The sequence below is a fragment of the Ambystoma mexicanum genome, chromosome 4q, assembly GCF_040938575.1.
Source record: "Ambystoma mexicanum isolate Mex_15411 chromosome 4q, UKY_AmexF1_1, whole genome shotgun sequence".
Classification (NCBI taxonomy): domain Eukaryota; kingdom Metazoa; phylum Chordata; class Amphibia; order Caudata; family Ambystomatidae; genus Ambystoma; species Ambystoma mexicanum.
In genome coordinates, this window is record NC_090928.1 from 1,279,916,481 (window position 1) to 1,280,493,196 (window position 576,716).

Below are 576,716 nucleotides of genomic sequence, written 5' to 3' on the forward strand. Positions count from 1 at the left end.
TGTGGCGAGGACGCGAGCCCTGAAGAAGGCACCATTTCAGACCTCTTGCCTGACCCCAAGTTACATGGGATTAAACAGCGTGATCGTGTGGGAGTTTCGTGAATCGTTCCAATGAGCACTACTTCACCTACACCTCCAGAGCCTTCCTCTGTCCTCTGCCATCACACCCTACGTGCAACCCCCTCCCCTCGGTACGCACCCTATGTACAGCTCTCTGCTGCTTATCAGCTACGGTCACGCTTTACCAATCCCAATCATAGATACATACATACAGAGTCACTACAAATCTTGGTCACAAAGAGTTCAGGAAGCCTGAGAGACTTGATCCTGGTCATGAAGAGTACAGGAAGCGTGGGAGACTTGATCCTGACCATAAAGACTCCAGGGAGTCTGAGGGACTTAATCCTGGCCATGAAGAGACTTGATCCTGGCAATGAAGAGTTCAGGAAGCCTGAGAGACTTGATCCTGGTCATGAAGAGTACAGGAAGCGTGGGAGACTTGATCCTGACCATAAAGAGTTCAGGGAGCCTGAGAGACTTGATCCTGGCCATAAAGAGACTTGATCCTGGCAATGAAGAGTTCAGGAAGCCTGAAAGACTTGACACTTGTCATAAAGAGTTCAGGAAGCGCGGGAGACTTGATCCTGACCATAAAGACTTCAGGGAGCCTGAGAGACTTAATCCTGCCCATAAAGATACTTGATCCTGGTTATAAAGAGTTCAGGGAGCCTGAGAGACTATATATATCCTGGTCATAAAGAGTCCAGGAAGCCTAAGAGACATGATCCTGGCCATAACAAGACGTGATCCTGGCAATGAAGAGTTCAGGAAGCCTGAGAGACTTGATTTTATTTTTTTTAATTTTATTTACATTTATATAGCGCACAAGCAGCCCAGGGGCATTGAGGCGCTGTTACTTGCAATGAACTTAGTTACATGGTACAGGTAGGATAGTGGATGTTGACACATTGTAAATGTTGCAGGATGACGTACTGTTGTTACAAATATTGCTTTTGATCATATGATACAATATACATGGGGTAATCGTGCTAGTATGTCTAGCCTTAAGTGAACAGGGTAGTCTTCAGCGTTTTGCGGAAGGTGGTGAGGGAGGCCTCTCCACGGATAGTGTGTGATAGGGCATGCCAGTGCGCGGGCGCCAGGTAAGGGAAGCTGGATCCGCCCGCTATTACTTTTTTTACTAGAGGCACTGAGAGCATGTTGGTGTAGGGTGATCTGGTTGGCCTGGTGGAGGAGACAGGGTGTATCCTTTGTGAGAGGTATGCAGGCGCAGTGAGGTGGATGCACTTGTGTGTCAATGTCAGGGCTTTGAATAATATCCTTTCTTTTATTGGGAGCCAGTGGGCTAGTTTTCCGGCCTCAGAGATGTGTTCTCTTTTTGCAATACCTTGGGCTGCCCGGAGCGCGTTGTTCTGTATTACTTGTAGTCTCTTTAGGTTTCTTTTAGAGGTTCCTAGAAAGAGTACGTTACAGTAGTCTAGCCTAGAGCCGGTGATGGCTCTGGCTATGTTAGTGCAGTTCTCTTTGGAGAGAAATGGTCTGACTGCATTGATAAGTTTGGCATGATATGCAGCTGCGGAGGCAATTGCATTGATTTGTCTGTCCATGGATAGGCTAGAATCCAGATAAACTCCCAGGGTTTTGACAGAGTCGGAGACTGGAATTTTAATGGAATCAATGGTGAAGTGACTGAATTGGGCATCTAGATTCTTTAGGGCGTCGGGAGAGCCTACCAGTAGGAGTTCCGTCTTGTCAGTGTTGAGGCATAGACCATTGTCTGCCATCCAGGCTTGGATGGTATTGTAAAGGTTGTTGAGGGCCAGGGAGTCAGTGTTGTAGTTGCCTGTGAGAGTGATGAGGATTTGTGTGTCGTCAGCGTAGTTGGTGTAAGAGATGCCCATGGCGTCGAGGATGAGGAAGAGGGGGCGTGTAAAAATGTTGTATAGCGTGGGGGAGAGGCAGGAGCCTTGGGGCACCCCACAGAGTATAATGGTTGGTGATGCGGCGGCTAAGTCGGAGAATACTTGCATGGTTCTGTCTTGTAAGAAGGAGGTGATCCATGCTGTGGCCTCAGGGGAGAATTTGGCCGTGGTGGTGTGGTGGTGGCATAGGACGCCATGATCCACAAGGTCGAAGGCCGCTGAGAGGTCTAGGAGTAGGAGAAGTGCAGGTTTGCCCAACTCTCTCTCATCGTCCATCTGGTTTTTCAAGTCAAGTAGGGCGGTTTCTGTTCCGTGTCTGGGGCGGAAGCCAGATTGGCGGAGACCAATGAGTTTGTTCTCTTCAAGGAAGTGTTGAACCTGCAGGTAGGCTGCTTTGTCCAATATTTTGAGGAGGAACGGGACAGTGGTGATGGGTCTGTAGTTATTGGGGGAGGTGGGATCGAGCGTTGGCTTCTTTAGAAGAGGGCGGACCCAGGCTTTCTTGAGGGAGGCAGGGACTATCCCTGTGGTAAAGGAGGCATTTACAAAGGCTGTTAGGAAGGGAGCTAGCGGTTCTGCGCAGTCTTTGATAATGGGGGCTGGGCAAGCATCACCTTTGCAGTTAGAGGGTTTAATGTTCCTCATTATGTTGATGACGTCTTTTTCCTGAATGGGTTTGAAGGAGAAGGTTAGGGGGGGATCAGGGGCAGGCGGTGGGACTGGGATGTGCTTACTCGGTAGGGCTTGTTTAGTGGCTAGTATTTTGTTTTTGAGGAGGCTAATTTTGGATTGCATGGCCTTTTGTATTCCGTCACACCAGTCCTTGTCTTTGGTGAAATTCTGGGGGGCGGGAGTGGGTGTTTTGAGTTCTCTGAAAATGGCGAATATTTCTTTAGTACTGGATTGGGCTTCCGAGATTCTGGATTCAAAGGATTTGGCTATGGCTTGGGTGATTGCCTTTTTGTATTTGGTGGAGAGGGCTTTGAAGATCATCTTATCTTTTTCGGAGTGGGACTTTTGCCACTGTGTGAGTGTGGCTTTTTTCTCTTTGCGGAGTGAGAGGAGGTCCGGCGTGAACCAAGAATTGGAATGTGCAGTGGGTTTGGAATTTCGAGGTTTGAGTGGGGCAATGGTGTTGATGGCTGCTTTGATGGCAGTATCATAGGTTGATGCGAGTGTTTTAGGGTCTGAGGAGAAAGGTGGTCTGAAGGCTGGGCCTTGGAGGAAGGGCAGTAATCTCTCCTTAGTGAGTTGGCGGGAGCTTCTGGCGAGGCAGGGAGGGAGAGGTTGGGGTGAAAGGGTAGCTGGGGAACTAGCGGTGGGGATGCTGAAGGTGATAGTGTGGTGATCAGACCATGGGGTAGGAGTGTTTCCAGTGATGATGAGTGGACAGTTGTGCTGTGCTATCCAGTCCAGCGTTCTGCCTTGGGTGTGAGTTGGGCTAAGTATGGTGTTCTTGTACCCTAGCGCCTTGAGGGCAGAGTCGAGGGATTTTGCGGCTGCGTCCTTACTATCCCGGAGCCCTAGGTTGACATCCCCCAAGAGAATGGCTTTAGATTGCTTTTTGAGGTTGTCCGAGAGGAGGTGGATGAGAGAAGCTTGAAAGTCTCCTGCTGGGCCTGGAGGGCGGTATACGGTGTGCACAGTAATTGTGCAGTGGGGGGAGAGGGTTATTTTGACTTGGAGATAGTCTCTGTTGTTGTTCAGGGATTTCTCTACCTTTCTGACAGAGAGGCAGTCTCTGGCGATAATTGCTACACCTCCACCTTTGGAGAGGCGGTCTTGTCTAGTAATGGAATAGCCAGGAGGTAGGGCGAGGGAGAGCACCGGGCCAGAGGCCTCATGTAGCCATGTTTCTGAGATCATGAGTAGATCTAGGTCTTGGGAGGTTAGGAGGTCGTGGATGTCTAGGGCATGGGCTTGTCATAAAGAGTTCAGGAAGCGTGGGAGACTTGATCCTGACCATAAAGACTTCAGGGAGCCTGAGAGACTTAATCCTGCCCATAAAGATACTTGATCGTGGTCATAAAGAGTTCAGGGAGCCTGAGAGACTTTATCCTGGTCATAAAGAGTTCAGGAAGCCTGAGAGACTTGATCCTGGCCATAAAGAGACGTAATCCTGGCAACAAAGAGTTCAGGAAGCCTGAGAGACTTGATCCTGCCATAAAGAGTTTAGGAAGCCTGAGAGACTTGATCCTGGCCATAAAGAGACGCGATCCTGGCAATGAACAGTTCAGGAAGTCTGAGAGACTTGACCCTGGTCATAAAGAGTTCTGGAAGCTTGGGAGACTTGATGCAGGTCATAAAGAGTCCAGGAAGCCGGTGTCACGCTAACCTCTGGTGCCCTGCAGTAGTGCCTGGTCCAGACTGTACTGCAGAGTGGCCCCCATACTAGTCCCCTTCACTGGGTCATATGTCCCAGCCACGCCTTCCCTCACCTGTCGCCTGGAGGAAAAACCTCCAGAGGGCCAAGAGGTTGGAAGGGGCCTGTGTGTGTTCGGGACTAGCGCCACTGGTGTTCTAGGGGGTGTTGTTGAAACCTAAGGGGCAAACAGGTGGTAAGTCTACTGCGGAAAATAACTGCAATGTTCCCGCTCTCCCGCTCCTAATCTCCTTAAAAGCGAGGCTGGCTGGAGCGCGTGGATGCAGCTCACCTGTGGTGCTGTGTCTGCAAGTGCGGCTCCGGAGATAGGTCCCAAAGTGAGGGCTGAGGCGGATGAGAGTCTCTCTCCCAGGTATAATGTCTCTGTCATGATGCAAGCTCAGAAACCCCTGGAGCTGTTGGGCCCATCCCAGTCCCCACCACCCAGAAGAGCTTGTCGGGCCCCAAGGAAGTGCCCCAGAGCCTCATGGACTCAGTCCTGGCGCCGTTGGCGCAGGGCTCATGAAATGGGCTGAACTCATGGTACTATTTAACCTGCCTAGTGAGGCTGGGCCTTGGTATAATCCAGGGTGTGGCAAAGGGACTACTTTACCTGGAACTACTTACAAGGCTATATAAGCCACACCCTGCATGCAGAACACGCTTCGCGTTATTCTGCACTCCTGCAGCGTAACGCTCACCGTGTCTGCTCTGTCCTCAAGCTTCTACAGCCACGCCCGTCAGTGCTTCCATCCATTGGAGCCTGGAAATAGAAAAAGAGAAGAACAGGTGTTGCTTCAGCAATCAAACACTTACCTGCAATCCGGTCCATCGGTCGCATCTCCAGCTGGTTTCCTGATCACCGCCCCTGTTGAAAGTAAGTCCACGCATGTGCCGATACTCACCCGGGATTCCGCGTTCCTCCTGGTTTCATTGGAGCGGTTCTTCCATTCTTCATCTAGGGACCGCGCCGCGCCTGCAAAAGGGAACAGAAAAAGAGACAGCAGGTTAGCCTCGCACAATACTGAATGAACATTTATTCAGCCACTCAGCGCCTTTCATCCGCGCTATACTCACCTGGATAAAACCAGTTCATTCTTCATCTTGGGACCGCGCCACGCCTGCAAAAGGGAACAGGAAAAGAACAGCAGGTTAGTCGCGCTCAGTAATGAACAAACATTTATTCCAGTCACTCAGTGCCTTTCATCAGCGTTATACTCACCTGGAGGCAACTATTTAATATCCTGGAAGAGTCGAATCTTTTACTTGATTTCTGCACCAAAACTGCATCTGCAAGAGAAAACAAATACGTTTAAACATTGGGACAATAAGACTTTGAGCATCTATACCAAGCTGCTATTGCGGTAGTTACTCACCCGATAACCCCAGCATTCCGAAACTTACAGTAACAGCACTCTGGAACAGTGAGGTAACTGCGCCCAGAAAAAGACTGTGCCTACCGCGCCCCTGCTGAAGGTTAAGCAGGATGGAGAGCCAGCCTCATCAAACTCAAAGTCTAACGCCTCCTGGGGAGGTTAAAAGGGAGAGGACGCCAACATACCATCAAAACTGCGCCAGTACAGATATCGGTCATACGACTACGTGCTACGCCCCCGTGGAGACCAGGTGAGCGTGACAGTCTCTGCTAATTGTCTTATGCTCTTTCTCTTCCCTCAGGTGTTGGAGCTTCAGCGCTGAACCGGTACGGAGCCGTGAGGATGGATCACTAGTTCCTGGATGCAGGTAAATTGTTGAGTTCTTGTGTGGGGGTTGGTTCTGATGGGAGGAGGACAGAAGGTGAAAGCTAACTCTGTTGCTTGCTTTCTCACAGGGTGTCTGACTCTAGGAGCTGAGGGCCTGGAAGACCCAGGATGATAGCAAATCCGTGTAGGGTGTGAGGAGGACGGAGTCCACCGCAGAGCGGCGTGAACATGATGCTGAAGGCTACAGACCAAGACTGAAAACCAGGATACCGAAGGTTGCTAAAGGATGTCGAAGAACCGAAGGATTCTGAGGGACCAAATGATGCTAGAAGACCGAAGGATGCTGAAGGACCGAAGGATTCTGAGGGACCAAAGGATCCTAAAAGGCCGAAGGATGCTGAAGGACCGAAGGATGCTGAAGGACCGAAGGATGCTGAAGGACCGAAGGATTCTGAAGGACCAAAGGATGCTAGAAGACCGAAGGATGCTGAAGGGCCGAAGGATGCTGAAGGACCGAAGGATGCTGAAGTAGTCCCAACTGGATGCAGAAGAATGCTCTTGATCAAGGAGCTCAACGCAGGAAGATGCTTGAGCGCAGGAGCGGTAAGCGAAACACTACTCTTGTCAGGAGCAGAAGAAACGCTAAGCACAGGGTGCGGTTCAGGGTGTGGCTTTATAGTCCTGTTATATCACCAAAACAACGGTTCTCCGGTAGGAAAAATGTGTATAGTCACAGTGCGCATACCAATCGTACATAGACACTTCAGTGAACAAACAAACAGTGTGCTAACTGCCCCAAGGGAAGAACACCCCGTCCCTGACAGGCGTGCCTGGCCGTAGGTGGCGTGTGTTGTACCACCTATCTGTCCCTCACCGCTACCAAAGTAACGTATACATGTAATTCAAAAGACACACATAACACTCAAAACAAGACAGGGCCACTCCTGATCGGCTAGTAATGTTCTCGCAGAACTGGGTATTAGATTCTGCCGGACAACAGCAGATCTAATGCTGTACCAGCTACTTCTCACCTAGTGAATTGTATACTTTAATCCACCCGTAGGTCTTGTAATCCCTAGGTATGATCAGTGTGGTCCCCTCAATCACTCTTAAGTTACTAAAAGGATGGATTTATGAAGTCCATCTGCTAAAAAGCTCACTCTACGTGAGTGTGAGCTAGAACACAGTCTACAGAGTGTCCACTTTTCATGAATCTGACATCTATAGGAACACAAGAGCACCTCATGGTCCGCAGGTTTCAATGGCTGTCTAGTAGTCAATCTTCTTCAGGACCGTAGTTGTTTGAAAGGCTCTAAGTTCCAAGGTCGGTGTGCCGGGGTCTTCAGCACCATCGTCGGGATCCTATTGCCCCTGTAAGGAGACAAAACAGGGTGCGGGTGGACGGGTTCGGTGGACCCATCACTTATTCTATACAAGTCATACTTAGTGGAGAGACACCATTTGCACACAGTATTGTTGTTCAAAAGTTGAGGAAAAAGCACCAAAAACGTGCTAATCCACCTTATTATGTGGGGAGCTCAGACAATCCGGGGAGTGTGGGGCGGGTGGGGGGAAGAACCACCAAAGTTTGTGCAATGGTAGGTACCCAGGTGAATTAGGGCACCGAAAGAAGATGGTGGATGCCTGTCAAAGGGCATGCCAGTAGGTGAAAAAGCATGCAACATTTACCTAGGGGTTCTCTGCCGTGTGGGCGTGCAGGAGATACAGGGATGTTCTCTGGGCTGCCAATCCTGCTCTGGATATTGCGAAAAGAACAGTCAAAAGTATGCATTATTTCTATTGTTGACTGTTTGATTCGCAAAAGTTACTCATATCACACAAAACACAATATACCTGGAGTCCGCGGGGGCTGTAATCACTCTTCAATGAATTTTAGAGGTTGCATGAAGGCACAGACCTCAGGATGGATACCGTGCTACGGGGCACTTGCAAGATGCAGGCGTCTCCTCTAGTGCGTCTATAATGCGGTCCTAAAGGGGAGAAATGACAACATCGGGGCATCAGGTCGTGCTCCCTGCCGTGTTGCAGCCAAGACGAAAGTTGGTGTTATGCCATGACGGCGTATGTAGTTGTGACTTAAAGGATAGTTCGGGGACTTTTTTTTAATTGTCTCTAGGGTTCGGCCATGTGTTTTTAAGCATAACTCGGTAGATCATAGAAAACTTTCCTATGGACCTTACCCGACTTTTCGTCCATTAACGCACTCGAAATCAGCCGCCATTTTCTGATAATCCTATCATTTCCCCCCATCGCCCTGGCTCACCTGCTTTTGCGGCACTAAATCAAATCCCTTGCCCCTGAAACAGACTTTATCAAAAAATTCATATTCCCCACCTCTCTCCGTGACGTTACTGTGCTGCGTAGGCAAACGCGCCCAGGCGTCTTCTACGCGACTCCACACAGAACCCGGAAATCAACACAGATGAGCTCACACAACACAGCCCGCCACAATTGGGAATATGAAACTGTACTTTTAAATGAAACAGCAAGATTGTAAATTTGGTAAAGTACATTTATTTAACATCAAATGTTTTGAGAATATTCAGCGATTTTCATTTTTATTTGCTCACGTTCCAAAAAGTTCGTTTTGAGGCACGCGATGTTCCTTTGCTGTACACAGGGTCTTAGATCATCTCACAATACAGCGCCACAATTCGGAATATGAAACTGTGGTTTAAAAGCAAACGGCAAGATTGTACATTTGGCAAAGTACATTTATTTGACATCAAATGTTTTGAGAATATTCAGCGATTTGCATTTTTATTTGCTCTCGATCCAAAATAGTTCGTCTTGAGGCAAGCGATGTTCGTGTGCAGTACACAGGGTGTTGGTTTACGATAAAATAAGCTCTTCGGTCGCACTGATAATCGCATGGCTGTTCCAACAACGAGGCACTAGGCCACCACAACGGTCTGTATGTTGCATCTAGCCGTTAGTACTGCGTAAGGGCATACTTGTACTTGGCGATCGTCCCATAAAATGGTCAGGGTGGTAACGTTGTTCACGCGGAGAAGCAGCTGGCGGTTAAAAAAGCCATCCGCCGGTGTCTGGTACTCGTGACACATACAATAATGAAGGATGTACTTGTTTTAAAAACATAAAAAATGAAATTAGTCTCACCATCAGATCTTTATTAAAATTATTAATTTTATATATTAGGTCGGGAAATTATTTCATAGCTAGGACAGTGCAACTGGGTATTATACGTCAAGCGGGGGGCTGTAGGATACTGAGACAGTCCCCCAGTGCAGGGGTTGACAGGGAGGCAGTGCAGGTGGAGAGTGGAAGGGCCCAGGACCGAGGTCGCAGACAGTGGACCAGTTGTAGCAGGGGAGAGGGAGAGAGAAAGCAGAAGCAAAGAGGAAGGTTTTGAGGTGCTTCCGTAAAAGGAGATGGTTCTCCTCAAGATAGTGCGCGGTACAAAACAATATGCCACATAGAACGAACAAGTACAACTTAACCCGTCTTTAAAGCTACTGTATAGTAATTAAATTGTGGTCTAAACTCATCTAAAGAGTTACTTACATTATATTTGCATTTTCCATTGTGTCTGTGCGTAGGGCAGCCCCGAAATACCACTCCTTCTATGCCGACGTTATTTCTTCTAATGAACGAACATTAAATGGCTTTCGTTTCTGAAATTCTATTCATTATCGTTTCTTACGTTATTGCCCCACACCCCCAAAAAGAAGTCTTTCGGGATGGTCCCGGCCTGTCAAGGTCAAATAAAAATAGAACCTTATACTGAGTCGTGGGCCATTCCGGCACCCGAGCAAAAAATCAAAGCAGCTGACCTTCACTTTGAACGAGCACACATTCCTAGTTAGCTACATTCAGTGTAAGGCCATCTCACAGGACTTGAAATTTACACTCCATCTTTGCATTTTGTCTGCGTGCATTTGCAGCCCCAGAGAACCATAAATACGGAGACATTCTATATTTTTTGAAAAATGATTTATATTACTGTTTGGTTTAATTTAATGCGCAAATGAACAAGGTTGGATAGACACATTGCATGTACATTGATCAATCACTTTTATTTACACAATACATAGTTACACATATTCAATGGGCCTGCCACATGAGGAGACTCCAGAGCAAAGTCACAGGTGACACCCGGGTGGTTCGCACAACTGCACGGTGAAGGGAGGGGCAACGGTGGAGAGACACATTGCATGTACACTGAGCAATCACTTTTATTTACACATTACATAGATACACATATTCAATGGGCCTGCGACATGAGGAGACTCGAGAGAACAGACAATCAAATTACAATCATTTAAACCGTGATGTATATTTCTCAATGAGCTCTGCTTTAGGTGGACATGGAACAGAGGCAATGTTGGGTGGCAATGCAGTTGTCCCCTGCACAGGTTCGTTCACAACTCCATGTATGTGCCTATCTAGGACATCAACAATAAGTCTCTCAATAAACTCATATTGCATATCCTCAAACACTGGTTTGATCACCCATTGTTTACTTCTTTTAGTGAAGGCCTTATTGTAGCGAAGCGTCCCTAAAGTTCCGGTCGTCCTACTTTGTTGACGGCCAACATTATGGTTATGTGCCAAGACCGCTAGAAGAGTCCGATTTATCATGCCCTCCATGCCAAAATGCAATCGTTTTGGCCTGTACTTTAGGCACATATTGTGGAACACCTCCAAATCTCCTGTGTGGCAGAATTCTGTGAGTCCCCTCAAATCTCTTGTTATAGTTTTATCAAATACAATCTTTTCAATGGCTTTGTGAGTGGGTGATGAAGGAATCAACCACTTCTTCTTCCGTGCCTCCTCTGTGGACAAATGGCCATGTTCACAATTGTGGAAATGTTGGTTTGTGGTCCAGTGGTGAACGTTGATACAGTGTAGCATTACTGACCGCCATTTTTCCAGTAGAATTTCCAACGACCCTCCACATGTTTTTGAGCTCCACCAAAGATGGTTGCTGATTGACTTGGACCACTGTGAAATACCTTGCATATCTTTTTTTTTACCTGCAGCCGACATTTTTTTATTGATTGTTTTTGCAAGATGCCAAACGTCAAATTGGTGATTTATATTTTTGTACTCTTCTCTCATTGTCTTGGCAATTGAAACGTGTCTGTCCGTGGCTATCAGGTCGATCACCATTCCCCGCGATTGTAGATCTTGCAATGATGCTACAAAGCCAACTTTCTCCATGGCCACTGAGGATGTACTTTGTGACACCTGCACGACCACCAAACTCACAATTTTCTTACTTTCCATGTCCTGAAAGTGGTAGGTGCAGTACTTGGCTGAAAATCCTGGGCTGTCGCACTGTCCATCACCGGCTAGCCTGAACCGTTTGCCCACAAATGTACTATCAATAGACATTTTTTCCATTCTCCAAGCTTCGCTAATGGCTGGAAATAGATAATCTGTTTGGTATTTGTAGAACTGAGTTTTCGCAATGAAATGGATTCCCACAAACTGAAAGAAAGACTCTAACTTTTTAAAACTTGAACCACTAAAAAGTGCAGCCGCTGCACAAAGTAGATTGCCTGCTGGCAGTTGCCCCAGCATGGGTTGTGCAGACCATGAGAAAGGATGATATTTTGTACAGGTGGCATGTATATTAAGGTTAGTGCCTCAAATTGCACGAGTCACATTAATCAATGGCTCCCCACATACTTCCCCACCAACCGAATGCCCACATTTCATCCGAATAATAATATCAATCAAACAACTATCGAATACAATGAATTTGGCCTCTTTCCTTATACTGTCACTCTGCATCCCAGCTGGTTCGGCCTGTAACGTTGAGGACATGTCACTCACATGAAAGGTAGAATCTCTGATATCGTCTTCCGCTATGTTCAGTGATATTGATGGTGTTTCATTGTCGTACACTTCATTCTCTTCCATTGCAACATCTGTTCCTTCTCCGGCGATGGGTGAATAAAACAATTTCTTCAACTTTCTCGCGGTCTTAGTTTTTGCGGGTGTGGATTCTGTGAATTGATCTCCGACTGCATCCGAACTACCAGGAGGACATTCACTATCAATGGCTGGTGGTGGTATAGCTCCGTTGTCAATCACTTCATATTCTTCCCATTGGCACGATGCATCTCCAGTCTCAAGTCCCTGCCAAAAGGTTTGACAAGCAACATCTCTCGTTCGCTTCACTGTCTGTGTAGATCTAGTTCGTACACCCACTCGCAACTAGAGGACAGATTGGAAAAGGGATGTTCAGTTTAAACACAACTTACAGTAATGAACTATTAACAGTGAAAAACAACATAATATAGTGACCAGGACACTAACCTTCTTTTGCTTTCTTTTCTTTGAAACTTTCTTGCCTCGAACTTCAACATCAGGACGCTGTTGCTCCGACTCGTGTGTGCATGTCTCCACTTCCTCTTGCGCTGCAACGACTATATTTTCATGATAAGCACATCCATCACGCACTGACGCTCCATCGACTCCCTGAAACATAGAACTTTCATTAGTATGTATAATAATATCAAAAACACAAAATGTACTTGGGGACCAATACCCACGTACATCTCAATAGCAAAACACGAATGAACGCTTTGTGTAGAACATTCAAACGCCAATTATTCACGCATTGTTGATCTAGTTAGATGGAACTGTCAAGATCCATACCTCGGGCTCCTCATAGACTTCCATTGATGATATTATTGAAGATGATGCTTCAGTAACTCCCTGAAACACAGTAATTGCATTAGTATGGTTTTCTATTTTGTTAAAAAGAACATAAACTTTGTGCAGGCGTCAACGGCTCATCTAAATAGAACTGCACAAATGATCAGTTGTCTAAAATAAATAATGGATATGTAAATATGATTCGATTTGCTCGATCGTTGGAAGTGTCACCACCCAGAGATCTGCATCAACTACTAGGGGTGATGTTCCTGTAGAAGAAGCTCCGTCATCTCCCTGAAACATAGTACTTGCGTTAATAAAGAAGAAAGTATAGCGGATGTAATCACGTCATATGATTTCGCTTGATCGAACTGTCAGTATCCATACCTCGAAATGCATAAGAACATCAAGGGACGATGTAACTGTGGTGCACACTTCTGCAAGCTGTTGCGCCGACCCGTAACTGCATGTTCACCCTTCTTCTTGGATTAATGCTCCATCGACTCCCTGAAACATAGGACTTTCATTAGTAATGAACACAATATTGAAAAAAGAAGACACAGAGGAGGGCGACGACAGAAGGACATATCAATGGCTAAAAACGAAAGAAACATTGTGTGTAACAATCACGCTACAAGAATGCAAGATATGATGATCTCCATCGATGGAACTGTCCGGAAACGTACCTCGAGCATCTGAGTGACATCAACGGTTGTCGTCAATACGTTGGACTCCTCAGCATCTCCCTGAAAGACAGTACTTGCATTATTTTGGATAACAATAATTATAACTGAAAACAAAGACTAGAGGACGAGTACAAGGGTGTACCATTAGGTAAAATAATTACACGATAAATTAAAACTATTGATTTACATGCCTAAAACAAGTCAGTGGCAGAATAGCCAAGTAAGATTACCCGATAGGCGCTTGAAGTGGCTGATGACTGCAATAACGACACGGATGGAGAATCTTCCGCCTTCATATTGAGTGGATACATAAATGGGGAAATTATTGTTAGCTAATGCTACACACTACCGCAAGGCCGAGAGATAAATACGTAAACTTGACTCACCAGTGGAGGGATGTGGACGAATAGAGTGGGAATAGCGTTTGAGAGCAATTTTCGCCTCGCTCGCGGTGTGTTCTTCTTTATTAGCAATGATGTGGAGTACATGTCTGAGCTAAAGTGCCTGCTGCAGATACGGTATCGATCACCCCTCTTGTCCGCAAAGACTTCTAGGACTCTACTTTCAAGCTCAGACGGTGGATATCCGCAATATCGGACCCATTCTCTTATCTGATCTATTGTCTTAGGGAAAACATGCATTATAGTACCTTCAGATTTATTATGGGTCTTCGAAGGGCAACCGCCAATGGAACAGGCAGGCATTGTGGAAAGTTCTGAAAAGTAAAGATCAACAATTCTCTATGAATACCAATGTAAACTCAGAACATGTGACTAGTTCCTTGCATGTACTGTCTTGAACGAAAAGAAATTGGACGCAAAATGATTATGGTACATGGCCTTACCTTGACGAACAAACGGTTAGATGCAGGGATCAGAGTAGTTTCTTGTCGTAGAACAAGGAGCAGTTCACAGGTTGCAAACTGACGAGTTTCCTCGAAGTGGTCACGGAAGTTCACAGAGACGAAGAGCAGATAACCAGCACCTTCACGGGTTGACTAGCAAAGCGCAAAGAAGTTCTCATTAGAAATATGAAGTGGGTTATAAAGAATTCGAAACAGGGGTGTGTTTGTGAATGAATGACGTGTATATGTCGTGGCATTATGCGGTTTGCAGAGGGCCATCCAGCGTGAAGGGGGATACTTGGCAGGAGACACGGGGTCTGGAGGTAGACATGGGAACAACAACCCATGCTCTATAGACCACTTTGAAGTGTACATGGTCTTTGGCACCTCTTGGCCTTTATCGCTCCCTGACTGCTCCACTTGCCAGCACAAGTACCCCGGTGCGAACTGCCTTTGATAGGGCAGGGGGTGGATTGGGGCGGTGGTCGTGCAGACAAGACACAGGAACACTCGTGAATGGAGACACACTTATGTGGATTGCAGGGGGGCGTCCAGCGTGAGGGGGGATGCTTGGCAGGAGACACGGGGTCTGGAGGTAGACATGGGAACAACAACCCATGCTCTATAGACCACTTTGAAGTGTACATGGTCTTTGGCACCTCTTGGCCTTTATCGCTCCCTGACAGCTCCACTTGCCAGCACAAGTACCCCGGTGCGAACTGCCTTTGATAGGGCGGGGGGTGGATTGGGGCAGTGGTCGTGCAGACAAGACACAGGAACACTCGTGAATGGAGACACACTTATGTGGATTGCAGGGGGGCGTCCAGCGTGAGGGGGGATGCTTGGCAGGAGACACGGGGTCTGGAGGTAGACATGGGAACAACAACCCATGCTCTATAGACCACTTTGAAGTGTACATGGTCTTTGGCACCTCTTGGCCTTTATCGCTCCCTGACTGCTCCACTTGGCAGCGCAAGTACCCCGGTGCGAACTGCCTTTGATAGGGCGGGGGGGGGTGTGGATTAGGGCGCTGGTCGTGCAGACAAGACTCGTTTGCCGCAGGGCCTCACCAAGGAGAGGCCATCTAACTGCATGTAAGAGGCAGGCTGAAGGATCTAGTACATGGAAGGCAGGGGGGTGAGTTTATAAATACCTCAGCCTCCCAGGAGAATATATGGGTGCAGTTCACCCTGGAGACCCTGGATGGCTAGGCAGTTAGTCAGCAGCAGGCTGGCCTGTGGTGGCAAGGCGGCACGGGCCAGAGGGGGTCATCTCTGTACCCGGTGCCCAAAAGGATGATTTATTATGATCAACCATATTGATTATTTACCTATAACCATGTTTTGTATCAATAAAATCCAACGGCCTTCCTTTTATTGCCAACGCTTGAACTAAGTGGTGTGGTAAGTATTTTTGGGGGAGGAGGCAAGGCCGGGAGGCTTGATGCCAACCCGCAAAATAACATATGTATGTCTGCTGCATATGGGTTGAACAGTTATGTGGATTGAAGGTGGGCGGCCAACGTGAGGGAGGATGCTGGCCGGAAACATGTGGTGTGACAAGACAAGGCACAGGAAGACTATTCAATGGAGACACACTAGATTCATTTAAAAAATCAAAACAACCATTGTTAATATGTTGGGTTTTATTTTAGATCTTAATTTCAATTGAACATAAATAATAAACATTACACATTGTAAAGTTCCGGTTGCAGCACATCCAGGGAAAATCCGCGGTATTCTCCACTGTCGCTGGGGAAATGTTGTCTAATGGCAAGTACCGCACAGGCAGGTATTACTCTCCAAACGCGGTGTCCGAGCCTCCCGTGAAGCCACCAAGTGAAGTAACGATAGGCCACCAGCCTGTACCACCTGTGAAAATGAAAGATGCAAACTGTATTAAAATGACAAAACTTTCTTATCACTGTCGATTCAGGTAAAAAATGTCATTCTGCTTTGAAAAAAATTCAAAAAAAATGCACAATATGGAACCAATTTACATGCATTCGAATGATATGTAGATGTAATTTTATATGTGGGAGACGACCATGACATAGTAGTGGCATCACTGACATCAAAACCAGAGTATACTTACTCGTTACGCGGACGAACAGTGCCGCGAAGTTCGTGCATAAGCACCATCATCATCCTCAACACGGTCCGTGAGAGGCAGGCTTCCCTGAACTCTGGCAGCTCGGTGATGCATTGCGGACTTGGCTCGCCTTCCGAAATGTAGGCCAAGCACCCGGAATTTTCACGGCAGCAGCAGTTCTCCTCCTCAGTTGGCATTAGCTAGCACCGATTGCACGTGCACCAGGTGGAGACGCCGTCCATGCGACATGGTCCAGGCTCTTCATCCGTTGACTGGTCCTCCCAACTGCCGTCCGAATCCCCATCGTTTTCGCGTGCTTGCCTTTCCAGTAGTTCCTCTTCGGTGAACCCGGGCTCGTACATATACGGCATTATTGTAGCCATTGTGTGGTAAAGAAAGTAAAATAATTTACAGAGATGGTACAGGTGTTCACAAGGCCTAGAAGCGGCGAAGGTAGCTGACCAGAGCACAGAAACGAGTCACAGAATACTCAAAGTAACACAGAGAGAGTAATGGAATCGAAAATCTGCTGCTGTGTGTTGTGAAACGGTGTGTTTATACTTATTGAGGAAAGAGGCGTCCTGCCATTTCCATGGCGACACTTCATTAGCTGAGGCGCAGCGATTGTTGACACGAAACGTGCTTTGGCGTTGGGAAATGGGCGGTACGCGTCTGCTGATGTCAGGCTCAGGGGCGGGGGATTTGATTTAGTGCCGCAAAAGCAGGTGAGCCAGGTCGATGGGGGGAAATGATAGGATTATCACAAAATGGTGGTTAATGGACGAAAAGTCGGGTAAGGTCCATAGGAAAGTTTTCTACGATCTACCGAGTTATGCTTAAAAACACATGGCCGAACCGTAGAGACAATAAAAAAAAAGTCCCGGAACTATCCTTTAAGTTCTTACCTTAAAATCGCAGCCCCCACTGATGAGCCTGCGTGATTGGCCTTGAGCCCTTAGCCACACCCTATTTACGCAGAGCTAGGTACGTGTCACATGTAATAAACATTCACAGGGCCACTCGCCTACACTACTACAGAGTATTGAACCCCACACAGCGTGGCTGCGATTTTAAGTTAAGAACTTAAGTCACAACTACATACGCCGTCATGGCATAACACCAACTTTCGTCTTGGCTGCAACACGGCAGGGAGCACGACCTGATGCCCCGATGTTGTCATTTCTCCCCTTTAGGACCGCATTATAGACGCACTAGAGGAAACGCCTGCATCTTGCAAGTGCCCCGTAGCACGGTATCCATCCTGAGGTCTCCGTCTTCATGCAACCTCTAAAATTCATTGAAGAGTGATTACAGCCCCCGCGGACTCCAGGTATATTGTGTTTTGTGTGATATGAGTAACTTTTGCGAATCAAACAGTAAACAATAGATGTTATGCAGACTTTTGACTGTTCTTTTCGCAATATCCAGAGCAGGATTGGCAGCCGAGAGAACTCTATTTCCTGCACGCTCACGCTCACAAGGCAGAGATACCCCCCAGGTATGAATGTTGCATGCATTTTCACCCACTGGCATGCCCTTTGACAGGAATCCAACATCTTCTTTCGGTGCCGTAATTCACATGGGTACCTACCATCGCACAAACTTTGGTGGTTCTTTTTTCCCACCCTCCCCCTGCCCCACACTCCCCGGATTGTCAGAGCTCCCCACATAATAAGGTGGATTAGCACGTTTTGGTGCTTTTTTCTCAACTTTTGAACAACAATACTGCGTGGGCATGCAAATGGTGTCTTTACACTAAGTATGACTTGTGTAGAATGAGTGATGGGTCCACCGACCCCGTCCCCCCGCACCCTGTTTTGTCTCCTTACAGGGGCAATAGGGTCCCGACGATGGTGCTGAAGACCACGGCACACCGACCTTGGAACTTAGAGCCTTTCAAACAACTACGGTCCTGAAGAAGATGGCCTACTAGACAGCCATTGAAACCTGTCGGCCACATGGACCACGAGGTGCTCTTGTGTTCCTATAGATGTCCAGATTCATGAAAGTGGACACTCTGTAGACTGTGTTCTAGCTCACACTCACGTAGAGTGAGCTTTTTAGCAGATGGACTTTATAAGCCCATCCTTTTAGTAATTTAAGAGTGATTGAGGGGACCACACTGATCATACCTAGGGATTACAAGACCTAGGTGTGGATTAAAGTATACAATTCACAAGGTGAGAAGTAGCTGGTACAGCATTAGATCTGCTGTTGTCCGGCAGAATCTAATACCCAGTTCTGCGAGAACATCAACAGCCGATCAGGAGTGGCCCTGTCTTGTTTTGAGTGTTATGTGTGTCTTTTGAATTACACGTATACGTTACATTGGTAGCAGAGAGGGACAGATAGGTGGTGCAACACACGCCACCTACGGCCAGGCACGCCTGTCAGGGACGGGGTGTTCTTCCCTTAGGGGCAGTTAGCACACTGTTTGTTTGTTCACTGAAGTGTCTATGTACGATTTGTATGCAAACTGTGACTATATAAATGTTTCCTCCCGGAGAACCGTTGTTTTTGTGATATAACTTGACTTATCTTAGCGGTTAGGGAAAGTACTCACTTTTCCTTGTATCTTTGAACTTACCATGATGTTTGTAAATGTATAGTACTGTGCCACGCCCTGCCGGAGCTAGATGTGTAAGGCCGTTGGCTTTGTGCATGTGCCAGGTAAAGTGCTACTCGTGCTGAACTTGCACCTGCTCGGTGTTTCTTGGCTTGTGATGGGCGGTGCCCTCGCCTTCTGCTCTTTCTTGTGGGCCGTAACTAGGTCGCGCCCACCCACACACTGGCGCCAGACAGCCAACATACCTGTCCACCTTTGTCCTATTGTATGAGAGGGGTGCTCCCTCCCCCTGTTAGCCCGCCACCCCTAGGCCCGTAACGGGATTGTGACAGCCGGAGAGACCTGATCCTGGCCATAAAGATACTTGATTGTGGCAATGAAGAGTTCAGGAAGCCTGAGAGACTTCATTCTGGTCATAAAGAGTTCAGTAAGCTTGGAAGACTTGATCCTGACCATAAAGAGTTCAGAGAGCCTGTGAGGCTTGATCGTGACCATGAAGTATTCAGGAAGCCAGAGAGACTTGATGCTAGCAATAAAGAGTCCACTAAGCCTGAGAGACCTGATCCTGGCCATAAAGAGACTTGATCCTGGCAATGAAGAGTTCAGGAAGCCTGAGAGACTTCACTCTGGGCATAAAGAGTTCAGGAAGCTTGGGAGACTTGATCCTGAAAATAAAGTGTTCAGAGAGCCTGAGAGACTTGATCCTGGCCATAAAGAGACTTTATCCTGGCCATGAAGAGTTCAGGAAGCCTGAGAGACTTGATGCTGGTCATAAAGAGTCCAGGAAGCCTGATAGACCTGATCCTCGACATAAAGAGACTTGATCCTGGCAATGAAGAGTTCAGGAAGCGTAAGAGACTTCATCCAGGTCATAAAGAGTTCAGGAACCTTGGGAGACTTGATCCTGACCATGAAGTGTTCAGAGAGCCTGAGAGACTTGATCCTGTCAATAAAGAGACTTGATCCTGTCGATGAAGAGTTCAGGAAGCCTGAGAGACTTGATCCTGGTCATAAAGAGTTCAGGAAGCGTGGGAGACTTGATGCTGGCCATAAAGAGTTCAGGAAGCCGGAGAGACTTGATGCTGGTCATAAAGCATTTATGAAGCCTGAGAGATGTGATGCTTGTCAAAAAGAGTTCAGGAAACTTGGGAGACTTGATCCAGACCATAAAGAGTTCAGGGAGCCTAGGAGACTTAATACTGGTCATAAAGAGACTTGATCCTGGCCATGAAGAGTTCAGGAAGCCTGAGAGACTTGATGCTGGTCATAAAGCATTTATGAAGCCTGAGAGATGTGATGCTTGTCAAAAAGAGTTCAGGAAACTTGGGAGACTTGATCCAGACCATAAAGAGTTCAGGGAGCCTAGGAGACTTAATACTGGTCATAAAGAGACTTGATCCTGACCATAAAGAGTTCAGAGAGCCTGTGAGGCTTGATCGTGGCCATGAAGTATTCAGGAAGCCAGAGAGATTTGATGCTGGTAATAAAGAGTCCACTAAGCCTGAGAGACCTGATCCTGGCCATAAAGAGACTTGATCCTGCCCAATGAAGAGTTCAGAGAGCCTGAGAAACTTGATCCTGGACATAAAGAGACTTGATCCTGGCCATGAAATGTTCAGGAAGCCTAAGAGACTTGATGCTGGTCATAAAGAGTCCAGGAAGCCTGGGAGACCTGATGCTGGCCATGAAGAGTTCAGGAAGCCTGAGAGACTTGATCCTGGCAAAGAAGAGTTCAGGAAACCTGAAAGATTTGATCCTAGTCATAAAGAGTTCAGGAAGCTTGGGAGACTTGATCCTGACCATAAAGAGTTCAGAGAGCCTGTGGGGCTTGATCGTGACCATGAAGTATTCAGGAAGCCAGAGAGACTTGATGCTGGCAATAAAGAGTCCACTAAGCCTGAGAGACCTGATCCTGGCCATAAAGAGACTTGATCCTGGCAATGAAGACTTCAGAGAGCCTGAGAGACTTGATCCTGGCCATAAAGAGACTTGATCCTGGCCATGAAGAGTTCAGGAAGCCTGAGAGACTTGATGCTGGTCATAAAGAGTCCAGGAAGCCTGGGAGACCTGATCCTGCACATAAAGAGACTTGATCCCGGCAATGAAGAGTTCAGGAAGCCTAAGAGACTTGATCCTGGTCATAAAGAGTTTAGGAAGCTTGGGAGACTTGATCCTGCCCATAAAGAGTTCAGAGAGCCTGAGAGACTTGATCCTGGCCATAAAGAGACTTGATCCTGGCCATGAAGAGTTTAGGAAGCCTGAGAGACTTGATCCTGGTCATAAAGAGTTCAGGGAGACTGAGAGACTTGATCCTGGCCATGAAGAGTTCAGGAAACCTGAGAGACTTGATGCTGGTCATAAAGAGTTCAGGAATCTTGGGAGACTTGATCCAGACCATAAAGAGTTCAGGAAGCCTAAGAGACTTGATCCTGGCCATAAAGAGAATTTATCCTGACCATGAAGAGTTCAGGAAACCTGAGAGACTTGATCCTGGTCATAAAGAGTTCAGGAAGCTTGGGAGAATTGATCCAGACCATAAAGAGTTCAGGGAGCCTAACAGACTTAATACTGGTCATAAAGAGACTTGATCCTGGCCATGAAGAGTTCAGGAAGCCTGAGAGACTTGATGCTGGCCATAAAGAGTTCAGGAAGCCCGAGAGACTTGATGCTGGTCATAAAGAGTTCAGGAAGCTTGGGAGACTTGATCCAGACCATAAAGAGTTCAGGGAGCCTAGGGGACTTAATACTGGTCATAAAGAGACTTGATCCTGGCCATGAAGAGTTCAGGAAGCCTGAGAGACTTGATCCTGTCCATAAAGAGTTCAGAGAGCCTGTGAGGCTTGATCGTGGTCATGAAGTATTCAGGAAGCCAGAGAGATTTGATGCTGGCAATAAAGAGTCCAGTAAGCCTGAGAGACCTGATCCTGGCCATAAAGAGACTTGATCCTGGCAATGAAGAGTTCAGAGAGCCTGAGAAACTTGATCCTGGCCATAAAGAGACTTGATCCTGGCCATGAAATGTTCAGGAAGCCTAAGAGACTTGATGCTGGTCATAAAGAGTTCAGGAATCCTGAAAGATTTGATCCTAGTCATAAAGAGTTCAGGAAGCTTGGGAGACTTGATCCTGACCATAAAGAGTTCAGAGAGCCTGTGGGGCTTGATCGTGACCATGAAGTATTCAGGAAGCCAGAGAGACTTGATGCTGGCAATAAAGAGTCCACTAAGCCTGAGAGACCTGATCCTGGCCATAAAGAGATTTGATCCAGGCAATGAAGAGTTCAGAGAGCCTGAGAGACTTGATCCTGGCCAAAAAGAGACTTGATCCTGGTCATGAAGAGTCCAGGAAGCCTGAGAGACTTGATGCTGGTCTTAAAGAGTCCAGGAAGCCTGAGAGACCTGATCCTGGACATAAAGAGACTTGATCCTGGCAATGAAGAGTTCAGGAAGCCTAAGAGACTTGATCCTGGTCATAAAGAGTTTAGGAAGCTTGGGAGACTTTATCCTGCCCATAAATAGTTCAGAGAGCCTGGGAGACTTGATCCTGGCCATAAAGAGACTTGATCCTGGCCATGAAGAGTTTAGGAAGCCTGAGAGACTTGATCCTGGTCATAAAGAGTTCAGGGAGACTGAGAGACTTGATCCTGGCCATGAAGAGTTCAGGAAACCTGAGAGACTTGATGCTGGTCATAAAGAGTTCAGGAATCTTGGGAGACTTGATCCAGACCATAAAGAGTTCAGGAAGCCTGGGAGACTTGATCCTGGTCATAAAGAGTTCAGGAAGCTTGGGAGACTTGATCCAGACCATAAATAGTTCAGGGAGCCTAACAGACTTAATACTGGTCATAAAGAGACTTGATCCTGGCCATGAAGAGTTCAGGAAGCCTGAGAAACTTGATGCTGGCCATAAAGAGTTCAGGAAGCCCGAGAGACTTGATGCTGGTCATAAAGCGTTTATGAAGCCTGAGAGATGTGCTACTTGTCAAAAAGAGTTTAGGAAGCTTGGGAGACTTGATCCAGACCATAAAGAGTTCAGGGAGCCTAAGAGACTTAATACTGGTCATAAAGAGATTTGATCCTGGCCATGAAGTATTCAGGAAGCCAGAGAGACTTGATGCTGGCAATAAAGAGTCCACTAAGCCTGAGAGACCTGATCCTGGCCATAAAGAGACTTGATCCTGGCCATGAAGAGTTCAGGAAGCCTGAGAGACTTGATGCTGGTCATAAAGAGTCCAGGAAGCCTGAGAGACCTGATCCTGGACATAAAGAGACTTGATCCTGGCAATGAAGAGTTCAGGAAGCCTAAGAGACTTCATCCTGGTCATAAAGAGTTTAGGAAGCTTGGGAGACTTGATACTGCCCATAAAGAGTTCAGAGAGCCTGAAAGACTTGATCTTGGCCATAAAGAGACTTGATCCTGGCCATGAAGAGTTCAGGAAGCCTGAGAGACTTGATGCTGGTCATAAAGAGTCCAGGAAGCCTGAGAGACCTGATCCTGGACATAAAGAGACTTGATCCTGGCAATGAAGAGTTCAGGAAGCCTAAGAGACTTCATCCTGGTCATAAAGAGTTCAGGAATCTTGGGAGACTTGATCCAGACCATAAAGAGTTCCGGAAGCCTAAGAGACTTGATCCTGGCCATAAAGAGAATTTATCCTGACCATGAAGAGTTCAGGAAGCCTGAGAGACTTGATCCTGGTCATAAAGAGTTCAGGAAGCGTGGGAGACTCGATCCTGACAATAAAGAGTTTAAGGAGACTGAAAGACTTGATCCTGGCAAAGGAGAGTTCAGGAAACCTGAGAGACTTGATCCTGGTCATAAAGAGTTTGGAAAGTTTGGGAGACTTCATCCAGACCATAAAGAGTTCAGGGAGCCAAAGAGACTTGATCCTAGCCATAAAGAGACTTGATCCAGACCATAAAGAGTTCAGAGTGCCTAACAGACTTAATACTGGTCATAAAGAGACTTGATCCTGGCCATGAAGAGTTCAGGAAGCCTGAGAGACTTGATGCTGGCCATAAAGAGTTCAGGAAGCCCGAGAGACTTGATGCTGGTCATAAAGCGTTTATGAAGCCTGAGAGATGTGATGCTTGTCAAAAAGAGTTCAGGAAGCTTGGGAGACTTGATCCAGACCATAAAGAGTTCAGGGAGCCTAAGAGACTTAATACTGGTCATAAAGAGACTTGATCCTGGCCATGAAGAGTTCAGGAAGCCTGAGAGACTTGATCCTGGTCATAAAGAGTTTAGGAAGCTTGGGAGACTTGATCCTGCCCATAAAGAGTTCAGAGAGCCTGAGAGACTTGATCCTGGCCATAAAGAGACTTGATCCTGGCCATGAAGAGTTTAGGAAGCCTGAGAGACTTGATCCTGGTCATAAAGAGTTCAGGGAGACTGAGAGACTTGATGCTGGTCATAAAGAGTTCAGGAATCTTGGGAGACTTGATCCAGACCATAAAGAGTTCAGGAAGCCTAAGAGACTTGATCCTGGCCATAAAGAGAATTTATCCTGACCATGAAGATTTCAGGAAGCCTGAGAGACTTGATCCTGGTCATAAAGAGTTCAGGAAGCTTGGGAGAATTGATCCAGACCATAAAGGGTTCAGGGAGCCTAACAGACTTAATACTGGTCATAAAGAGACTTGATCCTGGCCATGAAGAGTTCAGGAAGCCTGAGAGACTTGATGCTGGCCATAAAGAGTTCAGGAAGCCCGAGAGACTCGATGCTGGTCATAAAGCGTTTATAAAGCCTGAGAGATGTGATGCTTATCAAAAAGAGTTCAGGAAGCTTGGGAGACTTGATCCAGACCATAAAGAGTTCAGGGAGCCTAGGAGACTTAATACTGGTCATAAAGAGACTTGATCCTGGCCATGAAGAGTTCAGGAAGCCTGAGAGACTTGATCCTGACCATAAAGAGTTCAGAGAGCCTGTGAGGCTTGATCGTGGTCATGAAGTATTCAGCAAGCCAGAGAGATTTGATGCTGGCAATAAAGAGTCCAGTAAGCCTGAGAGACCTGATCCTGGCCATAAAGAGACTTGATCCTGCCAATGAAGAGTTCAGAGAGCCTGAGAAACTTGATCCTGGCCATAAAGAGACTTGATCCTGGCCATGAAATGTTCAGGAAGCCTAAGAGACTTGATGCTGGTCATAAAGAGTCCAGGAAGCCTGGGAGACCTGATCCTGGCCATGAAGAGTTCAGGAAGCCTGAGAGACTTGATCCTGACCATAACAAGACTTGATCCTGGCAAAGAAGAGTTCAGGAATCCTGAAAGATTTGATCCTAGTCATAAAGAGTTCAGGAAGCTTGGGAGACTTGATCCTGACCATAAAGAGTTCAGAGAGCCTGTGGGGCTTGATCGTGACCATGAAGTATTCAGGAAGCCAGAGAGACTTGATGCTGGCAATAAAGAGTCCACTAAGCCTGAGAGACCTGATCCTGGCCATAAAGAGATTTGATCCTGGCAATGAAGAGTTCAGAGAGCCTGAGAGACTTGATCCTGGCCATAAAGAGACTTGATCCTGGCCATGAAGAGTCCAGGAAGCCTGAGAGACTTGATGCTGGTCATAAAGAGTCCAGGAAGCCTGAGAGACCTGATCCTGGACATAAAGAGACTTGATCCCGGCAATGAAGAGTTCAGGAAGCCTAAGAGACTTGATCCTGGTCATAAAGAGTTTAGGAAGCTTGGGAGACTTTATCCTGCCCATAAAGAGTTCAGAGAGCCTGGGAGACTTGATCCTGGCCATAAGAGACTTGATCCTGGCCATGAAGAGTTTAGGAAGCCTGAGAGACTTGATCCTGGTCATAAAGAGTTCAGGGAGACTGGGAGACTTGATCCTGGCCATGAAGAGTTCAGGAAACCTGAGAGACTTGATGCTGGTCATAACGAGTTCAGGAATCTTGGGAGACTTGATCCAGACCATAAAGAGTTCCGGAAGCCTAAGAGACTTGATCCTGGCCATAAAGAGAATTTATCCTGACCATGAAGGGTTCAGGAAGCCTGGGAGACTTGATCCTGGTCATAAAGAGTTCAGGAAGCTTGGGAGACTTGATCCAGACCATAAATAGTTCAGGGAGCCTAACAGACTTAATACTGGTCATAAAGAGACTTGATCCTGGCCATGAAGAGTTCAGGAAGCCTGAGAAACTTGATGCTGGCCATAAAGAGTTCAGGAAGCCCGAGAGACTTGATGCTGGTCATAAAGCGTTTATGAAGTCTGAGAGATGTGATACTTGTCAAAAAGAGTTTAGGAAGCTTGGGAGACTTGATCCAGACCATAAAGAGTTCAGGGAGCCTAAGAGACTTGATCCTGGCCATGAAGTATTCAGGAGGCCAGAGAGACTTGATGCTGGCAATAAAGAGTCCACTAAGCCTGAGAGACCTGATCCTGGCCATAAAGAGACTTGATCCTGGCCATGAAGAGTTCAGGAAGCCTGAGAGACTTGATGCTGGTCATAAAGAGTCCAGGAAGCCTGAGAGACCTGATCCTGGACATAAAGAGACTTGATCCTGGCAATGAAGAGTTCAGGAAGCCTAAGAGACTTCATCCTGGTCATAAAGAGTTTAGGAAGCTTGGGAGACTTGATACTGCCCATAAAGAGTTCAGAGAGCCTGAAAGACTTGATCCTGGCCATAAAGAGACTTGATCCTGGCCATGTAGTGTTAAGGAAGCCTGAGAGACTTGATCCTGGTCATAAAGAGTTCAGGAAGCGCGGGAGACTCGATCCTGACAATAAAGAGTTTAAGGAGACTGAAATACTTGATCCTGGCAAAGGAGAGTTCAGGAAACCTGAGAGACTTGATCCTGGTCATAAAGAGTTTGGAAAGTTTGGGAGACTTCATCCAGACCATAAAGAGTTCAGGGAGCCAAAGAGACTTGATCCTAGCCATAAAGAGACTTGATCCAGACCATAAAGAGTTCAGAGAGCCTAACAGACTTAATACTGGTCATAAACAGACTTGATCCTGGCCATGAAGAGTTCAGGAAGCCTGAGAGACTTGATGCTGGCCATAAAGAGTTCAGGAAGCCCGAGAGACTTGATGCTGGTCATAAAGCGTTTATGAAGCCTGAGAGATGTGATGCTTGTCAAAAAGAGTTCAGGAAGCTTGGGAGACTTGATCCAGACCATAAAGAGTTCAGGGAGCCTAAGAGACTTAATACTGGTCATAAAGAGACTTGATCCTGTCCATGAAGAGTTCAGGAAGCCTGAGAGACTTGATTCTGACCATAAAGAGTTCAGAGAGCCTGTGAGGCTTGATCGTGGCCATGAAGTATTCAGGAAGCCAGAGAGACATGATGCTGGCAATAAAGAGTCCAATAAGCAAGAGAGACCTGATCCTGGCCATAAAGAGACTTGATCCTGCCCATGAAGAGTTCAGGAAGCCTGAGAGACTTGATGCTGGTCATAAAGAGTCCAGGAAGCCTGAGAGACCTGATCCTGGACATAAAGAGACTTGTTCTTGGCAATGAAGAGTTCAGGAAGCCTGAAAGACTTGATCCAGGCCATAAAGAGACTTGATCCTGGCAAAGGAGAGTTCAGGAAACCTGAGAGACTTGATCCTGGTCATAAAGAGTTCGGAAAGCTTGGGAGACTTGATCCAGACCATAAAGAGTTCAGGGAGCCAAAGAGACTTGATCCTGGCCATAAAGAGAATTGATCCTGGCCATGAAGAATTCAGAAAGCCTGAGAGTCTTGATCCTGGGCATGAAGCGACTTGATCCTGGCAAAGAAAAGTTCAGGAAACCTGAGAGACTTGATCCTGGTCATAAATAATTCAGGAAGCTTGGGAGACTTGATCCAGACCATAAATAGTTCAGGAAGCCTAACAGGCTTAATAATGGTCATAAAGAGACTTGATCCTGGCCATAAAGACTTCAGGAAGCCTGAGAGACTTGATGCTGGTCATAAAGAGTTCATGAAGCCTGAGAGATGTGATGCTTGTCATAAAGAGCTCAGGAAGCTTGGGAGACTTGATCCAGACCATAAAAAGTACAGGGAGCCTAAGAGGCTTAATACTGGTCATAAGAAGACTTGATGCTGGTCATAAAGCGTTTATGAAGCCTGAGAGATGTGATGCTTGTCAAAAAGAGTTCAGGAAGCTTGGGAGACTTGATCCAGACCATAAAGAGTTCAGGGAGCCTAAGAGACTTAATACTGGTCATAAAGAGACTTGATCCTGGCCATGAAGAGTTCAGGAAGCCTGAGAGACTTGATTCTGACCATAAAGAGTTCAGAGAGCCTGTGAGGCTTGATCGTGGCCATGAAGTATTCAGGAAGCCAGAGAGACATGATGCTGGCAATAAAGAGTCCAATAAGCAAGAGAGACCTGATCCTGGCCATAAAGAGACTTGATCCTGCCCATGAAGAGTTCAGGAAGCCTGAGAGACTTGATGCTGGTCATAAAGAGACTTGATCCTGGCCATGAAGAGTTCAGGAAGCCTGAGAGACATGATACTTGTCATAAAGAGTTCAGGAAGCTTGGGAGACTTGATCCTTACCATAAAGACTTCAGGGAGTCTGAGAGACTTAATCCTGCCCATAAAGATACTTGATCCTGCCCATGAAGAGCCGAGGAAGCCTTCAAGTCTTGATCCCGGCCATAAAGAGTTCAGAGAGCCTGAGAGACTTGATCCTGGCCAAAAAGAGACTTGATCCTGGCAATGAAGAGTTCAGGAAGCCTGAGAGAATCGTTTCCGGCCATAAAGAGACGTGATCCTGGCAAGTAAGAGTTGAGGAAGCCTGAGAGACTTGATCCTGGTCATATAGAGTTCAGGAAGTGTGGGAGACTTGATCCTGACCATAAAGAGTTCAGGGAGCCTGAGAGACCTGATCCCGGCCATGAAGAGTTCAGGAAGCCTGAGAGACTTGATCCTGGCCATAAAGAGACTTGATCCTGGCCATGAAGTGTTAAGGAAGCCTGAGAGACTTGATCCTGGTCATAAAGAGTTCAGGAAGCGTGGGAGACTCGATCCTGACAATAAAAAGTTTAAGGAGACTGAAAGACTTGATCCTGGCCATGAAGAGTTCAGGAAGCATGAGAGACCTGATCCTGGCCATAAAGAGACTTGATCCTGGCAAAGGAGAGTTCAGGAAACCTGAGAGACTTGATCCTGGTCATAAAGAGTTCGGAAAGCTTGGGAGACTTGATCCAGACCATAAAGAGTTCAGGGAGCCAAAGAGACTTGATCCTGGCCATAAAGAGAATTGATCCTGGCCATGAAGATTTTAGAAAGCCTGAGAGACTTGATCCTGGGCATAAAGCGACTTGATCCTGACCATGAAGAGTTCAGGAAGCCTGAGAGACTTGATCCTGGTCATAAAGAGTTCAGGAAGCTTGGGAGACTTGATCCAGACCATAAAGAGTTCAGAGAGCCCAACAGACTTAATACTGGTCATAAAGAGACTTGATCCTGGCCATGAAGAGTTCAGGAAGCCTGAGAGACTTGATACTGGTCATAAAGCGTTTATGAAGCCTGAGAGATGTGATGCTTGTCAAAAAGAGTTCAGGAAGCTTGGGAGACTTGATCCAGACCATAAAGAGTTCAGGGAGCCTAAGAGACTTAATACTGGTCATAAAGAGACTTGATCCTGGCCATGAAGAGTTCAGGAAGCCTGAGAGATTTGATCCTGACCATAAAGAGTTCAGAGAGCCTGTGAGGCTTGATCGTGGCCATGAAGTATTCAGGAAGCCAGAGAGACTTGATCCTGGCAATAAAGAGTCCACTAAGCCTGAGAGACCTGATCCTGGCCATAAAGAGACTTGATCCTGGCCATGAAGAGTTCAGGAAGCCTGAGAGACTTGATCCTGGTCATAAAGAGTTCGGAAAGCTTGGGAGACTTGATCCAGACTATAAAGAGTTCAGGGAGCCAAAGAGACTTGATCCTGGCCATAAAGAGAATTGATCCTGGCCATGAAGAATTCAGAAAGCCTGAGAGACTTGATCCTGGGCATAAAGCGACTTGATCCTGGCGAAGAACAGTTCAGGAAACCTGAGAGACTTGATCCTGGTCATAAAGAGTTCAGGAAGCTTGGGAGACTTGATCCAGACCATAAATAGTTCAGGGAGCCTAACAGGCTTATTACTGGTCATAAAGAGACTTGATCCTGGCCATAAAGAGTTCAGGAAGCCTGGGAGACTTTATGCTGGTCATAAAGAGTTCATGAAGCCGGAGAGACTTGATCCTTGTCATAAAGAGTTCAGGAAGCCTGAGAGACCAGATCCTGGACATAAGGAGACTTGATCCTGGCAAAGGAGAGTTCAGGAAACCTGAGAGACTTGATCCTGGTCATAAAGAGTTCGGAAAGCTTGGGAGACTTGATCCAGACCATAAAGAGTTCAGGGAGCCAAAGAGACTTGATCCTGGCCATAAAGACAATTGATCCTGGCCATGAAGAATTCAGAAAGCCTGAGAGTCTTGATCCTGGGCATGAAGCGACTTGATCCTGGCAAAGAAAAGTTCAGGAAACCTGAGAGACTTGATCCTGGTCATAAATAATTCAGGAAGCTTGGGAGACTTGATCCAGACCATAAATAGTTCAGGAAGCCTAACAGGCTTAATAATGGTCATAAAGAGACTTGATCCTGGCCATAAAGACTTCAGGAAGCCTGAGAGACTTGATGCTGGTCATAAAGAGTTCATGAAGCCTGAGAGATGTGATGCTTGTCATAAAGAGCTCAGGAAGCTTGGGAGACTTGATCCAGACCATAAAAAGTACAGGGAGCCTAAGAGGCTTAATACTGGTCATAAAGAGACTTGATGCTGGTCATAAAGCGTTAATGAAGCCTGAGAGATGTGATGCTTGTCAAAAAGAGTTCAGGAAGCTTGGGAGACTTGATCCAGACCATAAAGAGTTCAGGGAGCCTAAGAGACTTGATCCTGGCCATAAAGAGACTTGATCCTGGCCATGAAGAGTTCAGGAAGCCTGAGAGACATGATACTTGTCATAAAGAGTTCAGGAAGCTTAGGAGACTTGATCCTTACCATAAAGACTTCAGGGAGTCTGAGAGACTTAATCCTGCCCATAAAGATACTTGATCCTGCCCATGAAGAGCCGAGGAAGCCTTCAAGTCTTGATCCCGGCCATAAAGAGTTCAGAGAGCCTGAGAGACTTGATCCTGGCCATAAAGAGACTTGATCCTGGCAATGAAGAGTTCAGGAAACCTGAGAGAATCGTTTCCGGCCATAAAGAGACGTGATCCTGGCAAGTAAGAGTTGAGGAAGCCTGAGAGACTTGATCCTGGTCATATAGAGTTCAGGAAGTGTGGGAGACTTGATCCTGACCATAAAGAGTTCAGGGAGCCTGAGAGACCTGATCCCGGTGTGATGCCGGAAATGCATCTGAGGGACAGGGCCTCTGAATCCTTGTCCTTTTTCTGTTTTTACCGTGTGTTCTGTCATGTTTTCTGCCCAGGAGTCCATGAGGGACTCCTGGCAGTGCAGCTCTCTTTTGGTTTGGTGAACAGACCCATGGGATACCCTTATGGCACCCATGGGTAGGGGTACAACCCTGTGCCCCTAGTGTATGTTTTTGGGCACCTGTGGGTGGCCCACAGAGCAGGGTATGGGCTGGTGGCAGCTCCATGCTGAATTTGACAGGTGCTCTGGGTGTCCTCCATTTTGGGATACCCAGGCCCTGCCATTGGAATCAGTTGATTCCTGATAGGAAACAAGATGGCCCCTGTGGCCTCTTGCTTTCTATTGCCTGTTATCTTGTTTTTCCCAAAGTCCTGGGAAGCCCTGACTCTGTCCCTTCCCCCTGACTGGCTGTTGGGTGGAAGTTCCATATATGGTGTTGTTGTGAAGGCCCAGCTAGACTGACTGGAGCCTTCCCAGTGACTGTATGTTGTGGGTAGCTCCTGTGGGTGGGACCTGGGTGAATGGAGTGTGTGACCAATATACACTCCTTGTTGTGGTTGTCTGGTTTCTGGCATGAGAGACAAAGACTGAGACAGCCCTGCCCGAAACTGGCCTGAATGCAGTGTGTAGTGTTGAATGGCTGGGTACTTGTCCCAATCCACATTCCTTGTTGTGAGTGTCTGAAAGGGAGGAGTGTGGCCTGAATGCACTGTGTGCCTGATTGGCTGACTGACTGCATGAATGCCCTTCTGTGTGATTGGCTGCTGTGTGTGTGCCAGCAGTGTGGATGAGAGACAGAATAGTATATCTGGGGACCTCTCACCACTGGAAATTGTTCAGAAGCATTCAGAAGCTGAGTCTCCACTCAAGAGTAACTGGATTTGCTGATCCTCGACGTCCAGCTGGAAGAAGAAGACTTGCTGTGGCATTTGCTTCGACGGAACTGAAGGTTGTCGAAATCGTCGAGGGCTGACCCGAGAGAGGACCTGGTAAGGCGCCCTCTTCCCGTGCTCCGAGGGACCATCGAGCACCGCTGAATCTTCGCCGAAGCGCCCTGGAAGTCAGACCCTCGAAAGGCTGCCGACCCGAGACGGGACCGCCGACGAGATCGAAGTGAAGCACCCGGACCTCGACGCTGTCGAAGTCCATTGCCGTCGACCAGGGTTCGCAGGTCTGTGTAACCGCTGGAGGCCCGTCGAAGTTGTGTTGCCCAGCCGTGGGAACCACTTGACGCCGTACCGCCGACGACCGGAGCCGTCCGCTCCTTGCCTAAGAACATTTGACTCGAAGGACTCCCTCGTCCGCACCGTCGACCGCTTTTGCCCTGCCGGAGAAAGTCGAGGACGACCAACGCGCCGAGGAGAATCTGCCGGTGGGTTTCCCGCCACCTCACGATCCCAAAGACTCGAGCGACTCGACGCCCTTGCTGGGCTCCCGGCTCTACAATCTTTGCGGTCCAGAACTATTGTCATCGAGGTGCCCCGCACACCTCCGCCTTGCAGGACGCCGACGCCCCGACGCCGACGAGCACCGCTCGGACGAAGCTGCCGCCTCTTCGACATCGTTCTACCTCGTTTGTCGACGGACGTTCGACGCCCCGTGCCTCCCGCTTGAAAGGGAAGGCATTCAAGAAGGGCCGTCGATTCCCCGTCGCCGAACCCCGAGGTCTTCGACGTTTCTCGACGCCTCTCGACGATCCGTGACTCCTGCTTAACAGGGGGTCATTCAAGAAGGATCTGTCGACGCCTCTTCGAAGAACTCGACTCCACCAGGTACATTGGGGGGGTAAAAACCTTGTAGGAGAGAATAAGACTGCTGAACAATATATGGACTGGGCTTGTGTCATATCCCTTTATTTTACAGGTTGCCCAGGTGGGGGGATCTCCACACAGAACTGTGTCCAGTAGCTAGGGCCAGTATTCTGCCTATTGTTTCAACCATCTTTTATCTCTCCTCTCTCTATTGCTGGTTTCCTTCTTATTGATCTGTGTGCCATTTTTACAGTATTGTGAATGCACTTTAATGAGGTCTAATATTAGTGGTACCACTTTAGAATTGTAGATATTTATCATTATTGGTTTTCCTGAGCACAAAGTGCGTTGTTGTGATAAGTGTACATAACCCTTGAATATTAATTATATAAAGACTGTGTTTTCAGTAATACAGTGTGTGGACATTCCTTTGTGGGGGGCTTGGGGATACACTGTACTTAAGAACCAGCCTGCATCACCTCCTGAGAAGCTAGGCCTTGATTGCTCGTCCATCGCTACCGTATTAGAGAATCTTGGCTGGGGTCCTCTGTGCCTCTCCTCTACCATATAGAGAGCGGAAGTACAGACCCCCCCACCGGTCTTTACAAGCTGGTGGCAGCGGTGGGATGCTTATGGTTTTAAGACTCAGTGTATAACCGTGCCACTTACAAAATATCCGCACTTTTATTAGATTAAGGTTCGGGTGTGTTCCAAATAACTGCATTACAAGCAATGGAGTCCATTGCAAATGGTAAATTGACTCGGATGAGCTTAGAGGCTCTCCAGAGTGCTTGTGAAGCCAGGGAGTTGGACTTTGTGGATAAGTCTAGGGCTGAGCTGATAGCTGCCCTGGTGGACTACCAGACTGATGGTGAAACCCTTGATGTAGGGGGGGATGCAACCAGTGAGGACTCTGCCCCTGGGGTTGTCGCTGAATCTGTTTCTGGGAATGCCACCATTCCTGCTGCCTCTGTTCCAAACCCCAGCAATTCCATGGAACTTGAGTTATTAAGGATGAAATTGGCCTTTGAATATCGCAAGTTGGAAATAGAAGCTGAGCTTAAGAAAGAGGAGCTGGCACAGCAAGTGGAACTCAAGAATAGGGATCTTGCGCTCAAAGACAAGGACACTGAATGTCAGAGAATCCAGCTAGAGAGAGCTAGAGTGGAGACTTCAGCTAGACCAATTGAGAGTGGCAGGTCCCCAGCCACCAAGTTTATGAAAGATTTGGTTGGTGTGTTTGTGGAGGGTTCAGATATCCTCCAATGGATTGAAGCGTTTGAAATGGCTTGTGCAATTCATGATGTAGATAAAAGAGATTGGGCTAAGTGTTTGTTAAGCAGAGTGCCTCAAACTGGATATGACTGTATTCTGAAGCTGAGTGTGGAGGAAAGGGGTCAGTATGAGTGTATGAAGTCTTCTTTGATTGCCAAGTTTGGCAAGACACCTACCCAATACCTTAAAAGGTTCAGGGATTTTAAGAAAAGAGAGAATGTGTCTTGGTTTGACTGGGTGAGTACTGCGCACATGAACATGATGGGGTGGATTGACGGTTACAAGGTGAAAACTTTTGTTGAGTTGTCCCACCTCTTGTTTTTTGAGCATTTTTCTGAAGCCTGTTCACCAGAGCTGCGTCAGTATGTGGCTGACCAGAACATTTTGGACCCCTTTAAGCTGGCTAGGTTGGCTGACAAGTGGGTCTCCCACCGGGTGTCCCCTAAGGACTCCAGTGGGAAGGACAAGGACAAAGAAAAGGGGACCTCTCAGAAAGCTGAGGAGTCCCAAAAGCAATCACAGTCGGGTAAACCAAAACCTTCCTCTCCTAAGACCCAAAAATCTGGTGGGGATAAGTCCTCTGTGGGTGGGAATAAGAGTAGTGGTCCACCTGCTGCAAAGCAGGTTCCCAGTGGTTCCAGTACCGTACCCCGCACTCCTGGCACTTGTTGGGATTGTGGGGCTCTGGATCACAAAAGGGGTGACCCCAAGTGTAAAGGTAAGGCACTTGGAGTACAGGCTGTCAGCCTGACCTACCCTTACCCCGTGGCTGAGGTGGAGGCCACTGTCCTCCCCTCCTCTACAGGAATCACATTTGGTGCTCCGGTAGAGATTTCCTTAGTGTCCCTTGGGGCCTGGGACCAGTACGCAGAAGTACTGGTAACTATCCCGCAGAACACCCGTAGGTTTTTGAGAAGTGTCCTCTTGAATGGCCAGCCTTCTACTGGTTTGAGAGACACTGGGGCAAGCATGACAGTGGTGGACAGGACCCTGCTCAAGCCAGAGGACTATGTAGGTGCTCCTCTGAGAACCACCAGGTTAGCTGGTGGGCCTCCCAAATTATCGCCTGTAGCCCTAGTCACACTCATGATTGGAGACAAGACAGCAAAGCTTCCTGTCCTGGTTCAGGACAATGTCCCTGCTAACATTCTGTTAGGAAATGATCTAGTAGAGTTGGGGTTGATCTCGGATGGTCTTCCCATGACTGCTGCTGCAGTCACTAGGTCACAGGTGACACCGGGTCTGGCTGTGAGTCAGGTACCCGAGCCAAAGGCGAGGCCTAAGGCAAGAAGAAGGAAGACCAAGAAGGCCACCTCTGTGGAGGGAACACCTTCTCTTCCTGCTGTTCCGACAGCACCCATTGGGATCCATGCTCCGGACGGGCTGGGTCCAGCGGAAAACCCAAACTCAACTCCTGTGGGAGAAGAGACAGAAGACTCTCCTGTGGGAGAGGTTCTCAACCCGGAGGATCATCCCGACCTTCAATGCTTGTTAGCTGAAGGGGGACCCTCCCGGGCAGACTTCTGTAAGGGACAGAGAGAGTGCCACTCTCTCGAGGGCCTGAGGAAACAGGCCCTGTCCCAGGCACAAGGTGAAGTGCCTAGGACATTCAAGATTTATTGGGAGGGTGAGCTCCTTGTTAGTGAGCCCACTAAGCCCGAACCTGGTGCCCGCAAGAGGTTGGTGGTACCCCAGGTTTACAGGCCCTTCCTACTGCAGTTGGCGCATGAGGTGCCCTTGGCTGGTCATCTTGGGACCAAGAAGACTAAGCAGAGGCTCTCTGCCCATTTCTACTGGCCACGGATGGGAGTAGAGGTGGAGTCCCACTGCAGGACCTGCCCAACTTGTCAGTTGTCTGGCAAGACTGGAGGCAGGGTCATTGCCCCACTGCAGCCATTACCAGTGGTTGGCACACCATTTGAGAGGGTGGGCATCGACATCGTCGGTCCCCTTGACCCTCCCACTTCAGGTGGACATCGGTTCATCCTGGTCTTGGTAGATCATGCCACCAGGTACCCTGAGGCAATACCCCTTCGGACTGTTACTGCCAAGGTGGTTGCCAGGGCTCTCCTGGGCATTTTCACCCGTGTTGGATTCCCCAAGGAGGTTGTCTCTGACCGAGGATCCAACTTCATGTCTAGTTACATGAAAACCATGTGGAAAGAGTGCGGGGTAACCTACAAGTTCTCCACCTCTTACCACCCCCAGACCAATGGTCTGGTTGAGAGATTTAACAAAACTCTCAAGGGCATGCTAGGTGCTTTGGAAGAGCCCCTAAGGAGGAAATGGGATCTCCTCCTGCCATGCCTGCTGTTTGCTTACAGAGAGGTACCTCAAGAGGGTGTTGGTTTCAGCCCCTTTGAGTTACTCTTTGGACATCCCGTGAGGGGGCCCCTCGCCTTGATCCGAGAAGGCTTGGAAGCCACCCCTCCAGGTCCCGCCAAGCAAGTGGGGGACTATGTGTTAGGCCTCAGGCGGAGGATGACACAAATGATGGGTCAGGCAACAGCAAATCTCAAGGCCAGCCAGGAATTGAATAAGTACTGGCATGACCTGAAAGCTTCGCAAGTGGATTGGACTCCGGGACAGGAAATCCTTGTGATGGAGCCTACCAAGCCTAGAGCTTTGGCAGACAAGTGGACTGGACCCTTCAGGATCATCTCCAAGATGGGCGAAGTCAATTATCTGGTGGACATGGGAGCCTCTGGGGTAGCCCCCCAGGTATTCCATGTCAACAGGCTCAAGCCTTTCCACAGGCGAGCAGAGGTCTCATGTCTCTTGCTAGCTTCAGGGCAAGAAGAGGATGAGAGTGAGCCCCTTCCTGATTTGCTGCATAGCAACCCTCAGGATGGCTCAGTGGAGGGAGTACAACTCTCTCCCGATTTGACAACAGAGCAGCAGAAGGCCTGCCGGGCTTTGCTCCAGCAGTATGCCCCTCTGTTTTCACTGACACCGGGCCTTACACCGTGGTGTAAGCACGAAATTGACACTGGTGACAGTGTGCCTGTCAAAAGCAGGAGCTATCGTATGTCAGATACCGTCAAAAACCACATCCAGGCTGAGGTCGCCAAGATGTTGGATCTGGGTGTTATTGAACCCTCCACCAGTCCCTGGTCCAGTCCAGTGGTCCTTGTCCCCAAGGCAAGTTCCCCGGCGGGTACCAAGGATTGGAGGTTCTGTGTGGACTACCGAGGAGTCAATGCCGTCACCAAAACTGACGCGCACCCATTGCCCAGGGCTGATGAGCTCGTGGACACTATAGGTGCTGCCAAATTTGTGAGCACCTTTGACCTTACCTCAGGCTATTGGCAAATAGCTCTGACGGACCATGCCAAGGAAAAGACGGCATTCTCCACACCTGAGGGACTCTACCAGTTTAGGGTCATGCCCTTTGGGTTGAAGAATGCCCCTGCCACCTTCCAGAGATTGGTCAACCATGCGCTCAGTGGGCTGGAAGCCTTTTGTGTGGCTTACTTAGACGACATTGCCGTCTACAGTTCCACCTGGGAAGAGCATTTGACACATCTGGATAAGGTGTTGCAGGCCTTGAAAAGGGCTAACCTCACTATCAAGGCCACCAAGTGCCAGATAGCTCAGGGGAAAGTTACCTATCTTGGTCATGAGGTAGGAGGGGGTCAAATCCAACCTCTCTCCAGTAAAGTACAGGACGTACAGAACTGGGAGACTCCCACTACTCAAACCCAGGTGAGAGCCTTTTTGGGCCTCACTGGGTACTATCGCAATTTCATGGCAGACTATGGAACCATAGCTGCACCCCTGACAGCTCTAACTTCACCCAAACAGCCTAGGAAGGTTAATTGGACTGAAGACTGTCAGAGGGCCTTTGATGGCTTGAAAGAAAGTCTGTGTAGGGCACCTGTGTTGAGTGCGCCTGACTACAGCCGACCCTTTATCGTCCAGACGGATGCCTGCGACACCGGAATTGGAGCTGTCTTGTCCCAGTTAGATGACAAAGGGAGAGAACATCCTATCATATTCATCAGTAGACAACTCAAGGGTAGAGAACTTAGGTGGGCTACTGTTGAAAAGGAATGTTTTAGTATAGTTTGGAGCCTTAGGCGTTTTAGGCCCTACCTTACGGGGTCCACCTTCAAGGTCCAAACAGATCATAAGCCCCTGAAGTGGCTTATGCAGATGAAGGGTGAGAATCCGAAATTGCTCAGGTGGTCGATTAGCCTACAAGGGCTAGACTTCACCATAGAGCACAGACCAGGGAAGAGTCACGATAATGCAGATGGCCTTTCCAGAAGGTATGTTGACCGTCTGGATGAGGGTGTCTATCCCGTGGGAGATTAGGCACCCTCCACCTCAGTCTGGGGGGGGCGACTGTGATGCCGGAAATGCATCTGAGGGACAGGGCCTCTGAATCCTTGTCCTTTTTCTGTTTTTACCGTGTGTTCTGTCATGTTTTCTGCCCAGGAGTCCATGAGGGACTCCTGGCAGTGCAGCTCTCTTTTGGTTTGGTGAACAGACCCATGGGATACCCTTATGGCACCCATGGGTAGGGGTACAACCCTGTGCCCCTAGTGTATGTTTTTGGGCACCTGTGGGTGGCCCACAGAGCAGGGTATGGGCTGGTGGCAGCTCCATGCTGAATTTGACAGGTGCTCTGGGTGTCCTCCATTTTGGGATACCCAGGCCCTGCCATTGGAATCAGTTGATTCCTGATAGGAAACAAGATGGCCCCTGTGGCCTCTTGCTTTCTATTGCCTGTTATCTTGTTTTTCCCAAAGTCCTGGGAAGCCCTGACTCTGTCCCTTCCCCCTGACTGGCTGTTGGGTGGAAGTTCCATATATGGTGTTGTTGTGAAGGCCCAGCTAGACTGACTGGAGCCTTCCCAGTGACTGTATGTTGTGGGTACCTCCTGTGGGTGGGACCTGGGTGAATGGAGTGTGTGACCAATATACACTCCTTGTTGTGGTTGTCTGGTTTCTGGCATGAGAGACAAAGACTGAGACAGCCCTGCCCGAAACTGGCCTGAATGCAGTGTGTAGTGTTGAATGGCTGGGTACTTGTCCCAATCCACATTCCTTGTTGTGAGTGTCTGAAAGGGAGGAGTGTGGCCTGAATGCACTGTGTGCCTGATTGGCTGACTGACTGCATGAATGCCCTTCTGTGTGATTGGCTGCTGTGTGTGTGCCAGCAGTGTGGATGAGAGACAGAATAGTATATCTGGGGACCTCTCACCACTGGAAATTGTTCAGAAGCATTCAGAAGCTGAGTCTCCACTCAAGAGTAACTGGATTTGCTGATCCTCGACGTCCAGCTGGAAGAAGAAGACTTGCTGTGGCATTTGCTTCGACGGAACTGAAGGTTGTCGAAATCGTCGAGGACTGACCCGAGAGAGGACCTGGTAAGGCGCCCTCTTCCCGTGCTCCGAGGGACCATCGAGCACCGCTGAATCTTCGCCGAAGCGCCCTGGAAGTCAGACCCTCGAAAGGCTGCCGACCCGAGACGGGACCGCCGAGGAGATCGAAGTGAAGCACCCGGACCTCGACGCTGTCGAAGTCCATTGCCGTCGACCAGGGTTCGCAGGTCTGTGTAACCGCTGGAGGCCCGTCGAAGTTGTGTTGCCCAGCCGTGGGAACCACTTGACGCCGTGCCGCCGACGACCGGAGCCGTCCGCTCCTTGCCTAAGAACATTTGACTCGAAGGACTCCCTCGTCCGCACCGTCGACCGCTTTTGCCCTGCCGGAGAAAGTCGAGGACGACCAACGCGCCGAGGAGAATCCGCCGGTGGGTTTCCCGCCACCTCACGATCCCAAAGACTCGAGCGACTCGACGCCCTTGCTGGGCTCCCGGCTCTACAATCTTTGCGGTCCAGAACTATTGTCATCGAGGTGCCCCGCACACCTCCGCCTTGCAGGACGCCGACGCCCCGACGCCGACGAGCACCGCTCGGACGAAGCTGCCGCCTCTTCGACATCGTTCTACCTCGTTTGTCGACGGACGTTCGACGCCCCGTGCCTCCCGCTTGAAAGGGAAGGCATTCAAGAAGGGCCGTCGATTCCCCGTCGCCGAACCCCGAGGTCTTCGACGTTTCTCGACGCCTCTCGACGATCCGTGACTCCTGCTTAACAGGGGGTCATTCAAGAAGGATCTGTCGACGCCTCTTCGAAGAACTCGACTCCACCAGGTACATTGGGGGGGTAAAAACCTTGTAGGAGAGAATAAGACTGCTGAACAATATATGGACTGGGCTTGTGTCATATCCCTTTATTTTACAGGTTGCCCAGGTGGGGGGATCTCCACACAGAACTGTGTCCAGTAGCTAGGGCCAGTATTCTGCCTATTGTTTCAACCATCTTTTATCTCTCCTCTCTCTATTGCTGGTTTCCTTCTTATTGATCTGTGTGCCATTTTTACAGTATTGTGAATGCACTTTAATGAGGTCTAATATTAGTGGTACCACTTTAGAATTGTAGATATTTATCATTATTGGTTTTCCTGAGCACAAAGTGCGTTGTTGTGATAAGTGTACATAACCCTTGAATATTAATTATATAAAGACTGTGTTTTCAGTAATACAGTGTGTGGACATTCCTTTGTGGGGGGCTTGGGGATACACTGTACTTAAGAACCAGCCTGCATCACCTCCTGAGAAGCTAGGCCTTGATTGCTCGTCCATCGCTACCGTATTAGAGAATCTTGGCTGGGGTCCTCTGTGCCTCTCCTCTACCATATAGAGAGCGGAAGTACAGACCCCCCCACCGGTCTTTACACCCGGCCATGAAGAGTTCAGGAAGCCTGAGAGACTTGATCCTGGCCATAAAGAGACTTGATCCAGGCCATGAAGTGTTAAGGAAGCCTGAGAGACTTGATCCTGGTCATAAAGAGTTCAGGAAGCGTGGGAGACTCGATCCTGACAATAAAAAGTTTAAGGAGACTGAAAGACTTGATCCTGGCCATGAAGAGTTTAGAAGCCTGAGAGACCTGATCCTGGCCATAAAGAGACTTGATCCTGGCAAAGGAGAGTTCAGGAAACCTGAGAGACTTGATCCTGGTCATAAAGAGTTCAGAAAGCTTGGGAGGCTTGATCCAGACCATAAAGAGTTCAGGGAGCCAAAGAGACTTGATCCTGGCCATAAAGAGAATTGATCCTGGCCATGAAGATTTTAGAAAGCCTGAGAGACTTGATCCTGGGCATAAAGCGACTTGATCCTGACCATGAAGAGTTCAGGAAGCCTGAGAGACTTGATCCTGGTCATAAAGAGCTCAGGAAGCTTGGGAGACTTGATCCAGACCATAAAGAGTTCAGAGAGCCTAACAGACTTAATACTGGTCATAAAGAGACTTGATCCTGGCCATGAAGAGTTCAGGAAGCCTGAGAGACTTGATACTGGTCATAAAGCGTTTATGAAGCCTGAGAGACTTGATCCTGGGCATAAAGCGACTTGATCCTGACCATGAAGAGTTCAGGAAGCCTGAGAGATTTGATCCTGACCATAAAGAGTTCAGAGAGCCTGTGAGGCTTGATCGTGGCCATGAAGTATTCAGGAAGCCAGAGAGACTTGATGCTGGCAATAAAGAGTCCACTAAGCCTGAGAGACCTGATCCTGGCCATAAAGAGACTTGATCCTGGCCATGAAGAGTTCAGGAAGCCTGAGAGACTTGATCCTGGTCATAAAGAGGTCAGGACGCCTGAGAGACCTGATCCTGGCCATAAGGAGACTTGATCCTGGCAAAGGAGAGTTCAGGAAACCCGAGAGACTTGATCCTGGTCATAAAGAGTTTGGAAAGCTTGGGAGACTTGATCCAGACTATAAAGAGTTCAGGGAGCCAAAGAGACTTGATCCTGGCCATAAAGAGAATTGATCCTGGCCATGAAGAATTCAGAAAGCCTGAGAGACTTGATCCTGGGCATAAAGCGACTTGATCCTGGCGAAGAACAGTTCAGGAAACCTGAGAGACTTGATCCTGGTCATAAAGAGTTCAGGAAGCTTGGGAGACTTGATCCAGACCATAAATAGTTCAGGGAGCCTAACAGGCTTATTACTGATCATAAAGAGACTTGATCCTGGCCATAGAGAGTTCAGGAAGCCTGAGAGACTTGATGCTGGTCATAAAGAGTTCATGAAGCCTGAGAGATTTGATGCTGGTCATAAAGCGTTCATGAAGCCTGAGAGATGTGATGCTTGTCATAAAGAGCTCAGGAAGCTTGGGAGACTTGATCCAGACCATAAAAGTTCAGGGAGCCTAAGAGACTTAATACTGGTCATAAAGCGACTTGATCCTGGCCATGAAGAGTTCAGGAAGCCTGAGAGACTTCATCCTGGTCATAAAGTGTTCCGGAAGCTTGTGAGAATTGGTACCGACCATAAAGAGTTCAGGGAGCCAAAGAGACTTGATCCTGGTCATAAAGAGAATTGATCCTGGCCATGAAGAATTCAGAAAGCCTGAGAGTCTTGATCCTGGGCATGAAGCGACTTGATCCTGGCAAAGAAAAGTTCAGGAAACCTGAGACTTGATCCTGGTCATAAATAATTCAGGAAGCTTGGGAGACTTGATCCAGACCATAAATAGTTCAGGAAGCCTAACAGGCTTAATAATGGTCATAAAGAGACTTGATCCTGGCCATAAAGACTTCAGGAAGCCTGAGAGACTTGATGCTGGTCATAAAGAGTTCATGAAGCCTGAGAGATGTGATGCTTGTCATAAAGAGCTCAGGAAGCTTGGGAGACTTGATCCAGACCATAAAAAGTACAGGGAGTCTAAGAGGCTTAATACTGGTCATAAAGAGACTTGATGCTGGTCATAAAGCGTTAATGAAGCCTGAGAGATGTGATGCTTGTCAAAAAGAGTTCAGGAAGTGTGGGAGACTTGATCCAGACCATAAAGAGTTCAGGGAGCCTAAGAGACTTGATCCTGGCCATAAAGAGACTTGATCCTGGCCATGAAGAGTTCAGGAAGCCTGAGAGACATGATACTTGTCATAAAGAGTTCAGGAAGCTTAGGAGACTTGATCCTTACCATAAAGACTTCAGGGAGTCTGAGAGACTTAATCCTGCCCATAAAGATACTTGATCCTGCCCATGAAGAGCCGAGGAAGCCTTCAAGTCTTGATCCCGGCCATAAAGAGTTCAGAGAGCCTGAGAGACTTGATCCTGGCCATAAAGAGACTTGATCCTGGCAATGAAGAGTTCAGGAAGCCTGAGAGAATCGTTTCCGGCCATAAAGAGACGTGATCCTGGCAAGTAAGAGTTGAGGAAGCCTGAGAGACTTGATCCTGGTCATATAGAGTTCAGGAAGTGTGGGAGACTTGATCCTGACCATAAAGAGTTCAGGGAGCCTGAGAGACCTGATCCCGGCCATGAAGAGTTCAGGAAGCCTGAGAGACTTGATCCTGGCCATAAAGAGACTTGATTCAGGCCATGAAGTGTTAAGGAAGCCTGAGAGACTTGATCCTGGTCATAAAGAGTTCAGGAAGCGTGGGAGACTCGATCCTGACAATAAAAAGTTTAAGGAGACTGAAAGACTTGATCCTGGCCATGAAGAGTTCAGAAGCCTGACAGACCTGATCCTGGCCATAAAGAGACTTGATCCTGGCAAAGGAGAGTTCAGGAAACCTGAGAGACTTGATCCTGGTCATAAAGAGTTCGGAAAGATTGGGAGGCTTGATCCAGACCATAAAGAGTTCAGGGAGCCAAAGAGACTTGATCCTGGCCATAAAGAGAATTGATCCTGGCCATGAAGATTTTAGAAAGCCTGAGAGACTTGATCCTGGGCATAAAGCGACTTGATCCTGACCATGAAGAGTTCAGGAAGCCTGAGAGACTTGATCCTGGTCATAAAGAGCTCAGGAAGCTTGGGAGACTTGATCCAGACCATAAAGAGTTCAGAGAGCCTAACAGACTTAATACTGGTCATAAAGAGACTTGATCCTGGCCATGAAGAGTTCAGGAAGCCTGAGAGACTTGATACTGGTCATAAAGCGTTTATGAAGCCTGAGAGACTTGATCCTGGGCATAAAGCGACTTGATCCTGACCATGAAGAGTTCAGGAAGCCTGAGAGACTTGATCCTGGTCAAAAAGAGTTCAGGAAGCTTGGGAGACTTGATCCAGACCATAAAGAGTTCAGGGAGCCTAAGAGACTTAATACTGGTCATAAAGAGACTTGATCCTGGCCATAAAGAGTTCAGGAAGCCTGAGAGATTTGATCCTGACCATAAAGAGTTCAGAGAGCCTGTGAGGCTTGATCATGGCCATGAAGTATTCAGGAAGCCAGAGAGACTTGATGCTGGCAATAAAGAGTCCACTAAGCCTGAGAGACCTGATCCTGGCCATAAAGAGACTTGATCCTGGCCATGTAGAGTTCAGGAAGCCTGAGAGACTTGATCCTGGTCATAAAGAGTTCAGGACGCCTGAGAGACCTGATCCTGGCCATAAGGAGACTTGATCCTGGCAAAGGAGAGTTCAGGAAACCCGAGAGACTTGATCCTGGTCATAAAGAGTTTGGAAAGCTTGGGAGGCTTGATCCAGACTATAAAGAGTTCAGGGAGCCAAAGAGACTTGATCCTGGCCATAAAGAGAATTGATCCTGGCCATGAAGAATTCAGAAAGCCTGAGAGACTTGATCCTGGGCATAAAGCGACTTGATCCTGGCGAAGAACAGTTCTGGAAACCTGAGAGACTTGATCCTGGTCATAAAGAGTTCAGGAAGCTTGGGAGACTTGATCCAGACCATAAATAGTTCAGGGAGCCTAACAGGCTTATTACTGATCATAAAGAGACTTGATCCTGGCCATAAAGAGTTCAGGAAGCCTGAGAGACTTGATGCTGGTCATAAAGAGTTCATGAAGCCTGAGAGATTTGATGCTGGTCATAAAGCGTTCATGAAGCCTGAGAGATGTGATGCTTGTCATAAAGAGCTCAGGAAGCTTGGGAGACTTGATCCAGACCATAAAAAGTTCAGGGAGCCTAAGAGGCTTAATACTGGTCATAAAGCGACTTGATCCTGGCCATGAAGAGTTCAGGAAGCCTGAGAGACTTCATCCTGGTCATAAAGTGTTCCGGAAGCTTGTGAGAATTGGTACCGACCATAAAGAGTTCAGGGAGCCTGAGAGAGTTTATCCTGGCCATAAAGAGACTTGATCCTGGCCATGAAGAGTTCAGGAAGCCTGAGAGACATGATACTTGTCATAAAGAGTTCAGGAAGCTTGGGAGACTTGATCCTTACCATAAATACTTCAGGGAGTCTGAGAGACATAATCCTGCCCATAAAGATACTTGATCCTGCCCATGAAGAGCTCAGGAAGCCTTTGAGTCTTGATCCCGGCCATAAAGAGTTCAGAGAGCCTGAGAGACTTGATCCTGGCCATAAAGAGACTTGATCCTGGCAATGAAGAGTTCAGGAAGCCTGAGAGAATTGTTCCCGGCCATAAAGAGACGTGATCCTGGCAAGTAAGAGTTGAGGAAGCCTGAGAGACTTGATCCTGGTCATAGAGAGTTCAGGAAGTGTGGGAGACTTGATCCTGACCATAAAGAGTTCAGGGAGCCTGAGAGACCTGATCCTGGCCATGAAGAGTTCAGGAAGCCTGAGAGACTTGATCCTGGCCATAAAGAGACTTGATCCTGGCCATGAAGTGTTAAGGAAGCCTGAGAGACTTCATCTCGGTCATAAAGAGTTCAGGAAGCGTGGGAGACTCGATCCTGACAATAAAGAGACTTGATCCTGGCAAGGGAGAGTTCAGGAAACCTGAGAGACTTGATCCTGGTCATAAAGAGTTTGGAAAGCTTGGGAGACTTGATCCAGACCATAAAGAGTTCAGGGAGCCAAAGAGACTTGATCCTGGCCATAAAGAGAATTGATCCTGGCCATGAAGATTTTAGAAAGCCTGAGAAACTTGATCCTGGGCATAAAGCGACTTGATCCTGACCATGAAGAGTTCAGGAAGCCTGAGATGCTTGATCCTGGTCATAAAGAGTTCAGGAAGCTTGGGAGACTTGATCCAGACCATAAAGAGTTCAGAGAGCCTAACAGACTTAATACTGGTCATAAAGAGACTTGATCCTGGCCATGAAGAGTTCAGGAAGCCTGAGAGAATCGTTCCCGGCCATAAAGAGACGTGATCCTGGCAAGTAATAGTTGAGGAAGCCTGAGAGACTTGATCCTGGTCATATAGAGTTCAGGAAGTGTGGGAGACTTGATCCTGACCATAAAGAGTTCAGGGAGCCTGAGAGACCTGATCCTGGCCATGAAGAGTTCAGGAAGCCTGAGAGACTTGATCCTGGCCATAAAGAGACTTGATCCTGGCCATGAAGTGTTAAGGAAGCCTGAGAGACTTCATCCCGGTCATAAAGAGTTCAGGAAGCGTGGGAGAGTCGATCCTGACAATAAAGAGTTTAAGGAGACTGAAAGACTTGATCCTGGCCATGAAGAGTTCAGGAAGCCTGAGAGACCTGATCCTGGCCATAAAGAGACTTGATCCTGGCAAGGGAGAGTTCAGGAAACCTGAGAGACTTGATCCTGGCCATAAAGAGTTTGGAAAGCTTGGGAGACTTGATCCAGACCATAAAGAGTTCAGGGAGCCAAAGAGACTTGATCCTGGCCATAAAGAGAATTGATCCTGGCCATGAAGATTTTAGAAAGCCTGGAAACTTGATCCTGGGCATAAAGCGACTTGATCCTGACCATGAAGAGTTCAGGAAGCCTGAGAGGCTTGATCCTGGTCATAAAGAGTTCAGGAAGCTTGGGAGACTTGATCCAGACCATAAAGAGTTCAGAGAGCCTAACAGACTTAATACTGGTCATAAAGAGACTTGATCCTGGCCATGAAGAGTTCAGGAAGCCTGAGAGAATCGTTCCCGGCCATAAAGAGACGTGATCCTGGCAAGTAAGAGTTGAGGAAGCCTGAGAGACTTGATCCTGGTCATATAGAGTTCAGGAAGTGTGGGAGACTTGATCCTGACCATAAAGAGTTCAGGGAGCCTGAGAAACCTGATCCTGGCCATAAAGAGACTTGATCCTGGCCATGAAGTGTTAAGGAAGCCTGAGAGACTTGATCCTGGTCATAAAGAGTTCAGGAAGCGTGGGAGACTTGATCCTGACAATAAAGAGTTTAAGGAGACTGAAAGACTTGATCCTGGCCATGAAGAGTTCAGGAAGCCTGAGAGACCTGATCCTGGCCATAAAGAGACTTGATCCTGGCAAAGGAGAGTTCAGGAAACCTGATAGACTTGATCCTGGTCATAAAGAGTTCGGAAAGCTTGGGAGACTTGATTCAGACCATAAAGAGTTCAGGGAGCCAAAGAGACTTGATCCTGCCCATAAAGAGAATTGATCCTGGCCATGAAGATTTTAGAAAGCCTGAGAGACTTGATCCTGGGCATAAAGCGACTTGATCCTGACCATGAAGAGTTCAGGAAGCCTGAGACACTTGATCCTGGTCATAAAGAGTTCAGGAAGCTTGGGAGACTTGATCCAGACCATAAAGAGTTCAGAGAGCCTAACAGACTTAATACTGGTCATAAAGAGAGTTGATCCTGGCCATGAAGAGTTCAGGAAGCCTGAGAGACTTGATGCTGGCCATAAAGATTTCAGGAAGTCCGAGAGACTTGATGCTGGTCATAAAGCGTTTATGAAGCCTGAGAGATGTGATGCTTGTCAAAAAGAGTTCAGGAAGCTTGGGAGACTTGATCCAGACCATAAAGAGTTCAGGGAGCCTAAGAGACTTAATACTGGTCATAAAGAGACTTGATCCTGGCCATGAAGAGTTCAGGAAGCCTGAGATACTTGATCCTGACCATAAAGAGTTCAGAGAGCCTGTGAGGCTTGATCATGGCCATGAAGTATTCAGGAAGCCAGAGAGACTTGATGCTGGCAATAAAGAGTCAACTAAGCCTGAGAGACCTGATCCTGGCCATAAAGAGACTTGACCCTGGCCATGAAGAGTTCAGGAAGCCTGAGAGACTTGATGCTGGTCATAAAGAGTCCAGAAAGCCTGAGAGACCTGATCCTGGACATAAAGAGACTTGTTCTTGGCAATGAAGAGTTCAGGAAGCCTGAAAGACTTGATCCAGGCCATAAAGAGACTTGATCCTGGCCATGAAGAGTTCAGGAAGCCTGAGAGACCTGATCCTGGCCATAAGGAGACTTGATCCTGGCAAAGGAGAGTTCCGGAAACCCGAGAGACTTGATCCTGGTCATAAAGAGTTTGGAAAGCTTGGGAGACTTGATCCAGACCATAAAGAGTTCAGGGAGCCAAAGAGACTTGATCCTGGCCATAAAGAGAATTGATCCTGGCCATGAAGAATTCAGAAAGACTTGATCCTGGGCATAAAGCGACTTGATCCTGGCGAAGAACAGTTCAGGAAACCTGAGAGTCTTGATCCTGGTCATAAAGAGTTCAGGAAGCTTGGGAGACTTGATCCAGACCATAAATAGTTCAGGGAGCCTAACAGGCTTAATACTGGTCATAAAGAGACGTGATCCTGGCCATAAAGAAATCAGGAAGCCTGAGAGACTTGATGCTGGTCATAAAGAGTTCATGAAGCCTGAGAGATTTGATGCTGGTCATAAAGCGTTCATGAAGCCTGGGAGATGTGATGCTTGTCGTAAAGAGCTCAGGAAGCTTGGGAGACTTGATCCAGACCATAAAAGGTTCAGGGAGCCTAAGAGGCTTAATACTGGTCATAAAGCGACTTGATCCTGGCCATGAAGAGTTCAGGAAGCCTGAGAGACTTCATCCTGGTCATAAAGTGTTCAGGAAGCTTGGGAGACTTGATACTGACCATAAAGAGTTCAGGGAGCCTGAGAGACTTGATCCTGGCCATAAAGAGACTTGATCCTGGCCATGAAGAGTTCAGGAAGCCTGAGAGACATGATACTTGTCATAAAGAGTTCAGGAAGCTTGGGAGACTTGATCCTTACCATAAATACTTCAGGGAGTCTGAGAGACTTAATCCTGCCCATAAAAATACTTGATCCTGCCCATGAAGAGCTCAGGAAGCCTTCGAGCCTTGTTCCCGGCCATAAAGAGTTCAGAGAGGCTGAGAGACTTGATCCTGGCCATAAAGAGACTTGATCCTGGCAATGAAGAGTTCAGGAAGCCTGAGAGACCTGATCCTGGCCATAAAGAGACTTGATCCTGGCAAAGGAGAGTTCAGGAAAACTGAGAGACTTCATCCTGGTCATAAAGAGTTCAGAAAGCTTGGGAGACTTGATCCAGACCATAAAGAGTTCAGGGAGCCAAAGAGACTTGATCCTGGCCATAAAGAAAATTGATCCTGGCCATGAAGAGTTCAGAAAGCCTGGGAGACTTGATCCTGGGCATAAAGCAACTTGATCCTGGCGAAGAACAGTTCAGGAAACCTGAGAGACTTGATCCTGGTCATAAAGAGTTCAGGAAGCTTGGGAGACTTGATCCAGACCATAAATAGTTCAGGGAGCCTAACAGGCTTAATACTGGTCATAAAGAGACTTGATCCTGGCTATAAAGAGTTCAGGAAGCCCGAGAGACTTGATGCTGGTCATAAAGAGTTCATGAAGCCTGAGAGATTTGATGCTGGTCATAAAGCGTTCATGAAGCCTGAGAGATGTGATGCTTGTCATACAGAGTTCAGGAAGCTTGGGAGACTTGATCCAGACCATAAAAAGTTCAGGGAGCCTAAGAGGCTTAATACTGGTCATAAAGAGACTTGATCCTGGCCATGAAGAGTTCAGGAAGCCTGAGAGACTTGATACTGGACATAAAGACAATTGATCCTGGCAATGAAGAGTTCAGGAAGCCTGAGAGACTTCATCCTGGTCATAAAGAGTTTGGGAAGCTTGGGAGACTTGATCCTGACTATAAGGAGTTCAGAGAGCCTAAGAGACTTAATACTGGTCATAAAGAGACTTGTTCCTGACTATGAAGAGTTCAGGAAGCATGAGTGACTTATTGCTGGTCATAAAGAGTCCAGGAAGCCTGAGAGACCTGATACTGGACATAAAGACACTTGATCCTGGCAATGAAGAATTCAGGAAGCCTGAGAGACTTCATCCTGGTCAAAAAGAGTTCAGGACGCTTGGGAGACTTGATCCTGACCATAAAGAGTTCAGAGAGCCTGAGAGACTTGATCCTGGCCATAAAGAGACTTGATCCTGGCCATGAAGAGTTCAGGAAGCCTGAGAGACATGATAATTGTCATAAAGAGTTCAGGAAGCGTGGGAGACTTGATCCTGACCATAAAGATACTTTATCCTGGCCATGCAGAGCTCAGGAAGCCTGTGAGTCTTGATCATGGCCATAAAGAGTTCAGAGAGCCTGAGAGACTTGATCCTGGCCATGAAGAGTTCAGGCAGCCTGAGAGAATCGTTCCCGGCCATAAAGAGACTTGATCCTGGCCATGAAGAGTTCAGGCAGCCTGCGAAAATCGTTCCTGGCCATAAAGAGACTTGATCCTGGCCATGAAGGGTTCAGGAAGCCTGAGAGACTTGATGCTGGTCGTAAAGAGTCCAGGAAGCCTGAGAGACCTGATACTGGACATAAAGACACTTGATCCTGGCAATGAAGAGTTCAGGAAGCCTGAAAGACTTGATCCAGGCCATAAAGAGACTTGATCCTGGCCATGAAGAGTTCAGGAAGCCTGAGAGACTTGATCCTGGTCATAAAGAGTTCAGGAAGCCTGAGAGACCTGATCCTGGCCATAAGGAGACTTGATCCTGGAAAAGGAGAGTTCAGGAAACCCGAGAGACTTGATCCTGGTCATAAAGAGTTTGGAAAGCTTGGGAGACTTGATCCAGACCATAAAGAGTTCAGGGAGCCAAAGAGACTTGATCCTGGCCAAAAAGAGAATTGATCCTGGCCATGAAGAATTCAGAAAGCCTGAGAGACTTGATCCTGGGCATAAAGCGACTTGATCCTGGCGAAGAACAGTTCAGGAAACCTGAGAGTCTTGATCCTGGTCATAAAGAGTTCAGGAAGCTTGGGAGACTTGATCCAGACCATAAATAGTTCAGGGAGCCTAACAGGCTTAATACTGGTCATAAAGAGACGTGATCCTGGCCATAAAGAAATCAGGAAGCCTGAGAGACTTGATGCTGGTCATAAAGAGTTCATGAAGCCTGAGAGATTTGATGCTGGTCATAAAGCGTTCATGAAGCCTGAGAGATGTGATGCTTGTCATAAAGAGCTCAGGAAGCTTGGGAGACTTGATCCAGACCATAAAAGGTTCAGGGAGCCTAAGAGGCTTAATACTGGTCATAAAGCGACTTGATCCTGGCCATGAAGAGTTCAGGAAGCCTGAGAGACTTCATCCTGGTCATAAAGTGTTCAGGAAGCTTGGGAGACTTGATACTGACCATAAAGAGTTCAGGGAGCCTGAGAGACTTGATCCTGGCCATAAAGAGACTTGATCCTGGCCATGAAGAGTTCAGGAAGCCTGAGAGACATGATACTTGTCATAAAGAGTTCAGGAAGCTTGGGAGACTTGATCCTTACCATAAATACTTCAGGGAGTCTGAGAGACTTAATCCTGCCCATAAAGATACTTGATCCTGCCCATGAAGAGCTCAGGAAGCCTTCGAGCCTTGATCCCGGCCATAAAGAGTTCAGAGAGGCTGAGAGACTTGATCCTGGCCATAAAGAGACTTGATCCTGGCAATGAAGAGTTCAGGAAGCCTGAGAGAATCGTTCCCGGCCATAAAGAGACGTGATCCTGGCAAGTAAGAGTTGAGGAAGCCCGAGAGACTTGATCCTGGTCATATAGAGTTCAGGAAGTGTGGGAGACTTGATCCTGACCATAAAGAGTTCAGGGAGCCTGAGAGACTTGATCCTGGCCATAAAGAGACTTGATCCTCGCAAAGAAGAGTTCAGGAAACCTGGGAGACCTGATCCTAGTCATAACGAGTTCAGGAAGCTTGGGAGACTTGATCCAGACCATGAAGAGTTCATGGAGCCTAAGAGACTTAATACTTGTCATAAACAGAGTTGATCCTGGCCATGAAGAGTTCAGGAAGCCTGAGAGACTTGATGCTGGTCATAAATAGTCCAGGACACCTGAGAGACCTGATACTGGACATAAAGACACATGATCTTGGCAATGAAGAGTTCAGGAAGCCTGAGAGACTTCACCCTGGTCATAAGAGTTCAGGAAACTTGGGCGACTTGATCCTGACTATAAAGAGTTCAGAGAGCCTGAGAGGCTTGATCCTGGCCATAAAGAGACTTGGTCCTGGCACTGACGAGTTCAGGAAGCCTGGGAGACATGATCCTGGTCATACAGAGTTCAGGAAGTGTGGGAGACTTGATCCTGACCATAAAGACTCCAGGGAGCCTGAGAGACTTAATCCTGGCCATAAAGAGACTTGATCCTGGCCATGAAGAGTCCAGGAAGCCTGAGAGACCTGCTCCTGGACATAAATAGACTTGATCCTGGCAATGAAGAGTTCAGGAAGCCTAAAAGACTTAATCCTGGTCATAAAGAGTTTAGGAAGCTTGGGAGACTTGATACTGCCCATAAAGAGTTCAGAGAGCCTGAAAGACTTGATCCTGGCCATAAAGAGACTTGATCCTGGCCATGAAGAGTTCAGGAAGCCTGAGAGACTTAATCCAGGTCATAAAGAGTTCAGGAAGCGTGGGAGACTCGATCCTGACAATAAAGAGTTTAAGGAGACTGAGAGACTTGATCCTGGCCATGAAGAGTTCAGGAAGCCTGAGAGACCTGATCCTGGCCATAAAGAGACTTGATCCTGGCAAAGGAGAGTTCAGGAAAACTGAGAGACTTCTTCCTGGTCATAAAGAGTTCAGAAAGCTTGGGAGACTTGATCCAGACCATAAAGAGTTCAGGGAGCCAAAGAGACTTGATCCTGGCCATAAAGAGAATTGATCCTGGCCATGAAGAGTTCAGAAAGCCTGGGAGACTTGATCCTGGGCATAAAGCAACTTGATCCTGGCGAAGAACAGTTCAGGAAACCTGGGAGACTTGATCCTGGTCATAAAGAGTTCAGGAAGCTTGGGAGACTTGATCCAGACCATAAATAGTTCAGGGAGCCTAACAGGCTTAATACTTGTCATAAAGAGACTTGATCCTGGCTATAAAGAGTTCAGGAAGCCTGAGAGACTTGATGCTGGTCATAAAGAGTTCATGAAGCCTGAGAGATTTGATGCTGGTCATAAAGCGTTCATGAAGCCTGAGAGATGTGATGCTTGTCATACAGAGCTCAGGAAGCTTGGGAGACTTGATCCAGACCATAAAAAGTTCAGGGAGCCTAAGAGGCTTAATACTGGTCATAAAGAGACTTGATCCTGGCCATGAAGAGTTCAGGAAGCCTGAGAGACTTGATACTGGACATAAAGACAATTGATCCTGGCAATGAAGAGTTCAGGAAGCCTGAGAGACTTCATCCTGATCATAAAGAGTTTGGGAAGCTTGGGAGACTTGATCCTGACTATAAGGAGTTCAGAGAGCCTAAGAGACTTAATACTGGTCATAAAGAGACTTGATCCTGACTATGAAGAGTTCAGGAAGCATGAGTGACTTATTGCTGGTCATAAAGAGTCCAGGAAGCCTGAGAGACCTGATACTGGACATAAAGACACTTGATCCTGGCAATGAAGAGTTCAGGAAGCCTGAGAGACTTCATCCTGGTCAAAAAGAGTTCAGGACGCTTGGGAGACTTGATCCTGACCATAAAGAGTTCAGAGAGCCTGAGAGACTTGATCCTGGCCATAAAGAGACTTGATCCTGGCCATGAAGAGTTCAGGAAGCCTGAGAGACATGATAATTGTCATAAAGAGTTCAGGAAGCGTGGGAGACTTGATCCTGACCATAAAGATACTTTATCCTGGCCATGCAGAGCTCAGGAAGCCTGTGAGTCTTGATCATGGCCATAAAGAGTTCAGAGAGCCTGAGAGACTTGATCCTGGCCATGAAGAGTTCAGGCAGCCTGAGAGAATCGTTCCCGGCCATAAAGAGACTTGATCCTGGCCATGAAGAGTTCAGGCAGCCTGAGAAAATCGTTCCTGTCCATAAAGAGACTTGATCCTGGCCATGAAGGGTTCAGGAAGCCTGAGAGACTTGATGCTGGTCGTAAAGAGTCCAGGAAGCCTGAGAGACCTGATACTGGACATAAAGACACTTGATCCTGGCAATGAAGAGTTCAGGAAGCCAGAGAGACTTCATCCTGGTCATAAAGTGTTCAGGAAGCTTGGGAGACTTTATCCTGACCATAAAGAATTCAGGGAGCCTGAGAGACTTGATCCTGGCCATAAAGAGACTTGATCCTGGCCATGAAGAGTTCAGGAAGCCCGAGAGACTTCATCCTGGTCATAAAGTGTTCAGGAAGCTTGGGAGACTTGATCCTGACCATAAAGAGTTCAGGGAGCCTGAGAGACTTGATCCTGGCCATAAAGAGACTTGATCCTGGCCATGACGAGTTCACGAAGCCTGAGAGACAAGATACTTGTCATAAAGAGTTCAGGAAGCCTGGGAGACTTGATCCTTACCATAAAGACTTCAGGGAGTCTGAGAGACTTAATCCTGCCCATAAAGATACTTGATCCTGCCCATGAAGAGCTCAGGAAGCCTTCGAGTCTTGATCCCGGCCATAAAGAGACTTGATCCTGGCCATGAAGAGTTCAGGAAGCCTGAGAGAATCGTTCCCGGCTATAAAGAGACGTGATCCTGGCAATTAAGAGTTGAGGAAGCCTGAGAGACTTGAGCCTGGTCATATAGAGTTCAGGAAGTGTGGGAGACTTGATCCTGACCATAAAGAGTTCAGGGAGCCTGAGAGACCTGATCCTGACCATGCAGAGTTCAGGAAGCCTGAGAGACTTGATCCTGGCCATAAAGAGACTTGATCCTCGCAAAGAAGAGTTCAGGAAACCTGGGAGACTTGATCCTAGTCATAAAGAGTTCAGAAAGCTTGGGGGACTTGATCCAGACCATAAAGAGTTCAGGGAGCCTAAGAGACTTAATACTTGTCATAAACACACTTGATCCTGGCCATGAAGAGTTCAGGAAGCCTGAGAGACTTGATGCTGGTCATAAATAGTCCAGGACGCCTGAGAGACCTGATACTGGACATAAAGACACATGATCCTGGCAATGAAGAGTTCAGGAAGCCTGAGAGTGACGTAAAATCTCCCCCCGTCTCACCTGTGATCGGGATCTCCCTTGTTCGGCCGCAGGACTCTTCCTGTGGATCGTTCGGGTCTTGAATAGGCTCGCCCGAGCCTCGTCAGGTTGCAGGACACGTTCAGAGTTCCGGGTAGTTCGTGGTTCCAGGGTATCCAGGATAGCGATGAACAAGTAAGTAGGGGGGAAAATCCAGGAACAGGATAAAAGGAAACTAAAGTAGAGAGTAAGCACACGTCGGGTCACTACCGAAGATAGCGTTGAGACGCGCGGACCCGCAGGGGCGTGACCAATTTATAGTACGTGTCATGACGTGAAAGCTAGTGCGCAGCACGTAGCATGGTACGGCCGTGTTGGGAGGAACAAGGAGCACAAGCCCTTCCTGAAAATGACCAGGAGGTCCAGAAGGGGAAATTTCACCGGGTCATGACAGAGAGACTTCACCCTGGTCATAAAGAGTTCAGGAAACTTGGGCGACTTGATCCTGACTATAAAGAGTTCAGAGCGCCTGAGAGGCTTGATCCTGGCCATAAAGAGACTTGGTCCTGGCAATGAAGAGTCCAGGAAGCCTTAGAGAATAGTTCCCGGCCATAAAAAGACTTAATCCTGGTAATGAAGAGTTCAGGAAGCCTGAGAGACATGATCCTGGTCATAAAGAGTTCAGGAAGCGTGGGAGACTTGATCCTGACCCTAAAGACTCCAGGGAGCCTGAGAGACTTAATCCTGGCCATAAAGAGACTTGATCCTGGCCATGAAGAGTCCAGGAAGCCTGAGAGACCTGATCCTGGACATAAAGAGACTTGATCCTGGCAATAAAGAGTTCAGGAAGCCTGGGAGACTTGATCATAGTCATAAAGAGTTCAGGAAGCTTGGGAGACTTGATCCAGACCATAAAGATTTCAGGGAGCCTGAGAGACTTAATCCTGGCCATTAATAGACTTGATCCTATCCATGAAGAGTTCAGGAAGCCTGAGAGACTTGATGCTGGTCATAAAGAGTCCGGGAAGCCTGAGAGACCTGATACTGGACATAAAGACAATTGATCCTGGCAATGAAGAGTTCAGGAAGTCTGAGAGACTTCATCCTGGTCATAAAGAGTTCGGGAAGCTTGGGAGACTTGATCCTGACTATAAGGAGTTCAGAGAGCCTAAGAGACTCAATACTGGTCATAAAGAGACTTGATCCTGGCCAAGAAGAGTCCAGGAAGCCTGAGAGACTTAATGCTGGTCATAAAGAGTCCAGGAAGCCTGAGAGACCTGATACTGGACATAAAGACACTTGATCCTGGCAATGAAGAGTTCAGGAAGCCTGAGAGACTTCATCCTGGTCAAAAAGAGTTCAGGACGCTTGGGAGACTTGATCCTGACCATAAAGAGTTCAGAGAGCCTGAGAGACTTGGTCCTGGCCATAAAGAGACTTGATCCTGGCCATGAAGAGTTCAGGAAGCCTGAGAGACATGATACTTGTCATAAAGAGTTCAGGAAGCGTGGGAGACCTGATCATGACCATAAAGATACTCGATCCTGGCCATGCAGAGCTCAGGAAGCCTGTGAGTTTTGATCGTGGCCATAAAGAGTTCAGAGAGCCTGAGAGACTTGATCCTGGCCATAAAGAGACTTGATCCTGGCCATGAAGAGTTCAGGCAGCCTGAGAGAATCATTCCCGGCCATAAAGAGACTTGATCCTGGCCATGAAGAGTTCAGGCAGCCTGAGAGAATCGTTCCTGGCCATAAAGAGACTTGATCCTGGCAATTAAGAGTTGAGGAAGCCTGAGAGACTTGATCCTGGTCATATAGAGTTCAGGAAGCGTGGGAGACTTGATCCTGACCATAAAGAGTTCAGGGAGCCTGAGAGACCTGATCCTGGCCATGAAGAGTTCAGGAAGCCTGGGAGACTTGATGCTGGTGATACAGATTTCAGGAAGCCTGAGAGACTTGATGCTGGTCATAAAGCATTCATGAAGCCTGAGAGATGTGATGCTTGTCATAAAGAGTTCAGGAAGCTTGGGAGACTTGATCCAGACCATAAAGAGGTCAGGGAGCCTAAGAGACTTAATACTGGTCATAAAGAGACTTGATCCTGGCCATGAAGGGTTCAGGAAGCCTGAGAGACTTGATGCTGGACATAAAGACACTTGATCCTTTGATCCTGGCAATGAAGAGTTCAGGAAGCCTGAGAGACGTCATCCTGGTCATAAAGTGTTCAGGAAGCTTGGGAGACTTGATCCTGACCATAAAGAGTTCAGGGAGCCTGAGAGACTTTATCCTGGCCCTAAATAGACTTGATCCTGGCCATGAAGAGTTCAAGAAGCATGAGAGACAAGATACTTGTCATAAAGAGTTCAGGAAGCGTGGGAGACTTGATCCTTACCATAAAGACTCCAGGGAGTCTGAGAGACTTAATCCTGCCCATAAAGATACTTGATCCTGCCCATGAAGAGCTCAGGAAGCCTTCGAGTCTTGATCCCGGCCATACAGAGTTCAGAGAGCCTGAGAGACTTGATCCTGGCCATAAAGAGACTTGATCCTGGCCATGAAGAGTTCAGGAAGCCTGAGAGAATCGTTCCCGACCATAAAGAGACGTGATCTTGGCAATTAAGAGTTGAGGAAGCCTGAGAGACTTGATCCTGGTCATATAGAGTTCAGGAAGTGTGGGAGACTTGATCTTGACCATAAAGAGTTCAGGGAGCCTGAGAGACCTGATCCTGGCCATGAAGAGTTCAGGAAGCCTGAGAGACTTGATCATGGCCATAAAGAGACTTGATCCTCGCAAAGAAGAGTTCAGGAAACCTGGGAGACTTGATCCTAGTCATAAAGAGTTCAGGAAGCTTGGGATACTTGATCCAGACCATAACGAGTTCATGGAGCCTAAGAGACTTAATACTTGTCATAAACAGACTTTATCCTGGCCATGAAGAGTTCAGGAAGCCTGAGAGACTTGATGCTGGTCAGAAATAGTCCAGGACACCTGAGAGACCTGATACTGCACATAAAGACACGTGATCCTGGCAATGAAGAGTTCAGGAAGCCTGAGAGACTTCACCCTGGTCATAAAGAGTTCAGGAAACTTGGGCGACTTGATCCTGACTATAAAGAGTTTAGAGAGCCTGAGAGGCTTGATCCTGGCCATAAAGAGACTTGGTCCTGGCAATGAAGAGTTCAGGAAGCCTTAGAGAACAGTTCCTGGCCATAAAAAGACTTAATCCTGGCAATGAAGAGTTCGGGAAGCCTGAGAGACATTATGCTGGTCATAAAGAGTTCAGGAAGTGTGGGAGACTTGATCCTGACCATAACGACTCCAGGGAGCCTGAGAGACTTAATCCTGGCCATAAAGAGACTTGATCCTGGCCATGAAGAGTTCAGGAGGCCTGGGAGACTTGATCCTAGTCATAAAGCGTTCAGGAAGCTTGGGAGACTTGATCCAGACCATAAAGAGTTCAGGGAGCCTGAGAGACTTAATCCTGGCCATAAAGAGACTTGATCCTATCCATGAAGAGTTCAGGAAGCCTGAGAGACTTGATGCTGGTCATAAAGAATCCGGGAAGCCTGAGAGACCTGATACTGGACATAAAGACAATTGATCCTGGCAATGAAGAGTTCAGGAAGTCTGAGAGACTTCATCCTGGTCATAAAGAGTTCGGGAAGCTTGGGAGACTTGATCCTGACTATAAGGAGTTCAGAGAGCCTCAGAGACTCAATACTGGTCATAAAGAGACTTGATCCTGGCCATGAAGAGTCCAGGAAGCCTGAGAGACTTAATGCTGGTCATAAAGAGTCCAGGAAGCCTGAGAGACCTGATACTGGACATAAAGACACTTGATCCTGGCAATGAAGAGTTCAGGAAGCCTGAGAGACTTCATCCTGGTCAAAAAGAGTTCAGGACGCTTGGGAGACTTGATCCTGACCATAAAGAGTTCAGAGAGCCTGAGAGACTTGGTCCTGGCCATAAAGAGACTTGATCCTGGCCATGAAGAGTTCAGGAAGCCTGAGAGACATGATACTTGTCATAAAGAGTTCAGGAAGCGTGGGAGACCTGATCATGACCATAAAGATACTCGATCCTGGCCATGCAGAGCTCAGGAAGCCTGTGAGTCTTGATCGTGGCCATAAAGAGTTCAGAGAGCCTGAGAGACTTGATCCTGGACATAAAGAGACTTGACCCTGGCCATGAAGAGTTCAGGAAGCCTGAGAGACTTGATGCTGGTCATAAAGAGTCCAGAAAGCCTGAGAGACCTGATCCTGGACATAAAGAGACTTGTTCTTGGCAATGAAGAGTTCAGGAAGCCTGAAAGACTTGATCCAGGCCATAAAGAGACTTGATCCTGGCCATGAAGAGTTCAGGAAGCCTGAGAGACCTGATCCTGGCCATAAGGAGACTTGATCCTGGCAAAGGAGAGTTCCGGAAACCCGAGAGACTTGATCCTGGTCATAAAGAGTTTGGAAAGCTTGGGAGACTTGATCCAGACCATAAAGAGTTCAGGGAGCCAAAGAGACTTGATCCTGGCCATAAAGAGAATTGATCCTGGCCATGAAGAATTCAGAAAGACTTGATCCTGGGCATAAAGCGACTTGATCCTGGCGAAGAACAGTTCAGGAAACCTGAGAGTCTTGATCCTGGTCATAAAGAGTTCAGGAAGCTTGGGAGACTTGATCCAGACCATAAATAGTTCAGGGAGCCTAACAGGCTTAATACTGGTCATAAAGAGACGTGATCCTGGCCATAAAGAAATCAGGAAGCCTGAGAGACTTGATGCTGGTCATAAAGAGTTCATGAAGCCTGAGAGATTTGATGCTGGTCATAAAGCGTTCATGAAGCCTGGGAGATGTGATGCTTGTCGTAAAGAGCTCAGGAAGCTTGGGAGACTTGATCCAGACCATAAAAGGTTCAGGGAGCCTAAGAGGCTTAATACTGGTCATAAAGCGACTTGATCCTGGCCATGAAGAGTTCAGGAAGCCTGAGAGACTTCATCCTGGTCATAAAGTGTTCAGGAAGCTTGGGAGACTTGATACTGACCATAAAGAGTTCAGGGAGCCTGAGAGACTTGATCCTGGCCATAAAGAGACTTGATCCTGGCCATGAAGAGTTCAGGAAGCCTGAGAGACATGATACTTGTCATAAAGAGTTCAGGAAGCTTGGGAGACTTGATCCTTACCATAAATACTTCAGGGAGTCTGAGAGACTTAATCCTGCCCATAAAAATACTTGATCCTGCCCATGAAGAGCTCAGGAAGCCTTCGAGCCTTGTTCCCGGCCATAAAGAGTTCAGAGAGGCTGAGAGACTTGATCCTGGCCATAAAGAGACTTGATCCTGGCAATGAAGAGTTCAGGAAGCCTGAGAGACCTGATCCTGGCCATAAAGAGACTTGATCCTGGCAAAGGAGAGTTCAGGAAAACTGAGAGACTTCATCCTGGTCATAAAGAGTTCAGAAAGCTTGGGAGACTTGATCCAGACCATAAAGAGTTCAGGGAGCCAAAGAGACTTGATCCTGGCCATAAAGAAAATTGATCCTGGCCATGAAGAGTTCAGAAAGCCTGGGAGACTTGATCCTGGGCATAAAGCAACTTGATCCTGGCGAAGAACAGTTCAGGAAACCTGAGAGACTTGATCCTGGTCATAAAGAGTTCAGGAAGCTTGGGAGACTTGATCCAGACCATAAATAGTTCAGGGAGCCTAACAGGCTTAATACTGGTCATAAAGAGACTTGATCCTGGCTATAAAGAGTTCAGGAAGCCCGAGAGACTTGATGCTGGTCATAAAGAGTTCATGAAGCCTGAGAGATTTGATGCTGGTCATAAAGCGTTCATGAAGCCTGAGAGATGTGATGCTTGTCATACAGAGTTCAGGAAGCTTGGGAGACTTGATCCAGACCATAAAAAGTTCAGGGAGCCTAAGAGGCTTAATACTGGTCATAAAGAGACTTGATCCTGGCCATGAAGAGTTCAGGAAGCCTGAGAGACTTGATACTGGACATAAAGACAATTGATCCTGGCAATGAAGAGTTCAGGAAGCCTGAGAGACTTCATCCTGGTCATAAAGAGTTTGGGAAGCTTGGGAGACTTGATCCTGACTATAAGGAGTTCAGAGAGCCTAAGAGACTTAATACTGGTCATAAAGAGACTTGTTCCTGACTATGAAGAGTTCAGGAAGCATGAGTGACTTATTGCTGGTCATAAAGAGTCCAGGAAGCCTGAGAGACCTGATACTGGACATAAAGACACTTGATCCTGGCAATGAAGAATTCAGGAAGCCTGAGAGACTTCATCCTGGTCAAAAAGAGTTCAGGACGCTTGGGAGACTTGATCCTGACCATAAAGAGTTCAGAGAGCCTGAGAGACTTGATCCTGGCCATAAAGAGACTTGATCCTGGCCATGAAGAGTTCAGGAAGCCTGAGAGACATGATAATTGTCATAAAGAGTTCAGGAAGCGTGGGAGACTTGATCCTGACCATAAAGATACTTTATCCTGGCCATGCAGAGCTCAGGAAGCCTGTGAGTCTTGATCATGGCCATAAAGAGTTCAGAGAGCCTGAGAGACTTGATCCTGGCCATGAAGAGTTCAGGCAGCCTGAGAGAATCGTTCCCGGCCATAAAGAGACTTGATCCTGGCCATGAAGAGTTCAGGCAGCCTGCGAAAATCGTTCCTGGCCATAAAGAGACTTGATCCTGGCCATGAAGGGTTCAGGAAGCCTGAGAGACTTGATGCTGGTCGTAAAGAGTCCAGGAAGCCTGAGAGACCTGATACTGGACATAAAGACACTTGATCCTGGCAATGAAGAGTTCAGGAAGCCTGAAAGACTTGATCCAGGCCATAAAGAGACTTGATCCTGGCCATGAAGAGTTCAGGAAGCCTGAGAGACTTGATCCTGGTCATAAAGAGTTCAGGAAGCCTGAGAGACCTGATCCTGGCCATAAGGAGACTTGATCCTGGAAAAGGAGAGTTCAGGAAACCCGAGAGACTTGATCCTGGTCATAAAGAGTTTGGAAAGCTTGGGAGACTTGATCCAGACCATAAAGAGTTCAGGGAGCCAAAGAGACTTGATCCTGGCCAAAAAGAGAATTGATCCTGGCCATGAAGAATTCAGAAAGCCTGAGAGACTTGATCCTGGGCATAAAGCGACTTGATCCTGGCGAAGAACAGTTCAGGAAACCTGAGAGTCTTGATCCTGGTCATAAAGAGTTCAGGAAGCTTGGGAGACTTGATCCAGACCATAAATAGTTCAGGGAGCCTAACAGGCTTAATACTGGTCATAAAGAGACGTGATCCTGGCCATAAAGAAATCAGGAAGCCTGAGAGACTTGATGCTGGTCATAAAGAGTTCATGAAGCCTGAGAGATTTGATGCTGGTCATAAAGCGTTCATGAAGCCTGAGAGATGTGATGCTTGTCATAAAGAGCTCAGGAAGCTTGGGAGACTTGATCCAGACCATAAAAGGTTCAGGGAGCCTAAGAGGCTTAATACTGGTCATAAAGCGACTTGATCCTGGCCATGAAGAGTTCAGGAAGCCTGAGAGACTTCATCCTGGTCATAAAGTGTTCAGGAAGCTTGGGAGACTTGATACTGACCATAAAGAGTTCAGGGAGCCTGAGAGACTTGATCCTGGCCATAAAGAGACTTGATCCTGGCCATGAAGAGTTCAGGAAGCCTGAGAGACATGATACTTGTCATAAAGAGTTCAGGAAGCTTGGGAGACTTGATCCTTACCATAAATACTTCAGGGAGTCTGAGAGACTTAATCCTGCCCATAAAGATACTTGATCCTGCCCATGAAGAGCTCAGGAAGCCTTCGAGCCTTGATCCCGGCCATAAAGAGTTCAGAGAGGCTGAGAGACTTGATCCTGGCCATAAAGAGACTTGATCCTGGCAATGAAGAGTTCAGGAAGCCTGAGAGAATCGTTCCCGGCCATAAAGAGACGTGATCCTGGCAAGTAAGAGTTGAGGAAGCCCGAGAGACTTGATCCTGGTCATATAGAGTTCAGGAAGTGTGGGAGACTTGATCCTGACCATAAAGAGTTCAGGGAGCCTGAGAGACTTGATCCTGGCCATAAAGAGACTTGATCCTCGCAAAGAAGAGTTCAGGAAACCTGGGAGACCTGATCCTAGTCATAACGAGTTCAGGAAGCTTGGGAGACTTGATCCAGACCATGAAGAGTTCATGGAGCCTAAGAGACTTAATACTTGTCATAAACAGAGTTGATCCTGGCCATGAAGAGTTCAGGAAGCCTGAGAGACTTGATGCTGGTCATAAATAGTCCAGGACACCTGAGAGACCTGATACTGGACATAAAGACACATGATCTTGGCAATGAAGAGTTCAGGAAGCCTGAGAGACTTCACCCTGGTCATAAGAGTTCAGGAAACTTGGGCGACTTGATCCTGACTATAAAGAGTTCAGAGAGCCTGAGAGGCTTGATCCTGGCCATAAAGAGACTTGGTCCTGGCACTGACGAGTTCAGGAAGCCTGGGAGACATGATCCTGGTCATACAGAGTTCAGGAAGTGTGGGAGACTTGATCCTGACCATAAAGACTCCAGGGAGCCTGAGAGACTTAATCCTGGCCATAAAGAGACTTGATCCTGGCCATGAAGAGTCCAGGAAGCCTGAGAGACCTGCTCCTGGACATAAATAGACTTGATCCTGGCAATGAAGAGTTCAGGAAGCCTAAAAGACTTAATCCTGGTCATAAAGAGTTTAGGAAGCTTGGGAGACTTGATACTGCCCATAAAGAGTTCAGAGAGCCTGAAAGACTTGATCCTGGCCATAAAGAGACTTGATCCTGGCCATGAAGAGTTCAGGAAGCCTGAGAGACTTAATCCAGGTCATAAAGAGTTCAGGAAGCGTGGGAGACTTGATCCTGACCATAAAGAGTTCAGAGAGCCTGAGAGACTTGATCCTGGCCATAAAGAGACTTGATCCTGGCCATGAAGAGTTCAGGAAGCCTGAGAGACATGATAATTGTCATAAAGAGTTCAGGAAGCGTGGGAGACTTGATCCTGACCATAAAGATACTTTATCCTGGCCATGCAGAGCTCAGGAAGCCTGTGAGTCTTGATCATGGCCATAAAGAGTTCAGAGAGCCTGAGAGACTTGATCCTGGCCATGAAGAGTTCAGGCAGCCTGAGAGAATCGTTCCCGGCCATAAAGAGACTTGATCCTGGCCATGAAGAGTTCAGGCAGCCTGAGAAAATCGTTCCTGTCCATAAAGAGACTTGATCCTGGCCATGAAGGGTTCAGGAAGCCTGAGAGACTTGATGCTGGTCGTAAAGAGTCCAGGAAGCCTGAGAGACCTGATACTGGACATAAAGACACTTGATCCTGGCAATGAAGAGTTCAGGAAGCCAGAGAGACTTCATCCTGGTCATAAAGTGTTCAGGAAGCTTGGGAGACTTTATCCTGACCATAAAGAATTCAGGGAGCCTGAGAGACTTGATCCTGGCCATAAAGAGACTTGATCCTGGCCATGAAGAGTTCAGGAAGCCCGAGAGACTTCATCCTGGTCATAAAGTGTTCAGGAAGCTTGGGAGACTTGATCCTGACCATAAAGAGTTCAGGGAGCCTGAGAGACTTGATCCTGGCCATAAAGAGACTTGATCCTGGCCATGACGAGTTCACGAAGCCTGAGAGACAAGATACTTGTCATAAAGAGTTCAGGAAGCCTGGGAGACTTGATCCTTACCATAAAGACTTCAGGGAGTCTGAGAGACTTAATCCTGCCCATAAAGATACTTGATCCTGCCCATGAAGAGCTCAGGAAGCCTTCGAGTCTTGATCCCGGCCATAAAGAGACTTGATCCTGGCCATGAAGAGTTCAGGAAGCCTGAGAGAATCGTTCCCGGCTATAAAGAGACGTGATCCTGGCAATTAAGAGTTGAGGAAGCCTGAGAGACTTGAGCCTGGTCATATAGAGTTCAGGAAGTGTGGGAGACTTGATCCTGACCATAAAGAGTTCAGGGAGCCTGAGAGACCTGATCCTGACCATGCAGAGTTCAGGAAGCCTGAGAGACTTGATCCTGGCCATAAAGAGACTTGATCCTCGCAAAGAAGAGTTCAGGAAACCTGGGAGACTTGATCCTAGTCATAAAGAGTTCAGAAAGCTTGGGGGACTTGATCCAGACCATAAAGAGTTCAGGGAGCCTAAGAGACTTAATACTTGTCATAAACACACTTGATCCTGGCCATGAAGAGTTCAGGAAGCCTGAGAGACTTGATGCTGGTCATAAATAGTCCAGGACGCCTGAGAGACCTGATACTGGACATAAAGACACATGATCCTGGCAATGAAGAGTTCAGGAAGCCTGAGAGTGACGTAAAATCTCCCCCCGTCTCACCTGTGATCGGGATCTCCCTTGTTCGGCCGCAGGACTCTTCCTGTGGATCGTTCGGGTCTTGAATAGGCTCGCCCGAGCCTCGTCAGGTTGCAGGACACGTTCAGAGTTCCGGGTAGTTCGTGGTTCCAGGGTATCCAGGATAGCGATGAACAAGTAAGTAGGGGGGAAAATCCAGGAACAGGATAAAAGGAAACTAAAGTAGAGAGTAAGCACACGTCGGGTCACTACCGAAGATAGCGTTGAGACGCGCGGACCCGCAGGGGCGTGACCAATTTATAGTACGTGTCATGACGTGAAAGCTAGTGCGCAGCACGTAGCATGGTACGGCCGTGTTGGGAGGAACAAGGAGCACAAGCCCTTCCTGAAAATGACCAGGAGGTCCAGAAGGGGAAATTTCACCGGGTCATGACAGAGAGACTTCACCCTGGTCATAAAGAGTTCAGGAAACTTGGGCGACTTGATCCTGACTATAAAGAGTTCAGAGCGCCTGAGAGGCTTGATCCTGGCCATAAAGAGACTTGGTCCTGGCAATGAAGAGTCCAGGAAGCCTTAGAGAATAGTTCCCGGCCATAAAAAGACTTAATCCTGGTAATGAAGAGTTCAGGAAGCCTGAGAGACATGATCCTGGTCATAAAGAGTTCAGGAAGCGTGGGAGACTTGATCCTGACCCTAAAGACTCCAGGGAGCCTGAGAGACTTAATCCTGGCCATAAAGAGACTTGATCCTGGCCATGAAGAGTCCAGGAAGCCTGAGAGACCTGATCCTGGACATAAAGAGACTTGATCCTGGCAATAAAGAGTTCAGGAAGCCTGGGAGACTTGATCATAGTCATAAAGAGTTCAGGAAGCTTGGGAGACTTGATCCAGACCATAAAGATTTCAGGGAGCCTGAGAGACTTAATCCTGGCCATTAATAGACTTGATCCTATCCATGAAGAGTTCAGGAAGCCTGAGAGACTTGATGCTGGTCATAAAGAGTCCGGGAAGCCTGAGAGACCTGATACTGGACATAAAGACAATTGATCCTGGCAATGAAGAGTTCAGGAAGTCTGAGAGACTTCATCCTGGTCATAAAGAGTTCGGGAAGCTTGGGAGACTTGATCCTGACTATAAGGAGTTCAGAGAGCCTAAGAGACTCAATACTGGTCATAAAGAGACTTGATCCTGGCCAAGAAGAGTCCAGGAAGCCTGAGAGACTTAATGCTGGTCATAAAGAGTCCAGGAAGCCTGAGAGACCTGATACTGGACATAAAGACACTTGATCCTGGCAATGAAGAGTTCAGGAAGCCTGAGAGACTTCATCCTGGTCAAAAAGAGTTCAGGACGCTTGGGAGACTTGATCCTGACCATAAAGAGTTCAGAGAGCCTGAGAGACTTGGTCCTGGCCATAAAGAGACTTGATCCTGGCCATGAAGAGTTCAGGAAGCCTGAGAGACATGATACTTGTCATAAAGAGTTCAGGAAGCGTGGGAGACCTGATCATGACCATAAAGATACTCGATCCTGGCCATGCAGAGCTCAGGAAGCCTGTGAGTTTTGATCGTGGCCATAAAGAGTTCAGAGAGCCTGAGAGACTTGATCCTGGCCATAAAGAGACTTGATCCTGGCCATGAAGAGTTCAGGCAGCCTGAGAGAATCATTCCCGGCCATAAAGAGACTTGATCCTGGCCATGAAGAGTTCAGGCAGCCTGAGAGAATCGTTCCTGGCCATAAAGAGACTTGATCCTGGCAATTAAGAGTTGAGGAAGCCTGAGAGACTTGATCCTGGTCATATAGAGTTCAGGAAGCGTGGGAGACTTGATCCTGACCATAAAGAGTTCAGGGAGCCTGAGAGACCTGATCCTGGCCATGAAGAGTTCAGGAAGCCTGGGAGACTTGATGCTGGTGATACAGATTTCAGGAAGCCTGAGAGACTTGATGCTGGTCATAAAGCATTCATGAAGCCTGAGAGATGTGATGCTTGTCATAAAGAGTTCAGGAAGCTTGGGAGACTTGATCCAGACCATAAAGAGGTCAGGGAGCCTAAGAGACTTAATACTGGTCATAAAGAGACTTGATCCTGGCCATGAAGGGTTCAGGAAGCCTGAGAGACTTGATGCTGGACATAAAGACACTTGATCCTTTGATCCTGGCAATGAAGAGTTCAGGAAGCCTGAGAGACGTCATCCTGGTCATAAAGTGTTCAGGAAGCTTGGGAGACTTGATCCTGACCATAAAGAGTTCAGGGAGCCTGAGAGACTTGATCCTGGCCCTAAATAGACTTGATCCTGGCCATGAAGAGTTCAAGAAGCATGAGAGACAAGATACTTGTCATAAAGAGTTCAGGAAGCGTGGGAGACTTGATCCTTACCATAAAGACTCCAGGGAGTCTGAGAGACTTAATCCTGCCCATAAAGATACTTGATCCTGCCCATGAAGAGCTCAGGAAGCCTTCGAGTCTTGATCCCGGCCATACAGAGTTCAGAGAGCCTGAGAGACTTGATCCTGGCCATAAAGAGACTTGATCCTGGCCATGAAGAGTTCAGGAAGCCTGAGAGAATCGTTCCCGACCATAAAGAGACGTGATCTTGGCAATTAAGAGTTGAGGAAGCCTGAGAGACTTGATCCTGGTCATATAGAGTTCAGGAAGTGTGGGAGACTTGATCTTGACCATAAAGAGTTCAGGGAGCCTGAGAGACCTGATCCTGGCCATGAAGAGTTCAGGAAGCCTGAGAGACTTGATCATGGCCATAAAGAGACTTGATCCTCGCAAAGAAGAGTTCAGGAAACCTGGGAGACTTGATCCTAGTCATAAAGAGTTCAGGAAGCTTGGGATACTTGATCCAGACCATAACGAGTTCATGGAGCCTAAGAGACTTAATACTTGTCATAAACAGACTTTATCCTGGCCATGAAGAGTTCAGGAAGCCTGAGAGACTTGATGCTGGTCAGAAATAGTCCAGGACACCTGAGAGACCTGATACTGCACATAAAGACACGTGATCCTGGCAATGAAGAGTTCAGGAAGCCTGAGAGACTTCACCCTGGTCATAAAGAGTTCAGGAAACTTGGGCGACTTGATCCTGACTATAAAGAGTTTAGAGAGCCTGAGAGGCTTGATCCTGGCCATAAAGAGACTTGGTCCTGGCAATGAAGAGTTCAGGAAGCCTTAGAGAACAGTTCCTGGCCATAAAAAGACTTAATCCTGGCAATGAAGAGTTCGGGAAGCCTGAGAGACATTATGCTGGTCATAAAGAGTTCAGGAAGTGTGGGAGACTTGATCCTGACCATAACGACTCCAGGGAGCCTGAGAGACTTAATCCTGGCCATAAAGAGACTTGATCCTGGCCATGAAGAGTTCAGGAGGCCTGGGAGACTTGATCCTAGTCATAAAGCGTTCAGGAAGCTTGGGAGACTTGATCCAGACCATAAAGAGTTCAGGGAGCCTGAGAGACTTAATCCTGGCCATAAAGAGACTTGATCCTATCCATGAAGAGTTCAGGAAGCCTGAGAGACTTGATGCTGGTCATAAAGAATCCGGGAAGCCTGAGAGACCTGATACTGGACATAAAGACAATTGATCCTGGCAATGAAGAGTTCAGGAAGTCTGAGAGACTTCATCCTGGTCATAAAGAGTTCGGGAAGCTTGGGAGACTTGATCCTGACTATAAGGAGTTCAGAGAGCCTCAGAGACTCAATACTGGTCATAAAGAGACTTGATCCTGGCCATGAAGAGTCCAGGAAGCCTGAGAGACTTAATGCTGGTCATAAAGAGTCCAGGAAGCCTGAGAGACCTGATACTGGACATAAAGACACTTGATCCTGGCAATGAAGAGTTCAGGAAGCCTGAGAGACTTCATCCTGGTCAAAAAGAGTTCAGGACGCTTGGGAGACTTGATCCTGACCATAAAGAGTTCAGAGAGCCTGAGAGACTTGGTCCTGGCCATAAAGAGACTTGATCCTGGCCATGAAGAGTTCAGGAAGCCTGAGAGACATGATACTTGTCATAAAGAGTTCAGGAAGCGTGGGAGACCTGATCATGACCATAAAGATACTCGATCCTGGCCATGCAGAGCTCAGGAAGCCTGTGAGTCTTGATCGTGGCCATAAAGAGTTCAGAGAGCCTGAGAGACTTGATCCTGGCCATAAAGAGACTTGATCCTGGCCATGAAGAGTTCAGGCAGCCTGAGAGAATCATTCCCAGCCATAAAGAGACTTGATCCTGGCCATGAAGAGTTCAGGCAGCCTGAGAGAATCGTTCCTGGCCATAAAGAGACTTGATCCTGGCAATTAAGAGTTGAGGACGCCTGAGAGACTTGATCCTGGTCATATAGAGTTCAGGAAGCGTGGGAGACTTGATCCTGACCATAAAGAGTTCAGGGAGCCTGAGAGACCTGATCCTGGCCATGAAGAGTTCAGGAAGCCTGGGAGACTTGATGCTGGTGATACAGATTTCAGGAAGCCTGAGAGACTTGATGCTGGTCATAAAGCATTCATGAAGCCTGAGAGATGTGATGCTTGTCATAAAGAGTTCAGGAAGCTTGGGAGACTTGATCCAGACCATAAAGAGGTCAGGGAGCCTAAGAGACTTAATAATGGTCATAAAGAGACTTGATCCTGGCCATGAAGGGTTCAGGAAGCCTGAGAGACTTGATGCTGGTCATGTAGAGTCCAGGAAGCCTGAGAGACCTGATACTGGACATAAAGACACTTGATCCTTTGATCCTGGCAATGAAGAGTTCAGGAAGCCTGAGAGATGTCATCCTGGTCATAAAGTGTTCAGGAAGCTTGGGAGACTTGATCCTGACCATAAAGAGTTCAGGGAGCCTGAGAGACTTGATCCTGGTCGTAAAGAGACTTGATCCTGGCCATGAAGAGTTCAAGAAGCATGAGAGACAAGATACTTGTCATAAAGAGTTCAGGAAGCGTGGGAGACTTGATCCTTACCATAAAGACTTCAGGGAGTCTGAGAGACTTAATCCTGCCCATAAAGATACTTGATCCTGCCCATGAAGAGCTCAGGAAGCCTTCGAGTCTTGATCCTGGCCATACAGAGTTCAGAGAGCCTGAGAGACTTGATCCTGGCCATAAAGAGACTTGATCCTGGCCATGAAGAGTTCAGGAAGCCTGAGAGAATCGTTCCCGACCATAAAGAGACGTGATCTTGGCAATTAAGAGTTGAGGAAGCCTGAGAGACTTGATCCTGGCCCTAAATAGACTTGATCCTGGCCATGAAGAGTTCAAGAAGCATGAGAGACAAGATACTTGTCATAAAGAGACTTGACCCTGGCCATGAAGAGTTCAGGAAGCCTGAGAGACTTGATCCTGGACATAAAGAGACTTGACCCTGGCCATGAAGAGTTCAGGAAGCCTGAGAGACTTGATGCTGGTCATAAAGAGTCCAGAAAGCCTGAGAGACCTGATCCTGGACATAAAGAGACTTGTTCTTGGCAATGAAGAGTTCAGGAAGCCTGAAAGACTTGATCCAGGCCATAAAGAGACTTGATCCTGGCCATGAAGAGTTCAGGAAGCCTGAGAGACCTGATCCTGGCCATAAGGAGACTTGATCCTGGCAAAGGAGAGTTCCGGAAACCCGAGAGACTTGATCCTGGTCATAAAGAGTTTGGAAAGCTTGGGAGACTTGATCCAGACCATAAAGAGTTCAGGGAGCCAAAGAGACTTGATCCTGGCCATAAAGAGAATTGATCCTGGCCATGAAGAATTCAGAAAGACTTGATCCTGGGCATAAAGCGACTTGATCCTGGCGAAGAACAGTTCAGGAAACCTGAGAGTCTTGATCCTGGTCATAAAGAGTTCAGGAAGCTTGGGAGACTTGATCCAGACCATAAATAGTTCAGGGAGCCTAACAGGCTTAATACTGGTCATAAAGAGACGTGATCCTGGCCATAAAGAAATCAGGAAGCCTGAGAGACTTGATGCTGGTCATAAAGAGTTCATGAAGCCTGAGAGATTTGATGCTGGTCATAAAGCGTTCATGAAGCCTGGGAGATGTGATGCTTGTCGTAAAGAGCTCAGGAAGCTTGGGAGACTTGATCCAGACCATAAAAGGTTCAGGGAGCCTAAGAGGCTTAATACTGGTCATAAAGCGACTTGATCCTGGCCATGAAGAGTTCAGGAAGCCTGAGAGACTTCATCCTGGTCATAAAGTGTTCAGGAAGCTTGGGAGACTTGATACTGACCATAAAGAGTTCAGGGAGCCTGAGAGACTTGATCCTGGCCATAAAGAGACTTGATCCTGGCCATGAAGAGTTCAGGAAGCCTGAGAGACATGATACTTGTCATAAAGAGTTCAGGAAGCTTGGGAGACTTGATCCTTACCATAAATACTTCAGGGAGTCTGAGAGACTTAATCCTGCCCATAAAAATACTTGATCCTGCCCATGAAGAGCTCAGGAAGCCTTCGAGCCTTGTTCCCGGCCATAAAGAGTTCAGAGAGGCTGAGAGACTTGATCCTGGCCATAAAGAGACTTGATCCTGGCAATGAAGAGTTCAGGAAGCCTGAGAGACCTGATCCTGGCCATAAAGAGACTTGATCCTGGCAAAGGAGAGTTCAGGAAAACTGAGAGACTTCATCCTGGTCATAAAGAGTTCAGAAAGCTTGGGAGACTTGATCCAGACCATAAAGAGTTCAGGGAGCCAAAGAGACTTGATCCTGGCCATAAAGAAAATTGATCCTGGCCATGAAGAGTTCAGAAAGCCTGGGAGACTTGATCCTGGGCATAAAGCAACTTGATCCTGGCGAAGAACAGTTCAGGAAACCTGAGAGACTTGATCCTGGTCATAAAGAGTTCAGGAAGCTTGGGAGACTTGATCCAGACCATAAATAGTTCAGGGAGCCTAACAGGCTTAATACTGGTCATAAAGAGACTTGATCCTGGCTATAAAGAGTTCAGGAAGCCCGAGAGACTTGATGCTGGTCATAAAGAGTTCATGAAGCCTGAGAGATTTGATGCTGGTCATAAAGCGTTCATGAAGCCTGAGAGATGTGATGCTTGTCATACAGAGTTCAGGAAGCTTGGGAGACTTGATCCAGACCATAAAAAGTTCAGGGAGCCTAAGAGGCTTAATACTGGTCATAAAGAGACTTGATCCTGGCCATGAAGAGTTCAGGAAGCCTGAGAGACTTGATACTGGACATAAAGACAATTGATCCTGGCAATGAAGAGTTCAGGAAGCCTGAGAGACTTCATCCTGGTCATAAAGAGTTTGGGAAGCTTGGGAGACTTGATCCTGACTATAAGGAGTTCAGAGAGCCTAAGAGACTTAATACTGGTCATAAAGAGACTTGTTCCTGACTATGAAGAGTTCAGGAAGCATGAGTGACTTATTGCTGGTCATAAAGAGTCCAGGAAGCCTGAGAGACCTGATACTGGACATAAAGACACTTGATCCTGGCAATGAAGAATTCAGGAAGCCTGAGAGACTTCATCCTGGTCAAAAAGAGTTCAGGACGCTTGGGAGACTTGATCCTGACCATAAAGAGTTCAGAGAGCCTGAGAGACTTGATCCTGGCCATAAAGAGACTTGATCCTGGCCATGAAGAGTTCAGGAAGCCTGAGAGACATGATAATTGTCATAAAGAGTTCAGGAAGCGTGGGAGACTTGATCCTGACCATAAAGATACTTTATCCTGGCCATGCAGAGCTCAGGAAGCCTGTGAGTCTTGATCATGGCCATAAAGAGTTCAGAGAGCCTGAGAGACTTGATCCTGGCCATGAAGAGTTCAGGCAGCCTGAGAGAATCGTTCCCGGCCATAAAGAGACTTGATCCTGGCCATGAAGAGTTCAGGCAGCCTGCGAAAATCGTTCCTGGCCATAAAGAGACTTGATCCTGGCCATGAAGGGTTCAGGAAGCCTGAGAGACTTGATGCTGGTCGTAAAGAGTCCAGGAAGCCTGAGAGACCTGATACTGGACATAAAGACACTTGATCCTGGCAATGAAGAGTTCAGGAAGCCTGAAAGACTTGATCCAGGCCATAAAGAGACTTGATCCTGGCCATGAAGAGTTCAGGAAGCCTGAGAGACTTGATCCTGGTCATAAAGAGTTCAGGAAGCCTGAGAGACCTGATCCTGGCCATAAGGAGACTTGATCCTGGAAAAGGAGAGTTCAGGAAACCCGAGAGACTTGATCCTGGTCATAAAGAGTTTGGAAAGCTTGGGAGACTTGATCCAGACCATAAAGAGTTCAGGGAGCCAAAGAGACTTGATCCTGGCCAAAAAGAGAATTGATCCTGGCCATGAAGAATTCAGAAAGCCTGAGAGACTTGATCCTGGGCATAAAGCGACTTGATCCTGGCGAAGAACAGTTCAGGAAACCTGAGAGTCTTGATCCTGGTCATAAAGAGTTCAGGAAGCTTGGGAGACTTGATCCAGACCATAAATAGTTCAGGGAGCCTAACAGGCTTAATACTGGTCATAAAGAGACGTGATCCTGGCCATAAAGAAATCAGGAAGCCTGAGAGACTTGATGCTGGTCATAAAGAGTTCATGAAGCCTGAGAGATTTGATGCTGGTCATAAAGCGTTCATGAAGCCTGAGAGATGTGATGCTTGTCATAAAGAGCTCAGGAAGCTTGGGAGACTTGATCCAGACCATAAAAGGTTCAGGGAGCCTAAGAGGCTTAATACTGGTCATAAAGCGACTTGATCCTGGCCATGAAGAGTTCAGGAAGCCTGAGAGACTTCATCCTGGTCATAAAGTGTTCAGGAAGCTTGGGAGACTTGATACTGACCATAAAGAGTTCAGGGAGCCTGAGAGACTTGATCCTGGCCATAAAGAGACTTGATCCTGGCCATGAAGAGTTCAGGAAGCCTGAGAGACATGATACTTGTCATAAAGAGTTCAGGAAGCTTGGGAGACTTGATCCTTACCATAAATACTTCAGGGAGTCTGAGAGACTTAATCCTGCCCATAAAGATACTTGATCCTGCCCATGAAGAGCTCAGGAAGCCTTCGAGCCTTGATCCCGGCCATAAAGAGTTCAGAGAGGCTGAGAGACTTGATCCTGGCCATAAAGAGACTTGATCCTGGCAATGAAGAGTTCAGGAAGCCTGAGAGAATCGTTCCCGGCCATAAAGAGACGTGATCCTGGCAAGTAAGAGTTGAGGAAGCCCGAGAGACTTGATCCTGGTCATATAGAGTTCAGGAAGTGTGGGAGACTTGATCCTGACCATAAAGAGTTCAGGGAGCCTGAGAGACTTGATCCTGGCCATAAAGAGACTTGATCCTCGCAAAGAAGAGTTCAGGAAACCTGGGAGACCTGATCCTAGTCATAACGAGTTCAGGAAGCTTGGGAGACTTGATCCAGACCATGAAGAGTTCATGGAGCCTAAGAGACTTAATACTTGTCATAAACAGAGTTGATCCTGGCCATGAAGAGTTCAGGAAGCCTGAGAGACTTGATGCTGGTCATAAATAGTCCAGGACACCTGAGAGACCTGATACTGGACATAAAGACACATGATCTTGGCAATGAAGAGTTCAGGAAGCCTGAGAGACTTCACCCTGGTCATAAGAGTTCAGGAAACTTGGGCGACTTGATCCTGACTATAAAGAGTTCAGAGAGCCTGAGAGGCTTGATCCTGGCCATAAAGAGACTTGGTCCTGGCACTGACGAGTTCAGGAAGCCTGGGAGACATGATCCTGGTCATACAGAGTTCAGGAAGTGTGGGAGACTTGATCCTGACCATAAAGACTCCAGGGAGCCTGAGAGACTTAATCCTGGCCATAAAGAGACTTGATCCTGGCCATGAAGAGTCCAGGAAGCCTGAGAGACCTGCTCCTGGACATAAATAGACTTGATCCTGGCAATGAAGAGTTCAGGAAGCCTAAAAGACTTAATCCTGGTCATAAAGAGTTTAGGAAGCTTGGGAGACTTGATACTGCCCATAAAGAGTTCAGAGAGCCTGAAAGACTTGATCCTGGCCATAAAGAGACTTGATCCTGGCCATGAAGAGTTCAGGAAGCCTGAGAGACTTAATCCAGGTCATAAAGAGTTCAGGAAGCGTGGGAGACTTGATCCTGACCATAAAGAGTTCAGAGAGCCTGAGAGACTTGATCCTGGCCATAAAGAGACTTGATCCTGGCCATGAAGAGTTCAGGAAGCCTGAGAGACATGATAATTGTCATAAAGAGTTCAGGAAGCATGGGAGACTTGATCCTGACCATAAAGATACTTTATCCTGGCCATGCAGAGCTCAGGAAGCCTGTGAGTCTTGATCATGGCCATAAAGAGTTCAGAGAGCCTGAGAGACTTGATCCTGGCCATGAAGAGTTCAGGCAGCCTGAGAGAATCGTTCCCGGCCATAAAGAGACTTGATCCTGGCCATGAAGAGTTCAGGCAGCCTGAGAAAATCGTTCCTGTCCATAAAGAGACTTGATCCTGGCCATGAAGGGTTCAGGAAGCCTGAGAGACTTGATGCTGGTCGTAAAGAGTCCAGGAAGCCTGAGAGACCTGATACTGGACATAAAGACACTTGATCCTGGCAATGAAGAGTTCAGGAAGCCAGAGAGACTTCATCCTGGTCATAAAGTGTTCAGGAAGCTTGGGAGACTTTATCCTGACCATAAAGAATTCAGGGAGCCTGAGAGACTTGATCCTGGCCATAAAGAGACTTGATCCTGGCCATGAAGAGTTCAGGAAGCCCGAGAGACTTCATCCTGGTCATAAAGTGTTCAGGAAGCTTGGGAGACTTGATCCTGACCATAAAGAGTTCAGGGAGCCTGAGAGACTTGATCCTGGCCATAAAGAGACTTGATCCTGGCCATGACGAGTTCACGAAGCCTGAGAGACAAGATACTTGTCATAAAGAGTTCAGGAAGCCTGGGAGACTTGATCCTTACCATAAAGACTTCAGGGAGTCTGAGAGACTTAATCCTGCCCATAAAGATACTTGATCCTGCCCATGAAGAGCTCAGGAAGCCTTCGAGTCTTGATCCCGGCCATAAAGAGACTTGATCCTGGCCATGAAGAGTTCAGGAAGCCTGAGAGAATCGTTCCCGGCTATAAAGAGACGTGATCCTGGCAATTAAGAGTTGAGGAAGCCTGAGAGACTTGAGCCTGGTCATATAGAGTTCAGGAAGTGTGGGAGACTTGATCCTGACCATAAAGAGTTCAGGGAGCCTGAGAGACCTGATCCTGACCATGCAGAGTTCAGGAAGCCTGAGAGACTTGATCCTGGCCATAAAGAGACTTGATCCTCGCAAAGAAGAGTTCAGGAAACCTGGGAGACTTGATCCTAGTCATAAAGAGTTCAGAAAGCTTGGGGGACTTGATCCAGACCATAAAGAGTTCAGGGAGCCTAAGAGACTTAATACTTGTCATAAACACACTTGATCCTGGCCATGAAGAGTTCAGGAAGCCTGAGAGACTTGATGCTGGTCATAAATAGTCCAGGACGCCTGAGAGACCTGATACTGGACATAAAGACACATGATCCTGGCAATGAAGAGTTCAGGAAGCCTGAGAGTGACGTAAAATCTCCCCCCGTCTCACCTGTGATCGGGATCTCCCTTGTTCGGCCGCAGGACTCTTCCTGTGGATCGTTCGGGTCTTGAATAGGCTCGCCCGAGCCTCGTCAGGTTGCAGGACACGTTCAGAGTTCCGGGTAGTTCGTGGTTCCAGGGTATCCAGGATAGCGATGAACAAGTAAGTAGGGGGGAAAATCCAGGAACAGGATAAAAGGAAACTAAAGTAGAGAGTAAGCACACGTCGGGTCACTACCGAAGATAGCGTTGAGACGCGCGGACCCGCAGGGGCGTGACCAATTTATAGTACGTGTCATGACGTGAAAGCTAGTGCGCAGCACGTAGCATGGTACGGCCGTGTTGGGAGGAACAAGGAGCACAAGCCCTTCCTGAAAATGACCAGGAGGTCCAGAAGGGGAAATTTCACCGGGTCATGACAGAGAGACTTCACCCTGGTCATAAAGAGTTCAGGAAACTTGGGCGACTTGATCCTGACTATAAAGAGTTCAGAGCGCCTGAGAGGCTTGATCCTGGCCATAAAGAGACTTGGTCCTGGCAATGAAGAGTCCAGGAAGCCTTAGAGAATAGTTCCCGGCCATAAAAAGACTTAATCCTGGTAATGAAGAGTTCAGGAAGCCTGAGAGACATGATCCTGGTCATAAAGAGTTCAGGAAGCGTGGGAGACTTGATCCTGACCCTAAAGACTCCAGGGAGCCTGAGAGACTTAATCCTGGCCATAAAGAGACTTGATCCTGGCCATGAAGAGTCCAGGAAGCCTGAGAGACCTGATCCTGGACATAAAGAGACTTGATCCTGGCAATAAAGAGTTCAGGAAGCCTGGGAGACTTGATCATAGTCATAAAGAGTTCAGGAAGCTTGGGAGACTTGATCCAGACCATAAAGATTTCAGGGAGCCTGAGAGACTTAATCCTGGCCATTAATAGACTTGATCCTATCCATGAAGAGTTCAGGAAGCCTGAGAGACTTGATGCTGGTCATAAAGAGTCCGGGAAGCCTGAGAGACCTGATACTGGACATAAAGACAATTGATCCTGGCAATGAAGAGTTCAGGAAGTCTGAGAGACTTCATCCTGGTCATAAAGAGTTCGGGAAGCTTGGGAGACTTGATCCTGACTATAAGGAGTTCAGAGAGCCTAAGAGACTCAATACTGGTCATAAAGAGACTTGATCCTGGCCAAGAAGAGTCCAGGAAGCCTGAGAGACTTAATGCTGGTCATAAAGAGTCCAGGAAGCCTGAGAGACCTGATACTGGACATAAAGACACTTGATCCTGGCAATGAAGAGTTCAGGAAGCCTGAGAGACTTCATCCTGGTCAAAAAGAGTTCAGGACGCTTGGGAGACTTGATCCTGACCATAAAGAGTTCAGAGAGCCTGAGAGACTTGGTCCTGGCCATAAAGAGACTTGATCCTGGCCATGAAGAGTTCAGGAAGCCTGAGAGACATGATACTTGTCATAAAGAGTTCAGGAAGCGTGGGAGACCTGATCATGACCATAAAGATACTCGATCCTGGCCATGCAGAGCTCAGGAAGCCTGTGAGTTTTGATCGTGGCCATAAAGAGTTCAGAGAGCCTGAGAGACTTGATCCTGGCCATAAAGAGACTTGATCCTGGCCATGAAGAGTTCAGGCAGCCTGAGAGAATCATTCCCGGCCATAAAGAGACTTGATCCTGGCCATGAAGAGTTCAGGCAGCCTGAGAGAATCGTTCCTGGCCATAAAGAGACTTGATCCTGGCAATTAAGAGTTGAGGAAGCCTGAGAGACTTGATCCTGGTCATATAGAGTTCAGGAAGCGTGGGAGACTTGATCCTGACCATAAAGAGTTCAGGGAGCCTGAGAGACCTGATCCTGGCCATGAAGAGTTCAGGAAGCCTGGGAGACTTGATGCTGGTGATACAGATTTCAGGAAGCCTGAGAGACTTGATGCTGGTCATAAAGCATTCATGAAGCCTGAGAGATGTGATGCTTGTCATAAAGAGTTCAGGAAGCTTGGGAGACTTGATCCAGACCATAAAGAGGTCAGGGAGCCTAAGAGACTTAATACTGGTCATAAAGAGACTTGATCCTGGCCATGAAGGGTTCAGGAAGCCTGAGAGACTTGATGCTGGACATAAAGACACTTGATCCTTTGATCCTGGCAATGAAGAGTTCAGGAAGCCTGAGAGACGTCATCCTGGTCATAAAGTGTTCAGGAAGCTTGGGAGACTTGATCCTGACCATAAAGAGTTCAGGGAGCCTGAGAGACTTGATCCTGGCCCTAAATAGACTTGATCCTGGCCATGAAGAGTTCAAGAAGCATGAGAGACAAGATACTTGTCATAAAGAGTTCAGGAAGCGTGGGAGACTTGATCCTTACCATAAAGACTCCAGGGAGTCTGAGAGACTTAATCCTGCCCATAAAGATACTTGATCCTGCCCATGAAGAGCTCAGGAAGCCTTCGAGTCTTGATCCCGGCCATACAGAGTTCAGAGAGCCTGAGAGACTTGATCCTGGCCATAAAGAGACTTGATCCTGGCCATGAAGAGTTCAGGAAGCCTGAGAGAATCGTTCCCGACCATAAAGAGACGTGATCTTGGCAATTAAGAGTTGAGGAAGCCTGAGAGACTTGATCCTGGTCATATAGAGTTCAGGAAGTGTGGGAGACTTGATCTTGACCATAAAGAGTTCAGGGAGCCTGAGAGACCTGATCCTGGCCATGAAGAGTTCAGGAAGCCTGAGAGACTTGATCATGGCCATAAAGAGACTTGATCCTCGCAAAGAAGAGTTCAGGAAACCTGGGAGACTTGATCCTAGTCATAAAGAGTTCAGGAAGCTTGGGATACTTGATCCAGACCATAACGAGTTCATGGAGCCTAAGAGACTTAATACTTGTCATAAACAGACTTTATCCTGGCCATGAAGAGTTCAGGAAGCCTGAGAGACTTGATGCTGGTCAGAAATAGTCCAGGACACCTGAGAGACCTGATACTGCACATAAAGACACGTGATCCTGGCAATGAAGAGTTCAGGAAGCCTGAGAGACTTCACCCTGGTCATAAAGAGTTCAGGAAACTTGGGCGACTTGATCCTGACTATAAAGAGTTTAGAGAGCCTGAGAGGCTTGATCCTGGCCATAAAGAGACTTGGTCCTGGCAATGAAGAGTTCAGGAAGCCTTAGAGAACAGTTCCTGGCCATAAAAAGACTTAATCCTGGCAATGAAGAGTTCGGGAAGCCTGAGAGACATTATGCTGGTCATAAAGAGTTCAGGAAGTGTGGGAGACTTGATCCTGACCATAACGACTCCAGGGAGCCTGAGAGACTTAATCCTGGCCATAAAGAGACTTGATCCTGGCCATGAAGAGTTCAGGAGGCCTGGGAGACTTGATCCTAGTCATAAAGCGTTCAGGAAGCTTGGGAGACTTGATCCAGACCATAAAGAGTTCAGGGAGCCTGAGAGACTTAATCCTGGCCATAAAGAGACTTGATCCTATCCATGAAGAGTTCAGGAAGCCTGAGAGACTTGATGCTGGTCATAAAGAATCCGGGAAGCCTGAGAGACCTGATACTGGACATAAAGACAATTGATCCTGGCAATGAAGAGTTCAGGAAGTCTGAGAGACTTCATCCTGGTCATAAAGAGTTCGGGAAGCTTGGGAGACTTGATCCTGACTATAAGGAGTTCAGAGAGCCTCAGAGACTCAATACTGGTCATAAAGAGACTTGATCCTGGCCATGAAGAGTCCAGGAAGCCTGAGAGACTTAATGCTGGTCATAAAGAGTCCAGGAAGCCTGAGAGACCTGATACTGGACATAAAGACACTTGATCCTGGCAATGAAGAGTTCAGGAAGCCTGAGAGACTTCATCCTGGTCAAAAAGAGTTCAGGACGCTTGGGAGACTTGATCCTGACCATAAAGAGTTCAGAGAGCCTGAGAGACTTGGTCCTGGCCATAAAGAGACTTGATCCTGGCCATGAAGAGTTCAGGAAGCCTGAGAGACATGATACTTGTCATAAAGAGTTCAGGAAGCGTGGGAGACCTGATCATGACCATAAAGATACTCGATCCTGGCCATGCAGAGCTCAGGAAGCCTGTGAGTCTTGATCGTGGCCATAAAGAGTTCAGAGAGCCTGAGAGACTTGATCCTGGCCATAAAGAGACTTGATCCTGGCCATGAAGAGTTCAGGCAGCCTGAGAGAATCATTCCCAGCCATAAAGAGACTTGATCCTGGCCATGAAGAGTTCAGGCAGCCTGAGAGAATCGTTCCTGGCCATAAAGAGACTTGATCCTGGCAATTAAGAGTTGAGGACGCCTGAGAGACTTGATCCTGGTCATATAGAGTTCAGGAAGCGTGGGAGACTTGATCCTGACCATAAAGAGTTCAGGGAGCCTGAGAGACCTGATCCTGGCCATGAAGAGTTCAGGAAGCCTGGGAGACTTGATGCTGGTGATACAGATTTCAGGAAGCCTGAGAGACTTGATGCTGGTCATAAAGCATTCATGAAGCCTGAGAGATGTGATGCTTGTCATAAAGAGTTCAGGAAGCTTGGGAGACTTGATCCAGACCATAAAGAGGTCAGGGAGCCTAAGAGACTTAATAATGGTCATAAAGAGACTTGATCCTGGCCATGAAGGGTTCAGGAAGCCTGAGAGACTTGATGCTGGTCATGTAGAGTCCAGGAAGCCTGAGAGACCTGATACTGGACATAAAGACACTTGATCCTTTGATCCTGGCAATGAAGAGTTCAGGAAGCCTGAGAGATGTCATCCTGGTCATAAAGTGTTCAGGAAGCTTGGGAGACTTGATCCTGACCATAAAGAGTTCAGGGAGCCTGAGAGACTTGATCCTGGTCGTAAAGAGACTTGATCCTGGCCATGAAGAGTTCAAGAAGCATGAGAGACAAGATACTTGTCATAAAGAGTTCAGGAAGCGTGGGAGACTTGATCCTTACCATAAAGACTTCAGGGAGTCTGAGAGACTTAATCCTGCCCATAAAGATACTTGATCCTGCCCATGAAGAGCTCAGGAAGCCTTCGAGTCTTGATCCTGGCCATACAGAGTTCAGAGAGCCTGAGAGACTTGATCCTGGCCATAAAGAGACTTGATCCTGGCCATGAAGAGTTCAGGAAGCCTGAGAGAATCGTTCCCGACCATAAAGAGACGTGATCTTGGCAATTAAGAGTTGAGGAAGCCTGAGAGACTTGATCCTGGTCATATAGAGTTCAGGAAGTGTGGGAGACTTGATCCTGACCATAAAGAGTTCAGGGAGCCTGAGAGACCTGATCCTGGCCATGAAGAGTTCAGGAAGCCTGAGAGACTTGATCATGGCCATAAAGAGACTTGATCCTCGCAAAGAAGAGTTCAGGAAACCTGGGAGACTTGATTCTAGTCATAAAGAGTTTAGGAAGCTTGGGAGACTTGATCCAGACCATAACGAGTTCATGGAGCCTAAGAGACTTAATACTTGTCATAAACAGACTTGATCCTGGCCATGAAGAGTTCAGGAAGCCTGAGAGACTTGATGCTGGTCAGAAATAATCCAGGACACCTGAGAGACCTGATACTGGACATAAAGACACGTGATCCTGGCAATGAAGAGTTCAGGAAGCCTGAGAGACTTCACCCTGGTCATAAAGAGTTCAGGAAACTTGGGCGACTTGATCCTGACTATAAAGAGTTTAGAGAGCCTGAGAGGCTTGATCCTGGCCATAAAGAGACTTGGTCCTGGCAATGAAGAGTTCAGGAAGCCTTAGAGAATAGTTCCCGGCCATAAAGAGACTTAATCCTGGCAATGAAGAGTTCAGTAAGCCTGAGAGACATGATCCTGGTCATAAAGAGTTCAGGAAGCGTGGGAGACTTGATCCTGACCATAAAGACTCCAGGGAACCTGAGAGACTTAATCCTGGCCATAAAGAGACTTGATCCTGGCCATGAAGAGTTCAGGAGGCCTGCGAGACTTGATCCTGTCCATAAAGAGAATTGATCCTGGCAAAGAAGAGTTCAGGAAACCTGAGAGACTTGATCCTGGTCATAAAGAGTTCAGGAAGCTTTGGAGACTTGATCCAGACCATAAAGAGTTCAGGAGCCTAAGATTCTTGATACTGGTCAAAAAGAGACTTGATACTGCCCATTAAGAGTTCAGGAAGCCGATAGACTTGATTCTGGTCAAAAAGAGTTCATGAAGGCTGAGAGACTTGATCCGGACCATAAAGAGGTCAGGGAGCCTGTGAGACTTGATCCTGGCCATAAAGAGACTTGGTCCTGACAATGAAGGGTTCAGGAAGCCTAAGAGACTTGATGCTGGTCATAAAGAGTTCAGGAAGCCTGAAGGACTTTATCTTGGTCATAAAGAGTTCAGGCACCTTGGGAGACTTGTTCCTGACCATAACAAGTTCAGGGAGCCTGAGAGACTTGATCCTTGCAATAAAGGGTTCAGGATACCTGAGAGAATTGATCCAGCTCATAAAAGAGTTCAGGGATCCTGAGAGATGTGATCCTGGTCATAAAGAGTTCAGGAAGCTTGGGAGACTTGATCCTGACCATAACGAGTTCAGGGAGCCTGAGAGACTTGATGCTGGTCATAAAGTGGCCAGGAAGCCTGAGAGACTTGATCCTGGTCATAAAGAATTCAGGGAGCCTGAGAGACTTGATCCTTGCCATAAAGGGTTCAGGAAGCCTGAGAGACTTGATCCATCCCATAACAGAGTTCAGGGAGCCTGAGAGATGTGATCTTGGTCATAAAGGGTTCAGGAAGCCTGAGAGACTTGATCATGGTCATAAAGAGATTGGGAAGCTTGGGAGACTTGATCCTGACCATAAAGATTTCAGGGAGCCTGAAAGACTTGGTCCTGGCCATAAATAGACTTGATACGGGCCATGAAAAGTTCAGGAAGCATGGGAGACGTGATGCTGGTCATAAAGAGTTCTTGAAGCATGAGAGATTCGATGCTGGTCATTAAGAGTTCAGGAAGCCTGAAAGACTTGATCCTGACGATAAAGAGTTCAGGAAGCCTGAGAAACTTCATGGTGGTCATACAGAGTTCAGGAAGCCTGAGAGACTTGATGCTGGTCATGAAGCGTTTAGGAAGCCTGAGAGATGTGATGCTTGTCATAAAGCGTTCAGGAAGTTTGGGAGACTTGATCAAGACCATAAAGAGTTCAGGGATCCTAAGAGACTTAATACTGGTCATAAAAAGACTTGATCCTGGCCATGAAGAGTTCAAGAAGCCTGAGAGACTTGATGCTGGTCATAAAGAGTCCAGGAAGCCTGAGAGACCTGATACTGGACATAAAGACACTTGATCCTGGCAATGAAGAGTTCAGGAAGCCTGAGAGACTTCATCCTGGTCATAAAGAGTTCAGGAAGCTTGGGAGACTTGATCCTGACCATAAGGAGTTCAGAGAGCCTGAGAGACTTGATCCTGGCCATGAAGAGTTCAGTAAGCCTGAGAAAATCGTTCCCGGCAATAAAGAGACTTGATCCTGGCAATGAAGAGTTCAGGAAGCCTGAGAGACATGATCCTGGTCATAAAGAGTTCAGGAAGCATGGGAGACTTTATCCTGACCATAAAAACTTCAGGGAGCCTGAGAGACTTAATCCTGGCCATAAAGAGACTTGATCCTGGCCATGAAGAGCTCAGGAAGCCTGAGAGACTTGATCCTGGTCATAAAGAGACTTGATCCTGGCAATGAAGAGTTCAGGAAGCCTGAGAGACATGATCCTGGTCATAAAGAGTTCAGGAAGCATGGGAGACTTTATCCTGACCATAAAAACTTCAGGGAGCCTGAGAGACTTAATCCTGGCCATAAAGAGACTTGATCCTGGCCATGAAGAGTTCATTAAGCCTGAGAAAATCATTCCCGGCAATAAAGAGACTTGATCCTAGCAATGAAGAGTTCAGGAAGCCTGAGAGACATGATCCTGGTCATAAAGAGTTCAGGAAGCATGGGAGACTTTATCCTGACCATAAAGACTTCAGGGAGCCTGAGAGACTTAATCCTGGCCATAAAGAGACTTGATCCTGGCCATGAAGAGCTCAGGAAGCCTGCGAGACTTGATGGTGGTCATAAAGAGACTTGATCCTGGCAAGGAAGAGCTCAGGAAACCTGAGAGACTTGGTCCTGGTCATAAAGAGTTCAGGAAGCTTTGGAGACTTGATCCTGGTCATAAATAGTTCAGGAAGCTTGGGAGACTTGATCCTGGTCATAAAGACTTCTGGGAGCTTGGGAGATGTGATTCTATGTCTGGTCAAAGGAAAGTGTAGGTATCAGTATGGAGCTTGAGGTATATGGAACTGGGGGAATAAGAAGTCTGGTCAAAGAAAGGTGCAGGTATCAGTATGGAGCTGGGGTAATAGGGAGTCTGGTAAAAGGAAGGTGTAGGTACCAGTATGGAGCTTGAGGTATATGGCGCTGGGGGAATAAGGAGTCTGGTCAAAGAAAGGTGCAGGTATCAGTATGGAGCTTGAGGTATATGGAGCTGGGGGAATAAGGAGTCAGGTCAAAGGACGGTGTAAGTATCAGTATGAAGCTTGAGGTATATGGAGCTGGGGGATAAGGAGTCTGGTGAACGGAAGGTTTAGGTATCAGTATGGAGCTTGGGGAATATGGAGCTGGCGAATAAAGAGGCTGCTCATAGGAAGGTGTAGGTATCAGTATGGAGCTTGAGGTATATGGAGCTGGGGGCACAAGGAGTTTGGTCAATGGAAGATATAGATATCAATACAGTGCTTGAGGTATATGGAGATGGGGGAATAAGGAGTCTGGTCAAAGGAAGGTGCAGGTATCAGTATGGAGCTGGGGTAATAGGGAGTCTGGTAAAAGGAAGGTGTAGGCATCAGCATGGAGCTTGAGGTATATGGAGCTGGTGGAATACGTAGTCTGGTCAAGGAAAGGTGTAGGCATCAGCATGGAGCTTGGGGTATATGGAGCTGGAGGAATAAGGAGTCTGGCCAAAGGAAGGTGCAGGTATCAGTATGGAGCTGGGGTAATAGGGAGTCTGGTAAAAGGAAGGTGTAGGCATCAGCATGGAGCTTGAGCTATATGTAGCTGGTGGAATAGGTAGTCTGGTCAAGGAAAGGTGTAGGCATCAGCATGGAGCTTGGGGTATATGGAGCTGGAGGAATAAGGAGTCTGGCCAAAGGAAGGTGAAGGTATCAGTATGGAGCTGGGGGATAAGGAGTCTTGTCAACAGAAGATATAGATATCAATACGGTGCTTGAGGTATATGGAGCTGGGGGAGTAAGGAGTCCAGTCATAGGAAGATGTAGATATCAATACGGTGCTTGAGGTATATGGAGCTGGGGGAGTAAGGAGTCCAGTCATAGGAAGATGTAGATGTAGTGATACACGAAATTGCAACCTTGCCAATCAGGGCTTTAGATGACAGCATTAGCCGCTGAAAGCCAATAGTGTATTCAAAGTATGTGCTAAAAATGCTGACAGTAGTCTGTTGTAGCACTTCCATTATGCAGTAGTGAGCTACAAGGAATATGACAGGCAGGGAGGGCCCCCAGCTATGTAGCTAATAGGTTTTTGGAGTGTTTGGAACATCATGGCACCTATATAGCGCTTAGATAGCCAGTCTTAAGCGCTATAAACACTAAGCTATGAGTGCATGCCTTTTAGAGCTTGCAGATGGGGTTAATACATCCCTGCTTCCCTTAGAATATTCAGCCTCACTAACGTTAGCCCTGGCTCCAAGCTAATCTTCCTTTTCTCTGGGAAGGTACTGATAAGACATTCCTCAGCCAGCGCAGATGGGAACAAGGGAGGGGGTAGGAGCGAGCAGGGAGCATCTCAGAGAGAGCTGGGTTTTTTCCATGAACCAGCCTCACAGAGAAAGTTCTGGAACTATGCGTCATGGTGACTGACAGCAAGAAGTTATAAAATATCCATGCACACATGGGATCAGGGGGAGATCGCCTGTGGACTTGATTCGTGCAGAAACAGGTGCCCGGCATTGGCTCATACGGTGTCCTTCAGCATTGTCCCCTGAGCGGGGCTTGTTTACAGCTAGCTTATGAGGGCCCAAGGTCTCCCCAGTGCTGAGATTAAGGGACGTAAGACTGTGTTTCTCTATGTTTCTCTATATTTCTCTATGTTTCTCTATGTTTATCTAAGTTCCATGTTTCACTATATTTTGCATTGCTCTAAGTGTTATGCTTTGTAATATTCTGTAACTTGAATCCCAAATGTATATGAAATTCACTGCTTAGAATAAATATGCTAATAACACTTTGAGGGTGTCATTTGTCACTTGCATGAGATCACTGCTCAGCACAATAGAACCTGTATTTTGGGCTGAATTGGGTATTTTTGCTCTCAAAGGGCTGGCCCCGAGGAAGATTTTGCCCAATATCAAGACATTTGGTGGCAGCTTTGTGGGATTGTGAAGAGCAGTGCCATGCTGACATGACAAATGGTGTGAGAGAACACAGTGTAGAGTGGGGAGCAGGCTGTCGCATTTCCTTGATGGTCTCACTGCAGCTCTGAGACTTCAAAAGGCAGCAATGTTGTGTCGGCTTGCCGTGGCCGATAGCTTGTGTGGTTAAGACTCCCTTCAGTAAATCAGTCGTGACTGACTCATTGCATGGGATTGGTGCCAGGGAGTACAAGGCAATAAACGAGCGGGAAATGGCTTTGTTTAAAGCACTCCGATGAATGGTTAAGAAAGATGTATGCTCAATTAGAAAAAGAATTTTATCATGTGGTTTCCCAAGTTTAAAGTTGTAATTTGGAATGCATAATGAGACGGAGTTCTCATCTCTATTCTGTCATGAGGGCAGGAAAAAAAAAATAATTGCAGGGATTTGACATGCAAATTGTGAATAGTGATTTAACCATTGACTCAGCCCCAGTGTGCTAGCGAGTGGGGGCTGTAATGTTCGGAGGCGAAGGTTCGTTTTTTTTTTTTGATATATGCTTTTGAAGGGTTGGCATTCCTGAATAATGAGGAAGGGGAATGAGCCATGCTTAGGAGAATGAGTAACATCTGTGCTGAGAGCCTAAAGAGTTTTTTCTTTCTTTTGGCAACTGTAAAATTCCATGTGCTAATGGTGGCAAATTCTGTTTAAAGGAAACACACTAAAATGGTTATATTGCATTTTAGGCTGTGCCATGCTTTTATTGGGTGAGAGACTCACTTAAAAAGGAAAGTGAGTGAATGTTATTTGGATTTTCGATTTTTGTGTACTGATTTGAAATTGCAGAACCAGCTTGCAATGGTTGGGGGGAAAAACAATTTATATTTTTCTAAATTGCCCCTGGAGTATTTTTGACTGTCCCCATGCTATGCCATGGATTTGTGCTGTTGCCTTAAAAGTGATGTATGCTTTGAAAATAGTGACCTGTTGACTGTGATACATGGGGAAAAATGTTGTTGACACATTAAACAGCCCACAAGCAATAGAGTGTGGGTTGTTCTTGCAAAAAAAAAACGTGCAGGGAACTGCACTAAATATGGCATTTTTATTTTTTAAATGCACTGAACTGAGTGGTTATAGTTTGGCAATGGTACAACAGAATGAAACATCTGTGTGTGATAAGATAGCACAAAGATTTAATGGGTTGTGAGTTCTCTTGAAAGATCGCACATTACAAGAAAAAAAAAGACGCTTTGACATTTTGCAAAATTACATGGAGTAGAAAAATGACAAGAAAAGTGCCGCTTTTGAAAAACAAGAGTCTTGCTGTGTGTGCAGAGCTTGTGCCTTGAAGCTGTCTTGGGCGAGGTGCGTGAAGGCAAACAAAAGCAGAAACAGTACAAGAAAGAGTTAATTTGGATGAACTGTCTGAAACGAGTGAAGTCGCCACAGTATAAGAGTTATAGGCAAAAGAGATAAGCTGCGTGCTAATGGCGCTGCCAGGTGCACACGAAAGATAAACATGCCTGCATTCCTGAGGAAGGGGGAGCAAAAACAGAGAGCTGTTCAAAAAGTAAAGAATTTGCCTAGTAAACTGTGGTACGGAGCAAAGGCTTCATGCAGGATGGCAGACGGGCACATCACATCTGAACATTTACCTATGCATCTGTGAATGGGCCAAGAAAAGACAGCTGCCCATTCCAACCAACATTACTGTGCAAACCGCATTCCCATGTGATGTGATGTGAAGTGAAGTAAAGCGCTATTGCTGTGCAAGCTGCATTCCAATGCTCCATGTGATGTGAACTGAAGTAAAGCGCTGTGCACTGGAGAAGAAACCTCTAGGCGCTTTGAGAAGAGAAAATACACATCTGGCAAACTGCAAGCTACATTGCCAGGGATGGAGTAACTGACAAAGACATTATGGCCTTCCAGATGGAAGCAAAACTGACAAAAGTGCTTAGCCGTTTTGCAAGAGACAACATGCAGAGCGGGGCTTTGAAGTACAACATGAACACTGCACATTAGCCATGATCCAGAAGCCACACGGCTTAGTGCAAGAATGAATGATTTGTTGAAGCAACAAAAGAAACTGACTCAGACTATCGCACTCAAAGGAGTGGTTCAAAAACAGCAAACGCCCTTTGAAAAAATGACAAGTGAAAAAACCAGAGACTTGAAAAGACACTGGAAGCAAGTTGGCGCCTGGCATTGGTGATCGCTTTGGTGAAAAAGAAAAGCATTGTGCGACCTGGGTACTTACTATATGGCTTTGTAAAAGCACAGATCAGTCTGAGGTACCATTGACCAGCTATGATTGCATTGCACAAATGAGTTTGTGATTAGGCAGTTACACCCCGTATGGTTGAGTGTAAATAAGCCCCCAGAAACATGCAGAAAGGTGATAAATAATTGCAGTAGCAATGACAAAGTGTGTAGTTACCTGATGAGACTTTTTGAAGATGGGGGTGGTATTATGGGAAGGGGTGGATAACGCTGATATTGAAGTTTTGATGACATCCTAACATTTCTGTTTGTATTTTGCCTAGGCAAAGCACGACAAGACATTTCATAATATAGGAAGATAATATGCAGTTTGTGGGTGACACTGATCAAAGAAGGGTCAGACGCATTCTCAGAGAAAGCGAGCCACTGCGACATGCTATTTCAACTTTAACGTGCCCTGCACCGCACTCAATGCTGTAACCTGCGAATAGTGTCCAACAGAGTAATAACTTTTGCTGAACTGGCACGGTGCAGACTTGGCTAATTATCAAGTATTTGATGCTACACATTTAAATGACATGTTTTGCCCTTTCTTGTTTAAAGGACTATGGACAATGAATTGTGGACTGTAACATCAGGCACCACATACAGCTGTGTGACACAGCAATTGAATGCTAACACATTGAAAAATGGTTTTTAAATGCACTGTTGAGATGAATCTGAAAAAACCAAATGGTTTTACTCTTCCAACTGAATGGCTTTAACCAGAGATGTTTTGTTTTTTGAAAAAAAAAAAATATTCTACATTGCACGTAGGCAGGAGAATGATTTATGAACTGTTGGGGCAGCAGAATTATGCAAGCAGGAGCGTAATTTATTTTGAGATAAGATGGGTGCGCACATCAAAGTCACCTGTGCGTAGGTTAAGATTCTTAATTGAAGTAATGCTGCCAAGTGTATGAGCTATAATTTGAAATGGTAATCTTTGAAACACTGGATACTTTTACAGCCAGCTTAAGGCAGGTAAATGAAACCATGACTGACTTGATGTTTGATTTTATGACACAGAGTGTGACACGGTTTTTGTTAAACCAACCAGTTTCATGTTTTTGTGGGGACAGCTGTCTCCAGCACACTAATGCAAAGAGTCACCTTTTGATTGTAAACATTTGGAATAATTCTTTGGAAAAGCGCTGCAAATGAGTATCCACATGGAATTGATAGAGTACTGGCCTGGCACATTGTCAGGCATCTTTTGTCACTGAATGGATACCATTTGTTTAATTTGTCTAATGTGATGTTTTTCTGACCAAGAACTGCAGCGAGTGTTCTCGCCAAGATTTAATGAACTATAACTTGACTAAATGAATTTTTTCCATGGTGTGATGAAACAGCCACTGCCGGATAGTAGTATGGTGTTTGTGGCTAAAGTTAATATTGTATATGGTAGATATCCCACTTGAAGAAGGGTATTCTCCAAGTCACAGAAGGTAGACACTGTGAACCTGTTAGATTTTCCAGTGGTAAGACAACATGTAAATTGTAGACTGGTAATGCACACCTTCATTATTACAGTGCTACACTTAGACATAGATTTATCATGAGGCAATGTTTCCTTAGTACTACCAAGCTGCTACAAATGGAGTCCATTTCTATGGCCCATCACTAGAGTGCGCGTAGCTAGGGAGCTAGATTCATTAATTGCAGGAGCTTTATATGCTTGTGACATAGAAACTGTGCACAATAAGCTAGCCACTATGGGTTCTGATGCCAGCTCTGCTATAGAACTTCTGGCCTAGTGGGGCCCATTGATATGCCCAGCACTGCTACAAGTATTGACAGCCAATTGAAGATAACAGTATTTTAGACATGAAGACATTTTTGTCTGCCATAGGGCAGGTCAACAAGACTGCTAAATACACACAATGCATTGTATGGCAAACATTGTTAAATCAGCAGGTGTTGGCTTTTTACTGGGTGGGGGCGACCATCCTCCACACACTGGCACGCAGAGCTACAGTTACCAGCATACATATGGATTGAATTGCTTGCTTTTTGATTGCATGAATAACACATGCCATGCTTTGATGTAAATTAGTAGAATTGTTTTTATTTAGACAACCTGGTGCCCATGGGTTCACCTTGTTCACGAAATTAGATGGTTTCTGGTTGGGTTCCACCTACCTGGGGGAAGTGTCTAGTCACACAGCCCATAGTCACGCTTGAATGCCCTGGGATCAGGGGGAGGGTAGGCCCTTAGGGTGAAAGGCTGCCAGGTTTTAGAATTGGTAACCATACATAAATGCAATAGTGCATTGTAGATTAGACTACACTGGATTGCCTTGACATTTTAACTGCATGCTGCTTTTTAACTGACAATCAGTTATACAAAATTGATTTAGGTATTTTTGTGTAGGCCAGGTTTTGGCTAGAGTAAATGTCCATGTTCACTTGGCGTAGGTATTTTTGTGTAGGCCAGGTTCTGGCAAGGGTATATGTCACTGTTCACTTTGTGTACATTTTTGTTTAGGTAGTGTTTTACCTTGCATGCCACGCTAACTAACCGCTAGAAGATAGTTTGCTTAAACCTCTTGCAAAGCCCCTAGGTCTTTATCACTGCACTAAATACTATGTTGATAGGTATTAGTCAGCATTTGTCGCACACACGTTGAATAGGGGTGGAATGTAGTGATACACGAAATTGCAACCTTGCCAATCAGGGCTTTAGATGACAGCATTAGCCGCTGAAAGCCAATAGTGTATTCAAAGTATGTGCTAAAAATGCTGACAGTAGTCTGTTGTAGCACTTCCATTATGCAGTAGTGAGCTACAAGGAATATGACAGGCAGGGAGGGCCCCCAGCTATGTAGCTAATAGGTTTTTGGAGTGTTTGGAACATCATGGCACCTATATAGCGCTTAGATAGCCAGTCTTAAGCGCTATAAACACTAAGCTATGAGTGCATGCCTTTTAGAGCTTGCAGATGGGGTTAATACATCCCTGCTTCCCTTAGAATATTCAGCCTCACTAACGTTAGCCCTGGCTCCAAGCTAATCTTCCTTTTCTCTGGGAAGGTACTGATAAGACATTCCTCAGCCAGCGCAGATGGGAACAAGGGAGGGGGTAGGAGCGAGCAGGGAGCATCTCAGAGAGAGCTGGGTTTTTTCCATGAACCAGCCTCACAGAGAAAGTTCTGGAACTATGCGTCATGGTGACTGACAGCAAGAAGTTATAAAATATCCATGCACACATGGGATCAGGGGGAGATCGCCTGTGGACTTGATTCGTGCAGAAACAGGTGCCCGGCATTGGCTCATACGGTGTCCTTCAGCATTGTCCTCTGAGCGGGGCTTGTTTACAGCTAGCTTATGAGGGCCCAAGGTCTCCCCAGTGCTGAGATTAAGGGACGTAAGACTGTGTTTCTCTATGTTTCTCTATATTTCTCTATGTTTCTCTATGTTTATCTAAGTTCCATGTTTCACTATATTTTGCATTGCTCTAAGTGTTATGCTTTGTAATATTCTGTAACTTGAATCCCAATTGTATATGAAATTCACTGCTTAGAATAAATATGCTAATAACACTTTGAGGGTGTCATTTGTCACTTGCATGAGATCACTGCTCAGCACAATAGAACCTGTATTTTGGGCTGAATTGGGTATTTTTGCTCTCAAAGGGCTGGCCCCGAGGAAGATTTTGCCCAATATCAAGACAGTAGATATCAGCATGGAGATTGTGGTATATGGAGCTGGGGGGATAAGGAGTCCAGTCATAGGAAGATGTAGATATCAGTATGGAGATTGTGGTATATGGAGCTGGCGGGATAAGGAGTCTGGTGAAAGGAAGGTGTAGGAATTAGTATTGAGCTGGAGGTGTGGGGGTAGCTGATATAGTGTCAAGTGTAGGTGCAGTGTGGGTTCCAGTGCAGATCTGGAAGGGGTGGAGTCCTGCTTTTAAGCCACACCAGTATGCACGCAGTGCATGAGTAGAGCTCTTGCTGAGCTCTTGGGTGGGATTCACTTCCGGCCCGCCTTGAGTTCACGCAGGAAGACATGTGGGGAGTGTAAAGGTTTTCCCCAGGGATGCTGAGAGGTGACTTGCCATAGACACTCCCCCCTCACTGAGACGAGGAGTGGCCAGAGGGACCACCTGAATCGGAGCAGCAGCACCCCTGCCATGCATGACGCCGGGACATTGTGTTTGAGAGCACCCAGTTTGGCCCTGCATGGCTTCTGAGAAGTAATGATTTCGCTCACTTTTATTCCTTTTAATTCATTTTCCAGAGACTGAGAGCCGTCCTTGTTGGCATTGTGGTTAATTCTTATCCGCGCTGTAACCAGACGGTCACAAATCAATAGAAACCATTAAAATCTGCAAGGCCGGCTGCATGAGAATGAGATATGACTTGTGAGCGTCTGGAACTCCTATGCAATCTCCCAGAATCCCCTGCTGGCAGACATCACACGCACGAGGCGCAGAGCGCCATCTGCCTCTATCCGCCAGGCGTGGGGTTATCCGGGGACACGTGGAGGGTTGCTTGCTGTCCCATAGCAGCTTTTCAGAAGGGGGGCTGCTTCCACACTGCCGTGTGCACTGCAGCCAGGAAAGACTCCTTTGGCCTCGGTTGGCCCTGTGTAGGTACTCTTGACAGTATTTCAAGCCTGTGTTCTGGAGAGCAGTCTTGCAGGAAACTGGTCTGGGATTACTGGTGACAATGGCTGATTGCAGAGTAAGCCATGGCTGGACCACGTCTGCTTACTGGCGTAAGAAGCAAAGATTCCTACCAAAGAGGCCGGGTGGGATTGCTGTTGCTTTGGGTGGGATTGCAGGCGATGCCTCTAGGAGTAGCAAGCCGCCGTGGAAGTTTCTTAAAGCCTGGAGTATAAGGAATCGCTCCAGTATGTTTCAGCAATTACTGGGGTGGGTCTCAGGGAACAGCCACAGGGAAGCGATCGTTGAAGCGAAGACCAAGGACCCGCAAGTGCAATGCCTTGTCTATTTCAGCAACTTTGAAGACCCATCGTTCTGACCAAGAAAAGCAGCATTAAAGATTGGAGCGTGATGGAGACAGCCGCCTCTAGACTGGAAGTACCACCCCCCCATACCAAAACCGAATGTATGCAACCAGTGGAGTGCACGTGGAGTGCACGCGGAGCAACAACCTAAGCACAGACTGCATCGGTTGAGTATTGGGGATTTCTGAAACTGAAGGGTCAATATCCATGGGGCAGCTGCGCCAGAGGCAAATTAACAACCCACTCCATAATGACTGACACTGGACTGACTACATTCTGGCAACAGACCCACCCACCGCTCAGGGAGACTGCATGATCACGCGTCACACGGCAGAAGAGACCTGGGCTCATGAATGGAATCAAATGTTGGCAACCCAGCCTTGGTGCCCCCATGTGACCTCATGGAAGCACATCGCTAAACTCTTCCAAAGGTCCCACTTCACTGCAAGACCCTGACAACCTTTATTAAAAGGCTTCTATCTGATTTCTACGTATACAAAATAAAGAATGAATGTTTACCGAAACAGAAACAACAGAAACAATATTGTTTTTTTGCGTGGTCCCCCCACCACAAGCCCCCGATTTCCACAAGTTTAAAACCTCACCCCAAACCCCTCCCCACCAGATTTAACCCCTTACCCCAGCCCCACATATATACATATTTTTAATTCGGTATTTTTTTGTTTTTTTAGTTTTGTTTAAAATTAATTACTCATTTTGTATTTGTTAAAATCACCAGATAACTATTAAAAGGCACGCCTCTGAAGCCCACAGGGAGTGAAAGTGGCCAATACACCCCTTATCTGTAGGGCTGCCCAACACCATTCTAAGATGGCGGCAACTTAGGACCCGCTCTGGTTAGTCAGTGAATGCAGACTCTAAGCGGGTGAGCAGATGTAACTCTCCACCAAGCTACCTCATCTAGGAATAAAGGAACAGGAGGGGACAGTCATGACCGGCTCACACCTTCCAGACCCACAAATCCAACACTGAATGACAAGTTCCCACAAACACTACGTTGCATGGGCATGCCATGTCAATTCTGCCCTCAGACCCACAGACCCAATGCCCTGAACTGCTCACTCTTGCTGGGGAGCGAGAGCGGGTATGATTATAACTGCTGCCCTTCCATTGTGCAAAGGCCCCACAGAGAGCCATCGTTCCCTGTACAGGCCCTCCAGACTACAGGCTTGGATCTGTGACAGCTAAAAGCGTGCCATGGACCACTCGCGTGTTACTGGTGGGTGCTTTCTGGGTCCGGTGGCCCCACTGACTTGTAGACAGAACAAACATTGGGCATTAACTCAAATACCTCTCCCACAGCTCTACCCTAAAGCTTGGAGGGAGATCATCTTAATCTATGTTGACGTGGCGGCTCCTCTAAGTAACTGGCATTAACTAAGTAATTTGCTTATATGTGCTTTTTGATAGTAAGCGTTCCGCAATGTCAATGAATGATGAGACCACTGTCCTTGTGCCCCTAACTCAAAGTTTCTCCCACAGCCACCACATGCAGCTGAATATCTATTAACGCCTGGTATGTTGTTATTGACCTCCTCTCAGCCAATCACAATGTCTTCAGTGCAGCCAATAACTATTCATATTGACTGCATTCTGGGCATTCTGTTTTCAGAAGCAGACAAGGAACCAACAATGACATTTCCAGGCAAGAATTGTTTCAACAAGTCACTTGGTCTCTGGGAGGATCTTTTGTTTTGCTGCAACATGACAGCACAAGAAAGTGAAAGCTAAACAATTGCAAAATGCTTCCACTTTCTCATAGAGAAACTGCCTAAAATAGCCAGTAACCTTAGGATCGGGAAAGCTAAACTCTTCCATAAAAACTGGGTTAGAAATGATGGTGCTGCGAGGCTTCAGAGAGAGGGAGATTCAAAGCTCGAACTGCTTAGAATTAAGGACTTGTTAGGCTTTTGGAATGTGGTAAATGCAGTGGGAGGGGATCCCAACTGGAGGCCGCCTGGGTCGACCCTTTCACCTCTATATACTCCAGGAATTATGGTACTTTGATGGGGCTATTTAGCTCAGACCCCAGAAGTTCAAACTTGGGTGAGGTTTCTCAGGATGAAGTCAAAGACTGTATCAAGAAGAGGGCCAGTAGATCAAGGGCAGGTGGGCCAAACAGGCTAATTAACCTGTTGATTAAATCAGATCACGGAAACTGGGTATTTTTGTTGAATCATTTATTTAGTGACGTCTAAAGGACAGGCAGATTTCCAGTCACTTGGTCTTCCTCCTTTGTGGTATCCATACCCAACATAGGAATGAGAATGGACCCGAACAATTATCGTCCGTTTATGATAAGGGACATGGACGCGAACATATTTGTGTCTGTTATCCTCTCACATTGGGTTTGTGAGCTAAAGAGGTAGACAGGCCATAAAGACTGCAGCCAGGCTTCTGTAAGGATCAGGGGATCGGCCTGATTGGTTATCTGGTTAAATTCTTTCAGGAGTCCACTTGGACCAAGGGTTGTGAGCATACATATGTGGCATCAATCGACATTTCTGATGCTTTTGTTCTTGTAAGCCGCCCCCTTATTTGGACAAACCTACCCACTTGGGGAATACCTGATAGCCTTCTTAAGATCTTGGCGGGGCTTCACAGCAGCTCCAATATCCAGATGCATCTTAAGGCAGAGGGAGCTCGGTCAAGAAAGATCCAGACACCATCAGGCCTAAGACAGAGCTGCATTTTGGCACCCAGCCTTTTTAATTTGTATGCCTCAGACCTCGAGGGCTACTTAAGGAATCGTTTGCTCCCCCTAGATTGGCTGATGCAAAAATCAGCATAATGGCTTACGCAGACGATTTCCCTTTATTTGACCAGACTCTCCGAGGTCTTCAAAGGTTGACTGATACCTTTTTTAAGTATGCAGAAATTAATCTCTTAAAGGTGAACCAGGGTGATGCATTTTTCAGTCTCCTGGAAGCGGTGGAGTTACACCTGTTTCATGAATAAAACAAATTTGCTGTACTCACACGATATGACATAACTGGGTTTCCCCCTCTTGGACTCCCCCAGTAAATCTTACCTAATGGACTTCATGAGGAATAAGACATCAGTGCTCAATAGGCATAAAGATTGGAACAATGTATGGGAAATTCGACGTCTTGCCCCTGCTTAAGTTCTATGAGGGGAACTGTTACATGGGTTGGAAGTTTTTCCCCCATGGATTTTGGGTAAACTTCCCCTTAGTTAAGGACTTATTGGGAGGAAAGCCCTTCTTTTGCCCAACTGTACCCCCATATCAGTTATTAGATACGAGTTGGGCTTAAAATCACTCCGAGTCCGCCCCGAATGCAGACTCTTACCGTTGTATCATTTGTTAATAGATCCTCCCAAGGACAATCTATATGAGCGTTTACAACAATATGTGTTAAGATTATCGAAGTACGTTGTACAAATCTGCTCCAGGAACTAGGCCTAAATAGGAGTGATCTTATCGTTAACCCATGTCTTGTGAAAAAACATCTTTTTAGGTTAGAGCGGGTAAAATCAGTCAAAGATACCCTTGCCTATCGATCCCCAAGTCACTTAGTTGGAGATTATTAGCGTATGGGGATAGTTGCACCCTATCTGAACCTATACCCAGATAAGAATACAAGAAGTGACTATTTACAGTTTAGATTAGATATTTGCCCGTAAGGCAAACACAGGCCCGCAGAGGCATTATCATGGAATAAAATGCCTCTTGCAGATTTTTCAAGACATAGATGTGGACGAAACAACGAAGCATTTCATTCTAAATTATAAGGATTTGACTGCTGAAAGTGAGTAGTCCCCCAAAAATGCAGTTCAAACTCCCCAATGAGAGTCAATAATGGACACACCCCAGGGGGGAATGAGACGAAGACCAAGTGCTGGTGAAAGTAAAAGTAAAGTTTATCTAAAACCAAAATAGGGCAAGCAGAGAATTCTGCAGACTTATAGAACGTTCTGCCCAATATCACTCTGACAGTACTTTAAAAAGGGTTACAGCATCATAAATGATGACAGTCTATGAGTTACTGACGTTACATTTTCATTGGTAGAGTCACAGATCCAGTATAGCTGTGTAGGCGCGGCCTCCAGATGATTGGATAGTTGTTTGGCGGAAAGGCGGACATCACATGCATCAGCCGGGCTGGTCAGTGTGAGGTGAAGGTTATGTGGCTCTGGATAAGGTGTTTGATGCTAACTTTCTAATCTAAACACTACTTCAAAGTGTGTAATAAAAAACATCCTTAAAATATCACCATTGACACCATGACAGTTGGGGGGAGAATCATATATTTCACACGTTATGCATACATACATTTGTCTTGTGTCCCTGAGAGGGGGGAAAGGCAAGGGGGTCATCTTGTGTCAGGGGGCAGGGGGGTGAACACTCCGTGCAGGCCCAGTGGAAGTGGGATCCCACTCGAGTGGATCGATTTGTTGCATCAAGGCAACAGTGAGACATGGGCCTTTGGCTGCAGCACTATCATAAGGGGGAAAAAAAGTGGGGGCTGTGCGCTCTTCATGCTCGGCGCTGCTGGAGAGGGGAGAGAGGGCCCTTTGGCTCTTCAAGTTTGGCCCAGTTCAATCAGTGGAATTATAAGTAAACCATTGGAATGGGGTTCGATCATGTTTACTGTCACTTCATTTACAACGAGTAGAAAGTGGGTTCTGACTTTATCGTGTGCTTTGTCTTCACATATATCATGGTGACCTGTGTTACAGAATTGCTTTTATTTGCATTGGTCTCGCGGCTGCACTTTTTATATTGTACATGTGAACCTTATAACATCTCAATACATTTGCGAGTATGCACAGTACTGAAAAACAAGTGAGCATGTGGACCATACATTTTACATCATAACATTGGAGTCGCCTTGCATCTAATACATTTGCAAGAGCATGTTAGTACTGAAAGACATGGAACCCTTATCATAAAGCACCAACCCGTGGATCTTGATATCGCATTCATTGCAATCAAGTTATATGGATTCATTATTGATCGCTCTGTTGCATCTCAGAGGGACAGCTCCCTTTCACGTTAACACAGGAGAGAATTTATAGCCTCAGGTGGGATTAGCGTTGTGGCTGAAACTGGGTGGCACACAGTCGTGAAGCATCTGCCACATCAAAAGGGGTGCACGGTTGGGGGTTATACACGTTCCATATCTTAGGGGTAGCGTCTGCAAATAATGAGACATGTTTATGGAGATTAATGTTTTTCGTGAACAGGGAAGGGATGTAAGGAGGAAGGCGAGAGATACAGTGTTAAATTTGTAGCTGTTCATGCCCATTCTTCCGTGAGAACAGGACAGCCGCAGGGACACCAGAAGGGAGGAGGTGGTGGGAGCAGCTGGCTTACTGTGCGTGGCGCCAGGGGAGAGCTGCAGGCCTGCAGGCCAGCTTTGCTGAGAGGCCTGCTTTGGCATGTACAAAATGGAGTTGGGGTTCAGTACAAAATGGAGTTGGGGTTCAGTACAAAATGGAGTCAATAATCTGCCCTCTTCAGCCCTCTTATGGACGTTGCACCCGTATGTGTCGTCCTGAGGCTGTCCGGCACCTCTGGCCACAGGCACATGGGCAGCTGTGGAACGAGCATAGTGTGCGTGCGGGAATGGAAATGAGGGGAGGGGGCCTATATGGCATTTCCTCGCATACACTGCTCAACTGCAAATGTTTTTGGGGAGGATAATTTGCAACTCTGATGAGATGCATCTGGAAGGCCTATGGAACAGATTGTTGAGGGTACACCCTTCCTCTGTGGTTCTCGCTGTTGTGGGCTTTATAAAGAGCCTTAATTTGGACCAGGATCCGGGCAATTAATTTGAGGTAGTATATAGCATCTGCTTACAGAATCCTAATTTAGATACGGGGGTGGCTCTCTTGAAATCATTTTCTTTTAATAGGGGTGATGGTAGGATTGCATTTTAGGACTGTTTTGTCAATTTTATGAATTATTTTAATAATTCAAACCTTAACTGTAGTGTAATAGGTTGTGTTTTGATAGTTTTTTGTCTTTGTATTTTCTTTCTTTGACTTGATGTAATATTGATTGATTTTGCAAAAGGTTGAAACTTGACTTTAGCCTTAGGCAAATAACAAGCAAACATGTTCCAGGTCAACCACGTTGCTATTAAAATGCTTAATTTATGAAGACAACTATGTTATTTAAAATATTGCAAAACAAAATCACATTTACTTTACTGAGTTTGTCTACTTACTTTAGTCACATAAAGTACATGTTGTCCATTCCCCACCAAAATTCCAAAGCGTGTATTGCTACTACCATATATTTTTGTTTTAGTAAGCACAATCCCTGGTCCAACCATATGGAGAGCTGGACAGTGCAATCGTCACCCAGCGACCAGTAAGAAAACATCAATATATTCTACAAGCAAAGAACTACCACAGAGGGACCAAAGCACACGGGCCGAGATACTGTCCCTGTGTTGGAGATCACAAGGTGCAAAGGAGCCATTCTCTAGGCTTCAATCGGGAGCTCCAAGGTGATGAGTGGCTACTGAACATGCCAATCAGGCTAAAACGAACAAAATCCAAAGGTGATGAGTGGCTACTGAACATGCCAATCAGGCTAAAACGAACAAAATCCAAAGGTGATGAGTGGCTACTGAACATGCCAATCAGGCTAAAACGAACAAAATCCAAAGGTGATGAGTGGCTACTGAACATGCCAATCAGGCTAAAACGAACAAAATCCAAAGGTGATGAGTGGCTACTGAACATGCCAATCAGGCTAAAATGAACAAAATCCAAAGGTGATGAGTGGCTACTGAACATGCCAATCAGGCTAAAATGAACAAAATCCAAGGTGATGAGTGGCTACTGAACATGTCAATCAGGCTAAAACGAACAAAATCCAAAGGTGATGAGTGGCTACTGAACATGCCAATCAGGCTAAAACGAACAAAATCCAAAGGTGATGAGTGGCTACTGAACATGCCAATCAGGCTAAAATGAACAAAATCCAGAATTTCAACAGGAGTAGCCAGTGAAGGGAAACCATAACATGGGAGATGTGATCCAGCTTCCGAGACCCTCATACCAGTCAGGAGGTGGATGAAAGGCAGGGTAGGCGGTCACGGTGCCTGGTTAGAGATGCTGATCAAGAGCAGGTTGCCCTCCTCGGGGTGGGACTGCAAGAGGGCTTCTACCACTGATCAAAATAATTCCACAAGTAGAACGTCTTCTACTCCACCTAGGAGGCAAAGGTGGTAGTGTACCAGCAGAGTCACCTTCCACACATGTGACCTTCCAGACATGTGACCTTCCACACATGTGACCTTCCACACATGTGACCTTCCACACATGTGATCCAAAAGGAATTCTGAATCTGAGTAGCAGCAGCACTACTGCTACCAATACTACATTATAGTACCACTAGAAGTACTAGAATCAGTACTGGTACTATTATTGGCAGTAGACGGGTCACTTTTAATGCTGTAAGTAGCATTAAGCGGAGGTTATGCTGATGATTACTGCTGCTGCTACTGGTATTAGTGATAGAGCAAGTACTAGCAGTGCTAAAGCTACAATTGGCCATGTTACCAATAATCACACATGTAGCAGTACTCTACCAGTAGCAGTACGGCCACCAGGAACAGTAACTATACAACTGGTACATCTAAAGTTAGTACTGCTACCACTGCCGCTGACAGTTAAAATGATACTATTAGCAGTACTACTGTGAATATACCAATACACATATTACTACTACCAGTAGTAGTAGCAGTATTAATACTACTACTAGTGTCATCACAAGGAGCACTACAACTAATACAAGCAATAGTAGTAGCACTAGTACTGTGAGTACTTCTGCCAGCTGGACAGTAGCACTACCACTTTTGCTGGTAGTATCACTACTGTTACTACAAGTAGGGTTGGGTACAGTAGTACACTGGTAGTACTGCTACTACTGCTGGTAGTAGCACTACTGTTAATACTAGTAGGGTTGAGTACAGTAGTGCACTGGTAGTGATACTACTGCTGGTACTACCACTACTGTTAGTTCTAGCAGTGTTGAGTACAGTAGTACACTGGTAGTGGCGCTACTGCTGGTACTACCACTACTGTTAGTTCTAGCAGTGTTGAGTACAGTAGTACACTGGTAGTGATACTACTGCTGGTACTACCACTACTGTTAGTTCTAGCAGTGTTGAGTACAGTAGTACACTGGTAGTGGCGCTACTACTGCTGGTAGCAGCACTCCTGTTAATACTAGTAGGGTTGAGTACAGTAGTACACTGTAGGGGTGTCCCGGTATTATTTCTATGGCGGTATGATAACCTTCTTGCCAAATGACGGTATATCATGGTTATCGCGGTATAGCAGGTAGAGTTAACTAATCTTAACAAATATTTTCTTAAAAGGTCATACATTCTCAGATTGATCATCACAAAGAAAACCAGGCACCCAGGGCGAGAATTGGGCTTTTCAACATACTTTCCACTGAAATGCCACCCCTTACTTCCACCAAACAACACAAACACACGTGTGGAGAGGTGGAGGGGGGGGCCCTGCTGCGACTGGCAAAGCAAATTTAATAGCTTTTCTTAAGTGGTCATTTAGGCTTTTAGCTCCCCCACTGGTGAAGATTAACATGTTGCCATCTTGATAATCTGCATGCCACAGATCAATGGAGGCTGATGGTAGTATGCGCTTGTGCGCATACACACACTCACTCTCTCTTTACGTTACAGCCTTTAGTTTACTTGCGGGCCAAATGGCGTTCAGTAATCACGGATATGTTACCCGCAGAGATTAGTGAATTTCGCGGTGTGACTTATTGCATGTAAATTCAATGATGGAACCAGGGAAATCCCCCATTGTCATATGTTTAGAAAACATTATCCATTATAAATATATAAAACCCAAAGCCACCAACCCAAAGTAAATCCTTTTCCTTTTTGGCACTGTATTTATTCTTCCTATTGCTAACATATTGATTTTGTGTCAGGCACGTATGGTTTATGGAATGGCATTAAAAACTGCTCCAACTGAAACTACTTGTACCAAAAAAAAGAACTTTTTTTTTTACATTGCCTTTTTGCATTTGGAGTTCTTTAACTTACCATTAAGTCAATGCTTTTTAGTTAATTTATGAATACGCAGGCAGGATTTTTCAGCTGTGGCAAGGTAGCATTCTGAAACTTGTCTCTGCACAGATTTAGCTGATCCTCCAGGAATGTAAGGCGGCTGCAGAATTGGTCTTTCATGGCGCTTATTCGTTGATCGCCTTGAATGAAAGAGTGACTAGTGGAAGTGTTATAATGCACATTTTGAGCAATGAGCTTGCTGCTCAGTCACAGGTCATCGCTTTGAAAATTGTCCTCGACTTGCATTTTTTTGGAACCACATGGCATGGGCATCACGACCCCTCGCTGCGACAAAAAGTTTGTTTTGACAACTCTTTATCCCATTAAAGTCACTCATGTGAGGTCTGAAATCCCATGTCAATGTGTTTCTTTTGTCAAAATGTCATAGCCAACACAGACACACCGAAAGGTTGCATAGTAATCTAATCACTATAGCTTGTTTACCATCTGCCTGGTGTATTATGAAGGTCTGATGTCGGAGTCACCACTGACCATGTAATCCTAAAGGGACAGCATTCAGTGGGCGCTGTTGATTTCTTTCTTGATTCTTGCAATGCATGTTCATTTACCTTCTTAAAGATAGTGGCAAAAAAAACCTTTGAAAATGACAAAGTTAAAACACATATCAACACAAAGACCACCACCACAAGACCACCACCTCACCACAGCCCCATCATTACCATTTTCCCCAGGTCTGAGTGCATTAGGACCCTTGTGATGCAAGTTCAGAGGGAGGAATGCTTTCGTGGGTGGTGTCACAAATTGAGAATAGACCTAAGAAATATTTCACTCCCATTGCTCTGGATACTTCAAATTGAATGTAGAATCTGTCCTGCCTGCTTGAGTCCAGTGCCATATGCCATATGCAGAAGGCAGGTAGGTGAAGAATCAAGCGAAGCAACAACTCTAGTGCCAATGTGCACATCTACACACAGGACAGTGGGGGAGGCGGGGGGCGTGTATTTACTAGCAGAAAGCACTGATAGGCCCAGTGTTCACCCAGTCTACAGCAGGGTTGGACTGGGGCATAACATTCTCAGGCACCAACATAAAAGAGGCCCACAGTTGCAAATGGGAATTCATTCCTTTTGGAACACTGTTTGAATAGTACCCAAGGCGGTGATTTTTGATCAAATGTGATGCAAATTGTACATTTAAAAGAATATTTATTCAGCAACAGTGGTCAAAACTATTAGCCGCATAGGGAAGTCACTCATCAAACTGGCCCGCTTTGGCCAAAAAAGTGTCCCACTTTGACCCAAAAACCGGGCCCACACAAGCATTTCGCGTTTTTTGGTTCGGCCATGGGCCTATTGCCCTAAAGGCCAGTCCATGCCTGGTCTACAGAGCTAAAGTTGTTTGTGGACATGCATCAGAAGGGCATCCAGTTAATTTCTCCCTTTGAATTCTGGGATATGTAGTTCCCCATCTTTCAAATTGGTGGGATAACTACAAATCCCAGAATTCTAAGTTAAAACAGAACTGGATGGCTTTCCGATCCATGACCATGAGAAACTTAAGTTCCTTGAACTAAACCTTGGGGAGAGTAATTCGATGTGCATGACTTCACTGGCTGTCCTTTTTATTACAATTTGCACAGCCAGAGCAAGAGCTGTTCCAATGTTTGTTTGCTCAGTGCTCTAGGACCTTAACTTACTGAACTAATGGCACAGGATGCTGGCCCAGGCTGAATCGATGCATTTCTACTCCTGCTGGCGGAGTGGTTGCTAAGCAAAGTGCTCCTGGCTCCAGTGTTTTGCAAGTCACTGAACGTTTTATTACATTTGTTTACATACAAACAAAAGGAAAAATCAAATGCTGACTTTCAGTTCAGGCCCTCAGCTCCCCCTTGTGATGTCTCTGTGGTCTTGCTAATTGCAAATTAAAAATCGGGACAATCGCCATAGAAGATCTGACCTGTAGCACGGAGCAGCATGACTGTGTGAAAACGTTTATAATCTGTATGCTGCCTTTCAAATAAATAATGCCTGAAACAAAATAACTTTGTTCTAGTTTGCCCATGAAATCCACGTGTGGCGGAGTCTATGAACTGGAGTCTCCAGTATGCTTATAGAACTAGTCAGTCAGCTCATCGTTACCAACTTTGCATGGGGAAAACAAAGGTTGAGGCACTGGGCAGCTTTCAACGCAATTTGCGCCAAGTCGGCTGATCTTTCACCCGACTCTGCGATCACAAAGAAAGAGCGGTCACAGCAGCAAAGCTGCATTTACTAATGTGGACTCACTTTCCCTATGCTCTTGTCTGCCAAACAAGGCCCCCTTGGCAGACGGCACATCCAACAGTGCAAGACCAAGGCTGCGCAGCACTTGCTTACTGCAGCCTTTCCAAATCAGATTGAAAAGCACCCTTAACGGAATTAACGGTATACCGGTATAAACAACGTGACAGTTATTATTGTTCAATTACGTTGTTGACAGTGGCCCTCATTACGACCTTGGCGGAGAACCATGGTGCTATTAGCACCATGGTCCATGGCGCTAAGTTGCCAACTCCGCCATGGTGGTTGGCGGACTTACCGCCCCATTCCGACCTTGGCGGGGCGGTAAGTCCCCAATCCCCATTTACCCTTCCCCATTCCCATTTTTGCCCCATAGGGCATAATGGGAGTGGGGAAGGCGTTAATTACGCCACCGTAAATTACGGTGGCGTAATTAACAACAAGGTCCCTTAGCGCCATGGATTTTAACGCCTGCAAAAAGCAGGCGGTAAAATCACCATGGCGCTACGGGAACTCGTACTCAGGCGGTAAGGGTCGGCGAAGTTTACGCCGGCGTAAACCCCTTACCGCCTGGGTCATAATGAGGGCCAGTATCTTTAACGGTATACCATTATACCGTTACATCCCTAGTACACTGATAGTGCTACTACTGCTCGTACTAGCACTACTGTTAGTACTAGCAGTGTTGAGTACAATAGTACACCGGTAGTAGTGCTACTACTGCTGGTACTACCACTACTGTTAGTACTAGCAGTTTTCAGTGCAGTAATACATTGGTAGTAGTGCTAATACTGCTGGTAGTAGCACTCCTGTTAATACTAGTAGGGTTGAGTACAGTAGTACACTGGTAGTAGTGCTACTACTGCTGGTAATACCACTACTGTTAGTACTAGCAGTTTTCAGTGCAGTAATACATTGGTAGTAGTGCTAATACTGCTGGTAGTAGCACTCCTGTTAATACTAGTAGGGTTGAGTACAGTAGTACACTGGTAGTAGTGCTACTACTGCTGGTAGTAGCACTACTGTTAGTACTAGCAGAGTTGAGAACAGTAGTACACTGGTAGTATTGCTGCTACTGCTATTATTATAACTACTGTTAATGCTAGTAGGTTTGAGTACAGTAGTACACTGATAGTGCTACTACTGCTGGTACTAGCACTACTGTTAGTGCTAGTAGGGTTGAGTACAGCAGTACACTGGTAGTATTGCTACTACTGCTGCTACTAGCGCTGTTATCACAGTTAATAGTAGCAGTACTGTTGGCGGAGTGGGTAAGCAAGCTTGTGGGTTACTGTTACATTAAATGCCACCCTTTACTTTGCCTCTTTGCTGCTTTAATGGGTCGTTAAAACAAACCCTGTGTCAGAACCCAATCCTAAAGGTAGTAGATTTTTCAAAAGAATTTGTGTTGCAAACTGATGCCTCTCTCACAGAGTTAGGAGTACTTTTATCACAATGTAGTGATGGATTAGAACACCCTATCCTATTCAGTAGTCAAAAACTCTTCCCACGAGAAGTACTACTCAGTGTTGGAACTAGAGGCCCTTGCCATCAAATGGGCAATCACCCATCTATCTTCTACAAAGGAAGTTCACACTGGTCACCAACCACTCACCTTTAGTATGACTAAGTTAAAGAAAGGACTCTAAACCTTGAGTCATGCAATGGTTCTTAGACCTGCAACCCTACTGTTTCACTCTGGAACACCGAAAAGGTAAAGAGCTGGTGAATGTCGATTTCCTTTCCCGATTTCCATGTGAACCAGATGCGGCTGCATCACATAGGAGAAGGGGATGTGAGAAACCAGATGGTGTCTCACCCTCTAGTCCTCTGGAATCTGTCATCCAGCAGATTGCCAGGACACGGCCATCGCTTTTGGATAAAGTTCCTGGGGGGTGCAGTGAGGGAGGATCACCTGGGTGAGGGTTCTTCAGGGAGTAGGAGTGGGACACCAGAAGGAGAGAAGCAGTACCCCCCTCACTGCAACACCTTTACCCCATCCTAGCCAGTAGGATATTTAGGAACTCTACCGCCCCCTTTCCCTTCATGAACATTTTCACATGGACAGATCGCTCTGGGAGAAAACAGACTCACACCCGAGCATTGTGCCTGACATGTCCCACTACTATGGTCAGGCAAGGTCAGACAATTAATGGTAACCACTCACACCGGACTTCCATTAAACTTCCCAACACGGAAAAAAGGAGGAGCATGAAAGGACACTCTGAGCGAGGCAAAGCACACGAAGGAACAGTATTTTCCTGATGGCACCTGAACGACGGAAGAAAGATGGCAAACCAAGAAGGGTGCGCATGGAGGGAGATACCCTTGATCTTTACAGTGAGAAACCATTACTTTCCAGAACCCTTCAGATTAAAAAGCGTAAGGCCAGGAAACCAGACTGAAGAATCCTGTATTGCAAGTTGGAGATACCGGGGCCCCTCCTGCATGGCTGACCGAGTCAGGGAGGTTCAGCAGCCTCTGTGGTACCATCCTTGGCTCCAAGATCAAAACGGCGCCAGAGAGATCAACACAGCCAGTGAGCTGGGGAGACCGATGCAAGACCAGTCTATGTTGAGTCAAGGTTGCAAGCGGCAACATTGGATAAAGAGCGCAAGGATGAAGGTTGGTAATGCGTGTGATGAAAGGCACGAGGAAAGCTTAATTGCTGATGGATGTTTGAACATTAACAGAGAAAGATACAATACCAATGACAGAGTGGTCCGGCACCGCGATGGTGCTCAATCATAGGTCTCTGTAAGGTATTCAGCAAAAAATTGGCAGCAAATGAAAGTAGAAGATTAGAAGAATGAAAAGTGAAGTGAATCGAAGTGGTCCAGCAACAGTTCAAGCAAAACCTATCGCACATTTGAAAGCCTTCGATTGTTGATATGAAGAGGAAAATGTAGAAAGTGAATATTCTATTACATGGTCTGAACCTGAACGATGGAGACCACTTGTGAACATTGTGCTAAAGGGGTCCTAGCCCAAACGAGGGAGATCCATGATGAACACTGGAAGTGAGAACTTGTGAATGTGAAAATCCTGATAAGAACAGAACTTTGGTGCTTGTTTGTGACGACAGTCCCTCTACAGTAAGAGGCTGTTATTGGGAAAGAGGCTTTGGCTGAAGGCCTTGATGTCTGTGCTTTGAACTGTATCCTCGTGGCAGAGAAGCCAGAGTGTGTGCAAAGCACGAACGTTGCGCCTTGCCCCATGCTGAAAACATGCGGAAGGGAAGGCAAATGCTCAACTATTATTTTTTGAACACTTTTCTTTTGCCTACATTATTGTCCAACACCTTTTGCATTAAGAAGTAAGGATGGGCAATAGGTGTATTAATATAGGCCTTTTTATTTTGACAGAGACTCCACTAGGACTGCGTTATTATTATTTGATGGTCGTAGCTTGCTCCCATCATTAGATTTAGGCTTAGATAGGCATCTCAACAGTCTCACCCAGCAGTCTCAAGGATGATCGCTTATTGCCGCTGAGCATGGTGAATATGATTATTGTGGACGATTTCATGACCGAAGGGGGTGAAAACACCAAATAAGAAAAAGCATTTACTCAATATTCTCATCCCCGCAATCTGAGCATTTAATATATTGTGCAAAACTTATTTAACAAGGGCAAAAGCAACAGATCTATAACACTAAACTGCCAGTTATATATTGTTATTTAAAAGCCCCAGTGATAAACAACAATTAGCCATGATAGCCCACCAGATGTATCTGAGCAATACGCATTTTTTTCAGGAGGTTTTTGAAGACGCGGCCAGTAACCCCTTATGGATATCTCCTGGTTGATTTAAAAACAACCACTCTAGAGGATTATAGATTGCGCACCATATATATTTGCGCTGGAATTACCAGCTGTTTATACGCTGAAAATGACATCTGAAAAACAACATTAAGTGCAGTATCCCATTAGTAGCTGGTCGTGCTTTCACCACGTCGATAGGCATACGAAGAAATGCTGAAAATGCTTGCATATGCCACCCCTCAACAACGCAAGGCCATTCTAGCTGCGGCCTCTGACAATTTGGTGGCTGCTAATTCGGAGATTGATCAGAACACTTTAAAGGGACACATCCCCCTAACACACCGTCAAATAATTATGTTGAAAAAGAAAAAGAATGTCATCAAGAAACTGATCAATAAGCAAATATCGCTAAGGGCTAAAAGAAAAGTTATCGCGCAGGCCGGCGGGTTCACAGAATCTCTCATAGGCATAGCCCTACCGCTAATCACCACCTTGCTCGGGGGACAATAATGGAACACACCAATACAATGTATTTGGTGTAAAAGCATCAGTTAGAAAGCCTGACGACTCTTACAGCCACACCGTATTGTGAGATATGAAAAGTTGTTACCATGCTTCTCGAGTCGGAAATGAAGGATGTTTTAAACTGATCTGATTTAGGGGCGCATGATAAAGTGTTCTTATATTCAAATATTCTGCACTAAGACTTAAAGCATGCCCGACACAGCTATACAGAGAAAAACAAGCTAACTGTATACATGCCGCTCGAAGAATCTAGCGGTGTGAAGACTCCACCAGAGGCAGACCCGGTTGTGGCTGATGTGGTAAACACTTTTAGCGAACAATATATACCTAACGCTGAACTATTGATACATAAGATGATACTACAAAGGATGTGGCCACGTGGACCGATAGGGGGGAGTTTATTTACAAAGGCAAGGTTTTAAGGGGGTTTCAACCTGCACAATCTAGTACGGGGTGTTACAATAAATGCCCCCATTGGCTGGAACGAGTTCATGCAGGCGGTCGCTGGTATAAATATTCCGACTTTGGTCGTGGGTAATGTTGCCCAACAACGCCTTCTGTAGCGGCTAAAAACGGGTGTTTCCACAACTCCTCGCCAAGAACACAGCTCTTTACTCATCAATATAAGCAGTCCCTGTTCCCGCACCCCCGGAAAGGAATGGAATTGCTAGTTTAAGGAACTTTTACCCACCCCTGTCATGCATGACTCTGAAATGTTTAGGCCACGCCGAAGACATGACAGGCCTATATGGTTATCCGAATAATGCGAGGGCCCCAAATGTTAAATGTATACATTTCTTCTTTGCTATATTGTGGTACAACATTTGTTCTCTCTTTATTTAACTTGTCTTTTTTTATTAATAAATGTTTTCAATTCATAAAACCGACTTCTTCTTTATTATGTTATATTATTTAGTATGTATAATAACGCACAATGCTTGTTTTACAAAAAAGCTATTTTATTGATACATATATCACTGTATAGATGACTCACATACATCTTTGGCACAATGTAAACATGCGAGATCTATGCACTTTATGTAACGTCTTGTTAACAAATGTGGTTACCATTTGATCGTTTTGCATGGGATTGTTCAAATACCTTTTCAAAACACCTGACAGCTATCTCGAATCTGACTTTTGACTGATAAAGAATATTCAGTGTTGACCACAGGTCATGGCTTTAGAGTCTTGATTTGGTACATTAATATCATGTAAATACTTTGCTATGTTTCTTAGATAGTCTGTTAAAACTCCAGCATAGATAGGGTGTTGCGGGAAGTACGCCAAACTGTCAAATACCGTCAGCACATCACCCTCCAGCCACACAGAGCTATCCAATGTGATCCGCCCTGGGCCTGAGGATCGGTGTTCACCACCAAGCTAACTGGGCGATTTCTGTGTAGGCACCTGGGACATGTATCGCAGGCATACACACCTTAAAATGTTTTCCGTGTGTGACTATGAATATGCATGAATCCTTTTATCTGTAGAGTATCCACTAAATATCAAAAAGTATGTTTCTTTGTGCATTGATCTCGAGAACGCTATCAAAAACGCTCCACACGAACAGGGAGTGTGTGGCGGTTAGGTTTCTTTCAAACTTTATTTCAGCATGTAGGTTTCCGCTCCTCATGAGGTTGAAATGCCCTGCTAACGAGTTATCGGGTCTTAGATCAAAGGCCAGCAGGTTATAGCCGAGAGCATACTTTTCATATGTTTTTCCGTAACAGCCGACATCCCCATGTATTCTCTGATTATGTTTGGAAGTCCAGAATTGGGAGTATATGCTTTGGTAGGAATTAGAACATCGTCTTGTGCAGCGCCACATAGTTCATGTTACGGTGCTTTAAGTCAAAGGGTTTTTTATCGTATGACCCGCTGAGGACTGTTGTTTCAACAATCCCCACAATTCTTATTTTTAGGAGCTTCCCCAATATTAGGTTGTCTCGACTGGTGCCATGGCTACCGGTAGGAATGCTGAAGACTTTAGACATCTATAGCGCCTCTGCATGCACCAGTCTTATAGTCAGAGAAACGATTACACGTTTAACGAATAAACTGGCCGATATGATGACTAGTTTGTATTGCTCGGCGTCCCTGCTCATGAGGCAAAAGCATCTGTGTTTCTGGATAGTTTCACTTTAAGATCAACGCTGTTGATCAATAGTTTATCCTGAAAGAAAGGGTCAGCGTGTAGACGACTAGTAAATCAAACACTCTACTGATCCTGGCATGATGGGCTCTTCTCGTGAATTGCTTGTTATCACCATCCAGAGTGGTGTTGTCGAAATGCCCAGCATTTCTGTGATAAAAGAGACCTGCTGAGAACTGCTTATACAGGACATTGTGCCCTTACTTGAAAAGGCTCTCTATATAGGCCCTGTAGGTGTACATATTATCCATCTGTTTTATCATTCAATCGGTCAGAATCACATCCACCTGATCAAACATGGTGGCTATCGGATAAGCAATCGTGCCCACTCGTGCTGTAGTCACGATGTCGGTTCCATCCGCCTTTGTTATTTTATAGGTTAAATTGTAGCAGTGTATCGTTCAAATCCAGATACATATTGGTTGAGCACGGTGCAAAATATTCTATGGGGACTAGCGGTGATAGAGCCGCCAGAGGCAAGGCCTCGATAAAGAAACTGTTATCGATGCTGGTTTGGTTTGGGGGTGTGGTAAAGAGATTGTGCTCCGATTTTACACATTTCCGGGAGGATCCGTGTAAGAAGGCCATTGTTCTTTAAAAAATATCACTGCCCTTGGGTCTTTTAGAAATAACATGCTTCTTATTTTTACTCGGCTGTGTGTGTCAAGCTTTAGATTTGCTTTTCCTGGTGAGTTTCGGGGGACCGTGCAGCTGAAACGCTGAGCTTAACGCTCCTACCTGGTTTATAAATGAGGCCTGATCTGTCCTGACCCTCTTTTTTCTGTTTGGCGAGCACTCAGCAACCGCCGTTGTCATACTTCCCACAATGTCTGTTGCAATATTGCTGGCTGCTGTTTTCACTTGCGGTTTAGCCAGTTTAAAGCTGCAAAGTAAAAAAGGGCATTGCACATCTAAAAAAACTTTTAAAGAAACAGCCGAGTCCCGCCCCATAGTTTACGGGTGTTCTGCTGAAATATGGTTGATCACCATAACCGGCCTGTTTCATATAATGTTCCATATAGGCCCCGGGGTATCCATAGCTCTTTACCACAGCCATTATAACGCTGTTTTATTAGCCTTTCAGCCGGAGTGGTCTAAAGTGCAACCGCAGCCAGATTATTATGTATTTAAATGATACAGACTGTCCTTGGTCGTCTCTTATCTGAATGTTAATGGTGTCAAAATGGTTTTTGGAAGGGAACATAATCGGGTTTGTTGTATTGAATTTTTACACTATCATTGTTGTTCCCTTTAATCTCTGCGGTTTTATGTAGCGGGCGCAGTTATCCCCCACCTATTGATTTTCCACAGTATCGCTGTAAAGCAATAAGCTATGAAAACCCCTGTTAATGTTGGCGTGGGTATTATCCCATGGTAATTTACTTCCAATGTGTTGCACAGTCCCCAATATGCCACACAGTCGCTGTGCTGTTGAAACCAGATGGGTCTGAGCCTGGAAGAAAAACATTAATCTGGTGCGGGTCTAGGTCTAGCGTTGTATCGCCATACTCGGGTCTGTTTGATATGGCTTTGTTGATGTACCCTCACAAGTTCCTGTATATTTGCATAATTCCCCTAGGAAATCCGCCCGGCTTGAGCCGCAGAGGGTTTGTTCATTTTATGATAAAGGTGGCTTCTCCCGGTGTAAGAGTCTCTCACAATTGGACGTAATGAACTTCAGGGTCCGCCACCGCCCATTGACACTCCAAATTTACAGGTCTGTCAGTTTCACAGTAAAGATTGGTATTTTGTTGCCTGTTAATGTCTCGCTGAGGCATTGCTGGGAAGCATAATATAAAAATCTGCAGACTCCATTTCAAACCCACTGTTACACACCCAAGATCTCTAGGGATCTGCCTGGCACCCAACTGTTGAATTTGTCAGGCCACCCCAGCCATTTAAATAGATAGTGCTTTTTGACACCACTACCTTTACTCTTTATGACTTTTTCGATTTTATAAACTTGCTGCTGATCTTTACTGACTCTTCCCTGTAAAAAACATCTTGAACAACCTCCCCAGAACAATCAATTAATCTGTATTGATGAAGACCCTACCGATGAGCCACTCCATCTACAATAAAGATATTGTCGCTGTAGTTCTGCTCATACCCCTTTGTAAATACGACCTTGTGTTTTGAGATCCGCACATATTCCCCTTTTTAAGGGGTGTAAATTCTGTCTTTGTAAAAAGTCTTTTGGCATACACTTTTTTCCAGACCTCCAAAGAATTCAGCGGAGTTACACCAGCTGGGGTGATTTTAATAGATCTATGATGCGTGTTGTTATGCACATTTATAAATGTGGGTAGCACCCCCACATATCTATGGGTGTTTTAGCTGTAAACAAATCACCATAGACGTGCTTTAACGGTGCATATAAATCGTTATATAAAGAGGCTTAAAGTGATGCACCCCATGTTGCTTTTGAAGATTCTGCAGCAGCTTAGTTAAAAACTCCTAACCAGCGTCTGTCTGTAGTTTAGCGGGGACTCTGCCTTTGTTAAATATTTGCTTAAAAGCAGTCGCCAAGCTGTGGCCCATCTTGTTCTTTAAAGCCTCAACATAAATGTATTTTGATAGAACATCGATGAAGGCTAGAATATAGCGAAAACCATCATTATCTTAGCGAAACTGACTCAAATCCATAATATCTGCCTGCCATTGTTGATCGTACTGTTGCATACTACGGTCATTCGTCATTTAAATTGTTTGCAGGTTGGCTTGTGTAGCGTATAAGCCTCCTCCCCTGCAAGCAACATCTTGACGGCTCCCTGTGACACCTTCTCACTATCGCTTTGCAGTTAATGGCACAGGCTGTCAAGCCCTCCATAACTACCAACGCCTCTTTCATCATAATATATTTTTGACTGCTTCAGCCCAGAGATGTTTGACCATAGCAGCTCAACATAAAGACACAATCAGTTTTTATAAACACCAAATTTGTATTCACATTTAAAATGACAATTTTTATTCAAAATATATTCACATTAAAACATTGAAACTATCGGTCCTGTTATAGATGTCATAATACATGCGAATACCGCACAAGCACATTGCATGCCCCGTCTTCATTAAGCAAGCATTTTACACTCCACTAGGTGCTCATTTATATATACCTAATCCCCTACCAGTTGGGAACAGTTTTTTCAATGATGTTTCTAACATCAATCGGATACATGCGTCTAAACTGCTTCATTTTTCAAAGACGGTTATTCGCCGATATTATAGCCCATAATGTTTTAGATACGCATTGTTCAGTTCCTGCACCAATCCTGATTTGTGACAGCGGTTGCGGCAAGCAGAGCCAATATATTCAATCGTTTAGGGCTGAACAAGAAACATATTTTACGCAGTGAATTATCCACATAAGATATTTCTAAACATTCGTGTGCATCCTGCTGGGGATCATTAATTTTATGTCTGTAGCACCATCTGTAAAAGTGTTGTTTTAAACACGCCTCAGTCACTATGGCCGTAATCCCCTGGGTGGCACGAATATCAGCACAAAGTGGAGCCGTCGGTCCATATCGGTCTTCAGTAGCATAATATATTAATTACACATACTGTTATCCCCCGGGATTTCTATTAGTTTTGAACAAGCGCAATGAATAATAGCATTCGGGCCAATTCATGGAATAATTGTGCGCTGAAATCGGCGTTGCAAGCAAAAAAAAAATCCAGCGCATGCGTGCGAATCGCACGCAAGTGATTCATGGAAGTCTGTGCGTGTGTTTTTCCTGGGAGCTGTGCCAAAACTGCACGGGGCGCACACGTCAATACGACATGCCCAACGCCGTGCGCAAGGGGGCGGAACACGTGGAATGGGGAACAACGTGTGAAAATGAGGGCGTAAGTACTGCTGGGAAATAAACGTAATGCCACCACGCACGCAAACAACACGTATTCATGGAATCGAATAGGGGAAACCCGCGCACACCAAAAGACACACACAGGTTTAAACACGTCTGCCACACGAAGGCACGTGGAAGTGGCCCCGCACAGTATAAAAGTGCACGCAAACAAACACGCATATACAGCTACAATGAATGTCCCATTTCTCGCAGCAGTGATCGTGGGGCACCGCAGGAGGAGGAGAATAGCCAGGCCCTCCATTTTTTTGCCCAGGAACAGCCTTTTTGGGATGCCTGATGATGAGGTCTATGGCAGGTAAAGGTTTCCACCTCATATCATCCTAGACCTGGTCACTGAGTGGGGGGATGACCTCACATCACCCACCGTGTGCTCCCAAGCACTGAGCCTCTTGGAAAAGGTGCTCATTGTCCTGCATTTTTTGGTCGGCCACTTGGTCATTTCAGTGGACAACTGCCATAGTTGGGGGGGTCTCAGAGCCCACGCAGTCACGCTGCCTACACCAGGTGTTGACAAACATGACTGCGCACCCCTCAGTCCACAGGCACATAAACATGCCCAGAATGCCCGCAGAAAGGCAGGCCATGGTCCCGGACTTTTACAGGGTGGCACACTTCCCCAAAGTGCTTGGTGCCATAGATCGCACCCATGTGGCCCTATGTCCACCTAGGGCCACTGAGAACATCTACTGCAACCGCAAGCACTGGCATTCCATCAACATACAGGTTGCATGCGATGCCCATGGAATCATCACCTCTGTCTATGCAAACTATCCTGGGTATACCCATGGCAGTTTCATATACAGAATGTCCGCCCTGAACCGGGCCCTGGAAGCTGGGCAGCATGGTGGCACATGGCTCCTAGGTGAGTACAAATGCCTGTGCACATGCATGCATGTCACACACAGACGAATACACAAACCCAACTAATGACAACCATCATCACCTCCCCAGGGGACAGTGCCTACCCTCTGAGCACCCACATGATGACGCCAATACGGAACCCCACCACACCAGCCCAGGTAAGATACAGTGCAGCCCTTATTGCAACCAGGGCCATAGTGGAGCACACATTCAGAGTGCTCAAGTCACACTTCCGCTCCCTTGACCGCTCTGGCGGGCAGCTACTATATGCACCCCCAGTAGTGTGAAGGATCATTGTGGCAACATGTGTCCTGCACAATGTTGCAACACGGCGGGGCGTACCATTGGACATGGTGGTGCCCCCACATCCCCAACCACATGCACAGGTGCTGCTCATGGGAGGGGAAAGGGCACGTGGTGAGGCAGCCCGGAACCAGTTTGTGGCCACATTTTTCACCTAATCTCCCACCCCTGCGGAGGGCACACAGGCCTGGCACATACCAGGTGACAATCGATGATGACAAATAGACAGTCAACTGTCACAACCTTACCACCCTGAGAATGTTTCCACATAAGTGCTACATTGTGTGCATCCCTAGCTACTTAAACATAACCAATCCGGTGTGACCAAAAGGAACACATTCAAGGTGCATATCCCACCACCCCCCTGCAAAACAGGCCATGAAAATCACTGATATGTTACCCAAACCCTCCCAACCCCCATTAGCCTCTTCGGCCACACCATGACATGTCATGCAACAGCAAAAGAGCAAACCAAATGCACAACACATGACAAATTATTTACGAAGTGCCACGTGATAAATGGTAACAGGCCTGAGATAATCACACCTGACATGGAATCAGATGAAATGACTGACCAACAACCTCCCAGACATACAAAGTCATACACAAATGCATGCCACCAGCGGCACCATCAACAAAAGACAGAATGCCTGTTGGCATGCACATTGGGCAATCCAAACCCGCAAATCCCAAAACCGTGTGCTGTGTGTGTGCCCTGCAACACACCGCGAAGCACACAGCCCAGTGAACGGCCATTGTGTTGGGGATACACCTTGAGCATCATATAAAAAAGGACACGCAACTAAAATTACCCAGTGACGCATGTACACGATCTGAACATTGTAAGTGATCATGCGCTGCAGGGACACAGCATGGCAGAGAAGGCATTCTGTGTGCACGTGTGGGCATGGGTGTGTAGTTGAATGTGTGGTGCTGCATTGTGTATGTGTGTGTGTGTCAGTAGGGACATGCACTCAATACATGCATGTGAAATGAAGTGACCCTCAGTGTCCTGTACACATCACATGTGAACATTGCCCATGTGGACACCCCAGTGTGTCAAACCACAACAATCCCCTGACACCTGAAAAGTAAACGCAACACAGGGACAGGCATTGGCCAGCAGAACACATCATGTACATAGTACCCCACATTGACAATGCCAGACAGTGACCAATCACTGTAGCCCAAGCGTACTGTCCAACAACGAAAGCCCCTCCCTCATTGCCTCATCCCCTTGACCTTCAGAAGAACTGTCTCTGGGGTCGGTTGGCTTCTTCCTTCTAGTCTACCTGGCTTCAGGATCCCCCTTTCCCTTGGTTTTCTTGTTCTTCCTTTCGTGTAAATAGGGTCTAGCACCCTCAGAGGCCACCTTGACCGGTAAAAATACCAAATCACAGAGAACACCATGGAGCCAAACCCCCAAACCAGGAAAAAAAACTCAAGGTTCCAAAAAACCCTGGAAGAGTCTCCCGTAGTTAACTTGAAGTTGTAGAATATGGGCAAGTACCTGTCCAAGCAGAATGATAGAAGAACTACCAATGTTGCACAGTTGTAGAATGGTTCAACAGGATGGGTAGGAATTTGAGTAGACAATAATCAATGAGGATGCCACAACTGATGGGTAGAGCTGAAACTTGAGTAGAAAATAACCAAGGATGCTGGCACAACTGGATGGTTGAGCTGAAACACAATCAATCCTTGATAGTGTGAACGGAGAAAGGCAGGGACAGCAAAAGTCTGGAAAGGCAGAGTGAATGTGAGATTGCTGGAAACAGCTGACAGCAAGTGAAGAGCTAGAACAGTTGAACAGCTTTGGTAAAAGGCAAAAGTCAACATAAAGGTATGGATGTAATAGATGAAAGATTGGAGGCGCGAGAGAGAGAGAGAGAAAGAGAGAGAGATACTGTGGTACAGAAGTGTACCGAGGCTAACAGAGGCAGCGTACGAGTACGCGGAAATAACTGCCCGAGAGACGGGCGGACAGATCTGCAACAAGGACAGTAGCAGGAAGAAAAACAGGGAACAAAGGCATCAGAGTGTGAAAAATGAGTAAAAGAGCTGTAGTCCAGTAGGAAAACTGCGCCGTCACGCAGCAGCAAAGTCCAAGAGGGAAGACAGATACAACGTGCCATCCAAAACGAACGGAGCAGAGAAGTAGTCTAGGCAGCCGTCTCAGGTGAGGTCTGGACCGTGAGTTGTGGTTCTTGGGTCACAATCCTAATGCTTCCACCGTTGCCACAATTCCCAGGGGCTGAAATGGGTTCTCGTGGTCTACCACCCCACAACCCCCACTTGTGCCGGGTTGCTGATGTAAAAGCAACCCTGTGTTTGGAATGACATCACCATCCTCTGGCTCCATTGCGTCATTACCGGTAATGTGAACAAAACAAACATGAGTACACATGTCGCCAGCACAAAACCCACACACACATAGGCATCACTACATCGACATCCAACACATGAAGCAGACATGTCAGACACAACTCAAATTCCGGCATGCATCCATTGGCATTTATATGCTATGGCACCCCGAAGCCAGAAATGGATGCGTGTAAATTGCAAAGCCTACACATGTACTGAATGTAGTATATCACCTGCATCACACACCACCTCTGGCAGGCACATATCACAGGCAGAAATGACAGATGGCAACAAAGAGATGGCACGTGTAGCATAAGCATGTTTGAACAGCCAAATGGTCACAGCTGCAAGTGAATCAGAACATACCATGACACACATAACATGCATGTAGACATGCATTACTAAATCATCATCACCAATATAGCTTCATCGATCTGCAGCTCGGCCCGTACCAGGCGTCATGGGCCCTGAAGACATAGTGAATGTCCTGAGCAAAGCAAGGGCCTTCAACGAGGTATGAGGGATGATAACGCCCAGTACGGTCCGAGCTGCCAGCCCATGAAGCTTCTCGAACACCCCTCAGGGCCTGATTCAGCACTTTGTGCATTGAATGTGCCAAAACACATGAATCAGTATGTCAGTATGTCAAATCACCACACCCAGGCTCCACCAGTATTGCTAAGTGGGACTGGACGCACTCGTAGTGCACGACAGTGCACCTTCAGGATTGTGCCGGTTTAACATAAGGGGCGGAATGCTGAAATCTCAGCAGCATTTACGTAAAAAAATGCTGCTGAGAACACATGTAAATAAACGCTTTCACACACACCTAAGTAAGTAGCTGCAATATTGCACAACACAACGTTGAAGCTGCTTGCATATGTGTATGTGAAAGTGTTCAAATACACCCGTGTTCATACACACCCGTATGGTGTATATGAACAGCATCCTATACAGCAAAGCAAGCAGCTTCAACGCCGCTTGCTTTGATGTATGTGAAAGTCTACACATACACACGTGCAGGCAGCTCCACGGTAATTACAACCCAATTTTCAGCCTATAATCAATCTCCGGGATATACCAGTTAGTATAGGCCGCAGATTGACCAATCAACTTTGCTAAACACCCGCTAGGGTGTTCCAATACAGAGTACATGTGTCACAGAATGCACCTGTGCTAGTGCGTTACATAACAGTGAAGCGATGAACATCGGAACATACATGCCAGGTCACTTTGACATTGCAGCAATGAGTAGGCATGTAGAACGGTGTAACATGGCTCAGAAGTGGGTGGGTGCAGTGCAGTACATGTGTATGTTACCAACAATCTACATCAACATGTACGTTTTGGTGTCAATCACTAAACATGACGGCAGTGTAAGGGCAAGTTCAGCCATCACGGCCAATGTGCATGCACTGGGTTGCATGGCTACAGTTGTCCCCCCTTATTGAAATGCAGGGTGCCATTGCATGGCAATGAAAGGTTGACCGGAGAACTGTGTATTGGCAGTGTTGGCTAGCGTCATTTGCATCATCTCAGTCAACTGACACCACAGCAGATGAGAATGGGACCATAAGCAGGACACATGATGAACCGTCAATAGTACACCCATTCATGCAGAAGGCACTACACCAGTTGAACAGAGTCAGGGGGCCTGCAACAGGGGGAGGGCTGTGCCCCACACAGACAATGACACCCTAAACATGTGCGTGATGCAGGACTGAGCCAGAGTGAGCATGGAATAGATGACCAAATGCCATGATACGTATGTAATCCCGGACACGTACTACAATGATCATCCTGCCAAGGACAAATAGGGGCGTGCATGGAATGCACATGGAGCATGAATGGGAACTCATGTCCCCGGGGAGCATCTGCCATCTGCACAGTCCGAGTGAGACACCCTGCATCACGGACAAAGGATGTACCCCACTGTATGTGTCTGGCAGGTTTGCAGGGGGAAGTGTGCATGTACACAGGAGCGTGGAACAGGCCATTGCAGTAGTACAACATGTTACCCACCAGTGCCATGGTGAAAATGAGGTGCAAGGGGGTGGAGGGGCTAGGAAGCATGCCCGCGTGGAGTACCCGCATGCAGGCTGAACACACATGCACGTCAGTCATGCGATGACATAGTCCGAGTGCTGAGTTGGAAGACACCACAGGCTACATGCAGACATGTCAGTGAGCTGGAACATGGACCGGAGGGGCAGCCGGGTGATTAGCATGTGAGTAGGGTGCATGTGTGGTGATGAGAACAGGCCCTGTCTGCTTCACATGTGCAGCATGCATCACAACAGGCACGCATTAGTGAAGCATTGCATGACTCGCACACGTGAACCATGTACACATAGCATGTAGTGGCAGTCAAGCACATCACATCACACAAGCAAACAACACATGGGCTGGACAAACACGCAACAACACTCACCAGGCGGAGCATCATAATCCTGTATCTCTCCCACTCCTTTGATCAATTCTGCCGGGATGAACTCTGCAGCGATCTCCTCGTGCACAGTGAGTTCTTCCTCCTCAGGTGGTGGCCCACTGCCAGTCACCTGAGTCATGGCATAATTGGAGGCACGCTTTTGCTTACCACAGTGTCAGAGGTCATCCCGACGCTTTTTGCAGTTCTGAGCTGTGCGCACCTCATATCCGAATGCACTAACACCATCCGCAACATGCTTCCAGTGTTTCCAACGCTGGACAGGCATAGTAAGGCAATTTGGGCCCACTAGCATATTGCGTTCGTGTTCTGAAACGTCAACCACAAGGAAGTCCAGTTCCTGCTTTTTGAAAGGCTTCTTCTTCGACGTGCCAGAGGGCAGAGCCGTGTCTGGGGTCCCAGCCTCTTGCGCAGGAGCAACCTTCCTCCTCTTGGGCAGTGGTACGGACCCTGACTGGCAAATGCCGTCCTGATCAGAAGGGGCAGTGGCGCTGGTGGACTGGCAGGACCCAGCGCAGCAACAGCCGCTGTGCCAAGGTCTGTGACCGACACAGTCCTGTCTGGCAGACTCACAACCAGGGTGGTGTTGGCTGCATCTACCCATGCAATTGCCAACACCCGGCTTCTTGGGGCAGCAGATGACAACACTGCCCCACTGACATGTGCCACGGTCAGAGCATCCCTGCGTGCACATTGCTTGTGCCTCCTGACCACCTGGAATTCAGCTTGGGAGTCCTCAGGTGCCAACGCATCATGCGCAGGCCGACCCGGAGCCTGGGTGGTGGTCGCCACAGCTGCACCTGCTGCTACCACTACTGTTGGGCCTGGGACAGTAGATGAAACTGACTGCCGGGTCACATGGGTGCCAGTGTCAGATGCAAAAACTGCATCTCCCGGAGCTGCAGGGGGTGGTGGCATGACTGCACCAACAGGTGACAGAACATCCTGCCGAAGTGGCGCACCCCTGCCTCTTCCCCCTCTGCAGCCACCCTGGCCAACCTGGACTCCACCTACTCCCTGGTCACCCGGCCACATCCCTGACTACACCCACCACATGGAGAATGCCCAAATGAGGCGCCCCTCACCTTTTGTGGCCTCCCAACCATGGCACGGATGTACTAGTGCCAATGGGAGGTGTACACGACGATTGTCCTGGGCAATCGGGGTGAAGAGGGTGGGTTATTTGATGTAAACAGCACCTCTGTGCTCCTGCAAGGTTGTATGTGACCCCTGTGAGAAAATGACAGGTCACGCAATGCTCAGGCACCCCAAATCTGCAATAAAACCACGCACGCAACCCCCAGTAGCCCACGTGTGTGGAATTAACCTCCTGCAGTATGCGGTGGCACCCAGGGACGCGAAAAACACATACGCCTGGGACACACAGGCTACTATGACCTTGAAAATGGGTGCGCGATACACAGAGTGACCCACAGTTGGAAAAATAGCGTGAGCAGCTCACCATCTGACTAGCGTGGGAATGAAAAACATGTGTAGGCAAGACCCCCACCAAAAGAAGAGGTACGTCCTCGATCCACTGTGAAGTGAAACAACAAGAACTAGCAACACACGCGTTGGTCTCTACAAAAAGCACATACAGCGAACTGCTGGGCCGCGCTCACCTTTAATCCGTGCCAAGGGAAACGCCTGCGTGCGTCACGTCACTTACGCGCTTAGGCTCTTTCCTCAAATTACATGCATTCACACGCGGACGTGCTCTTTTTGCACATGCGGATTCACTCTGCACCCGTGCAGAGGGAAATGCCCATGCGCATCACGTCACTTATGCGCTTACGCGCTAAGACCCTTTCCTCGAATTACACACTGATGTGCTGTTTTTCACGTGCTAAATCACTCTGCATTGAGCTGGCCACGCGACAACACGGAAGACCACACCCCTGCTCAGAAGGCACTTTACCTGCACCCCAGAGCCCCGAGCAGCCTCCTACAAGCCATCTGCTGCTGCCAGCTTGCCTGCTGCCAACGTGCCCTGCTATTTCGTGCCTGCACAGAAGCCATAGCCAGGGATCCTGTACCTGAGACCACCTCTGCTGACCCTGAAGACTCCGACTGGTGTACTATCACTCCACAGCCCAGCCCCAGGACCAAGTTGCCCACCCACACCTGCCTCTGGGGTTGCCATGTCCGACTCAACACCATCTGGGGCCAGTGGCAACCCCCAGTCAGAGAGGCAGGGGGCTGCCAGCTTCATTGAAAATGAAGTTGGCATCCTGGTGGAGCGAGTCCTGGGGAATTATGATGCCCTCTTCTCAAGTTCGCGCCTCGACAGGGATGGACGGAGGAGGATCTGGAAGGACATCGTGGGTGCCATCAATGCGGAGGGGGTGGCATCCTGTGACTACGACCGTGTCCTGAAGCGCTAGGAGGACTTCAGGTCCAGGGCCCTCAGGAAGGCCTGGCGCCTTGTTGATCCTCGTGGAGAAGTGGGGCCAGCTGACCAACATCCAGATGAGGGTCCTGGAGCGCATTAACCCAGCGCTTCATCACCAGGTCCTCGAGATTCAGACCCCTCCAGAGTCGAGTGGTAAGTGTCCATGTGTTCATCTCCAGCATAGTGCATGCTGAGGTGTGTCAGGTGCGTGCACATTGGACGTAAGTCTGGCATGCCCCATGTATACATGTCTGTGTGCAGGGACATAACAGTGAAGCATGTGAGTCTGGTCAAGCATGTGCAACGACAATGGTGTGTGTGTTGCTGTGCATGATGTGCACCTGCATGTGATGGCGCACACATGATTGCATGCCTGTTTCTGTACCTAGCCATGTCAGTTGTGTGAATCATGGATGCAGATGGCACCCTCATGGACATGCATGGTGAACATGTGCGTGTTACTGAGTGGTGAGTGTGTGACTGGGAAACGCCATGGATGCATGACACATGCACATCTTGATGTGTGCATTGACTGTTGTGGCCTATCTGTCCATGATTGCACTGTGATGAGAGGTGGACATGGACGGATGCATGACTGTGCGGTGGTGTATGTGCATGTGTATTGCTTGCAAGGACCTGTGTGTTGTGGAAGGTGATGATGGCTATGAAATACGACAGTGTCACTCATGTGCATTTGCTTTGTGTGTAGCAGACTTTTGTTCAGCAACATGATGCTTGTGTTCAATGTCTCCCTTTCCACAGCAGAGAGTGAAGAAGAGGGCGGAGACGGCACTGTGGAGCAGAGAGGCGAGGATGCCTCCACCGGCCAGAGACGCAAGGCCCAGTCACCCTCCCAGGTTATGCTATCTTCCAGGAGCGAGGGGACTGGTGCCGCGTCCGCCACTACGGCCGCAGCTGCCGAGGGGTGGCCCAAGAGGCCAAGGTTGGAAGTGGGCTCCTCGGCAGTGGAAGAAGCAGGTGTGAACCCACAGGGGCAGGACAATGCGGAAGACGGTGTGGAGGCATCCAGGTCGGTGGTGGGTGAGGAGGAGGAGGAGGAGGCTGCATTAGATCCATGCGTGGGGCCTGGTGGGGGTGATTCCATTGGTGCAAGTGGTGCAGTCCAGGGACAGGGGCAGGAGGTAGCACAGGTCACCGCGTAGGTGCTTGTGCGTAATCCTGTCCCTGATTCTGTGACTGCATCTCTCTGCACCAGCAGGGATGCCTCATTCCAGGCCCATCCGCAGGTAGAAGATGTGTCCACATCAACTGACCTTCCCCTACCTGTGGACGAGGCAATCCGTGACAGGGTTGAGCCCGTCCTAGTCGGTATCTCGATGCGCACACGCGCGTTTTGTGATGATGTGCGTGATTCCAGGAAGGACAACGCACATCATCACGAACAGCTGTGTGCCATCTTGAACTGGCTAGGACGGCTCATTGTCGCAGGGTTCCTCCATGTGCTAGCCGCTCTTGCGAACCTGTCCTCCTCTGCACCCACTATGCGCCAGTCATCCTCCATGCCGTCTTCTGGCCCAGATGCCACCAGGGCACCCTGTGGACCTGCCTCATCCACCGCGGCCAGGCTGGTGGAGATCCCATCCCTGCCACAGTCGGGAGTCGGAGGTTCCACAGAGGTGGTCACTCAAGCAACAGGATCCCTGACAATGGAGGATGTGCAGGCAACTTCCAGCAGGGCACGTCCACGACAGCCCCGGGGGTCGTCAGCATCCCAGAGCCAGTCGTGGTGGCACAAGCAGATGTCATCAAGGAAGCAGAACCAGGCTCGACGTAGGAGGCCTCTGGACTCGGGACATAAAACCTCACGGGGCAGTCATCCGCCGAAGGCAGGAGGACCCTGGACTATGTGTGTCTTCGTGTGGCAGTGGATGGGCCAGCAAATTGATGCAGAGTGGTAGCGGGCAGAGAGGGCACGGCTCAGCATGGTCAGGATGGAGAACCCCATGGGGCGGGCATTGAGCCAGCCTCGAGGAGACTCGCAGGGAGTTGGAGGAGAGTATGTCGGCGTCCCCACGAGCACTCGAGAACAGAGCCCAGTCCCGCCTCCAGGATATAGACTCGGAGTTCGTTGATGCCCTGGCCAAGACTCTTGGTAAGAATGGTGAGCCGTAGGACTAGCCGGCCGCCTTTGTATATAGTTAATTAGGCTTAGGTTGCCTTTAGTTTTATTTTTATTTCGGAGTCGATGGACATTGCTCCACTTTTTGTACATAGTTGTATTTTTGTACGATTTTTAATAGGTTTCATTTGGTTTTGGGATCATGGACCCTAAGAATTTTCATTGTAAATAGTTCTGGAACTGCGGACTTTATTATTTTATGTTTTTGACACCCATGATGGAATGGTTTTTATTTTTTTTACACTTTGGATTCTGAATTTTGTTTTCTGGACATGGACCACTGGGAGGTTTTCCTTTTGTTTTAATCACATTTTCTATTTAAATTTGCATTTCAGTTCAGTTCGCAATCATTATTTTTTCCTTGTCATGGTTGTTTTTCGTTTGGGAGATTTCTGTTTTTTAATACATTTTCATCAGTTCACATATTTGTGTTGTCTGCTCTGATTAGTTTGGTGCATGTGTCAGTCATCATTGACTCAGTCATGTGTCGCTGCTGTGTGGCCAGGTTGGGCATGTCTTTGGGTGCATGCATGTGTGCTTCTATGCATGACATGCCATGGCTCCTGTACTGCGAAGTGGGGACAATGGATGGGTGTCGTGTTGCACTGTGGGGGGGCAGCGTGCAGTGGGATTTGGGTGGACATTTGCTACATGCATGTATGTTGTGACAATGGCCCTCATTATGATACTGGCGCTAAACCATGGCGCTGTTAGCACCTTGGTTGGTGCCGGTATCGTAACGAGTCCGTCAATGTTCAATGGGGAATTACCACCCCATTCCAAGTTTGGCGGGGCGGTAATTCCCCATTGAACATTGGCCCTTCCCATTCCCATTTTTGCCCCATAGGGCTCAATGGGACTGGGGAAGGCGCTAAGTACGGTACCGCGAATTGCGGTACCCTACTTAGCACCAAGGTCTCTTTGCGGGTCCCTACTTTAACGGCTGGTCTAGACCAGCCGTGTAGGTCGGGTCCCGCAAAGGGACCTCGTAGTAAGGTGCTAAGTGTTTAATGGCGCCGCAGCCTTTTACGGCGCTGTTAAACACTTAGCGCCAGAGTCGTAATGAGGCCCAATGTGTTGGTTGGGTGGCCATGAGTCGGGGCCTGCTGGCAGGTTTGTGTCAATGGGGGGCAGGTGGGTGGACATGTGTCGGGGCCTGCTGGCAGGTTGCTGTCAATGGGGCTGGGATGAGGGGACATGTGTTGGGGCCTGCTAGCAGGTGCCCGTCACTGGTGGGGGGGACATGTGTTGGGGCTCACAAGTGCATGGTGCCATGTGGGCTGCCTGTGGCGCATGTTCAGGAGTGTTGGGTGGTCCCCTGCGGTGTGGGCGCCTGCAGGTCATGGTCAGGGTGGATGGGCTGCCTGCGGGGCATGTCCACAGATGATGTGCTGCCTATGGGGCATGGTCAGGGTGGATGGTCTGCATGCGGGGCATGGGGAGGTTGGATGGGCTGCCTGCAGGGCATGTCCAGGGGTGATGGGCTAACTGCGGGGGATGGTCAGGGTGGGTGGTCTGCCAGCAGGGCATGGGGAGAGTGGATGGGCTGCCTGCGGGGCATGGTCAGGGTGGATGGTCTCCCTGCGGGGCATGGGGAGGGTGGATGGGCTGCCTGCAGGGCATGTCCAGGGGTGATGGACTGTCTGCGGGGCATGGTCAGGGTGGATGGGCTGTCTGCGGGGCATGTCCACGGGTGATGGGCTGCCTGCGGGGTATGCGTATTCTGAGGGGTGCATTGGGAGTTTTACACGCTATTGGGCTGGCGTGAGCGGGGTATGCGTATTCCGAAGGGTTCATGAGGACTTTTACACGTGATTGGTCTGGCACGAGCAGGTTCCGCGCATTCTAAGGGGTGCGCAGGGAGTTTAACACGTGATTGGGCTGACACAAGCAGATTACGCGTATTCCGAGGGGTGCGCAGGGAGTTTTACACGTGATTGGACTGGCGCGAGTGGGGTAGGCGTATTCTGAAGGGTGCACAGGGAGTTTTACACATGATTGGGTTGTTGCGTGAGGGCTGAGTGGCATTTTTAGCGCAATTTCGTTGTTGGGGGGCTGTATGCTGGCCCACTGGCCTTTGCGCCATGTGGGGGATTTGTGCAGATGTTTTTGGCACATGGGGCGGGGTTGGGGGCATAACTGGTGCTGCTGCAGGGTCGCTGTTACACGTTGCACCACGGCTGGTTATGGATGTTTAAATCCATGAATACGCGGTGCATCAAAATGGGTTTTGGTGCACGCGGCTGGCGCAAGCTGACACATGCTTCTTCTGTGCACCAGCTGCGTGCACCACTTCTGGGCATGATTCCATGAATTACCCCCATTGTCTTTAAGGCTATCTGTCTCCATCCGAAAACGACAGGCCTTGCACTGGCTACTTTAAAAATACCAAGGGTTTTCAAGGTGGTGTGAACTGAAAGCACAATAAATATGAATAGTCTCTGCCGCTTTCTGGTTCTCCTCCCCCCAGATGACCCTGTTTTACATTAATGCTTCGGGGAGCAGAATCAGTCTCTGACGTCATAGCCGTATCCGCCTGGACAGCCATAGCTTCACAGTGCTTGTCTTCAGCACTCACATCGGCTGCAAATGTCTGCTCCACAACCGCATCGGGTTGTAAAGCCCACCCCGACGCCATCACAGCCTTAAGCCGGCCCTTCCAATCAAAATTGATATCAAACATTCTTCAAATTCTTACAATACATCCAATGTATAAACAATTTATTAAAGGTTGTATAAAATGCACCCCCACTTTATATAAAAATAATATAAAACATGGATAACATTTATATAAAATGATTAAAGTTCTTATCAAATTTACTCCAACTTTATCTAAAATATGTTATGAAATTATGATGTCAGCCACTGTGCCTAGAATTATATTACATCTAAATAAAAACTCTCATAAAATCATGACATCGGCTACTGTGCCTAAACTTATATTAGAACTATATAAAAAACATTATAAAATCATGGCATCGGCACTATATTTAAAAAACAAACCCCCTCCTGCGTCATGAACGCATCACCACGAGAAAACCCTAACATTCGAAGTCTCTCTCTTCACAACTCACTTCACCCTCCAACAGGCAGCAGCGCAGACGCACACTCCCGGACACATTTTTATATAAACATTATATTCACTTTATATCAAACTACTTTATATCAAGAAATATACATTTGATATAAAAGATAATATATTTGATATTAATTTTTATATTACATTCATGTCATAAATAATATAAAATGGAAGGCAGGACTAAGGCTGAAAGCAAGGGGCGTTCCCGCCTGTCAAAAATGTAACGTTGCAAAAAAGAGGGCCCCATATACTACTAAATGGCCTTGGCCTTGTTAATGAGAAATGCACAGGGCAGAATTTATATTTTCATGTTTTATTCACAGAATTCTCACATTAGGAAGTACGCCCTGCACTCCTCGCTCATCCGGTCACAGAGCAGGTGCAGGGGGCAGTCGGCTCCTCTGAGACATATTCCCTGGGCAGAGGAAGGCCGGACTTACCATGAAGCAAAAGGTTCATTTGCACCAGGCCCCCGTCATTCCTCGACCCTACCCCCACCGGATGCAGGTGAATTTCACAATTGGGCTTTCTCTTGCTTTACTCTCTGTCACACATCTGTTTGCGGAACAGGACTGTGCAGTTATTTGCCATTAAAAGCGTGCTCAGTGCATTTCATAGGTTTTCGCGAAGTGTCTTTGTGCTGTCCTGGTTTGCTGGAAATAAAATTAGTATTTCCTCTTAATGTGATGTTTTGCCTGCAAGAGAAAAGAGGTCACCAAAATGTCTTAAATTGTGCTACACAAGACCACCTTGCTTTGCATCACACATCCGAGAGAGCAAACCGAATTATGGACGGGTAACTCTATTTCTTGTTTGTGCTTTGCATGTGAATGGGGAGTGCATCAATAGCAAACAGAAAGGCCTGCTTCTTGGCAGCATGCAGCATGCTCTGTCTTCATGCAGACCATCCCGCCACCACTCAATAGTCCCACTGCCACATCCTATTGACATGAAAGCAAGTCTCTCGCAGAAATGTCGGCCATTTTATGTTTTCAATAATACCAATTCGATCCATTTAGTTTGTGGCCTTGTTGCTGCAAAAGTGTTTCTTTGTGTTGCATAATTTATTATTGTTATGATTTCGCGCTCAATTAAATGTATAACTAGAGCCAAGAACCTCTCTCCGGCCGCTGAAGCCTGTAAATATTTTTTACTTCAGATTGAATTGACTGAAAGTCCTTGGAACAAACAGCCACAGCACTTACAACCACGACCTTCAACGCAGTCACTAGGTAGAGCACACAGCGGGGCCATCCCCCACTTTAGCCCCCCTCTTCCCCTGGGATCAAGGGAATGTATGCCAAGGTTACTATTCAACTCACAATAACAACAGAAACAATTGTATATCTCTTGAAAACACCAAGATGAAATCTTATTGGAGCAAACAATCCGGAGTGGTACCAGCCATGTAAGCAAAGCAATGGCCTTATCATTTATCAGGTAGCCCAACAGTTTCCCAGGCTTTTAGTCCACGGGTGGCACATGCCACTTCCGGTTTGCCATTTGCAAAGTGGCGGACATACGCCTCCGGTTATCAACTGACAGAGCCCTGAGATCACTGAACTTCACTTGACAAGGAGTCTCAATTGTCCCTAAATGGGAGTCAGTGCTCGTCGTCCGAACTTGGCTCGAGTGCGGCCATCCGGAACCACTCACAGCCGGAACCGCAGCGTCAAAGCTCCTCCCCTGCTAGGACAGCCCCGTTAACTCCGCCTGTGACAGAAAAATAAACATGTAGCAACAAAATCACCAAATAATATGGACATCAGCAATATTATCATACAGTACGCCATGCGTCACTGTAAAGGAAACAGTATTGGGATACACATTCTTTCAACAGCAGGCCCGTAACCTCTATGCAATACTACCAAGGAGAGGGAGGTGCAAAAAAGTAAAATTACTTACGCAGCCCCTCGCTTTAAGAATGCTCCCCAGAGCCCAAGGCCGGATGCGGCTGGACCTGGGAACGTTGCTTCCGCGTCCCCAGAAAGGGGAGGCGAGGTGCTGGATACCCAGGGGCAGCCCGCTATGCAGGCGGTCCCTCTAGCGCCACAGGCCAGCCTCTTAACTCGCAAGTTTGCCAATAAGTATAGTTCTTTAAGCCACGAGCAAGCCCTTTCACTGACTCGCGGTACATTTAGTGGTGAAGCTCAGAGACGTATTTATGGGAGGGCAAAAGGGGCACTTGCCCCGGGCCCCCACATTGGAGGGGGCCCCCACAAGGCTGCCTGATTTAAAGTAAGATTCCACTGTTCACCAGACTTACACAGCACACGTCAGGAGATTTTATGGCATGCTGCAGATGCGCTAAACCTATTGCCTGCCTGTTTCGACAAGTATATTCTGCCTTGATCAATTAACATGTAATGCTTTCTGTGTTCACTGTGGAATACATAGTGTGTGTGTTTCATACGGCACAACTTCTGTAGAATTCGTTCCTTCTAGTGGGGATTATGTTGATCATGTGCAATAGCCAAAGTTTAAATCCATATTGATAAATTGAGTGCCACAATGGTTCAGAAGTTAGCTCAGTGTGTTAAGCACTCATTGCAGAGATATGGGTTCATATGAAAGATTAGAAGAGCACATTCCAGCAAGGCTAACTGAACCTTTCCTATGTCTGAAGTTTATAACAAACCTGCATATGTACTTGGTTTTGCAGCATAAGAGGTGCTATTATCAGCAATGTTCATGCACCAGATAGGGGTTGCTATAAAAACTAACATGTCATTTGTATGGTGAAGGTCTAGAAATTGGTTTGTTCAGATGGGGCGTTCTAAAACCTAAGCAATCCCGTCTAAAGATGAGCATAAACTATTAGTCCAAGAGGTGAATAAAAGAATGTGCAAGTGTTCATGCTTGCATCCTGGCTTTGCCAGCAGACGATACAGTGATCCTGGTCAAATCAAATAATATCTCTTGCATTACTGTGCTGTCTTCTGTGAGGTTTGCCCTCTTGCATGCTGGTGGCATCGTTTAGCTCATTACTTGATCTTTCTTCTCATCTGGGCCATTTGAGTGCAAGGGGTGGTAGCCAGGAGAGAGCGGGCCAGATGGCGTAGGCCTCGGGCAAGCATATTTTAAGGTCTGCTTATTTGACACAAAAAACGTTTTGCTTTTTGTATAAAAGTCAAAGGTTTTTCTGCACGGTTATGAATGACCATTTTACAAGCCATTGTGTTGGAAGTATTTAAAGCTTAAAAGTACAGAAGACATACCTAGATTAAATCTGCTAAATCGCACTGATTGGTGTGAGCTGGTACTTATAAACTTGCCTTGATGATGGAGAGAATGAAGCTAGAACCAATCATCAGTTTGGTTTTAAAAATGGTCAGGTTTGTGATTGGTGCACTTTGCAAGTCAGTTTTATAAAATTAGATTGTTTTAGTACATGGTAAGAGCTGGAAAAGAAAGTGTTCAAATGCAGAGATTGCAGAGTTGGCACAAATCCCAGCTTCACCCCTTAAGCAATGTGTGATCCTGGGCATCTCATTTAATCTTGTATTGCCTAACCTCTCAATATTGCCAGTCCCTAAACCTTTCCAAATTGTCAGCCCTTCAGAGCGATTTCCTTCTCAGGGTATGATCTTCATAAAAGCCTCACTCATGGTTTCACAGGATGCATGGGTAACTTCCACTATAATCGTCAGCGTTGATATACTGCACACCACAGGCACTTGTTCCCTTGATCTATAATGGCAACACTATTTGAAAACCATGTCCCACTTCTAATCGCTGTCTGTCTGGATAAAGACACGTTCCTGGTCGCTTCTAATCTGCATTCACTATCCAGGCTATGCCACGTGTAGCTTTCTCCTTCCTCACAATTGGTTTGCTCTATCCATGCTTGAGCACTTTTGCATTCTCTGAGGCAGCTAATGTGAGTTCTCTGCCTATTCTGGGTTACATGTACTGTTTACATACAGTCCCGCATTAATACTACAGGCTGCATACCTTCCCGGACGCTATTGATCAAAAGTATCCTGTTTCTATACTAGAAGAGAAGTAATCTCTTCGTAGACAGCTAATGTTGGCCTTCAAATGCTACTTGTTTATCAATCTGATTAGAGCAAGAATGAAGAGGGCAAGGGGACTTAAAGGGAGCAAACATGCTTATTTTGAATGCTGCGAGGTGGCATATCAACCTATGGGTTATGCTCACTGTGGGGGGGGCAGATATTCTTGATCACACTTAATTCCTTTGGTTTCGTGGAGGGGGGCCCCCCAAAGATGTCCATGCCCAGGGCCCCAAAAATGCTTAAGATGGCCCTGGTGAAGCTGAGTTTTGGGCGTAGACTGCTAACGAGGCCCCCCGACAACATACCTTCCCAACTCTCTTGATATATATATATATATATATATATATATATATATATATATATATATATATATATATATATATATATATATCTGCTAGTGGGGGTCTAAACACATTTTCTCTGGGCTTTACAGCTCTGCTATCGTGACTTATATGTCACAAGTGTAAGAACATGCATAGTAAAGTCGCCTGCTTCTCGGCACTGTGCTAAGCAGCAGGGATCGTGCTATGCACCCCTCCCATTTCTATTCACACACTACTATCTGCTCTTCATAAGAGCTGCTCGCTCACAGCTGTCCCTGCAGTCTTCAGCACTAATGGGTCACCATTAGAATGATGTTCCGACATAAGAGACATCTTAAGAACAGACTTGACAGGCTCTGTGCTGCCCTCTTTCTTGTACTTGAGATTTGAAGCCATTAAAAACACAGGGCTTATATCTCCTAGAGCAGCTTGTTGCAATCTGTGGAGGCACGGAGTTATTGTGCGTGTGCCTTTTGAAGCACAGGCTAGTGAGTGTGATTGAGTTGCAAAGGCGTGCAATGGAGGTCACACCATTCATTACAAACGAGCTCTGCAGAGACGGACTTCATAGAGGACAGGGCCCGATTCGTGGAATTTATTTGCACGGTTGCACTGCAGAAAAGTGACTTTGCACTGCCGACACAAACCCTGATTCGTGGGACTGTTCAAAGTGTATTTTTGCAGTGCAAAGTCTGTGCAAAGTGTGTATGCACTGACTTTGCACTGCAAAAAAACCTTTGCACAGTTCCATGATTCAGGTTTTGCGTCGGCAGTGCAAACTCACTTTGCAACAGTGGAAAACATTCCATGAATCAGCGCCTGTGACTTTAACCTGCCACCTGTGCCACCATACGCACCATTCTATTTCATCTGACTACTGCAGTGCTTCTATAAAGCAGAGCGTAGAAGGCTGGAAGCTGTAGCCCTCAGGCCCAGCACAACATGGAGCACTGCACACTGTATAATAACCAATTAAAGTAAAAGGCTCAGATCCTATGCCAGAGAGTTAGCTCTGCAAGTTAAGGTGCCTGCTGCTGAGATCGATGTTTAGCCAGCTGGGGACAGGTTCCAATCTGAGTAATGTGGGGTACATTTAATGCCCATTTCAGAACTCCCCTTCAAGCCAAAAAATGCATTGAAATAATGCCAGAAAAACAGCTGTGCTTTTCATTCCCTGGCGCATATGTGGCGAGCATTGCACACTGCCACCCAAACGTCAAATTAAATCATCAGAAAATGACCTGCATTCAGAATGGCACCACAATTGCTGTTCTGTCCTCTGAATACTAAAGCTGTGCATAGCATCCGAGACTCCCTTGCAATTTATTCGTTATTTCATAAAAACATCACAAAGTCGTGCCCTTCATGGAAAACACAACCCTGCGTGCTTTATTTCTTCTAATTGCCAAGAAGGGAACAATACATATCAAGAACTGCCTTGTTCTACTGGTAAAGTACTTGAAGATTAAGGAATTCTGTTTTTTTCTCAACATGGCTTTTGTTTCTTTTTGCTATGAACCATCACGCTCAAATTGCAGTAAATGAAAGAAGTAACATGGTGTTTCTTTTTCCACGTCAATATCAAAGAAATCGTGTGCAGCATTGAGTCCATAGACAAACCTTATATGCCAAAACCCCCAGAAGATTAATTAAAATGAAACCGTGGTCTGCAGAAACCACATTTGTAAACTTGAAATAAAAGGAAATGAACACACATGTTAATCCACTCATTTGAAAACAAGGAAAATGCATTTTAAAGGTTAAATGTCAAATTACAACTTGTGTTCGCATAGAAATGAGATTGAATATGTGAGGGGGGGTTTGGACATAATGTATATTATATTTATCCCCGCAAGACTTGGTTTACTTTGGAGAAACAAACCTCAGAAACCAGTAGAACTGGTTTTTGGCCCATGCCCTGAATTTAATCCCACGGAAAAAGTAGCATACCTCAGTGAACCGGCCCACAAAGACACATGAAACGGCCATGAGTGTGAACATTCACTGTCCTGCTAGACTAGCAGGCAACCCTTAAGGAAGGAACAAAGAAGGCCTTTAGGGATGAGGCATGACCTGTGAAAACAGAAACAAAATATCGAGGCTCAGTACCGCAAAAGGAAATACACCAAACACAGGTTTCAAAGGAATATACAAAGTACTTTATTCTCTATCGAATACAATTACAAAACAGTGCAAAGTCAGATAGCTATCAGCCCTCAGTACAACACAACGAACTCCAGCGTGGTTCAGTGTGTTCAGTGAGAGACTGTACATTAGAATGCATTTGCTTTTTATACATTTTGTGCGCGCTAAGGCCAAACCCTCTTCGGGTTAATATTCTACTTTATACATTACCAATTCTAGGGTTCGTTGCCGAGTCTCAAATAACCGCGTCTAACTGGTTCCTTCTTTATTACATGTAACAATAAGCGTATGCATTAACTGTGTATTCTAAGTTTCGTATTGCAGGTCTTCTTAAACATTAATACAAAATAGTAAAACAGATGTTCTTTGTCCAATGTGTAAATACATTATTATAATACATACTCGTGGATTGGTTTACTTGCACGAGTAATCCTTTTACACATAGGTCAACGTAGGACGAGGTCTCAGTTCATGACCTCTACAAGTAGCCTGCAGGCAGATTACACATTAGCGATGTACAGAGGTCAAGACGGCCATGTTGTATTTTGCAATGACATCGTCCACCATTTTAGCTCACAGGGTGACTTTTCCACATAAATCCTAAAATGGCGGTTGACCTAAAGTGGCGGCCTACATAGATTAAAGGTCAGGACCTTGTAACACAGATCTCGCAAATGACTTTCGAGCAGCTTGGCGTAGGCCAATATTTATATATTTATTACAATAGGAGGCACGATATACTTTTTATTCCAACAAACCCTCCTTTTGGCCTATGCCAAGTGCTAAAAGCTATTTTGGGTCTACTTATGAATAACTCCATACATCAGTATCCATGTACCCTGAATCACTATCTGAAATATCTATTGCCATTAGGTATTTCACTAATATATCTTTTAACACAAATTCTTTGGAAGTTTTATTCGAGGCATACACCTCATGTCCTATCGAATTTATCGCTTGTGCACAACACCCCCCCTAGCATCGAACACATACCAGGCAGACAGTGAATACAGCAACAAAGGAACAACAGAACTCCTAAAATAGTTAATAAAACCGAAAGTACCATCCAACACCAATATCGCAAGAAGTCCCAGAACCAAGCGCTCAGATCCCAGTTTCCCTCGGGAACATGCACTTCGGAACCAAGGACGTGCAGATTTTGTATTGCCTTAAAGATAGTTGGGGAGGAATCCGGTACAAAAACACAGCAAGCGGACCCCACTAATTTACACACTCCACCACGCTCAGCTAGAATGACATCTAATGCCATTCAATTTTGGAGTGCTACTAATCTTATTGCTTTCTGCTCTAATGTCATATTGTAGAGTATATCTGTGGTCCGGTTGATGGTTCTCTCCAGTACTCTCGCTAGTTTTCTAATATCATCTGAATTCGCTATCTGCCCCCAAAATGGCACAACTGATTTTGCTATATCTCCCAATATTTGTGCCGGGGTATCACCATTCTCATCCCGTCATGGACGAGCCTTCGAAACTTCTTTAGTACTCGCTATAAACACCCCAGGTAACAGGATCCCTAAATAACAGGTTCCTTGCCAATCCCTGGGCAATCATGGAAACACTATATTACCGCAAACAAAATAGACAGGTTTGCCTACATACAAAGGTCTGTCTTCCCCAGTCAAATTTGCAACGTTGGCACAACCTTTAAAATCTCCCAGTGACCGAGTGTCATTCCTCTGTATGAAGAATGAAACTGAATCGGGGCTACGGTTAACAGTGTAAGAAGGAGGCATGGCATCCTTATTGCCTATCGGAGCCATTTTAAAGGAAATCAAAGATTGAAAAGGACGAGACAGTCTATCAGAAGGCCTAATAGAAGCAACATTCGGTCTACTCCTATTCTAAAAAATAGAGCATCTCAGGGGTGTCAAAGCACGTTTCTCAAAACTATTCAAATTGGTGCCATCAAAGTTCCCTGAGACGTTATCATTCCATCGGCCAAAGAACAGTGCTCAAAGAGAAGCATAGCAAGCAGTTGTCAATGGTAAAGGATGAATATACCAACCTAGCCCCTTATGCCCGTGTTGTGGTAAATGTGAACAGACCCATCAATTGGATCTATTAAAAATGGCATGTGTAGCGTTCATTATAAGTAACAAAGTATTATTATGATACTTTTGTCTGTGCTGGGAATCTCTAGGGAACAAAGTATGCGAATGCACCAAAGGTGGATGAACAGTGGGTACATTTACAGTCAGTAGCAAAAACTCTAAAGGATAAGCTTCTTCTAAATACCAAAGGCCTACAACAGTGCCTATTGTAAAACCAAATATTATTACAAAAACACAGCAGTACGTTTTCGGGGCCCAGGCATTCTGTCCATTGTCCCGGTTGGTCACCCCCTTATTTACAAGTCCAATACGAGCGGCGGCGGTAGCAGGCATTGCAGTCTTCAGACGGAAACCCCAATGTTCATTGCTGGCGACCCGCCGGTCGCGCGATTTCTGTGTCCTTCCAAAACCGTAGCCAACAGAATCCCCTTTCTCAAATTTGGGCGAAAGCAAGCCCTCAATGATTCTTTTCTTTCCTTGAATGCACAGTCGAAACGTGCCGTATCTCTATTTTCTTGGACGCAAGTGGTATCTGGTTTTTCCTGGTACTGATTGATCCGGAAGCAATGTGTCATCACTTTCCGTTGGAAGCAACGTATCTGGGACAAACGAAGGGGCTGCGTTTGAAACAGTCGCTCTCGGGTGCAAAATCGGTGGAGAGTGTGGAAACAAAATGGTAGCTTCCCCAAGCCTCTCGGGCTTAGAGATATTCTCCGACACACTCTCGGTGCTGTTTACTGCTTTGGGATCATTGGTTGCAGTATCAGCAAGGGGTTCTGCTTCTTCTGTAACGTGTGGCACAGAGTGAGGAGGTTTCTTGATGGGTGACGCGTGGATCCAATTCTTTCGCCCAGCTACCCACACCGCTGTTTGGGGGACCAACAAGACCTGGAACGGCCCATGCCAGAGAGGCGCGAGGCAGGAGGTGCGCTCAAATGACTTAGTGAGCACCCAGCTTCCGGGTCGTATGCCGTGGCCCGGGCCTTCATACCGCACAGATAAGGCCTCTCGTACCTGATGGTAAATCAAATACAGGTTTTTAGTCAATTGGCTACAATAATCTGAAAATAATACATTTTCAATATCTCTTAACTTTCGACATTTTGGCAAATTCCAGATATTGGCAGGTCTCCCCATTACCACCTCAAATGGAGAGAGCCCAGTCTTAGTTTGAGGGGTTGTAAGCATCGCTAATAACACAATCGGTAAGGGGTCCGGCCATTTTGGTTTGGTGCCGGCACACGTCTTAGCGAGTTTGTTCTTGATGATACTGTTGTGTCTTTCTACTAGTCCGGCGCTCTGAGGATGTCTGGCCGAATGGAACCGTTTCTCAATTTGTAACGCTGTACATATCTGTCGGATTACAGCGGCGACAAAGTGTGGACCATTGTCCGACCAGATAACTCTCGGCAAACCGAACCGGGGAAAGTATTCTTTTAACATAGTTTTTGCAGTGGTCATAGCTGTGGCATCTTTAACAGGGAAAGCCTCGACCCACTTACTAAAAGCACAAATGACTACCAATACATATTTTAAATTATTGCATCGCTCCATTTCAATGAAATCAAAGTGAATTACTTCAAATGGGACAGAGGGTGGCCCAAAACTTCCCCTCGGGGTTGCTGTCCCCTTTCCCATATTATGTTGTAGGCAAATCATACAATACTGGACATAGTTCTGAATAATCGCTGAAATGTTGCTGTTTACCCACACTCTTTCTAACATTTTCGTCATCTGTTGAGCACATACATGCGTAGGACCGTGTGCCATTACAACCATCATTAGCACATACGCATCGGGGAGTAACCATTTCCCATACACCGTATCCACCCAACACCCATCGTCATCAAGTTCTCCCAAGCCCTCAGCCCACCTCTTGGCTTCTTCTACTGTGGCATCGGCTTGGATATCCCGTACAGACCCCACTCCCTCATCCATCACATCAGCATTTTCTGTCTCCCTAGAAACATATATCTCCGTACAGAGATCAGTGGCAGTTTGTTTGGCTATTTGATCAGCAAAAGCATTCCCTTTTCCAATGTTATCTACAATCTTGCGATGTGCTGCACATTTCACAACTGCTAACTGGGTAGGGAGCGCAAGTGCTGAGAGAAGTTACACTATTAGGGTGCCATGTTGGATCTTGGTGCCATGCGAGGTTAGGAATCCTCTTTCCGACCAAAGTCTCCCAAAGTTATGAACCACCCCAAAGGCATACTGACTATAGGTATATATATTCACTGCAAGCCCTTCGGAAAGCTCACAAGCTCGGGTTAGGGCTATAATCTCTGCGGCCTGCGCAGAATTATGTGTAATTCTCTTAGTTTCCACAACCGTGCTTAAGGTAGTGATTGCATAAGCAGCTGTGGATGTACCATCCGGAAGTTTAAAGCAGGAGCCATCACAAAACAGCTCTCCTTGCGGATTATCCAAAGGGGTATCTTTCAAATCAATCCTGCCCTTTGTTTCTTGCTCGGTCATGTACAATCATGTGAATCTTCATCGCCGCAAGTAATATCTTGCGGGAAAGGTAGGAGTTCAGCCGGATTAAGAACACAACACCTCCTAATTTGAATGTGAGGGGCAAACAAGATCAATTTGTATCTCGTCAACCGTGTGGAAGTGAAGTGTTGCGTTTCAGTTTGGTTCAATAGAACATCTACAGAGTGAGGCACCATCAGGGTCAAATCATGGCCTAGGACCATTCCCTCACTCTGTTTTACAGACGCAGCAGCAGCAGCAGCGACAGCGCGCAAATATCTTGGCAAAGCGCATGCTACAGGATCAAGTGCGGAGGAATAGTAACGGCACGGCCTATTCTTCCCTCCATGCTCCTGCGTTAATACAGCCAAAGCACATCCATCACGTTCATACACAAACAATACGAAGGCCTTTTCATAGTTTGGTGTGCCCAAAACTGGTGCAGAGCATAATGCAGTCTTAAGCAAGTCAAAAGATTGCTGGTGTTTTCCGAAGTCCATGGCAACGGCGAAGAAATGCCCTTCTTCGTCGAGGCCAACATCGGTTTTATCACTAGTGAAAAATGTGGGATCCACAACCTACAGTAAGAAGCCAAACCTATCAAGGCCCTAACTTCCTTCTGTGTATTTGGGACAGACATACCAGAAATGTGTTTTATTCTTTCAGGTGTCAATCTTCTTCCCTCCTTTGACAGGAGATAGCCTAAATAGGCGACCTCCTGACAACAATATTGAAATTTCTTAAGCAAAGCTTTGTGACCATGCTTAGCTAGATGAATAAGTAGTAACACGGGGCCCTCCTTACAGGCACTCTCAGAGTCTGCAGCCAGAAGCAAATCGTCAACGTACTGAAGCAAAGTACAAGTACAGGGCAATTCAAGGGTATCAAGTTGCTCTTTCAAAGCCCTACTATAAATACTAGGACTCTCTGTGTGCCCTTGAGGTGCACGAGTAAATGTAAACGAGCGTCCCCTAAGGTGAAGGTGAACAAATATCGACTATCCTTGTGTATAGGAATACTAAAGAAAGCATTCTTTAGATCCACCACACTAAAGTAAGTAGCTGTAGCTGGAATCATGGTTAAGATCGTTGTCACATCAGGCACAATTGGAAACTGCGATGCCACAACTTTATTAATGGCACGTAAATCAATATTAAAACGGAATGGAATTACATTATCACCTTTCTTGTACACAGGTAAAATCGGACTATTACACAAACTTCCTGAGATTTCTTCAATCACACCACGGGGCACAAAATCGGAAATAATACATTTCAACGCTTGCTCGCCCTCAACCGAAATCTTATACTGGGGAATGCGTGGAAGCTCAATTCCATGTTTCAAAACTATTTTAACCGGCTCAATCTGGAAAACACCGACATCATTGTCGTCAACAGCCCGTAAGCTCTCTGGTACATCAATGAATTCTGGAGGCAAAGGTCTAGTCAGAAATTGCGAGGTGGAAGATTGCTGCGGTGAAATTGTCAAGCGTACTCCATCAGAAGAACAATAAATCACTGCATTTAATTCTTTTAACAAGTTCAATCCCAGCAAGTTTTCCCCGCAATCCAAGGTCAATAGAAAAGGACACTGGTCCGTAAAAGGACCCAAAGAAATAGGTACTGCCATAGAGACTGGCCAAATAACTGGAGTACCGGAAAACCCTACAGAAACATTGGTTTGCCCTGACAGTGGAACGTTTGTAACCCGTGAACGATCAATGGAACACTTCTGCGCTCCAGTGTCTATCAAAAACTGATGTTTCCTATTTCCCACTATCATTTCAACGTAGGGACCTTTCTGATTGACGGGAATAGGTGTAGGTTCCAAACCCTGCTTTGGGCAATCCTAACGAAACAGAATATTGTCAAAAGGAAGCTCTTCAGACAAATATGCAGCGGAAGGATGATTGAATATGTTCCTAGTATCCACACTCGGAGTCTGATTGTCCTGCGAAAAAGGTTGTTGAGGGTCCTGTGTGAACTGACCTCTACCAGGGCCCCCTACGCCCGGGCGACCTCTAGATCACCTACCCATGTTATTATTCGACCTCTGTTGAAGGACGGGGCATTGTGCTCGCCAATGACCCTCTCGTTGACAAAAAGTACATTGATTAATGTTCACAGGACCCAAGGGCACATTCTCCTGTGGGACATACTGACCTCTAACCTGAGAGTTACCCCCTCTGGGGCCTCTAACAATTTGCTGCAATAGCACCTTTGTTTTTAAATCACCTTTCAGTTTTTCAATCCTATCTTTTTCATTGTTGACACCATGTTCATAATACTGAGCCATGTGCAGTACTTCTGATTGCGATTTCGCCTGACAAGTGCTCTCAGAGGACATCATCTGTGACTGGAGGTCAGGCAGCAATCCACGTACAAATTTGTCCACAAATAACCTTTTCCCAGACTCTGTGCCTAAATCTTGTCCACTGAAATCCGAAAATACCTGTTCGAACCAATTAAAGAACTCGGTAGCACCCTTAGACTTTCCTTGGACACAGGCCGTAAGCTTGTCCCATATAATTCTTTTTTCGGTAATTATGGTTTTTAATTTAGCAATGATTCTATCAGGCAAGGTTAATATCACCTGCTGTGGTCTTTCGCCAGCTGGCCTTTCCCCATCGAATCTAGTTAAATTCGTCCATGTATATCCCAAGCCGGATACATCGTCAATAGTTCTAACTTGTTTCCATAAATCTACGGGCAGGAGTACTGGAAACAACAAATCAATGTCACCCAAGGTGAACACTGAGGATTGCAAAACGGATTCCATCTCTTTATAGAACCCTGTCGGATTTTTCCTAATATCAGGAATAGACTGTCTAATGGTGTTCACTTCCTGTCGTGAAAACGGGACGTGAACAAACTGTGATACATAATGTGCAGGAATGTCTACAACAACTATACCTCGTGCAGCATCGGCCGCAACCTCAACCTTCAGGACAAATGTCGGAGGAAACTCTCTCATAGGCAACTGAGATGTAGGCAACTCCGAAAGCTTAATAAGCAACAGAGCCAAATCGAGCGCTAAAGCAGTCGAAGAAGTGTCAAACGTAAAAGCTCTCTTATAAATATTCAAGAACTCTGTGGGACAACTAATCTTCCTCTTTACACATTCATCTTGCAGGTACTCTATCATTACCTGTATCACTTTTCTCTGCATTTCCAACGTATATTGACTATATGTGCCATATACCTCAACTGGAGTTATCGATATGTCTGAAATCCATCTAATCGCATCTTTCTTACAAATCTGCATTTCTACCGATATCGGCTTACGACACGGAAGGTACCGTTTCTATACACAAATACTTTCCTCTTCATCATCCTCATTCCGTATCCTTTCTAACTCCTTTCTATATTCAAATAGCCTTTCGACATGCTCATTTACCTTCTCCACAGTATCTCTGGAAAGTGCTAAAGTATTTAGATCCCTTAACCCTTGCAGAACATCCATATTATTCAATCTTCCCCACATTATACATAACTGAATCCCCAAACCTTCAATAAGAACATTTTTCTCGGGAAAATTATCCGTATTAGAAATTGTGGAAAAAACACTAGCCTGATCATCCTTCCCATACAATGTTTAGCCCATGCAATTAACTCACGTTACTTCTCCGGTGGTACAGTACTGCGAGTGACAACCTTCGAGCCTGCACCATGATCGATTACAAGCAGCCCAAGACCACTTGGAAGAGAGGGGATAGGCAAATTCGATAGAGGAGCTATAACTGGTGCGACAGGAAGAGGCAGAGGAGCAGGTGGAGGAACAACAGTCAAAGGAATAGGAACAACAGGTTGAGCAGGAACAGTAGGAATAACAGCAGGAAAAGGTACCGCAGCAGGAAGAGGAACATACGGAGGTGGCGCAGAGGCACCAGGCCTTCGTTCATTTAATATTTTCTCAAAAGACTCATCAGAATCATGGAGATCTTTGGAAGGATAGATTTTCTGAATACCAAGTGAAAAAGCCCTTTCCATATTTTTAGCTGACTCAGCCTGTTTATCCTGATCATATAATAATGCTTTTTCGGCAACAGTCTTATGACGGCGTGCATGTTTTTCTCTACTCTTAAGCTGTTGTAACGCCTCTTTTTTCCAATTCTGTAAAACATCAAATGCTGCCGGTCTAACCTTTTTCTTTAACAATACTGACTCCAAATATTCAATTCGAGGGATCTCAAAACTACCATTGATTGGCCACTGAAGTTCAGAGGTATGTCTGGTTTGTCTGTGCCAAATATCATTAAATACTATACTTCCAATGCTATGCTTACAGTACATAGTACATGCCGACGACTCCTCCTGTGGTGCCGGACGGCTAAATTCCAAAGATTGTCTATCACTGCGGAATAATGCCCTAAAACAGGTAGACTATTTCCCAGGCATATATCAAATTCTTGGTGTTACCTGGTCAATAATTGTGTCTGCAGATACAATGCGCCAAAATTCAAATTGCCAGGGTTAAATTAAATATCGGGTCACGACTCACCTGGCCAAACCTAAGGAGGACCGATCGGTACTTCTAAGAATCTTACCTAACTAATCTTACCTCGTGTATGGTGATTTCGGCAAATCTGCCCGCCTCGATAAGTGTACCCTCGTCAAGATGCCATCTCAGACCACAGCCCTGTCGTCCAGGGATCGGATCGTGCAGCGCTGCTGAGGTGTCGCGTCTCATCCAGGGGCCCCTTACTTTTGTACACTGTCCGATCCGAGTCCGATAGCAAGTGTCAACCTTCAACAATCCGGCATCAATCTTGAGGGTCCCTATTCGGGCGCCAACTGTGAAAACAGAAACAAAATATCGAGGCTGACTACCACAAACACAGGTTTCAAAGGAATATACAAAGTACTTTATTCTCTATCGAATACAATTACAAAACAGTGCTAAGTCAGATATCTATCAGCCCTCAGTAAAACACAACGAACTCCAGCGTGGTTCAGTGTGTTCAGTGAGAAACTGTACATTAGAATGCATTAGCTTTTTATACATTTTGTGAGCGCTATGGCCAACCCCTCTTCGGGTTAATATTCTACTTTATACATCACAAATTCTAGGGTTTGTTGCCGAGTCTCAAATAACCGCGTCTAACTGGTTCATTCTTTATTACATGTAACAATAAGCGTATGCATTAACTGTGTATTGTAAGTTTCGTATTGCAGGTCTTCTTAAACATTAACACAATATAGTAAAACAGATGTTCTTTGTCCAATGTGTAAATACATTATCATAATACATACTCGTGGATTGGTTTACTTGCGTGAGTAATCCTTTTACACATAGGTCAACGTAGGACGATGTCTCAGTTCATGACCTCTACAAGTAGCCTGCAGGCAGATTACACATTAGCGATGTACAGAGGTCAAGACGGCCATGTTGTATTTTGCAATGACATCGTCCACTATTTTAGCTCACAGGGTGACTTTTCCATATAAATCCTAAAATGGCGGTTTGACCTAACATGGCGGCCTACATAGATTAAAGGTCAGGACCTTGTAACACAGATCTCGCAAATGACTTTCGAGCAGCTTGGCATAGGCCAATATTAATATATTTATTACAATAGGAGGCACGATATACTTTTTATTCCGACAGACCGAGAGGTGCGAATTCCTTCAGCATCTACCCTGAAGAGGGCACTGTAAAGGGCATCATAAAAATTATTTGTTGCAAACCAAGCCTGGCAGAGACAGTTGTCTATGGGGGTTTGCAGGACCGCCAACACATGTGAAAAATTCACCACATTGACTTTAAAGAACTTCTGTACATTAAGACATTTTTCCCAGCACCCTGAAGAAGTAGTAATTTTATATTATGTGCAGCCATTGGCAGAATTGTAAATATTATGCATTCCATAAAAATAGGGAATTGTGCCAATGGGCAATGCAACCTCGCACAGAGTCACACAGAGTCAGCGGTCGGACTGTCCAATTCCCTGTGTCACAGTGAATCTGCATATTTGCTTCTTATCATGGTGACTTGTATAAATTTGAAGTTTTGCTCCATAACTCACATTTGGTAAAAAGTAGCATTGTGAGACAAAGAAAGGTCATAAATGCAAACACATAAATTATGTCATTTCCCCAATTGCCCCAGGGGGAGGAGGGAGGACCGGTAGGCTGTACTATCCCAGGATAGGAATGTAAATTTGATGATGTAATTTGGGCTATAGAAGGGGGAGACAGAGAAACACAAGGGACTTACTTACTTGCTTCCTGACTGACTTCCTTACTTGCTGACTCAACATTCAAAACCATATCCAGAGGATCCAGGCAGATCCATCCATCCAGATCCAGGCACACACCAGAATCCAGGGAGAAAGGAGGGGAGGCAGCTGAGCACATTTAGAAGAGCCCAGTGACTACACCTTGCCTAGCCATCCAGCATCCCATCCAGGAGAGTCAAGTGACCAGATCCCTTGGCCCAGCTGTCCCAGTGATCAGATCCCTTGGCCTGGCTTTCCATAATCCCAAATTCCAGCTTACATTGTAAGTATCACATCCCCCAGTCCCCAAACTGCATATCCCGCTCTTTTGACCTTTGCACCCCATTGAAATCCCATTCAAAATCACAAATTGAAAGTATCCTCTGTTCACCTTTTCATAGAAGAATCTGTGCTAGCTTATGTCTGTTAGCATGTTCCTTTTATAATTCTTTTAGTTACCTGTGTAAGTCCTTAGTACCCTTTTGAAGTAAATTAATTAAGTCCCCTATAAGGAGATCCACGGTGCGAGCTGGTTAAAATTCGAAATTAACCCCCTTGCGTGCAGTGTCTTTCTTTAATAATTATAGCCATTAAAATATAGCCTCAGTAGACCTAGTCATTGTGCAACAAAACCAAATTTGTCTGTGTATTGTGCTTTATTTTAAATTCCGATTTGCATTCATCCATTAAAAAAACATGAACAATCATCCCATCAAGAGTAATCCCTTTCCATCAGAATCCTATCTATAATGTGCCTTTGTCTCTTGCACTGAAAACCGATTTTAGATTTTGACAGTCAAGCCTTTTATGTGGTTGCCTATCATCACAAGTCCTGTGTAGAAAAGAATTGCCATTCTGCAGCGTGCATTTTCTTTTGCATTGTTTTCTTTTCCCAAAATCAATTTTCTTACCTGTATCCATATTACTTTGGTGCCCTGATCAGTAGTCTGTGAGCTTCCTTGTCTCTATTGTAGCATATTTCTGTCCTAAATTTCCCACTACAGTGGCAAACGGCTGCACATGTAACAAGTACAATCTGATTATGCCATTTTGCTCATAAATAAGGTTTTCATTTTCGTTTCTAGCCTCCCATCTTGGGGTGGTTGACTGAATTCTAAATCTGATTTTTCCCTCTTCATTCTGACCTTGCCCCTGCTTTCCATCCAAAAAGAATTTAATTAGCAGATGTTTTGGGGTGAGTGTGCAAGGGGAGCGCTTAACTTGAATGCCATCTGCTGATTTTAAAAAAAACTACGTTTTTACCCCTGTTTTCTATTAAAGGTTTCTGCATATCATGTTAGGAGTTTGAACTAATTGTATTGCTTGATTTTTGCATTTGTAGTGCCACAACAGTGGTGGCTGCTGCCCAAACTTTTTGATTTGCCTGATTTTTCTTCGAATCCTAAAATTAATAAATATCGTATTGTTACACACTGGCCTGGTTCATAAGTCCATTGTGACACAGGGTGTTTGTTAAGGTGGGTGTGAGACGGGTTGAGGCCTACTCAACTAAAGAACTCAGGGATAATTCAAGATAAAAAACGTTTTATTGTATGCCACATTCATTGTCAGTGGAAGAAGTCCCTGGATGGAGTGTGCCGTGTTACAAACCATTACAGTAGGATCGCATAGGTGGCTAATGCATGTGCTCTACAAACGCTTGCAATTACCTGGACACAGAATGTTTGACCACGCCACCCCCACCCACCAGAAATGTAATCCACCCCAGGGCCAGATGTCTAACACATGTGACAAAAATCATGTTTTCGACTACGACTCCCGTGACCCCTCACCAATGACTATTCTGGCCAGGGCTGATGGGAGTTATAGTGTAAAATTATCAGGCGAGCCAAAGGTTGCAGCTGAATACGACCTCTGAGAAAATGTATGATGGCAGGGAATACTCCATGACTAGAGTCGCACAGCATTGGCAGTGTACTCCTGGTGAAACCTTACACTCCTGAATTTGCATAACACTGACAGTGGTGAAAGCTTACACTGTTAGCGTTCCATATCATGGGTAGCACATTTATGGTTTCTTTTAAAAGAGACAGCGCATTGCTGGACAAAGCTCACACTGCTGTGGCCCTGCATCATGACACAGCACTGCTGTGTTGCGGTTTATTAGGTGGTCACTCTCAACTCAGCATGTTCCTTTCCCCCCAAGTAAGGTGGAGCACAACAAAGCATTGTTATTTTAGGTTCTATTTGGTGAGGCCTCCAAACCATCTGACACCCAATACCGACAGATACCCAGTGTCACCAATGGAGTAGGAACCAGACTGGTATGTATTAAGAATATATATGTATTAATTTATTGAATCAAGATTTGACAGACTAACATCAGCCACCAATGCTGTGGCAACAGCCAGAATCACAACTATGGCTAGTTTATAAAAAACAACACAGGGTTTTCTTTTTAATTTAACCGACAGAAGACATTCACAATCTAATACAGGGTCCACGGGAATGACTTACTTTGACACAATACTTTTTCCCAGCAACCCCCACCCTCCAGGCCTCAATCTAATATGACCCCTTTGATTGAAAGGCAAGATGCAGGGAGTGAGGACACAATGGAAAGATCGTTTTGCTGCTGATTTAAAAAGGCAATTCAAATGAAAATCGTTTTTCAACACACTTGAAAATAAAAGGCAGGACTTGATAGTTTGAGGTCAGAGAAAAATGAAAACAACTGAAAAATGTCGTTTTGCACCACACATGCAGATGGGATACAATACTTCATAATTCTAGTTTAAAAGGAATGGGAATTTTGTTTTACACCCTCCACACTGACTTGAAAGGTGGTGTTTTGTGGATTACTTCTTTTTGGGATGATGGACACTGCCCCCCTACCCCCTTCTATGTGGGAGTGAAGGATTTCAGAGACAGTCAACCAGGTCTTTATGGGCTATACCAGTTCTAACACACAGGGCGTGAGCTATTGTTAGTTTAGGATTCTAACAACACTCATCGTGTGATTTTCTTTGTGGGAATTAATTGATTCACTTTAATCAAATGTGCTAAGGATCTACACAGTTTTCCCCCCTCCCCACAGATTAATGGAGAGGTGTAAGGATGGCTGCTCCCATCACAATGCCATTTCAACAGATGGGTGGTTTTCTAATGGGGAAATAAGTTTGATTAAGAGTTAAACATTGTGCGAAGGGCCAACCCAGTACCCCCCATCTACCCACTAATGGAAAGGGATAAAGGCAGGTGGCTCCCCACACAATTGATGGCTTTGGCATATCTGTTTACATGGGAGGCTTTGCTCAGGGAAAACAGCAGGGCTCCTCTGAGGACAGCACAGGTCTGGTCAAGGGCTTTCAGTCAGGGATTTTTCCCTGCACCCAGATTCCTTCTGCTCCTCTGGTGTGGGTCCCCGCTAGCTTCTCTATGTCCTAACCACTGTCTCCATTGCAAGGATTGAGGCCTCTCTGCTAGCTGTTCCTTACAAGGGTCCAACAGCAGTGCTCTCTCGGAATAAATCACAAAAAGCCCAGTTCTGATGCAAACCCAGTCTTTTAGATGGCTAGTGACACAGCAACCTTGTCATGATTCCTGTGGCAAGGATTGGCTACCTTGTTCCATTCACCTCCCCCCACCACACCCCCTGCCTGCTGATAGGACCAGGAGTTGAGAGATTTGCATGATGTAGGCTGAGGGAGGGGAATAGATACATTATTTCAAATTGACAAGGATTTCTTCATCTTTTGTCCTGAATTATCTCATAATGTAATAACTCCCTGGGTCTTTCAAATAACCGCATAATGATGTATATGTATGAGTTATATATTTTACGGCGAATCAGACCATACTAATTTTTCCTCGGCACACCCTCCCTGGGCAGAGTTATTGTTTTCTGTGATTTCCTCATAGACCGTAGTAGTGAAAAATATGACACTTCAACATACAAATGTTAATTTTGTCCTTCATCCTCACACCAACTTTCAAATCTCTCAGAATCATGGGAAGGCCCAAATCAAACTTTTCTTAATAACGTCTGTTATGTTTATCACACAAAAATCATTTTAGCATGGTTTAAAGGAGATTTCTGTCACCTTTAATTAAAGTCTGGAATGAGCTTTGTGGCATAAACGCTGCCCTCTTTATGCAACAAAACATATTTTCCTATTAATTAAATCACTGCCTCAGGAGCCTCACTCACTTTCCTAGCCCCCACCTTTTCTTAGGTTTCGATTCCCAAATGCATTTACAGGGCATGTGACTTTGGGAACATGTTGCTTTTAGCTTTCCTCAAGAGCTCCAAAAGCACACTGCTTCAAACTTAATGCACATTTTATGAGAAGGCCTGACCCTTGGTCACTTCTGCAGGACCTGTTATCAGCAACTAATTGACAACCAGACATCTTTCTTCTAGAGAGTCCCAACCAACAGGTCATGGGTATTAGTTTCATGCCCCTCTGCATCCATGCTTCTCAAAGTACACCTTTAGTTCAACCAAAGCTTTTTCCTTTTGACATTTTTCATGACATTCTGTTTAACCATTTGTATAGTAAATGACATTTAAACCTGTTGTTCTTCATAACATATATTTTTTGCTTCCACAATATTAACCTTGAGGTACATTCAGAATTTCACCAAATAGGCCAGAGAGAGCACCAGGGTTCACTTCTACCACAAATAGGCCTCTCCTTTTCAATCATGCCATTTTAACGTCAAAAAGTGTTTTTATTTGTGACAAATGCACAGTGCTTGGCTTCACTTTATATTTCTGGATCACAATATAATGATGCATTCAAGATAATGTACATGTTCCTATCTGTCTCCTTAATTAGAACGTGTAGCTCTCCATGCATTTAGGAAAACAGCCTTTTCAGCCACATATGTCTTTTTACCATGCATTGGGCACATCCAGCACTTTTAAGTTTCCAGGCAAATTTTCCTTCACTCGAGCGCCTGTTCATTCTGCTAAAGGTGAAAGAGGCCCATTTCTGTTCATGTCACTTGTCTTCAAGTCAGAAAAATGTTTTTCACTGGCCTGCATTTTCCAATGGATAGCACCAGTCATTTTCACTCTTAAATACGGGCCTGGCCTCTTTATTTCTGGACTTCAGGGGCAATATTTTACCCCTCAGCTGCGGAAGTCTCACACTTCAAGTTAATTGCACTGTGTGGTAGCGAGGTGTGGGCGCTTGTGGTACTGCTGTGAGTGAGCGTGCCCATCTGAGAACATGTGCACATGTGTGAGTGGATGGGTGAGAATCTTAGGGCCCGATTCATGGAATTTTTTTGCACGATTTGAAGTGACTTTGCACTGCTGGCACAAACCCCTGATTCATGGAACTGTGCAATGTGTATATTTGCAGTGCAAAGTCTGTGCAGAGTCGGTGCATAGTAATTTTTGCAGTACAAAATAACTTTGCACAGACTTTGCACTACAAAAATACACTTTTCACAGTTCCATGAATCAGGGTTTGTATCAGCAGTGCAAAGTCACTTTGAACATGCAAAGAATTACATGAATATTACTGTTCAAGTTCAGAAGTTATAGGTGAGAGTGACAATAAACAATGGGGTGCAACGATTCACATTCACCTCTTGAGTGGCTCTCATTTCCCTCCAGGTCCACTACTACATTGTGGTGATGACGGCAAGGTACCCCGGTGTGCAGGGGGGCTACAGGTGTGACACCTGTTCATTTGCTGCTGTGTTTGTCCTGTCCCGGCTGCGCGGAGACAAGGGAGGAGGGCTGTTGAGTAGTAGCAGTGACTGCAGTGCCAGGCTCCATTCCGGAGATCTGCCATTGGCCTGTGCCGGGTGGGCAGGAGGCAGAGCTGAGACGGCTACAACAGAAGTTGACGGTGGGTGATGGACAGCGAGATGGAGACTTTACTGACACCCAGTGATCTTTGAAGGGTACTATAAGGCCACTATCATGAGCTTGCTGACCTGCTGGTCTTTTTCAGAAACTGCAGCACACCCCAGGAGTTAGCAGGTGTTAAGCAAACCACAACTTTGTTTAGACATATAGAGTACCCATGTGACTCCCCACCCCAGATTTCATGACTGTCCCTGGGGAACCATCCATACCCTGGGAACTGTGGGTGGACGCATTCAAGGTCTATATCAGGGTGTCAGGTGGGGAAAACTACACAGATGACCAGAAGGAGGAGGCCCTGTTGAACTGACTTGGTACAGAAGGCCTTTGCATCTTCAGACATTTATCTGCTGAGGATGCACTGGAGAGATATCACTTGTTTTCGAGACTCCAAGGGGTTGAAGAGTCAATGGACAGCTATTCTACTGCATTAAGGACACTGATTGCAACATGCAATTGTACAGGTATAATGATGGGGACATGCAATGCCAAAATAAGGGAGAGGTTGTGGATTGATTAGGACCCACTTTGGAGAGGGGTTTGGAACTGGCCAGGGCTATCGGGGAGGCTTCCAAGAGCATCGGGGTGGTGGCCCACAAGGATGAGGTACCAAGTGCGGTAAGCATTCCCTTGGTCATGCAAGCTGAGTACCCCAGCAAAAGAGCGGAAGGCGGCAGATTCAGCAGGAACAAAGTGTAAGGGCAGGCAAGGGCGAGCGCTAATGTCAGGTGCACCAAGTGTTTGTGGAGCAGTCATCCACCCAGGAGCTAGAGAATGCCCAGCTGTGGCAGTGGAGTGCAGGCATTGTGGTGTGAGGGGACATTACGTGAGACAGTGCAAAGCGTCCAAGGAAGGGTTCCACACTTCCTGAGCAAAGGTGAACATGGTGGAAGAGCTGGAGGGGAGCAAGATACTGGAAGTGGAAGAGAGGGTGTTACTCTATGTCCAAAGCGAGAAAAAGTGTGTCTACCGTGAGACATGTTGACAGTCAATGAGGCAGAAATTGAATTGATGGTGGATCAGGGTCCCCTTATACTATGGTGTCCCCTGAGTTGTACAAGGGCACTTTTAAGAAGTCAGGGGATGGTCTTCTGCCTGTGGATATAAACTCCAGTGCCAATGCACAAGTTCCCATCACTGTGCTGGGATATGAATGGGCGGATATCCAGTTCAAGGGCAGACAAACGAGAGGTAAGTTATACGTAGCACACAACGGCGCCCGAATACTGGGTTGGGATGAGCAGGCAGCGTTGCCATTCAGATCTGCCCGGGAAGGGCGGTACCCATTCTGTGCTTGGAGGGAGAAACACACATGTCAGACTACAGCCTCAATGGCATATATCCAGCAGTGTTTTGGTACAAATTAGGAAAAGTGAAAGGTTTTACACACATGATTGGGTTAAAGACGGGGGCAAAACCCATTACACCCAAAGTATGGAACGTCCCTTTGCTTTTCTGTGAGCGGCTCAAGGCGGAATAGGACAGACTAATAAATAAAGGGATAATTGTGGCAATTAAATCGTCGGAGTGTCTATTGCCTGTGGTTTGGCAAGGAAGCAGGATGGAGGACTGAGGATATGTGTGGACTTGTGTGACCTTAATGAAAACATCTTGGTGTACATAACTCCTCTTCTGAATATCAATGAGTTGTTGACCACCATGGGCCATGGCTGAATATTATGTGAAGTTTATTGCAAGGTATTTGGAAAAGACAGTCTGCATGAGAGAGTTACTCAAAAAGAATGGGATATTTAAGTGGACAAGCGGCGTCAGGTGGAGTTTGATACAGTGCGTAAATGTGTGGAGGAAGTGTCCACTATGGGGATATTCGATGTAAATGCCCAGTCCGTGTTGATGGTCGACACCTGTAAGATTGGTGTGGGAGCCGTGTTGGTACAGTGGAAAGGAGGGGAGTAGAGGCCTATCACATTTGCTTCCAGGGTGCTGCGTGCTCCGGAGACCAGGTACTCTGTAATTGAGAGGGAGGCGCTAGCGGTGTGTTGGGCATCCAAGTATTTCCATGCATTATTGTGGGGTTTGCCTTGTGTGGTCAGGACAGATCACCCACCTTTGGTTCACGTGCTTACCACCAGCGGTTTAGGTTCTGTGTCCTCTAGAATAGCACGTTGGAGTTGTAAGAATACAATTTTGTGATGGAGTATGTCCTCGGACAGAGGAACGCAGTTGTTGATTGTTTATCCTGGTTGCCAGCACCCGTGTGGGCATCTAATGGCCTGGTAGGGGAGGTACAGATGCAACGACCATGCATGATACCAGTGACAGAAAAAGAGGAGTGGTGGGGGAGAGTGGAAAGGACACAGAGATAACCTGGATAAGGAAGGGTTTTAGAGAGGGGTGGTCCACAGTGAAGGATTTGGAAGTGAACAGGAAGTACTCACTGGTTTTTGAGGATTTGGCTGATGGGCCTTGGGGAGTATAGAGGGGTGACAGATTAGTACCCCGATGAGTGTATGGGAGACTTTGATGAGGCTGGCCTTCTGGGGCCCACCATGGACGTGGAGCATGTGGTTAGGGATTGTATACCATGCGCTTTGAACAGGTTGTCAGGGCGTACATAATGTGGCTGTTTGAGGTGTTAGGAGGGGGCAATAGGTTCATCCTTGCTCTGATAGATTACATGTCAAGGTGGATTGAGTTTGCATCTGTGTGGTCGGTTACCACTGGGAGAGTAAAGGGGTTTCTTAAGGAGGTTTTTGACAGAGAGGGGGCATGGGAGAGCATTGTCACTGACAATGCTGTAAAGTAGGTCTCGAGGGAGATGATGGATTTTCAGAGGGAAAGAGGGGTTGAGCACCACAGGACGGTGTTATATAACCCCAGTGCAAATGGTTTGGTTGAACGTGCTAACAAATTCGTCAAGGAAGTGATCCAGTTGTCCATAGCAAATGCTTTTGAATGGAGAGTGGTTCTGATGGATGCAGTGAAGCCGCACAGGGACACACCCAACAGGCACTCGGGGTGTGCGCCTTTTGAACTTATGAGGAGTAGGCGGAAGGTTGGAAGTTCTGGACTGGTTGGTTGGGTGGCAGTGCACATCCAAAGGTGGATCAGGGCGCTAGAATAGCTTTGGCGAAGGAAAGGCAGCGAGCAGGGGCGTAGAAGAACAACGGGCAGTGTGTGGAGTATGCTGTCGGTTTGGGTGATGTGGTGCGGGTGAGGAGCCCCCGTTTTGTGAGGAAGAGGTTATCTGTTTTCTTGCCTCCCAGGAAGGCAGTTGGAGTGGGGCAAGGTTATGTTAGGCTGGATGACGGGACAGTGTGGAACAAGAGGACGATCGCCATCCTAGATGGGTCAGGCGCCTGGTGGAAGGGTGGTGCTTTGTCTGACATGTTGTGTGACACAGTTTGTGATGCCAATGGACCTACCTGCATTTGATGGGGTGGAGTAACGCTTAGATGGATTGCGGGGTGTCGATACCAGTGGGCAGGCGCCTATTGGGCGTGAAGAAGTCCGCGAATGTGACCTTGCAACTGCGGTGGGTGGCGTGCGTTGTTCCAGAAGGGTCAGAAGGTTGCCAAGGAGGTTGAACGCTTATGTTTCTGATTAGCAGGTTTTCTTCTCATGTTATTTCCCCATAAATGTTTTTGGTTACTTTCTCCTTCCCTTTCCCCCTGGTTACTTGCTGTAATAAGGGGAGAAGGCGGTGTGTGGTAGCGAGGTGTGAGCGTGCGGGTCTGTGCACATATGCGCATGTGTGAGTGGATGGGTGTTAGCGTTCGAGTCCAGGAGTTTCAGGTCCGGCGCCACGGTTCACACTGGCCTCTTGTGTGGCTCTCGTTTCCCTCCCGGGGAGGCTGGAGGACTTTCAGGCTGTCAGGGGGCCAGTGCAATGCCCCCTGACAGTGCAATGCTGGTGCAAGCTCACACAGCTGGAGTCAGGCAGAGCACCCATGCACAGCGCGCGTGCCAAGCCATTGGCTGTGTATTCCTTTCAGGATGCTTACATGCTCACCACTGCCCAGCAACCGAACCTCGAAGTATCATTTATTTCAATTATCTGCAAAGAGAGAACCATGGCTCACAGGCGATGTTGCCTTGAGGGAGACAAGAGACAATTCAGCCTGCGAAAATGCACTGTATAATTTAATTATATTGTCATTCAACGTGAAGCTCCCCTGACGTCTATCACACCATGCGTGATTGAGGCTCGCTGTGTACTGCGCATTTCAATGAATCGCGTCTGGGTGATCCCACTGTTTGCAGCTAAGGAAAATAAAGCACAGCGATTCGCTCAGGATCACATAGGTGGTCAGGTCGGGAAGCCAGGATGGGAGCGCAGGTCTCCTGGGTCTACGGTTTGCAGTTTAGGTAATAGACTCCTTTTCCTTACATCCAATCTATGCCTTTACAGCACAAAGTGGTCTCCATAACGAAACTAGTTCCTATTCAATAAAGCCGACTTGCAAAGCACTAAACCACGTGGTAGAGCAACCTGACAATATATAACACCCATACGAGGCAAAATACACGTGATTCAGTGTGAATGCGCAAAAGGGCACAGCAGAGAATGTGTATCTGCAAAAGAGTCTGTGTTTCTTTGTTCTTGGAGTCTGACAAACTCCATAGGCATCTACTTTTGTATTGTGACACACAGCACTTTCAGTGCCGTGGCACAGAGAAATCCTTTGGATTTCTCATAAGGTTTAATTACCTTCTCTTGGGGGAACTGTTCCCAAGAGTAGTTAAGTGAAATTGACTTTACTTACCTGTTTTTCCTATGTAGGTCTAGTACACCCCATCTTATGTGGAAGTACTGGGGGGTTGCTAAGTAGCCCCTTTTCCTACTTACTCATGTAAAACAAAATGTATGTTACCCTTAGGACTTTTAATGGCTGGTGGCAGTGGTTTAATGTTCCTACTATTGTCAGTTGTTACCGCAGGCTGACTCCTCAGCTGCAGTAATGCAGGTGCCCATTTTGTCTGTTTTTGCCATTTCTCGCTTGTAAGGTATTTCTTGGGTTTTCCTACGTTTAACCCTTTTTGTTCGTTTTGCCTCTGGCGGGCTTCAGTGCTGAAACCTGCCTCTGGCTCCAGTGTGTCTGGCAGGGCAGTAAGTGAGGGAGGTGCCCGAAACTCCCTGTCCTTAGTCTCCTTGGTTACCTGAATGAACCCAGTGGTGATTGGTTGGCTGGAGAGCCTCCGTGCTGTGTGAGTGACAGCTAGGCTCTGCATGATTGGGAGAAACCTGCATAAAAGGGGAGGTTTCTTGGTCTGAAGGCACAGTTGACCACTGGCTAAAACATCAGATGAAGGAAGCTGGGAGAGAAGCTTGCTGCACACTCCTGGACCATTGAACTTCCCAGTGAAGCCATGCTGCAGTGCTGAAGCTCCAATTTCGTATCCACTAGAGAAGCCCGGAATGGAAGACTTCTTCCCTTGGGTTGGTGGGACCAAATGACCCAAAGGTGAACTTTGCTAGAAGAGCTCTCCCTAGTAGCTGTACTTCTTTGCTGCTGCTGGAACCGGGTGCCAGGGATCAGGAAACTCAGAATTGAGTGCATCATCTTTTAGCCAGACCCAAGCTCCAGGAAGATCCTGAAGACACTCCTGAATCAGAACGACCCAAGCCTGACCCACCTCACCAGAGTTCTGGAACCCAGAAGCAAGGGAAGCCCATGAAGTGACCAAGAACCGCGGTGGTGCTATTGACCGGTAGCTGAAACCGCAAAGTGGCACTGAATTGAAAAAAGCCTGTAGCTGCCGCCGATCTTCAAACTGCAATCCAGGAATCCTCCAGACGTTCTCCCTCTTGTCCCCACGACTGAGGCCCAGGAACCCAGGATATGCAAGACTGCAAACAGAACAGAAGCCAGCTGGATCCTCTTCTTCAAACCTAAGGTACTGTCTTTTGTCTGTAGCTTGCTTGTTCTCACTAGAGATTTGCAGTAGCTGCTTTTGATTTCAGCTCTGCCTTCACAAGCCTAACAGCTTGTGCCCTACAGTGATTATTTTTACTACAAACTCTCTAATAACATTGTGCAAGGCATTTGTGCTATCTGAAGAAGTGCCTGAGCTCCATAGACATTGTTCAAATTGACTTTGCCTGTCCTGGCTCCCTGCAGACTCTTCTGACCCCTTGCCTCTGGTTCCAACTGTCCCTCATAGGTGGTGCATAAGTGTATCTTGTATCACCGGGAAAGATCTAATCTAGACTTCATTGGGAGATTGAAAAGTGCTCACGTGCTCTGAGACCCTGTTAACCTTTTCCTTTCCTAACCTTTTCCTTTTCCACAACCTCAGAATTGTATTAAGTACAAAAAGTGATATATCAATGCCAAACACTGTTCTAGTAATTGAAGTCACCACAGGGTGTAGGAAGTGTGTGTGAAGCATCTCCAACTGGTATCTACTTGCTTGTCTGAATGTCTGTTAAGAAGTGTATTTCTATTGTTGTATATTGCCCTTTTTTAAAAGAAGGCTTATTAAATACTGACCGTTAAATAAATAAATACATATTTTAGTAGAAAACCTTGAGTGTAAGTGTTATTTGGATACTTGTATATGGATTTCGATGCTACAGCTCGACAGCTCACATTTACCCCTCTTGAGATAAGCCTGGCTGCTTAGTCACCCTACCAACTTATGCAGTACAGACCTATACACTAGGTGGGTTACCTAATACCAAGAGGACAAGACTGGTGCAGTCTCCCACAGGGTTACTGCATACAATCTTGCCTAACACTCATCCCACCTCTGACACACGTAGCTGCACGTGGTACGAAGAAGACATGCATTCATCATGCAGATGCATGGACACTAGGTCAAACTCGCGTTTAGACATGAAGAATATTACCCACACCCAATAGACACTAGAAAATATATCATTAATAATGTGCACGCGAACTGCGATGCTACATACACGCAGAATTCAGCTCACTGGCATGGGAACGTAGCAGTGGTTAGCCGCCGTGTTCTCCAAAATGAAAGCCAACAGGCAGCCTCTTAATGAACAAAATTCAGGAGAGCACAGCATGGTGAATTATTAAATAATAGACCCGCGTGGTTCGAGCCGTAAAATGAAGGCTTCAGCCAAGGTTGCCAAGGAAATCAGAGAGGGGTTGTTCAAAGGGCACACACCAGGTGCAGATGATTGGCAGAGAAAGTATAACAGAAAATAGAATCAACTGGTAGGAAAACACAGTTTCAGCTGTGCCCTGGCAGGAAGGGAGTTCTAACTCAAGTGTGGCACCCGCATAGGATAGCTAACGGATCTCGGGCATCCAGTTGGAGGGCAGGGAAACTGTGAACTGGCCTTGGCACATGGCGCTGTTTTAGGTTTTATTTTCACCAAATAATATCTGGTTTGAACCGGTGTGTCTGAAAGCTCAAGTTTTGTGGGTCAGAAAGAGGTGACGTCAGTGAGAGGACGGGGTCTTGTGTGTGGGTGTTCAATGGCTGTCCACAATGGCCTGCCCAATCAGAGTCCTGAGCCCTTTTAGAATGTATATGTAGTCAAGTCACTCACCCAATCATCTCCCACCTTAGGTCCTGTCCTTTAACATTGAACTCATGATGTCACTGCCCTTCAAAAAGCCTGGCAGAGTTTGGAACTGTGAGAGACTTGGAGAAAGTGCCCGATGCTTGCGTCATCCCTGTTTTATGTGGGTTTTGGTAAAAAACCAGCAGTTTCTCAAGTCTTTTGGTCTCCTGTGTTTTTTGGGTGGGGATTTCTCCTGGCCTGACTCTGCTCACCCCATTGGGGGGATTGTGGCCATATCTGAACAGGTTCTGAAGGGGGTCGGGGCGTCACTCGTAGCCCTTCTACTTGTTGTGCCTGCGGGTGAGTCGCAGGAGAGTGGACATTCGTGCAGGAGAGTGGATTATGACGAGGGCTGCTTCTAGGTGGCGGGAGTATTCAAACTGCAGAGCTGTGAGTTCTCACCCGGCCCAATGTGCTTAGCTCTGGCACACGCAGTTAGGTTGGGCTGGTGAGAGCACAGGTATGGCTGCCCTTGGGGTACTCCCTACAAGTCTGAATGTGGCAGTCAAGTGACAAACCCCGAGAGAGCAGCCACCGGGCGAGGCCGAGCTGGTGGTGGCGGTAATTCCCCGTAGAGGTAATCACCTGAACCCTGACTGGAGGTGGTGGGGGGGCAACACTTCTGAACTCTGACCTCTGAACTGAGATGGCAGAGTAGAATGACACCGATAGCACCAGGGGTTTGACCCCATTATCTGGCGCGATGCTGTGCCACGTGTACTTAATCATTACCCACAAGCAGTTGAAGTCCAGATGCATAGCACTCCATGTCACACCCTGATGCTTCTAAGCACTTTAACATTCGGGGCCTAATTGACAGAAGGGTTCTATAGTGGCAAAACCCCATTGGAAAATGCTCTGTCAATAAGGGCCATTGCTGTTCCTGACCCAATGTAATGTTACTATAAACCGATGAAAGGCGGAGTAGGCCGTTGCAGGCTAGATACAGATGGCTGTGGCAAGTGCTTAATTCCTTCAAGAGGGGTTCATCGTTTCGGGGAACGGCGAGTGACAGCAAGCAACAGTCTGGTGCAAGTGTGCAGACAGCTGGCCGCACTGCTGCCGCTTCCAGGCGCTGTGGGGATTTCCCCCGCGTGCTTCCCTCCCAGCCACACCTCTCATCAGGGAAGCAGTATGCAAACTTATAAAGTTATATCTTCCCGATCAGCCAGAAGTACTGGCCGGGAAGGTTTCCACCCATTCTGGAGTTTAAGGGGACCACTTTCATGACCCCCAATCAAGACTTTACTTCTGATTAAGTAGCACCAAAGTCAAGACTCACAAATAACACAATTCATGTGTAAATGGCACTTAATAAACAAGTTGAGTTTATTTAAGAAAGGAAGATATCTAGAAATAGAATGAAGCATGTGACGGTGATGGAGCCTATCCTGGTAGTTAGAGGCCAGTGCGCCTAGACTAGCTGTGCGTCACCATGGCAACACTGGGAGGCCGGTGCATAGATGGGCACCAATCCACGCAGCGCCACATCACTATTTGCATCAATATCCTCATCACCATCCACACCACCACCTTCCACGTCAGCATCACCCACTTCAGTGTCACCTCTGCATCAATATCCTCGTCACCACCACACCACCACCTTCCACGTCAGCATCACCCACTTCAGTGTCACCTCTGCATCAATATACTCATCACCATCCACACCACCACCTTCCACGTCAGCAACACCCACTTCAGTGTCACCTCTGCATCAATATCCTCATCAGCATCCACACCACCACCTTCCACGTCAACATCACACACTTCAGTGTCACCTCTGCATCAATATCCTCAATAGCATCCACACCACCACATTCCACGTCAGCATCACCCACTTCAGTGTCACCTCTGCATCAATATCCTCAATAGCATCCACACCACCACCTTCCACGTCAGCATCACACACTTCAGTGTCACCTCTGCATCATTATCCTCGTCACCATCTACACCACCACCTTCCACGTCAGCATCACCCACTTCAGTGTCACCTCTGCATCAATATCCTCGTCACCACCACACCACCACCTTCCACGTCAGCATCACCCACTTCAGTGTCACCTCTGCATCAATATACTCATCACCATCCACACCACCACCTTCCACGTCAGCAACACCCACTTCAGTGTCACCTCTGCATCAATATCCTCATCAGCATCCACACCACCACCTTCCACGTCAACATCACACACTTCAGTGTCACCTCTGCATCAATATCCTCAATAGCATCCACACCACCACATTCCACGTCAGCATCACCCACTTCAGTGTCACCTCTGCATCAATATCCTCATCAGCATCCACACCACCACCTTCCACGTCAACATCACACACTTCAGTGTCACCTCTGCATCAATATCCTCAATAGCATCCACACCACCACCTTCCACATCAGCATCACCCACTTCAGTGTCACCTCTGCATCAATATCCTCAATAGCATCCACACCACCACCTTCCACGTCAGCATCACCCACTTCAGAGTCACCTCTGCATCATTATCCTCGTCACCATCCACACCACCACCTTCCACGTCAGCATCACCCACTTCAGTGTCACCTATGCAGCAATATCCTCAATAGCTTCCACACCACCACATTCCACGTCAACATCACACACTTCAGTGTCACCTATGCATCAATATCCTCAATAGCATCCACACCACCACATTCCACGTCAACATCACCCACTTCAGTGTCACCTCTGCATCAATATCCTCAATAGCATCCACACCACCACCTTCCACGTCAGCATCACCCACTTCAGTGTCACCTCTGCATCATTATCCTCGTCACCATCCACACCACCACCTTCCACGTCAGCATCACCCACTTCAGTGTCACCTATGCATCAATATCCTCAATAGCATCCACACCACCACCTTCCACGTCAGCATCACCCACTTCAGTGTCACCTCTGCATCAATATCCTCGTCACCATCCACACCACCACCTTCCACGTCAGCATCACCCACTTCAGTGTCACCTCTGCATCAATATCCTCGTCACCATCCACACCACCACCTTCCACGTCAGCATCACCCACTTCAGTGTCACCTCTGCATCAATATACTCAATAGCATCCACACCACCACCTTCCATGTCAGCATCACCCACTTCAGTGTCACCTCTGCATAATTATCCTCAATAGCACCCACACCATCACATTCCACGTCAGCATCACCCACTTCAGTGTCACCTATGCATCAATATCCTCATCACCATCCACACCACCACATTCCACGTCAACATCACCCACTTCAGTGTCACCTCTGCATCAATATCCTCATCAGCATCCACACCACCACCTTCCACGCCAACATCACCCACTTCAGTGTCACCCCTGCATCAATATCCTCAATAGCATCCACACCACCACCTTCCACGTCAGCATCACCCACTTCAGTGTTACCTCTGTTATCCTCATCACCATCCACACTATCACCTTCCACGTCAGCATCACCCACTTCAGTGTCACCTCTGCATCAATATCCTCAATAGCATCCACACCACCACCTTCCACGTCAGCATCACCCACTTCAGTGTCACCTCTGCATCAATATCCTCAATAGCATCCACACCACCACCTTCCACGTCAGCATCACCCACTTCAGTGTTACCTCTGTTATCCTCATCACCATCCACACTATCACCTTCCACGTCAGCATCACCCACTTCAGTGTCACCTCTGCATCAATATCCTCGTCACCATCCACACCACCACCTTCCATGTCAGCATCACCCACTTCAGTGTCACCTCTGCATAATTATCCTCAATAGCACCCACACCATCACATTCCACGTCAGCATCACCCACTTCAGTGTCACCTATGCATCAATATCCTCATCACCATCCACACCACCACATTCCACGTCAACATCACCCACTTCAGTGTCACCTCTGCATCAATATCCTCATCAGCATCCACACCACCACCTTCCACGCCAACATCACCCACTTCAGTGTCACCCCTGCATCAATATCCTCAATAGCATCCACACCACCACCTTCCACATCAGCATCACCCACTTCAGTGTTACCTCTGTTATCCTCATCACCATCCACACTATCACCTTCCACGTCAGCATCACCCACTTCAGTGTCACCTCTGCATCAATATCCTCAATAGCATCCACACCACCACCTTCCACGTCAGCATCACCCACTTCAGTGTCACCTCTGCATCAATATCCTCAATAGCATCCACACCACCACCTTCCACGTCAGCATCACCCACTTCAGTGTTACCTCTGTTATCCTCATCACCATCCACACTATCACCTTCCACGTCAGCATCACCCACTTCAGTGTCACCTCTGCATCAATATCCTCAATAGCATCCACACCACCACCTTCAACGTCAGCATCACCCACTTCAGTGTTACCTCTGTTATCCTCATCACCATCCACACTATCACCTTCCACGTCAGCATCACCCACTTAAGTGTCACCTCTGCATCAATATCCTCAATAGCATCCACACCACCACCTTCCACGTCAGCATCACCCACTTCAGTGTCACCTCTGCATCATTATCCTCGTCACCATCCACACCACCACCTTCCACGTCAGCATCACCCACTTCAGTGTCACCTCTGCATCAATATCCTCAATAGCATCCACACCACCACCTTCCACGTCAGCATCACCCACTTCAGTGTCACCTCTGCATCAATATCCTCAATAGCATCCACACCACCACCTTCCACGTCAGCATCACCCACTTCAGTGTCACCTCTGCATCATTATCCTCGTCACCATCCACACCACCATCTTCCACGTCAGGATCACCCACTTCAGTGTCACCTCTGCATCAATATCCTCAATAGCATCCACACCACCACCTTCCACGTCAGCATCACCCACGTCCGTGTCACCTGTTATCCTCATCAGCATCCACACCACCACCTTCCTCGTCAGCATCACCCACTTCAGTGTCACCTCTGCATCAATATCCTCAATAGCATCCACACCACCACCTTCCACGTCAGCATCACCCACTTTAGTGCCACCTCTGTTATCCTCATCACCATCCACACTATCACCTTCCACGTCAGCATCACCCACTTCAGTGTCACCTCTGCATCAATATCCTCAATAGCATCCACACCACCACCTTCCACGTCAGCATCACCCACTTCAGTGTCACCTCTGCATCATTATCCTCGTCACCATCCACACCACCACCTTCCACGTCAGCATCACCCACTTCAGTGTCACCTCTGCATCAATATCCTCAATAGCATCCACACCACCACCTTCCACGTCAGCATCACCCACTCCAGTGTCACCTCTGCATCAATATCCTCAATAGCATCCACACCACCACCTTCCACGTCAGCATCACCCACTTCAGTGTCACCTGTTATCCTCATCAGCATCCACACCTCCACCTTCCACGTCAGCATCACCCACTACAGTGTCACCTCTGCATCAATATCCTCTATAGCATCCACACCACCACCTTCCACGTCAGCATCACCCACTTCAGTGTCACCTCTGCATCAATATCCTCAATAGCATCCACACCATCACATTCCACGTCAGCATCACCCACTTCAGTGTCACCTCTGCATCATTATCCTCGTCACCATCCACACCACCACCTTCCACGTCAGCATCACCCACTTCAGTGTCACCTCTGCATCAATATCCTCAATAGCATCCACACCACCACCTTCCACGTCAGCATCACCCACTTCAGTGTCACCTCTGCATCATTATCCTCGTCACCATCCACACCACCACCTTCCACATCAGCATCACCCACTTCAGTGTCACCTCTGCATCAATATCCTCAATAGCATCCACACCACCACCTTCCACGTCAGCATCACCCACTTCAGTGTCACCTCTGCATCAATATCCTCAATAGCATCCACACCACCACCTTCCACGTCATCATCACCCACTTCAGTGTCACCTGTTATCCTCATCAGCATCCACACCACCACCTTCCACGTCAGCATCACCCACTTCAGTGTCACCTCTGCATTAATATCCTCATCAGCATCCACACCACCACCTTCCACGCCAACATCACCCACTTCAGTGTCACCCCTGCATCAATATCCTCAATAGCATCCACACCACCACATTCCACGTCAACATCGCCCACTTCAGTGTCACCTCTGCATAATTATCCTCATCAGCTTCCACACCACCACCTTCCACGTCAGCATCACCCACTTCAGTGTCACCTCTGCATCAATATCCTCAATAGCATCCACACCACCACATTCCACGTCAGCATCACCCACTTCAGTGTCACCTCTGCATCAATCACCTCATCAGCATCCACACCACCACCTTCCACGTCAGCATCACCCACTTCAGTGTCACCTCTGCATCAATATCCTCGTCACCATCCACACCACCACCTTCCACGTCAGCATCACCCACTTCAGTGTCACCTCTGCATCAATATCCTCGTCACCATCCACACCACCACCTTCCACGTCAGCATCACCCACTTCAGTGTCACCTCTGCATCAATATACTCAATAGCACCCACACCATCACATTCCACGTCAGCATCACCCACTTCAGTGTCACCTCTGCATCAATATCCTCAATAGCATCCACACCACCACCTTCCATGTCAGCATCACCCACTTCAGTGTCACCTCTGCATAATTATCCTCAATAGCATCCACACCACCACCTTCCACGTCAACATCACCCACTTCAGTGTCACCTATGCATCAATATCCTCATCACCATCCACACCACCACATTCCACGTCAACATCACCCACTTCAGTGTCACCTCTGCATCAATATCCTCATCAGCATCCACACCACCACCTTCCACGTCAGCATCACCCACTTCAGTGTTACCTCTGTTATCCTCATCACCATCCACACTATCACCTTCCACGTCAGCATCACCCACTTCAGTGTCACCTCTGCATCAATATCCTCAATAGCATCCACACCACCACCTTCCACATCAGCATCACCCACTTCAGTGTTACCTCTGTTATCCTCATCACCATCCACACTATCACCTTCCACGTCAGCATCACCCACTTCAGTGTCACCTCTGCATCAATATCCTCAATAGCATCCACACCACCACCTTCCACGTCAGCATCACCCACTTCAGTGTCACCTCTGTTATCCTCATCACCATCCACACTATCACCTTCCACGTCAGCATCACCCACTTCAGTGTCACCTCTGCATCAATATCCTCATCACCATCCACACTAACACCTTCCACGTCAGCATCACCCACTTAAGTGTCACCTCTGCATCAATATCCTCAATAGCATCCACACCACCACCTTCCACGTCAGCATCACCCACTTCAGTGTCACCTCTGCATCATTATCCTCGTCACCATCCACACCACCACCTTCCACGTCAGCATCACCCACTTCAGTGTCACCTCTGCATCAATATCCTCAATAGCATCCACACCACCACCTTCCACGTCAGCATCACCCACTTCAGTGTCACCTCTGCATCAATTTCCTCAATAGCATCCACACCACCACCTTCCACGTCAGCATCACCCACTTCAGTGTCACCTCTGCATCATTATCCTCGTCACCATCCACACCACCACCTTCCACGTCAGGATCACCCACTTCAGTGTCACCTCTGCATCAATATCCTCAATAGCATCCACACCACCACCTTCCACGTCAGCATCACCCACGTCAGTGTCACCTGTTATCCTCATCAGCATCCACACCACCACCTTCCACGTCAGCATCACCCACTTCAGTGTCACCTCTGCATCAATATCCTCAATAGCATCCACACCACCACCTTCCACGTCAGCATCACCCACTTCAGTGCCACCTCTGTTATCCTCATCACCATCCACACTATCACCTTCCACGTCAGCATCACCCACTTCAGTGTCACCTCTGCATCAATATCCTCAATAGCATCCACACCACCACCTTCCACGTCAGCATCACCCACTTCAGTGTCACCTCTGCATCATTATCCTCGTCACCATCCACACCACCACCTTCCACGTCAGCATCACCCACCTCAGTGTCACCTCTGCATCAATATCCTCAATAGCATCCACACCACCACCTTCCACGTCAGCATCACCCACTTCAGTGTCACCTCTGCATCAATATCCTCAATAGCATCCACACCACCACCTTCCACGTCAGCATCACCCACTTCAGTGTCACCTGTTATCCTCATCAGCATCCACACCTCCACCTTCCACGTCAGCATCACCCACTACAGTGTCACCTCTGCATCAATATCCTCAATAGCATCCACACCACCACCTTCCACGTCAGCATCACCCACTTCAGTGTCACCTCTGCATCAATATCCTCAATAGCATCCACACCATCACATTCCACGTCAGCATCACCCACTTCAGTGTCACCTCTGCATCATTATCCTCGTCACCATCCACACCACCACCTTCCACGTCAGCATCACCCACTTCAGTGTCACCTCTGCATCAATATCCTCAATTGCATCCACACCACCACCTTCCACGTCAGCATCACCCACTTCAGTGTCACCTCTGCATCATTATGCTCGTCACCATCCACACCACCACCTTCCACATCAGCATCACCCACTTCAGTGTCACCTCTGCATCAATATCCTCAATAGCATCCACACCACCACCTTCCACGTCAGCATCACCCACTTCAGTGTCACCTCTGCATCAATATCCTCAATAGCATCCACACCACCACCTTCCACGTCAGCATCACCCACTTCAGTGTCACCTGTTATCCTCATCAGCATCCACACCACCACCTTCCACGTCAGCATCACCCACTTCAGTGTCACCTCTGCATCAATATCCTCAATAGCATCCACACCACCACCTTCCACGTCAGCATCACCCACTTCAGTGTCACCTCTGCATCAATATCCTCAATAGTATCCACACCACCACCTTCCACGTCAGCATCACCCACTTCAGTGTCACCTCTGCATCAATATCCTCAATAGCATCCACACCACCACCTTCCACGTCAGCATCACCCACTTCAGTGTCACCTCTGCATCAATATCCTCAATAGCATCCACACCACCACATTCCACGTCAACATCGCCCACTTCAGTGTCACCTCTGCATCAATCACCTCATCAGCATCCACACCACCACCTTCCACGTCAGCATCACGAACTTCAGTGTCACCTCTGCATCATTATCCTCGTCACCATCCACACCACCACCTTCCACGTCAGCATCACCCACTTCAGTGTCACCTCTGCCTCAATATCCTCATCAGCATCCACACCACCACCTTCCACGTCAGCATCACCCACTTCAGTGTCACCTCTGCATCAATATCCTCAATAGCATCCACACCACCACCTTCCACGTCAGCATCACCCACTTCAGTGTCACCCCTGCATCAATATCCTCAATAGCATCCACACCACCACCTTCCATGTCAACATCACCCACTTCAGTGTCACCTATGCATCAATCACCTCATCAGCATCCACACCACCACCTTCCACGTCAGCATCACCCACTTCAGTGTCACCTGTTATCCTCATCAGCATCCACACCACCACCTTCCACGTCAACATCACCCACTTCAGTGTCACCTCTGCATCAATATCCTCGTCAGCATCCACACCACCACCTTCCACGTCAGCATCACCCACTTCAGTGTCACCTCTGCATCAATATCCTCATCAGCATCCACACCACCATCTTCCACGTCAGCATCACCCACTTCAGTGTCACCTCTGCATCAATATCCTCATCAGCATCCACACCACCACCTTCCACGTCAGCAACACCCAATTCAGTGTCACCTCTGCATCAATATCCTCGTCAGCATCCACACCACCACCTTCCATGTCAGCATCACCCACTTCATTGTCACCTCTGCATCATTATCCTCGTCAGCATCCACACCACCACCTTCCACGTCAGCCTCACCCACATCTGTGTCACCTCTGCATCAATATCCTCATCAGCATCCACACCACCACCTTCCACGTCAGCATCACACACTTCAGTGTCACCTCTGCATCAATATACTCATCAGCATCCACACCACAACCTTCCACGTCAGCATCACCCACTTCAATGTCACCTCTGCATCAATATCCTCAATAGCATCCACACCATCACCTTCCACGTCAACATCACCCACTTCAGTGTCACCTCTGCATCAATATCCTCATCAGAATCCACACCACCACCTTCCACGTCAACATCACGGACTTCAGTGTCACCTCTGCATCAATATCCTCAATAGCATCCACACCACCACCTTCCACGTCAACATCACCCACTTCAGTGTCACCCCTGCATCAATACCCTCAATAGCATCCACAGCACCACCTTCCACGTCAACATCACCCACTTCAGTGTCAACTCTGCATCAATATCCTCAATAGCATCCACCACCTTCCACGTCAGCATCACCCACTTCAGTGTCACCTCTGCATCAATATCCTCAATAGCATCCACACCACCACCTTCCACGTCAACATCACCCACTTCAGTGTCACCTCTGCATCAATATCCTCAATAGCATCCACACCACCACCTTCCACGTCAACATCACCCACTTCAGTGTCACCTCTGCATCAATATCCTCAATAGCATCCACACCACCACCTTCCACGTCAACATCACCAACTTCAGTGTCACCTCTGCATCAATATCCTCATCAGCATCCACACCACCACCTTCCACGTCAGCATCACCCACTTCAGTGTCACCTCTGCATCAATATCCTCATCAGCATCCACACCACCACCTTCCACGTCAACATCACCCACTTCCGTGTCACCTCTGCATCAATATCCTCAATAGCACCCACACCATCACATTCCACGTCAGCATCACCCACTTCAGTGTCACCTCTGCATCAATATCCTCAATAGCATCCACACCACCACCTTCCACGTCAACATCACCCACTTCAGTGTCACCTCTGCATCAATATCCTCAATAGCACCCACACCACCACATTCCACGTCAACATCACCCACTTCAGTGTCACCCCTGCATCAATATCCTCATCACCATCCACACCAGCACCTTCCACATCAACATCACGCACTTCAGTGTCACCTCTGCATCAATATCCTCATCAGCATCCACACCACCACCTTCCACGTCAACATCACCCACTTCAGTGTCACCCCTGCATCAATATCCTCATCACCATCCATACCACCACCTTCCACGCCAACATCACCCACTTCAGTGTCACCCCTGCATCAATATCCTCAATAGCATCCACACCACCACCTTCCACGTCAGCATCACCCACTTCAGTGTCACCTCTGCATCAATATCCTCAATAGCATCCACACCACCACCTTCCACGTCAGCATCACCCACTTCAGTGTCACCTCTGCATCAATATCCTCAATAGCATCCACACCACCACCTTCCACGTCAGCATCACCCACTTCAGTGTCACCTCTGCATCAATATCCTCATCAGAATCCACACCACCACCTTCCACGTCAACATCACGGACTTCAGTGTCACCTCTGCATCAATATCCTCAATAGCATCCACACCACCACCTTCCACGTCAACATCACCCACTTCAGTGTCACCCCTGCATCAATATCCTCAATAGCATCCACAGCACCACCTTCCACGTCAACATCACCCACTTCAGTGTCAACTCTGCATCAATATCCTCAATAGCATCCACCACCTTCCACGTCAGCATCACCCACTTCAGTGTCACCTCTGCATCAATATCCTCAATAGCATCCACACCACCACCTTCCACGTCAACATCACCCACTTCAGTGTCACCTCTGCATCAATATCCTCAATAGCATCCACACCACCACCTTCCACGTCAACATCACCCACTTCAGTGTCACCTCTGCATCAATATCCTCAATAGCATCCACACCACCACCTTCCACGTCAACATCACCAACTTCAGTGTCACCTCTGCATCAATATCCTCATCAGCATCCACACCACCACCTTCCACGTCAGCATCACCCACTTCAGTGTCACCTCTGCATCAATATCCTCATCAGCATCCACACCACCACCTTCCACGTCAACATCACCCACTTCAGTGTCACCTCTGCATCAATATCCTCAATAGCACCCACACCATCACATTCCACATCAGCATCACCCACTTCAGTGTCACCTCTGCATCAATATCCTCAATAGCATCCACACCACCACCTTCCACGTCAACATCACCCACTTCAGTGTCACCTATGCATCAATATCCTCATCACCATCCACACCACCACATTCCACGTCAACATCACCCACTTCAGTGTCACCTCTGCATCAATATCCTCAATAGCATCCACACCACCACCTTCCACGTCAACATCACCCACTTCAGTGTCACCCCTGCATCAATATCCTCATCACCATCCACACCACCACCTTCCACGTCAACATCACCCACTTCAGTGTCACCCCTGCATCAATACCCTCAATAGCATCCACAGCACCACCTTCCACGTCAACATCACCCACTTCAGTGTCAACTCTGCATCAATATCCTCAATAGCATCCACACCACCACCTTCCACGTCAACATCACCCACTTCAGTGTCACCCCTGCATCAATATCCTCATCACCATCCACACCACCACCTTCCACGTCAACATCACCCACTTCAGTGTCACCCCTGCATCAATACCCTCAATAGCATCCACAGCACCACCTTCCACGTCAACATCACCCACTTCAGTGTCAACTCTGCATCAATATCCTCAATAGCATCCACCACCTTCCACGTCAGCATCACCCACTTCAGTGTCACCTCTGCATCAATATCCTCAATAGCATCCACACCACCACCTTCCACGTCAACATCACCCACTTCAGTGTCACCTCTGCATCAATATCCTCAATAGCATCCACACCACCACCTTCCACGTCAACATCACCCACTTCAGTGTCACCTCTGCATCAATATCCTCAATAGCATCCACACCACCACCTTCCACGTCAACATCACCAACTTCATTGTCACCTCTGCATCAATATCCTCATCAGCATCCACACCACCACCTTCCACGTCAGCATCACCCACTTCAGTGTCACCTCTGCATCAATATCCTCATCAGCATCCACACCACCACCTTCCACGTCAACATCACCCACTTCAGTGTCACCTCTGCATCAATATCCTCAATAGCACCCACACCATCACATTCCACGTCAGCATCACCCACTTCAGTGTCACCTCTGCATCAATATCCTCAATAGCATCCACACCACCACCTTCCACGTCAACATCACCCACTTCAGTGTCACCTCTGCATCAATATCCTCAATAGCACCCACACCACCACATTCCACGTCAACATCACCCACTTCAGTGTCACCCCTGCATCAATATCCTCATCACCATCCACACCAGCACCTTCCACATCAACATCACGCACTTCAGTGTCACCTCTGCATCAATATCCTCATCAGCATCCACACCACCACCTTCCACGTCAACATCACCCACTTCAGTGTCACCCCTGCATCAATATCCTCATCACCATCCACACCACCACCTTCCACGCCAACATCACCCACTTCAGTGTCACCCCTGCATCAATATCCTCAATAGCATCCACACCACCACCTTCCACGTCAGCATCACCCACTTCAGTGTCACCTCTGCATCAATATCCTCAATAGCATCCACACCACCACCTTCCACGTCAGCATCACCCACTTCAGTGTCACCTCTGCATCAATATCCTCAATAGCATCCACACCACCACCTTCCACGTCAGCATCACCCACTTCAGTGTCACCTCTGCATCAATATCCTCATCAGAATCCACACCACCACCTTCCACGTCAACATCACGGACTTCAGTGTCACCTCTGCATCAATATCCTCAATAGCATCCACACCACCACCTTCCACGTCAACATCACCCACTTCAGTGTCACCCCTGCATCAATATCCTCAATAGCATCCACAGCACCACCTTCCACGTCAACATCACCCACTTCAGTGTCAACTCTGCATCAATATCCTCAATAGCATCCACCACCTTCCACGTCAGCATCACCCACTTCAGTGTCACCTCTGCATCAATATCCTCAATAGCATCCACACCACCACCTTCCACGTCAACATCACCCACTTCAGTGTCACCTCTGCATCAATATCCTCAATAGCATCCACACCACCACCTTCCACGTCAACATCACCCACTTCAGTGTCACCTCTGCATCAATATCCTCAATAGCATCCACACCACCACCTTCCACGTCAACATCACCAACTTCAGTGTCACCTCTGCATCAATATCCTCATCAGCATCCACACCACCACCTTCCACGTCAGCATCACCCACTTCAGTGTCACCTCTGCATCAATATCCTCATCAGCATCCACACCACCACCTTCCACGTCAACATCACCCACTTCAGTGTCACCTCTGCATCAATATCCTCAATAGCACCCACACCATCACATTCCACATCAGCATCACCCACTTCAGTGTCACCTCTGCATCAATATCCTCAATAGCATCCACACCACCACCTTCCACGTCAACATCACCCACTTCAGTGTCACCTATGCATCAATATCCTCATCACCATCCACACCACCACATTCCACGTCAACATCACCCACTTCAGTGTCACCTCTGCATCAATATCCTCATCAGCATCCACACCATCATCCTCCACGTCAACATCACCCACTTCAGTGTCACCTCTGCATCAATATCCTCAATAGCATCCACACCACCACCTTCCACGTCAACATCACCCACTTCAGTGTCACCCCTGCATCAATATCCTCATCACCATCCACACCAGCACCTTCCACATCAACATCACGCACTTCAGTGTCACCTCTGCATCAATATCCTCATCAGCATCCACACCACCACCTTCCACGTCAACATCACCCACTTCAGTGTCACCCCTGCATCAATATCTTCATCACCATCCACACCACCACCTTCCACGCCAACATCACCCACTTCAGTGTCACCTCTGCATCAATATCCTCAATAGCATCCACACCACCACCTTCCACGTCAGCATCACCCACTTCAGTGTCACCTCTGCATCAATATCCTCAATAGCATCCACACCACCACCTTCCACGTCAGCATCACCCACTTCAGTGTCACCTCTGCATCAATATCTTAAATAGCATCCACACCACCACCTTCCACGTCAGCATCACCCACTTCAGTGTCACCTCTGCATCATTATCCTCGTCAGCATCCACACCACCACCTTCCACGCCAACATCACCCACTTCAGTGTCACCCCTGCATCAATATCCTCAATAGCATCCACACCACCACCTTCCGCGTCAACATCACCCACTTCAGTGTCACCTCTGCATCAATATCCTCAATAGCATCCACACCACCACCTTCCACGTCAGCATCACCCACTTCAGTGTCACCTGTTATCCTCATCAGCATCCACACCATCATTTTCCACGTCAACATCACCCACTTCAGTGTCACCTCTGCATCAATATCCTCATCAGCATCCACACCACCACCTTCCACGTCAGCATCACCCACTTCAGTGTCACCTCTGCATCAATATCCTCATCAGCATCCACACCACCACCGTCCACGTCAACATCACCCACTTCAGTGTCACCTCTGCATAATTATCCTCATCAGCATCCACACCACCACCTTCCACGTCAACATCACACACTTCAGTGTCACCTCTGCATCAATATCCTCAATAGCATCCACACCACCACCTTCCACGTCAGCATCACCCACTTCAGTGTCACCTCTGCATCAATATCCTCATCAGCATCCACACCACCACCTTCCACGTCAACATCACCCACTTCAGTGTCACCTCTGCATCATTATCCTCATCAGCATCCACACCACCACCTTCCACGTCAGCTTCACCCACATCAGTGTCACCTCTGCATCAATATCCTCGTCTCCACGTCAACATCACCGACTTCAGTGTCACCTCTGCATCATTATGCTCGTCACCATCCACACCACCACCTTCCACGTCAACATCACCCACTTCAGTGTCACCTCTGCATTAATATCCTCCTCAGCATCCACACCATCACCTTCCACGTCAACATCACCCACTTCAGTATCACCTCTGTTATCCTCGTCACCATCCACACCATCACCTTCCACGTCAACATCACCCACTTCAGTGTCACCTCTGCATTATTATCCACGTCACCATCCACGTCAGCATTACCCACTTCAGTGTCACCTCTGTTATCCTCGACACCATCCACATGATCACCTTCCACTTCAACATCACCCACTTCAGTGTCACCTCTGTTATCCTCGTCACCATCCACACCATCACCTTCCACGTCAACATCACCCACTTCAGTATCACCTCTGTTATCCTCGTCACCATTCACACCATCACCTTCCACGTCAACATCACCCACTTCAGTGTCACCTCTGCATTATTATCCACGTCACCATCCACGTCAGCATTACCCACTTCAGTGTCACCTCTGTTATCCTCGTCACCATCCACATGATCACCTTCCACTTCAGCATCACCCACTTCAGTGTCACCTCTGTTATCCTCGTCACCATCCACACCATCACCTTCCATGTCAACATCACCCACTTCAGTGTCACCTCTGAATTATTATCCACGTCACCATCCACACCACCACCTTCCACATCAACATCACCCACTTCAGTGTCACCTCTGCATCATTATCCTCATTGTTAGGCAGAAACCTGTGCAGTTCCCTCTGGGACCACTGCAAAAAGTTTAAGACCACAGGAGTTAGCAGTAAACCCAATTGATAGCAGTCTGTACCACCCCGATTTACCTGGTAGCTGTGGCTGAGCAGTCAGACTTCTCTCAAGACGAGTTAGGCAGTATTTGGAGTATACAAGATAGGGCAATTTACACAGTCTAACAAGCAGACACTGATCAGAACTTGGGTGTAAGAGATATAATTATTTATTTAAAAACACATCTATGAAAAACACACTGGCACTAATATGGCAAACAACTTCAATCACAGTTACTATAAGTATATTTTAATCCCATAACAATATTTCGACAAGTCTAGGTTCAAAGACACCACTTATTTGCAGACAGAGGTGAGTGCTTAACCTAGATGGCACTCTAGTATTCGTTAGGAAGGAAGAGAAAAAGGCAGGGTATGAAACCAACTCAGTACCAACTCTTTTACGAAGCAAATGCAAGGCAAGCAAGGCAGGGTCTACTGTAGATCACAAAGTTCAGAGGCCAGGCCCACTCGGAGAGAGGCAAGGTTGTATGTCCCAAAAATACCATGGCGGAAATGCACTTCAAGTCTTTGTAGCAAAATGTCACAGAAAGGTTGGACCAGTTTTAGAACAAAAGTTAAGAAGGTCTGGAGGCGACCCAGTGGGAAGGTAAGGATTTAAGACACCTCACGCTAACCGGGACAAGGGAAGCAAGGCGGACACAGTACCTTGAAAGTGGAGAGACAGCTCCGGCAGGGGCAGTTGTTCCTGGTGGTGGATGCAAGTCGGGACTTGGCCACAAGAAGAGATGATCTCGTCGTAGAGGAAAGTTGAACATCGTTGCACCACCAGGGAAGAGACCAGCTACGGAGTGCTCAGTCACAAGGCACCACCTTTTGGTCGCGGCACAGTGGTTAGTGGCTATCCGGTTGCCGGGGTGCTCAGCATGGGCAATTCGACCACTAGACGTCCTGGAAGCGAAACAAAAGCAAGGAACTGGTTGTCCCCACCAGTCAAAGGAAGAAGACTCTCCAGCAGGGAGATCTCCTCTGTCGTTGGGAAGTGGCGAGTCGGTTCAGCAGGGCTCCACCGGTGGTGTCGTCGTTGCAGGTCGGCTCAGCTTCTCCCTCGTCGGATTCTTAGGTCCTGTGGCGACTTCTCAAGTTCAAGTCCCTAAAGCCTTGCTTTTATGCAGAAAACCCCCATTCATTCAGCCTAGCTGTCAATCAAACATGCTAAGTGGTCAGCGGGGCGGCTCACCGCTTGGGCCAATCACACCAGAGTGCAACTTGAGTTGGCAAGGCAACTCAGTCCAGGGTGCCTAAACCCCCTCCGGCACCCCCTGTGGTACCCAGACAGAATCGCACCACTCTGGAGGGCTTCTGTGCAGAAGCCCGCCAAAAGTGGAACAAAGGGCTCAACCTTTGGTTCGGAGTTACAGAGGCGAACACATACGCCATTTTAAAAACCTAGTTCTGGCAGAAAATACCAACCAGTGGATTTATTTAAGACAAATAAACCGGCGGTATGTTAGAGACTAATGTGAAAAAGTGTTAGCCTCGAACAATGGGAAGAATCCCATAGGAATATATTTGCGGTCGAATATAAAAAGTAGTATCCACTGCCACCAGCCAAAACTCGACGAGTGGGACGGGACAGTGCCCCCTCGAACAACAGACCCAGGGGCAATCGAATTACCCCTACCAGTACGTCCACAATAGGATGGTTTGTACTAGTTCTGTTAGTAAATTTAGGTCTAGTAAAGCCAATGGTGACTTTACCTGCCCTGGGAGACAGTAGTCAGTCCCAGGGTATGGAGTCTATGGTGGGGATCCTCTAGGACACCCCAGTGTTACGGCACGTAGGGTGCGGTGTAACACACATAGCAAAACACATGAGGGCCTATGGAGTAAAAGACCCCATAGCCCATAGAACACATTGACATTCAGCGAAATCAACCACATTCATGTTAAAGAGTGGGAGGAAAAGAGTCTCACTCTTGGCAGGATGAAAAAAACAAACTCCAGAAATCCAGCAAAGCTGCTGGGGGACTCACTAGGTTAGGAAATTCAGCCTAAACAGAGAATTCTCCCTACCAGAGGGAAGGGGTGGGAGAGTTAAGCTATGGTTCTCGTGGGTGGTGGAGGGCAGGGGTGGGAGAGTTAAGCTATGGTTCTCGTGGGTGGTGGAGGGCAGGGGTGGGAAAGTTAAGTTATGGTTCTTGTGGGTGGTGGAGGGCAGGGGTGGGAGAGTTGTTATGAAATGGTTCTTGTGGGTAGTTGAGGGGCAGGGGTGGGAGAGTTCTTATGCAGAGTTGTTATGCAATGGTTCTCGTGGGTGTTGCAGGGCAGGGGTGGGAGAGTTGTTATGCAGTGGTCCTTGTGGTGGTGGAGGGCTGGGGTGGGGGAGTTGTTATGCAATGGTTCTCGTGGGTAGTGGAGGTCAGAGGTGGGAGAGTTGTTATGCAATGGTTCTTGTGGGTAGTCGAGGTCAGGGGTGGGAGAGTTGTTATGCAGATTTGTTATGCAATGGTTCTCGTGGGTAGTGGAGGGCAGATGTGGGAGTGTTGTTATGCAATGGTTCTTGTGGGTAGTGGAGGTCAGAGGTGGGAGAGTTGTTATGCAATGGTTCTTGTGGGTAGTCGAGGTCAGGGGTGGGAGAGTTGTTATGCAGATTTGTTATGCAATGCTTCTCGTGGGTAGTGGAGGGCAGATGTGGGAGTGTTGTTATGCAATGGTTCTCGTGGGTAGTGGAGGGCAGAGGTGGGAGAGTTGTTATGCAATGGTTCTTGTGCGTAGTCGAGGGCTGGTGTGGGGAAGTTGTTATGCAGATTTGTTATGAAATGGTTCTCATGGGTAGTTGAGGGCAGAGGTGGGAGAGTTGTTATGCAATGGCTCTTGTGGGTAGTCGAGGGCAGGGGTGGGAGAGTTGTTATGCAGATTTGTTATGCAATGGTTCTCGTGGGTAGTGGAGGGTAGAGGTGGGAGAGTTGTTATGCAATGTTTCTTGTGGGTAGTGGAGGGCAGAGGTGGGAGAGTTGTTATGCAATGGTTCTTGCGGGTAGTCGTGGGCAGGGGTGGGAGATTTGTTATGCAGATTTGTTATACAATGTTTCTCGTGGGTAGTGGAGGGCAGAGGTGGGAGAGATGGTATGCAATGGTTCTTGTGGGTAGTGGAGGGCAGGGTGGGAGAGTTGTTATGCAGATTTGGTATGCAATGGTCCTCGTGGGTAGTGGAGGGCAGAGGTGGGAGAGTTGTTATACAATGGTTCTTATGGGTAGTCGAGGGATGGGGTGGGGAAGTTGTTATGCAGATTTGTTATGCAATGGTTCTCGTGGGTAGTGGAGGGCAGAGGTGGGAGAGTTGTTATGCAATGGTTCTTGTTGGTAGTCGAGGGCAGGGGTGGGAGAGTTGTTATGCAGATTTGTGATGCAATGGTTCTTGTGGGCAATGGAGGGCAGAGGTGGGAGAGTTGTTATGTAATGGTTCTTGTGGGCAGTCGAGGGCTGGGGTGGGAAAGTTGTTATTCAGATTTGTTATGCAATGGTTCTCATGGGTAGTGGAGGACAGAGGTGGGAGAGTTGTTATGCAATGGTTCTTGTGGGTAGTCGAGGGCAGGGGTGGGAGAGTTGTCATGCAGATTTGTTATGCAATGGTTCTTGTTGGTAGTTGAGGGCAGGGGTGGGAGAGTTGTTATGCAGATTTGTGATGCAATGGTTCTTGTGGGTAGTGGAGGGCAGAGGTGGGAGAGTTGTTATGCAATGGTTCTTGTGGGTAGTCGAGGGCTGGGGTGTGGAAGTTGTTATGCAGATTTGTTATGCACAGGTTCTTGTGGGTAGTGGAGGGCAGAGGTGGGAGAGTTATGCATTGGTTCTTGTGGGTAGTCGAGGGCAGGGGTGGGAGAGTTGTTATGCAGATTTGTTATGCAATGGTTCTTGTGGGTAGTGGAGGGCAGAGGTGGGAGAGTTGTTATGCAATGGTTCTTGTGGGTCGTGGAGTGCAGAGGTGGGAGAGTTGTTATGCAATGGTTCTTGTGGGTAGTCGAGGGCAGGGGTGGGAGAGTTGTTATGCAATGGTTCTTGTGAGTAGTCGAGGGCAGCGGTGGGAGAGTTGTTATGCAGATTTGTTATGCAATGGTTCTTGTGGGTAGTGGAGGGCAGAGGTGGGAGAGTTGTTATGCAATGGTTCTTGTGGGGAGTCAAGGGCAAGGGTGGGAGAGTTGTTATGCAATGGTTCTTCTGGGTAGTCGAGGGCAGGGGTGGGAGAGTTGTTATGCAGATTTGTTATGCAATGGTTCTTGTGGGTAGTGGAGGGCAGAGGTGGGAGAGTTGTTATGCAATGGTTCTTGTGGGTAGTCAAAGGCAGGGGTGGGAGAGTTGTTATGCAGATTTGTGATGCAATGGCTCTCGTGGGTAGTGGAGGGCAGAGGTGGGAGAGTTGTTCTGCAATGGTTCTTGTGGGTAGTCGAAGGCAGGGGTGGGAGAGTTGTTATGCAGATTTGTTATCCAATGGTTCTTGTGGGTATTGGAGGACAGAGGTGGGAGAGTTGTTATGCAATGGTTCTTGTGGGTAGTGGAGGGCAGGGGTGGGAGAGTTGTTATGTAGATTTGTTATGCAATGGTTCTCGTGGGTAGTGGAGGGCAGAGGTGGGAGAGTTGTTATGCAATGGTTCTTGTGGGTAGTGGAGGGCAGGGGTGGGAGAGTTGTTATGCAGATGTGTTATGCAATGGTTCTTGTGGGTAGTGGAGGGCAGGGTTGGGAGAATTGTTATGCAGATTTGTTATGCAATGGTTTTTGTTTGTAGTCGACGGCAGGGGTGGGAGAGTTGTTATGCAGATTTGTGATGCAATGGTTCTTGTGGGTAGAGGAGGGCAGAGGTGGGAGAGTTGTTATGCAATGGTTCTTGTGGGTAGTCGAGAGCTGGGGTGGGGAAGTTGTTATGGAGATTTGTTATGCAAAGGTTCTCGTGGGTAGTGGAGGGCAGAGGTGGGAGAGTTACGCATTGGTTCTTGTGGGTAGTCGAGGGCAGGGGTGGGAGAGTTGTTATGCAATGGTTCTTGTGGGTAGTGGAGGGCAGAGGTGGGAGAGTTTTTATGCAATGGTTCTTGTGGGTAGTGGAGTGCAGAGGTGGGAGAGTTGTTATGCAATGGTTCTTGTGTGTAGTGGAGTGCAGAGGTGGGAGAGTTGTTATGCAATGGTTCTTGTGGGTAGTCGAGGGCAGGGGTGGGAAAGTTGTTATGCAATTGTTCTTGTGGGTAGTCAAGGGCAGGGGTGGGAGAGTTGTTATGCAGATTTGTTATAAAATGGTTCTTGTGGGTAGTGGAGGGCAGAGGTGGGAGAGTTGTTATGCAATGGTTCTTGTGGGTAGTCAAGGGAAAGGGTGGGAGAGTTGTTATGCAATGGTTCTTGTGGGTAGTCAAGGGCAGGGGTGGGAGAGTTGTTATGCAGATTTGTTATAAAATGGTTCTTGTGGGTAGTGGAGGGCAGAGGTGGGAGAGTTGTTATGCAATGGTTCTTGTAGGTAGTCGAGGGCAGGGGTGGGAGAGTTGTTATGCAGATTTGTGATGCAATGGTTCTCGTGGGTAGTGGAGGGCAGAGGTGGGAGAGTTGTTCTGCAATGGTTCTTGTGGGTAGTCGAAGGCAGGGGTGGGAGAGTTGTTATGCAGATTTGTTATGCAATGGTTCTCATGGGTAGTGGAGGGCAGAGGTGGGAGAGTTGTTATGCAATGGTTCTTGTAGGTAGTGGAGGGCAGGGGTGGGAGAGTTGTTATGCAGATGTGTTATGCAATGGTTCTTGTGGGTAGTGGAGGGCAGGGTTGGGAGAGTTGTTATGCAGATTTGTTATGCAATGGCTCTTGTGGGTAGTGGAGGGCAGAGGTGGGAGAGTTGTTATGCAATGTTCTTGTGGGTAGTGGAGGGCAGAGGTGGGAGTGTTGTTATGCAATGGTTCTTGTGGGTAGTGGAGGGCAGAGGTAGGAGAGTTGATATGCAGATTTGTGATGCAATGGTTCTTGTGGGTAGTGGAGGGCAGAGGTGGGAGAGTTGTTATACAGATTTGTTATGCAATGGTTCTCTTGGGTAGTGGAGGGCAGAGGTGGGAGAGTTGTTATGCAATGGTTCTTCTAGGTAGTGGAGGGCAGAGGTGGGAGAGTTGTTATGCAATGGTTCTCGTGGGTGGTGGAAGGGCAGGGGTGGGAGAGTTGATATGCAATGGTTCTCGTTGGTGGTAGAAGGGCAGGGGTGGGAGAGTTGTTATGCAGCGGTTTTTGTGGGTGGTGGAAGGGCAGTCATTGGAGAGTTGGTATTCACTGGTTCTCGTGGGTGGGGGAGGGGTACAGGTGCGAGAGTTGGCATTCAATGCAACTTGTGGGTGGGGGAGGGCAGGTGTGGGAGAGTTGTTATGCAATGGTTCTTGTGGGCAGGGGAAGGGCAGGGGTGGGAGAGTTGTTATGCAATGGTTCATGTGGGTGCTGGAAGGGCAGGGGTGGGAGAGTTGTTATGCAATGGTTCTCGTGGGTGGTTGAGTGGTACAGGTGGGAGAGTTGGTATTCAATGCATCTCATGGGTGGGGGAGGGCAGAGGTGGGAGAGTTGTTATGCAGATTTGTTATGCAATGGTTCTTGTGGGTAGTGGAGGGCAGAGGTGGGAGAGTTGTTATGCAGATTTGTTATGCAATGGTTCTCGTGGGTAGAGGAGGGCAGAGGTGGGAGAGTTGTTATGCAATGGTTCTTATGGGTAGTGGAGGGCAGGGGTGGGAGAGCTGTTATGCAATGGTTCTTTTGGGTAGTGGAGGGCAGGGTTGGGAGAGTTGTTATGCAGAGTTGTTATGCAATGGTTCCTGTTGGTAGTTAAGGGCAGGGGTGGGAGAGTTGTTATGCAGATTTGTTATGCTATGGTTCTTGTGGCTAGTCAAGGGCAGGGGTGGAAGAGTTGTTATGCAATGGTTCTTGTGGGTAGTGGAGGGCAGGGGTGGGAGAGATGTTATGCAGATTTGTTATGCAATGGTTCTTGTGGGTAGTCAAGGGCAGGGGTGGCAGAGTTGTTATGCAGATTTGTTATGTAATGGTTCTTGTGGGTAGTGGAGGGCAGGGGTGAGACAGTTGTTATGCAATGGTTCTCGTGGGTAGTGGAGGGCAGAGGTTTGAGAGTTGTTATGCAATGGTTCGTGTGGGTAGTCAAGGGCAGGGGTGGGAGAGTTGTTATGCAGATTTGTGATGCAATGGTTCTTGTGGGTAGTGGAGGGCAGATGTGGGAGAGTTGTTATGCAATGGTTCTTGTTGGTAGTGGAGGGCAGAGGTGGGAGAGTTATTATGCAATGGTTCTTGTGGGTAGTGGAGGGCAGCGGTGGGAGAGTTGTTATGCAGATTTGTTATGCAATGGTTCTTGTGGGTAGGCGAGGGCAGAGGTGGGAGAGTTGTTATGCAATGGTTCTTGTGGGTAGTCGAGGGCAGGGGTGGGAAAGTTGTTATGCTGATTTGTTATGCAATGGTTCTCGTGGGTAGTGGAGGGCAGAGGTGGGAGAGTTTTGCAATGGTTCTTGCGGGTAGTCGAGGGCAGGGGTGGGAGAGTTGTTATGCAGATTTGTTATGCAATGGTTCTTGTGGGTAGTGGAGGGCAGAGGTGGGAGAGTTGTTATGCAATGGTTCTTGTGGGTAGTGGAGGGCAGAGGTACGAGACTTGTTATGCAATGGTTCTTGTGGGTAGTTGAGGGCTGGGGTGGGGAAGTTGTTCTGCAGATTTGTTATGCAATGGTTCTCGTGGGTAGTGGAGGGCAGAGGTGGGAGAGTTGTTATGCAATGGTTCTTGTTGGTAGTCGAGGGCAGGGGTGGGAGAGTTGTTATGCAGATTTGTGATGCAATGGTTCTTGTGGGCAATGGAGGGGAGAGGTGGGAGAGTTGTTATGCAATGGTTCTTGTGGGCAGTCGAGGGCTGGGGTGGGGAAGTTGTTATTCAGATTTGTTATGCAATGGTTCTTGTGGGTAGTGGAGGGCAGAGGTGGGAGAGTTGTTATGCAATGGTTCTTCTGGGTAGTGGAGGGCAGAGGTGGGAGAGTTGTTAAGCAATGGTTCTCGTGGGCGGTGGAAGGGCAGGGGTGGGAGAGTTGATATGCAATGGTTCTTGTTGGTGGTAGAAGAGCAGGGGTGGGAGAGTTGTTATGCAGCGGTTTTTGTGGGTGGTGGAAGGGCAGTCATTGGAGAGTTGGTATTCACTGGTTCTCGTGGGTGGGGGAGGGGTACAAGTGCGAGAGTTGGCATTCAATAGAACTTGTGGGTGGGGGAGGGCAGGGGTGGGAGAGTTGTTATGCAATGGTTTTTGTGAGCAGTGGAAGGGCAGGAGTGGGAGAGTTGTTATGCAATGGTTTTCGTGGGTGCTGGAAGCGCAGGGGTGGGAGAGTTGTTATGCAATGGTTCTCGTGGGTGGTTGAGGGGTACAGGTGGGAGAGTTGGTATTCAATGGTGGGGGAGGGCAGAGGTGGGAGAGTTGTTATGCAGATTTGTTATGCAAAGGTTCTTGTGGGTAGTGGAGGGCAGAGGTGGGAGAGTTGTTATGCAGATTTGTTATGCAATGGTTCTCATGGGTAGTGAAGGGCAGAGGTGGGAGAGTTGTTATGCAATGGTTCTTTTGGGTAGTGGAGGGCAGGGGTGGGAGAGTTGTTATGCAGATTTGTTATGCAATGGTTCTTGTGGGTAGTCAAGGGCAGGGGTGGGAGAGTTGTTATGCAGATTTGTTATGCAATGGTTCTTATGGGTAGTCAAGGGCAGGGGTGGAAGAGTTGTTATGCAATGGTTCTTGTGGGTAGTGGAGGGCAGGGGTGGGAGAGTTGTTATGTAATGGTTCTTGTGGGTAGTGGAGGGCAGGGGTGGGAGAGATGTTATGCAGATTTGTTATGCAATGGTTCTTGTGGGTAGTCAAGGGCAGCGGTGGCAGAGTTGTTATGCAGATTTGTTATGTAATGGTTCTTGTGGGTAGTGGAGGGCAGGGGTGAGACAGTTGTTATGCAATGGTTCTCGTGTGTAGTGGAGGGCAGGGGTGGGAGAGTTGTTATGCAGATTTGTTATGCAATGGTTCTCGTGGGTAGTGGATGGCAGGGGTGGGAGAGTTGTTATGCAATGGTTCTCGTGGGTAGTGGAGGGCAGAGGTGGGAGAGTTTTTATGCAATGGTTCTTGTGGGTAGTCAAGGGCAGGGGTGGGAGAGTTGTTATGCAGATTTGTGATACAATGGTTCTTGTGGGTAGTGGAGGGCATGGGTGGGAGAGTTGTTATGTAATGGTTCTTGTGGGTAGTGGAGGGCAGGGGTGGAGAGATGTTATGCAGATTTGTTATGCAATGGTTCTTGTGGGTAGTCAATGGCAGGGGTGGCAGAGTTGTTATGCAGATTTGTTATGTAATGGTTCTTGTGGGTGGTGGAGTGCAGGGGTTGAGACAGTTGTTATGCAGATTTGTTATGCAATGGTTCTTGTGGGTAGTGGAGGGCAGAGGAGGGAGAGTTGTTATACACTGGTTCTTGTGGGTAGTCAAGCGCAGGGGTGGGAGAGTTGTTATGCAGATTTGTGATGCAATGGTTCTTGTGGGTAGTGGAGGGCAGATGTGGGAGAGTTGTTATGCAATGGTTCTTGTTGCTAGTGGAGGGCAGAGGTGGGAGAGTTGTTATGCAATGGTTTTTGTGGGTAGTGGAGGGCAGGTGTGGGAGAGTTGTTATGCAGATTTGTTATGCAATGGTTCTTGTGGGTAGTGGAGGGCAGAGGTGGAAGAGTTGTTATGCAATGGTTCTTTTGGGTAGTGGAGGGCAGGGGTGGGAGAGTTGTTATGCAGATTTGTTGTGCAATGGTTCTAGTGGGTAGTCAAGGGCAGGGGTGGTAGAGTTGTTAGGCAGATTTGTTATGCAATGGTTCTTGTGGGTAGTCAAGGGCAGGGGTGGAAGAGTTGTTATGCAATGGTTCTTTTGGGTAGTGGAGGGCAGGGGTGGGAGAGTTGTTATGTAATGGTTCTTGTGGGTAGTGGAGGGCAGGGGTGGGAGAGATGTTATGCAGATTTGTTATGCAATGGTTCTTGTGGGTAGTCAAGGGCAGGGGTGGCAGAGTTGTTATGCAGATTTGTTATTTAATGGTTCTTGTGGGTAGTGGAGGGCAGGGGTGAGACAGTTGTTATGCAATGGTTCTCGTGGGTAGTGGAGGGCAGAGGTGTGAGAGTTGTTATGCAATGGTTTTTGTGGGTAGTCAAGGGCAGGGGTGGGAGAGTTGTTATGCAGATTTGTGATGCAATGGTTCTTGTGGGTAGTGGAGGGCAGATGTGGGAGAGTTGTTATGCCATGGTTCTTGTTGGTAGTGGAGGGCAGGGGAGGGAGAGTTGTTATGCTGATTTGTTATGCAATGGTTCTCGTGGGTAGTGGAGGGCAGAGGTGGGAGAGTTTTGCAATGGTTCTTGCGGGTAGTCGAGGGCAGGGGTGGGAGAGTTGTTATGCAGATTTGTTATGCAATGGTTCTTGTGGGTAGTGGAGGGCAGAGGTGAGAGAGTTGTTATGCAATGGTTCTTGTGGGTAGTGGATGGCAGAGGTAGGAGACTTGTTATGCAATGGTTCTTGTGGGTAGTTGAGGGCTGGTGTGGGGAAGTTGTTCTGCAGATTTGTTATGCAATGGTTCTTGTGGGTAGTCGAGGGCTGGGGTGGGAAAGTTGTTATGCAGATTTGTTATGCAATGGTTCTTGTGGGTAGTGGAGGGCAGAGGTGGGAGAGTTGTTATGCAATGGTTCTTCTGGGTAGTCAATGGCAGGGGTGGCAGAGTTGTTATGCAGATTTGTTATGTAATGGTTCTTGTGGGTGGTGGAGTGCAGGGGTTGAGACAGTTGTTATGCAGATTTGTTATGCAATGGTTCTTGTGGGTAGTGGAGGGCAGAGGAGGGAGAGTTGTTATGCACTGGTTCTTGTGGGTAGTCAAGCGCAGGGGTGGGAGAGTTGTTATGCAGATTTGTGATGCAATGGTTCTTGTGGGTAGTGGAGGGCAGATGTGGGAGAGTTGTTATGCAATGGTTCTTGTTGCTAGTGGAGGGCAGAGGTGGGAGAGTTGTTATGCAATGGTTTTTGTGGGTAGTGGAGGGCAGGTGTGGGAGAGTTGTTATGCAGATTTGTTATGCAATGGTTCTTGTGGGTAGTGGAGGGCAGAGGTGGAAGAGTTGTTATGCAATGGTTCTTTTGGGTAGTGGAGGGCAGGGGTGGGAGAGTTGTTATGCAGATTTGTTGTGCAATGGTTCTAGTGGGTAGTCAAGGGCAGGGGTGGTAGAGTTGTTAGGCAGATTTGTTATGCAATGGTTCTTGTGGGTAGTCAAGGGCAGGGGTGGAAGAGTTGTTATGCAATGGTTCTTTTGGGTAGTGGAGGGCAGGGGTGGGAGAGTTGTTATGTAATGGTTCTTGTGGGTAGTGGAGGGCAGGGGTGGGAGAGATGTTATGCAGATTTGTTATGCAATGGTTCTTGTGGGTAGTCAAGGGCAGGGGTGGCAGAGTTGTTATGCAGATTTGTTATTTAATGGTTCTTGTGGGTAGTGGAGGGCAGGGGTGAGACAGTTGTTATGCAATGGTTCTCGTGGGTAGTGGAGGGCAGAGGTGTGAGAGTTGTTATGCAATGGTTTTTGTGGGTAGTCAAGGGCAGGGGTGGGAGAGTTGTTATGCAGATTTGTGATGCAATGGTTCTTGTGGGTAGTGGAGGGCAGATGTGGGAGAGTTGTTATGCCATGGTTCTTGTTGGTAGTGGAGGGCAGGGGAGGGAGAGTTGTTATGCTGATTTGTTATGCAATGGTTCTCGTGGGTAGTGGAGGGCAGAGGTGGGAGAGTTTTGCAATGGTTCTTGCGGGTAGTCGAGGGCAGGGGTGGGAGAGTTGTTATGCAGATTTGTTATGCAATGGTTCTTGTGGGTAGTGGAGGGCAGAGGTGAGAGAGTTGTTATGCAATGGTTCTTGTGGGTAGTGGAGGGCAGAGGTAGGAGACTTGTTATGCAATGGTTCTTGTGGGTAGTTGAGGGCTGGTGTGGGGAAGTTGTTCTGCAGATTTGTTATGCAATGGTTCTTGTGGGTAGTCGAGGGCTGGGGTGGGGAAGTTGTTATGCAGATTTGTTATGCAATGGTTCTTGTGGGTAGTCGAGGGCTGGGGTGGGAAAGTTGTTATGCAGATTTGTTATGCAATGGTTCTTGTGGGTAGTGGAGGGCAGAGGTGGGAGAGTTGTTATGCAATGGTTCTTCTGGGTAGTGGAGGGCAGAGGTGGGGGAGTTGTTAAGCAATGGTTCTCGTGGGTGGTGGAAGGGCAGGGGTGGGAGAGTGTATATGCAATGGTTCTTGTTGGTGGTAGAAGGGCAGGGGTGGGAGAGTTGTTATGCAGCGGTTCTTGTGGGTGGTGGAAGGGCAGGCATTGGAGAGTTGGTATTCACTGGTTCTTGTGGGTGGGGGAGGGGTACAGGTGCGAGTGTTGGCATTCAATGCAACTTGTGGGTGGGGGAGGGCAGGGGTGGGAGAGTTGTTATGCAATGGTTCCTGTGCGCAGTGGAAGGGCAGGGGTGGAAGAGTTGTTATGCAGGTTTGTTATGCAATGGTTCTTGTGGGTAGTGGAGGGCAGAGGTGGGAGAGTTGTTATGCAATGGTTCTTGTGGGTAGTGGAAGGGCAGGGGTGGGAGAGTTGTTATGCAGATTTGTTATGCAATGGTTCTTGTGGGTAGTGGAGGGCAGTGGTGGGAAAGTTGTTATGCAGATTTGTTATGCAATGGTTCTTGTGGGTAGTGGAGGGCAGAGGTGGGAGAGTTATTATGCAATGGTTCTTGTGGGTAGTGGAGGGCAGGGGTGGGAGAGTTGTTATGCTGATTTGTTATGCAATGGTTCTCGTGGGTAGTGGAGGGCAGAGGTGGGAGAGTTTTTCAATGGTTCTTGCGGGTAGTCGAGGGCAGGGGTGGGAGAGTTGTTATGCAGATTTGTTATGCAATGGTTCTCTTGGGTAGTGGAGGGCAGAGGTGGGAGAGTCGTTATGCAATGGTTCTTGTGGGTAGTGGAGGGCAGAGGTAGGAGACTTGTTATGCAATGGTTCTTGTGGGTAGTTGAGGGCTGGGGCGGGGAAGTTGTTATGCAGATTTGTTATGCAATGGTTCTTGTGGGTAGTCGAGGGCTGGGGAAGTTGTTATGCAGATTTGTTATGCAATGGTTCTTGTGGGTAGTGGAGGGCAGAGGTGGGAGAGTTGTTATGCAATTGTTCTTCTGGGTAGTGGAGGGCAGAGGTGGGAGAGTTGTTATGCAATGGTTCTCGTGGGTGGTGGAAGGGCAGGGGTGGGAGAGTTGATATGCAATGGTTCTTGTTGGTGGTAGAAGGGCAGGGGTGGGAGAGTTGTTATGCAGCGGTTTTTGTGGGTGGTGGAAGGGCAGTCATTGGAGAGTTGGTATTCACTGGTTCTCGTGGGTGAGGGAGGGGTACAGGTGCGAGAGTTGGCATTCAATGCAACTTGTGAGTGGAGGAGGGCAGGTGTGGGAGAGTTGTTATGCAATGGCTCTTGTGGGCAGTGGAAGGGCAGGGGTGGGAGTGTTGTTTTGCAATGGTTCTCGTGGGTGCTGGAAGGGCAGGGGTGGGAGAGTTGTTATGCAATGTTTCTCGTGGGTGGTTGAGGGGTACAGGTGGGAGAGTTGGTATTCAGTGCATCTCGTGGGTGGGGGAGGGCAGAGGTGGGAGAGTTGTTATGCAGATTTGTTATGCAATGGTTCTTGTGGGTAGTGGAGGGCAGAGGTGGGAGAGTTGTTATGCAGATTTGTTATGCAATGGTTCTCGTGGGTAGTGGAGGGCAGTTGTGGCAGAGTTGTTATGCAATGGTTCTTATGGGTAGTGGAGGGCAGGGGTGGGAGAGTTGTTATGCAATGGTTCTTTTGGGTAGTGGAGGGCAGGGTTGGGAGAGTTTTTATGCAGATTTGTTATGCAATGGTTCCTGTGGGTAGTCAAGGGCAGGGGTGGGAGAGTTGTTATGCAGATTTGTTATGCTATGGTTCTTGTGGCTAGTCAAGGGCAGGGGTGGAAGAGTTGTTATGCAATGGTTCTTGTGGGTAGTGGAGGGCAGGGGTGGGAGAGTTGTTATGTAATGGTTCTTGTGGGTAGTGGGGGGCAGGGGTGGGAGAGATGTTATGCAGATTTGTTATGCAATGGTTCTTGTGGGTAGTCAAGGGCAGGGGTGGCAGAGTTGTTATGCAGATTTGTTATGTAATGGTTCTTGTGGGTAGTGGAGGGCAGGGGTGAGACAGTTGTTATGCAATGGTTCTCGTGGGCAGTGGAGTGCAGGGGTGAGACAGTTGTTATGCAATGGTTCTCATGGGTAGTGGAGGGCAGAGGTGTGAGAGTTGTTATGCTATGGTTTTTGTGGGTAGTCAAGGGCAGGGGTGGGAGAGTTGTTATGCTGATTTGTTATGCAATGGTTCTCGTGGGTAGTGGAGGGCAGAGGTGGGAGAGTTTTGCAATGGTTCTTGCGGGTAGTCGAGGGCAGGGGTGGGAGAGTTGTTATGCAGATTTGTTATGCAATGGTTCTTGTGGGTAGTGGAGGGCAGAGGTGGGAAAGTTGTTATGCAATGGTTCTTGTGGGTAGTGGAGGGCAGAGGTAGGAGACTTGTTATGCAATGGTTCTTGTGGGTAGTTGAGGGCTGGGGTGGGGAAGTTGTTATGCAGAATTGTTATGCAATGGTTCTTGTGGGTAGTCGAGGGCTGGGGTGGGGAAGTTGTTATGCAGATTTGTTATGCTATGGTTCTTGTGGCTAGTCGAGGGCAGGGGTGGAAGAGTTGTTATGCAATGGTTCTTGTGGGTAGTGGAGGGCAGGGGTGGGAGAGTTGTTATGTAATGGTTCTTGTGGGTAGTGGAGGGCAGGGGTGGGAGAGATGTTATGCAGATTTGTTATGCAATGGTTCTTGTGGGTAGTCAAGGGCAGGGGTGGCAGAGTTGTTATGCAGATTTGTTATGTAATTGTTCTTGTGGGTAGTGGAGGGCAGGGGTGAGACAGTTGTTATGCAATGGTTCTCGTGGGCAGTGGAGGGCAGAGGTGTGAGAGTTGTTATGCAATGGTTCGTGTGGGTAGTCAAGGGCAGGGGTGGGAGAGTTGTTATGCAGATTTGTGATGCAATGGTTCTTGTGGGTAGGCGAGGGCAGAGGTGGGAGAGTTGTTATGCATTGGTTCTTGTGGGTAGTGAAGGGCAGGGGTGGGAGAGTTGTTATGCTGATTTGTTATGCAATGGTTCTCGTGGGTAGTGGAGGGCAGAGGTGGGAGAGTTTTGCAATGGTTCTTGCGGGTAGGCGAGGGCAGGGGTGGGAGAGTTGTTATGCAGATTTGTTATGCAATGGTTCTTGTGGGTAGTGGAGGGCAGAGGTGGGAGAGTTGTTATGCAATGGTTCTTGTGGGTAGTGGAGGGCAGAGGTAGGAGACTTGTTATGCAATGGTTCTTGTGGGTAGTTGAGGGCTGGGGTGGGGAAGTTGTTATGCAGATTTGTTATGCAATGGTTCTTGTGGGTAGTCGAGGGCTGGGGTGGGGAAGTTGTTATGCAGATTTGTTATGCAATGGTTCTTGTGGGTAGTGGAGGGCAGGGGTGGGAGAGTTGTTATGTAATGGTTCTTGTGGGTAGTGGAGGGCAGGGGTGGGAGAGATGTTATGCAGATTTGTTATGCAATGGTTCTTGTGGGTAGTCAAGGGCAGGGGTGGCAGAGTTGTTATGCAGATTTGTTATGTAATGGTTCTTGTGGGTAGTGGAGGGCAGGGGTGAGACAGTTGTTATGCAATGGTTCTCGTGGGTAGTGGAGGGCAGAGGTGTGAGAGTTGTTATGCAATGGTTTGTGTGGGTAGTCAAGGGCAGGGGTGGGAGAGTTGTTATGCAGATTTGTGATGCAATGGTTCTTGTGGGTAGTGGAGGGCAGATGTGGGAGAGTTGTTATGCAATGGTTCTTGTTGGTAGTGGAGGGCAGAGGTGGGAGAGTTATTATGCAATGGTTCTTGTGAGTAGTGGAGGGCAGCGGTGGGAGAGTTGTTATGCTGATTTGTTATGCAATGGTTCTCGTGAGTAGTGGAGGGCAGAGGTGGGAGAGTTTTGCAATGGTTCTTGCGGGTAGTCGAGGGCAGGGGTGGGAGAGTTGTTATGCAGATTTGTTATGCAATGGTTCTTGTGGGTAGTAGAGGGCAGGGGTGGGAGAGTTGTTATGTAATGGTTCTTGTGGGTAGTGGAGGGCAGGGGTGGGAGAGATGTTATGCAGATTTGTTATGCAATGGTTCTTGTGGGTAGTCAAGGGCAGGGGTGGCAGAGTTGTTATGCAGATTTGTTATGTAATGGTTCTTGTGGGTAGTGGAGGGCAGGGGTGAGACAGTTGTTATGCAATGGTTCTCGTGGGTAGTGGAGGGCAGAGGTGTGAGAGTTGTTATGCAATGGTTTGTGTGGGTAGTCAAGGGCAGGGGTGGGAGAGTTGTTATGCAGATTTGTGATGCAATGGTTCTTGTGGGTAGTGGAGGGCAGATGTGGGAGAGTTGTTATGCAATGGTTCTTGTTGGTAGTGGAGGGCAGAGGTGGGAGAGTTATTATGCAATGGTTCTTGTGAGTAGTGGAGGGCAGCGGTGGGAGAGTTGTTATGCTGATTTGTTATGCAATGGTTCTCGTGAGTAGTGGAGGGCAGAGGTGGGAGAGTTTTGCAATGGTTCTTGCGGGTAGTCGAGGGCAGGGGTGGGAGAGTTGTTATGCAGATTTGTTATGCAATGGTTCTTGTGGGTAGTGGAGGGCAGAGGTGGGAGAGTTGTTATGCAATGGTTCTTGTGGGTAGTGGAGGGCAGAGGTAGGAGACTTGTTATGCAATGGATCTTGTGGGTAGGTGAGGGCTGGGGTGGGGAAGTTGTTATGCAGATTTGTTATGCAATGGTTCTTGTGGGTAGTCAAGGGCTGGGGTGGGGAAGTTGTTATGCAGATTTGTTATGCAATGGTTCTTGTGGGTAGTGGAGGGCAGAGGTGGGAGAGTTGTTATGCAATGGATCTTCTGGGTAGTGGAGGGCAGAGGTGGGAGAGTTGTTATGCAATGGTTCTTGTTGGTGGTAGAAGGGCAGGGGTGGGAGAGTTGTTATGCAGTGGTTTTTGTGAGTGGTGGAAGGGCAGTCATTGGAGAGTTGGTATTCACTGGTTCTCGTGGGTGGCGGAGGGGTACAGGTGCGAGAGTTGGCATTCAATGCAACTTGTGGGTGGGGGAGGGCAGGGGTGGGAGAGTTGTTATGCAATGGTTCTTGTGGGCAGTGGAACGGCAGGGGTGGGAGAGTTGTTATGCAATGGTTCTCGTGGGTGCTGGAAGGGCAGGGGTGGGAGAGTTGTTATGCAATGGTTCTCGTGGGTGGTTGAGGGGTACAGGTGGGAGAGTTGGTATTCAATGCATCTCGTGGGTGGGGGAGGGCAGAGGTGGGAGAGTTGTTATGCAGATTTGTTATGCAATGGTTCTTGTGGGTAGTGGAGGGCAGAGGTGGGAGAGTTGTTGTGCAGATTTGTTATGCAATGGTTCTCGTGGGTAGTGGAGGGCAGAGGTGGGAGAGTTGTTATGCAATGGTTCTTTTGGGTAGTGGAGGGCAGGGGTGGGAGAGTTGTTATGCAGATTTGTTATGCAATGGTTCTTGTGGGTAGTCAAGGGCAGGGGTGGGAGAGTTGTTATGCAGATTTGTTATGCAATGGTTCTTGTGGGTAGTCAAGGGCAGGGGTGGAAGAGTTGTTATGCAATGGTTCTTATGGGTAGTGGAGGGCAGGGGTGGGAGAGATGTTATGCTGATTTGTTATGCAATGGTTCTTGTGGGTAGTCAAGGGCAGGGGTGGCAGAGTTGTTATGCAGATTTGTTATGTAATGGTTCTTGTGGGTAGTGGAGTGCAGGGGTGAGACAGTTGTTATGCAATGGTTCTCATGGGTAGTGGAGGGCAGAGGTGTGAGAGTTGTTATGCTATGGTTTTTGTGGGTAGTCAAGGGCAGGGGTGGGAGAGTTGTTATGCAGATTTGTGATGCAATGGTTCTTGTGGGTAGTGGAGGGCAGATGTGGGAGAGTTGTTATGCAATGGTTCTTGTTGGTAGTGGAGGGCAGGGGTGGGAGAGTTGTTATGCAGATTAGTTATGCAATGGTTCTTGTGGGTAGTGGAGGGCAGAGGTGGGAGAGTTGTTATGCAATGGTTCTTGTGGGTAGTGGAAGGCAGAGGTAGGAGATTTGTTATGCAATGGTTCTTGTGGGTAGTTGAGGGCTGGGGTGGGGAAGTTGTTCTGCAGATTTGTTATGCAATGGTTCTTGTGGGTAGTCGAGGGCTGGGGTGGGGAAGTTGTTATGCAGATTTGTTATGCAATGGTTCTTGTGGGTAGTGGAGGGCAGAGGTGGGAGAGTTGTTATGCAATGGTTCTTCTGGGTAGTGGAGGGCAGAGGTGGGAGAGTTGTTATGCAATGGTTCTCGTGGGTGGTGGAAGGGCAGGGGTGGGAGAGTTGATATGCAATGGTTCTTGTTGGTGGTAGAAGAGCAGGGGTGGGAGAGTTGTTATGCAGCGGTTTTTGTGGGTGGTGGAAGGGCAGTCATTGGAGAGTTGGTATTCACTGGTTCTCGTGGGTGGGGGAGGGGTACAGGTGCGAGAATTGGCATTCAATAGAACTTGTGGGTGGGGGAGGGCAGGGGTGGGAGAGTTGTTATGCAATGGTTCTTGTGGGCAGTGAAAGGGCAGGGGTGGGAGAGTTGTTATGCAATGGTTCTCGTGGGTGCTGGAAGGGCAGGGGTGGGAGAGTTGTTATGCAATGGTTCTCGTGGGTGGTCGAGGGGTACAGTTGGGAGAGTTGGTATTCAATGCATCTCGTGGGTGGGGGAGGGCAGAGGTGGGAGAGTTGTTATGCAGATGTGTTATGCAATGGTTCTTGTGGGTAGTGGAGGGCAGAGGTGGGAGAGTTGTTATGCAGATTTGTTATGCAATGGTTCTCGTGGGTAGTGGAGGGCAGAGGTGGGAGAGTTGTTATGCAATGGTTCTTTTGGGTAGTGGAGGGCAGGGGTGGGAGAGTTGTTATGCAGATTTGTTATGCAATGGTTCTTGTGGGTAGTCAAGGGCAGGGGCGGGAGAGTTGTTATGCAGATGTGTTATGCAATGGTTCTTATGGGTAGTCAAGGGTAGGGGTGGAAGAGTTGTTATGCAATGGTTCTTGTGGGTAGTGGAGAGCAGGGGTGGGAGAGTTGTTATGTAATGGTTCTTGTGGGTAGTGGAGGGCAGGGGTGGGAGAGATGTTATGCAGATTTGTTATGCAATGGTTCTTGTGGGTAGTCAAGGGCAGCGGTGGCAGAGTTGTTATGCAGATTTGTTATGTAATGGTTCTTGTGGGTAGTGGAGGGCAGGGGTGAGACAGTTGTTATGCAATGGTTCTCGTGTGTAGTGGAGGGCAGGGGTGGGAGAGTTGTTATGCAGATTTTTTATGCAATGGTTCTCGTGGGTAGTGGAGGGCAGGGGTGGGAGAGTTGTTATGCAATGGTTCTCGTGGGTAGTGGAGGGCAGAGGTGGGAGAGTTTTTATGCAATGGTTCTTGTGGGTAGTCAAGGGCAGGGGTGGGAGAGTTGTTATGCAGATTTGTGATACAATGGTTCTTGTGGGTAGTGGAGGGCAGGGGTGGGAGAGTTGTTATGTAATGGTTCTTGTGGGTAGTGGAGGGCAGGGGTGGGAGAGATGTTATGCAGATTTGTTATGCAATGGTTCTTGTGGGTAGTCAAGGGCAGGGGTGGCAGAGTTGTTATGCAGATTTGTTATGTAATGGTTCTTGTGGGTGGTGGAGTGCAGGAGTTGAGACAGTTGTTATGCAGATTTGTTATCCAATGGTTCTTGTGGGCAGTGGAGGGAAGAGGTGGGAGAGTTGTTATGCACTGGTTCTTGTGGGTAGTCAAGGGCAGGGGTGGGAGAGTTGTTATGCAGATTTGTTATGCCATGGTTCTTGTGGGTAGTCAAGGACAGGGGTGGGAGAGTTGTTATGCAGATTTGTTATGCAATGGTTCTTGTGGGTAGTCAAGGGCAGGGGTGGAAGAGTTGTTATGCAATGGTTCCTGTGGGTAGTGGAGGGCAGGGGTGGGAGAGTTGTTATGTAATGGTTCTTGTGGGTAGTGGAGGGCAGGGGTGGGAGAGTTGTTATGCAGATTTGTTATGTAATGGTTCTTGTGGGTAGTCGAGGGCAGGGGTGAGACAGTTGTTATGCAATTTTTCTCGTGGGTAGTGGAGGGCAGAGGTGTCAGAGTTGTTATGCAATGGTTTTTGCGGGTAGTCAAGGGCAGGGGTGGGAGAGTTGTTATGCAATGGTTCTTGTGGGTAGTGGAGGGCAGGGGTGGGAGAGTTGTTATGCAGATTTGTTATGCAATGGTTCTTGTGGGTAGTGGAGGGCAGAGGTGGGAGAGTTGTTATGCAATGGTTCTTTTGGGTAGTGGAGGGAAGGGGTGGGAGAGGTGTTATGCAGATTTGTTATGCAATGGTTCTTGTGGGTAGTCAAGGGCAGGGGTGGAAGAGTTGTTATGCAATGGTTCTTGTGGGTAGTGGAGGGCAGGGGTGGGAGAGTTGTTATGTAATGGTTCTTGTGGGTAGTGGAGGGCAGGGGTGGGAGAGATGTTATGCAGATTTGTTATGCAATGGTTCTTGTGGGTAGTCAAGGGCAGGGGTGGCAGAGTTGTTATGCAATGGTTCTTGTGGGTAGTGGAGGGCAGGGGTGGGAGAGTTGTTATGTAATGGTTCTTGTGGGTAGTGGAGGGCAGGGGTGGGAGAGATGTTATGCAGATTTGTTATGCAATGGTTCTTGTGGGTAGTCAAGGGCAGGGGTGGCAGAGTTGTTATGCAGATTTGTTATGTAATGGTTCTTGTGGGTAGTGGAGGGCAGGGGTGAGACAGTTGTTATGCAATGGTTCTCGTGGGTAGTGGAGGGCAGAGGTGTGAGAGCTGTTATGCAATGGTTTTTGTGGGTAGTCAAGGGCAGGGGTGGGAGAGTTGTTATGCAGATTTGTGATGCAATGGTTCTTGTTGGTAGTGGGGGGCAGATGTGGGAGAGTTGTTATGCCATGGTTCTTGTTGGTAGTGGAGGGCAGGGGAGGGAGAGTTGTTATGCTGATTTGTTATGCAATGGTTCTCGTGGGTAGTGGAGGGCAGAGGTGGGAGAGTTTTGCAATGGTTCTTGCGGGTAGTCGAGGGCAGGGGTGGGAGAGTTGTTATGCAGATTTGTTATGCAATGGTTCTTGTGGGTAGTCGAGGGCAGAGGTGGGAGAGTTGTTATGCAATGGTTCTTGTGGGTAGTGGAGGGCAGATGTAGTAGACTTGTTATGCAATGGTTCTTGTGGGTAGTTGAGGGCTGGGGTGGGGAAGTTGTTCTGCAGATTTGTTATGCAATGGTTCTTGTGGGTAGTCGAGGGCTGGGGTGGGGAAGTTGTTATGCAGATTTGTTATGCAATGGTTCTTGTGGGTAGTGGAGGGCAGAGGTGGGAGAGTTGTTATGCAATGGTTCTTCTGGGTAGTGGAGGGCAGAGGTGGGAGAGTTGTTATGCAATGGTTCTCGTGGGTGGTGGAAGGGCAGGGATGGGAGAGTTGATATGCAATGGTTCTTGTTGGTGGTAGAAGAGCAGGGGTGGGAGAGTTATTATGCAGCGGTTTTTGTGGGTGGTGGAAGGCCAGTCATTGGAGAGTTGGTATTCACTGGTTCTCGTGGGTGGGGGAGGGGTACAGGTGCGCGAGTTGGCATTCAATAGAACTTGTGGGTGGGGGAGGGCAGGGGTGGGAGAGTTGTTATGCAATGGTTCTTGTGGGCAGTGGAAGGGCAGGGGTGGGAGAGTTGTTATGCAATGGTTCTCGAGGGTGCTGGAAGGGCAGGGGTGGGAGAGTTGTTATGCAATGGTTCTCGTGGGTGGTTGAGGGGTACAGGTGGGAGAGTTGGTATTCAATGCATCTCGTGGGTGGGGGAGGGCAGAGGTGGGAGAGTTGTTATGCAGATTTGTTATGCAATGGTTCTTGTGGGTAGTGGAGGGCAGAGGTGGGAGAGTTGTTATGCAGATTTGTTATGCAATGGTTCTCGTGGGTAGTCGAGGGCAGAGGTGGGAGAGTTGTTATGCAATGGTTCTTTTGGGTAGTGGAGGGCAGGGGTGGGAGAGTTGTTATGCAGATTTGTTATGCAATGGTTCTTGTGGGTAGTCAAGGGCAGGGGTGGGAGAGTTGTTATGCAGATTTGTTATGCAATGGTTCTTATGGGTAGTCAAGGGCAGGGGTGGAAGAGTTGTTATGCAATGGTTCTTGTGGGTAGTGGAGGGCAGGGGTGAGACAGTTGTTATGCAATGGTTCTCGTGTGTAGTGGAGGGCAGGGGTGGGAGAGTTGTTATGCAATGGTTCTCGTGGGTAGTGTAGGGCAGGGGTGGGAGAGTTGTTATGCAATGGTTCTCGTGGGTAGTGGAGGGCAGAGGTAGGAGAGTTTTTATGCAATGGTTCTTGTGGGTAGTCAAGGGCAGGGGTGGGAGAGTTGTTATGCAGATTTGTGATACAATGGTTCTTGTGGGTAGTGGAGGGCAGGGGTGGGAGAGATGTTATGCAGATTTGTTATGCAATGGTTCTTGTGGGTAGTCAAGGGCAGCGGTGGCTGAGTTGTTATGCAGATTTGTTATGTAATGGTTCTTGTGGCTAGTGGAGGGCAGGGGTGAGACAGTTGTTATGCAATGGTTCTCGTGTGTAGTGGAGGGCAGGGGTGGGAGAGTTGTTATGCAGATTTGTTATGCAATGGTTCTTGTGGGTAGTGGAGGGCAGGGGTGGGAGAGTTGTTATGCAATGGTTCTCGTGGGTAGTGGAGGGCAGAGGTGGGAGAGTTGTTATGCAGATTTGTGATACAATGGTTCTTGTGGGTAGTGGAGGGCAGGGGTGGGAGAGTTGTTATGTAATGGTTCTTGTGGGTACTGGAGGGCAGGGGTGGGAGAGATGTTATGCAGATTTGTTATGCAATGGTTCTTGTGGGTTGTCAATGGCAGGGGTGGCAGAGTTGTTATGCAGATTTGTTATGTAATGGTTCTTGTGGGTGGTGGAGGGCAGGGGTTGAGATAGTTGTTATGCAGATTTGTTATGCAATGGTTCTCGTGGGTAGTGGAGGGCAGGGGTGGGAGAGTTGTTGTGCAATGGTTCTCGTGGGTAGTGGAGGGCAGAGGTGGGAGAGTTGTTATGCACTGGTTCTTGTGGGTAGTCAAGGGCAGGGGTGGGAGAGTTGTTATGCAGATTTGTGATGCAATGGTTCTTGTGGGTAGTGGAGGGCAGATGTGTGAGAGTTGTTATGCAATGGTTCTTGTTGGTAGTGGAGGGCAGAGGTGGGAGAGTTGTTATGCAATGGTTCTTGTGGGTAGTGGAGGGCAGGGGTGGGAGAGTTGTTATGCAGATTTGTTATGCAATGGTTCTTGTGGGTAGTGGAGGGCAGAGGTGGGAGAGTTGTTATGCAATGGTTCTTGTGGGTAGTGGAGGGCAGGGGTGGGAGAGTTGTTATGCAGATTTGTTATGCAATGATTCTTGTGGGTAGTGGAGGGCAGAGGTGGGAGAGTTTTGCAATGGTTCTTGAGGGTAGTCGAGGGCAGGGGTGGGAGAGTTGTTATGCAGATTTGTTATGCAATGGTTCTTGTGGATAGTGGAGGGCAGAGGTGGGAGAGTTGTTATGCAATGGTTCTTGTGGGTAGTGGAGGGCAGAGGTAGGAGACTTGTTATGCAATGGTTCTTGTTGGTATTTGAGGGCTGGGGTGGGGAAGTTGTTATGCAGATTTATTATGCAATGGTTCGTGTGGGTAGTCGAGGGCTGGGGTGGGGAAGTTGTTATGCAGATTTGTTATGCAATGGTTCTTGTGGGTAGTGGAGGGCAGAGGTGGGAGAGTTGTTATGCAATGGTTCTTCTGGGTAGTGGAGGGCAGAGGTGGGAGAGTTGTTATGCAATGGTTCTCGTGGGTGGTGGAAGGGCAGGGGTGGGAGAGTTGATATGCAATGGTTCTTGTTGGTGGTATAAGGGCAGTGGTGGGAGAGTTGTTATGCAGAGGTTCTTGTGGGTGGTGGAAGGGCAGGCATTGGAGAGTTGGTATTCACTGGTTCTCGTGGGTGGGGGAGGGGTACAGGTGCGAGAGTTGGCATTCAATGCAACTTGTGGGTGCAATGGTTCTTGTGCGCAGTGGAAGGGAAGGGGTGGGAGAGTTGTTATGCAATGGTTCTCGTGGGTAGTGGAGGGCAGAGGTGGGAGAGGTGTTATGCAATGGTTCTTATGGGTAGTGGAGGGCAGGGGTGGGAGAGTTGTTATGCAATGGTTCTTGTGGGTAGTGGAGGGCAGGCGTGGGAGAGTTGTTATGCAGATTTGTTATGCAATGGTTCTTGTGGGTAGTCAAGGGCAGGGGTGGCAGAGTTGTTATGCAGATTTGTTATGCAATGGTTCTTGTGGGTAGTCAAGGGCAGGGGTGGGAGAGTTGTTATGCAATGGTTCTTGTGGGCAGTGGAGGGCAGGGGTGGGAGAGTTGTTATTTAATGGTTCTTGTGGGTAGTGGAGGGCAGGGGTGGGAGAGATGTTATGCAGATTTGTTATGCAATGGTTCTTGTGGGTAGTCAAGGGCAGGGGTGGCAGAGTTGTTATGCAGATTTGTTATGCAATGGTTCTTGTGGGTAGTGGAGGGCAGGGGTGAGACAGTTGTTATGCAATGGTTCTCTTGTGTAGTGGAGGGCAGGGGTGGGAGAGTTGTTATGCAGATTTGTTATGCAATGGTTCTCGTGGGTAGTGGAGGGCAGGGGTGGGAGAGTTGTTATGCAATGGTTCTCGTGGGTAGTGGAGTGCAGAGGTGGGAGAGTTTTTATGCAATGGTTCTTGTGGGTAGTCAAGGGCAGGGGTGGGAGAGTTGTGATGCAGATTTGTTATGCAATGGTTCTCGTGTGTAGTGGAGGGCAGAGGTGGGAGTGTTGTTATGCAATGGTTCTTGTGGGTAGTCGAGGGCAGCGGTGGGAGAGTTGTTATGCAGATTTATTATGCAATGGTTCACTTGGGTAGTGGAGGGCAGAGGTGGGAGAGTTGTTATGCAATGGTTCTTGTGCGTAGTCAAGGGCTGGTTTGGGGAAGTTGTTCTGCAGATTTGTTATGAAATGGTTCTCATGGGTAGTTGAGGGCAGAGGTGGGAGAGGTGTTATGCAATGGTTTTTGTGGGTAGTCGAGGGCAGGGGTGGGAGAGTTGTTATGCAGATTTGTTATGCAATGGTTCTTTTGGGTAGTCAAGTGCAGGGGTGGAAGAGTTGTTATGCAATGGTTCTTGTGGGTAGTGGAGGGCAGGGGTGGGAGAGTTGTTATGTAATGGTTCTTGTGGGTAGTGGAGGGCAGGGGTGGGAGAGATGTTATGCAGATTTGTTATGCAATGGTTCTTGTGGGTAGTCAAGGGCAGGGGTGGCAGAGTTGTTATGCAGATTTGTTATGTAATGGTTCTTGTGGGTAGTGGAGGGCAGATGTGGGAGAGTTGTTATGCAATGGTTCTTGTTGGTAGTGGAGGGCAGGGGTGGGAGAGTTGTTATGCTGATTTGTTATGCAATGGTTCTCGTGGGTAGTGGAGGGCAGAGGTGGGAGAGTTTTGCAATGGTTCTTGCCGGTAGTCGAGGGCAGGGGTGGGAGAGTTGTTATGCAATGGTTCTTGTGGGTAGTGGAGGGCAGAGGTAGGAGATTTGTTATGCAATGGTTCTTGTGGGTAGTTGAGGGCTGGGGTGGGGAAGTTGTTATGCAGATTTGTTATGCAATGGTTCTTGTGGGTAGTCGAGGGCTGGGGTGGTGAAGTTGTTATGCAGATTTGTTATGCAATGGTTCTTGTGGCTAGTGGAGGGCAGAGGTGGGAGAGTTGTTATGCAATGGTTCTTCTGGGTAGTGGAGGGCAGAGGTGGGAGAGTTGTTATGCAATGGTTCTTGTGGGTAGTGGAGGGCAGAGGTAGGAGATTTGTTATGCAATGGTTCTTGTGGGTAGTTGAGGGCTGGGGTGGGGAAGTTGTTATGCAGATTTGTTATGCAATGGTTCTTGTGAGTAGTCGAGGGCTGGGGTGGGGAAGTTGTTATGCAGATTTGTTATGCAATGGTTCTTGTGGCTAGTGGAGGGCAGAGGTGGGAGAGTTGTTATGCAATGGTTCTTCTGGGTAGTGGAGGGCAGAGGTGGGAGAGTTGTTATGCAATGGTTCTCGTGGGTGGTGGAAGGGCAGGGGTGGGAGAGTTGATATGTAATGGTTCTTGTTGGTGGTAGAAGGGCAGGGGTGGGAGAGTTGTTATGCAGCGGTTTTTGTGGGTGGTGGAAGGGCAGTCATTGGAGAGTTGGTATTCACTGGTTCTCGTGGGTGGGGGAGGGGTACAGGTGCGAGAGTTGGCATTCAATAGAACTTGTTGGTGGGGGAGGGCAGGGGTGATAGAGTTGTTATGCAATGGTTCTTGTGGGCAGTGGAAGGGCAGGGGTGGGAGAGTTGTTATGCAATGGTTCTTGTGGGTGCTGGAAGGGCAGGGGTGGGATAATTGTTATGCAATGGTTCTCGTGGGTGGTTGAGGGGTACAGGTGTGAGAGTTGGTATTCAATGCATTTTGTGGGTGGGGAAAGGCAGAGGTGGGAGAGTTGTTATGCAGATTTGTTATGCAATGGTTCTTGTGGGTAGTGGAGGGCAGAGGTGGGAGAGTTGTTATGCAGATTTGTTATGCAATGGTTCTCGTGGGTAGTGGAGGGCAGAGGTGGGAGAGTTGTTATGCAATGGTTCTTTTGGGTAGTGGAGGGCAGGGGTGGGAGAGTTGTAATGCAGATTTGATATCCAATGGTTCTTGTGGGTAGTCAAGGGCAGGGGTGGGAGAGTTGTTATGCAGATGTTATGCAATGGTTCTTGTGGGTAGTCAAGGGCAGGGGTGGAAGAGTTGTTATGCAATGGTTCTTGTGGGTAGTGGAGGGCAGGGGTGGGAGAGATGTTATGTAATGGTTCTTGTGGGTAGTCGAGGGCTGGGGTGGGGAAGTTGTTATGCAGATTTGTTATGCAATGGTTCTTGTGGGGAGTGGAGGGCAGAGGTGGGAGAGTTGTTATGCAATGGTTCTTCTGGCTAGTGGAGGGCAGAGGTGGGAGAGTTGGTATGCAATGGTTCTCGTGGGTGGTGGAAGGGCAGGGGTGGGAGAGTTGATATGCAATGGTTCTTGTTGGTGGTAGAAGGGCAGGGGTGGGAGAGTTGTTATGCAGCGGTTTTTGTGGGTGGTGGAAGGGCAGGCATTGGAGAGTTGGTATTCACTGGTTCTCGTGGGTGGAGGAGGGGTACAGGTGTGAGAGTTGGCATTCAATGCAACCTGTGGGTGGGGGAGGGCAGGATTGTTAGAGTTGTTATGCAATGGTTCTTGTGGGCAGTGGAAGGGCAGGGGTGGGAGAGTTGTTATGCAATGGTTCTCGTGGGTGGTTGAGGGGTACAGGTGGGAGAGTTGGTATTCAATGCATCTCGTGGGTGGGGGAGGGCAGGGGTGGGAGAGTTGTTATGCAGATTTGTTATGCAATGGTTCTTGTGGGTAGTGGAGGGCAGAGGTGGGAGAGGTGTTATGCAATGGTTCTTATGGGTAGTGGAGGGCAGGGGTGGGAGAGTTGTTATGCAATGGTTCTTGTGGGTAGTGGAGGGCAGGGGTGGGAGAGTTGTTATGCAGATTTGTTATGCAATGGTTCTTGTGGGTAATCAAGGGCAGGGGTGGGAGAGTTGTTATGCAGATTTGTTATGCAATGGTTCTTGTGGGTAGTCAAGGGCAGGGGTGGGAGAGTTGTTATGCAATGGTTCTTGTGGGTAGTGGAGGGCAGGGGTGGGAGAGTTTTCATGTAATGGTTCTTGTGGGTAGTGGAGGGCAGGGGTGGGAGAGATGTTATGCAGATTTGTTATGCAATGGTTCTTGTGGGTAGTCAAGGGCAGGGGTGGCAGAGTTGTTATGCAGATTTGTTATGTCATGGTTCTTGTGGGTAGTGGAGGGCAGGGGTGAGACAGTTGTTATGCAATGGTTCTCGTGTGTAGTGGAGGGCAGGGGTGGGAGAGTTGTTATGCAGATTTGTTATGCAATGGTTCTCGTGGGTAGTGGAGGGCAGGGGTGGGAGAGTTGTTATGCAATGGTTCTCGTGGGTAGTGGAGGGCAGAGGTGGGAGAGTTTTTATGCAATGGTTCTTGTGGGTAGTCAAGGGCAGGGGTGGGAGAGTTGTGATGCAGATTTGTGATGCAATGGTTCTTGTGGGTAGTGGGGGGCAGAGGTGGGAGAGTTGTTATGCAATGGTTCTTGTGGGTAGTGGAGGTCAGGGGTGGGAGAGTTGTTATGCAGATTTGTTATGCAATGGTTCTCGTGGGTAGTGAAGGGCAGAGGTGGGAGTGTTTTTATGCAATGGTTATTGTGGGTAGTCGAGGGCAGGGGTGGGAGAGTTGTTATGCAGATTTGTTATGCAATGGTTCTCTTGGGTAGTGGAGGGCAGAGGTGGGAGAGTTGTTATGCAATGGTTCTTGTGCGTAGTCGAGGGCTGGTGTGGGGAAGTTGTTCTGCAGATTTGTTATGAAATGGTTCTCATGGGTAGTTGAGGGCAGAGGTGGGAGAGTTGTTATGCAATGGTTCTTGTGGGTAGTCGAGGGCAGGGGTGGGAGAGTTGTTATGCAGATTTGTTATGCAATGGTTCTCGTGGGTAGTGGAGGGCAGAGGTGGGAGAGTTGTTATGCAATGTTTCTTGTGGGTAGTGGAGGGCAGAGGTGTGAGAGTTGTTATGCAATGGTTCTTGTGGGTAGTCGTGGGCAGGGGTGGGAGAGTTGTTATGCAGATTTGTTATGCAATGGTTCTCGTGGGTAGTGGAGGGCACAGGTGGGAGAGCTGTTATGCAATGGTTCTTGTGGGTAATCAAGGGCAGGGGTGGGAGAGTTGTTATGCAGATTTGTTATGCAATGGTTCTTGTGGGTAGTCAAGGGCAGGGATGGGAGAGTTGTTATGCAATGGTTCTTGTGGGTAGTGGAGGGCAGGGGTGGGAGAGTTGTTATGTAATGGTTCTTGTGGGTAGTGGAGGGCAGGGGTGTGAGAGATGTTATGCAGATTTGTTATGCAATGGTTCTTGTGGGTAGTCAAGGGCAGGGGTGGCAGAGTTGTTATGCAGATTTGTTATGTAATGGTTCTTGTGGGTAGTAGGGGGCAGGGGTGAGACAGTTGTTATGCAATGGTTCTCGTGTGTAGTGGAGGGCAGGGGTGGGAGAGTTGTTATGCAGATTTGTTATGCAATGGTTCTCGTGGGTAGTGGAGGGCAGGGGTGGGAGAGTTGTTATGCAATGGTTATCGTGGGTAGTGGAGGGCAGAGGTGGGAGAGTTTTTATGCAATGGTTCTTCTGGGTAGTCAAGGGCAGGGGTGGGAGAGTTGTGATGCAGATTTGTGATGCAATGGTTCTTGTGGGTAGTGGAGGGCAGAGGTGGGAGAGTTGTTATGCAATGGTTCTTGTGGGTAGTGGAGGTCAGGGGTGGGAGAGTTGTTATGCAGATTTGTTATGCAATGGTTCTCGTGGGTAGTGAAGGGCAGAGGTGGGAGTGTTGTTATGCAATGATTCTTGTGGGTAGTCGAGGGCAGGGGTGGGAGAGTTGTTATGCAGATTTGTTATGCAATGGTTCTCTTGGGTAGTGGAGGGCAGAGGTGGGAGAGTTGTTATGCAATGGTTCTTGTGCGTAGTCGAGGGCTGGTGTGGGGAATTTGTTCTGCAGATTTGTTATGAAATGGTTCTCATGGGTAGTTGAGGGCAGAGGTGGGAGAGTTGTTATGCAATGGTTCTTGTGGGTAGTCGAGGGCAGGGGTGGGAGAGTTGTTATGCAGATTTGTTATGCAATGGTTCTCGTGGGTAGTGGAGGGCAGAGGTGGGAGAGTTGTTATGCAATGTTTCTTGTGGGTAGTGGAGGGCAGAGGTGTGAGAGTTGTTATGCAATGGTTCTTGTGGACAGTGGAAGGGCAGGGGTGGGAGAGTTGTTATGCAATGGTTCTCATGGGTGCTGGAAGGGCAGTGGTGGGAGAGTTGTTATGCAATGGTTCTCGTGGGTGGTTGAGGGGTACAGGTGGGAGAGTTGGTATTCAATGCATCTCGTGGGTGGGGGAGGGCAGGGGTGGGAGAGTTGTTATGCAGATTTGTTATGCAATGGTTCTTGTGGGTAGTGGAGGGCAGAGGTGGGAGAGTTGTTATGCAGATTTGTTATGCAATGTTTCTCGTGGGTAGTGGAGGGCAGAGGTGGGAGAGTTGTTATGCAATGGTTCTTATGGGTAGTGGAGGGCAGGGGTGGGAGAGTTGTTATGCAATGGTTCTTGTGGGTAGTGGAGGGCAGGGGTGGGAGAGTTGTTATGCAGATTTGTTATGCAATGGTTCTTGTGGGTAGTCAAGGGCAGGGGAGGGAGAGTTTTTATGCAGATTTGTTATGCAATGGTTCTTGTGGGTAGTCAAGGGCAGGGGTGGGAGAGTTGTTATGCAATGGTTCTTGTGGGTAATGGAGGGCAGGGGTGGGAGAGTTGTTATGTAATAGTTCTTGTGGGTAGTGGAGGGCAGGGATGGGAGAGATGTTATGCAGATTTGTTATAAAATGGTTCTTGTGGGTAGTCAAGGGCAGGGGTGGCAGAGTTGTTATGCAGATTTGTTATGTAATGGTTCTTGTGGGTAGTGGAGGGCAGGGGTGAGACAGATGTTATGCAATGGTTCTCGTGTGTCATGGAGGGCAGAGGTGGGAGAGTTGTTATGCAGATTTGTTATGTAATGGTTCTCGTGGGTAGTGGAGGGCCGGGGTGGGAGAGTTGTTATGCAATGGTTCTCGTGGGTAGTGGAGGGCAGAGGTGGGAGAGTTTTTATGCAATGGTTCTTGTGGGTAGTGGAGGGCAGGGGTGGGAGAGTTGTTATGTAATGGTTTTTGTGGGTAGTGGAGGGCAGGGGTGGGAGAGATGTTATGCAGATTTGTTATGCAATGGATCTTGTGGGTAGTCAAGGGCAGGGGTGGCAGAGTTGTTATGCAGATTTGTTATGTAATGGTTCTTGTGGGTAGTGGAGGGCAGAGGTGAGACAGTTGTTATGCAAATTTGTTATGCAATGGTTCTCGTGGGTAGTGGAGGGGAGGGGTGGGAGAGTTGTTATGCAAAGGTTCTCGTGGGTAGTGGAGGGCAGAGGTGGGAGAGTTGTTATGCAATGGTTCTTGTGGGTAGTCAAGGGCAGGGGTGGGAGAGTTGTTATGCAGATTTGTGATGCAATGGTTCTTGTGGGTAGTGGAGGGCAGATGTGGAAGAGTTGTTATGCAATGGTTCTTGTTGGTAGTGGAGGGCAGAGGTGGGAGAGTTGTTATGCAATGGTTCTTGTGGGTAGTGGAGGGCAGGGGTGGGAGAGTTGTTATGCAGATTTGTTATGCAATGGTTCTTGTGGGTAGTGGAGGGCAGAGGTGGGAGAGTTGTTATGCAATGGTTCTTGTGGGTAGTGGAGGGCAGGGGTGGGAGAGTTGTTATGCAGATTTGTTATGCAATGGTTCTCGTGGGTAGTGGAGGGGAGAGGTGGGAGAGTTTTGCAATGGTTCTTGCGTGTAGTCGAGGGCAGGGGTGGGAGAGTTGTTATGCAGATTTGTTATGCAATGGTTCTTGTGGGTAGTGGAGAGCAGAGGTGGGAGAGTTGTTATGCAATGGTTCTTGTGGGTAGTGGAGGGCAGGGGTAGGAGACTTGTTATGCAATGGTTCTTGTGGGTAGTTGAGGGCTGGGGTGGGGAAGTTGTTATGCAGATTTGTTATGCAGTGGTTCTTGTGGGTAGTCGAGGGCTGGGGTGGGGAAGTTGTTATGCAGATTTGTTATGCAATGGTTCTTGTGGGGAGTGGAGGGCAGAGGTGGGAGAGTTGTTATGCAATGGTTCTTCTGGGTAGTGGAGGGCAGAGGTGGGAGAGTTGGTATGCAATGGTTCTCGTGGGTGGTGGAAGGGCAGGGGTGGGAGAGTTGATATGCAATGGTTCTTGTTGGTGGTAGAAGGGCAGTGGTTGGAGAGTTGTTATGCAGCGGTTCTTGTGGGTGTTTGAAGGGCAGGCATTGGAGAGTTGGTATTCACTGGTTCTCGTGGGTGGGGGAGGGGTACAGGTGCGAGAGTTGGCATTCAATGCAACCTGTGGGTGGGGGAGGGCAGGGGTGGGAGAGTTGTTATGCAATGGTTCTTGTGGGCAGTGGAAGGGCAGGGGTGGGAGAGTTGTTATGCAATGGTTCTCGTGGGTGCTGGAAGGGCAGGGGTGGGAGAGTTGTTATGCAATGGTTCTCGTGGGTGGTTGAGGGGTACAGGTGGGAGAGTTGGTATTCAATGCATCTCGTGGGTGGGAGAGGGCAGGGGTGGGAGAGTTGTTATGCAGATTTGTTATGCAATGGTTCTTGTGGGTAGTGAAGGGCAGAGGTGGGAGAGTTGTTATGCAGATTTGATATGCAATGGTTCTCGTGGGTAGTGGAGAGCAGAGGTGGGAGAGTTGTTATGCAATGGTTCTTGTGGGTAGTGGAGGGCAGGGGTAGGAGACTTGTTATGCAATGGTTCTTGTGGGTAGTTGAGGGCTGGGGTGGGGAAGTTGTTATGCAGATTTGTTATGCAATGGTTCTTGTGGGTAGTCGAGGGCTGGGGTGGGGAAGTTGTTATGCAGATTTGTTATGCAATGGTTCTTGTGGGGAGTGGAGGGCAGAGGTGGGAGAGTTGTTATGCAATGGTTCTTCTGGGTAGTGGAGGGCAGAGGTGGGAGAGTTGGTATGCAATGGTTCTCGTGGGTGGTGGAAGGGCAGGGGTGGGAGAGTTGATATGTAATGGTTCTTGTTGGTGGTAGAAGGGCAGTGGTGGGAGAGTTGTTATGCAGCGGTTCTTGTGGGTGGTGGAAGGGCAGGCATTGGAGAGTTGGTATTCACTGGTTCTCGTGGGTGGGGGAGGGGTACAGGTGCGAGAGTTGGCATTCAATGCAACCTGTGGGTGGGGGAGGACAGGGGTGGGAGAGTTGTTTTGCAATGGTTCTTGTGGGCAGTGGAAGGGCAGGGGTGGGAGAGTTGTTATGCAATGGTTCTCGTGGGTGCTGGAAGGGCAGGGGTGGGAGAGTTGTTATGCAATGGTTCTCGTGGGTGGTTGAGGGGTACAGGTGGGAGAGTTGGTATTCAATGCATCTCGTGGGTGGTGGAGGGCAGGGGTGGGAGAGTTGTTATGCAGATTTGTTATGCAATGGTTCTTGTGGGTAGTGAAGGGCAGAGGTGGGAGAGTTGTTATGCAGATTTGTTATGCAATGGTTCTCGTGGGTAGTGGAGGGCAGAGGTGGGAGAGTTGTTATGCAATGGTTCTTATGGGTAGTGGAGGGCAGGGGTGGGAGAGTTGTTATGCAATGGTTCTTGTGGGTAGTGGAGGGCAAGGGTGGGAGAGTTGTTATGCAGATTTGTTATGCAATGGTTCTTGTGGGTAGTGGAGGGCAGGGGTGGGAGAGTTGTTATGCAGATTTGTTATGCAATGGTTCTTGTGGGTAGTGGAGGGCAGGGGTGGGAGAGTTGTTATGTAATGGTTCTTGTGGGTAGTGGAGGGCAGGGGTGGGAGAGATGTAATGCAGATTTGTTATGCAATGGTTCTTGTGGGTAGTGGAGGGCAGAGGTGGGAGAGTTGTTATGCAATGGTTCTCGTGGGTAGTGGAGGGCAGAGGTGGGAGAGTTGTTATGCAGATTTGATATGCAATGGTTCTCGTGGGTAGTGGAGGGCAGAGGTGGGAGAGTTGTTATGCAATGGTTCTTATGGGTAGTGGAGGGCAGGGGTGGGAGAGTTGTTATGCAATGGTTCTTGTGGGTAGTGGAGGGCAGGGGTAGGAGACTTGTTATGCAATGGTTCTTGTGGGTAGTTGAGGGCTGGGGTGGGGAAGTTGTTATGCAGATTTGTTATGCAATGGTTCTTGTGGGTAGTCGAGGGCTGGGGTGGGGAAGTTGTTATGCAGATTTGTTATGCAATGGTTCTTGTGGGGAGTGGAGGGCAGAGGTGGGAGAGTTGTTATGCAATGGTTCTTCTGGGTAGTGGAGGGCAGAGGTGGGAGAGTTGGTATGCAATGGTTCTCGTGGGTGGTGGAAGGGCAGGGGTGGGAGAGTTGATATGCAATGGTTCTTGTTGGTGGTAGAAGGGAAGTGGTGGGAGAGTTGTTATGCAGCGGTTCTTGTGGGTGGTGGAAGGGCAGGCATTGGAGAGTTGGTATTCACTGGTTCTCGTGGGTGGGGGAGGGGTACAGGTGCGAGAGTTGGCATTCAATGCAACCTGTGGGTGGGGGAGGACAGGGGTGGGAGAGTTGTTATGCAATGGTTCTTGTGGGCAGTGGAAGGGCAGGGGTGGGAGAGTTGTTATGCAATGGTTCTCGTGGGTGCTGGAAGGGCAGGGGTGGGAGAGTTATGCAATGGTTCTCGTGGGTGGTTGAGGGGTACAGGTGGGAGAGTTGGTATTCAATGCATCTCGTGGGTGGTGGAGGGCAGGGGTGGGAGAGTTGTTATGCAGATTTGTTATGCAATGGTTCTTGTGGGTAGTGAAGGGCAGAGGTGGGAGAGTTGTTATGCAGATTTGTTATGCAATGGTTCTCATGGGTAGTGGAGGGCAGAGGTGGGAGAGTTGTTATGCAATGGTTCTTATGGGTAGTGGAGGGCAGGGGTGGGAGAGTTGTTATGCAATGGTTCTTGTGGGTAGTGGAGGGCAAGGGTGGGAGAGTTGTTATGCAGATTTGTTATGCAATGGTTCTTGTGGGTAGTGGAGGGCAGGGGTGGGAGAGTTGTTATGCAGATTTGTTATGCAATGGTTCTTGTGGGTAGTGGAGGGCAGAGGTGGGAGAGTTGTTATGCAATGGTTCTCGTGGGTAGTGGAGGGCAGAGGTGGGAGAGTTGTTATGCAATGGCTCTTGTGGGTAGTGGAGGGCAGGGGTGGGAGAGTTGTTATGCAGATTTGTTATGGAATGGTTCTTGTGGGTAGTCAAGGGCAGGGGTGGGAGAGTTGTTATGCAGATTTGTTATGCAATGGTTCTTGTGGGTAGTGGAGGGCAGGGGTGGGAGAGTTGTTATGCAATGGTTCTTGTGGGTAGTGGAGGGTAGGGGTGGGAGAGTTGTTATGTAATGGTTCTTGTGGGTAGTGGAGGGCAGGGGTGGGAGAGATGTAATGCAGATTTGTTATGCAATGGTTCTTGTGGGTAGTCAAGGGCAGGGGTGACAGAGTTGTTATGCAGATTTGTTATGTAATGTTCTTGTGGGTAGTGGAGGGCAGGGGTGAGACAGTTGTTATGCAATGGTTCTCGTGTGTAGTGGAGGTCAGGGGTGGGAGAGTTGTTATGCAGATTTGTTATGCAATGGTTCTCGTGGGTAGTGGAGGGCAGGGGTGGGAGAGGTGTTATGCAATGGTTCTCGTGGGTAGTGGAGGGCAGAGGTGGGAGAGTTTTTATGCAATTGTTCTTGTGGGTAGTCAAGGGCAGGGGTGGGAGAGTTGTTATGCAGATTTGTGATGCAATGGTTCTTGTGGGTAGTGGAGGGCAGAGGTGGGAGTGTTGTTATGCAATGGTTCTTGTGGGTAGTGGAGTTCAGGAGTGGGAGAGTTGTTATGCAGATTTGTTATGCAATGGTTCTCGTGGGTAGTGGAGGGCAGATGTGGGAGTGTTGTTATGCAATGGTTCTTGTGGGTAGTCGAGGGCAGGGGTTTGAGAGTTGTTATGCAGATTTGTTATGCAATGGTTCTCGTGGGTAGTAGAGGGCAGAGGTGGGAGAGTTGTTTTGCAATGGTTCTTGTGCGTAGTCGAGGGCTGGTGTGGGGAAGTTGTTCTGCAGATTTGTTATGAAATGGTTCTCATGGGTAGTTGAGGGCAGTGGTGGGACAGTTGTTATGCAATGGTTCTTGTGGGTAGTCGAGGGCAGGGGTGGGAGAGTTGTTATGCAGATTTGTTATGCAATGGTTCTCGTGGGTAGTGGAGGGCAGAGGTGGGAGAGTTGTTATGCAATGTTTCTTGTGGGTAGTGGAGGGCAGAGGTGGGAAAGTTGTTATGCAGTGGTTCTTGTGGGTAGTCGTGGGCAGGGGTGGGAGAGTTGTTATGCAGATTTGTTATGCAATGGTTCTCGTGGGTAGTGGAGATCAGAGGTGGGAGAGCTGTTATGCAATGGTTCTTGTGGGTAGTGGAGGGCATGGGTGGGAGAGTTGTTATGCATATTTGTTATGCAATGGTTCTTGTGGGTAGTGGAGGGCAGAGGTGGGATAGTTGTTATGCAATGGTTCTTGTGGGTAGTCGAGGGTAGGGGTGGGAGAGTTGTTATGCAGATTTGGTATGCAATGGTCCTCGTGGGTAGTGGAGGGCAGAGGTGGGAGAATTGTTATGCAATGGCTCTTATGGGTAGTCGAGGGCAGGGGTGGGGAAGTTGTTATACAGATTTGTTATGCAATGGTTCTCGTGGGTAGTGGATGGCAGAGGTGGGAGAGCTGTTATGCAATAGTTCTTGTTGGTAGTCGAGGGCAGGGGTGGGAGAGTTGTTATGCAGATTTGTGATGCAATGGTTCTTGAGGGCAATGGAGGGAAGAGGTGGGAGAGTTGTTATGCAATGGTTCTTGTGGGCAGTCGAGGGCTGGTGTGGGGAAGTTGTTATTCAGATTTGTTATGCAATGGTTCTCATGGGTAGTGGAGGACAGACGTGGGAGAGTTGTTATGCAATGGTTCTTGTGGGTAGTCGAGGGCAGAGGTGGGAGAGTTGTTATGCAGATTTGTTATGCAATGGTTCTTGTGGGTAGTGGAGGGCAGAGGTGGGAGAGTTGTTATGCAATGGTTCTTGTGGGTAGTGGAGGGCAGAGGTGGTGGAGTTGTTATGCAATGGTTCTTGTGGGTAGTCGAGGGCAGGGGTGGGGAAGTTGTTATGCAGATTTGTTATGCAAAGGTTCTCGTGGGTAGTGGAGGGCAGAGGTGGGAGAGTCATGCATTGGTTCTTGTGGGTAGTCGAGGGCAGGGGTGGGAGAGTTGTTATGCAGATTTGTTATGCAATGGTTCTTGTGGGTAGTGGAGGGCAGAGGTGGGAGAGTTGTTATGCAATGGTTCTTGTGGGTAGTGGAGTGCAGAGGTGGGAGAGTTGTTATGCAATGGTTCTTGTGGGTAGTCGAGGGCAGGGTTGGGAGAGTTGTTATGCAATGGTTCTTGTGGGTAGTCGAGGGCAGGGGTGGGAGAGTTGTTATGCAATGGTTCTTGTGGGTAGTCAAGGGCAAGGGTGGGAGAGTTGTTATGCAATGGTTCTTGTGGGTAGTGAAGGGCAGAGGTGGGGGAGTTGTTATGCAATGGTTCTTGTGGGTAGTCGAGGGCAGGGTGGGAGAGTTGTTATGCAGATTTGTGATGCAATGGTTCTCATGGGCAGTGGAGGGCAGAGGTGGGAGACTTGTTATGCAATGGTTCTTGTGGGTAGTCAAGGGCAGGGATGGGAGAGTTGTTATGCAGATTTGTTATGCAATGGTTCTCGTGGGTAGTGGAGGGCAGAGGTGGGAGAGTTCTTATGCAATGGTTCTTGTGGGTAGTGGAGGGCAGGGGTGGGAGAGTTGTTATGCAGATTTGTTATGCAATGGTTCTCGTGGGTAGTGGAGGGCAGACGTGGGAGAGTTGTTATGCAATGGTTCTTGTGGGTAGTGGAGGGCAGGGGTGGGAGAGTTGTTATGCAATGTTCTTGTGGGTAGTGGAGGGCAGAGGTGGGAGAGTTGTTATGCAATGGTTCTTATGGGTAGTGGAGGGCAGAGGTGGGAGAGTTGTTATGCAGATTTGTTATGCAATGGTTCTCGTGGGTAGTGGAGGGCAGAGGTGGGAGAGTTGTTATGCAATGGTTCTTGTGGGTAGTGGAGGTCAGGGGTGGGAGAGTTGTTATGCAATGGTTCTTGTGGGTAGTGGAGGGCAGGGGTGGGAGAGTTGTTATGCAGATTTGTTATGAAATGGTTCTTGTGAGTAGTCAAGGGCAGGGGTGGGAGAGTTGTTATGCAATGGTTCTTGTGGGTAGTGGAGGGCAAGGGGGAGAGTTGTTATGTAATGGTTCTTGTGGGTAGTGGAGGGCAGGGGTGGGAGAGATGTTATGCAGATTTGTTATGCAATGGTTCTTGTGGGTAGTCAAGGGGAGGGGTGGCAGAGTTGTTATGCAGATTTGGTGTGTAATGGTTCTTGTGGGTAGTGGAGGGCAGGGGTGAGACAGTTGTTATGCAATGGTTCTTGTGTGTAGTGGAGGGCAGGGGTGGGAGAGTTGTTATGCAGATTTGTTATGCAATGGTTCTCGTGGGTAGTGGAGGGCAGGGGTGGGAGAGTTGTTATTCAATGGTTCTCGTGGGTAGTGGAGGGCAGAGGTGGGAGAGTTGTTATGCAATGGTTCTTGTGGGTAGTCAAGGGCAGGGGTGGGAGAGTTGTTATGCAGATTTGTGATGCAATGGTTCTTGTGGGTAATGGAGGGCAGATGTGGGAGAGTTGTTATAAAATGGTTCTTGTTGGTAGTGGAGGGCAGAGGTGGGAGAGTTGTTATGCAATGGTTCTTGTGGGTAGTGGAGGGCAGGGGTGGGAGAGTTGTTATGCAGATTTGTTATGCAATGGTTCTTGTGGGTAGTGGAGGGCAGAGGTGGGAGAGTTGTTATGCAATGGTTCTTGTGGGTAGTGGAGGGCAGGGGTGGGAGAGTCATTATGCAGATTTGTTATGCAATGGTTCTCGTGGGTGTGGAGGGCAGAGGTGGGAGAGTTTTGCAATGGTTCTTGCGGGTCGTCGAGGGCAGGGGTGGGAGAGTTGTTATGCAGATTTGTTATGCAATGGTTCTTGTGGGTAGTGGAGGGCAGAGGTGGGAGAGTTGTTATGCAATGGTTCTTGTGGGTAGTGGAGGGCAGAGGTAGGAGAATTGTTATGCAATGGTTCTTGTGGGTAGTTGAGGGCTGGGGTGGGGAAGTTGTTATGCAGATTTGTTATGCAATGGTTCTTGTGGGTAGTCGAGGGCTGGGGTGGGGAAGTTGTTATGCAGATTTGTTATGCAATGGTTCTTGTGGGTAGTCGAGGGCTGGGGTGGGGAAGTTGTTATGCAGATTTGTTATGCAATGGTTCTTGTGGGTAGTGGAGGGCAGAGGTGGGAGAGTTGTTATGCAATGGTTCTTGTGGGTAGTGGATGGCAGAGGTGGGAGAGTTGTTATGCAATGGTTCTAGTGGGTGGTGGAAGTGCAGGGGTGGGAGAGTTGATATGCAATGGTTCTTGTTGGTCGTAGAATGGCAGGGGTGGGAGAATTGTTATGCAGCGGTTCTTGTGGGTGGTGGAAGGGCAGGCATTGGAGAGTTGGTATTCACTGTTTCTCGTGGGTGGGGGAGGGGTACAGGTGCGAGAGTTGGCATTCAATGCAACTTGTGGGTGGGGGAGGGCAGGGGTGGGAGAGTTGTTATGCAATGGTTCTTGTGGGCAGTGGAAGGGCAGGGGAGGGAGAGTTGTTATGCCGTGGTTCTCATGGGTGCTGGAAGGGCAGGGGTGGGAGAGTTGTTATGCAATGGTTCTCGAGGGTGGTTGAGGGGTACAGGTGGGAGAGTTGGTATTCAATGCATCTCGTGGGTGGGGGAGAGCAGGGGTGGGAGAGCTGTTATGCAATGGTTCTTGTGGGTAGTGGAGGGCAGAGGTGGGAGAGTTGTTATGCAGATTTGTTATGCAATGGTTCTCATGGGTAGTGGAGGGCAGAGGTGGGAGAGTTGTTATGCAATGGTTCTTGTGGGTAGTGGAGGGCACGGGTGGGAGAGTTGTTATGCAATGGTTCTTGTGGGTAGTGGAGGGCAGGGGTGGGATAGTTGTTATGCAGATTTGTTATGCAATGGTTCTTGTTGGTAGTCAAGGGCAGGGGTGGGAGAGTTGTTATGCAGATTGTTATGCAATGGTTCTTGTGGGTAGTCAAGGGCAGTGGTGGGAGAGTTGTTATGCAATGGTTCTTGTGGGTAGTGGAGGGCTGGGGTGGGAGAGTTGTTATGTAATGGTTCTTGTGGGTAGTGGAGGTCAGGGGTGGGAGAGATGTTATGCAGATTTGTTATGCAATGGTTCTTGTGGGTAGTCAAGGGCAGGGGTGGCAGAGTTGTTATGCAGATTTGTTATGTAATGGTTCTTGTGGGTAGTGGAGGGTATGGGTGAGACAGTTGTTATGCAATGGTTCTCGTGTGTAGTGGAGGGCAGGGGGGAGAGTTGTTATGCAGATTTGTTATGCAATGGTTCTCGTAGGTGGTGGAGGGCAAGGGTGGGAGAGTTGTTATGCAGATTTGTTATGCAATGGTTCTCGTGGGTAGTGGAGGGCAGAGGTCGGAGAGTTTTTATGCAATGGTTCTTGTGGGTAGTCACGGGCAGGGGTGGGAGAGCTGTTATGCAGATTTGTGATGCAATGGTTCTTGTGGGTAGTGGAGGGCAGAGGTGGGAGAGTTGTTATGCAATGGTTCTTGTGGGTAGTGGAGGGCAGAGGTGGGAGAGTTGTTATGCAATGGTTCTTGTGGGTAGTGGAGGGCAGGGCTGGGAGTGTTGTTATGCAGATTTGTTATGCAATGGTTCTTGTGGGTAGTGGAGGGCAGAGGTGGGAGAGTTATGCAATGGTTCTTGCTGGTAGTCGAGGGCAGGGGTGGGAGAGTTCTTATGCAGATTTGTTATGCAATGGTTCTTGTGGGTAGTGGAGGCAGAGGTGGGAGAGTTGTTATGCAATGGTTCTTGTGGGTAGTGGAGGGCAGAGGTAGGAGAGTTGTTATGCAATTGTTCTTGTGGGCAGTTGAGGGCTGGGGTGGGGAAGTTGTTATGCAGATTTGATATGCAATGGTTCTTGTGGGTAGTCGAGGGCTGGGGTGGGGAAGTTGTTATGCAGATTTGTTATGCAATGGTTCTTGTGGGTAGAGAGGGCTGGGGTGGGGAAGTTGTTATGCAGATTTGTTATGCAATGGTTCTTGTGGGTAGTGGAGGGCAGAGGTGGGAGAGTTGTTATGCAATGGTTCTTCTGGGTAGTGGAGGGCAGAGGTGGGAGAGTTGTTATGCGATGGTTCTCGTGGGTAGTGGAGGGCAGTTTGGGAGAGTTGTTATGTAATGGTTCTTGTCGGTAGTGGAGGGCAGGGGGGGGGATGTTATGCAGATTTGTTATGCAATGGTTCTTGTGGGTAGTCAAGGGCAGGGGTGGCACAGTTGTTTTGCAGATTTGTTATGCAATGGTTCTCGTGGGTAGTGGAGGGCAGGGGTGGGAGAATGGTTATGCAATGGTTCTCGTGGGTAGTGGAGGGCAGAGGTGGGAGAGTTGTTATGCAATGGTTATTGTGGGTAATCAAGGACAGGAGTGGGAGAGTTGTTATGCAGATTTGTGATGCAATGGTTCTTGTGGGTAGTGGAGGGCAGATGTGGGAGAGTTGTTATGCAATGGTTCTTGTTGGTAGTGGAGGGCAGAGGTGGGAGAGTTGTAATGCAATGGTTCTTGTGGGTAGTGGAGGGCAGGGGTGGAAGAGTTGTTATGCAGATTTGTTATGCAATGGTCCTTGTGGGTAGTGGAGGGCAGAGGTGGGAGAGTTGTTATGCAATCGTTCTTGTGGGTAGTGGAGGGCAGGGGTGGGAGAGTTGTTATGCAGATTTGTTATGCAATGGTTCTCGTGGGTAGTGGAGGGCAGAGGTGGGAGAGTTTTGCATTGGTTCTTGCGGGTAGTCGAGGGCAGGGGTGGGAGAGTTGTTATGCAGATTTGTTATGCAATGGTTCTTGTGGGTAGTGGAGGGCAGAGGTGGGAGAGTTGTTATGCAATGGTTCTTGTGGGTAGTGGAGGGCAGAGGTAGGAGACTTGTTATGCAATGGTTATTGTGGGTAGTTGAGGGCTGGGGTGGGGAAGTTGTTATGCAGATTTGTTATGCAATGGTTCTTGTGGGTAGTCGAGGGCTGGGGTGGGGAAGTTGTTATGCAGATTTGTTATGCAATGGTTCTTGTGGGTAGTGGAGGGCAGAGGTGGGAGAGTTGTTATGCAATGGTTCTCGTGGGTGGTGGAAGGGCAGGGGTGGGAGAGTTGATATGCAATGGTTCTTGTTGGTGGTAGAAGGGCAGGGGTGGGAGAGTTGTTATGCAGCGGTTCTTGTGGGTGGTGGAAGGGCAGGCATTGGAGAGTTGGTATTCACTGGTTCTCATGGGAGGGGGAGGGGTACAGGTGCGCGAGTTGGCATTCAATGCAACTTGTGGGTGGGGGAGGGCAGGGGTGGGACAGTTGTTATGCAATGGTTCTTGTGGACAGTGGAAGGGCAGGGGTGGGAGAGTTGTTATGCAATGGTTCTCATGGGTGCTGGAAGGGCAGTGGTGGGAGAGTTGTTATGCAATGGTTCTCGTGGGTGGTTGAGGGGTACTGGTGGGAGAGTTGGTATTCAATGCATCTCTTGGGTGGGGGAGGGCAGGGGTGGGAGAGTTGTTATGCAGATTTGTTATGCAATGGTTCTTGTGGGTAGTGGAGGGCAGAGGTGGGAGAGTTGTTATGCAGATTTGTTATGCAATGTTTCTCGTGGGTAGTGGAGGGCAGAGGTGGGAGAGTTGTTATGCAATGGTTCTTATGGGTAGTGGAGGGCAGGGGTGGGAGAGTTGTTATGCAATGGTTCTTGTGGGTAGTGGAGGGCAGGGGTGGGAGAGTTGTTATGCAGATTTGTTATGCAATGGTTCTTGTGGGTAGTCAAGGGCAGGGGTGGGAGAGTTTTCATGCAGATTTGTTATGCAATGGTTCTTGTGGGTAGTCAAGGGCAGGGGTGGGAGAGTTGTTATGCAATGGTTCTTGTGGGTAGTGGAGGGCAGGGGTGGGAGAGTTGTTATGTATTAGTTCTTGTGAGTAGTGGAGGGCAGGGGTGGGAGAGATGTTATGCAGATTTGTTATGCAATGGTTCTTGTGGGTAGTCAAGGGCAAGGGTGGCAGAGTTGTTATGCAGATTTGTTATGTAATGGTTCTTGTGGGTAGTGGAGGGCAGGGGTGAGACAGATGTTATGCAATGGTTCTCGTGTGTCGTGGAGGGCAGAGGTGGGAGAGTTGTTATGCAGATTTGTTATGTAATGGTTCTCGTGGGTAGTGGAGGGCACGGGTGGGAGAGTTGTTATGCAATGGTTCTCGTGGGTAGTGGAGGGCAGAGGTGGGAGAGTTTTTATGCAATGGTTCTTGTGGGTAGTCAAGGGCAGGGGTGGGAGAGTTGTTATGCAGATTTGTGATGCAATGGTTCTTGTGGGTAGTGGAGGGCAGGGGTGGGAGAGTTGTTATGTAATGGTTCTTGTGGGTAGTGGAGGGCAGGGGTGGGAGAGATGTTATGCAGATTTGTTATGCAATGGTTCTTGTGGGTAGTCAAGGGCAGGGGTGGCAGAGTTGTTATGCAGATTTGTTATGTAATGGTTCTTGTGGGTAGTGGAGGGCAGAGGTGAGACAGTTGTTATGCAGATTTGTTATGCAATGGTTCTCGTGGGTAGTGGAGGGGAGGGGTGGGAGAGTTGTTATGCAATGGTTCTCGTGGGTAGTGGAGGGCAGAGGTGCGAGAGTTGTTATGCAATGGTTCTTGTGGGTAGTCAAGGGCAGGGGTGGGAGAGTTGTTATGCAGATTTGTGATGCAATGGTTCTTGTGGGTAGTGGAGGGCAGATGTGGAAGAGTTGTTATGCAATGGTTCTTATCGGTAGTGGAGGGCAGAGGTGGGAGAGTTGTTATGCAATGGTTCTTGTGGGTAGTGGAGGGCAGGGGTGGGAGAGTTGTTATGCAGATTTGTTATGCAATGGTTCTTGTGGGTAGTGGAGGGCAGAGGTGGGAGAGTTGTTATGCAATGGTTCTTGTGGGTAGTGGAGGGCAGGGGTGGGAGAGTTGTTATGCAGATTTGTTATGCAATGGATCTCGTGGGTAGTGGAGGGGAGAGGTGGGAGAGTTTTGCAATGGTTCTTGCGTGTAGTCGAGGGCAGGGGTGGGAGAGTTGTTATGCAGATTTGTTATGCAATGGTTCTTGTGGGTAGTGGAGGGCAGAGGTGGGAGAGTTGTTATGCAATGGTTCTTGTGGGTAGTTGAGGGCTGGGGTGGGGAAGTTGTTATGCAGATTTGTTATGCAATGGTTCTTGTGGGTAGTCGAGGGCTGGGGTGGGGAAGTTGTTATGCAGATTTGTTATGCAATGGTTCTTGTGGGGAGTGGAGGGCAGAGGTGGGAGAGTTGTTATGCAATGGTTCTTCTGGGTAGTGGAGGGCAGAGGTGGGAGAGTTGGTATGCAATGGTTCTCGTGGGTGGTGGAAGGGCAGGGGTGGGAGAGTTGATATGTAATGGTTCTTGTTGGTGGTAGAAGGGCAGTGGTGGGAGAGTTGTTATGCAGCGGTTCTTGTGGGTGGTGGAAGGGCAGGCATTGGAGAGTTGGTATTCACTGGTTCTCGTGGGTGGGGGAGGGGTACAGGTGCGAGAGTTGGCATTCAATGCAACCTGTGGGTGGGGGAGGACAGGGGTGGGAGAGTTGTTTTGCAATGGTTCTTGTGGGCAGTGGAAGGGCAGGGGTGGGAGAGTTGTTATGCAATGGTTCTCGTGGGTGCTGGAAGGGCAGGGGTGGGAGAGTTGTTATGCAATGGTTCTCGTGGGTTGTTGAGGGGTACAGGTGGGAGAGTTGGTATTCAATGCATCTCGTGGGTGGTGGAGGGCAGGGGTGGGAGAGTTGTTATGCAGATTTGTTATGCAATGGTTCTTGTGGGTAGTGAAGGGCAGAGGTGGGAGAGTTGTTATGCAGATTTGTTATGCAATGGTTCTCGTGGGTAGTGGAGGGCAGAGGTGGGAGAGTTGTTATGCAATGGTTCTTATGGGTAGTGGAGGGCAGGGGTGGGAGAGTTGTTATGCAATGGTTCTTGTGGGTAGTGGAGGGCAAGGGTGGGAGAGTTGTTATGCAGATTTGTTATGCAATGGTTCTTGTGGGTAGTGGAGGGCAGGGGTGGGAGAGTTGTTATGCAGATTTGTTATGCAATGGTTCTTGTGGGTAGTGGAGGGCAGGGGTGGGAGAGTTGTTATGTAATGGTTCTTGTGGGTAGTGGAGGGCAGGGGTGGGAGAGATGTAATGCAGATTTGTTATGCAATGGTTCTTGTGGGTAGTGGAGGGCAGAGGTGGGAGAGTTGTTATGCAATGGTTCTCGTGGGTAGTGGAGGGCAGAGGTGGGAGAGTTGTTATGCAGATTTGATATGCAATGGTTCTCGTGGGTAGTGGAGGGCAGAGGTGGGAGAGTTGTTATGCAATGGTTCTTATGGGTAGTGGAGGGCAGGGGTGGGAGAGTTGTTATGCAATGGTTCTTGTGGGTAGTGGAGGGCAGGGGTAGGAGACTTGTTATGCAATGGTTCTTGTGGGTAGTTGAGGGCTGGGGTGGGGAAGTTGTTATGCAGATTTGTTATGCAATGGTTCTTGTGGGTAGTCGAGGGCTGGGGTGGGGAAGTTGTTATGCAGATTTGTTATGCAATGGTTCTTGTGGGGAGTGGAGGGCAGAGGTGGGAGAGTTGTTATGCAATGGTTCTTCTGGGTAGTGGAGGGCAGAGGTGGGAGAGTTGGTATGCAATGGTTCTCGTGGGTGGTGGAAGGGCAGGGGTGGGAGAGTTGATATGCAATGGTTCTTGTTGGTGGTAGAAGGGAAGTGGTGGGAGAGTTGTTATGCAGCGGTTCTTGTGGGTGGTGGAAGGGCAGGCATTGGAGAGTTGGTATTCACTGGTTCTCGTGGGTGGGGGAGGGGTACAGGTGCGAGAGTTGGCATTCAATGCAACCTGTGGGTGGGGGAGGACAGGGGTGGGAGAGTTGTTATGCAATGGTTCTTGTGGGCAGTGGAAGGGCAGGGGTGGGAGAGTTGTTATGCAATGGTTCTCGTGGGTGCTGGAAGGGCAGGGGTGGGAGAGTTATGCAATGGTTCTCGTGGGTGGTTGAGGGGTACAGGTGGGAGAGTTGGTATTCAATGCATCTCGTGGGTGGTGGAGGGCAGGGGTGGGAGAGTTGTTATGCAGATTTGTTATGCAATGGTTCTTGTGGGTAGTGAAGGGCAGAGGTGGGAGAGTTGTTATGCAGATTTGTTATGCAATGGTTCTCATGGGTAGTGGAGGGCAGAGGTGGGAGAGTTGTTATGCAATGGTTCTTATGGGTAGTGGAGGGCAGGGGTGGGAGAGTTGTTATGCAATGGTTCTTGTGGGTAGTGGAGGGCAAGGGTGGGAGAGTTGTTATGCAGATTTGTTATGCAATGGTTCTTGTGGGTAGTGGAGGGCAGGGGTGGGAGAGTTGTTATGCAGATTTGTTATGCAATGGTTCTTGTGGGTAGTGGAGGGCAGAGGTGGGAGAGTTGTTATGCAATGGTTCTCGTGGGTAGTGGAGGGCAGAGGTGGGAGAGTTGTTATGCAATGGCTCTTGTGGGTAGTGGAGGGCAGGGGTGGGAGAGTTGTTATGCAGATTTGTTATGGAATGGTTCTTGTGGGTAGTCAAGGGCAGGGGTGGGAGAGTTGTTATGCAGATTTGTTATGCAATGGTTCTTGTGGGTAGTGGAGGGCAGGGGTGGGAGAGTTGTTATGCAATGGTTCTTGTGGGTAGTGGAGGGTAGGGGTGGGAGAGTTGTTATGTAATGGTTCTTGTGGGTAGTGGAGGGCAGGGGTGGGAGAGATGTAATGCAGATTTGTTATGCAATGGTTCTTGTGGGTAGTCAAGGGCAGGGGTGACAGAGTTGTTATGCAGATTTGTTATGTAATGTTCTTGTGGGTAGTGGAGGGCAGGGGTGAGACAGTTGTTATGCAATGGTTCTCGTGTGTAGTGGAGGTCAGGGGTGGGAGAGTTGTTATGCAGATTTGTTATGCAATGGTTCTCGTGGGTAGTGGAGGGCAGGGGTGGGAGAGGTGTTATGCAATGGTTCTCGTGGGTAGTGGAGGGCAGAGGTGGGAGAGTTTTTATGCAATTGTTCTTGTGGGTAGTCAAGGGCAGGGGTGGGAGAGTTGTTATGCAGATTTGTGATGCAATGGTTCTTGTGGGTAGTGGAGGGCAGAGGTGGGAGTGTTGTTATGCAATGGTTCTTGTGGGTAGTGGAGTTCAGGAGTGGGAGAGTTGTTATGCAGATTTGTTATGCAATGGTTCTCGTGGGTAGTGGAGGGCAGATGTGGGAGTGTTGTTATGCAATGGTTCTTGTGGGTAGTCGAGGGCAGGGGTTTGAGAGTTGTTATGCAGATTTGTTATGCAATGGTTCTCGTGGGTAGTAGAGGGCAGAGGTGGGAGAGTTGTTTTGCAATGGTTCTTGTGCGTAGTCGAGGGCTGGTGTGGGGAAGTTGTTCTGCAGATTTGTTATGAAATGGTTCTCATGGGTAGTTGAGGGCAGTGGTGGGACAGTTGTTATGCAATGGTTCTTGTGGGTAGTCGAGGGCAGGGGTGGGAGAGTTGTTATGCAGATTTGTTATGCAATGGTTCTCGTGGGTAGTGGAGGGCAGAGGTGGGAGAGTTGTTATGCAATGTTTCTTGTGGGTAGTGGAGGGCAGAGGTGGGAAAGTTGTTATGCAGTGGTTCTTGTGGGTAGTCGTGGGCAGGGGTGGGAGAGTTGTTATGCAGATTTGTTATGCAATGGTTCTCGTGGGTAGTGGAGATCAGAGGTGGGAGAGCTGTTATGCAATGGTTCTTGTGGGTAGTGGAGGGCATGGGTGGGAGAGTTGTTATGCATATTTGTTATGCAATGGTTCTTGTGGGTAGTGGAGGGCAGAGGTGGGATAGTTGTTATGCAATGGTTCTTGTGGGTAGTCGAGGGTAGGGGTGGGAGAGTTGTTATGCAGATTTGGTATGCAATGGTCCTCGTGGGTAGTGGAGGGCAGAGGTGGGAGAATTGTTATGCAATGGCTCTTATGGGTAGTCGAGGGCAGGGGTGGGGAAGTTGTTATACAGATTTGTTATGCAATGGTTCTCGTGGGTAGTGGATGGCAGAGGTGGGAGAGCTGTTATGCAATAGTTCTTGTTGGTAGTCGAGGGCAGGGGTGGGAGAGTTGTTATGCAGATTTGTGATGCAATGGTTCTTGAGGGCAATGGAGGGAAGAGGTGGGAGAGTTATTATGCAATGGTTCTTGTGGGCAGTCGAGGGCTGGTGTGGGGAAGTTGTTATTCAGATTTGTTATGCAATGGTTCTCATGGGTAGTGGAGGACAGACGTGGGAGAGTTGTTATGCAATGGTTCTTGTGGGTAGTCGAGGGCAGAGGTGGGAGAGTTGTTATGCAGATTTGTTATGCAATGGTTCTTGTGGGTAGTGGAGGGCAGAGGTGGGAGAGTTGTTATGCAATGGTTCTTGTGGGTAGTGGAGGGCAGAGGTGGTGGAGTTGTTATGCAATGGTTCTTGTGGGTAGTCGAGGGCAGGGGTGGGGAAGTTGTTATGCAGATTTGTTATGCAAAGGTTCTCGTGGGTAGTGGAGGGCAGAGGTGGGAGAGTCATGCATTGGTTCTTGTGGGTAGTCGAGGGCAGGGGTGGGAGAGTTGTTATGCAGATTTGTTATGCAATGGTTCTTGTGGGTAGTGGAGGGCAGAGGTGGGAGAGTTGTTATGCAATGGTTCTTGTGGGTAGTGGAGTGCAGAGGTGGGAGAGTTGTTATGCAATGGTTCTTGTGGGTAGTCGAGGGCAGGGTTGGGAGAGTTGTTATGCAATGGTTCTTGTGGGTAGTCGAGGGCAGGGGTGGGAGAGTTGTTATGCAATGGTTCTTGTGGGTAGTCAAGGGCAAGGGTGGGAGAGTTGTTATGCAATGGTTCTTGTGGGTAGTGAAGGGCAGAGGTGGGGGAGTTGTTATGCAATGGTTCTTGTGGGTAGTCGAGGGCAGGGTGGGAGAGTTGTTATGCAGATTTGTGATGCAATGGTTCTCATGGGCAGTGGAGGGCAGAGGTGGGAGAGTTGTTATGCAATGGTTCTTGTGGGTAGTCAAGGGCAGGGATGGGAGAGTTGTTATGCAGATTTGTTATGCAATGGTTCTCGTGGGTAGTGGAGGGCAGAGGTGGGAGAGTTCTTATGCAATGGTTCTTGTGGGTAGTGGAGGGCAGGGGTGGGAGAGTTGTTATGCAGATTTGTTATGCAATGGTTCTCGTGGGTAGTGGAGGGCAGACGTGGGAGAGTTGTTATGCAATGGTTCTTGTGGGTAGTGGAGGGCAGGGGTGGGAGAGTTGTTATGCAATGTTCTTGTGGGTAGTGGAGGGCAGAGGTGGGAGAGTTTTTATGCAATGGTTCTTATGGGTAGTGGAGGGCAGAGGTGGGAGAGTTGTTATGCAGATTTGTTATGCAATGGTTCTCGTGGGTAGTGGAGGGCAGAGGTGGGAGAGTTGTTATGCAATGGTTCTTGTGGGTAGTGGAGGTCAGGGGTGGGAGAGTTGTTATGCAATGGTTCTTGTGGGTAGTGGAGGGCAGGGGTGGGAGAGTTGTTATGCAGATTTGTTATGAAATGGTTCTTGTGAGTAGTCAAGGGCAGGGGTGGGAGAGTTGTTATGCAATGGTTCTTGTGGGTAGTGGAGGGCAAGGGGGAGAGTTGTTATGTAATGGTTCTTGTGGGTAGTGGAGGGCAGGGGTGGGAGAGATGTTATGCAGATTTGTTATGCAATGGTTCTTGTGGGTAGTCAAGGGGAGGGGTGGCAGAGTTGTTATGCAGATTTGGTGTGTAATGGTTCTTGTGGGTAGTGGAGGGCAGGGGTGAGACAGTTGTTATGCAATGGTTCTTGTGTGTAGTGGAGGGCAGGGGTGGGAGAGTTGTTATGCAGATTTGTTATGCAATGGTTCTCGTGGGTAGTGGAGGGCAGGGGTGGGAGAGTTGTTATTCAATGGTTCTCGTGGGTAGTGGAGGGCAGAGGTGGGAGAGTTGTTATGCAATGGTTCTTGTGGGTAGTCAAGGGCAGGGGTGGGAGAGTTGTTATGCAGATTTGTGATGCAATGGTTCTTGTGGGTAATGGAGGGCAGATGTGGGAGAGTTGTTATAAAATGGTTCTTGTTGGTAGTGGAGGGCAGAGGTGGGAGAGTTGTTATGCAATGGTTCTTGTGGGTAGTGGAGGGCAGGGGTGGGAGAGTTGTTATGCAGATTTGTTATGCAATGGTTCTTGTGGGTAGTGGAGGGCAGAGGTGGGAGAGTTGTTATGCAATGGTTCTTGTGGGTAGTGGAGGGCAGGGGTGGGAGAGTCATTATGCAGATTTGTTATGCAATGGTTCTCGTGGGTGTGGAGGGCAGAGGTGGGAGAGTTTTGCAATGGTTCTTGCGGGTCGTCGAGGGCAGGGGTGGGAGAGTTGTTATGCAGATTTGTTATGCAATGGTTCTTGTGGGTAGTGGAGGGCAGAGGTGGGAGAGTTGTTATGCAATGGTTCTTGTGGGTAGTGGAGGGCAGAGGTAGGAGAATTGTTATGCAATGGTTCTTGTGGGTAGTTGAGGGCTGGGGTGGGGAAGTTGTTATGCAGATTTGTGATGCAATGGTTCTTGTGGGTAGTCGAGGGCTGGGGTGGGGAAGTTGTTATGCAGATTTGTTATGCAATGGTTCTTGTGGGTAGTCGAGGGCTGGGGTGGGGAAGTTGTTATGCAGATTTGTTATGCAATGGTTCTTGTGGGTAGTGGAGGGCAGAGGTGGGAGAGTTGTTATGCAATGGTTCTTGTGGGTAGTGGAGGGCAGAGGTGGGAGAGTTGTTATGCAATGGTTCTTGTGGGTAGTGGAGGGCAGAGGTGGGAGAGTTGTTATGCAATGGTTCTAGTGGGTGGTGGAAGTGCAGGGGTGGGAGAGTTGATATGCAATGGTTCTTGTTGGTCGTAGAATGGCAGGGGTGGGAGAATTGTTATGCAGCGGTTCTTGTGGGTGGTGGAAGGGCAGGCATTGGAGAGTTGGTATTCACTGTTTCTCGTGGGTGGGGGAGGGGTACAGGTGCGAGAGTTGGCATTCAATGCAACTTGTGGGTGGGGGAGGGCAGGGGTGGGAGAGTTGTTATGCAATGGTTCTTGTGGGCAGTGGAAGGGCAGGGGAGGGAGAGTTGTTATGCCGTGGTTCTCATGGGTGCTGGAAGGGCAGGGGTGGGAGAGTTGTTATGCAATGGTTCTCGAGGGTGGTTGAGGGGTACAGGTGGGAGAGTTGGTATTCAATGCATCTCGTGGGTGGGGGAGAGCAGGGGTGGGAGAGCTGTTATGCAGATTTGTTATGCAATGGTTCTTGTGGGTAGTGGAGGGCAGAGGTGGGAGAGTTGTTATGCAGATTTGTTATGCAATGGTTCTCATGGGTAGTGGAGGGCAGAGGTGGGAGAGTTGTTATGCAATGGTTCTTGTGGGTAGTGGAGGGCAGGGGTGGGAGAGTTGTTATGCAATGGTTCTTGTGGGTAGTGGAGGGCAGGGGTGGGATAGTTGTTATGCAGATTTGTTATGCAATGGTTCTTGTTGGTAGTCAAGGGCAGGGGTGGGAGAGTTGTTATGCAGATTGTTATGCAATGGTTCTTGTGGGTAGTCAAGGGCAGTGGTGGGAGAGTTGTTATGCAATGGTTCTTGTGGGTAGTGGAGGGCTGGGGTGGGAGAGTTGTTATGTAATGGTTCTTGTGGGTAGTGGAGGTCAGGGGTGGGAGAGATGTTATGCAGATTTGTTATGCAATGGTTCTTGTGGGTAGTCAAGGGCAGGGGTGGCAGAGTTGTTATGCAGATTTGTTATGTAATGGTTCTTGTGGGTAGTGGAGGGTATGGGTGAGACAGTTGTTATGCAATGGTTCTCGTGTGTAGTGGAGGGCAGGGGGGAGAGTTGTTATGCAGATTTGTTATGCAATGGTTCTCGTGGGTGGTGGAGGGCAAGGGTGGGAGAGTTGTTATGCAGATTTGTTATGCAATGGTTCTCGTGGGTAGTGAAGGGCAGAGGTCGGAGAGTTTTTATGCAATGGTTCTTGTGGGTAGTCACGGGCAGGGGTGGGAGAGCCGTTATGCAGATTTGTGATGCAATGGTTCTTGTGGGTAGTGGAGGGCAGAGGTGGGAGAGTTGTTATGCAATGGTTCTTGTGGGTAGTGGAGGGCAGAGGTGGGAGAGTTGTTATGCAATGGTTCTTGTGGGTAGTGGAGGGCAGGGCTGGGAGTGTTGTTATGCAGATTTGTTATGCAATGGTTCTTGTGGGTAGTGGAGGGCAGAGGTGGGAGAGTTATGCAATGGTTCTTGCTGGTAGTCGAGGGCAGGGGTGGGAGAGTTCTTATGCAGATTTGTTATGCAATGGTTCTTGTGGGTAGTGGAGGCAGAGGTGGGAGAGTTGTTATGCAATGGTTCTTGTGGGTAGTGGAGGGCAGAGGTAGGAGAGTTGTTATGCAATTGTTCTTGTGGGCAGTTGAGGGCTGGGGTGGGGAAGTTGTTATGCAGATTTGATATGCAATGGTTCTTGTGGGTAGTCGAGGGCTGGGGTGGGGAAGTTGTTATGCAGATTTGTTATGCAATGGTTCTTGTGGGTAGAGAGGGCTGGGGTGGGGAAGTTGTTATGCAGATTTGTTATGCAATGGTTCTTGTGGGTAGTGGAGGGCAGAGGTGGGAGAGTTGTTATGCAATGGTTCTTCTGGGTAGTGGAGGGCAGAGGTGGCAGAGTTGTTATGCGATGGTTCTCGTGGGTAGTGGAGGGCAGTTTGGGAGAGTTGTTATGTAATGGTTCTTGTCGGTAGTGGAGGGCAGGGGGGGGGGATGTTATGCAGATTTGTTATGCAATGGTTCTTGTGGGTAGTCAAGGGCAGGGGTGGCAGAGTTGTTATGCAGATTTGTTATGTAATGGTTCTTGTGGGTAGTGGAGGGCAGGGGTGAGACAGTTGTTTTGCAGATTTGTTATGCAATGGTTCTCGTGGGTAGTGGAGGGCAGGGGTGGGAGAATGGTTATGCAATGGTTCTCGTGGGTAGTGGAGGGCAGAGGTGGGAGAGTTGTTATGCAATGGTTATTGTGGGTAATCAAGGACAGGAGTGGGAGAGTTGTTATGCAGATTTGTGATGCAATGGTTCTTGTGGGTAGTGGAGGGCAGATGTGGGAGAGTTGTTATGCAATGGTTCTTGTTGGTAGTGGAGGGCAGAGGTGGGAGAGTTGTAATGCAATGGTTCTTGTGGGTAGTGGAGGGCAGGGGTGGAAGAGTTGTTATGCAGATTTGTTATGCAATGGTCCTTGTGGGTAGTGGAGGGCAGAGGTGGGAGAGTTGTTATGCAATCGTTCTTGTGGGTAGTGGAGGGCAGGGGTGGGAGAGTTGTTATGCAGATTTGTTATGCAATGGTTCTCGTGGGTAGTGGAGGGCAGAGGTGGGAGAGTTTTGCATTGGTTCTTGCGGGTAGTCGAGGGCAGGGGTGGGAGAGTTGTTATGCAGATTTGTTATGCAATGGTTCTTGTGGGTAGTGGAGGGCAGAGGTGGGAGAGTTGTTATGCAATGGTTCTTGTGGGTAGTGGAGGGCAGAGGTAGGAGACTTGTTATGCAATGGTTATTGTGGGTAGTTGAGGGCTGGGGTGGGGAAGTTGTTATGCAGATTTGTTATGCAATGGTTCTTGTGGGTAGTCGAGGGCTGGGGTGGGGAAGTTGTTATGCAGATTTGTTATGCAATGGTTCTTGTGGGTAGTGGAGGGCAGAGGTGGGAGAGTTGTTATGCAATGGTTCTCGTGGGTGGTGGAAGGGCAGGGGTGGGAGAGTTGATATGCAATGGTTCTTGTTGGTGGTAGAAGGGCAGGGGTGGGAGAGTTGTTATGCAGCGGTTCTTGTGGGTGGTGGAAGGGCAGGCATTGGAGAGTTGGTATTCACTGGTTCTCATGGGAGGGGGAGGGGTACAGGTGCGCGAGTTGGCATTCAATGCAACTTGTGGGTGGGGGAGGGCAGGGGTGGGACAGTTGTTATGCAATGGTTCTTGTGGACAGTGGAAGGGCAGGGGTGGGAGAGTTGTTATGCAATGGTTCTCATGGGTGCTGGAAGGGCAGTGGTGGGAGAGTTGTTATGCAATGGTTCTCGTGGGTGGTTGAGGGGTACTGGTGGGAGAGTTGGTATTCAATGCATCTCTTGGGTGGGGGAGGGCAGGGGTGGGAGAGTTGTTATGCAGATTTGTTATGCAATGGTTCTTGTGGGTAGTGGAGGGCAGAGGTGGGAGAGTTGTTATGCAGATTTGTTATGCAATGTTTCTCGTGGGTAGTGGAGGGCAGAGGTGGGAGAGTTGTTATGCAATGGTTCTTGTGGGTGGTGGAAGGGCAGGCATTGGAGAGTTGGTATTCACTGGTTCTCATGGGAGGGGGAGGGGTACAGGTGCGCGAGTTGGCATTCAATGCAACTTGTGGGTGGGGGAGGGCAGGGGTGGGACAGTTGTTATGCAATGGTTCTTGTGGACAGTGGAAGGGCAGGGGTGGGAGAGTTGTTATGCAATGGTTCTCATGGGTGCTGGAAGGGCAGTGGTGGGAGAGTTGTTATGCAATGGTTCTCGTGGGTGGTTGAGGGGTACTGGTGGGAGAGTTGGTATTCAATGCATCTCTTGGGTGGGGGAGGGCAGGGGTGGGAGAGTTGTTATGCAGATTTGTTATGCAATGGTTCTTGTGGGTAGTGGAGGGCAGAGGTGGGAGAGTTGTTATGCAATGGTTCTTGTGGGTAGTGGAGGGCAGAGGTAGGAGACTTGTTATGCAATGGTTATTGTGGGTAGTTGAGGGCTGGGGTGGGGAAGTTGTTATGCAGATTTGTTATGCAATGGTTCTTGTGGGTAGTCGAGGGCTGGGGTGGGGAAGTTGTTATGCAGATTTGTTATGCAATGGTTCTTGTGGGTAGTGGAGGGCAGAGGTGGGAGAGTTGTTATGCAATGGTTCTCGTGGGTGGTGGAAGGGCAGGGGTGGGAGAGTTGATATGCAATGGTTCTTGTTGGTGGTAGAAGGGCAGGGGTGGGAGAGTTGTTATGCAGCGGTTCTTGTGGGTGGTGGAAGGGCAGGCATTGGAGAGTTGGTATTCACTGGTTCTCATGGGAGGGGGAGGGGTACAGGTGCGCGAGTTGGCATTCAATGCAACTTGTGGGTGGGGGAGGGCAGGGGTGGGACAGTTGTTATGCAATGGTTCTTGTGGACAGTGGAAGGGCAGGGGTGGGAGAGTTGTTATGCAATGGTTCTCATGGGTGCTGGAAGGGCAGTGGTGGGAGAGTTGTTATGCAATGGTTCTCGTGGGTGGTTGAGGGGTACTGGTGGGAGAGTTGGTATTCAATGCATCTCTTGGGTGGGGGAGGGCAGGGGTGGGAGAGTTGTTATGCAGATTTGTTATGCAATGGTTCTTGTGGGTAGTGGAGGGCAGAGGTGGGAGAGTTGTTATGCAGATTTGTTATGCAATGTTTCTCGTGGGTAGTGGAGGGCAGAGGTGGGAGAGTTGTTATGCAATGGTTCTTATGGGTAGTGGAGGGCAGGGGTGGGAGAGTTGTTATGCAATGGTTCTTGTGGGTAGTGGAGGGCAGGGGTGGGAGAGTTGTTATGCAGATTTGTTATGCAATGGTTCTTGTGGGTAGTCAAGGGCAGGGGTGGGAGAGTTTTCATGCAGATTTGTTATGCAATGGTTCTTGTGGGTAGTCAAGGGCAGGGGTGGGAGAGTTGTTATGCAATGGTTCTTGTGGGTAGTGGAGGGCAGGGGTGGGAGAGTTGTTATGTAATAGTTCTTGTGAGTAGTGGAGGGCAGGGGTGGGAGAGATGTTATGCAGATTTGTTATGCAATGGTTCTTGTGGGTAGTCAAGGGCAAGGGTGGCAGAGTTGTTATGCAGATTTGTTATGTAATGGTTCTTGTGGGTAGTGGAGGGCAGGGGTGAGACAGATGTTATGCAATGGTTCTCGTGTGTCGTGGAGGGCAGAGGTGGGAGAGTTGTTATGCAGATTTGTTATGTAATGGTTCTCGTGGGTAGTGGAGGGCACGGGTGGGAGAGTTGTTATGCAATGGTTCTCGTGGGTAGTGGAGGGCAGAGGTGGGAGAGTTTTTATGCAATGGTTCTTGTGGGTAGTCAAGGGCAGGGGTGGGAGAGTTGTTATGCAGATTTGTGATGCAATGGTTCTTGTGGGTAGTGGAGGGCAGGGGTGGGAGAGTTGTTATGTAATGGTTCTTGTGGGTAGTGGAGGGCAGGGGTGGGAGAGATGTTATGCAGATTTGTTATGCAATGGTTCTTGTGGGTAGTCAAGGGCAGGGGTGGCAGAGTTGTTATGCAGATTTGTTATGTAATGGTTCTTGTGGGTAGTGGAGGGCAGAGGTGAGACAGTTGTTATGCAGATTTGTTATGCAATGGTTCTCGTGGGTAGTGGAGGGGAGGGGTGGGAGAGTTGTTATGCAATGGTTCTCGTGGGTAGTGGAGGGCAGAGGTGCGAGAGTTGTTATGCAATGGTTCTTGTGGGTAGTCAAGGGCAGGGGTGGGAGAGTTGTTATGCAGATTTGTGATGCAATGGTTCTTGTGGGTAGTGGAGGGCAGATGTGGAAGAGTTGTTATGCAATGGTTCTTATTGGTAGTGGAGGGCAGAGGTGGGAGAGTTGTTATGCAATGGTTCTTGTGGGTAGTGGAGGGCAGGGGTGGGAGAGTTGTTATGCAGATTTGTTATGCAATGGTTCTTGTGGGTAGTGGAGGGCAGAGGTGGGAGAGTTGTTATGCAATGGTTCTTGTGGGTAGTGGAGGGCAGGGGTGGGAGAGTTGTTATGCAGATTTGTTATGCAATGGATCTCGTGGGTAGTGGAGGGGAGAGGTGGGAGAGTTTTGCAATGGTTCTTGCGTGTAGTCGAGGGCAGGGGTGGGAGAGTTGTTATGCAGATTTGTTATGCAATGGTTCTTGTGGGTAGTGGAGGGCAGAGGTGGGAGAGTTGTTATGCAATGGTTCTTGTGGGTAGTGGAGGGCAGGGGTAGGAGACTTGTTATGCAATGGTTCTTGTGGGTAGTTGAGGGCTGGGGTGGGGAAGTTGTTATGCAGATTTGTTATGCAATGGTTCTTGTGGGTAGTGGAGGGCATGGGTGGGAGAGTTGTTATGCAGATTTGTTATGCAATGGTTCTCGTGGGTAGTGGAGGGGAGAGGTGGGAGAGTTTTGCAATGGTTCTTGCGTATAGTCGAGGGCAGGGGTGGGAGAGTTGTTATGCAGATTTGTTATGCAATGGTTCTTGTGGGTAGGGGAGGGCAGAGGTGGGAGAGTTGCTATGCAATGGTTCTTGTGGGTAGTGGAGGGCAGGGGTAGGAGACTTGTTATGCAATGGTTCTTGTGGGTAGTTGAGGGCTGGGGTGGGGAAGTTGTTATGCAGATTTGTTATGCAATGGTTCTTCTGGGTAGTGGAGGGCAGAGGTGGGAGAGTTGGTATGCAATGGTTCTCGTGGGTGGTGGAAGGGCAGGGGTGGGAGAGTTGATATGCAATGGTTCTTGTTGGTGGTAGAAGGGCAGGCATTGGAGAGTTGGTATTCACTGGTTCTCGTGGGTGGGGGAGGGGTACAGGTGCGAGAGTTGGCATTAAATGCAACCTGTGGGTGGGGGAGGGCAGGGGTGGGAGAGTTGTTATGCAATGGTTCTTGTGGGCAGTGGAAGGGCAGGGGTGGGAGAGTTGTTATGCAATGGTTCTCGTGGGTGGTGGAAGGGCAGGGGTGGGACAGTTGTTCTGCAGCGGTTCTTGTGGGTGGTGGAAGGGCAGGCATTGGAGAGTTGGTATTCACTGGTTCTCGTGGGTGGGGGAGGGGTACAGGTGCGAGAGTTGGCATTCAATGCAACCTGTGGGTGGGGGAGGGCAGGGGTGGGAGAGTTGTTATGCAATGGTTCTTGTGGGCAGTGGAATGGCAGGGGTGGGAGAGTTGTTATGCAATGGTTCTCGTGGGTGGTGGAAGGGCAGGGGTGGGAGAGTTGTTATGCAATGGTTCTCGTGGGTGCTGGCAGGGCAGGGGTGGGAGAGTTGTTATGCAATGGTTCTCGTGGGTGGTTGAGGGGTACAGGTGGGAGAGTTGGTATTCAATGCATCTCGTGGGTGGGGGAGGGCAGGGGTGGGAGAGTTGTTATGCAGATTTGTTATGCAATGGTTCTTGTGGGTAGTGAAGGGCAGAGGTGGGAGAGTTGTTATGCAGATTTGTTATGCAATGGTTCTCGTGGGTAGTGGAGGGCAGAGGTGGGAGAGTTGTTATGCAATGGTTCTTATGGGTAGTGGAGGGCAGGGGTGGGAGAGTTGTTATGCAATGGTTCTTGTGGATAGTGGAGGGCAAGGGTGGGAGAGTTGTTATGCAGATTTGTTATGCAATGGTTCTTGTGGGTAGTGGAAGGCAGGGGTGGGAGAGTTGTTATGCAGATTCTTTATGCAATGGTTCTTGTGGGTAGTGGAGGGCAGGGGTGGGAGCGTTGTTATATAATGGTTCTTGTGGGTAGTGGATGGCAGGGGTGGGAGAGATGTAATGCAGATTTGTTATGCAATGGTTCTTGTGGGTAGTGGAGGGCAGAGGTGGGAGAGTTGTTATGCAATGGTTCTCGTGGGTAGTGGAGGGCAGAGGTGGGAGAGTTGTTATGCAATGGTTCTTGTGGTTAGTGGAGGGCAGGGGTGGGAGAGTTGTTATGCAGATTTGTTATGGAATGGTTCTTGTGGGTAGTCAAGGGCAGGGGTGGGAGAGTTGTTATGCAGATTTGTTATGCAATGGTTCTTGTGGGTAGTGGAGGGCAGGGGTGGGAGAGTTGTTATGCAATGGTTCTTGTGGGTAGTGGAGGGCAGGGGTGGGAGAGTTGTTATGTAATGGTTCTTGTGGGTAGTGGAGGGCAGGGGTGGGAGAGATGTAATGCAGATTTGTTATGCAATGGTTCTTGTGGGTAGTCAAGGACAGGGGTGGCAGAGTTGTTATGCAGATTTGTTATGTAATGGTTCTTTTGGGTAGTGGAGGGCAGGGGTGAGACAGTTGTTATGCAATGGTTCTCGTGTGTAGTGGAGGGCAGGGGTGGGAGAGTTGTTATGCAGATTTGTTATGCAATGGTTCTCGTGGGTAGTGGAGGGCAGGGGTGGGAGAGTTGTTATGCAATGGTTCTCGTGGGTAGTGGAGGGCAGAGGTGGGAGAGTTTTTATGCAATGGTTCTTGTGGGTAGTCAAGGGCAGGGGTGGGAGAGTTGTTATGCAGATTTGTGATGCAATGGTTCTTGTGGGTAGTGGAGGGCAGAGGTGGGAGTGTTGTTATGCAATGGTTCTTGTGGGTAGTGGAGTTCAGGAGTGGGAGAGTTGTTATGCAGATTTGTTATGCAATGGTTCTCATGGGTAGTGGAGGGCAGAGGTGGGAGTGTTGTTATGCAATGGTTCTTGTGGGTAGTCGAGGGCAGGGGTGGGAGAGTTGTTATGCAGATTTGTTATGAAATGGTTCTCATGGGTAGTTGAGGGCAGTGGTGGGACAGTTGTTATGCAATGGTTCTTGTGGGTAGTCGAGGGCAGGGGTGGGACAGTTGTTATGCAGATTTATTATGCAATGGTTCTCGTGGGTAGTGGAGGGCAGAGGTGGGAGAGTTGTTATGCAATGTTTCTTGTGGGTAGTGGAGGGCAGAGGTGGGAGAGTTGTTATGCAGTGGTTCTTGTGGGTAGTCGTGGGCAGGGGTGGGAGAGTTGTTATGCAGATTTGTTATGCAATGGTTCTCGTGGGTAGTGGAGATCAGAGGTGGGAGAGCTGTTATGCAATGGTTCTTGTGGGTAGTGGAGGGCAGGGGTGGGAGAGTTGTTATGCAGATTTGTTATGCAATGGTTCTTGTGGATAGTGGAGGGCAGAGGTGGGAGAGCTGTTATGCAATGGTTCTTGTGGGTAGTGGAGGGCAGGGGTGGGAGAGTTGTTATGCAGATTTGTTATGCAATGGTTCTTGTGGATAGTGGAGGGCAGAGGTGGGAGAGTTGTTATGGAATGGTTCTTGTGGGTAGTCAAGGGCAGGGGTGGGAGAGTTGTTATGCAGATTTGTTATGCAATGGTTCTTGTGGGTAGTGGAGGGCAGAGGTGGGAGAGTTGTTATGCAATGGTTCTTGTGGGTAGTTGAGGGTAGGGGTGGGAGAGTTGTTATGCAGATTTGGTATGCAATGGTCCTCGTGGGTAGTGGAGGGCAGAGGTGGGACAATTGTTATGCAATGGTTCTTATGGGTAGTCGAGGGCAGGGGTGGGGAAGTTGTTATGCAGATTTGTTATGCAATGGTTCTCGTGGGTAGTGGATGGCAGAGGTGGGAGAGCTGTTATGCAATGGTTCTTGTTGGTAGTCGAGGGCAGGCGTGGGAGAGTTGTTATGCAGATTTGTGATGCAATGGTTCTTGTGGGCAATGGAGGGCAGAGGTGGGAGAGTTGTTATGCAATGGTTCTTGTGGGCAGTCGAGGGCTGGTGTGGGGAAGTTGTTATTCAGATTTGTTATGCAATGGTTCTCATGGGTAGTGGAGGACAGAGGTGGGAGAGTTGTTATGCAATGGTTCTTGTGGGTAGTCGAGGGCAGAGGTGGGAGAGTTGTTATACAGATTTGTTATGCAATGGTTCTTGTGGGTAGTGGAGGGCAGATGTGGGAGAGTTTTTATGCAATGGTTCTTGTGGGTAGTGGAAGGTAGAGGTGGTGGAGTTGTTATGCAATGGTTCTTGTGGGTAGTCGAGGGCAGGGGTGGGGAAGTTGTAATGCAGATTTGTTATGGAATGGTTCTCGTGGGTAGTGGAGGGCAGAGGTGGGAGAGTCATGCATTGGTTCTTGTGGGTAGTCGAGGGCAGGGGTGGGAGAGTTGTTATGCAGATTTGTTATGCAATGGTTCTTGTGGGTAGTGGAGGGCAGAGGTGGGAGAGTTGTTATGCAATGGTTCTTGTGGGTAGTGGAGTGCAGAGGTGGGAGAGTTGTTATGCAATGGTTCTTGTGGGTATTCGAGGGTAGGGTTGGGAGAGTTGTTATGCAATGGTTCTTGTGGGTAGTCGAGGGCAGGGGTGGGAGAGTTGTTATGCATTGGTTCTTGTGGGTAGTCGAGGGCAGGGGTGGGAGAGTTGTTATGCAATGGTTCTTGTGGGTAGTCAAGGGCAAGGGTGGGAGAGTTGTTATGCAATGGTTCTTGTGGGTAGTCGAGGGCAGGGGTGGGAGAGTTGTTATGCAGATTTGTTATGCAATGGTTCTTGTGGGTAGTGGAGGGCAGAGGTGGGAGAGTTGTTATGCAATGGTTCTTGTGGGTAGTCGAGGGCAGGGGTGGGAGAGTTGTTATGCAGATTTGTGATGCAATGGTTCTCATGGGCAGTGGAGGGCAGAGGTGGGAGAGTTGTTATGCAATGGTTCTTGTGGGTAGTCGAGGGCAGGGATGGGAGAGTTGTTATGCAGATTTGTTATGCAATGTTTCTCGTGGGTAGTGGAGGGCAGAGGTGGGAGAGTTCTTATGCAATGGTTCTTGTGGGTAGTGGAGGGCAGGGGTGGGAGAGTTGTTATGCAGATTTGTTATGCAATGGTTCTCGTGGGTAGTGGAGGGCAGATGTGGGAGAGTTGTTATGCAATGGTTCTTGTGGGTAGTGGAGGGCAGGGGTGGGAGAGTTGTTATGCAATGTTCTTGTGGGTAGTGGAGGGCAGAGGTGGGAGAGTTGTTATGCAATGGTTCTTATGGGTAGTGGAGGGCAGATTTGGGAGAGTTGTTATGCAGATTTGTTATGCAATGTTTCTTGTGGGTAGTGGAGGGCAGAGGTGGGAAAGTTGTTATGCAGATTTGTTATGCAATGGTTCTCGTGGGTAGTGGAGGGCAGAGGTGGGACAGTTGTTATGCAATGGTTCTTGTGGGTAGTGGAGGTCAGGGGTGGGAGAGTTGTTATGCCATGGTTCTTGTGGGTAGTGGAAGGCAGGGGTGGGAGAGTGTTATGCAGATTTTTTATGAAATGGTTCTTGTGAGTAGTCAAGGGCAGGGGTGGGAGAGTTGTTATGCAATGGTTCTTGTGGGTAGTGGAGGGCAAGGGGGAGAGTTGTTATGTAATGGTTCTTGTGGGTAGTGGAGGGCAAGGGTGGGAGAGATGTTATGCAGATTTGTTATGCAATGGTTCTTGTGGGTAGTCAAGGGGAGGGGTGGCAGAGTTGTTATGCAGATTTGGTGTGTAATGGTTCTTGTGGGTAGTGGAGGGCAGGGGTTAGACAGTTGTTATGCAATGGTTCTTGTGTGTAGTGGAGGGCAGGGGTGGGAGAGTTGTTATGCAGATTTGTTATGCAATGGTTCTCGTGGGTAGTGGAGGGCAGGGGTGGGAGAGTTGTTATGCAATGGTTCTCGTGGGTAGTGGAGGGCAGAGGTGGGAGAGTTGTTATGCAATGGTTCTTGTGGGTAGTCAAGGGCAGGGGTGGGAGAGTTGTTATGCAGATTTGTGATGCAATGGTTCTTGTGGGTAATGGAGGGCAGATGTGGGAGAGTTGTTATAAAATGGTTCTTGTTGGTAGTGGAGGGCAGAGGTGGGAGAGTTGTTATGCAATGGTTCTTGTGGGTAGTGGAGGGCAGGGGTGGGAGAGTTGTTATGCAGATTTGTTATGCAATGGTTCTTGTGGGTAGTGGAGGGCAGAGGTGGGAGAGTTGTTATGCAATGGTTCTTGTGGGTAGTGGAGGGCAGGGGTGGGAGAGTCGTTATGCAGATTTGTTATGCAATGGTTCTCGTGGGTAGTGGAGGGCAGAGGTGGGAGAGTTTTGCAATGGTTCTTGCGGGTCGTCGAGGGCAGGGGTGGGAGAGTTGTTATGCAGATTTGTTATGCAATGGTTCTTGTGGGTAGTGGAGGGCAGAGGTCGGAGAGTTGTTATGCAATGGTTCTTGTGGGTAGTTGAGGGCTGGGGTGGGGAAGTTGTTATGCAGATTTGTTATGCAATGGTTCTTGTGGGTAGTGGAGGGCTGGGGTGGGGAAGTTGTTATGCAGATTTGTTTTGCAATGGTTCTTGTGGGTAGTCGAGGGCTGGGGTGGGGAAGTTGTTATGCAGATTTGTTATGCAATGGTTCTTGTGGGTAGTGGAGGGCAGAGGTGGGAGAGTTGTTATGCAATGGTTCTTGTGGGTAGTGGAGGGCAGAGGTGGGAGAGTTGTTATGCAATGGTTCTAGTGGGTGGTGGAAGGGCAGGGGTGGGAGAATTGTTATGCAGCGGTTCTTGTGGGTGGTGGAAGGGCAGGCATGGGAGAGTTGGTATTCACTGGTTCTCGTGGGTGGGGAGGGGTACAGGTGCGAGAGTTGGCATTCAATGCAACTTGTGGGTGGGGGAGGGCAAGGGTGGGGGAGTTGTTATGCCGTGGTTCTCGTGGGTGCTGGAAGGGCAGGGGTGGGAGAGTTGTTATGCCGTGGTTCTCGTGGGTGCTGGAAGGGCAGGGGTGGGAGAGTTGTTATGCAATGGTTCTCGAGGGTGGTTGAGGGGTACAGGTGGGAGAGTTGGTATTCAATGCATCTCGTGGGTGGGGGAGAGCAGGGGTGGGAGAGTTGTTATGCAGATTTGTTATGCAATGGTTCTTGTGGGTAGTGGAGGGCAGAGGTGGGAGAGTTGTTATGCAGATTTTTTATGCAATGGTTCTCGTGGGTAGTGGAGGGCAGAGGTGGGAGAGTTGTCATACAATGGTTCTTGTGGGTAGTGGAGGGCAGGGGTGGGAGAGTTGTTATGCAATGGTTCTTGTGGGTAGTGGAGGGCAGGGGTGGGATAGTTGTTATGCAGATTTGTTATGCAATGGTTCTTGTGGGTAGTCAAGGGCAGGGGTGGGAGAGTTGTTATGCAGATTTGTTATGCAATGGTTCTTGTGGGTAGTCAAGGGCAGGGGTGGGAGAGTTGTTATGCAATGGTTCTTGTGGGTAGTGGAGGGCTGGGGTGGGAGAGTTGTTATGTAATGGTTCTTGTGGGTAGTGGAGGGCAGGGGTGGGAGAGATGTTATGCAGATTTGTTATGCAATGGTTCTTGTGGGTAGTCAAGGGCAGGGGTGGCAGAGTTGTTATGCAGATTTGTTATGTAATGGTTCTTGTGGGTAGTGGAGGGTATGGGTGAGACAGTTGTTATGCAATGGTTCTCGTGTGTAGTGGAGGGCAGGGGTGGGAGAGTTGTTATGCAGATTTGTTATGCAATGGTTCTCGTGGGTGGTGGAGGGCAGGGGTGGGAGAGATGTTATGCAGATTTGTTATGCAATGGTTCTCGTGGGTAGTGGAGGGCAGAGGTCGGAGAGTTTTTATGCAATGGTTCTTGTGGGTAGTCAAGGGCAGGGGTGGGAGAGCTGTTATGCAGATTTGTGATGCAATGGTTCTTGTGGGTAGTGGAGGGCAGAGGTGGGAGAGTTGTTATGCAATGGTTCTGTGGGTAGTGGAGGGCAGAGGTGGGAGAGTTGTTATGCAATGGTTCTTGTGGGTAGTGGAGGGCAGGGCTGGGAGTGTTGTTATGCAGATTTGTTATGCAATGGTTCTTGTGGGTAGTGGAGGGCAGAGGTGGGAGAGTTATGCAATGGTTCTTGCTTTTAGTCGAGGGCAGGGGTGGGAGAGTTCTTATGCAGATTTGTTATGCAATGGTTCTTGTGGGTAGTGGAGGCAGAGGTGGGAGAGTTGTTATGCAATGGTTCTTGTGGGTAGTGGAGGGCAGAGGTAGGAGAGTTGTTATGCAATTGTTCTTGTGGGTAGTTGAGGGCTGGGGTGGGGAAGTTGTTATGCAGATTTGATATGCAATGGTTCTTGTGGGTAGTCGAGGGCTGGGGTGGGGAAGTTGTTATGCAGATTTGTTATGCAATGGTTCTTGTGGGTAGTTGAGGGCTGGGGTGGGGAAGTTGTTATGCAGATTTGTTATGCAATGGTTCTTGTGGGTAGTGGAGGGCAGGGGTGGGAGAGTTGTTATGCAGATTTGTTATGCAATGGTTCTCGTGGGTAGTGGAGGGCAGACGTGGGAGAGTTGTTATGCAATGGTTCTTGTGGGTAGTGGAGGGCAGGGGTGGGAGAGTTGTTATGCAATGTTCTTGTGGGTAGTGGAGGGTAGAGGTGGGAGAGTTGTTATGCAATGGTTCTTATGGGTAGTGGAGGGCAGAGGTGGGAGAGTTGTTATGCAGATTTGTTATGCAATGTTTCTTGTGGGTAGTGGAGGGCAGAGGTGGGAAAGTTGTTATGCAGATTTGTTATGCAATGGTTCTCGTGGGTAGTGGAGGGCAGAGGTGGGAGAGTTGTTATGCAATGGTTCTTGTGGGTAGTGGAGGTCAGGGGTGGGAGAGTTGTTATGCAATGGTTCTTGTGGGTAGTGGAGGGCAAGGGGGAGAGTTGTTATGTAATGGTTCTTGTGGGTAGTGGAGGGCAGGGGTGGGAGAGATGTTATGCAGATTTGTTATGCAATGGTTCTTGTGGGTAGTCAAGGGGAGGGGTGGCAGAGTTGTTATGCAGATTTGGTGTGTAATGGTTCTTGTGGGTAGTGGAGGGCAGGGGTGAGACAGTTGTTATGCAATGGTTCTTGTGTGTAGTGGAAGGAAGGGGTGGGAAAGTTGTTATGCAGATTTGTTATGCAATGGTTCTCGTGGGTAGTGGAGGGCAGAGGTGGGAGAGTTGTTATGCAATGGTTCTTGTGGGTAGTCAAGGGCAGGGGTGGGAGAGTTGTTATACAGATTTGTGATGCAATGGTTCTTGTGGGTAATGGAGGGCAGATGTGGGAGAGTTGTTATAAAATGGTTCTTGTTGGTAGTGGAGGGCAGAGGTGGGAGAGTTGTTATGCAATGGTTCTTGTGGGTAGTGGAGGGCAGGGGTGGGAGAGTTGTTATGCAGATTTGTCATGCAATGGTTCTTGTGGGTAGTGGAGGGCAGAGGTGGGAGAGTTGTTATGCAATGGTTCTTGTGGGTAGTGGAGGGCAGTGATGGGAGAGTCGTTATGCAGATTTGTTATGCAATGGTTCTAGTGGGTAGTGGAGGGCAGAGGTGGGAGAGTTTTGCAATGGTTCTTGCGGGTCGTCAAGGGCAGGGGTGGGAGAGTTGTTATGCAGATTTGTTATGCAATGGTTCTTGTGGGTAGTGGAGGGCAGAGGTGGGAGAGTTGTTATGCAATGGTTCTTGTGGGTAGTGGAGGGCAGAGGTAGGAGAATTGTTATGCAATGGTTCTTGTGGGTTGTTGAGGGCTGGGGTGGGGAAGTTGTTATGCAGATTTGTTATGCAATGGTTCTTGTGGGTAGTCGAGGGCTGGGGTGGGGAAGTTGTTATGCAGATTTGTTTTGCAATCGTTCTTGTGGGTAGTCGAGGGCTGGGGTGGGGAAGTTGTTATGCAGATTTGTTATGCAATGGTTCTTGTGGGTAGTGGAGGGCAGAGGTGGGAGAGTTGTTATGCAATGGTTCTTGTGGGTAGTGGAGGGCAGAGGTGGGAGAGTTGTTATGCAATGGTTCTAGTGGGTGGTGGAAGGGCAGGGGTGGGAGAGTTGATATGCAATGGTTCTTGTTGGTGGTAGAAGGGCAGGGGTGGGAGAATTGTTATGCAGCTGTTCTTGTGGGTGGTGGAAGGGCAGGCATTGGAGAGTTGGTATTCACTGGTTCTCGTGGGTGGGGGAGGGGTACAGGTGCGAGAGTTGGCATTCAATGCAACTTGTGGGTGGGGGAGGGCAGGGGTGGGAGAGTTGTTATGCCGTGGTTCTCGTGGGTGCTGGAAGGGCAGGGGTGGGAGAGTTGTTATGCTGTGGTTCTCGTGGGTGCTGGAAGGGCAGGGGTGGGAGAGTTGTTATGCAATGGTTCTCGAGGGTGGTTGAGGGGTACAGGTGGGAGAGTTGGTATTCAATGCATCTCGTGGGTGGGGGAGAGCAGGGGTGGGAGAGTTGTTATGCAGATTTGTTATGCAATGGTTCTTGTGGGTAGTGGAGGGCAGAGGTGGGAGAGTTGTTATGCAGATTTGTTATGCAATGGTTCTCGTGGGTAGTGGAGGGCAGAGGTGGGAGAGTTGTTATGCAATGGTTCTTGTGGGTAGTGGAGGGCAGGGGTGGGAGAGTTGTTATGCAATGGTTCTTGTGGGTAGTGGAGGGGAGGGGTGGGATAGTTGTTATGCAGATTTGTTATGCAATGGTTCTTGTGGGTAGTCAAGGGCAGGGGTGGGAGAGTTGTTATGCAGATTTGTTATGCAATGGTTCTTGTGGGTAGTTGAGGGCTGGGGTGGGGAAGTTGTTATGCAGATTTATTATGCAATGGTTCTTGTGGGTAGTGGAGGGCAGAGGTGGGAGAGTTGTTATGCAATGGTTCTCGTGGGTGGTGGAAGGGCAGGGGTGGGAGAGTTGATATGCAATGGTTCTTGTTGGTGGTAGAAGGGCAGGGGTTGGAGAGTTGTTATGCAGCGGTTCATTTGGGTGGTGGAAGGGCAGGCGTTGGAGAGTTGGTATTCATTGGTTCTCATGGGTGGGGGAGGGGTACAGGTGCGATAGTTGGCATTCAATGCAACTTGTTGGTGGGGGAGGGCGGGGGTGGGAGAGTTGTTATGCAATGGTTCTTGTGGGTAGTGGAGGCAGAGGTGGGAGAGTTGTTATGCAATGGTTCTTGTGGGTAGTGGAGGGCAGAAGTAGGAGAGTTGTTATGCAATTGTTCTCGTGGGTAGTCAAGGGCAGGGGTGGAAGAGTTGTTATGCAGATTTGTGATGCAATGGTTCTTGTGGGTAGTGGAGGGCAGATTTGGAAGAGTTGTTATGCAATGGTTCTTGTTGGTAGTGGAGGGCAGAGGTGGGAGAGTTGTTATGCAATGGTTCTTGTGGGTAGTGGAGGGCAGGGGTGGGAGAGTTGTTATGCAGATTTGTTATGCAATGGTTCTTGTGGGTAGTGGAGGGCAGAGGTGGGAGAGTTGTTATGCAATGGTTCTTGTCGGTAGTGGAGGGCAGGGGTGGGAGAGTTGTTATGCAGATTTGTTGTGCAATGGTTCTCGTGGGTAGTGGAGGGGAGAGGTGGGAGAGTTTTGCAATGGTTCTTGCGTGTAGTCAAGGGCAGGGGTGGGAGAGTTGTTATGCAATGGTTCTTGTGGGTAGTGGAGGGCAGAGGTGGGAGAGTTGTTATGCAATGGTTCTTGTGGGTAGTGGAGGGCAGAGGTAGGAGACTTGTTATGAAATGGTTCTTGTGGGTAGTTGAGGGCTGGGGTGGGGAAGTTGTTATGCAGATTTGTTATGCAATGGTTCTTGTGGGTAGTCGAGGGCTGGGGTGGGGAAGTTGTTATTCAGATTTGTTATGCAATGGTTCTTGTGGGGAGTGGAGGGCAGAGGTGGGAGAGTTGTTATTCAATGGTTCTTCTGGGTAGTGGAGGGCAGAGGTGGGAGAGTTGGTATGCAATGGTTCTCGTGGGTGGTGGAAGGGCAGGGGTGGGAGAGTTGATATGCAATGGTTCTTGTTGGTGGTAGAAGGGCAGTGGTGGGAGAGTTGTTATGCAGCGGTTCTTGTGGGTGGTGGAAGGCAGGCATTGGAGAGTTGGTATTCACTGGTTCTCGTGGGTGGGGGAGGGGTACAGGTGCGAGAGTTGGCATTCAATGCAACCTGTGGGTGGGGGAGGGCAGGGGTGGGAGAGTTGTTATGCAATGGTTCTTGTGGGCAGTGGAAGGGCAGGGGTGGGAGAGTTGTTATGCAATGGTTCTCGTGGGTGCTGGAAGGACAGGGGTGGGAGAGTTGTTATGCAATGGTTCTCGTGGGTGGTTGAGGGGTACAGGTGGGAGAGTTGGTATTCAATGCATCTCGTGGGTGGGGGAGGGCAGGGGTGGGAGAGTTGTTATGCAGATTTGTTATGCAATGGTTCTTGTGGGTAGTGAAGGGCAGAGGTGGGAGAGTTGTTATGCAATGGTTCTTGTGGGTAGTGGAGGGCAGGGGTGGGAGAGTTGTTATGCAATGGTTCTTGTGGGGAGTCAAGGGCAGGGGTGGCAGAGTTGTTCTGCAGATTTGTTATGTAATGGTTCTTGTGGGTACTGGAGGGCAGGGGTGAGACAGTTGTTATGCAATGGTTCTCGTGTGTAGTGGAGGGCAGGGGTGGGAGAGTTGTTATGCAGATTTGTTATGCAATGGTTCTCGTGGGTAGTGGAGGGCAGGGGTGGGAGAGTTGTTATGCAATGGTTCTCGTGGGTAGTGGAGGGCAGAGGTGGGAGAGTTTTTATGCAATGGTTCTTGTGGGTAGTCAAGGGCAGGGGTGGGAGAGTTGTTATGCAGATTTGTGATGCAATGGTTCTTGTGGGTAGTGGAGGGCAGAGGTGGGAGTGTTGTTATGCAATGGTTCTTGTGGGTAGTGGAGTTCAGGGGTGGGAGAGTTGTTATGCAGATTTGTTATGCAATGGTTCTCGTGGGTAGTGGAGGGCAGAGGTGGGAGTGTTGTTATGCAATGGTTCTTGTGGGTAGTCGAGGGCAGGGGTGGGAGAGTTGTTATGCAGATTTTTTATGCAATGGTTCTCGTGGGTAGTGGAGGGCAGAGGTGGGAGAGTTGTTTTGCAATGGTTCTTGTGCGTAGTCGAGGGCAGGGGTGGGAGAGTTGTTATGCAGATTTGTTATGCAATGGTTCTCGTGGGTAGTGGAGGGCAGAGGTGGGAGAGTTGTTATGCAATGTTTCTTGTGGGTAGTGGAGGGCAGAGGTGGGAGAGTTGTTATGCAATGGTTCTTGTGGGTAGTCGTGGGCAGGGGTGGGAGAGTTGTTATGCAGATTTGTTATGCAATGGTTCTCGTGGGTAGTGGAGATCAGAGGTGGGAGAGTTGTTATGCAATGGTTCTTGTGGGTAGTGGAGGGCAGGGGTGGGAGAGTTGTTATGCAGATTTGTTATGCAATGGTTCTTGTGGATAGTGGAGGGCAGAGGTGGGAGAGTTGTTATGCAATGGTTCTTGTGGGTAGTCAAGGGCAGGGGTGGGAGAGTTGTTATGCAGATTTGTTATGCAATGGTTCTTGTGGGTAGTGGAGGGCAGAGGTGGGAGAGTTGTTATGCAATGGTTCTTGTGGGTAGTCGAGGGTAGGGGTGGGAGAGTTGTTATGCAGATTTGGTATGCAATGGTCCTCGTGGGTAGTGGAGGGCAGAGGTGGGAGAATTGTTATGCAATGGTTCTTATGGGTAGTCGAGGGCAGGGGTGGGGAAGTTGTTATGCAGATTTGTTATGCAATGGTTCTCGTGGGTAGTGGATGGCAGAGGTGGGAGAGCTGTTATGCAATGGTTCTTGTTGGTAGTCAAGGGCAGGGGTGGGAGAGTTGTTATGCAGGTTTGTGATGCAATGTTTCATGTGGGCAATGGAGGGCAGAGGTGGGAGAGTTGTTATGCAATGGTTCTTGTGGGCAGTCGAGGGCTGGTGTGGGGAAGTTGTTATTCAGATTTGTTATGCAATGGTTCTCATGGGTAGTGGAGGACAGAGGTGGGAGAGTTGTTATGCAATGGTTCTTGTGGGTAGTCAAGGGCAGAGGTGGGAGAGTTGTTATGCAGATTTGTTATGCAATGGTTCTTGTGGGTAGTGGAGGGCAGAGGTGGGAGAGTTGTTATGCAATGGTTCTTGTGGGTAGTGGAGGGCAGAGGTGGGGGAGTTGTTATGCAATGGTTCTTGTGGGTAGTCGAGGGCAGGGGTGGGGAAGTTGTTATGCAGATTTGTTATGCAAAGGTTCTCGTGGGTAGTGGAGGGCAGAGGTGGGAGAGTCATGCATTGGTTCTTGTGGGTAGTCGAGGGCAGGGGTGGGAGAGTTGTTATGCAGATTTGTTATGCAATGGTTCTTGTGGGTAGTGGAGGGCAGAGGTGGGAGAGTTGTTATGCAATGGTTCTTGTGGGTAGTGGAGTGCAGAGGTGTGAGAGTTGTTATGCAATGGTTCTTGTGGGTAGTCGAGGGCAGGGTTGGGAGAGTTGTTATGCAATGGTTCTTGTGGGTAGTCGAGGGCAGGGGTGGGAGAGTTGTTATGCATTGGTTCTTGTGGGTAGTCAAGGGCAAGGGTGGGAGAGTTGTTATGCAATGGTTCTTGTGGGTAGTCGACGGCAGGGGTGGGAGAGTTGTTATGCAGATTTGTTATGCAATGGTTCTTGTGGGTAGTGGAGGGCAGAGGTGGGAGAGTTGTTATGCAATGGTTCTTGTGGGTAGTCGAGGGCAGGGGTGGGAGAGTTGTTATGCAGATTTGTGATGCAATGGTTCTCATGGGCAGTGGAGGGCAGAGGTGGGAGAGTTGTTATGCAATGGTTCTTGTGGGTAGTCGAGGGCAGGGATGGGAGAGTTGTTATGCAGATTTGTTATGCAATGGTTCTCGTGGGTAGTGGACGGCAGAGGTGGGAGAGTTCTTATGCAATGGTTCTTGTGGGTAGTGGAGGGCGGGTGTGGGAGATTTGTTATGCAGATTTGTTATGCAATGGTTCTCGTGGGTAGTGGAGGGCAGACGTGGGAGAGTTGTTATGCAATGGTTCTTGTGGGTAGTGGAGGGCAGGGGTGGGAGAGTTGTTATGCAATGTTCTTGTGGGTAGTGGAGGGCCGAGTTGGGAGAGTTGTTATGCAATGGTTCTTATGGGTAGTGGAGGGCAGAGGTGGGAGAGTTGTTATGCAGATTTGTTATGCAATGTTTCTTGTGGGTAGTGGAGGGCAGAGGTGGGAAAGTTGTTATGCAGATTTGTTATGCAATGGTTCTCGTGGGTAGTGGAGGGCAGAGGTGGGAGAGTTGTTATGCAATGGTTCTTGTGGGTAGTGGAGGTCAGGGGTGGGAGAGTTGTTATGCAATGGTTCTTGTGGGTAGTGGAGGGCAGGGGTGGGAGAGTTGTTATGCAGATTTGTTATGAAATGGTTCTTGTGAGTAGTCAAGGGCAGGGGTGGGAGAGTTGTTATGCAATGGTTCTTGTGGGTAGTGGAGGGCAAGGGGGAGAGTTGTTATGTAATGGTTCTTGTGGATAGTGGAGGGCAGGGGTGGGAGAGATGTTATGCAGATTTGTTATGCAATGGTTCTTGTGGGTAGTCAAGGGGAGGGGTGGGAGAGTTGTTATGCAATGGTTCTCGTGGGTAGTGGAGGGCTGAGGTGGGAGAGTTGTTATGCAATGGTTCTTGTGGGTAGTCAAGGGCAGGGGTGGGAGAGTTGTTATGCAGATTTGTGATGCAATGGTTCTTGTGGGTAGTGGAGGGCAGATGTGGGAGAGTTGTTATGCAATGGTTCTTGTTGGTAGTGGAGGGCAGAGGTGGGAGAGTTGTTATGCAGATTTGTTATGCAATGGTTCTCGTGGGTAGTGGAGGGCAGAGGTGGGAGAGTTGTTATGCAATGGTTCTTGTGGGTAGTGGAGGGCAGGGGTGGGAGAGTTGTTATGCAATGGTTCTTGTGGGTAGTGGAGGGCAGGGGTGGGAGAGTTGTTATGCAGATTTGTTATGCAATGGTTCTTGTGGGTAGTCAAGGGCAGGGGTGGGAGAGTTGTTATGCAGATTTGTTATGCAATGGTTCTTGTGGGTAGTCAAGGGCAGGGGTGGGAGAGTTGTTATGCAATGGTTCTTGTGGGTAGTGGAGGGCTGGGGTGGGAGAGTTGTTATGTAATGGTTCTTGTGGGTAGTGGAGGGCAGGGGTGGGAGAGATGTTATGCAGATTTGTTATGCAATGGTTCTTGTGGGTAGTCAAGGGCAGGGGTGGCAGAGTTGTTATGCAGATTTGTTATGTAATGGTTCTTGTGGGTAGTGGAGGGTATGGGTGAGACAGTTGTTATGCAATGGTTCTCGTGTGTAGTGGAGGGCAGGGGTGGGAGAGTTGTTATGCAGATTTGTTATGCAATGGTTCTCGTGGGTAGTGGAGGGCAGAGGTCAGAGAGTTTTTATGCAATGGTTCTTGTGGGTAGTCAAGGGCAGGGGTGGGAGAGCTGTTATGCAGATTTGTGATGCAATGGTTCGTGTGGGTAGTGGAGGGCAGAGGTGGGAGAGTTGTTATGCAATGGTTCTTGTGGGTAGTGGAGGGCAGGGGTGGGAGAGTTGTTATGCAGATTTGTGATGCAATGGTTCTCATGGGCAGTGGAGGGCAGAGGTGGGAGAGTTGTTATGCAATGGTTCTTGTGGGTAGTCGAGGGCAGGGGTGGGAGAGTTGTTATGCAGATTTGTTATGCAATGGTTCTTGTGGGTAGTGGAGTGCAGAGGTGGGAGAGTTGTTATGCAATGGTTCTTGTGGGTAGTCAAGGGCAGGGGTGGGAGAGTTGTTATGCAGATTTGTGATGCAATGGTTCTCATGGGCAGTGGAGGGCAGAGGTGGGAGAGTTGTTATGCAATGGTTCTTGTGGGTAGTGGAGGGCAGGGGTGGGAGAGTTGTTATGCAGATTTGTTATGAAATGGTTCTTGTGAGTAGTCAAGGGCAGGGGTGGGAGAGTTGTTATGCAATGGTTCTTGTAGGTAGTGGAGGGCAAGGGGAGAGTTGTTATGTAATGGTTCTTGTGGGTAGTGGAGGGCAGGGGTGGGAGAGATGTTATGCAGATTTGTTATGCAATGGTTCTTGTGGGTAGTGGAGGGCAGAGGTGGGAAAGTTGTGCAGATTTGTTATGCAATGGTTCTCGTGGGTAGTGGAGGGCAGAGGTGGGAGAGTTGTTATGCAATGGTTCTTGTGGGTAGTGGAGGGCAGGGGTGGGAGAGTTTTTATGCAGATTTGTTATGCAATGTTTCTTGTGGGTAGTGGAGGGCAGAGGTGGGAAAGTTGTGCAGATTTGTTATGCAATGGTTCTCGTGGGTAGTGGAGGGCAGAGGTGGGAGAGTTGTTATGCAATGGTTCTTGTGGGTAGTGGAGGTCAGGGGTGGGAGAGTTGTTATGCAATGGTTCTTGTGGGTAGTGGAGGGCAGGGGTGGGAGAGTTGTTATGCAGATTTGTTATGAAATGGTTCTTGTGAGTAGTCAAGGGCAGGGGTGGGAAAGTTGTTAGGCAATGGTTCTTGTGGGTAGTGGAGGGCAAGGGGGAGAGTTGTTATGTAATGGTTCTTGTGGGTAGTGGAGGGCAGGGGAGGGAGAGATGTTATGCAGATTTGTTATGCAATGGTTCTTGTGGGTAGTCAAGGGGAGGGGTGGCAGAGTTGTTATGCAGATTTGGTGTGTAATGGTTCTTGTGGGTAGTGGAAGGCAGGGGTGAGACAGTTGTTATGCAATGGTTCTTGTGTGTAGTGGAGGGCAGGGGTGGGAGAGTTGTTATGCAGATTGGTTATGCAATGGTTCTCGTGGGTAGTGGAGGGCAGGGGTGGGAGAGTTGTTATGCAATGGTTCTCGTGGGTAGTGAAGGGCAGAGGTGGGAGAGTTGTTATGCAATGGTTCTTGTGGGTAGTCAAGGGCAGGGGTGGGAGAGTTGTTATGCAGATTTGTGATGCAATGGTTCTTGTGGGTAGTGGAGGGCAGATGTGGGAGAGTTGTTATGCAATGGTTCTTGTTGGTAGTGGAGGGCAGAGGTGGGAGAGTTGTTATGCAGATTTGTTATGCAATGGTTCTCGTGGGTAGTGGAGGGCAGAGGTGGGAGAGTTGTTATGCAATGGTTCTTGTGGGAAGTGGAGGGCAGGGGTGGGAGAGTTGTTATGCAACAGTTCTTGTGGGTAGTGGAGGGCAGGGGTGGGAGAGTTGTTATGCAGATTTGTTATGCAATGGTTCTTGTGGGTAGTCAAGGGCAGGGGTGGGAGAGTTGTTATGCAGATTTGTTATGCAATGGTTCTTGTGGGTAGTCAAGGGCAGGGGTGGGAGAGTTGTTATGCAATGGTTTTGTGGGTAGTGGAGGGTAGTGGAGGGCTGGGGCGGGAGAGTTGTTATGTAATGGTTCTTGTGGGTAGTGGAGGGCAGGGGTGGGAGAGATGTTATGCAGATTTGTTATGCAATGGTTCTTGTGGGTAGTCAAGGGCAGGGGTGGCAGAGTTGTTATGCAGATTTGTTATGTAATGGTTCTTGTGGGTAGTGGAGGGTAGCGGTGAGACAGTTGTTATGCAATGGTTCTCGTGTGTAGTGGAGGGCAGGGGTGGGAGAGTTGTTATGCAGATTTGTTATGCAATGGTTCTCGTGGGTGGTGGAGGGCAGGGGTGGGAGAGTTTTTTTGCAGATTTGTTATGCAATGGTTCTAGTGGGTAGTGGAGGGCAGAGGTCGGAGAGTTTTTATGCAGATTTGTTATGCAATGGTTCTTGTGGGTAGTCAAGGGCAGGGGTGGCAGAGTTGTTATGCAGATTTGTTATGTAATGGTTCTTGTGGGTAGTGGAGGGTAGGGGTGAGACAGTTGTTATGCAATGGTTCTCGTGTGTAGTGGAGGGCAGGGGTGGGAGAGTTGTTATGCAGATTTGTTATGCAATGGTTCTCGTGGGTGGTGGAGGGCAGGGGTGGGAGAGTTTTTATGCAGATTTGTTATGCAATGGTTCTAGTGGGTAGTGGAGGGCAGAGGTCGGAGAGTTTTTATGCAATGGTTCTTGTGGGTAGTCAAGGGCAGGGGTGGGAGAGCTGTTATGCAGATTTGTGATGCAATGGTTCTTGTGGGTAGTGGAGGGCAGAGGTGGGAGAGTTGTTATGCAATGGTTCTTGTGGGTAGTGGAGGGGAGAGGTGGGAGAGTTGTTATGCAATGGTTCTTGTGGGTAGTGGAGGGCAGAGCTGGGAGTGTTCGTATGCAGATTTGTTATGCAATGGTTCTTGTGAGTAGTGGAGGGCAGAGGTGGGAGAGTTATGCAATGGTTCTTGCTGGTAGTCGAGGGCAGGGGTGGGAGAGTTCTTATGCAGATTTGTTATGCAATGGTTCTTGTGGGTAGTGGAGGGCAGAGATGGGAGAGTTGTTATGCAATGGTTCTTGTGTGTAGTGGAGGGCAGAGGTAGGAGAGTTGTTATGCAATGGTTCTTGTGGGTAGTTGAGGGCTGGGGTGGGGAAGTTGTTATGCAGATTTGATATGCAATGGTTCTTGTGGGTAGTCGAGGGCTGGGGTGGGGAAGTTGTTATGCAGATTTGTTATGCAATGGTTCTTGTGGGTAGTTGAGGGCTGGGGTGGGGAAGTTGTTATGCAGATTTGTTATGCAATGGTTCTTGTGGGTAGTGGAGGGCAGAGGTGGGAGAGTTGTTATGCAATGGTTCTTCTGGGTAGTGGAGGGCAGAGGTGGGAGAGTTGTTATGCAATGGTTTTCGGGGGTGGTGGAAGGGCAGGGGTGGGAGAGTTGATATGCAATGGTTCTTGTTGGTGGTAGAAGGGCAGGGGTTGGAGAGTTGTTATGCAGCGGTTCATTTGGGTTGAGGAAGGGCAGGCGTTGGAGAGTTGGTATTCACTAGTTCTCATGGGTGGGGGAGGGGTACAGGTGCGAGAGTTGGCATTCAATGCAACTTGTGGGTGGGGGAGGGCGGGGGTGGGAGAGTTGTTATGCAATGGTTCTTGTGGGCAGTGGAAGGGCATTGGTGGGAGAGTTGTTATGCAATGGTTCTCGTGGGTGCTGGAAGGGCAGGGGTGGGAGAGTTGTTATGCAATGGTTCTCGTGGGTGCTTGAGAGGTACAGGTGGGAGAGTTGGTATTCAATGCATCTCGTGGGTGGGGGAGGAAAGGGGTGGGAGAGTTGTTATTCAATGGTTCTTGTGGGTCGTGGAGGGCAGAGGTGGGGGAGTTGTTATGCAGCGGTTCCTATGGGTGGTGGAAGGGCAGGCGTGGGAGAGTTGGTATTCAATGTTTCTCATGGGTGAGGGAGGGGTACAGGTGGGAGAGTTGGTATTCAATGCATCTCGTGGGTCGGGAGGGCAGGGGTGGGAGAGTTGTTAATCAATGTTTCTCGTGAGTGGTGGAAGGGTATGGGTGGGAGAGTTGTTATGCAATGGTTCTCGTGGGTGGTGGAGGGCACGGTGAGAAAGTTGTTCTGCAATGGTTCTCGTGGATAGTAGAAGGGCAGGGGTTGAAGAGTTGTTATGCAATTGTTCTTGTGGGTGGTTGAGGGCAAGGGTGGGAGAGTTGTTATGCAATGGTTCTCATGGGTGTTGGAGGGCAGGGGTGGGAGAGTTGTTATGCAATGGTTCCCTTTGGTGGTGGAGGGTAGGGGTGGGAGAGTTGTTATTCAATGGTTCTCATTGGTGGTGGAGGGCACGGTGGGAGAGTTGTTATACAATGGTTCTCGTGGATGGTGGAAGGGCAGGGGTGGGAGAGTTGTTATGCAATGGTTCTCGTGGGTGGTTGAGGGCAAGGGTGGGAGAGTTGTTATGCAATGGTTCTCATGGGTGTTGGAGGGCAGGGGTGGGAGAGTTGTTATGCAATGGTTCCCATGGGTGGTGGAGGGTAGGGGTGGGAGAGTTGTTATTCAATGGTTCTCGTGGGTGGTGGTAGGGCAGGGGTGGGAGAGTTTTTATGCAATGGTTCTCGTGCCGAGGTTGAGGGCAGGAGTGGGAGAGTTGTTATGCAATGGTTCTCGTGGGTGCTGGAGGGTAGGGTTGGGAGAGTTGTTATGCAATGTTTCTCGTGGGTGGTGGAAGGTCAGGGGTGGGAGAGTTGTTATGCAATGGTTCTCGTGGGTGTTGGAGGGCAGGGGTGGGAGAGTTAAGCTATGGTTCTCGTGGGTGGTGGAGGGCAGGGGTGGGAGAGTTGTTATGCAATGGTTCTCGTGGGTGGTGGAAGGTCAGGGTGATAACGTTGTTATGCAATGGTTCTCGTGGGTGTTGGAGGGCAGGGGTGGGAGAGTTAAGTTATGGTTCTCGTGGGTGGTGGAGGGCAGGGGTGGGAGAGTTAAGCTATGGTTCTCGTGGGTGGTGGAGGGCAGGGGTGGGAGAGTTAAGCTATGGTTCTCGTGGGTGGTGGAGGGCAGGGGTGGGAGAGTTGTTATGCAATGGTTCTTGTGGGTAGTTGAGGGGCAGGGGTGGGAGAGTTCTTATGCAGAGTTGTTATGCAATGGTTCTTGTGGGTGCTGCAGGGCAGGGGTGGGAGAGTTGTTATGCAGTGGTCCTTGTGGGTGGTGGAGGGCTGGGGTAGGGGAGTTGTTATGCAATGGTTCTCGTGGGTAGTGAAGGGCAGAGGTGGGAGAGTTGTTATGCAATGGTTCTTGTGGGTAGTCGAGGTCAGGGGTCGGAGAGTTGTTATGTAGATTTGATATGCAATGGTTCTCGTGGGTAGTGGAGGGCAGAGGTGGGAGTGTTGTTATGCAATTATTCTTGTGGGTAGTTGAGGGCTGGGGTGGGGAAGTTGTTATGCAGATTTGTTATGAAATGGTTCTCATGGGTAGTTGAGGGCAGACGTGGGAGAGCTGTTATGCAATGGTTCTTGTGGGTAGTCGAGGGCAGGGGTGGGAGAGTGTTAGGCTGAAACCTGTGCAGTTCCCTCTGGGACCACTGCAAAAGATTTAGGACTAAAGGTGTTTGGCAGTAAACCCACTTGGTAGCAGTCTGTACCACACAGATTCAATTGGTAGCTGTGGCTGAGCAGTCAGACTTCCCTCAAGAAGAGTTAGGCAGTATGTGGAGTATACAAAATAGGGCAATTTACACAGTAGAACAAGCAAACACGGAACAGAGCTTCGTTAGGATGGAAGAGAAAAGGCAGGGTATGAAATCAACTCGGTACCAACACTTTTACGAATAAATGCAAGGCAAGTAAGGCAGGGTCTACTGTAGATCGCAAAGTTCAGAGGCCAGGCCCACTCAGAGAGAGGCAAGGCGATATGTCCCAAAATGTATCACAGTGGAAATGCACTTCGAGTCTTTGTCGCAAATTGTTATAGAAAGATTGGACCAGTTCAGAACAGAAAGTTAAGAAGGCTTGGATTCGACCCAATGGAGAGGCGAAGATTATGACACCTCACGCTAACCGACACAAGGGAAGCCAGGCGGACACGGTACCTTGTATGTGGAGAGACAGCTCCGGCGGGGGCAGTTGTTCCTGGTGGTGGATGCAAGTCGGGGCTTTGCCAAGAGAAGAAATGCTCTCATCGTCGAAGGAAAGTTGAAGATCGTTGCACCACCAGGGAAGAGACCAGCCGCGGAGTGCTCCGTCACAAGGCACCACCTTTTGGTCGCGGTACGGGTTAGTGGCTATCCGGTTGCCGGGGTGCTCAGCACGGGCAATTCGACCACTACGCCCTGGAAGCGAAGAAAAAGCAAAGGGGACTGGTTGTTCCCACCAGTCAGGGAAGAGACTCTCTGGCGGGGAGATCTCCTCTGTCGTTGGGAAGTGGTGAGTCGGTTCAGCAGGGCTCCACCAGAGGTGTCGTCGTTGCAGGTCGGCTCAGCTTTACCCTCGTCGGATTCTTAGGTCCTGTGGCGACTTCTGAAGATCCAGTCCCAAAAGCCCTGCTTTTATGCAGAAAACCCCCATTCATTCAGCCTAGCTTTCAATCAAAACACGCTAAGTGGAGAGCAGGGTGACTCACCCCTTGGGCCACTCACACCAGAGTGCGACTTGAGTTGGCAAGTGCCTAAACCCCCTCCCACACCTCCTGTGGTACCCAGACAGAATGGCACCACTTTGGAGGGCCTCTGTGCATAAGCCTGCCAAAAGTGGAACAAAGGGCTCAACCTTTGGTTTAGGAGTCACAGAGACGAACACAGTGCCATTTTAAATACCGAGTTCTGGCAGAAAATACCAACTGATAGATTTATTTAATATAAATAAACCGGTGGTATGTTAGAGATTAACGAGAAAGAGTATTAACCTCCAACAATGGGAAGAATCCCATAGAGTTATATACGGGGTTGAATATAACGAATAATTTCCACTGCCACCAGCCAAAACTCGACGAGGGGGGACGGGACAGTGCCCCCTCGAATAACAGACCCAGGAGTAATCGAATTACCCGTACTAGTACGTCTACAATAGGATGGTTTGTACTAGTTCTGTTAGTAAATTTAGATCTAGTTAAGCCAATGGTGACTTTACATGCCCTGGGAGACAGTAGTGAGTCCCAGGATATGGAGTCTATGGTGGGGATCCTCTAGGATGCCCCAGTGTTACAGCACAGAGGGTGCGGTGTAACACACATAGTAAAACATATGAGACCCTATGGAGTAAAAGAACCCATAGCCCATAGAACACATTGACATTCAAAGGAATTACACACATTCATGTCCAAGAGTGGGAGAAAAAGAGTCTCACTCTTGGCAGGATGGAAAAAACAAACTCCAGAAATCCAGAAAAGCTGCTGGGGGACTCACTAGGTTAGGAAATTCAGCCTAAACAGAGAATTCTCCCTAACAGAGAGTTGTTATGCAGATTTGTTATGCAATGGTTCTCGTAGGTAGTGGAGGGCAAAGGTGGGAGAGTTGTTATGCAATCGTTCTTGTGGGTAGTGGAGGGCAGAGGTGGGACAGTTGTTATGCAATGGTTCTTGTGGGTAGTTGAGGGCAGGGGTGGGAGAGTTGTTATGCAGATTTGTTATGCAATCGTTCTTGTGGGTAGTGGAGGGCAGAGGTGGGACAGTTGTTATGCAGTGGTTCTTGTGGGTAGTTGAGGGCAGGGGTGGGAGAGTTGTTATGTAGATTTGTTATGCAATGGTTCTTGTTGGTAGTCGAGGGCAGGGGTGGGAGAGTTGTTATGCAGATTTGTGATGCAATGGTTCTTGTGGGAAGTGGAGGGCAGAGGTGGGAGAGTTGTTATGCAATGGTTCTTGTGGGTAGTCGAGGGCAGAGGTGGGAGGGTTGTTATGCAATGGTTCTTGTTGGTAGTCGAGGGCTGGGGTGGGGAAGTTGTTATGCAGATTTGTTATGCAATGGTTCTTGTGGGTAGTGGAGGGCAGAGGTGGGAGAGTTGTTATGCAGATTTGTTTTGCAATCATTCTTGTGGGTAGTGGAGGGCAGAGGTGGAAGAGTTGTTATGCAATGGTTCTTGTTGGTAGTGGAGGGCAGAGGTGGTAGAGTTGTTATGCAATGGTTCTTGTGGGTAGTTGAGGGCAGGGGTGGGAGAGTTGTTATGCAATGGTTCTTGAGGGTAGTCGAGGGCAGGGGTGGGAGAGATGTTATGCAATGGTTCTTGTGGGTATTCAAGGGCAGGGGTGGGAGAGTTGTTATGCAATGGTTCTTGTGGGTAGTGGAGGGCAGAGGTGGGAGAGTTGTTATGCAATGGTTCTTGTGGGTAGTCGAGGGCAGGGGTGGGAGAGTTGTTATGCAGATATGGTATGCAATGGTTCTCGTGGGTAGTGGAGGGCAGGGGTGGGAGAGTTGTTATGCAGATATGGTATGCAATGGTTCTCGTCGGTAGTGGAGGGCAGAGGTGGGAGAGTTGTTATGCAATGTTTCTTGTGGGTAGTCGAGGGCTGGGGTGGGGAAGTTGTTATGCAGATATGTTATGCAATGGTTCTTGTGGGTAGTGGAGGGCAGAGGTGGGAGAGTTGTTATGCAATGGTTCTTGTTGGTAGTCGAGGGCAGGGGTGGGAGAGTTGTTATGCAGATTTGTGATGCAATGGTTCTTGCGGGTAGTGGAGGGCAGAGGTGGGAGAGTTGTTATGCAATGGTTCTTGTGGGTAGTCGAGGGCTGGGGTGGGGAAGTTGTTATGCAGATATGTTATGCACTGGTTCTCATGGGTAGTGGAGGGCACAGGTGGGAGAGTTGTTATGCAATGGTTCTTGTGGGTAGTCGAGGACAGGGGTGGGAGAGTTGTTATGCAGATTTGTTATGCAATGGTTCTTGTTGGTAGTCGAGGGCAGGGGTGGGAGAGTTGTTATGCAGATTTGTTATGCAATGGTTCTTGTTGGTAGTCGAGGGCAGGGGTGGGAGAGTTGTTATGCAGATTTGTTATGCAATGGTTCTCGTGGGTAGTGGAGGGCAGGGGTGGGAGAGTTGTTATGCAGATATGGTATGCAATGGTTCTCGTGGGTAGTGGAGGGCAGAGGTGGGAGAGTTGTTATGCAATGTTTCTTGTGGGTAGTCGAAGGCTGGGGTGGGGAAGTTGTTATGCAGATTTGTTATGCAATGGTTCTCGTGGGTAGTGGACGGCAGAGGTGGGAGAGTTGTTATGCAATGGTTCTTGTTGGTAGTCGAGGGTAGGGGTGGGAGAGTTGTTATGCAGATTTGTGATGCAATGGTTCTTGCGGGTAGTGGAGGGCAGAGGTGGGAGAGTTGTTATGCAATGGTTCTTGTGGGTAGTCGAGGGCTGGGGTGGGGAAGTTGTTATGCAGATATGTTATGCACTGGTTCTCATGGGTAGTGGAGGGCACAGGTGGGAGAGTTGTTATGCAATGGTTCTTGTGGGTAGTCGAGGACAGGGGTGGGAGAGTTGTTATGCAGATTTGTTATGCAATGGTTCTTGTTGGTAGTCGAGGGCAGGGGTGGGAGAGTTGTTATGCAGATTTGTTATGCAATGGTTCTTGTTGGTAGTCAAGGGCAGGGGTGGGAGAGTTGTTATGCAGATTTGTTATGCAATGGTTCTTGTTGGTAGTCGAGGGCAGGGGTGGGAGAGTTGTTATGCAGATTTGTGATGCAATGGTTCTTGTGGGAAGTGGAGGGCAGAGGTGGGAGAGTTGTTATGCAATGGTTCTTGTGGGTAGTGGAGGGCAGAGGTGGGAGGGTTGTTATGCAATGGTTCTTGTTGGTAGTCGAGGGCTGGGGTGGGGAAGTTGTTATGCAGATTTGTTATGCAATGGTTCTTGTGGGTAGTGGAGGGCAGAGGTGGGAGAGTTATGCAATGGTTCTTGTGGGTAGTCGAGGGCAGGGATGGGAGAGTTGTTATGCAGATTTGTTTTGCAATCATTCTTGTGGGTAGTGGAGGGCAGAGGTGGAAGAGTTGTTATGCAATGGTTCTTGTTGGTAGTGGAGTGCAGAGATGGTAGAGTTGTTATGCAATGGTTCTTGTGGGTCGTCGAGGGCAGGGGTGGGAGAGTTGTTATGCAATGGTTCTTGTGGGTAGTCGAGGGCAGGGGTGGGAGAGTTGTTATGCAATGGTTCTTGTGGGTAGTCAAGGGCAGGGGTGGGAGAGTTGTTATGCAATGGTTCTTGTGGGTAGTGGAGGGCAGAGGTGGGAGAGTTGTTATGCAATGGTTCTTGTGGGTAGTCAAGGGCAGGGGTGGGAGAGTTGTTATGCAGATTTGTTATGCAATGGTTCTTGTGGGTAGTGGAGGGCAGAGGTGGGAGGGTTGTTATGCAATGGTTCTTGTGGGTAGTCGAGGGCAGGGGTGGGAGAGTTGTTATGCAGATATGGTATGCAATGGTTCTCGTGGGTAGTGGAGGGCAGAGGTGGGAGAGTTGTTATGCAATGTTTCTTGTGGGTAGTCGAGGGCTGGGGTGGGGAAGTTGTTATGCAGATTTGTTATGCAATGGTTCTCATGGGTAGTGGAGGGCAGAGGTGGGAGAGTTGTTATGCAATGGTTCTTGTTGGTAGTCAAGGGCAGGGGTGGGAGAGTTGTTATGCAGATTTGTGATGCAATGGTTCTTGCGGGTAGTGGAGGGCAGAGGTGGGAGAGTTGTTATGCAATGGTTCTTGTGGGTAGTTGAGGACAGGGGTGGGAGAGTTGTTATGCAGATTTGTTATACAATGGTTCTTGTTGGTAGTCGAGGGCAGGGGTGGGAGAGTTGTTATGCAGATTTGTGATGCAATGGTTCTTGTGGGTAGTGGAGGGCAGAGGTGGGAGAGTTGTTATGCAATGGTTCTTGTGGGTAGTGGAGGGCAGAGGTGGGAGGGTTGTTATGCAATGGTTCTTGTTGGTAGTCGAGGGCTGGGGTGGGGAAGTTGTTAAGCAGATTTGTTATGCAATGGTTCTTGTGGGTAGTGGAGGGCAGAAGTGGGAGAGTTATGCAATGGTTCTTGTGGGTAGTCGAGGGCAGGGGTGGGAGAGTTGTTATGCAGATTTCTTTTGCAATCGTTCTTGTGGGTAGTGGAGGGCAGAGGTGGAAGAGTTGTTATGCAATGGTTCTTGTTGGTAGTGGAGGGCAGAGGTGGTAGAGTTGTTATGCACTGGTTCTTGTGGGTAGTCGAGGGCAGGGGTGGGAGAGTTGTTATGCAATGGTTCTTGTGGGTAGTCGAGGGCAGGGGTGGGAGAGTTGTTATGCAATGGTTCTTGTGGGTAGTCAAGAGCAGGGGTGGGAGAGTTGTTATGCAATGGTTCTTGTGGGTATTCGAGGGCAGGGGTGGGAGAGTTGTTATGCAGATTTGTTATGCAATGGTTCTCGTGGGTAGTGGAGGGCAGAGGTGGGAGAGTTGTTATGCAATGGTTCTTGTGGGTAGTGGAGGGCAGGGGTGGGAGAGTTGTTATGCAGATTTGTTATGCAATGGTTCTCGTGGGTAGTGGAGGGCAGAGGTGGGAGAGTTGTTATGCAATGGTTCTTGTGGGTAGTGGAGGTCAGGGGTGGGAGAGTTGTTATGCAGATTTGTTATGCAATGGTTCTTGTGGGTAGTGGAGGGCAGGGTTGGGAGAGTTGTTATGCAGATTTGTTATGCAATGGGTCTTGTGGGTAGTGGAGGGCAGAGGTGGGAGAGTTGTTATGCAATGTTCTTGTGGGTAGTGGAGGGCAGAGGTGGGAGAGTTGTTATGCAATGGTTCTTGTGGGTAGTGGAGGGCAGAGGTGGGAGAGTTGTTATGCAGATTTGTTATGCAATGGTTCTTGTGGGTAGTGGAGGGCAGAGGTGGGAGAGTTGTTATGCAGATTTGTTATGCAAAGGATCTCATGGGTAGTGGAGGGCAGAGGTGGGAAAGTTGTTATGCAATGGTTCTTGTGGGTAGTGGAGGGCAAGGGTGGGAGATTTGTTATGCAATGGTTCTTGTGGGTAGTGCAGGGCAGGGGTGGGAGAGTTGTTATGCAATGGTTCTTGTGGGTAGTTGAGGACAGGGGTGGGAGAGTTGTTATGCAGATTTGTTATGCAATGGTTCTTGTTGGTGGTCGAGGGCAGGGGTGGGAGAGTTGTTATGCAGATTTGTGATGCAATGGTTCTTGTGGGTAGTGGAGGGCAGAGGTGGGAGAGTTGTTATGCAATGGTTCTTGTGGGTAGTGGAGGGCAGAGGTGGGAGGGTTGTTATGCAATGGTTCTTGTTGGTAGTCGAGGGCTGGGGTGGGGAAGTTGTTAAGCAGATTTGTTATGCAATGGTTCTTGTGGGTAGTGGAGGGCAGAGGTGGGAGAGTTATGCAATGGTTCTTGTGGGTAGTCGAGGGCAGGGTGGGAGAGTTGTTATGCAGATTTGTTTTGCAATCGTTCTTGTGGGTAGTGGAGGGCAGAGGTGGAAGAGTTGTTATGCAATGGTTCTTGATGGTAGTGGAGGGCAGAGGTGGTAGAGTTGTTATGCAATGGTTCTTGTGGGTAGTCGAGGGCAGGGGTGGGAGAGTTGTTATGCAATGGTTCTTGTGGGTAGTCGAGGGCAGGGGTGGGAGAGTTGTTATGCAATGGTTCTTGTGGGTAGTCAAGAGCAGGGGTGGGAGAGTTGTTATGCAATGGTTCTTGTGGGTATTCGAGGGCAGAGGTGGGAGAGTTGTTATGCAGATTTGGTATGCAATGGTTCTCGTGGGTAGTGGAGGGCAGAGGTGGGAGAGTTGTTATGCAATGGTTCTTGTGGGTAGTGGAGGGCAGGGGTGGGAGAGTCGTTATGCAGATTTGTTATGCAATGGTTCTCGTGGGTAGTGGAGGGCAGAGGTGGGAGAGTTGTTATGCAATGGTTCTTGTGGGTAGTGGAGGGCAGGGGTGGGAGAGTTGTTATGCAGATTTGTTATGCAATGGTTCTTGTGGGTAGTAGAGGGCAGGGTCTGGAGAGTTGTTATGCAGATTTGTTATGCAATGGCTCTTGTGGGTAGTGGAGGGCAGAGGTGGGAGAGTTGTTATGCAATGTTCTTGTGGGTAGTGGAGGGCAGAGGTGGGAGAGTTGTTATGCAATGGTTCTTGTGGGTAGTGGAGGGCAGAGGTGGGAGAGTTGTTATGCAGATTTGTTATGCAATGGTTCTTGTGGGTAGTGGAGGGCAGAGGTGGGAGAGTTGTTATGCAGATTTGTTATGCAATGGATCTCGTGGGTAGTGGAGGGCAGAGGTGGGAAAGTTGTTATGCAATGGTTCTTGTGGGTAGTGGAGGGCAAGGGTGGGAGATTTGTTATGCAATGGTTCTTGTGGGTAGTGCAGGGCAGGGGTGGGAGAGTTGTTATGCAGATTTGTTATGCAATGGTTCTTGTGGGTAGTCAAGGGCAGGGGTGGGAGAGTTGTTATGCAGATTTGTTATGCAATGGTTCTTGTGGGTAGTCAAGGGCAGGGGTGGGAGACTTGTTATGCAATGGTTCTTGTGGGTAGTGGCGGGCAGGGGTGGGAGAGTTGTTATGTAATGGTTCTTGTGGGTAGTGGAGGGCAGGGGTGGGAGAGATGTTATGCAGATTTGTTATGCAATGGTTCTTGTGGGTAGTCAAGGGCAGGGTGGGAGAGATGTTATGCAGATTTGTTGTGTAATGGTTCTTGTGGGTAGTGGAGGGCAGGGGTGAGACAGTTGTTATGCAATGGTTCTTGTGGGTAGTGGAGGGCAGGGGTGGGAGAGTTGTTCTGCAGATTTGTGATGCAATGGTTCTTGTGGGAAGTGGAGGGCAGAGGTGGGAGAGTTGTTATGCAATGGTTCTTGTGGGTAGTGGAGGGCAGAGGTGGGAGGGTTGTTATGCAATGGTTCTTGTGGGTAGTCGAGGGCTGGGGTGGGGAAGTTGTTATGCAGATATGTTATGCACTGGTTCTCATGGGTAGTGGAGGGCACAGGTGGGAGAGTTGTTATGCAATGGTTCTTGTGGGTAGTCGAGGACAGGGGTGGGAGAGTTGTTATGCAGATTTGTTATGCAATGGTTCTTGTTGGTAGTCGAGGGCAGGGGTGGGAGAGTTGTTATGCAGATTTGTTATGCAATGGTTCTTGTTGGTAGTCAAGGGCAGGGGTGGGAGAGTTGTTATGCAGATTTGTTATGCAATGGTTCTTGTTGGTAGTCGAGGGCAGGGGTGGGAGAGTTGTTATGCAGATTTGTGATGCAATGGTTCTTGTGGGAAGTGGAGGGCAGAGGTGGGAGAGTTGTTATGCAATGGTTCTTGTGGGTAGTGGAGGGCAGAGGTGGGAGGGTTGTTATGCAATGGTTCTTGTTGGTAGTCGAGGGCTGGGGTGGGGAAGTTGTTATGCAGATTTGTTATGCAATGGTTCTTGTGGGTAGTGGAGGGCAGAGGTGGGAGAGTTATGCAATGGTTCTTGTGGGTAGTCGAGGGCAGGGATGGGAGAGTTGTTATGCAGATTTGTTTTGCAATCATTCTTGTGGGTAGTGGAGGGCAGAGGTGGAAGAGTTGTTATGCAATGGTTCTTGTTGGTAGTGGAGGGCAGAGATGGTAGAGTTGTTATGCAATGGTTCTTGTGGGTCGTCGAGGGCAGGGGTGGGAGAGTTGTTATGCAATGGTTCTTGTGGGTAGTCGAGGGCAGGGGTGGGAGAGTTGTTATGCAATGGTTCTTGTGGGTAGTCAAGGGCAGGGGTGGGAGAGTTGTTATGCAATGGTTCTTGTGGGTAGTGGAGGGCAGAGGTGGGAGAGTTGTTATGCAATGGTTCTTGTGGGTAGTCAAGGGCAGGGGTGGGAGAGTTGTTATGCAGATTTGTTATGCAATGGTTCTTGTGGGTAGTGGAGGGCAGAGGTGGGAGGGTTGTTATGCAATGGTTCTTGTGGGTAGTCGAGGGCAGGGGTGGGAGAGTTGTTATGCAGATATGGTATGCAATGGTTCTCGTGGGTAGTGGAGGGCAGAGGTGGGAGAGTTGTTATGCAATGTTTCTTGTGGGTAGTCGAGGGCTGGGGTGGGGAAGTTGTTATGCAGATTTGTTATGCAATGGTTCTCATGGGTAGTGGAGGGCAGAGGTGGGAGAGTTGTTATGCAATGGTTCTTGTTGGTAGTCAAGGGCAGGGGTGGGAGAGTTGTTATGCAGATTTGTGATGCAATGGTTCTTGCGGGTAGTGGAGGGCAGAGGTGGGAGAGTTGTTATGCAATGGTTCTTGTGGGTAGTTGAGGACAGGGGTGGGAGAGTTGTTATGCAGATTTGTTATACAATGGTTCTTGTTGGTAGTCGAGGGCAGGGGTGGGAGAGTTGTTATGCAGATTTGTGATGCAATGGTTCTTGTGGGTAGTGGAGGGCAGAGGTGGGAGAGTTGTTATGCAATGGTTCTTGTGGGTAGTGGAGGGCAGAGGTGGGGGGGTTGTTATGCAATGGTTCTTGTTGGTAGTCGAGGGCTGGGGTGGGGAAGTTGTTAAGCAGATTTGTTATGCAATGGTTCTTGTGGGTAGTGGAGGGCAGAAGTGGGAGAGTTATGCAATGGTTCTTGTGGGTAGTCGAGGGCAGGGGTGGGAGAGTTGTTATGCAGATTTGTTTTGCAATCGTTCTTGTGGGTAGTGGAGGGCAGAGGTGGAAGAGTTGTTATGCAATGGTTCTTGTTGGTAGTGGAGGGCAGAGGTGGTAGAGTTGTTATGCAATGGTTCTTGTGGGTAGTCGAGGGCAGGGGTGGGAGAGTTGTTATGCAATGGTTCTTGTGGGTAGTCGAGGGCAGGGGTGGGAGAGTTGTTATGCAATGGTTCTTGTGGGTAGTCAAGAGCAGGGGTGGGAGAGTTGTTATGCAATGGTTCTTGTGGGTATTCGAGGGCAGGGGTGGGAGAGTTGTTATGCAGATTTGTTATGCAATGGTTCTCGTGGGTAGTGGAGGGCAGAGGTGGGAGAGTTGTTATGCAATGGTTCTTGTGGGTAGTGGAGGGCAGGGGTGGGAGAGTTGTTATGCAGATTTGTTATGCAATGGTTCTCGTGGGTAGTGGAGGGCAGAGGTGGGAGAGTTGTTATGCAATGGTTCTTGTGGGTAGTGGAGGTCAGGGGTGGGAGAGTTGTTATGCAGATTTGTTATGCAATGGTTCTTGTGGGTAGTGGAGGGCAGGGTTGGGAGAGTTGTTATGCAGATTTGTTATGCAATGGGTCTTGTGGGTAGTGGAGGGCAGAGGTGGGAGAGTTGTTATGCAATGTTCTTGTGGGTAGTGGAGGGCAGAGGTGGGAGAGTTGTTATGCAATGGTTCTTGTGGGTAGTGGAGGGCAGAGGTGGGAGAGTTGTTATGCAGATTTGTTATGCAATGGTTCTTGTGGGTAGTGGAGGGCAGAGGTGGGAGAGTTGTTATGCAGATTTGTTATGCAAAGGATCTCGTGGGTAGTGGAGGGCAGAGGTGGGAAAGTTGTTATGCAATGGTTCTTGTGGGTAGTGGAGGGCAAGGGTGGGAGATTTGTTATGCAATGGTTCTTGTGGGTAGTGCAGGGCAGGGGTGGGAGAGTTGTTATGCAATGGTTCTTGTGGGTAGTTGAGGACAGGGGTGGGAGAGTTGTTATGCAGATTTGTTATGCAATGGTTCTTGTTGGTGGTCGAGGGCAGGGGTGGGAGAGTTGTTATGCAGATTTGTGATGCAATGGTTCTTGTGGGTAGTGGAGGGCAGAGGTGGGAGAGTTGTTATGCAATGGTTCTTGTGGGTAGTGGAGGGCAGAGGTGGGAGGGTTGTTATGCAATGGTTCTTGTTGGTAGTCGAGGGCTGGGGTGGGGAAGTTGTTAAGCAGATTTGTTATGCAATGGTTCTTGTGGGTAGTGGAGGGCAGAGGTGGGAGAGTTATGCAATGGTTCTTGTGGGTAGTCGAGGGCAGGGTGGGAGAGTTGTTATGCAGATTTGTTTTGCAATCGTTCTTGTGGGTAGTGGAGGGCAGAGGTGGAAGAGTTGTTATGCAATGGTTCTTGATGGTAGTGGAGGGCAGAGGTGGTAGAGTTGTTATGCAATGGTTCTTGTGGGTAGTCGAGGGCAGGGGTGGGAGAGTTGTTATGCAATGGTTCTTGTGGGTAGTCGAGGGCAGGGGTGGGAGAGTTGTTATGCAATGGTTCTTGTGGGTAGTCAAGAGCAGGGGTGGGAGAGTTGTTATGCAATGGTTCTTGTGGGTATTCGAGGGCAGAGGTGGGAGAGTTGTTATGCAGATTTGGTATGCAATGGTTCTCGTGGGTAGTTTAGGGCAGAGGTGGGAGAGTTGTTATGCAATGGTTCTTGTGGGTAGTGGAGGGCAGGGGTGGGAGAGTCGTTATGCAGATTTGTTATGCAATGGTTCTCGTGGGTAGTGGAGGGCAGAGGTGGGAGAGTTGTTATGCAATGGTTCTTGTGGGTAGTGGAGGGCAGGGGTGGGAGAGTTGTTATGCAGATTTGTTATGCAATGGTTCTTGTGGGTAGTGGAGGGCAGGGTCTGGAGAGTTGTTATGCAGATTTGTTATGCAATGGCTCTTGTGGGTAGTGGAGGGCAGAGGTGGGAGAGTTGTTATGCAATGTTCTTGTGGGTAGTGGAGGGCAGAGGTGGGAGAGTTGTTATGCAATGGTTCTTGTGGGTAGTGGAGGGCAGAGGTGGGAGAGTTGTTATGCAGATTTGTTATGCAATGGTTCTTGTGGGTAGTGGAGGGCAGAGGTGGGAGAGTTGTTATGCAGATTTGTGATGCAATGGATCTCGTGGGTAGTGGAGGGCAGAGGTGGGAAAGTTGTTATGCAATGGTTCTTGTGGGTAGTGGAGGGCAAGGGTGGGAGATTTGTTATGCAATGGTTCTTGTGGGTAGTGCAGGGCAGGGGTGGGAGAGTTGTTATGCAGATTTGTTATGCAATGGTTCTTGTGGGTAGTCAAGGGCAGGGGTGGGAGAGTTGTTATGCAGATTTGTTATGCAATGGTTCTTGTGGGTAGTCAAGGGCAGGGGTGGGAGACTTGTTATGCAATGGTTCTTGTGGGTAGTGGCGGGCAGGGGTGGGAGAGTTGTTATGTAATGGTTCTTGTGGGTAGTGGAGGGCAGGGGTGGGAGAGATGTTATGCAGATTTGTTATGCAATGGTTCTTGTGGGTAGTCAAGGGCAGGGTGGGAGAGATGTTATGCAGATTTGTTGTGTAATGGTTCTTGTGGGTAGTGGAGGGCAGGGGTGAGACAGTTGTTATGCAATGGTTCTTGTGGGTAGTGGAGGGCAGGGGTGGGAGAGTTGTTCTGCAGATTTGTGATGCAATGGTTCTTGTGGGAAGTGGAGGGCAGAGGTGGGAGAGTTGTTATGCAATGGTTCTTGTGGGTAGTGGAGGGCAGAGGTGGGAGGGTTGTTATGCAATGGTTCTTGTTGGTAGTCGAGGGCTGGGGTGGGGAAGTTGTTATGCAGATTTGTTATGCAATGGTTCTTGTGGGTAGTGGAGGGCAGAGGTGGGAGAGTTATGCAATGGTTCTTGTGGGTAGTCGAGGGCAGGGATGGGAGAGTTGTTATGCAGATTTGTTTTGCAATCATTCTTGTGGGTAGTGGAGGGCAGAGGTGGAAGAGTTGTTATGCAATGGTTCTTGTTGGTAGTGGAGGGCAGAGATGGTAGAGTTGTTATGCAATGGTTCTTGTGGGTCGTCGAGGGCAGGGGTGGGAGAGTTGTTATGCAATGGTTCTTGTGGGTAGTCGAGGGCAGGGGTGGGAGAGTTGGTATGCAGATTTGTTATGCAATGGTTCTCATGGGTAGTTGAGGGCAGAGGTGGGAGAATGGTTATGCAATGGTTCTTGTGGTTAGTCGAGGGCAGGGGTGGGAGAGTTGTTATGCAGATTTGTTATGCAATGGTTCTTGTGGGTAGTGGAGGGCAGAGGTAGGAGAGTTGTTATGCAATGGTTCTTGTGGGTAGTCAAGGGCAGGGGTGGGAGAGTTGTTATGCAGATTTGTTATGCAATGGTTCTTGTGGGTAGTGGAGGGCAGAGGTGGGAGAGTTGTTATGCAATGGTTCTTGTGGGTAGTGGAGGGCAGGGGTGGGATAGTTGTTATGCAGAGTTGTTATGCAATGGTTCTTGTGGGTAGTGGAGGGCAGAGGTGGGAGAGTTGTTATGCAATGGTTCTTGTGAGTAGTCGAGGGCAGGTGTGGGAGAGTTGTTATGCAGATTTGTTATGCAATGGTTCTCGTGGGTAGTGGAGGGCAGGGGTGGGAGAATTGTTATTCAGATTTTTGTTATGCAATGGTTCTCGTGGGTAGTGGAGGGCAGAGGTGGGAAAGTTGTTATGCAATGGTTCTTGTGGGTAGTCGAGGGCAGGGGTGGGATAGTTGTTATGCAGATTTTTTATGCAATGGTTCTTGTGGGTAGTGGAGGGCAGAGGTGGGAGAGTTGTTATGCAATGGTTCTTGTGGGTAGTCGAGGGCAGGGGTGGGAGAGTTGTTATGCAGATTTGGTATGGAATGGTTCTCGTGGGTAGTGGAGGGCAGAGGTGGGAGAGTTGTTATGCAATGGTTCTCGTGGGTAGTCGAGGGCAGGGGTGGGAGAGTTGTTATGCAGATCTGTTATGAAATGGTTCTCATGGGTAGTTGAGGGCAGAGGTGGGAGAGTGGTTATGCAATGGTTCTTGTGGGTAGTCAAGGGCAGGGGTGGGAGAGTTGTTATGCAGATTTGTTATGCAATGGTTCTCGTGGGTAGTGGAGGGCAGAGGTGGGAGAGTTGTTATGCAATGGTTCTTGTGGGTAGTCAAGGGCAGGGGTGGGAGAGTTGTTATTCAGATTTGTTATGCAATGGTTCTTGTGGGTAGTGGAGGGCAGAGGTGGGAGAGTTGTTATGCAATGCTTCTTGTGGGTAGTCGAGGGCAGGGGTGGGATAGTTGTTATGCAGAGTTGTTATGCAATGGTTCTTGCGGGTAGTGGAGGGCAGAGGTGGGAGAGTTGTTATGCAATGGTTCTTGTGAGTAGTCGAGGGCAGGTGTGGGAGAGTTGTTATGCAGATTTGTTATGCAATGGTTCTCGTGGGTAGTCGAGGGCAGGGGTGGGAGAGTTGTTATTCTGATTTTTTATGCAATGGTTCTCGTGGGTAGTGGAGGGCAGAGGTGGGAAAGTTGTTATGCAATGGTTCTTGTGGGTAGTCGAGGGCAGGGGTGGGAGAGTTGTTATGCAGATTTGTTATGCAATGGTTCTTGTGGGTAGTGGAGGGCAGTGGTGGGAGAGTTGTTATGCAATGGTTCTTGTGGGTAGTCGAGTGCAGGGGTGGGAGAGTTGTTATGCAGATTTGGTATGCAATGGTTCTCATGGGTAGTGGAGGGCACAGGTGGGAGAGTTGTTATGCAATGGTTCTTGTGGGTAGTCGGGGTCAGGGGTGGGAGAGTTGTTATGCAGATTTGTTATGCAATGGTTCTTGTTGGTAGTCGAGGCCAGGGGTGGGAGAGTTGTTATGCAGATTTGTGATCCAATGGTTCTTGTGGGTAGTGGAGGGCAGAGGTGGGAGAGTTGTTATGCAATGGTTCTTGTGGGTAGTGGAGGGCAGAGGTGGGAGGGTTGTTATGCATGGTTCTTGTTGGTAGTCGAGGCCAGGGGTGGGAGAGTTGTTATGCAGATTTGTGATCCAATGGTTCTTGTGGGTAGTGGAGGGCAGAGGTGGGAGAGTTGTTATGCAATGGTTCTTGTGGGTAGTGGAGGGCAGAGGTGGGAGAGTTATGCAATGGTTCTTGTGGGTAGTCGAGGGCAGGGATGGGAGAGTTGTTATGCAGATTTGTTTTGCAATCATTCTTGTGGGTAGTGGAGAGCAGAGGTGGAAGAGTTGTTATGCAATGGTTCTTGTTGGTAGTGGAGGGCAGAGATGGTAGAGTTGTTATGCAATGGTTCTTGTGGGTCGTCGAGGGCAGGGGTGGGAGAGTTGTTATGCAATGGTTCTTGTGGGTAGTGGAGGGCAGAGGTGGGAGAGTTGTTATGCAATGGTTCTTGTGGGTAGTCAAGGGCAGGGGTGGGAGAGTTGTTATGCAGATTTGTTATGCAATGGTTCTTGTGGGTAGTGGAGGGCAGAGGTGGGAGGGTTGTTATGCAATGGTTCTTGTGGGTAGTCGAGGGCAGGGGTGGGAGAGTTGTTATGCAGATATGGTATGCAATGGTTCTCATGGGTAGTGGAGGGCAGAGGTGGGAGAGTTGTTATGCAATGTTTCTTGTGGGTAGTCGAGGGCTGGGGTGGGGAAGTTGTTATGCAGATTTGTTATGCAATGGTTCTCATGGGTAGTGGAGGGCAGAGGTGGGAGAGTTGTTATGCAATGGTTCTTGTTGGTAGTCAAGGGCAGGGGTGGGAGAGTTGTTATGCAGATTTGTGATGCAATGGTTCTTGCGGGTAGTGGAGGGCAGAGGTGGGAGAGTTGTTATGCAATGGTTCTTGTGGGTAGTTGAGGACAGGGGTGGGAGAGTTGTTATGCAGATTTGTTATACAATGGTTCTTGTTGGTAGTCGAGGGCAGGGGTGGGAGAGTTGTTATGCAGATTTGTGATGCAATGGTTCTTGTGGGTAGTGGAGGGCAGAGGTGGGAGAGTTGTTATGCAATGGTTCTTGTGGGTAGTGGAGGGCAGAGGTGGGAGGGTTGTTATGCAATGGTTCTTGTTGGTAGTCGAGGGCTGGGGTGGGGAAGTTGTTAAGCAGATTTGTTATGCAATGGTTCTTGTGGGTAGTGGAGGGCAGAAGTGGGAGAGTTATGCAATGGTTCTTGTGGGTAGTCGAGGGCAGGGGTGGGAGAGTTGTTATGCAGATTTGTTTTGCAATCGTTCTTGTGGGTAGTGGAGGGCAGAGGTGGAAGAGTTGTTATGCAATGGTTCTTGTTGGTAGTGGAGGGCAGAGGTGGTAGAGTTGTTATGCAATGGTTCTTGTGGGTAGTCGAGGGCAGGGGTGGGAGAGTTGTTATGCAATGGTTCTTGTGGGTAGTCGAGGGCAGGGGTGGGAGAGTTGTTATGCAATGGTTCTTGTGGGTAGTCAAGAGCAGGGGTGGGAGAGTTGTTATGCAATGGTTCTTGTGGGTATTCGAGGGCAGGGGTGGGAGAGTTGTTATGCAGATTTGTTATGCAATGGTTCTCGTGGGTAGTGGAGGACAGAGGTGGGAGAGTTGTTATGCAATGGTTCTTGTGGGTAGTGGAGGGCAGGGGTGGGAGAGTTGTTATGCAGATTTGTTATGCAATGGTTCTCATGGGTAGTGGAGGGCAGAGGTGGGAGAGTTGTTATGCAATGGTTCTTGTGGGTAGTGGAGGGCAGGGGTGGGAGAGTTGTTATGCAGATTTGTTATGCAATGGTTCTTGTGGGTAGTGGAGGGCAGGGTTGGGAGAGTTGTTATGCAGATTTGTTATGCAATGGGTCTTGTGGGTAGTGGAGGGCAGAGGTGGGAGAGTTGTTATGCAATGTTCTTGTGGGTAGTGGAGGGCAGAGGTGGGAGAGTTGTTATGCAATGGTTCTTGTGGGTAGTGGAGGGCAGAGGTGGGAGAGTTGTTATGCAGATTTGTTATGCAATGGTTCTTGTGGGTAGTGGAGGGCAGAGGTGGGAGAGTTGTTATGCAGATTTGTTATGCAATGGATCTCGTGGGTAGTGGAGGGCAGAGGTGGGAAAGTTGTTATGCAATGGTTCTTGTGGGTAGTGGAGGGCAAGGGTGGGAGATTTGTTATGCAATGGTTCTTGTGGGTAGTGCAGGGCAGGGGTGGGAGAGTTGTTATGCAATGGTTCTTGTGGGTAGTCGAGGGCTGGGGTGGGGAAGTTGTTATGCAGATATGTTATGCAATGGTTCTCATGGGTAGTGGAGGGCACAGGTGGGAGAGTTGTTATGCAATGGTTCTTGTGGGTAGTTGAGGACAGGGGTGGGAGAGTTGTTATGCAGATTTGTTATGCAATGGTTCTTGTTGGTGGTCGAGGGCAGGGGTGGGAGAGTTGTTATGCAGATTTGTGATGCAATGGTTCTTGTGGGTAGTGGAGGGCAGAGGTGGGAGAGTTGTTATGCAATGGTTCTTGTGGGTAGTGGAGGGCAGAGGTGGGAGGGTTGTTATGCAATGGTTCTTGTTGGTAGTCGAGGGCTGGGGTGGGGAAGTTGTTAAGCAGATTTGTTATGCAATGGTTCTTGTGGGTAGTGGAGGGCAGAGGTGGGAGAGTTATGCAATGGTTCTTGTGGGTAGTCGAGGGCAGGGGTGGGAGAGTTGTTATGCAGATTTGTTTTGCAATCGTTCTTGTGGGTAGTGGAGGGCAGAGGTGGAAGAGTTGTCATGCAATGGTTCTTGTTGGTAGTGGAGGGCAGAGGTGGTAGAGTTGTTATGCAATGGTTCTTGTGGGTAGTCGAGGGCAGGGGTGGGAGAGTTGTTATGTAATGGTTCTTGTGGGTAGTCGAGGGCAGGGGTGGGAGAGTTGTTATGCAATGGTTCTTGTGGGTAGTCAAGAGCAGGGGTGGGAGAGTTGTTATGCAATGGTTCTTGTGGGTATTCGAGGGCAGGGGTGGGAGAGTTGTTATGCAGATTTGGTATGCAATGGTTCTCGTGGGTAGTGGAGGGCAGAGGTGGGAGAGTTGTTATGCAATGGTTCTTGTGGGTAGTGGAGGGCAGGGGTGGGAGAGTTTTTATGCAGATTTGTTATGCAATGGTTCTCGTGGGTAGTGGAGGGCAGAGGTGGGAGAGTTGTTATGCAATGGTTCTTGTGGGTAGTGGAGGGCAGGGGTGGGAGAGTTGTTATGCAGATTTGTTATGCAATGGTTCTTGTGGGTAGTGGAGGGCAGGGTCGGGAGAGTTGTTATGCAGATTTGTTATGCAATGGCTCTTGTGGGTAGTGGAGGGCAGAGGTGGGAGAGTTGTTATGCAATGTTCTTGTGGGTAGTGGAGGGCAGAGGTGGGAGAGTTGTTATGCAGATTTGTTATGCAATGGTTCTTGTGGGTAGTGGAGGGCAGAGGTGGGAGAGTTGTTATGCAGATTTGTTATGCAATGGATCTCGTGGGTAGTGGAGGGCAGAGGTGGGAAAGTTGTTATGCAATGGTTCTTGTGGGTAGTGGAGGGCAAGGGTGGGAGATTTGTTATGCAATGGTTCTTGTGGGTAGTGCAGGGCAGGGGTGGGAGAGTTGTTATGCAGATTTGTTATGCAATGGTTCTTGTGGGTAGTCAAGGGCAGGGGTGGGAGAGTTGTTATGCAGATTTGTTATGCAATGGTTCTTGTGGGTAGTCAAGGGCAGGGGTGGGAGACTTGTTATGCAATGGTTCTTGTGGGTAGTGGCGGGCAGGGGTGGGAGAGTTGTTATGTAATGGTTCTTGTGGGTAGTGGAGGGCAGGGGTGGGAGAGATGTTATGCAGATTTGTTATGCAATGGTTCTTGTGGGTAGTCAAGGGCAGGGTGGGAGAGATGTTATGCAGATTTGTTGTGTAATGGTTCTTGTGGGTAGTGGAGGGCAGGGGTGAGACAGTTGTTATGCAATGGTTCTTGTGGGTAGTGGAGGGCAGGGGTGGGAGAGTTGTTCTGCAGATTTGTTATGCAATGGTTCTCGTGGGTAGTGGAGGGCAGGGGTGGGAGAGTTGTTATGCAATGGTTCTCATGGGTAGTGGAGGGCAGAGGTGGGAGAGTTGTTATGCAATGGTTCTTGTGGGTAGTCAAGGGCAGGGGTGGGAGAGTTGTTATGCAGATTTGTGATGCAATGGTTCTTGTGAGTAGTGGAGGGCAGAGGTGGGAGAGTTGTTATGCAATGGTTCTTGTGGGTAGTCGAGGGCAGGGGTGGGTAGTGACGGGCAGAGGTGGGAGAGTTGTTATGCAATGGTTCTTGTGGGTAGTGGAGGGCAGGGGTGGGAGAGTTGTTATGCAGATTTGTTATGCAATGGTTCTTGTGGGTAGTGGAGGGCAGAGGTGGGAGAGTTGTTATGCAATGGTTCTTGTGGGTAGTGGAGTGCAGGGGTGGGAGAGTTGTTATGCAGATTTGTTATGCAATGGTTCTCGTGGGTAGTGGAGGGCAGAGGTGGAAGAGTTATGCAATGGTTCTTGCGTGTAGTCGACGGCAGGGGTGGGAGAGTTGTTATGCAGATTTGTTATGCAATGGTTCTTGTGGGTAGTCGAGGGCTGGGGTGGGGAAGTTGTTATGCAGATTTGTTATGCAGTGGTTCCTTTGGGTAGTGGAGGGCAGAGGTGGGAGAGTTGTTATGCAATGGTTCTTCTGAGTAGTGGAGGGCAGAGGTGGGAGAGTTGTTATGCAATGGTTCTCGTGGGTGGTGGAAGGGCAGGGGTGGGAAAGTTGATATGCAATGGTTCTTGTGGGTAGTGGAGGGCAGAGGTGGGAGAGTTGTTATGCAATGCTTCTTGTGGGTAGTCGAGGGCAGGGGTGGGATAGTTGTTATGCAGAGTTGTTATGCAATGGTTCTTGTGGGTAGTGGAGGGCAGAGGTGGGAGAGTTGTTATGCAATGGTTCTTGTGAGTAGTCGAGGGCAGGTGTGGGAGAGTTGTTATGCAGATTTGTTATGCAATGGTTCTCGTGGGTAGTCGAGGGCAGGGGTGGGAGAGTTGTTATTCTGATTTTTTATGCAATGGTTCTCGTGGGTAGTGGAGGGCAGAGGTGGGAAAGTTGTTATGCAATGGTTCTTGTGGGTAGTCGAGGCCAGGGGTGGGAGAGTTGTTATGCAGATTTGTTATGCAATGGTTCTTGTGGGTAGTGGAGGGCAGTGGTGGGAGAGTTGTTATGCAATGGTTCTTGTGGGTAGTCGAGTGCAGGGGTGGGAGAGTTGTTATGCAGATTTGGTATGCAATGGTTCTCATGGGTAGTGGAGGGCACAGGTGGGAGAGTTGTTATGCAATGGTTCTTGTGGGTAGTCGGGGTCAGGGGTGGGAGAGTTGTTATGCAGATTTGTTATGCAATGGTTCTTGTTGGTAGTCGAGGCCAGGGGTGGGAGAGTTGTTATGCAGATTTGTGATCCAATGGTTCTTGTGGGTAGTGGAGGGCAGAGGTGGGAGAGTTGTTATGCAATGGTTCTTGTGGGTAGTGGAGGGCAGAGGTGGGAGGGTTGTTATGCATGGTTCTTGTTGGTAGTCGAGGCCAGGGGTGGGAGAGTTGTTATGCAGATTTGTGATCCAATGGTTCTTGTGGGTAGTGGAGGGCAGAGGTGGGAGAGTTGTTATGCAATGGTTCTTGTGGGTAGTGGAGGGCAGAGGTGGGAGAGTTATGCAATGGTTCTTGTGGGTAGTCGAGGGCAGGGATGGGAGAGTTGTTATGCAGATTTGTTTTGCAATCATTCTTGTGGGTAGTGGAGGGCAGAGGTGGAAGAGTTGTTATGCAATGGTTCTTGTTGGTAGTGGAGGGCAGAGATGGTAGAGTTGTTATGCAATGGTTCTTGTGGGTCGTCGAGGGCAGGGGTGGGAGAGTTGTTATGCAATGGTTCTTGTGGGTAGTCGAGGGCAGGGGTGGGAGAGTTGTTATGCAATGGTTCTTGTGGGTAGTCAAGGGCAGGGGTGGGAGAGTTGTTATGCAATGGTTCTTGTGGGTAGTGGAGGGCAGAGGTGGGAGAGTTGTTATGCAATGGTTCTTGTGGGTAGTCAAGGGCAGGGGTGGGAGAGTTGTTATGCAGATTTGTTATGCAATGGTTCTTGTGGGTAGTGGAGGGCAGAGGTGGGAGGGTTGTTATGCAATGGTTCTTGTGGGTAGTCGAGGGCAGGGGTGGGAGAGTTGTTATGCAGATATGGTATGCAATGGTTCTCATGGGTAGTGGAGGGCAGAGGTGGGAGAGTTGTTATGCAATGTTTCTTGTGGGTAGTCGAGGGCTGGGGTGGGGAAGTTGTTATGCAGATTTGTTATGCAATGGTTCTCATGGGTAGTGGAGGGCAGAGGTGGGAGAGTTGTTATGCAATGGTTCTTGTTGGTAGTCAAGGGCAGGGGTGGGAGAGTTGTTATGCAGATTTGTGATGCAATGGTTCTTGCGGGTAGTGGAGGGCAGAGGTGGGAGAGTTGTTATGCAATGGTTCTTGTGGGTAGTTGAGGACAGGGGTGGGAGAGTTGTTATGCAGATTTGTTATACAATGGTTCTTGTTGGTAGTCGAGGGCAGGGGTGGGAGAGTTGTTATGCAGATTTGTGATGCAATGGTTCTTGTGGGTAGTGGAGGGCAGAGGTGGGAGAGTTGTTATGCAATGGTTCTTGTGGGTAGTGGAGGGCAGAGGTGGGAGGGTTGTTATGCAATGGTTCTTGTTGGTAGTCGAGGGCTGGGGTGGGGAAGTTGTTAAGCAGATTTGTTATGCAATGGTTCTTGTGGGTAGTGGAGGGCAGAAGTGGGAGAGTTATGCAATGGTTCTTGTGGGTAGTCGAGGGCAGGGGTGGGAGAGTTGTTATGCAGATTTGTTTTGCAATTGTTCTTGTGGGTAGTGGAGGGCAGAGGTGGAAGAGTTGTTATGCAATGGTTCTTGTTGGTAGTGGAGGGCAGAGGTGGTAGAGTTGTTATGCAATGGTTCTTGTGGGTAGTCGAGGGCAGGGGTGGGAGAGTTGTTATGCAATGGTTCTTGTGGGTAGTCGAGGGCAGGGGTGGGAGAGTTGTTATGCAATGGTTCTTGTGGGTAGTCAAGAGCAGGGGTGGGAGAGTTGTTATGCAATGGTTCTTGTGGGTATTCGAGGGCAGGGGTGGGAGAGTTGTTATGCAGATTTGTTATGCAATGGTTCTCGTGGGTAGTGGAGGGCAGAGGTGGGAGAGTTGTTATGCAATGGTTCTTGTGGGTAGTGGAGGGCAGGGGTGGGAGAGTTGTTATGCAGATTTGTTATGCAATGGTTCTCGTGTGTAGTGGAGGGCAGAGGTGGGAGAGTTGTTATGCAATGGTTCTTGTGGGTAGTGGAGGGCAGGGGTGGGAGAGTTGTTATGCAGATTTGTTATGCAATGGTTCTTGTGGGTAGTGGAGGGCAGGGTTGGGAGAGTTGTTATGCAGATTTGTTATGCAATGGGTCTTGTGGGTAGTGGAGGGCAGAGGTGGGAGAGTTGTTATGCAATGTTCTTGTGGGTAGTGGAGGGCAGAGGTGGGAGAGTTGTTATGCAATGGTTCTTGTGGGTAGTGGAGGGCAGAGGTGGGAGAGTTGTTATGCAGATTTGTTATGCAATGGTTCTTGTGGGTAGTGGAGGGCAGAGGTGGGAGAGTTGTTATGCAGATTTGTTATGCAATGGATCTCGTGGGTAGTGGAGGGCAGAGGTGGGAAAGTTGTTATGCAATGGTTCTTGTGGGTAGTGGAGGGCAAGGGTGGGAGATTTGTTATGCAATGGTTCTTGTGGGTAGTGCAGGGCAGGGGTGGGAGAGTTGTTATGCAATGGTTCTTGTGGGTAGTCGAGGGCTGGGGTGGGGAAGTTGTTATGCAGATATGTTATGCAATGGTTCTCATGGGTAGTGGAGGGCACAGGTGGGAGAGTTGTTATGCAATGGTTCTTGTGGGTAGTTGAGGACAGTGGTGGGAGAGTTGTTATGCAGATTTGTTATGCAATGGTTCTTGTTGGTGGTCGAGGGCAGGGGTGGGAGAGTTGTTATGCAGATTTGTGATGCAATGGTTCTTGTGGGTAATGGAGGGCAGAGGTGGGAGAGTTGTTATGCAATGGTTCTTGTGGGTAGTGGAGGGCAGAGGTGGGAGGGTTGTTATGCAATGGTTCTTGTTGGTAGTCGAGGGCTGGGGTGGGGAAGTTGTTAAGCAGATTTGTTATGCAATGGTTCTTGTGGGTAGTGGAGGGCAGAGGTGGGAGAGTTATGCAATGGTTCTTGTGGGTAGTCGAGGGCAGGGGTGGGAGAGTTGTTATGCAGATTTGTTTTGCAATCGTTCTTGTGGGTAGTGGAGGGCAGAGGTGGAAGAGTTGTTATGCAATGGTTCTTGTTGGTAGTGGAGGGCAGAGGTGGTAGAGTTGTTATGCAATGGTTCTTGTGGGTAGTCGAGGGCAGGGGTGGGAGAGTTGTTATGCAATGGTTCTTGTGGGTAGTCGAGGGCAGGGGTGGGAGAGTTGTTATGCAATGGTTCTTGTGGGTAGTCAAGAGCAGGGGTGGGAGAGTTGTTATGCAATGGTTCTTGTGGGTATTCGAGGGCAGGGGTGGGAGAGTTGTTATGCAGATTTGGTATGCAATGGTTCTCGTGGGTAGTGGAGGGCAGAGGTGGGAGAGTTGTTATGCAATGGTTCTTGTGGGTAGTGGAGGGCAGGGGTTTGAGAGTTGTTATGCAGATTTGTTATGCAATGGTTCTCGTGGGTAGTGGAGGGCAGAGGTGGGAGAGTTGTTATGCAATGGTTCTTGTGGGTAGTGGAGGGCAGGGGTGGGAGAGTTGTTATGCAGATTTGTTATGCAATGGTTCTTGTGGGTAGTGGAGGGCAGGGTCGGGAGAGTTGTTATGCAGATTTGTTATGCAATGGCTCTTGTGGGTAGTGGAGGGCAGAGGTGGGAGAGTTGTTATGCAATGTTCTTGTGGGTAGTGGAGGGCAGAGGTGGGAGAGTTGTTATGCAATGGTTCTTGTGGGTAGTGGAGGGCAGAGGTGGGAGAGTTGTTATGCAGATTTGTTATGCAATGGTTCTTGTGGGTAGTGGAGGGCAGAGGTGGGAGAGTTGTTATGCAGATTTGTTATGCAATGGATCTCGTGGGTAGTGGAGGGCAGAGGTGGGAAAGTTGTTATGCAATGGTTCTTGTGGGTAGTGGAGGGCAAGGGTGGGAGATTTGTTATGCAATGGTTCTTGTGGGTAGTGCAGGGCAGGGGTGGGAGAGTTGTTATGCAGATTTGTTATGCAATGGTTCTTGTGGGTAGTCAAGGGCAGGGGTGGGAGAGTTGTTATGCAGATTTGTTATGCAATGGTTCTTGTGGGTAGTCAAGGGCAGGGGTGGGAGACTTGTTATGCAATGGTTCTTGTGGGTAGTGGCGGGCAGGGGTGGGAGAGTTGTTATGTAATGGTTCTTGTGGGTAGTGGAGGGCAGGGGTGGGAGAGATGTTATGCAGATTTGTTATGCAATGGTTCTTGTGGGTAGTCAAGGGCAGGGTGGGAGAGATGTTATGCAGATTTGTTGTGTAATGGTTCTTGTGGGTAGTGGAGGGCAGGGGTGAGACAGTTGTTATGCAATGGTTCTTGTGGGTAGTGGAGGGCAGGGGTGGGAGAGTTGTTCTGCAGATTTGTTATGCAATGGTTCTCGTGGGTAGTGGAGGGCAGGGGTGGGAGAGTTGTTATGCAATGGTTCTCATGGGTAGTGGAGGGCAGAGGTGGGAGAGTTGTTATGCAATGGTTCTTGTGGGTAGTCAAGGGCAGGGGTGGGAGAGTTGTTATGCAGATTTGTGATGCAATGGTTCTTGTGAGTAGTGGAGGGCAGAGGTGGGAGAGTTGTTATGCAATGGTTCTTGTGGGTAGTCGAGGGCAGGGGTGGGTAGTGACGGGCAGAGGTGGGAGAGTTGTTATGCAATGGTTCTTGTGGGTAGTGGAGGGCAGGGGTGGGAGAGTTGTTATGCAGATTTGTTATGCAATGGTTCTTGTGGGTAGTGGAGGGCAGAGGTGGGAGAGTTGTTATGCAATGGTTCTTGTGGGTAGTGGAGTGCAGGGGTGGGAGAGTTGTTATGCAGATTTGTTATGCAATGGTTCTCGTGGGTAGTGGAGGGCAGAGGTGGAAGAGTTATGCAATGGTTCTTGCGTGTAGTCGATGGCAGGGGTGGGAGAGTTGTTATGCAGATTTGTTATGCAATGGTTCTTGTGGGTAGTCGAGGGCTGGGGTGGGGAAGTTGTTATGCAGATTTGTTATGCAGTGGTTCCTTTGGGTAGTGGAGGGCAGAGGTGGGAGAGTTGTTATGCAATGGTTCTTCTGAGTAGTGGAGGGCAGAGGTGGGAGAGTTGTTATGCAATGGTTCTCGTGGGTGGTGGAAGGGCAGGGGTGGGAAAGTTGATATGCAATGGTTCTTGTTGGTGGTAGAAGAGCAGGGTGGGAGACTTGTTATGCAGCGGTTCTTGTGGGTGGTGGAAGGGCAGGCGTTGGAGAGTTAGTATTCAATGGTTCTCGTGGGTGGGGGAGGGGTACAGGTGCGAGAGTTGGCATTCAATGCAACTTGTGGGTGGGGGTGGGCAGGGGTGGGAGAGTTGTTATGCAATGGTTCTTGTGGGCAGTGGAAGGGCAGGGGTGGGAGAGTTGATATGCAATGGTTCTTGTTGGTGGTAGAAGGGCAGGGGTGGGAGAGTTGTTATGCAATGGTTCTCGTGGGTGGTTGAGGGGTACAGGTGGGAGAGTTGGTATTCAATGCATCTCGTGGGTGGGGGGAGGGCAGGGGTGGGAGAGTTGTTATTCAATGGTTCTTGTGGGTGGTGGAAGGGCAGGGGTGGGGGAGTTGGTATTCAATGTTTCTCATGGGTGAGGGAGGGGTACAGGTGGGAGAGTTGGTATTCAATGTATCTTGTGGGTCGTAAGGGCAGGGGTGGGGGAGTTGTTAATCAATGGTTTTCGTGGTTGGGGGAGGGCAGGGGTGGGGGTGTTGTCAGGCAATGGTTCTCATGGGTGGTGGAAGGGTAGGGGTGGGAGAGTTGTTATGCAATGGTTCTCGTGGGTGGTGGAAAGCACAGTGAGAGAGTTGTTATGCAATGGTTCTCGTGGATGGTGGAAGGGCAGGGGTGGGAGAGTTGTTATGCAATTGTTCTTGTGGGTGGTTGAGGGCAAGGGTGGGAGAGTTGTTATGCAATGGTTCTCATGGGTGTTGGAGGGCAGGGGTGGGAGAGTTGTTATGCAATGGTTCCCGTGGGTGGTGGAGGGTAGGGGTGGGACAGTTGTTATTCAATGGTTCTCCTGGGTGGTGGAGGGCACGGTGGGAGAGTTGTTATGCAATGGTTCTCGTGGATGGTGGAAGGGCAGGGGTGGGAGAGTTGTTATGTAATGGTTCTCGTGGGTGGTTGAGGGCAAGGGTGGGAGAGTTGTTATGCAATGGTTCTCATGGGTGTTGGAGGGCAAGGGTGGGAGAGTTAAGCTATGGTTCTCGTGGGTGGTGGAGGGCAGGGGTGGGAGAGTTGTTATGCAATGGTTCTCGTGGGTGGTGGAAGGTCAGGGGTGATAAAGTTGTTATGCAATGGTTCTCGTGGGTGTTGGAGGGCAGGGGTGGGAGAGTTAAGCTATGGTTCTCGTGGGTGGTGGAGGGCAGGGGTGGGAGAGTTAAGCTATGGTTCTCGTGGGTGGTGGAGGGCAGGGGTGGGAGAGTTAAGCTATGGTTCTCGTGGGTGGTGGAGGGCAGGGGTGGGAGAGTTGTTATGCAATGGTTCTTGTGGGTAGTTGAGGGGCAGGGGTGGGAGAGTTCTTATGCAGAGTTGTATGCAATGGTTCTCGTGGGTGCTGCAGGGCAGGGGTGGGAGAGTTGTTATGCAGTGGTCCTTGTGGGTGGTGGAGGGCTGGGGTAGGGGAGTTGTTATGCAATGGTTCTCGTGGGTAGTGGAGGGCAGAGGTGGGAGAGTTGTTATGCAATGGTTCTTGTGGGTATTCGAGGGCAGGGGTGGGAGAGTTGTTATGCAGCTTTGTTATGCAATGGTTATCTTGGGTAGTGGAGGGCAGAGGTGGGGGAGTTGTTATGCAATGGTTCTCGTGGTTAGTGGAGGGCAGGGGTGGGAGAGTTGGTATGCAGATTTGTTATGCAATGGTTCTCATGGGTAGTTGAGGGCAGAGGTGGGAGAATGGTTATGCAATGGTTCTTGTGGTTAGTCGAGGGCAGGGGTGGGAGAGTTGTTATGCAGATTTGTTATGCAATGGTTCTTGTGGGTAGTGGAGGGCAGAGGTAGGAGAGTTGTTATGCAATGGTTCTTGTAGGTAGTCAAGGGCAGGGGTGGGAGAGTTGTTATGCAGATTTGTTATGCAATGGTTCTTGTGGGTAGTGGAGGGCAGAGGTGGGAGAGTTGTTATGCAATGGTTCTTGTGGGTAGTGGAGGGCAGGGGTGGGATAGTTGTTATGCAGAGTTGTTATGCAATGGTTCTTGTGGGTAGTGGAGGGCAGAGGTGGGAGAGTTGTTATGCAATGGTTCTTGTGAGTAGTCGAGGGCAGGTGTGGGAGAGGTGTTATGCAGATTTGTTATGCAATGGTTCTCGTGGGTAGTGGAGGGCAGGGGTGGGAGAATTGTTATTCAGATTTTTGTTATGCAATGGTTCTCGTGGGTAGTGGAGGGCAGAGGTGGGAAAGTTGTTATGCAATGGTTCTTGTGGGTAGTCGAGGGCAGGGGTGGGATAGTTATTATGCAGATTTTTTATGCAATGGTTCTTGTGGGTAGTGGAGGGCAGAGGTGGGAGAGTTGTTATGCAATGGTTCTTGTGGGTAGTCGAGGGCAGGGGTGGGAGAGTTGTTATGCAGATTTGTTATGCAATGGTTATCTTGGGTAGTGGAGGGCAGAGGTGGGAGAGTTGTTATGCAATGGTTCTCGTGGTTAGTCGAGGGCAGGGGTGGGAGAGTTGTTATGCAGATCTGTTATGAAATGGTTCTCATGGGTAGTTGAGGGCAGAGGTGGGAGAGTGGTTATGCAATGGTTCTTGTGGGTAGTCAAGGGCAGGGGTGGGAGAGTTGTTATGCATCTTTGTCATGCAATGGTTATCTTGGGTAGTGGAGGGCAGAGGTGGGAGAGTTGTTATGCAATGGTTCTCGTGGGTGGTTGAGGGGTACAGGTGGGAGAGTTGGTATTCAATGCATCTCGTGGGTGGGGGGAGGGCAGGGGTGGGAGAGTTGTTATTCAATGGTTCTTGTGGGTGGTGGAAGGGCAGGGGTGGGGGAGTTGGTATTCAATGTTTCTCATGGGTGAGGGAGGGGTACAGGTGGGAGAGTTGGTATTCAATGCATCTTGTGGGTCGTAAGGGCAGGGGTGGGGGAGTTGTTAATCAATGGTTTTCGTGGTTGGGGGAGGGCAGGGGTGGGGGTGTTGTCAGGCAATGGTTCTCATGGGTGGTGGAAGGGTAGGGGTGGGAGAGTTGTTATGCAATGGTTCTCGTGGGTGGTGGAAAGCACAGTGAGAGAGTTGTTATGCAATGGTTCTCGTGGATGGTGGAAGGGCAGGGGTGGGAGAGTTGTTATGCAATTGTTCTTGTGGGTGGTTGAGGGCAAGGGTGGGAGAGTTGTTATGCAATGGTTCTCATGGGTGTTGGAGGGCAGGGGTGGGAGAGTTGTTATGCAATGGTTCCCGTGGGTGGTGGAGGGTAGGGGTGGGACAGTTGTTATTCAATGGTTCTCCTGGGTGGTGGAGGGCACGGTGGGAGAGTTGTTATGCAATGGTTCTCGTGGATGGTGGAAGGGCAGGGGTGGGAGAGTTGTTATGTAATGGTTCTCGTGGGTGGTTGAGGGCAAGGGTGGGAGAGTTGTTATGCAATGGTTCTCATGGGTGTTGGAGGGCAAGGGTGGGAGAGTTAAGCTATGGTTCTCGTGGGTGGTGGAGGGCAGGGGTGGGAGAGTTGTTATGCAATGGTTCTCGTGGGTGGTGGAAGGTCAGGGGTGATAAAGTTGTTATGCAATGGTTCTCGTGGGTGTTGGAGGGCAGGGGTGGGAGAGTTAAGCTATGGTTCTCGTGGGTGGTGGAGGGCAGGGGTGGGAGAGTTAAGCTATGGTTCTCGTGGGTGGTGGAGGGCAGGGGTGGGAGAGTTAAGCTATGGTTCTCGTGGGTGGTGGAGGGCAGGGGTGGGAGAGTTGTTATGCAATGGTTCTTGTGGGTAGTTGAGGGGCAGGGGTGGGAGAGTTCTTATGCAGAGTTGTATGCAATGGTTCTCGTGGGTGCTGCAGGGCAGGGGTGGGAGAGTTGTTATGCAGTGGTCCTTGTGGGTGGTGGAGGGCTGGGGTAGGGGAGTTGTTATGCAATGGTTCTCGTGGGTAGTGGAGGGCAGAGGTGGGAGAGTTGTTATGCAATGGTTCTTGTGGGTATTCGAGGGCAGGGGTGGGAGAGTTGTTATGCAGCTTTGTTATGCAATGGTTATCTTGGGTAGTGGAGGGCAGAGGTGGGGGAGTTGTTATGCAATGGTTCTCGTGGTTAGTGGAGGGCAGGGGTGGGAGAGTTGGTATGCAGATTTGTTATGCAATGGTTCTCATGGGTAGTTGAGGGCAGAGGTGGGAGAATGGTTATGCAATGGTTCTTGTGGTTAGTCGAGGGCAGGGGTGGGAGAGTTGTTATGCAGATTTGTTATGCAATGGTTCTTGTGGGTAGTGGAGGGCAGAGGTAGGAGAGTTGTTATGCAATGGTTCTTGTAGGTAGTCAAGGGCAGGGGTGGGAGAGTTGTTATGCAGATTTGTTATGCAATGGTTCTTGTGGGTAGTGGAGGGCAGAGGTGGGAGGGTTGTTATGCAATGGTTCTTGTGGGTAGTCGAGGGCAGGGGTGGGAGAGTTGTTATGCAGATATGGTATGCAATGGTTCTCGTGGGTAGTGGAGGGCAGAGGTGGGAGAGTTGTTATGCAATGTTTCTTGTGGGTAGTCGAGGGCTGGGGTGGGGAAGTTGTTATGCAGATTTGTTATGCAATGGTTCTCATGGGTAGTGGAGGGCAGAGGTGGGAGAGTTGTTATGCAATGGTTCTTGTTGGTAGTCAAGGGCAGGGGTGGGAGAGTTGTTATGCAGATTTGTGATGCAATGGTTCTTGCGGGTAGTGGAGGGCAGAGGTGGGAGAGTTGTTATGCAATGGTTCTTGTGGGTAGTTGAGGACAGGGGTGGGAGAGTTGTTATGCAGATTTGTTATACAATGGTTCTTGTTGGTAGTCGAGGGCAGGGGTGGGAGAGTTGTTATGCAGATTTGTGATGCAATGGTTCTTGTGGGTAGTGGAGGGCAGAGGTGGGAGAGTTGTTATGCAATGGTTCTTGTGGGTAGTGGAGGGCAGAGGTGGGAGGGTTGTTATGCAATGGTTCTTGTTGGTAGTCGAGGGCTGGGGTGGGGAAGTTGTTAAGCAGATTTGTTATGCAATGGTTCTTGTGGGTAGTGGAGGGCAGAAGTGGGAGAGTTATGCAATGGTTCTTGTGGGTAGTCGAGGGCAGGGGTGGGAGAGTTGTTATGCAGATTTCTTTTGCAATCGTTCTTGTGGGTAGTGGAGGGCAGAGGTGGAAGAGTTGTTATGCAATGGTTCTTGTTGGTAGTGGAGGGCAGAGGTGGTAGAGTTGTTATGCACTGGTTCTTGTGGGTAGTCGAGGGCAGGGGTGGGAGAGTTGTTATGCAATGGTTCTTGTGGGTAGTCGAGGGCAGGGGTGGGAGAGTTGTTATGCAATGGTTCTTGTGGGTAGTCAAGAGCAGGGGTGGGAGAGTTGTTATGCAATGGTTCTTGTGGGTATTCGAGGGCAGGGGTGGGAGAGTTGTTATGCAGATTTGTTATGCAATGGTTCTCGTGGGTAGTGGAGGGCAGAGGTGGGAGAGTTGTTATGCAATGGTTCTTGTGGGTAGTGGAGGGCAGGGGTGGGAGAGTTGTTATGCAGATTTGTTATGCAATGGTTCTCGTGGGTAGTGGAGGGCAGAGGTGGGAGAGTTGTTATGCAATGGTTCTTGTGGGTAGTGGAGGTCAGGGGTGGGAGAGTTGTTATGCAGATTTGTTATGCAATGGTTCTTGTGGGTAGTGGAGGGCAGGGTTGGGAGAGTTGTTATGCAGATTTGTTATGCAATGGGTCTTGTGGGTAGTGGAGGGCAGAGGTGGGAGAGTTGTTATGCAATGTTCTTGTGGGTAGTGGAGGGCAGAGGTGGGAGAGTTGTTATGCAATGGTTCTTGTGGGTAGTGGAGGGCAGAGGTGGGAGAGTTGTTATGCAGATTTGTTATGCAATGGTTCTTGTGGGTAGTGGAGGGCAGAGGTGGGAGAGTTGTTATGCAGATTTGTTATGCAAAGGATCTCATGGGTAGTGGAGGGCAGAGGTGGGAAAGTTGTTATGCAATGGTTCTTGTGGGTAGTGGAGGGCAAGGGTGGGAGATTTGTTATGCAATGGTTCTTGTGGGTAGTGCAGGGCAGGGGTGGGAGAGTTGTTATGCAATGGTTCTTGTGGGTAGTTGAGGACAGGGGTGGGAGAGTTGTTATGCAGATTTGTTATGCAATGGTTCTTGTTGGTGGTCGAGGGCAGGGGTGGGAGAGTTGTTATGCAGATTTGTGATGCAATGGTTCTTGTGGGTAGTGGAGGGCAGAGGTGGGAGAGTTGTTATGCAATGGTTCTTGTGGGTAGTGGAGGGCAGAGGTGGGAGGGTTGTTATGCAATGGTTCTTGTTGGTAGTCGAGGGCTGGGGTGGGGAAGTTGTTAAGCAGATTTGTTATGCAATGGTTCTTGTGGGTAGTGGAGGGCAGAGGTGGGAGAGTTATGCAATGGTTCTTGTGGGTAGTCGAGGGCAGGGTGGGAGAGTTGTTATGCAGATTTGTTTTGCAATCGTTCTTGTGGGTAGTGGAGGGCAGAGGTGGAAGAGTTGTTATGCAATGGTTCTTGATGGTAGTGGAGGGCAGAGGTGGTAGAGTTGTTATGCAATGGTTCTTGTGGGTAGTCGAGGGCAGGGGTGGGAGAGTTGTTATGCAATGGTTCTTGTGGGTAGTCGAGGGCAGGGGTGGGAGAGTTGTTATGCAATGGTTCTTGTGGGTAGTCAAGAGCAGGGGTGGGAGAGTTGTTATGCAATGGTTCTTGTGGGTATTCGAGGGCAGAGGTGGGAGAGTTGTTATGCAGATTTGGTATGCAATGGTTCTCGTGGGTAGTGGAGGGCAGAGGTGGGAGAGTTGTTATGCAATGGTTCTTGTGGGTAGTGGAGGGCAGGGGTGGGAGAGTCGTTATGCAGATTTGTTATGCAATGGTTCTCGTGGGTAGTGGAGGGCAGAGGTGGGAGAGTTGTTATGCAATGGTTCTTGTGGGTAGTGGAGGGCAGGGGTGGGAGAGTTGTTATGCAGATTTGTTATGCAATGGTTCTTGTGGGTAGTAGAGGGCAGGGTCTGGAGAGTTGTTATGCAGATTTGTTATGCAATGGCTCTTGTGGGTAGTGGAGGGCAGAGGTGGGAGAGTTGTTATGCAATGTTCTTGTGGGTAGTGGAGGGCAGAGGTGGGAGAGTTGTTATGCAATGGTTCTTGTGGGTAGTGGAGGGCAGAGGTGGGAGAGTTGTTATGCAGATTTGTTATGCAATGGTTCTTGTGGGTAGTGGAGGGCAGAGGTGGGAGAGTTGTTATGCAGATTTGTTATGCAATGGATCTCGTGGGTAGTGGAGGGCAGAGGTGGGAAAGTTGTTATGCAATGGTTCTTGTGGGTAGTGGAGGGCAAGGGTGGGAGATTTGTTATGCAATGGTTCTTGTGGGTAGTGCAGGGCAGGGGTGGGAGAGTTGTTATGCAGATTTGTTATGCAATGGTTCTTGTGGGTAGTCAAGGGCAGGGGTGGGAGAGTTGTTATGCAGATTTGTTATGCAATGGTTCTTGTGGGTAGTCAAGGGCAGGGGTGGGAGACTTGTTATGCAATGGTTCTTGTGGGTAGTGGCGGGCAGGGGTGGGAGAGTTGTTATGTAATGGTTCTTGTGGGTAGTGGAGGGCAGGGGTGGGAGAGATGTTATGCAGATTTGTTATGCAATGGTTCTTGTGGGTAGTCAAGGGCAGGGTGGGAGAGATGTTATGCAGATTTGTTGTGTAATGGTTCTTGTGGGTAGTGGAGGGCAGGGGTGAGACAGTTGTTATGCAATGGTTCTTGTGGGTAGTGGAGGGCAGGGGTGGGAGAGTTGTTCTGCAGATTTGTGATGCAATGGTTCTTGTGGGAAGTGGAGGGCAGAGGTGGGAGAGTTGTTATGCAATGGTTCTTGTGGGTAGTGGAGGGCAGAGGTGGGAGGGTTGTTATGCAATGGTTCTTGTGGGTAGTCGAGGGCTGGGGTGGGGAAGTTGTTATGCAGATATGTTATGCACTGGTTCTCATGGGTAGTGGAGGGCACAGGTGGGAGAGTTGTTATGCAATGGTTCTTGTGGGTAGTCGAGGACAGGGGTGGGAGAGTTGTTATGCAGATTTGTTATGCAATGGTTCTTGTTGGTAGTCGAGGGCAGGGGTGGGAGAGTTGTTATGCAGATTTGTTATGCAATGGTTCTTGTTGGTAGTCAAGGGCAGGGGTGGGAGAGTTGTTATGCAGATTTGTTATGCAATGGTTCTTGTTGGTAGTCGAGGGCAGGGGTGGGAGAGTTGTTATGCAGATTTGTGATGCAATGGTTCTTGTGGGAAGTGGAGGGCAGAGGTGGGAGAGTTGTTATGCAATGGTTCTTGTGGGTAGTGGAGGGCAGAGGTGGGAGGGTTGTTATGCAATGGTTCTTGTTGGTAGTCGAGGGCTGGGGTGGGGAAGTTGTTATGCAGATTTGTTATGCAATGGTTCTTGTGGGTAGTGGAGGGCAGAGGTGGGAGAGTTATGCAATGGTTCTTGTGGGTAGTCGAGGGCAGGGATGGGAGAGTTGTTATGCAGATTTGTTTTGCAATCATTCTTGTGGGTAGTGGAGGGCAGAGGTGGAAGAGTTGTTATGCAATGGTTCTTGTTGGTAGTGGAGGGCAGAGATGGTAGAGTTGTTATGCAATGGTTCTTGTGGGTCGTCGAGGGCAGGGGTGGGAGAGTTGTTATGCAATGGTTCTTGTGGGTAGTCGAGGGCAGGGGTGGGAGAGTTGTTATGCAATGGTTCTTGTGGGTAGTCAAGGGCAGGGGTGGGAGAGTTGTTATGCAATGGTTCTTGTGGGTAGTGGAGGGCAGAGGTGGGAGAGTTGTTATGCAATGGTTCTTGTGGGTAGTCAAGGGCAGGGGTGGGAGAGTTGTTATGCAGATTTGTTATGCAATGGTTCTTGTGGGTAGTGGAGGGCAGAGGTGGGAGGGTTGTTATGCAATGGTTCTTGTGGGTAGTCGAGGGCAGGGGTGGGAGAGTTGTTATGCAGATATGGTATGCAATGGTTCTCGTGGGTAGTGGAGGGCAGAGGTGGGAGAGTTGTTATGCAATGTTTCTTGTGGGTAGTCGAGGGCTGGGGTGGGGAAGTTGTTATGCAGATTTGTTATGCAATGGTTCTCATGGGTAGTGGAGGGCAGAGGTGGGAGAGTTGTTATGCAATGGTTCTTGTTGGTAGTCAAGGGCAGGGGTGGGAGAGTTGTTATGCAGATTTGTGATGCAATGGTTCTTGCGGGTAGTGGAGGGCAGAGGTGGGAGAGTTGTTATGCAATGGTTCTTGTGGGTAGTTGAGGACAGGGGTGGGAGAGTTGTTATGCAGATTTGTTATACAATGGTTCTTGTTGGTAGTCGAGGGCAGGGGTGGGAGAGTTGTTATGCAGATTTGTGATGCAATGGTTCTTGTGGGTAGTGGAGGGCAGAGGTGGGAGAGTTGTTATGCAATGGTTCTTGTGGGTAGTGGAGGGCAGAGGTGGGGGGGTTGTTATGCAATGGTTCTTGTTGGTAGTCGAGGGCTGGGGTGGGGAAGTTGTTAAGCAGATTTGTTATGCAATGGTTCTTGTGGGTAGTGGAGGGCAGAAGTGGGAGAGTTATGCAATGGTTCTTGTGGGTAGTCGAGGGCAGGGGTGGGAGAGTTGTTATGCAGATTTGTTTTGCAATCGTTCTTGTGGGTAGTGGAGGGCAGAGGTGGAAGAGTTGTTATGCAATGGTTCTTGTTGGTAGTGGAGGGCAGAGGTGGTAGAGTTGTTATGCAATGGTTCTTGTGGGTAGTCGAGGGCAGGGGTGGGAGAGTTGTTATGCAATGGTTCTTGTGGGTAGTCGAGGGCAGGGGTGGGAGAGTTGTTATGCAATGGTTCTTGTGGGTAGTCAAGAGCAGGGGTGGGAGAGTTGTTATGCAATGGTTCTTGTGGGTATTCGAGGGCAGGGGTGGGAGAGTTGTTATGCAGATTTGTTATGCAATGGTTCTCGTGGGTAGTGGAGGGCAGAGGTGGGAGAGTTGTTATGCAATGGTTCTTGTGGGTAGTGGAGGGCAGGGGTGGGAGAGTTGTTATGCAGATTTGTTATGCAATGGTTCTCGTGGGTAGTGGAGGGCAGAGGTGGGAGAGTTGTTATGCAATGGTTCTTGTGGGTAGTGGAGGTCAGGGGTGGGAGAGTTGTTATGCAGATTTGTTATGCAATGGTTCTTGTGGGTAGTGGAGGGCAGGGTTGGGAGAGTTGTTATGCAGATTTGTTATGCAATGGGTCTTGTGGGTAGTGGAGGGCAGAGGTGGGAGAGTTGTTATGCAATGTTCTTGTGGGTAGTGGAGGGCAGAGGTGGGAGAGTTGTTATGCAATGGTTCTTGTGGGTAGTGGAGGGCAGAGGTGGGAGAGTTGTTATGCAGATTTGTTATGCAATGGTTCTTGTGGGTAGTGGAGGGCAGAGGTGGGAGAGTTGTTATGCAGATTTGTTATGCAAAGGATCTCGTGGGTAGTGGAGGGCAGAGGTGGGAAAGTTGTTATGCAATGGTTCTTGTGGGTAGTGGAGGGCAAGGGTGGGAGATTTGTTATGCAATGGTTCTTGTGGGTAGTGCAGGGCAGGGGTGGGAGAGTTGTTATGCAATGGTTCTTGTGGGTAGTTGAGGACAGGGGTGGGAGAGTTGTTATGCAGATTTGTTATGCAATGGTTCTTGTTGGTGGTCGAGGGCAGGGGTGGGAGAGTTGTTATGCAGATTTGTGATGCAATGGTTCTTGTGGGTAGTGGAGGGCAGAGGTGGGAGAGTTGTTATGCAATGGTTCTTGTGGGTAGTGGAGGGCAGAGGTGGGAGGGTTGTTATGCAATGGTTCTTGTTGGTAGTCGAGGGCTGGGGTGGGGAAGTTGTTAAGCAGATTTGTTATGCAATGGTTCTTGTGGGTAGTGGAGGGCAGAGGTGGGAGAGTTATGCAATGGTTCTTGTGGGTAGTCGAGGGCAGGGTGGGAGAGTTGTTATGCAGATTTGTTTTGCAATCGTTCTTGTGGGTAGTGGAGGGCAGAGGTGGAAGAGTTGTTATGCAATGGTTCTTGATGGTAGTGGAGGGCAGAGGTGGTAGAGTTGTTATGCAATGGTTCTTGTGGGTAGTCGAGGGCAGGGGTGGGAGAGTTGTTATGCAATGGTTCTTGTGGGTAGTCGAGGGCAGGGGTGGGAGAGTTGTTATGCAATGGTTCTTGTGGGTAGTCAAGAGCAGGGGTGGGAGAGTTGTTATGCAATGGTTCTTGTGGGTATTCGAGGGCAGAGGTGGGAGAGTTGTTATGCAGATTTGGTATGCAATGGTTCTCGTGGGTAGTTTAGGGCAGAGGTGGGAGAGTTGTTATGCAATGGTTCTTGTGGGTAGTGGAGGGCAGGGGTGGGAGAGTCGTTATGCAGATTTGTTATGCAATGGTTCTCGTGGGTAGTGGAGGGCAGAGGTGGGAGAGTTGTTATGCAATGGTTCTTGTGGGTAGTGGAGGGCAGGGGTGGGAGAGTTGTTATGCAGATTTGTTATGCAATGGTTCTTGTGGGTAGTGGAGGGCAGGGTCTGGAGAGTTGTTATGCAGATTTGTTATGCAATGGCTCTTGTGGGTAGTGGAGGGCAGAGGTGGGAGAGTTGTTATGCAATGTTCTTGTGGGTAGTGGAGGGCAGAGGTGGGAGAGTTGTTATGCAATGGTTCTTGTGGGTAGTGGAGGGCAGAGGTGGGAGAGTTGTTATGCAGATTTGTTATGCAATGGTTCTTGTGGGTAGTGGAGGGCAGAGGTGGGAGAGTTGTTATGCAGATTTGTTATGCAATGGATCTCGTGGGTAGTGGAGGGCAGAGGTGGGAAAGTTGTTATGCAATGGTTCTTGTGGGTAGTGGAGGGCAAGGGTGGGAGATTTGTTATGCAATGGTTCTTGTGGGTAGTGCAGGGCAGGGGTGGGAGAGTTGTTATGCAGATTTGTTATGCAATGGTTCTTGTGGGTAGTCAAGGGCAGGGGTGGGAGAGTTGTTATGCAGATTTGTTATGCAATGGTTCTTGTGGGTAGTCAAGGGCAGGGGTGGGAGACTTGTTATGCAATGGTTCTTGTGGGTAGTGGCGGGCAGGGGTGGGAGAGTTGTTATGTAATGGTTCTTGTGGGTAGTGGAGGGCAGGGGTGGGAGAGATGTTATGCAGATTTGTTATGCAATGGTTCTTGTGGGTAGTCAAGGGCAGGGTGGGAGAGATGTTATGCAGATTTGTTGTGTAATGGTTCTTGTGGGTAGTGGAGGGCAGGGGTGAGACAGTTGTTATGCAATGGTTCTTGTGGGTAGTGGAGGGCAGGGGTGGGAGAGTTGTTCTGCAGATTTGTGATGCAATGGTTCTTGTGGGAAGTGGAGGGCAGAGGTGGGAGAGTTGTTATGCAATGGTTCTTGTGGGTAGTGGAGGGCAGAGGTGGGAGGGTTGTTATGCAATGGTTCTTGTTGGTAGTCGAGGGCTGGGGTGGGGAAGTTGTTATGCAGATTTGTTATGCAATGGTTCTTGTGGGTAGTGGAGGGCAGAGGTGGGAGAGTTATGCAATGGTTCTTGTGGGTAGTCGAGGGCAGGGATGGGAGAGTTGTTATGCAGATTTGTTTTGCAATCATTCTTGTGGGTAGTGGAGGGCAGAGGTGGAAGAGTTGTTATGCAATGGTTCTTGTTGGTAGTGGAGGGCAGAGATGGTAGAGTTGTTATGCAATGGTTCTTGTGGGTCGTCGAGGGCAGGGGTGGGAGAGTTGTTATGCAATGGTTCTTGTGGGTAGTCGAGGGCAGGGGTGGGAGAGTTGGTATGCAGATTTGTTATGCAATGGTTCTCATGGGTAGTTGAGGGCAGAGGTGGGAGAATGGTTATGCAATGGTTCTTGTGGTTAGTCGAGGGCAGGGGTGGGAGAGTTGTTATGCAGATTTGTTATGCAATGGTTCTTGTGGGTAGTGGAGGGCAGAGGTAGGAGAGTTGTTATGCAATGGTTCTTGTGGGTAGTCAAGGGCAGGGGTGGGAGAGTTGTTATGCAGATTTGTTATGCAATGGTTCTTGTGGGTAGTGGAGGGCAGAGGTGGGAGAGTTGTTATGCAATGGTTCTTGTGGGTAGTGGAGGGCAGGGGTGGGATAGTTGTTATGCAGAGTTGTTATGCAATGGTTCTTGTGGGTAGTGGAGGGCAGAGGTGGGAGAGTTGTTATGCAATGGTTCTTGTGAGTAGTCGAGGGCAGGTGTGGGAGAGTTGTTATGCAGATTTGTTATGCAATGGTTCTCGTGGGTAGTGGAGGGCAGGGGTGGGAGAATTGTTATTCAGATTTTTGTTATGCAATGGTTCTCGTGGGTAGTGGAGGGCAGAGGTGGGAAAGTTGTTATGCAATGGTTCTTGTGGGTAGTCGAGGGCAGGGGTGGGATAGTTGTTATGCAGATTTTTTATGCAATGGTTCTTGTGGGTAGTGGAGGGCAGAGGTGGGAGAGTTGTTATGCAATGGTTCTTGTGGGTAGTCGAGGGCAGGGGTGGGAGAGTTGTTATGCAGATTTGGTATGGAATGGTTCTCGTGGGTAGTGGAGGGCAGAGGTGGGAGAGTTGTTATGCAATGGTTCTCGTGGGTAGTCGAGGGCAGGGGTGGGAGAGTTGTTATGCAGATCTGTTATGAAATGGTTCTCATGGGTAGTTGAGGGCAGAGGTGGGAGAGTGGTTATGCAATGGTTCTTGTGGGTAGTCAAGGGCAGGGGTGGGAGAGTTGTTATGCAGATTTGTTATGCAATGGTTCTCGTGGGTAGTGGAGGGCAGAGGTGGGAGAGTTGTTATGCAATGGTTCTTGTGGGTAGTCAAGGGCAGGGGTGGGAGAGTTGTTATGCAGATTTGTTATGCAATGGTTCTTGTGGGTAGTGGAGGGCAGAGGTGGGAGAGTTGTTATGCAATGCTTCTTGTGGGTAGTCGAGGGCAGGGGTGGGATAGTTGTTATGCAGAGTTGTTATGCAATGGTTCTTGTGGGTAGTGGAGGGCAGAGGTGGGAGAGTTGTTATGCAATGGTTCTTGTGAGTAGTCGAGGGCAGGTGTGGGAGAGTTGTTATGCAGATTTGTTATGCAATGGTTCTCGTGGGTAGTCGAGGGCAGGGGTGGGAGAGTTGTTATTCTGATTTTTTATGCAATGGTTCTCGTGGGTAGTGGAGGGCAGAGGTGGGAAAGTTGTTATGCAATGGTTCTTGTGGGTAGTCGAGGGCAGGGGTGGGAGAGTTGTTATGCAGATTTGTTATGCAATGGTTCTTGTGGGTAGTGGAGGGCAGTGGTGGGAGAGTTGTTATGCAATGGTTCTTGTGGGTAGTCGAGTGCAGGGGTGGGAGAGTTGTTATGCAGATTTGGTATGCAATGGTTCTCATGGGTAGTGGAGGGCACAGGTGGGAGAGTTGTTATGCAATGGTTCTTGTGGGTAGTCGGGGTCAGGGGTGGGAGAGTTGTTATGCAGATTTGTTATGCAATGGTTCTTGTTGGTAGTCGAGGCCAGGGGTGGGAGAGTTGTTATGCAGATTTGTGATCCAATGGTTCTTGTGGGTAGTGGAGGGCAGAGGTGGGAGAGTTGTTATGCAATGGTTCTTGTGGGTAGTGGAGGGCAGAGGTGGGAGGGTTGTTATGCATGGTTCTTGTTGGTAGTCGAGGCCAGGGGTGGGAGAGTTGTTATGCAGATTTGTGATCCAATGGTTCTTGTGGGTAGTGGAGGGCAGAGGTGGGAGAGTTGTTATGCAATGGTTCTTGTGGGTAGTGGAGGGCAGAGGTGGGAGAGTTATGCAATGGTTCTTGTGGGTAGTCGAGGGCAGGGATGGGAGAGTTGTTATGCAGATTTGTTTTGCAATCATTCTTGTGGGTAGTGGAGAGCAGAGGTGGAAGAGTTGTTATGCAATGGTTCTTGTTGGTAGTGGAGGGCAGAGATGGTAGAGTTGTTATGCAATGGTTCTTGTGGGTCGTCGAGGGCAGGGGTGGGAGAGTTGTTATGCAATGGTTCTTGTGGGTAGTGGAGGGCAGAGGTGGGAGAGTTGTTATGCAATGGTTCTTGTGGGTAGTCAAGGGCAGGGGTGGGAGAGTTGTTATGCAGATTTGTTATGCAATGGTTCTTGTGGGTAGTGGAGGGCAGAGGTGGGAGGGTTGTTATGCAATGGTTCTTGTGGGTAGTCGAGGGCAGGGGTGGGAGAGTTGTTATGCAGATATGGTATGCAATGGTTCTCATGGGTAGTGGAGGGCAGAGGTGGGAGAGTTGTTATGCAATGTTTCTTGTGGGTAGTCGAGGGCTGGGGTGGGGAAGTTGTTATGCAGATTTGTTATGCAATGGTTCTCATGGGTAGTGGAGGGCAGAGGTGGGAGAGTTGTTATGCAATGGTTCTTGTTGGTAGTCAAGGGCAGGGGTGGGAGAGTTGTTATGCAGATTTGTGATGCAATGGTTCTTGCGGGTAGTGGAGGGCAGAGGTGGGAGAGTTGTTATGCAATGGTTCTTGTGGGTAGTTGAGGACAGGGGTGGGAGAGTTGTTATGCAGATTTGTTATACAATGGTTCTTGTTGGTAGTCGAGGGCAGGGGTGGGAGAGTTGTTATGCAGATTTGTGATGCAATGGTTCTTGTGGGTAGTTGAGGGGCAGGGGTGGGAGAGTTCTTATGCAGAGTTGTATGCAATGGTTCTCGTGGGTGCTGCAGGGCAGGGGTGGGAGAGTTGTTATGCAGTGGTCCTTGTGGGTGGTGGAGGGCTGGGGTAGGGGAGTTGTTATGCAATGGTTCTCGTGGGTAGTGGAGGGCAGAGGTGGGAGAGTTGTTATGCAATGGTTCTTGTGGGTATTCGAGGGCAGGGGTGGGAGAGTTGTTATGCAGCTTTGTTATGCAATGGTTATCTTGGGTAGTGGAGGGCAGAGGTGGGGGAGTTGTTATGCAATGGTTCTCGTGGTTAGTGGAGGGCAGGGGTGGGAGAGTTGGTATGCAGATTTGTTATGCAATGGTTCTCATGGGTAGTTGAGGGCAGAGGTGGGAGAATGGTTATGCAATGGTTCTTGTGGTTAGTCGAGGGCAGGGGTGGGAGAGTTGTTATGCAGATTTGTTATGCAATGGTTCTTGTGGGTAGTGGAGGGCAGAGGTAGGAGAGTTGTTATGCAATGGTTCTTGTAGGTAGTCAAGGGCAGGGGTGGGAGAGTTGTTATGCAGATTTGTTATGCAATGGTTCTTGTGGGTAGTGGAGGGCAGAGGTGGGAGGGTTGTTATGCAATGGTTCTTGTGGGTAGTCGAGGGCAGGGGTGGGATAGTTGTTATGCAGAGTTGTTATGCAATGGTTCTTGTGGGTAGTGGAGGGCAGAGGTGGGAGAGTTGTTATGCAATGGTTCTTGTGAGTAGTCGAGGGCAGGTGTGGGAGAGGTGTTATGCAGATTTGTTATGCAATGGTTCTCGTGGGTAGTGGAGGGCAGGGGTGGGAGAATTGTTATTCAGATTTTTGTTATGCAATGGTTCTCGTGGGTAGTGGAGGGCAGAGGTGGGAAAGTTGTTATGCAATGGTTCTTGTGGGTAGTCGAGGGCAGGGGTGGGATAGTTATTATGCAGATTTTTTATGCAATGGTTCTTGTGGGTAGTGGAGGGCAGAGGTGGGAGAGTTGTTATGCAATGGTTCTTGTGGGTAGTCGAGGGCAGGGGTGGGAGAGTTGTTATGCAGATTTGTTATGCAATGGTTATCTTGGGTAGTGGAGGGCAGAGGTGGGAGAGTTGTTATGCAATGGTTCTCGTGGTTAGTCGAGGGCAGGGGTGGGAGAGTTGTTATGCAGATCTGTTATGAAATGGTTCTCATGGGTAGTTGAGGGCAGAGGTGGGAGAGTGGTTATGCAATGGTTCTTGTGGGTAGTCAAGGGCAGGGGTGGGAGAGTTGTTATGCATCTTTGTCATGCAATGGTTATCTTGGGTAGTGGAGGGCAGAGGTGGGAGAGTTGTTATGCAATGGTTCTCGTGGTTAGTGGAGGGCAGGGGTGGGAGAGTTGGTATGCAGATTTGTTATGCAATGGTTCTCATGGGTAGTTGAGGGCAGAGGTGGGAGAATGGTTATGCAATGGTTCTTGTGGTTAGTCGAGGGCAGGGGTGGGAGAGTTGTTATGCAGATTTGTTATGCAATGGTTCTTGTGGGTAGTGGAGGGCAGAGGTAGGAGAGTTGTTATGCAATGGTTCTTGTGGGTAGTCAAGGGCAGGGGTGGGAGAGTTGTTATGCAGATTTGTTATGCAATGGTTCTTGTGGGTAGTGGAGGGCAGAGGTGGGAGAGTTGTTATGCAATGGTTCTTGTGGGTAGTGGAGGGCAGGGGTGGGATAGTTGTTATGCAGAGTTGTTATGCAATGGTTCTTGTGGGTAGTGGAGGGCAGAGGTGGGAGAGTTGTTATGCAATGGTTCTTGTGAGTAGTCGAGGGCAGGTGTGGGAGAGTTGTTATGCAGATTTGTTATGCAATGGTTCTCGTGGGTAGTGGAGGGCAGGGGTGGGAGAATTGTTATTCAGATTTTTGTTATGCAATGGTTCTCGTGGGTAGTGGAGGGCAGAGGTGGGAAAGTTGTTATGCAATGGTTCTTGTGGGTAGTCGAGGGCAGGGGTGGGATAGTTGTTATGCAGATTTTTTATGCAATGGTTCTTGTGGGTAGTGGAGGGCAGAGGTGGGAGAGTTGTTATGCAATGGTTCTTGTGGGTAGTCGAGGGCAGGGGTGGGAGAGTTGTTATGCAGATTTGGTATGCAATGGTTCTCGTGGGTAGTGGAGGGCAGAGGTGGGAGAGTTGTTATGCAATGGTTCTCGTGGGTAGTCGAGGGCAGGGGTGGGAGAGTTGTTATGCAGATCTGTTATGAAATGGTTCTCATGGGTAGTTGAGGGCAGAGGTGGGAGAGTGGTTATGGAATGGTTCTTGTGGGTAGTCAAGGGCAGGGGTGGGAGAGTTGTTATGCAGATTTGTTATGCAATGGTTCTCGTGGGTAGTGGAGGGCAGAGGTGGGAGAGTTGTTATGCAATGGTTCTTGTGGGTAGTCAAGGGCAGGGGTGGGAGAGTTGTTATGCAGATTTGTTATGCAATGGTTCTTGTGGGTAGTGGAGGGCAGAGGTGGGAGAGTTGTTATGCAATGCTTCTTGTGGGTAGTCGAGGGCAGGGGTGGGATAGTTGTTATGCAGAGTTGTTATGCAATGGTTCTTGTGGGTAGTGGAGGGCAGAGGTGGGAGAGTTGTTATGCAATGGTTCTTGTGAGTAGTCGAGGGCAGGTGTGGGAGAGTTGTTATGCAGATTTGTTATGCAATGGTTCTCGTGGGTAGTCGAGGGCAGGGGTGGGAGAGTTGTTATTCTGATTTTTTATGCAATGGTTCTCGTGGGTAGTGGAGGGCAGAGGTGGGAAAGTTGTTATGCAATGGTTCTTGTGGGTAGTCGAGGGCAGGGGTGGGAGAGTTGTTATGCAGATTTGTTATGCAATGGTTCTTGTGGGTAGTGGAGGGCAGTGGTGGGAGAGTTGTTATGCAATGGTTCTTGTGGGTAGTCGAGTGCAGGGGTGGGAGAGTTGTTATGCAGATTTGGTATGCAATGGTTCTCATGGGTAGTGGAGGGCACAGGTGGGAGAGTTGTTATGCAATGGTTCTTGTGGGTAGTCGGGGTCAGGGGTGGGAGAGTTGTTATGCAGATTTGTTATGCAATGGTTCTTGTTGGTAGTCGAGGCCAGGGGTGGGAGAGTTGTTATGCAGATTTGTGATCCAATGGTTCTTGTGGGTAGTGGAGGGCAGAGGTGGGAGAGTTGTTATGCAATGGTTCTTGTGGGTAGTGGAGGGCAGAGGTGGGAGGGTTGTTATGCATGGTTCTTGTTGGTAGTCGAGGGCAGGGGTGGGAGAGTTGTTATACAGATTTGTTATGCAATGGTTCTTGTTGGTAGTCGAGGGCAGGGGTGGGAGAGTTGTTATGCAGATTTGTGATCCAATGGTTCTTGTGGGTAGTGGAGGGCAGAGGTGGGAGAGTTGTTATGCAATGGTTCTTGTGGGTAGTCGAGGGCTGGGGTGGGGAAGTTGTTATGCAGATTTGTTATGCAATGGTTCTCATGGGTAGTGGAGGGCACAGGTGGGAGAGTTGTTATGCAGTGGTTCTTGTGGGTAGTCGGGGTCAGGGGTGGGAGAGTTGTTATGCAGATTTGTTATGCAATGGTTATTGTTGGTAGTCGAGGGCAGGGGTGGGAGAGTTGTTATGCAGATTTGTGATCCAATGGTTCTTGTGGGTAGTGGAGGGCAGAGGTGGGAGAGTTTTTATGCAATGGTTCTTGTGGGTAGGGTAGTGCAGAGGTGGGAGGGTTGTTATGCATGGTTCTTGTTGGTAGTCGAGGGCAGGGGTGGGAGAGTTGTTATGCAGATTTGTTATGCAATGGTTCTTGTTGGTAGTCGAGGGCAGGGGTGGGAGAGTTGTTATGCAGATTTGTGATCCAATGGTTCTTGTGGGTAGTGGAGGGCAGAGGTGGGAGAGTTGTTATGCAATGTTCTTGTGGGTAGTGGAGGGCAGAGGTGGGAGAGTTGTTATGCAATGGTTCTTGTGGGTAGTGGAGGGCAGAAGTGGGAGAGTTGTTATGCAGATTTGTTATGCAATGGTTCTTGTGGGTAGTGGAGGGCAGAGGTGGGAGAGTTGTTATGCAGATTTGTTATGCAATGGTTCTCGTGGGTAGTGGAGGGCAGAGGTGGGAAAGTTGTTATGCAATGGTTCTTGTGGGTAGTGGAGGGCAAGGGTGGGAGAGTTGTTATGCAATGGTTCTTGTGGGTAGTGGAGGGCAGGGGTGGGAGAGTTGTTATACAGATTTGTTATGCAATGGTTCTTGTGGGTAGTCAAGGGCAGGGGTGGTGGAGTTGTTATGCAGATTTGTTATGCAATGGTTCTTGTGGGTAGTGGAGGGCAGGGGTGGGAGAGTTGTTATGTAATGGTTCTTTTGGGTAGTGGAGTGGGTGGGGGAGATGTTATGCAGATTTGTTATGCAATGGTTCTTGTGGGTAGTCAAGTGCAGGGTGGGGGAGATGTTATGCAGATTTGTTATGTAGTGGTTCTTGTGGGTAGTGGAGGGCAGGGGTGAGACAGTTGTTATGCAATGGTTCTTGTGGGTAGTGGAGTGCAGGGGTGGGAGAATTGTTCTGAAGATTTGTTATGCAATGGTTCTCGTGGGTAGTGGAGGGCAGGGGTGGGAGAGTTGTTATGCAATGGTTCTCATGGGTAGTGGAGGGCAGCGGTGGGAGAGTTGTTATGCAATGGTTCTTGTGGGTAGTCAAGGGCAGGGGTGGGAGAGTTGTTATGCAGATTTGTGATGCAATGGTTCTTGTGAGTAGTGGAGGGTAGAGGTGGGAGAGTTGTTATGCAATGGTTCTTATGGGTAGTGACTGGCAGAGGTGGGAGAGTTGTTATGCAATCGTTCTTGTGGGTAGTGGAGGGCAGGGGTTGGAGAGTTGTTATGCAGATTTGTTATGCAATGGTTCTCGTGGGTAGTGGAGGGCAGAGGTGGAAGAGTTATGCAATGGTTATTGCGTGTAGTCGACGGCAGGGGTGGGAGAGTTGTTATGCAGATTTGTTATGCAATGGTTCTTGTGGGTAGTCGAGGGCTGGGGTGGGGAAGTTGTTATGCAGATTTGTTATGCAGTGGTTCCTTTGGGTAGTGGAGGGCAGAGGTGGGAGAGTTGTTATGCAATGGTTCTTCTGAGTAGTGGAGGGCAGAGGTGGGAGAGTTGTTATGCAATGGTTCTCGTGGGTGGTGGAAGGGCAGGGGTGGGAGAGTTGATATGCAATGGTTCTTGTTGGTGGTAGAAGAGCAGGGTGGGAGACTTGTTATGCAGCGGTTCTTGTGGGTGGTGGAAGGGCAGGCGTTGGAGAGTTAGTATTCAATGGTTCTCGTGGGTGGGGGAGGGGTACAGGTGCGAGAGTTGGCATTCAATGCAACTTGTGGGTGGGGGTGGGCAGGGGTGGGAGAGTTGTTATGCAGTGGTTCTTGTGGGCAGTGGAAGGGCAGGGGTGGGAGAGTTGCTATGCAATGGTTCTTGTTGGTGGTAGAAGGGCAGGGGTGGGAGAGTTGTTATGCAATGGTTCTCGTGGGTGGTTGAGGGGTACAGGTGGGAGAGTTGGTATTCAATGCATCTCGTGGGTGGGGGGAGGGCAGGGGTGGGAGAGTTGTTATTCAATGGTTCTTGTGGGTGGTGGAAGGGCAGGGGTGGGGGAGTTGGTATTCAATGTTTCTCATGGGTGAGGGAGGGGTACAGGTGGGAGAGTTGGTATTCAATGCATCTTGTGGGTCGTAAGGGCAGGGGTGTGGGAGTTGTTAATCAATGGTTTTCGTGGTTGGGGGAGGGCAAGAGTGGGGGTGTTGTCATGCAATGATTCTCATGGGTGGTGGAAGGGTAGGGGTGGGAGAGTTGTTATGCAATGGTTCTTGTGGGTGGTGGAAAGCACAGTGAGAGAGTTGTTATGCAATGGTTCTCGTGGATGGTGGAAGGGCAGGGGTGGGAGAGTTGTTATGCAATTGTTCTTGTAGGTGGTTGAGGGCAAGGGTGGGAGAGTTGTTATGCAATGGTTCTCATGGGTGTTGGAGGGCAGGGGTGGGAGAGTTGTTATGCAATGGTTCCCGTGGGTGGTGGAGGGCACGGTGGGAGAGTTGTTATGCAATGGTTCTCGTGGATGGTGGAAGGGCAGGGGTGGGAGAGTTGTTTTGTAATGGTTCTCGTGGGTGGTTGAGGGCAAGGGTGGGAGAGTTGTTATGCAATGGTTCTCATGGGTGTTGGAGGGCAGGGGTGGGAGAGTTAAGCTATGGTTCTCGTGGGTGGTGGAGGGCAGGGGTGGGAGAGTTGTTATGCAATGGTTCTCGTGGGTGGTGGAAGGTCAGGGGTGATAAAGTTGTTATGCAATGGTTCTCGTGGGTGTTGGAGGGCAGGGGTGGGAGAGTTAAGCTATGGTTCTCGTGGGTGGTGGAGGGCAGGAATGGGAGAGTTAAGCTATGGTTCTCGTGGGTGGTGGAGGGCAGGGGTGGGAGAGTTAAGCTATGGTTCTCGTGGGTGGTGGAGGGCAGGGGTGAGAGAGTTGTTATGCAATGGTTCTTGTGGGTAGTTGAGGGGCAGGGGTGGGGGAGTTCTTATGCAGAGTTGTTATGCAATGGTTCTCGTGGGTGCTGCAGGGCAGGGGTGGGAGAGTTGTTATGCAGTGGTCCTTGTGGGTGGTGGAGGGCTGGGGTAGGGGAGTTGTTATGCAATGGTTCTCGTGGGTAGTGGAGGGCAGAGGTGGGAGAGTTGTTATGCAATGGTTCTTGTGGGTAGTAGAGGTCAGGGGTGGGAGAGTTGATATGCAGATTTGTTATGCAATGTTTCTTGGGGGTAGTGGAGGGCAGAGGTGGGAGTGTTGTTATGCAATGGTTCTTGTGGGTATTCGAGGGCAGGGGTGGGAGAGTTGTTATGCAATGGTTCTCGTGGGTAGTCGAGGGCAGGGGTGGGAGAGTTGTTATGCAGATTTGTTATGAAATGGTTCTCATGGGTAGTTGAGGGCAGAGGTGGGAGAGTGGTTATGCAAGTGTTCTTGTGGGTAGTCGAGGGCAGGGGTGGGAGAGTTGTTATGCAGATTTGATATGCAATGGTTCTCGTGGGTAGTGGAGGGCAGAGGTAGGAGAGTTGTTATGCAATGGTTCTTGTGGGTAGTCAAGGGCAGGGGTGGGAGAGTTGTTATGCAGATTTGTTATGCAATGGTTCTTGTGGGTAGTGGAGGGCAGAGGTGGGAGAGTTGTTATGCAATGGTTCTTGTGGGTAGTCGAGTGCAGGGGTGGGATAGTTGTTATGCAGAGTTGTTATGCAATGGTTCTTGGTGGTAGTGGAGGGCAGAGGTGGGAGAGTTGTTATGCAATGGTTCTTGTGAGTAGTCGAGGGCAGGTGTGGGAGAGTTGTTATGCAGATTTGTTATGCAATGGTTCTCGTGGGTAGTCGAGGGCAGGGGTGGGAGAATTGTTATTCAGATTTTTGTTATGCAATGGTTCTCGTGGGTAGTGGAGGGCAGAGGTGGGAAAGTCGTTATGCAATGGTTCTTGTGGGTACTCGAGGGCAGGGGTGGGATAGTTGTTATGCAGATTTGTTATGCAATGGTTCTTGTGGGTAGTGGAGGGCAGAGGTGGGAGAGTTGTTATGCAATGGTTCTTGTGGGTAGTCGAGGGCAGGGGTGGGAGAGTTGTTATGCAGATTTGGTATGCAATGGTTCTCGTGGGTAGTGGAGGGCAGAGGTTGGAGAGTTGTTATGCAATGGTTCTCGTGGGTAGTCGAGGGCAGGGGTGGGAGAGTTGTTATGCAGATTTGTTATGAAATGGTTCTCATGGGTAGTTGAGGGCAGAGGTGGGAGAGTGGTTATGCAATGGTTCTTGTGGGTAGTCGAGGGCAGGGGTGGGAGAGTTGTTATGCAGATTTGTTATGCAATGGTTCTCGTGGGTAGTGGAGGGCAGAGGTGGGAGAGTTGTTATGCAATGGTTATTTTTGGTAGTAAAGAGCAGGGGTGGGAGAGTTGTTATGCAGATTTGTTATGCAATGGTTCTTGTGGGTAGTGGAGGGCAGAGGTGGGAGAGTTGTTATGCAATGCATCTTGTGGGTAGATGAGGGCAGGGGTGGGATAGTTGTTATGCAGAGTTGTTTTGCAATGGTTCTTGTGGGTAGTGGAGGGCAGAGGTGGGAGAGTTGTTATGCAATGGTTCTTGTGAGTAGTCGAGGGCAGGTGTGGGAGAGTTGTTATGCAGATTTGTTATGCAATGGTTCTCGTGTGTTGTCGAGGGCAGGGGTGGGAGAGTTGTTATTCAGATTTGTTATGCAATGGTTCTTGTGGTTAGTGGAGGGCAGAGGTGGGAGAGTTGTTATGCAATGGTTCTTGTGGGTAGTCGAGGGCAAGGGTGGGAAAGTTGTTATGCAGATTTGGTATGCAATGGTTCTCGTGGGTAGTGGAGGTCAGAGGTGGGAAAGTTGTTATGCAATGGTTCTTGTGGGTAGTTGAGGGCAGGGGTGGGAGAGTTGTTATGCGATTTGTTATGCAATGGTTCTTGTGGGTAGTGGAGGGCAGAGGTGGGAGAGTTGTTATGCAATGTTTCTTGTGGGTAGTCTGGGCAGGGGTGGGAGAGTTGTTATGCAGATTTGGTATGCAATGGTTCTCGTGGGTAGTGGAGGTCAGAGGTGGGAAAGTTGTTATGCAATGGTTCTTGTGGGTAGTTGAGGGCAGGGGTGGGAGAGTTGTTATGCGATTTGTTATGCAATGGTTCTTGTAGGTAGTGGAGGGCAGAGGTGGGAGAGTTGTTATGCAATGTTTCTCGTGGGTAGTGGAGGGCACAGGTGGGAGAGTTGTTATGCAATGGTTCTTGTGGGTAGTCGGGGTCAGGGGTGGGAGAGTTGTTATGCAGATTTGTTATGCAATGGTTCTTGTTGGTAGTCGAGGGCAGCGGTGGGAGAGTTGTTATGCACATTTGTGATCCAATGGTTCTTGTGGGTAGTGGAGGGCAGAGGTGGGAGGGTTGTTATGCATGGTTCTTGTTGGTAGTCGAGGGCAGGGGTGGGAGAGTTGTTATGCAGATTTGTTATGCAATGGTTCTTGTTGGTAGTCGAGGGCAGGGGTGGGAGAGTTGTTATGCAGATTTGTGATCCAATGTTTCTTGTGGGTAGTGGAGGGCAGAGGTGGGAGAGTTGTTATGCAATGGTTCTTGTGGGTAGTCGAGGGCTGGGGTGGGGAAGTTGTTATGCAGATTTGTTACGCAATGGTTCTCATGGGTAGTGGAGGGCACAGGTGGGAGAGTTGTTATGCAATGGTTCTTGTGGGTAGTCGGGGTCAGGAGTGGGAGAGTTGTTATGCAGATTTGTTATGCAATGGTTCTTGTTGGTAGTCGAGGGCAGGGGTGGGAGAGTTGTTATGCAGATTTGTGATACAATGGTTCTTGTGGGTATCGGAGGGCAGAGGTGGGAGAGTTTTTATGCAATAGTTCTTGTGGGTTTTGGAGTGCAGAGGTGGGAGGGTTGTTATGCATGGTTCTTGTTGGTAGTCGAGGGCAGGGGTGGGAGAGTTGTTATGCAGCTTTGTTATGCAATGGTTCTTGTTGGTAGTCGAGGGCAGGGATGGGAGAGTTGTTATGCAGATTTGTGATCCAATGGTTCTTGTGGGTAGTGGAGGGCAGAGGTGGGAGAGTTGTTATGCAATGGTTGTTGTGGGTAGTCGAGGGCAGGGGTGGGAGAGTTGTTATGCAGATTTGTTATGCAATGGTTCTTGTTGGTAGTGGAGGGCAGAGGTGGGAGATTCGTTATGCAATGATTCTTGTGGGTAGTCGAGGGCAGGGGTGGGAGAGTAGTTATGCAATGGTTCTTGTGGGTAGTCGAGGGTCGGGATGCGAGAGTTGTTATGCAATGGTTCTTGTGGGTAGTCAAGGGCAGGGGTGGGAGAGTTGTGTTAGGGAGAATTTGCTGTTTATGCTGAATTTCCTAACCCAGCAAGTCTCCCAACGGCTTTGCTGGATTTCTGGAGTATGTTTTTTTCCATCCTGCCAAGAGTGAGACTCTTTTCTCCCACTCTTGGACATGAATGTGGTTAATTCCTTTAAATGTCAATGTGTTCTTTGGGCTATGGGGTCTTTTACTCCATAGGGTCTCATAGTTTTTACTATGTGTGTTACACCGCACCCTCCGTGCCGTAACACTGGGGCGTCCTAGAGGGTCCCCACCATAGACTCCATACCCTGGGACTGACTACTGTCTCCCAGGGCATGTAAAGTCACCATTGGCTTTACTAGACAGACATTTACTAACAGAACTAGTACAAACCATCCTATTGTGGAAGTACTAGTAGGGGTAATTCGATTACTCCTGGGTCAGTTATTCGAGGGGGCACTGTCCCGTCCCCCCTCGTCGAGTTTTGGCTGGTGGCAGTGGAAACTACTCGTTATATTCGACCCTGAATATAACCCTATGGGATTCTTCCCATTGTTGGAGGTTAATACTTTTTCTTGTTAATCTCCAACATACCACTGGTTTATTTATCTTAAATAAATCTATCGGTTGGTATTTTCTGCCAGAACTCGGTTTTTAAAATGGCGTCTGTGTTCGTCTCTGTGACTCCTAAACCAAAGGTTGAGCCCTTTGTTCCACTTTTGGCGGGCTTCTGCACAGAGGCCCTCCAAAGTGGTGCCATTCTGTCTGGGTACCACAGGAGATGTAGGAGGGGGTTTAGGCACCCTGGACTGAGTTGCCTTGCCAACTCAAGTCGCACTCTGGTGTGATTGGCCCAAGGGGTGAGCCACCCCACTCCCCATTTAGCGTGTTTTGATTGACAGCTAGGTTGAATGAATGGTAGTTTTCTGCATAAAAGCAGGGCTTTTGGGACTGGATCTTCAGAAGTCGCCACAGGACCTAAGAATCCGACGGGGGTAAAGCTAAGCCGACCTGCAATGACGTCACCTCCGGTGGAGCCCTGCTGAACCGACTCACCACTTCCCGACGACAGAGGAGTCTCTTCCCCTGACTGGTGGGAACAACCAGTCCCCTTTGCTTTTTCTTCGCTTCCAGGGCGTAGTAGTCGAATTGCCCGTGCTGAGCACCCCGGCAACCGGATAGCCACTAACCCGTACCGCGACCAAAAGGTGGTGCCTTGTGACGGAGCACTCTGCGGCTGGTCTCCTCCCTGGTGGTGCAACAATCTTCAACTTTCCTTCGACGACGAGAGCATCTCTTCTCTTGGCAAAGCCCCGACTTGCATCCACCACCAGGAACAACTGCCCCCGCCGGAGCTGTCGCTCTACATACAAGGTACCGTGTCCGCCTGGCTTCCCTTGTGTCAGTTAGCGTGAGGTGTCTTAATCCTCGCCTCTCCATTGGGTCGCATCCAAGCCTTCTTAACTTTCTGTTCTGAACTGGTCCAATCTTTCTATAACAATTTGCGACAAAGACTCGAAGTGCATTTCCACTGTGATACTTTTTGGGACATATCGCCTTGCCCCTCTCCGAGTGGGCCTGGCCTCTGAACTTTGCGATCTACAGTAGACCCTGCCTTACTTGCCTTGCATTTGCTCGTAAAAGTGTTGGTACCGAGTTGATTTCATACCCTGCCTTTTCTCTCCCGTCCTAACGAATATTAGAGTGCCATCTAGGTTACAGCATTCACCTCTGTCTGCAAATAAGTGGTGCCGTGGAACCTAGACTTGTCGATCTATTGTTAGGGGGATTGATTTACTTATGGTAATTGTGATTGAATTTGTTTGCCGTATTAGTGCCAGTGTGTTTTCCATAGATGTGCTTTTATAAATAAATAACTATATATCTTTACACCGAAGCTCTGTTCTGTGTTTGCTTGTTCTATTGTGTAAATTGCCCTATTTTGTATACTCCACATACTGCCTAACTCTTCTTGAGGGAAGTCTGTCTGCTCAGCTAGAGCTACCAAGTGAATCTGTGGGGTACAGACTGCTACCAAGCGGGTTTACTGCCAAACACCTGTAGTCCTAAAGCTTTTGCAGTGGTCCCAGAGGGAACTGCACAGGTTTCCGCCTAACAAGTTGTTATGCAATGGTTCTTGTGGGTAGTCGAGGGCAGGGGTGGGAGAGTTGTTATGCAGATTTGTTATGCAATGGTTCTTGTGTGTAGTGGAGGGCAAAGGTGGGAGAGTTGTTATGCAATGGTTCTTGTGGGTAGTCAAGGGCAGGGGTGGGAGAGTTGTTATGCAATGGTTCTTGTGGGTAGTCAAGGGCAGGGGTGGAAGAGTTGTTATGCAGATTTGTTATGCAATGGTTCTCGTGGGTAGTGGAGGGCAGAGGTGGGAGAGTTGTTATGCAATGGTTCTTGTGGGTAGTCGAGGGCAGGGGTGGGAGAGTTGTTATGCAGATTTGTTATGCAATGGTTCTCGTGGGTAGTGGAGGGCAGAGGTGGGAGAGTTGTTATGCAATGGTTCTTTTGGGTAGTGGAGGGCAGGGGTGAGAGAGTTGTTATGCAGATTTGTTATCAATGGTTCTCGTGGGTAGTGGAGGGCAGAGGTGGGAGAGTTGTTATGCCATGGTTCTTATGGGTAGTGGATGGCAGGGGTGGGAGAGTTGTTATGCAGATTTGTTATGCAATGATTCTTGTGTGTAGTGGAGGGCAGGGGTGGGAGAGTTGTTATGCAGATTTGTTATGCAATGGTTCTTGTGGGTAGTGGAGGGCAGAGGTGGGAGAGTTGTTATGCAATGGTTCTTGTGGGTAGTGGAGGGCAGGGGTGGGAGAGTTGTTATGCAGATTTGTTATGCAATGGTTCTCGTGGGTAGTGGAGGGCAGAGTTGGGAGGGATGTTATGCAGATTTGTTATGCAATGGTTCTCGTGGGTAGTGGAGGGCAGAGGTGGGAGAGTTGTTATGCAATGGTTCTTGTGGGTAGTGGTGGGCAGAGGTGGGAGAGTTGTTATGCAATGGTTCTTGTGGGTAGTGGAGGTCAGGGGTGGGAGAGTTGTTATGGAGATTTATTATGCAATGGTTCTCGTGGGTAGTGGAGGGCAGAGGTGGGAGAGTTGTTATGCAATGGTTCTTGTGGGTAGTGGAGGGCAGGGGTGGGAGAGTTGTTATGCAGATTTGTTATGGAATGGTTCTTGTGGGTAGTCAAGGGCAGGAGTGGGAGAGTTGTTATGCAGATTTGTTATGAAATGGTTCTTGTGGGTAGTCAAGAGCAGGGGTGGGAGAGTTGTTATGCAATGGTTCTTGTGGGTAGTGGAGGGCAGGGGTGGGAGAGTTGTTATGCAATGGTTCTTGTGGGTAGTGGAGGGCAGGGGTGGGAGAGTTGTTATTCATATTTGTTATGCAATGGTTCTTGTGGGTAGTCAAGGGCAGGGGTGGGAGAGTTGTTATGCAATGGTTCTTGTTCGTAGTCAAGGGCAGGGGTGGGAGAGTTGTTATGCAATGGTTCTTGTGGGTAGTCGAGGGCAGGGGTGGGAGAGTTGTTATGCAGATTTGTTATGCAATGGTTCTTTTGGGTAGTGGAGGGCAGGGGTGGGAGAGTTGTTATGCAATGGTTCTTGTGGGTAGTCAAGGGCAGGGGTGGGAGAGTTGTTATGCAATGGTTTTTGTTCGTAGTCAAGGGCAGGGGTGGGAGAGTTGTTATGCAATGGTTCTTGTGGGTAGTCGAGGGCAGGGGTGGGAGAGTTGTTATGCAGATTTGTTATGCAATGGTTCTTTTGGGTAGTGGAGGGCAGAGGTGGGAGAGTTGTTATGCAGATTTGTTATGCAATGGTTCTCGTGGGTAGTGGAGGGCAGAGGTGGGAGGGTTGTTATGCAGATTTGTTATGCAATGGTTCTCGTGGATAGTGGAGGGCAGAGGTGGGAGAGTTGTTATGCAATGGTTCTTGTGGGTAGTGGAGGGCAGAGGTGGGAGAGTTGTTATGCAATGGTTCTTGTGGGTAGTGGAGGTCAGGGGTGGGAGAGTTGTTTTGCAGATTTGTTATGCAATGGTTCTCGTGGGTAGTGGAGGGCAGAGGTGGGAGAGTTGTTATGCAATGGTTCTTGTGGGTAGTGGAGGGCAGGGGTGGTAGAGTTGTTATGCAATGGTTCTTGTGGGTAGTGGAGGGCAGGGGTGGGAGAGTTGTTATGCAGATTTGTTATGCAATGGTTCTTGTGGGTAGTCAAGGGCAGGGGTGGGAGAGTTGTTATGCAGATTTGTTATGAAATGGTTCTTGTGGGTAGTCAAGGGCAGGGGTGGGAGAGTTGTTATGCAATGGTTCTTGTGGGTAGTGGAGGGCAGGGGTGGGAGAGTTGTTATGCAATGGTTCTTGTGGGTAGTGGAGGGCAGGGGTGGGAGAGTTGTTATTCATATTTTTTATGCAATGGTTCTTGTGGGTAGTCAAGGGCAGGGGTGGGAGAGTTGTTATGCAGATTTGTTATGCAATGGTTCTTGTGGGTAGTGGAGGGCAGGGGTGGGAGAGTTGTTATGCAATGGGTCTTGTGGGTAGTCAAGAGCAGGAATGGGAGAGTTGTTATGCAATGGTTCTTGTTCGTAGTCAAGGGCAGGGGTGGGAGAGTTTTTATGCAATGGTTCTTGTGGGTAGTCGAGTGCAGGGGTGGGAGAGTTGGTATGCAGATTTGTTATGCAATGGTTCTTGTGGGTAGTGGAGGGCAGAGGTGGGAGAGTTGTTATGCAATGGTTCTTGTGGGTAGTGGAGGGCAGGGGTGGGAGAGTTGTTATGCAGATTTGTTATGCAATGGTTCTCGTGGGTAGTGGAGGGCAGAGGTGGGAGAGTTGTTATGCAATGGTTCTTGTGGGTAGTCGAGGGCAGGGGTGGGAGAGTTGTTATGCAGATTTGTTATGCAATGGTTCTCGTGGGTAGTGGAGGGCAGAGGTGGGAGAGTTGTTATGCAATGGTTCTTGTGGGTAGTGGAGGGCAGGGGTGGGAGAGATGTTATGCGAATTTGTTATGCAATGGTTCTTGTGGGTAGTGGAGGGCAGAGGTGGAAGAGTTGTTATGCAATGGTTCCTGTGGATAGTGGAGGGCAGAGGTGGGAGAGTTGTTATGCAATGGTTCTTGTGGGTAGTCGAGGGCTGGGGTGGGGAAGTTGTTATGCAGATTTGTTATGCAATGGTTCTCATGTGTATTGGAGGGCAGAGGAGGGAGATTTGTTATGCAATGGTTCTTGTGGGTAGTCGACGGCAGGGGTGGGAGAGTTGTTATGCAGATTTGTTATGCAATGGTTCTCGTGGGTAGTGGAGGGCAGAGGTGGGAGGGTTGTTATGCAGATTTGTTATGCAATGGTTCTCGTGGGTAGTGGAGGGCAGAGGTGGGAGAGTTGTTATGCAATGGTTCTTGTGGGTAGTGGAGGGCAGAGGTGGGAGAGTTGTTATGCAATGGTTCTTGTGGGTAGTGGAGGTCAGGGGTGGGAGAGTTGTTATGGAGATTTGTTATGCAATGGTTCTCGTGGGTAGTGGAGGGCAGAGGTGGGAGAGTTGTTATGCAATGGTTCTTGTGGGTAGTGGAGGGCAGGGGTGGTAGAGTTGTTATGCAATGGTTCTTGTGGGTAGTGGAGGGCAGGGGTGGGAGAGTTGTTATGCAGATTTGTTATGCAATGGTTCTTGTGGGTAGTCAAGGGCAGGGGTGGGAGAGTTGTTATGCAGATTTGTTATGAAATGGTTCTTGTGGGTAGTCAAGGGCAGGGGTGGGAGAGTTGTTATGCAATGGTTCTTGTGGGTAGTGGAGGGCAGGGGTGGGAGAGTTGTTATGCAATGGTTCTTGTGGGTAGTGGAGGGCAGGGGTGGGAGAGTTGTTATTCATATTTGTTATGCAATGGTTCTTGTGGGTAGTCAAGGGCAGGGGTGGGAGAGGTGTTATGCAGATTTGTTATGCAATGGTTCTTGTGGGTAGTGGAGGGCAGGGGTGGGAGAGTTGTTATTCATATTTGTTATGCAATGGTTCTTGTGGGTAGTCAAGGGCAGGGGTGGGAGAGGTGTTATGCAGATTTGTTATGCAATGGTTCTTGTGGGTAGTGGAGGGCAGGGGTGGGAGATTTTTTATGCAATGGTTCTTGTGGGTAGTCAAGGGCAGGGGTGGGAGAGTTGTTATGCAATGGTTCTTGTTCGTAGTCAAGGGCAGGGGTGGGAGAGTTGTTATGCAATGGTTCTTGTGGGTAGTCGAGGGCAGGGGTGGGAGAGTTGTTATGCAGATTTGTTATGCAATGGTTCTTGTGGGTAGTGGAGGGCAGAGGTGGGAGAGTTGTTATGCAGATTTGTTATGCAATGGTTCTCGTGGGTAGTGGAGGGCAGAGGTGGGAGGGTTGTTATGCAGATTTGTTATGCAATGGTTCTCGTGGGTAGTGGAGGGCAGAGGTGGGAGAGTTGTTATGCAATGGTTCTTGTGGGTAGTGGAGGGCAGGGGTGGGAGAGTTGTTATGCAGATTTGTTATGCAATGGTTCTTGTGGGTAGTCAAGGGCAGGGGTGGGAGAGTTGTTATGCAGATTTGTTATGCAATGGTTCTTGTGGGTAGTGGAGGGCAGGGGTGGGAGAGTTGTTATGCAATGGGTCTTGTGGGTAGTCAAGAGCAGGGGTGGGAGAGTTGTTATGCAATGGTTCTTGTTCGTAGTCAAGGGCAGGGGTGGGAGAGTTGTTATGCAATGGTTCTTGTGGGTAGTCGAGGGCAGGGGTGGGAGAGTTGGTATGCAGATTTGTTATGCAATGGTTCTTGTGGGTAGTGGAGGGCAGAGGTGGGAGAGTTGTTATGCAATGGTTCTTGTGGGTAGTGGAGGGCAGGGGTGTGAGAGTTGTTATGGCAGATTTGTTATGCAATGGTTCTCGTGGGTAGTGGAGGGCAGAGGTGGGAGAGTTGTTATGCAATGGTTCTTGTGGGTAGTCGAGGGCAGGGGTGGGAGAGTTGTTATGCAGATTTGTTATGCAATGGTTCTCGTGGGTAGTGGAGGGCATAGGTGGGAGAGTTGTTATGCAATGGTTCTTGTGGGTAGTGGAGGGCAGGGGTGGGAGAGTTGTTATGCAGATTTGTTATGCAATGGTTCTCGTGGGTAGTGGAGGGCAGAGGTGGGAGAGTTGTTATGCAATGGTTCTTGTGGGTAGTCGAGGGCAGGGGTGGGAGAGATGTTATGCGGATTTGTTATGCAATGGTTCTTGTGGGTAGTGGAGGGCAGAGGTGGGAGAGTTGTTATGCAATGGTTCCTGTGGATAGTGGAGGGCAGAGGTGGGAGAGTTGTTATGCAATGGTTCTTGTGGGTAGTCGAGGGCTGGGGTGGGGAAGTTGTTATGCAGATTTGTTATGCAATGGTTCTCATGTGTATTGGAGGGCAGAGGTGGGAGATTTGTTATGCAATGGTTCTTGTGGGTAGTCGACGGCAGGGGTGGGAGAGTTGTTATGCAGATTTGTTATGCAATGGTTCTCGTGGGTAGTGGAGGGCAGAGGTGGGAGGGTTGTTATGCAGATTTGTTATGCAATGGTTCTCGTGGGTAGTGGAGGGCAGAGGTGGGAGAGGTGTTATGCAATGGTTCTTGTGGGTAGTGGAGGGCAGAGGTGGGAGAGTTGTTATGCAATGGTTCTTGTGGGTAGTGGAGGTCAGGGGTGGGAGAGTTGTTATGGAGATTTTTTATGCAATGGTTCTCGTGAGTAGTGGAGGGCAGAGGTGGGAGAGTTGTTATGCAATGGTTCTTGTGGGTAGTGGAGGGCAGGGGTGGTAGAGTTGTAATGCAATGGTTCTTGTGGGTAGTGGAGGGCAGGGGTAGGAGAGTTGTTATGCAGATTTGTTATGCAATGGTTCTTGTGGGTAGTCAAGGGCAGGGGTGGGTGAGTTGTTATGCAGATTTGTTATGAAATGGCTCTTGTGGGTAGTCAAGGGCAGGGGTGGGAGAGTTGTTATGCAATGGTTCTTGTGGGTAGTGGAGGGCAGGGGTGGGAGAGTTGTTATGCAATGGTTCTTGTGGGTAGTGGAGGGCAGGGGTGGGAGAGTTGTTATTCATATTTGTTATGCAATGGTTCTTGTGGGTAGTCAAGGGCAGGGGTGGGAGAGTTGTTATGCAGATTTGTTATGCAATGGTTCTTGTGGGTAGTGGAGGGCAGGGGTGGGAGAGTTGTTATGCAATGGTTCTTGTGGGTAGTCAAGGGCAGGGGTGGGAGAGTTGTTATGCAATGGTTCTTGTTCGTAGTCAAGGGCAGGGGTGGGAGAGTTGTTATGCAATGGTTCTTGTGGGTAGTCGAGGGCAGGGGTGGGAGAGTTGTTATGCAGATTTGTTATGCAATGGTTCTTGTGGGTAGTGGAGGGCAGAGGTGGGAGAGTTGTTATGCAGATTTGTTATGCAATGGTTCTCGTGGGTAGTGGAGGGCAGAGGTGGGAGGGTTGTTATGCAGATTTGTTATGCAATGGTTCTCGTGGGTAGTGGAGGGCAGAGGTGGGAGAGTTGTTATGCAATGGTTCTTGTGGGTAGTGGAGGGCAGGGGTGGGAGAGTTGTTATGCAGATTTGTTATGCAATGGTTCTTGTGGGTAGTCAAGGGCAGGGGTGGGAGAGTTGTTATGCAGATTTGTTATGCAATGGTTCTTGTGGGTAGTGGAGGGCAGGTGTGGGAGAGTTGTTATGCAATGGGTCTTGTGGGTAGTCAAGAGCAGGGGTGGGAGAGTTGTTATGCAATGGTTCTTGTTCGTAGTCAAGGGCAGGGGTGGGAGAGTTGTTATGCAATGGTTCTTGTGGGTAGTCGAGGGCAGGGGTGGGAGAGTTGGTATGCAGATTTGTTATGCAATGGTTCTTGTGGGTAGTGGAGGGCAGAGGTGGGAGAGTTGTTATGCAATGGTTCTTGTGGGTAGTGGAGGGCAGGGGTGGGAGAGTTGTTATGGCAGATTTGTTATGCAATGGTTCTCGTGGGTAGTGGAGGGCAGAGGTGGGAGAGTTGTTATGCAATGGTTCTTGTGGGTAGTCGAGGGCAGGGGTGGGAGAGTTGTTATGCAGATTTGTTATGCAATGGTTCTCGTGGGTAGTGGAGGGCATAGGTGGGAGAGTTGTTATGCAATGGTTCTTGTGGGTAGTGGAGGGCAGGGGTGGGAGAGTTGTTATGCAGATTTGTTATGCAATGGTTCTCGTGGGTAGTGGAGGGCAGAGGTGGGAGAGTTGTTATGCAATGGTTCTTGTGGTAGTCGAGGGCAGGGGTGGGAGAGATGTTATGCGGATTTGTTATGCAATGGTTCTTGTGGGTAGTGCAGGGCAGAGGTGGGAGAGTTGTTATGCAATGGTTCCTGTGGATAGTGGAGGGCAGAGGTGGGAGAGTTGTTATGCAATGGTTCTTGTGGGTAGTCGAGGGCTGGGGTGGGGAAGTTGTTATGCAGATTTGTTATGCAATGGTTCTCATGTGTATTGGAGGGCAGAGGTGGGAGATTTGTTATGCAATGGTTCTTGTGGGTAGTCGACGGCAGGGGTGGGAGAGTTGTTATGCAGATTTGTTATGCAATGGTTCTCGTGGGTAGTGGAGGGCAGAGGTGGGAGGGTTGTTATGCAGATTTGTTATGCAATGGTTCTCGTGGGTAGTGGAGGGCAGAGGTGGGAGAGGTGTTATGCAATGGTTCTTGTGGGTAGTGGAGGGCAGAGGTGGGAGAGTTGTAATGCAATGGTTCTTGTGGGTAGTGGAGGTCAGGGGTGGGAGAGTTGTTATGGAGATTTTTTATGCAATGGTTCTCGTGAGTAGTGGAGGGCAGAGGTGGGAGAGTTGTTATGCAATGGTTCTTGTGGGTAGTGGAGGGCAGGGGTGGTAGAGTTGTTATGCAATGGTTCTTGTGGGTAGTGGAGGGCAGGGGTGGGAGAGTTGTTATGCAGATTTGTTATGCAATGGTTCTTGTGGGTAGTCAAGGGCAGGGGTGGGTGAGTTGTTATGCAGATTTGTTATGAAATGGCTCTTGTGGGTAGTCAAGGGCAGGGGTGGGAGAGTTGTTATGCAATGGTTCTTGTGGGTAGTGGAGGGCAGGGGTGGGAGAGTTGTTATGCAATGGTTCTTGTGGGTAGTGGAGGGCAGGGGTTGGAGAGTTGTTATTCATATTTGTTATGCAATGGTTCTTGTGGGTAGTCAAGGGCAGGGGTGGGAGAGTTGTTATGCAGATTTGTTATGCAATGGTTCTTGTGGGTAGTGGAGGGCAGGGGTGCGAGAGTTGTTATGCAATGGTTCTTGTGGGTAGTCAAGGGCAGGGGTGGGAGAGTTGTTATGCAATGGTTCTTGTTAGTAGTCAAGGGCAGGGGTGGGAGAGTTGTTATTCATATTTGTTATGCAATGGTTCTTGTGGGTAGTCAAGGGCAGGGGTGGGAGAGTTGTTATGCAGATTTGTTATGCAATGGTTCTTGTGGGTAGTGGAGGGCAGGGGTGCGAGAGTTGTTATGCAATGGTTCTTGTGGGTAGTCAAGGGCAGGGGTGGGAGAGTTGTTATGCAATGGTTCTTGTTCGTAGTCAAGGGCAGGGGTGGGAGAGTTGTTATGCAATGGTTCTTGCGGGTAGTCGAGGGCAGGGGTGGGAGAGTTGTTATGCAGATTTGTTATTCAATGGTTCTTGTGGGTAGTGGAGGGCAGAGGTGGGAGAGTTGTTATGCAGATTTGTTATGCAATGGTTCTCATGGGTAGTGGAGGGCAGAGGTGGGAGGGTTGTTATGCAGATTTGTTATGCAATGGTTCTCGTGGGTAGTGGAGGGCAGAGGTGGGAGAGTTGTTATGCAATGGTTCTTGTGGGTAGTGGAGGTCAGGGGTGGGAGAGTTGCTATGCAGATTTGTTATGCAATGGTTCTCGTGGGTAGTGGAGGGCAGAGGTGGGAGAGTTGTTATGCAATGGTTCTTGTGGGTAGTGGAGGGCAGGGGTGGGAGAGTTGTTATGTAATGGTTCTTGTGGGTAGTGGAGGGCAGGGGTGGGAGAGTTGTTATTCATATTTGTTATGCAATGGTTCTTGTGGGTAGTCAAGGGCAGGGGTGGGAGAGTTGTTATGCAGATTTGTTATGCAATGGTTCTTGTGGGTAGTGGAGGGCAGGGGTGGGAGAGTTGTTATGCAATGGGTCTTGTGGGTAGTCAAGAGCAGGGGTGGGAGAGTTGTTATGCAATGGTTCTTGTTCGTAGTCAAGGGCAGGGGTGGGAGAGTTGTTATGCAATGGTTCTTGTGGGTAGTCGAGGGCAGGGGTGGGAGAGTTGGTATGCAGATTTGTTATGCAATGGTTCTTGTGGGTAGTGGAGGTCAGGGGTGGGAGAGTTGTTATGCAGATTTGTTATGCAATGGTTCTCGTGGGTAGTGGAGGGCAGAGGTGGGAGAGTTGTTATGCAATGGTTCTTGTGGGTAGTGGAGGGCAGGGGTGGTAGAGTTGTTATGCAATGGTTCTTGTGGGTAGTGGAGGACAGGGGTGGGAGAGTTGTTATGCAGATTTGTTATGCAATGGTTCTTGTGGGTAGTCAAGGGCAGGGGTGGGAGAGTTGTTATGCAGATTTGTTATGAAATGGCTCTTGTGGGTAGTCAAGGGCATGGGTGGGAGAGTTGTTATGCAATGGTTCTTCTGGGTAGTGGAGGGCAGAGGTGGGAGAGTTGTTATGCAATGGTTCTTGTGGGTAGTGGAGGGCAGGGGTGGGAGAGTTGTTATTCATTTTTGTTATGCAATGGTTCTTGTGGGTAGTCAAGGGCAGGGGTGGGAGAGTTGTTATGCAGATTTGTTATGCAATGGTTCTTGTGGGTAGTGGAGGGCAGGGGTGGGAGAGTTGTTATGCAATGGGTCTTGTGGGTAGTCAAGAGCAGGGGTGGGAGAGTTGTTATGCAATGGTTCTCATGTGTATTGGAGGGCAGAGGTGGGAGATTTGTTATGCAATGGTTCTTGTGGGTAGTCGACGGCAGGGGTGGGAGAGTTGTTATGCAGATTTGTTATGCAATGGTTCTTATTGTTAGTCGAGGGCAGGGTTGGGAGAGTTGTTATGCAGATTTGTGATGCAATGGTTCTTGTGGGTAGTGGAGGGCAGAGGTGGGAGAGTTGTTATGCAATGGTTCTTGTGGGTAGTGGAGGGCAGAGGTGGGAGAGTTGTTATGCAATGGTTGTTGTTGGTTGTCGAGGGCTGGGGTGGGGAAGTTGATATGCAGATTTGTTATGCAATGGTTCTCGTGGAAAGTGGAGGGCAAAGGTGGGCGAGTTATGCAATGGTTCTTGTGGGTAGTCGAGGGCAGGGGTGGGAGAGTTGTTATGCAATGGTTCTTGTGGGTAGTGGAGGGCAGGGGTGGGAGAGTTGTTATGCAGATTTGTTATGCAATGGTTCTTGTGGGTAGTCAAGGGCAGGGGTGGGAGAGTTGTTATGCAGATTTGTTATGAAATGGTTCTTGTGGGTAGTCAAGGGCAGGGGTGGGAGAGTTGTTATGCAATGGTTCTTGTGGGTAGTGGAGGGCAGGGGTGGGAGAGTTGTTATGCAATGGTTCTTGTGGGTAGTGGAGGGCAGGGGTGGGAGAGTTGTTATTCATATTTGTTATGCAATGGTTCTTGTGGGTAGTCAAGGGCAGGGGTGGGAAAGTTGTTATGCAGATTTGTTATGCAATGGTTCTTGTGAGTAGTGGAGGGCAGGGGTGGGAGAGTTGTTATGCAATGGTTCTTGTGGGTAGTCAATGGCAGGGGTGGGAGAGTTGTTATGCAATGGTTCTTGTTTGTAGTCAAGGGCAGGGGTGGGAGAGTTGTTATGCAATGGTTCTTGTGGGTAGTCGAGGGCAGGGGTGGGAGAGTTGTTATGCAGATTTGTTATGCAATGGTTCTTGTGGGTAGTGGAGGGCAGAGGTGGGAGAGTTGTTATGCAGATTTGTTATGCAATGGTTCTCGTGGGTAGTGGAGGGCAGAGGTGGGAGGGTTGTTGTGCAGATTTGTTATGCAATGGTTCTCGTGGGTAGTGGAGGGCAGAGGTGGGAGAGTTGTTATGCAATGGTTCTTGTGGGTAGTGGAGGGCAGAGGTGGGAGAGTTGTTATGCAATGGTTCTTGTGGGTAGTGGAGGTCAGGGGTGGGAGAGTTGTTATGCAGATTTGTTATGCAATGGTTCTCGTGGGTAGTGGAGGTCAGAGGTGGGAGAGTTGTTATGCAATGGTTCTTGTGGGTAGTGGAGGGCAGGGGTGGGAGAGTTGTTATGCAATGGTTCTTGTGGGTAGTGGAGGGCAGGGGTGGGAGAGTTGTTATTCATATTTGTTATGCAATGGTTCTTGTGGGTAGTCAAGGGCAGGGGTGGGAGAGTTGTTATGCAGATTTGTTATGCAATGGTTCTTGTGGGTAGTGGAGGGCAGGGGTGGGAGGGTTGTTATGCAATGGGTCTTGTGGGTAGTCAAGAGCAGGGTTGGGAGAGTTGTTATGCAATGGTTCTTGTTCGTAGTCAAGGGCAGGGGTGGGAGAGTTGTTATGCAATGGTTCTTGTGGGTAGTCGAGGGCAGGGGTGGGAGAGTTGGTATGCAGATTTGTTATGCAATGGTTCTTGTGGGTAGTGGAGGTCAGGGGTGGGAGAGTTGTTATGCAGATTTGTTATGCAATGATTCTCGTGGGTAGTGGAGGGCAGAGGTGGGAGAGTTGTTATGCTATGGTTCTTGTGGGTAGTGGAAGGCAGGGGTGGTAGAGTTGTTATGCAATGGTTCTTGTGGGTAGAGGAGGACAGGGGTGGGAGAGTTGTTATGCAGATTTGTTATGCAATGGTTCTTGTGGGTAGTCAAGGGCAGGGGTGGGAGAGTTGTTATGCAGATTTGTTATGAAATGGTTCTTGTGGGTAGTCAAGGGCATGGGTGGGAGAGTTGTTATGCAATGGTTCTTGTGGGTAGTGGAGGGCAGGGGTGGGAGAGTTGTTATGCAATGGTTCTTGTGGGTAGTGGAGGGCAGGGGTGGGAGAGTTGTTATTTATATTTGTTATGCAATGGTTCTTGTGGGTAGTCAAGGGCAGGGGTGGGAGAGTTGTTATGCAGATTTGTTATGCAATGGTTCTTGTGGGTAGTGGAGGGCAGGGGTGGGAGAGTTGTTATGCAATGGGTCTTGTGGGTAGTTAAGAGCAGGGGTGGGAGAGTTGTTATGCAATGGTTCTTGTTCGTAGTCAAGGGCAGGGGTGGGAGAGTTGTTATGCAATGGTTCTTGTGGGTAGTCGAGGGCAGGGGTGGGAGAGTTGGTATGCAGATTTGTTATTCAATGATTCTTGTGGGTAGTGGAGGGCAGAGGTGGGAAAGTTGTTATGCAATGGTTCTTGTGGTTAGTGGAGGGCAGGGGTGGGAGAGTTGTTATGCAGATTTGTTATGCAATGGTTCTCGTGGGTAGTGGAGGGCAGAGGTGGGAGAGTTGTTATGCAATGGTTCTTGTGGGTAGTGGAGGGCAGGGGTGGGAGAGATGTTATGTGGATTTGTTATGCAATGGTTCTTGTGGGTAGTGGAGGGCAGAGGTGGGAGAGTTGTTATGCAATGGTTCCTGTGGGTAGTGGAGGGCAGAGGTGGGAGAGTTGTTATGCAATGGTTCTTGTGGGTAGTCGAGGGCTGGGGTGGGGAAGTTGTTATGCAGATTTGTTATGCAATGGTTCTCATGTGTATTGGAGAGCAGAGGTGGGAGATTTGTTATGCAATGGTTCTCGTGGGTAGTGGAGGGCAGGGGTGGGAGAGTTGTTATGCAATGGTTCTTGTGGGTAGTGGAGGGCAGGGGTGGGAGAGTTGTTATTCATATTTGTTATGCAATGGTTCTTGTGGGTAGTCAAGGGCAGGGGTGGGAAAGTTGTTATGCAGATTTGTTATGCAATGGTTCTTGTGAGTAGTGGAGGGAAGGGGTGGGAGAGTTGTTATGCAATGGTTCTTGTGGGTAGTCAATGGCAGGGGTGGGAGAGTTGTTATGCAATGGTTCTTGTTCGTAGTCAAGGGCAGGGGTGGGAGAGTTGTTATGCAATGGTTCTTGTGGGTAGTCGAGGGCAGGGGTGGGAGAGTTGTTATGCAGATTTGTTATGCAATGGTTCTTGTGGGTAGTGGAGGGCAGAGGTGGGAGAGTTGTTATGCAGATTTGTTATGCAATGGTTCTCGTGGGTAGTGGAGGGCAGAGGTGGGAGGGTTGTTGTGCAGATTTGTTATGCAATGGTTCTCGTGGGTAGTGGAGGGCAGAGGTGGGAGAGTTGTTATGCAATGGTTCTTGTGGGTAGTGGAGGGCAGAGGTGGGAGAGTTGTTATGCAATGGTTCTTGTGGGTAGTGGAGGTCAGGGGTGGGAGAGTTGTTATGCAGATTTGTTATGCAATGGTTCTCGTGGGTAGTGGAGGGCAGAGGTGGGAGAGTTGTTATGCAATGGTTCTTGTGGGTAGTGGAGGGCAGGGGTGGGAGAGTTGTTATGCAATGGTTCTTGTGGGTAGTGGAGGGCAGGGGTGGGAGAGTTGTTATTCATATTTGTTATGCAATGGTTCTTGTGGGTAGTCAAGGGCAGGGGTGGGAGAGTTCTTATGCAGATTTGTTATGCAATGGTTCTTGTGGGTAGTGGAGGGCAGGGGTGGGAGGGTTGTTATGCAATGGGTCTTGTGGGTAGTCAAGAGCAGGGTTGGGAGAGTTGTTATGCAATGGTTCTTGTTCGTAGTCAAGGGCAGGGGTGGGAGAGTTGTTATGCAATGGTTCTTGTGGGTAGTCGAGGGCAGGGGTGGGAGAGTTGGTATGCAGATTTGTTATGCAATGGTTCTTGTGGGTAGTGGAGGTCAGGGGTGGGAGAGTTGTTATGCAGATTTGTTATGCAATGATTCTCGTGGGTAGTGGAGGGCAGAGGTGGGAGAGTTGTTATGCTATGGTTCTTGTGGGTAGTGGAGGGCAGGGGTGGTAGAGTTGTTATGCAATGGTTCTTGTGGGTAGAGGAGGACAGGGGTGGGAGAGTTGTTATGCAGATTTGTTATGCAATGGTTCTTGTGGGTAGTCAAGGGCAGGGGTGGGAGAGTTGTTATGCAGATTTGTTATGAAATGGTTCTTGTGGGTAGTCAAGGGCATGGGTGGGAGAGTTGTTATGCAATGGTTCTTGTGGGTAGTGGAGGGCAGGGGTGGGAGAGTTGTTATGCAATGGTTCTTGTGGGTAGTGGAGGGCAGGGGTGGGAGAGTTGTTATGCAATGGTTCTTGTGGGTAGTCAAGGGCAGGGGTGGGAGAGTTGTTATGCAGATTTGTTATGCAATGGTTCTTGTGGGTAGTGGAGGGCAGGGGTGGGAGAGTTGTTATGCAATGGGTCTTGTGGGTAGTCAAGAGCAGGGGTGGGAGAGTTGTTATGCAATGGTTCTTGTTCGTAGTCAAGGGCAGGGGTGGGAGAGTTGTTATGCAATGGTTCTTGTGGGTAGTCGAGGGCAGGGGTGGGAGAGTTGGTATGCAGATTTGTTATTCAATGATTCTTGTGGGTAGTGGAGGGCAGAGGTGGGAAAGTTGTTATGCAATGGTTCTTGTGGTTAGTGGAGGGCAGGGGTGGGAGAGTTGTTATGCAGATTTGTTATGCAATGGTTCTCGTGGGTAGTGGAGGGCAGAGGTGGGAGAGTTGTTATGCAATGGTTCTTGTGGGTAGTGGAGGGCAGGGGTGGGAGAGTTGTTATGGCAGATTTGTTATGCAATGGTTCTCGTGGGTAGTGGAGGGCAGAGGTGGGAGAGTTGTTATGCAATGGTTCTTGTGGGTAGTCGAGGGCAGGGGTGGGAGAGTTGTTATGCAGATTTGTTATGCAATGGTTCTCGTGGGTAGTGGAGGGCATAGGTGGGAGAGTTGTTATGCAATGGTTCTTGTGGGTAGTGGAGGGCAGGGGTGGGAGAGTTGTTATGCAGATTTGTTATGCAATGGTTCTCGTGGGTAGTGGAGGGCAGAGGTGGGAGAGTTGTTATGCAATGGTTCTTGTGGTAGTCGAGGGCAGGGGTGGGAGAGATGTTATGCGGATTTGTTATGCAATGGTTCTTGTGGGTAGTGCAGGGCAGAGGTGGGAGAGTTGTTATGCAATGGTTCCTGTGGATAGTGGAGGGCAGAGGTGGGAGAGTTGTTATGCAATGGTTCTTGTGGGTAGTCGAGGGCTGGGGTGGGGAAGTTGTTATGCAGATTTGTTATGCAATGGTTCTCATGTGTATTGGAGGGCAGAGGTGGGAGATTTGTTATGCAATGGTTCTTGTGGGTAGTCGACGGCAGGGGTGGGAGAGTTGTTATGCAGATTTGTTATGCAATGGTTCTCGTGGGTAGTGGAGGGCAGAGGTGGGAGGGTTGTTATGCAGATTTGTTATGCAATGGTTCTCGTGGGTAGTGGAGGGCAGAGGTGGGAGAGGTGTTATGCAATGGTTCTTGTGGGTAGTGGAGGGCAGAGGTGGGAGAGTTGTAATGCAATGGTTCTTGTGGGTAGTGGAGGTCAGGGGTGGGAGAGTTGTTATGGAGATTTTTTATGCAATGGTTCTCGTGAGTAGTGGAGGGCAGAGGTGGGAGAGTTGTTATGCAATGGTTCTTGTGGGTAGTGGAGGGCAGGGGTGGTAGAGTTGTTATGCAATGGTTCTTGTGGGTAGTGGAGGGCAGGGGTGGGAGAGTTGTTATGCAGATTTGTTATGCAATGGTTCTTGTGGGTAGTCAAGGGCAGGGGTGGGTGAGTTGTTATGCAGATTTGTTATGAAATGGCTCTTGTGGGTAGTCAAGGGCAGGGGTGGGAGAGTTGTTATGCAATGGTTCTTGTGGGTAGTGGAGGGCAGGGGTGGGAGAGTTGTTATGCAATGGTTCTTGTGGGTAGTGGAGGGCAGGGGTTGGAGAGTTGTTATTCATATTTGTTATGCAATGGTTCTTGTGGGTAGTCAAGGGCAGGGGTGGGAGAGTTGTTATGCAGATTTGTTATGCAATGGTTCTTGTGGGTAGTGGAGGGCAGGGGTGCGAGAGTTGTTATGCAATGGTTCTTGTGGGTAGTCAAGGGCAGGGGTGGGAGAGTTGTTATGCAATGGTTCTTGTTAGTAGTCAAGGGCAGGGGTGGGAGAGTTGTTATTCATATTTGTTATGCAATGGTTCTTGTGGGTAGTCAAGGGCAGGGGTGGGAGAGTTGTTATGCAGATTTGTTATGCAATGGTTCTTGTGGGTAGTGGAGGGCAGGGGTGCGAGAGTTGTTATGCAATGGTTCTTGTGGGTAGTCAAGGGCAGGGGTGGGAGAGTTGTTATGCAATGGTTCTTGTTCGTAGTCAAGGGCAGGGGTGGGAGAGTTGTTATGCAATGGTTCTTGCGGGTAGTCGAGGGCAGGGGTGGGAGAGTTGTTATGCAGATTTGTTATTCAATGGTTCTTGTGGGTAGTGGAGGGCAGAGGTGGGAGAGTTGTTATGCAGATTTGTTATGCAATGGTTCTCATGGGTAGTGGAGGGCAGAGGTGGGAGGGTTGTTATGCAGATTTGTTATGCAATGGTTCTCGTGGGTAGTGGAGGGCAGAGGTGGGAGAGTTGTTATGCAATGGTTCTTGTGGGTAGTGGAGGTCAGGGGTGGGAGAGTTGCTATGCAGATTTGTTATGCAATGGTTCTCGTGGGTAGTGGAGGGCAGAGGTGGGAGAGTTGTTATGCAATGGTTCTTGTGGGTAGTGGAGGGCAGGGGTGGGAGAGTTGTTATGTAATGGTTCTTGTGGGTAGTGGAGGGCAGGGGTGGGAGAGTTGTTATTCATATTTGTTATGCAATGGTTCTTGTGGGTAGTCAAGGGCAGGGGTGGGAGAGTTGTTATGCAGATTTGTTATGCAATGGTTCTTGTGGGTAGTGGAGGGCAGGGGTGGGAGAGTTGTTATGCAATGGGTCTTGTGGGTAGTCAAGAGCAGGGGTGGGAGAGTTGTTATGCAATGGTTCTTGTTCGTAGTCAAGGGCAGGGGTGGGAGAGTTGTTATGCAATGGTTCTTGTGGGTAGTCGAGGGCAGGGGTGGGAGAGTTGGTATGCAGATTTGTTATGCAATGGTTCTTGTGGGTAGTGGAGGTCAGGGGTGGGAGAGTTGTTATGCAGATTTGTTATGCAATGGTTCTCGTGGGTAGTGGAGGGCAGAGGTGGGAGAGTTGTTATGCAATGGTTCTTGTGGGTAGTGGAGGGCAGGGGTGGTAGAGTTGTTATGCAATGGTTCTTGTGGGTAGTGGAGGACAGGGGTGGGAGAGTTGTTATGCAGATTTGTTATGCAATGGTTCTTGTGGGTAGTCAAGGGCAGGGGTGGGAGAGTTGTTATGCAGATTTGTTATGAAATGGCTCTTGTGGGTAGTCAAGGGCATGGGTGGGAGAGTTGTTATGCAATGGTTCTTCTGGGTAGTGGAGGGCAGAGGTGGGAGAGTTGTTATGCAATGGTTCTTGTGGGTAGTGGAGGGCAGGGGTGGGAGAGTTGTTATTCATTTTTGTTATGCAATGGTTCTTGTGGGTAGTCAAGGGCAGGGGTGGGAGAGTTGTTATGCAGATTTGTTATGCAATGGTTCTTGTGGGTAGTGGAGGGCAGGGGTGGGAGAGTTGTTATGCAATGGGTCTTGTGGGTAGTCAAGAGCAGGGGTGGGAGAGTTGTTATGCAATGGTTCTCATGTGTATTGGAGGGCAGAGGTGGGAGATTTGTTATGCAATGGTTCTTGTGGGTAGTCGACGGCAGGGGTGGGAGAGTTGTTATGCAGATTTGTTATGCAATGGTTCTTATTGTTAGTCGAGGGCAGGGTTGGGAGAGTTGTTATGCAGATTTGTGATGCAATGGTTCTTGTGGGTAGTGGAGGGCAGAGGTGGGAGAGTTGTTATGCAATGGTTCTTGTGGGTAGTGGAGGGCAGAGGTGGGAGAGTTGTTATGCAATGGTTGTTGTTGGTTGTCGAGGGCTGGGGTGGGGAAGTTGATATGCAGATTTGTTATGCAATGGTTCTCGTGGAAAGTGGAGGGCAAAGGTGGGCGAGTTATGCAATGGTTCTTGTGGGTAGTCGAGGGCAGGGGTGGGAGAGTTGTTATGCAATGGTTCTTGTGGGTAGTGGAGGGCAGGGGTGGGAGAGTTGTTATGCAGATTTGTTATGCAATGGTTCTTGTGGGTAGTCAAGGGCAGGGGTGGGAGAGTTGTTATGCAGATTTGTTATGAAATGGTTCTTGTGGGTAGTCAAGGGCAGGGGTGGGAGAGTTGTTATGCAATGGTTCTTGTGGGTAGTGGAGGGCAGGGGTGGGAGAGTTGTTATGCAATGGTTCTTGTGGGTAGTGGAGGGCAGGGGTGGGAGAGTTGTTATTCATATTTGTTATGCAATGGTTCTTGTGGGTAGTCAAGGGCAGGGGTGGGAAAGTTGTTATGCAGATTTGTTATGCAATGGTTCTTGTGAGTAGTGGAGGGCAGGGGTGGGAGAGTTGTTATGCAATGGTTCTTGTGGGTAGTCAATGGCAGGGGTGGGAGAGTTGTTATGCAATGGTTCTTGTTTGTAGTCAAGGGCAGGGGTGGGAGAGTTGTTATGCAATGGTTCTTGTGGGTAGTCGAGGGCAGGGGTGGGAGAGTTGTTATGCAGATTTGTTATGCAATGGTTCTTGTGGGTAGTGGAGGGCAGAGGTGGGAGAGTTGTTATGCAGATTTGTTATGCAATGGTTCTCGTGGGTAGTGGAGGGCAGAGGTGGGAGGGTTGTTGTGCAGATTTGTTATGCAATGGTTCTCGTGGGTAGTGGAGGGCAGAGGTGGGAGAGTTGTTATGCAATGGTTCTTGTGGGTAGTGGAGGGCAGAGGTGGGAGAGTTGTTATGCAATGGTTCTTGTGGGTAGTGGAGGTCAGGGGTGGGAGAGTTGTTATGCAGATTTGTTATGCAATGGTTCTCGTGGGTAGTGGAGGTCAGAGGTGGGAGAGTTGTTATGCAATGGTTCTTGTGGGTAGTGGAGGGCAGGGGTGGGAGAGTTGTTATGCAATGGTTCTTGTGGGTAGTGGAGGGCAGGGGTGGGAGAGTTGTTATTCATATTTGTTATGCAATGGTTCTTGTGGGTAGTCAAGGGCAGGGGTGGGAGAGTTGTTATGCAGATTTGTTATGCAATGGTTCTTGTGGGTAGTGGAGGGCAGGGGTGGGAGGGTTGTTATGCAATGGGTCTTGTGGGTAGTCAAGAGCAGGGTTGGGAGAGTTGTTATGCAATGGTTCTTGTTCGTAGTCAAGGGCAGGGGTGGGAGAGTTGTTATGCAATGGTTCTTGTGGGTAGTCGAGGGCAGGGGTGGGAGAGTTGGTATGCAGATTTGTTATGCAATGGTTCTTGTGGGTAGTGGAGGTCAGGGGTGGGAGAGTTGTTATGCAGATTTGTTATGCAATGATTCTCGTGGGTAGTGGAGGGCAGAGGTGGGAGAGTTGTTATGCTATGGTTCTTGTGGGTAGTGGAAGGCAGGGGTGGTAGAGTTGTTATGCAATGGTTCTTGTGGGTAGAGGAGGACAGGGGTGGGAGAGTTGTTATGCAGATTTGTTATGCAATGGTTCTTGTGGGTAGTCAAGGGCAGGGGTGGGAGAGTTGTTATGCAGATTTGTTATGAAATGGTTCTTGTGGGTAGTCAAGGGCATGGGTGGGAGAGTTGTTATGCAATGGTTCTTGTGGGTAGTGGAGGGCAGGGGTGGGAGAGTTGTTATGCAATGGTTCTTGTGGGTAGTGGAGGGCAGGGGTGGGAGAGTTGTTATTTATATTTGTTATGCAATGGTTCTTGTGGGTAGTCAAGGGCAGGGGTGGGAGAGTTGTTATGCAGATTTGTTATGCAATGGTTCTTGTGGGTAGTGGAGGGCAGGGGTGGGAGAGTTGTTATGCAATGGGTCTTGTGGGTAGTTAAGAGCAGGGGTGGGAGAGTTGTTATGCAATGGTTCTTGTTCGTAGTCAAGGGCAGGGGTGGGAGAGTTGTTATGCAATGGTTCTTGTGGGTAGTCGAGGGCAGGGGTGGGAGAGTTGGTATGCAGATTTGTTATTCAATGATTCTTGTGGGTAGTGGAGGGCAGAGGTGGGAAAGTTGTTATGCAATGGTTCTTGTGGTTAGTGGAGGGCAGGGGTGGGAGAGTTGTTATGCAGATTTGTTATGCAATGGTTCTCGTGGGTAGTGGAGGGCAGAGGTGGGAGAGTTGTTATGCAATGGTTCTTGTGGGTAGTGGAGGGCAGGGGTGGGAGAGATGTTATGTGGATTTGTTATGCAATGGTTCTTGTGGGTAGTGGAGGGCAGAGGTGGGAGAGTTGTTATGCAATGGTTCCTGTGGGTAGTGGAGGGCAGAGGTGGGAGAGTTGTTATGCAATGGTTCTTGTGGGTAGTCGAGGGCTGGGGTGGGGAAGTTGTTATGCAGATTTGTTATGCAATGGTTCTCATGTGTATTGGAGAGCAGAGGTGGGAGATTTGTTATGCAATGGTTCTCGTGGGTAGTGGAGGGCAGGGGTGGGAGAGTTGTTATGCAATGGTTCTTGTGGGTAGTGGAGGGCAGGGGTGGGAGAGTTGTTATTCATATTTGTTATGCAATGGTTCTTGTGGGTAGTCAAGGGCAGGGGTGGGAAAGTTGTTATGCAGATTTGTTATGCAATGGTTCTTGTGAGTAGTGGAGGGAAGGGGTGGGAGAGTTGTTATGCAATGGTTCTTGTGGGTAGTCAATGGCAGGGGTGGGAGAGTTGTTATGCAATGGTTCTTGTTCGTAGTCAAGGGCAGGGGTGGGAGAGTTGTTATGCAATGGTTCTTGTGGGTAGTCGAGGGCAGGGGTGGGAGAGTTGTTATGCAGATTTGTTATGCAATGGTTCTTGTGGGTAGTGGAGGGCAGAGGTGGGAGAGTTGTTATGCAGATTTGTTATGCAATGGTTCTCGTGGGTAGTGGAGGGCAGAGGTGGGAGGGTTGTTGTGCAGATTTGTTATGCAATGGTTCTCGTGGGTAGTGGAGGGCAGAGGTGGGAGAGTTGTTATGCAATGGTTCTTGTGGGTAGTGGAGGGCAGAGGTGGGAGAGTTGTTATGCAATGGTTCTTGTGGGTAGTGGAGGTCAGGGGTGGGAGAGTTGTTATGCAGATTTGTTATGCAATGGTTCTCGTGGGTAGTGGAGGGCAGAGGTGGGAGAGTTGTTATGCAATGGTTCTTGTGGGTAGTGGAGGGCAGGGGTGGGAGAGTTGTTATGCAATGGTTCTTGTGGGTAGTGGAGGGCAGGGGTGGGAGAGTTGTTATTCATATTTGTTATGCAATGGTTCTTGTGGGTAGTCAAGGGCAGGGGTGGGAGAGTTCTTATGCAGATTTGTTATGCAATGGTTCTTGTGGGTAGTGGAGGGCAGGGGTGGGAGGGTTGTTATGCAATGGGTCTTGTGGGTAGTCAAGAGCAGGGTTGGGAGAGTTGTTATGCAATGGTTCTTGTTCGTAGTCAAGGGCAGGGGTGGGAGAGTTGTTATGCAATGGTTCTTGTGGGTAGTCGAGGGCAGGGGTGGGAGAGTTGGTATGCAGATTTGTTATGCAATGGTTCTTGTGGGTAGTGGAGGTCAGGGGTGGGAGAGTTGTTATGCAGATTTGTTATGCAATGATTCTCGTGGGTAGTGGAGGGCAGAGGTGGGAGAGTTGTTATGCTATGGTTCTTGTGGGTAGTGGAGGGCAGGGGTGGTAGAGTTGTTATGCAATGGTTCTTGTGGGTAGAGGAGGACAGGGGTGGGAGAGTTGTTATGCAGATTTGTTATGCAATGGTTCTTGTGGGTAGTCAAGGGCAGGGGTGGGAGAGTTGTTATGCAGATTTGTTATGAAATGGTTCTTGTGGGTAGTCAAGGGCATGGGTGGGAGAGTTGTTATGCAATGGTTCTTGTGGGTAGTGGAGGGCAGGGGTGGGAGAGTTGTTATGCAATGGTTCTTGTGGGTAGTGGAGGGCAGGGGTGGGAGAGTTGTTATGCAATGGTTCTTGTGGGTAGTCAAGGGCAGGGGTGGGAGAGTTGTTATGCAGATTTGTTATGCAATGGTTCTTGTGGGTAGTGGAGGGCAGGGGTGGGAGAGTTGTTATGCAATGGGTCTTGTGGGTAGTCAAGAGCAGGGGTGGGAGAGTTGTTATGCAATGGTTCTTGTTCGTAGTCAAGGGCAGGGGTGGGAGAGTTGTTATGCAATGGTTCTTGTGGGTAGTCGAGGGCAGGGGTGGGAGAGTTGGTATGCAGATTTGTTATTCAATGATTCTTGTGGGTAGTGGAGGGCAGAGGTGGGAAAGTTGTTATGCAATGGTTCTTGTGGTTAGTGGAGGGCAGGGGTGGGAGAGTTGTTATGCAGATTTGTTATGCAATGGTTCTCGTGGGTAGTGGAGGGCAGAGGTGGGAGAGTTGTTATGCAATGGTTCTTGTGGGTAGTGGAGGGCAGGGGTGGGAGAGATGTTATGTGGATTTGTTATGCAATGGTTCTTGTGGGTAGTGGAGGGCAGAGGTGGGAGAGTTGTTATGCAATGGTTCCTGTGGGTAGTGGAGGGCAGAGGTGGGAGAGTTGTTATGCAATGGTTCTTGTGGGTAGTCGAGGGCTGGGGTGGGGAAGTTGTTATGCAGATTTGTTATGCAATGGTTCTCATGTGTATTGGAGAGCAGAGGTGGGAGATTTGTTATGCAATGGTTCTTGTGGGTAGTCGACGGCAGGGGTGGGAGAGTTGTTATGCAGATTTGTTATGCAATGGTTCTTATTGTTAGTCGAGGGCAGGGTTGGGAGAGTTGTTATGCAGATTTGTGATGCAATGGTTCTTGTGGGTAGTGGAGGGCAGAGGTGGGAGAGTTGTTATGCAATGGTTCTTGTGGGTAGTGGAGGGCAGAGGTGGGAGAGTTGTTATGCAATGGTTCTTGTTGGTAGTCGAGGGCTGGGGTGGGGAAGTTGATATGCAGATTTGTTGTGCAATGGTTCTCGTGGAAAGTGGAGGGCAAAGGTGGGCGAGTTATGCAATGGTTCTTGTGGGTAGTCGAGGGCAGGGGTAGGAGAGTTGTTATGCAGATTTGTTATGCAATGGTTCTTGTGGGTAGTGGAGGGCAGAGGTGGAAGAGTTGTTATGCAATGGTTCTTGTTGGTAGTGGAGGGCAGAGGTGGGAGAGTTGTTATGCAATGATTCTTGTGGGTAGTCGAGGGCAGGGGTGGGAGAGTTGTTATGCAATGGTTCTTGTGGGTAGTCGAGGGCAGGGGTGGGAGAGTTGTTATGCAGATTTGTTATGCAATGGTTCTTGTGGGTAGTGGAGGGCAGAGGTGGGAGAGTTGTTATGCAATGGTTCTTGTGGGTAGTCAAGGGCAGGCGTGGGAGAGATGTTATGCAATGGTTCTTGTGGGTAGTTGAGGGCAGGGGTGGGAGATTTGTTATGCAGATTTGTTATGCAATGATTTGTGTGGGTAGTGGAGGGCTGAGGTGGGAGAGTTGTTATGCAATGGTTCTTGTGGGTAGTCGAGGGCAGGGGTGGGAGAGTTGTTATGCAGATTTGTTATGCAATGGTTCTCGTGGGTAGTGGAGGGCAGAGGTGAGAGAGTTGTTATGCAATGGTTCTTGTGGGTGGTGGAGGGCAGGGGTAGGAAAGTTGTTATGCAGATTTGTTATGCAATGATTTGTGTGGGTAGTGGAGGGCTGAGGTGGGAGAGTTGTTATGCAATGGTTCTTGTGGGTATTCGAGGGCAGGGGTGGGAGAGTTGTTATGCAGATTTGTTATGCAATGATTCTCGTGGGTAGTGGAGGGCAGAGGTGAGAGAGTTGTTATGCAATGGTTCTTGTGGGTGGTGGAGGGCAGGGGTAGGAAAGTTGTTATGCAGATTTGTTATGCAATGGTTCTCGTGGGTAGTGGAGGGCAGAGGTGGGAGAGTTGTTATGCAATGGTTCTTGTGGGTAGTGGAGGGCAGGGGTGGGAGAGTTGTTATGCAATGGTTCTTGTGGGTAGTGAGGGCAGGGGTGGGAGAGTTGTTATGCAGATTTGTTATGCAATGGTTCTTGTGGGTAGTCAAGGGCAGGGGTGGGAGAGTTGTTATGCAGATTTGTCATGCAATGGTTCTTGTGGGTAGTCAAGGGCAGCGGTGGGAGAGTTGTTATGCAATGGTTCTTGTGGGTAGTGGAGGGCAGGGGTGGGAGAGTTGTTATGCAATGGTTCTTGTGGGTAGTGGAGGGCAAGGGTGGGAGAGTTATTATGCAGATTTGTTATGCATTGGTTCTTATGGGTAGAAAAGGGCAGGGGTGGGAGAGTTGTTATGCAGATTTGTTATGCAATGGTTCTTGTGGGTAGTGGAGGGCAGTGGTGGGAGAGTTGTTATGCAATGGTTCTTGTGTGTAGTCAAGGGCAGGGGTGGGAGAGTTGTTATGCAATGGTTCTTGTGGGTAGTCAAGGGAAGGGGTGGGAGAGTTGTTATGCTATGGTTCTTGTGGGTAGTCGAGGGCAGGGGTTGGAGAGTTGTTATGCAGATTTGTTATGCAATGGTTCTTGTGGGTAATGCAGGGCAGGGGTGGGAGAGTTGTTATGCAGTGGTTCTTGTGGGTAGTCGAGGGCAGGGGTGGGAGAGTTGTTATGCAGATTTGTTAAGCCAATGGTTCTCGTGGGTAGTGGAGGGCAGAAGTGGGAGAATTGTTATGCAATGGTTCTTGTCGGTAGTCGAGGATAGGGGTGGGAGAGTTGTTATGCAGATTTGTTATGCAATGGTTCTCATGGGTAGTGGAGGGCAGAGGTGGGAGAATTGTTATGTAATGGTTCTTGTTCGTAGTCAAGGGCAGGGGTGGGAGAGTTGTTATGCAATGGTTCTTGTGGGTAGTCGAGGGCAGGGGTGGGAGAGTTGGTATGCAGATTTGTTATGCAATGGTTCTTGTGGGTAGTGGAGGTCAGGGGTGGGAGAGTTGTTATGCAGATTTGTTATGCAATGGTTCTCGTGGGTAGTGGAGGGCAGAGGTGGGAGAGTTGTTATGCAATGGTTCTTGTGGGTAGTGGAGGGCAGGGGTGGTAGAGTTGTTATGCAATGGTTCTTGTGGGTAGTGGAGGACAGGGGTGGGAGAGTTGTTATGCAGATTTGTTATGCAATGGTTCTTGTGGGTAGTCAAGGACAGGGGTGGGAGAGTTGTTATGCAGATTTGTTATGAAATGGCTCTTGTGGGTAGTCAAGGGCATGGGTGGGAGAGTTGTTATGCAATGGTTCTTCTGGGTAGTGGAGGGCAGAGGTGGGAGAGTTGTTATGCAATGGTTCTTGTGGGTAGTGGAGGGCAGGGGTGGGAGAGTTGTTATTCATATTTGTTATGCAATGGTTCTTGTGGGTAGTCAAGGGCAGGGGTGGGAGAGTTGTTATGCAGATTTGTTATGCAATGGTTCTTGTGGGTAGTCAAGAGCAGGGGTGGGAGAGTTGTTATGCAATGGTTCTCATGTGTATTGGAGGGCAGAGGTGGGAGATTTGTTATGCAATGGTTCTTGTGGGTAGTCGACGGCAGGGGTGGGAGAGTTGTTATGCAGATTTGTTATGCAATGGTTCTTATTGTTAGTCGAGGGCAGGGTTGGGAGAGTTGTTATGCAGATTTGTGATGCAATGGTTCTTGTGGGTAGTGGAGGGCAGAGGTGGGAGAGTTGTTATGCAATGGTTCTTGTGGGTAGTGGAGGGCAGAGGTGGGAGAGTTGTTATGCAATGGTTGTTGTTGGTTGTCGAGGGCTGGGGTGGGGAAGTTGATATGCAGATTTGTTATGCAATGGTTCTCGTGGAAAGTGGAGGGCAAAGGTGGGCGAGTTATGCAATGGTTCTTGTGGGTAGTCGAGGGCAGGGGTGGGAGAGTTGTTATGCAATGGTTCTTGTGGGTAGTGGAGGGCAGGGGTGGGAGAGTTGTTATGCAGATTTGTTATGCAATGGTTCTTGTGGGTAGTCAAGGGCAGGGGTGGGAGAGTTGTTATGCAGATTTGTTATGAAATGGTTCTTGTGGGTAGTCAAGGGCAGGGGTGGGAGAGTTGTTATGCAATGGTTCTTGTGGGTAGTGGAGGGCAGGGGTGGGAGAGTTGTTATGCAATGGTTCTTGTGGGTAGTGGAGGGCAGGGGTGGGAGAGTTGTTATTCATATTTGTTATGCAATGGTTCTTGTGGGTAGTCAAGGGCAGGGGTGGGAAAGTTGTTATGCAGATTTGTTATGCAATGGTTCTTGTGAGTAGTGGAGGGCAGGGGTGGGAGAGTTGTTATGCAATGGTTCTTGTGGGTAGTCAATGGCAGGGGTGGGAGAGTTGTTATGCAATGGTTCTTGTTCGTAGTCAAGGGCAGGGGTGGGAGAGTTGTTATGCAATGGTTCTTGTGGGTAGTCGAGGGCAGGGGTGGGAGAGTTGTTATGCAGATTTGTTATGCAATGGTTCTTGTGGGTAGTGGAGGGCAGAGGTGGGAGAGTTGTTATGCAGATTTGTTATGCAATGGTTCTCGTGGGTAGTGGAGGGCAGAGGTGGGAGGGTTGTTGTGCAGATTTGTTATGCAATGGTTCTCGTGGGTAGTGGAGGGCAGAGGTGGGAGAGTTGTTATGCAATGGTTCTTGTGGGTAGTGGAGGGCAGAGGTGGGAGAGTTGTTATGCAATGGTTCTTGTGGGTAGTGGAGGTCAGGGGTGGGAGAGTTGTTATGCAGATTTGTTATGCAATGGTTCTCGTGGGTAGTGGAGGGCAGAGGTGGGAGAGTTGTTATGCAATGGTTCTTGTGGGTAGTGGAGGGCAGGGGTGGGAGAGTTGTTATGCAATGGTTCTTGTGGGTAGTGGAGGGCAGGGGTGGGAGAGTTGTTATTCATATTTGTTATGCAATGGTTCTTGTGGGTAGTCAAGGGCAGGGGTGGGAGAGTTGTTATGCAGATTTGTTATGCAATGGTTCTTGTGGGTAGTGGAGGGCAGGGGTGGGAGGGTTGTTATGCAATGGGTCTTGTGGGTAGTCAAGAGCAGGGTTGGGAGAGTTGTTATGCAATGGTTCTTGTTCGTAGTCAAGGGCAGGGGTGGGAGAGTTGTTATGCAATGGTTCTTGTGGGTAGTCGAGGGCAGGGGTGGGAGAGTTGGTATGCAAATTTGTTATGCAATGGTTCTTGTGGGTACTGGAGGTCAGGGGTGGGAGAGTTGTTATGCAGATTTGTTATGCAATGATTCTCGTGGGTAGTGGAGGGCAGAGGTGGGAGAGTTGTTATGCTATGGTTCTTGTGGGTAGTGGAGGGCAGGGGTGGTAGAGTTGTTATGCAATGGTTCTTGTGGGTAGAGGAGGACAGGGGTGGGAGAGTTGTTATGCAGATTTGTTATGCAATGGTTCTTGTGGGTAGTCAAGGGCAGGGGTGGGAGAGTTGTTATGCAGATTTGTTATGAAATGGTTCTTGTGGGTAGTCAAGGGCATGGGTGGGAGAGTTGTAATGCAATGGTTCTTGTGGGTAGTGGAGGGCAGGGGTGGGAGAGTTGTTATGCAATGGTTCTTGTGGGTAGTGGAGGGCAGGGGTGGGAGAGTTGTTATTCATATTTGTTATGCAATGGTTCTTGTGGGTAGTCAAGGGCAGGGGTGGGAGAGTTGTTATGCAGATTTGTTATGCAATGGTTCTTGTGGGTAGTGGAGGGCAGGGGTGGGAGAGTTGTTATGCAATGGGTCTTGTGGGTAGTCAAGAGCAGGGGTGGGAGAGTTGTTATGCAATGGTTCTTGTTCGTAGTCAAGGGCAGGGGTGGGAGAGTTGTTATGCAATGGTTCTTGTGGGTAGTCGAGGGCAGGGGTGGGAGAGTTGGTATGCAGATTTGTTATTCAATGATTCTTGTGGGTAGTGGAGGGCAGAGGTGGGAAAGTTGTTATGCAATGGTTATTGTGGTTAGTGGAGGGCAGGGGTGGGAGAGTTGTTATGGAGATTTGTTATGCAATGGTTCTCGTGGGTAGTGGAGGGCAGAGGTGGGAGAGTTGTTATGCAATGGTTCTTGTGGGTAGTGGAGGGCAGGGGTGGGAGAGATGTTATGTGGATTTGTTATGCAATGGTTCTTGTGGGTAGTGGAGGGCAGAGGTGGGAGAGTTGTTATGCAATGGTTCCTGTGGGTAGTGGAGGGCAGAGGTGGGAGAGTTGTTATGCAATGGTTCTTGTGGGTAGTCGAGGGCTGGGGTGGGGAAGTTGTTATGCAGATTTGTTATGCAATGGTTCTCATGTGTATTGGAGAGCAGAGGTGGGAGATTTGTTATGCAATGGTTCTCGTGGGTAGTGGAGGGCAGGGGTGGGAGAGTTGTTATGCAATGGTTCTTGTGGGTAGTGGAGGGCAGGGGTGGGAGAGTTGTTATTCATATTTGTTATGCAATGGTTCTTGTGGGTAGTCAAGGACAGGGGTGGGAAAGTTGTTATGCAGATTTGTTATGCAATGGTTCTTGTGAGTAGTGGAGGGCAGGGGTGGGAGAGTTGTTATGCAATGGTTCTTGTGGGTAGTCAATGGCAGGGGTGGGAGAGTTGTTATGCAATGGTTCTTGTTCGTAGTCAAGGGCAGGGGTGGGAGAGTTGTTATGCAATGGTTCTTGTGGGTAGTCGAGGGCAGGGGTGGGAGAGTTGTTATGCAGATTTGTTATGCAATGGTTCTTGTGGGTAGTGGAGGGCAGAGGTGGGAGAGTTGTTATGCAGATTTGTTATGCAATGGTTCTCGTGGGTAGTGGAGGGCAGAGGTGGGAGGGTTGTTGTGCAGATTTGTTAAGCAATGGTTCTCGTGGGTAGTGGAGGGCAGAGGTGGGAGAGTTGTTATGCAATGGTTCTTGTGGGTAGTGGAGGGCAGAGGTGGGAGAGTTGTTATGCAATGGTTCTTGTGGGTAGTGGAGGTCAGGGGTGGGAGAGTTGTTATGCAGATTTGTTATGCAATGGTTCTCGTGGGTAGTGGAGGGCAGAGGTGGGAGAGTTGTTATGCAATGGTTCTTGTGGGTAGTGGAGGGCAGGGGTGGGAGAGTTGTTATGCAATGGTTCTTGTGGGTAGTGGAGGGCAGGGGTGGGAGAGTTGTTATTCATATTTGTTATGCAATGGTTCTTGTGGGTAGTCAAGGGCAGGGGTGGGAGAGTTGTTATGCAGATTTGTTATGCAATGGTTCTTGTGGGTAGTGGAGGGCAGGGGTGGGAGGGTTGTTATGCAATGGGTCTTGTGGGTAGTCAAGAGCAGGGTTGGGAGAGTTGTTATGCAATGGTTCTTGTTCGTAGTCAAGGGCAGGGGTGGGAGAGTTGTTATGCAATGGTTCTTGTGGGTAGTCGAGGGCAGGGGTGGGAGAGTTGGTATGCAGATTTGTTATGCAATGGTTCTTGTGGGTAGTGGAGGTCAGGGGTGGGAGAGTTGTTATGCAGATTTGTTATGCAATGATTCTCGTGGGTAGTGGAGGGCAGAGGTGGGAGAGTTGTTATGCTATGGTTCTTGTGGGTAGTGGAGGGCAGGGGTGGTAGAGTTGTTATGCAATGGTTCTTGTGGGTAGAGGAGGACAGGGGTGGGAGAGTTGTTATGCAGATTTGTTATGCAATGGTTCTTGTGGGTAGTCAAGGGCAGGGGTGGGAGAGTTGTTATGCAGATTTGTTATGAAATGGTTCTTGTGGGTAGTCAAGGGCATGGGTGGGAGAGTTGTTATGCAATGGTTCTTGTGGGTAGTGGAGGGCAGGGGTGGGAGAGTTGTTATGCAATGGTTCTTGTGGGTAGTGGAGGGCAGGGGTGGGAGAGTTGTTATTCATATTTGTTATGCAATGGTTCTTGTGGGTAGTCAAGGGCAGGGGTGGGAGAGTTGTTATGCAGATTTGTTATGTAATGGTTCTTGTGGGTAGTGGAGGGCAGGGGTGGGAGAGTTGTTATGCAATGGGTCTTGTGGGTAGTCAAGAGCAGGGGTGGGAGAGTTGTTATGCAATGGTTCTTGTTCGTAGTCAAGGGCAGGGGTGGGAGAGTTGTTATGCAATGGTTCTTGTGGGTAGTCGAGGGCAGGGGTGGGAGAGTTGGTATGCAGATTTGTTATTCAATGATTCTTGTGGGTAGTGGAGGGCAGAGGTGGGAAAGTTGTTATGCAATGGTTCTTGTGGTTAGTGGAGGGCAGGGGTGGGAGAGTTGTTATGCAGATTTGTTATGCAATGGTTCTCGTGGGTAGTGGAGGGCAGAGGTGGGAGAGTTGTTATGCAATGGTTCTTGTGGGTAGTGGAGGGCAGGGGTGGGAGAGATGTTATGTGGATTTGTTATGCAATGGTTCTTGTGGGTAGTGGAGGGCAGAGGTGGGAGAGTTGTTATGCAATGGTTCCTGTGGGTAGTGGAGGGCAGAGGTGGGAGAGTTGTTATGCAATGGTTCTTGTGGGTAGTCGAGGGCTGGGGTGGGGAAGTTGTTATGCAGATTTGTTATGCAATGGTTCTCATGTGTATTGGAGAGCAGAGGTGGGAGATTTGTTATGCAATGGTTCTTGTGGGTAGTCGACGGCAGGGGTGGGAGAGTTGTTATGCAGATTTGTTATGCAATGGTTCTTATTGTTAGTCGAGGGCAGGGTTGGGAGAGTTGTTATGCAGATTTGTGATGCAATGGTTCTTGTGGGTAGTGGAGGGCAGAGGTGGGAGAGTTGTTATGCAATGGTTCTTGTGGGTAGTGGAGGGCAGAGGTGGGAGAGTTGTTATGCAATGGTTCTTGTTGGTAGTCGAGGGCTGGGGTGGGGAAGTTGATATGCAGATTTGTTGTGCAATATTTCTTGTGGGTAGTGGAGGGCAGAGGTGGGAGAGTTGTTATGCAATGGTTCTTGTGGGTAGTCAAGGGCAGGCGTGGGAGAGTTGTTATGCAATGGTTCTTGTGGGTAGTTGAGGGCAGGGGTGGGAGATTTGTTATGCAGATTTGTTATGCAATGATTTGTTTGGGTAGTGGAGGGCTGAGGTGGGAGAGTTGTTATGCAATGGTTCTTGTGGGTAGTCGAGGGCAGGGGTGGGAGAGTTGTTATGCAGATTTGTTATGCAATGGTTCTCGTCGGAAGTGGAGGGTAGAGGTGGGAGTGTTGTTATGCAATGGTTCTTGTGGGTATTCGAGGGCAGGGGTGGGAGAGTTGTTATGCAGATTTGTTATGCAATGATTCTCGTGGGTAGTGGAGGGCAGAGGTGAGAGAGTTGTTATGCAATGGTTCTTGTGGGTGGTGGAGGGCAGGGGTAGGAAAGTTGTTATGCAGATTTGTTATGCAATGGTTCTCGTGGGTAGTGGAGGGCAGAGGTGGGAGAGTTGTTATGCAATGGTTCTTGTGGGTAGTGGAGGGCAGGGGTGGGAGAGTTGTTATGCAATGGTTCTTGTGGGTAGTGAGGGCAGGGGTGGGAGAGTTGTTATGCAGATTTGTTATGCAATGGTTCTTGTGGGTAGTCAAGGGCAGGGGTGGGAGAGTTGTTATGCAGATTTGTCATGCAATGGTTCTTGTGGGTAGTCAAGGGCAGCGGTGGGAGAGTTGTTATGCAATGGTTCTTGTGGGTAGTGGAGGGCAGGGGTGGGAGAGTTGTTATGCAATGGTTCTTGTGGGTAGTGGAGGGCAAGGGTGGGAGAGTTATTATGCAGATTTGTTATGCATTGGTTCTTATGGGTAGAAAAGGGCAGGGGTGGGAGAGTTGTTATGCAGATTTGTTATGCAATGGTTCTTGTGGGTAGTGGAGGGCAGTGGTGGGAGAGTTGTTATGCAATGGTTCTTGTGTGTAGTCAAGGGCAGGGGTGGGAGAGTTGTTATGCAATGGTTCTTGTGGGTAGTCAAGGGAAGGGGTGGGAGAGTTGTTATGCTATGGTTCTTGTGGGTAGTCGAGGGCAGGGGTTGGAGAGTTGTTATGCAGATTTGTTATGCAATGGTTCTTGTGGGTAATGCAGGGCAGAGGTGGGAGAGTTGTTATGCAGTGGTTCTTGTGGGTAGTCGAGGGCAGGGGTGGGAGAGTTGTTATGCAGATTTGTTAAGCCAATGGTTCTCGTGGGTAGTGGAGGGCAGAAGTGGGAGAATTGTTATGCAATGGTTCTTGTCGGTAGTCGAGGATATGGGTGGGAGAGTTGTTATGCAGATTTGTTATGCAATGGTTCTCATGGGTAGTGGAGGGCAGAGGTGGGAGAATTGTTATGCAATGGTTCTTGTGGGTAGTGGAGGGCAGGGGTGGGAGAGTTGTTATGCAGATGTGTTATGCAATGCTTCTCGTGGGTAGTGGAGGGCAGAGGTGGGAGAGTTGTTATGCAATGGTTCTTGTGGGTAGTGGAGGGCAGGTGTGGGGGAGTTGTTATGCAGATTTGTTATGCAATGGTTCTTGTGGGTAGTGGAGGGCAGGGGTGGGAGAGATGTTATGCAGATTTGTTATGCAATGGTTCTTGTGGGTAGTGGAGGGCAGAAGTGGGAGAGTTGTTATGCAATGGTTCTTGTGGGTAGTAGAGGGCAGAGGTGGGAGAGTTGTTATGCATTGGATCTTGTGTGTTGTGAAGGGCAGAGGTGGGAGAGTTGTTATGCAGATGTGTTATGTAATGGTTCTTGTGGGTAGTGGAGGGCAGTGTGGGAGAGTTGTTATGCAGATTTGTTATGCAATGGTTCTCGTGGGTAGTGGAGGGCAGAGGTGGGAGAGTTGTTATGCAGATTTGTTATGCAATGGTTCTTGTGGGTAGTGGAGGGCAGGGGTGGGAGAGTTCTTATGCAGATTTGTTATGCAATGGTTCTTGTGGGTAGTGGAGGGCAGAGGCCGGAGAGTTGTTATGCAATGGTTCTTGTGGGTAGTGGAGGGCAGGGCTGGGAGAGTTGTTATGCAGATTTGCTATGCAATGGTTCTTGTGGGTAGTGGAGGGCAGAGGTGGGAGGGTTGTTATGCAATGTTTCTTGTGGGCAGTGGAGTGGAGAGGTGGGAGAGTTGTTATGCAATGGTTCTTGTGGGTAGTCGAGGGCTGGGGTGGGGAAGTTGTTATGCAGATTTGTTATGCAATGGTTCTTGTGGGTAGTCGAGGGCTGGGGTGGGGAAGTTGTTATGCAGATTTGTTATGCAATGGTTCTTGTGGGTAGTCGAGGGCTGGGGTGGGGAGGTTGTTATGCAGATTTGTTATGCAATGGTTCTTGTGGGTAGTGGAGGGCAGAGGTGGGAGAGTTGTTATGCAATGGTTCTTGTGGGTAGTGGAGGGCAGAGGTGGGAGAGTTGTTATGCAATGGTTCTTCTGGGTAGTGGAGGGCAGAGGTGGGAGAGTTGTTATGCAATGGTTCTTGTGGGTAGTGGAGGGCAGAGGTGGGAGAGTTGTTATGCAGTGGTTCTCGTGGGTGCTGCAGGGCAGGGGTGGGGAGTTGTTACGCAGTGGTCCTTGTGGGTAGTCGAGGGCTGGGGTGGGAGAGTTGCTATGCAATGGTTCTCGTGGGAAGTGGAGGGCAGAGGTGGGAGAGTTGTTATGCAGATGTGTTATGCAATGGTTCTCGTGGGTAGTGGAGGGCAGAGGTGGGAGAGTTGTTATGCAATGGTTCTTGTGGGTGGTGGAAGGGCAGGGGTGGGAGAGTTGTTATGCAATGGTTCTTGTGGGTAGTGGAGGGCAGAGGGGGAGAGTTGTTATGCAATGGTTCTTGTGGGTGGTGTAAGGGCAGGGGTGGGAGAGTTGTTATGCAATGATTCTTGTGGGTAGTGGAGGGCCGGAGCAGGTGATGGCAACTGTTTCTTCCCACCTTCCTTGTTTGTGTAATGTAATGAGGGTCGCTTTAAACAGAAAGCATATCAAAATACTAAATAAATGCTTGATTACCTACAAATAGTCTATTTCTTTCTTTCGAATTGACATCATGTCCCCTTGCCAGGTGCTCTACCACCGCCACCGCATGTGGCCTTGTGGCCATAAAGGAACTTTGGACAAGCATTGGCAACGCCAATAGTTTTGGTTTTAGTTTAGGAAAGGGATAGACAATTGCTAGCGAATGCCATAGTGATCGCATCTGGCTATAAGCGCAACAGCTGAGCAAGTGTGTGATTGTTTTGGGGATATCATAGCATAGCCTGGAAAATACCTACACAATACTGCACAAATGCAAACACAGTTGTCTATGTCAATTTAGTTTTAAGAGGCCTCATGTATAATAAACACATAGAAATTAAATGGTTGGAGGTCTCACGTTAAGACATTTAATTACAACAGTAGTTCATGTACGGCTGCCATTAAGCCATTAACTTCCAGCAGATTGCCCGGAAATAACGTTTGATGTTACTGCTGGATAGAGCTAGCTCATCCAGCAGGATGTTTAGGGCAGGGAAAGGCATGGTAGTGGCCATGGGGGTTAGCATGGCCCATGGGCACTCAATGGGTGGGTAAATAACCAAACCACGCCGACCCGTGTATCTCCCTCCTCACAGGCTAGCTCCTTCATAGCTGCACTCCAATGTAATCGTTTTGGCGCATAGATAGTGCTTAAACACCACCTAAATGTCTAGTGCCTGGTGAAAGTGCAGAAATGGCCACCTCTCTAGTGCTGTTTCCAGGTAAGCGCACAACCGCCCGAAATCCCAACAAGCAGCCGAAAGTGGGGTCGAAGGTGGGCGACCCGCGGACAGGGCATTCGGCAGAAGGGCACGAGGCGAGGCGGCAGTTTCATCTTCCTGGAATGCCAGAATATTTGCCAGAATTCATCCGCCTAGGCGGCAGCAGGCGACACGTCTGCACGGCTCTATAGCAGCAGGAGCAGATGGGGAAAAGAGTCCCTGGGTGGATGGACCATTGGGCCTTGCTGAGGAGGGGGCGCGTCCCTTTAGGCCAATCAGGAGAGCTGATCAGTGGAATGGGGAGGGCACGTGGCTATTGAGAGCGCCAGCTGAGCGGGACTTTGGCACCCAGCACCCCTGTCCTCGCCCTGCCCTTGGGTCCCGATAGCTCAGCACAACACCAGGTGCCTCGCCATTGCACACACGGCTGCACAGAGCCGCCATCTGTGAAGAACCAACAGGCCAGATTCTAATAGAGGAGAAACAGAGGTTTAATCTACTCGAGGTAAGTTTCCACAGCACCCTATGGGCAGCAGGCAGTCCGTGTAGAACCCCATGGGCAAAGGAGGCAGCCATTGCAGACCCCGAAGGAGAAGGGAGGCAGTCAGTGTAGAACCCCAGGGGCAAGGGAGGCACTCAGTACAGAACCCTGTGGAAAAGGGAGGCAGACAGCGTAGAACACGATAGACAAAGAGTGATAGTGTACATCCCCTTATAGGAGGGAGGCAGTCAGTGCAGAACCTCAGGGGCAAGTGAGGCAGTCAGAGCAGAACCTCATGGGCAAGGAATGCAGTCGGTGCAGAACCCCACAGGCAAGGGTGACAGTCAGTGTAGTACCCCATTTACAGGGGTGATAGTCAGTGTATAACCCATACAGAGGAGTGATATCAGTGTAGAACCAGTATACAGGGGTGATAGTGTACAACCCCATGGACAAGGGTGAGAGTGAAAAACCCATATACAGGGGTGATAGTGAGTGTGAACCCATGGACATAGGTGATAGTGTATAACCGATGTACAGGGGTGATAGTCAATGTAGAATCCCATAGACATGGGTGATAGTGTAGAACCCATATACAAGGATGATAGTCGGTGTTGAACCCATATACAGGGGTGTTAGTCAATGTAGATCCACATAGACATGGGTGATAGTCAGTGTAGAACCCATATACAGGGGTGATAGTCAATGTAGAACCCCAAAGACATGGGTGATAGTCGGTGTAGAACCCATATACAGTGGTGATAATCAGTCTAGAACCCAATAGACATAGGTGATAGTCAGTGTAGAACCCATACAGAGGAGTGATAGTCAGTGTAGAACCAATATACAGGGGTGATAGTGTAGAACCCCCATGGACAAGAGAGGCAGTCAGTGTAGAACCCCATGGACAAGGGTGATAGTCAGTGCAGAACCCCATAGACAGTGATGGCAGTCAGTGTAGAACCCACGGGCAAGGGAGGCAGTCAGTGCAGAACCCTGAGGACATTGGAGTCACTCAGTGCAGAACCCTATGGGCAAGGGAGGCACTCAGTGCAGAACCCTGTGGGCAAGGGAGGCAGTCAGTGCAGGACCTTGTGGGCAAGGGAGGCAGTCAGTGTAGAACACCATGGACAAGGGGGGCACTCATTCCAGAACCCCACAGATGAGGGAGGCACTCAGTGCAGAAGCCCTTGGACGCGAGAGGCCATCAGTGTATAACCCCTTTGGTGAGGGAGGCAGTCAATGTATAACCCCACGGGCAAGGGAGACAGTCAGTGCAGAACCCCACAGACAAGGGAGTCACTCAGTGCAGAACCCCAGGGGCAAGGGAGTCAGTCAGTGCAGAACCCCAGGGGCAAGGGAGGCACTCAGTGCAGAATCCATGGACAAGGGAGGCGGTCAGTGCAGGACCTTGTGGGCAAGGGAAGCAGTCAGTGTAGAACACCATGGACAAGGGGGGCACTCATTCCAGAACCCCACAGATGAGGGAGGCACTCAGTGCAGAAGCCCTTGGACGCGAGAGGCCATCAGTGTATAACCCTTTGGTGAGGGAGGCAGTCAATGTATAACCCCACGGGCAAGGGAGGCAGTCAGTGCAGAACCCCACAGACAAGGGAGTCACTCAGTGCAGAACCCCAGGGGCAAGGGAGTCAGCCAGTGCAGAACCCCAGGGGCAAGGGAGGCACTCAGTGCAGAATCCATGGACAAGGGAGGCGGTCATTTTAGAACCCCACGGACAAGGGAGGTGCTCAGTGCAGTACCCCATGGACACGGGAGGTGTTCAGTGCAGAACCCCATGGACAAGGAAGGTGCTCAGTGTAGAACCCGATATATAAGGGTGACAGTGTAGAACCCCTTATAAAAGGGAGGCAGTCAGTGCAGAACCTCACGGGCAAGACAGGAAGTCAGTGGAGAACCTCACGGTCAAGTGAGGCAGTCAGTTCAGAAACTCATGGCCAAAGAATGCAGTCAGTGCAGAACCCCACGGACAAGGGAGGCAGTCAGTGCAGATCCCCACAGGCAAGGGTGACAGTCAGTGTAGAACCCCATTTACAGGGGTGATAGTCAGTGTAGGACTCATATACAGGGGTGATAGTGGAGAACCCCATATACAGCGGTGATATTCAGTGTAGAACCTCATAGACATGGTGGTACTCAGTGAAGAACCTATATAGAGGGGTGATAGTCAGTGTAGAATCCATACAGAGGAGTGATAGTGCGTGTAGAACCCATATACAGGGGTGATGGTATAGAACCCCCATGGACAAGAGCGGTAGTCAGAGTAGAACCCCATGGACAAGGGTGAGCGTGAAAAACCCATATACAGGGGATATAGTCAGTGTAGAACAACATAGACATGGGTGATAGTCAGTGTAGAACCCATACAGAGGGGTGATAGTCAATGTAGATCCACATAGACATGGGTGATAGTCAGTGTAGAACCCATATACAGGGGTGATAGTCAATGTAGAACCTCATAGACATGGGTGATAGTCAGTGTAGAACCCATTTACAGTGGTGATAATCAGTCTAGAACCCCATAGACATAGGTGATAGTCAGTGTAGAACCCATACAGAGGAGTGATAGTCAGTGTAGAACCAATATACAGGGGTGATAGTGTAGAACCCCATGGACAAGGGTGAGAGTGAAAAACCCATATATTGGGGTGATAGTGAGTGTAGAACCCCATGGACATAGGTGATAGTGTATAACCGATGTACAGGGGTGATAGTCAATGTAGAACCCCATAGACATGGGTGATAGTGTAGAACCCATATACAAGGGTGATAGTCGGTGTTGAACCCATACAGAGGAGTGATAGTCAATGGAGAACCAGTAGACATAGGTGATAGTCAGTGTAGAACCCATATACAGTGGTGATAGTCAATGTAGAACCCCATAGACATGGGTGATAGTCAATGTAGAACCCATATACGGGGGTGATAGTCGGTGTAGAACCCCATAGACATGGGTGATAGTATAGAACCCATATACAGGGGTGATAGTCGGTGTAGGACCCCATGGACATGGGTGATAGTATTGAACCCATATAGAGGGATGATAGTTAATGTAGAACCCCATAGATATGGGTGATAGTCAGTGTAGAACCCATATACAGCTGTGATAGTTGGTGTAGAACCCACATACAGGGGTGATAGTGTAGAACCCCCATGGACAAGAGAGGCAGTCAGTGTAGAACCCCATGGACAAGGGTGATAGTCAGTGCAGAACCCCATAGACAGTGGTGGCAGTCAGTGTAGAACCCACTGGCAAGGGAGGCAGTCAGTGCAGAACCCCAAGGACAAGGGAGTCACTCAGTGCAGAACCCTATGGGCAAGGGAGGCACTCAGTGCAGAACCCTGTGGGCAAGGGAGGCACTCAGTGCAGGACCCGGTGGGCAAGGGAGGCAGTCAGTGCAGGATCCAGTGTGCAAGGGAGGCAGTCAGTGTAGAACCCAATCGACAAGGGGGGCACTCATTGCTGAACCCCACAGATGAGGGAGGCACTCAGTGCAGAAGCCCTTGGACGCGAGAGGCCATCAGTGTATAACCCCTTTGGTGAGGGAGGCAGTCAATGTATAACCCCACGGGCAAGGGAGGCACTCAGTGCAGGACCCCACAGACAAGGGAGTCACTCAGTGCAGAATCCCAGGGGCAAGGGAGTCACTCAGTGCAGAACCCCAGGGGCAAGGGAGGCACTCAGTGCAGAACCCATGGACAAGGGAGGCGGTCATTGTAGAACTCCACAGACAAGGGAGGCAGGCATTGAAGAACTCCACGGACAAGGGAGTCACTCAGTGCAGTACCCCATGGACAATGGAGGTGCTCAGTGCAGAACCCCATGGACAAGGAAGGTGTTCAGTGTAAACCCGATAGATAAGGGTGACAGTGTAGAACCCCTTATAAAAGGGAGGCAGTCAGTGCAGAACCTCACGGGCAAGACAGGAAGTCAGTGCAGAACCTCACGGGCAAGTGAGGCAGTCAGTTCAGAAACTCATGGCCAAAGAATGCAGTCAGTGCAGAACCCCACGGACAAGGGAGGCAGTCAGTGCAGATCCCCACAGGCAAGGGTGACAGTCAGTGTAGAACCCCATTTACAGGGGTGATAGTCAGTGTAGAACCCATTTACAGGGTTGATAGTGGAGAACCCCATATACAGTGGTGATATTCAGTGTAGAACTTCATAGACATGGTGATAGTCAGTGAAGAACCCATATAGAGGGGTGATAGTGTAGAATCCATACAGAGGAGTGATAGTTCATGTAGAACCCCTATACAGGTGTGATAGTATAGAACCCCCATGGACAAGAGCGGTAGTCAGAGTAGAACCCCATGGACAAGGGTGAGCGTGAAAAACCCATATACAGGGGTGATAGTCAGTGTAGAACACAGATGATAGTCAGTGTAGAACCCATACAGAGGGGTGATAGTCAATGTAGACCCCCACAGACATGGGTGATAGTCAGTGTAGAACCCCATAAACATGGGTGCTAGTCAGTGTAGAACCCATATACAGCAGTGATAGTCAATGTAGATCCACATAGACATGGGTGATAGTCAGTGTAGAACCCATATACAGGGGTGATAGTCAATGTAGAACCCCATAGACATGGGTGATAGTCAGTGTAGAACCCATACAGAGGAGTGATAGTCAGTGTAGAACCAATATACAGAGGTGATAGTGTAGAACCCCATGGACAAGGGTGAGAGTGAAAACCCATATACAGGGGTGATAGTGAGTATAGAACCCCATTGACATAGGTGATAGTCAGTGTATAACCAATGTACAGGGGTGATAGTCAATGTAGAACCCCATAGACATGGGTGATAGTGTAGAACCCATATACAAGGGTGATAGTCGGTGTTGAACCCATACAGAGGAGTGATAGTCAATGGAGAAACAGTAGACATAGGTGATAGTCAGTGTAGAACCCATATACAGGGGTGACAGTCAATGTAGAACCCCATAGACATAGATGATAGTCAGTGTAGAACCCATATAGATGGTTGATAGTCAATGTAGAACCCCATAGACATGGGTGATAGTCAATGTAGAACCCATATACAGGGTGATAGTCAGTTTAGAACCCCATAGGCATGGGTGATAGTCAGTGTAGAACCCATATAGATGGTTGATAGTCAATGTAGAACCCCATAGACATGGGTGATAGTCAATGTAGAACCCATATACAGGGTGATAGTCGGTGTAGAACCCCATAGACATGGGTGATAGTATAGAACCCATATACAGGGGCGATAGTCCGCGTAGAACCCCATGGACATAGGTGATAGTATAGAACCCATATAGAGGGATAATAGTTAATGTAGAACCCCATAGACATGGGTGATAGTCAGTGTAGAACCCATATACAGCGGTGATAGTTGGTGTAGAACCCACATACAGGGGTGAAAGTGTAGAACCCCCATGGACAAGAGAGGCAGTCAGTGTAGAACCCCATGGACAAGGGTGATAGTCAGTGCAGAACCCCATAGACAGTGGTGGCAGTCAGTGTAGAACCCACGGGCAAGGGAGGCAGTCAGTGCAGAACCCCACAGACAAGGGAGTCACTCAGTGCAGAACCCTATGGGCAAGGGAGGCACTCAGTGCAGAACCCTGTGGGCAAGGGAGGCAGTCAGTGCAGGACCCGGTGGGCAACGGAGGCACTCAGTGTAGAACCCCATTGACAAGGGGGGCACTCATTGCAGAACCCCACAGACGAGGGAGGCACTCAGTGCAGAAGCCCTTGGACACAAGAGGACATCAGTGTATAACCCCTTTGGTGAGGGAGGCAGTCAATGTATAACCCCACAGGCAAGGGAGGCAGTCAGTGCAGAACCCCACAGACAAGGGAGTCACTCAGTGCAGAACCCCAGGGGCAAGGGAGTCACTCGGTGCAGAACCCCAGGGGCAAGGGAGGCACTCAGTGCAGAACCCCATGGACAAGGGAGGCGGTAATTGTAGAACCCCACAGACAAGGGAGGCAGGCATTGAAGAACTCCACGGACAAGAGAAGTGCTCAGTGCAGTACCCCATGGAAAAGGGAGGTGCTCAGTGCAGAACCCCATGGACAAGGAAGGTGCTCAGTGTAGAACCCGATAGATAAGGGTGACAGTGTAGAACCCCTTATAAAAGGGAGGCAGTCAGTGCAGAACCTCACGGGCAAGGCAGGAAGTCAGTGCAGAACCTCACAGGCAAGTGAGGCAGTCAGTTCAGAAACTCATGGCCAAAGAATGCAGTCAGTGCAGAACCCCATGGACAAGGGAGGCAGTCAGTGCAGATCCCCACAGGCAAGGGTGACAGTCAGTGTAGAACCCCATTTACAGGGGTGATAGTCAGTGTAGAACCCGTATACAGGGGTGATAGGCGAGAACCCCATATACAGCGGTGATATTCAGTGTAGAACCTCATAGACATGGTGATAGTCAGTGAAGAACCCATATAGAGGGGTGATAGTCAGTGTAGAATCCATACAGAGGAGTGATAGTCTGTGTAGAACCCATATACAGGGGTGATAGTATAGAACCCCCATGGACAAGAGCGGCAGTCAGAGTAGAACCCCATGGACAAGGGTGAGCATGAAAAACCCATATACAGGGGTGATAGTCAGTGTAGAACACCATAGACATGGGTGATAGTCAGTGTAGAACCCATACAGAGGGGTGATAGTCAATGTAGACCCCCATAGACATGGGTGATAGTCAGTGTAGAACCCCATAAACATGGGTGATAGTCAGTGTAGAACCCATATACAGCGGTGATAGTCAATGTAGATCCACATAGACATGGGTGATAGTCAGCGTAGAACCCATATACAGGGGTGATAGTCAATGTAGAACCCCATAGACATGGGTGATAGTCAGTGTAGACCCATATACAGTGGTGATAATCAGTCTAGAACCCCATAGACATAAGTAATAGTGCAGAACCCATATAGAGAGGTGATAGTCAATGTAGATCCACATAGACATGGGTGATAGTCAGCGTAGAACCCATATACAGGGGTGATAGTCAATGTAGAACCCCATAGACATGGGTGATAGTCAGTGTAGACCCATATACAGTGGTGATAATCAGTCTAGAACCCCATAGACATAAGTAATAGTGCAGAACCCATATAGAGAGGTGATAGTCAATGTAGATCCACATAGACATGGGTGATAGTCAGTGTAGAACCCATATACAGGGGTGATAGTCAATGTAGAACCCCATAGACATGGGTGATAGTCAGTGTAGACCCATATACAGTGGTGTTAATCATTCTAGAACCCCATAGACATAGGTGATAGTGCAGAACCCATATAGAGAGGTGATAGTCAGTGTAGAACCCCATAGATATGGGTGATAGTCAGCATAGGACCCCATAGACATGGATGCTCATGTAGAACCCATATACAGGGGTGATAGTTGGTGTAGAACCCATATACAGGGGTGGTAGTCAGTGTAGAACCCACATACAGGGGTGATAGTGTAGAACCCCATGGACAAGAGAGGCAGTCAGTGTAGAGCCCCATAGACAACAGTGATAGTGAAGAACCCATATACAGGTTCTCCTGAACATCCAGCCTTGACTCTAAAATTCCCTCTGTCCTCATCCTACCCGATCTCTCTTCTGCCTTCGACACGGTCAACCATACCATCCTGCTCAACCGCCTCTGTGATAACCTGGCTTGGATCCTTAGACATGGGTGATAGTCAGTGTAGAACCCATATACAGGGGTGGTAGTCAATGTAGAACCCCATAGACATGGGTGATAGTCAGTGTAGACCCATATACAGTGGTGTTAATCATTCTAGAACCCCATAGACATAGGTGATAGTGCAGAACCCATATAGAGAGGTGATAGTCAGTGTAGAACCCCATAGATATGGGTGATAGTCAGCATAGGACCCCATAGACATGGATGCTCATGTAGAACCCATATACAGGGGTGATAGTTGGTGTAGAACCCATATACAGGGGTGGTAGTCAGTGTAGAACCCACATACAGGGGTGATAGTGTAGAACCCCATGGACAAGAGAGGCAGTCAGTGTAGAGCCCCATAGACAACAGTGATAGTGAAGAACCCATATACAGGTTCTCCTGAACATCCAGCCTTGACTCTAAAATTCCCTCTGTCCTCATCCTACCCGATCTCTCTTCTGCCTTCGACACGGTCAACCATACCATCCTGCTCAACCGCCTCTGTGATAACCTGGCTTGGATCCTTCCTATCATCTATCTTCTTCTCTACCTGTGGTGTTCCCCAGGGGTCTAACCTCTCGCCCTGGCTTTTCAACCAATACCTGGCAACTCTTGCCCACTGCATTTTCTGCTCAAACTTACAGTGCTATGCTGACGATACTCAACTCATTTTCAGGCTTTCCCCGGCCACCTCCTCTCCCTCTCTCATCTCTGATGGCCTAACTGGCATTCAAGATTGGTGTGCCACCAATGATCTTTGTCTGGATGCCAGCAAGACAGAGATCCTCCTTATTGGCACACCTTCACCATCCCTTCCCCTCACTCTCTGGCCGGCCTCCCTTGGCCCGCCTCCCACCCCAACCTGCGAGGCTAAGAACCTCGGGGTCGTTTTTGACTCCACACTTTCCTTCTCCGCCCACATCTCTGAGGTCTCTAAAAAGTCAAATTTCCTACTGCACCTTTTCAGATGTGCTCTGCCTTTCCTCTCCTTCCCCCAAAAGCTCACTGTCTCCCAAGCTCTGGTTCTCTCTAGGCCGGACTATTGTAACATCCTCTTTCTGAATCTACCTGCCTCTACTCTCTGCCCTCTGCAACTAATACAGAACAGGACTGCGAGACTTGTCCTTTACCTCAAGCCCTGGGATCGTATCTCTCCAGCTCTGAAATCTCTCCACTGGCTCCTAGTGGCTGCTAGGAGTAAATTCAAAACCCTCTGCATTGTCCACAAGGCTTTCTGGGGCCTGGGTCCAAAATACCTTCAGCTATCCCTCCGCAAATACCTTCCCTCTCGAGCTCTTCGCTCCTCTACCTCTAACTCCCTCAGGGTCAGTCATTTTTCAAAGAAATGAGCTGGGGGTAGATCTCTGGGCCTCATTACGAGTCCGGCGTTAACCGAGGCGGTAAAACCGCCTGGTTAACGCCAGACTCGTATTACCATTCCGCCTCCGTGATTCCCGGGATTACCGGGGCATCACAACCCAGGTTTTCCGGGAATCACGGAGGCGGAATGGTGTAAATCCCCATTCCCATTGAGTCCTATGGGATCATGGAAACACCGGCAGCATCTTGTAATGCTGCCGGTGTTTCCTCGTCCGCCTGCAGGCGGGCGGTGTTAAACCCGCCAGGTCAGACCTGGCGGGAACATCACCTCCCGCCTGCAGGGGTCGGGATCAGGCGGTCCGGAAACAACGGTGGCGGCGGGGTTACCGCCACCGTTATTTCCGGCCCGCCATGGTCGTAATGAGGCCCTCTGTCTTCGGCTGGGGCCTCTTTCTGGAACAGCCTCCCTGCCACTCTAAAACTTGAGGAGAACCATCTCTGGTTATGGAAGCTCCTCAAGACCTTCCTCTTTGCTTCTGCCTTCGTTCTCCCTCTCCCCTGCTGAACGGCTCTCTTGGCACCGTGCACCTGGCCACCCTCTGTCCCCTGGGCCCAGGTACCTGCTCACCCTGCCACCCTCCTGCACTGCCTCCTGGCCACCCCTTGCACTGGGGTCTATATCTGTACTCATACAGTTCCCTACACCCCCATTTTCTTTTTTTCTGCACTTATCAGACTTACCAGTCTGCTGCCTTAAACACAGCACTTTCTGGCTGCACTACCACTATTCATTGCCTCTATTATCTATTTATTTGTATTTATTATTTTTTATATGCTCTTCTCTGCTCCGCACTTTCCACTCTCCCCTTCCATGCACTTTCCCCCTTTCCTATGTACTTGCGCGTTCCCAATGTCACTGGGCATCAGTAAGATCGTTTTTTATTCTCCCCTGTTCCCCTCCATTGCCTTGTCACGCTCTGAAACACTTGTGTACGAGCGCGATATAAATAAATTATATCATATCATATCATAGTCAGTGTAGAACCCATATACTGGGGTGATAGTCATTGTACAACCAGTACATGGGGGTGATAGTGTAGAACCCCATGACAAGAGAGGTAGTCAGTGCAGAACCCCATGGACAACGGTGATAGTGAAGAACCCATATACAGGGGAGATAGTCAGTGTAGAACCCCATAGACAGGGGTGATGGTCAGTGTAGAACCAATAGTCAGTGTAGAACCCATATACAGGGGTGATAGTGTCACGGTTTATTACACGGCACACGCCACCCAGGTAACTCCTTCCCCTACAATGGATGTGACGCACAATAAAACGCATTTTATTTTTAATTTCCTATGGATTTTTTTGAGTAGGCCTCCAACCCGTCTTGCACCCAACCTCCACAATCCCCCTGTGTCACAATGGACTAGGAACCAGGACGGTGTGTATCCATAAGATATTTATCAATGTATTATTTAATGAAAAATGAAAATCAACCAAATACACAGCCACCAATGTTGTGGTAACACAAAATGCAATAATCTCTACAAAACCACCAGGTTAAGATATACTATTACAGTTAAATCTGTTTTCTAATGGCAGAACATAAAAAGAACAATTTACCACAAAGTGATAGCACCAACGGGTTAAGCACTTCCCCTGCAACAACGGAAAAATTGATTTTCAATGATTCAATACTATTGCTATGGGACAGCACACAAAGGTATGTCGGGCTGCTTGCACTAGAGACAAATAGGGCTTCAAAACTGATGAGCTAGCAGACATAGGAAATTAGATTTGAATACAGGCAAATTCATGAGAAAAATAAATGAAAAATAAAAGGAATGCAATTCAAAATCTGCGATCAGGGTACAGTAGAGGAAGAGATATAAACTAGGAAAAATGAGATTTCAAAGGTTAAAGACAACATTTAGAAAAACGAAAATGGAAATCACCTTAATTTTACTGTAGCTGGAAATGGCACACACGCTTTCAACAATTAGAAAGGTACATGGGAAAATCTGTTTTTAGTGAAAATGGCAGGGGCAGCTAACAGGTAGGCTTTGGGCAAAAGGATTACTCACAATAGGAACAATGGTTTGGGTTAAATAGGAGAGAAGCAAATAGGAATGAAACTGGCAAATGAAAATTCGCTTAGCTTGGCATAATTTAGACACAGTGACAAATTTGGTTTTCAGCTCACAATGGGAATACTTCTTTTGAGCCAACACTTTAATGACTATAACAATTAAATAAAACACTAGACAAGGATTGTTGGTTTTGAATTTCAATAATCCCGATCCGTGAAATTCAATGGGGGAATTAATTGATTTACTTACAAAAATACTAAGGATTTACATAGTCAAATGAGGGGTTTTTCATAGGAGATATGATAACATATGCAGGCAAACAAGAGATTCTTCTATGGGGAGATGGCTGAACTACACAGGGGTTTTCAAATGGCGAATACTGGATGCACTATTACAAAAATGAAGAGCTTATGCAATTTAGGGCTGGGTTTTTGCTACTTACATAGCAGCCTTTGTTTAAGATTCAGTAAAGCCAGCTGCATCTCAGGACACTCTGTAAAGAAAAGGTAGGGGTCTGGTCACTGCACTCTCAAAGATGGTAAGGTTCAGCAGCCTTCTCTCTGTCCTCCTTTTTCTGTTTTCCCCAATTGTTGTGTGTGTCCTGAGTCCTAGTACAGTCCCCCTTATATAGCAGAAATGACATCACTAATTTTGCAATCTAGGGGAAGTACCCTTCAATAATCCCTGCCTCCACGATTGGACAGTTTCTCTCTTTCTCTCCGTCCCCAGTCAGGATTGGTTTGGGGATTTTGGAGTACCATCAGTCTTTTCACCTTTCTTACCATCCTTTTTTCTCATGACAACTTTTTGGCAAAAACTAGTTATGTATCATAACTTCTTAATTGTACTAGCCACTGCCATATGAAACATATATTCGGTTTGAGCTGACCATGGTAAGTTAGAGGAGCCGATCGCCAAATCCGTACGATGTAGTATGGCCATGTGTCGCATTTTTGTTGTTTTCCTAAAATATACAACATTTATCAATATGTAAGTCTTCAAGCATATTCCCAATTTCATTTTCCATCATTTCACTATTACATTTGTCACATGTCCAGATCAGCCAGAAACCTAGTCTAAATGGCCATTACAGTACTCAGAGTTCCAGGTAAATGCTATTTATGTTCCCAAAACCGCCTGGAAATTACATGAACAATGGCATAAAATTGAGATCAATCCTCATTTGAAACTAAAAATACTATACTCTGGAAACAAAATATAGATCACAAGACACAGAGAGATCACAAGACACAGAAATGGATATTAAATGGATATCTGTTTATTGTGCATGGCAGCAGTTACTAGTCACTAACAAGCCAAGCTATAAGCACTCTCTAGCCCAGCCCTCCCTGCTTTAGCTCCCACTCCTTCTACCTCCCGCACCATCTAGCAATGCTAACCCTCTCTCTAACTCACACTCTCTAACTCGCACTCTCTCTGAACAGAAAACCGCTGTTATACATAGTGGCATTTGATGAATATTTTACAATTACATGGGTAGAAAGCAGTACATGTCAGCAGCATTTCGCCTACCTACGTGCATATTTCAACATAGCCATTTACTAGTTCACATGACATGACATGTTCTCCTATAATATTCTAAGAACAGCAAGCATATTTTGCTAACATTCCTTCTCTTGCTCGAGACAGTCTAACTGCAGAAACAAAAACATTCTGTCAAGGCTATATCTGACAGTCTGCCAAGAGAAAAATTGTTATGATAACATCCCTACACACTGTGTTCCGCTGCAAACACATTTCCCTTTCGCGCTCAGCAAAAACCTAATTCATAAAGGGCAAAAAACGATCACATCTTAGCGCTTAGAAACACAGAATGTGCACTTTCCAAAATAACAAGATAAATATAGCTTTCTGTATGTCTCTCATTAAATATTGATCCATAATAGCTCAGAATAAACTATAGTGCTAAACATAGCTTATACTAAATGAATACATAGATGAATGCGTTAGCCCATGCTAACTAACCAAAAAAATGCAGATTGACACTCATTGTGATGGCTGTGCAAAATATCTTAAACAAAAAACTATTAATTTTGAGTGTCTCTGTTCAACATGTGGGAGGGCCGCTTCATCCCCCACAGCCATCTGTCTTCCTGGGCTCGCCTGTGATCAGAGTTTTTTTTTATAAGTCTCTTTGAAATTAGTGTGGGCTCTTTGAAGTGGTGTGGGCTCATTTGAAGTTGGTGCAGCAAGGACTCACACCTTTTTTTCATGCCTCAGCTTAGGATTGCCTTCTTTTGAAATCACTGCTCTCCTGCTGGCCAGTCTGCAGAATAGGGAAGTTGACACCTCCAACAGCATCACATTTTATTGCAGGGTTGTTTGGGAGGTGCGATATCCAACTGGAAGCGGGGCATTTCATTGTGAAGTTTAGAACTCAGCCAGAACAGGTTTTTCCTGAAGTAAGTGTCTCTTCACATGTTTACAGGAGTTTTGTGGGTGAAACATAATTTACCTTTGCTTTGGTCACCCCAACACATCAGGTTTTGCTTTCCTAACATTTCTCTGTGAGCAGTGGTATCTTTTTTCCATTGTGGCTTTTAAAAGCCTTTTTTATTTGTAAACACCTGTACAGGCCGTTTTTGGTTTTAATGTTTAAAAATCCTGTTTTCCATGTCACAGGATTCTTTGATTCCTACTTCTTGGGTGAATTAGATTGTTGCTGGTCCATTGATAATGACAGGTAGGCCCCTTTCCCCATGGTTCTTTAATTTTACATGAACAAAAAGAAAAAGCCAGGCCGTTTCTGGTATTAGTGTTTAACTTCTTGCCATTCATGTGACAGAGAAAGCAAAGCAGGGCCATTTCTGGTTGCAGTGTTTAAATGCTGCTGTTCAGGTGAAAGGAACTTCTGTTTGGGGCCTTTAAATGCACCCCACATTAAAGCACTTAAGCTAGGGGAGTATTCACCACAAAGCACTACATAGAAATGTGATATTACTATTATTTTTGTTATAATAATAATGATGATGTTGATAATATTAATAATAATACTTATTATTATAATTGTTGTTGTTATTCTGGAAAAAATGGGGAAGGGTCAGTTGGAACAGTGCTATGGATTACCACGCCTAGAAACACTTGTGTACAGGCATGTTATAAATGACATATCATATAATATCATTATGTGTTTAAAGCACTGAGAGGGCACCTTAATGAAGGCAGTTGAGCTGTTGTTGTTGATGCCTTTGCCCACTGAAGGTTCCTGATGAAAGGGAAGTCTGGGGGTGATTGTAGAGTGTTCATTTGTCTTTGTTATGTAATTGTTCATTCATTGTTTCAAAGTTAGAGAAACTAATTGTCTCACCACAATCACCTCCAATCTAGCCTTGCCATGGACGGATCACAATTGTATCGAATTCACCTTACCTATCACCTCAAGTTCTAAAACTCTCACACCTAGCCCCTCCCAGCACTAGTGAGAAGCTCCAAAAAACTAAACAAGGACAACCTATGGCCATACCTGAATATCCCAGCGCTAACCCCCCTTTCTCCAACGACCAAACACCCTAGCAAACATCTATAAAGACACACCCACCAAAGCCATCAATTCCATAGTTCCATTAGAAAGTAAAAAAGAAAAAAAACTCTCCATGCCAACTCATGGTTCACTGAGGAATTACAGTCCCTGTGCACCCGTAAGAGGGAGGCACTAAAAAGTTGGCAAACCAACCCTAGCGACAACACCAAAAACTGCTTTAACTTTATCTCCCACCAATACAAAGATGCCATCACTAAAGCTAAAGCTAACGCTTCAATGTCCAAATCTCAAATGCAAAATCACAATTGATGGAAATCTTCACCATTTTTAATGAACTAACCTCTCCACCCAATACCCCAGATAAGATCATCAAAGAAGAAGCCTGGTGTGCCAGTATTCAATCTGCCATTTAAAACAAAATTGACCTCCTGCAAATATAAATTCAGGACCACCACTAAGCCTTACCTCACCTTCCGGGGGTCAATCAATCTGACTCCACTCCCTCCCTAACAAACAAAACAAAACCCCTCTTCTCTTTCAGAGACATCACTGCACCTGAAGTCGTAAACATCCTCAAAAACTTAAAACCCTCAATGTGCAAAGCGTACATCTGTCCACCCAAGCTCATTAAGGATTGCGCCGATACTGACTGCCTTCATCAATGCCTCCTTCAGAACTGGTATCATCCCAGCCAGCCTCAATGAAGCTTGGGTACGCCCCCTTCTAAAAAAGCCCACTCTAGACCCCACGCACTACCGTGCCCTTCCTCCTCAAGATCTTGGCTGCCCATTGCCAAATCCAGCACTTTCTTGAAGCCCACTCTATTCTTGGGTCGAGACAATCCGGCTTCCGTGAAGGACATGTTACTGAAACAGCACTGGTGGACCTAAAAAGCCAGATCACCCAAATCATGGACAAAGGAAAGCCAGCCCTCCTGCTACTCCTAGACCCCTCGGCTGCTTTCCATCTTGTGGACCATACAATACTCACCTCACACCTCACCCACTCAGCTAACTTATCCAAAGAAACAGCTCTCTCGGTTACCTCCTTCCTGGAGGCTGGGGCAAAGAAAGTATTCTCTAACATAGCCAATGCAGCCCCCACCACCATCTACTGCAGAGTCCCACAGTGCTCATGCACAGCACCCACCTTATACAACTTCTTCACGAAGCCCCTCTTCGACAAACTTGACGCCCTTGGTATCGCATATACAAACTTCGCAGATGATACCCAGGTTCTTCTACCATTTACCGGCGAATATCTCAAAGACGCCGAAGCATTAAACGCAATCTATAAAACCATCCAGGCCTTTGCCTTAATGGAGAGAAAACCGAAATCATCATACTAGGTCAAAAAACAACTTTAGCCAAACTCAACAAACTGTACTCCTACTTCACTATTGACAAAACCACCATCCCTGTCTCCACCTCAATGAAGACCGTAGGAGTTTACATAGACTCTACCCTATCCATGACCAAGCAGGTCAGTGCCATCACATCCGCCTCAGCGTACACTACAAAACTCATAAACGCAATAAAACCATACCTAGCTAAACCTCATTGTCTAGCCATAGCCAGAGCAACTATCGGCACTAAAGTAGACTATTGCAACTCCCTCCTAGCAGCCACCTCTGCAAAAAACATAAACCGGCTCCAAATCACACAGAACAATGCGATAAGAGCAGCACTAAGCATTTAACACATTTCCCATGCCAGAAAGGCAGCTCACTGGCTCCCAGTCAAAGAGCGCATCACTTTTAAAATCCTCACCCTCACCCACAAATGCCTCACCCTCACAGCACCATCATATCTATCAGATGCAATCACAAAGTCCACCTCTACTAGACCTATCAGGACCCGCTACGCCAACCAACTACACACCCACACATAAACAAGGCGAAAACTGGAGGGCTAGGCTACCCCTACATAGCCGCTAAGTTATGGAACTCTCTACCCGCAGACATCAGAGCTGAAAATGGTCTCCATGCCTTCCGGAAAAAGCTCAAAACCTCGATATTCACCTAACCTACTGTATGCATTCTCCCTTTATTGTATGTATTGAAGAATGCAAATGTCAAATGTACCCTGCAACTAAGAAAAATGTATGTAACCAGCGCCTCAATGCCTCTGGGCTGTTGCGCGCTTAACAAATGTGAATAAATAAATAAACAAAATAATGACGATGAATGGTGTAAGACTAAAAGCCTTTGGGTGTTTTTTAGGCATTTTTGCAGTTGGTCAACATGATGTAATGGTGCAGATAAATGTGCCAGCATCAACTTCTGCCTCTCCTCAACCTTGTTACACTAAAGGTCAGAGAGAATACAAACAGGCCCTGCCGCCCCATGGGTTTAGGGGTGAGAAACGAGGCAGAGTCTATAAAACAGTCAAAGCATTAGTGCACATACATCTGTCATTGAGAATTGGTTAGGTGGAGCGACACTGGTAGTGATCTACGCTAAGACGTAGAATGTACAAGTCCTGTGCTTAAGGTAGAATAGGTTCCTGCGTACCAAGAGAGGGACTCACTACATTGGAAGGGCAGATGAAACTATAGGTAGATCTGGGTGCAGCATACGCGGGCAAGCCAATGTATAGCAGATGTACAAGACAAATGTAACATGAACAGATGAAAATATAAGTCGCCAGCACGGAGGTGAGAGTGCACAGGAACAGTCATTTTCGGTTTATAGTGATTATTTCGAATGAGATTTTTTCGAATGCCATTATGTCGAAAACATTTCGCCTAAAAAAATATTTTGAATGTCTTTTTTTTTTTTAATGGGAGGTTCTCCCTAAGCCCCCCGTTTTTTTAACCTTTTTTTTTACTTACAAAACAAGAAAAACAATTTTTTAATGGGGGTTACCCCCAAGCCCCCATTTTTTTAACCTTTTTTTTTTACTTACAAAACAAACAAAAAAACTATAAACTAAAAAAAAAGACATTCGAAAATAAAATTTCGGCTAAATGTTTTCGCCATAATTGTATTTCAAAATTTTGTTTTCCAAAAAATGACCGGATACCGTCATTCTCTTAACATGGAGGCCACAGCAGATCGAAGAATTAGCAGCACATTAGAATCCAAGATGCTGAAATTACAGAAATCCATTTATTTGAGAACCCTTTGTAGCGGCCCAGACAGTAGTTCACAGTGAGTGCCATGATCAGAATGCCAGGGAGGGAGTAGTGGATCAGCAGAACCTAGAGGGAAGATAACATTTCCCAGGACAGGACGTTAAGCAATAGCCTCCCATGTTCATTAAATTAATAAGAGCACAGACAACCATTAATGTCCTGGTGCATGAGAACAGTAGGTCAAAAGACTACATAGAAAATAGGTGAAGAGTGTCTCAAGTGGTCGCAAAGAATACAACATGCATGCCAGAACTATTTAAAAGTCTGATAAATAAGAAGAAATTCATTCTACAACACGGTCCGTTAGCACGTGATAAAGACACTGAGAAGATTGGCTATTTATTATGAGCCAAACACAGATAAGACACCTGCTGAACTCCCCATCACACATACAGACACCAGATGATACAAAGAAAAGGACATGCCTCATCACTGGGAATGACAAGGGGTACTTTTAGTTGGAATAATTTCAGACCATGGACTTCTCTCCCCCTACCCTATGTCTCTCATATCTTGACGTCTGTCAGGATGCTCAAGGTTGGTAAGCAATTTGCCAACCAATAGAAATCCCATGTACCCCATAAAAAAGGCCAAAGGAGGGTCTTGGAGATTCATACAAGATTTGCACCCTTTCAACAATATTGTTGAGTCTGTAATACTTCACTGTTTGGGGTGCTACTGAAACAAATTCCTGCTCCTCTTGAGTGTATAGTCTTGCCTCGGCCCGCGATACCACAAATGGTGAAAGACGCATATCTCTTATGCATGCTTTTTTTACTTTTATTATTGGGTTCACTCTTGTTAAGAAGCAGTTTGGGGGCTGAAGAGGTGCTTTAGCCACTACTCATCTTTGTACTACTGTGGGGGCAAATGCTGGCCTTTTGGGCCAAAACTATTACGGTTGCATCCTTACACTGGGGAATGCGGGTAATATTTGGGCAAGGTCATCACTGGTGTGTCCTTAGATAAATGCTGGCAATTTTTGGGCAAAAACCATCAGGACTGTGTTCTTACAGTTTCAATACTGGTTTATTTTGTCTTTGCTGTATATTTTCAAACCTTTTCCACTAACAGCCAGGAATCGATATGATGTACTGCATTTTCACTCCTGTGCAGTGTTACCTGTTTCTATTCTCCCCCTTTTTTCACGCGGTCATAGGCTCCCATGGGAGACATTGTACCCTATCAATGACCAGTAATAAAAATAAAAAAAAGCAGACAATTAAAACAGACAAATATTTATCAAATTAATCAATTTCTAACCCTATTTGGGCAAAGGAAATGGATTACAATGAGTAGCGGATGACACTCATACTGGAAGATGTGGAGTAATTCATAGTAGGGTCAGTAATGACCCTTCTGTGCATTGCCTGGCAAAAAGGCTCACATGCACACCCTCTGGAGTCCCCATCGCATTTCTTTCCTAAACAACAAGACATACACCAACACATGTCTACACGCCTGCAATAACACCTAAGCATCTTGTGAACTTTCATGAAGTTTACCTCCACCCTCTGAGTGGAGATACACATATGGAGATGTTTGAGGTTGAAACATCCTCCTTATCATGCACTGCGGTATTCAGGCAAATGCTAAAGACAGGCAGGATTTCAGACCCTGCAGGTTTTTAAAAGTCCTGTCATACATATAATGGTGGCTTTACTAGTACTGAACGCAACAACCCCAGAAGGTGTTCATCATTACGGGACTAGACATTGCAAAGTCCAGATTTGCCCCATGTCAGAGGTAAGCGCTTAACGCCTGAGCTTTCAATCAATATTGAATTATTAAAAGTCTTCTGCAGAGAGCTGCCCTCCATTTCATATGAGCAGAAGGTGTGGGCCCTTCTCAGGACCTGATTGTGATTGCGGCGTTGAAGGGGGCACAACACTCCGCACGCCAATCTCTGACTCCATTATGACTGTGTCAGGTCCCACTGTCCCTTATTACTTAGGTCAGGCTAGCCCGGCCACTGCAATGAGGAATAACCAGCAAGAAGGGCATGGCGGTACTTCCACACAATGCACAGTGCATGCAGCCACGAGCATAGCTGGTCCCCCCACACACTCTGAAACACTTGTGTACAAGCGCAATAGAAATAAAATATCAATATCAATATCAATAGCAATGCCTCTGCCTTCTACTATCAAGGAAAAGTCGAACGTGTTGTTAAAAACTCTCCGTAGAGAGATGTCTAAAGAGAAAGTCATCCGAGAGTCCTTACCGTAGAAAGCTTTCCTGGATCTGAGCACTACATAGATGTTATAGATCCTGCAGTATGGCCGCGCTACCTGTAGGAGGCATCAAGCAGCATCGAATGAGACAGCCAACAACCATTGCTTGTATTGTATTGAGTTGATAGAGTCATTTTATGTTTTTTTGCTCTTTGTATATTGATCTGAGAGCCGCATTCCTCAAACCCCTGTTGGAAACCCCTGGCATGAGGTTTGGCAATAACGCCCGTAATCTACACAGATCATCAACGGATGAAAGAATCTCTTTAGCAGTGGCTATGTTCATAGCCGGTCCGATAGCACAGAGAGTAGAGCGCTCGCTTTGACATCTGTGCAGAGCCTGCTGACACAGGTTTGAATTCCGGCGGGGCCAAACTCAGCCTTTCATCCTTCCAAGGTTGATAAACCATGGGTAATAATAAGCAGCGCTCAGATACCCGTGGGTGCGTAGCGCTATATAAATGTTAAATTGTTAATTTTTTTAATATTATTACAGAGCTTGGTTACGCAGAGAAAAGTTGTTTAACATCACCATAGCGTCATTATTTATGTCTTGTTCAGATGTTAGCTATTATCACAAATTATTCTATTTGTTATATGCACACTGTTTTTATTGACGACAGTGTTATTCCAGGATATATTTTATGAAATGTTATTGTTTAATATTTCATATATGTAACTTTTTAATCTGCCTGTAAGTTGCTTTAATGCATTTAGTTGAAATAAAGCTGACATTGAATGACAAATACCATACCTGGCCTCCTGCCTCCCCACCGCTACAACACAAAACCCATACCTGTTGCCCTTCCTCCTCAGCCCCACAACACAAACAGCAAACCTACCTTCCTGCCTGCACAGCCCCTGGAGTAGACCACCAGGTGCTTATGGACACCCTACATTGGTGATGGGGATCAGTGACCTTGTCCTACATGGGTTCAAATCCTAACTCGCCAACCGACAGAAGTTTGTTCAGATGGACTCCTCTAAATCACCAGTGCCATCTGTCACCTGTGGAATCCCTCAGGGTTCCATCCTCTCCCCAGTGATGATCTTCAATGTATACATGGAGCCACTGGGAGCCCTCCTAGCCACACACAACCCCCACATCCACCAATACGCCAACGACACACAGCTATACCTCAAGATTGACTCAAACAAGAACTTCCACAGGCTCAAAACCTGCCTCTCGCTAATCCAGTCCTGGATGTCCAGTGCATACTTGAAGCTCAACCCCTCCAAGACCGTATTCCTACTCCTCACCAGCAACACCGAACACCCAGACATACAGTCCTGGCTATCAAGCATGAACCCTGAGGGATTCACAACTGATCTCACCTCCGACGCCATGTCCCTCGTGTTCCACATCGAAAACACCTCTCCTAAAGACACACATAGCTAAGGAAACTCAGACAGCTTGGTATTAGCTCTCCCTCCTGCGACAAGTAAAGCCCTTCCTCCATCCAGACAGCTTTAGATCCACCATTCAAGGACTGGTCCTATCCCACCTAGATGGGGGCAATGCACTCCTCGAAGGCCTCCCATCATCCTCCCTTGTGCCCCTGAGTAGTGTCCTAAACGTGGCCGGCCGCCTCATCAAGGGTCTACGCAGATACAACCACATCGGCCTTCACTGGCTCCCACTGCACGCATGAATGACTTTCAAATCTTGCTGCATCATCTATAAGGTAGTCGGCCTTAAATCACCCAGCTACCTCGCAGAGAAACTCAGCATCTCCCGCAGATAGCATACCACCAGAAGCCAGGACACATGTAGATTTGAAATCTGCCACTGAAAAAAGGAAAGGACCAGAAAACAAGCCTTCTCTGCCTACTCCCCAAGACTATGGAACCTCCTCCCCGTCAGCCTCTGACTAGCCCCCACACTCCTACAATTCAGAAAATAATTCAAGACCCACCTCTTCAGTGAGTCTCTCCTCCATAACACGTAGGTCATCACGTCGGCCCCCGTGCCACCTGGCTTGCTAGACGCTGCCTGCTCCTCTCCTCCCCGCCACCCTGTCAAGTTTTACCCCTCCTCTGTGCCCCTCTGCATCCTAACGCCGCTACATATCTGTTCTGTTGTTACCTCTTAAAGCGCACTGTTATGCATCTGTTCTGTTCTATACCTCTGTAAATCTCTCTGTTGTGTATCTGTACTGTTCTATACCTCTGTAAATCTCTCTGTTGTGCATCTGTACTGTTCTATACCTCTGTAAATCTCTCTGTTGTGTATCTGTTCTGTTCTATACCTCTGTAAATCTCTCTGTTGTGTATCTGTACTGTTCTATACCTCTGTAAATCTCTCTGTTGTGTATCTGTACTGTTCTATACCTCTGTAAATCTCTCTGTTGGGTATCAGTACTGTTCTATACCTCTGTAAATCCCTCTGTTGTGCATCTGTACTGTTCTATACCTCTGTAAATCCCTCTGTTGTGCATCTGTACTGTTGTTTACCTCTGTGAAGGGCTCTGTTGCTTCTCGAAGCTAGGTCCGTGCTCAATAAATGCAATAATAATAATAATAATAATAATAATAATAATAATAATAATAATAATAATAATAATAATAATAATAATAATACAAAACCCATACATGGCCTTGTAGAGGAGCAGACATACACATCCACAGGAGATCCTACCCCCCTACCTCCCTTGTATTGGAGACATGAGACTGTGCCCTGTATAATAGTAAGAAAACTCAGCGGGTTGAGCACTCGCTTCTGCGATCTGAGCGTGATCTGTAGGTCGTAGGTTCGAATCCTGGCAAGGCCAACTCAGCCGTTCATCCTTCCGAGGTCGATAAATGAGTACCAATTTCAGTTGGGTGATATTGCATGTAAATATGTGCTCTCTAAAGCACTTTGGATAAAGGAGCTATATAAATAACACATCATTATCATTATCACATCATTATAGCACCACTAATACCGCAGCGAGTATTTGTAAGACGGTATCCATTAAGACAACCATATCAAATGTACCCTCGAGTTGATGACAGCCTGCAGGAGGAGCTCCCTGAAGGAATATGAGAAAGAACTAAGAAAATGACGTCATAAGAAAGTGTGTACGATGTCCCAAGATACTGATCAAAGACAACATATGAATCCTTGAAGAGAAATGACAAAGTAAAGACTCAAGTGAACCGTAAAAGTGTAAAAGAAGATTACACGTTTAAAAGGGTTGCAGAAATCAGGAGTATAATGAATGTATGTCGCTGAAACGCAAGATAGATCAAGTCATCGTATAGGCTATCTACAAGTAGTGTATAGAATTCAGGCGCATCCGCCATTGTATAGAACCGTGGAGAGAAAATGAAAGGCTGTGTCACAGTAGAATAACAGGCTGTTGGAGCTGCATTGGGAGGCTGTCTGGCCTGAAGTCAAGAACTGAGAAGTTGAGGTCAGCTCTCTACGCTGAAGAGGAACATGTGTGAGCACGATGAATCCGCTCACGTTAAGGTGCAAGAAAGCACATAGAAGACGCCAAGTCTTAATTCATTAAAGCATTTAAAAGCTTGCAGAATTAACAGAATTGTGGTCTCTTGTCACGTGACTCAAGGCTGAAAATAGGGCTTGAACTTGGAGTTCCAGACACGACAGCGAGTGCCTTCACTCCCGTTGCAATCCTAGGACAAGAATACTCTGCAAGGACAAGTACAAAGAGAATTTCATGCCAGAAGGCACGGGTGATGAGAGATACTGGGCTAATTGGGTGGTAGGGCAGCTTCATGTCCTATCTACTTGCACCTGGGTCTTGTCTTATGTGCTGCTAATTGAACCGAATGTTCCAGACATGGCACAAGTGTGCCAAACTAATTGATTTAGTCCATACAATGAAGGACCTTATAGCTTGAGAAACCAATGAAATGCTGTGTAACTGATTATTCTTAAATGACACGTATGAAGAGTTAGTCATACATTGTCCACCTGATTGTCCACCTGATTGTCCACCTGATGTATGACAGCCAATAACAAACACACTTAGCTCCTATATGATTGTATATTTAGATGTGTCCCCTAACCAATCCCAAACCTTGATAGGTTTTTTTACTATTGCCACATAGCATGACATCATTCTTATGCACAAAGACAGTATATAATTGTATTTCATGTGGAAATTGATGAGAATGAGCATACATCCGTTGAGGTTCGTTGTAACCTCCCTGTTTTAGATAATTGCTAATAAAACAGCAAATTTCCATCTTCGTGAGTTTGTCCGGTTATTTGGACTCAGAATGATTCTGGTGTAATCCCATCCAGTAACAGGTGCACATTTCCAAGGGCCATGAGCTCAGCATCCTGCATCCCCAGCCCCAGAGCGCAAAGCACAAGCCTGACGCCTGCCTCCCCAGCCCAACAACACAAAATCCATACCTGGCATCCTGCCTCCCACGACCCGCAACACAAAACTCATACCTGGCAACCTGCCTCCCCAGCCCAACAACACAAAATCCATACCTGGCATCCTGCCTCCCACGACCCGCAACACAAAACTCATACCTGGCATCCTGCCTCCCTAGCCCCACAACACAAAACCCATACTTGGCATCCTGCCTCCCTAGCCCCACACAATGAAATCCATACCTGGCACCTGCCTCCCACGACCCGCAACACAAAACTCATACCTGGCATCCTGCCTCCCTAGCCCCACAACACAAAACCCATACCTGGCATCCTGCCTCCCACGACCCGCAACACAAAACTCATACCTGGCATCCTGCCTCCCTAGCACCACAACACAAAAGCCATACTTGTCATCCTGCCTCCCTAGCCCCACACAATGAAATCCATACCTGGCACCTGCCTTCCCAGCCCCACAACACAAACCCCATACCTGGCATCTGGCCTCCTTAGCTCCACAACACAAAACCCATACCTGGCGCCTGCCCCTGCCGCCCAGCCCCACAACACAAAACACATACCAGCCATTCTGCCTCCCCAGCCCCAAGGCACAAAACCTATACCTGGCACCTGCCCCCGCCCCCCAGCCCTGTGGCACAAAACCTATATTTGGCATCCTGTCTCGCCAGCCCAACAATACAAAACTCATACCTGGCACCTGCCTTCCCAACCCCACAACACAAAACCCAAACCTGGCATCCTGCTTCCCCAGCCCCACAACACAAAACTCATACCTGACATCCTGCCTCCCCAGCCCCACAACAGAAAACTCATACCTGTCATCCTCCCTCCCCAGTCCCACAACACAAAACCCAAACCTGGCATCCTGCCTCCCTAGCCCCACACAATGAAATCCACACCTGGTGCCTGCCCCACAGCACAAAGCTCATACCTTGCGCCTGCCTCACCAGACCCACAACATAAAACCCACACCTGGTGTGGAGGAGGTCCCAGACATGGCCTGCACCCCAGCCCCCCATTTTGAGGGACCAGGAACATACCTGCCAAGGTATGTGATGTTTGAGGAACAAATGAACCAACAGAGAGCAGCACTAGGCCTCTGCCCAGTGCCCATCAGAAGAGCAATACCTGTTGAAGTGCCTATAACCAGACAACCATGGGCAGCTCGGTACCCACTTAGACAACCGTACCAGCAGCTGACACGAAATGATGAGTACCTACAGACTGTCCACGAAGAGACCCAAAGAGCCTTAATGGAAGGCAATTGGTGATGACATAAGAGCCCGGACAGACTCACGGATGAGCGAAAACGACAACTAAAAGATGACACGCCACAACGAACAGCTATGATTATAGATGTAAAAGACTTGTTAGAAGAAACGATGTTGACATTTAAAGAAACGTAACCATGAAGTGAGATGAAAATATGCAACTAACAAATGCCTGTAAATAGGCTTGGAACGCAAGAAGCTAAGGAAACAATACTGCTTGCAATGCTTAGCAGAAGGATAGAGTGGCAAGCGCCAATTATATATCTACCTCAATGAAGCATATTATACAAGTGCGACTCCATTTTGTAAAAGCAGAATTAAGCCCAGGCTGCAAGGGGTAAAACAGGCCGAGATGCATATTCCATCTAAAGCCAGAAGGGAAGAGCAGAATCGAAACTCAGTAAGAAGCAGCTTATGCCTGGTAATTCGAGGTCGACCTAAGGAAGGGAGGAGAGCGGCAACCTCAAAGAATCGAAACTTCAGAGCATAGCAGCCAGCCAGTGAAGGTTGAGATATGGAGGCCCCAGGCAGGTGGCGAGGCTAAGGAAGAATCAAATACACGAAAAGAAGGAAAATGTAGCAGATTCACGGTGAACAAACATGTGACCAGCCAAGCACGAAGAGGTACCAACGTCTGATGTCACCCGGAACCCGAGGATGCCATAACATTTCCTGATAAGAAGCTACAGTTTCGAGGCCATCCTCATCCAACTAATTGACACATAGCCCTAAAAGTACTGATTGATGTAGGAGAGGCAGGGTGAATCTTGGGGCACAAGGCACCTGGGTGTCCATTCTGCATGATGCTAATTAAAGTGGAGATTTATGTCTAGGGGTGTAACCCACCCAATCACAATGGACCAAATAATCTAGGGTCCTTCAGCTAGTAGAACCAATAAGACGTCGTACTTGTAGTGACGTCTATCATGAGAGATGTAGAGGGATGGGCGTAGACGCCCACCCGATAAGAGTTATCCAATCCTCACACTCTGTTACCATATACAGATATAACACCTATACTTAAGTTACCTTTCCCGACCAATAGAAGTAGATGATAAACTTTTGAGTGTTACACGTTAATGATGACAAATTTTGGGTATAACTGTTGCTGTCTGAATGAAGAATTTGGGAGTTGAAGCGAGACAGGCGATCGCATCACTGTTGATTCCCATTTGTTTCCCCGTTTTTTGTACTTGTCATTAAACGGACTTCCCTTTGCCAAACCATTGACTTGTCCTTATTGATTTGTGTTGCAGTAAGAGAATCCTGCACCCCATGCCCCCAGAGATGCAGCTATCTCGTCTTAAAAGTACTCGTGGGTGAGCTCTGATCCCATGGGCCCATCAGAGGTCGATCGGCCCTATTGTGCACTTGGTAGCGGTGAGGATGGTTCTGACCATCAACTAGTGAATATCGATTATTGATAAGACACCAATTGACCGTCGTCACGAAGTAACTCTAGGTCTTCGGCAATATCATGAGTCCTTCGCCATTCAGCTGAGTAGACTGAGAAGCTTCCAATGGACAATGATAGTTTAGTTTAGTTTAGTTTAGTTTATTAATTTGTATTGCGCACCAGACCCGAGGGTATGAGGGCGCAGGAGCAACAAGGTTATTCACAGCTTGGTTACATGTTACAATGCAGAACAGTAATTACAATGAGATAATAGATGGTTGAAGCAGTCATGAAAAAGGCAAAGGTTTACGATTTACAAATATACATATTTACATAGTAGATAGCGGTGAGGTGGGTTGGATGGTGTTAGCGGTCATTGCTCTTTATCCAGTGTATGTAGTTGCGTCTAAAGTGTGTGTAGGTTTGGGGTGATCTTAGAGAAGGTGGTAGGGAGTTCCAGTGTTGTGCTGATTTCACCTGGAAGCTGTTACCACCTATTTTGGTGCATTTGAACCTGGGAACTGTGAGTAGATTAGCGTTGGAGGTTCTAGTAGGTCTGTTGGAAGTGTGTTTACTTATTCTATCGACTAAGTAGTGGGGGGCATCATTGTTGAGGCATTTGTGTGTTAGTGAGGCTACTTTGAGCAGGATTTTCTCTGTAGTGTTGAGCCAGTTATGGGATCTCCTAATGTTGGAGATGTGTTCTCCCTTGGGGATGCTGTGCGTTGCTCTGAGAGCGTTGTTTTGTAGCGTCTGTATTTTGTTAGTAACCTGTTTGCCACCCCTATGTAGAGGGCATTACAATAGTCCAGTTTTGATAATACAAGGGCTCTGGCTAGTGTAATGCAGCTCTGGGTGGATAGGAAGGGTTTGGCTGCTCTTATAAGCTTACATGTGTAGGCCATGGAGGATGCCATAGAGCTAACCTGTTTATGGAAGGAGAGGGAGGAGTCAATGTATATTCCTAAGGTTTTCACTTCCGTAGCTACTTTGATCGGGTTCCCGTCTATAATGAAGCAGGTGTAGTGGTGGTCAATTTGGTTAGGTTTGCGGTGGAACCAAGTATGATGAGTTTGGTCTTGTCAGCATTCAGGCATAGACTGTGAGATGCCATCCATGCCTGGATGCTGAGGTACACCCTGTTCACCAAGGCCAAATCATGGTTGTAATCTCCGTCAATGGGATGAGGATCTGGGTATCATCGGCATAATTAGTGTAGGTGATACCCAGACCATCGAGATCATCAAACAGGGGCTTTGTGAACACGTTGTACAGTGTGGGGGAGACGCATGAGCCCTGGGGGACTCAGCATGTGATGGGGATGGGGTCGGTGGCAGCTGTGGTGGAGAAGACACGCATGGATCTGTTGCTGAGGAATGACTCGATCCAGCCGATGGCTTCTTGGGAGAAGTGGGCAGCTGAATCCAGATGATTGCATAAGATTTTGTGATCAACTTGATCAAATGCCGTGGAGAGGTCAAGGAGAAGCAATAAAGCAGTTTTCCCGTTGTCTCTAGGAGTGTCAATTGAGGGCTGTTTCTGTCCTGTGTTGGGGTCTGAAGCCTGATTGTCGGATACCAAGAAGATGGTTTAATTAAAGGTATTTTTCGATTTGTTGGTAGGCTGTCTTATCTAATATCTTGAGCAAGAAGGGGACGGTGATAATAGGTCTGCAGTTGGTGGGAATGGAGGGGTCCAGAGAGGGCTTTGAGGTTGCTGGGGACGGTACTTGTGGAGAAGGAGGCGTTGATGAGTCTTGTGATGAATGGCGAGAGGTCTCTTGCCGCATATTTAATCAGACCTTGCAGGATTTTGCGGCATGAAATGGCACATTTTGCGGCACAAACCTTTATTTATTGCAGCATTTTTGCGGGACATTTTGTATTAACTGGAGGGAGTAAGATTGCCACATTGCAGGAAATAGGCAGAGTGCAAGGCTACAAGAGAGCCAGGGTATCATTATTATGTATCTTTTGTATTCATTTAATAGAAAGAGTCCCAGATGTCTCTGGCTTGGCAGAACAGTGTTTGATTTGGCTAAATTGTTTTGGTTTAATGTGAATGCCTATTTAATAGTATTAACTAAATTGATCATTATCAGTGGAAATGCAGAAAATATTCCCCTTTTATGTTCTCCAATCCCCCAAACACCCACACACCTCTCTCACCATCACATACACAACTCACAAACTCCCCATCACAACTTGCATTCCTGAACCTCTCACTCTGTCATACAAATACTCACGTTCTATGTCACACTATCAAGTCACAATTTACGCTGCCCAGCCCGTGCCACACTCCAAATCATACTCCCAACTCACACCTTACGCTCTACAATTCCTCCCGCAATATACAGTCCTTCATTCTTTTGTGCTGCTTCTGCATCTTGAATCCTTTCTCCCATTCTTTCTCACTCTTCCCTCATCCTTTTCCCCAATCTGCAGCTCACTGCCTCGTTCCGGCCAACCGGTTCCTCTCTGGTTTCTGGCTCACTGACCACACGCTCCCTCTAATTTCTGTACCTCTGCTCGCTCTCAGATTTCTGGCCCACTGCATCACTGCTTACTCTGCTCTCTTGTGTACCACTTCCTCCTCTGACCCACTGCTCTCCCACTGCTTTCTTGCCTATCACTTCACATCTCACCCATCACTCTCCTATCTCTCCTTTCCCTCTCATAGTGTAACCATTTTTTTTAATGCAGATTTTGAGGCAGATCCTCAAAAAATGGGGCATTTTAAAATAGAGCCAAGGATATGCTATTTTTAGGCAACCCATTTTTGGAAATGAGCAGGTCACCTTATTCTCAAAGGTGACCTGCGCATTTCCACAGGTTTGCGCTGTAGCGCAAATTGTGCACTGGCCAGCTGGCTTGAATGGTGTTCTGGGTTGTTTGACCGAAGTGTAATTATTTGCGGCGGAATTGACCGTAGTCAATTTTGCCGCAAATTAATTTGCACTTCATTCAGCCAAACAACCGAAAATGTACCTTTCACCACCCCCCTCCCCTACTTAACTGCTTGTTCGCTGCCGTTTCCCTGCAACCCTCTCTCCTACCACCCTTCCAATCAGGCTTTCGTCCTAAACACTTCACTGAAACTGCTCTCACCTATATTCTGAACTCCCTTCTTACTGCCCGCCATGCCAAAAAATCCTCTATCCTTATTCTCCTCGATCTCTCTGCTGCCTTTGACACTGTCGATCACCCCCTCCTCCTTCACACTCTCTCCTCCTTTGGCTTCAAGGACTCTGTACTCAACTGGTTATCCTCTTACCTCTCTTCCCGCTCTTTTACAGTCTCCTGGGGTGGTCGGTCCTCTCCTAGCTATCCTCTTGAATATGGCGTACCCCAAGGCTCTGTGCTGGGCCCTTTCCTCTTCTCTCTATACACCTCCCTCATTGCTCCTGTTATCTCCTCGTTTGGCTTCTCCCACCACTTCTATGCTGACGACACTCAACTCTTCCTCTCCTTCTACTCCTTCTAAACGGACCTCCACCTACAACTCTCTTCCTGCCTTACTGCCATCAAGAACTGGATATCTTCCCGATTTCTCTCTCTCAGCACCGACAAGACAGAAGTCATATTCTTTCCCTCTAACTCTCTTCCCCCTCCCTCTCCTCCCACTTTCATTCACTTCCCTCCCTCCAATCTCCCCATCTCTCCTCAGGCTCGTAACTTAGGCATTCTCTTCAACTCCTCTCTCTCCTTCTCCCAACACATCTCCCTCACGTCTCGCTCCTGCCGCTTCCACCTCTTCAACATTCGCAAAATCTGCCCCTCTCTCACTTTCCACGCTACTAAACTCTTCATCTCCTCCCTCATCTTCTCCCGCCTCTTCTACTGCCCTTCCTTACTCTTTGGACTTCCTACTTCTCACCTTGACCCTCTTGAATCCATTTACCACTCTGCTGTTCGCACCCTCTGTCTCCTTACCTCCCATGATTCCATTTCTTCCTCTCTCTCCTACCTTGGCTGGCTTCCTTTTCACTCCCAATTTAAATTTAAATTTCTCTGCCTTGTCTTCAAATCTCTCCATGGTCTTGCCCCTCCTTATCTCTACTCCCTTCTCTCCTTCTACTCCCCCTCCCGTTCCCTTCGGTCCGCTGACCATTTCCTTCTCACTTTACCCCCACCCCCCTGTGCCTCCTCCTGTTTTCGCTCCTTCCAGCTCTTAGCTCCTCTACACTGGAGCTCCCTTCCACTTGCTATCCGTTCTTCTCCCACCTTCACTTCATTCCGCACTTCCCTTAAATCTCTCCTTCTCCATCCTCCTCCTTGAAACCCCTACCTCCTTGTACTTCCCCCTCCTTCACTCTTTTCCCTGACTCTCTCCCTTCCCCTCCCCTACCCCCCTCTTCTTCCCTTCCTTTCCTCCTCCTGCCCTCCTCCTTCACTCCCCCCAACCTGTCCCATCTCCCTTTCCTCCCTCCCCTTCATTTAATTGCTCTTTTCACTGTTTTGTTGTTTGATTGATTCACATTGTAATGCTTCAACAGTTTTATTGTTCATGTTTTATGTATTATGTTGTTCCATGTACAGCGCTTTGGAGTAAGGCGCTTTATAAATCAATAAAACACAAATACAAATATAACCCTGTGGTGCCAGATCCGACCCGCGTTATAGGGACGGATCAGAGCCCGCAGGGTCCCTTTTTCGTAAATTTCTTTTTTTTTTCTGTCCCCGCCTCCAATTTTGAGGAAGCGGGGGACACCCCTGCGACCCCCTAATCCAAAAATACTGAACGTGGGGAGCGGTTGACACCCCCGCAACACATGTTCGGTATTTATAAAAAGCGATCGAATAGTACTGGACGAAATAGGTCAAATTGTACCATTCGATCGATTTTTGTCATCAAAATGGGTAGTACCTTGAATAAAATCTCAATCCCGACAGTGTTATGCAAGCTCCCAGCGCCTTTTAAAGGGACAGGCCCTTCAGGGGCCTGCCACTATACAATGCGACCCAAAAAATGCATTTTTATCCTGTTTGAGCAACAGAAATGCAAGCAACACAGCAGCGTTTCATACCTTAAAAGAAATGCATGACAGGGTCAGGAAAGACCCTGTCATGCAGTGGCGCCCCCACATCCCGTGCGCGTAGGGTTGCCTACAATTTCTGCACATTTAAAAGTGCATCTTGCTTGGAAATGAGGGATGCGCTTTTAAATTGGCAGAAACGACACTTTATTTGATCAAGGAGGTGAAAAAGTCCATCTGAATGGGCGCGCATATAAAATGGTCCATTCATGTGACCCTTGTGGATTGGGCTGCTCTTTTTTTGGGCGTAAGTGATGAGATGTGTTGGCGCATTTCATTTCTTGCGTAAAAAAAAGTAGAGAATCTGGCACCCTGAGTATTTTGTTTTTAAACTCATTTTAGCAGTTTCGTTTTTTAAAAAAGAAAAAAAATGTTTTTTTTAAAGATGCTGTTTTTGCACAAGACGGCAGTTTTTGCGGCATTTCGTGCAAAACGGCGGTTTTTGCAGCATTTTGCAGGATTGCAAAATCACTATAAACTGGAGGGTTTGTTTAATAATTTGTGGGGGGCAAAGGTCGCCCTGGCAGTTAGATGGTTTTAGGCTGAGAATGATTTTTTCCACTTCAAGAGTGGAGACTTTGGAGAAGTCTAAGTCCATCAAAAACTGCAGTGGGTCTGAAGGAACCTGCCTTACAGAGCATAACCCTTCTCAATCCTACGGGCAGCCAATCGGACGAAAAGACGAAGGAGGCGTTAAAGGAGGGGCAGTGATCCCGAAGATCCAAAAAGGAACCATGCGAGCGGTGAGTGAAACAAAAAAAACTCAATACTTTGGCAAATGTATTATAGGCATTAGAACAAGTAAGGGAAAGGTAACGGAGGGAGGTGGAAAAAAATAGTTAGAAGTAGAGAAGACTGTATATATAAGGGGATAATGACTCGAGTATAATTGGGAAAACAGAGGTTACCGGGATAGACACCCGAGAGAAAACAGAGGTTACCGGGATAGACACCCGAGAGAAAACAGTGGTTACCTGGATAGACACCCGAGAGAAATTAGTGGTTACCGGGATAGACACCCGAGAGAAAACAGGGGATAACAGGGAAGACACCTGAGATAAAAAAGAGAGGATTCGCCTTGTTCCTGTGCTTTAATATAGCGGTCAGAAGAAACGTGAACTCAGAGCTCACAAAATAGGGGACGATTAGGATACGACCACGTTTAAAGACGCTGTTAAGGGGGTTTGTTTAAACTCCATGTCAGGGTATTGATTAGAAGGCAGAGATATTTGTGTCCAGCTGGTGTCTGTCTAGTCTATCAAGTGTCTGTCATACGTGTTCTGTTATATGTCACATGTAAAGAACTGTATACCATTGAGTGTTTGAAATGAAGTTTGGGTTTTACGCGATTCTGTAATTGAGAGGGAATTGCACATGAATTGATGTTCTTGAGTAATTTGAACGTATAAAATCTTGGCGGAAAAGATTGGATTGGAGCTTGCGGTATTTGGTGCTTGCTCATATTGTTGGGAGTATTGAAATTGCATGCAAATATTGTTGGAAATAGAAACCAAGCATGGAGGATATTACTCCACTTGCCCACTTATGTAAGCAACTGCCTAAACATGCACCCAAGCTTAAGAAATATAGCACCGAGTGGGTTAAGGGTACTGCCTACAAGATGTTTATGCCATGGCCACAGAACGGGTCCTTACCTAAAGCTGTCTTACAACATATGACGACTTATCTGCATGCCACATATACGGCAAAAAACTAGAGAAACGCCTCTCTGTTCTAGAACTTTGGAAAATGTTCGAGCAGTCGAAGGAGGAAGAGCCGCTTGCAGACTGGATATTAAACGTATTCACGGAGGGGGCTGAGACGCCTACTGCGCCACCAGCCCTGCCTGAGCCAGAGATCGAGGGGAGTAAGTCAGAGGGACTATACCCGCTAAGAGAGCTTAAGGCAGCCACAGGGTACAGCAACCCCACATATGAGTTGCCTACGTATACTAGTTATGACAGTAAAGCAAAAGAGCAGGAGAAGAATCTCACCTCCACAGTCCTGAGGTACAAGGAGAGACGCAATGAGGAAAGGAAGGATCAGGCACAGATTAGTGCACCTCTCGATAAAGAGAGAGACGAACAAAATGGAAAGGAAGCGAAGACAGAACAGATCAGATAGCATTTGCAAAAGACGAATGGATTGGAGGACAGATATTGTTGAAACTCGATGGAAAAGGAAGTGATGATGTGAGACCGAAAGAGAGGTCTGATGAGACACAAAGAAGGGAGAAAGAAAAGGATAAGGAAATGAGGGACAATAGAATGAAAAAGAAGGATAGGCTGAAGCGAGAACAGCTATATCGCAAAGAGCAAGGAAAACCGCTCAGTCTCAAGCAGATAACAGCCTATGACCAGTACAGACAGAACCTGCAAAGGTTGGAAGAAGAGCAAAGAGTATGTGAAAAGAGAATAAAGAGACGGGAAGATGAGGAAGTTAGAAGGGAAAATGAACGTAGAAATTACAGGAGAAAGGAAGAAGGTAAGACTAGAGAAGACGCCAGGAAGCGTGAGGAAGTCGATGATGATATAGAACGTAAACATAGACAGAGGGCACAGAATCTCGAATATTTGGAGCGGGAAGTTAAAAAACCCAATCCTGTTGTAGAATGGGAAGACTTTGAAGAATTCTTTCCTGCGTACGACTCAGTATCAGGCACGAGTGGGGCAAATATTGAAGATGACTTCGACACCAGAAGCATCAGGGAAACGATCGATAAAATATATGAGGAAATGGGGCTGGAACCAAACTCCCACGGGGGAAGGGAAGACGAGCGCTTGGAAAGCACTCAGCTGTATGACACTGAGGATGTCACCCGAAGTAGTGGGAGCAGGAGACTGTCCCTGGACAGGCTAGAAATGAGTAAGAATGATGAAGATACAAGGAGTTGCGCGACTTCAGAACAATCGATGTCCAACTCCGGAGAGGAGACGGAGGACGAGACAAATGAAAAAGGGAGACTGCGAGAAAAGCGGCTCCCAAGGGACAAAGGGGTACGATGGTTAGACGCTAGCGAGTCTGCAACCAGGACATCAGAGTCTGCCGCATAGCCTGACTGACATGTAGGAACACCCCATGGTCAGAGGGGGGTGTCGGCACCTGCCTATTTAGACAGATTGAGGACATTGCCAGGTAGACAGCGATGCGGGAATGTTACCCCAGCGATAGACAGGAGAGACTGCACATTCTAATTCCGCTGCTAGAAAAAGGGGGAGTAAGACGACAATATATTTCATGGCCACACATGGATCGAGAGAACCTAAAAACCAAGCTTCCAATGCTGACGTCGGGAGCCGGGAAGTGGATACACGAGTTAGACAAAATGACAGGGGGTGTCACATTAGCTATAGGGGACATTTAGGGCCTCCTGATCGCAATACTTGGTGAGAGAGCAGACGATGTGTGGAAACGGGCGGGGTACCCTGGAGTGCCATTTAATAACTGTAGAGCAGCAGTGTGGAAAGCGCTATGAGTGCTTTACCCAGACACTTCCGATATCGGAGCTATAATGACTCAAAAAATGAAGGAGTCAGAAGATCCGTTAATTTATATCCAGAATTTCCAAGACGCGCGGGTGCTCGAAACGCATGAATCTTGGATGAAATCTATACCTGTATTCTACCACATATTGTGCCAAGGGTTACCAGAACCAGTGCAGAAACAGCTCAAGAAATTGGTAGGAGTACAGTCTAAACCTTGGGCTGAAATACAGTTGACTATTGCACATTATTGTAGATTATTGAAAGAAAAGAATCGAAAAAAGGAGGCAACTCGTAAGGGTGAGGAAGCGAAGCTGGTGCAAAAGAAACTATCAAAGTATGCTCTCGAAGGAGCCATGCTGACAAGTCCAGCTGAACCGAATGTACAACAGGTGGCTAACCCGCAACCGACTCAGGGTAACGTGGGATTTTACCCGAGAGGAGGTTTTCAGAGTAATCAAGGAGGCTGTCAAAACATGCAAATGGGCAATCCAGATATGCCAAATGGACAAATAGCCTGACCACCGCCAGTGTGTTGGCATTACCGTATGACAGGGCACGTAGCGCACTCGTGCAGAAGCCAAGGTACATGGCAAAATGGTCAAGGAATGGGAGCAGGCACGATGAATCCGCCTGCTATCCCACAACAGGGCGGTGCACAGAATAACACCAGGCTTGCAGCAAGGTGCGCAACAAGGGGTTCAACCCCCGAGCCTGGGGAACTTGCCACAAGGGCAATACCGACAGGCACCACCGCAAATGTCTCAGGGCACAAACTCTGGAAAGGGAGGCAACCCTGGGAATGGAGACAATCCACAAGTATACAGTGGACCGAACTTATATATGAACTAGGACAGCTCACTGGGAACTCTGATGTGCTCTATCCTATCAGTGACACCAGACCCTAACAGGGAACCAAGGGTGAATGTCATCATAGGGGGGAAAGAATATTCCTTCTTAGTTGACACGGGTGCAACTCGCTCGTGCATGCGAGAAGACAAGTTTTCCTTTTTCCGGCCATGCCATAGATACTCAGAGTTTTACAGGAGCTCACAGCAGCGGTCCCTTTATGGACAATCTTCCCGTCTCCATAGGAGAATGTGAGATGAATGTGCCTTAATTGTATTCACGTCAGAACCCAGTAAACATTTTGGGTCGAGACTTAATGACAAAGTTGAATATGACAATCTCGTTCACGGAGGAGGGCATAGTATGCTCCACTCCAGGAATGCATTATTCAAACGTGTGCGAAATGATCAGAGCATACTCAGGACACATAGCCATGAGAGCTATACCGTTAGACTCAGAAGTCTTCGCATATGGCATACGTGTGCTTATGGCGGGGTTGTCAGGCCTTGTAGAGGGGACCATGAGAACCCCTGATGAGTTTCTATTCAGACCAAGAATACCTATGCATGAAGAGGGGGGACAAGTATTTCCCTTGAGGATACATATTGCAGCAGTACGAGGACATTGGTCGAAGGATACGATGATGAAGGCAGACAATGGTGCGCGGTTATCGCCATTGAAGAAGGGTATCGATTGACTGATGTCACCGATGACGATCTGTTCAAGTCAGGGTCTTAGAAGAGACGAGGGTGGAAGTAAGTCTCATATTCTGGGTGAAAATGATCAAACGAGAAGTGCCACAGAGAATGATGTTGGCGCTAATCCGTCCCGCATACATTGATGACGACATGGTCCAGGTGCCTGTCTCAGTATGGACTACAGGACCCTATGACATAGGCCTCCTAAAGGGGGTGGGAGAAGTGAAAATCAAACTGAAGCCAGGAGCAATATTACCAAGAGCACGACAATACCCCATGTCCAGAGAAGCGGATGAAGGGATCGCAAAGACAATTGCTGCCATGATGGACCAGGGCATCCTAGTGACGTCAGAATCACCCTGTAATACGGTGATTTACCCCATCGAGAAATCAAAGGGAGGGTCTTGGCGTTTAATCCAAGAATTAAGAGCATTAAACGATATTGTCGAAGCCGAGTTCCCTCTAGTCCCTAATCCATCTACGATCCTGTGTAACATGCCGATCGAGGCAAAATATTTCACGGTGATTGACTTGAAAAATGCTTTTTTCTCAATCCCGCTGCACCGTGACTCACAAGATCTGACGTCATTTACCTTCAGACAAATGCGTCTAAAAAGCATGAGGTTGCCACGGGGGTATTGTGAGTCCCCATCCATCTTTAACAGAGTCCTGCAAATGGACCTAAGCAATATTGCAGTAGACAGTGTTGTTTTGCAGTATGTGGATGACATTCTGATCTGCAGCACCACTGAAGAGCAATGCAGGCACGATTCTATCCAGCTACTGACTATACTGGCTGAGAAAGGATATAAGGTTGACAAGGAAAAGCTACAATACTGTCAACAAGAGGTGCTGTACATAGGCCAGTTAATTTTGCATGAAGGGAAAAAGGTCACCCCAGAAAGGGCTGAAGCCATCATGAACACGGCTAAGCCGGTTCCGATAAAGCAAATGCAGAGCTTCCAAGGCCTGTGCAATTATGTCAGAGCATGGGTCTTCCATTACAGCTTGTATACCAAGCCCTTGCTCCAAGCCCTAAAGAAGACCCAGGCAACAAAGGAAAAAATGGAATGGACTGAGGCAATGGAAAAAGGGTTTGCAGAACTCAAGAGAGCGATTTGCACGGCTCCAGTTCTCGGGATTCCTAATTATGCGGAGGAATTCTACCTGTTCTCGCACACGATTGGCAAGGTTATGATGGCAGTGCTCACCCAAAGTACCTCGTTGGGGTACAAGCCCCTGGCGTATTACAGTGGGAATCTGGACCCAGTAATGAGAGGCCAGTTCCCATGCGAACAAAGCTTGGCTGCGGCAGCATTCGCCATAGAGAAGACTACAACCATTGTAATGGGATGCTCCATGATGTTATACGTCGAGCACTCATTATTTGCCATTTAAAGAAACCAAAAGGCACATTGACATCTCAGAGAGCTTCTGCATATGAAGTGATCATATCTAATCCATCGATCAAAATAGTTAGATGTAAAACAGTAAACCCAGCTGCATTCATAGCTGAGCCAGTCACTGAAGGCGAGCCGATACATGACTGTGCGAACTACAAAGAATTCTATGATGAAATCCCCAGGGTGAAAGAAAATGCCCTGGCGGGAGGGGAGATCGTCTTTATTGACGGGTCTTCGAGAATCAACCAAGAAGACGGACAAAGATATACATGCGTGGCCCTAATAAAACACATAGCAAACAGAGAATTTTGAGTACTCGTCAGTGCACGAATACCATCTCATTATTCAGCACAGGCTGCAGAACTATTGGCATTGATACTAACCATTGAGAATCATGCAGACCAGGAAGTAACGGTATACAGTGACTCTGCCTATGTGATGTCCACAGTGCACGCAGGGCTAGCGTGCTGGAAAAGGAGGGGCTACCTCTGAGCGGACGGCACGCCAGTGCAGCACGCAGCCTTATTGGACAGGCTGATAAAGGCACTAAAGCTCCCAGTGGGCATAGCGGTCGTGAAATGCGCCACCCACACCAAGGGGACAGATTTCGTGTCACTCAGAAACCATGCAGCAGACACGGAGGCCAAGCGTATGGTGTCTAAAAGTGAGACGATCATGGAAGTAGAAGTGGCACGCACCCATGAACAAATGATGGTAGCTCAAACCACACCAGAGGCCTATAGTAATATGGGGCAGACTGAACTGATGGAGCTTCAAGGGGAGGCACCGCAGGACGAAAAGAACCTGTGGAAGCGTCCAGGGTGTTCTTTAAACCCCTCTGATGGATTGTGGTGGCAAGACAGCACTGGTAAACCAGTAATGCCTGTAGCCCTACTAAAAATAGCATTGGAACAGTTGCATTACCCATTTCACATGTCAAAAGAAAATCTTGCTGCAATGCTCGCAGAAGACTGGTTTATACCGAATTTAGCAGAGCATGTTGCATTCTTTATGGTGAACTGCATAATCTGCCAGCAATTCACCGCAGGGCACACATTAAAAGTAGTGAGAGGAATCATCCCCTGGTCTAATGGGCCTTTTCACCACTTACATATCGATTATGTCGACATGATTCAAGTGTGTAACGGGTAGAGGTACTTAATTGTAGTGGTGTGTCCATTCTCTAGATGGATAGAAGCAGGTCCCTGTACACACCCAGATGCTACCTGTGCTGCCAAATTCCTGGTGAGGGAAGTGTTCCCTAGATGGGGGGTGTGTGAGGTGATGAGGTCAGATAATGGGGCTCATTTTGTTAACACAGTCTTTGAGCAGATCAGCTTGCTTCTTGGTATAAAGCACAAGTTCTCATCGGCGTATCATCCAGAAGGTAATGGTATTTGTGAGAGGCTCAACGGCTTGTTAAAGGAAAGGATAGCCAAGTTGAAGCATACTCTAAAGAGGGGATGGCTGCACTGTCTACCACTGGCATTGTATGCTCTTCGGAACCAACCAGGCTCCAACCATCATTTTACGCCACACAAGATAGTCAAGGGAAGGAGAATGAACACCTCCCTTACCCCCTGAAATAGAGCTAGATGTGATGCCCATTCAACCCGAGAGGTCCTCAAGCCTTAATGTCATTTCAGACCAACTGCAGCGATGACGAAAAGGACGCAGTGCAGCACAAAACACAGCAGGAGATGCTGAAACAGGCGCAGTTCAAGGTTTACGTTCGCCACTCATCTTCCCTGGAGACGCCGTGTTGGTAAAAAACCACAAGAGGAAAAGGTGGGACTAGCCAAGATTCAATGGCCCTTTCATCGTAGAGGACTGCACTCCTTCAGCTGTTAAACTGCAAGGCAGGAGAGCATGGATTTTTCTAAATGACATTAAACCCTATATCAGAGAGATCCCGCTAGCTGCACCCCACCATGAAGAAATCACAGACAACGGGGAAGAACCTCAGCACGTGCAGACGAGATCCATGATGAGGAAGAATGACGCATGAGCAGCAAAGCCAAGACAAAAGAACCCGTTTGCAAGCTGTGGCTTAAGCTGGACATTTCCTCTAATCAAAAAAGGGGATAAGGACATAACAGACACTCTGTGCATCATTGTTGCAGGGTGAAGAAGAAAATTGTGCATCTAAGCCACAACACACTGATAATACGAACTATTGAACCAAGCCACACTTAAGCATTGTTGGAAAACAAGACTCTGATAGACTGTAAGCAAATACTTTTTTAGAGGAGGTCCTGGATATGACCTGCACTCCTGCCCCCCAGTGCGAGTTTCCAGTAAGGTACTCGCCGTGGTATGTGACGTACGAGGAACAGCTGAACCAACAAAGGTCAGCAATGGGCCGCTGCCCTGTGTACATTAGAAGATCAATACCTGTTGAAATGCTCATAACCAGGCAACCCTGGGCAGCACGGTACCCAATCAGACAACCGTACCTGCCATTGGTACGAAACGATGAGTATTAACAGACTGTCCACGAGGAGACACCGAAGCTCTTAATGGAAGGCCAATGGAAATAGACTAAGGGCCTAGGCAGCCCCGAGAACAACCAGAAGTGGCTACTGAAAACTATGTATGACAGTATCGACAATTGCGAGGAGAATTGTAATGGACGAAGGGGAGAGACACTGTGAAACGTATGAGAATGGTGCCATGAGACAAGACGGAAGCAACCGCCTTATTGAACGTGTGTAAATAAGCTTGAAACGCAAGATGCTAAGTAATCGATACCGCCTGCAATGCTTAAGTAGAAGAAAAGAGCGGCATGCGATAACTATATATGTCTACCTCAATACAGCACAATGTACACGTACAAGTCCATTTTGTTTGAGCATAACAAAGCCCAGGCGGCCCAGGCCCAACTGGCGGAGTTTCACATCTAGGTCCAAGCAGAGGGAAAGAGCGGGATTGAAACTTAACAAAGGATGGCTCATGCCGGGGAAATCGAGATCAACCAGAGAAGGGGAGATGAGCATGAGCTCACGAGGCTCCAACTTCAGAGCACGCCAGCCCGCCCGTGAAGGTCAAGATAAGAGAGGCCCATACAGGTGGCCAAGCGAACACAGAACCAAATGCATGAAAAGACTGAGAACTGAAGCAGATTCACGGTGGACCAACACGTGACCAGACAGGCGCGAAGATGTACCACCGCCTGATGTCATTCAGAACCAGAGGGTGCCATAACTTTTCCTGATAAGAGACTACAGATCCGAAGGCCATACCCAGCCAACTAATTGACACATAGCCCTAAACCACTGATTGATGGAAGGGAGGCAGGGTGAATCTTGGGACTCCAGGCACCAGGGTGTCTATTCTGCATGATACTAATTAAAATGGAGATTTATGTTTAGGGTGTAACTCGCCCAATCACAAGGGACCATGTAATCTAGGGTCCTATAGACATTGTAACCAATGAGACGTCGTACTTGTAGTGATGTCAATCACGTGTGGTGTAGAGGGATGGGCATAGACGCCCACCCGATAAGAGTTATCCAATCCGTATGCCTTATTTTTATATACAGATATAACACCTATACTTAAGTTACCTTTCCCAACTAATTATATTGCGTGATGATTTTTTATAGAAGTGTACGTCATTGATGACGAAGTTTGCCCATAAAAGAGGCTGTGGTACTGAAGTTCGAGGAAGTCGGGGCGAGACAGGTGTTCGCGATGCTGCTGATTTCCATAAGCTGATGTATGTATCATTAAACAGACTTCCCTTTGCCAACTTACTGAGTCCCTAGTATTGATTTGTGCTGGAGTATGTAAGTCCTGCACCCTGTCCTCACATGGTTCAGCTGTCTTGTATTACAAGTTTTCGAGGGTGAGTGCTGACCAATGGGCCCGTCAGTAATTACCTCTCCTCGTCAACACCTGCACTCTCCCTCAGAACATCCAAACCATTCAAACCTTCAACAAATTCAGAAGCCATGTTATCACATGGATCCTTAACAAAACACAAAACAGCAGCTCCTGATACCACTAATAGCTAGGTGGTCTGCTCAACTAGTATACGTGTCACCCATTCTATACTACTGCTATGACCCAATGTATAATATGTATAATGTTTAATATATATATGTACCATTGTAATTTTACAAACTGTATTAATGTTTACAACTGTCTATACTATGCCATGTAACCACTTCCAGCCTCAAGCACCCAATTACCTCCGGGTCGGGTGCGCGATATAAATAAAAGAAACAAACAAACTTGGTAGCAGAGGATGGTTTCGGCCATCGATTATTGATAATCAATTAATAGAGTCACAAGACACCTTTAAACCGACGGCGCGAAGTAACTCTGGATCTTCGGTTACATCGCGAGTCCTTTCGCTATTCAGGCTGAGTAGGCCGAGAAGCTTCCCGTGGACAGTGATAGTGTATATACTCCCAAAAAATCTGTAGTGGGTCTGAAGGAACCCGCTTTTCCAAGCATAACCCTTTTCATTCCCACGGGAAGCGGATCGGACGAAAACCATAAAGCGGGAAGAGGAAGGGACGGTGATCTCGGAGATCCAGAGAGGAAAAGAGACGATAGGTGAGTGAAACAACGAAACTCGTTACCTTGGCAAATGACTCATAGGCATTAGAGCAAGTGGGGGAAAGGTAATGGAGGGTGGCAGAGAAAGATAAATTAGTTAGAGGTAGAGAAGACGGTATATATATATAGTGGATTAATGACTCGATTATAAAAGGAAGACATATATAATAGGATTCCAGGGGGCACCTGAGCTAAAACATAATAGAATGCCAGGGGGGCACCTGGGAAAGGTAAAAACGTATACCGGGGGGCATCCGAGATTAAAAACGGTAAGGAGGAATACTGGAGGGGGGGCACCCGAGAGAAAACTGTAAATTTGCCTTGTTCCTGCGCTTTAAAGAGTGGTCAGAAGGAACTTGAACCCAGAGCCCACAGAGAGGGGGACGCTAGGCTACAATGACGTTTAAAGACGTCATAAAGGGGTAGTTCAAATCCAATGACGGGGTAATAATTAGAAGGCAGGTATATGTTGACCAGCTGGTGTCTGTCTAGTCTGTCAAGCGTCTGTTACAAGTGTTTTGCTATATGTGAATGCGGAAAAAATGTATTGATGCGAAAAATGCGTTGATGCTTGAGTGAAATGCATTTTGGTTTTTGTGATTCTGTAACTGAGAGGGGATCGCCAGTGAATTGATGGTTTCTGTTGAGTAAATTGATGGTATACATTTTGGCGGGAAAAAGTGGATTGGAGCTTGCGGTTGTGGTGCTCGCTCATACTGGTGCAGAGACTTAAGTTATTGTGTAAACATTGTGGGTATTGAAGTGAAAAGATGGAGGAGGTCACCCCGCTCCTGCATCTCTGTAAGCAATTGCCAAAACATGCAGCAAAGCCAAAGAAATACAGCCAGGAGTGGGTTAAGGGCACCACAAATAAAATGTTTATGCCCTGGCCCCAGAATGGGTCATTGTCTAAGGCTGTCTTACAGCACATGACCACGTTCCTACATGCCACATATAGCGGGAAGAAACTCGAGAAATGCCTTGCCGTTCTCGAGTTATGGAAGATGTTTGAACAAACAAAGGAAGAAGAACCACCTGCAGACTGGATATTAAACATATGTACAGAGGGGGGTGAGACGCCATCGGCCCCGCCGGAACCAGTCATTGAGGGAAGCAGGTCAGAGGGTCTTTACCCGCTACGAGAGCTCAAAGCAGCCACGGGGTATAGCAACCCCGCGTACGAGTCACCTGCATGCAGTAGTGACGAAACTAATGAGAAGGAGCGGGAAACCATTCCAGCCCTGCCGTCCTGAGGCACAGAATAGTGCACCTCTCGATAAGGAGAGAGAGGGAAAGAAGCGGAGAGAGAGTGATGAGATGACATTCGCAAAGGACGAATGGATGGGAGGACAGATATTGTTAAAATTAGATGGAAATGGGAGTGATGATGCAAAGCCACGAGGAAGGCCTGACGAAAAGCAGAGAAGGGAAAAGGATAGGGAGACGAGGAATGAAAGAAATAGAAAGAAGGACAGGCTGAGGCGAGAACAACTTTATCGCGAAGAGCAACAAATACTGCTCAGTCGCACCCAGTATGCAGCCTACGAAAATTACAGACTGAATAAGTTGAAGTTAGAGGAAGAACGTAGGGTGCATGAAAGGAAGGAAGAGATTAGAAAGGCAAAGGAACGTAGAGGCAAAAGGATGCGGGAAGTAGATAAGATTAGAGAGGACGCAAGGAAACGCAAGGAAACAGATGAGGAAATAGAACGAAAACATAGACAAAGGGCGCAAGACTTAGAATATTTGCAGCGGGAAGTGAAAAAACCCAATCCTTTTGTAGACTGGGAAGACACAGAAGAGTTCTTTCCAGCAAGTGATGCAGTACCAGGTACAAGCAGGACAATTATTGATGATGACTTTGAAACCAGAAGCATCGGGGAAACGATTGATAAAACATATGATGAAATGGGACTGGAAAGAATCTACCTAGAGGGAAGGGAAGATGAGCGCTTAGAGAGCACTCAGTTATATGACACTGAGGATGTCACCCAAAGTAGTGAGAGTAGGGGACGTTCCCTAGATAGACTAGAAGATAGGCAGAACGAAGATGATGCAAGAAGTTGTGCAAACTGGGAGTATTCGGAGTCTGACTCCGATGGGGATGCTGAAGAAGCAATGTATGATGAAGGGAGACGGCGCGAAAGGCGGCTCCCAGGGAACCGAGGGGTACAATGGTCAGAGGCTGGCAAGTCCGTAAGTAGGACATCGAAGTCCGCTGGACAGTCCAGCCGACATGAAGAAACACCCCACGGTCAGAGGGAGGTAGTCAGCACCTGCCTATACAGATAGGTTAAGGGTGCTGCCAGGTAGAAAGCAAGGCGTGAATGCTACCCCAGCAAGAGACCAAGGAGGTAAAGAAAAGGGACAGGAGGATTGTGCATTCCAATTCCCACTGCTAGAGAAAGTGGGTGTAAGACAGCAATATATTGCATGGCCACACATGGACCGGAAAAATTTAAAGAATAAGCTTCCAGTGTTGACATTGGGAGCCGGGAAGTGGATACATGAGCTAGAAAAAATGACGGGAGGAGTCCCTCTAGCTATAGGGGACATCAAGGTTCTCCTAATTGCTATACTCGGAGAAAGAGCAGAAGATGTGTGGAAGAGGGCAGGCTACCCTAGGGTAACCATAATTAACACCTCTCATGATGGAGCGCCATTTAATAATTGTGAGCCGCAGTGTGGAAAGCGCTGCGAATGCTATACCCTGACACATCAGACATGGGAGCCATTATGACTCAGAAAATGAAAGAGTCAGAGGATCCGTTGCTTTACATCCAGAATCTTCAAGACACAAGGGTGCTTGAAACGCATGAGTGTTGGACAAAATCTATCCCTGTATTCTATCATATACTGTGCTAAGGGTTACCAGAACCGGTGCAAAAACAACTAAAAAAATTGGTAGGAATAGAAGCTAAACCTTGGGCCGAAATCCAGTTGACAATTGCGCATTGTTGTAGGCTGTTGCAAGAAAAGAATCGAAAGAAAGAGGCAACACGTAAGGGAGAAGCGGCGAAGCTGGTGCAAAGGAAGCTTACGAAGTATGCGCTTGAGGGAGCCATGCTAACAAGCCCAGCCGATTTGAGTGTGCAATGTGCCACTAACCCGCCGCAGAACAATCAGGGTAACGCGGGATATTATCCGAGAGGAAGGGGATTTGGAGGAAGAGGATGGCAGAGTAATCAGGGAGGCTTTAGAGGTACCCAAGGAGGTTTTCAAAGGTTCAAGGTGGCATCCAGAGTGCACCAATGAGCAGTCCAGCTATGCCAGATGGACAGATGGCCCGACTACCGCCAGTGTGTTGGCTGTGTGGAGTGACAGGACATGTGGCACGCATGTGCAGAAGCCAAGGCATGTGGCAGAACAATCAAGGGATGGGGCAGGCACGGTAAATCAACTGGCTACCCCACAACAGGGCAATGCACAAAACTATACCGTGCAGCAGCAGGCAGCTGGCTTGCAGCAAGGTGCACAGCAAGGGTTTCAACCCTCGAACTTGGGGAACTTGCAACAGGGGCAACCTCAGCAGGCACTGCCGCCGGTACCACAAGGGATGAACAATGGGGTGTTCCGCAAACTTATAGTGGGCCGAACCTATACATAAAATAGGACAGCTCACGGGAAACTCGGATGTGCTCTATCCTATCGGTGACACCAGACCCTAACAGGGAACCAAGGGTAAATGTCACCATAGGAGGAAAAGAGTATTCCTTCTTAGTTGACATGGGCGTGACGCATTCGTGCATAAGAGAAGGCAAGTTTTCCTTGTTCAGCGAGGCAATAGACACGCAGAGTTTCACTGGAGCTCATAGTAGAGTTCCCTTCACAGACGCTCTCCCAGTCTCCGTTGGAGAGCATGAAATGAATGTTCCTTTACTGTACTCACGTCAGTCTCCAGTAAACATCATGGGTCGAGATCTAATGACAAAGCTGAATATGTTAATCTCATCCACTGAGGATGGCATTGTGTGCTCCATGCCAGGAATGCATTATTCCAACGTATGCGAAATGATCAGAGCATACTCGGGACATACAGCTATGAGAGCTTTACCGCTGGAGCCGGAGGTCTTCGAATATGGCTTGCGAGTGCTCATGGCGGGACTGCCGGGCCTCGCAGGCAAAACTATGAGGACCCCTGACAAGTTTCTTTTTAGACCAAGGATACCCATGCCTGAAGAAGAGGGACAATTATTTCCTTTGGTAATGCAGTTTGCCGCAGTAAAGGGGAAGGTAGTTTTAGTAGAAGGATACGATAATGAAGGAAGGCAATGGTGCGCAGTTATCACCATTGAAGAAGGGTATCGAGTGACTGACGTTGCAGATGATGATCTGTTCGAAGAGCACCCTGACTTAGAGGAGACACGGGTGGAAGTAAGTCTCATATTCTGGGTCAAAATGATCAAACGAGAAGTGCCACAGCGAATGATGCTAGTGATGGCACGACCAGAATACTTTGAGGAGGACATGACCCAGGTGCCAATCATGGTATGGACAAAAGGGCCTTATGACGTAGGACTCCTGAAGGGGGCAGGAGAGGTGAAGATTAAACTCAAGCCTGGAGCGATCCTACCAAAAGCGCGACAATACTCCATGTCCAGAGAAGCGGATGAGGGGATTGCAAAGACAATCTCTGCCATGATGGAGCAGGGCATTCTGGTAACGTCAGAATCACCTTGTAACACAGTGATCTATCCTGTCAAGAAATCGAAGGGAGGGTCTTGGCATTTAATCCAGGATTTTCGAGCATTGAACGACATAGTAGAAGCCGAGTTCCCTCTAGTCCCTAATCCATCCACTATTTTGTGCAATATACCCACGGAGGCAAAATATTTCACGGTGATCAAATTGAAGAATGCATTTTTCTCAATCCCATTGCACCGTGATTCACAAGACCTGACGTCATTTACTTTCAGACAAATGAGCCTGAAAAGTACAAGGCTGCCTCAGGGGTATTGTGAATCTCCGTCCATTTTTAACCGAGTCCTGCAAATGGCCCTAAGTAACATTGCGGTAGACAGTGTTGATTTGCAGTATGTAGATGACATTCTGATCTGCAGCACCACTGAAAAGCAATGCCGACACGACTCTGTTCAGCTATTGACCATATTAGCTGAGAAGGGATACAAGGTGGACAAAGACAAGTTGCAATACTGCCAACAGGCGTTTTTATACATAGGGCAACTAATCTCAAATGAAGGGAAAAAGGTAACACCAGAGAGGGCTGAAGCTATCATGAACACGGCTAAAGCGCTCACGGTAAAACCAATGCAGAGCTTCTTAGGCCTATGCAATTATGTCAGAGCATGGGTCTTCGACTACAGCTCATACACTAAGCCCTTGCTCCAGGCCTTAAAGAAAGCCCAGGCAACAGAGGGAAAAATTGAATGGACTGAAGAAATGGAAAAGGGGTTTGCAGAACTAAAGGGGGAAATTTGTAAGGCCCCAGTTCTCGGGATCCCCAATTATGCAGAGGAATTCTATCTCTTCTCTCATACCAATGGCAATTTTATGATGGCAGTGCTCGCTCAGCGAACATCGCTGGGGTACAAGCCCCTAACGTATTACAGTGGGAGCTTGGACCCGGTCATGAGGGGCCACTTCCCATGCAAGCAAAATTTAGCAGCCGCCGTGTTTGCCATCGAGAAAGCATCATCCATTGTGATGGGATGCTCCATGACATTATATGTTGAGCACTCATTATTTGCCATATTGGAGAAGCCAAAGGGCACCTTGACGTCACAGAGAGCATCCGCATATGAGGTGATTATCTCAAATCCATCGATCAAAATGGTGCGATGCAAAACTGTGAACCCTGCTATGTTTATTGCTGAGCCAATCACAGAGGGAGAACCTGTGCATGACTGTGCCAATTATGAAGAGTTTTATGATGAAATCCCCAGAATAAGAGAGAATGCTCTGCCAAGCGGAGAAGTCGTCTTCATTGACGGGTCAACGAGAATTGACCAAGAAGACGGGCAAAGGTACACAGGCGTGGCCGTGATCAAACACATGGCAAATGGAGAGTTCCAAGTAATTGTCAGTGCACAAATACCATCCCACTATTCGGCATAGGCTGCAGAACTAGTGGCATTGATACTCGCCATGGAGAATCACGCAGACCAGGAAGTAACAGTGTACAGTGACTCCGCTTATGTGACGTCCACCGTGCATGCAGGCCTGGCACGATGGAAAATGAGGGGCTACCTCCGAGCCGATGGCACGCCAGTGCAACATGCAGCCTTGTTGGACAGGCTGATAAAAGCACTACAGCTCCCAGTGTGTACAGCGGTCGTCAAGTGCACCGCTCACACCAAGGGAACAGATTTCGTGTCACGTGGAAACCATGAAGCGAACACGGAAGCCAAGCGCATGGCATCCAAGGGTGAGACAATCATAGACGTGGAGGTGGCACGTACCCATGAGCGAATGATGATAGCCGAGCCACTCCAGAAGCCTATAGCAATATGGGGCAGACACAGTTAATGGAACTCCAGGGGGAGGCACATCAGGATGAGAAGAATTTATGGAAGCAACAAGGGTTTTCTTTAAACCCCTCTGATGGGTTATGGAGGCAGGACAGCACTGGTAAACGAGTAATGCCCGTCACCCTCCTAAAGGTAGCATTAGAACAGCTCCACTACCCGTTCCATATGTCAAAAGAAAATCTTGCGGCAACGCTCTCAGAAGACTGGTTCGTGCCGAATTTAGCAGAGCATGTTGCATTTTTTATGGTCAATTGCATGATTTGCCAGCAATTCACCTCTGGGCACACATTGAAGGTGATGAGAGGAATCATTCCCAGACCTGAAGGGCCTTTCCAGCACCTGCATATCGACTATGTCGATATGATTCAGGTTTGTAATGGGTACAGGTATTTAATTGTCGTGGTGTGTCCATTCTCTAGATGGATAGAAGCGGGGCCCTGTACATATTCTGACGCTGCCTGTGCTGCAACGTTCCTGGTGAGGGAGGTTTGTCCCAGGTGGGGGGTGTGTGAGGTTATGAGATCAGACAACGGGCCCCATTTCGTAAACTCAGTATTTGAGCAGATTAGCTTGTTGCTTGGTATAAAGCACAAGTTCTCGTCGGTGTATCACCCAGAAGGAAATGGCATATGTGAACACCTCAACGGCCTGTTGAAAGAGAGGATAGCCAAACTGAAGCTCACATTAAAGGAGGGATGGCTGCACTGCCTACCACTGGCATTATATGCGCTTCGGAACCAGCCAGGCTCTGACCATCACCTCACGTTGCACGAGATTATCACTGGTAGAAGGATGAGAACCCCTCTTACCCCACGAGATAGAGCTAGATGTGATGCCCAGCCCGCTAGGGAGGTTCTGGGAGCAGAAATGAAGAATTACCTTGACTGTCTTACCACTAGTACATCTGTCATTTCAGGCCAGCTGCAGCAACGGCGGTAAGGGGACAGCACAGCACAAACCACAACAGACAATGCTGATGCAGGCGCAACTCTCAGCCTAGGCGCACCCCTTGTCTTCCCGGGGGACAGAGTTCTAGTGAAGAACTTTACGAGGAAGAAATGGGACGAACCACGATTTAATGGCCCTTTCATCGTAGAGGACTGCACCCCGTCCGCTGTCAAGCTCCAAGGAAGAAGAGCCTGGATCTTCCTGAATGACGTCAAGCCCTTTATAGGAGAAGGCGCTTCTTCTGCATCCACCGTGGAAGCTACAGACAACGGGGAAGGACCACAGCACGTGCAGACAAGGGGCCTCATTCTGAGTACGGCGCTAACCAATGGCGCTATTAACGCCTTGGTTGACGCCGTACCCAGACCGGCAGCGCCTTGGTGGATGGCAGAATCACTGCCCCATTCCAAGGTTGGCGGGGCGGTAATTCCCCATTCACCAAGGCTCTTCCCCATTCCCAAATGAGCCCCCATAGGGCTCAATGGGAATGGGGAAGATGCAAATAACGGTGACCGTTCATTACGGTCACCGTTATTGGCTTGGAGGCCCCTTTACGCCCTCGACTTTAACACCTGCTCAAAGCAGGCGTTAAGGGCGAGGGCGCAGAGGGAACTCGGAGTATGGCGGTAAGGGATTACCGCCACCGGTCTCGTTACCGGTGGCCGCTATCCCTTACCGCCATACTCGGAATGAGGCCCAAGGTCTAGTGTGAGGAAGAAGGACTCACAAGCAGAAAAGACAAACTGAAGAGCTGTGGCTATACATTGAACTTTTCTCTAAGCACTGAATGAGATACAAGACTTTTCAAACAAACGCACTGTGCAGCTGAAGTCGCAGGGCAAAGGTAAAGGTTGCATACTTTGAACCTGCAGTGACACTGGTAACTTAAACACGTAGAGCCACAGAGTAGTGGACAAAGAACTCTAAGACTCTGATAAGCAACAGAACCGGATATTCCTGAGAACAGAAACTGTTATCCTGAAGGACCCAGCATAAAGACTTTGTTCACAAACTTATGGTACACCCCAGCAGAAGCCTTAAGTGGGATGTACTCACCTACTTCCAATTAGTGACATCACTCATAGGGAGAGAAACAAGTGTCACAGAATTCATCCAAGATCCAGAAAATAAGAAGGTAATCAGGCTACTATTGACTGTCATCGCAGAGGTCTTCGCCGAGTTGCCTGAGCACAGTGACTCAAAGACCAATGCTCCCGCCTCAAGCAGTCATTGACCAAGTGACCTACACGTTATTCTTTCGAATCATTGAGGAGTGCCCAGAACTTGTCGGGAGGACCACATATACATTAACATTTATCAGAGATCCCCAAAATTATTACCTCCTGAACCAAATATGGAGTAAACTGAACACTGTGGTAGCCCTCCACGCAGCAGGCAAGTGCAAAGACTGCTCAAAGCAAAAGCGAGGTGTGTGATCAGGACCCAGCGAGGCGAAGCAAATGCCACTGTCCCCCACAGACACGCAGCTAGCCCGCAATGTTCTAATTAGACTTGTTGCAGACTATCCAGAAATGGTGGGAAGACCTGCTGATGTTGCAACGTTTCTCAGAGAACTAGTCAATTTCCCACACATTAAAACCCTTCTCCATGGAATCATGCTCCAGGTGGAGCTATCTAACTTCCAGCAAGAATACCTCAGGAGGTTCCAGTGAGACTTTCCGCCGTGGGACAGATCGGGGAGATAAGCAAAGAAACTGTGATTGAGACTCTGCAAAACGAATAAATGTCCCTGTCCCCTGAGGACAGCCTACATGCCCACAACGTCCTCTTCGGCTTAGTAAATGACTTTCCGGAAATGGTAGGGAGACCTGCCGAGGTTGACGCCCTCACCTTCCTCAGAGACCCTGCCAACGTGAGAAAGATAGGAGCACTCTTCTATAACATACAGCTACAAATGGAACTGCCCAGCGTTCAGAGGGAGTTTCTGAGAGAATTCCAGTGAAATTAGTCGGCGAGGGACAGATCGAGAAGGCAAGGACTGATCACACTGCAAAAAAGACTGGTGACCTAAGAGACAGAGAACCAGAGCAAATGTCATTATCACCTGAAGGTAGCAGAATTGCCTTCACAGTCTTCTTTCACCTCATCGAGAACTTTCCAGAGCTAGTGGGTAGACCCATCATTGTCGACGTACCCACGTTTCTCTGTGATCCAACAAAAAATGCACAACTCAACAGACTCCTGAGAGCTATTGCATCACAGCTGAGAAGCAATCATGGACATCTGCTGCTGAGAAGAGCCTTAGAAAGGAGAGATCCAAGATAGAACCCTTTAGAAGCCCCAGCCGGGGGTAGAGCAAGGAAACAAAGACGCAGTTCTTCATGCTTCCAACGTAGAACGAATCGAAAGGGGATAACTACATCTTGAACTTCTTTTCCTATTTTTCTTATTTTTCTCTGTTTTTCATCATCATCCCGCAGTGGAGTAAATGGGGGGAGAGACTTTGCAGAAACTCGACCTCGAAGAACCAAGAGAAAGGAGCAGAGCAACGAACTTCACTGCCGTGTTTACTTTTTTCAACATTTTTCTTATTTTTTCCTACCTTCTCATATGTTCAGTTATTTTTATTTTTGTTTTTATTTTTTCAATGGTTTATCTATGCGTGATGTGCAGCGAAGCCATCCTTTTATGGTGTCACTGCGAACAAATTCCTGCATGTCCTCAGGGCCAAGACGAATTGGGAAGGGGCCCTGGGAATGCGTTGTATACACAAATGCAGGAAGAATGTGATGTGCTAAAAACGGTAGTCTAACCTTTTTCCATAGTCTAGCAAAGGATCTGTACTCCATAACTAGAGACTTCGGTCATCACTCGCAAGAGGGGGGACATTAAGCTGCACCCGCCACTTTAGTGTTTGCTGAACTTTTAAGTAACGAAAATCAAGATAATAAAATAAATAAACTATCGACTATGGATTTGTTTGAGATGGGGGCCCAAAACAGTAATTTAGTTGTGCCACCAGTGGAGGTGCGCCGACGGTCTCCTGGAAGGAGGTGCTGTATGATGTCTTTCAAGGCCGTCATATGTATATGCATAGTGATTATTGTAGTATTTCTGTCTCTAACTGTCAGAACTGCCTTTCTTATTGGTGCACGAAGCATCCCAATGTCCATGCTTCCACCAGGTAATGAACATCTGGGGTCCACAAAAGCACCCAGACCTTATATTATCATTCCTGTTCCAAGAAAAACTGATGATAAAACGAACAATTTACAGTTGAATGTAATTAGCAGCAACACGTACACACTTGAAGTAATGAATGGCGAGAAAGGCTGCAGACAGGGTCAGCACGGAATGAATGATAACATAGCACTGTCCACAGCACGCACCCATACACTGAGTGCACACAAACAAAGGCAAGTGTCAATGGCTACAAAACTGCAGGCCAAACTAACTGAAAGGGAGAAATCCCTGGTGGAACAAGCAGCTCCAGAAAGCAGGGAGCAAAGTGAGAAACCGAACCGAAGTGAGATAGCACAATCACTCAATGAAACGGTGGAAGCCGAAAAAGAAATCGCTGAGAAAATGCATGCGGTAGTCAAGTATGTGTTGGAGTTGAGCACGAAAACCACTGAACCTGTAATAACGAGCATGTCTGCTCCAACGCCAGAGATAAGCAACAGGCCTACAGTGCCACCACGCGTTGGGAAGATAACGAGCCAATGGTGGTGGGAAGAGTTCTACAACAGAGTGTACGAGGGAAAGAAAAGAAATTCAAGCCCTTCCTCTACTATGACAGTGCAGGAAGTGAGACCTGCCCCACCAAGGATAACGCCCGAGAGACTGCCTGAACGAAAGAGCAGTACAGACGCATTCAGAGACATAGTGTTGGCCAACTACAGAAAAACGTTAAGAATCAAGAGAAGCCCATATGAAACGGACACTGAACTAAACGACTACCTGGACAGCACAGCCCATCTTGGAAACAACATATGGTACCAGCACATGAAGGAAGTTGGACGAAGAAAACCAGAAGGAGAATGTTTCGTCTGTGCACTCCTGCCATATAATATGGGCAAGTCCAAAATCTTTGTTGCAGTAGAAGTTGACGTCCCCACGGCACACTGCATGTCACACGTAGCAATGTGCAACACGAGAGGGCAGTTTATGGGAAGAGACGCCTCACTGATATGGGCCAATGAAAAAGACTTCCCAGATGAAGACGGTTTTGTCCAGGACATCAAAACAAGAAACAGGCTGCACACCAAGAATCACGTTATTAGATATGAAAACCCTGACGTCAAAGGATCAGGAATTAGATGGGAAATAAACCCAAGAATGAATGTCCAAGGAAAAACTGCAGAAGAGGCTCAAATCTGGAAGAACAGAGGCCAAATGCAGATCTGGGGGTCAGTGGTTTCCCCAGACGGATGGGAAGAAGGAGTAGTAATCTGCTGAGCTTGTATGGTCCTTGGAGTCTGCAATGAAGCAGTAGAAAACTCACAGAGGTTATGTAAACCTCTATGGCCAAAATTGGCAAAGCTGTTAACATGGGTCGAAGACAGAGAAGGACCCCTGAAAATAGTACCGTTGGAGAACCCGAAACTGTGCTTCAGAAATAATGGTACAAGAAAAATGGGGGAAAATCAAAACTGTGGATGAATATATGAGGCACCAGGAATGGCACAAGGAACCGCAGTCCTGATGGACCGCTATTGGGCGTGTGGATCCAAAGCATACATAAGACTGCCAAGAAATTGGGGGGGCATATGTACATTGGTCACTGTCCATGTTCCCGCACTGGTGATTCCAAAAAACGATCTGAATCTGGACAGCTTCCCGAAAGCAGATGCTCATCTGAGAAGGAGGAGATCCGCAGAACTGATATCCAGAATGTAGAGAGAAAACTACTTTTCTGCCAAATCAGAAGAAGCATTCTATGCGATGCCATACGAACACAGCTGTTCAGCCTCACTTCAACAGTATTCACCACGATGCTCCTGCCACACATCCAAATTGGAGTGAATGTTAAATGGTTGCAGATAACCAGATGGGAGTTACTGCAGACCATCAACACCACAATAAAAGGATTCAATGCGATCAAAGAAGAGCTGAAAGGGGTTAGACTGATGACCCTCCAGCACAGATATGTGCTTGACATGATCACAGCAATGGATGGAGGTGTTTGTGCAAAAATCGGAGAACCATGTTGCACATTTATACCATCACACGACAAAGAAAATGGAACCCTCACAGAGGCCATAAGCATGTTAACGACCCTGAAAAACCATATGACTGAGGAAACAGATGAAGTCGATGATGACAGCTGGTTTGGGAACCTATTCTCATGGGTCCCGCATTGGATGGCAGATACATTCAAGTTCCTGGGAGCTTTGCTAGCAATGGTGCTGCTAGGATTCTGTGTTATCAAGATAATCATCACACAGTGCCAGAAAACTGCAAAGAAGGCCATTGGGATGAAAATTATGGTCGACGTTGAGCCAGGCTGGAAGCCCAGAGACCTGACAGATGAGGAAATAAAGGACTTCGTGAAGGCCAGTGAATTTGCACCAGAGGGAACAAAATTCACTTATCCCAAGAAACGAAGAAGGTATGAAGGCAAATGGATTTACTGCAGTCCAAATGGACAATGCCAGTTGATGACCTGGAACAAAGATGAGCATGTAAAAACAGCAGGAAGCTTGAAAGGGGTGATAAAGATATGGACACCAGAATTGCATACTTTCATGCCTTCTTGTGTAAATCCAGGAGACGATGAGCAAGAAGCTGAGGAATCAAAGAACCTGAATATAAAGGGGGAAGTAGGAGTGGTCGATGAACCGACCAGAGGGGGAGTGTAGAGGAGGTCCCAGATATGACCTGCACCCCTGCTCCCCAGTACGAGTTGCCAGTAAGGTACTCGCCGTGGTATGTGATGTACGAGGAACAGCTGAACCAACAAAGGGCGCAATGGGCCACTGCCCTGTGTACATTAGAAGATCAATACCTGTTGAAATGCCCATAACCAGGCAACCCTGGGCAGCTCTTTATCCAATCAGACAACCATACCTGCCATTGGTACGAAACAACGAGTATTTACAGACTGTCCAGGAGGAGACACCGAAGCTCTTAATGGAAGGCCAATGGAAATAGACTAAGGGCCTAGGCAGCCCCGAGAACAACCAGAAGTGGCTACTGAAAGCTATGCATGACAGTATCGACAATTGCGAGGAGAATTGTAATGGACGAAGGGGAGAGACACTGTGAAACGTATGAGAATGGTGCCATGAGAGAAGACGGAAGCAACCGCCTTATTGAAAGTATGTAAATAAGCTTGAAACGCAAGATGCTAAGTAATCAATACCGCCTGCAATGCTTAAGTAGAAGAATAGAGCGGCATGCACCAACTATATATGTCTACCTCAATACAGCACAATGTACACGTGCGACTCCATTTTGTTTGAGCAGAAGAAAGCCCATGCGGCCCAGGCCCAACTCGCAGAGTTTCACATCTAGGTCCAAGCTGAGGAAAAGAGCGGGATCAAAACTTAACAAAGGATGGGTCATACCGGGGAAATCGAGGTCAACCAGAGAAGGGGAGGTTAGCATGAGCTCACGAGGCTCCAACTTCAGAGCACACCAGCCCGCCCGTGAAGGTCAAGATAAGAGAGGCCCATGCAGGTGGCCAAGCGAACACAGAATCAAATGCACGAAAATACTGAGAACTGAAGCAGATTCATGGTGGACCAAAACGCGACCAGACAGGCGCGAAGATGTACCACCGCCTGATGTCATTCAGAAACAGAGGGTGCCATAACTTTTCCTGATAAGAGACTACAGATCCGAGGCCATACCCAGCCAACTAATTGACACATAGCCCTAAACCACTGATTGATGGAAGGGAGGCAGGGTGAATCTTGGGACACCAGGCACCAGGGTGTCTATTCTGCATGCTGCTAATTAAAATGGAGATTTATGTTTAGCGGTGTAACTTGTCCAATCACAAGGGACCATGTAATCTAGGGTCCTATAGACATTGTAACCAATGAGACGTCGTACTTGTAGTGATGTCAATCACGTGTGGTGTAGAGGGATGGGCATAGACGCCCACCCGATAAGAGTTATCCAATCCGTATGCCTTATTTTCATATACAGATATAACACATATACTTAAGTTACCTTTCCCAACTAATTATATTGCGTGATGATTTTTTATAGAAGTGTACGTCATTGATGACGAAGTTTGCCCATAAAAGAGGCTGTTGTACTGAGGTTCGAGGAAGTTTTTCTATCATTAACAATCAGAACTGAATTCTTTATTGGTGCACGAAGCGTTCCAATTTCAGTGCACCCACCGGATAATGTACGTATGAATGCCACGAAAGCACCCAGTCCCTATGGTCTGGATATAGTCATTCCAGTCCCAAGAAAATCTGATGGTAAAGTAAACGAACTAACATTTAATGTAATTAGCAATGATTCATACACACTTGAGGTAACGAATGAAGAGAAAAGCTGGAGACAGGGTCAGCGCGAAATTAATGAAAATGTAGCACTGACCACTACACGCACACACACACTGAATGCACACAAACCAGGGCAAGTGTCAATGGCTACAGAACCTCGAACAAAGACAACAGAAAGTACGAGACTGCCTACCGAACAACCAGTCCCAGAAAATAGTGGAAGAGATAAAGAGGAATCAAGTGAAAGACCAACTAAAGAAGATATAGCAAAAGCCCTCAAGAAGACAGAAGCAGCTACGAGAGAATTCACTGCAAAGACACAAATGCTGATAGACCATTTATTCCCGTTTATAGCCAGAGCAAAGAAACTACAGGAGGAACTGAAAAATAAAACTGCAAAGACTATAGTAGCAAGCACACCAGTTTCAACACAAGAAACAAGCACCAGGCCTAAGACGCAGCCATACGTGGGGCATATGTTACACAGGTGGTGGTTGAAGGAGCTCTACGAGAGAATACAAGAAGAGAAGAAAAGGACCGCAAAACCTTCTCCTACCACAGCGATACAGATAATGAAGCCCGCTTCACCGACAAGCATGCCTGAGAGACTCCCAGCATGGAAAAGCCGCACAGACGCATTTTAAGATGTAGTTATAGCTAACTACAGAAAGACACTAAGAATCAAGAGAAGCCCACATGAAGATAACAATTAACTAAACGACTACCTGGACAGCACAGCACATCTAGGAAACAACATTTAGTACCAACACATGAAATAGGTCGGAAGAAGAAAAGCTGAAGGAGAATGCTACGTCTGTGCGCTCCTACCGTACAGCATGGGAAAATCCAAGATCGTTGTGGCTATAAAAATTGATGACCCAACAGCACACTGTATGTCACAAGTGGCAATGTGCAACACCAGAGGACAATTTTTGGGGAGAGATGCCTCATTGATATGGGCAACTGAAACAGAGTATCCCGATGAAGACGGTTACGTCCAGGAAATCAAAACGAGAAACAGAGCGCATACTAAGAATCATGTGATCAGGTATGAGAAGCCTGAAGTTAAAGGATTGGGAAAAAGATGGGAAATAAATGCGAGGCTGAACGTCCAAGGGAAGACTGCAGACGAGGCTCAAATTTGGAAGAACAGAGGCCAAACGCAGATATGGGGAACAGTGGTTTCCCCAAATGGATGGGAAGAAGGAGCGGTAATCTGCCGAGCTTGAATGGTCCTTGGAGCCTGCCAAGAAGCAATAGAGAACTCACAGAGGTTATGCAAACCTCTATGGCCAAAGCTGGTAAAGCTGCTGACATGGGTCGAAGACAGAGGAGGACCCTTGCAAATAGTGCCACTGGAAAGCCCAAAATTGTGCTTCAGAAACAATGGCACAAGGAAGATGGGAGAGAATCAAAACTGCGGACGAATCTTTGAAGCTCCAGGAATGACTCACAGAACCGCAGTAATTATGGATCATTACTCGGCGTGTGGATCCAAAGCCTACATAAGACTACCGAAAAACTGGGGAGGCATATGCACAATAGTGAACGTCCACGTTCCTGCACTAGTGATCCCGAAAAGTGACCTGAATAATGACAGTTTCCCGAAGGCAGATGCTCACCTAAGGAAGAGGAGGTCTGTGGAACTGGTATCCCGAATGAAGAGAGAGAATTACTTTTCTGCCAAATCAGAAGAAGCATTTCATGCAATCCCATATGAAGACAGGCTGTTTAGCCTCACCTCATCAGTATTCACAACGACTTTCCTTTCACACATCCAAGTTGGAGTAAATACTAAATGGTTGCAGATAACAAGATGGGAGTTATTGCAGACCATCAACTCCACCATAAAAGGATTCAACGCGATCAAAGAAGAACTAAGAGCAATCCGATTGATGACCCTCCAGAACAGATATGTACTTGACATGATCACAGCGATGGATGGAGGTGTTTGTGCAAAAATCGGAGAATCGTGTTGCACATTTTATACCTTCGCATGACGAAGAAAATGGAACCTTAACAGAAGCCATAAGTATGCTGACTAACCTACAGAACCAGATGATCAACGAAACTGACAAAGTGGATGATGACAGCTGGTTTGGAACACTATTCTCATGGGTCCCACAATAGATGGCGGACATATTCAAGTTTCTGGGAGCTTTGCTACTGGTGATACTATTAGGATTCTGTGTTATCAAAATAATCATCACACAATGCCAGAAAACTGCGAAGAAAGCCATTGGGATGAAGATCATGGTCAATTTCAAACCAGGATGGAAGCCCAGAGACCTGACTGATGAAGAAGTAAGAGACTTTGTGAAGGCCAGCGAATTTGCACCAGAAGGAACAAAGTTTGTGTATCCCAGAAAATGAAGAAAGTATGAAGGAAAATGGATCTATTGCAGCCCAAATGGACAATGCCAGCTCATGACCTGGAAAAAAGACGAACATGTAAAAACAGCAGGAAGCTTGAAAGGAGTGATAAAAATATGGACTCCAAAGACACCGACATTCGCACCATCATGTACAAACCCAGAAGAGATGAACAAGATACAGAGGAACCAAGTAAGACGAATCCAAAGGAAGAAGCAGAAGTGGTCGATGAACCGACCAGAGGGGGGAGTGTAGAGGAGGTCCCAGATACTGCCTGCACCCCAGCCCTCCATTTTGAGGTACCAGGAACATACTCGCCAAGGTATGTGACGTATGAGGAACAAATGAACCAACAGAGAGCAGCACTAGGCCTCTGCCCAGTGCCCATCAAAAGATCAATACCTGTTGATGTGCCTATAACCAGACAACCATGGGCACCCACTTAGACATCCGTACCAGCAGCTGACATGAAATGAAGACTACCTACAGACTGTCCAGGAAGAGACCCAAAGAGCCTTAATGGAAGGCAATTGGTGATGACATAAGAGCCCGGACAGGCTCATGGATGAATGAAAACGACAACTAAAAGATGACACGCCAGGACGAACAGCTATGATTATAGATGTAATAGACTTGTAAGAAACAATGTTGACATATAAAGAAACGTAACCATGAAGTGAGATGAAAATATGCAACTAACAAATGCCTGTAAATAGGCTTGGAACGCAAGAAGCTAAGGAATCAATACTGCTTGCAATGCTTAGTAGAAGGATAGAGTGGCAAGCGCCAATTATATATCTAACTCAATGAAGCACATTATAAAAGTGCGACTCCATTTTGTAAAAGCAGAATTAAGCCCAGGCTGCAAGGGGTAAAACAGGACGAGATTCATATTCCATCTAAAGCCAGAAGGGGAAACCGGAATCGAAACTCAGTAAGAAGCAGCTTATGCCTGGGAATTCGAGGTCAACCTAAGGAAGGGAGGAGAGTGGCAACCTCAAAGAATCCAAACTTCAGAGCATAGCAGCCAGCCAGTGAAGGTCGAGATATGGAGGCCCCAGGCAGGTGGCGAGGCTAAGGAAGAATCAAATACACGAAAAGAAAATATAGCAGATTCACGGTGAACAAACACGTGACCAGCCAAGCGCGAAGAGGTACCAACGTCTGATGTCACCCGGAACCCGAGGATGCCATAACATTTCCTGATAAGAAGCTACAGTTTCGGGGCCATCCTCAGCCAACTAATTGACACATAGCCCTAAATTACTGTTTGATGGAAGGGAGGCAGGGTGAATCTTGGGGCACAAAGCACCTGGGTGTCTATTCTGCATGCTGCTAATTAAAGTGGAGATTTATGTCTAGGGGTGTAACCCACCCAATCACAATGGACCAAATAATCTAGGGTCCTATAGCCAGTACAACCAATAAGGCATCGTACTTGTAGTGACGTCTATCACGAGTCATGTAGAGCGATTGGCGTAGACGCCCACCCGATAAGAGTTATCCAATCCTCACGCTCTGTTAGCATATACAGATATAACACCTATACTTAAGTTACCTTTCCCGACCAATAGAAGTAGATGATAAACATTTGAGCGTTACACGTCAATGATGACGAATTTTGGGTATATCTGTTGCTGTCTGAATGAAGAATTTGGGAGTTGAAGCGAGACAGGCGATCGCATCACTGTTGATTCCCATTTGTTTCACTGTTTTTTGTACATGTCATTAAACAGACTTCCCTTTGCCAAACCATTGACTTGTCCTTATTGATTTGTGTTGGGGTAAGAGAATCCTGCACCCCATCCTCCCAGAGGTGCATCTATCTCGTCGTAAAAGTACTCAAGGGTGAGCTCTGATCCCACTCCGCCCTCTTGTACATTGGTGTTCTGCCTCCCCAGCCCCACAGCACAAATCCCATACCTGCCACCTGCCTCCTCAGCCCCACAACACAAAACCCACACCTGGCATCCTGCCTCCCCATCCCACAACACAAAACCCATACCTGACACCTGCCTCCACAGCCCCACAACACAAAACCCATACCTGGCACCTGCCTCTGCAGCCCCACAACAGGAAACTCATACCTGGCATCCTGCCGCTCCAGCCCCACAACACAAAATGCATACCCTGTGCTGTCATCCAAGCCCCACAACACAACACAAAACCCTTACCTGGCATCCTGCCTCCCCAGCCCCAGCCCCACAACACAAAACCCATACCTGGCATCCTGCCTCCCCAGCCCCACAACACAAAATACATACCTGGTTCTGCCCACAGGCCCTCAACATGCAACCCAAACCTGGCATCATGCCACCCCATGCCCCACAGCACAAAACCCATACCTGTCTTTCTGCTTCTGCAGCCCCACAACACAAAACCCATACCTGGCATCTTGGCTCCCCAGCACCACAACACAAAACTCATACCTGACACCTGCCTCCCCAGCCCCACAACACAAAAGACATACCTGGCATCCTGCCTCCCCATCCCACAACACAAAACCCATACCTGACACCTGCCTCCACAGCCCCACAACACAAAACCCATACCTGGCACCTGCCTCTGCAGCCCCACAACAGGAAACTCATACCTGGCATCCTGCCGCTCCAGCCCCACAACACAAAATGCATACCCTGTGCTGTCATCCAAGCCCCACAACACAACACAAAACCCTTACCTGGCATCCTGCCTCCCCAGCCCCAGCCCCACAACACAAAACCCATACCTGGCATCCTGCCTCCCCAGCCCCACAACACAAAATACATACCTGGTTCTGCCCACAGGCCCTCAACATGCAACCCAAACCTGGCATCATGCCACCCCATGCCCCACAGCACAAAACCCATACCTGTCTTTCTGCTTCTGCAGCCCCACAACACAAAACCCATACCTGGCATCCTGGCTCCCCAGCACCACAACACAAAACTCATACCTGACACCTGCCTCCCCAGCCCCACAACACAAAAGACATACCTGGCATCCTGCCTCCCCAGCCCCACAACACAAAACTCATACCTGGCACCTGCCTCCCCAGCCCCACAACACAAAACTCATACCTGGCACCTGCCTCCCCAGCCCCACAACACAAAACTCATACCTGGCGTCCTGCCTCGCCAGCACCACAACATGAAATCTGGCATCCTACCTCGCCAGCCCCACAACATGAAACCCATATCTGGCATCCTGACTCCCCAGCCCCACAACACAAAACTCATACCTGGCACCAGCCTCCTCAGCCCCACAACACAAAACCCACACCTGGCATCCTGCCTCCCCATCCCACAACACAAAACCCATACCTGACACCTGCCTCCACAGCCCCACAACACAAAACCCATACCTGGCACCTGCCTCTGCAGCCCCACAACAGGAAACTCATACCTGGCATCCTGCCGCTCCAGCCCCACAACACAAAATGCATACCCTGTGCTGTCATCCAAGCCCCACAACACAACACAAAAGCCTTACCTGGCATCCTGCCTCCCCAGCCCCAGCCCCACAACACAAAACCCATACCTGGCATCCTGCCTCCCCAGCCCCACAACACAAAATACATACCTGGTTCTGCCCACAGGCCCTCAACATGCAACCCAAACCTGGCATCATGCCACCCCATGCCCCACAGCACAAAACCCATACCTGTCTTTCTGCTTCTGCAGCCCCACAACACAAAACCCATACCTGGCATCCTGGCTCCCCAGCACCACAACACAAAACTCATACCTGACACCTGCCTCCCCAGCCCCACAACACAAAACTCATACCTGGCACCTGCCTCCCCAGCCCCACAACACAAAACTCATACCTGGCACCTGCCTCCCCAACCCCACAACACAAAACTCATACCTGGCGTCCTGCCTCGCCAGCACCACAACATGAAATCTGGCATCCTACCTTGCCAGCCCCACAACATGAAACCCATATCTGGCATCCTGCCGCCCCAGCACCACAACACAAAATGCATACCCTGTGCTGTCATCCAAGCCACACAACACAACACAAAACCCTTACCTGTCATCCTGCCTCCCCAGCCCCAACCCCACAACACAAAACCCATACCTGGCATCCTGCCTCCCCAGCCCCACAACACAAAACTCATACCTGGCACCTGCCTCCCCAGCACCACAACACAAAACCCATACCTGGCATCCTGCCTCGCCAGCCCCACAACACAAAACTCATACCTGACACCTGCCTACCCAGCCCCACAACACAAAACCACACCTGGCACCTGCCTCGCCAGCCCCACAACATAAAACCCTATCAGGTGTCATGCCTACCAAGCACCACAACACAAAACCCAGCCCCAGAACACAAAACTCATACCCGGCATCCTGCCTCCAGAGCCCCACAACACAAAGCCCATACCTGGCGCCTGCCTCCCCAGCCCCACGGCACAAAACCCATACCTGGCGCCTGCCTCCCCAGCCCCACGGCACAAAACCCATACCTGGCCCCTGCCTTTCCAGCCCCACAACACAAAACCCATACCTGGCGTCCTACCACCACCCCTAGTTTTTCTGCTACAGTCAGTATGTCTGACGCTGTGCACGTGGGTACGAGGGCATCAAAGATGTTGTCGGTGGAGGGTGTAAACCACATTTCAGTAATGAAAAGGGCATGGAAATTGTTGTTGGTTATGAGGTCAGTAATATCGAAAGAGGCATTGCTAGTGGAGTTGTGGGGTCCTATTCCCCAGGTCTTTTGGTTGTAGCCCCGGATTGAAGCTCAGGAGCTACAACCAAAAGGCTAGATAGCCCAGAGTCCTGACAGTCCCGACATTAGTGTAGCCTCAGACCTTTCACAAACCTAGCAACACCCCTGGATATCAGCAGCGTGTGTGACCGCTGAGTGAGCCTTAACCACCATAACCTGGCGGGCGTCAATGGAAGGCACATGTTGTAAGGGTGTGCATGGGATATTGATGAGGTTTGCCAGCGTAGCTGTCCGGGCTGCTTGGGGCATTTAGCTGCACGATCCCTGGAGAGGATCGGAATGGTTTGTGGTGAGTTGAGACACATTGTGATATTTAACTGTTGTAGCACAAGCAGACTTACTGGCCCTTGGCTCTTACCAGGCCTTAACAGGACCAACCAGGTGTTGCCCTTTTCTTCAACTGCCCTTCACTTCAGACGCCCGGGCTGGACAACACTCACTGCCTTCAAGCAGTGTACGTTTTTTGCAAATCAATAGAACTGTGCTCTAAGACAAAATAAATTAAATACACAACTTTTGCACCTCATTACGAGCCTGCCGGTGCCACCAGCAGGTTGCCTGCAGACTTGCCTTACCGTTACCTTCACCCGATATCCCGGTGGGATGGGAACTACTGAAGCACCGGAACCATTGTTAACGGTGCCAGTGCTTTGGTGATTACTCTGCCGGCAGGTCGGGAATTCCAGTAGTTCACTGCCCCTACCTAAAAATGCCATAGCCGGTAGTAACAGCGTTTTTCCCAGCATTTTTCCAGGACCGGCTCACTCCTAATGAAGGCCTTTATCTCAGAAGCTTGGAAGCCTGAATCCTTCACGTATGGAATGCAAACCTGTATGTTACAATAAAAATCACAGCATGAGGAATAACCCGCTGAGCTATCTCAGGGCATGAAAGCGGCACACATGGTCCTGGATATGCTGCTCCTTGTTTTGCCTACGAAATGTTGGCCATTTCTCGGCACTAAGTTTGTTTTTTGGCAAGGCATATTTTCGAAAGGAGAGTGGTGCTTAACCCCCTTTTAGAGGAGAATGGAGATTTAGAGGAGCAGAGTAAGTTTGGAAGCAGCAAAACGATGCAGTTAAATTAAGTGTGCCGCAGTATCTCTACAGAGCACTTTCCTCTAATTCATGTCACTTTACGACTGTGCACAGAGCGTTTGTGTTGTGTTTTTTCGGGTTTGTGAAGCTGCCAAAAATATTCCACCTGCCGAGGTGTCGCAGCGGGTGGGGGCTGAGGAGGGGGGGGAGAAGTGTGGGACAAGCGGCAGGCTGTAATGGCATCATAAATCACGACTTAAGGCATGGTGGTGACTCCAGATTCAGAACATTTCTTTTTTATTATAATCAAGTAGGTTTCATTTAAATCAGATGAGGGTAAAAGTAATGGCAGTGCTTAACCGACACGGGCGCTCCGCCACATCCCAGAGCCTGTTTCCGGAGCCCAGAAGCCCGGCCCACCGCTGCATGTCATTTCCACTGATCAAAGCTACATAGTTACTCTTCTCCGCACATGGGCGGTGCTCCACCAATTGGAAAGGTGCAACACCAAGGGGGGGTCATAACATTGGGGGTGGGGATAACCTATATCACAGGTTCATCCTGCTCCCACGATACTAGTGCTCATCCAGCTCCCTCACACCGTCTCAGGCATTCCAGGCACTCGGCACTCAGACACAAATAATACAAAAGGCCAGAAGTTTGGTGAAAAGCGCTGTAATTTTAACACACCCACCAGGCTCTGGGACTGCATTCGTCTCTGCCCCTCCCAGGCCTGGCTCATACTTACGTACAATGCAAAAGCTACATATTATTCTCCTCCCATTAACAGTACATATCATAACAACGGAGCATTTCGCTGAAGAGGTGGAGAGAAAACATATTTTGTAACAGCATGATGTCTTTGTATGGCAGCCTGAAGCAGCCTTGGGACTTGAGCCAGCATCTTCAGAATTGTGTACTTCTCAAGGAGGGAGGGCTACTCATGCCCATCTCCGAGGCCTGCAGCATTCCACAAATTAGCTGCTGTTCTCTGCGACATCACTTCCATGGCTGTTCAGTTGTCAGGCCAGTCTGTATGCCAAATCAATAGGCCAGTCTTCCTGCATCAGATGTGATGTATAAAAACAAAGTGTGGGGGTGGGGGTGCACAGCATTTTAGGACCAAAGTAATCTGTATAGTTTCAGGGTGAGCAACTTCAGAGTATCTATTTAGGGAATTCAAAAGGTTATTTAGATACTGTTTCAGGTGCAGGTGGGCTGTCATCACAAGACCACATGGGACACAAAATTGTACAAAACCTGAACTGCGTATTGCTATGCAGTAAGCCCAAATGCACGCCCAATGGAACCTAAGTTCAAAAATTCAATTATTGCCACATACATAGATTTTTGCCCCTAGGGGCTTAGATTAATGAAAGTAACTTAAACAAGTCTTTTTCTAAGTTAATGAGAGTTATTCAGTGCTGTTTTCAGTAAACCATTCAATGCAAAGCGTGTATTTCAATAGACCAAATGCGTAGACCAATATTTACCACAATATTTAGAGATACTGTGTATTTTAATTGACCAATCAACGTTTTTCAAAAATAAAGTTTCTAACAAGATCGTTTAATCAAGCAACATAAAAAGACATAACATAGGCAAAACACAAATCATGCCATTGTTACAGTGTTTATAGTCCTCATCAGAGACAATGGTCTCGTGGGGTGATCAACTCCCTCCGGGGAGGCCCTTTACGGGTTTTATAACCAATCAACTCCCTCCAGGGAAGCCCTCTGTGGATTTTACAAGTGACCAACGCGTTTTGGGATCTAATGATCCGTCTTCAGGGTGGGGCTTCACGGTTCCCATATGTGAAGAGTTATTAAAATAGGATAATCTCCTTAATTCTTTTCCTGTGGAGAATTCAAAAGGAGAAATATTTTAGTCTTATCAATTAATTAGGCTAAGGCGAATGGCTGAGGAATCAAAGGGAGGCTAATGTCACTAACCTCTCAGCGGGGGATAGTTGGATTCTAAAAACTGACCTGATAAAAGGAAGAACGTCACTCAGGTAAGTACCTTCTACTCTAAGAGCAAGCCGCTCCCACTTAAGTTGCTTACTATGAGCCAGACCCAAACACTCACCCAGTCTTCAAATGAAGATCACTGGAGACTGGGAGGACGGCAAAGCAAGGTCAGGAGGGCCCTAAGGAAAGTGAATGCACTAGTTAAGGTAAGGTTTAATGCACTCATTTACACATGGGGAGGTTATCACGAATTGTCAGGAAACCGGCTTAATGCCAATCCTAATTTGTAAACAGGCCAGTAGCCTCCCGAGTGGTATTATTGCATTATAGTCCGTGTGTCTCTCCAGAGTATAGGAGACACATCCTGTGCCTAACATGAAGCCTACTATGTGACACATTGGCCCTCATTACAACCTAGGCGTTAAGGGTTTAACGGCGCCCTCTGCGCCGTTAACCCTTAACGCCTGATTCCCATTTTAACGCCTGCTTTTAGCAGGTGTTAAAATGCAAGGCGCTAAGCCGCCTTGGTGCTAATTACGGCACCGTAATTTACGGTGCCGTAATTAGCGCCTTCCCCACTCCCATTATGCCCGATGGGGCAAAAATGGGAATGGGGAAGGGACCATGGTGAATGGGGATTTACCGCCCCGCAAGCTTGGAATGGGGCGGTAAATCTGCCATCCATCATGGCATTAACGTAAATTATGCCTTGGCGGTAAAGTTGAAAACTTACCGCCAAGGTTGTAATGAGGGCCATTATCTATCATATTCAGCTCACTCACCTAATGTTAGAGCCTCTCAGTACGTGCTGACCGCTGCAGTGAGCGCGGCGCGATAGAGGTTAGCATTCATAGTTGTCCCAGTAACCCTGCCATGCGCACGGGACTGTCGGGCGTCGGCCGTCTTGGTGTGGGCGTTCGGCTGGAGCGCCGTTGTCAAGGGGATATAAACAAGCTATTCGTCTCGGCAAGCTTGTGTGCGCTGCTTAACATTAGTCTAACCTAGCCGTCGCAGGGCTGCAGGGTCCCAGTGGGGATATGAGTTCCCAGGTCCACTAAGGTCAATATTAGAGGCCGTAATCAATCGTAAGTGATGCTTATGTGGGCACAACCGCGGCTCAAAATAATTTGCGGGGTGCCCCCATTTCCCATCCATTTTAGAGATTATCAAATAAAGGGTTTAGGTAAGACCGTACTAATGCCTCTATTAAAGGGGAAAAAAGGTGAATCAAGGGTCTGGCATTTACAATCAGATCATATACAAACATGAACATTCCAACTGAGGTACAGCATCAGTGTAACAACAACCTACATGTACTTCTTCATAATGATGAATGGAATTAATCCTCGCATTAAATTTACAACAGAGACAAGCATGACAACCATCCATTTCCTGGATGTGGAGGTTTATGTAGCTGAAGCCAGACTTGAAACTAGGATCTACACCAAAAAAAACGACAGGAACAGCCTATTACTTGCTAGGAGTTTTCACACCAAACAAACTATTAACAGCGTACCACTCAGCCAGTTTCTATGCTATAGGAGGAAAATTTCAGAAAACAATGAATACGAACGCCAAGCAGCCACTTTGGAAACCAAATTCACAGCAAGAGGCTATGACCCAACATTGATTACCAATGTAGCAGGAAAGGTCAGAAATATAAATCGAGACACATTATTGGTACCCGAACCAACGAAACCCGGGGAACCCCTGGTGTATGTCACCACTTACTCTGTGCAGAGCATGAGAATCAAGATAGACATAAAAAAGAACTGGCTCATGTTACAATTGGACCCACAGCTACAACATCTGTTTCCTGAGCCCCCTACATTCGCCTACAGAAATAGTAAATCCCTACGGAAGAGCTTGGTGAAAGCCGAGATTCCATCTCCCAGCACCTCAACCCAATACAAAGGAACGATTCCGTGCTGCAACTGCCAGCACTGTAGCAATATCATGAAAGGCAACTACATTACACACCCCCACACGGGGAAACACATACAGTCACGACACTCTTGCACCTATGATGCCCAAAATGTGGGCTCTACTATGTAGGAATGACTTCTAGGAAGGCAAAGACGAGATGGACCGAGCATAAGTCCAATATCCGCACCAAGAGCTTGAAATCACCTGTTGCAGTTCACTTTGTAGAGGCACGCCATACTGTGGTGCAGTTAAAATGTGTCATCCTAGAACAGGTTACATCAGGTAGTAGAGGGGGGGTGTACAACGCAAATTGGCCCAACGTGAAATTCTATGGATTGAACTTTTGGACTCATTAAGCCCTCGAGGCACGAATACCGAGTTGGACCTAATGTGCTTTCTGTGAAACCTCTCGAATAATCACAGAGACTTGTACTATACAATCGGCATGTGCCTTTTTCTGTGTATCAATCCTTATGATATCACTGAAAATATGTTTTATTGGAGTGGACTTAACATCACGCAACTGTTTATTTATTTATTTATTTATTTATTTATTTATTCAGATTTGTAGAGCGCACGTCAGCCCGAGGGCATCGTTGTGCTTGTTACAGACATATCTTAGTTACATAAAACTACAGGCATATCTTAGTTACATAAAAGTACATTATATACAGGGGCAAATACGACTTTTGTACAAATTTATAGAGCAGTATATTGACATAGGTTTGTGAGTGTCACATTTTATTGTGCAAGGAAAGAGGTCTTCCGTTTCCTACGAAAAATTGGGAGTGAGTTCTCTGCTCTAATGTCTGCATGAAGAGCGTTCCAGGTCTTGGCTGCAATGTAGGGGAAGCTTAGGCCACCGGCTTTGGCTTTTTTGATGCGTGGGATGTGGAGTAAGTTGGTGTATTGCGTCCTGGTGGGACGTGAGGAGGAGGGTTTGGAGATGGTCTCTGATAGGTAGGATGGAGCGGTGAGAGAGAGGCATTTGTGTGTGAGGGTGAGGATTTTGAGTGTGATCCGCTCTTTGACCGGGAGCCACTGGGCTGAGTGTCTGGCATGGGAGATATGTTCCCTTCTTGGGATGCTGAGAATGGCCCGGAGAGCATTGTTTTGCGTGACTCTAAGTCTGTTGAGGTTTTTTGCTGAAGTGCCTGCTAGGAGGGCATTGCAGTACTCCAGTTTTGCTCCAATGGTTGCTCTAGCTATAGAGAGGCAGTTGGGTTTAGTGAGGTATGGCTTGACGGCATTTATGAGTTTGGTGGTATGCGCAGATGAAGAGGTGATTGCGCTGACTTGTCTGGTCATAGATAGAGAGGAGTCTAGGTATACTCCTAATGTCTTTACAGCTGTGGTTACGGGGATGATCAAGTTGTCAATGGAGAAGTTGGCGTAAGGTTTGTCCAATTTCTCTAAGGTGCTCTGTTGACCTAGTATCATGATTTCAGTCTTGTCTCCATTGAGGCAGAGGCCATTAACTGCCATCCAGGCCCTATGGTCGTGCCTATACCACCTTGCAATTTAGTTGTACCTTATGGTCGCTTAGAGGCCACTCCTGCCATTATTGCTGAATGACGATTGTGTCTCTTGCTGCTCGTAGCTACATTGACATCCTAATACCTTAAGATACTTTTACCCCACTCTGAACCTATCTGTTCCTGCCTACCGTAGGCTAGGGCCACCCTACCTAACTTGACTGTGCCCTCCACTACCCACTGCTCCCCAGCATACAATCATGCCCATAGCTTCCTGCAAGCTCGCAGCTGCCACCACCATGCTGCTCACTCTCCTTGCAACACTCACTGCTCTCCAACTCTACACATCAATCCGCACCCTCGCACCCACGCCACTAAGCCCACTCCCCAACCCCACGCAACCTGCTGCCACGGATACCTCACAAACACATCACCTCTTACACACCCCCCCCCCCCCGCACCTTGCACGCAATAATGTATAGACTGGAAAGACTTAGAGCTCGCACACGGACTACTAAATTCAACACACGACCCCCTCCCACAGAACATAGAAACTATAGATTGAGCTCCCGCACCTTTTCCAAACACATCCCTCGCACTGGACACCCACATACCCACAAACAACCACCCAATAACCAAACCATACCCCACAATATCACCACACATAATATATCAGACACGTCCACCACCCACACCTCCATAAACAAACCGCACACACCCCACATCAAATGTGCCCTCCTCAATGTCCGCTCCCTCCCAGCTCATGCATCTGATATTCATGACCTCATAACCAACAACATTTACCTATTGGCCATCACAGAAACATGGCTACATGAAGCATCAGGCCTCGCCGCTGCACTTGCACTACCACCGGGCTTCACCATACTCAGACAAGACAGACCTGAACGAGCAGGAGGCGGAGCAGCCCTCATCCACAAGGAGAACCTCCAGCTCCGACCTGTCAGTCACTCCTCGACCAGCAACTCTGACCTCTTATCAGCCAAACTCACACTGTCACCCAACAGCACCATCAACATTCACCTACTATACTGCCCCCCAGGCCTCACCCCTGACTCCCAGGAAAACATCATTCACATCATCAGAAATAACATCAAAAGCTCCACCAAAACCCTGCTACTAGGGGACCTCAATCTCGGATTCAACGATACTAAGGATACATCTGCAGTCACCCTCACCAAGGAACTTAATGTCCTGGCTTCACCCAAAAAGTAGAAAGTCCTACTCACGCCAAAGGCCGCATTCTAGATTGGATCGCAGACCACAATTGCCTCTCCACTATCACCTCTAACACCTCACTGCCATGGACCGACCACAACTGTATCGAATTCTCTGTTTCTATCACCAAAAACCACAAAACCCTGACCCCTGCTATCGCAGCACAAGTCAGAAGCTCTAAAAAGCTCAAAGAGGACAACCTGCGCCCTTACCTCAACACCCCCGAATTAGCACCCCCATTCGCTAATGACCCCAATATCCTAGCAGACATCTACAAAGATGTCATCACTAAAGCTATCAATGAAATAGCACCAATCGAATGGAAAAAAGAAAATAATCACTACACATCAACTCTTGGTTCACTGAAGAACTGCACTCAATTCGCTCCCACAAAAGAACAGCTCTAAAAAACTGGCAATCCAACCCTTGCAGCAGCACCAAAAATGAGTTCAACATAATCTCCAACCAATACAAAACAGCTATCACTGCTGCCAACGCCTTCAACACTCGAATCTCTAACGCCAAATCAAACTCTAAAGAAATCTTCATCATTTTCAACGAGCTCATCTCCCCCCCAAATACAACTGATGAAATAATCAAAGCAAAGATGAAGCTTGGTGTGCTAGTATCCAAGCTGCCATGCTACACAAAATTGACTTTCTCCAAAAGAAAATCAAAGACCATTGCAACGCATTACCTCAACCGACAGAGCCAAGCCTACCAACGCCCCACCCACCTCGTCCAAGCCTACCATACCTGACTTCTCCTTCAGAGATGTCACTGAACTAGAAGTCATCAACTTGCTAAAAAATCTCAAACCCTCCCCCTGTAAAGGCGATATCTGCCCACCTAAACTCGTCAAAGACTGCGCAGACTGCTTTGCGCCACTCTTTACGGCTTTCATCAATGCGTCTTTTAAAACAGGCATTATCCCAGCAAGCCTCAAAGAGGCCTGGGTCCGGCCCCTCCTAAAGAAACTTACCCTCGTCCCCCTACAACCCAACAACTACAGACCAATAACCACAGTGCCATTCCTCCTGAAATTACTGGACAAAGCCGCACATTGCCAAATCCAACACTTTCTAGAAACCCACTCTATCCTCGGGATCAGGCAATCAGGCTTCCGGAAAGGACACGGCACAGAAACTGCTCTGGTGGATCTGAAGAGTCAGATTACCCAAATCATGGATAAGGGCAAGCCAGCCCTATTGCTCCTCCTAGATCTCTCTGCCGCTTTTGATCTGGTTGATCACAAGACCCTCACCTCACACCTCACACACTCAGCCAACTTCTCTAAAGAATCAGCTCTCTGGGTCACCTCCTTTCTAGAGGGAAGAGCAATGAAAGTCTTCTCGGACATTGCCAATGCCACTCCGACTACAATCCATTGCGGGGTCCCTCAAGGATCCTGCACTGCACCCACATTTTACAACTTGTTCACTAAGCCTCTTTTTGACAAACTCGACTCATACAGTATCAATTACACGAACTACGCGGACGACACACAAGTACTTCTACCTCTCTCAGGATCATACCAAGAAGACGCCAAGGCACTCCACACGATCTACTGCTGCTGAGTTGACTGTGGTTGGCACCTCATTGAATTTTAACTGATCTGTTCGAATTGTTTTCTGGTTTTGTGACACTGTCAGTATAGAACATACATGTAGGTTGTTGACACAGATGATGTACCTCAGTTGGAATGTTCATGTTTGTATGTGATCTGATTGTAAATGCCAGACCCTTGCTTCACCTTTTTTCACCTTTAATAGCGGCATTAGTACGGTCTTACCTAAACCCTTTATTTGATCATCTCTAAAATGGATTCGAACTGGGAGCACCCCGCGGATTCTTTTGAGCCACGGTTGTGCCCCCATTCGCATCACTTACGATTGATTACGGCCTCTGATATTGACCTTAGTGGTCCTGGGAACTCATATCACCACTGGGACCCTGCAGCCCTGTGACGGCTAGTTTAGACTAATTTTAAGCAGCGCACACAAGCTTGCCGAGACGAATAGCTTGTTTATATCCCCTTGACAATGGCGCTCCAGCCAAACGCCCACACCAAGATGGCCGACGCCCGACGGTCCCGTGCGCATGCGCGGGGTTACCGGGACAGCTATGAATGCTAACCTCTATCGCGCCGCGCTCACTGCAGCGGTCAGCACGTACCGAGAGGCTCTAACATTAGGCGAGTGCACTGGATATGAGAGATAATGTGTCACATAGTAGGCTTCATGTTAGGCACAGGATGTGCCTCCTATACTCTGGAGAGACACACGGACTATAATGCAATAATACCACTCGGGAGGCTACTGGCCTGTTTACAAATTAGGATTGGCATTAAGCCGGTTTCCTGACAATTCATGATAACCTCCCCATGTGTAAATGAGTGCATTAAACCTTACCTTAACTAGTGCATTCACTTTCCTTAGGGCCCTCCTGACCTTGCTTTGCCGTCTTCCCAGTCTCCAGTGATCTTCATTTGAAGACTGGGTGAGTGTTTGGATCTGGCTCATAGTAAGCAACTTAAGTGGGAGCGGCTTGCTCTTAGAGTAGAAGGTACTTACCTGAGTGACGTTCTTCCTTTTATCAGGTCAGTATTTAGAATCCAACTATCCCCCGCTGAGAGGTTAGTGACATTAGCCTTCCTTTGATTTCTCAGCCATTCGCCTTAGCCTAATTAATTGATAAGACTAAAATATTTGTCCTTTTGAATTCTCCACAGGAAAAGAATTAAGGAGATTATCCTATTGTAATAACTCTTCACATATAGGAACCGTGAAGCCCCTCCCTGAAGATGGATCATTAGATCCGAAAATGCGTTGGTCACTTGTAAAATCCACAGAGGGCTTCCCTGGAGGGAGTTGATTGGTTCTAAAACCCGTAAAGGGCCTCCCTAGAGGGAGTTGATCATCCCACGAGACCATTGTCTGTGATGATGACTATAACCACTGTAACAATGGCATGATTTGTGTTATGCCTATGTTATGTCTTTTTATGTTGCTTGATTAAACGATCTTGTTATAAACTTTATTTTTGAAAAACGTTGATTGGTCAATTAAAATGCACAGTATCTCTAAATATTGTGGTAAATATTGGTCTACGCATTTGGTCTATTGAAATACACGCTTTGCATTGAATGGTTTACTGAAAACAGCACTGAATAACTCTCATTAACTTAGAAAAAGACTTGTTTAAGTTACTTTCATTAATCTAAGCCCCTAGGGGCAAAAATCTACGTATGTGGCAATAATTGAATATTTGAACTTAGGGTCCATTGGGCGTGCATTTGGGCTTACTGCATAGCAATACGCAGTTCAGGTTTTGTCAGATGTGATGTATCTCAAACCAAAAGTCAGACATTTACCAGGTAACATGTGCCATATTGTTTCCCTCTCTTTTCATCTTATCTATGAATCGCTAGACAAAACCCTTGCACTACTTCTACGTAATCACATTGCAATAAAATTATTCATACTCAATAAGGAAGCAAGAAAATAAAAAACATTATCAAACCAAGACAGCCACATTATGTCTTTACTCATTTAAAGCCATTCACTGTACTGTATTGCATAAACACCCCCACCTGTTAGCATCAGCCATAATCTATGGTGCATCTAAAACACCCAAAACAGGAATTACTACATGTCCCGCCCTTTCTAGCTCTGAGCATCCCTGTCACTCTCACATTCAGCAACACCCCATTCATGTGTCTGTCATGTTTGTTTGCACTGTCCAAGTCAATGTCTGCCTTACTTTCCAGTATATAGTCAGCCTTTAGTGCCTCCCAGTCCCCAGGTGCACCCGCAGTCAGTGTCAGCAGCAACCTGTCAGTGCTTGTCATATTCTTCCCAAGTAGCATCTTGCACATGGTGAAAACTTGGTCGCTGTCCGCTCTTTCAGTAGTCCATGGAGGACAAACGACAGCCAGTCTTCCCACTGTGTGCCTTTCACATCCACATCTTTGAACTGCTCCTTCTTTAGCTCCTCTTTCTGGTTTTTCTGAATGAGTGAAGTATGCGAGTTAGCATGGCCTCGGCTCTCCCCCGTGGCCCATATCTGTGTCTGCCAGGTGCACCGTTACAGTGATAGAGTAGAATTGTTTTCAAAGGATGACGAGCCCAGCAGCACCCACGTGGACGGAGACAGACAAGAAGGCTCAGACCAATGGCCTAGAATCCCCTATGGAGTGGGCCACTCTATGTAATGACGACATAGATGACGTCAGGCACCCTTTTAGCTAACGGCACACCCCTAACTTGGCAGAACATTCGGCGGCAGTAGAGTTCTTTGCTGATGCACGTTTGTTTGTTAGGAATACAAACGTGTTTTCCTTGCAAGCAGTGTCTTGGGCCTGATCTTCCTCAACAAAGAGTCATGGAAGAACAGGGCGGGGTGCATGTGGGGTGCATTTAAAGGCCTCAAACAGAAGTCCCTTTCACATGAATGGCAGGCATTTTAAACACTGAAACAAAAACTGCCTGGCCTTTGATTTTGTTTTTCAAGCAAAATTAAGGAGCCATGTGGAAAGGGGCCTACCTGTCATTACCAATGGATAAGCAGCATTTTAATTTGCAAAAGATGGAGGAATCAAAGATCCCTGTTACATGGAAAACAAAAACGGCCTGCACATGTGTGTGCAAATAAAAACGGCTTAAAAGAATCTGTTAAGCAGTTTGTTGCATAACCAATTAAGTGGGGAGGGAAGGGACTCCCTGTGTTGAGGGTGGCTTCTCACAGTTACAAAGTAGGGGCTTGGGCCGGGATTTAGCTTCCTATTCCTGCCCCATGACAAGTAAATTGTGACAGTCTATTCATTTTGATGCAATTGCATTAAGGTGGAGGGAAAGTCATCTTTCTTTTGTTAAAGTGCCGCTAGGGCTTGACTCCTGTGTTCCAGGGAGGAGTATAGGTAAACGAAATTAAGACTGTATAAGAATGTATTTGAGTGGGAAAATCAAGCATGAACACGGTGATTTTGCCCCTGCATAAAGAAAGTTTTATTAAAGTGCAAAAAGCCAATTGTGAAAATGACTACTGTACATATTGGGGAAGCAAGGGAGCATCTACTAACAACATTCTTTCTCAATGGAGAATGGGTTGAGGACAATGCAGGAAACTGGCAAACCAGAATTGTGCGGGAGGTTACCTCAGTAACCAATGATATTTGGCTTGAAGCCGGGATATTGCACAAAGCACTTGAAGCATTTTATATGACCACAACTGCTCATGATGAACAGATACAAATGGCTCAGCTAACTGCTCGAATATATGTTTTCATTTGCTTTTAGTAGAAGATCGTTGGCAAAATAGTGAGGCTAATAGGATGAATCAGACTGGAGACCTGTCACAGGCCCAGGATTGTGCTCAACAACTCAAATATGAGCTGAAATCAATGCAACAAGAGAGAGCAGAGCGACAAACATGGTTCTGTGCACTGAGAAATGCACATGAAGAGTGTGTAGAAAAACTGAGCACACTGCAACACAAGCTAAATGGCCAGGCTGTTCATAATAGAATCATTTTGGATAACATTGTGGCCTTTCAATTGAAAATAAAGCAGTTGAAAAATCAAAACAGTCAGTTAATTATCAATGGGGTTGATTCCCAAAATGACTTTGGTCAGAAACATCAGCAGGTAAGTACTCTGAATCAACAGAGGACGCAGATGGCTCAGGAAAAAGACCTCTTGAATCAGGACATCAGCTTCCTATAACAGAGGAAAAATCAGTTGGAAATGGAGATAGAAAAGGGACAGTCAGGTTCTCAGTAAATGACCAGAATTAGGGAAGATAGGAACGCAATTGTAGAGTGAGTGAGGCAAATAGAAGCGCAGAGTCCTGACAGTCCAGACATTAGTGTATCCCCAGATCTTTTACAAACCGATTATTGATGAGGTTTGCCAGCGTAGCTATCCGGGGCTGCTTGGGGTGTTTAGCTGCACGTTCCCTGGAGAGGATGGGAATGGGTTGTGGTGAGTGGAGACACATTGTGATATTTATCTGGTGTAGCACAAGCAGACTTACTGGCCCTTGGCTCTTACCAGGCCCTAACATGACCAACCAGGTGTTGCCCTTTTTTTCAACTGCCCTTCACTTCAGACGCATGGGCTGGACAACACTAACTGCCTTCAAGCAGTGTATGTTTTTTGCAAATCAATAGTACTGTGCTCTAAGACACAATAAATTAAATACACACATTTTGTATCTCATTACGAGCCTGCCGGGTCCACCAGCGGATTACCGGCAGACTCGCCTTACCGCTATCGTCACCTGATATCCCGGTGAGATGGGAATTACTGAGGCACCAGAACCATTGTTAATGGTGCCGGTGCTTTGGTGATTACTCTGCTGGCAGGTCGTGCATGCCAGTAGTTCACTGCCTGTACCTAAAAATGCCAGAGCTGGTAGTAACAGCGTTTTTCCCAGCATTTTTCCAGGACTGGCTCACTCCTAATGAAGGTCTTTATCTCAGAAGCTTGGAAGCCTGAATCCTTCACGTATGGAATGCAAACCTGTAAGTTACAACAAAAATCACAGCATGAGGAATAACCCGCTGAGCTATCTCAGGGCATGAAAGCGGCACACATGGTCCTGGATATGCCGCTCCTTGTTTTGTCTATGAAATGTTGGCCATTTCTCGGCACTAAGTTTTTTTTTGTGCCAGACATATTTTCGAACGGATAGTGGTGCTTAACCCCCTTTAGAGGAGAATGGAGATTTAGAGGAGCAGAGTATGTTTGGAAGCAGCAAAACGATGCAGTTACATTAAGTGTGCCGCAGTATCTCGACAGAGCACTTTCCTCTAATTCATGTCACTTTACGACTGTGCACAAAGTGTTTGTGTTGTGTTTTATCGGGTTCGTGACGCGGCTAAAAATATTTCACCTGCCGAGGTGTCGCAGCGGATGAGGGCTGAGGAGGGGGGGGGGAGAAGTGTGGGACAAGCGGCAGGCTGTAATGGCATCATAAATCACGACTTAAGGCACGGTGGTGACTCCAGATCCAGAACATTTCTTTTTGATTATAATCAAGTAGGTTTCAGTTAAATTAGATGAGGGTAAAAGTAATGGCAGTGCTTAGCGGAAACGGGCGCTCCGCCACATCCCGGAGCCTGTTTGAAGAGCCCAGAAGTCCGGCCCACCTCTGCATGTCATTTCCACTGATCAAAGCTTCATAGTTACTCTTCTCCACACACGGGCGGTGCTCCACCATTTGGAAAGGTGCAACACCAAGGCGGGGTCATAACATTGGGGGGCGACCTATATCACAGGTTTGTCCTGCTCCCCATGATACTAGTGCTCATCTAGCTCCCTCACACCGTCTCAGGCATTCCAGGCACTCAGCACTCAGACACAAATAATACACAAGGCCAGAAGTTGGGTGAAAAGGGCTGTAATTTTAACACACCCGCCCAGAACTGGAGGGCTGCATTCGTCTCTGCCTCTCCCAGGCCTGGCTCATACTTATGTACAATGCCAAAAGCTACATATTATTCTCCTCCCATTAACAGTACATATCATAACAACAGGTTATTTCGCCGAAGAGGGGGAGAGAAAACATATTTTGTAACAGCATAATGTCTTTGTATGGCAGCCTAAAGTAGCCTTGGGACTTGAGCCAGCATCTTCAGAATTGTGTACTTCTCAAGGAGGGAGGGCTACTCATGCCGATCTCCGAGGCCTGCGGCATTCCACAGATTAGCTGCAGCTCTCTGCGACATCGCTTCCATGGCTGTTCAGTTGTCAGACCAGTCTGTATGCCAGATCTGTAGGCCAGTCTTCCTGCATCAGATGTAATGTATCTCAAACCAAAAGAAAGTGCAGAATCAGAAATGTACCAGGTAACATGTGCCCACTTTATTTCCTCTATTCTCATTTTATCTATGAATTGCTAGACAAAACCCTTGCACTACTTCTACGTAAGCACATTACAATACAACTCTTCTTACTCAATAAGGAAGCAAGAAAATAAAAAAACATTATTAAACTAAGACAGCCACATTATGTCTTTACTCATTTAAAGCCATTCACTGTACTGTATTGCATAAACACCCCCACCTATTAGCATCAGCCATAATCTATGGTGCATCTAAAACACCCAAAACAGGAATTACTACATGTCCCGCCCTTTCTAGCTCTGAGCATCCCTGTCACTCTCACATTCAGCAACACCCCATTCATGTGTCTGTCATGTTTGTTTGCACTGTCCAAGTCAATGCCACCCTTACTTTCCAGTATATAGTCAGCCTTTGATGCCTCCCAGTCCCCAGGTGCACCCGCAGTCAGTGTCAGCAGCAACCTGTCAGTGCTTGTCATATTCTTCCCAAGTAGCATCTTGCACATGGTGAATACCTGATCGCTGACCGCTCTCTCAGCAGTCCATGGAGGACAAACGACAGCCAGTCTTCCCACTGAGTGCCTTTCACATCCATCGGCTTGAACTGCTGCTTCTTTGGCTCCTCTTTCTGTTGTTTCTTCCCATGAGCCACACACATGTCCATGTGCTCCTGCCAGCCTTCTTTTGCCATGGGCCACCAGGCCGTCTCTGTCGGCCACTGAAATGCATTGATCTGCTGCATCATTTCTTCATCCTCCGCTTCCCAAATGGTCAGGAGGCGCTCACATTTCCTTTGATCCTCCTTCTTGTTCTTCTGTAGGATAATCTCCACCACTTCAAGCTGTGGGCCCTCCATCACATGACACTCCTTATCTTCTATGGATGCCATTAGCTGTGTCTGTGGGTCATTGTCAGGTGGCACGGATGCAGTTATCCTCTTTCTTCCTAGAGCAACACCACTGATTGTAATCCACCATACTGTGCTCTTTCCCCCCAAACACTATTAGGTCACGCTGACACTGACCATCTTCTTTATATGTGGACCTATCAATGTCCATCTCTGGTGCACATGCCCTGAAAGCGTCCTGTTGTGATTTGACAATCTCTGACATGCATTCGCTTGACACTACACCTTCCACTGGCACCTTGTTCACTGCCTCGTCTAAGGTGCACACTGCACAGTCACCCATCCTTCTGAAATCCAGTTTATTTATTGCCCCTTTTTCGAACATGCCTCCCCCCATTCTGTGAGGATCCTGTTTGCCAAATCAGTCATTGCATCTCTTTTTTCCAAAATGTCCTCCCTCCCCTCTGTTGCACACAGTTGTCTCCTCCTGTACCCAGCCAGTTTGTGTCTCCCCCCTCTTGCTCACCTCTCTAGGAAATACATAGAGCCACCCCCAGAGTGCTCTGCATCATCCACCCCAAAATCCACAGGCACTGGTGCTAGCACCTCACAATCCTGCCCCTCTGTGTTCCCCTCTCCTCCCACTCCTTCACTGACAGTGCTTTTTTCATTCTCAGCCATGCGTCATCAGCTACATTCAGAATGTCTGCCCAATCCAGGGCAGATCTTAACCTTTCCTCCACATCCACATTCCCTTCCACCATCCTTATCTCGTATGGCAACAGCAGCCATATTGTGCCCCTCATGAACATTTGTGTAAGCATTACTTCAAAATCTGAGCGTCTCTGATCACTCTGTACCTCCATCCCCTTTGTGATATCTTTGGTTTTTGCTTGTGATTCAGCACTATCTCCATTGTCCCTTCCGTGTGGCAACCTTTGTGACTGATGTTCCTGGGCAGCCCCCACCTCCACATCCCAATTGTCCACCATGCTCTTCAGCCTCTCCAGCACAGCCCTCGCCCCCGATTTATATGACTGATCTGCCCCCGCCTCATGTCTGGTCAGTGGACCGGCATCTGCCATATCATCACTGAAACTGTATTCTGTAATCTGTCTTATTCCACTTTAACTCAAGCTTCAGAACTCACACTCCCACTCTATGCCCTTTACAGCATCGACGCCACACTGCCTCACCACGACAGGTCCTCTGATGTGTAACACAGGTGCCTAAGAATACTCTGCCCTATCTCCGTATTATTCCTAGTGTCCCTGAAGACTCCAAATTCCACTAGTCAAACGTGCAACAGGTACAGTGAAAACATGTTTTCACTTACCCGTTGCATTGCTGTAATCTCCAGTCATGCACTTCATGAAGGGGAGCTCCAAGGATTGGCACCACATATCACAGGTTCGTCCTGCTCCCCACTATACTATCGCTCATCCAGCTCCCTCACACCATCTCAGGCATTCCAGGCACTTGGCACTCAGACACAAATAATACACAAGCCCAGAAGTTGGGTGAAAAGCACTGTAATGTTAACACACACACCAGGCTCTGGAGGGCTGCACTTGGTGTCTGCCCCTCCCAGGCCTGACTCATACTTATGTACAATGTAAAAGCTATATATTATACTCCTCCCATTAGCCGTACGTATCATAACAATAGGTCATTTCACCAAAGAGCGGGAGAGAAAACATATTTTCGTAACAGCATAATGTCTTTGTATGGCAGCCTGAAGCAGCCTTGCGACTTGAGCCAGCATCTTCAGAACGATGTACTTCTCAGGGAGGGAGGGCTACTCATGCCCATCTCTGATGCCTGCGGCATTCCACAGATTAGCTGCTGTTCTCTGCGACATCGCTTCCATGGCTGTTCAGTTGTCAGGCCAGTCTGTATGCCAAATCAGTAGGCCAGTCTTCCTGTATCGATGTATCTTAAACCAAAAGAAAGTGCAGAATCAGAAATGTACCAGGTAACAACTCCTAGCCCAAAGAAGATATGCTTGCTTTGCCACTGTAAAACATTGTCATGCTGCTTGCGCCATGAGACGCCCATGAGCCTTGCCTCAACAAGACTGGGCATTGTAAAACGTGTTCTAATTGCTGAGTGTTCATTTCACAGAGAAGGGTTAGTGGTAAAGAGGTGGTGGAGCGGGTGGGTGAGTGGTGGAGTGATTGCTGAAAGATGGGAAGTCTCGCCTAACATTTGTAAATGCCCAATCTCCTCACCTGTACTCCTGAATTCCCTTGGACAGATGGTCATGATTCTGAGATCCCCAAAAGATCTATACAGCAAAAGGAGTGCATAGCTTGCCAGTGGCCCCGTCATGGGGTGCAAGCTTTGCACATTGCATGCTGGGATCTGTACTACTAGAGGATTGATACTGAAACACAGTGTAGAGAGGCAGATTTTCCCGTCATCTATAGAGCCCACCCCTCCCCTCCATCATATTAAGAACAGCAAGAGAACACTGAATGTCACCTGGTATCATCCCGATAACACATCGAAGGTATGAGAGACGTTACACAGTGAGACAACTGTTAGGGAGAATTCTCAATTATGGCTAATTTCCCTTACCTAGTGAGTCCCTCAGCAGCTTTGCTGGATTTCTGGGGTTTATTGTTTCCACCTGGTAAGAGTGTGAGCCTTTTTCCCACTCTTACAGTGTATTTTGTGTGTATTTTGTACTTTTTGTGCTCATGGGCTATGGAGTGTCACCAACTCCCTAGGCATCCTCTTTTTACTTGTGTGTCACACAGCTCCTTTAGTGCAGTGACACAGGGATGTCTTTTAGACTTCCCTTGTGAACTCCATTTCTGGGGATGACTACTGTCCCCCAGAAACATGTAAAGTCACCATTCGCTTTACTAGTCCTTTTAAAATACAGATCCAGTACAAGCCATTTTACAATGGAGTACTGGAGGGGAATATCTTTCCCCTGTCCTTCTGTAACTCAAGGGGCACTGTGTGTCCTCCTTCCCGCCTGGACATGGCTGGTGGCAGTGGCAACTATCATTTTTGCACGGATTCCTGTGTTAGTGTTCTGGCTGTGGTGACAGAAGGTAACATAAAACCCGCTACCCCATATCGTTTTTATCATGCAGCCTAGCGTGTTTTTTCACCATTTCATGTTGGAAAGGTCTTTCTTGTTGTTTGCTTTTTGCGCCAAACCAGGTTTGGTTTCCTTGTTCGCCGTCCTTTGGCGGGCTTCTGCAAAGAAGCCCTCCTTTGGCGTCTGGGTGTCTAGGTGGGCTGAATGTGAGGGAGGGGTTTAGTAACCCCCTGCACAGGGTCTCCTTGGAGACCCAGGTCACACTTTGTGTCGATTGGCTGAGGTGGTTGTCCGGGCTGGAAAACCCCCCTGCTGTGTGATTGACAGTCAGGCTGTGTGAATGGGGGATTTTGGCATAAAAGGCAGGACTCTTGGGCTGGAAGTCAGAGTCGCCACTGGAACTACAAGAACTGAAGAGAAGTGGAGCAGAAGACGGCTGCTGCAACTCCTGGATCCCGGCGAAGCCCTGCTGCAGTCCTGAGCTATCTACCCTTCAACGACAGAGAAGATCCAGTCCAGATCTTCTTCCCTTGAGCCTGGTGGGAACAACCAGCTCACCTTCTACAGCCAGAGAATCCTCTTCTGAGTCGGAATCGCTGCACTGAGCTTTAGTGGTTCGGATAGCCATCAGAAGAGCCCTCTCCAGTTTTTAAGGAGCGCACCTTTTATTCATTGTTGCTTTGCTGCTGCTGGCTTCAACCCTGGGTAGTGCAGACTGCTCCAGACGTCCTCCTTCTTGTCCCCATCACTGAAGCTTCAGGAACCATGAGTCTGCAGGAACTACCAGGAACAACTGCCGTAGCACCAGCTTTCTTCATCCGAATAAGGTACTGTGCCCATGTGGTCGTTCTCTCCGTCCGACCTTGAGGAATCGGGGTGAACCCTTTTCCTTTCCGAAGGCTTGTCCTTTCTTCCTTCCATCTTATAACTTTTGCTTCCCTTTGACAATATCCAGTACTCCTGGCAACTTTAATCTTGAACTATTCTAACCGTGTGATCCTCGACAACAGAGCCCCTGCTCTGTTTGACACTGGCACAGGCCTATTGACTTTTATCTGCCTCTTAGAAAACGTCCTCTGATTCTATTGCCTTGACACAAGTATTGCCTATGATTTTTATCCACTATTCCCTTGTTTTGATTCTATGTGCTAAGTTGCTAAGTGTGTTTGACTTCTGGTGCATTTCTTCTTGCGGGTACGCTTTATTTTTGTAAGACCGAACTGTCATTACTGTCAAAAAGTGATCGCGTATTAACCCACAGTAACGTCTTTGTTTCGAAACACTGGTCTGTCAAATCCTGATGTACTTACCTTGAATTGACCTGAACAAGAGGAATTGGTTGTGTGTAGTATACTTAGAGTGTGGTTTTGTTTAATAGAAGTGAAGGGTTTTGTGAACAGATGGTTTGAAAATAAATGTACTTAGACTTTTTAACCCGAAACCTTGAGTCAGTGTTTGCTTGAGTCACAGTAATTGTAGTCATTTGTGTAATCCCTATTACTGCTCATTTGCTCTTGCGATAAGTCTGGCTGCTCAGCCATCGCTATCACTATACTGTGTAGTACAGGCCTGTACCAAAGGTGAAATTGTACTATCACTTGTAGTCTTAATTGTATGTAGTGTTCCCTAAGGGCACTGCATAGGATTCTGCCTAACAACAACCTTACTGAATGTATCCCTGAACTGATGCAGTAGACGCGAGTCTGCAGACACAACTTGACATAGAAGATCGATTAGTGAAGTCTGACAGGTGAAAATAGACATCATGAAGAGAAGATTTGCGGACACACTGAAACAATGTATGGATATCTAGAGAATGAAGATGCAACTAAAGTGAGGAAGTAAATATATATGCGGATATGAAGAAAATCATATACACTTACAAGACAAGTGACAAGAGATGCAATAGGTTTATATACGCAGAAACGCAAGGTAGATAAGACAGCGTAGAAGCTTGCTAAATGTAGGAAATACATAACGCGAGCAAAGCAGCCATGTTGAAAAAATGAACGTAGACATTGTATAATAGTAAGCGAAGAGGAGAAAGACCAAGGTTGAAGAGCTGACAGACGCTGGAATACAGATTTGTGCAAGAACAAAGGACAGTCGCTTGACTAAAGATCAAGGATGCTGCAAGAAGAAGCAACTGCAAGGCACGAAAGAAGTTGGGGAGGATAAGCCATGTGCGTACGACATATTTCTCTTAGATGAAGTAAAGGAGTGAATAATTGTGTCAAGCATTGAACAAAGATGCAAAAACCTTGGGGTCATTTTGGACTCCGCTCTCTCCTTCATCCTTCACATCATGGATCTCACTAAGAAGTCCCACGTCCAGATCCACCTCCACAGAGGTATTCTCCCTTTCCTCACCTTCCTCCAAAAGCTCAATGTCTCCAGAGCTCTGGTCATTTCCAGGTTGGACTACTGCAACAGCCTCTTTTTCAATCTCCCTCTTCCCTCCATACGCCCCCTCCAGCTAATCCAGAATAGGGCTGCAAGACTTATCCTTGGCCTCAAGGCCAGGGACCACATCTCTCCAGCCCTAAAATATCTCCACTGGCTCCAGGTGGCTGCACAGAACAAATTCAAGACCCTCAGGATCATCCACAAGGCCTTCTGGGGCCGGGGACCATGCTACATTCAACTTTCTCTCCTTAAATACTGCCCTGCTAGATCCCTATTCGCCTCTAATTCCAACTCTCTTACTGTCAACCGCTTCTCCAAGCAGAGAGTGGGGGGCAGGTCTCTCTCCTCGGCTGGTGCCTCTCTTGCGAACAGCCTCCTTGCCCTTCTCAGACTTGAGTCGGTCCTCGTTAAGTTCCAGAAATTGTTCAAAACTCTGCTGTTCTCTACCTCTTTCCCTCTTTCCCTTCCCTGTTAATCACCCCACTGCGGCTGTGCCCGTTGGCCTGATCCTCATTAAAGTCACACGATTCCAGGCCCTTCCTTCCAGTCGACAGCAGCCCCCCCCCACCCCTACACTGCCCTTGATGGCCCCTGCCTGGCGGCTCTGCATCCCACCCTTGGGAGTCACCTGCACTAGTACTTAGCCTGAGGTTCTCCTCCTTGGCTCCCTTTAGCACTTCCCTCCTGATCCCTCCACCAGCACTTGGCCACTCCTCTTCTCCCCCACTCGTTCCTCAAATCTCTTGCACTTTGCTCACTGCACTTGCACATCCCAGTGCCACAAGGCCTAGTAGCACCATGACTGTATTTTATCGTTTTGCCATTGTTATTTTCTTGCCTGTTCCCTTCGCATTTAGCCTTGTGGTGCTTTGAAACACAATTCTGTTGTATAAAGTGCTTAACAAATGCTCAATAAAATGAAATAAAATAAATATGCAAGATGGTGCAACCAATTCTCCAAAGGCAGAGAGTAATAGCACCCAGTATGATTTACTCAAATAGCACTAAATAAAAGGACAGAATGGACAAAATCATGGTCTCCTCACACGTGGTACAAGACCAGAAAACAAGGCCTATTCAAAACGCTCCAAATGAAGATAGCAATGGACCTTGACTCCCTTTAAAGTTCAGAGGAAGAGAACAGTCAGTAAAGTTAACTACAGAGGAGAAGCCTTGGTTTAGGGCCTAACTAATGAGAGATGCTAGGCTAATTAGCTAAGGAGGGAAGTTGTCTGACGTTGTTCCCCTGCACCTGGGTTTCATTGCTTACATGCTGCTAACGAGACGAAGGACCAAGTTTGGAGCAGAGTTACAACCAATCATGAGGGCCTATGTGATAGTGGACCATAAATTGTTGCAGAAGCCTATCCGCTGCTGTTGTTATGTTATCAGTATTTTATGTAATTAAAAGTTGGTCAAGGTGAGCGTTGGGAAGGAGAGAGGGTCTTCCCACACCCCTAGGCAATTCTGAATCAGAAACAAATGATAGACCGCACTTCAAGAGAGCAGGGAGGAGGGGTGTGTGCACGCAGGATAGTAGTGCATGCATTAGGAGCTATATAGTAGAGGCAAGTGTATACACAATCTTAGTTATTGGCAGCCATTTTGGAACGTAGGCCCAAGTGCAGCAAAAGGGACAAACATTGTTTTAGGTATACAAATGTGTTTTCCTTGCAGGCAGTGTCTTGGGCCTGCTCTTCCCCAAAAGAGAGTCATGGAAGAACAGGGCAGGGTGCATGTGGGGTGCATTTAAAGGCCTCAAAAAGAAAACTCTTTCACATGAATGGCAGGCATTTTAAACACTGAAACAAATACGGCCTGGGCTTTGTTTCTTTTTCAAGCAAAATTAAAGAGCCATGTGGAAAGGGGCCTCCTACCTGTCATTACCAATGGACAAGCAGTGTTTTAATCTACAAAAGATTCAGGAATCAAAGATCCCTGTCACATGGAAAACAGGATTTTTTCACATTGAAAACAAATGTGTGTGCAAATAAAAGCAGTTAATAAAAAGTAGAAGTGAAAATGATTTCACTGATCACAGAAAAATGTCAGGAAAACAAAACATGATGTGTGGGTTGACGAAGAGAAATGCATATTATGTTTCACCCACAAATCTCTAGTGACATTTGATGAGTCATTTTTCACCTGCTCACCCACTCTGACATTTGGAATATGTTCAGATCATCCAGAAACACATCTTAAATAGCCATTACATTTCCATGAGTCGAACGTGGATACATTTTATATCCCCAAAATCGCCTCGAAATTACATTAAAAATGGTACGTAGATCAAATCCATCCACCTTATGATGGCTCAGAAGAAGGCCTAAATGAAAAGAGTCCTTTTAATTGAATTGTGGATTGTCTTTGTCTTTGTCTTCATGAAAGAAATGTTAATGCAATGCAGACTGAGCACAGTGAGCAAGGTGTCCACGTCTGGATAACCCTAGGTAACTTAGGGTGACCAACCTCAAGTTCCTTTTACATAGCAAAAGAAGTCAGGTCTCTCCTCTGCAAGAAATAACATGGCATGATATCCTGTTCTGTGGGAATGTACCCACTCAGAGTCTGCAGCCACATGTTTTAGCTCACTGTACCTTTCACAAAGGAGGAATATCCATTTGCATATGAGTCTTTGTCTCGCCCACTTGAGCAGTCCAGCACCGAAATGCTATGGCAATCCTCCTCTGAACAAGAGTACCAACAGGAACCCAAGACACATGTTTTGGCTTGGGCGGGCTTCATCAATGAGGTGGAGCTGTGCCTCTCTGAGCACAGTGAGCAAGGGGTCCACTTCTGAACAACCCTAGGTAACTTAGGGTGACCAACCCTGTGAGGAATTCAACCATCCACATGGGGAGAGTGCGCTCTCTTGGGCCTATTGATTTTTTGACAAGTGAAAATGAATGATGGGAGATCAACCTCCAAGGACTGTGAGAGGCCATTCCCCACACAGTCCATTTGCTTCACACACAAAACGCACAGTCACATGTAGATCAGGAAGACACAGCCTACAGGCACTGTCTTCCCCTGTCATTTTCAGCTGGAATGTGACAGCCCTGGATACATCAAAGCCTCTCCATCACCTTCCTCCAGCCATGAGCAGCCTGTTTTAAATAAAAAAGGCACCATGGATCTGCCTTTCATTTGTCCTCCGACTGGTGGCAGTGCATACAAAAGAGAGATAATTAAAGCAAGCTTGAAGGGGCTTGGTTGCCGGAATAGACAACAGGAAAGGCAGGACTAACATTCCTTTGGTATGCTATGTGTCAACTTGATGATAGTTCCCACCCCTATGTACCAAAGGCAGTGAAATGCATGTCTGGGTTCACTATTTACCGTAGGTAAATCCTTCCAGAGCTGACCCCTTTGAGAGGGGAGAAGTATGTGGTTTTGAGGAAACAATCAATTGAAATCCTGTTTCCATAAATAATGACATTGAGGGAGCACTCATTGGTAATCCGAGGGTTGGCTTTACACGTTTGTTTTCTATTCTGGTTACAATCTTTAGATTGTCTGTCCCCATAGATTGCTTCCATGTGAGCCCGATACACTTCTCAAGCTCCTTGAAAGAACCCAGGAGTGCTCGCGGCTCGTCCTTCTCGTTTGCGATGTCAATTTTTAATGAGTGAATCTACACGAGGGAACCTGGAGATCGGAGAGGGAGGAAAGGGGCAATTAATGAGATGGCGGGTTTCGGGTTTTGAGGGCTTGCCTCACCTTTTGCTCTCCTGTCCTGTACCAAACACATAGGGTCCGATTCATGGAACTGTGCACCAAAATACTGCAAGGGCCGCATGCCGAGAAGGACACTGGCGAGCCTGGGTGCAAAATAAATAATGCCCGCCCCACGTATTCATGGAAGTAACCGTATTCGCAAGTCAAGCCCCGAAAGCCCCTGACACGCCCACACGTAGAGCATAAACCGCCAGAACAGCTACCCTTGAGCGCCCCCTCTGGCACAAATACACGAACCCTTCAAACAGTGCGTGGGGTCCCCCGCAAGCAGGCCTGCATCTCGGGGACGCAGCGCAGGGTTCCTCGTAACTGTTGCTTGCCCCCCGACAACATGCATATGGAAAATCGTAACTCGGTCTGAACTCAGAAGATCTGCATGTGAACCCCTGTAAACCGTTCCTGCACCCCGCTACACTGCATACGCACACCCCTAAGTTAGATCGGAACCCCGGTTGTGTACACACACCCCTAAATCTGACATGCAAACTCACCTCCGCGCTGCGAATCTTTAGCGCAAGTGTACTTACGCCTGCCTTTGGGCAGCAAAGAGATCGAGGGATTTGCGTGGCCATTTCTCTGCCGAAAGGCTGCGCAGATGGTTCTATGAATACGTGTTGTTATGCACAATTTTATGCATGCGAGGGACTGCCTGTGGACCGTCCCTCATGACGCCCACTTTTTTGCATGTTCTTCCCCATTTTCTGTGTTCCGCCCCCTTCCCAGCCCTCTGCACAAGACACTCCCATGCTCTGTGTGGTCTCTCATGCAAGGCGCTTGATGTCTCGCAGAGACATGCTGAGCCTGCGTGAACTCCACACAAGTCCTAGAAAAGTCCTGATCAGTTGATTCCATGAAACGTAGAACGGAATTTGCATGCCGAATAGCACGCAAGCATACTTGCCAACCCTACAGATTTAGGCAGTAGGCTACTGCTTTTTAGGCAGCCCTACCGCCTACAGATTTCAGTGACAGATCCTACTGCTTTTTACAGTGGCAGGTAATTTATCTGACTCTAAGGCAGGCTGCAGGCCAAAGCATGCAACACATTAATTAGTCTGTCTATACAGTGGACTGACTGGTAGGTGAATACTGCACTCAGACCGATCCACTGATCTGACAGCTACTTGACTGAGTCCTGCACTTTTGCCGGTACAACCCTTAGGTGAACCACCAGTGAAGGCAATTGGCAGAGTGTAACACTATCACACAGCATCTGCCTATCAGACTGAGGGGGTTATCAGTCGCCATGTCATTCAGTGTTCAACTTGTCATAACTATGTAATGCTTCACTTTCTAGGCTGAAGATCCGTACATCTAACCTCCGCCCCCCCACCCCGAGCCTTTCCCTTTCCCATTCCATAACTCTCCGGTTAAGTTCGCCTGTTATATACAGGGCAAATGTCGAGGGTACACGCGGGTGGACGGAGTCCACCCACTTTTTTCAGAGGGTGGACGCTGCCCCCCCCAGCTAAAATGAGAAACATTGAAAGTCTTCCTTGTATTTATGAATATGAGAAACATTGAAAGTCTTCCTTGAATTTATGAATTAAAGCCGAGCTTGAATTGCTGTTGTCAGGTTTGCAGGCCGGACACTTCAACACTGCACTTTATACCCTGATGAAAGATAACAAACAACTAAAGATGAAATGTCTCATTTTGGTACTGCATGTTCCAGGGAAAACATTTGTATTGGTTCTTGGAGTTTAAAACAGGCACACTGTTTAACGTTTTCAAAAACACTATTAGAAGAAAATATCCTCTCTTGGTTTTGTGTGTGTGTTGATTTTATGAAAGGCAAATGCCATTCGTCCTGTGCAATTTGGGTGTTTATGCAAAGCCAATTTAATGAAATGTGCATATTTCACCTTGATATGCTAATTTCTGCCGACGTCACATCCCATTGCGTTTTTTGATGAGTCCCCCCACTTTTATTATTATGACTTGACCCCTGTAAACTGACTTCATTCATGGGCATCCTAGTGTGTGCCTGTGAAATGCGTTCTGTAAATTAAAACCCCCTCCAAATGAATTATATTGAGCGTTTAAAACATCAGTTTTATGGCTGAAGACAGAGGGATATTGTTTCTATTTCACCCAGTGATCTATTCCAATTAGGGCATGATGATGTCTCATGTTCTTTACTCCTAATATAGGAAGAAAAAAAAGCGAGCGTCGGCGGAATGTCTGTCTCTTTCATGAGCGCTTCATCACTTTGCCAAATTGGCCAACTATACATTTTTAACATTTGAACATCTTTCCATGTTGTGGTGCTGTTTGATGGGTTGTGTATGAATGCTTCAATGGTGCCAACAATGTTTTGTATTTTCCTGTGACGTCATGATTGTTATGTGAATTATTTTTGAAACGTGAAAAATCCTACATCTTTTTAGTCACAGAATGTTGGCAAGTATGCGCAAGTCCGATTTTCCACTCAATCAATTCCATGAATCAGGCCCACAGGCTTGAGAAACCTGAACATAAAAACTGGGATGCACCCACTAAGATAGCTCAGCAGGTTGAGTGCTTTCTGCTGCGATCTGTGAGTGATCTGCAGGTCACAGCTTCGAATCCCGGCAGGCCAACTCAGCCTTTCATTCCTCCCGAGCTCGATAAATGAGTACCCATATCAGTTGGGTGATGTTGTATGTAAATATGTTCTATGTAAAGCGCTTTGGGTAAAGCGCTATACAAATAAAAAAAACGTCATCCCAGACAGAGGAGAATGCCACCCAGCAGTGGCGCCAGGCAGAAGAGCGCTAACTTCTGTTAATTACTTAAAATAAAGTCCAAGAGTAAAGGCGCTAGTATGATTGTATCTAGGGATGATTAATTTCTGAGATGCTCTGTTTAAATAAAGCTTTGCACGATGGTTATGGAAGTCAAAATAGGAAATGCCCTTTCATTGGTGAAATATTTTCTGACAGTGAACCAGAAGTCGCAGGAAATCCGGATGTGTCAGTTCAGCCAGGAGGTGGCACCTTCTTGTAGGATCTCTCCTTGCTATTGGTCAGCAGGATCGAGAGCCACGTTTCCCTTCAGTGGTAAACAACTGGATGTGGGCAATTAACGTGGGCATCAAGTCAAGGAGGGCAGTGTTTGCTGTGACATTAGTGTAGACAATCTTCGGCTCTACAGATGTTTTGGACTACAACTCCCATCAGCCCTCGGCAGCATTAGTCAATGGCGCGGGAACATGCAAATCAAGTGATCTGAAGAGCCTTGCAATGCAGACCCCAGGTGTAGACGCTCACTAGTGGGGCCAAATCTTTCAACCTTGGGAGATAGAACAGGTGCCCTTTCAATCTTTGGGCACTTACGTTATGCACACAAACGTGCCAGCGAGAAGTTCACCCACTGAGCTACCTTATGAGCTTGTGAAAGGGTCATATGTTTGGGGTATCTAAGAAATGTTAGACTTCGTGACTCTTTGGCTACAGTCTTGCTCAGTGAATGTGTACGTTTTTATACTCTTTACCCCAAACCCTTGCCTTTTGTTGCCCACAACATCCGCCTGTCGCCTGCCCTACTGTTGATTTAGGCCCCAGTGTTGATTTAGGCCCTCTTCTGGGATTGCTTGGCAGCCCCCCAGAATTATGATTCAGGAATGAACTTGCAGTACCGTAAACAGACACAGTAGGTATTTTAAGATAACCTATCTAACAGGAATTTCCAAGTGCACTCACGCAGCCAAAACAACTCAACCTCTAGCTTATAATAAAATAGTCACACGCTGCCTTGGAAGCCTTGTGTGCATATGAGCTGAAGACATGTTCCTCTGTCTCCCGCGCCCTAGAAGATGGCAGACAGATAATGGTGGAACACCCATCCATACCGATGAAAGCCTTTAGCCCTGCCTGGCACCACCCGCGTGTCTGCAAACGCCTTTCCCGCCTCCCTGCCCTCTGATGTCACTCTTGCGCATGTGCTCCTTCCCAGCAGGCTAGCTGGGTGGGAACACGCCTCGGACAAGCCTTCGGCGCTTTGAAACTACTGCACAGTGGTTCAACTCAGTGCAAAAGCAGAGTAACATAAGAAAGCAAAGTGGAGTCTTTTTGCTCATTGGGTGCCCCTAACATTACCTTACTGTAAGGTTTTTCCATGAACTTCATCAGTTCTCCAATGATATGTAATGGTGTATTGGGAAGCCACCCTCAACACAGGGAATTCCTTCCCTCCCGACTCAAGTGGTACTTCAATAAACTGTTTAACAGATTATTTTATTTTATCCCTATCTCAGACAAATGTCATGCCCCTTGGGTCCCTCTGCCCTGAGCTAACAGTGAGCCAAGAACCAGGCCGGTGTACGGGAAAAATATTGGTATTTATTTAAGTTAAAAGTAATAGAAATTAACACAAACAAAAATGTCAAACACCACTTCATCCGTGGCACAACACAATCAACTTCTCTCAGCATAGATAAAATACAAAAGTGATTTAAAAAGAACACAATCATAATTCTTAACTTTCTGCAAATTTCACTTTACAAAATAATTACACTGATCAATAACAAAGGCACATATGTAATGTTGTGCGATTTTGATTTTACTGCAGGCTTAAAAGGCTAGCAGTAGGATTTCAAGATTGGTAATGATGATTTATTTTGCCCACACCTTTGGTTTAAAATAAACACAGGGTGATTTATCAGTTTGTTTTACAGTCCCTCCCTCCCCCTTGCTTTGGTCTATTTCGGGAAGTCAGACAGAACAATTGTAATGCTTTGGGCAGTTTTGGATTTGAAAATACAAATTGCCGGTCAGATAGCACAGCGAGTAGAGTGCTGGCTTTGACAACCCTGCTGCCGTACCTTCCGAGGTCGATAAATGAGCACCACACACCGTGGGTAATAATAAGTAGCACTCCGATGCCTGAGGGTTCGTAGTGCTATATAAATGCAAAATTATTATTATTATTATTATTATTAAAACCCCACTTACTGAAAGGCGTGTGTTGGGGAAGCAGGATGAAAAGTTTGGACTGATTTAAGAACAAAGACACCCCTCTTCGATAAGTCGGGGTCAGCTGGACAACAAGGATTACCCAACTAAATTATAGGGTATAGTTTTCAGTGCACACTGGGAAGTGAGCTTTGTTAATTTCGAATTTTAACAAAATTTACCCCATAGTGTTCTGCAAAATGGGGAATTAATTAATATTTTTGGTTCAATAAGCCAAAGGGAAAGGATTGAAGGCACGCAGACTCCTTCACATTTTCGTTTCCCAGGGTTCGGTGGTACTGACATAGCAAGCCTCTCTTTGAGGTTCAGGAAAGCCAGCTGCATATCAGGGCACTCTGGAAAGATAGGGCAGGGGTCTGGTCACTCCACTCTCAAAGAAGGCCTTCTGTTCTCCACCATAGGACCCAGTCTGCTTTGAGGCCTTCCTAGAAATAGACAGCTCCACCCAGGTGTACTCTCAGCAATCTACTCTGGTGTCTCCACTGTCAGATGGTAAGTTTCAGCAGCCTTCCTGATGGTCTGTCTCTTCTCTGTCTGGTCCTGTCTCCTCTTTTCCTGTGTCTTCCTCCTTTTTCTCTGTTTCCTTTTTCTGTCCCCTGTTTTAGTGCAGTCCCCCTTATATAGGGCCCCTCCACCTCCAACTCCCTCAGGGTCAGTTGCTTCTCCATGAAACGAGTTGGTGGTAGATCTCGTTCTTTGGCTAGAGCCTCCCTGTCTCTCTGAAATTCGCAGAGAACCATCTCTGGTTCCGAAGAACCTCCAGACCTTCCTCTTTGCTTCTGCCTTTTCTCTTCCTCTCACCTGCTGATTTCCTGCCTGATACTGCACTGGTCAAATGGCTACTCTCTGATTTCGTGTCCAGGTCCCTACCCACCCAGTTGCATACCAGCACTGCCTCCCAGAAACCCTTTCACTTGGGTCTGTATCTGTAACTCTACAGTCCCCCTACCTGCACTTTTGGACACCTGATGTCTGCACTTACCCTTGTCCCTGCCACCAGCTGGCCACACTTCTTGATATTGTTTTGATCCCATGTACAGCACTGCCCCTCCCCTTTCCCCTGGCATTTTTCCCCTCCCCCACCCCTGCACTTGCACGATCACAATGTCACTTGGCCTAGTAAGATCGTTTTCTCTGTCCTCCTTCTGTTCCCCCTTCCTTGCCTCATCGCGCCTTGAAACACCTGTGTATAGGTGTGTTACAAATGCTATATCATATCATATTGTTGCAGCAATGACACCACCAATTTTACAATCTTGGGGAAGTACCCTGCAATCATCTCTGCAACTAGCATTAGACAGTTACCCTTCTCTCTCCTCCCAAACCCAGCCTCCAATTCACAATTGGTTTAGGGGTCTGGAGAAACATATGGCAATTACCATTTGTAATTGCCCTGTGTTCTACTTTCAACTTTTTGGCAAAAAACTAGCTATGTATCTCAACTTCATAATTCTACTAGCAACTGCCATACTAAACATATTTTCTGATTCAGCTAAACATGGAGAATTAGATAAGCCAACCACCAAATCTGTACGATGTAGCATGGCCATGTGGCACATTTCTGCTGTTTCCATAAAAAGGACAACAGTTATGAATATGTAAGTTATTAAGCATATCCCTAATTTCAATTTCCACCCGCTCATTTGGAGAATGTTCAGATCAGCCAAAAACCTAGTTTAACTGGCCATTACAGTTCCCAGAGTCACAGGTAGATGGCTTTTATATTTCCAAAATCACCTGGAAATGACATTAAAAAAATTGTACAAAAATGAAATCAATCCGCCTTATGGTTGCTGACATAAAGGCCTAACTGATAATAGTCCTTTTAGTCCTTTTAAATTAATTGTGAATCTTCATGTGGGACAAATGCCCCTGCTCCAGCCTTCCAGCCATTTGTTTTCACTGCGTCAGCCGGTGCCCACAGTTTATTTGTATCAATCTCCTTTGTGTTGGAAGCTTGCTCTTTGAAGTTGCTGTCCCCCATTTTCACACATATTGGTCATGCTGCAGCCAAAGGAAACGTCTCCTGCAGTCAATGCCTTCAGAGCCAGCAGGTCGGGAGGACACTGAATTTTGACACCTTTAGCAGGACATTTTATTGCAATTGGTAATTAGATGGGAGATGTGACATCCAGGCTTGGAGTGGGAGATTTCCTTGTGAAGTTTCCCACAGCCAACGAAAGGGTCTGCTTTGGGCTGTCACTTTCCTTGAAGACAAAGTGGCTCTTCAAATGTCACTGGAGTTTTGCAGGTGAAACATCATGTTTTGTTTTCCAGACATTTTTCTGTGAGCAGCGATATTTTTTCACTTTTACTTTTTAAAACCGTTTTCATTTGCACACACATGTGCAGGTCATTTTTTCATTGTGTGACAATCCTGTTTTCCATGTGACAGGGTTATTTGATTCCTCCTTCTTTTGTAAATTGAAATGCTGCTTATCCATTGATAATGACAGGTAGGCCCCTTTCCACATGGCTCTTTAATTTTGCTTGAAAAACAAAAACAAAGGGCAGGCTGTTTTTGTTTCAGTGTTTAAAATCTCGCAATTCATGTGAAAGGGACTTCTGTTTCAGGCCTTTAAATGCACCCCACAGATATAACTTTCTTACACTCCTACAGGAAGCCTGCGCTGAGGCCAAATGTTGCGTGCCATGTTGGGTTCCTCTGAATGACACACAGCATATGGGTCATACAAATGTAACTAAGAACTAGTGCCAAGAGGCCATCAAAATAGCACAAGGTTCACTGCATAAGACTAAATTACATTAAATAGGGTGACCAGATGTCCCAGTTTTCCACAACTTGTCTCCTATCCCAACAAGCTTCAGCAAAATAGCCAAATATCCCATTTCGTATAAGAACCCTGCCGCTGGTACAACGCTCATTCATCACAAGTTTTTTTCTTCTGCATTTGTTGCCGAAGAATGTTGCCTGAAAAAAAATCATAGGAAAATGAGGGGGTAGGGTGGGGTGGGGAATAGGGAATAAATAATAGGGGCAGGGTTTGGGGGGGACTTCCAAAAATAAAAATAAAATATGATGAGTTTATTTTGCGCAACAATGTGTGGTTAAAAAAAGCTGCGAAATGAAAGATGGGAGGAATGAACACAGACCCTGAAGGTAATCCTTCAAAGAGCAGTTTCCTAGGGAAGCAGGAATGCATCCTGTACTGGCAGAGCTAAATTGTGGCCGCAGCCTCAAGCAAGCAAGTTACAATGACCATTATTGGCATAGTGGATTATTTTGGATGCAGCACCGTGCAAAGTATTTAAAGTGACCTTCACAGGTAGAGATGGGTTGTGGCAGCAGCTTCATGTATGTGGTTTACACTTACCATTACTAACATAGATAGGTTGTCACAGCAGCTTCATGCGTGTGATTTACACTTACCATTACTAACATAGATAGGTTGTCGCAGCAGCTGCATGAAAGTGATTTACAGTGACCATGAAAGAACAAAGAAATATCGAGGCTGAGTACCACAAAGGAAATACACCAATCACGGGCTAAAAGATTCACAGATCTTTTATTATTGTATAGTTTACAAAGAAACAGATAGCTATCTGGCTCCTAACACCTCGCGGTGTGAACCAGCCAACAAGGAGAGGTGAGAGAGTGCTGGACATCGAAACATTTGTGCTTTTATACAATTCCGTGTAATATTGTCGAGCCTCTCTTCATGTTAATAATACGTGGTCTAGAGTTCGTGCCTAGTTCACATACAAATTATTCAATATTATGCAAAGAATTACAAAGGATTGCATTTCCATGAAGACACAATGGTGATGTATGTTCTCGGATCCCGCGGTAAGCCTTGTTCTACATTCTTTAACAATGCAGTTTAGTCAAAACATACGTTCAAGGTTTGTTCTTCATTGTCCCAATGTTTATACAAGGATGAGGCTCATGTGTGCAGACAACACTTAGATGACAGTTCATATAGAGCACAAGGTCTCTTTACCTAGTCTAAAAAGTCGGCTCTCAGACAGCCTAAACATTAACAGAACTCAAAGGTCGGAAGGCTTGGTTGCAAGTTGAAAACATAGTCCACCATTTTAGAACGAAGAACACACAAGTTGAAATCAAAATGGCAGATGAATCCTAAAATGGCGGCGAAGTCAACCAAAAAATCGGAACTTTGCAACACGGGTTTCCGTGTAAAGCGATTGAGCTTAGGCCAATATAAATACTAAGGAGGCACCATATAATTACCATTTAACAAAACCTCCTTTTGACCTGTGCCAATCACTTACTAAATATATTCGCTTTACTCACAACTCCACGCTTCAATGTCCATACATTCTAAATCATATTCATCAGATATACTGATTGCCATTAGATCCTTGACAGTAATATCTTCATTGCCACAAACGAAATAAATGGATTCATCTACATACAGAGGTCTGTCCTCACTAATCAAATTCGCAATATTGGTACAACCCTTAAAAGTACCCATTGACTGAGGACCATCCCTTTGTGTGCAGAAGGAAACAGAGTGGGGGCTGTGATTAATAGTGTAAGAAGGAGACGTGGCATCCCGGTTGCCTACGGGAGCCATTTTGAAAAGAGACTAATGACTGGAGAAGTTTAGAAAGTCTATCAAAAGGCCTAATAGAAGCAACGTTAAACTTGCTCCTATTTACAAAAAGAGAACATCCCAGATGCGTCAGGACTCGCCTTTCAAATTCATTCAAGTTAGTCCCATAAAAATTCCCTGAGATGCTGTCATTCCAACGACCAAAGAATAGTGCCCTCGAGAGGTGTAGCATACAGTAGTTTAAAGGCAAAGGATGACTATACCAGCCCAATCCTTTTTCCCCGTGTTGTGGCAAATGCGAACATATCCATTAATTAGTTCTATTCAAAATTACTTGGGTCGCATTCATAATTAACAAAAGTGTATTGTTGTAATAACCCTGTCTGTGTTGGGAATTCCTAGAGGATAGAGTGTGTAGATGCACGAAAGGGGAAGTCATAATAGAAACACTTATCAGTGGGTATCAAAGTTTCAAGTGGACACACCCCCTCAATATACCAAAACCCTAAAGCGATAATTACTGTTAGACCAATTAACAAACTCAGGAAAAACAATGCTGTTACTTTAACATGTAGCCCATGCGCCCACGTTTTTCTGAGAAAAAAGACACATAACCCCTTTCTCAGTTTTCCAATGCACTTTTGGAGTTTTTAATGTTTCTGGTTTTTACTTTTTGCAAATAACAGTGCCCTTTGTGATAACACATATTTTGACGGTATCTCCATCTTTCTCAAATCAGGGCTTATTGTTTTACAAATTCACGAAATCATAAAAATTTATACCATTTACATTCCATGGTGTATACAATTTTAATACACATTTTCAAGTGTAAAGTATTTAATAACAACCATAGCATATATTTTTGTAATTTTTAAACAACCATTACAAAAAACCCATTCAAAAGATTGGCCGTTGAGGGAGGGGTAAAAGGGTAGGAGAGTTTAGGAATGATAGAAGGAACAGCAAAAAGAAAATAATAAAATGAAAAAATACATTAGTTTATAAGCTTTAACATTGTAAGCATACATCACAGTAACTCATTTCTTATTTCTTTGCATTTACTTAACCATCTTTAGAATAAATGGTTCGTATGGTATTAGGGATTTGAATCTTACCCAATAGTGCTTATCCACGTTTCTACCTCTGTCTCTTGTGTCAAGTCACGGGTTAAGAGACATGAAAATTATTAAACAGATATATTTGCTGTATACCAAATTGAAAAGCCCTATCCATGTTTCTAACAGACTCAGGGCCTCATTACAACTTTGGTGGTAGCCATGCCGCTATTGGCGGCATGGCTGCTGCCAAAATCGGGTCTGGGTCCGGGTTCCCTGAATGGGGAATTACTGGGCCATTCCGAGTTTGGAGGGCCCGGTAATTCCTCCCTCCAGGAACCTGGGCCCGGACCTTCCCCATTCTCATTTGAGCCCTGATAGGGGGTCAATGGGAATGGGAGAGGGAGCAAACAATGGGCCGATTACGAGCGGCCCGTTGTTTGCTCCCTCTTCCCCTCGCGGGACCCGGTAAGGATGCCTGGTTTGATCAGGCGTTACTTACCAGGTCCCGCGAGGGGAGCTTGTAATGAGGTGGAACAGGTTTCACGGGTCCACCTCCTTTAGCAGAGCCTGTTAACCCGTTCCGCCTCAGTCGTAATGAGGCCCTCTGACTGTTTTTGTTGATCATATAATGATGTTTTTTCAGAATTTTAACTTATGACAACGCGTATTCTTCTATTTACTCTTAAGTTGCTACATAGCTTCTCTTTTCCAATTCGGTATTACATCAAACACTGCAGGTGTACCATTTTTGTTCCATTAAAAATTCAGTTTCTAAATACACTATTCGAGCAATCTCAAAACTACCATTGACTGGCCACTGAAATTCGGAAACATGTTTCGTTTGTCAGTGCCAAATATCATTGAATACTATACTACCAAATGCTGTTCTTACAGTACATAGACATGCCGGCGAACCCTCCTGTGGCGCCGGTCGGCCAATTATCAAAGATTGTCTGTCTCTGTGGAATAACGCCCTGGAAAAGGCAGACAATTTCCCAGGCATGTCAGATTACTGGTGTTACCTGGCTTTGTTTGTGCTCCACAAATCTGCAACCAAATATTAGGATACTTTGGAATCGGGCACGACTCACCTGATTACAAAGGAAAAAGGAGGTCCGATCGGATTACAAAGAACAAAGGACCTTCGTGGTTGGTGATTTCGGCAAAACTGCCCACCTCGATATATGGACCCTCATCAAGATGCTTTCTCGGATTGTGTGCTCACCGTCCAGGGATCTGATTGTGCAGTACTGTTGAGGTACTGCATCTCATCCAAAAAGGGGCCCCCTTTTGTCATCATCCGATCCCAGTCCGATAGCTGCGTCTTTCCTTCAATGAGGTGGCATCAATCTTGTTTGGGCGCCATCTGGAAGAACAAAGAAATATCGAGGCTGAGTACCACAAAGGAAATACACCAATCACGGGCTGAAAGATTCACACATCATTTATTACTGTACAGTTTACAAAGAAACAGATAGCTATCTGGCTCCCAACACCTCGCAGTGTGTACCAGCCGACAAGGAGAGGTGAGAGAGTGCTGGACATCGAAACATTCATGCTTTTATACAATTCTGTGTAATATTGTCCAGTCTCTCTTCATGTTAATAATTTGTGGTCTAGAGTTTGTGCCTAGTTCACATACAGATTATACAATATTATGCAAAGGTTTGCATTTCCATGAAGACACAATGGTGATGTATGGTCTCGGAACCTGCGGCAAGCCTTGTTCTACATTCCTTTACAATGCAGTTTAGTCAAAACATACGTTCGAGGTTCTTCATTGTCCCAACGTTTATACAAGGATGAGGCTCATGTGTGCAGACAACACTTAGATGACAGTTCATATGGAGCGCAAGGTCTCTTTACCTAGTGTAAACAGTCGGCTCTCGGACAGCCTAAACATTAACAGAACTAAGGTCGGAAGGTTTGGTTGCAAGTTGAAAACATAGTCCACCATTTTAGAATGAAGAACACACAAGTGGAAATCAAAATGGCGAATGAATCCTAAAATGGCCGCAAAGTCAACCCAAAAATCGGAACTTTGCAACACAGTTTTCCGTGTAAAGGGATTGGACTTAGGCTAATATAAATACTAAGGAAGCACTATATAATTACCGTTTAACAACCATTACTGGCACAGATAGGTTCTTGGTGCAGCCACATCCATACAATTTACTGTGACCAGTACTGGCATAGTTAGGCTGTGTCAGCAGCTTCATGCATGTGATTTACACTGACCATTACTGGCATAGATAGGTTTTGGCAGCAGCTGCATGAAAGTGATTTACAATGACCACTACTGGCACAGATAGGTTATGGGTGTAGCCTCATTCATGGGATTTACAGTGACGAGTACTGGCATAGATAGGTTGTCTCAGCAACCGCATGTGTGTGATTTACACTGACCATTACTAACATTGATAGGTTGTGACAGCAGCTTCATGTTTGTGATTTTGTCAAAAGTGCAGAATCCGGGATGGCAGGATAACAAATAGTATTCAACAGGAAGAGTGTCCAGGTAGGAAATGCAGGATCCAAAGGTGAGAGTCCAAATGGAAGACCAGTCAGAGAAGCAGAATGTGCCCTGCGTGAGCAGACGAAAACAGACCGAAAAGGCAGCAGAGAAGGGGGGTGTGACCGAAGAAGCAGTCACAAACAGCGAGTGACTGGAGATGCTACAGAGGAACCGCCCGAGGGGATCCACAGGCAGAGAAACAAGAAGAGTACCCGGCAGATAGAGGATCCGGTCGAGACAGGAAACAGAAAGAGAGAAATTAGGACCCAGAGCGGGAGAACCAGGAAGGTAAGAGAAGGGAGAGCCGCAGGAAGCGAGATCCGGTAAGAAGGCAGGAGACCGGCAGCGCCGGAAAGAAGAGGGCTTGAGAGGGTGTTCCATTGCGGAACAACAAGCACGAATACACAAAGGGTGTTAACAGGGAAAGGTGAAAGACCTAGCAGTTGCAATGCACCGGCCGCTGGGAGTACCTAGAATAAGTACCTCCCAGCGGCAGCCATGACAGATGGAAACTAGACCGCTACTACCCAGCATAGCAAAATGTGAAGGAGCAATCAATGGTGACGCATGCCCCACTGGCGCCACAGGTTCCAATAGCACGGGCGCATGACAGATTTACACTGAGCATTCCTGGCATAAATAGGTTGTGGCAGCTGTTTTAAGTGTGTGATTTACATTGACCATTGTGACCATTGCTAACATAGGTAGGGTGTGGCAGCAGCTTCATGTGTGATTTACACTTACCATTGCTAACATAGATAGGTTGTGGCGGCAGCTTCATGCTAGGGTTTAATGTTACCATTACTGGCATTGATAGGTTGTGGATGTGGCCTTGTGCAATTTATTTACACTGACCATTACTGGCATAGATAGGTTGCATCAGCAGCTTCATGCATGTGATTTACTCTGGCCATTACTACATAGATAGGTTTTGGCAGCAGCTGCTTGCAAGTGATTTACAGTGACCATTACTGGCACAGATAGGTTCTGGGTGCAGCCTCATCCATGGAATTTACAGTGATCAGTACTGGCAGTGTGTCAGCAGCTACATGCATGTGATTTACACTGACAGTTACTGGCATAGATAGGTTGTGGCAGCAGCTTCCTGTGTGTGATTTACACTGACCATTACTAACATAGATAGGTTGTGACATCTGCTTCATGCAAGGGTTTAAAGTTACCATCGCTGACATTTATAGGTTGTGTGTCAGCGTTTCATGCATGTGATGTACACTGACCATTGCTGGCATAGATAGGTTGCGTCACCAGCTTCATGCATGTGATTTACACTGATCGTTACTGGCATAGATAGGTTGCATCAGCAGCCAGAAGCAGTCTGGCAACTTTCAGCCTGTGGGGTAGGTATAATATTCTGGCTTATGGTGCAGTGGTCCAACTTCCAGAACAAATAAACCCAATAGCACCCTCTGCACACCCACACATTCTCAAGTACATCAAGAGGACTTTGTTGACATTACTTTACTTTTATTCAACATTTCTTTCAGACATGCTTGAGGTTTTTGAAAGACCTGGGCTCCAAGGACCCTCCTCCACATACCAAGTGTGTGCAATATTTCCACAAAAATAATATAATTTGGTGAAATGGGAAGGATGGGATTTGAGCCCAGGTGTCCTTGTATCCCAGTTTGCAGTTTGATAGCAGGCTTCGTATACTTTCATCCCATCCCATCTCCACCTATCCCATCTCCTCCCATGGCATCCCATACCTTTAGATTTAGACCAATGTAAAGACGTTGGGAGGATGGAGAATTCATTACAAGAGTTGAGCCACAGCTGAGCCAGGGGGGCTGGCTTCCCTCTAAGAGCCAAACATGAGCAGGCATGTCAAAACAACCATACCTGGCTTCCTGCCTCCACAACGCAAAACCAATACCTGGCACCCATTCCACCAAATCGTGACACCCTGACTTGGCTTCCTCCTGCCCGTCAGTATGCACTATATTAATGGTTAATATTATAATTAGTTAAGGAGTAACACTATAAACTATAAATCTATATGAATGAGACTTTCCCTACAGATTGCTATGGACAATAAGGGCACGTGATGAAAAATTATTTGCTCAGAATCACAACGTGTGAAGCGCGGAAAGCAGAGATTTCAGCCTGGGATTCCTGCAGTCACTATTTCCAATTTAGACAGCAGGAGAGACTTCAACTTCACCTATTCCATCTTAAATATTAAAGCCAACAAACCACTTTCAGCAAAGGTGATATTCAGGAGCTCATCTAGTACACAGTTCAATAAATATGACTTTCAGAGTGCCAAGTCACATGATGAAGCAACCTGGCAAAGTATCAAAGAAGTCTTCACTGAAACCTACGTTAGTAACGCAAGTATGCATCACTTCATGGGAAATAAGAAAGGGGTCAAGCCAGTCCCACCATTGGGCGCAGTGGCATTCAGGTTAGGCACATATCGCAGCAACAGGCACTCAATCTGCTGATCTACTTTTCCAGAATTGTACCTCTGGATCACGTAACCTCTTTTCATTAGTTATCCCCCTATGGTGTCTTTCCCATACAGAACATCCTTCAAGTCCATGCACCACCCTGCCGTATAATTACCTTTCAGGCCTATGTTGCTCTAATGCATGATCCCTTAACTCAGGTCTCTTCCCTTATACCGCTTACACCCCCTTCCCTTGCACACATTGCTTAGTTTCCAATACCTTGTCATTCACCCCCTTCTGGCTCCCATGTAGAAGGTGGACCACCTTGATTTGCCAGTCAGCCTCTGCCAGACCAGCTAGAAGCTGTGGTGTGGGTCTTGCAGGTAATCGTGGCTATGGGGTCTCCACTTGGACAGTGCAGAGTGAACGACGCCGAGTTCTCCTGAGCAGGGCTTTCTTGGTACGGCAGCTGCATGTTTCAATTCATGGAAGAAGAGGGACCCGTGAGGGGTGTCCATCCGGCATCTGGTGACGCAGAGGGAGTAGGAGCGACCTATCATATTTATTTGTGTTTTTGAGGAAGGTGGTGTGTGTGGGTTTTTGTTTTGTTTTGTGTGTCTGTGGTGATGTGTTAGAATGTATTGGTGACTAAAGTATATGTGAAAGAATGCACCTGTTTTCTTGTGACAAAGTATCTAAATCTGTGACCATCCCATTGTGTCTTTGATTGGTCACACAATTCTGCTCTGGACAAGACAATGAAACATGACCCCAGACTTATTGGTCATTCAGAGCTGGGTGGTGTCAGGCAAATCATTCGTACTTAGCAAATAATGCCAATGTTACCGTCCACCCAATTCAGGGTTTGATCAAATACCACAAATGGAATACCGGCGGCGGTATTTTAGACCCAGCTGCTGCACATCTGCCTATTTTTGTTTACAAATAAGAGAGGGCTGTAAAAAATTCAACTTGGCCCCAATTTCTAAAAACTTGTTTCCTGTACAGAAGGGAAGTGCCCTTCAAAACATTAAAAAAATATTTTACATAGGACCATGGTAAAGGAGTAAAGATTTGGGCTCAGTGCCCCGACTCTCATCACCTGACTCAGCTGATGCATAAGGATCAAAATGGATGCTTTTGTGCACAGAAAATCTACAGTAGTCACCACTGCACAGCATCCATTTCCAGCTTTAGTGTGAAGGTGGAAATGGCTGCATTGCTTTTTTAAAAACACCTTTTCTACCGCAGCCGGATGTGGCATTTCTGAAATGCCTCTGGAGAAATTCCGGAAATATGACGTGGTAATTTCTTTATTTCCGAAATGCATCTGGGGATATTCCGGAACTACGATGTGGTAATTTCTGTATTTCTGAAATATTTCCAGAGGTATTTGAGAAATACCACCTGCTGGTGGTTAGACTCTGCGTTGGTCACATTTCTGGAAATACCACAGGCAGGAAACTTTCTCTGGCAGCGTTTAAAATCCACTCAACTCTGAATGACCCCTTAGTTTGTCATTTTATAATAGTAATACTTGTCACATCCTTCTGTGCATTTTATTCAGCTGTGCCCAAATATACGTGCCACACACCTTTCCACAGTCATTTCTAAATCCACCATATAGTAATATCCCTGGGTGCTGTTAACCTCCTTTTGTAATGAACTCACAGTGATCAAGAAATTCAGCAGAACATAAGGGCGGCATAAGGGCGGCATAAGGGAGGCATAAGGGCGACTTAAGGGCGGCATAAGGAAGGCATTATGACAGAATGCCACTGAGGGCAAGCTCCTTTAAGAAGTGCACCCTTATTTCTTTGGCAAGAAGGAGTCCTGATAAGCCACTCAGGATTGGAACAGGCCAAAGGTGTATGGGTTGCATAAAAATAAATTCTCGGCGCACCCCAAAAAACCCCTCTTCATAATTTTGGGCTTGCTGCTACGCTCAGTCGCGCGCTATCTTGAGGACATTTTGAGGCCTATCCACTGAAAACATTCATGAGGACTCACAAATGATTTAGAATCTTGGTGCCCCTTCGGGAGCTTTGTGCCCCTGCCACCTGGCAAGCATTAAGTGCCGCTGCCAGACCAGATGGCTCCGAGAGGGACGAGGGAGGAAGAGATGAAAGGGAGGCGAGTAAAATGAGGATGGGTGCAAGGAGCGGAAGGCAAAGGTGTGATGAGAAATGTGTGCACACGCAGTGCCCCACCAGTGTTGCTAGGGTGCCACCATCAGCAGTGGTCATTAGTGCACCCTGGGAGTGCTGAAACCACGCTGAAAAATGCTCCAGAAATGGCTGCAGTGAACCTAAAATGAGTCCCCTGGTTGTCCAAATCTGGGCCTCGTGGGCCGGAATCCTGACAGGTTTTCAGGATATCCCTCATTAATATTCATGAGGAAAAATGTGCATACATTTAGAATCATTACATTGCAATTTTCTCATGAAAAGTACTGAGGGGCATCTTGAAAACCCGGCATGGATCCAGCCCTCAAAGCCTGGAGTTGGACAACCCTGCCCCTACAACTATCTGAAATGAGGTAATCTGGGACCTTGTAGTAGGATTAGATATATGCCATGGCTTGGCCCCTGATGGGAGAGCCCCAGTGCCTCCACACTGCTCCCCCTCCCCCAGCAAGGCCTGCTTACAGTTGCTTCTGGCCTTCTTTACTGTGGGCCTGTTTTCATACACTGTCTGTTCCACTCAGACACACCTGGCAAAGACTGCAGACTGCAGACCTTGTTTAGTGTTTGTGCGGCGATAGAAACACTGCACAGCTTGTTTCCATGCAATGTGTGTACAAAACAGATACAACAAAGGCTCACCGTTCCGGCATGCCTGACATGATTTTTTCTTTTTTACCAAGCTATCAATTTGGAGGCGAATCGGAATTTCTGCATTCACCTTTAATTTATTACACATTTTTTCCCCTGAGCCCTGCTATTTTATGATTAAAATATACTATAAAAGCACTTTCTATTTGTTTATTTATGTGTTGTATAATTTATTCAAACAAATGTCTGCCTTGTGACTGTGCTGAAAAATACACACATGCTGCTATTCAGTGAAATGCTCACCTAGGCCTAAATCGCCAAGCTGTGGCTCACTTGTATCTGCCATATTGAATTGTGTCGCTCAGCCTCAAATCAGCCTAAACCTGTATCATTGTGTGTATGCCTTAACCAAATGTACTTAATGCAAGAAGCAGCCCGCTTCATAAACTTCTCACCTGCTACGTATTTCCGTTCTGTCTCCGAGAAGCGAGATGTAGACCACGGACTCGCTCACATCACGTATTTCTGTTCTGTCTCAGAGAAGCGTGACTTAGAGCACCGACTCGTTCATGTGACGTATTTCCGTTCTGTCTCCGAGAAGCAAGATCTAGAGCACCGACTCACTCATGTGACGTGCTTCCGTTCTGTCTCCGAGAAGCGAGATGTAGATCACTGACTCGCTCACATCACGTATTTCTGTTCTGTCTCCGAGAAGCGTGACTTAGAGCACCGACTCGTTCATGTGACGTATTTCCGTTCTGTCTCCGAGAAGCAAGATCTAGAGCACCGACTCACTCATGTGACGTGTTTCCGTTTGGTCTCCGAGAAGCGAGATGTAGAGCACCGACTCACTCATGTGACGTATTTCCGTTCGGTCTCCGAGAAGCGAGATTTAGAGCACCGACTTGCACATATGACGTATTTCCGTTCTGTCTCCGAGAAGCGAGATGTAGAGCACCGACTCGTTCATGTGACGTATTTCCGTTCTGTCTCCGAGAAGCAAGATTTAGAGCACCGACTCACTCATGTGACGTATTTCCGTTCAGTCTCCGAGAAGCGAGATGTAGAGCACCGACTTGCACATATGACGTATTTCCGTTCTGTCTCCGAGAAGCGAGATGTAGAGCACCGACTCGTTCATGTGACGTATTTCCGTTCTATCTCCGAGAAGCAAGATCTAGAGCACTGACTCGTTCATGTGACGTATTTCCGTTCGGCCTCCGAGAAGCGAGATGTAGAGCACCGACTCGCTCAGCGAGATGGCTTCCATGTGTAGAATGTGCAACATTAGGCAGAGCAGGCACTGCCCAAGTCCTGAGAGAACTGGCGTCTGTACTAGATTCTGGTGACTCTCTGAAAATGTATTAGAATACGCCCGCGCTATGCAGGTGTTCTCAACCAGCCGTGAGAATGTAGTTGAAGTTTATTTACCGTACCATGAGAAAACTGTAAAACAAGAAGAAGATAACCTGAAACATTTTATATTGTTGTCATTGACAGTTGCCCTGGACGCACCATCAATAGAAGACTATGTTATGTGAAAGTATAAAAGCAATGCAATCAAGGGAAGAGGGAGGGGGCCGGGAGGGTGTTGTACCGTGTTCTATCCAAACACCTGAATCTGGATGTTGCTTTGCCAACTGCCATTAAAGATGCTTAGAAACTTTCCCTGAGATTGGATTATTGCTGAGTGGTGAATTTCCCCAACATGACAACATAAGGAAGTGTCAATACATATCCTATGTAACTCATCAACGAAAAAAGATAATCAGAGAGTGCAGATACAGGTGTTATCAGGATGCAAGCACCAGGTCTGCCTAGAAATGGTCTCAACTTGAATATTAAGTACTCAGCCTCCCGACCAGACCTTCATAGACCACAAAATGCAGACAGTGCCAACAAATACACCCTCAAGTACCAGCGGACAACGCAAGACAGGACAGGATGGACAAGGAGAAGAGCCTCTAAAGACATAACCACGGACACTGAGAAACAAGGGGGTTGGGGAGGTCCATGCATGATCTATGTGCGGCTCGCGGACCTCCTCCATAAGGGGGAGCATCATTCCTCTTCCTGAGAGATCCCAAATCCAGTCCAAACACCAGAGGGTAGGAATGATTTGGAAGGCTTCAATGTTATGAAATGTATTGCAGAGAAATCAGAAAGGTATAAAATAAAAATCTGCCATCATGGGGCCTTTAGCGTATTAGGTGTGAGTCTAAATTACCAGTAAAGGCTGTTTGCCAACATCCCAAAAGTCTCCACTTCGCTTCCTCTTGCAACGTTGTCCCTCCGCGGCCCCTCCCTCAGTCCCCTTTCCCAGTCTATTATTTTGGGAGAAGCCTCTTGCATACAAAGCTCATAATCTGTTTTCGAGACACATTAATGAGCAAATAAGCCCCCCATTCTTCATTATGATTAACATCGTTAATCTGCTCCTCTAATCCTAGGCACGCGACTAAACTCCTAGCCAATGACCTTGGCTCTTTTATCCGCCACTTGATGCCAAAATGTCTGAATTGTTTTACGAGGACACATCATATGTGTCAGGGATCTGATTTCGATCTCACTTGGCTATCTAGCATGGAAGGCAGCCTTGCGGGACGTGGCGTGCAATCAGGTTGCGGTATAATATGGATTAAACTGCCTGCAAGGTGCAGCCATAAACATATGGTGCGTCCAGTCTTCTCCACTGACAGCAGTGTTCTCCTTCTCACCTACTTTTGATCTTTTCTTCTTCATTGCCCTCTTTCTGAATTAAACACCTGATAAAATTGGGGAATCTTGTGCTACTTAATGACTTCATGTATGTGGGTAACTTATATAGCCTTGACCTAGCTCGAAAGCAACAGAGCGCTGTACAGTCGTGGGAGAGGAGGGCAGAGGGTGGTGCGATCACCTTATCGGTCAATGGTCCTCATGCGTTGTGGCGTTCCTTGAAGACCAGGGTCGTGGATCCGTTCTGAATTAAATATTGCAATCAAGTCCCCCTCATTACTAGACCTTGAGAGGCCATCATTTGAATTAAGATCTAATTAAGATTATGTGATGGGAGCTAAAATGAAATGCCCACAATTCACACATTCTTGAAAAATATTGTCCCACACCTTCTACCAGAACCTTCCACCCCAGAGTAGTTTAATAGCATGCAGATTAAACGTCCCCGTTTTGATGGGAGCGTCCCAGTTTTTCACAACATGTCCCCTTGCCCCAACAAACTTAAGCAACACAGTCAAATGTCCTGGTTTTTATTAAACACTTTGACCATAAAGCCACAACACAAGCCCTGATGGGAGGGGTGTGGCTAGCCCTGGTCATGAGAGAATGAAAGGATCAGTGGACCCTGGAGGAAGAGTGAAGGCCAAGGAACCCGGGCACCTCCTTTCCCGAGAAGCGAGGTCTAAGAAGGATCCAGTCTCTGGCCCCCAATCAGTGGCATCGCCAGGAATCAAATTTAGAAGGGGCATAGAGGGGGCCAAAGACAAAAGTAGGGGGGCACAGACAAAAGTAGGGGGAGAACATGGTCACTGCTCGTTTTAGGTAGGGGGCACAAGGGGGGCACAGGGTTTCACCGCCCCCCCTAGTGATGCCACTGCCCCCAATCCACCAGCCTTCCCACTTTTAGAGGCGCCATTGCTGCAAAGAAATACTTTCATTAATCAATAGTATTTCACTTATGCCCAAAGCCTGCTTTTCATTCTATTTGCCGGGGTTTCTACGTACTATTCGCTTCTTTGCAAGGTGTATTAAATCTGAATGAACTGTTTATTTAAAACAATGTTTTGGGGATTAAACATGGTTTTTCATAGTCTCCAACTGGCTATAAGAACCATTCAAACAGAGCCTTGCCCTGCCTCTAATAGAGTAACAAACAGCTACCAAAAGAGCCTCCCTCAGCCTCTACCAAAGCCTCACACAGCCTCTACCTGAGCCTCGCTCAGCCTCTACTAGAGCCTCCCTCAGCTTCTACCAGAGCCTCTACCAGAGCCCACCTCAGCATCTACCAGAGCCTCCCTCAACCTCTACCTGAGCCTCCCTCAGCCTCTACCAGAGCCTCCCTCAGCTTCTACCAGACACTCTACCAGAGCCCACCTCAGCATCTACCAGAGCCTCACACAGCCTCTACCTGAGCTTCCATCAGCCTCTACCAGAGCCTCCCTCAGCTTCTACCAGAGCCTCTACCAGAGCCCACCTCAGCATCTACCAAAGCCTCACACAGCTTCTACCAGAGCCCACCTCAGCATCTACCAGAGCCTCCCTCAACCTCTACCTGAGCCTCCCTCAGCCTCTACCAGAGCCTCCCTCAGCCTCTACCAGAGCCTCACACAGCCTCTACCTGAGCCTCCCTCGGCCTCTAGCAGAGCCTCCCTCAGCCTCTACCAGAGCCTCACACAGCCTCTATCAGAGCCTCACACAGACTCTACCTGAGCCTCCCTCAGACTCTACCTGAGCCTCCCTCAGACTCTACCAGAGCCTCCCTCAGCCTCTACCAGAGCCTCACACAGCCTCTACCAGAGCCCCCCTAAGCATCTACCAGAGCCTCCCTCAGCTTCTACCAGAGCCTCCCTCAGCCTCTACGAGAGCCTCAGACAGCCTCTACTAGAGCCTGCTTAAGCCTCTAGCAGAGCCTCCCTCAGCCTCTAACAGAGTCTCCCTCAGCCTCTATCAAAGCCTCACACAGCTTGCAAGAGAACTTCGCACAACCTCCAAATGAGTCTCGCACAACCTCCTAATGAGCCTCGCACATCCTCCAAAAGCTTTGCACATTCTTCAACGGAGCCTTGCACATCCCACAACAGGGCCTTAAACTGCCTCTAACAGTGTATTGTAAAGCCTCAAACAGGGCGGCACACAGCCTCCACAGCCCCGAAAAGAGCCTCACCCAGCCTCCACTAGAGTCTTGCGCAGCCTCCAACAGAGCATCCCACAGCCTCCACAGCCCCCAAATAAGCCTCGCCCAGCCTCGACTAGAGCCTTTCACAGCCCCCAACAGTGCCTCACACACCCTCCAATAAAACCTCACCCAGCCACCAACAGAGCCTTACACAGCCTCCAACAGAGCATCACACAGCCTCTGCAGCCCCCAACAAAGCCTCATACAGACTCCAACAGAGCATCCCACAGCCACCAGTAGAGCCTTGGACAGCCTCCAACAGAGCATTGCACAGCCTCCAACAGAGCATCCCACAGGCTCCGCAGCCCCAAACAAACCCTCACACACCCTCCAATAGAGCCTCACCCAGCCACCAACAGTGCATCCCAGAGCCTCGGCAGCCCCCAACAGCGCCTCACACAGCCTCCAATAGAGCCTTGCACAGCCTCCAACAGAGCCTTGTACAGCCTCCTACAGAGCTTCCCACAGCCTCAGCAGCCCCCAAAAGAGCCTCACTCAGCCATCACTAGAGCCTTGCACAGCCTCCAATAAAGCATCACACAACCTCCGCAGCCCCCAACAGAGCCTCACACAGCCTCCAATAGAGCCTCAACCCGCCCCCAATAGAGCCTTGCACAGCCTCCAACAGAGCATCCCACAGCCTCCAACAGAGTATCCCACAGCCTCTGCAGCCCGAAACAGAGCCTCACACACCCTCCAATAGAGCTTCACCCAGCCAACAACAGAGACTTGCACAGCCTCCAACAGAGCATCCCACAGCCTCCGCAGCCCCCAACAGAGCCTCATACAGCCTCCAACAGAGCATCCCAGAGCCACCAGTAGAGCCTTGCACAGCATCCAACAGAGTATCCCACAACCTCCGCAGCCCCAAACAGAGCCTCACACCCCCTCCAATAGAGCCTCAACCCGCCAACAACAGAGCCTTGCACAACCTCCAACGGAGCATCCCACAGCCTCCACAGCCCCCAAATGAGCCTCATCCAGCCTCCACTGGAACCTTGCACTGCCTCCAACAGAGTATCCCAGAGCCTCCGCAGTCCTCAAGAGCGCCCCACACAGCCTCCAATAGAGCCTTGCACAGCCTCCAACAGAGACTTGCACAGCCTCCAACAGAGCTTCCCACAGCCTCAGCAGCCCCCAAAAGAGCCTCCCTCAGCCATCACTAGAGCCTTGCACAGCCTCCAATAAAGCATCACACAACCTCCGCAGCCCCCAACAGAGCCTCACACAGCCTCCAATAGAGCCTCAACCCACCACCAACAGAGCCTTGCACAACCTCCAACAGAGCATCCCACAGCCTCCACAGCCCCCAAATGAGCCTCATCCAGCCTCCACTGGAACCTTGCACAGCCTCCAACAGAGTATCCCAGAGCCTCCGCAGCCCTCAAGAGCGCCCCACACAGCCTCCAATAGAGCCTTGCACAGCCTTCAACAGAGCCTTGTACAGCCCCCTACAGAGCTTCCCACAGCCTCCGCAGCCCCCAACAGAGCCTCACACAGCCTCCAATAGATCCTCAACCAGCCCCCAATAGAGCCTTGCACAGCCTCCAACAGAGCCTTGCACAGCCTCCAACAGAGCCTTGCACAGCCTCCAACGGACCATCACACAGCCTGCAACAGAGCATCCCACAGCCTCCGCAACCCCCAACAGAGCCTCACACAGCCTCCAATAGAGCCTCACCCAGCCCCCAATAGTGCCTTGCACAGCCTTCAACAGAGCATCTCACAGCCTCTGCAGCGTCCAACAGAGCCTTGCACAGCCTCCAACAGAGCATCCCACAGCCACCAACAGAGCCTAACAAAGGCTCCAATAGAGCCTCAACCAGCCCCCAATAGAGCCTTGCACAGCCTCCAATAGAGCATCGCACAACCTTGCATAACCTCCAAATGAGGCTCATACATCCTGCAACAGAGCTTCAAACAACCTCTAACAGAGCCTCACACAACCCCCTGCAGAACCCTGTACAGACTCCAACTGATCACTGCATTGCCCCTGAAAGACTCTCAAAAGCCTCTAACAGATCCTCAAACAGCCCCCAACAGATTGATGTACAGCCACCAACAGAGCCTTGCACAGATTTTAAGAGAGCATCACACAGCCTCCAAAGAAGCCTCACACTGCCTTGAACACCGCCTCGCGCTTTCTCCAACCAAGCTTTGCAAAGCCCCCAAAAGAACATCACACAGTCTGTAGGGGAGGACTGGTCCAAGACGACCCCCCTCGCCTGCACTTTCTCCCCAGGTAAGGACTATGGCTCTCTTGGGCGTCCCCTCATGCCACCCGGGCCCAGGTGGTGGAGGGCTCACCCACTGGAGACATTGCCCACACGTATTAATTGCCCACACGTATTAAAATTTAGCTAGGCCTAGAAACCATTTTGTCTGGTAAAAATGGTGTGAGCTCAGTGCACTGTAGCGCGGCCCCCACCCTTGGAGGGTTTCAGTCATCCTTATTGCCGCAGCACCGTGGTAGATCCGCTGCGAGCCCGTTCCCACGAACACGACAGACATGAGCTAGTGTAATACACTAACATTGTATCAGTTCACCTCCTGCAGTGTATCGTATCATCGCTCCCAGCATGACCCGGCCAGCAGGCCTAGGCAAATGAAATGAACAAGTAAAAGGGTCGTCACATGCCAGACAATATTTGTATATTAATGTTGAGACTACTTGCAAAGAATGCTTTCCTCTCATAAAATCCCTTATATTACAAAAGCCTGTAAGATGTATAATTACAAGAGATCATGCCCCCATGATATAAGCGATGGTGAGCATATACCATTGCAGTTGGGTACTAATAATAAAGGAACGCACCAAGAATCTATTTGTTACGTATATTACTGAGAAACTTACACCCCATGGGCTCGTACCATAACTGAACTAATGCTGCTAGAATATACGAGAAAACGAATGAAACCAGACTGTGGAACTCATGTGAAGGATGCGCAAGAAATGCACTTGTTATGTGTGTATGTTTAAGCTTCTTATGTGCCACCACCGTCACGTACAGTGGCGAGTCATTTCCTATGTATTCCACCAACCCGACTACTACCTCACTTACTGCAAATGTATATGCATATAATTAAATACTGTAGTTGTTAAAACATAGTGTACGAATACGGTGTTCAGACTGGGTATAATCGAGACACATCCAGCAAAGTTGAAATGCATGTTTTAAAATGATTTGAATAAGTATTATAGAATGTTCAAATGTTTGATGTTTTTACCTAACTCAGCAACATACGAGGGAGATACCTTTGTGAAATACGTGCAAGGCCATTCCCCCTCCCACCCTGTGAAGGCTGCCAAAGGCATGAGAGCAGAGACCGCGCCGCGCTGCTTTACCTCCCCCAACCAGACTGGAGCCGCTTCAAAGATTTGTAACCCCCTCTGTAGCACCCAAGGCCACCACCCGCCACCTGCATTATTTACAGCACAGCAGTAAACCTCTGCCTGAACACACGCGCCCCCTCGTAAACCTCACAACCCACCGGACCACCTCAGACTTATGGCCCTGTGCAATCAAGACACCCAACACTTTGACAACACACAGCGGAACATCCATAACCACTTCTAACAAGGCAGAAAGACATGTACCGCCAGTGCCAGGCCCTGAAGCTTAGCCCCTCGACCTATGGCCCCGGTCAACAGGACACTGGTAACCATGCCCTGACGTATTGCCTCCAGTCCCCTCACAAGGTGCATTCCTCCTGTGTTGCATTAACCTATTGTATAACCTATTGTACGATTTACTGAAGAAGATAACGCTAGAAATGCTCGAATGACTGCGGTGTGCATGGCATAGGGCTAATAAGTCAGGAAGAGACATTCATCTCTGCCACTGGCCACGATGGCCCCACAACACCGCCTGGATGAACTCCGCCACCCGGCCAGGCCCAGCCCAACCCACGAGGCTGCCCAGTGACGTCTTCCAGCCAAAGCCAACCACATCACAGCAGCACCTATAGTTAGTCGTCGCCACCCAATCCCCATGAACTTGTGCCCCCTATAGTATGTAGGTTCTTGTGACGTTTTTTGTAAATATATACGCCTGTCTTTGCTATTGTCAGACAGAGCGCTCTCGGAGTTTGCAGAGTCCTTTGCATGCCCTATTCTGATTGATAAACTCCCATTTACGCTCACCCGCACTCTGTCTTGGCCTTATTCCCATCTTGGGAGAGTCCTTCATTGTCTCTCATTGCGGGGAGGATCGTGCTGTTTGGGGACGCTTGCCTTCAGTGGTGACCCCGATAGCGTGATTTTATTTCTTCCTAAACCCATTATAACCGTCCCCTTTTGGCACGAGAATCTCCGGTCGAGAAGGGATACGCACGGTGAGCCGGCTCCAGGAGGCTGCCCGCCAACGGCGACCGGTACACTAAGAAGTGCGCACTCAATAGAGAAAGGGTATGGGATCCCTGTTGCAAAATCCCCTTTGAGTACCGCTCGCCGGAGCCGGGGCTGACTGTTGAGCTGACGGCGACACTGCCTGGACGGACCCAGTTTCGGAGACTATCGGTTCAAGACGGGCACGTAAGTACTGAGTGTGAGCGATTGTAAAGGGAGCGGGGAGAGAAGCGTAGGACAGGGAACGAGAAGGGGGTACGAAGATAGACTAAAGATTATTCTAAAATTTCCTTTCTTTTTCTTTGCATATGGCCATTAGGATTACGAGGTGAATAAAGAGATAGAAGTGACGGGAACCTAGCTCCGAAAGGGGGTGGAAGGCGGCGCCGCATAGTGCTATATTGACTAGTACTGGGAATATATGACGAAGTGAAATACAAGATAAAAGTGCTCAGCAAAAGGGGGCACTGAGAATACATTAGTGATCGCTACTACTTCTTTCTTTTCTTTTTCTTTAGGGGTAGGGGGAGAATAAAAACGGAATTAGCACGAACTTGGGAGAAAAGTAAGAGAACAAGGGTCCTACTAGAGGGGGGGAGAGCAGGTTAAAACCTATAAATATATGCATATGCGCATCCATCCATCTAAGTAAAATAGACAGGGACAGCCGGCTAGGGAGGAAAGGGAGGGCAGCGTGAATGGTGTACTGAGTGTTACCAAGAGGTGTGTGCACCTCGTATGTGTCAAGGGACGACTTTGATGTTGCGAATGTATAAAACGGCTATAAATGTATAATTGTCAAATGGTCATGGTAAGTGTGACCGGATAAAACTTTTTTGAAGGCAACGTTGAGACAGTGACGTGAGTGGGTACCTTTTGATTTCCGGGTTGATAGTGTCAAAATAAATGATGGATTGCTCTTGTATGTGTCCCCCAAAGAGAACAAAGTAGAAATTGTGTACAGACAGTTTTTGTATTGGGCAATTAAGGGAGGGAGAGCCCAACCGAGCATAACACTGGATGTGAAGTAGAATACGAAAAAATAATATCGATACTACAGTAACATTGGAGTTGCAGACATACAGAGACACATAAGCACTAGGAGGGCACACAGAGATGGGGCCTGAAACACCATTATCACATATTTGTAAAAGCCTTCCAGGGCACGCGGAGCGGATTAAGAAATATCACGACCAATGGGTAACCGAGTTGAAAGGAGAGGGGCTACCCCAGATATGGCCAGAGGGAGGGTCATTTGACAAAAGCGTTCTAGATATGGTGATGACATGCATTTTCTTGAAGTACCGAGGGAAGCAGCTACAGAATAGAAGGGAAATATTAGATCTTTGGCGGTTATTTGAAGAGGTACCACCGCCTAAAGCGCCAGCACAAAATCCTGATCTCCCATCTAATACAGACAATCCACTGGTGTTACAGAGAGATATCAAAGAATTGCCAGGTGTAGCACCACCAGTAGAGGTAATAAGTTTGTACCCGATATTAAAGAAACCTGTACCCGCGGAAGGATACAGTGATCCAACGTATGTACCTCCCCCGACAACTACTACACCCCACCGGCCCACTGCACCCCCACCATATGAAAGTACAAGGGAGCGAGGCCAGACGGGTACACAAAGGGTGGACATAGAGAAACTCACAGAGGATCTAGAATCAAGATTGTCGATAGCAAAAGATGAGCTCTCGAGGATAAAAAACATATGCGAACGAACAGCACTGGATACAACTAGAGCTGGACGTACGTCTAGAGCATCGGATGAAAGCAGAAGGCCCGAAGAGGGGTGGAAAAAGGGCGAGATCCTGTTTAGGATTGAGGAAGAACCAACGCGAATAATAGAAGTTGGGACCCGAGAGGAAGATGGTGGTAACGAAGAAAGGCTTGGGGGACTAAGAGAGGAATTACTATGTGATATTAGAGAAGAGCTAGACGAAAGCGACAGGTTGAGCATGGCAATAGGAGGGGGAAGCGAGGGGGAGGAAGGTGCATGTTCTATGAGAACCCTAGATGATGAGTGGTCGGGACGACTAAGGAACAGAGTGGGGAAAATGGCATCACTGGGAACATCAGCAGTCAAAACGGGTCCGGATGCAACCACGAAGGGAAAGCTACAGCTCCCGTTGATACATAGGGGAGGAGGGAGGCCTAACTATATCCCGTGGGCACAGATGGATAAAGCTAATTTATTAAAGCTATTGCCCCCGTTATCAGGAGGGGCAAGTAAGTGGATATACGCCTTCGAAAAACATACAGCTGGGGTACCCCTAGCTGTAGGAGATGTGAAAAGTCTGCTCGTATCAGCGGTGGGCGACCAGGCTGAAAGAGTATGGGTTAAAGCTGGTTTCCCGGGAGTAACATTAGACTGCGACCGCCATGATGGGGCCTCCTTTAATACAGTACGGGCTAGGGTGTGGGACGCCTTACGCGAAACATTTCCAGACACACCTGACTTACAGTCCGTCATGCAGTGTGCAATGAATGACGGGGAGGAGGCTATGGATTACATTTTTCGGGTCCAAGAGATGTGGAGAGCGGAAACGGGCACGCCCTGGTATCAATCGACATCTTTATTTTACTTCATTATAAAAAGAGGGCTCCCAAAGGAAGTGCAGAAGGCACTTGACAAAATAGCAGGTATAGAAGCAAAGGGATGGCCGGAAATTCAGAGCATAATAGTACACCATTGTAAACGAATCAAGGAAAGGGAGAAGGAGGTGGCGCAGAAAAGATTGGCAGACGAGGCGAAGTTGGTGCAGACAAAGTTAGTGAAGGTTGCAGCAGCAGTAGCCGCGCTCCCACACAGCAGGGAGGGAGAAGATGAGGAGGAGGGGCTGATAGCAATACAAGGAAGGATGGCAACTAATTGGGCGGGAACAGGACAGCGGCAGTGGAACGAGCAGGAGCAGGGTGGAGGTCCGCAGTGGCAAGAGTGGACCCCTCGAGGGGGACGAGGTGGGTACAGGGGCCGAAGAGGAGGTGGACCACAGGGGTACGGGGGAATGGGAGGAAGTGGATGGCAGGGTCCCAGGGGCCCTCAGGGGAGTTGCTGGAACTGTGGACGATGGGGGCATTACTCCAGGGAGTGCAGAAGTAGACAAAACAACGGGTTCCAGGAGGTGGAACAGTATGGCCATCCCCACCCGGGAAGCCCATATGGCCTTCCAATGGGACAACAGCAACTCAGAGACCCAAGCCAGGGTAACACGGGCCAGCAACAGGGACCCCAGTATAGAACACAGAACCACCCACAAAACATGCCTAACAACGACAGCATGCAATATACACCAGGCAACCCTTTCGCGACAGCAGCTAACGGGGCCCCCGCACCAGCACCTTACAACGGCATGTCAGTGGTCTCCGGTAACGTATTCAATGAAGGGGGGGCGATGAGACACCACGCATAGGACAGCCCACAGAGAACACTTGCGTGTCCAGTTCTATCTACCACCCACAGTGCAGCAGAGGAACCATTGGTAGGGGCGCAGATAGGAGACAGGCAATTTGTATTCATGGTTGATTCGGGAGCGGAGAAATCATGTGTCAGGGAGGGCCGGTTCCCGTTATCTAACAGGAAGTTAGAGACGCAGGGGTTCTCTGGGGCTGTAATTGAAGTTCCTTACACAGAAGTTTTGGATGTAACCGTAGGGGGCAAGACTGTAAAAGCACCCTTACTGTATTATGAACAGTCCCCGATAAATTTGCTGGGGAGGGACCTTATGAGCAAACTTAACATGACCATATCATTTACTGAAGGAGGAATAGTGTGTTCTACACCTGGGATATGCCCCTTGCGTGCAATGTTGGTAGTGCAAGCCTACACAACCACACAGGAAATACGAGGGCTGCCACAAAAGGAAGAGATGTTTATTGCAGGGCTAAAGACTTTGGCCCTTATAGTCCCAGAGCTAACAAACATGGATTGGAGGATTCCAGCAGAATTCCTCTTCCGCCCCATAGTGTGTCCAAATGCAGCACCAGGATCAGTGGTGTCGTTGGATTTGCACGCCGTGCAGGTATCAACGAAACGGATCGCTGTGATTGGAATAGACAGAGAAGGGTGTGAGTGGCGCACCGTACTGTGTACAAACGCAAACCTTGCCCTACGCGAGGTAACAGATGAGGATCTCTTTTCAGACACAGAAGTAGATGGTGAGATAGTAATGGAAATAGCGATGCCCTGTGACATTTTGATCCAAGCCAGAGAGATCCCCGTCCAATTGATGGCAGTGGTAGGAACACCACCGTCATTTTTTGATGACGACATGAGGCTAGTACCATACAATTTATGGACAACAGGCCCACATGATGTAGGGCTGTTGCATGGAGTACAACCTGTGAGAATAAACCTAAAACAAGGAGCTATCTTACCCAGAGTTAAACAGTATCCATTGTCCCGTGAGGCTGAGAAGGGATAAAAGAAACGATAAATGCACTACTAGTACAAGGAATAATAGTGCCTTCAAACTCCCCATGTAACACATGTATTTATCCAATCAAAAAAGCAAAGGGGGGATCTTGGCGGATGATACAGGATTTACGCCCCCTCAATGATGTAATACAGAAAGAGTTCCCTCTAGTCCCGAACCCTGCATCAATATTATGCAGTATCCCAAAAACAGCATCACATTTTACAGTAGTGGACTTGAAAAACGCATTTTTCTCAATACCCCTGGCTGAAGAGAGTAGATACCTTACAGCGTTCACACTGGGGGGAAAAAGATATGAACACTGCAGACTGCCACAGGGATACTGTGAGAGCCCGAGCATATTCAACCGCATATTGCATGAAGACTTGGGGAACCTATCAGTAGAGAGTACGATTATTCAGTACGTGGACGATTTATTGGTGTGTGCACAAGACAAAGCAACGTGTAGAAAAGATTCAACAACGCTCCTGACTTTACTGGCCAACAAAGGATACAAGGTAGACAAGGAGAAGCTACAGTATTGCTTGCCTGAGGTCCTATACCTGGGACAGCTCATATCGAGAGATGGAAAAAGAATAATTCCCGACAGGGTAGAGGCAATAAGATCAGTAGGAGAACCCACAACAGTGAAAGATATGCAGACATTTTTGGGGATGTGCAATTATTGCCGAGCATGGATACTAGACTATGCAGCATACACCAGGCCCCTCCTACAAGCACTCAAAGAAGCACAACAGGAGAATGTAAAAATAAAATGGTCAGAAGAAATGAGCATATCGTTCAAATCACTGAAAGAGCTAATTTCAAGCGCTCCAGTACTAGCAAACCCTGATTATGGACACGAATTTTACCTATTCTCCCATTGCAAAGGAACACTTATGACAGCGGTACTGACACAAAAGACATCCTTAGGACACAAGCCCCTGGCTTACTATAGTGGTACTTTGGATGCCGTGATGCAGGGTCACTTCGCGTGCGAACAATCGCTCGCAGCAGCCGCATTTGCGATTGAAAAAAGTGCCACAATAGTAATGGGATGCCCTGTGACACTGTTTGTGGAACATTCATTATTTGCAATACTTGAAAGATCAAAAAGCACACTGACCACACAGCGGGCAACAGCATACGAGATTATATTGTCCAGCGCCAACATCCACATAGTGAGATGTAAAACAGTGAACCCCGCCACATTCATTACAGAAGCGTGCACAGTAGAAGACATGCAAAATCACGATTGCGCAACCCACACAGGAGAAGGAGGGGAGGGCACAGTGGTGTGTGAAAACGCTCTCAGCGAGGGGGAAGTGTACTTTGTGGATGGGTCCGCATCAATTGATATGGACACGGGAGAAAAACACGTTGGCATGGCGGTAGTGAGATTAGAGGAAGGTGAGTTTGAAACACTAGTACAGTACCGCCTCCCGTCGCATTACTCTGCACAGGCAGCAGAACTGGTTGCGCTCATAGAAGCACTACACGCAGCAAAGGGCTGTGCAGTTACAATATACACAGACTCAGCTTACATGACGACGACAGTACATGGAGGTCTAGCAAGATGGGGCCGTAGGGGATTCAGAAGGGCAGATGGAACACCAGTGCAGCATGCAGAATTGTTAAAAGAATTAATTGAGGCCCTACAAAACCCTACTGCTGTAGCAATAGTGAAGTGCCAGGCCCATACCTCCAACTCAGACGTTGTGTCTTTAGGGAACGCGGCAGCGGACGCTGCCGCCAAGGAGGCTTCCTATTTTCAGAAATACGACACAGGTGAGTTCATGATCAAGCACACAACAACCGAAGAACTGTCAGAAGGATATAACATGATGTCCTTATCACAAATACTAGAATTGCAGGAAGGAGCTAGTGCAGAAGAAAAACTAACGTGGACAAAACGGGGATGTAGCCAATCAGGAACAGACCTACTATGGCGGCAAAATAACTCAGGGAAAGTGGTAATGCCACTGCAGTTACTAGAAGTTGCATTTCAACAGTTACACTTCCCCGCACACAACACTAAGCAGCACATCGCGGCAGAGATACAGGAAGAATGGTTTGTGCCCTGTCTCCAGGAGCATGTGTCTCGATTGGCAATGGAATGTACAACATGCCAAATATACTACTCAGGAATGACATTACGCACGCTCCGGGGAACAATTCCCAAACCCATTGGCCCATTCAGAGAACTACATATAGACTATGCAGACATGGGGGAAAGGTGTAATGGCGCACGGTACATGATCGTAGTTGTGTGCCCATTTTCAAGGTGGGTGGAAGCGGGACCATGTGCGCGACCTGATGCCAAAAGCGCCGCCAAGTTCCTAGTAAGGGAAGTGTTCCCGCGCTGGGGAATTTGTGACATAATACGCTCAGACAACGGCTCTCACTTTGTGAATTAACTTTTCAAGGAAGTCACCACGTTATTGGGTATAAAACATAAATTGTGTTCGATTTATCATCCACAAAGTAATGGCGTAGTGGAAAAGATGAACGGCCTGTTAAAAGGCAGATTATCAAAACTATGCTTCTCATTAAAGAAAAATTGGATTTACTGTCTACCCCTGGCACTATTTGAGTTGAGAAATCAACCAAGTAAAGACCACCACTTGTCCCCACACGAGATCGTGACTGGGAGACGAATGAACACAGCACACTCTCCACTGCGTGAACACACAGATGCTCACAGAAGCGCCGCTATATTGGGAGATGAGTTCACTGATTACCTAAGAAAATTAACAAGGGCAGCGCGCGCAATATCCAAGCAACTCTCCCCACCCTTCACTAGAGAAGAGGGAAATGTAACAGGATCTGTCACGGAGCCAGAGCAACAGCTACAGCTAATGCCAGGCGACTCAATTTATGTCAGAAGCTTTGTGCGTCGGTGGAATGCACCACGATTCCATGGCCCATACGAAGGAATATTTTGCACGCCCACGGCAGTAAAGGTGAAGGGCTTGAGGTACTGGGTACACTTGACCGACGTACGAAAAGCATACAGCAATGTACAAGAGGAGTTAGATGAGGAGGCACAGACAACAGCAAACGATACAAATGAGTAGGATGTCTACATATCGATTTGTGTGTGTGTGTGTGTCAGCACTGGACTTGAACGGAATAATGACTGACAAGGATATCTCAAAAAAAAAAAAAAAAAATGTGTATACGTGAGCTTTCTTGTTTCTTGATGAGTGGTATGTAATTAATGAAATAAAAATATTATAACGTGTATACACCCTTGTCTGTGAATACCCCACCCCCGCATCCCCATCCGCTTCCATTCCCAGTCAAATGTATTGGCACAGATGGTGCCATCAAAACGTCTACATGCATGTACTTAATGCACTTTTATATCTCAAACAGGAGCTTCCATGGCATCTAACGGGCAGCCTGCAACGGATAGAATTAGTAGAATGAGAGATTTAGTATATGAGAGATGTAGATATTCGTATGAGTGTGGATTATCAGTATGCATCACATTGTTTTTTATGATAATGTTTGGTTTGGTCACATATTGGTTTATAGCGTTCATCTCTATCGAGATGTACGAGGGGGGAGGGAGTAACAACACCACTGGACCAATTAACAGTACCACCGGGCCCAATGGAACTGCAGGTGTCAATACCAGGGAAGGTGATTTTTTGGTATGGGACGGAACTAAACTTGTCTGGGGGTATCATACCACACCATCAAGTATTGTGACCGCACAAGGAGAAAAGCCACATGGTGAAATGCAAAGCAACACAGTGTCTCCACCAGGGGTATCCAATTACAATGCCCATAGTCTCAATGATCGAAACCCGTCTGCCATATCATGGTTGTATAACACCCCTACCAGCAAGCTTGCCCCCATCCCAAACAACAATCTGCCAGATAGCGTCAGGAAAGAAAACGACAAGCTACTAGCAATGCACGAAATATTATATGATGAGTGGGCCAAGGGGGGCGGGAATGAGAACAGGGGGTCTAGTTGGCCCACTGCTCAGGGGGTTGGGAAGTACATAAGTAACAAGAACACCAGACGAAAGAGAGAAACAGGGAGGAAGAAGTATGATGAGTACTATGGGCTAGGTCTAGATAATATGGAAGACCCACGACATCCCCATCAAACAAATAAGTGGTATGCAGACATGAGTGCCACAGCTAAACAGACGAAAAACGAGAGCTGTTATGTCTGTTCCCTCATCCCCCATGCATCAGGTACACCCAAAGTGTTGTTACCCAAAGAGTTGCCTATTGTGGATGCCCAATGTCTCCTTCATCTCACGTTGTGCAGGATTAAGAACACCTTCCAGGCACACGAAGTGACTTTTCAAATGCTGCAGAACGAGAAAACATGTTACCCAAAAACGGCAGGAGTAGTATGTTTGAAAGAACCATTTTTTGTGATAGGAGGGACACTTTTTTCTGACAACAAGCGGAAGGATGAAGAAGTACTGTGCAAAGCGGAAGCACTAAGAGGTGTGGCGCCGGACAAATTACAGTGGATAGAGGAAACATGTACACCAGTATGGAGAGAACACATTTCAAAGTTAACTTGGGTAACTGCCATTGAAAAGCCGTTCAAACTACAGAGCGAAATGGACTATAAGCTGTGCTTTAAAGGAGAAGGGAGAACCCCCATGGGAACAAACAAGAACTGCAACAAGACCCTCACCATCCCAGACCTAAAGAAGGGGACAGCGGCCCTGATGGACACGTACTGGGTGTGCGGCAAACAGGCATACCTACACCTCCCCCAGTCATGGAGTGGCAGCTGCTCAATGGCCACTCTGCACTCAGCCCTGATGGTGATACCAGAAAGCCACGTCGATGGTACACAGGAACGCATGCAGAATGTGGCTCAACCAACTGCAGAGTCACAAATATATGTCCTGTCTTCTGGAAGCAAGGGAGAAGTGCTGACCCGTAACAGACGAGCATCAAATTACATATCAAAGGCATCATCAGAACTATTGGCTCAGATCCCAGACAAATATCGATTATTCAGCTCAGCAGAAACATTTTTTGCCTCACTCGTCTCAAGTGTCCAAGCAAGGGCAAACGCAAAGTGGCTCCAGATAACACGCTGGGAATTGATTCAGCTGGCAAACGACACTGAAGAAGGATTCAATATAATCAAGGTGGAACTCAGAGCTTTACAACTAATGACCATGCAAAACAGGTATGTTCTGGACCTGTTGACGGCGATGGACGGTGGTGTTTGCCGAAAAATAGGAAGTGCCTGCTGCACTTTCGTACCTTCTGAAGACGCAGAGAATGGCTCCCTGTCCCATGTGATCGAAGCAGTCCACAACCTAGGAGAAAAAATGAAAATGGAAGGTGGAGCAGAAGCGAGTACCTGGTTCGACAACATCTTCTCCTGGGTTTCCTCATGGCTTGGAACAACTGTAAAATTTTTAATACCAGCTGTTGTGTTCCTCCTTCTACTTTTTTGCCTGTGCCAGGTGGGTCTTCGAGTCTGTGCTAACGCAGTACCAAATGGTGCAATGATGATGGTGACAATGGGCAACTCACACGGCACAATAAAAACAACGCAAGAAGCACAAGTACAAACAGGGATAGATAATTCGCCCAGGTACCAACTAGTGCCCATATACCACGATAAAGATATTGTAGATAAGTTGTGGCACACCACCATCAAAGAGCCCCGTATACTAGAATGGTATGAGGAAGTTTGGGTAGATTTAGAAGCAGATGGTGGGTGCATATATCTAACGTGTACTCCAGATGAATATGCCCGGAGAGGTGAGAGCTTAAGAGCAGTGTGCAGAGCATGGATGCCCATCAAAGGAACTCCGGCTTGGGATGAGGCGGTGATGGACGAGGCAGAATGTAGGAGGATAGAAGATTTAAAGAATTCGTTACTTTAGTAACGAAAGGGGGGAAATGTAGGGGAGGACTGGTCCAAGACGACCCCCCTCGCCTGCACTTTCTCCCCAGGTAAGGACTATGGCTCTCTTGGGCGTCCCCTCATGCCACCCGGGCCCAGGTGGTGGAGGGCTCACCCACTGGAGACATTGCCCACACGTATTAATTGCCCACACGTATTAAAATTTAGCTAGGCCTAGAAACCATTTTGTCTGGTAAAAATGGTGTGAGCTCAGTGCACTGTAGCGCGGCCCCCACCCTTGGAGGGTTTCAGTCATCCTTATTGCCGCAGCACCGTGGTAGATCCGCTGCGAGCCCGTTCCCACGAACACGACAGACATGAGCTAGTGTAATACACTAACATTGTATCAGTTCACCTCCTGCAGTGTATCGTATCATCGCTCCCAGCATGACCCGGCCAGCAGGCCTAGGCAAATGAAATGAACAAGTAAAAGGGTCGTCACATGCCAGACAATATTTGTATATTAATGTTGAGACTACTTGCAAAGAATGCTTTCCTCTCATAAAATCCCTTATATTACAAAAGCTTGTAAGATGTATAATTACAAGAGATCATGCCCCCATGATATAAGCGATGGTGAGCATATACCATTGCAGTTGGGTACTAATAATAAAGGAACGCACCAAGAATCTATTTGTTACGTATATTACTGAGAAACTTACACCCCATGGGCTCGTACCATAACTGAACTAATGCTGCTAGAATATACGAGAAAACGAATGAAACCAGACTGTGGAACTCATGTGAAGGATGCGCAAGAAATGCACTTGTTATGTGTGTATGTTTAAGCTTCTTATGTGCCACCACCGTCACGTACAGTGGCGAGTCATTTCCTATGTATTCCACCAACCCGACTACTACCTCACTTACTGCAAATGTATATGCATATAATTAAATACTGTAGTTGTTAAAACATAGTGTACGAATACGGTGTTCAGACTGGGTATAATCGAGACACATCCAGCAAAGTTGAAATGCATGTTTTAAAATGATTTGAATAAGTATTATAGAATGTTCAAATGTTTGATGTTTTTACCTAACTCAGCAACACACGAGGGAGATACCTTTGTGAAATACGTGCAAGGCCATTCCCCCTCCCACCCTGTGAAGGCTGCCAAAGGCATGAGAGCAGAGACCGCGCCGCGCTGCTTTACCTCCCCCAACCAGACTGGAGCCGCTTCAAAGATTTGTAACCCCCTCTGTAGCACCCAAGGCCACCACCCGCCACCTGCATTATTTACAGCACAGCAGTAAACCTCTGCCTGAACACACGCGCCCCCTCGTAAACCTCACAACCCACCGGACCACCTCAGACTTATGGCCCTGTGCAATCAAGACACCCAACACTTTGACAACACACAGCGGAACATCCATAACCACTTCTAACAAGGCAGAAAGACATGTACCGCCAGTGCCAGGCCCTGAAGCTTAGCCCCTCGACCTATGGCCCCGGTCAACAGGACACTGGTAACCATGCCCTGACGTATTGCCTCCAGTCCCCTCACAAGGTGCATTCCTCCTGTGTTGCATTAACCTATTGTATAACCTATTGTACGATTTACTGAAGAAGATAACGCTAGAAATGCTCGAATGACTGCGGTGTGCATGGCATAGGGCTAATAAGTCAGGAAGAGACATTCATCTCTGCCACTGGCCACGATGGCCCCACAACACCGCCTGGATGAACTCCGCCACCCGGCCAGGCCCAGCCCAACCCACGAGGCTGCCCAGTGACGTCTTCCAGCCAAAGCCAACCACATCACAGCAGCACCTATAGTTAGTCGTCGCCACCCAATCCCCATGAACTTGTGCCCCCTATAGTGTGTAGGTTCTTATGACGTTTTTTGTAAATATATACGCCTGTCTTTGCTATTGTCGGACAGAGCGCTCTCGGAGTTTGCAGAGTCCTTTGCATGCCCTATTCTGATTGATAAACTCCCATTTACGCTCACCCGCACTCTGTCTTGGCCTTATTCCCATTTTGGGAGAGTCCTTCATTGTCTCTCATTGCGGGGAGGATCGTGCTGTTTGGGGACGCTTGCCTTCAAGTCTCCAACATGACCTTAAACAGTCTCGAATATTGCACAGCCTCAAGCAGAGCATCACACAGCCTCTACAGCCTCAAACAGAGCCTAACACAGCCTCCAGCCGAGCCTCTACATCCTCAAACCAAACCTTGTACAGCTTCCAACCAAGCATTGCACAGCCTCCAATGGATACTTTAAGAGTCCCCGACAGGGACTTGCACAGATTCCAACAAACCATAGCAGAGATTCCAACAGCGCATCACACAGCTTCCATCAGAACCCCCCCCTGCCTAGCATAGAGCCTCAAATTAACAAGGGGGGTCCTGGGCGTCCCTCTGCCAGACATTAGTCCTGGTTACGAGAGCCTTACCCAGATTCGTTAGCTCACCATCTTTTACAGAGGAGAAATATCCAAACCATATCAGTCTTTGTCCTGCTGAAATGTAGGGCAATTGTCCTCTGAACAAGAGTACCAACAGCAACCCCAGACACGTGTTTTGGTCCGGTTGGACCTCATCAGTAGGGAGGAGCTGTGCGTCTCTAAGAATAGTGAGCAAGGGGTCCATGTCTGGATTCCCCTAGTAATTTAGGGTGACCTAAAGTTACTTAAATTATGCAAATTAACAAGGAGGTCCTGGGAGTCCCTCTGCATAGAGCCTCACACAACCTCCAACTGAACCTTGCATAACTTCCAATGGAGCCTCATTGAGCTCTCAACAAATCCGTGCACAGCCTTCAAAAGCATATCACATCCCTTCTAAGAGAGCCTCCTACTCCTTAGCACAGAGCCGCAAAGATCCTCCAACTGAACCTCACACTACCTTCAACACAGCCTTCTACAGCTCTCACCAGATCAGTGCACAGCCTCTACCAGAGCCTCGCCCAGCCTCCAACAGATCCACATACAGCCTACGCCAGAGCCTTACAGACGCCTTCAACAGAGCCACACACAGGCTACATTAGAGCCTTGCAGGAGCCTCCAACAGACACCCACACAGCATCCAACAGAGCCACACACAGGCTACACCAGAGCCTTGCAGGAGCCTCCAACAGACACCCACACAGCCTCGAACAGAGCCTCGCACTGCTTCCAACAGACACTCACACAATCTCCAACAGAGCCTCACACAATCTCCAGCACAGAGAGCCCCGTACAGCTCCGAACACTGCAATGAACAGCTCAGTGCTGCCACCTGGGCAGAGGTGAACTGGCGCAAACCTTCCACTCTCCACTACCTCCCCAGGCTGGCACACGGCGTACCCTGCAACACATTTCCCATGTACATCCCAGGAACAAGATCCATCAACAAAGTAAGTTCAATCTTCTTCAGGCAAAGGTGCTTTAGTCTCGGCAGGGTGATGAGGGGTAGCGTGCTCGCCTTGGAAACAAGACAATACCCAGCAACACAGGTTCGATTCCCCGGTCCTTTCATACCATAAATCTGTTTGCGGTGTTAGTAAACGATCGGCGATAGCTACACAGTCATGGGGTTCCCTGAGCTGTGACTCACGATCTACAGGGAAGAGGCCGAGGTTAACTGTGAGCACCTGGTTAAGAAAACATTGGAAGAGTTCAAGGGTCGGCTTTCATGTTTACCAGCACAGGATACAGGGATGTGCTGCGTGTTGACAGCCGAAGGAGGTCCTATGGCCTGTAGGTGTCAGTACACATTTTCACAACTGCGTCCACTTATTTGCTGTAGTAAGCTATGGGTTTTTGGTGTATGCCCTTTCACAAAACCATTTCTCTCCTGGCTCCATCTCCAAAACGACAAAGGGTTGGAATGTGAGGCTTGTGGTCTGGGGGACGGACAGACTGAGTACTGGTGTGAGGAACATGAGGACAAGCGGGCCTTGAGAGACTATCACCTGAAAAAATGAGGGTCGGCATTTTATACTGTACATAGCTGTGTTGTGCAGCCTTGTGTAACCCTAATCTCTTAGATAAAGCAAGCAGTGTAAAGTATGGTATGGTCATATGTTTTATGGGTGTGGCACTAACTTTGCCAACCTTAGAGGGTTTCCGAAGGCTGTCATTTTTCTTCCATGTGGAGACACAGCATCCTAAGCAAGCGGCCCCTGATCTAATACCTCTGAGGTTGCGTAGCCTCATGAAGGTGGTACCCTGTTCCTGTCCCTAACTGGTGCTGGGCTACACAGTGTTCCTGGAGGCGCCCATGCAAGAGGTGTCACGTCTAGGCACTAGCGGGGAGGTGGGAGCTCTCTTTATTGCTTCACAAAAAGAGAGTATTTTGGCAGATTTCTGCACTAGTTGAAAAACAGGAAAATACAGTTGTTTGACAGACAGCCTTTGTCAACATGAAGGCCTTCAGCGGTCTGCGGCGGTGGTTGGCAAACCCTGGCATGGCTCACATGAAAGAAGAGGCAGCCACTCAGGGCTCCTCCCCCGGGAGAGGGTCACCGAGCTGCACGCTCTCTGATTGGTGGTATCGGGTGGGCGTGTCCTTCTTCTGATCTTCAGTCTCCTGGTGTTGCTTGAGTCCAGCACTTGGACTGCCCCCATTTACCCAGGTGCCACTGTCCCCCGTGCCTTGGTGTGGCTGGGGGTCGCACCAGCCTCAATCTGCTGTGCTTGAACCTTTCCATTTCTGCTTTCCCTCGTATTTCTGGGGCTTCTGTGACTTGGAATGGCCCAGTGAGATCTCCATCATCTCCTTGTGAGGTGTCTGCACTCTGCCCTTGACTCTGCTCTGTCGCATACCTACTCTACTCTGCTCCCTAACCATACCCTCCAGCCTCTGGTGGGTGGCTTCCACAACGACAGCGCCTTCTGTCTGTAGCTGTGATTGTAGGTGGCCCTTCATGTAAGAAGCAGATGTGTATCAGCTCTGACTTCCACTGCAGACTTGCAAGCACAGGTAGCCATTTTGTTGCCACCACCAATAATTCTTTGCTAGTACCTTCCATCCGGTGAGTGTGGGGAAAGGGGCCCCCTGCTATGAGGCTTCCTGTCGCACTGTGAGCCCCCCACCAAACAGAATATACTGGATACCCTACTTCATTCCAGCCTCCACACGTGCTCTCTTGGAGCGCACGTGACATGCCCCATTTATTCCTTTCCACATGCGACGGAGTTACGTCACTCCGCCGCATGCGTCTGTTAATGGGACACCACAGTGAGTAAACACTTCCTGTCAGATCCGGAACTGATTCATAGACACCATGTTTATATAGATCAGCTTGTTTTTAAGGCAGCTGCTTCGGTCTCAACCAATGTTTACAGGCTGCCCTTCCTGTGTCCACGTCCAAGGTGGGTACATCTGGAGAAGGAATGTGATGTATATATAGTGTTGCATGTGACCCCCTCCTGGGAGCTTGTTAGCTCCCAGGAAGTGTGTAATGGTCACATGGTAGCTACCATGTGACAAAGTTAATACAAGTGACAAGCCGCTTCCGGCTCGTCAGTCAAACAAAGACCTGACTCCGCCGTTTTTTCTTGTGAGCACCATGCTGTTGCAACGCCGTGTGCACGAGGCCTCGATGTGGGGCCCTGCACTAGGACGGTTCCCCTGCTGGGGAACACTGTCCCTCCTGAGTGTCTTTGTTGTGTGAGCACGGCAACTAGAACAACCCCGGGCTGGGTGCCCCCAGAGCCGGGGCTTCATTGTGGTGGTTGGCCCTCATCAATGGTGTTTGGCTCCAGTGACCCGGAGCATGCAGGGTGTTCCCTGCCGACAGTCGGCTGCGTGTACGCAGCCCCAAAAAAGTCCTTTCGGGTGATCCCGACATCAGCTGTGGCCTGCACCGGTGGTCCGGGTGCGGGCCACAACAGTGGCGACGAGAGCTGGTCTGGGCCCCGCATGCTGGTATGGGCGGGCCGTGGGAGGCCTGTGTTTATTTTGTTTTGTTATGTTGGATGTCTGCGGCTGAGGTGCGCAGGAGGTTGAATGAAGTGCTCCACCAATGGCGCTGCCACATGGCCACGGCTCCAGGCCGCACGCAGGCAGATTCAAATAGCCCCCCCAATATCCCCGGCTGGTGAATATGTGAAAACAAAGAAATTGATATGAGGCCGGGAAGCCCAAAGGAAACACACCAACACAGGTTACAAAGAACATACAAAGTGCTTTATTTAAAAGCTGCAACAGTTACCAAAAAAAAGTCCATTGACAGACGGATAGCTATTCGGCTCTCAGAGTAACAGAACGAACTTCAACGAGAGTTCACTGCGTTAGTGTGAGAGACCGTACATTGGGATACTCATGCTTTTATACTTTTTTATCCAGCTCTGGCCAACCCCCTCGCGGGTTAACCATTCTTAGGACCAGGCCTAGGGTTCCTCGCCAGGTCAATCCCCTAATGTATGCATTTCGATCAGTTTCGCTGATACAGTTGTTCAATTACACATAGGTCAGGGATAGGACAAGGTCTCAGTTCGCGACCCCAACAAGTGGCCTGCAGGCATATTATTTATTCATGTGTGCGGAGGTCACAACGGCCAGAATCCCACTCGAAATGTCATTCGGCCTCCATTTTGATGTTCAGGGTGACTTCCACATTACAAGAGAACCTAAAATGGCGGCTAAATCCAAGATGGCGATTTACACAGTACATTAAGGTCAAGACCTTGCCGCGGAATCTATTTACACAATGTTTTAGACAACTTGGCGTAGGCTAACACACATTCAAACAATGCGATAAGAGGTATAATATTATTTCGATTCCGACAGACCCTCCTTTTGGCCTATGCCAAGTGCTAACATCGATCCTAATACTTTTGAAAATAACTCCATGTGTTATCATCCATAGATTCCGCATCATTGTCCGTAATGTCTATGGCCATAAGGTCGTTCATAAAAACCTCTTGTAACATGAATTCTTTAGATGCTGTATCTGGGGCATATATTTTATGCCCTATTGCGCTCATTGCTTGGGCACAACATCCCCCTAACATTCCACATATACTTGGGAGCCATTGAAAACAGCAACAAAGGAATAACAGGATCCCCAAAATAACCAGAATAACGGAAAGCACCTTCCAACCCCAAGATCGTAAGGAATCCCAGAACCAAGTACTAAGGTTTCAGTCTCCTACAGGGATATGTACTTCAGAACTAAGAGTATGCAGGTTCTGTATTGCTTTAAAAATTGTTGGGGAGGAGTCTGGTACGAAAACACAGCAAGCGGACCCCACTAATTTGCATACTCCACCTCGTTCTGCCAAAATGACATCTAATGCCATTCGATTTTGGAGTGCTACCAATCTTATTGCTTTTTGCTCTAATGTCATATTGTAGAGTATGTCCGTGGTCCGGTTGATCGTTCTCTCCAGTACCCTTGCTAATCTCCTAATGTTCTCTGAGTTTGTTATTTGTCCCCAAAAGGGCACAACTGATTTCGCTATGTCACCCAATACTTGCCCAGGGGTATCTCCGTTCTCATCTCGCCGCGGGCTAGCCTTAGAAATCTCTAATGTACTTGCTACAAATACCCCGGGTAACAATATTCCTAAATAACAGGTTCCCTGCCAATCCTTGGGCAACCAGGGAAATGCTAAACTACCACAAACAAAATAAACAGGCCCCCCTACGTACAGAGGCCTGTTTTCCCCAGTCAAATTTACAATGTTTTTACAACCTTCAAAATCTCCCATTGGCCTAGTGCCATTTCTCTGTACACAAAAGGGAACCGAGTCAGGACTATGATTTATAGAATAAGAAGGAGGTACAGCATCCTTATTGCCTATCGGAGCCATTTTAAAGGAAATCAGAGTTTGAAAAGGAAGAGATAGTTTATCAGACGGCCTAATAGAAGCGACGTTAGGTTTACTTCTATTTGCGAAAAGCGAGCATCCCAGGGGAGTCAATTCACGTTTCTCGAAATCATTCAGATTAGTTCCATCAAAGTTCCCTGAGATGCTATCATTCCATCGGCCAAAGAATAGTGCTCTAAGAGAGGCATAGCAAGCAGTCGTTAAAGGTAGAGGATGTATATACCATCCCAGTCCCTTGTTCCCATGTTGCGGTAAATGAGTGCAAATCCAACAATTACTCTTATTAAAAATGGCATGAGTAGCATTCATTACTATCATCAGAGTGTTATTATGATACTTTTGTCTATGTTGGGAGTCTCTAGGGGACAGAGTGTGAAGGTGTACAGAGGGAGTCAAAACAGTTGGTACAATCTCGGTCGGTAATAAAGGTTTCAGAGGATAGATTTCTTCAAAATACCAAAGTCCTACAGCAGTAGTTGCAAAAATAACAATTATCATTATCAACACACAGCAGTACGTTTTCGGGGCCCAGGCACATTGTTCTTGTCCAATTTGGTCACCCCCTTATTCACAAGTCCAATGCGGGGGGTAGCAGCGGAGGTGGCAGGCATCGTAGTTCCTCAATCGATGACCCCAATGTTCGTTGCTGGCGACGCTACGGTCGCGCGATTTCTTAGTCCTTCCCAACCCTAGCCAGCAGAATCCCTTTTGTTCAACAAAACTTTCTCATAACAAGAGAATTTCCAATCACTTCCTTTTTTCCAAATGCACGCAAAACTCGTGCCGTAGTTCTATTTCCTTCGTCGAAGGTTGTACCTGGTGGTACCCAAAATTGTCTGGTCCGGAAGTAAAGTGTCGTCACTTCTTTAGGGAAGCGACGTGTCGGAGGCGACGGAAGTCACAGAGCTTGAAACAGTATTTTCCGGAAGTGATTTTTCAAGAGAGTGCGGAGACGAAATGGGCTGTTCCCCAAGCTCCTCAGGCTCAGAGAACTTCTCCGACGCACTCACAGTGCTGTTTGCTACTCCAAGATCAGAGACTGTAGCATCAGTGAGGGGTTCTGCTTCTTCTGTAACGTGTGGCGTCGGGTGAGGAAGTTTCTTGACGTGCGTCGCGTGAATCCAGTTCTTCTTTCCAGCCACCCGCACTGCTGTCCTGGTGACCAATAACACCTGGTAGGGTCCCCACCAGCGAGGCGCGAGACAGGAAGACCTCTCGTAGGCCTTCACTAGGACCCAACTTCCAGGCTGTATATCGTGTCCTGGGCCCGTGAGCCGTACAGGTAAAGCCGAGTGTACCTGGTGATAAATTAAATACAGGTTTTTAGTTAACTGGTTACAGTAGTCTACAAGCAATACATTTTCCACCTCTCTCAGGGCTTAGGTTTCGGGAGACCCCAAATGTTAGCAGGTCTCCCCATCACTACCTCAAATGGAGAAAGCCCAGTCTTAGTCTGAGGTGTGGTACGCATAGCTAATAACACAATAGGTAAGGCATCTGGCCATTTTAGTTTGGTATCAGCACATGTTTTTGCAAGTTTATTCTTTAAAATACCGTTGTGTCTTTCCACCAACCCAGCGCTTTGAGGATGTCTAGCTGAGTGAAATCGTTTCTCAATACATAGGGCTGTGCATATCTGCAAAATTACTGCTGCAATAAAGTGGGGACCATTATCCGACCAAATTATCCTCGGGAGCCCAAATCGAGGAAAGAATTCTTTTGCCATAATCTTTGCAGTGGTCATGGCGGTAGCATCTTTAACGGGGAAAGCCTCGATCCATTTACTGAAGGCACAAATAATTACAAGAACATATTTTAGATTATTACATCTTTCCATCTCAATAAAATCAAAGTGAATGACCACGAAGGGAACAGAAGGGGGCCCAAAGCTTCCCCTTGGAGTCACTGTCCCCTTACCCACATTGTGCTGTAAGCAGATCATACAGTTCTGGACGTGCCTCTTCGCAGTCTCCAGAATCTTGTTATTTACCCAAACTTGTTCTAACATTTTCGTGATCTGCTGGGCACACACATGCGTAGGACCGTGTGCCATCGTAACCATTGCCAATACATATGAATCAGGGAGCAACCATTTCCCTTCGGATGTATTCACCCAACACCCTTCATCATCCAGTTTCCCCATTCCTTCAGCCCACCTTTTAGATTCTTCTATTGTGGCATCAGTTTGAATATCTCGCACAGACCCAATACCTTCATCCATTATGTAAGCATCTCTCATTTCCCTCGAGGCATACATGTCCGTGCTAAGGTCTGTGGCCGTTTGTCTGGCTATCAAGTCCGCAAAAGTGTTCCCTTTGCCCACATCATCTATGACCTTGCGATGTGCTGCACATTTCATGATCGCTAACTGTTTATGGAGTGAGAGTGCCGAGAGTAATTGCACTATCAAGGGGCCATGCTGGATCTTGGTCCCATGTGAGGTCAGGAACCCTCTTTCCGACCAGAGCCTTCCAAAGTTGTGAGCCACCCCAAATGCGTACTGGCTATCAGTATATATATTTACTATATGCCCTTGGGAGAGTTCACAAGCTCGGGTCAACGCTATAATCTCTGCGGCCTGCGCTGAGTTATGCGAAATTCTCTTAGTTTCGACAACTTTGCTCAATGTAGTAACTGCATAAGCAGCTGTAGATGTACCATCCGAAGGTTTGAAGCAGGAGCCATCGCAAAACAGCTCCCCTTCTGCATTCTCCAAAGGAGTATCTATGAGGTCTATCCTGCCCTTCGTTTCTTGTTCAGTGGCATACAGGCAGTCATGTAATTCCTTGTCACCGCAAACAGTGTTTTGCGGGAAAGGTAAGAGTTCAGCCGGATTAAGAACACAACACCTCTTAATTTGGATGTGAGGGGCAAACAGAATTAGTTCATACCTTGTTAACCGCGCAGAGGTGAGGTGTTGCGTTTGAGTTTTGTTCAATAGAATATCAACAGAGTGAGGTACCATCAAAATCAAATCATGGCCTAGGACCATCCCCTCACTCTGTTTTACAGACGCGGCAGCAGCAGCGACAGCGCGCAAACATCTTGGCAAAGCGCATGCGACAGGATCAAGGGCGGAGGAGTAGTAGCGGCACGGTCTACTCTTCCCTCCGTGTTCCTGTGTTAACACAGCCAAAGCACATCCATCACATTCATGCACAAACAACACAAAGGCCTTGTCATAATTTGGAGTACCCAGAACCGGTGCCGAACATAGCGCGGTTTTGAGAAGCTCAAATGATCGTTGATGATCCGATTCCCATGGCAGTGGCAGAGAAATGCCCTTCTTCGTCAGAGCCAACATCGGTTTTATCACTAGTGAGAAGTTTGGGATGCACAACCTACAGTAAGAAGCCATACCTATTAGGGCTCTGACTTCCTTCTGTGTATTTGCAACAGACATGCCAGAAATGTGTTTTATTCTTTCAGGTGTCAATCTTCTCCCCTCCTTTGACAGGAGGTAGCCTAAATAGGCGACCTCCTGACAACAATATTGAAATTTTTTAAGCGAAGCTTTGTGACCATTTTTAGCTAGATGAACAAGCAACAGTACAGTGCCTTCTTTACAAGCACTCTCAGAGTCTGCAGCCAAAAGCAAATCATCAACATATTGGAGCAGCGTACAAGTAGGTGGCAAGTCAAGGGTGTCGAGCTGCTCTTTCAAAGCCCTACTATAAATGCTGGGACTTTCAGTATACCCTTGAGGTGCCCTTGTAAATGTAAATGAGCGTCCCCCCAAGGTGAACGCAAACAAATATCTACTTTCCTTATGTATAGGAATGCTAAAGAAAGCGTTTTTTAAATCCACAACGCTAAAGTGCGTAGCCGTAGCAGGGATCATTGTTAATATCGTCGTCACATCGGGCACAATTGGAAATTGTGGGGCGACCACTCTGTTAATAGCACGAAGATCAATTATGAACCGGTATGGAATTGCATTGTCACCTTTCTTATATACAGGCAAGATCGGACTGTTAAACAAACTACCTGTAATCTCCTCGATCACCCCACGATGCACAAAATCGGAGACAATGCATTTCAAAGCACGTTCGCCCTCAGCTGATATTTTATACTGTGGAATGCGTGGCAGTTTCACCCCATGTTTCAGTACTATTTTAACGGGCTCAATCTGTAACACTCCGACATCATTGTCGTCCACCGCCCACAAACATTCCGGGACAATGCTAAACTCAGGAGGTAAAGGTCGAATCAAAAACTGAGAATTAGGAAGTTGCTGTGGTGAAACCGTCAGCCGTACTCCATCGGAAGAACAATGAATTACTGCGTTCAAATTCAACCCCAGCAAATTCTCTCCACAGTTTGAAGTGAGAAGAAAAGGACAATGGTCCGTAAAGGGACCCAAAGAAACGGATACCGGTGCAGAAACCGGACAGACAGTTGGTATACCAGAAAACCCTACGGAAACATTTGTTTTCCCTGACAGTGGGATGTTTGGAACCCGAGAATGATCAATGGAGCACTTCTGCGCTCCAGTGTCAATCAAAAACTGGTGTTTCCTATTCCCTACTAATAATTCAACGTAGGGGCCTTTCTGATTAACGGGAATAGGTGAAGGTTCCAAACTCTGCTTCGGGCAATCCTAATGAAATAGAGCCTTGTCAAAGGGAAGCTCTTCAGAAAGGTAGGCAGCAGAAGGGTGATGAAATATGTTCCTCGAGTCCACACTCGAGGTCTGATTTTCCGGTGAAAAAGGTTGCTGAGAATCTTGTAAAAGCTGACCTCTATCAGGGCCCCCTGCTCCAGGGCGGCCCCTAGGTCGTCTACCCATACCCCCAAACGCACTGTTTGACCTCTGGCGAAGGACAGGGCACTGTGCTCGCCAATGACCTTCCTGGCGGCAATAAGTACATTGATTAATATTCACCGGACCCAAAGGAGCATTTCATTTTGGGACATACTGACCTCTAGTCTATGTCGTGCCTCCTCTGGGGTTTCTAACAATTTGCTGTAATATTACTTTGGTTTTCAAATCTCCCTTCCTCTTTTGAATCTTTTCCTTCTCATTATTAACACGGTTCTCATAATACTGAGCCATGTGCAAAACCTCAGATTGAGATTTTGCCTGCCAAGCGCTCTCAGAGGACATAATCTGTGATTGGATATCAGGTAACAATCCACGTACAAATTTGTCCACGAACAACCTTTTCCCCGACTCTGTACCTAGATCCTGTCCACTGAAGTCAGAAAATACCTGCTCGAATCTATTAAAAAATTCGGTGGCGCCTTCAGTTTTTCCTTGGACACAGGCCGTAAGCTTGTCCCAAATAATTCTTTTCTCTGGAATTATAGTTTTTAGTTTAGCGACAATTCTATCAGGCAAAATAAGTATTACCTGTGGTGGTTTCTCACCAGCTGGTCTTTCCCCATCAATTCTAATCATATTAGCCCACGTATCTCCCAACCCCGGCACATCGTCTATTGTCCGAACCTGTTTCCATACATCTACGGGCAGGAGTACAGGGAATAACAAGTCAATGTCACTCAAGGTGAACACAGAGGACTGCAAGACGGACTCTATTTCTTTGTAAAACCCCGTCGGGTTTTTCCTGATATCGGGAACTGATTGTCTAATTGTGTTCACTTCCTGTCGTGAAAACGGGACGTGAACGAATTGCGATACATAATGTGCAGGGATATCCACAGCGGGGGCACCAGTCCCAGCGTTGGCAGGGATCTCAACTTTTGGGACAAAGGTCGGAGGAACCTCTCTCATAGGCAACTGAGATATTGGTACCTCCGGCCGCTTAATAAGCAACAAGGCCAGGTCGAGCGCTCAGGCAGCTGTAGAAGTATCGGGCGAAAAAGCCCTTTTACAAATCCCCAATAATTCTATGGGGCAACTAACCCTCTTTCTTACACATTCTTCTTGCAGGTGCTGTACCATCACCTGAATTACCCTTCTTTGCATTTCTACTGTATACTGACTATACGTGTCATATACTTCATCTGGCGGAATCGATGAATCCGAGATCCATCGAACCACATCTTTAGTACAAATTCGTACTTCCTCACTTGCCGATCTACGGCACGGAAGGAACCGTTTCTGTACATATATTCTATCGTATTCGTCGTCCTCATCTCGTGATTTTTCGAAGTCTTTCCTAAACTCAAACAATTTTTCAACATGCCCATATACTTTCTGCTCTGTGTACCTCGAAAGTGCCAAAGCATTTAGATCTCTCACCCCTTGTGGAAGATCCGAATTTTGTAATCTACCCCACATCACACACAAATGAGTCCCCAAACCTTCGATAAAAACATTTTTCTCGGGAAAACTATTCAAATTAGATAATGTGGAAAAAACATTAGCTTGATCACCTTTCTCCATGCAATGCTTAGCCCATGCAAACAATTCCTGTTTCTTATCTGCAGAAACAGTACTACGAGTGACAATCTTCGATCCTGCACCTGGATCGACTTCAGTCAATACGGGGCCACTCGGGAGCGGAGGTATAGGTAAATTTAATAAAGGTGCAACTATCGGTGTAGAAGGAAGGGGCGGTGCGATAGGTGGAGGAACAACAACCAGAGGACTAGGAACAATAGGTTGTACAGGGGGAACAGGAATAACAACAGGAGCAACAGCAGGAATGGGCAGAGCGCCCAAAATAGGAGCATACGGAGGTGGCGCTGAGGCATCAGGCCTGCGTTTGTTTAATAACTTCTCGATAAATTCTTCAGAAACATGGAAATCTTTAGTGGGGTAAATTTTCTGGATCCCGAGTGAAAAAGCTCTATCCATATTTTTAACTGATTCTGAACGCTTTTCTTTATCATATAATAATGCTTTTTCGGTGTTTGTTTTATGACGACGTGCATGTTTATCCCTACTTTTAAGCTGCTGTAATGCTTCTTTTTTCCAATTCTGTAACACATCAAAGGCTGCTGGTCTAGCCTTTTTCTTTAACAAGATCGATTCTAAGTATTCAATACGGGGGATCTCAAAACTACCATTGATTGGCCACTGAAATTCGGAGGCATGTCTGGTCTGTCTGTGCCAAATATCATTAAATACTATACTTCCAATGCCATACTTACAGTACATAGTACATGCCGGCGACCCCTCCTGTGGTGCCGGGCGGCCAAATTCCAAGGATTGTCGATCGCTGCGGAACAGAGCCCTAAAGCAGCTAGACAATTTCCCAGGCATTTCACATAAAATTGGTGTTACCTGGTCAATAATTGAGTCTGCAGATACAATACGCCAAATTCAAATTGTCATGGTTAAATTAAGAGCCGGGTCACGACTGCACCTGACCAAACCTAAGGAGGACCGTACGGTTTATCAAAGAACTTACCTAACGAATTTTACCTTGTGTTTAGTGCTTTCGGCAAATCTGCCCGCCTCAAAATTTGGACCCTCGTCAAGATGCCGTGTCAGACCACACGACTATCGTCCAAGGATCGGATCATGTAGCGCTGCCGAGGTATCGCGTCTCGATCGGTCGGGCCCGCAGAATCACACCGTCCGATCCCGGTTCGATAGTCTGCGTCAACCTTCAATGATCCGGCATCAATCTTGAGGGTCCCTATTCGGGCGCCAACTGTGAAAACAAAGAAATTGATATGAGGCCGGGAAGCCCAAAGGAAACACACCAACACAGGTTACAAAGAACATACAAAGTGCTTTATTTAAAAGCTGCAACAGTTACCAAAAAAAGTCAATTGACAGACGGATAGCTATTCGGCTCTCAGAGTAACAGAACGAACTTCAATGAGAGTTCACTGCGTTAGTGTGAGAGACCGTACATTGGGATACTCATGCTTTTATACTTTTTTATCCAGCTCTGGCCAACCCCCTCGCGGGTTAACCATTCTTAGGACCAGGCCTAGGGTTCCTCGCCAGGTCAATCCCCTAATGTATGCATTTCGATCAGTTTCGCTGATACAGTTGTTTATTTACACATAGGTCAGGGATAGGGCAAGGTCTCAGTTCGCGATCCCAACAAGTGGCCTGCAGGCATATTATTTATTCATGTGTGCGGAGGTCACAACGGCCAGAATCCCACTCGAAATGTCATTCGGCCTCCATTTTGATGTTCAGGGTGACTTCAACATTACAAGAGAACCTAAAATGGCGGCTAAATCCAAGATGGCGATTTACACAGTACAATGAGGTCAAGACCTTGCCGCGGAATCTATTTACACAATGTTTTAGACAACTTGGCGTAGGCCAACACACATTCAAACAATGCAATAAGAGGTATAATATTATTTCGATTCCGACAAATACAGTTATAACATTGTAGCCGCAACAAAGGAAGCCATAAAAAGAAATCGGAGGTTAACAGAGGCACGTGGCGGTCCGATAAGCGGGCACTGCCTATCACCACTCAGGCCTTGGGTGCGGGGACAAATCAATGCGGGGCTGGCCACAATGGAAGGTGGTGGTCCCTGAAAGGGTGCACAATACCCATGCCACCCAGGGTATTGGCTGGGGGGTGAGAGAAATGGCCGGGCAATCAACACCACATGCCAGTATCCACATCAGGTTTACCCCCAACTGTATGCCATCTACCATCCCTGAGAGTAACAACCAGGGAGTGCATCCACTCATCAAGTGAGGGGAGAGGGGTACCAATGGACCATGTCAGCTGTGCCAGCGGCCCTTAACGGGATTCCGGGCTGCCAGGCAGGGGAAGGTGAAGTGAATGGGTGGCCCACCAAGGAAACCTCCAGCCCTAGTAAAAAACGAAGGCCCTCCAGGCTTTGGGACTCCTGCACCATCAAGAGAGCAATTCTGGCATGTCCCTGGTGGTGATCCTGGGGCGACGGTATCTGAGGGCACACTAAGGTGAAAAGAAGGTGTGGCCGCCTGTGGTTCGAGGGCCACCTGACAATAACAGGGACTGTCAAGAAGGAGAACAGCAATTGGGGGTTGCAGCTCTGATGAGTGCTTGTGCACCCTCCTATGCCACAGAGACTCCTGCCTAGGGGAGCAGAATAGGCCATGTGGCCCAGACACCCTGTCACCAGTGACTCCCTGCTGCCGCCCCCAGGTGGAAGGGTAAGGGAAAGGAGTGGTGTGTCGTCCTGCCACCAGTACCCTGCAAAGGTGTGCCTACCCCATCTATAGACGAGGCCAGTGTGGCCCCTGGTGCTCCCAGATGCGGTTATGCCTGCCCCGAAATGCGCACTCATCTGTCATCATTGCTACCACTGGCATCCTGCCATGGTCTTTGCCCCACCAGCTAAGGACTAGGCCAATGTTGCCCCTCGGTGCTCCCAGGCGCTGCTTTGCCGGCCCTTGACCTTTGAACTGTCCTGAAAAGATTCCAATCGAGGTCGGACTGGTATCCTGCGGACCTGCAAGTGCGGGAAGTGAACCCAGTAGTTGTACCATTCGAGGCTGGGAGCCCACAGACACTGGACATGCTTAAAATGGCCTAGCCAAAATGTTGGGTGCAGCTGTGCTCATGCGTTCGTGGGCTGTGCAGTGACGGGTGCCAGGTGTGAGCCAGGGGGCTTGTCAGTGGTGCAAGATCCACTCCCACAGGTTAATAAAGGGTGTGTTTCGTGTGGAGGTTCCAATATGTCACCAGTAATTCACCAACTCTGACGGTCACCCTGTGGGTAACCTAGGCACCCAGTTATGTGAAGAGTGGTTGTATTAATAGTCTTAGTAGTTTTGTTTGTAGTGTGGTGTGATGTCATGTTGTTTGATTGTTATGAAAAAGGCGAGTGTTGCATGTCAACCCCTCCTGGGAGCTTGGTAGCTCGCAGGAAGTGTGTAATGGTCACATGGTGGCTACCATGTGACCAAGTTAATAAAAGTGACGAGCCGCCTCCAGCTCGTCAGAGATACAAAGACCTGACTCTGGCATGTTTCTTGTGAGCACCCTGCTGGTGCTACACCTAGTGCACAAGGCCTGTGTGTGGGGCCCTGCATTAGGACGGTGCCACTGCTGGGCAACACCGTCCCTCCTGAGTGTCTACGCCGTGTGAGCATGGCAACTGGAACAACCCAGGCCTGGGTGCCCCCAGAGCCGGGGCTTCATTGTGGTGGTTGCCCCCATGAAGAGTGTTTGGTTCTGGTGACCCCGAGCCTGCAGGGTGTCCCCTGCCGACCGTCCGCTCCGTGTACACAGCCCCAAAAAAGTCCTGTCGGGTGATCCCAACATCAGCTGTGGCCCGCCCTGGTGGTCCGGGAGCAAGCCAAAACATATAGGACTTGGGACAGGGGCTACCAAAATATTTAAAAAAAACATTTGCACTGTTGGCATCAGGGGAGAGCAGGCAGAGGACTCAGGGCAATGGCAGGAGGTGGAGCGTGAGCCTGGTGTTAAATGCTACCACTGTATGCACTGACCCGATGCAAGGGGTGAGAGCAGGGGGGCAGTCCAGTGATGAGTGGACGGCAAAAGAGTGGAAGCAGGAGGCACCGCAGGGCGGACATAGGACAGAAAGGTTGTAGTGCCTTGTGAAGCAGAGAATCCGAACAGTACAGGAAGACTGGGTAAGTTGTACAAGTTGTGTTTGCCAAAGCTCTGGATTTTGTTGAGGGCAGTGAAATAGTAGATAGTGAGGCTCGAGAGTACTCTGGAGCAGTGCTCATTTTGCTGTGGACCAGGGCGGGTTATTTTAGAATTTTGGCAGTGTGGGGTGTGTTATAGGCAAATCCCCTTAACATTTAGAAGGTTGATCCTGGCTGGAGTGGCAGTGATGAAGAACAAGACCCTGAACTTGCAAGCCTTGTGGCATGGGGTGAGGGGAGGCAAGGAATCGGGATGGGTGAGTGGGGCTGCATTGGAATCCAGGAGGAAGATGATTCCCATCCTAGTGGAGTGTAGCATCAGCCAGTGCAGTGCCACCCAGGGCCTGTAGGCAGTGTGGCAGCTGGCAATGCCTTTGGAGATGCCAGCGGCGAGGGAGCAAAAAGAGAACATTATATTCATGTTGTCGGTAAAACAAGGTGTTGGGGGAAACCTAAGGATGAGATGAGTTTACCCCACAAGGACGTGTTAGAGTGAAAAGAAGTGAGTGCTGGATGGACCCTTGTGAGACAGAATCTGGAGATGGAGAAGAGGCGGTCAGAGTGTTAAGAGGCCACACAGTCACAAATGACGTCCTTGAAGCCAATGGAGGAAAGAGTTTGGAGGACAGAGGGATGGATCCAAAGGGTTGAAAGCTGACGAGAGGCCCTCTAGGATGTGGAAGGAGGGATGATCCCAAGGGTTGAAAGTTGAAGAGAGGCCCCCTAGGATGTGGAAGGAGGGATGATCCAAAGGGTTGAAAGCTGATGAGAGGCCCCCTAGGATAAGGAAGGAGGGATGATCCAAAGGGTTGAAAGCTTAAGAAAGGCCCTCTAGAATGTGGAAGGAGGGATGATCTCAAGGGTTGAAAGCTTAAGAGGGGCCCCCTAGGATAAGGAAGGAGGGATGATCCAAAGGGTTGAAAGCTTCAGAGAGGCCCTCTAGAATGTGGAAGGAGGGATGATCCCAAGGGTTGAAAGCTGAAGAGAGGCCCTCTAGAATGTGGAAGGAGGGATGATCCCAAGGGTTGAAAGCTGAAGAGAGGCCCCCTAGGATGTGGAAGGAGGGATGAGCCAAAGGGTTGAAAGCTGATGAGAGGCCCCCTAGGATAAGGAAGGAGGGATGATCCAAAGGGTTGAAAGCTTAAGAAAGGCCCTCTAGAATGTGGAAGGAGGGATGATCTCAAGGGTTGAAAGCTTAAGAGGGGCCCCCTAGGATAAGGAAGGAGGGATGATCCAAAGGGTTGAAAGCTTAAGAGAGGCCCTCTAGAATGTGGACGGAGGGATGATCCCAAGGGTTGAAAGCTGAAGAGAGGCCCTCTAGAATGTGGAAGGAGGGATGATCCCAAGGGTTGAAAGCTGAAGAGAGGCCCTCTAGAATGTGGAAGGAGGGATGATCCCAAGGGTTGAAAGCTGAAGAGAGGCCCTCTAGAATGTGGATCAAGGGGAGGTGCGAGTGGTGCAAAAGTTAGAGCAGCTTCAGTAGGGTACCTGCTGCAGACACCAGGTTGGAGGGCATCACAACCAGTATTTCTATGAAGGTAGTTACCCGATGGGGTTGAGCACATGCTCAAGAACTCTGGAGGAGTGAGGCAGAAGAGTGACGGGGCTGTGCTAATAGAGACTGCTTGGGCCAGCAGTGTTGGTCCTTTAAGATGGGTAGACCTTGTAGAAGTCTAGCAAGATTCCAGTGGACAGAGAAAGGTTGAAAGGTTGAAAGGTTGAAGAGGAAGGGGAGATGCAAAGGGTCCAGAATCATCGCAGGATTGGCTTTACTGTGGGGAGTAGGGGTGAGATCTTAGTAGGGCTGGGCAGAGAAAGAGAGAGAGAAGAGAGTGGGGTTGGAGCGTGGTGGAGGGAAGGAGGACCAGGTATGCATTAAAGGGTGGGCAGGGTGTCCAGAGTTAGTGTAGTTGGTTTTACAAGAGTGTGTGGAGTCAAACTCATCAGTGGAGAGGGAGGAGTATATAGATCGAGATTTACCGGAGGGGGGAAGGGGGTTGGCCATGGCTTAGAGGGTTATGAGCAGCGGGAGGTGAATGAGGATCCGGGCAGTGGGAAGACTTTGCAGAGTAAACAGCTGTGGTGATGGGAAGGCGAGAGACCTTGTATGCAGCCAGGAGCGCAGGGGAGCTTTGCGCCAGCGGTGTAAGTGTGAATGCATGGGTATGCTCAGCTGTGGAATGGACCAGAACACCCATGGTTGTGGGAGGGGCCAATAGGGAGTGAAAGAGTGTGCTGGCTAGGGAGTGCTAAAGTTTTGAATTCTACAAAGGCAAGTTTGATAGAATGAGGAAGTGAGGGCAGAGTGTTGGAGACCAGTCCTCGCTTGGTCAAGATCAGAGGCCAAGGAGTCAGGCTTGCATGTTCATTTGACGAAAGATGAGGGAGGATATTGATAGTTGGGGGGCAAAGATGATGGAGTGTATGAGTGAGGGCTCAGAAGGTAAAGCGGCAGTCACTCATTAAGGAGTAATCGGGTTACTAAGCTTGGTTTCATTCCCTTCAGACAGCGCTCGCGAGACTACACATAGGATGCGCGCGCAGGGCACAAGAAGCGGGTCCACGGAAGACAGCGGGACGCTCACCATGGCTCTCCCGCACAGAGCCACAAGGACTCAGGCACACGCGTTCATCCCCATTGGCAGTGCCCTACATCAGCATCCCTCCTTTAGTCTCATATGTATATATTGGGTTATACCCACTTTGTGCTGCTGTTGTGTCTGTGTAGTTTAACAGAATAAAGAAGTAAAGAAGAAAACACTGTTACCCTGTCTGGAGTTCTATACAAGGAAGCAGTAGAGTACAGAACCCATCAACGAATACATCACTCGCATGCAGGAGCCGGCTGCATGGTGCAGTTTTGGTGATAATGCCAAAAACATGGTTTCTGACATGCAGTGGTGCACACTAATTGCAGGAAGGTACAGGACGAACTCAATGTAGAAAAGAAACTAAACCTGGATAAAGCTCTTCAGATTGCCAGGGCAGAGGAGGAAACCTCTATCAGGTGCAAAGAAATGGTGCGTGCCTCAGAAGTCCCCGATGTACACAAAGTAAAATGGAGGCGAGACGTTGTAGAAGAGAAAGGAGGGAAGAGGAAAGAGCCAGTGAAGTGTCACAGGTACACCAGTACAAGACACTTAGCCAACGACCGAGAGTGCAGCGCGAGAAATAAGGAGTGCTGAAACTGCAGAAGGTTCGTACATGTCGCAATGGCTTGCCAAAGGAAAGGAAAGAAAATTGCTCACCTTGAAGGTGAAGAACATACGAGCGAGGATTAAGAAGCCGATAATAATAGACCCACCATCATAATGATGAACAGCTCCAAAGGGAGAAGAGAGAAGCCACATTGCGGCATACAAATAGATGGCCATGAGACTCGTGTGATGGCAGACTCAGGGTCTGATCTCACCTAGTACCCCTCTAGACGTACAAAGACATGGTCGAATGTCAAGAAGTAGAAGTGCAAAGGACCAAAAACAGGCACACATTGCTTGGAGGAGAATCAGTAGGTCTGCTGGGATACATCCATGCATGCGTTGAGTTTAAGGGAAGGCGAATGAGCACCAGGGTCTATTTCTCCGAACACGGCCTGGCAGTATTGGGCTGGTACGAACAGAACAAACTGAACATTAAGACTGGACCCCAGCATGGACGATCAAGTGCTATCTACTAAAACAAGAGTGTGTCAGCCCTGTGAGACGCGTTCTCCACACTTTTCTCAGAGACTCCTGGGAAGATAAAAACTATGCACACAAAATTAGACTGAGAGCCAACGCCATCCCAGTCAAGCACAAAATGAGGCCTGTGCCTGCAACGGCAAGGGGAGATTTACAGAATCAGTTGACAAAGATGATCAAAGAAGGGACCATTGAGAGTGTGGAATCCTCAGAATGGCTCAGCCCAGTAGTATTGATCAAGAAACAACGCCCAAATGATATCATGGTGTGCATCGACCAGCGCAGCTTAAACCTAGAGGTGATAACAGACCTGCTGCCCAGCATAAACAAATTAATCCTTATAATTAAGGAAGCCAAATAGATTTCCAAGTTAGACATGCGTGATGCATACCACCAAATCAGCCTCCACTAAGAGTCACAAATTACACCATTTGGCATCTACCAGTGTACCCAGATGCCGCTTGGACTGTCGTCGGCAGCCTCTGCCTTCCAGAGGATGATGGATTCCTTACTGCGAGGAGTAGGAAATGTGTCATACTTTCAAGATGACATCCTCATCTATGCCAGTGACATGGAGACACATGACAGAGCACTGAGGAAAGTCTTAGAGACACTTCAAGAAGCCGGCATATGCCTCAGACACGAGACGTGTGTAATAGGAGCCGAAAGAGGTGCAATACTTGGGGTATAAAATATCAAAAGACGGCGTCAGTCCCAAAAAGAATCTTCTTTAGGCCATAGTACAAGCCCCGGCACCAGAGTCAAGTGATGAACTACGCTCATTCCTTGGATTAGCGGACTACTATGCAAAGTTTGTACCTCGATTCTCGACTACAGCGCCACTGGGAGTATTGTTGTGGAAAGGTGCAGAGAATGAACGGGACCCAGACCCAGAACAGAAACCAGTGTTCTGTCGGTTCAATGGAAGAATAGTGAACTCCCCGTGCCTAAGGCCTTTCAACCCCGAATGGGACACCTACATAATGACAGATGCCAGTGCATATGGATTAGGAGCCACGTGGACCAGAAAAAAGGGGATGCTGAACACGTGGTTGCTTTTGCACCTAAGACCCTCTGCGATGTGGAGAAAAACTACTCCACTGTAGAGAGGAGATGCTTGCTTTTGTCTGGGCTGTGGAGTATTTCCGGTCATAAACATGGGGTACGAAGTTCCAACTAGTCACGGACCACCAACCCCTAATTCATATTCTAAGCCCTAGGGGAACCAAGACTTTCACTCTGCATTTGGCACGGATAGTAGCCAAGTTGCAGGAGTATACGTACAAAATAAAGCATATATCAGGGTGGAGGAATGCACAAGCGGACTGCATGTCATGCCTATTGAACCTTCCTAGGTGATGAATGCGTAGTAGCATCAGCAAATGACCTGAGGTGATACTAGTTCCTATAAATGAGTGAGAGCCATTGGAGAGAAGAATCGGCTAAGGACACTGTATTCAAGAAGATTACTGAATGGGCCCCAAGAGGGTTGGCCCAGCGAAAGAACCATACCCAAAGGAATGAGACCCTACTGGAAAGTGAGTGACGACATATACAAAGCCGACGGGTTTCTTATGAGAGGAGATCAGATCATACACCCCATCGGAATGCGTAAGATAATTCTGTGCAGAGCACATGCAGGCCACCTATGCAGCAACATGACCAGATGCAGAGTACGAGAATTATATTGGTGGCCGTGCATGGGCCAAGACATAAGCACTATGGTGGAAAGATGCCATGAGTGCTTGCATAGCGACAAGAGACAAAAAACACCCAAAGCCACATTGAGACCCCCGACGATAGGTGGCACAAAGTGGGGGTAGACATTATAGGACTGCTGGACATCATGTCGCCCGACCACAAGTATGGCTTAATAGTTGTGGATTACCTATCCAAATGGGTTGAAGCGGAATGTGTGCTCAACATTACAGCCTCAAACATCATGGAGGTACTCAATATAATTTTTCAAAGAGAAGGCCTACCCAAGGAGTTGGTCACGGATAGTGGTGTTCAGCTTGTGTCCAGAGAGATGAAGTTGTTCCTGCACAAGCACAATATCAAGCAGATCAAGGCAAGCCTTTACCACCCACAGGCTAATGGGCTTGTGGAAAGAACAAACAGATTCATCAAGGGGGCTCTTCAATTGGCAGTATCTTCATGAATGCACCCCTACAGAACATACTTTGTATACTCTCCCCTTTATACAGATTTGACCCCCGTTAACAAAAATAGGGGAGTACCCAATTCTACATTCCCCTTACAGAACAGCCAGAGAAGCCATAGCAGCACATTGACTGACCCCAAATACTGTCACAAATGTTTCCCCATTTCAAATGGTGAGGGGAAGGAGGGCTGCATCTACTCTAGTTCCTCTATGGTTGTCAAATGTGAGGCAAGATGATTAGATCCATATGAAAGAGTTTGTGTGGAGGATTCAGAAGAACAAAGATCAGATGAAGGTCGGGGGCGTGGCTTAGCGGCCGATGTAGTGAGACACGCTGCCGAGGAGCTCTGGAGCGATCCTGACAAAATCCGAGAAAATCTAGCATAAATTGATTCCAGAAGACCGCCAAAGTCTCCCCGCAGAGACAGGAACACCTGCTGCCCACTCGGCGAAGCCCCCGGAGGAAACCGGGCGGTGGAAAAGGAGTTAGACCGCCAGAGGGAAATCGCCTAGCGAAATCAAAATGGCGGGCGTGCGAGCTGTGGGAGGACCCCGGCTGCGTAATACAGAATGAACTGGTGAATCCACAGGAGAGGGACACATAACGCGCATACCAAAAGGTGCGGGGTGGACCCGAGCCTGAATCGACCCCGCGACGGAGATCGGCACAGCCGGTGGAAGTGTAACGTGAAGGCGGGAAGGCCACTGACACGGTGAGGTGACATACGCAACAGGCACGAGAAGGCCCGAACCCGAAGCGACAACCGCGAGAGCCTAACGAATACACCCGCCGGAAGATCCGTAAAACACCGCGAGCAGGGCAGCGGACAAGCAGGGACTACGGCACGTGGAGTGTACCCAAGACCGGTACCAGTGACGCAGGCAGAGGGCGGCTCCCCCGCGATGCTGAACAAGAAAGGGGAGGGGAAAACCAAGCAAGTAAGCATGGAGACTTTTACGACGGCGTCCAGACATAAATTGTCGCCGCCGGCGGATGACACGTCGCGCCCTGTGGAACCCGCCAACGAAGGCACGATACTGGAAGCAATCGCCTCCATGAAAGAATCGCTTGAAAACAAAATGGACACAGCAATCGGGGCCCTGAAAGCATCTCTAGAAAATAAACTGGATACAGTAATGGTAGATGTGGGCCTTCTCTGCCAAGATGCGAGGAACCTAACCAAGAGAGTCCCGGCGACGGAACAGCAGGTGCAGCAAAATACGGCAGGGGTTGCGGTAACGCAGACACAGATGTCAGAGGTACTACAGAGAATTAAGGTTCTAGAAAGGAGAGCAGAAGGCACAGAGGGGAGAGCGCGGAGGAACAACATCCGCATAATTGGTATTCCGGAAGGTGAGGAGGGCAAAGACCCCACTGAATACGTCGAGAACATGCTCCTCCAGGAGGTCAGAGTAGGTGCACTATCCCAGGGCTTTGTGTTAGAGAGGGCACACAGAGCCCTGACTGGAAGACCCCAACCGGGTGCCCCCCCGAGAGCGATGATTGCTAGGATCATGAATTACAAGGACAGGGAGAAAATACTAGCGTTCTCAAGGAAGGGGGGGGAAATCATCAGGACTCTTCCAAGATCACAATGTATCCGGACTATGCGGCCATGGTACAGAGGCAACGAGCACAGTTCGGCCCGACAAAAGAAAGCCTCAGGACCGAGGGGGGTGAGATACATGCTCCTGTTCCCCGCTAAACTCAAGGTGATACACCAAGGCAAAACATGTTTTTTCGACTCCACTGAAGAAGCCCACAGCTGGATGGACTCACAAGGCTTCCCCAGTTGAGGCAGAGAAACGCTAATAATCCTGGAAATAGACCCCGATGAGAAGCAATAAAGGCAATCTGGAACAAGAAAATAAGCATTATATAAGTTCAATGGAGCTAGCAGTAAGTATGGAGGAGCAACCAGCCCCACTTTAGCTGCATTGGCTGAGAAAGGCGGCGCCCCCGAGAAGAATGAACTATCAGTTTGGATGTCAGTTTCAAGGCATCACGCTGCAGCGAGTCTGCGCCCATTACAGGAGCATGGCGAGAGAAGCGGCGGAGCCCGAGCACGGGGAGGGTGGCTGGGCGTTAGTTTTTCAGTTTTTGTTAAAGTTATGGACGTTGGATGGAGTGAATGGGCAGTACAAGGCACAAACTACGAAAGAACCATTGTAGAGAACACTGAAATAATACAGACAATTAGCGACCGGAGCAACATGGGACAGGACCCATGTGGCAGCAGCAGTCCCTGCCTCGAGAGTCATAGATCCGCGACCAGGACACCGAGGGAGATGGGCATGAGAGGAATAAAGCGTAGGGTGCAAGGACATGGCAGTGGGACACGGAAGCCAAGCAAACAAAGGAGATCATGGAACCGGATGAACTGACAATAGCCACCTGGAATGTGAGAGGACTCAATGCGTATGTCAAGAGACTTCGGGTTTATGCCTGGCTAAACCGGATGAAAATCAAGATAGCGATGTTGCAGGAGACACACCTCACAAGGGACAGGCAGGCCAAGGTGGACAAGAAATGGAGAGGACAGATTTACAGCGCCACATACTCAAGCTACGCACAAGGTGTACTAATATGGATCGCACCGGGGGTCCCATTTCAGCTACTCAAGCAAGAAACCGACACAGAGGGACGGCTGGTATTGGTGCATGGCATACTAGAAAACAAGGAGGTGTGCCTGGTCAACACCTACGCACCGAATACTGATGCAAGGGACTTCTTCAGGAAACTAGCACCCAAGTTAGCGCAATATAGGGAGGTGACGTTCATCTGGGCCGGCGACTTCAACTGCACCTTGAATCCCCTCCTCGACAGATCTGATAATAAACACAAGAAGCCGGCACCTCCAGCCAAAGAACTGTGTGGGATCCGGGACCAGCTACAGCTAGAAGATGTATGGAGGCAGGTACACAGGGAAGGGAGGGGTTTTACACACTACAGCGCACCTCATGGAACATTTACACGTATAGACTACATATTCGCGGGCAGGGAATCACTACAAGATATCACGGGAATCACCATTAAAGCATGCACACTCTCTGATCATGCCCCAATAGTGGCGACATGGGCACACACCAATAGGAAAGCCCCTATCCCAATGTGGCGACTTCGAGCAGAGGCCCTGAGGGAGGGCGAGTTTGAGGAACACCTCCGTGAGGTGATCAATGATTATTTTGAGCAAAACGAGGGCAGTGTTGAGAGTGGTGCCGTATTATGGGACGCATTCAAGGTGGTAATTAGGGGAGCGGCAATAGGCAAAACAGGAGGATTGACGGGGGCGGCCATGAGGGAATTGAATGAACTCGAGAGGGTGATTGAATTGAGAGAACACCGAGCGGGACTAGAGGGGGAGGAACCTGGAGAGCTGATAGAGCTGCGGACCAAATGTATGTTACTCTGGGAAAAACTAGGGAGGCTAAACTATTGAAGGTACCTACAGCGGTTACACGCGGAAGGGGACAAACCTAGCAGGCTCCTTGCCTGGCTTACCAGACAAGAGAATAAAAAAGATCCCATAACGGTGTTAGAAGATCACACTGGGGCAGAGGTCAGGGACCAAGGGCACATTAACGCAATGTTTGTGTGTTTTTATGAGCAACTGTACGCCCCGAATCCGGAAATAGACCCGGAGGACATAACAGATGCACTGGTAGAAATAGGGTTGCCGAAGCTGGAGGAGGAACAGGCCCAGCTGCTGGACGCACCCCTCACGGTGGAAGAAATAGAGATGGTGATCGCAGAGCTTCCCACCGGTAAAACCCTGGGCCCGGATGGGCTTCCGGGGGATTTCTACAAGACGTACAAGAGCGCCATGGCCCCGAAATTGCTTGAGACATTCCAAGACGCATATGAGACCATGCGTTTCCCGACGAGCCTGTCGGAATCGATAATTGTCCCAATTCTCAAACCAGGGAAGCCCCCTAGGAAATGCGCCTCTTATAGGCCAATATTCCTTATTAATCAGGATGCCAAAATATTAATGGCGGTCCTAGCCAACCTCTTAAAACTGGTAATATCCACGCTGATCCAACCGGACCAAACGGGCTACGTTCCGGGAAGGAGCACGTCCTGGAACCTCCGCAGACTTCACCATGTGATAGATGAGATGAATCGACTGCCAGACGACAGTGTAATAGTGTCCTTGGACGCTGTCAAAGCTTTCAATTCTGTGCGCTGGGAATGGCTGATGGGTGTACTCGCCCACTTTGGTATCGGGGAGGGGTATCTCCGGTGGATCAAGTTACTATACAGGGAACCCAGAGCAAGGGTGAAAACGGGGCGATTCATCTCCGAGGAGTGGAAGATACACAGGGGAACCAAGCAGGGGTGTCCGCTATCGCCAATGTTATATATCCTGGCTGTAGAGCCATTTGCAGTATTTCTTAGAGCAGAATATAGAGATACCGGACTGGACATAGATGGGGTGCTCCACCAAATCTCGCTATACGCGGACGATATGCTCCTATTCGTACGCGAATCAACCACTAACCTACCCTGCCTCCTAGAGGCGATCGGGGCATACACTAGGCTCTCGGGCATAGCAATCAATAAGAAGAAGTCTCTCCTCTTCCCTTTGGCAGGACTGAAACACGACCCCCCCATTGTTTGCCGGACCTGGGTCTGACGTGGGCGCCCCGCACCTTTAAATATTTGGGTATAGGGATACATCATAATACCGTTGATACCCATGCATTCAACACGCTCGCCGCTCTAGATAAAACGCAGCAGTCAATGCCCTTCTGGGGGACACTACCACTGGGAATGATGGGAGGAGCAGCCCTCCTGAAAATGGTGGTGCTGCCCCGCCTACTATACTTCCTCATGAACATTCCATACAACATACCCAGGGCCTTTTTCACCAAACTAAATACAATAGCGCGTTCATTCCTATGGGGAGGAGGGAGAAATAGAATCGCAATAAGGACCCTGCAGAAGGACTATGGAGAAGGGGGTATCAGACTACCGGACTTTGAGAGGTACTATTTAGCGGGGCAGCTGCAATTTGCAGTAAAATGGCTGGGAGAAGACGAAACAATAGACACCCGCATTTTACAACTTGCATTGAAACAGTATTACCTAAGGGAAATACTATGGCTCGATGGACCCCGGCTCAGAACCCTGTTGAATATGCTTAACATCGCAGCGGACTTATGGAGAAGAGTGTGGAAACTTCAAGGGGTAAAGGATCCGCAGTCAACGCAAATCCCACTAGCGGGTCTCCTGGGGGGGAACACGAATACAGTAGCAACATGCCGAGCACACTGGGAAGCTAAAGAGGTAGCACAAATTGGAGACCTGAGAAGGGAGGGAAGGTGGGCGGACTTCCACGAAATGGTATGAAGTAAATACGGGTCAATTCATCCTATATACCGGCATGCTGAGAAACATCACGGGAAGATGGCCAGATTGGGAAGACCAGGACGAGGAAACACCATTAGATGTATGGTATGACATTGCAGAGGGAACACATATGACCTCTCGGTTGTACGAACAACTATTGAAGGCCAAGGACCCACAGGAACAACACACGAGGCAGCGTTGGGAGGAGGAGTTGGGGAGGCCCCTCAGCGATCAAGAATGGACTAGGGCCTTATGATACCCAAAAAAATGTATCCAGAAATGCGAGGTTTAGGCAGGCGCAGCTATACGTCACGCATAGAGCATATCTCACACCCAAGAGGAAGAATAAAGTCCATACAGGGGCTCGGAGCGGGTGCCCCCCCTGCTCGGCGGAAGAAGCGGACATGGTACACATGTTCTGGTCCTGCCCAGTGATACAGGAGTTCTGGGACGGGATCAGGCTCAAGATAGCAGGAAGTGGACTTCGAATCCAGGTAGAACACCCTGAAAAGTACCTGCTAGGCCTCTTCGCGAGAGGGTGTAAGCATGATTCACATTTGGCAAAGATGAAAGATTTGATAAGCATACTGGCCAAGAGACGGATAGCGATGACATGGAAGTCAAAGGAGGGCCTGCGTGTGGAGGCATGGTGGTCAGACCTTCAGAAGTGGGCGCAGGCAGAGACGGTGGTGTGGGCAAGAGCAGTGATAAGAGGGGAAGGGGAAACTGCGCACAAGCTGTCTGCATGGAACACACTAATGCAAGACCTTTTTGGCCACTCGGTGGAGGGAAGCTCTGGACACCCCTTGGAAACAGAGGACCCGCAGGTGACATAATAAGGCCAGCACCAAGTCCAAGAATGGAACATTGTGCATACCAGACCTGGTGCTCGACTCCACGGGAGGTCCAGACCGAACTGACATGGTCGCTGGGGAAACTATGAAACCACAATGGAAAGACAAGTTCTGCATGAAGTGCCAATAAGCCATCTAGGTTAACATTGTTTGTATGTTATGAGTTTGTTGTTGTTCAAAAAACCAATAAAGAAATGTAACCAAAAAAAAAGATCAGATGAAGGTCCTGAGTGATGCCTGTAGGTCGACCATGAGAACAGAGGTCAATGAAGGGGATCTTGTGAAGATAAAACTGCCTCACAAGGATCAAGTGACGGGGTTCAAGTACAACACACCAGTAGAATTGGCTAGCAAGGGAACAACCACGTTTGCAGCAGGGATGGAAGAAAATGGAATCTAGAAAGAGTCGCCATATTTAGAAGGCAGTCTCTTGAAGCGAGAGAGTATTCTGATGCGAAAGCCAATTCAGGAGCACTAAAGACATTCCACCAACAGGAATTGGAGTGAGAAGACCCACTAGAGGACAACAATCTGGGAGGAAGCACCCAAGTCAAAAGAGAAATACCAAGTGAAGAAGTTGTCACACCGCAGGCACAGGGAAGGGCTGAAGGAACCAAGACCATGCTATCCCATTCGCAGCCTTGTGAGAGTTGCCCCGAACGAGAGAGGAGGAGACTGACGAGATACGAGGACTTCAAGATGGATTAGGACCATGCTGCTCTACAAAGGGAGGTATGTAGAGCCGCAGCCTTGTGAGCTCTTGCAACCGTGAAATCGCGCAAGACTACAAAGGGGATGCGCGCGCAGGGCGTGAGAAGCGACGACTGGAGCGGGGACAAAGGAAGACAGCGGGAGGCTCATCAGTGCTCTCCTGTACAGAGCCCCATTGACTCAAGCACACACAGTCATCTTCATTGACAGTGCCCTACAGCAGCATCCCTCCTTAAGACTCAGATGTATATATTGGGTTTTACCCACATTATGCTGCAGTTGTGTCTGTGTAGCTTAACCGAATAACGCAGTTCACACCACCTCCTGTGCTGAGTTTCATTCAAGGTCACTACAGTGCTGCCTAGAACAGGAGACATGAGCTGCACTTGCACACTGGTATGAGTGGTACGCTCTGTGCTCCCCTCCCCTTGACAGATACTCATTTTGGTCATATGCAGGCCCAGAGGCTGCATGCTTTTCCCTCATGCCTTGCAGCCCACAGAGATTCCTCATAGCAGCGGTGACAGCCCCTGCTTCCAGTAGCTGCAAAGCCTCATTTGTTATTTTAATAGCTGCACATACTGTAAAACTGGCTCCAGTGGAAACCTAATGGAGTCAAGGAGCAGGATTTATGCCTCCGGCGAGCGACTTCTAATTGATTCTCTAAACTGTGGCTGCTTTAGAGGAACAGTGGGAAGACTGCGGTTAATGAGCTGTGGGTTAGGATAAGGGAGAGTCAGGCCGGGACACCGTCTGTTTAACAGGCGGGTGGGTGTACCTACCGATGGGCATGTGGAGTTGGGCGTGGAGGTACCTGGTATTGCCCATACACTGCATTATTTAATTTTATTTATGTTATTTTATTGTTCATGGCATGGACCTGGCAGAGATCTGCCCCCACTGTATATCCATTCTGTTGTTACCTCTTTAAAGGGCTCTGTTATGCATCTGTAATGTTGTATACCTCTGTAAAGTGTTAAGTTATGCATCTGTACTGTTGCATACCTCTGTAAACCTCTCCATTGCTTCTCGAGCTAAGTCCACACTCAATAAGTACAATAATAATAATAATAATAATAATAGTAATAGTAATAGTAATAATCAGCAGAATGATACACAGAGTGTGGGTAGCGAGCATGTGAACTGCCATCTTATAATGATAGTGCAGTACTGTGCGTTGCGGTCTGTGCATCAGTGTGTGCATCCATTGTGATTAGCCCTTGGTCAGGTATTGTTGAAAAAGCAAAGTTTTGCAAGATTTGCGAACTTGGCAAATTGTGTGAGCATTCCAAGCCAACACCGGATCGAGTTCCAGCGGTTGGGTGCATGACAAGAGAAGGATTGTTGGTCTGTCATCTCTTTGCAGATCACTTGTGATTCAAGCAGGATGGTCAATTTGCTGTGCGAGGATTGTGTGCCACCAGAAATGTGGAGCGCAGCCGCCAGGTACGCTGGTGTGCTACTAGTTATTGATTTGTAGATGATACACGTAGTCTTCAACAATATACTGGCATGGAGAGGAATCCGATGGAGTTCATGTAGAACAGGGTGATTCTGTCAAATTTCCATGCACCATTAATAAGACGTGCTGCAGCATTGTTGAACGCTTTCAGGGGAGCCAAGTGATAAATGTGAGGCTTGTCGATAGCGAGATCACAAGGGCCTAAAGTAGCCCTGAACTACGGTCAAGAAGTCCTGAGGCGGGATGAGGGGGTTCATTTTGCGATGGGTGGAGATCTGGAGCCATGCTATTTGGGATTTCTTGGCTATGTGCTTCTGGAAGGACCGGCTGCTGTCAATGGTGAAGCCTAAGGAATTTAGTGAGTCTGAGAGTTTTGGATCAAATCCTTCTAGGCGCATATTATTGAGCCATTGTTGGACATGTTGCTGCTTTATGTGGGGGCCGATGAGGACAAATTTCGCTCTTGGATGGGTTTAATTTGAGGTAGGCAGTCGACATCCAGGACTGGATGATGGCTAGGTAATCGTGGAGGCGACTGATGTCCTGTGGGCTCTTTACTCTCATTTACAGCTGAGTATCACCCCGTGATTTATGAATGGCTGTATTCAGATCTTTGAAGAGTGTGCCAAGATGGTCTATGTAAAGGTAAAAAAGGAGTGGTGAGAGAATGGAGTTTTGGAGTACCCCACAGGAGACTGGGAGTCAGTTAGAATGCACTGGGTTCATATGGATAGCCTGGTGTCTGGCCGAGAGAAAGGACATAAACTAATTCATGTCATTGGCAGAGAATCCTCTCCTGTTGGTGAGGAGGATGTGGTGATCAATGGTGTCGAATGCAGCTGAGAGGCCAAGGAGGACGCGGAGGCATGAGCCGCCCTTATCCATGATTTGGAGGGCATGATCCACCACCTGGACGGCTGCTGAATCTATGATACACTTGGTATGGACCGCTGAATGATAGTTGTTTATGAGGTGTCGTTGATAGATTCTGGCCAGTAGTTTTTTAGCGACTACTTCTTCCAAGATTTTGCCAATAAACGAGAGGTTCAAAACGAGCCGGTAGGTGACTCCGTCCTCTGGATCTAAGATAGTTTTGTCAAAAGATATGTCATAAGACCTGTTTTGAGGGTTTCTGGGAGTAACCCCATTGTGAGGGGGGCATTAATGATGCTGAAGAGTGTATAGAGAGCCAGGCCCATTAATTGTTTAATGGTGGAGACTGGGATGATATCACCAGAGTAGGAAGGTGGTTGGAGGCAGGCCATTGTTTTTATGTGGTCTGTGGGAAAAGAGAGGAGAGAATTAAGTCCAGAGGAGCAGCGTGTGTTCTGAGCTACAAGGGGGCTAATGTTGTGAGAGTTTGATTCGAGTTGCTGGCCCATCGGGTCAGGTCAGGATTTGGCACAATGCTTTACTTTAAAGAGGTATTTGCTCCTCTTAGAGGCTGCAGTGATGAGGTAGTAAGCAACGTTTTTGAGCCACTGTTTCTCTAGGAATCTGATTGAGGGTTTGTTGGAGATGAGCCAGGGATGTGCCAATGGGCCGATGTTTAGGCTTTAGCATGGATGGGTTTTAGGTGGTCCACCCGTAAAATAGCGGAGTTGTTGAATAATTCCAGGAGGCCCGAGGAATACCCTGTTGTGGGGAAGTTTGCAAAGTTTGCTTCTAGCTCATTGGTCGTGAAGTTTTTGCATGAGGGAGCATTTAGCCTGACCTTTGAGGACCTTGGGTGATCGATAGTGGGAGAAGGCGTGTGCAGGTGGTAAGTGGGGATGATGTAAAGACTAAGATTGGTCAGTACAAAAAGTGTGTTTCAGGTGTTGTTATCGGCGTCAGACTAGGGGACGTTAAAAATCTCCAAGAAAGGCATTATCATTGTGTGATAATTTGGCAGAGGAGAGTACGTTGAAGATGTTGGCAATGAAAGAGTCACTCATGTGAGGTGGTCTGTAGATGAGGCAGATGTAGATCATCTCTCACACCCTCAATCCTGCTGTTGCCCACATCTTTCATATGACTGTGGAACTGTAGCATGTGGTATTGTACTCGGCAACCCTGCTCGTTGCAGGTTCCAGGGCAACACAATGCTCCACTCCATTGTCCTCTCCCGTCTGGTAGAGCAATTCCATGCTGCACTCCCTATAGTATAACTGCTGCAAGGTTGGCCAATGAGTCCACAAGATTCTCTTTCAAGCCAGCTTTGATCGTCACTGTCGGGTAAGGTCTCTATTTCAGGCTCTCATTCTCGGATGTTGAGGCAAGAAGAGCTCCAGCGCTCTTCCTACAGCGTGCCATGGATATAGTTAACCTCTTTGAACTGACAGCAGCCAACTCAAGCCTTGCAGTACTTCCTCCCGCAACACTTACTGGAAGCTAGTTGACTCACGCGGGGATCTCACGCAGCCCGACACCTCAACAGTGAGCCTGCATGACTGGCACGCTGGGACTATGTCCTTAGGCCTTGTCGCCCGACCTCTCAGCCACCAACCTACCCTGGTCCTTCTCTATCAGCGCACTGCTCTCTGCATACAGCTTACATGCTGTCTCTTGTTTTATGGTATGTCCTAATTACAAAATGTGCATGTAGTCCAGGGTCCCACAAACACCAGTCATTTTTTTTTGTGGACCTGTGTATCCAGGCAGCCTCACCTACTACCCAACTCACCCGCACACCACTTGCTGGTGGGACTGCAAACCTCTGTGGCCCCAACTATAGGGCACCAGCAAGGTCTCCCTTGGTAGTAGCTCATCCTTTGGATGTTGGGTCCTTCTGCCCTTTGCTCTCCCCGCCACACCATGTGGGTCAGTTTCCAAGACCAATCCATATCCGAATTGTAGTATCAGCTCTCAGCAAGTATTGCAGTACAGCAGGTAAGTACACAAGAAGTCCCTTTACTGGCACCAACTACTTGTGTGTATAGCGTTTTGCTAAACAGAGGGTAGGAGGTTGGTGCCTTTCCTCATCTAGCTCCCTTCTTTGGAACAGCCTGCCCCTCCCTCTTCATCTTGAGCAGGATTTTCTTAAATTCCAGAAGATCCTCAAGACCTTCGTCTTTACCCCCTCCTTCCCTCCCTCTCTAGTCTGCTAAACTCAGAGTTGCTTGTTTGGTGTTCAGGGCCCTTATGCATCCTTGGGGTGCTGATATCCCACACCGAACTGCCCCAGTTTCTGTCTATCCTCAGCGCTTGCCTCAGCACACCCTCCAACCAAGGAGGCTTGCACTTACTCTACATTGCACTTCACCTGTTGCTCACGCATGAGCACCCCAGTACCTATCCCATTTCCTCTCCCTTCTGCACTTGCACGTTCTGAACACTCACACAGTATAGTAAGTTCATCTCTCCCCCATTGTATTTAGTATTTTCATTGTTTCTCATCCCGTGTCCCTTTCCTAATGCCCTGTGGGTGCTTTTAACCAGCATTTACTTCCTGTATAATGATATGATATGATATGATATGATATGATATGATATGATATGGCATTTATAACACGCCTATACACAAGTGTTTCAAGGCGTGACTAGGCATCGGAGGGGAAACAGAGGGAGACAAAGACAACGATCCTACTTGGCCAGGTGACATTGAAATCAAGTGCGGGGGAGAGAGGGAGGGAAAAAGTGCGGAGGGAAAGGGGAGGAGATAATGCAGTACATAGGAGAGCAGTAAGATAAATTAATAGTACGATAAATAAATAAAGACAATAAATAAATAAATAGTGCTGCCAGCAGGTGGTAAGTGCAAGGGTTAGTGCAGCTATCAGGTGTCAATTGCTAGGTGGGGCTGTAGGGATACAGAACAGTCCCGAGTGCAAGGGTTGCCAGGGGGGGCAGTGCAGGTGAGCAACTGGAGGGGAGGGACCTGGGCCCAAGATCAGAGGGTAGCCAGGTAACCAGTCAGGAGATCAGCAGGGGAGAGGAAGAGAGAAAGCCGAAGCAAAGAGGAAGGTCTTGAGGTGCTTCTGGAACCAGAGGTGGTTCTCCCCAAGTTTCAGGGCGGCCGGGAGGCTGTTCCAGAGGGAGGCCTCAGCAGAAGAAATAGATCTACCACCAACTCGCTGCTTGGAGAAGCGACTGTCCCTGAGGGAGTTGGAGGTGGGTGAGCGAAGAGCTCGAGAGGGAAGACATTTAGGAAGAGCGAGTTGAAGGTATTGAGGTCCCAGACACCAGAAGGGGGACAATGCAGGGGATTTTGAATGTAATCCTCACCGGCACTGGGAGCCAGTGCAGAGATTTCAGTCTGGAGAGATACGAACCCTGGGCTTGAGGCCAAGGACAAGTCTTGCAGTCCTGTTCTGGATGAGTTGCAGAGGGCGGAGAGTAGAGGCAGGCAGATTTAGAAAGGGGCTGATGCAGTAGTCCAGCCTGGAGAGAACCAGAGCTCTGGAGACAGTGAACTTCTGGGGGTAGGAGAGGAAAGGAAGAATACCTCTGAGGAGGTGCATCTGGTAGTGTTACTTCTTAGAGACGTCAGAGATGTGAGGCGAGAAGGAAAGTATGGAATAGAAGATGACCCCGAGGTTTTTAGCCTCACAGGTGGGAGTGGGAAGAGGGACCAGGGGGGCCGGCCAGAGAGTGACAGGAAAGGAGGGAGCAGGTGTGCTGATGAGGAGAATCTCGGTCTTACTGGCATTAAGGCAGAGATCATAGGTGGAACACCACTCCTGGACAGCAGAAAGACAGTCAGAGATGTGAGAAGGAGAGGAAGTGGCGGAAGACAGTCTCAAAATGAGTTGTCATCCTCATAGCACTGAAAGTTGGGACAGAGAGCGGCAATGCGATGGGCAAGAAGTACCAGGTATTGGTTGAACAGCCAGGGAGAGAGGTTAGACCCCTGGGGAACACCACAGGTAGAGATAGAGATAGAGGAGAGGAAGGACCCAAGTTGGACCTAACAAGCAAACAAAATATTAATAAATAACTAAATAAAATAAGTTTTAGAGGAGCAGTTGGATGCATTTTCCCAAACTCTTGCCCCCTCACCGCCATCATACTGGAACAGCATGAGAAGGGCCCTACGTGAGACTCCATGTTTAATTCCTATACCAGATTGAGTGTACGAGAGACGATTTGCACTCAGACAACGGTATCAAATGTACCCTTCCAATGAAATTGTGGAAGGATGCCATGTGGAAGAATATCAGCACGCACCATTGGACATCATTGAGCGCTGAGTGAAATCTGCCATGGACAGAGTGATGTCTTCAAGAAGCTCTACAAGGACATACTGAGACGATATGAAAATACTTAAGAGTGACGATATAACAAAAGCGATAAGAGAAACATGTAAGAGACAATAAAGTAATCATGAATGCAAAAGAAGACAAAGACTTGTTGGCCAATAAGTGTAAATACGCTGTAACACAAGGTAGAAAAGATACATAGAAGCTTGCTATAGAGGATAATATAACATGGCAAGAATGGCCATAGATGGAAAATGGACGCTGGTTCATGTAAATATTCAATTCAACTACCTCAGAAACATATCAGGGTTGCAGAGTCAGGAGAAGCTGGAAGAACAGCTTTGTGTACAAAGCAAGAAGAGTCAATGTTGGCTTGGGATCAAGGATGCTATTTGGATGGATAAAGAATAGCTGCAAAACACGAAGGGAGGCAAATGGATAAGCCATGGACGAGACTTATTTCTCTTAGATTAAAAGAGAAGAAAGCATCTGTAAGAGCCAAGTTTTGGACAATTAAAAGTGTATAAAGTCTATACAAGGTAGAGTGATCAAGTCTCAAGAGACCAAGACGAGCAATGACACTCAGCATAGTTAAATCAAATAGTAGTAAATAAGAGGCTAAAATGCACACATTCGTGGTCTCATCACATGTGACTCAGAAGTTGAAAAACAAGGGCTATTCATTAAGTTTCGGATGAAGATAGTGATGTGCTTATACTCCCTTGAATGTCCCAGAACAGAGAGCAGCTTACAAGGTCAACTACAGATGGGAAACGTTGGCTCATGGCCGGTCTGATGAGAGCTGATGGACTTATTGGGAAAGTGGGGACAAATCTGACGTGATTCAAGCACCTGGGGTTTGTTTCTTTAAGTGCTGCAAGCCGAGCCGAAAGTCCAAGTTTAGGTGAGAATGCCAACCAATTAGTGGTTCTATGGGGCAACCTACTATACAATGTTGCATAGACCGATCCGCTGCCATTTTGTTCACTATAATCAGTATTATACATTTTTAAATGTAATTCGAGGTGTGCCTTACAGATAAGAGACAGCCAATGAAGTACTAACCCGTATATAGTCTACAAGTGGACATGTTCCCCTAACCTATACCTCCAGCTAATAAGGTTAATGGTGTGCCATGTAGGATGACATCATAGATTTGTATATTGCAGTATATGACCTCTGTATAATCAAGTTTGTGTGTGAGTGTGCAAGCATCCGTCTGATGTTTGCCAGTTGACCCGGCTTTATTAACCTGAGAATGAAGTAGTACTTTGCCATATTCTTTGAGTTTGTCTGGTTATTTGATCTGAGATCTTTATTGGTAATTCCGTATAGCACAAGAGGTGCTTCAAGGTGCTAGAGCACATGTTGGTAGCAGAGGATGGTTCAGGTCTAGTTGACCTATGCGCAGAGCCAGATCGTTTGACTTTTGGCTGCTCCCGCCATTAATGATAATGATAATGATGTGTTATTTATATAGCGCCGTTATCCAAAGCACTTTACAGAGCACATATTTGCATACAATATCACCCAACCGAAAATGGTACTCATTTATCGACCTCGGAAGGATGAAAAGCTGAGTTGGCCTTGTCGGGATTCGAACCTGCGACCTACAGATCACGCTCAGATCGCAGCAGCGAGCATTCAACCTGCTGAGCTATCTTAACATTAGCCAGAAGACAGCAGGGCTTCCTGTGGAAAAGGGCGCACGTGTAAAAGATATAATTGGCAGATCCGCCTTTGACAAAATTCCTGTCCGGTCCATGCAGGTGCCCTGTGGATGGAAGGCAAACTGCTCAGTTGCGGGAGTGTCGATGCCGAGGGACTCGAGCTGAGCCACACACAAGTAGAACATTGAAAGTGGCAAAAATAGGGGGAGGGACTGTATTGTAAATAATATATATTTATAAAAGTAACAGGTTTTTAAGGTGATTATAAAGAAGAGACCTAGAGACCTAGATACCTCGATTCCCTGTTCCAATGGGACAGAAATATACACACTAAAACGATGCCAAATAGGTGTGTTGGGGATTCCTGAGGCAAAGCCAAGAAGAAGAGGGTGTATCATGCACCAAAATGGGGCAAAAATTAGATGAGATTCATTTATTAAAGACAGTAAAGGAAGGTGTACGCAGACAAATTTATTAAAGTGCACATTTGTAGGGTTATGCATATGTCAGTGTAAAGCTTTTGTTATATTTAAACTAGTAGATATAAAACGATAGTAAATAACTAAGGTGATTGGTAGTTTGTTTTTCTTATCAAGGGATTGACGTCAATCAGGAGGATACAAATCAAAGGAAACTAATAAATAAATGAAGAAGAGACTCAAGATATCAATGATAGAACAATAGGATATTGAAAATTGATAAAAAGTGTACGAGCTTTAAAAGCAAATCAAATATTTTGATTTTCAGATAATTAAACAGCAATTGATGGTGCCTGCTCAAATTGATCAGTGTGGTATATTTGATAACATAAGAAGAATAAAAAATCGGGTAAGTATAGAGAGTCGAAATCGACTTGTCACCATGGAAGACATGCCTCTTCTACATTTATGCAGGACATTGGTTAGATACACAGCTAAAATAAGGAAATATCATTCGGAATAAGTCAGAGTCAATACTAATAAGACACTCATGCCGTGGCCTCAGGAGGGTTCGTTGTCAAAAACAGTATTGGGACATATGACAACATATTTGCATGCTACATATAAGGGAAAGACATTACAGAAAACTTTGGCTATTTTAGAGCTATGGAAGATGTATCAGAGTGAGAAAGAAGCTCCAGCGAGAAGGAGTGGATGCTTAATCAGTGTAAGGGGAAGAATAAAACGCCTTTGGCTCCCCTTTCCTCTCCTAAAAAGAAGAGCGTAGACACAGAGGAAAATGCATTTATCCTTTAAAGGAATTGAAAGCAGCGTCAGGGTACGTTAATCCGACATATGAGCCCCCTGCTTATAACAGTGAGGACAATGCGGAAAAGAGTAAAAGCAGAGAACGCAAATATATCTCGACACCCGATGAAAGTAAACAGCATGAAGAGAGGAAAGACAGACAAGATTAACAGATGGAGATAGAGGAAGAAGCAAAGAAGTAGAAAGAAATAAAGGAGAAAGCTAAGGGAATAACAATAGTACAGAATGAATGGATGGGAGGGCAGCTATTACTCAAGCTGGATGATAAGGGCATTGGTGAGGTTTGAGAAAGAGAAGAGAGAGAAGAGTGGGAAAAGGAAGAAGAGAGCATATAAAGAAGGGAAAAAAGAGAATGTAAGTGAAGGGAAGAATGAAGAAGGTACAAGGCAAGGAAAGAAAAAGAGAGACTAGAAGAGAAGAGACGAGAGGTTGTAGAAGTGCAAAGAATGATGGAACGTAGGTTGAAAAGAAGGTGAGGGGAAGACGAATTAAGGGAGATGAGGAGAAGAGAAGAGAAATTAACAGAAGTAGGGGAGTAAAAGATGATGAGATAGATTGTCTATGTCACAGAACCATAGTTCCAAATTAAGCACAGGAACAACTTCAGGAAGGGAAAGGGTCACAACAGCCCCACAGGGAGCTGCAAGGGACACCAAGAATACCATCATGGGCTGATGTGCGAGATAGAGAAGGCATAGAGAAAAGACTTGGGGATTTATATAGGCAAATGAGGGATAAAGAAGGGTATAAAACCCAGGAGTACGTAGAAGAATCTCTATCCAAGGAAATGGGAGGAAGGTCAGATAACGCCATAACAGACGACCACAGAACGCTGTCTTTAAGTAGACTCGATCTTGATTATGTGGAAAAGGATAATAGCCATACAAGTTGGCGCTTAATGATGTCAGACGAAGAAAGGGAAGAAAACGAGAGTGCGTGAAGGGAGGGTGCATGCAGATCTTAAATTCATCGAGTGTAGAAAAAGAGGTGAAATGGACAGATTTAGAGGACCCCAAATAGAGAACACCAGAATCAACACCATTTACTGAGCTACCACAAGTATGATCGCGCAGTGCAGGGGATGTATCCCCGCCTTATGTAAACAGATTAAGGGCACCACCAGGACGGCGGCAAACCGGAGAGACTTGCGCCACCTGGAAGACAAGCAGTATAGGTAGGTATGATTACGGACCAGTAGTTTCACAATACCTATTATTAGAGAAAGGGGGAAGACGGCCACAATATATACCATGGCCACAAATGGATAAATACAATTTAAGATGTAAATTACAGAGTTTAGCTTCCAGTGCAGGAACATGGATTATGAGCTAGAGAGAATGACATCAGGAATGAAGTTAGCCATAAATGACATAAAAGGTTTGCCAGCAGCCATTACAGCAGAGAGAGCTGATGACATTTGGAAGCGAGCAGGATACGCAGTTAGACTGCACAAAACACGACACACAGAGGAGCGCCATTTAATAATTGCAGAGCAGATGTTTGGCGGGCACTCAGAGTACAATAACCTGAAACATCAGACATGGGTGTGATTATGACTAGGAAAATGGGGGAGGATGAAGACCCTGTTGTTTATATTCAAGATATTCAAGAACACTGGTGCTTTGAGACGCGTGAACCATGGAATAAAACAGTAGCGTTATTTTACCACATTGTGTGTCAGTGACTGCCTGAGTCAGTGCAATTGAAGAAACGGGTGGGAATGGAACTGAAGCCATGGCCAGAAATACAATTGATGATCGTGCATCACTGCTGATGAATGCAGGAAAAGAATGAAAAGAAAGCCAAGAGTAGAAAGCTGAAGGAAGCGAAGTTAGTTCAGAAGAAGTTGTCAAAAATAGCCATGTTCAGTACTATCAGAGACACCAGACCCCAAGAGGAACCAAGGGTCATGGTGATGATGGGCAGCCAAACATTTTCATTTCTTGTGGACACTGGACCAACTTGTTCCTGTGTGTCTGAGGAAAAATATCCAATGTCACGCATTGGCATGAATGTGTAGGGATTCTCTGTTTAGTTCCTTTTACCAAATTAAAATCTCTTTACGAGAACACAACATGTCTATGCCATAATTGTATTCTAGGCAAACACCAGTTATCATATAAGGGCGTGACTTAATGACGAAACGTAACATTCCGATATCATTTACTGACGAAGGAAGGAACATTGTGTTGCACTCCAGGGATACATTGTATGAATGTGAGAGAGTCCATATTAGCCTTTACATGCCAGAAAGCATTATGAGGGGGCCCTTAGGACCCAGACGTATGCTTCTATGGCGTGACTATTTTATTATTCTGTCGCTGCCCAGATTGATAGTTAAACTATTAAGAATACCTGATGAGATTTTGTTCAGACCAGCAATCCCTATGAATGATTAAAAAGGACAGATTATCCCCTTGGAGGTAGAAGCAGCAGTGGTTAGAGAGGAAAGGGTGGTTCTTCATGGGACAGATGTTGGGAGAAGAGGATATAGAACAGTGATAGCCCTCAGTGAAGGACATAGGCTGTCAGATTTGACAGACGAGGAGCTGTTTAAGGATGAGTACTCAGATGACGATTTAGTCTTTTTCAAAAATCTTACTTAAAAGTATAGAATAGAGAAATACAGCAGAGAATGCCTTTGGTGACAAATGAAACCACTATTTTTCAAGAAGATTTAGAGAAAGTGCTAAAGATTTTAAGCACCACAAGTCCATTTGATGCGGGTCTATTAAAAGAAGTAGGAACAGTTAAAATCAACCTTAAACCAGGAGCTCTTTTGCCACATGCAAAACAATATCCCATGCCCAGAGAGGGGAAGAAGGTCTATTCAAGACCATTTCTGCTTTGATGAAGCAAAGAATATTGGTACCATCTGATTCTCCATGTAACATCCAGTGAGAAAATTGACAGGGGGGTTGTGGAGATTTATTCAGGACCTTCGCCCTCTGAATAACATAGTTGAAGTTGAGTTTCCTTTAGTTCCAATACTGCGACAATATTATGCAACTTCCATCAAAGCCAAATATTTTACATTCATAGATTTAAAGAATGCGTTTTTTTCAATTCCCCTCCATAAAGACTTCCTCTTCGTATAGAACAATCCACCTGAAACATACTCGATTACACCAGGGTTACTGTGAGTCTCCTTCAATCTGTAATGGAGTTCTTCAGATTAACCTAGGCAATGTTCAGCTCAAAGGTACAATAGTTCAATATGTTGATGATATTCTGGTGTGTGGTGAGACAGAAGAAAGATGTAGAGAGGATTCAATTAAGTTTATGACTATCCTCTCAGAGAAAGGATATAAAGGGGACAAAGAGATGCTACAATACTGTCAGGAAGAGGTCTTGTATATAGGACAGTTGATTTCTCATGAGGGGAGCAAAGTGATGCCTGAAAGAGCAGAAGCAATTATGAAGACATCAGAACCTAAAACAGTAAGGGAAATGCAACCATTTTTAGGCCTATGTAAGTATCGCAGCGCCAGGGTTTTTGATTATAGTACATATATCCAACCACTTTTAAAAGGGCTTAAAGACACACAGTTGGGCAAGCATAAAATAATATGGACAGATGAACAGATGAAATGACTGAAGGATATGAAGAATAAAAAAAGGTGATCAGTACAGCCCCTGTTTTGGGAATTCCAGATTATCATGACAAATTGTATTTATTTTCCCATTCAAACGGAGAAGTCATGACAGTAGTCCTTTCACAGAAAGCAACATTAGGACATGGACACAAACCATTAGCCTATTTTATTCATTTCATTTTCATTAGTTGCAATTGGTTTACAAACAACCTTTACAAAATAAAAATAAAAAAGAGAGAATCAGAACATACTTCTATAACAAAAATACAGAGATACCAACATATTGAGCCCCGACATTATTGATATGAAAACAAAAATCCAGCTGGTACAGAAAGAATAAAAATTGAAAACACACAGAATTGTACACTAATTCATCATTATAAAGCATACTATCATTTTAAGACATTTAAATACAAATATTATTAAACGATCCAACCACAGTATTACACGAGAAAGAATTATTACATACACTAGCCTATTATAGTGGGATTTTAGAATCAGTTATGAAAGGGCATTACCCTTGTGAGCAGTCTTTAGCTGCTGCTGCATTCACAATTGAAAAAGCTCCAAGTATAACAATGGGATGCTCAGTAACATTATTTGCTGAGCATGGATTATTTGCGATTTTTGAGAAACTCAAAAGTACATTGACCACACAAAGAGCATCAAGATATGGGGTAATTATATATAATCTTGCTATTAAAATTGTCAGATGGAAGACAGTGAACCCAGCAATGTTCATAGCAGAACCAGTGGGGGAGGATGATTATGTACATGATTGCACAACATAAACTGAAAACTATAATGACATTCCACAAGCTAGAGAAAATGGCCTCAGGAAAGGGAAAGTTGTTTTTATTGATGGTTCTTCAAAAATGTATCAAACGACTGGCGAAAGGCATACTGGTAGCAAAGCTGAACCGAGATGGTGAATTTGAGGTAGTGACAAGCGCAAGATTGCCTTCGCATTACTCAGCACAGGCTGCAGAATTAGGGGTGCTTACCGCCACACTTCAGGGTTTGAAAGATGAGGAAGTGATGATGTACTCTGACTCTGCCTATGTGACATCAACCGTACATGCAGGCTTGTCACGCTGGAAAAGGAAGGGCTTCCTCCGTGCAGACAGCCCTCCAGTGCAACCTTGCGGCCCTATTGGATAAACTTATTGAAGCACTAGCACATCCATTGACTCCAACAGTCATAAAATGCGCACGGCATACTAAAAGGGAAGACATAGTTTCCATTGGAAATGAAGCTGCAAACTTAGAGGCCAAAAAAGCAGCCTATTTGCCAACCATTTCTAATTTTGAAATAGAAAGTGTTAAACAGATGACAGGATGATGCATGTTGGTAAAGGAGGGCTTTAGCATGCTGCTTATTGTCCAGTTAATTGAGATACAAGGTCGTGCATCACAAGAAGAAAAGGATTTATGGAAAAAGCAGGGGTGTTCTTTATCCCCCATTGAGGCAATTTGAAGACAGGATAGCACTGGAAAGCCAGTTATGCCTCTAACATTATTGAGGGTAGCACTGGAGCAGCTCCACTACCCCACACATGTGACTTGAGAAATTCTTGCTGTTACAATTGCAGAAGAGTGGTTTTAACAAAATCTGCTAGAGCAAGTGGCACAGTTTATTGTAAACTGCATAGTGTGCCAGAACTGTACTCAAGGGAACACTTTGAGAACAGTAAGAGGAACAATTCCTAGACCCAATGGCCCATTTCAGCACCTACATATAGATCATGTGGATATGCTGCAAACATGCAATGGTTAAAGATGCATGTTGGTCGTTGTATGTCCTTTTCTAGATGGATCGAGGCAGGTCCATGCACACACCCTGACACCACATGCGCTAGTTCCTTGTGCGTGAGGTGTTTCCAAGATGGGGTGTATGCAAGGTTTTGTGGTCTCAAACTGGACTGCATTTTGTAAATGAACCATTTGAACAAAGAGTTGTTCTTTTAGGCATTAAGCATATGTTTACCTCCATGTACCACCCATGAGCAAATGGCATCTATGAGAGATTAAATGCACTACTAAAGGAGAGTATTGAAGAAATAAAAAATGACTCTAAAGAAGGGATAGCTACATTGCCTTCACCTTACCTTATATGCCCTAATAGACCAGCCTGGCTCAGATCACCACCAAACGCCTCATGAGTTGATGACCTGAAGCTGTATAAGAACCCCTTTCCTCATCCAACTGGGTTAAAAATGGATGCCTGTAGTGTAGCAAAGACACTAGGCGACGAGATGCTTGATCACATAACAACAATGACTGCAATTATTTCTTTCATATCTCAACAGGCGAAGGGAGGGGTCAAAGTGAAGTGAAAAAGACGATCAATCCATTGAAGCAGAAGATTTGTTATAACAACCCAGCCTCTATCCAGGGGACCAGGTGCTGGTACGAAAGTGTGTACGCACTTGGAGTACACCCCATTGTGAAGGACCATATGAGGTGGAAGAAGTTACCCATGAAGCTGCTAAGTTAAAAGGAAGAAGAGCCTGGCTGCATTGAACTTCATCAAATCATATAAAAGAGAATCCCAACCCCTCCTGCAACTACCGACGGTGAAGCAAGAGAAGAAGTTTCATGCATGCAGACTCGTTTGATGGCCAAGTACAAAGACAAGCAAAATGAAGAGCACAACAGCACTTTAGACTGAGTCCAATATCTTTCAACATTGGATATTTCAGTTATCCTGGAAAATGTTTAGATAGGCTCAAGAGACAATGCTCTAAAATAACCAGAGATGAAGAAGAGAAGCACATTTCACCTTAATGTTACCCATCATAATAAGAATTCACACATTCTTGTATGCTGTTTACACATACATATTACAGTCTTATCATGCTTTATTAAGAAGGTATCTCAATAGCGTGCCATTTCTTAGAAATCCTAAGAACAATCATATTATTTTTGGGATAATCATAGCAATTATCTTGCAATTCTTGATATAAAGGAGTGCTTCATAGAGAAAGAGTTATATATTAAAAGTCTAAGCAAAGATGAGGAGGTTTCAGAATGTAAGAGGCTCATTGCCATTAAGAAAGTCGATGGGTTTTCATGGAATAATAATTGTAATTTCATTTTGTATTATGATTTGTGTTTTCCTCCTGATTATTATTGAATTTAGACGTGTTATCAGATACAGACATGGTAGGTAACAATTAAACATTTACTGTTGTCCCAGATGAAAGCACATACAGTATTCGTTATAATGTTACTAGGCATCCATTTGAATTTCAAAGTGTTCTTGTATAAGACCATGAAGATATAAATACATTGTAAAATAGATGCCCACACAGGATTATGTGTGTTAAATGTGTTTTAATCTGAGTAGATAAGGACACAATCTCTCAGTGCTAGCACAGAAACAGTTATTAAACAAATGTCAAACACTAACATTCTATAGAACAAAACAAACTGTGATATTCTACTGGGAACTATATTACATCAGACACATTGAACATTCCAGGTTCCACATACAGCGACCGGGACAGACCTATATACAAGCAATCAGATAACATCATAACATAGATATCTTGATAATTTATCTCATTTAAAAAAAATATTTATGGTATCAGCACATGAAGGAGGTGTTAGAGAGAACTTCAGATGAAAGCTGCTATGTCTGTTCCTTAATACCGTATTCCATAAACGGAAAAAAAGGACATTTATTGCTAAAGAAACACCTGAACATGATGCAAAATGTCTCAATCATTTAGTAGCGTGTACAATCAGCGAGCAATTTGAAGGAAAATGGGCAACTTTACAATGACGATCAAGAGGAACATTGCCATATGAAGATACCTATATGAAAATAAGGAGGATAGAAATTGGAATGGGGTCGGCAAGCAAAAAATGTATCTATTCATCCTAGATTGGAGAACAAATAAACATTGGTGAGGTGAAGAGGATCGACTGCTCAGATATGACTGAGAGATCAGGAGAACCAGGATGCTGGGAGAGAGCTCAGCTATTGGTATATGGGCTTGATGCCACCAGCACCAGATGGAAAGAAGGACTATTATCTTGCCCAACACACTTATTGAAGAAAGAACCACTTAGCATAGTGCAAATAGTGAATGACAGAGGCCTAGAATCATGGGATAAGTACTCCAAGTTACTAGCATGGGTTGACAACAAAGCAGGACCAGTATCTCCAATACCACTAAAGAATGGAACATCATGCTTCAGAAATGAAGGATTGGTTCTGTGTCATGATGCCTACCCCCGGCCTCCGGATCAAGCCCATCAGCGCCGGGAGCAGGCATCCAGACATTTACAAAAACCCCAGCAGCCCCAGCTAGGGGCTGTCTGGGTTCAGTCCTGGCGCCGTAGGCACCAGGCTCATAATAAAAATCAGTCCTGGCGCCATAGGCGCCAGGCTCATAGACATTGCTTACCTCATGCAGACCATGCTGCAAATAAATCCAAGCGAAGTGAGGCCTGGATGGGACTATTTTACCACAGGGACTATTTTTTACTCGGGTGTGGTCCTGGGGAACTTCTTTCCTGGGACTACTTTGGGGGCTATTTAAACCACGCCCGAACAGCAGCACATGCTTCGTGTTATTCTGCATCCAGCAGCGTGACTCTCACCATGCCTGCAGCCAGCATCCAGTCTTCTGCCACGCCCGCGTTCCTGCAGCCAGCATCCAGTCTTCTGCCACCCCCGCCTCGAATCCGGAGATCCTAGAATAAAGATGAAGAAAAGGACAAGGTTAGAAAACAAACTTATTTCAAATTCCTCACCTGATTCCAGATCCATTTCATCTTCCGGCCTCGAAAGTACATCAGTCCTGCACACGTCGCTTCGCCAGCTCCAGCACAGCGCCATACTCACCAGTTCTCACAGCATCTTTCGATCCGGCAGTGTCTCCATCATTTCTTCGCCGTACTCCGGAACCTAGGGGCACAAGAATAACAAGGTGAGCCAAGGGAATCAACAAATACCTCTTAACACCATAGTCTTACCTGATTTACCACCGGCGGTATTATTCTCCATATCTTCATATGCCGCATCTGTAAAGAGGGAGAAAAACAACACGTTAACGCATGCAATAGTTACCGGACAGCGTTGGGTAACACTGACTCTTACCTGAACGCCAGCAGCAGCTACAAGACCTTCTTCTCACGAACTCAGTTTCAATTTAAGGAAGGAAGGGGACAAGAGTGAACATCGGGCACATTGAACTCTTTGAACTTGATACTTACCAATCCCGCCTGGGACTGCAGAGTCAATGCTTACCGGAACTCTCCCAACGCCTTCAAACTAGTGAAGTAACTGGTATCTACGTGCCCCTGCAAGACACGCAGGATGGAGAGCTCATCTTTTACAAACATAAGGTGAGGTTACTAAGGGGATATCGGAGGTGATTAGTGGGGGAAAGCGAGAACAGTTGGGAGGCCATCACTAAAACCCACAGGTGGTTAATCCCTGTCTCCACTTGCAGGAAAATACTTCTTCGGGTCCAGCAGACAAGACTAGGCGGGCCAGTCCAGACAGTCATCTCTGCACTACGCATCACGTTGACGGAGACCGCAGCTGTCCGGGTCCGATCGACACCCCTGTGGGGTCCAGGTGAGCTTAACAGAACACAAAGCCTTTCTAAAAATACCCACCTGGGTGTTATGGAAACCTCGGAAACCGACCAACTGGCCCAATTATTGGGGGAACTTAGGGCGGAAGTACATGCCGCTCGCCAAGAGACTAATGCCCTCAGGATAGAACTGATTGTCTCAAAGGAGAGCACGGATGATCTGGCTAGGCAACTACTGCAAAACAAGCTGGGCAAACGCCCCTACCTGGATATGGGGGAAACCCAACCCCCGTTTCATCAAGCAATCCTGTGCAAGTGGTTTTACCAGGAAATATTCCGTTAGCTCCACCCGAACGTTTTGCTGGGGACCCCAAAAGGTTTGCCGTGTTTATGAACCAATGCCGCTTGCACTTTTTATGCAGACCGGGAGCCTTTCCAAATGACCAACCCAAAGTAGCCTTTGTATTGTCATATCTCAGTGGCAGCGCAGCGGATTGGTCCATTACGTTAGTCAACCAGGATGATCCTCTTCTCCGGGATTTTCAGGGTTTTCAAAGGAGCATGGGAAAACTATTCGCCAGACACTCACAGGGTCAAGCCCTGGACAACAAACTTTTATCCTTATGACAGGGTAACCAGGATCTGCGAACCTATATTGCAACTTTCAATAGGTTGGTGGTGGAAACCGGGTGGCAGGAGGAAAAACGAATTACATTGTTTCATCGTGGACTTAGGGGAGAACTCAAAGACGTCTTGGCTCAAGTTGTGAACCCACCTCAGGATTGCACAGAATTTATAGACTTAGTGGTCCAGCTAGACCACCGACTTCAGAACCGAAAGACTGATCGAGCTAAGTTCGAGAATCGGGTATTGGTTAAACCCAACGTTGCCCCCAAAGGAACAGATGCATCTGAACCTATGCAGATCGGGGGGGTTAAAGGACCCTTAACTCAAAAGGAAAGAGAAAGAAGACGACAGATGCAGTTGTGTCTGTGGAACCTCAGGACATTTTCTACGGTATTGCCCTACAAAACCACCAAAGAAGGTGGTAGGAGTTGCTGATAAAAGCCACATAGAGCCTGATTCGGGAAATGACCACCCCCGACAAGCGTAGAGGTCCGCTTGCCGAGCTTAAAGAAGGACACTCAGACCTCGCATCTGATCATCCCAATGGTCCTACTTGATCCCAGGCAGCCATCACGTATGCACGCAGTAAGGGCATACATAGATAGCGGGGCCGTAGGAAACTATATGGACCACGAATTGGTGTCAAGGATGAATCTACCTCTTTGCAAAAAGACCACTTCGGATGTCATCACCACAGTTGATGGAACTGAGATTGCCTCGGGGCCTGTAACTCATTCCACTACAGAGATGACACTGTTGAGTCAAGATGGGCATCGAGAGACTATTGTGTTTGATCTAATCAAAGCCCCACCGTTCCAGATAATACTGGGGATGCCATGGTTGGAAACACATAATCCTTGTATAGAATGGCGAGAGAAGAGAATAATCTTCCCGGATTGTGCACACACCTGTTACCCGGAGAAACTTTGAACAAAGGCCTGGCTACAGTCGTTAACCCAATCGTGCAGTTACCTCAGGAATACCAAGAATTTCAGGATGTTTTTCAAAAAGAACAGGCCAATACATTACCTCCTCACAGATCATACGATTGTCAAATCGACCTCCTACCCGGTGCACAACCCCCATGCAGTAGAATCTACGCCCTCACGGAACCTGAAAATGTTCACCTACGGCAATACTTGGACCAATACCTTGCTAATGGCTTTATTCGTCCTTCCAAGTCTCCTGCATCCTCAGCTTTATTTTTCGTGCCAAAAAGGAATGTGACCTTAGAACGTGCATAGATTACTGCGCATTAAATCAGGTTACGGTAAAAAACCGATACCCATTGCCTCTGATCCCCGAATTACTAGACCAAGTAAAGGATGCTTGTAGCTACACTAAGTTAGATCTCCGAGGGGCATATCATCTGGTACGTGTCAAGAAAGGCGACGAATGGAAGACTGCCTTTCGCACCAAGTACGGATTATTCGAATATCAGGTGATGCCCTTCTGGTTGTGCAATGCACCAGCAGCCTTTCAGTATTTTATGAACGATGTCCTTCGTGAACTCATTGACGTCTGTGTCGTCGTATACATAGATGATATTCTAGTGTACTCCTCCTCAGAATCAGACCATGTGAAGCACGTTTGTGCAGTCCTTGAGAAACTAGGCCAGCACAAGTTATATGCAAAATTGAAAAAATGTTGTTTTTCATGCTACGGAAGTTGAATTTCTTGGATTTATCCTGACTCCAAAGGGAGTCCGAATGGACTCTCGAAAGGTGGACGCAATTCTTAAGTGCCCATCACCCAGTTCAGTCAAAGGGGTACAAAGCATGCTTGGATTTGCTAATTTCTACCGCAGATTCATTCTGGACTTCTCCCATGTTGTACACCCCATCACAGCACTTTTGAGAAAAAACAAACGCTTCTTGTGGACCGAAGAGGCTGAAAAGGCCTTCCAAGAGCTGAAAGCAAAATTCACATCAGCACCTGTCTTAAAGCATCCACGCCCTGAGCCTCCATACATAGTAGAAACGGATGCATCCAATTTAGCAATGGGAGCTGTCCTGTCCCAGAAGGATCCTGAAACCGGTCAACTTCACCAAGTAGCGTTTTGGTCCAGAAAGTTCTCAGCACCTGAGTTAAACTATGCGATTACCGATAAAGAGCTATTAGTTATCATATCCGCCTTTAAGGCTTGGCGGCACTACCTTCTTGGTGCCAGGCATACCATTACTGTAATCACTGATCACCGGAACCTGCAGTATTTAAAAACAGCCAAAGCTCAATCATCACGACAACTTCGATGCGCATTGTTCTTTGCCGAATTCGATTTCGTGATCACTTATCGACCAGGCCGCAAAAATGGCAAAGCAGATGCCTTATCCCGAATAGGGATGGGAGAAGCATATGCAAACCCGGAACCGGTGCCAATAATTCCCAAGCAAAGAATTCTTGGCATAACTACTCTACAGACACTAGAAGATATTCATTCAAAAATCCAACAGCTCTTCGATCCAGCAACCCTGCAGGACTGGGTAAAGAAAGGCCCGGACTACTCAGTCATCAATGACCTGCCTTACTATCAAGGACGACTATTTCTACCACACAAGGAAATACAAGAACTAGTCATCTCCAATTACCATGACACCCTGATGGAAGGGCACCCAGGTATCGCAAAAACTGAAGCGAAAATTAAGAGACAGTTCTGGTGGCCCACTTGGCGAAAAGACGTAAAGTCATTTGTGATGTCTTGTGGCATTTGCGCCCAAAACAAAAGCCAGAAGAAAAAACCTGCTGACCTTTTACAACCTTTGGATATTCCACCTACACCATGGCACACCTTGTCTTTAGACTTTATTACAGATCTACCTCCATGTAATGGATTTAACACCATCCTAGTTATTGTGGATCTTTTTTCCAAGATGGCCCACTTTATTCCTTTAAAAGGATTACCTTCCGCTTCAATTTTGGCCAAGGAGTTCCTCGAAAAAATTGTTCGAATACACGGATTTCCTTCCGTATTGGTCTCTGACCGAGGCAGTCAATTCATTTCACATTTTTGGAAGAAATGTTGTCAATTGGCGCAAATCGACGTGAGGTTATCAACCAGTCACCATCCCCAGACCGATGGTCAGACGGAGGGGACCAACCAGACCCTTGAACAGTACCTATGTTGCATGCTGCACCAGACCGAAAGCAATTGGAAGGATATTTTATGGATTTCCGAATATGCATACAATAACTCAGTACATTCTGGAACCGGACAAAGCCCCTTCTATACCATATACGGACATCACCCTCGAACCTCAGAACTCGATTCGCCTCAGCACTTAGAAATGCCTGCAGTTAGTCATTTACACTCTACTATTACACAAGCCTTTAAGGAGGCAACAGAACATTTGAAACAAGCAAAAGCGAAATATAAGAAAAATGCTGATCAACATAGAAGCGATGTTCCACGATATCAGATTGGGGATCAAGTTTGGCTGGCTACAAAACACATACCTCTAAAAGGAACTCAGACTTTTAATCCTAGGTATTTGGAACCTTACACTATTAAGGCCATTATCAACCCGGTGGCCGTCAAGTTGGAATTACCCTCTAATATGCGGATCCATCCTGTCTTTCATGTTTCACTTCTGAAACCAGTTCAACCCGGGACAAGACTTGCCAAACCACCTGACCCCATCCTAATAGATGGAGAACCTAAATTCGAGGTAAAGAATATCCTGGACTCTAAGTTGGTAAAATCAAGACTTTTTTATTTAATCGACTGGAAAGGTTACGGACCACAGGAAAGGTCATGGGAGCCTAGTGACCACGTTCATGCACCTCGGTTGGTGAAGAAATTCCATCGGAACTTCCCAGACAAACCAGGGCCAAGGGGAAGAACTACTTTAGGAGGGGCCTTGGGGGGGGGTGCTGTCATGATGCCTACCCCCGGGCATCCGGATCAAGCCCATCAGCCCCGGCAGCAGGCATCCAGACATTTATAAAAACCCCAGCAGCCCCAGCTAGGGGCTGTCTGGGTTCAGTCCTGCCGCCGTAGGCACCAGGCTCATAATAAAAATCAGTCCTGGTGCCATAGGCGCCAGGCTCATAGACATTACTTACCTCATGCAGACCATGCTGCAAATAAATCCAAGCCAACGAGAGGCCTGGATGGGACTATTTTACTACAGGGACTATTTTTTACTCGTTTGTGGTCCTGGGGAACTTCTTTCCTGGGACTACTTTGGAGGCTATTTAAACCACGCCCGAACAGCAGCACATGCTTTGTGTTATTCTGCATCCAGCAGCGTGACTCTCACCATGCCTGCAGCCAGCATCCAGTCTTCTGCCATGCCCGCGTGCCTGCAGTAAGCATCCAGTCTTCTGCCACGCCCGCCTCGAATCCGGAGCACCTAGAATAAAGAGGAAGAAAAGGACAAGGTTAGAAAATAAACTTATTTCAAATTCCTCACCTGATTCCGGATCCATTTCATCTCCCGACCTGGAAAGAACATCAGTCCTGCATGCGTCGCTTCGCCAGCTCCAGCACGGCGCCATACTCGCCAGTTCTCACAGCATCTTTCGATCCAGCACTGTCTCCATCATTTCTTCGCCGTACTCCGGCACCTAGGGGCACAAGAATAACAAGGTGAGCCAAGGGAATCAACAAATACCTCTTACCACCATAGACTTACCTGATTTACCACCGGCGGTATTATTCTCCATATCTTCATATGCCGCATCTGTGAAGAGGGAGAAAAACAACACGTTAACGCATGCAATAGTTACCGGACAGCATTGGGTAACACAGATTCTTACCTGAACGCCAGCAGCAGCTACGAGATCTTCTTCTCACGAACTCAGTTGCAACTTAAGGAAGGAAGGGGACAAGAGTGAACATCGGGCACATTGAACTCTTTGAACTTGATACTTATCAATCCCGCCTGGGACTTCAGAGTCAATGCTTATCGGAACTCTCCCAACGCATTCAAACCAGTGAAGTAACTGGTATCTACGCGTCCCTTCAAGACACGCAGCATGGAGAGCTCATCTTTTACAAACATAAGGTGAGGTTACTAAGGGGATATCGGAGGTGATTAGTGGGAGAGAGCGAGAACAGTTGGGAGGCCATCACTAAAACCCACAGGTGGCTAATCCCTGTCTCCACTTGCAGGAAAATACTTCTTCGGGTCCAGCAGACAAGACTAGGCGGGCCAGTCCAGACAGTCATCTCTGCACTACGCATCACGTTGACGGAGACCGCAGCTGTCCGGGGCCGATCGACACCCCTGTGGGGTACAGGTGAGCGTAACATTCTGGTTGGAGAAAACAAAGGATTTGAACGGATAAACGAGGTCCCAGGAATGAATGGAGGAACCACCATGCTGATGGACCGATATTGGGCCTGCCGATCCAGAGCTTTCATGCAGCTGCCTAAGAATTGGGTAGGATTATTCTGTATTGTAGTAATACATGTTCCAGCATTAGTGATTCCTCAAAGTGATCTCAACATTGATGGATTTCCAAAACATATTGAACATCCGAGGAGGAAGAGGTTGCTCAACCTCTATTGGCTGAAGAGGGAGAATTATTTCTCATCAAAATCAATAAAGGCCTATAAAGATATTCCAGATGAGCATTAACTATTCAGCAAGACAGCAATGATAATGACATCTATATTTATGCCAGGATTCCAGACAGCAGTAAATACCAAGTGGCTGCAGATCACCAGACGGGAGCTGTTACAGACGATTGATGCAACAATAAAAGGATTTAATGCAATCAGAGAAGAATTGAGAGCCATCAGGCTGATGACTCTCCAGAACTGGTATGTTCTGGACAGAATTACAGTAAAGGAATGAGGCGTGTGCGCCAACGTTGGCTCTTCTTGCTGTACATTCATACCATCACATGATGGAGAAAATGGAACCCTGACCGAAGCAATAACCATGCTGATGACTCTGCATACAAAGATGGAAGATAAAGCTGATGAGACAGCAGGAGATGACTGGTTCTCATTTCTATTGTCATGGATTGGCGAATGCTTTCAAAATACTTGGAGCAATTCTAGTGTTGGTATTGCTAGGATGTTGTCTAATAAGGATCCTCTTGGGGCAGTGCGAGAAGACAGCCAAGAAAGCTATTGGGATGATGATAATGATTGATATAGATGCTACAACTGGGGAGCAGATGCAAAATGAGGAAACTGCCTGTGAGAATATAAAGAAAAGCAACCTTGCACCTCCAAGAACGAAGTTCTACTATCCTAAAGATCATACCAAATATTTAGGACCTTGGATATTCTGTCCACCATCAGGAGAATGTTGTCACATGACCTGGAGTGCGGATGAACATATAAAAAGTGCAGGTCACCTGAGGGGGAGACAAAGATTTGGATCCCAAAGAAACGACAGTATGAAGAGAAGATGAAGGAGAATGAAGAGGAGAATGTAGTCGAGGACTCAACCAGAGGGGGGACAGTAGAGGAGCAGATGGACACATTTTCCCTAACTCCTACCCCCTTAGCGCTGGCATATTAGAACAGTAGGAGAAGAGCCCTAAACGGGACTCCATGTGTTGTCCCTATACCGTATCAAGTGTACGAAAGACTATATGTGCTCAGACAACCGTATCGAATGTACCTTGCACTGAGAGAGTGGAATGATGTAGTGTGGAAGGATGTCAGCGTGCACCATTGAACATCGTGGAGCACTGAGTGAAATCTGATGAAGGCAGAGTGATGTCATGAAGACGAGGTGCGAAGATATATTGAAACAATATGCAAATAATTAAGAGTGATGATGTATGTAACTGAAGTGACAAGAGCAACATGTACGAAATAAAAGAGTAATCATGTATGCAAAGAAGATAAAGCAACTTGCTGACCAATAAGTGTATATACTCAGCAACGCAAGGTAGATAAGACATGTAGAAGCTTGCTATAGAGGAATATATAACATGGCTATGATGGCCATAATTGGAAGATGGACACCGGCTTGTGTTAAGACTCAGCCCGGCGACCTCAGAGACAGACCAGGTTTGCAGAGTTAGGAGATGCTGTAAAACAGCTTTCTGTAAAAAACAAAGAGGAGTTTATGTTGTCCTTGGATCAAGGATGCCATTTTTAAAGAATAGCTGCAAGGCACAAAGGGAGGCAGACGTATAAGCCATGGACATGAGACATATTTCTCTTAGATAAAAGAAGAAGACAACATTTTCAAGTGTCAAGTACTGGACAATTTAAAGTGTATAAAGTCTATACAGGATAGAGTGAGCAAGTCTCTAGAAGCCAAGATGAGCACTGATACCCAGCATAATTGAATCAAATGTCAGTAAATAAGAGGTCCAAATGGATACGTTTGTGGTCTCTTCACATGTGATTCAGAAGTCGAAAACAAGGGCTATTCATTAAGCTGTGGATGAAGATAGTGATTGGCCTTGCACTCCCTTGAATGTCCCAGAACAAGGAGCAAGCTACAAGGTCAACTACAGACAGGAAATGTTGGCTCATGGTCAGACTGATGAGAGATGATGGACTAACTGGGAAAGTGGGGAGTAATCTGACGTGACTCAAGCACCAGGGTTTTGTTTCACTTACATGCAGCTGGCTGAGCCCAAAGTCCAAGGTTGTGTGGGAATGCCAACCAATCAGTGGGTCTATGGGGCAACCTGCTATACAATGTTGCATAGACTAATCCACTGCCATTTTGTCGGCTATAATCAGTATTATACATATTTAGAGGTAGTTTGAGGCATGTCCTACAGATGTCGGCAGCCAATGGTTTAATACCCCTATGTGTTCTATAAGTATATATGTTTCCCCAACCAATCCCTCCCGTCAGTAAATTTTACAGTTTGCCAGGTAGGATGACATCATAAATGACGCATATTGGCATATAAGACCTCTGTGTAATCAAGTTTGTTTGTGAGTGTGCAAACATCAGTCCGATGTCTGCCACTTTACCCTGCTTTATTAAATTGAGAATAAAGTAGTTCTTTTCCATATTCTTTGAGTCTGTCTGGTTATTTGGTCTGAGATCTTTATTGGTAATTCCATCTAGCACATGGAACGCTACAAGGTGCTAGAGCACAAAAAACCCTACATGTATATTTGTGATATTAACATTGTGTACTCCTGTGTGTACTTCTAACACACAGGTGCCTACAACATGCGCTGCAATCACGTATGCAGAGTGTATGAGTTTTACACAATTAACATTTTAAAATTCCAATCAAAGGCTAGTCAAAGGTAAATAACAGTTTTAAATTGATAGAATAAACGTACACTTTTCACATGAAAATGTACCCTTTTCATGTGAAAATGGACACTTTAGGAGTAGGGGCAAGCTATGCTGAGGGGGGCCCACCCCCACCCCACCTCGGCAACAAATTACGGGTCATGTTACACTCTGGGCCAGCCTAGTCTACCACGCTTGAGTAATACACACAATCATTCTGCTGCAGGGGCACGCTGTACACTGCACTAGGAGAAAGATAAAACTATGCGTTTTAATGCATTATACAGCACATTTTCAGAGAGAACAATTGGCTAAAAAACAGAGCATTTGCAATTGTTTTGTAGGGTAACACCAATCCGAAAATCCAATACATGCAAGTCACCAACAGTGCACAGGATCACTAATGCTTTAATTAATATAATGCTTTGCTATTAAAAATGCTATGTTACAATGAAAAGATGTCCAACTCGCTGCACAATGTGACCATTCTAGATACGTAGTAACATATTACAGTAAAACATACCATGCCACAGTAAGACATACCTAGACTGGTTGCACCAAAATGCCAGTCGAAGCAATAACATTTATCATGGTTATTTTATCAAGAAATGGCTAGACTGGCGCACCCAAAACACAGTCTAGCTAAATAATTGCACTTAGCAGGACTGTTTTATCAGAGATGTCCAGATTTTAAAAAAAAAAGTCAAGCCAAAGCAAGAAATGACTAGACTGGCTGCTACAACATGTCTCTTAGCCACTATTAACACATGTCATTCTAGCTTAGCCTGGACATGAATGACAATTCTGATTTAGCACACAGCTCCCTCACCGCCACCCCCTCACACATCTCCTCTCCCTCTCACCCCTTTCCCAACCCCTAATTTCAGCTCCTCTGGCCAGAATTAGCTGAAAGTCCCTCTTCCTCATCCCAGTGCTTACATATGAAGTACCTTGCCTCGTAGGTAAGTACTTGGATGAGGAAGAGTGGGACTAGGAGTAATGAAGATTACATATAACTAATCCAGGCATTTCCTCCAAAAAACACACAGTCCTATGACACACTCAACATACTCTTATGACACACACACCTACGACATGCACTGCTATTACTTGCACTCTTAGGACACACACTGTTACAACCCACGCTCCTGATACATGCTCCTATAACACATGTACCTAAAACATGTGGAAGTACAGCACATGCACCTAAACACCATGCACATACAATATGTGAACGTACAATATGTGGAAGTAGAATGTGTGTGCCTATGGAACATGCTCCCAAAAATGTGCCATCTGACTACACATACTCTTATAACATGCACTATTATGGCAAACACTCAGTGGGATGGGTGTTGGGCCTCCAAGCCATTTAGGAGGCTCAGAAGGGGGAAACACCCGTGGAAACACACACATATTGTGCAAGACAGAGAGATAAAGACAGCCGTATTTGTTTTTAATCAGCTGTTTACAAGCTGAAAAAAGAAAGTCTCACTGCATTTCTGCATCCAACATGGTTTTATAAAATGGTACGAATTTCACAATAATGTTCTGCTAATATGAATCTTATATTTTGATAGGCTTTGATAGGCACATTTTCTTAAAGGTATGCTTTCTGAAACACATGATTGTCTCTTGTCACAATGACTCAGACTATTCCTTCGTTCAATAAACAAAAAACATATTTTGCAACTCTAAGGACTTGTTTTGAAGCAGTTTTGAGGATGACGCATTGCTCCAGACAGCCTACCAAGGACAAAGATTAGCTGCCTGGTTTTTCATTGGCTAATTTTTTCCCCGTATCTTTTCGTGACTGCATGCCAGTTTCATTTGTCAGCATCACTGTTGAAAACGGTATTTAAAACCGCTACATCACTGCACCTTGGCTTCTGTACAGGACCCCGCCTAAAACTTTAGTTTGAGCTGCTGGCTATTTTGTTTGAGCTCCTCACGGCTCTGTGTTTCCAGGTTTTTCAGCAATTTGAATCTTCATGAGGCTTTGCGGCCTGTAGCCATTTGTAATACATGCTGTGGTGTTCATGGATCCCGTTTGCTATTATATGGGCCTTATTCTGACATGTTTTCCTAATGTCTTTTGAGTGTGAGTAATATTTCTTCGTATCTAAACACAGTTTGGCCTAATGTCTGTGTTATATTGTCATAAAAACATGTTTTCCTTGTGTCTTATGCAGCTTTGTGTCTCATAGGTCAGATGTTGTCACTTGCTTCTGTCACCCTTGGCTCACACCGTGTTTATCCTCACTGTTTTTGTTTAGGGTATGGATAATAGAGTTGTTTGAGTGCACAATCCTTCTCATATTTGCAAGGTTGGACTAGGGGGAAGAACACGGGCCCTAATATGAAATGTTCACCTGTCTGTCGCCAGAGGCAGAGGGAGTCTACTCCTCTTCAACATTCCATTCCAAATGAGGCCCAAACTTGAAGAAGAAGTATACCTCAATCAAGGCGCCACTGATCGTCATTTCCCGCAAGTCAAAAGAACCTAGACAGGTCCACATATGTGTCGATATGTGCCTACCAAATATGACCATTCGACAAGAATGACACATCGGATCAGAAATCAATGACATTTTAGCAGAGTAAGAGGCTCCAATTATTTTTCGAAGCTTGATATGAAATCTGTCCACCTCAAGATGAAATCAGACAATAACTACAGAGCATACTGTAGGCGAAAGGTGGGCACAGCTCTATATATTTCAATGTCTCTAATATTGTTCCTTGAGTCTTTCAAGTGATTGGTACTAATTATTTATATTTGATTATAAGGAGCAGACTGGTTTATAAGATCCCACGACATTTGGATCGAAAAACAAAAATGCAAAAGAAACTGTGTGGACAACACACAGTTATCAGTCGCTCTCACTATGTTCCCCTGATAGGGGTTATCACTGTGTGGGACTAATTCATATGTAATTGAGGATCTTCTTACATATGCTCATGTTCAAAGTTCATTATAAATGATAAGTAACTCCGGATGTAATGATTCCAGAGACGTTTCTTTGTAAATAAGAAATAAAGTTTCAATTTAAAGTAAAATCAATGGATGAGGCCTGCTTCTGCCTCGTCAATAAGGGCTGATGTGCCAATGCATTTCAGAGCCAATTTCTCCTTCATGAGGGCGGAGCCCTATTTTGAGCAATCCAAATAAATCCAATATTCAATATATCCATATTATTTCAAACTATTTTCAACATTCGAGCAATTCCAAAAATGATAAATGTAATCATATGTATTAAGGTATACATACCCCAACGGAAGCCGAGAAGGATACATGCAAAGATCTGAACATTTCAGAAAGAATGCTGGGTGGGTTGCCTTATAAGATAATAGTGAACATGAAATCTGTCCCTGCGTTTTAATAAATCCAGTGCAATTACCTTTTGCAGGTGATCATATGCCCAACTCTCTGAAGATGATGGTTTCTGCTACTAAATCAATGTACCAAAGGCGATCAAAATCGCTATATTCTGTTGTTTAATGGGAGCAGCCATGCAGCGTTTAATGCGAGCCTCACCTGTAACCATGGAAGCTGTGGAAGCTGTGGAAGTGGCATCCAAGCCGTTGTAAGTGCGCGCTTCCATATCTATATGTGTGATGCCTTGGCAACCAGTGAGAAGCCGTGAAAGACCCATGCCCTGCAATAATTACAATAGCCTAAGAGTTGTTGTAACCTTTCACTGTTTCTGGCCTAGGTGTCTTCATAATTGCTTCTGCTCTTTCCGATGTCACTTGTCTTCCTTTCCGTGATATTAGCTGACCTATACACAGGACCTCTTCCTGACAATGTTGATTTTTTTCTTTGGAAGCCTTGTACCCCTTCTCTGACAACACTGTCATTAGTTGTATTGAGTCTCTCCTGCACTCTTCCTCTGATTTTCTGCACACCAGAATGTCGTCTACATATTGTATCACTGTGCTGTCAGTCTATACATTCCCCCAAGTCCATCTGAATTACTTGTTTGAAGACTGAGGGTGACTCACACTACCCCTGAGGTAAATGGGTATGTATTAACTTTATTCTGTGATAGGTAAACAAGGTCAAATCTTGGGACTCCTCGTGAATAGGGATAAAAAAGAAGGCATTCTTTAAATCGATCACTGTAAAGTATTTAGCTTTGAGCGGAATATTCCACGATATTGTGGCAAGGATTGGGACCAATGGGAATGCAGCCTCAACAATATTGTTTAGGGGTGTAAGTCCTGAATAAATCTCCATGACCCCCTTTTGACTTTTTAACTGGGTACACAGCAGTGTTACATGGAGATTCTGATGGCTCTGATATCCCTTGTCGCATTAGGGCGGCAATGGTGTCAGGAATACCTGTGTCTGCTTATTTTGTCATTGGGTGCTGTCTCACCCATGGTAAAATAGCTCCTTGCTTCAATTTAATTTTGACTGCCCCAACACCATTCAATAGGCTGTAATGGAGGGCCCAAATTCCCAGCCCTGAGCAGACCCAGTAGGCTGGGATATCCTGTGCCCAACATCAGAAGAGTCAAAGTAGGTGACAAAAGACCTGTTTATTTAACAATCGTGAAACAGGGGAAGCAGTCAAGCACACAATTCCAAAGCTCCTCTGACTTCATAATAGGAAACAACGGTTTAAAAGGTGAAAATACATCAAATCTGATGTCACAACATTATCTTTGTTAACAAAACCTTCTGAAAGGTGGGATTGGGTTAGTTATATCATGTACATATGCAATATATATGGGCCACCGTTCAAATTGGTTTTGATGGCTCCGCCTAATACCACCTCTAAATTAATAATAGCAGTCGTACGTTACCCTTACGCTTGTGGATTGGTTAGTGCAACTGTTACAAAACAACACATTTTGAGAGCAACGATTGGTGGGCATGGGTTTTGCCAACCTTGATCATTTGGCAAGTCATTGGCAAATGAGCAACAATTTATGGCAGGGGGATCGACATCCAGGTGCCGCTTTTCCCAATTATAACACACCATCTCTGATTTCCTAGGCCACGAGCCAGGGCTTCAGCTTTGAACCAGGTTGTACCCTATATCTTTTATTCTGAAAATGCAGAGGGAGTGAAGGGCTTGGCTTCTCCATGACTGGTGCTAATGAATAGCCCTTGTTTTTTAGTTCGGGGTCACGTGTGAGGAGACCACCTTTTGAATTATTATCCTCAGCTTTTAATCCTATTTCATTATGGATGCTATTCCTTTCTCTGCCCACTGGATATTTGTTCGAGCTATCCTTCCCTCGATGTTAGCCTTAATTGACAAGCACCAGGTCCTTGGGGGCTGTTTAATCTAAGAGAAATATGCCTTGCGCTTGGGAACTGTTTATCTACTGCACTCCTCTGTACCAATCAAAACCTCCCTTTTCAGCAATAACCTTGGTATGCTGGTATCAGGTAATATTATCCCCACGAATATTGTTGCCATATATATGGTCGCTGGCAAGGGCCAGAGGCGACATTATTTGTGGGGATAATTCATGGGGTAAATGGGAGCAGGGTGCGGGGTGGCCCCGCTCCCTTTAAAAAAATATGGGGGTTGCGGGGGCGTCTTCCGCAGGTTCCATGGGTTAATATGTTAATATCACCACAAAAAAACTGCGCCATTCTTGTATGGCGATACGTTTGCTGGGATATGATATTAACACATGGAACCGGCACGCTGGGGTAGCACTGTCTAATTAGTTAATCTCCATTTCTTTTAATTAATTCAGCTGGTTTATTTTTCCTGCAACTTTGGTGCTCCTTCAAGCTTTCCCATTCATTTTTGCAGGGTAGCGCCATCCATTTTATCTGAAGTGTTTTCTCTTTACTGTTTCATTTCTGCATTAAGCAAGCATCAATTGTATTCTTATGCATCTTGCACTAAAGGGGATATATATTTGATGATATTTTCTAGTGTATATTGTGTGTGATGTACATTCTTCATGTCTAAAGGCAGGCTGACCTAATGTTCATGTAGCTTTGTGATGAATGTATATCTGCTTCGTGTTTTGTGAGTCTATGTGTGTCAGAAGCGAAATTACATCACTTGCTTTTATCATTTCTTGGATACAGAAGGTTCATGTAGGCTCATCTCTTCTTGGATCGCTCCTGGATCGCTCCCAGGTGAGGACAATAGGGTCTTCTTAGTGAATAACACCTTTCATGTCCTCAGTATGGCGGTGGAGGGGGATAGTCACCAAGACTGATAGACTTCTCTAACTGCTGCAATATAGAGGTGGGGGGTGCCCTGGCTGATGAGTTCATCTGCCTCTCGACAAGGCCAATGTCATATGTACTGCTGGTCCACAATGTACTTGGCACTTATGCCAAATCTTCCAGGAGAAGTGACATTCCCTGAGGTATTTCTCTGCTTCCAATTTTTTGCTGTATGTAAGGCTTATATCAAACATTAAGTCATCATCTGAATCATCATCTGTGAACAAGTCTTCATCTCTCAAATCAAATCCCTCAGTTTCAACTCCATGCCAAATCACCCTATCCTCTCTCCCTAATGCTGCTTCTAGCTCTATTGTGAACACTTGTCCTTTCTCCTCGTCTATGGGTACTCTTGATCTGAATAGAAATTCTATAGGCAATCACAATACCCTGTATTCTTGGGAGCCATGCTAGCAGTATGCATACCCCATAAAGGAATACTTCAGTGTCTAATGGCACACCCCTTTGTGCTGTCTGACTATAAAATGCTGTTATGAATTCTGGTCAGTGAATGATAATGTCATGTTCAGTTTGCTCATCAAATCCCTTCCCAATATGTTTGCTGGTATCTTGTGAGAAGATAATAGTGGCATGGAAAGGTTGTGTTCTCCTATGGTGATAGGTAATTCGTCAGTGAAAGGAACGGTCATTGCCACCCCAGAAAAGCCTTGTGCATTCATGGCAATGCCTTACGTTGGGTATTTTTTCTCTCTAACACAAGACCAAGCCACTCCTGTGTCTACTGGGAAGAAAAATGTTTTGTCACCTATGGTCACTCCAACCCTCAGTTCCTCTTGTGGGTCTGGTATAACTGATAGGATGGAACAGATCAAGCCTTTCTGTGGGCTGTCCTATTTTGCATATCAGTGCAGTCCTGTACCGGTAAAAGGATTCCCTCTCACTACTGTCACTTCACCTATCCTAGGCGTGAGTGTGTGTGGCAATATGTTTGCGCTCCACGGTGCCACTGTATTCTGTTGTACAGGTGCTTGAGTCTGCATCGGTACCTGCTGTGTCTGCTTTGGAATTTACTGTGTTTGCATTGGTGCTTGCTGTGCTTGCATTGGTACTTGTTGCATTTGTGTCAGCATTCAATCTTGTGTGGATTGCATTTGTTGCACTTGTGTCTGATACTGTGTGTGATCTTGGGCATAAAATTCAGGTGGCTCTATCCTATATGGTGGGTGATATGTATTCTCCCCTCTTGGGTCACCTACTGACCAGTTCTGTTGCACCCCACTGACCCACCCTGCTTCTGCATTTTTGGGAGATGTGACCCATCTTACCGCTTGTCCAACATTGCTTTGTCTGCCCTCCAAACCTGGACTGCACGCCATTAATTCCTCCTCCCTGTTGAGCCTGAAACCCATACCCTCTCCTCTGGGTGCCCCCCCTCGCCCTCATAGGACATAGATATACTCTTCCTTTCTTGCAAAATTCCTGTTAGCTGATTAATGTACCTGCTGTGTCCCTTGTGTACCAAACCCTTTTCCTCCGCTTGTCAATACTGCCCTTTCCACTGAGAACTTTGATGATTCTTCCTGAACTAACTTTGCTTCCTCCATCTTCCTGTCTTCAACCTACTTTCTTTCTTTCTCTTGGTATAACCAACAATGGTGAACGATTGTCAACTGAATCTCTGCCCATTGTTTTGCTTCCATTCCCAAAATCCTTCCCATCTTTCTTTACACTGCTTCGGGCAGCCCCTGACATGATATATGACAGAATATAGTTATATTTTTGTACCACGGCTCTCACATTTCTAGCGACAATTTTTTCTGAATCTCTTGAATATACATTGGCGGGTCTTCATCTGCTCTCAATTTGCGCATCATAATAGCGGTCATATCTGATAAGTCTGGCTACTGAACCCTAAGAACCCTCCACACGTTAGCTCGACAATTACTAAAAGGTTCTCCGTCATGGTCAGTATTTTAGCGCAGTTACTCCAGGGTAGCCTCCTCGTGTCCAAATGTTGTCTGACCTCTCCCCTATTGTGGCAGCAAGCAAGCTTTTTATGTTACTTACTGCTTGAGTCATTCAAGCCATCATTCTCTCCAATTCATAAATCCATTTACCCACACCTGAAGTCAATGTGGGAAGTTTACAAATCAAGTTATTATTGTCCATTTGAGGCCATGGTACATATTGTGGCGTCCTTCCCCCTTTCTTTAATAACGGGAACTGTGTGAATTCCGCCCTTGTTCAAATTCAGCCTCACCCTCTGTCTTTGTAACCACTTCTGTGATGCTACTTTTCTTTTGCCCCAGTAAATTTATCAACCTATTTACGTATGGGGTTCTCTCTTCCAGGCTGCATGATCAAATTTTTGGACGTCTTGGATATTGTACAGGTTCTGGCTTCCTCCTATCTGGTTCTTCCAAATCTAACCACACTTTCCTTATCCTCGCGCTTGTAGAGGGGTCTTGTGCGGCCTCTTCCTCGCCATCTTCCTCTGCATCTATAAACATTGTTTCATCACTTTCTTCTCCTTCATCATCCTCCCTGTCTTCAAAATCCAGTCGCCTAAGGAGACTTGTTTCATACGTCCTACTCATTACTTCCTCCAATGCATTCCTTCCCTCACTTTGTGGGGACCATCCTCTTATCTTTGCTATGACACTTGCCCCATCCCTTCTACTTCTGTACAGATTGCCAATCCTTCTTCTCACGGCTTTTCCCACTCTTTTATCTGGAGGTGTATGGTTAAGTATCTCATCCACTTCGTTGTGGCGCCTTTCCCAACTTTTTTCTCTGTCCCGAATTTCTTAGTTGTTTTCTCTCTCTCTTTGTCTGGGGGTGCATGTCCCCTGACAATCTCCCCTATTTCGTTTTGACTCCTTTCCTTACCTCTTTCTATTTCAAATGTTTTCTCCCATTCCTTTCTTCCTCTTTTCCTCTCTCTCTCTTTCCCTTTCCGCATCTCTCTGCTTTCCTTTCCCCCTTGCTTCTTGTTTTCTCTCATATTCTCTGCCTGTGTCTCATTTCTTCTCCTTCTCCTTTTCTTCTTCATACCTTCTTTTCCTCTCCCTCACTTAACTCTCTTGTTCTCTTTCTGTCTCCACCTGTTCTCTTCTCTGCCCATTCTCTCTTTTATCTTGTTCTCTTTTCTCCTCTTCTTCTTTCTGCTATCTTTCCCTGACTTCCTTTTCCGTTTCTTTAATCTAAGCATTATGTGTCCTCCTACCCACTCATTCAATGCAATCGCTGTCTCCTCCCGGTCGTCCTGTCTGTCTCTCTGTTTCCGGACCTCTTCCTCTGCCTCTGTTCATTTTGTCTGTAACTCACAATGTTAATTATATTAATCAAGTGTGGACCCTAGTTTTGGCCTACTTATTTTCTCCTTATAATATCTTCACTGCTATACGCGGAGGCGCATGTGTGGGGTTAGTATATCCTGTCGCTGCCTTTAATTCTCGTAATGGATATATTCCCTACTCTTCTGAGGACAGATTATTTGTCTGGGGAGGAGAAGGGGCTGAGGGCACTGTGCCCTCCCCTTCTTGCTGATTAAGCATCCATTCTTTCACTGGTAGTTCCTCCATCTCCTCCCCAATCATTTTCCAGAGTTCCAGTATGGCTAACCGCTTCTGTAACATTTTCCCCTTGTATGCGGCATGTAAATATGTCATCATGTGTTGCAGTACTGGTATCGAAAGAGTTCCCTCCTTTGGCTAAAGCATATACATCTTGTCCGCAGTGTCCTGAACCCATAGGGCATGATACTTCACTATTTTGTCCTTGTAGCGGTGTAATGCTTTACATAAATGAATAAGGGGAGTGTCACCCATGATATCACGTCACAATTTAGTCTATCGATAATTACCAAACCTCTATTTCAATTCCAACTTACTCTCTGTTCACCTCTCCTTCAAACTCTTCCTTCAACCATGCTTCCCTTTACTCCCACCACTTCTACATCTCTCCCCAACACCACTTCTACTACATCACAAAAAAATACCCAAGCGACAGCACAAAAAATGCACCCACAACCCGGATTGCACCCTTTGGTCCAATGCACAACTACATGTCCTGCACAATGTACACCACTATACACAAAAATACTCTCTTCATAAAGACTAAACCACCTTACAAATTCCAGCTGGTGCTAGCAATCACTACACAAAAAAAATACACTATACATACAATACTGCCATCTTCCCAACTCCTGGTGAGGTAATAGCTCATCAATATTACCTCGAAAGAAGGTGTACTAGGCAATCCTTTGTGGCCTTGTCCCAGTATATCTCATCACCATTAATACCTCGTAACGAGGTGTATTGCTTAGTCTTCTGTGACATTGCCACAGGCTATCCATTATCATCAATCCTTAATTTTGCTACAATTCCCCCAATATACAAACAATTCCCTCCGCTGTTTCTGTTTTGTCAGGCCGATGTTATGTACTTACATCTGTGGATCAGCCAAGGGCCTTCGGTATTGAATCTCCCCCAAAGTAGACAGCCACACTCTGCCCAACGAGGCATCCCGCAAGGATCAGATAGGAATTCATCCAAAGGGGCTCCTGTCGACCTTTCTCTGTTTGCGTGTGATACTGGCCTCCACAGGTCACCTTGCAGACTCTGGGCCACACCAGGGGAATTTCGACAATCTGAGTGCTCTGGCCAACTATCCGCTCTGCTACCATATAGAATGGTCTGGAAAAGCCCAGTTTAAGCAGAAGTGAGAGACTGGGAAATATTGCATGGAAGAATGGAAATAGACAAAGTGAAAGGCAAAACCCAGCTTTGTTAACATCCAAAATTGAGTGGGGACAGCATACAAGCATCACATCTTGTGACTCTCGAAGTTCTTCATACAAATCATTTTATTTTAAACCAAAAACATGTCATAATGATGATATCAAAATACAAAACCTATGGGGTAGGGGGATTGGTTAGGAGATTAACTACATATACATTTCTATATGGGTTAACCTCCTAATTGAGTAACACTTATCTATTGGCTCCTCCTGGGACCACCTCTAAAATGATAACAGCAAAACTACATCCCTCGTACAACTGTTAATTGTTTGGCATAATACATAATGGGCGGAGGAATAGGGGGCTTTCATTGGTTGGCATCTTGCTGACCAACATTGAGAAACTGACAGGTCATCAAAGCACAAGCCAAATCGGGAGTAGGGGAAGAGAGGTCCACGGTTGCTCTCTTCGATCCTAGGCCATGAGCCAAAGTGATCAGATTTGTAGTTAAACTTGTAAAGCACCTTGTGTCTAGGAATATGCGTGAGGAGTAAAGCAGGTGTCTTATCTGTGTCTGCACTAAGGAATAGACAGTGTTCTTGGATTATGGGTCATGTGTGAGAGGACCGTGTTTGAAATGATTTTACCCTGAATGTATGACTATTTTAGCTAATATTGGTATAAGTGTTGTGGTTTCTTTCCCCACTGAGGGCGCTCTTGAGCTTGTTCTTCATTAGGTTTTCCGACTTAAAATGATCCTGCCCTTGACTTACAAAATGGTGCTCTTCACGGCTTGAATTAATTTGGGAGTATACGTCTTGCGTCCTGGAATCCTATTTGGTGCCTTCTTCTGCACCGTGCAGATCCTCCCTAGGTTCTTCATGACCTTGGCTTAGGCTTCAGGATCCGTTATTTCTGTAATTTCAGCATTCTGCGCTCTCTAAAGTGTTCATAATTGTTTGTATTTTAAAGGCTTGCTAACGATTCCATTTTGGAAGAGATGGCTGCCCATTACTATCACAATTCTATATTGGTGAGCTACATTTGCGTGGTGTCCATGTTGCAGTCTACTTGTACATTGCTTATGTTATATTCCTCATGTCTTTATGGTTAAAAATGTTAATATTCTTCATTTATAAATGCATTTTTGTCCTAATGCATTTTCTTCGTGTTGAGTGCACATGTGCTCCATATCTAATGGATGCATAGGTGTTATTTCATTCTATGCATGTGTATTCTCGCCATCTTTAGTTTACAGTGTGTTTATCTCCTTTTGCACTTGTTCAGGATATAGGTGATATTGTTGCCTTCTTCAGTAACGTTTCTCACCTGGGTGGTATTGGGCCGCGGTGGGCGGGGGGCTGCAACTGTGAATGACGTATTCATCTGTCACTCAACACAGAGGTTGCAAGAGCAGCACCAGCAGTAGCAGAGGGGAACCCCCCGGTATCACCTGCTACACCTGGCTCCCACATGTCATAGATGATGTCCATAAGAACATGTAGGGCCCATTGAGAAGGGGCACATCCACGCATGTGCTTCTCACCAAGAAAAGACTGGGATGGAAATTAATTGAACTAGGTGTAATGGCAGATACCAGTAAAGCAAGGGCATATACTTGCCTATTGCAGAGGAAAGTATGGCGGTCTTTGTGTTTGATGATACTCTTTGTACATTAAAATGCATGAACAAATCTTGTGCTCCTGGTCCAGATGGGTTTGGCCTTCAAAGCCTTTTGTGATCAGACTCAATTTAGGGGCAGGTGAATGTTGCCTTTATTAAATGGTGGGGCCTGCATAGCAGTAGGCCCTAAGTCATGGCAGGAAGCACTTATCATTTCACTTTTTAAAAATGGTACTGGAACCAACGCGGAGCATACCGCTTAATTACCCTGCTGGACGCTGGAGGTAAAGTTTTCACTACACTGGTCTTGAGCTGTTTGCAGACTTCGACAAAGAGTTGTAAAATTCTAGCTAATGAACAAGTTGGATTTAGGGAAAATTATTTCCCCATCCACAGCCTTCTGATTTTAAAAGGCCTTGTGAAGTCGGCCTTATTTAAAGATCAGCAGCCACTGTACTTTCATTTATTGACTTTTAACTAGAATTCTATACAGTTTGCCAAAAATGTGTGATCTTAAAGCTGTTAAAGACGGGTTGAACCCAATTGGGCTAAGGTTTGTAGAAATATTGCAAGAAAATGAATCAGTATAAATTAGACGGTGGTGCTATTTTTACTGAAAATATTGATATCAAAACATGCCATAAACAATGGTGCCTGCTCAGTTAATTCTTCTTTAACATTTATAGGGCCAATTTGCAATCTTATATTCAGAAAGAGAAGTCTGTGAAGGAAAGCGTACCCAACCAGCGCGATCCTCCCTGCAATGAGAGACAATGAAGGACTCTCCCAGAATGGGAATAAGGCCAAGACAGAGTGCGGGTGAGCGTAAATGGGAGTTTATCAATCAGAATAGGGCATGCAAAGAACTCTGCAAACTCCGAGAGCGCTCTGTCTGACAATAGCAAAGACAGGCGTATATATTTACAAAAAACGTCATCAGAACCTACATACTATAGGGGGCACAAGTTCAATGGGATTGGGTGGCGACGACTAACTATAGGTGCTGCTGCGGCGTGGTTGGTCTTGGCTGGAAGACGTCACTGGTCAGCCTCGTGGGTTGGGCTGGGCCTGGCAGGTCAGCTGAGTTCATCCGGGCGGTGTTGTTGTGCCATTGTGGCCAGTGTCAGAGATGAATGTCTTTTCCTGACTTATTTGCCCTAGGCCATGCACACCGCAGTCATTCAGTTATTGCAATATTATCCTCTTTAGTAAATCTTCCAATAGGTTATTCTACAGGTTAATGCAACACAGGAGGAATGCACCTTGTGAGGGGTTTGATGGTGATTCATCAGTGCGTGGTTACCAGTGTCCTGTTGACCGGTACCATAGGTCGAGGGGCTAAGTCTCAGGGCATGGCACAGGCGGTACATGTCTTTCTGTCTTGTTAGAAGTCGTTATGAATGGGCTGCTGTATGTTGCCACGGTATTGGGTGTCCTAATTGTACAGGGGCCATAAGTCTAAGGTGATCCGGTGGGTTGTGGGGTTTAAGAGGGGGCGCCTTTGGGTTTGTCTATTCAGGCGGAGGTTTACTGCTGTGCTGTAAATAATACAGGTGGCAGGCCGTGGCCTTGGGTGCTGCAGAAGGGACTACAAATCTTTGAAGCGGCTCCAGCTTAATTGGGGGAGGTGGAGCAGCACGGCGTGGGCCGCTGCTCTCTTGTTTGGCAGTCTTCGCAGGGTGGGAGGGGGAATGGCCTTGCACATATTCACAAAGGTATCTTCCTCGTGTGTTGCCAACTTTAGGTGAAAACATCATAAACATTTGAACACTCTATAATACTCAGTTGGATCACTCGAAAACATACATTTTACTTTTGCTAAATGTCTCTCAAATATGGCCAGTCTGAGCACATTATTTGTACACTATGTTTTAACAACTACAACATTTAGTTATATGCATATACATTTGCAGTAAGTGAGGTAGTGGTGAGGTTGGTGGAGTACATAGAAAATGACTCGTCACCGTACGTGACGGTAGTGGCGCATAAGGGGCTTAGACATACACGCATGACAGGTGCATTCTCGCGCGTCCTTCACATGAGCCCTTTTTATGGTTACATTTGTCTTCCCTTGCACTCTAGCAGCATTAGTTCAGTTATGGCGCGGGACCGTGGGGTGTACGCTTTTCAATGATACACATAATGAATAGTCCCCCGGAACGCTTTTTATTATTTGCACACAACTGAAGTGGTGTGGGTTGTTCATTGCTAATGTAATGTGAACATGCATTCTATCATGTTTATACATTTTACAGGTTTCCTTAATAGAAGAAATTTTGTGGAGAGAATGCATGCTTTGCAAGTAGTCTTGGCATTAATATTTGGGAACTTTTGCTTTTATCTTAGGATTATTTTACAGTTCTCCTTTTCACCCAGGCCTCGCTGGCCGGGTCATGCTGGGAGCAGTGATACACTGCGGAAGGTGAAATGTTACAGTGTTAGTATCTTATGCTAGCTCATGTCCGTCTTGTTCGTGGGTACGGGCTCACAGCGGATCTGCCAGGGAGCTGCAGCAACAGGGATAATTGAAACTCTCCGAGGGTGGGGGCCGCGCTACAGTGCGCTGAGCTCACACCATCTTTGTTAGACAAAATGGTTTCTGAGGCCTAGCTAAATTCAATACGTGTGGGCAATGTCTTCAGCAGGTGAGCCCTCCACCACCTGGGCCCTGGTGGTATGAGGGGACGCCCGATGAGCCATGGCCCTCACCTGGGGAAGGTATGTAGGCGAGGGGGGTCTCTTGGACCAATCCTCCCTTACATTTATCACACCAATGATGGGACCAACCCATTTAGTATGGTTATCTTACGCTGACGATTTAGCTCTTTTTGGTCCTACAAAATGGCCTTGCAATCCTCCTTCAATATGATACAACATCTTGCTTGTAAATATCATCTAATTTATTAATTTGAATAAAAGTAAAGTTGTATCTATTGCTAAAGAAACGAGTAAAGCCAAGGTCAGCTGGAGATTGTCTGGGTCCACACTGGAAGAATTTAATGAATGTAAGTACTAGGCATGGAAATTAGTAAAGAAACCTCTGATTATGGTATTATGAAATGTAGAATTGGGAAGGGGGTTTGCTTGACAGTGGTTATAAAAGGATTGGTTTGGAATATAGCTGCATTTATTTAGAGCCCTAATATAATGTTTTCTAAGCAGAAGTATATCCCGTCCACCACCTGTGGTCTAGAAACCTTAACATTTAATATGGAGGATTTAAATTGCTTGGAAGGGAGTTTCTGGTGGCCACTTTGTGGTTGCCGAGGTGCAGCCCTATCACCATAATCAGGCATGAACTTGCTTCAGTATCTCTTGAGATGCTGATTAAAATACGAAGAAGCTCTTGCAATATTAAAATAATATTGGCAGTGGAGGACAGCATTGAGGCTAAATTAAGGGATGTTTTAGTCTGAGGCAGTAAGGGTGTCTTCCAAATATTTAGAGATTAAACAATCGCTTCTTTCCATTAATTTAGTTCATAGTTTAAACAACGAGTCGACGCTAGAAACAAACTTAAGTGATTTTAAACGTAAAGCAAAATTTAGGACTGGAAAAAAGAATATACCTTGTTTAATGAAGAATACATTGACCCTCCAGCACTTACCATTTTTTGACGAAATATGATTTGGCTCAGCCCCATATTAATTATTTTCCAAATAGAGATTTTAGACGCAGATGGTGGAAATGTGCACTGACACTAAATTTGCCAGAATTTCCGAGATCATTGGGCCCAGACGAAATATTGCGTAACTTGATCGATATTGCAGACGGTCAAGTCACGTGACCCTGGACCAGCACTAGTTCACTTCTGGAAGCACATTGTGGAATTATTCTTGCTGTGGTGTCCCTAATTTGATAATGAGGGACCAGTTTAGTATATTGATTTATTTGTAATCTTGTGTGTTCTTGTGTTTTCTACATGTATGTCTGTGTGTGCCTTTGTGTAGTTGTATGCTCTTTGTGTCTGTGTATGTTGCAGTGAATAAGGTTTTTTTAATGACCAAATATTCACGTTAATAAAAAAAGGAATCATTTGGCTCCGACTCATGTCGCCCTGCTTTGGTTTCGACAGTGTATTAGGCATGCTTTGAGAGTGAGGTGGCTCTAAGTGTGGCTTGCAACAAGCAACCTTCGATTTCATTCGCAGGAGACGTCTGGAAGGGGCTGCTTTTATGCGAAATTAACAGCCACGAGGATGCAAATTGGAGGCCAGTGAAAGCATGTATTTATGAAGCACTTTGTCTGCCAAGGCCTTAATAACGGTTTGAGGCCAAAACATGACAAGCTCGTCTAACAGAGAGCGGGCGATGGAGCTCAAATTGAGGTAGGCGATCATTTGATTTTTTTTTTGCAAATAGAAACAGAAAAACCCTGAATGCACTTAATCAACAAACGTATTAAGGAAAAAGGAAAAAGAAGTGAGCCTCGTGCCAGCCAGAAAGAGGAGCCTGAATAAAGAGGCCGTCATTTCAGCAGCGGTGTCGGGGAAGGCAAATGTGTGATGCAAACATAATGGCGGCGATCAATAACCATGCAAAGGGCGGGGGGGGGGCGGCGGCGGCGCAGGACGCGCCATATTTACACATTTGACGTGACAGCGCGGGGTGGGAAAAGTGCAGTCTTTTAATATCGCAGGCGTGAGGTGGGGGTGAATGACTGGGCCAGCAGGGGAGAGTTAAAGAGAAGAACTAAGTGTGGCGGGAGAGGAGTGAGGTGGGCACTGGATGTCGTAGTCTAGTGATCCCAGTGATCCCGGGGAGAGTTAAGACCGTTCAAGGAAAAAAAACAGATTTTCAAAATCAAAAAAGCGATTTATGGAAATGCCTCACCAAATGCTCTTTAACCTTTAGGCATCCCTCTGGGAAGAATTCTGCTCCATCACGTGATCGCTCACCTGTGCCATTCCAGAGCTGGGCCAACCATATGCAAATCTGGATCCCAGCCTTGAAGGGGGCAGAGCAGTCTAAACTCATGGGAGATACAGCACTGGCGTACTCGGCCGCCTTTGTGAAGCTCTTGGGTGCCGCGAGTGCGCGATCTGCGACTAGGCACAACCATCCCATCTCGGGAGTCTCACTGAAAAAGATTGGACTATCTGGCCAACATGTTTTTACTGTGTATAGGTACCAGAGGACCGGGCTTCGTGCTACACAATCACTGTTCAGCAGAGTACCCAGGGCCCAACACTTCCCCTGTAAAAGACGGAAGACTCAGCCAAGGCAAGTTGGAACTGTCCTTTTTTCCCATCACAGACAGGGATCATACGGGAAACAGGAAATCTCCTGCAATCAGACCTCCTGAGACCGTGGCAGGAGTGTTTGTTGGTACGTGTCGTCACAAGTCGGGGCTCTTCCCCAAAAATCTAAGAGCTTACACTATTGGGTGGCTGGGGTGGTAGTGCCTATAGACGGCACCAGTAGATGTTAGCTGACTGGCCCTCTCATGTCAGGTGACTTTGCCTGAGCCTTCCCATAAACGATCCATTACATTGTTGCAGATTCGTCGTATTACCATTGGCCCTTGCCCTTAGCCATCCACCCCTGGATTTGTGATCCCTGATTGGTTGGAGTGGGTAGCCTCAGGCCTGGGACCCAGTTCTGATCTCAGTGTTCTGTGTACCTTCTCAAGGTGATGAGAAAGACCAAGTGTCCCCATTGTTGCTACTGGTTTAACCACCTCGCCTTAGAGAGTGACTGCAGGTTGTAACATTGTTAAACAGCTAATGTATCCATTCTTGTCTGTTTTGCTGGAAACTGCTCCTCTTCCCACCATGGGTAAATGGCTATTGTTCGGCTAAGCTGGATGACGTGGGTGAAGTCCGCCAAATTGGGCTTTTCTGCCTGCAATTACTGAGGATATATTCTGCTATTTCGCAGGTGGCTCCCTGTCCCTGGAGCCAGGTTTGTTCTGCTTATCTCTGACCTCGGCTGCAAGCACCAGTTCTGAGCAGCGTACTGCAAAATCTGTTTTCCTTCATCCCATTTTCTGAGGCCAGTGGCTTCATGCAATTCTACTGTAGTTATGCTATGATTTCTATGTCTATATTGTATTATTTTCCTCACGGCTTAGTGGTAATTGGTTTTTCCAGGTTCCTTATACGACCCTGTATTTCCATATGGTTAGTTGCAATAAGTGGCCGCAAGCTTGCACTGCATCTTTTGCTTTTCTTGCGTCTCTACATTTTGCTAATGAAAAGAAAAGGCTTCTGAAAGTATGTATGTGTATCTGTCCTGTATCTACAGAACTGTGTAAGTGTGTTCTTCGTCTGTGCACATGTGTGTCCATATAACTTTATGCAGTGATGCAAGTTCGCTTTGTGGTAATGTTACTATGTCGTGGTGTCTGTAATGACGTCAGCACAGCTGGTTATTTATCATTAGTTAACCAGTTCCAGTGTTGAGGCACCTGTATCCATGAAGACGTCAGCTGGATAAGGTTTTAATGGTTGTCTGAAAGAATATCTATTTGCATTTGTAGAACGCAATGGCCCTCCTGGGGGCTGGCCAAACAGCAACTGGCATATTGCTTTTCTGGCTCATCCGGCTGTCATGCTTATGGGGGTTCAGAGGGGCATTCCAGGGACCCTCTCTTAAATCCCCCCTCTTGTTGACTTGTCGACCACACCACTAAACCTAGTCAAGGTTGCTTTTGGGAACCATATCTTTGTTATTCCCCCAAGATGTCCCTAGTAATTTGCATGGTCATCCACACTCAATGTCATGTAACTGCATTCTCCTTCCGGGTTGCACCATACCCATTTCGCCCAGTATTTCCTGGTGTCCCTGGGATCATCGAATGTTATAATCTCCATAGGAACAATGGGCACTCCTTTATCTGTGTCCTTATTTTATTTCTTTCTTCCACTATCTTGTCTTCTTCACTATTTGTATCCACTAACATTTTAATTCCTAGTGTCTTCACTGTTGTTTTGCGGGATTGCGTGATGGAGATCTTATTCACACATAGTGCCGCTAGTTCCAGTATTAGTGCTCCTAGTAATACTTTTACTCAATCTTCCAAAATATGTTGGCATCCATGAAAATATATATGACAGCCAGCTTTGATCTTTTCCTTTACCTGTTGCTTCCTCCTCCATTTTGGCATGCATTTTCGACAATCTAGTAACTGCTTCTGTGAGTGTGCCATTTGCTTCATCATTTGCAGAACAAATGTACAGCAAGAAGACCCGATCTTGTTGTAAATTCCTCCTTCCATTGCTGTGAGAAGGTTTAGAATATATCAGTTCTGGAGGGCTATTAAACTTACTGCTCGAAGCTCTTCTTTTATCACGTTGAAGCCATTTACATTTGAGTTTATTGTCTGCATCAGCTCCCAAGTCGTGATCTGGAGCCATTTCGCGTTTGTGTACATCTATACAGCTGGAACTACTGAAGCAAAGAACATTTCTGTCCTAGTGAAAAATCGGCGTTCAGGTGGTATGCTTCCAACGCTGACAAGTAGTTCTGCCTTTTCACTCTACTCACCCGAACGGACCTCTTCTTTCTTTGGGCATCACCCATTTTAGGTAAGTCTTCTGTTTTGATGTATTTTTGTGGCACTACTAGTGCTGGTGTATTGATGTGCACTAAAGAGCATACTCCTCCCCAGTTGGGTGGCAGCTTCTCATATGCCTTAGATCTGCACAACCAATAGTGATATAATAATACTGCCATCCGATCCTTCATGCCTGGATGCTTCACTGTTTTCTTGCAGTCTTTGTTTTCTCCAAACCTTACTGCTCCATCATTCTGGAAACACAATGCTGCCTTCCTCAGTCGTATTATGGGCATTGGTCCAGCTTCATTCTCCACCCAGGTCCGTAACTTTGCACTTTAGTCCCATTCTTTCAGGCGTTTATCATTTTATTCTTGTATTGTGTTTACTGGAACTTGTAGGAGAATGTGTGCTTTGCTACCTACTATTCCCTCCTGCCATCCTTCAGCTGAGTATTCTTGGCCATACACAAGCATCTGTGGTCGTTCCCAACATCCTTGTTCTCTTCCTATTTCCTTGGGTCCCTTCCTGGACATGGTAATTCATTCAGTGTTGAGCTTATGGCCCTTGGAAACGTGCATCTGTTACTGGATGGGATTACAACCGAATAATTCCAAATAACCGGACAAACTCAAGAACATGGCAAGTTGCTCTTTTATTAGCAATTGTCTAGAACAGGGAGTTTACAACGAACATCAACGGATGTACGCTCATTCTCTCAGTGTTATCCACATGAAATACAATTATTTACTTGCTTTGTGCATCAGAATGACATCATTCTATGTGGGAATAGTGAAAAACCTATCAAGTGTTGGGTTTGGTTAGGGGACACATCTAGATATACAATCATATAGGTGCTAAGGTTGTTCTTGGCTGTCAGATATCAGTTGGACAAACGTATGTCTTCATATGTGTCAAGCTATAAAGTCCTTTGTTATATGGACTAATACAATTGGTTGGCACGCTTGTGCTATGTCTGGAACATTTGGTTCATTTAGCAGCACGTAAACCAAGAACCAGGTGCAAGGAGATAGGACATGAGGCTGCCCTACCACCCAATTAGCCCAGCATCTCTCATCACCCGTGCCTTCTGGCATTACATTCTCTTTCTACTTGGCCTTGAAGAGTATTCTTGTCCTAGGAATGCAACAGAAGTGAGGGCACTCGCTATCGTGTCTGGAACTCCAAGTTCAACCACTATTTTCTTTCTCGACTCACGTGACAAGAGACCAAAATTCTGTTCATACTGCAAGCTTTTAAATGTTTTAGTGAATTAAGACTTGGCGTCTTCTATGTGCTTTCTTGCACCTTAACGTGAGAGGATTCATCTCCCGCACACATGTTCCTCTTCAGCGTAGAGAGCTGACCTCAACTTCTCAGTTCTTGACTTCTGGCCAGACAGCCTCCCAACGCAGCTCCAACAGCCTGCTATTCTACTGTGACACAGCCTTTCATTTTCTCTTCATGATTCTTTGGCTTACTTATTTCATGATACCAATGTCCAGTTTCTATACAATGGTGGCTCGGCCTGCATTCTATTCACTACTTGTAGCTGGGCTATATGATGACATGATCTATGATTGCAATTCAGCATGTGTATAGTCATTATACTTCTGATTTCTGCAGCACCTGCTAACGTGTAATCTTCTTCTTTTACACTTTTAAGGTTCACTTGAGTCTCTACTTCGTTATTTCTCCTGTGGGATTCATACATCGTATTCATTCAGTATTTCAGGACATCGTGCACACTTTCTTATGACATCATCAGACCATGTTCTTAGCTCTTTCTCATATTCCTTCAGGGATCTCCTCCTGCAGGATGTCATCAAATCGAGTGTACATTTGATATGGTTGTCTTCATGGATACTGTCTTCCAAATACTTGCTGCAGTATTGGTACAACAGCTGGTTTTAGACAGGGCACTGTCTCATGTCTCCAATGCAGGAGAGGTGGGGGGTGTACGTCTGCTCCTCTACATTCCCCACTCGGGTCGAGTCCTCGTCCACCCCCTCAAGTTTTCTTGCTTCTTTGAATCTTCTCTTTAAGAATGGTGTCCGCATTTTCTATTTGTTTGTCCACACTCCAGGTCATGTAATTGCATTCTCCTGAACTGGAGATGAATGGGGATGCAGAAGTTACTCAAACATCAATAACCAAAACAACTCAGGTAGTTGGCAAAATGGTTGACTGTTTTAATATCAATTTTCTAAAACAGGGAGTACAACGGACATCTACGGATGTCTAACAGCAAGGGCTCAATGATTTTCATAAAAAACATACTTACAGTAAAAACTCGTCATTGATGATGTTAACCTACGTATTTACTAACGTCAGCCTACGTGGCAAACTACAAACACCTATTGAAGAGAGTGATTGGTTCTAAGAGAACATCTTAGTATACGTTCCATACTAGTCTAAGAAAATTATAGGCTCCTTAACATCAGGTGTGGCAACTAAACCCTCACCCCAAACAGGTCACTATGAATGTCACTAAATACACAACGTCCTATTGGCTACAAAACTATAGGGCCCTTAATTAAGCTTCCCCCTACAATTGGTTGGCACTCTTACATCCGTCAGTACTTTTCCACCTACGTTAGCAGCACGCAGGCTGGACTTCCAGGTGCTGGTGAGCTGGTTATAACCAGAGCTTCCCAACAATTAGCATATTATCTATCATCACCTCAGTGGTCTGCTGTCAATTAAGACTTTGAACTTGTCCTTGGAAATGTTCTTTTCTCTGAAGAATTCAAGGGAGTGAAGGCACGCTCTGCCCTCATGCATAGGTGTGGTTCATCATGTTTGTCCAACTTCATCCTTCCACGTGACTGAAGAGCACAAATTTGAGCTCTGGTGCATTTAAAATACTATTTTTTAATAGACCTCTGCTGGCTTCCTTGTTTATGTCCATGTCTTCTGAACAGGAGTTTCGTTCTTTCACACGATTTGTAACTACTTTCTGCTCACCCCTGGCCGATAAGCCCTTGGGTTCTTGGGGCTGATCCAGCCTTGCCTTTCTGAGGTCTGCTTCTTTAATTCAATTGCTTTTTCAACAACGACACACTGGAAAAGAGGCCTTCCTTCTCTGGTCCAGCTCTGCTAGAACACGTAGTGAAATCATGCATTCCTTACTTACTCCTATATATGTATACATTGGTGCATGCTGCAATCTATTCACTGCTTAGCTAGCCTCAAGAATACTTTTTCTGCTTGCGTTTCTTTGCATATGTACACGTGTAAAATGACTTGATATCTTCATCGTTTCTGTAGTATAATTTCTTCATCTTGAGCCCAAGATGTCACTTATCTTTGATACTTTCTTGATTCCTTTATAGATTATCTTCATTCGTTCGCTCTGCATCTCTTCCATGTACGTCAGGCTTGCTTCGGGTGACGTCACCATTCCTCTCTTTCATTCACTGGTCCTGTTTCTTCCGGGATTTCATTCAAATGCCCAACATACTATCGTGTATGCAGGTATGGCTTTCTCAATGGGAACCGTGCTTCCAGAAGTCTCCTTGGTGTCAGTATTTTCAATGGTAATGCACGTGTCTCACTCTCTGGTTCCCAACATATGGGCAATATGGGCAATCTGGTTGAGGTGGGGGTACTTAGCTCCCTCTCTACACTCCCCTTGAGGTACAGAATACCCAATGTCCCAGAAAATTCTTATGATCTCTTGGGTACAGGAATTGTGTTCTTTCAGGTGCCACAATACTTGCTTTCATGTGGTTTCTAATGGTACTTTCAGTTTGCGTGTTGTCGTCTGTATCACCCTTCACATCGATCATGATCTTCATTCCCACTGATTTCTTTGTTTTTTTCCGACATTGTCCAATTATTATCCTTGTAACACAGAATCCAAACATTATCATCACCAATATTGCTAGAAGGAACTTGAATACATTTGCTATACAGTTGGGAATCCATGCAAACAGGAATGAAAACCAATCATCATCTCCAATAGCCTCCTTTCTCCTCCTCCATTTTTGTGTGCAATTTTGTCAACATATTTATAGCATCTGTCAGAGCACTGTTCTTACTGTCATGGAATGGTGAGAAAGTACAGCAATAAGGCCCGACCTTGGCCTGAACACCTCCTTCCATTGCTGTAATCACGTCGAGGACATACCTGTACTGGAGCGCCATTAATCTTATGGCCCTCAACTCTTCCTTTATGGCGTTAAATCCTTTTATAGTGGCATTGATTGTCTGTAACAGCTCCCATCTGGTGATCTGCAAGCACTTCGCATTTACTGCTGCTTGGAGTCCAGGCATAAATATAGATGTAATTATCATGGCAGTCTTGCAGAACAACCTGTCCTCATCCGGAATCTCATTGTAAGCTTCTATTGACTTAGGTGAGAAATAATTCTTTCTCTTCATCTGCCAGAGTGCAAGTTTGTTTATTTATATAGCGCTCCCCCACCCAAAGGTATCTGGGCACAAGTTTACATGTTACACTTGAAAAAACACGGTTTATATGTTACACTTGAAAATACATGGTTTAACAGGTTACAGTCAAAGTACAGGTAAATTACATTGCATTTTGTAAGGCAGATCATTTCACGTTACAGTTATAGTGTGCATGCAGAGAAAGTCAAGTCACCTTCTTTTTCTCAGGTTTTCATCCACTTTTGGAAATCTCTTGATTTCCGGTCGCTCTGGGGAATCACCAAGGCTGGAACATGGATGAGTACAATGGAACACACTCCTCCCCAGTTCCCGGGCAACTTCATATATGCTCTGGATCCACAGGCCCAATATTGATCCATTAGGACAGCAGTCCCTCTCCTGATTCCTGGGATATCAATTATGTTCTTGCAGCCTTTATTCTCTCCAACTCTGACTTTACCTTTTCTTTGGAAGCACATTGTCGCATTAGTCAATGCAGCTACAGTCATTGGTCCTGATTCATCATCCACTCCTGTCAGCAGTTTCGAATGTTTTGCCCATGACTTTAGGCATGCATCGTTCACTTTCTGCACCTCGTGCACTGCTTCCTTCCTCAGTAGATGAGCTACACAGTACAGCATCCCATCTTCCCATCCTTTGGTCATAATCACTCGCCCATAGATTAACAGCTGTGAGCGCTCCCAGCATCCAGGCATTCCAGTCTTTTCAGTTTTGTCAGAGCAATTCACCCTCTTAATTTCTTCAATTATTACTTTGTCGTGTCCCACAGAAGGATACACAAGCATCTTGCCTGTCCATCAGGCTCCTTTTCCATTTGTTTTGTCTTGATATAATCATCCTGGTATGGGAAAGACTGTCTTGATCACCATCACAGGGTTTCCCAGCTCCCTTGGAACTGCCCCCTGGTAGTACATGATGCTCGATGGCTGAGGCACTTCGCATTCTGTGCTGCCATCTCTTTTGAAAAGAATGTTCTTACTGTACCCATGGCATAGGGGATGAGAGAGCAGACATAACAGCTCTCTTCTGATGCTCTCTCCACCTTTTTCATATGTTGGTACCACATATTATTAACTATTTACCCCCTGGTTATCTTCTTCTGCAACCCTCCTATGTTCTTTCACATTCATATGTGTCGTGTTTTCATTTGAATCATCAGAATGATTAAGACCTTGGAATATAAGATAGATAAAGAAGAAAAGAGCGCATGCATATGTATATCATGCATAAGAGTTTCGACAAACATTTTGTGTGCCACATCATTCCTTGTTGATTTGTTAGACTTCTTGCAACTTTTTGTTTCTTCCTGAATGATTTTTATTTTAATACATGTACTCAAATCACATTCATGGTTGCACAATCTGCTCGATTATTGCAATCAGAAGCCTCCCTATCACTGGGCTGTTCTTTGGATCTTGGAGAAAGGGGAGTATCAATATGTCTCCTAACGAGGGAAGGGTATGACTGAAGTATAAACATAAAGACTGCAACCACAACCCTATGTGTGTCACTATCGGCTGGTGTCATGTGTTATTGTTTGCTATATATTTTCTCAAAATGAATCTGGGTATTTATCTCTCTTCCAGTTTTTAATAAGGAATTGGCGCTTGGGCCTAGTGCGATAACATTTTACTTTTTCTGTACAACACGAGACCTTGAGGGGTTCATGTCACCCATCTGACCCTCATGTTAGGGACCAGATAGGGTAAAAGGGGGCCGGGTCAGATCCTGTCCCCATTTCTGCTGCTGGATGTTAAGAAGTACCCCATGAAAAAGCATATTGCCTGTCACAGAGAAATAAAAAACAACAACAACAAGGCATAAGGCACTATCCTTCAGCAGGACACATACGCCACTCAGGAGTTTTAGTGCTGTCCTCTAGGTTTTACAGGCAGGATTAATGTCAGACTGGGGGATTCCAGGGTCTGGCCTTGCCCAAGAAGCCAGAGCACAACAGGCCAGTAGTGCAGGCCAGTTGAGTCTACAAAACGTTTTCAAAGCAGAGAGGTTACAGGCCAGCAGTTCAGACCAGTCTGGGTCTATAGAGAGCTCTTAAAGTAGAGCAGGAATAGGACAGTAGTGCAGGCCTGTTGAGTCTATAAAGAGCTTTGATAGCAAAGTAGTAATAGGCTGGTAGTGCAGGCCAGTTGAGTCTATACAGAGCTTTGAATGCAGAGCAGCAATAGGACAGTAGTACAGGCAAGTCTAGGTCTACATAGAGCTTTGAATAAAGAACAGCAATAGGCCAGTAGTATAGGTCAGTTGAGTCTATAGTGAGCTTTGAAATCAGAGCAGTAATAGGTCAGTAGTACAGGCAAGTTGAGTCTATAGAGCGCTTTGAAAGCAGGCAGCAATAGGACAGTAGTACAAGCCAGTCTGAGCAAATAAACAGCTTTGAAAGAAAGCAGAGAAGTAATAGGCCAGTACCAGAGACCAGTTGAGTCTATACAGAGGTTTGAAAGCATAGGAGCAATAGGCCAGTAGTGCAGGCCAGTTAAGTCTATAGAGAGCGTAGAGAGAGAGGAGCAGTAATAGGCTAGTACTGCCTGCCAGTTTAAGTCTATAGAGCGCTTTGAAAGCAGGCCAGTAATAGGCCAGAAGTGCCTGCCAGTATGATTATTAAAAAGCTTTGAAAGCAGACCGGTAATAGGCTAGTACTGCATGCCAGTCTGGGTCTGTAGAGCCCGTCAGAACCAGAGTAGCAATAGGCCAGTGGTATAGCCAATTGAGTCTATAGAGAGTTTTGAAAGCAGAACAGCAATAGGCCAGTAGTACATGTCAGTTGAATATATATGGAGCTATGAAAGCAGAGCAGCAATAGGCCAGTAGTGCAGGTCAGTTGAGTATATAAAGAGCTTTGAAATCAGAGCAGAAATAGGCCAGTAGTGCAGGCCAGTTGAGTCTATAGAGAGCGTTGATCGCAGTGTAGCAATAGGCCAATAATGGAGGCCAGTCTGAGTCTGTAGAGGGCCCTGAAAGCAGAGCAGTAATAAGTCAGTAGTGCAGGCCCGTTGAGTCTATAGGGAGGTTTGAAAGCAGACCAGTAATAGGGCAGTAGTGCAGGTCATTGTCATTCCATAGAGAGCTTTGAAAGCAGGCCCGTAGTGCAGGCCAGTTGAGTCTATAGAGCGCTTTGAAAGCAGAGCAGTAATAGTTCAGTAGTACAGGACAGTTGAGTCTATATAGAGGTTTGAATGCATAGTACCAATAGGCCAGTAGTACAGGCCAGTAAAGTCTATAGAGCGCTTAGAAAGCAGAGGAGTAATAGGCCAGTAGTGCAGGCCAGCGGTGTCTATAGAGAGTGCTGAAAGCAGAGCAGTAATAGGCCAGCAGTGCAGGCCAAATGAGTGTATATAGTGTTTTGAAAGCAGACCAGTAATAGGCTAGTACTGCATGTCAGTCTGTAGAGGCCTGCGAAAGCAGAGCAGAAATAGGCCAGTAGTACATTCAGTCTCTGGAGAGCTTTGAAAGCAGTGTAGCAATAGGACCGTAGTGGAGGCCAGTCTGGTTGTATAGAGGACCCTGAAAGCAGAGCAGTAATAGGCCAGCAGTGCAGGCCATTCTGGGACTGCAGAGGGATTCGATAGTAGAACAGTAAAGGCCAGTAATACAGGCCAGTTGAGTCTATAAGGAGGTTTGAAAGCAGACCAGTAACAGGCCAATAGTACAGGCCAGTTAAGTCTGTAGTGAGCTTAGAGCGCATAGCAGTAATATGCCAGTAGTGCAGGCCAGTTGGGTCTATAGAGTGCTTAGAAAGCAGAGCAGTAATAGTTCAGTAGTACAGGACAGTTGAGTCTATATAGATGTTTGAAATCATAGCAGTAATATGCCAGTCGTGCAGGCCAGTTGAGTGTATAGAGTGCTTTGAAAGCACAGCAGTAATAGGCTAGTAGTACAGGCCAGAAAAGTCTATAGAGCACTTAGAAAGCAGAGGAGTAATAGGCCAGTAGTGCAGGTCAGTCTGCGTCTATAGAGAGCTTTGAAAACAGAGCAGTAATAGGCCAGTGGTAAAGGCCAGTTAAGTCTATAGAGCGATTCGAAAGAAGAGCAGTAATAGGTCAGCAGTGCAGGCAAGTTCAGTGTATATGGTGCTTTGAAAGCAGAACAGTAATAGGCCAGCAGTGCAGGCCAGTCTGGGACTGCAGAGGGATTCGAGAGCAGAACAGGAATGGCCAGTAATACATGCCAGTTGAGTCTATAGGGAGGTTTGAAAGCAGACCAGTAATAGGACAGAGGTGAAGGTCAGTCTACGTCTATATAGAGCTTTGAAAGCAGGCCCTTTATGCAGGCCAGTTGAGTCTATAGAGTGCTTTAAAAGCAGAGCAGTAATAGTTCAGTAGTACAGGTCAGTTGAGTCTATATAGAGGTTTGAAAGCATAGTAGCAATAGGCCAGTAGTTCAGTCTATAGAGTGCTTAGAATGCAGAGCAGTAATAGGCGAACCGTGCAGGCCAGTCTGGGTCTATAGAGAGCTTTGAAATCAGTGCAGTAATCGGCCAGCAGTGCAGGCCAATATGGGACTGCAGTGGGCTTCAAAAGCAGAGAAGCATTAGGCCAGTTTAGCCTATGACGAATTTTGAAAGTAATGCAGAAATGGGCCGGTAGTGGAGGCCAGTCTGAGTGTAGAGAGGGCCCTGAAAGCAGAGCAGTAACAGTTCAGTAGTGCAGGTCAGTCTGAGTCCCTAGCGCGCTTTGAAAGCAGAGCAGTAGTAGGCCAGCAGTTTAGGCCAGTCTGGGTCTGCAGAGGGCTTCGAAAGCAGAGCAGCATTAGGCCAGTTAAGCCTGTAGCGATCTTTGAAAGCAGTGCATCAATGGACCGGTAGTGGAGGCCAGTGTGAGTGTATAGAGGCCCATGAAAGCAGAGCGGTAATAGGTCAGAAGTGCAGGCCAGTTCAGTGTATATGGTGCTTTGAAAGCAGAACAGTAATAGGCCAGCAGTGCAGGCCAGTCTGGGACTGCAGAGGGATTCGAGAGCAGAACAGGAATGGCCAGTAATACATGCCAGTTGAGTCTATAGGGAGGTTTGAAAGCAGACCAGTAATAGGACAGAGGTGAAGGTCAGTCTACGTCTATATAGAGCTTTGAAAGCAGGCCCTTTATGCAGGCCAGTTGAGTCTATAGAGTGCTTTGAAAGCAGAGCAGTAATAGTTCAGTAGTACAGGTCAGTTGAGTCTATATAGAGGTTTGAAAGCATAGTAGCAATAGGCCAGTAGTTCAGTCTATAGAGCGCTTAGAATGCAGAGCAGTAATAGGCGAACCGTGCAGGCCAGTCTGGGTCTATAGAGAGCTTTGAAATCAGTGCAGTAATCGGCCAGCAGTGCAGGCCAATCTGGGACTGCAGTGGGCTTCAAAAGCAGAGAAGCATTAGGCCAGTTTAGCCTATGACGAATTTTGAAAGTAATGCAGAAATGGGCCGGTAGTGGGGGCCAGTCTGAGTGTAGAGAGGGCCCTGAAAGCAGAGCAGTAACAGTTCAGTAGTGCAGGTCAGTCTGAGTCCCTAGCGCGCTTTGAAAGCAGAGCAGTAGTAGGCCAGCAGTTTAGGCCAGTCTGGGTCTGCAGAGGGCTTCGAAAGCAGAGCAGCATTAGGCCAGTTAAGCCTGTAGCGATCTTTGAAAGCAGTGCATCAATAGACCGGTAGTGGAGGCCAGTGTGAGTGTATAGAGGCCCATGAAAGCAGAGCGGTAATAGGTCAGAAGTGCAGGCCAGACTGATTCTATAGAGAGCTTTGAAAGCAGAGCAGTAATAGGCCAGCAGTAAAGGCCAGATGAGTCTGTAGAGAGCTTTGAAAGCAGAGCAGTAATAGGGCAGTAGTGCAGGTCAGTCTAAGTCCATAGGGAGCTTTGAAAACAGGCCCATAATGCAGGCCACTTGAATCTATAGAGTGCTTTGAAAGCAGAGCAGTAATAGTCCAGTAGTGCTGGTCAGTCTGGGTCTATAGAGAAAACTTTGACAGCAGAGTAGGTAGTAATAGGCAAGTAGTACAGGCCAGTTTAGTCTGTAGTGAGCTGAGAATACATAGCAGTAATATGCCAGTAGGGCAGGCCAGTTGAATGTATATAGTGTTTTGAAAGCACAGCAGTAATCGGCCAGTAGTGTAGGCCAGTTGAGTCTATGGAGTGCTTTGAAAGCAGAGCAGTAATAGTTCATTTATACAGGACAGTTTAGTCTATGTAGAGGTTTGAAAGCCTAGTAGCAATAGGGCAGTAGTACAGGCCAGTAAAGTCTATAGAGCACTTACAAAGCAGAGCAGTAATAGGCCAGTAGTGCAGGCCAGTCTGCGTGTATAGAGAGTTTTGAAAGCAGATCAGTGATAGGCCAGTAGTACAGCCAGTTGAGCCTCTAGAGAGCTTTGAAAGCAGTGTAGCAATATACCAGCAGTGGAGGCCAGTCTGAGTGTACAGAATGCCCTGAAAGCCGAGCAGTAATAGGCCAGCAGTGCAGGCAGTCTAGGACTGCAGAGGGATTCGAAAGCAGAACAGTAAAGGCCGGTAATGCAGACCAGTTGAGTCTATAGGGAGGTTTGAAAGCAGACCAGTAATAGTTCAGTAGCACAGGTCGGTTGTGTCTGTATAGAGGTTTGAAAGCATAGTAGCAATAGGCCAGTAGTAAAGGCCAGTACAATCTATAGAACGCTTAGAATGCAGAGCAGTAATAGTCTAGTAGTGCAGGCCAGTTTGGGTCTATAGAGAGCTTTGAAAGCATAGCAGTAATCGGCCAGTAGCATAGGCCAGTTGAGTCTATAGAGAACTTTGATGCAGAGCAGCAATAGGCCAGTGCTGCAGGCCCGTTGAGTCTATAGAGAGCTTTGTAAGCAGAGCAGTAATAGGCCAGTCCAGTAGTGAAGGCCAGTTGAGTCTATATAGAGTTTTGAAAGCAGTGTAGTAATATGGCAGTAGTGCCGGCCAGTCTGGGTTTAACAAGAGCTTTGAAAACAGAGTAGTAATAGGCCAGTTGAGTCCATAGAGGGCTTTGAAAGCAGAGCAGTAGTAGGCCAGTAGTAAAGGCCAGTCGAGTCTATAGAGAGCTTTGAAAGCAGAGCAGTAATAGGCCAGCAGTGAAGGCCAGTTGAGTCCATGGAGAGCTTTGAAGCAGAGCAGCAATAGGCCAGTAGTACAGGTCAGTTGAGTCTATATAGAGGTTTGAAAGCATAGTAGCAATAGGCCAGTAGTTCAGTCTATAGAGCGCTTAGAATGCAGAGCAGTAATAGGCGAACCGTGCAGGCCAGTCTGGGTCTATAGAGAGCTTTGAAATCAGTGCAGTAATCGGCCAGTAGTGCAGGCCAATCTGGGACTGCAGTGGGCTTCAAAAGCAGAGAAGCATTAGGCCAGTTTAGCCTATGACGAATTTTGAAAGTAATGCAGAAATGGGCCGGTAGTGGGGGCCAGTCTGAGTGTAGAGAGGGCCCTGAAAGCAGAGCAGGAACAGTTCAGTAGTGCAGGTCAGTCTGAGTCCCTAGCGCGCTTTGAAAGCAGAGCAGTAGTAGGCCGCAGTTTAGGCCAGTCTGGGTCTGCAGAGGGCTTCGAAAGCAGAGCAGCATTAGGCCAGTTAAGCCTGTAGCGATCTTTGAAAGCAGTGCATCAATAGACCGGTAGTGGAGGCCAGTGTGAGTGTATAGAGGCCCATGAAAGCAGAGCGGTAATAGGTCAGAAGTGCAGGCCAGACTGATTCTATAGAGAGCTTTGAAAGCAGAGCAGTAATAGGCCAGCAGTAAAGGCCAGATGAGTCTGTAGAGAGCTTTGAAAGCAGAGCAGTAATAGGGCAGTAGTGCAGGTCAGTCTAAGTCCATAGGGAGCTTTGAAAACAGGCCCATAATGCAGGACACTTGAATCTATAGAGTGCTTTGAAAGCAGAGCAGTAATAGTCCAGTAGTGCTGGTCAGTCTGGGTCTATAGAGAGAACTTTGACAGCAGAGTATGTAGTAATAGGCAAGTAGTACAGGCCAGTTTAGTCTGTAGTGAGCTGAGAATACATAGCAGTAATATGCCAGTAGGGCAGGCCAGTTGAATGTATATAGTGTTTTGAAAGCACAGCAGTAATCGGCCAGTAGTGTAGGCCAGTTGAGTCTATGGAGTGCTTTGAAAGCAGAGCAGTAATAGTTCATTTATACAGGACAGTTTAGTCTATGTAGAGGTTTGAAAGCCTAGTAGCAATAGGGCAGTAGTACAGGCCAGTAAAGTCTATAGAGCACTTACAAAGCAGAGCAGTAATAGGCCAGTAGTGCAGGCCAGTCTGCGTGTATAGAGAGTTTTGAAAGCAGATCAGTGATAGGCCAGTAGTACAGCCAGTTGAGCCTCTAGAGAGCTTTGAAAGCAGTGTAGCAATATACCAGCAGTGGAGGCCAGTCTGAGTGTACAGAATGCCCTGAAAGCCGAGCAGTAATAGGCCAGCAGTGCAGGCAGTCTAGGACTGCAGAGGGATTCGAAAGCAGAACAGTAAAGGCCGGTAATGCAGACCAGTTGAGTCTATAGGGAGGTTTGAAAGCAGACCAGTAATAGTTCAGTAGCACAGGTAGGTTGTGTCTGTATAGAGGTTTGAAAGCATAGTAGCAATAGGCCAGTAGTAAAGGCCAGTACAATCTATAGAACACTTAGAATGCAGAGCAGTAATAGTCTAGTAGTGCAGGCCAGTTTGGGTCTATAGAGAGCTTTGAAAGCATAGCAGTAATCGGCCAGTAGCATAGGCCAGTTGAGTCTGTAGAGAACTTTGATGCAGAGCAGCAATAGGCCAGTGCTGCAGGCCTGTTGAGTCTATAGAGAGCTTTGTAAGCAGAGCAGTAATAGGCCAGTCCAGTAGTGAAGGCCAGTTGAGTCTATATAGAGTTTTGAAAGCAGTGTAGTAATATGGCAGTAGTGCCGGCCAGTCTGGGTTTAACAAGAGCTTTGAAAACAGAGTAGTAATAGGCCAGCAGTGAAGGCCAGTTGAGTCCATAGAGGGCTTTGAAAGCAGATCAGTAGTAGGCCAGTAGTAAAGGCCAGTCGAGTCTATAGAGAGCTTTGAAAGCAGAGCAGTAATAGGCCAGCAGTGAAGGCCAGTTGAGTCCATGGAGAGCTTTGAAGCAGAGCAGCAATAGGCCAGTAGTGCGGGCCCATTGAGTCTATAGAGAGCTTTGTAAGCAGAGCAGTAATAGGCCAGCCCAGTAGAGTAGTGTAGGACAGTTGAGTCTATATAGAGTTTTGAAAGCAGTGTAGTAATATGGCAGTAGTGCCGGCCAGTCTGGGTTTAACAAGAGCTTTGAAAACAGAGTAGTAATCGGACAGTAGTGAAGGCCAGTTGAGTCCATAGAGAGCTTTGAAAGCAGAGCAGTAGTAGGGCAGTAGTAAAGGCCAGTCTGCGTGTATAGAGAGTTTTGAAAGCAGATCAGTGATAGGCCAGTAGTACAGCCAGTTGAGCCTCTAGAGAGCTTTGAAAGCAGTGTAGCAATATACCAGCAGTGGAGGCCAGTCTGAGTGTACAGAATGCCCTGAAAGCCGAGCAGTAATAGGCCAGCAGTGCAGGCAGTCTAGGACTGCAGAGGGATTCGAAAGCAGAACAGTAAAGGCCGGTAATGCAGACCAGTTGAGTCTATAGGGAGGTTTGAAAGCAGACCAGTAATAGTTCAGTAGCACAGGTAGGTTGTGTCTGTATTGAGGTTTGAAAGCATAGTAGCAATAGGCCAGTAGTAAAGGCCAGTACAATCTATAGAACACTTAGAATGCAGAGCAGTAATAGTCTAGTAGTGCAGGCCAGTTTGGGTCTATAGAGAGCTTTGAAAGCATAGCAGTAATCGGCCAGTAGCATAGGCCAGTTGAGTCTGTAGAGAACTTTGATGCAGAGCAGCAATAGGCCAGTGCTGCAGGCCTGTTGAGTCTATAGAGAGCTTTGTAAGCAGAGCAGTAATAGGCCAGTCCAGTAGTGAAGGCCAGTTGAGTCTATATAGAGTTTTGAAAGCAGTGTAGTAATATGGCAGTAGTGCCGGCCAGTCTGGGTTTAACAAGAGCTTTGAAAACAGAGTAGTAATAGGCCAGCAGTGAAGGCCAGTTGAGTCCATAGAGGGCTTTGAAAGCAGAGCAGTAGTAGGCCAGTAGTAAAGGCCAGTCGAGTCTATAGAGAGCTTTGAAAGCAGAGCAGTAATAGGCCAGCAGTGAAGGCCAGTTGAGTCCATGGAGAGCTTTGAAGCAGAGCAGCAATAGGCCAGTAGTGCGGGCCCATTGAGTCTATAGAGAGCTTTGTAAGCAGAGCAGTAATAGGCCAGCCCAGTAGAGTAGTGTAGGACAGTTGAGTCTATATAGAGTTTTGAAAGCAGTGTAGTAATATGGCAGTAGTGCCGGCCAGTCTGGGTTTAACAAGAGCTTTGAAAACAGAGTAGTAATCGGACAGTAGTGAAGGCCAGTTGAGTCCATAGAGAGCTTTGAAAGCAGAGCAGTAGTAGGGCAGTAGTAAAGGCCAGTCGAATCTATAGAGAGCTTTGAAAGCAGAGCAGTAATAGGCCAGCAGTGAAGGCCAGTTGAGTCCATGGAGAGCTTTGAAGCAGAGCAGCAATAGGCCAGTAGTGCAGGCCCATTGAGTCTATAGAGAGCTTTGTAAGCAGAGCAGTAATAGGCCAGCCCAGTAGTGTAGGACAGTTGAGTCTATAGAGAGCTTTGAAAGCAGGGTAGTAATATGGCAGTAGTGCCGGCCAGTCTGGGCTTACACAGAGTGTTATAAATGGAATTTGTGCATGATGAGTTATCATGAGATTAATACATTGCATTTCGTTCACATATGCTTTTGTGCCATGCATTCATCTATGCATTCATCTAGAAATAGGCCATATTAACACACCGGGGTTTGCTTAAGCTATAATGGTTCCATGTTTGCTGAAAGCCATGTGATTTATGTACACTTGTCATTTTAGTATAGCACAATGAGTGCTTTTAGGTGCTTTTAGGCACTAGAGAGAAATGTGCTATGCCTCTCTCCATTCTGATGAGCTTTGCCATGCGCGGAAGGATTGTTGTCGCACAGTGTGGAATGGAATGATAACAATTGCCTTTGCCAGTAACTCTTTGGCCCAGACAGAATATCCTTGGCTGTCAGGGACCTGCAGCCAAGGAGAGAATGTGCTTTTCGGTTTGAAGTTTGACTGCAGAGAAAGATTGTTTTGGGTTTGCAAATAGAATGTCTCCATGTCGCGAGCAAAAGACAGGATTCTTAGACGAGATGATGTTCTGTCCTGTTCTAAATATCATGTCAGAGTGTTGCAAAATATGTGCAAAGCTGATGACATTGTATGTACTATGCACACGTAGACATAGAAATGAACAGACTGCCATTTGCGTCATTGAAATGTATAAACAGTAGCTGTTCTGTTAGGCTTCAGGATACTGCATGCGCACCACTTAGGAGACTGCAGACGCTGCACGCAGACTGCATGGGGACACTGCATGAGGAACACGGCATTAGCTCTGCATTAGAGACGGCAGCAGGAGAAGGGGAGTCATGAGTGTGTGGTTGGGGAACTGCTGTTCGAGAGAGCTAGTGAAGAAGGGAGTGGTCTCATCAGGGGTTGAGAGACCTTGTGTGTGGGGACAGTGAAATGCTGAGAACTAGTAGGGGTTTTGCTATGATGCTAGAGATGCTGTAGCTTAGGCTCAGCTGGTCTGAGTGCTAGAGCTGGAGAGAAGGGAAGGGCTGGGGAAGTTGCAGTTTTTTTGCATCCATTTTTAGAGGGTTGCAGATTTGCTTTCTTATGTAGTAATTTGCAGTGGTTTTATCATGCAATGCAAGGCATGAATAAGGTGTATTTTGTTTCGAATTGAACCGATTACTGTGTTTCTTTTTGTCTCTTTTCATGTTTGTTTGTCCCATAGCATAGCAATTTTGCTGTAGTTTCTCAAATGCACCTCAGTAACACAGTGCACAATTATTTTTTCTAGTTTTCTCAAGAGCTTTGAAAGCAGTACAGTAATAGGCCAGTAGTGAAGGCCAGTTAAGTCCGTAGAAAGCTTTGAAAGCAGAGCAGTAATAGGCCAGTAGTGATGGTCAGTTGAGTCCATAGAGAGCTTTGAAAGCAGAGTAGTAATATGGCAGTAGTGGAGGCCAGTCCGCGTCTATAGAGGGCGCTGAAAGCAGATCGGTAATATGTCAATAGTGCAGGCCAGGCTGAGTCTAGAGAGCTTTGAAAGCAGAGCAGTAATTAGCCAGAAGTGCAGGCCAATATGGGACTGCAGAGGGCTTTGAAAGCATATGAGTAAAGGCCAGTAATACAGGCCAGTTGAGTCTATAGGGAGGTGTGAAAGGAGACCAGTAATAGTACCGTAGTGCAGGTCAGTCTAAGTCTATAGATAGCTTTCAAATCAGGCCCGTAATGCAGGCCAGTTGAGTCTATAGAGCGGCTTTAAATCAGAGCAGTAATAACTCAGTAGTACAGGCCAGTTGAGTCTATATAGAGGCTTGAAAGCATATTAGCAATAGGCAAGTAGTACAGGCCAGTACAGTCTATAGAGTGCTTAGAAAGCAAAGCAGTAATAGGCCAGTACTGCAGGCAATTCTGGGACTATAGAGAGCTTTGAAAGCAGAACAGTTATAGGGCAGCTGTGCAGGCCAGTCTGGGACCACAGAGGGCTTCGAAAGCAGTGCAGTAAAGGCCAGTAATACAGGCCAGTTGAGTCTATAAGAGCACTTTGAAAGTAGAGCAGTAATCATTCAGTAGTACAGGCCAGTACAGTCTATATAGAGGTTTGAAAGCAAAGTAGCCATAGCCTAGCAGTACAGGCCTGTAAAGGCTACACAGCGCTTAGAAAGCAGAGCATTAATAGGCCACTAGTGCCGACCAGTCAGGGTCTATATAGAGCTTTGAAAGCAGAGCAGTAATAGACCAGTAGTAAAGGCCAGTTAAGTCTATAGATAGCTTAGAAAGCAGAGCAGTAATAGGCCAGTAGTGCAGGCCATTTGAGTGTGTATAGTGCCTTGAAAGCAGAGCAGTAATAGGTCAGTATTGCAGGCTAGTTTGAGTATATAGAAAACTTTGAAAAGCAGACCAGTAATAGGCTAGTACTGCATGCCAGTCTAAGTCTATAGAGAGCTTTCAAAGCAGGCCAGTTATCAGCCAGTAATGCACACCAGTTGGGTCTATAGAGTGCTCTGAAAGCAGCGCAGTAGTAGGCCAGTAGTGCAGGCCAGTCTGAGCTTTGAAAGCAGACCAGTAATAGGCTAGTACTGCATGCCAGTCTGAGTCTGTAGAGGCCTTCGAAAGCAAAGCAGCAATAGGTCAATAGTACAGCCAGTTGAGCCTAGAGAGCTTTGAATGCATAACAGCAACAAGCCAGTAGTACAGCCAGTTGAATCTATATGGAGCTTTGAAAACAGAGAACCAATAGGCCAGTAGTGCAGGTCAGTTGAGTCTATAGAGAGTTTTGAAATCTCTACAGCAATAGGCCAATAGTGCTGGCCAGTCTGAGTGTATAGAGGGCCCTGAAAGCAGGGTAGTAATAGGGACTGCAGAGGGCTTCGAAATCAAAGCAGTAAAGGCCAGAAATACAGGCCAGTTGAGTCTATAGAGCGCTTTGAAAGTATAGCAGTAATAGTTCAGTATACAGGCCAGTTGAGTCTATATAGAGGTTTGAAAGCATAGTAGCAATAAGCCAGTAGTACAGGTCAGTACAGTCCATAGAGCACTTAGAAAGCAGAGCAGTAATAGTCCAGTAGTGCAGGTCAGTTTGGGTCAATAGAGAGCTTTGAAAGCAGAGCAGTAATATGCCGGTAGCATAGACCAGTAGAGTCTATAGAGAGCTTTGGGGCAGAGCAGCAATAGGCCAGTACTGCAGGCCCGTTGAGTCTATAGAGAGCTTTGTAAGCAGAGCATTAATATGCCAGCCCAGTAGTAAAGGCCAGTTGTGTCTATATAGAGCTTTGAAAGCAGAGCAGTAATAGGCCAGTAGTGCAGGCCAGTCTAGGTTTACAGAGAGCTTCGAAAACAGAGCGGTAATAGGCCAGTGGTGAATTCCAGTTGAGTCCATAGAGTGCTTTGAAAGCAGATCAGTAATAGGCCAGTAGTGGAGGCCAGTTGAGTCAATAGAGGGCTTTGAAAGCAGAGCAGGAATAGGCCATCAGTGAAGGCCAGTTGAGTCTATAGTGAGCTTTGAAAGCAGGCCCGTAATGCAGTCCAGTTGAGTTGATAGAGTGCTTCGAAAGCAGAGCAGTAATACTTCAGTAGTACAGGCCAGTTGAGTCTATATAGAAGTTTGAAAGCATAGTAGCAATAGGGCAGCAGTACAGGCCAGTAAAGTCTATAGAGCGCTTACAACGCAACGCAGTAATAGACCAGTAGTGCAGGCCAGTCTGGGCCTATAGAGAGCTTTGAAAGCAGAGCAGTAAGAGGCCAGTAGCACTGGCCAGTTGAGTCTATAGAGAGCTTTGAAAGCAGTGCAGCAATAAGCCAGTAGTGCAGGCCCGTTGAGCCTATAGAGAGCTTTGTAAGCAGAGCAGTAGTAGGCCAGGCCAGCAGTGAAGGCCAGTTCAGTTTTAGGGACCTTTGAAAGCAGAGTCGTGCAGGCCACTCTGAGTCTACAGAGAGCTTTTAAGGGGAGCATCAATAGGCCAGTAGTGCAAGCCCGTCTGGGTAGATAGAGGCCTTACTGGGGGGCAGTAATGCTGTCAGTTTTCAAGGAGTTCAGAAGCACACCATGGGAATTTAGAAGAAGTACTGTGCATTTCTTGGTAGAGGCGTGGAGTGCAGGCAGCCACGGGGGCTTTATAGATTTAAGCCGTGAGAAGCGAGCCGGCATCTATTTCCGGCGAATCTATTTCATAAAGAATAATCTTGCAATGATTTCCCACAGCCGGAGCCGATCGTCTTTGTGAGGCGAGCGGATTCTCGGAGGTGCACGAGCCCGCGCGCATCCGAGGTACATTGACAAAGCTTTGATTAAACCCTAGAGCAGGAGATATGGGGTCCAGCATGCCCGGGGAATCCAGCGGGAGAAGTAGAGAGGCCAGAGGATACATCACGTGACTCGGGCCTATCCAATGAGAGCTAAGGAGTGGGAACTGGCGGAAGTGGAGAGTAGCCGCAGGGATATCGGACTGGCCTCTCTGTGAGGCGGCCCAAGGGATGACAATCAAGAAAGAAACCGGACTAGAGCACCCAAGGAGCCGGATCATCAGCCAAGGAACTCCTGAGAAGGGCATGTGATTACACCAGGACTGCAAAGCTGGAAGAACGGGTGGTGCTTCTCTCAGCAGAACCCCACAAACACTTCTCCATCCACTCACACTCCCCCCTTATCCCTGGACCCAACTGACAGCAACATAGAGGGGACCCCCCACCCGCATCAGACACAAAGCGCTAGAGAAAGGGGCTTCTGCCGCACAACGGGAACCAGAGAGGGCTCATGCCAAGCGTTCTTGGTCCTCACCTGGCCTCAGCAATGTGGAGGCCATTTGAGGGCCAGCTCAAGACATCCTCTTGACTTGCTCAAGAGCCTCCCGGGTTCTCTGCTCTCCACCAGATCCAATGGACAGCTTTGTAGGCTGCAGCTCTGCTGCATTATCCAGATCCAGAGCCGAGGAAGCCGGTGACAGAGCTTCGGACAGATTCTGATCTGCCAGCCTGCCAGAGTTGCCGCGTCATGCCCAGCTATGGGCAGTGCATATATGCAATTGAAGAGTGGATTAGCACCAAGTAATAATATACAGGAGCCTTATTTAGATTTATGAAGCTCAATCCTAACTAGGAGAAATATCGTATGTGTTAAGGGTGCAAGGGAGAAATCTATGACTCTGGCATCAAAGGTCAATGCATAAATTACAAACCTATGAGGTCTCCATACCTAATGGACACTTCCGTCCCATGCACACCTGTAATTGCTGAAGTATTATCAGACAACATTTAAATCATTCTAATAATGTTATTCAGATTTTTATACATCCAAGTAGTATTAAGAATCTGCAATCGTATTATTCATCAGCAATTTACTAAAAGTATTTCGTCAGTTTCAGCAAGGTACAAATAAAATGAAAGACCAATTAGTTAAAGAAGCCTTTTAACATAAAAAATTCAAAAATACCTTTTTACAATGACCTTTTCAACAAAAAGGTTTTACGAATAATAAAGCTTGACGTGTTTCGAGAATACATTCTCTTCTTCAGGAGCAAGTTCTCACTTCATCTTCCATTTTCATATTCCAAACACATTGCTACAAAATACATTTCAAACCTTTGGATGTTAGTTCTGATCCTTGTTTATCGAATTAATTGCCAACTATTATCAAGAAAACAATGTCAATTGCCTCGAAACAGATCATTCTAAATGTGTCTAAGTACTTCACCTAGATGTGTTTGGCTTAGTGCTTGTTGATGAGATTCAGTACCATTTCCGAGGATTTCCCTGTGAACAATGATAGTAACAGTCTATTAGTGACATTGTAGATGCGTAACAGGAGAGTTGGAAGTGCTCTCGTGAACCTATTACCTTTAAGGGGTCCTTAGATTCAAATTAATCACTTAAGGTGTAATCCCTTCTTCATGGATCGACAATACTCGTTAAATGCCGGGACGTCTTCATTTGGATTATAGGGGCGCAGTGCCCTATAGGTGGATACTGCATATTAGACTCTCATTTTGCTTAAATCATCATGTCTGCATTTCGTTATTCCGTCTATATTACATACTCACCAGTGTAATATGGTGACGATGTTCTTAGTTATTTAAAGTATAAGCATGGGGTCACTCTCTATTTGTTGTATGCTGCGGTCCCAGTAAGGAGACGAACGCGTCTTGATTAATGACTTAATCGTGTTCTCTGTCATTATAGCAAATAATACTGCCGGTCAAGTGGCACAGCGAGTAGAGCGCTCGCTTTGACACCCTGTTAAATCATGGTAGATGTGAGGCTTCAGGAAGAAAAATCAATGAATAATGTGGAACACAGGCAGAGATTGCATGAGAAAGAAATAGACTGAGAAACAGCAGTCCTGCAGGACTTAATGTGGATTGTCTACTGTTCACAATTGTTGCAACAATGTATCCTTTGTCCCGCTAGACTCCACGCTCTTTTGCACTTCCAAGGCAGGAAAACTGGTTGACGGGCAACCGACGTCACAATGGAGGCCTGGTTTATACAGGCGAGCCGTAGCGCGTAATGTCACATGCGCCCAGACAGCCAGCCTCAGTATGCAAAAGGGGCATGAAAGAGTTAAGAGTTGCGTGCGTGCGCGTGCACGGGCCAGTGAAAGCGCTGTACGCTTAGGGCGGGGCGCGCGGAGCCACACAGTTTCTTGCCGTCCCCTTTATTTTTTTTCCCACGACAAGGCGCAGCCCGCTGACTTGCCTTGTGTGAAGATCCCTCGTCCGATGCCTTCGCCACCTTCCGCGATCCGCCTGCTGCCACTGCGAAGGAAAAGGCCGGGCGAGCTCGACGCTGACACAGATCAGTTGGAAATGAATGTTCGGACGCGCACGCAGGGCCCGTAGTAGTTATCCTCGTCGCCAATGTTAAATCAGAGCGTACCAGGCATGAAGAAGGAAAAGTATTATTTATTAAAGCTAAGAAGTACGCGGCAGCAGGCCCCACCTTGAAAGGAAAAGCTCAACTGACTTCTGCAGAACACCACACATATGATAACACTCCAACCTGGAATGTTATGACATCACAATCACAGAGAAGCAGGATAAGAAACAAATGAGTGCAACATTAATATAAATAAACATATGAGGTATAAACAGACTACATCTTAACACACCCGTGCAGAGCCTGCTAATGCAGGTTCGAATCCCGGCAGGGCCAAACTCAGCCTTTCATCCTTCCGAGGTCGATAAATGAGCACCACACACCGTGGGTAATAATAAGCAGCGCTCAGATACCTGAGGGTTTGTAGCGCTATATAAATGCCAAATTATTATTATTATTAAATTATGGGTAATTGCATATCTATAACCAATAGATACTCTGCATACTCACCGACGTGAGGATGATAAGATGTCTGGTCGAAGTTCAGTGTATGGAACCTCTCGTGAAATGGACGTCGCGTATCCGTAGGGACGAACAAACGTCTTTCAGTTAGCCGAATAACCGACATTCAGTCGCTTATTTATACAATCATGTAGAATTGCTTAAACTCTCATACTAGTAGATACTTCTTACCTCAATGTTGAGGTGTTGTTCCAACAAAGTCCTGCTGTGCATCGGAGCACAGAAGTACACTGGCCGCGGCTCCTCTGTGTTGCGAAAGGTTGCTAAGCAACGGCTCTCCTTTTTATTGAACGTGTGAGCGTCTAACATTCTTGCGATCGATTCACTCGGTTACCAGGGATTTGAAGTTAAATAATGTGGACATTCTATAGCTCTCATCTATTCATGTTGGGGGTGTAAAAACACTTTACTAACTGCTGCTGTTATATTTGTTAAACTGCAGTTGTGTGTGTAAACTGCCAAGCGTCATTGATTGAATTTTAAATTAAATCTACTGCTTCAGTGATTATATTTGTTGCTGAGATGGTTCTATTCATATGATTCTGAGTGTGGCTACATCAATATGTTCATACTATCTCCATGGTGCCTCTTATATGATATTACTGCTATAGACTGAGATTATTCCGTAACTAAATAAAGTACATGTGAAGTTTCTAAATTCTTTGATATTTTATAAAGTGTATAAGGTTTTAACTAACAAATTGCACTGTAAAGTTTATTAAATAATTAATAATTAATGAAATTGCTTCTTATTCAGCCACAATGGTAACACTGTTAATATAATTATGTCTGATTCACCATAAGTTGTTGACATTTCTATAATGATCCTTCTACAGGTAACTTGAGAACATAATGCACATGCTGATCGATAACATTTATACTCACAGTCATTCTACATAATTCTCTTTCAAATATGTTCAACAGGAAATGACATGTAATGCCAACCAGATCACATCCGATAACGAAATGACTAAATGACATCAGTTTATACCACACCAGTGCATGCAGTGTCTCACCATTTCAATGATGTATCGCTGTATATTATGTTAGCTGGTCATTTCTAGATCTTTGGTGGTTAAGTATCAGACATTCATGAAATACTGTTAATCTAAAGGAAAGATGCGAATGAAAATTCTTCGTTCATTGCACGTGGTTCTAAAGAGGCACTTTGAGGAAAAACATCAATCGATATCCCAACTAAAATTTGTGATTCTGGAAACTATCTCCAGACAACCAAGAGGTGGCAACATGCAGGACGTCATGACACGTAGAGAGATGTTTTGGGTCCATAAATTAGACTCTTTAGAACCACATGGAACGAACAAAGAATTTTGATCTCTGAACCAACTAAGATTCCCCAAAAGAGAAGGCAAGGGGAACATCTGCGTAAACTGCTCGCCTTAAAACCTAAAGGAACTCTAACAAGCTTGCCAAGGATAGTGTACCAGTGGCCCAAGTGAGGAATTCTGTGGAGGTCACCTCACTTCTTGAACTTGAAGATGACGTGATGCAATCCTCAGACAAATCTCTTAATGATGTCGTTGAAAAGACCAAGTCTCCACCTGGTCCTATCTGGAATCTAATAGGAAATGGGATAACTCAGGGGGAGACGTGCTTTACTGTTCCCCGTAAATCATCAAAGAAGCTAAAATGGTTAAATCGTTCTGATTTACTTAAGTTAAAACCACTCAAGGCCCTGACTTCTGATGACTTTGAATATAGTTGAGTCTTTGTCTTTGGGCAGGGAGTAGAATGTCTCATGCAAACACTGTCACATGACCGACACTGTTCCTCATATTTGATCCCAGGTAACCTCCCTAAAGATTCCAGGCTTAGAATTAGATGGCAAATACAAGCTCAATCCCACGCCCCATTGTACTTGTACCACATACCACCGGAAAACCCACACAAATGCTTCTCCCCATAGAAGGAAGTGGTAGCATTCGAGGGTGGGAATGACTAATGACTTTTCTGCTCGCGAGACCGACTACTAAGTCCTGATCTTGTAGTCTGATATCGTGGAACACGCATGGTCATATCCACTTTCTGAATAAATCTGGTTCTTTGAAAGAGCTTCTCTCAAATGATATCTTTATACCACAAGGAACCTGGTTGATGTCAACTTTCTACGGTGACAGCCGCAAGGTGTACCAGATTCCGGCAAAGAGGAGTCCTTTAGGAAGGCCTATGGCGGCATGCTGATTGGCATTAAGACGATTCGAGTTAGAGAATGAATATATACTGGCGATAGACTGATATTTCTACCAACCTTACTAAATTTGCCCTAGTTATAAACATATATGCCCCGCCAGGGGCCATTTATACAGAGGCCATTATGGATCAGCTCTCTGATCTATTAATACAATGGCATGAGGCCAATGGTAGCGACTTGGTTATGATGGGCGGATAGGCGGCGACTTCAATGCATGACGTATTGATAGAAGCACTGTCGCAGCCCATCCCCATGTTGCGGTGAGATGTAATGCTCAGGGTTGTCGCTGGCTGGCCTTTGCTAAGAGCTGGGAGCTTTCCATGTTATTCAGGAGAACCTCAGGGGATATTCGAGGGGAGGTCACATGGTCCAGTGGTGAATCCTCTGCTACTCTGGGCTACTCGTGTATATTTGAATGTCTGTTAAATAAAGTCCAGAATCTAACTGTTGAGAGGAGTGACTATGCAAGGGCATTCTTAAAACTCTCTCCTTTTGTTGGGACAATGCCCTCCCGAAATTAGGAGACTTAGACATACATAACGTGGGAAACAGCGTGTCTTGGTCGGAGGCCAATTTGGCCAGGTTTGTTAACTTTTGGTTGAATAGTCAGGTTGAACTCACCTCAGAATTGAGTCATTTAACTGAGGATGAACTGGAAAATTGGCTTTGACAGCTGTCTGCCAAATGTGGCTCAATTGCGGGCTACTATGCTGCCCCTCCAGCCGAATTCCAAGAATAAGTCTTTGATCAAAACATTTGGGATGCCAAGAGATGGAAAAGAAGAGAGATTCGAAGGGTTGCTTGAAATAAACCTAATAAGACTCTGATGGCCAAAACCATTTACAAGATCAAGTCCCGATATAGAAAGTGGGTGAAATGGTGTAACCGCGAGGAAAAGAATGCTCGGTGGCAACGAATGTATAGGATTCTGAAGAGTCGTTCCACAAGATCAATTTGAAGGAAGGACCTACGCTGATTAATCCATTTAGTTCAGTCTGTTGGTCTGAATATATTCGCTCGTCTTATTGTTGTGACAAAGGGTTTTTGTGTGCAGGAGTCACTTCCGGCATGGACTGGGTGCTAGACTGGGATCAGGATAACATTTTGACGGCTATTGAAAAGTTACAAAGTTCTAATGCCCGGACCCAAATGGGTTGGCTAACATCATCCTTAAGAAAGATCCGGAAATATGGGTCTCTATTTGGGAGATATTATTTGATAAGATTTTCCAATCTCGTACCATCCCTGAGTCTTGGAGAAAGGCATTCTTCATCCCAGTCTAAAAGAAAGGTCTGCGGACCCTCCCATCAAATCACTGCCTCCTATCCATTTTGGATGTGACAGGGAAGATATTCGCATCCTTTGTCCGCCACAAACTTCGACAGTGCGTTGACACCTCCCATATCCTGGATGCTTTCCAAACTGGCTTTCCCCCAGGATGCTCTCCCTCACATGATTTATGCCTGGTTGGTAGCTTACTAAGAACAGCAAATGTCAGAGGCGGCACAGCCTATATTATATTTATAATGATTCCGTGAAGCTTACGACAAAGTAAATTCGTGCCCGACTTTGCTGTAAACTCGAGGGGATGCGTTGCCCAGCCTATCTTTTACAGCTCTTGATACATCTACATACAGGCACAAAGGTGCTACTTCGTTTGCAGGGAGTTGGCCATTTTACTGATTGAATAAATAGCACCGGGGGGGTAACACAAGGATGTCTATTGGCCCCCCTATTGTACTATCTGTATATGGCTGATCTCCTGCAACGATTGAGAGCAGCTGCCTACTGTCCTTCCAAGTTAGGTAAGGTCCATGTGACTGCCCTTATGTACGTAGATGATCTGGTTATTTTTGACCATACATACAAAGGTATGTTAAGATCCTTAAAAGCTCTGGGTACATACGAATCATGACAAAACTAAAGCTATGCTTTATTCTTCTCGCCCAAAATGGAAGCTACCTGTAGCGCAGGAGCTAAGTACCCCCACCTCAACCATCTTGCCCATCTTGCCTATATGTTGGGAACCAGAGTGCGAGACACGTGCAGTACCACTGAGAATACTGATAGCAAGGAGAATCCTGGAGGCAAGGTTCCTATTGAGAAAACCATACCTGCGCACGAGAAAGTACGATGATTATTTGAATGAAATTCCGGAAGAAGCAGGACCAATGAGTGACGAAGATGAATGGTGATGTCATGCAGAGTCGAGCTGACTCACATGGAAGAGATGTTGAGACTAAAGAATGCAGATATTCTGTAAGGCATCAAGGAAATATCGAAGATAAGTGACATCTCTGGATCAAGATGAAGAAACTTATGCTACAGAACTGATGAAGATGTCAAGTCAGTTTATAAGTGTAGAGATGCAAAGAAACGCAAGCAGACAAAGTATTCTTGAGGCTAGATAAGTAGTGGATAGATTGTGGCATGCGCCACCATATATATATATATATATATATATATATATATATATATATATATATATATATATATATATAAGCAAATAAAGAATGAATGTTTCCACTACGTGCTAGAGCAGAGATGGGCTAAAGAGGAAAGGCCTCTTTTCCAGTGTGTTGCAGTTAGAAAACAAATGAATTACATTGTGAATTTCAGAAAGGCACGACTGGATGAGCCAAGAAGCCACGGTTTTATCAGGATGGAGTGAGAAGATAGTGGATACACCTCGCTTGAAAGAACAGAGCTCCAGTTCAGGAGGCATGAAAAAAACAAGGAAGACGTCAGAGGTCTATTAGAAAATAGTATTTTTAATACATGAGAGGCTCGAT

At 47.6% G+C, this 576,716-nt stretch overlaps 1 protein-coding gene across 1 annotated transcript in view; it reads right to left on the reverse strand.

The window, feature by feature from the left end:
* The window catches only part of LOC138467374 (golgin subfamily A member 6-like protein 22), a 7,994-nt gene extending 2,297 nt beyond the window's left edge, over window positions 1-5,697 (reverse strand). Inside the window, exons 1-3 of the mRNA XM_069607333.1 lie at window positions 5,682-5,697; window positions 5,528-5,595; window positions 5,383-5,426 (exon numbers count right to left, since the gene is read on the reverse strand). Coding sequence (XP_069463434.1) covers window positions 5,383-5,426; window positions 5,528-5,595; window positions 5,682-5,697 — 128 coding nt within the window. The remainder of the gene's footprint in view (window positions 1-5,382; window positions 5,427-5,527; window positions 5,596-5,681) is intronic.
* Window positions 5,698-576,716: the final 571,019 nt, after the last annotated feature.